A 467,633-nucleotide genomic window follows, 5' to 3' on the forward strand; every position below is an offset into this window, starting at 1 on the left:
TTTTCCATATTTTGGACGACATGCTATAGTATGACATTTTTCCATATTTTGGACGACATGCTATAGTATGACTTTTTTTTTCCATATTTTGGACGACATGCTATAGTATGACTTTTTTTTCCATATTTTGGACGACATGCTATAGTATTTTTTTCCATATTTTGGACGACATGCTATAGTATGACTTTTTTTTTTTTCCATATTTTGGACGACATGCTATAGTATGACTTTTTTTCCATATTTTGGACGACATGCTATAGTATGACTTTTTTTTTCCATATTTTGGACGACATGCTATAGTATGACTTTTTTTTTCCATATTTTGGACGACATGCTATAGTATGACTTTTTTTTTCCATATTTTGGACGACATGCTATAGTATGACTTTTTTTCCATATTTTGGACGACATGCTATAGTATGACTTTTTTTTCCATATTTTGGACGACATGCTATAGTATGACTTTTTTAATCATATTTTGGACGACATGCTATAGTATGACTTTTTTTCCATATTTTGGACGACATGCTATAGTATGACTTTTTTTTCCATATTTTAGACGACATGCATATTTTGGACGACATGCTATAGTATGACTTTTTTTTCCATATTTTGGACGACATGCTATAGTATGACTTTTTTAATCATATTTTGGACGACATGCTATAGTATGACTTTTTTTTCCATATTTTGGACGACATGCTATAGTATGACTTTTTTTCCATATTTTGGACGACATGCTATAGTATGACTTTTTTTTATCATATTTTGGACGACATGCTATAGTATGACTTTTTTTCCATATTTTGGACGACATGCTATAGTATGACTTTTTTTTCCATATTTTGGACGACATGCTATAGTATGACTTTTTTTCCATATTTTTGACTTTTTTTTCCATATTTTGGACGACATGCTATAGTATGACTTTTTTTTTCCATATTTTGGACGACATGCTATAGTATGACTTTTTTTTTCCATATTTTGGACGACATGCTATAGTATGACTTTTTTTTTTTTTTTCCATATTTTGGACGACATGCTATAGTATGACTTTTTTTTCCATATTTTGGACGACATGCTATAGTATGACTTTTTTTTTTTTTTCCATATTTTGGACGACATGCTATAGTATGACTTTTTTTTCCATATTTTGGACGACATGCTATAGTATGACTTTTTTTTTCCATATTTTGGACGACATGCTATAGTATGACTTTTTTTTTCCATATTTTGGACGACATGCTATAGTATGACTTTTTTTTTTCCATATTTTGGACGACATGCTATAGTATGACTTTTTTTTTCCATATTTTGGACGACATGCTATAGTATGACTTTTTTTTTTTTTCCATATTTTGGACGACATGCTATAGTATGACTTTTTTTTTTTTCCATATTTTGGACGACATGCTATAGTATGACTTTTTTTTTCCATATTTTGGACGACATGCTATAGTATGACTTTTTTTTTTTTTGGACGACCATATTTTGGACGACATGCTATAGTATGACTTTTTTTTCCATATTTTGGACGACATGCTATAGTATGACTTTTTTTCCATATTTTGGACGACATGCTATAGTATGACTTTTTTTTTTTTTTTCCATATTTTGGACGACATGCTATAGTATGATGCTATAGTATTTTTTTTCCATATTTTGGACGACATGCTATAGTATGACTTTTTAGTTTGGGACGACCAGAACCTGGCCGTCCAGCCAAACTGAGCAATCGTGGGAGAAGAGCCTTGGTGAGAGAGGTAAAGAAGAACCCAAAGATCACTGTGGCTGAGCTCCAGAGATGCAGTAGGGAGATGGGAGAAAGTTCCACAAAGTCAACTATCACTGCAGCCCTCCACCAGTCGGGGCTTTATGGCAGAGTGGCCCGACGGAAGCCTCTCCTCAGTGCAAGACATATGAAAGCCCGCATAGAGTTTGGCAAAAAACACATGAAGGACTCCCAGACTATGAGAAATAAGATTCTCTGGTCTGATGAGACCAAGATTGAACTTTTTGGCGTTAATTCTAAGCGGTATGTGTGGAGAAAACCAGGCACTGCTCATCACCTGCCCAATACAATCCCAACAGTGAAACATGGTGGTGGCAGCATCATGCTATGGGGGTGTTTTTCAGCTGCAGGGACAGGACGACCGGTTGCAATTGAAGGAAAGATGAATGCGGCCAAGTACAGAGATATCCTGGAAGAAAACCTCTTCCAGAGTGCTCTGGACCTCAGACTGGGCCGAAGGTTCACCTTCCAACAAGACAATGACCCGAAGCACACAGCTAAAATAACAAAGGAGTGGCTTCAGGAACAACTCTGTGACCATTCTTGACTGGCCCAGCCAGAGCCCTGACCTAAACCCAATGGAGCATCTCTGGAGAGACCTGAAAATGGCTGTCCACCAACGTTCACCATCCAACCTGACGGAACTGGAGAGGATCTGCAAGGAAGAATGGCAGAGGATCCCCAAATCCAGGTGTGAAAAGCTTGTTGCATCATTCCCAAGAAGACTCATGGCTGTACGAGCTCAAAAGGGTGCTTCTACTCAATACTGAGCAAAGGGTCTGAATACTTATGACCATGTGATATTTCAGTTTTTCTTTTTTAATAAATTTGCACAAATTTCTACATTTCTGTTTTTTTCTGTCAAGATGGGGTGCTGAGTGTACATTAATGAGAAATAAAATGAACTTTTTTGATTTTAGCAAATGGCTGCAATGAAACAAAGAGTGAAAAATTTAAAGGGGTCTGAATACTTTCCGTACCCACTGTAATTTAGACGACATGCTATAGTATGACTTTTTTTTACATATTTCAGACGACATGCTATAGTATGACTTTTTTCCATATTTTGGACGACATGCTACAGTGACTTTTTTTTCCATATTTTGGACAACATTACGACTTTATTATGAGTTTTATTAAAAAAAAAAAAAAATCATATTTCGTATGACATGCTATAGTATGACTTTTATTTCACATATTTGGATGACATGCTATAGTATGACCTTTTTTTTTTTTTTCATATTTCGGACGATCATATAGTCGGACGACCATATACTATGTGTTTTCGGAACAAATGCTATGTGTGGTAATTTGTACTGAACTTTCAATCGAGAAAAGAAAGTTGCAGTAGATCGAAAATATACAGAAAGCTTATTATTTTCGTTTTGCTAGGTGCTTTCTCTTTCTGCACTGGCACAATGGAGCCCCTTCACGACAGCATATCAGTGCAGAACATGCTGGACACCATCACAGATGCCCTCATACATCATATCAGCCAATCAGGATCCTCGCCTCAGCAGCAGTCAAGACGGCAGGCCCAGCTGCTGCTCCTGCTTTCACACATCAGGCACATGAGGTAAAGCTGAATTACAAAGGATTTCTTTATTTATTTTATTTTTTGGTACCACATTAAAAGTAATTTGATTTAGACATATTCCTCTAACAGACATGTTTAAATAATCCTAAAATGATTCCTTAAAGCTGGCAGTATAAATGCTTTCAAAGGGTGACAGTGGTTTTTATAGAGCTGTAAATGATTGTATTATTTTATTGTATTTTTTATTTTATTTTATGATTTTTGTGTCATCAGAAAGGCAGGTTTTTTGTCTCATCTCCAGACATCAAAGTTACTACAATCTACTGATGGTTTATCAAGTAAATCTCATTATAACTCACAATAGATTTATTTAGTGCAAAAAGTTGTTTTTTTTAACAGATGCTGAAAGGATAGCTGTGGTGATATTCTGTATTTTTCTTATTGTCAACAAATGACATGTAGACAACAAGTCAATATGAATTGATCCTAACAATAAGTATTGTCTGAGTAGCAAAAGCCTGATGTAACTTAGTTCTGCCTTCAATATTGAACAAAATCGATTAAAAAACGCATCAATCAGCCACACCACTGCACCAAGTGTTGTTTCCTCATCACAGTGAACTCTATAGTTTCTTTGGAGTCAGTCCCAAATACACTGTTCTGCTGCCCTAAAAGTATCAGTGGAGTTTTTGATCACCAGTACTACCTGTTTTCTTATATAATGGACTCGAGGATGCATTTGTATGCGCTGGTGCATGCAGGTTGGTGATATCTAATGTAAATTTGTTTGTCTACATAGAGCATCTCATTAAAGTGCTGAATATGTATTAATCTTTGACAAGAAACAGTCCCAAAGAAATTCAGTATTGACTTCTGTTCAAGTAACTACAGACCAGCTGCTTTATGAAATTGCTGAGCCTTTGCCTTTTTAAATTTTCTTGTCCTAAGTAGAAAATAAATCTGCTTAAAGCTGAGTGATACATGCAATGAAGGGAAGTCAGAAGGTAAATAGACAGACTAACACCATGTTCGTTCTGGTTGTTTTATTAGATTTTTAGAATTACATGATTAAAAAAATAAGAAAACACCAGCTTTATAACATTCAAAGTGCTTAGCAAGATAATTTTCCACAGAGAAAGCATAAGCAACTAAAGGGGTGAAAAAAGAGAAACATTAAGCTGTGTTGCTCAAGAACAACCAGAAGGTGTTGACACACAGCATTGTGAAATCTAACAGAAAGCAGAAAGCAGTTTGAAGTTTTGTGATTCCTCATCTCCCTTTTGTTTTCTCTTCCTGCAGCAACAAAGGCATGGAGCACCTCTACAGCATGAAGTGCAAGAACAAAGTGCCTCTGTACGACCTGCTGCTGGAGATGCTGGACGCTCACCGCCTCCACCGCCCAGTCAGATCAGCTCAGTCCTGGTCCGTAGCTGACAGAGACCCTCCCTCCACCAGCGGCGGCGGCGGCGGCAGCTTCTCCTCCTCTGCTGGTTCCGGTTCAGGACCTCGAGTCAGCCACGAGAACCTGAGCAGAGCCCCCTCAGGTCCGAGTGTCCTGCACTACGGAGGGTCCAGGTCTGACTGCACCCACATCCTATGAGACAAAGCGCAACAAGCAACATGTGAAGGTCAAAAGTTCTTGTTACGGATGGATGATGTGTGGGATGATGGGACTGAAAGGTAAAGGTTACATTTGAATTCATTTCAGTCGACAATTATTTATAGATGATGATTCTGTAGCCGTTTAGGGAGAAACTTCTCGTCTGACCTGCTCCAACTCACCACAATCTGAGCTTCAATCTTCTACGCTGCCTTTCATAATATCTGTGATTCTGACTCAGTCAGCTTTTCAGTACTGCTTATTATTTCCAAAACAGTAGGTGTTAGGTGCTATTGTGGCACGCTGGTAGCCGCGGTGATTTCAAAAGCAGCTAAAATTTGCATTTATTCGCCTCGACCAAAGTGCACTTCCTCTTGAATTTAAGGAGCTTATGGGCATTTGTTTGACTTTTGCATATAAAGGATGGTGCCACACTAACTAATGATAGGACTGGTCAAAATGAAGGTGCAAATTATTTTGTCTTTAAATTCCAACATTATTAAAGACTAAACATCAGGTTTTGTGTGCGCGCACAATTTTAAAGTTGATATATTTGAGAAAACTTTTTTTTTTCTTCCGTAAACACATTTGGAAATGAGCAGTGCTGGAGGTAATATCTGTTTAACATCTGTGAATTTTTGAATGGCTAAAAATTGTACGATCGAATCAGAGAGCACCGATTTCATAAAGAAGGAAGTCAAGCTTTATTGTTGGGTAACTTCAGGTTATCCACAGCTCTTTGTGCACTGGAGGTTTGTTCTCTAAGCTTACTTGCACCAATTTTTATTCTGAATTTGTTGTGTTAAATATGAGTGTGTGTATGAGTGTGTGTGTGTGTGTGTGTGTGTGTGTGTGTGTGTGTGCGTGCGTGTGTGTGTGTGTGTGTGTGTGTGTGTGTTTAGCAGAGAGACTGCAGGATAGAGACAGAGAGCATCTGAGGCAGAGAGCTGAGCGACTCCCCAAGCTGACTTGATGCAAAGATTTTTGTCTTGATGCAGTTGTTCAACATTTCAGCCACATCGAAGCTTCAAACTTGTGATTATTTATCCACCGATTCAGTGATTTCATGTTTGGCTGGATTTAGGCCTCCAAAAAACAAATGTAATGTAGCACTGCCATCGTTTTTATTTCTGAATTGGATCCAGCTAAAGAAAGACGCCATGTGACATGGAAGTGCTCAGATCTTTTCTTTGTTGCTCTACATTCAATACTAGTGTGACTGCTTGGCTTCTAAGTCGTTCCCAGGACCCAAAGTGACCAAATCAAATAGTTTTTTTTCTGCCTGATCACCAGACAAACGCGTCCCACCGCTGAGTTCCTTTTACATCAGAAAAAAACGGGGACCACCTTGAAGAATTTAACACTTATAAGGATATTTTAGTGGGAAGATTCAGATAGGAATGTAACTATACAAAAAAATATATAATTTGGAAAAAATGATGACAACTCACTCCCCAGTAAGTTAACGCAGGCTCCTTTTCTTCTCATTGCTTCAAAATATTTTAGCAAAACCACAAATGATTAAATTATGAGCCATTAAAACGTACAGTAGATCGTGGTTCTCAGTCGAGGGTTAAAATTAGCCTTTACTTTTGTGAAATTGTAACTTGCATTAGACTAATCTAAGAGCAAATCATAGACTAATCTACCACTAAACACCAGTCTAAATATGACCGCTGGCTCAAACGTAGCAGAGACAGATTCCAGTTCTGAAAGAGCAGGCGTGAGTGTTTCAAGTGCATCCACTTCCTCCCTAACTGAACTCGGAGCTCACCAGAAAGCCATCTCTTCCTGTTACTTTCTTCTTCTAAAGGAAATGCTTGAAGCACCCGGCTTCCAGGAAACTGTCACTCAACCTGTGAAACGCTGCTTTCTCTTTGTCTGTAATCAAATCCACATCCGTTCACTTACACAGTCTAAATTCTGAGACTGAGATGAGGCCGTGTTTGATATTTTAGCTTAATAAATTCATGGTTCTATAGTTACGTTTTTCTGTTATGCGACAACATTTTTGTCGGGATTCTCACGTCGTCAGTGAGTCTGACTTGTGCCTCTATAAACCACCGTAAAGGATCAAAAACTTTGGATTTGGCCACTTAAGCTGTAAATCCAGCCAAACATAACTCGACTGTCATTTGTTTACTGTGCATATAAATAAAAGCATCAATCAAGAAAATCTTGTTCATCATTGCGTTTGTCCTGAAATCAAGTGTTAGAATACACAGCAGTAAATACTTCATGTTTTATTATTTGCAAAGAGTATTCTTCATGAAGTTGGCATTAGCAAACTGTACATACATAAATAACCATTTTTATATTTCATTTTTTTACAGATTCTGTTTTAACAACGCTGTGATTCGGATGTCTGATCAGCGCAGAATAATTATCGCAGTTATTACAAAGCACACGAGTTCATGTCACAGCCATCTACTAAAACACTACCAGTGATTGTTTGGCTTTCTTAAAAGCAGGGAACTTTCAAGTGCATGCTCAAACAGAAGGATAAAAAAATAACGACCTGTATTTAAAGGCATTTCAAACAATAATATACAAATCGGTTGAGAGCTCAGATTTTCTCATATTTGCCCCAGTAGATTAAATACTGAAAATAAAAACAGTAATACAAGCCTTGGCTTTTGGGGGAAAGAAGTCGGCCATGTTGGCTGGAGGGCTTCAGTGCAGTACCTTCAACAGTGCTCACGTCAGTGCTGTAAAGTTCAGGCTTTAGCTTTAACATCATAGAAATACTTCATTTCCAAAATCAAGCAGGTTCTTTTGAAACATGTAAAAAAAAGAAAAAGAAGCCGCACGGCATCCTTCAGAAAGTTCTCCTGTTTCAGTCAGTTTGTCTGAGTAGATCTTCAAATGTGTCTCTTCACACCTACGACTGAATGATTGCTACTCAAACTGCAGCTCTACTCTACAATTTACAATATCCCACACTCGAGGTGGGGCTTCAGCTTCATCAATGCTAACAATCTATTAACTGATTGAACACTAAATAAATAGTAGCAGCACTGGATATCATGGACAAAAAGCACAGTTGACTTTGGCTCCCAACATACAGTATATAAATAGTGCTTTGTTTTTCAATGCTTTCACAGGTTTCTTAAGAAACCTTAAAAAATAATATACACTTTTAAGTTAAAATAACATGAGACGTTTGGACAGGGGAGGAGGGGTCTCCAGGTGAAGGTCCGCTTTAGTCTGAGAGTGTTTTTCTGAAAGGATCGAGGTGAGTTTTTAGGAGAGTGGGTGTGCAACGAGGGAAGTCTTCATATCACCTCTGAATCACTTCATAATGCAAGTCGCTCCCCAGCAGGGGGGGAGCTTGTTGCTTTGGGGCACAGGGTGAAGAGGAAACATTCACAGGAGTCAGCAGAGCAAAGCAGTAGGTAGATATAAAAAATTAAAATTAAAACTTAAAAAAATCAGCTGCTCCTCATATGGGCGGAGGTCCATTGGTGTAGCGCAGCATGGGATGGAAGGAGCGGGCAAAGTTGTTGGCGTGGTGGCAGCTGTAGTCCTCCTCCGTCATGGGCACCAGGCAAGCCAGGCCGATGAGGAGGAGGAGGAGCAAGTGGACGGGCAGCGCAGCCCTGAACACCCGCAGCAGGAAGGACTGGTCCTTTGAAGAGGACGGGGAGGACGAGGAGGACAAGGAGGCGCCGTCTGGGAAGTCAAAACGGGAGGAAACGCAGCCAGCGGCGCCTGGTGATCTGCTCCGGCTGCAGGAAGACCCAGACAGAAGTTAAACACAGCAGAGATCAGACACAAGCTCACTAGTATTTGCAAATCACTGCAGTGTTGTAAAACCCGTCATAATATTCAGGTTTGTATGCTCGTCTATACAGTGAAAAATGCTCCAACTTTATGGGATTTAAAGTTGATCAAGAAGACTTATTAGTGCTTGGGGTGTAGTTTACATCCTCAGACATACTATCAGTGGAAGGCATGTGAAGACAAAATCTGTATTTTTCTGATTGACAAGCTGGAATGATTTTCTATTCACTGTAATTGATCTACAAGTTAAATACCTTTTGGTTTTGAGCTGTTAGTTGGAGAAAACGAGACGTGCATCTAAAAACATCATTCTGGCCTTTGAGGAACGTAATTACAACGTAATGTAAAGGGCATTTTTCACTATTTTCTGACATTTTATAGACCAAAGGATTCACTGAAAAAAAGTCCTCTACGGTCACACTAACATGTTTGCAAATACTGTTTTACTCATGTCTGGCAAAACAATGAACAAATACTGAAGAGGAAGGAAAGCAGAAGTCCAACACGGGGAGAGAGAGAGATCAAGAGAGTCAGAAAAACACATCAACCTGCACACACACACACACACACAAAACGGCCACTAAAACACATGTACAACCGAGATTTAACCGCGAACATTTGTAGATAGCCGGCTGTGGCTCACTGGGGGAGGAGGGGGAGGGAGGAGGGAGGGAGGGAGGGAGGGGACGGACGGACGACAGACACGCTTCGCCTTTAGAGCCGACTATGTGAGAGTTCAATGCCACGTATCACTCCAAACAGAAGCAGGAGAAATGCCAAAAAGCCTTTCTGGAGATTTCCGCTGCCAGAGCCAAGACTCAACGGGAGGAACAGTATGTTCTTCTCACTGCGACTCATCCTCGCTGAGGTTAAAGGAGGGTCAGACACGCTGACATCCCTGCAGCTCTGCTTCATTTAGTCCTCCTGCATCTCTATAAAACTGCAGCAGCGAGGAGGCATGTGCACATCATGCGAGTGCATTCATGTTTTAGGGTTGGATTATATAATTTGGGAAGCCCACGAGAATATGATAATCTCTGCTTCTCATACAAATGATGCTATCAGGGGAGAGCAAAGTTATTATTTTGTGCGACAGTACTAATGGCAAGACTGGTTTTGGCTGAGTCTGTTATTGTTTTAATGAAAATCATAGAAAGTGGAATAAGAAATGAGAGGAGAGTCAGAGGTGGGTGAGTTAGGAGGTCTGGAAAGGAAACGGAGGACAAAGTGGGAGTTAACGTAGGAGGAAAACCGGCAGGAGTTGATGCATCATATCCTGCTGAAAAACTATGAGGAGAATGAAACAGGAAGGAAACATGAGAAAGAAAAACAGAGCTGCAGAATTAACAGCTGTAGGGGGAGGTGGGGGTTCACTGGGAGTCAGATAATGCCATCTAGTGGGAGAGGAGGGTACTACAAAGTGACTCTGGGAGAGGAGAAGCAAAAACGTATGTATGACAGGGCAGTATTTCATGATGCCATTCAAAAAGCAGCAGGGCAAAGAGAAGCAGTGAAATAAAACATTTAAAGGAGAAAGGGAGCGGCCTGATGTAGGCGAGTCCCCACTCGTTTAAGAGCCGACAACGTGGTCTCTAGAATAAGGGAGGATCATGGAACGCCAGGTTAAAGCCTTTAAAAGCAATCAATGAGAAAGTCTGCAAATCAAAATCATCTAATAACCTCAGATCTTTCACTAAAACATGGTTGATTAGGATTATCTGATTTAGCTTGAATGCATAAAAATGAAGTTTCTAGTAGGTGTAGCTGTGGTTCCATTATCCTCCCGGGTTTCTAGAGTCCAGGAGAGAGGTACCTGTGGCGCGGGCCGCTCTCAGCGTGTCCTGGGTGGGTCTGACTACTTTTGCCTCGGGGCTGTACCACGTAATGAGCAGGGAGGGGTAAAAGAAAGAAAACAATGTTTCAGTCAAGGGCAAATAAAGGCAAAGCCTCAGATGAGAGAAAAACCAAATAACAAACAACATAAAGAGAGCCATAACATCGAAGAGTCATCAATAACCAAAGAGCAGCAACATAATCAGTGATGTGATTGACTTTCAGAACCAAGAAATCTGGCTTCTCAATAATAAATCCTGTTCAAAGAAACTCACAAAATTAAACTGTTATTTACAGTAAAACTAAGTTTCTTTTCATGCATGTATTCCAAAATTATAAAATCAATTAAGTCATTATCGAACATTTTTTTTATCATGGTGAAACGAAAAGCCAGGTTTTCTTGTAATTTTTGGCAGATCAATGTGGTGTCGGGCAGCAAAAACATCTCAGAGGGGAGGTGGGGAGGGGTCAACATTTTTATCATGTAAATGTTAGCAGAGCACTTGGAAAATGGAAACACATTTTATACAGTTAAAATAAAGGGGAGGGAATATCTATCTAATGGGGGAAAATAATGGAGTATGCAGAAACAGGAAGGTGATGATATTTAGCTGTAGAGCACATAGACTAACTCCCCCTACTGGACGTTATGAGGAATAACATTACCAGTCGTTTGCGACTTTGGACGGTCACCTCTGATGCTGAACCAGCAGATCCACAGATTTCTGATTTGCAAATAGGTATTGGTAAGCAGCCCTGTGAATAAAACGTGATAACAGTCACTATAATAATCAGGTAAAAAGAAAAACTGCTGCTAACGGAGAGAAAGGTCTGACCTGCTGTGTGCCCACGGCCTCCAGTCTCCTCTCCAGCGACTCCAGGTCTGAGCTGACCTCCCTCTGGAGCAGCCTCAGCCTGTTCCAGATCACGTGAACCTTCTCCTGGGCCTCCAGACACTCGCTGCCGTGGGCTCGGGTCTGCTCCGAGGTCTGCGACTGCAGCAGCAGCGTCTGAGGTTTGGTGTTGACCAGCAGCTGAGCCGACAGGTCCTGAAGGGACGACACCTTCTGCTGCGAGTCCTGGAGCTCGTGCCTGATTTTCTGCGGGACGATCAAGAAGGCGGAGGTGCTTACTGGGTGTGTTCTCGTAGCTTTGCCTCTCAGAAGTCAGATGAACTCTCTCTTTAACTGCTTTGAGTCCTTTTCAGATTTGATGTTTTTAGTCAAGCGGTTGATCTGACTGGAAACCCAACGATACTACATCCCGCCCACCGACAGACACAAGCACCCTAGGTCTCAACTTCAGCTGCGCCTGACTTCGTCTGACTTGATGCTTGGCGAGAGCTGCCGGTGGCTGCGGGGGAGGAGTATAAAAAAAAAGCTGCCGTCGAGTCGGACAACTTGGGTGCATTTGTCACATGATATTAAAATCTCGCAGGAGCGAGGCGGCTACAGCTGCTCTCCTCCGGCTGCAACGGCGGAGAACCTCCTCTGTGACGACACTACTTTATCCTGATAGGTTTAGAGCTTCACCGACACGCATGACGTGACGTCTGTTTTTATTCTAAGACCTTCAGAGCAGTTGTCACTTGTAGTTATCTCTCCTAATTTATTGATCTGCTCCTTCTGCAGCTCAGGTTTGACAGGCTGAGCAAGAAAGCTGTAAAAATAGGTTGTTTCTATTAAACATATTTAGATTAAATTTAACAAAAAATGTACAGACCAGACAGTTTACATCATTGTCAACTCACCAGTCTGAAACATTTACACTTATAGCGTAAAATACAAATGCGTGTCATTTTAAAGTCATTTTGATCCTGTGGTTGACAACGGATTTGTTTTGTAATGCTATTTTACATTGAAGTCTACAGAGAGAGTCATTTGTTTTCCCCCAAAATAGGTCTGCTGTACACATAGCGAGTATTAAACCAGACGTACCATCAGTGTTTTGTGATGAGCTCGTAATGTTTCACGATTTGCTTTGTGAGGGATGGGCACCACCTCGTTCCTCCTGCGGTCGATGTTCTCCAGCCACAGCAGCAGACCGTGGCTCATCTCATGGAACTCCTGAAAAAATATGACTTCTTTTAAGCTTTGTTTTAAATAAAATACGACTGTCTGTTACCCTCACTTTTGTTTCTTTCCTATTTTTTCATTTTTTGGCAGGAAGTTGTTATGAACAAAGGATGAACAAAGACATATCTTCAGTGTTTAAATATTTCTCATAAAGGGAAACTGTGCAGAAAAAAAAAATAGATTATATAAAGACAGACTTTTACACACTGACCTGTAGAATGTACTTCTGAAATATATATATGACCTTTAAAATTGTCTTTGTTACACATTACTTGATAAGATTATACATAAAGCATGTGTAATAAATTGTACACACTTATATGCAAAGAAACATTCCTGTTATGTTATTATTTTGTGAGGTGCAGGTTCAAATTAAAACCCGTTCTCATTATTTTGCAGCCTGTCTTGGATCGTGTGTTGCCAGTACCTGGCACTGCATCAATGCCCTCTGCAGCTCTTCCCTCCAGTCCTCCAGAGAGGCACCGAGCCGGTCCCAGCGTGAGTTCATCTCTTTCAGCCCGTCCCTCAGCGCCCACGCCTCCTCAGAGTCGGGCTCTGATTGGAGGAAGTCTGCGCTGCTCAGGTTGATGGACAGGACCTCTGACTTGTGGGCGTCCATCCCTTTCTGCAGCTCCTGAAGGACAACAAGTTGCATTATTCATCTCAGCATCTACACATGCGGGTCAAGATATTATTTATAATGCCGGTGAACCATGAAGCAGGCCAGACTTTATGATGCTACGAGATAGAGGGAGCTGTGAACAGATGAGGTGTCATCAGGCAGGAGTGCAGCAGGATTAGAAGGAGGTGGCTTGGACACAGTATATGTAGGTTATTTATCATCAGAAGAGTGTATTTATAGAGCAGTAAAATCTGCTGGACCAGATACTGAGGTGTGAGTGTTAGTGGGTCAAATTACTGCAGACTAACTTTCTGTACTGTCCCTGTTAATACACTGTACCAGGACTGACGCGGAGAGGAAACACGTGTGTACAAGCTGAAGATGAGAAAAACGCTCAATCTGATTTTTACAGTCTCAAAATGCAAGAAATAAGTATATAAATTGTTCATAAAAACTCGTAAAAAAGATTCATCTGATTAGATTTTGTCCAACAATTAGATTTAGATGTCACCAAAAACCTTCAATTACATTTCAGTAGAAAATCCTTTTTTTATATATATATATATATATATATTTTTTTTTAATGGTTTTCAGACACACAGTATACAAACCTTGAGCTTCTTGATTCTCTGCTGGATGGTCTGTATGTCGGTGCTGAGGTCGAGCCCTCGCAGCTGGCTGAGTTCGGCCTCTGACTGACCCAACCAGGCCCGCATGGTCTGCAGATCTGAGATCAGCTGCTGCCACTGCTGCAGGTTCTGTTCGTGTCTGTTCTGCTCGCTCAGAGACTGAGCCTGGATCAGCTCCCAGCGCTCGATCACACCTGGAGGCCACAGAGGAGATCATGTAACACAGCTCACACAGTATTTAGAGTCAATAGTGTGTGTGTGTGTGTGTGTGTGTGTGTGTGTGTGTGTGTGTGTGTGTGTGTGTGTGTGTGTGTGTGTGTGTGTGTAACTGACCTGCGCTCTGCATGTCTGTGCTGGTGGGGTTGGTGAGTCCCGGCATGTCGTCCTCGTCTTCGGTCAGCTCTCCCTCTGCTCTCTTCACTGCATCTATACTGCCCCGACACTCTCCCATCAGACGCATCTGGGAGGATAAAACCAGTTACATATATTTTTGGTATTTAGTTCTCATTATAAAGACTAGAATTATGTTCATGAATCAACATTTCAGATATTATTGAAAACGCAGGTGCAGATTAAGACAAAATCCTCTACGCATGTTGCAAAAATTAATTTATGAGGCTTGATAACATTGAATTATGAATACAGTTTCTACTTAAGGCTTAAGCACATCAATAACTGATCTTTTCGAAACCTAAATGGCCCAAACCCCCAGCAGTATGGAAGATCTATATCTAATAATCATTATAAGCCAAACAATTACATTCTTAATTGATTATTATAAAATAAAAAGATATCATAGATATCCTCTATGCTTATCAAATTAGTTTGCTTTAAGTTACCAAATTGGATTCTTTAATAATTTTTGCATTTGTAAATTAAAATGCTTTGACAAAACTTTAAGACTGTGACGAATGGTACACACAAATGTGTACCGTGAGCCACAATAACACAACAAGTAACCATTGATTAATTAAATGGAAAGATTTTATTAAATGTGTAATTCCAAATGACCATGTTATACTTAAGAAATGTATTAAGCACGATGTGATTCTCACTCGTGAGGTGATTTCAGACAGCAGAGAAAACACAAGGAAGACTCACGTAGCCCATGTATGTGGAGTCGACGTCGGGGCTGGAGCGGTTGACGGTGGCCTCTCTCTGCTGCAGGTGATACCGTCCTGCATCCAGAGCCTGATCCAGTTGTCTCAGACTGGCTTCCAGCTGGCCCGGCTCACCTGAACACAGAGCACACGGACGTTGTAGAAAACTAGAGGGGCCAAATGTTTCGATGACAAGAGTTTTTGTCAGCATGCTGTTGATGATGATGCATTACGTCTTAGAAGCAGCAGACAGAAAAACAGAAATCAGGTATTCACACATTAATAGTATTAGATGTGACAGGAATGAGGAAAAAAAAACACATCAAACACAAGACTGAAAACGCGATGGTTACGAAGTGAGCGAGGCCTCAGCATGCAGTGGTGTCATCTTTGCATGCAGCTACACAGAGATGGTGGGACATCAGCCTGAATGATGCCTCATAGTGAGTGAACGTCTATTAAAAAAAGCGTGATTTAGTTGGAGATGATGGCATGCTCATCTAACTCGGGCTGTTTCCTACCAGAGGACGATTTCAATGTGTTCTCAGTCAGTTTTATATAGGCCTCTGGGCTCTCTGGGATAACTACATCTGAGAAGACAGAGATACAACATACACTATTTATAACGGAGGCATGATCAAATGTGATATCTGTGATAATCTAAAATGATTTGGCAAAGAGTTGGCACTGATGCCAGATCTGAATGTTTACCTCGGAGATCGTATTCGGTTCTCTCTTTGAATTTTGTTTGCATTTTATTTTGCTGTTACTTGTGTGGAATTTTCTGGAGAGGATTTTATACTTTTTCTCATCAAGGCAGAGCAGTGCTGTGTTAATTTACTGTTTTAAAATGTCAGACACTGAGACTAACTGGCACCAGCTCTATAGAAATAACAGAACTTCATTTGAATAGTGACATTTAAATAAATGACACAATAAATGTTTGCTTTAAACAATTCCACAGCAATAAGTTTTACAATCACGTTACAAAACAGGAAATACACATTTGTTTCTGTGTTTTTATATTTTTCAAGAGGCAGATTGAGTGTTGTGTCTTCTTTCACACTTTGGAAATAAGAACTACTGAATATTTCCTCAGCACTAAGAGCTGTCTGAGCATCTGGTCAATTCTGTTCAACCAAAATCTGAGAACACATCAATTACATTATAAACAAATACAAATTGAGCCAAATAATCAAATGACAGCATTTGTACACTCACAAAATGTGATCTCATCTCATACATAACACCGTTAACACTCTAATAGTGTCCAAAGAAATTAACTGGAAAGAGAGATGTAATCTGGTACTTATTACAGGGAAAATAGGAATTATCCTAAAAAAAAAAGTACTCGGTATAAACCAGAATAAATATGAAATTATCACTCATTAATTGATGGAATCATCAACAGTCCTTCATATATGTTGAATTCTGTGCTTGCCTGTAGACAAAAACACTGTTGTATATTAGAATATGTATATTAGAAAATGATGAACCTGAAACAACGTGTTTACAAAACATCCTCTAGTTGAATCCAAAAGAAGTCGGTAAAAATCCCTTAAACCAGTCATCCATCATGAATGAAGTAAAGTGGGACCAACCTGACAGCACCGTGGCAGCCGTCCTCAGATACTCATCCCCTTCCTCTTGCCCCCGGCTCCTCTCCCCATGGCCTCGTCCTCCGGGACTCTCCAGACCTCTGCTCAGGTCGTAGTCGTGGTCCCACTCTAACGGGATGGAGTCCACGCTGGCCGGGGTGTCGCGGCCCGAGCGGTCGGCCCGGACGACGGTGGTCGTGCCCGAGGCCGGACGGCTGGACGCCCGCGGCAACGAGGAGTCGCCCCACTGCAGCTCGCCGAGGTCTCCTCCGTCCTCCATGTCCAGTTCTCTGTCCGAACCATCGAGCTCGTCATCCACCAGCTTGGAGAGACAGACGGGAAAATGTTGGATGCAGAAAGGGAGGAGAGCAAGCCAGTAGGGAGAAGCAGAATACGCACATGTGCATGTGTATTGCACACACTGCTAACATACTAACATGGGATTGAGTGCCTCCTATCCCAAACCAGCTGTCTGACACGTTTTTACCATGTCAGAGGTTGTCAGAAATTGTTGTAATGTGTTTATGGAGTGCCTTCGGGTCCTCGCAGTGAGGAGGAGCGCCATTTACAAATGCAATAAACACTTGGTATGTGTGGTGTATGCGTGTCTTTACTCACGGGCAGTCTTGTGAGTTTCTTGTAGTATCTGTCCACTCGTCCGAAGACCTCCTGACAGTATCTCTGCAGCTCCTCCAGCTCCTCCTCGATGACGGCTGCGTCCAGAGGTTCGCTCTTTTCAATCAGAGCTTCGCCATGTCTGAACACCAGGTCGAGCTTCCCCGTGTTCAGGTAGATCTCCTGCTGAAACGCCTACACAAACACATATTTAACCGTTAACGTGTTGTTGTGTTTTTAAGAAATGTATTTTTCAACTTATGTAGCCAATAAAATAACAGCGGAATTCAATTAGAGTCCGTCTTACCCTGAGCTGTTTAATCTTAGCCTGGATGTCACACTCAGAGAAGTGCTCTATGTTGGTGAGCTGGAGGTCCATCTCAGTCAGCCACACCAGGATGCTGTCTCGTGCCGTCTCAAACTCCTCCCGCTGGCTGATGAAGTGCTGCATGAACAGAAGGAGACAGACAAACAGCCATGTTTGATTTCTTTTTACAATTTCAAAATAACTAGCTTGTTTTGTTTCTTACAAAATTCGGTGTAAATGCTACCTTGAGTCTGCGCAGGATGGCCGCCACCCTCTTCTGCAGGTTGTCCCATCGCCTGTTCCCATCATGCACCATTTCTCGGAGGCGGCAGGAGGAGTCGGTGCGGTTCTCCCGGGCCAGGCGACGGTACTGCTTGTTGATGAGTTCCAGCTGGGTCAGGCATTCCTGCACCTGACGCTGGAAAGCCTGCGACAAAACACACAAATAAACACATATAATTACTGCAGATAGGATATATAGAGCACACGGTACGTATATAAGGATTCTAGTATTAACATTTTCACATAGATAATGAAGTCTGGAGCAAAAATGTATAAATGCTAATCTACCCTACAGCAGCTGCATGATTGGTCGTTACATTTCAAAACCTAAAATCCTAAAACTCTGTTTCTAGTCAGGCACAAGGCAGGCAGAAGGCGAAGAAGAGGCCCTGGTGAGACAATCAGCCAGCAGGAATGCAAAGTGATGGACTGCAGCAGCTGAGCAAACCAGTGGGAACGAGTTTCTGCAACATGACACGCCTCTCACAGCCTGCAGGGACTGTCTGTGTCTAGACTTTCTCTATATTTTGTCTGGCAGGAATCTTTTAAAAACGTTTGAGTATGCACATGTGAAAACATCACATTCACCTACATATACACTGTATGCATACTAATAAATGTTGAACAGACCCACCTCAAACTTCTTGAGCTCCTCTTTAGCGATGGTGTAGAGAACTCCAGAGGAGTTAGGCAGAGCTGCTGTTTTTTCTGAGGTCTTCAGCCAATCCTCAAACCTGTAGTAATCATCCAGAAACTTCTGCCACAACCGCCACGTCTCCTCAATCCTGCAAGGAGAAAAGTTAAGATTAGAGAGGAGCAATGTCATCGCCAGGTATTCTAAAATATGCACACATGACTGTGTTATTATTATCAGACGCAGCAGCCGTTTTAAACTTCAGCAGATCATCCTATTGGTTGATACTTGCAGTTCAGGGCACATTTGGCCAAATATCAGTCAAACAACACACAAACAAAGGTCATCTGAAGGTATGTTTCCAAAGCTGGCCGATGGTGCGTTTGAATTTCACCACCAGATCATCTCAGAAAATCTACAATAATGTGAAGACAGCCGATTAGGCAGAATTGATCCAAAAAGCACTGACTTGAGCCTCCTCTCCATGGACGTGGCACAGATGTTCCTCCAGCGTCTGTCCAGCCCTCTGGTCGTCTGCTGGATGGAGTCACACTCTGTCTCTGTGGAGCAGGCATCGCAGTCGTGGAGCAGGACCTCACACAGGTTCAACACTGACGCCACCCCTGTGCTGTGTTTCTCTATGTCTCTCTGCAGCTCCTGGAAAACATTCAGAACAATACTTCAGAATAATCAGCATTCTCTTAATGTTGCTTGACGTTTTTCTAGTCCTTCTTTATGGCTTTGCTTAAAACTGTTTATGTTTAATGATAGAAAATAGCCTCTTTTCATGTAGTATAAAGTAGGAACACAGTCGCCCTGCTAAACTACAGTAAATCTGTAAGCTAACTCTGCAGCTCTGGAGAGGAAAGAGGTCAGTGGGGTCTCAGAGTCCAGTCCAGATTTAGAGCAGCATCTTGGCAGAGGGAAGTCTATCGATACCGACAGTGGCATGGCTTTAAACACACAGCTAGAGATGTTTACATGAGTCATGCTTTGACTTCCTCATGTGCTTCGGTGTCACTCATTTTCCGCCAACTCAGTTTGAGTCATTTGGTCTGGCTGTAGCTTAATCTTCACTAAAAATAGTCACAATTTGCATATCTGTGACATCTGAATGTGCATTCAATAAGGCCTGTAAACACACCAATAAACCCGTCTGCATGTGTAACTCACGGTGTGTGTGCGCGGTCTCTTGCCTGCTGCTGGTTGAGTTTCCTCTGAATCTCCCGGTCGTCGCAGGTGTCGTACACGATGGGTCGGGACAGCTCGGTCTCGATGTGAGCGAGCCAGGAGCGCAGGCTGCTCATGTTTTTATCTAGCTGCTGCACGGCCACCAGGGTCTCCCTCAACTTCTTCACCCTGTTGCAGAAACAACGTCAGAGAGGAAGTCAGCGTCAAAACGTGGGACAGATGCAAACAGTAGAGTTTACTCAGTCTGTGTAACACAATACTATAAAACACACTGTCGACAAATACAAGTATATCCCAGCTGATATCAGTGCTGAAGGCATGAACATTAGTTGAAACGCGTGAAAATGTCAAATTATTTATTGTTTTTTTTAATTTTTACAGACTTGTAAATAATATAAACAACATGTAACCAACGGGAATCACTATAGAAACTATATATTGTAAACATGGGTCTGGTTATAAAGTAAAGAAATAAGAAAAAAATGGAAAATCAATATTTGGTTCCATACTGTGAGCACAAAATAACAAAGACTTCATAGATGTGCTGCTCAGCTAACAGACTAGAAGAGTAAACTGAGCATGAGGAGTTTTATTTCACATCTGAGCACATCTTTTTGATGGGAAGTGATGAAACCTCATGTGAACTCTACTTGACAACTGGGGACCATTTTGGATCCCTGTTGCCAAAGACATTTTCAAATAAATATACAAGCCAACATCCAACGTTCACAACAGTTTGTTCAGCAAGTGTGACATTCAGCGCCTCACCCTGCAAAGCAACGCAACTCTCACCAGGCAGACATGTTGAGAATTAAAGCAGCAGCCGTTCTTTGTTGCATAAAACCAAATAAAGCCCATAATCTTCTAAAAATAGACACATTCAGCAGGTCTCCCCCGCCTCACGTACACGTTATTATTAAAGGACTTGGTCCAGGGAAAGATGTTTATCACCTGCAGCTGTAACGTGCTGTGCATCAGGTGCTGCAAAGTATCAGCTGCACACCGCATCACACTACTCTTCAAGTCTGCTGTTGAGCATCCCACAGTGCAACATACTGCAGGACACAGCAGCTTGACTGTTTACACTATAGGGAAATATATTGTACAGCCTCACACATGATTGACTGCAAGCACAAGTCCTCGGAGAAATACACCCGGAAAATAATTTAAATCAATTAGCAAACATTTGGCTTCACTTGTACAAGGCTGCACAGCCTCACGGCATCAGGTCAGGTCAGATGTGATGCGAGTCAGATAATGATGCTATCAACACTACTGCTATTGTCTTCACAGTCTCGTGTTGTCGATCTCCTCCCACGGCTGGGAAAACTGGTTAGAACAACACTAAGGAAATCATTTTTAAACACCAGTTAAACCAGATCAGTGCTCATCATCAAACTTAAAAAAAAAAAAAAAGCAACATAAATTCTTAAGATCCTCCTGCCTGTTGACATCGCAGTCGCAGACGGGCAGATCCTCCTCGCTCGGGCATCCTGCCATATCATCTGTCCCTAAATCCAAAACCATGGGTGTGAAGAGTTCCCAAAGACACCGTGGACGTCAGGAAGTATTAGTGCGTTGATCCAAACACTCCCCTCTTTCGTCTGTGAGGTCCACATGGGACTTTCTCCAAACTGTGTCTGCATGGAGGGGGAGGGCCGGTAGGTAGTGGAGGGGAGGCACAGCTGTGACTTCTCAACAGTTGCTCTCCAAGGTTAAAAAAAGAGAACCCCAAACAGGCATGTGTTCATGTGTGTGTGTTAGTGTGTGTGTGTGTGTGTGTGTGTGTGTGTGTGTGTGTGTGTGTGTGTGTGTGTGTGTGTGTGTGTGTGTGTGTGTGTGTGTGTGTGTGTGTGTGTGTGTGTGTGTGCCTGAGAGTGACAAGTGCTGCTGTTTCTAAAAGGAGACTTACAGTCAGAGGCATGTGCTGCAGAGCTGGACTGTGTTGGTACATCAGACACCAAATTCCCCCAAAAGGGTGCTTGCAGAAGAATAGTAGTAAATCCTTGTTTCGACAAAAAAAATTAAAATTCCACAGACCATTGATGGATTTGTTTATAAGACAAAAACGCTGCAGAGATCTATAAATTACGAGGTGTTCTGGTCACTGTGTGACAGCAACAAACTGACTCCTTATTGTTTTTTAGTAAAGGGAGGATATACGGGACAAAGGGAGTGCAGCTGTCTGTTTGAGGTCAGAAACAGTCCTCCCCTTTTTCCCTCCTCCAGTAGAGTCCCAGAGGGCAACAGCCGGAAGACAGCCGAGGCGAGCGGGAGGGGCAGTCAGAGTCAAAGTTTGGGTCAGGTCACTTTCAATTCACAACAACAAAGGAGTTTATCTTTCCTATCTTTTCCGTATTAAATCATCAATTTCCACAATTCTGGTTGGCAGAAGCATCGATAGTCGTGAAAAGGTATAAGGACACAAAAAAAGTCAAGGTCGAGGAGGGATGTGATCTCTCAGTGTAGCTGCAAACCAAGCAGAGTAACACCCCACTGACACCAACAAGGAACTCAGGAAATGCTTCAGCAGCATTGTGGGAAAAGGAATTCCCCACGGTTGTGGATTTAGGCCAAGACATGCCTTAACTAACCTGTCATCACTAGGAAGGACACAAAGTGGGTTGTGGAGAGGAGCGCATAACAGACTAACAGCTTTCTTTTCACATCGAGAACATACAAAATAAGGACATCCCAATGTGCAGCTTCATGGGTTTTTAAAAACAACTTGGCACACATTTGCGAACCATTTTTTCCCCCCGTTTGATGTGTGTCGTGTTTGCAGCTCGTCTCAAAGTTTCATCCACCTTCAGAGAGACCTCACAAACTCTGCCATCAAACAGACCTCTCCAGAGCCGTGTACACCCACCTGGCCGCGATGAGGTCCAGCAGGTGTTGCCAGCGCTCGCTGACTTTGTTGAGTTTGTGCTGGATCTCGGCCGCCTTGCTGTCTTGGCTGGCCCTGGCCAGGCGCTCGCCCATAACGTGCAGCTGCTGCTTGTTCTCCTGAGCCACACTGATCTCCTCCTGGTATTCCTGGTGGAGAAACGCCGAGCAGGTGAACACAGGGAGGTGTCAGTGTGATGTCAGGGTTCAACACCAAGCTTTAAAAAGGTGGTTACCAGACTTTCAGGTTGCCATTTTTAGTTACCTTATATTAGATATAGAAATTCAGATTCGATGAATAAATCAGGAAACACATTCATGTGTAATGTTGACAAGTTACTTAAAACTTTCACCAAACAGTCAAACAACTTTATTTGCTTGGCCATCATCTCTAAAACTGCCCATGCGAGTAAACGTTGTTGGTTACAGTTCCAACTGCGCCAGCAGTATTTAAATATCCCAAAAATTAAATAAAATGTTTTTTTGCGGTGTACTTTTTGCTGTTTGTTTCCTATATATTTTATGTAAAACAATTTAAGAAAAATGTCAAGAATTAGCTGCCAATTTTTCAAAATAGTTCCCAATGCCAACCAGGCAACTGTTACTGTCGTGTTTGTCCATGTATTTGCGCATCAATAGTGTAGTTTAGTGGTGCGTTTGTAAGTCAAGGTTGAACATTTCCAGCGCAAATCCACCTACTGCACAGATCATTTTCACATTCATCATATACATCCATTCCAAATCATACTATTTAATGAAAAGAGTGTTTTTAACCTGGCTTTTTATAGTGGGAAAATGAAATGTGTAAAGATTGTAACCACTGTCAATTCTTATGTCAAAATATCTAAAATACTTTTTATGCTATAATAATCTAGACACAACTATTTTATGCGCGTGTACTTCGCATTTGTTTATGCCTGGAGCCTCGGTGTTCATTAGTTTGGACATAATATGTGCACTTCAGGTATATTTGTGGTAAAAAATTACCTTGCGCAGCTTCTCGATCATCTCTTCAATCCTGATGTCCCCATTCTGAGAGACTTTGCTCTCCATGTGTGTGAGCCACTCGCACAGCTCCTTGTTCTTCTCATTGAACACGGCCCACTCATTCAACTTCTCGCTCACCTGCTGCCTGCGCAGGGAAAGCTGAGGGGACAAGAGAAAGAGACGAGAGGGGAGAATATGAGAGGAAAGTGGTGGAAGCGGATATACAAAGAGGAGGATAGTGAAAAGATTGAGAGAAAGAATTTAACTGGTGGAAGATAAACCAAAGACAAAATAACAACAATAACAAGCAGTAGCCACAATGCCCTTTTAATTCTTCAAATCCTCTCTTAATGTTAGTCAAACAGCTCATAACAGTAACAGAAATCTCTCAACAACACTGCTGGGCCTGTGACGCCTGAAGAGTTAACCATGAGTATGGAAAGTTAGCCACAGCTGATCTCTCACTCTCAGCTAAACCGGGTATGTAAAGGGCAGAAAACAGCTAAATTAAATGCAAGAGAAGGTGAAGATAAAATCATAAATAAAACTAATATTACACAGAGGAAGGAAGGCCTTTGAGTATTTACTGGAGGAATTAAAATCTCAGGCATGTATATTGTTTGTCTCTACCTGGTGGCAGACCTCCTCCCACTGGCGCTGTAGTAGATGGAGGCGTTCCTGTAGGACTGTGATGTCATCTGCACTGACCACACCCTCCAAGGAGTCCCTCAGCAGGAACAAGGAAGTAAGGTCATCGGTCCAGCCCTCCACACTGCTCTCCAGCTCCTGCATCCGTGACATGATGAGAAATGATGTACGAAAAGAGACGAATGATCCCCGGCCTTAAATTCAAAGACAGAAACTACTGTAGCCTGTCAGGAGGGATTTATTCTCTCATAACTAACAGCCAGAGTCAGAGAGAACAGGAAAACCACAGAGCAGGTGTACGGAAGCTGAGCTGCAGCTGCTGCACCCTCAGAAATAGTGTGAAAAAGCAAAACGGCACATTGACGACGAACATTAGAGCAAAGCATGTTGCAAAAAAAGAAAAACGTCTGTTACATATAAGAATAAAATTTGCTGAGACAGCATAAAGGTAACGGCAACATATCTCGTTCAATGATGGTAAAACAGCTAAATTCAAGGTTAAAGGCAGGATAAGGTAACAGAGATGTCCAAACCTTGCACCTCCTCCTCCTCCTCCGTCACTGTGACGGTTCTGCTGTGCTGTAATCATTTGTGGACCCGGAGAACGTCTCCATTATGCAACACACACAAAAGAAGCACGCACATACACCCCCACGGCCAACAGGGATGCTCTCACTCTCTCATGCAGCACATAATATCTCTCTCTCCCCACCCCCTCTCTCTCCTCAGCTGATGCTATGTGCTGCTACTCGCACCCCCCTCCCCCCAAGTGGCTGAGGACATGTCATGCATGAAACATGACCGCATACACTGTCCAGTGGTTAACGAGAGCTGAGAGGGATCATAACGTGAAATTTCATGCAGAAATTTAGATGATTTCTGTTCCAGCAAAAAATAAAATAAAACAAGGTATCATTAAGGCTTCCTTTAGCCTGAGTTACATTAACAATTATTTACAGGATATTTTTACAAAGATTAATTTAAAACATAAAAAAAAAAAAACGACCAAACAAAATTTCTAAAACGTTACGTCTCCACAGGAAAATAAATCTTGCCCGACTACTGAACCAAAAGGTCACACAATGAGACAGCAGCTAGATAGATAAGTCTGTTTGTTTTTGTTGCATCTGATCCGTCTGTTTATCTGTTTGTCCTCGCAGCCAGATTAAAGAGTTATTGAGAGGACAAGTCTCAGTGTGTGTATGTGTGAATGTGTAAAAGGAGACAGAAAGAAAGACAGTGTGTGTGTGTGTGTGTGTGTGTGTGTGTGTGTGTGTGTGTGTGTGTGTGTGTGTGTGTGTGTGTGTGTGTGTGTGTGTGTGTGTGTGTGTGTGTGTGTGTGTGTGTGTGTGTGTGTATTATATTCTCCTCACCTTGCATCTGATTTGCTCAGAGTGTAGCTCCTCATGGTGGTCAGGCAGCAGCACAGACAGCTTTCTCTTGAAGGCCCTCAGCTTCTCCAGCGACACAGCTATGCCCTTCTCACATCGCTCCCAGTTCTACATGAACACACACAATAGGATTTAGAGCAAACAACACACACACACACACAGACTGCAGTCCTTCTTGTATATATAGAAATGCAAATATTTTTTCCTCCAGCTGTAGCAGTGGTGTCAGTAAGAGTAAACTGCAGAATACACAATCATACACTGACGCACCTACTGTACATATACAAGCACAAACACAAGGCTGCCCGCATAACGTATTATGCCATAGATGGCCCACTTAGCTCTGAACCTCTCAAGCAGCACCACGAGACAGAGTGATACAGCACAAATTCAGCAGCCAAAGGAGAGAATTAACAGAGCTCCTTAACAAAAGAGGGCAGTTCTTCTCCAAAAAGCCTGAACTACAGCTATATTTAGAGTTCAGTTCAGGATAAAACATGGTGATATTTGGTAAGAAATGCAGCAAAGTAGCATACCTGAAACAAGAGTCATATGAAGCTACAGTATTAAAGTGCCAGCGAAAGAAGGTAGACATCAATTAAGATCGTAGGAGGATGATGATCAAGACAAAGACCTTCAATAAAAAAAAAAAAAACGAACCCGTGATGGATCTTTTAAATTGTTATTAAGTCCTATTAAAAACAGGGCACCATCACAGGCTGCAAAATCCACCTTGCAGGGTTCAAATTATTACAGCTCACTGCAGTCTGTGTGTTGTGTGTGTGTGTGTGTGTGTGTGTGTGTGTGTGTGTGTGTGTGTGTGTGTGTGTGTGTGTGTGTGTGTGTGTGTGTGTGTGTGTGTGTGTGTGTTTATGTGGATGTGTGTGTGTGTTTATGTGGATGTGTGCCCATGGCTGGCACTTTTTTTTTTAATCTTTGTGCATTTGTGCCATTTCGTAAAGCTTGAGCCTGAGTGTGTGAGCAGAGATGCTTAGCTATTTATTTGAGGACAGAAGTGAGCTCCATCCCTGTACTTCTCTTTCTTTTTTTTTTTTCAGGACTTTAGGTGCAGTGTTGCATAATTAATGTCATAACCTGGCTTCACTGCCCTACATGTCCGAGCAGGCAGGCTCATTAAAGCCTCAGATGGGCCGATGCCCTTCAGCACCCTTCAGAGAACCTTTTTACTGCAGTGTGTAAGAGACACAGCTTCGCCTGCAACACTGACTGCGCACATCACAGCCCTGCACAAGGACGTCTAATAATGCAGCACTATTTGTTCAGCCACAAAAATTACCAAAGTAATTACACTGGTATTAGTCGATGTCAAAACAATAATGCCAATCAGCATTGGAACTTTAGTGTAGAACACTGAATAGAAATAATTAGGGTGAAATAAAGACAATGCAAACTGTACGTTATGTTGTCAAGTGACAACGATAACATCAGGAGAGCAAAAGAAATAAAACACCAAAGGAGAATAAAGCTTTGTTGTTATTCTAGCTGAAGTCTGACCTTGAGCAGGCCATGCAGCTCCTTCCTCTGCTGGTCCAGGCGGTGGTGGGCGTGCCTCCACCTGTCCTGAATCTCCATCAGCTCCGTCTGCAGGGTGGACTCGGCCCTGGCGTCGGCTGACAGCAGCAGGCTCCTGCCGGCCTCCACGGTCAGGATGTAGCCTCCCTGCTGCCTCTGAAGCACTCGTTCCCTCAGCTGGAGGAGCAGAGACAGAGACAGAGGGCAGAAGGGGTGCAGGTTAACTAAGGGACTCTAAGGTTGGACAAAGGGTGAGAGTTCATAAGGACAGGGTTTGGATTTTGAGCTTTGAAGCTGTGAGTGAGTAGTTTAAAATAGGATATACAGGATGTTTGTCAAGAGTTCACACAGTAGATTTAAAAAGTTATCTTCACTCTTCAAACAAGCTGAAAAAGAAAATAATTACTTCAGAGGAGAAAATTCCCAACCTAATCCACCTGCCATCTACCTGGAATTCATTTCAATTCGAGTGGTGACTGGCTAAGATAATAAAGCATAAATAATTTCAGAAATAAGTATGACATCTTAATGAGCTACCGAGGCATTAATAAGTCTTTTATTTTGCAGTAGCTTACCTGTATCTGATCTAACAGGTGTCTGGCCTGCTGCAGTGCTACTGCTTCTCCTGGCTGATGCACATCTGGATCACGTGTCACTTCTTGAAGCCACCGCAGCAGCTTCTCTGCCATCTGCCGGTAGTTCTGCCACTGGCGGACCAGACTGTCAATGATGCCTCTTCTCTGCTGCGCCCGCCTCACCACTCCCTGCCACTGGTTGCTCAGCAAGGCCAGCTTCACACTGAAGTCATCGCTGTTGGTGCGACAAGAGTGAGAAGAGTGTGTTAGCTGCTCACAACTGGATATATTTTTATACATAAAGATAGGCCAAAGTATAATAAAGGCCTGTGTGTGTGTTTGTTTACCTGTCGTCCACTTGTCCCTGATCCAACATATGATGCCCGTCACTGATGATGGAATAAAGAATCTGCTGTCTGCTGAACATCTCTGCCTGGAACAACTGCAAGTACACATTAAAAATAAAACACTGTGAACAATCAAGGGCAATGATTAGTACACAGCTTGCATTAAGATCATACATATACCCACACACAAACACTAACAAGCATGCGAATAGACTCACCTCATGGTCTCTCTGTTGCTCCAGCAGACTCTGGTAGTTGCCTGAGATCTCAGCAGCAAGCTTCTGTTCAGTCTGAGACAGGAAATCCATCCAGGCCTCACACTTCTGCAGGAAACTCTGCTGCTGGAGCAACACCGACTGCAGTTTACTGGAAACAGAGAGAGACAACATTAGAAACATACACAGCAGCTTAATACATGACTGTATAGTTGCAACTCCACATGATGCCACTATTATCTTTACATATTAGTTATAAGTTAGTATACTGAAAAGAGTATATTAAATGAGTTGCCATGTTGTTATCTCATCGAAGAGAAGGACACATTTTGAGGTATTTCCATCAATGTTCTTAACGTCTTAATGTTAGAGTAGCTTCTTTTTGTCTTTTTCTTGATTATTGAGGTCCATGCCAATTTTTCCACAAAAGAGAAAATATCAGCTTGATTGCTAAATTGTGGTTTATTATGAATGTTTAACTCTTAAATAATATCCAAACAAATATAAGGATATATAAAACACTTTCTTAAAAGTTATAAAATATAAAAATATGACTTTGCTTCCATAATTTCATGAGCTCCTGAGTTTGTTAAAAGACAGATCACCTGCTTTTGTTACACTGAAGATGTTTCATGTTTCAAGTTTCAAGACCAAACAATGAATGCAATATATAAAAAAAAAATCGTGTTTTTTGGTGGGTGTTTGACTCGAGGTATGGTGGTCACTGACCGCCCAGATTTTACAGTGCTACAAAAGATGAAGGTTTTAGGTACCTGAACCTCTCGGTGAGGTGAGCAGAGTGAGTGGCCCAGGCTCTGTTGAGACTCTGCAGCCGTTTAACATCTCTGTCACTGACTGGAAGTCTGTACACCAACTCGTTGACACGTTCCAGGTCGGGAGACAGACTGCTCAGCTTCAACAGGTGAACCTGGAAAAACGTGATTTTCAGCGGGGCGGACGAAGGAACAAACTTGAACATAATCAGTTTACATAAAAGAGAACCAGTTGTCTTCACAAAGAGAATAAAAAAAATACCCTGAGTTTCTCTAAACAGGACTGGACCACAGTGACATCTGGTGAACCAACTGGGTCAGACTCCTTCAGCGCCTCCTCGGCCTCCTCAGCCGTACAGATCAGTGAGTCAAGCTGCTCTCTGAAACCTTCAAAGGACTGAGATCCAGACTAGAAAACAGTTAGACAGACACAGTGTGAATACAGAAGTGATGGTCTACCGATCACATCCATTTTTTCATATATTGGGGTGTATGCACAGTCGGAAAAAACCTTCTTTGCAACTCTGAGACCCTACCTGCAATACTTCTTGCTGCCTCTGAAGGGCGTGCTCCAGTGTTGCTAAGCGATGTGTGAGTGACAGGTGGTCGGACTGGAGTGATGCCAAGGAGGAGGCGTCGACTTGGCTCCTCAGCTGTTCCCCTAATGTTTGCAGGTGCTGGAGGGACTGCTGCACTGAGTCTTGGTCACTGAGGCACTCCTGCAGAAACATCAGCAGAGAGAAACAGCTTAGACAATCACTGTCTATAAGTTGGATAAGAGTTTGTAAGGAAAACCTCCTCATGTCAGAGTGTTTGTTGTTTCATCTGGTGGGTTTTAAAAGGGTTCCATTTGTTTGTGTGGCATATTTTTTCCCAGCCCAGTGAGTACCATTTGATCTTTTTTAAGGAAGTAATACAAATTCAAATTTTTGCATGAGTAAAACAAGCATCCTGTGTTCTAGGCTTCTCAAGCAGTCAATGCTAACACCAATAAATTATTCTACTTTGTCTGGCAACGGTTTGAATCAGTGCTCCTCAGTCAAAATAACAGTCTGTTTAAAGTATTAAGATTGTGTGTCTCTAGAGATCGCCCAGTATGGGCCTACAAGCTCAGCGTGACACCGGGGAACCCCTGCAGTGTAAATCAGGGGCCTGTCTTTCCCTTTGCCGTCTCCCTCTCAGAGGGCTTTGTTACATTGTGCTGTGAATCTGCATTCAGGGAGACAAAAGGACAGGGTGCAATTTGGTATTCTGCAGAGGGGACGGCGGCTTTGTGAAACCTCACAGGGAGCTGACGAGCAGTTCAGGAGTTTAGCTGAGCAGGAACAATCTCCTGATATGTTGTAAGCGACACAAAAAAGAGAATAAAGGAATAATCTAACATTAGATTTGGACCCTGGAAGATAACACCTACAGATATAAATGTTTAAAGCATTAAAAAAAAAAAAAAGCTCAAATATGCTCTGCTACAGTGCTTCATTGTCCTATCTATACTCACATTGCAGTCCTTTATCCAGGCGCTGCTCTCCTCCTCTGTGATGTCCCTGTCAGTGGCGCTCCTCAGCAGGCGATCAGCACGTTCTTCCTGCTTCTGAACTGCTGTGACACACTGGCCGTACAGTGACCAATAGAGCTGCCACAGTCCCAGCAAGGCCTTACTGCTCCGCAGCTGCTCTGAGATCTGCTCGAGTAGATGATTCCACCTGCAACAGAGAATGAGAAACAGGTTCCATAATGAGATCAACTCAGCATATAGTTTAGCTTTAAGATTAAGATTTAGAGTGCAATCTAAATTTAAAGTCACTCAGAGCCGTGTTTTCGTTATCATCACCTGATGTTGACGTCCTGGAGCGCTCTGTTGAGTGTTTCAGACACAGAGGGATGACACTCGGTCAGTAGCTGGTGAGTTATGGAGCCAAACTTCCTGAGACTGCTCTCCTGTTTATCCATCTCCTCCTGCAAATTCTGATCAACACAGACACCAACAAAAAGTTCATTTTTCTCAACTTTTACAACATTTTTTCAGGGATATGCCAATTTTCCAGGACAAAGAGGGCAATTTATTTTCTGCACTCCTCACCTCCAGACTCTCCACCTGCTGCTGTACTGCCTCTAGAGATCCATTAAGGAGGTGCAGCCTGGACACAGAATACCTCCCCTCCATCAAGTAGCCATCAATCTCCTCTGAAGCTCGCCGGTACAACGTCCACTGCTCCAGCACCGACCGCAGGCTCACCTTCAGCTGACTTATCTGAAAGGATCGATGGGAGACAAAATATGTAAGAGTGGGAAAAATCAGGAAGCAGCCAAAGGTGGCGTGAGAGATACGAGAAGCTCACCATGTGGTCCAAATGAGCCCAGGACTGGTTCAGTCCTTTGAGGGTCTCTTTGACAACCGAGCAGGCAGCTCCTTTCTTATCCTGGATGAGAGCATTTCCTCTTTCCTCTGCTTTCTCAAGATCCTTCTCTTTTTCCTTCACTAATTCTTCCAACTCCTGTGGAGAAAAAAAATAGAAGAAAAACTTTATAGAACCTCTAAAAAAGCCCTCTGAGGTATTTATGGGCATGCGGTGTCTCTACCTGACAATCTTTAAGTGCATTCTGCACCGATGCTACGTCCTCTATCCTGTGTCTCTTCTTCAGTTTCTCCTCCTGTTGTGTGAGCCAGGTTTTCAAGGCCTGGACTCCATTTTCATGCTCTAACCAACCTTCCACAAGTCCTTCCAAAAGCTGAATCTAAAACACAAACACATTTCAGAACAATTTAACAACTCAGAAATGACAAACTAAAAACAGAACAGATTAATTTTTAACTACACTTTTTTTTAACGCTTACCTTTTCAGTGATGAGCCCCTGTAGTATCTGCCATCTTCTGTTCATAGCTCCCAGCTTCTCAGCAAAGTCTGTTTTGTCACTTCGTTTCCCCTCCACATCCTGACTGCTGATCTGCAGCACTGATTGGTTCACAAAGTCCACAGTCAGCTGCTTACAGGTCAGATCGATGCGGAAACCCTGAGAAACAAAGAGGAGACATCATGAGACTGTGATGAAGGTGACAGAATCCGTGAAACGATGGGTGGTATTCAAGGATGTTGTACCTTATACTTCTGTAAGAAGTTCTGCACCATCTCTGAGCCCACAGCTCCCATGATCTTGTCCCGATCTTCCTCTATGATGTTCTCCATGAGAGAGATCCAGCTCATCAGCTCTGTGATGGCATGTCGGGATGCCAGCTTCTCCATCTGCAACTGATGGACCAGAGTAGAGGTGTTACAACAGTGCCAAAATACAGCCTAATGCTAAAACTAACTACCACTGGAAAATAAAATTAAGACAAATGTTGACTTCTTTACAAGATCCATTCCGAAAGAAAAGAAAACAACAGTTTTAAAAACGTTACAGTTGCTGTTTTCAGACCTGGTGAAGCTTCTCTTGGACGACAGGGATACGAGTCAGCAGTTCAGCCCACTTGGTGTCGATTTGGCCCAGCGCTGTCCTCAGACTAGCCGTGTCCACTCTTTTTAACCGCAGAAGCTGGTTGCCTGTGCTCAGCACAGACGAACGCAAAGACGACTTAGCGTCCACCTCTTTGGAAAACTCCTGTGAGAAAAAAACAAACAGCAACAGAAGTTGAATTTTAAACAGACATTCATTTAACTTTACACTACATGTTTGGCGATGACGTGATAACCTAACTGACCAGGAACGCATAGAGGTGGTCTCTGACGGTCTCCAGCTCCTGAGGTACTGTCACTGACTGGGTTGTCCAGAACTCCAGTCTGTCCAGGGCCGACTGCAACCAGTGGCTCAACTCTGCAGACTCACTCTGGTACCTGGAGTTTACAAACACACAGGTAAATATGAACATATTTATTATTTTAGCTTCTTTGCTTTACAGCAAGGATTACAACATACTGACTGAAAGAGCTGCGCAATCACAGACCTGCTCCAGTGTTTGAGTGTCGAGTCGAGGCGGTGCAGCTCTTTGCTGACCTTGGTGGTGGAGGAGAGCCAGTGTTCTCCCAGCTGAGTCAGCTGGTTCTCCAAATCTGAGCAGCCAACGGACAGAAAGAGCTTCTTGCCCTCCTCCAGAACCTGGTAAAGCTGAGGCTGATGCTCTGTCAGGCTGGCCTTCAGACGCTACGAATAAGAGCAGGGGACAGATGAAAAATGGATAAATTACAAATTCAATTCTCTAAGACACAAGCTTGACTATAGCTTTCAAGGAAGATAAGATGGCCTTCTGATACTGCATTTATTTTTGCATCTACGTGTACCCAGTAGCATAAAGAAGCTTACCTGGTAGAGACTGATCCTCTCAATAAGTCTCTCTTCTGTCTCCTCCACCAGACCCACAGTGGGGATGCTACACTCAACAGCCTCAAGCTGTCTACACACAGCCTGATAGTTCTCCACGAGTCGGCTCCACGACTGTCAGACACGGAGAAGAAAGCGCAGTGTTGTTTATTTTATTTATTTTTACTGCACTTTGGGATGAAACTGTGAAATTATGAAATTGTGCAACAAATGTTCTCTATAATTTGATATTATTCTCACCTCCAGAATGCCCTCCAGCTCAACTCCCCTCCTGTGGGCCTGTTTGAGCACATTGTGGGCTGAAGCCATGGTTTCCTCCAGGGCTTGGCTTTCCCTCTGTCCCACCAGACCCGACACTTTACAATAAAATGTCTGGGTGAGGATCATATGGCCTTCCAGACCCTGGAAAAATTCCTGTATTTGAGGAGAACAACTTTGTAAGTAAGACAATGTCAGAAAAAAAAAAAAAAAAAAAAAAAAAATGGAAACCCCGTAATAGTGTTAAATAAAATACTACGGTGTTTCTTCACCCTCCTTACTTTGTGTTTATCTAGTAAAATCTGGACCTCGATGACAGAAGCCACTGTCATCTTTTGGTCAGCGGCCATCTTGTCCTGAGCAGTGTCCACCAGGTCGGTGAGGTCATGAAGTGCAGCTTCATACTGAGTCTTCAGAGACAAGCCCTGGTTCAGGCTGCTCCGTCTGGAGCCCACCATGAGCACCACCTCCTCATATGCATCCTAAGAAGACACAACAACATGACAAACATTAGTTATTAAAATGCAGAGACATTATGATCCTGAGGGACAATCCAGAGGAGAAAATAGTTCTTACTTGTAGTTTGAGTAGTTCCTGGTTGGAGGTTTGGTCAGACTGGAGTACCTCTGCTCTGCTCTTCAGCTCAGTCACTCTCTGCTCAATATCCCTCATACTGTCCTCCACCTCTGACAATGTCTGCGAAGGACACACCATGTTCACTGGATATATCTTCATAGGAGTCTCTACAAACTTTCTTAAATATACTTGTAATTCTTGTGTGTCTGCAGGTGGTTGGTATCACACCTCTATCTGTTTGGATGCAGGTCTGTCTGCAGTTCCAGCCATCTTCTGCAGCAGCTGGTGTTTACTTTCAGTCAGGGCCGTGAACAGCATCCTCAGTTCAATCTGGAAAAGATACCAGAAACAATGTTAAAGTTATGAATGATGGTGTTGGCAGCCACATCACAACCTAAGTGCAACAGTTTGGCTTTAAGACCTGGAAAGTCGAGTGTTCCTGCAGTCTGTCCCTCATGCCGTCACAGTGGTGCTCCAGGGCAGAGTCCAGCAGGCCCATCCTCTCCTGGAGGCCCTCTAACGTGTCTTCCATCAGAGCTCGTTCCTCTCCTCCACACACCCGGCCCATCCCTCCACTCAGCTGCTCTCTGCACTGGTTCACCTCCCTGGTTATCTCCTTCAGCTGTTTATTCAGACCCTGAACAGAGTGAAATTGGGATATCAGTCCAGTGGAGTATTGGTTGCTTATGTTAAATCATTGTGTCTTCATAACCTCTGTTAGCAGTGTCACTATAAAACCAGTGCTTTTAATTAATGCTAGAAAACTGCCAGTATTAGTAAAACATACAGGTAATTTTATTATTTTCTGCTGTGATGTAAATGTCTGACTATTTTATATCTTTAAGAGTGAACCAAACTGATCGTATTTGTTTCCTTCTACCTCTAGATTAGTGAGTTGTGTCTCGGTGTCCTCGGACAGCAGCACAGGACCGGAGAGCAGCTGATTCTCAGCAGCATCTAACCAGGAGGAGGCTGCTGATACTGCAGCATACAGATCCTGCTGGACTGTTGCCCCTCCAAAAGACGCTGCCAGCTTACCCCCACCGCCTGCAGCCTGTGAGGAGGAAAAAACGAAAATTGACCCAGTGAGAATGCTTCGGTTTTCAGTTAAAGACACAGAAATGTCTTCATGAGCAGAAAAAAAAAAAAAAGAAAATCTGTGCTTTACCTCTTGAGAGATTCTTTCCAGAGACTGGTTGCAGGCGTCAAACAGAGCTCTGGGAGAGCGAGAGTTCTGGCTGGCAGGCTCGCCTCTGAACACCATGCTGGGACTGGAAAGACGGGACCGGTGGAGGACCTGCACACAACAGTGATATATGAGAAATATATGAGGCTCAGACTGGCAGCAAACAATGAAATTATGTGAAATGTGAAATTATGACAGGAAGAAAAAGTACCACAAAGAGTACTTTAGCCTGAAATAATGACCTCCTAATGTATGTCAAATTTAACACAAAACATGTATTCAAAAACATCACACTTTGAAAATCTAAATTTAAAGCAGAAAGTAGAGATCCACAGTGTCTGGTATGTGTACCGGGCTGAGCTGGTCTTGTTCCAGTGTGCTGAGGGAGAGCTGCAGCTTCGTGCTCTGATCTTTATTGAGATTTTCCCATCTCTGTCTCAGCTGGTCCACAGGAGACAAGGTCTCAGTCTCCAGCAGCACTCCACCAGGGACAGATATCTCACTGTGGGGAGACAAAGCAACTGCTGTGGTCAAAGTCCTGACTGGAAAACATCAAAACGGTTTATTGTACGCTTAAGGTTAACATTTTTAAGAATATAACACATTTCTCTAAAGCTTTGACAAAATAAATTGTAAATTTGGCTTGACATAGCCAGATACAATATCTGATCTTTGGAGCTTCTGCATAAACCTTTTTAGTGTTTGGATGTGAATAATAATATTCACATTGAATCCAAAATGTAAATGTTGTCATATTGTGGACTCCACCATAGACATCTAATTCTTCATGTCAGTCGATAAATGTCTGTCCTAAACTCAGCCTATAGAGGTGTGGAGAGGTGTGTTTAAGTGTACTGTGTGTTGGCATTTTTCTGACGTGTGAAACTTATGTCTCCTGTACCTGTCCCCGTTGGGTGTGGTCTGTTGACCGAGTAACTCTTCCCCGACACTGGCTACAAACTGAAGCAACTTCCTCTGTTCAGCCACTCGCTCCTGCAGCTCCTAGAAATATAAGACTTGTGTTAGATTACCTGTAAGGGGGAGTATCCAAGACGAATGAAATTGATTTAGTTAACAAATTACATACGGCCCTCCAAAAGGTCAAAAGTAAAGCGGTCAAGATAAGCTTTGGCCAGGCCTGTTAAATATTTTAAACAAATGCTCAGTTTCTTCTCACCCTCTGTCGCAGCAGGTTGTCGTGGTGCTGCTGTGTGCGTGTTGAGCGGGCCTGAGACAGCCAGTCCTGAACGTTGGGACTCAGGGACAGAGACGAGTCTGGCTCACTGTCCTCCTGCTCCTGCAATGAACCCTGGGAGACAGACAGATGCCAGGGTTAAGAAGTGACTTCAGACCAATGCTGTACAGCAGATATCGCTGTCATTTTTGCAGCCAAGAGACATTTTACTGCCAAATTAAGTAACATTTTAAGAAGAAATAATGAGAAAGATGTTATGTATTAAAGTGTTGTACAAGTCTTAAGAAGTACCTACAAATAATTATATATCAAATAGAGATTGTTGTCAGCATTTCAAATTGCTTAAAAAGCTACTGTATCTTCCTCATTTATTATACAGTGATCCATTGGCTAGGAAATCTCATTAGTAACCAAAGAGGCATGTTGAGGGAGGCCAGTAGCTCAGTGTATGCCTGGATTGTCTTTGTAAATAATTTTCTGTGGAAACTGAGACATTTTTTAGAGGAAAACTAAAAGCACAAAGCCAAAACGTCATGTTGTGTCATCAGAAACACACCTGATGGCCTACATTTAGTGAGTGCATGTGATGAGTTAGCATTCTTTTGTCTGGTGTCTGAGGCCCATTGTGAGACACACAGGCTGTTGTTGTTCCACAGTGGAAAACAGTGGACTTTTATGAAGGAGAATGAAATGACCTTTAGTACTATTTGCACAATACTACCATTGACGCTGCAATCCAAATCAACATAATGCAGCACAGCACAAGGAAAATGATGCAAAAGCAGGAAAGAATTAAAGCTGGGAAACTGAATGTATGGTGGGAAACCAAATACATGACCAACTGATCTCACCTGTATGTCAACCTGTTTGTCCTGCAGCATCTGCTGCAGCTCCACCAGGCTGTCTTTGAGGGAGTGCAGTTTGAAGGTGAGCTGCTCCGCCTCTCCCTTGGTCTCAGCCCGGCCCTCCAGCACCAGGCTCTCACTGTGGACGGAAAGCTCGGACAGGTACGACACCTTCTGCTCGATCTCAAACAGCATGTTCTGGAAAGGCAGAAGTTACAGTTGACAAAATGAAGCAGTGTCTACTTGTAAACCCTCCTCATCAGTATTTTTTCCAGGCTTAATCCGTTTCTCTCAGTCCCCTACATCATTTCTCAAGAGAAACCCTCCCTGAGCTGTAAGCAGACTAAGTGTGAAAAGTGCCAACAATTGTATAGAAGTGGAAAAGAGGGGGATTAAGGTTGTATTGGTGTATTTCACAACAACAGCGCTCAGCAGAGAGAATTTTACTCAGAGTGCCTCACATTCCTCTTTACTCTTTTTGCTTTGTTCATTGCCGTCATCTGACATTCAGTGGAAAAGCAAAAAAAACTTTGTTCTTTCTCCACTTCATACTGCGAAAGCCTCCTTATGATACTTTAATTTAAATTTCAAAACATCTCCTGTTCGTTTGTGGCCCCAGATGAAATTGCTTTTTTCAGGATTTTTTTGTTTTGACTGACACAAGTACAAGACAGGTAGAGTTTGTTGTAGGATAATATAACTGTACAATGGGAGACCAAAAGTTTTGGCTCAGTAAAGAATTCGATTAAACACTGACCCATGACACACTATGCTAAGTGGTTTTTAAGCTGCTTACAGTGTAGTGGTTTTCTTGTTGTGTAGAAGTGTTTAAATGAGTAGACTCTGGTTGTTTAGCGAATAACTAACAAGTTTAAACCATTCACAGAAAATTTTAAAAAAGTAATCCTACTTTCCAAACTACCTACTATTATCCTAATGCAGAGACCTATATTCATCCAACACCACCTTTAAAAGACTAATTATTTTCAATCGTTATTTATCCAAAGCCCTTTGTATTTTTCCCTGATCTTCCTGCTCCGTCCCGACTCGATTTCCTTCATTTCAGTGTTTTTCCCTTCACTATATTTCTCTAAGCTCATAACCGATAACACATTGTGCCCTTTCCAGTGGATCAATACTGAAATAATCTGTGCTTCTGGACAGTTTTAACCCCCCAGAGATGAAGCTCCGCATGGGCCGGACCTTTAGACCCGAGGGCCACAGGAGGCATATATGAGCTATAATCAGCTTACTGTCTGCCAGCTGCTACAAACACACTTCAAATCACTGATTTCCTTTGCCTGAGCAACAGAACTAACATTATTAGTGCTGAGAAGGCAAATACGGATCATCATGGGATGAATGTTTAAACATTAATTCATAGCAGTTCAATCAGCTGCGCTCACATGTCCTATAAATGTAGAATATGTACGGCATTTATATTTAGGCTCTGTCATCACTCCTCACAAGTAACCATCAAGTTTAACTCAGCAGTGAGAGAAGAGCGGCGATATTAACATCCCTGAAAAGCTTAAATCAAGAGCACAACGTCAGCCATTATTGACTGTGTAAGAACCTGCTGCCACGTTAGCATTTCCCAAGAGGCACATCAAGTAGGGTATAACATAGTGATAATAAATGAGCACATCATAGATTAAAACAATAAGATATAGCTAGAGTTTGACTCAGTGTCCTTCACAAAAGGGAGGATATCTATATATTTTATATTGTTTGATATAGTTTGGTAGTGCCAGGCCTAGCTAATTTAAAACTAAAACTTCGGTCCATTATTACTGGTTATAGTCATTATAGCCTTTGTCAGGGTCAGACCTTAATTCTAATCTCAGTGTCTTAGTCCTAAAAAGTGTTTGTTCATTGGACAATAAATGGCTCGTATTTGTTCTGAAACCGACCCAATATTCAGGGAAAGTTTTGTAAGTTTCCTCTGGTTTTAGAGGATGAATTAAACTGTTAATGGTTGACTAAAATAGTAACAGTAATGTATTTTACCAAGGGAATGAATCCCAGTTTAGGTGCTATTTCTGGAACAGTGAAGCAGTCAGATGCGTCACTCTGGCCTTTGATAGCTTTCCCTTAATAAAACAGTGTTATACAGATTTTCATACAGTGCCTGGGGTAGTAATAGGAATTCAAATAAAAAAGATTTCCTTCATTGTGTCAGCTGAGGAAACCTTAATCAGCAGCACACATCAGGAGAGGAAAAAGTGAATCGTCACTGTTGTCCTTAATAAATCAGACTCGTACTCTTTCAGTGCTCAGTCAAACCAGTCTTGGATGAGAGCAGCATCTCACCTGACAGTCGATGAGCTGCTCTTCCATGTCCATGTCTTCACTTTGGGGCTGAAGGGCAGAACTGAGAGTGGCACGAGTGCTGAGCAGCCAGTGGTCGAGCTCCTCTACCTCACTGTGGTAACGCTGCAGCGCCTGTTCCTGCCGCTGCTCCTCCAGCTGTTCACTCAGTTTCTCCTGTAGTGGTCAATGTGACAAACATGTTAGACTCCCAGGTGTTCATGGGAAATACTCTACTGCAGTTTAAAGATGAGGACTATACATAGAGGCACAACATAAAGTAGAAAAAAGTAGGGGAATTTTTGGGAGCCCTTCACCTCCAACAGCTGCCGTTTTCCAGAAGCCTTCATTCGTATGGTGGCCATCCTTTCTCCCAGCACAGTGAGAGTCGACTGGAGGGCCAGTTGGTCCCCCGGCTCCCCGTCACTGTCGCTGTCGGCCAGCTCCTCAGAGAAACACGTCTGTAGCTCACCGATCTCATCCTGTAGCATCAGGATCTCGTCCATCAGAGCCTGTACAGACAGAGATCAGAAATGTCAGAGGTAAAATCTTTTTTTTCTTTCTTTTTTTAAAGCGAGCTGATCGGGATTATTGCAGGAAAAGAGACTGAAAAGAAGACAGTGAGACAGCAGTAGAAGAGGGTTTGTCCAGACTGCCTTACAGTAGTCCTACAGAAAGGAACCGTTTCGGCCGAGGCTGTGATGTTGGCATAGCAACGGAGAACAGTGCCATGCAGTCTGTGGAACCATTGCATGGCCGAGTGCAATATTGAACCCCTCAATCATTCCCTGTATTCCCAGAAAAGCCTCTTTTAATTGTCGTGTTTGTGTCCTGTCTGCCTTTAAGATTGCACTTCATATATTGTATTTTTACCTTCATAATCTGAACTCTGCTCCTCTCTCCCTTTAACCCATGCATGAACACAACTTACCCAGAAACCCCCCCCACACACACACACACTCTCTCTCACCTGGTGTGCAGCCATCTGGCTCTCGGGGGTCTTTTTGGGCTCCAGGCTCTCATTGAGTGCCCCTTCGATGGACTCCATTTTGGTGGAAATGGACTGCAGGGACTCCTGATAGTGTTGCTGCCGCTCCAGAGCTTCATACAGGCTCTTCTGCTTCTCACTGATCTGTGGCAAGAAAGAAGTAATGACGAACTATATATTTATTTATATATATTTCAGTTCAGTTTTATATCAGTTCATGTGTCAGCATAAACGTGGTACTACTGTAGACGTGTGGAAGATAATAGGACACTCAAGCTTAATCCTTGATTTTGTGAGAACTCTCATAACTGTCTAACAGTCTCAAATGTTATCCTTATCCAACTGTGAAATGTGCCGAGTCTCCAAACAGGATAAGTAAGCCATGTGGATTTCTTAAAATAAAATCTATCTCTGTAGCTGTTTTTGACTAAGAGATGTTCTGGTATGTTAAATTTCACTTTGTGGTGTTTTATTTGTGACTTCTTTTAGCTGAATGAAGCCGGTGATGTTACGTACCACATTCTTGAGTGTTTCCCAGGATCTCTGCAGGTCATCCAAGTTAGCAGCACTGGTTTCCATAGATGGGTCGTACAGTTCCTGGAGGGGAGCTCGGCTTAGTGTGCCTCGACCCTGTGGCACAACAACACAGTGAGTGTGGGTTTCATTCGATATCCACTAAATGCTTCCTACAGTGTTTTGACCTTCACAACGTATGCTAGTTCTGATGTATCCTCAAACATAATATCAATTTCAGATATGAATTTGCAAAATTTGAGGCAAGTGCGCTGAAAATATAGTGCTGAACATAAATGCTGCTTAGTAATGCATTCATTTTGAATAGACTAATACCAACAAAAATTTCAATCTGTTCTACATCTCTAATCAAAAGTTGACAGGAACCAACATTTCCTTTGGAGTGTGAACTGAAATGGAAAGTAAAGCCATGAGTTAATGGTTTTTATGGTGGTTGTCTGTTATGGGAAATCAGGCACACACACACACACACACACACACTCATGTACTTCCACACAGAGGGCGTGTGTCAAAATGTAAGACTATTGAGCACTGCTTACGAAATGCAAGTTAAATCTGTTTTCTGTAATTTGTGGGATGTTTCCACCTCAGCAGCCGAGCAGCTGAGGTCCCTTTACGTTCAGGTAAACTTTCACCCATGATACTTTCCTTCGGTCATCTTCAAATATCCCAGCTGACTTTGACTTTAATGATTTTTCTTCTTTTGACAATTAACCTCAATGACACAAGACAGAAACTGTGTTTCACAATAACAACTCAAAAAAACAACTGTGACCTTTGCTGTTTCTCCAAGAACAACAAAGTGCTGCTGTTTCACTGTTGCATCAAGTCAGATTGCACCAACAGCTACCTTAGTTATATTTGGAAAAGGACACAAGATGCAAAGAAAATACAGTAAAAATGCAAATATAGTGCTCATAAAAAGGGAAAGCAGGGACAGCACAGCAAATCTCCAGCTTTCTCAAACACACATTATGTTGCCAGTGGTGATGTTGGGGAGGTCAGGGTTTGTTTGGTGGTTGAGCGAATGGGAAGGGATGGGGTGCAGAAATGCACATATCCACCATAACAAGTCATTTTCGGTCACATATCTAAATTTCTTAAAATCCTATAGTGATTGAAATACAGCAGGGTGACATTATCATATGCCAGACGTTGAGTATCCATCAATGTCATGGATACAAAGACAGTCATTTGCATTTTACTGCGAAAACAGTAAAATAATCTGTTTGCAGTAATTGTAAACAGAAGGTACAGAAGACTAAATATTTGGTTGGTAACTTATTAACATGGACATTTTTGTTTCACAGAATTAGGTGGTGATTTCTCAGGATGATTTTGATGACTGAAAATTGAAGGTGCAATATGTAAAACGGGCGATGGTAGGATGGGTAGTAGCAGGACCAGTCAGGTGGTGCTGGGGGGCTCTGAAAGGTTACCGGGGTGGGATTTTCAGTACCTGGTTAAGAGGAGTGTCAGCGTTAGCCCCTGGAGAAGGGGAGCGGCAGGCAGGGGGAGAGGAGACCTCGCTGTTGGTGCCCTCCTCCCCTGACTCCTCTGTCACAGGGGAGAGGAGTGTGTGGCAGCGGCCGGCTGTCATCTGACCACAGGTACACAGCGAGCAGGAAAACACACACATCAAAGAAGCAGGTGGAAGAATTAGGGAAGGAGACCAAACAGAAAAGAGCCAGATCAAAGGAGTGAGGAGACAGAGAGAAAAATGAAGAGGGAGGAGAAGAAGAGAGAGTATCAAAATTAATAGGGGAGAGCAGGTTAGGCTGATCACAGTGAGCAGGCACATTGCGGATTAATTAGACAGTGAGTAATCAAATAACACAGAAAGGAGACCTATTGGATCACACTACTGCTACTGGCGATGCTTTTGTCACAGCACGACATTAAAGAGACATAATTCAGTGTGTAGCATTGCTCTGGATGAACATGAGATTCCTCCGGCAATTAATGAGCCACCTTTTTCCACAGGATGTGCGAGTGTAAATCAACAACCCTGACCAAGAAGTTAACAGTCACACAGACAGTTAGTACACACACATTGATTGTTCACACCACCCACACATACTGTAGAGTTACAGTTTGAGAACCACCCTAATCTTCCCTTTGTAAGTGGTATCCACAAATTATACATATAATTTGGCAGGTTTTAATGTTGCCTTAAATGTTTTAAGCTAAGTTTTTCCAGCAATACTTCTTATTAAAAAAATGGATCGAGACCGGTCCTACAGTTTGATGCATAAACTAGAGTACAAAATTGACAGGTTTGTTTAAAGTTTATAAAACAGCATATGAACAATAAGAAAAAGTCATCTGATGAAAACCCCCAGGAGTATCGAGGCCCAAACAAAGAACAGCTAAAGCATGGCATAGCTAACCGACACTGACACTGTGAATACAGCACAGCAGCAGCAGCAGCAGCAGCAGCAGCAGCTGTCCTAGAAGTAGCACAGTTGTCAGTGTGCCTGCATGCTTCAATAGAGAGGCAGAGCTGAAATGTGAGCCAAACCATACTGGGCTGCTTTTTGGCAGTTAATGCAGCTCTTGGTCGACTGACTCAGGCCCTTGTTAAATTTTGGAGGACGTTTTCCCGGGCTTTATGATGCAATACAAGGCAACATAGAGCGTCAGCATGCCGGCATTTGTGGAAAAGTCAGTGGTTTACGTGGTGAGATTTGTTGAAACTGAGCAGAAACTATGTCCAACTGTAAGAAATCAAAGACATCAGCGGTCCATGCAATCTGTTTATCTCAGGCGTTACCCTACACATATGCCTATCATGCTCTGCTCACACACACACACACACACACACACACACACACACACACACACACACACACACACACACACACACACACACACACACACACACACACACACACACACACACACACACAGTAATATCCTGTTTCCTGGCCTGTTAAGACGAAAGCCACCACAGATAACAGTAACAGGGTGAAGAAGCAAATAAATCTGATTCAGAAACCGAGCCAGAGAGGAAGAGCAGGAAGTCTGGTGGTTACTTCGATACGAGCGCATAAGAAGAATGAATGATCAAGCTGACGATGACATACGACAGTAGCAGGCAAACAGATTCAGGCGAATATGAAGTGAAGTGAAGAGACAAAGCAAGGTATCAGCGCAGTGATACACAAGAGGAGACTGCCAGAATAGTAAAGCTGCTATTGAGGGGGGGAAAAAAAGCATAGTTATGTTTGTTCAAAACAAAAACAACAACAAATGCGCAGGGAAAAAGAGAAACAGGGAAAAGGATAATAATAGAGAGGAAAGAGCTATTCTGAACCTTTTACAGTGCTGTGCACACATTTGGGGTACTTCATTTGTTTAAATTTGTGTCCATCAGTAAGGCGTCGACAGCAGGACAACGACACCATACATACAGACAGAGTCGTAAGAACTATCTTCACCGACAAGAAGAACAAGGAGTGCTGCAACAGAGATCTGATCCCAACATCACTAAGTCAGTGTGGGATTACATGAAGAGACAGAAGCACTGAATCCACAGAAGAGTTGTGGCAAGATCTCCACGATGGAACGACCTGCAGCAGCTGCAAACTATCTGGAATTGGTGCCTTTTTGGGGGGAACAGTGTTCATGTCCAAGTTTGTGTTATGTGAAGTCCTGCAGCTCAGTTTCTTAGAAGATTTTTTTTTTTTTTTTAATCTTGTTATTAACTTGGAATTCAATCGTACAGATATAACTTTGCACACTGGTAACAGGGAGTTAAATTTGTGGAGTTAAACCTCGCAATCCCAACTGTCATCCTGTACACACAGAGACACACAAGTGTGTACTTGTGTGTCTCTGTGTGTGTGTATATCCAAAAAAGGCTTTGCCACTCACCATGACGACAGAGGGGTGTGCTGGAAGCTGCTTGGTAGCAGCTGTGGTGGTGTTTGCCACAGCACTGGGCAGCTCCTCATCACTCAGCTCCTCCATGCCATCTGAGAGGCCCTCCACCTCGCTGACCGTCAGCAGCATGGTGGCGTGTTTGGCCTTCACCGTCAGCATCTTGCACTTGGAGTGGAGGGAGGCGATCTGCTCCTGGTAGCCACGGATCTTCTGGGCAAGCTCCTGTCAAAACATCCCCCCGGAGAAGAGAAAACACCGCCACCCCCAGGGTCAGGAGAGGGTGGTTCAGTCCACAACAGATGATCAATAGTTCCTGGTTGGAGAGGGACCGTGGAGAAAAGGGGGTGATTCAGCGTTGAATGTGGTGTGAGGGGAGTATTCTCTTCTCTGGCTTTGAGCTTCACAGTGTGTAAGAGTAGAAAGAGAACAGCTCTGCCTCACTCACTCTCTCTTTTTTTTTTTTCTTTCCGTCTCTGTCTCTCCTCTATATCTCTGAGCCAATCAGAGCAGCACAGAGGCGGGTGACTCAGATCAGCTACCAGACAGGATGTTTGGTTGAGACAGAGACCCTCGCAGAAATAGTTCAAAATCCCTCAGGCACTCCCTCTCATACATGTACACAAATGGCAAGGAAAAACAGGAAGTGATCTCACTGCATTGCACCCTCCCACCTCCCCCTCCACCGCCTGCCTCTTCCCTTCTCCACCAATCCTCTGGGCAGATTCCTTTAAACAAAAGAGAGCTGCAAGGAAAGAGGGAGTGCTCATGGAGGAAGAATGACAGAGATGGTGTCAAATTACAGCAAAGGTCCAGCTCCTCCTACCTCCCTCTTCCTCCTCCCCCCTCTTCTCCCTCTGTCCCACAGATGGCCAATGCAGTCCATAATCAGGTCATGTGACTAACTGGGCCAGTGGGGTTGCAGCTATCTGCTCAGCTTTAGAGATCAAACTTGGACATATAAACACACAGGCATGTTAAGCCACTTTGCTGCCTAACAGAGAAGGAAGCACAGAGAAAATATCTGCAAGTCTCTATGTTCCCCCGTTGAGGATTGGAAGGAGATACAAAAAAATCTGCCAGAAACATGCAGGGAAAGTTGAAATGTAATAGAAAATGTGTTGCCTGTGGGGAGATTTGATCTGTTTCTCTGCAGGTCTCTGCCTCTGCCTCTGCCCCTCCTCCCTCCTTCTCCATCTCCCTCTACACCAGAGATCAAACACACTTACTCAGCAAAGTGAAACTGCAACAGAAAGCACAAGGCTTGAATAACTCAGGTGGAAACCATCTGACTGCCATATATCCATGCAGATTATATATACATGCATCATCAGATAAAGAGTTGGGCTTGTACCGGCACAACTAATTATTCTTCCTGAACTGCTCCATGATGGTACTGGTGATGTATTTCATCTTTATTCTTTTAGATATTTTCAAATTATGAATTTGACCTAAAACAACATTCTTGTATTCTCTCATTTGTAAAGCACTTTGAGTGACCGCAGTGTATGAAAGATGCTATATAAACAAACCTGCCTTGCTCTGATAATGTTAAAGGGGAATTAAATCAGATATACTTAATTTGGAACTTAGGTAGTTATGTGAAGATCTATTAATTGTCCATTTATTTTTAATCAAGATATTACGACAAAACAGACATCTACAGTTACTGTAATTGCTGAATGAATAAATGACTGCAGTACAGTCTGACTCAGTCCTGAGGGTTTGTTACATCTACTTTAAGATTTACAGTTTATTTCCCGCTGCTGCAACTTCTCTCTTTTGTTTCACACTGTAATATCGTACAGGAAGTAAATAGTCACTCAAGTTCTCCGTTTCTCTCTCTGGGTTCTTTGATGTTAAAAAACTTGAACTCATTAGAAAAGATGTTTGAGACATCAGCATATTCATCTTCGTAAGAGTCGAACACACTCCTCTTTGAGGAAAGGAAAACCAGAACATTGTAGAAGCTCTAAATGAAAAACACTGTCATTCACTAATCCTGGATTTTTTTTAATTTTTTTTTTTAAATCTATGAGGTTTTGCTATCATCTAAACTCAATCAATACAAGTCTTATTGCTTTCTGTTATTTCATGGACTCTCAGGGGCTGATCAAATTATATCTTCTTTCTATAGTATATCATGATATTTTAGACGATATGTACTTTGAGGCCGCAGTTTGAGAAAGGCCCTTTCTCAAACTGCACAAAACATGGTCAATGTTTTACACGGGTTTGAAGAAGTTCACTGCCCTGTGCATAACCCCTTCAAAAACCTCGGGAGCCAGGCATTACTGTCCAAAGTCCAACGCTGCAGCTGCTCCTGTGGCTGAAAGGGAGCACATCCCTTCAGGCAAGTTACAAAATCTTTTGTAATATTTCCCCAAAAGAGCGTTGGCGCTTATATTAGTATTTCCCATATAACGCCTATGGCTTTGAGATCAGATGTTCAACTCTTACATATCGGTGTTTTCATTAATTGAGAAGACAAACAGAGAGGATGTGTGTGTGCTGCTCTACCTCATGGTGGTGTATCTGAGCCTGGAGTTCCTGTATGTTATTGGTAGAGACGGGCCGGTCCTGGATGATGCGGTGAGCCTCTTCTATTAATCTCTGGAGGTTCTTCACTTCCTGCTCATACTGCTCATACTGCACCACAGCCTCCTGTCAAAGAGGAAACAAAACACGGCTGGTAAAAATGGAAAACCATTAGGAAATAACGATTTACATCACTGATTCCTAACGGGAAATTATATTTTTTCTTGCCACATTTAACAGGGAGGTCAAAGGTCAGTGTCAATCTGTAATCTGATTGGAGTCAGTTGTTCCTCTCTCCATGTTACAACACTGGCATGATGTTAATTTCCAAACAGTATTTCAAATATATAAAATCTTTCACGTCAGAGTCTTGCTGATATTAAAGCAGTGAGTTCATTTCAAACACCACTCCCGTTCATTGTGAACTGTTAAAGTATATGGAAGACATATTCACATGATGAGGTCCAGAACACGGTGGTTGGAGTTTGAGATATAAATGTTTAGATACAGTAAGCAGTCTATCTAAAACCTGACTCTGAGGCATGTGAGCACAAGGCAGAGTCTTTGTTTCAGTTCTTGTTGGATTATATGTTCGGTTAAAATGGCTGTTTTAGGTGTTTGTCTTCAACATAGAGTCTACAGGTCGCTTGCTTCTTCCTTTGAGGGCTAATCTTCTCTGATGGGGGCTAAAAGAAAACACAGACATTCCTGATGTTGACACACTATAGGGCTGAATTCAGAGCACCTACTCCACCTAAGAAAAGACTAAATAAAACTACATAACTCCTCTGAGCTGTTTAGATGTAGTTGTTTGATACTTATTTGACAGATAATCTGGCAATTAGGGAAAAGACAAATAAAAAATAATGTAATACAAAAAAATATCTGGGCCTGGAAGGAAAAATCTTATCACACTGACCAGGTAATGTAATGCATTAACAGAATAATACATCTCTTAGTTCTCTTATTTATATAAACTTAGACTTTGTGTCTGACAACTGATCAGCAGCATTCATAGTGTCAGGACTGCCCTCTACCTGCAGGATGTTGCACTGCTGGATGGTGGTGTGCTGCAGTTGGCTGGCCTCTTGCTGCAGAGTCTGAGCCATGCGGCAGATGGGCAGACTGGCAACTACCTCTTCTGGTAGCCGGAGGGCGCTCTGACATTGCTGTACTGCAGCCACCTGCTGTTTGAAGCCCTCCATTTCCACCAGGAGATGCTGATAGAGGAGTAAAGACAGGGTGTTAGAGAGGAGAAAGAACTGTTGGAAGTGTAATAAATAGTTGTTCTTGAAGTCTACACGCAGGTCACTGAAAGTTGTTTGCAGATGTCATCGTTGTCATTATTTATTTATTTGAATTCTGTGTAGGTGCTGTGTTTACCTGTCTCTGTGTGAGCTGCTCTCTGAGGCTGAGCTTGTTGAGGTCGGGGGATGCGAGTGTAACCTGGATCTGGTCTACAGCAGCATGGAGGCTCTTAACCTCTGCCTCAAGACGCAGCATGTCCTGAAGAGAGACAATGTTATAACAAATCAAAGGAAAGCATATGTGGCCATAGGAACAGCTAATATATACAGCATTGTAAACCTATGATGTAGTTTCTATACAAAGTAGTAATCAGATGTGTATAAAATAAGATTTCCAGAAATTGTAATTGCTAAAGTGGACCTACTTTTGTGGGTATTTACTGTAAGCTGGCAAAAGTGGGTTTTTTCTGTTGATTTGAAGCTTTGAATAAAAATATCTGTATCTCTTTAAAAACTATTCATTTGCAAATTTATACTAATCTAGATGTATTTAATGGGAAGACAACTAAATTACAAGTCACTGCAAATTAAAGTTAAGCTCTGCAGCTTAGGCATTGGAAACATTCAAACTCACAGGGGGAACTGGAAACACATTCCCAATTCACAGTGTTATTAGCAACAATCAGCAACAGACAGTCATCTGGGTACGGAGTGGATGGCAATCAGATTAGTGTAACAAATTACTGCTGCACAAGCTAAACAGTGAATCCCATTAGGATGGTGTAATACTTGATAAATGGCCATAGAGGGCACTGTTGGGCTGTAGCTGTGGTGTGTTTGACTCACTGAAGGGATGTGAACCTCTTGATACTCACAAAAATGTTTGTATGTATGAAATGAAAGTAGAGACATTGTTTTTTTGTATTATTATTTAACAGAAATTAAGATAATTTGATGACAGTGATCCAAAAAAAAAAAAAATGTGACGGCAAATGTTACTGATGTGTGACTCCCATAACGTCTGCCTCAAAGTGTTGTTTACCTTCGCTGCATCCTGCAGACTCTGGAGACGAGTCTTGGCATTTTGCTGCAGCTCCTCTGTGCGTCTGCTGAGGTGTTTCACCTGCAGGCTCCACCCCTCCGTCTGCAACACATCCGCCAGCTGCCCCTCCCTCTCCCCCATGGCCTCCAAGTCACCATGGAGACCTCGACATTCCCGCAGCAACGCCTGTCACCATAGGAACATAATTACAAGTCAAAACGAGGAGCATTTTCTGTTGTGCAATTATACTAATTAAGGCCGGCCAACCCAGTGTACAGTATGACATTTCACTGCGAATCAAACAAGTGTGTGAAACTAATTAGCTGCAATTTGCAGGGATATCTTCAGATTTCATGGGTTAATACTGTTAATAGAAGTATTTATTTTTGTGGAAAAACAATCATATATATCAGAACCCCTTTTTTTGTGCACAAGACAGAGCAGCTTTATTGCAATATGTCTTGCAGCTATTCACACTCCCATGCTGTGAAACTCATTAAGACTCACCTGATGTGCTCGAATCTGCTCCTGCAGCTGGGATGCGGAGCTCCAGATGATATTACCGGTGACCAGAGCTTCAGCCTTCTCCGTCCAGCCCAAAATGAATGCCTTCATGCCCTGATATTCCTCTACCTGTCTTTCTGCCTGCTCACAGACAATAATTAATGTAGAAGGAAAGTTAATAAAATACGACTGTATGCTTAGTTAAACAGAAAGATCTGGTATGGGAGCCAAATTCTAACAAATCAAAAATATATAACAGTGTTTATTCATGCAGGAAATATTGGAAATTCATCTTTGGGGAGGTCTACATGACATGGTGTACTGAATGTCCGTCTCACCTTCTGCAGTCTGTTGGCTCTGTCATGGACCTGCTGGGTGGTGTTTCGCTGCACCTCCGTCAGCTTCGCCACAGCGTCACCCAGCTGCTTACACAGCAGAGGGTTCCGCTCCCCAAACTCCTGCACAGCTACTCCCAACTCTGCCAGGGAGCAACCACAGGATTCACACTCTTCACAGAGGGCCTGGAGAGGAGAGGAGAGGAGAGGAGAGGAGAGGAGAGGAGAGGAGAGGAGAGGAGAGGAGAGGAGAGGAGAGGAGAGGAGAGGAGAGGAGAGGAGAGGAGAGGAGAGGAGAGGAGAGGAAATTAAAGATGGAGTCAGTGAACTTTACATCTCAGATGGCTGTAAGGGATCAAGTTCAGAGTTTCAGTCTTCATTTGATAATAGTAGCAGCCACTAATTAAAAGTGACCCACAGATTATATAACACCAAAGTGTACAAATGCCATGTTGCGGTTTTATATGAGGTCTGGATAATAATTTCTTGGCCAGCAGCAGTGATTAATTAGTAGACTTTAGACATGCGAGATGTCTCCACAATGACAAACTATTCCTTTAATTGCAGTTTAACTCTGGGCATTTTGGGTTTACAGATGGCCAGAGGAGTGAGAGAAGAAAAATGTCGGGGAGACCAGAAGAAGAGCAGGAGGGAAGGGGCTCAAACTCCCATCTGGAATACTCCTCTGAAAAGTGGGTCACTGTTGAAGGCAGAATTCAGTTCATTCCAACTCTCGCACACTCATTAACCTGAACATCTGCAAAATGAATAGCCGATTTAACAGGGGTTAATGGCTTGCTAATTAGTCAATCTGTTGGTTTGATTACTTTGGTCTCTTCTTTGGCCTCCTCCAGGTCGCCACCCTTGTCTTCCAATTTTAGAGCGATGGTCTTCAGCTTTGCCTCGATGTCCTGAAGTCTGGAGCTGAAGTCCTCTTTCACATCTCTGGTCTGCTGCACCTCCCTCTCCCTTGCTTGCACCTAAAGTAGATGGCAGACAGTGTTTTTTAATATTGATTTTTTTTTTTTTTTTTTGGCATTTGTTGATAGAGACAGGAAGAGAGTGTTGGCTGTCACATGCAGCAAAAGAGGAAATCAAATCTTGGACATTCCAGTTATGTAGTAAGAGCCTCGTGGTTTTGGTTTTATCTTGTCAGACAGATTTATGTGTTTTAAATGCTGTACAAGCTTCTTATATTTGTGCTTCTGCTTTGCATATTTAAGCTGGTGTCTGATTATGCACCACAATGTGGTCCTATTTTGTCCATATTTCTATGAATATCTCCCATTTTTGTATGATGCAGCTCTGTCTGCTGTGTCTAAACGACCTCAGTAGCTTTGTAATTTTAATACTGTGATCTTTTTTTAGGGTGACTATCTAACACCTGACCAGGGACTAAACATGAAAAACAAGCTCTTGGCTAACCCTGACACATACACAGTAATGTTATATTACTAAATGAACAAACACATAAAAACAAAATAAAATCCTTTTAGCAACACCAAAGAGAGGAGATGTTACCTGATCTTCAGCAGAGCCGAGAGCCAGAGTCACCTCAGCGAGCTGCATGCTGAGCTCAGAGGGAAGACCAGCTTGGAGGTCCTGGTACTTGGACTGCTGCAGCTCCGCCATGCGCTCCACACTCTGTCGTCTGCTGATGACCTCGCCATGTGCACTCTACAACACAAACAACATTACATGAAGTGCGTATATGACATTATACGGTATTTAGGCCTGTGTGTGAACATGCACTGGTCTACCTCTAGCTCTTGCAGCAGTGAATCCAGGTCTGCAGTGGGACTCAGCAGTAAGCCACGAGTGTCTTGGATCCAGCCTTTGACTAAGCCCAGCTCTTTCTCCACCTCCTCTCTCTCCCTCAACTCCTGATGCACTTGAGCCCTGCTGGCCCGCACCTGCAACACAAGGCTGAACAAGACACAGGAGAAGGTCAAACAGTGGGAAATAAATTAAATGAAAATGTTTCAATCTGAATGAGATATTCAGGTTATTTTTTGTACTCCATCCTCAATACGATAATAAATAAATAAATAAATTGCATTGAAATAAAGCACAAAAGCAACAAATGGTCTTTTTTCTTTTTTTTGTAAAATAACCTTTTAAGCACAGAGTGAAGCTTTTTTTTTTTTTTTTTAACTGTATGCCAAAAGTGTTGACATACTTAAAGTAACAGTCTTTTAATTAGGTCTACTGGGGGGCTGCAAAAGAAATATCTACTTAGCAAAAGTTGAACAATGATGACAACTATCCACCATATGGCAAGTTTAAGTGAGATTCTTCTGTTAGAATATTAATATACATTTTCAGTTCATATTAAGTCCTATGTTTTATTTGGTGTTTTTGCCACAGCTTTAGTCCGCTCACCTGTCATATTGCTCCTGCATGCTTCTGATCTCTTGTAGGCAGGTGGTCTCCTCGTGTCCGTTCTCTGTCTTTTTCTCCATTGCCTCCTCGCTCTCGTCCTCTCCTCTCAGACTACGGGTTTGTTGCCCCAGCAAGGCCAGTATGGACTGCTCCCTCTCCACCTCCAGGTTGAAGGAGTCGTGATACTCCAGGAGACTCTGAAGCGCCGCCCTGGTGGCTGCCTTCTCAACTGTGCTGTCAGGGACGCGACTGTGGAGGTCTTTGGACACAGTGCGCACCTTCTCCATCTGAGGGTTAGAAGTTCATGAAAAAAGGTTTAGTTGATGCAGCAGGTTTGTGGTTAACAGTTTAGTTATTAATGTGGAGAAAGTGCATGAACACTCCTGCAGGCTTGTTTATCTATACGGAGTATTTAAGTTATACTCCAGCATCTCTATTTGATTGAAATCTGCTATTCGAGTAACATCAAGCTACTGAAGGTCACCTATCCCAAAGACTTACCATGTTGTGTTCACGGATCCTTTGTTTAGTGATTTTCACTATCATGTAAAGTCAAAGAATTGTCCGTATTGAGCTTGACTGGTTCATCCCTTTAAAAAAGGGGGGTTGCAATACGTAAATCTAAGAACACGTGACTATATGAGCATGTTTACTTTAATGACTTGTCTCTGGTTTATTTTTTTCACGTAAAATACCGAATACTCAGTTTGAAAGCAAAAAAATAACTTGTGTCTTCACTTGTGGTTAACTTATTTCACCAATACTCTTTTAAAAAACAGTGGACAGTATTTGGTAATCCCTGTGTTAGTCAAAGGAAAGAAACAGAGTGCAGAGTGCAGAGAATGACATCATGTCCAGCTGAACAAAGGAGCCATTGAAAAACAGCGGACAACAGGAATGTGCCACATACGAGGAAGTGACTATTCCTCAGAGTCTGACTTCATTTCCTTTTAAGCAACAGTGTTTTGTGGGTATTCTTGGGAGCTGACAGCAAAATGGGTCAGAAGGCGGGAAAATGCTTAATGACACAGTGTTTTGGCAGGAAGAAACAACTGGCCTGAAGCCTGGAGTTACATCATAGCCCGCCAACTGTTGTTCAGTTGTTGCTGTGTTTGACCCAATTCTGCAGATGCAAGAACTGTTTGGTAAATTTGTGTCTCACTCAGCTGCAAGTGTCCCATGAGTATTTACACCTTTGTTAGTCAATGTTGGCATTTCAGTAGAATGATTGTAGGGACACCGGTGGTTAGCTTTACGCTGTATATGTGTAGGAAGTGAAGCACTTAGTCGAATCTGAACCATAACTACTAATTTGCCTAACTGTAATCTTAACCTTAAACCGAGCCGTCGCCCTAGAATTTAATGATTTAAACTGAGGGTTTTTTTTTTTTTTGGCACTAAAAACCAGCTGAGTCCCCACAATCTGAGTGTATGAACTGATTTATGCCCCCACAATATGACTAATACAAGCACATGCTCACACCCACACAAAGTACTGAGAAATCCTCTCTTACTTTCTCAATGAAGTTCTTCCACTCCCTCGCGGTGTCCTCCAGCGCCCTCTCCTGGGCCCGGGCAACACTGCGGAGCCTGGTCCACCGTTGCCATAGTGACGACACAGCGTGACTGGTGACAGCTTTGCTGGATTCAGAGGTGATTTGCTCCAACTCCGTTACACTCTCTTTCAGAGTATTCAGAGGCAGCTCCTGCAGGTCGATGTGAGCCACCACAGACTACGGACAAAAACACACAGCAACACAAACACACAGGCGGTTTAATAAAATACATTCTCCTGAAACATTTATACCACGGGAAACTAAAACCCTCCCCTAAAAGTTACAACTCCTCAGACACAGGGATGCATAAACACACTGTTTAAATATTAACGTGCATCTGCCAGGATGAAAACAAATGCTAGGATTCACTGGTGCAGCCATGTGGGAGGCAGCACATGTAAGTTAGAGGGTTTCTATAAATATCTGACAACCTTTTTCTGCAGAATCTGTTTTCTGAGTGAAACACAGTAACCCACCTTGTATCTTTGACACTTTTTCTCTGCCTGCTGAACACTGATGGCTTTAGCTGTAGTGAACATGGCCATCCTGCTCTCTGAATCGTTCATCTGTTCAACCAGTGTGTCCTTCTCGTGTTGGAAGGAGCTCCACAGAGCTGCACATCTGAGAAAAATACAAATTACAAACAACTGTTGAGTGACATAAATATAAATGTACATGTTGAAAATAAAGTGTAGATGTAGACTTGGCTGGACATACTGTTCAAACATGAACAATAGCTGACATAACGCACCTCTGCAGCCCTTCTCTGTAAGCATCCACTTGCTGTTTGACTTCTGTGTTTCTCAGCTGCAGAGCCTGAACTTTGTCCCTGAGCCCACACATCACTCCTGCTTCCACAAAATCTCCCAGCAGAGGATGCAAAGTCCTCAGGTCCTCTAAAGCAGCGGTGGAGCTCTTTTCCTGAGCTGAAATTTCCTCCAGGTCCCGCACACAGGCTGTCTGGTTCTCAAGCTCAACCCCCGAGCTCGCCCTCTGGAGCAGAGCTGCAGCGGAGTCCAGCCATTTCTGCATGAACTGCAGAGATAAGTGGTACCTCTGGAGCAGGGAAAGAGCTTGATCCAAAGCCAGCTAGAATATGCAGAAGGTGATTTAATTAACTTCAGTTTTACTCAGAAGTTCTCTGCATAAATGTATTTAAATTGAAATGCATGCGTCAGTCATTACAACAGAAGTCATACTAAAACGTCCTATTTTAGAGGTTTACAATACATTTATTTAACTCCAGTGATTGGTAATGAGGATTTTCAAAGTGTTACAAATCTGATTTAGCAATTCAAGTTTTCACGCAGCTTCTTTTCAAAAGGTCAAAGGTCAAAATCCCTCACACTAGTGAATTGAGAACGTGGTGATTCCACCTTTTCTCCGTAAAACTTTACTGACCGGAAAAGGCAGCATGACCTTGACATATCATTCCACATAAATCGTTGGGATGTAGTACTTAAACAGTTTAAATCCCCCCAAAAGTTATTAATTAATGATAACTTACTTATTCAAATTTCAATGTATCTCTTGAGCTGTATTTTAAATGTTTCAACTTTCCCAAGCCTATTAATATTAATAGTGAGGGAATAGGAGGTGAAAAATAATATATCTTAGCTTTAAACCATGAATGAGGGATCATTCGGCTCCATGGATTGAAACTTAACGCAGTGATTTCTAGATTTACATCAATCAAACTTAATGCAACGGCACAGAACTATCAGGAAGTTACTGAGTAATATACACGTACCTGTTTTGCGCTAATTTCTTGTTGAACTTCAGCTCCCAGTTTCACCAACTCTTGTAGTTTCTCTTCTATGTGGGCAGGAACAGTTTCTTTCCTCCTTTCATACTTTTGCTTTTCTCTGATACCCAAGACATCGACCATCCTCAATCTACTTTTTACTTCCTCTTCCATGATTCTCAGTTTCCGCACTTCCTCGTGTATCCTCTCAGTTTTGACCTCTGCAAAGATCAAAGGCTCCTTTGATTTTTCCTTAATAGTCCTCAACCAATTCACCATTTTCTCAGTCTCTCGCATGAAATCTTCATTCTTTGCGACTGTCTTTTCACTTTCTTCAACAAAACATTTAACATCACGCTGTAAAGACTGCAGCGTCTCCAGCAGCAGCATCGTTTCCTGAAAGGCGGCGGCGTCAAACTTCAGACTGAGGTTTTTAGTTTGCCGGTTACATTCTTCAGCCTGATGGCCCACTCCATCCAGACTTCCCAGGAAAGAATAAAGACTCGTGATTTTATCCATGGCACTTAATTTCTTGTCTGATTTTAGTCTGACCAGCTTCTCTTTAACAGACTTTAACTCTGAGTCCAACTTGGATAATACGTTGTTGTGTTCAAGTAGTGTTTTCGAGCAATCATTTAGGTGTTTAATCCTCTGGTCGTTTCTCCTCTTCAGTGTGTTGTGGAGACTGACCAGCTGCTGTGTCTCCACAGCACTGTACTGCTGACCTCTACTGAGAAACCCCTCATTTTTACCATGAAGTTCTCTAACAGCAGGGCTGATATGGACTAAACTTTCATTTATATTTCTGTATTCATTGATTAATCTATCAATTTCCTCTTCTCTGATACTGATAGTCTGCTTCTCCAGATTGTCAAACTGCTCCTGAAGCTCCTCCAGTGCATTATGAGTGATATCAAAGAAAGTGCTGAACTCTTTTCTCTCTAAGATTATCTGCTGGACTCTATCTTTTTTCTCTTTGGCTAGAGCTAGGATGGCATTGTACTGCTGAGGCAGGGCGTTGAGCCGCTCATCTAGGTAGCAGTGGTCAATCTCGTTCAGCGTAGGGAGGATCTCCTGGCCTATTCTTTGGACAATAAGAAGGAGGTTCTCATACTCTGAGGCTTGTTCTAGGACATTCTGAAAGTTAGACAGTTGTATTTGCAAATCTGAGCAATCATCAACACTGCTTAAATTGATTTCAGGGAAGGTAATGGCATCAGCTCGTCTCAACCAGTGGTAAGTCTTGTCCAGGTCAACCTGGAAGTACTTCCTGGAGGTCAGGGCTTTCTCCAAGCCTGCGAGACGCAGGGTGGTCCTCTGAAGGGCCGTTTCAAAGGCAGCCTGCAGCTCCTCGAGTCTCGCCAGGGTTTCTGCTCTCTCCTTGTCGGTGGCATCTCTCTCCAGCTCTCGCCCCTGTACCCAGAGAGATGCCAGCTCCCTCTGATAAGCTCGTAAGCCACTCTGGACACCCCGACATGCAGCAACCTGTTTGGCCAGGTCCTCAGGAAGAAGTGCGATGTGGTCATCTATCAAAGCCTTCCTCTCCTGTTGCTGCACCCAAGACAATGCTCGTCCCAGGCCTTGAAGGAACTGTGTCCTCTCTGTGAAGGCCTGGAGAGGAAAAATTTAACATTACAGGTTGATTTTAAACGGACATAGCAACACAAGTCTTATCATGTTACATATTAACTATGAGAGGTTATTTTGTTTCTTTGGACTACCTGATCTTTTTCACCAGACTAACAGATCAGAGAAAGTTAATTCCTTTAGGGCATAATTAAAATTTCACTTGCATCCAAACCAAAAGTCCAGCTGTTTACCTTACTGAGGTACTTTCTCCTCTGAGCAACCCGAGCTCCCAGAGCCTCCACCTCAGCCTGGGCTTGTTCGACAAGTTCCTGTAGGCATCTCTTCTCACTCAGCCCCAGTCTGGCGGCCACAGCCTGCGCTTCGCTCACAGCCTGACCGAGCAGCTGCTGACGGGCCTCCAGTTCTACGCACACACTCAGGTGGTCGAACAAGAAACTCTGGGCCAGATCGGGGGGTGGGCTGGTTTTCAGCGCAGAGGTGAGTGCGGGCCGCTGTTCCTCCACCCACTCTCTGGCATCTCTGAGCTGGGTTCCCACCCGGGAAAGATCCTCCAGTGTCTGCGTGGAGTCTTGGATCTTCTGCTGAATCAGAGTTTCGAGCTGGGCCCAGCGCTGCTCCAGGTGACCCACCTGGGGAAATGCAACACAGTGTCCCCTCAAAATCTCAACCAAATATCTCAACATTTATGTTAAGTTTGTGACCATCTTAGCAAACATTTTTTAGCAGGAATATACTGCTCTCACCTGTTGTTTGACCAACTCCTTGTCCAGCAGGCTGAGTCGAGGAAGGATGGCTTGTCTCTGATCCCGTAGGTCTTCTAGAGTTTCTTTCTGCTCCTCGAGGTCACTGGCAAGCTTCCTCAGAGCTTCTAGATGTTCACTTGTACTCTCTGTGTCAGCCCTAGGTGCACACATACATTGGTTGAGCAACATCTGGTCTCTACAGTGACACAGTAATAAAGGTGTACAGTCCTGTCTTCAGATAAGGAGAAATAAACTCATAAATCCACTTGAATATCAATCGACAATATGCGTAAAAATATCACAGCCTCCAAGAAAAACTCGATACCTGGCGAGGTAGTCCCATTCCCTGGACACTTGATGGAAGAGTTCCTCCACAGCGACCACACTCTCCTGGTACTCTCCACTTCGCTGCATGTCCTCCCCCCGCTGGGCCTCCAACTCTTCCGCGCGCTGGCCCAGGTCCATCCAGCTTCTTTTCAGTCTCCTTATCTCCTCCAGGGCAGGAGAGACCGGTCCATCTGTCAACCTGCCGATGGCTTCGTTCAAACGCGTTACCTCAGATTGCTTCTCCCTAATCTGCTGAAGAAACTCCTGCAGGAAAGATAACAGACGCTTAAGTGTGAGTTAAATTCATTGATTAGGCTAAAACCTTGTCTCAAAAATGACCTCTAGATGTTGTTTTTGTACATAATATTAGTGGGTTACTACTGTAAAACAAACTCTTTTCAACAAAAATCATTTATTAGGAGCATACTAAGTAAACACAGACCTGTGCCTTGTCCAGCTGGTTCTGTGCAATCTTAGGCTCCAGCTCTGCAGGTCTCCTGGTGAGGCTCTGAAGTTGCTGCTCTGTCTCTCTTAGCTGGGTCTCCAGATCAGCCTTCTGCTCCTCCATGTCCCTCCAGCTGTCTGCTACCTCTTCACAAAGAAGCATACGCTCCTCAACCTAGACACAAAATTTAATTGGAGTCAATTTATGACCAAGTATTTGTTCAATTGAGGTATTCAGTTTTAAAATCAGAACACGTGATGAATACAGCTGCGAACATGGACGCTGAAACCGTGTCTTTTGTTTAAGGACTTAAAGTGAACTAACCTGCAGTTTGACCTGCTGGATAGCTGCTGCGGTCTCCCTGACCCTCGGCTCTGACAGGTCACACGCTGAGCACACAAGCTGGAGGTATGTGCTCGCCTGTTCTTGCAGAGCCCGCTCCTGCTTCACCTGTGTGTCAATGTTTTTTTTATTGCTTTAATTCATTTTGATGTGACTGATCATATCATTCCTTCAAGACAATCTGCAAAACTACATTGTGGCCCCTCAGTCAAAAGCATGCAACATGCAAACAGAGATTATTACATGACAGCCTTGTACAAGAATACTATTAATTCAAGAGATCTGTTCATAATTCCAGGAGGTGAAGATATGTTTAACTGTTTGTTAAGGAGCAGGTAGGGGCTTACTGACCTGCTGTAGAGCCTCATCCAGGCTGAGACAGGGATGTGTAGGAGGCTCTGGTTCTTCTGAAACAGAGTTCAGCCACGTCTGGCACTGCTTCAGTGTGTCTTGAAGACTAACATGTCTCTGTAACTCATGGTCCAAACTCTGATATACCTGTAAGTTATAATATACAACAATTTCATACACCTTTATTATTTGAAGAAGACTTTCAATTCTGAGTTTCATGAAATGTTTGATTGTGAAAGTTACTACAGTAAAACCACCTAATTTCTACCAACAGCACACATGCAACCTATTGAGTGGAAGAAACAATACATTTTACTGTGGTAGAGGGCAGAGTGATACAATGCTGAGCTTTGAAGTCAAGCCATGGCCAAACACAAAGCCACATTAAATAATAAAACCTGAACAAGTGGGCAGTGTTGTATTTAACAGGTGTTGAATGTGGAGGTGTCCATGCCCTCCAGGGGAGAGCGAAACAGCAAGGTCTGATTGACAGTGTTAATATGAGAGCCTGAAAGAGAGGAATAAGGGGGGCAAGTTCTGGCAAAGTGCCCAGTGAATTTGGCAAAGGCTAGAAGGCTGGCATGGTGGCAAGTGGCAGGCAGGATATTAGAGCTGTGTTGTGCTGGGACACAGTTGGCAGCCATTGTAACACTGGAGGCGCAGTTGTAGGGAAGCCAGCAGTGTAGTGGTAAAGTGTGGCTGGATCACACAATGTCAGATTTGATGTGCGAGTATTGGTGGAGGTGCTATCTTGGGAGGTGAGCTATGATGACAGAGTAGAGGTTGCCAAAACGACAGAGTGGGGCTGGATTATAGGGCTCGCCAGATCTACTGAATAGTGGCGTGTGACCATTTTTGGCTCCGGCATGAAAAAGTGGAGTTGACAGGGGATATGCGGAGATTAATACGAGGAGATTGAGTTAGTGATTTTGGCTGGTGGGGTCTGTCTGAGTGCGGCTGCTGTGGAGCGACACTTTGGCAGCCTTAATTGGTTGTGCCCTCCACACTGGCAGTGAAATGCTGTCCTGAGAGACTGGTTCAAGTGTCAGAATGGGTTAGGATTAAGTGGATGCCGAGGCTGTTGGAATATTATCAGCATGGATATGTAGACCATGTGGGTCTGTGCGTGCATGTGGAGGCACATGCACACCCACGGTTGAATGTGCATCCAATGCACTAATACATGTCTTGCACGATAAATGTGTAAGAACAGGTTCACTACTTCAAACACAGAATATATCTTCCTCAGCTTCCCACAACTCCATCATCCTTCTCCTCCTCCTGCACGTTCCCTCCCTCCCTCTTCCCATCTCCTCCTCCTCACTCACTCTCTGCGCTGTGCTACAGATGGCAGAGTAGCTGTCTCTGGTGCCTTGCTGGTGAGCCTGGACCTGCTGTCTCAGCCTGCTCTGCACACGGTCACTGCAGCCTTGTACCAGGTGGTCTCCTCGCTCTTTCAGGCCTGCCAAGCGATCCTCAAAGCCTGCTATTTCCTCCATGATGGCCTGTGGAGGGGAAAGTGACCAAGTAAGATTATGTTCGAGAGAATCTCCAGCAGAGATGTAATACAGGACAAGTCTGACCATCGGTCAATGACACAGGAGGTCAGAGCAGACTGACACCAGACAGTGAGGTCTCATGGTATTAGACAGGCCTGAATGGATGAACTTGAAATCATTTTCAGAGGACAACAGCTTTCAACATAAAGACTCAGCCAGTCTGGTTTTCTAAATCTGTTAAGGATTTGAGCTGAACCAACTTAAAAAAAAAAAAACAACCACATTTTAATCATTCATATAGTATATATAGTTATCTTATCCAAATGAATTGGATGTCGAACAAAGCAAAACTTATACTGCATTATAATGGATTAAACCATGTTGTTAACCAAAGTAGCATTTCCACAGGTGTATTGTTTGTGGAAATATAAAGTTCATAACTATTGCTAAATACAAACACCATTCTGTTACTGTATACAGTCATATCAGATGGAAAAAGACAATGCTGTGTCTCTTGGCATCAGGGATTGTGCGTGGAATTTATCTCACTCATAAATGACACAATTACAGTAAATTAGAAAATCTAACAACATTTAAGTTAGCAGCAGACTTTATGTGAATGATTAATAAGTTATAACCATATTGCATGATTTAAATTCCCCCGGGCTGATCAAGTCATGTTTATTGAGTGAAACAGTAACCACTGCATACTAAATCTTGCAGCATGCAGCTACAGAAAAAAAGACTCTTCAAACAAAGGTAACACCAACAATCAGATAAAACACAGTTCAACTGACACCAAGCAGCGGAAATCTGAATAATTGAACTTTCCTTGAGGATCAAAGTGATTCAGGCTTGTTGCTAAGGCTGTATCATATTTTTCAAACATGACAAACAAACAGCACAAGTGAAATTATACATCTGGTCACCTTGTGCCTGGCCAGGTTTTGGGTGGCCGCCTCCAGGTTGCCACTCACGCTGGGGTCAGGAGTCACCATCCTGCTGGACATCTGCAGCAGCCAGCGCTCCACTTCCTGAAGCTCGTTGTGGTAAGCTTCCTGTTCCTTCACCTGGCCTTCCAGATTCTCCACGTGAGCCTGGACCACACAGATCACACACAGGCAAACTATGCAAACAGTCTAGGCAACAAACCAGTATGACTACCTCCAGGTCACTGAGGAACATGCTGTTTATCCTAAAGATGTTCCTTCTTGGAAAGAGCATTTCATGAATTTAATCTGAGTTTAGGTTCTCACCATGGCAGCATTACAGAGTCCAGTGTAGTCCCTTTGCAGTCTGTTCATTTTGTCTCTAATGGAGGGGTAGTGGACAGAAGACAGCAGAGCGTCTCCCTTCTCCACCACTGACCTGATGGATCCATCATGGGACTGAACCATCTGCAACAGAGCCTGGGGACACAGAAAGATAACTTGTATCTTTAGTACCCTTTAAGACCATCCTAATTATATGCAAGAGTATGTTTTGTGAAGTATGCAATTTTCAGCTAATTTATAACCAAGGTTTGTACTATAAAGCCAACCATTTTCTAAAGCCCACCATAGACATTAATCATTATAAAAAGCGACGATATACTCTGGAAAATGGTCAGCAGTTATTCAAACTGTATTCAGTTGTGGAGTTAACGGGCTAAGACATACAAGGTCACACATGTAGTCCATTAAGGTAATTATATTTGGTAACATCTTTTCTTTTGAAACCACGAAAGCAGAAAATTACTGAGTGTGGTATTAGTGTAGTGCTCTTGATAAAAAAAATCAACTCTGCTGTACTTTACCTTATACTTAGCCAGCTGGGCTCTGCGCTGGTACAGTTCAGCCTTGGGCTCCACTGGGGCACTGAGCAAAGCCCTGGTCTCCACCAGCCACTGGGCCTGAGCCTTGTACCGGTCCTGGAACTCCTTAGCGAGCAGTAATGCCCGCTCCAGGAAGCTGCGCTCCTGCCTGAGTCCCCCGGCAAGCTCTTCCAGCTGGGCAAGACGTGCCTCTACCTCTCCTCCTAAACTCTCAGCTCCAGCTTCATTGAGGAAGCCTGCTGCCTGCTCTGCACGCTCCCTCAGGGATTTCAGGAAACTGTGACCTTGCTGGAGCTCAGACTGGAGAGCCTGCGTGAAACAAAGAGCAGAAATACAACTCAGCATGGGTGCTGCTACAGTGTTATCAGCATTACTTTATATTAATGACCTTAAACCAGGACACTGTACACACGGCTGTGGTAAAAGTAAAAGGGTAAAAGCGGCCTCTCTGTACTGGTGTAACAAATATCATAACACACATCCCTTTAGGATTAAAAAATACTTTTATATCATAGCTTCAATGACTTTGAGGTAAACATTCAACACAGTATCGTCAATTTCTTTGTCCTTCACCTGAAGCGCTGCCCCAGTCACCTTGACCAGCCTGACAGTGCGTTTGAAAAGCTTTGAACCCATCAGGTAGGCTGACACCTGCATGGTGAGATGTGGAGAAGACCACGAGGTCATAGTGTGGAGAAACCGCAGTGAATAATATGAAAGGAGGACCCAATTATAAGGGCCCTTAACAGGCACCAGTAGCTGCAGGGGTTTCCAGGGCAACCACAACACACATACAGCTCCACTCGATGGGATGCCATCTAGCTTTTATCATTGGTCTATTATTGCTTGAGTAGAAAGTAGCCTCACATTTCAACAAGTCCAGATCTCCAGCTACGGCTGTTGGTAATATAATATAACAAGACCTGTGTGTGTCTGCACACGTCCATGTTTCCTGTTTAATGTGACGCTCCAGTCCTATTCATCATTCCAATAACAATATTCCTGCCTTCGACCTTAATAAGTGACACCCAGTATATCTCAATTTTATATAATTTAGTGTGTTTAACGAGAGCTAAAACACTGAAGTTTGCAGTAATTGCCATTTACTGTACTGTTGATTTAGTTCTGTATGACTCATTATCTCCACTTCATATAAAAAAAAAATTGCTCTCGTCTCACATGACATTGAGTTTCCTTCAAGACAGCACCACTAGTTGCCTATATATTGAAATCAATTTGCAAGATTTTGTCAAAACTGCGCCTCTGAATGATTTTTATGTTGAATGAAAAAAAAAAAATCATCCTAGTTCCATTCAATATCTAATTTTTCCAGCAAGGACAAAATAATAATTTAGAGGACTTGGTTCAACACAACTTTCACAATTTGGTCTTGCAAATGGATTAAATTAGCTACAGAAAGAAGACTTGAAACCTGCTCAGGTTCCCGTCGTTGAATACTACTTTGATAAAATATTAGACAGCGCTCTGACAAACAACATACAGTATATGAACTCCTGAACACGGTGCACCCTTTACGCTGTAACTGTCTTGTACCATGGAAACCACAGTTATCAATGTCAAGTTCCTTGTGCACCTGCTACAAATGGAGACCACGAGGGGTTGATTCTTATTCTGCATCAGTTTCTAGGCTCCTTCATCCACTGTAATCTATCTGACAGCCATATTCATCAGTTATGTTATCTACTAGCAGAGGGCAGACATTACTAAGGTGACCCTGTAAGCAATTTATTAGTTTATGCTTTGAATGCATGAACAACATCCTGCATAGCTGGACATTTTGTTGAAACAACTAAAAGCCATATGTCTAGTTTCATATTAAAAGCATGCATTATTTATAATAACTAATGAGACATTTAAAAATGAGCCTATTTACTTTCACCTTTTGGAGAGACTGTGTGCATCAGAAACCGTCAGGGACTTTGGGAAAAATTGCCTTAAACATTTATGAAATGCGAGTAAAATTTCAAAATATGAAGCAGGAAGGACAAGTGGGGATTGATAATGAGAACCAACCGTTTTCTATTTTGCATTTTGCCCTGTTTACATTTTTGTAGCTGATAGTGACGAGGATTCTTTTTGGGACACTGAAGGTTAGAAACATGTAAAAAAACAAAAAACACAAGTACAATAAATTAAAAAGATACACAAAACTTCCAACATTGTTCAATTCAAGGGGAGAAATTAAATGATGTGCCTCATCATTACTTTATTACAACACATATAATGAAAGCACAGCTAATTTCTAGCTGAGATGATTCACCACTGCTGTATGAGTCATACCTTTACGGCCTCAAATAAAGTCCAAATCCAACTAATGGCCCTTGACACAGCTATCGACTACCGGTCTTTGTGTCAAAGCGTAATCATCCCTGCTCACTGAACAGCCCTGTAGCTCTCCCTACAGGGGACGAAGTAAGCGACGGAGCACTCGCGTGTTATCTGCAGTGCTGGAAGGACACATGTGGTGGCAGCATGTCTTCAGTCCCTACGCAGAGACAGAGCATTGATCCCAGACACGGATTACTGCAAAGATCACACCAGATGATGTATTGTACTCGTCGATGTGTGTGTCTGCGAATGCTTTTCTGGACGTATGCGAGAAAGACAAAGAGAAATGGGATATAGTGATACATAAAGAACTGAAGTGGAAGACAATGTGTGAAATCACACAGGACTCGTGGGTTTGAAAGTTTGCTGCAGCTTGTTAGTACTTTGGATGGGTTTTGTGATATAAAACGAGTGTTAGAGGAGAGAAAAGTGTGTGTGTGTGTGTGTGTGTGTGATGTGAAGCGGTAAGGGCACTGCATCAATTACAGTGTCTGTGCCAGCAGGCTCCTGACACCGGCGTTTCTTCATCCTCTTACACACAGTGGGAGGTCTCTCCCTGCTACCACGCTTCCTCTAAAGAAGCCCCCGCTTTGTCTTCATAAAGAGCCGATCGATACACACATACTCCTCCAATCCTCTACACACTCGAAATGAACTATGCCAAGCAAACAATAGTGGTGATTTTCTTTTCAGTGCAGCCCACATCGTCTGAGCCAGGCTACCTTCCTTTAATGTCAATATAACATAAAGAACACAAAGAGAAACTGCTATAATTATGCCACCACAGTGATGTATTTTTAGTTGAGAGCACTATCCAAATACTGTATTATATGTGCAGTGAATGCTTTGCAAGCTTTGCAGGTATCCCATGCATATTTTACTGGCCAAGCATATCATAGCTGCCAAAGAAATCGTTACACTTGATGTTAACCGTATGCTGCCTTCAAATAGATATTTCTGCTGGCGTGGATATTGGACTCATATAAGACTCAAATCTTCAATACAACCTGAAGTCTTGCTAACTCGTCAGTTTGCCATGGCAAGATATCTGTGCTGATTTATTGCAACCTGTTCAGGAAGGCGCAGCAGTGCACCTTATATCCAAATGCCTCAGTGACAAATGGAGGTTTAGAGCCATGACTGCGAAATTTAAACCATTAGCGCAGATTTAGGTTGACATATCAATACCTCCAGCTTCTTCATCTTCTTCTCCATGGCGACCCGGTCCAGAGGTTCAGAACAGTCAGTTAACACTGCAAAGCTTTTCTGAGTCGAGCTGAGCCACTCGGTGAAGGACACGCAAAGGTTTTCTGCCTCTTCAATGCTGCGTAGCTCCTCCTGCAGCTGCTTGATGGTGTCCTGAAAATAAATGGGATAAAAGATCAGAGGGGAAGTTCCACAAATATTAAGTTGGGATTTTCAAGATTGCTCACAAAAGATGGAGCTAATATTTTTACTTCTTCACAGTATTCTTCACAAGTTGCTATAGAACGATTTATTGTAAATAAAATGTGTGAAGAACATTTTCAAGGCAGCAAACCACTTGACAGGATATCTACAGTCTGTCTGTTACTTAATATAAAGTCAGTATGGGTCCACTATATTCAGATTTATTAATATGAAGATAAAAGGTACAACTGCTGCCTTTTTTTCAGAGGTAGTGAGTCTCTTCAAAGTTTGACTGTGTTTGGGGAAAATTCAGGAAACATGGCCTGCGTGTATCTTTTCCTTTTGAGGTGTAAGATGTGCCCCAGCAGTCTAACATTGGCCACCAAGGACCACAAGCTCTCTGATCAGCCATCAAAACAGAAAATATCCGTTTCCTCCCCCTCCTCTTTCATCTGTTCAATGTCAATAACTTCACCAGAAAGCTGGAGAGCGGTTTGATTATGTTTTTGTTTTTTTGACGCATTATCCACTTGACTAAGATTTTGAGTCAATAACACCATGAAGATGGAGAGCCTCTCTTGCAGGTTTGAAACATTATTCACTCAACTTGCAAATCCTGTGGTGAGGAGCTCCAATTAGCTGATAGTGCTGAGTGCACACCTTTTCTGACTAGACAGAGGTAACAGCTTCCCACCTCAAGCCCATATGGCCCCTTTTTCACACAGAATAATTACAGGCGTCCTCGGGATGAGAAGGATGTTATGTTTCCGCATGCATGTGTGTTGGCTTGACTGTAAGTATATGCATGTTTGAGTCAATCTTAGCTGGGAAGGAAGGGTGTGGGTAGTACAGAGAGAGAGAGTAAAGGGGCACAAACACGCACATACACACTCAAATGTGTGACTGAAGGTGTAAAAAAATCAATGTAGTGCGGCCAAGGCTTTTCCACTCCTGGTGCCGGGTGTGAGATTGCCTTCTGTAGCGTTTAATTACAGCCTTAGCCCCAGACCAGAGGAGCCCCATTGATTTCCCTTTAGCCCCCCCAGAGGAGCAGACAAATAGAGAGGCTAGATCTGAGTATACAGAGCAACACAGGCTTGGCTCACAGGGATAACTCTCAAAGCTACTTCAATGGGGTGTTACAGAAACAAAGTCCAAACTCTCACAGGAATGAATTCCACTGTGAGAGAGCATAACTATGTGTGAAAAGCCCACAGTGGGCAGAAACTACAGTGGCAGTGCATGTTCACATTTTCGATATTTATGATTGAGACAGACATACAGAAGTATTTCAAGTGATACCCAGCTCATTAAAGTCTTTATATTTTGTTCTATATAACTAATGATTGTAATATTTTACTAGTCCAGCAACAGTGTTTTTAACTAATCTGTCCCAAACACCAAAGGTTTTGTTTAGCTTTAACGTGATAATATAAAAAAAAAAATGCAGTTAAAGGTTCACTAAAACAGCTAAACACATGGGTCTGAATACCCTGTATGTATTCAGGAAATCAAAGTGTGCCATCCAGAATTCAAACAATTGTATTTACACGTCATGGTTGGCTACACAGGCAAGAGGGTGGAGGACCAAAATGTAGACAAACCAGCGGGCAGCGATTTTTATACAAAGTGACTTTTATAGATGTGATGACGATGATGAAGGTACGGCTTTAAGAAAAGGGATGGGGAGAAAAAAAGGTCTGTTTGTCTAAATAAGAATAGTGGACTGAGCCATCAAAAGAGTACTCTATACCCAACAAAGTAAAGATATATTTATTGAACAGCAGAGACTGGAGTGTCACAAACCTGCATGTTGAGCAGCAGCGAATGGTAGCGGGCAGTGAGCTGGGTGGCAGTAACACTGACACGACTACTGATGTAGGTTTCTTCCAGAACCTGCTGGGCCAGAGATGAGAGGCCGTCCACTTCTCCCTGCCGTGTGAGCACCGCCTCAAGACACCCCTGTTCACCAGGGACACAAATAAATGCATAAATGGACGTCTTTTACTTACATACTGAAAAAAAAAAAAAAAAAAAAGGAAAAGGTGCAAAAATGTTATAAGGAAACATGAAATAATAGATCACATCACAAACAACAAGATATGGGGCACATATGTGTGTGTGTGTGTGTGTGTGTGTGTGTGTGTGTGTGTGTGTGTGTGTGTGTGTATCCCTCTAAATGCAAGGAAGGAAAACCCTGAGACTGTCTGACATCCTGACACTGGCAGGAAATATGCTCCAAAGGGAGGAGACCAAGTAAAGGAATACTGCTGTTTTACTTGAAATAAAAAAAGAAGAAGCAATATGTTACAGTGACACAATGCCTCCAAACTTTCATCCTGATGGGCTAAATCGTTTTGAGTGAGTAAATTGTTATGCCGTTTTAAGTGTCTTCTGTAATATTTAATGTGACTGACTGTCAAAAGGAAAAAAATCTGAATCAAAGGCAGCGCACAAATATTTGACAAGGTTCATTTAAAGATACTGATATGCAGTTAGAAGTCTTGTAGGTTATCTGTTCGCTATCTGTGGCCTGAAAAAGGTATTAATAAAAGGTGAGCTGCTTAATATTCTTCTTCTCGATGAAAACATGTGTTTGGTGTGTAGAGTAATCAGGTCTTATTGCTGACTGAAGTTTTGTATTACTGCACATTCCTACCAGTGACAGAGAAAAGACTATTTGCAGAAAAGAAAGGATAACATAGAGACACAGTACATTTCTGTTAAAGGGAATGTTCCCCCTTTCTTGCTGGGAGTTAGATAAGTTTTAAAAATATCTATACGCTACAACCAGCAGCTGGTTCACTAATCTTAGCATGCAGACTGGAAAGAGCTAGAAAGCAATCCAAAGATAACAACAACAAAAAAACATCAGCCTAGAAACTAAAGTTCTCTAATCTAGATCAATTTCATCTCAGTAAGGTTCAATATTTAAACCGTTGTATCGCATTTGTTTAAGCCACACAAAAAAATTGAACTATGAAAAAAACTGAACTATTTCTTGGCGAGGAGAAGTAGCTTTTTGAAGTCGTACTGGTTGCCTGGCAACTAATCCTGACCAAATGGTGTAGAAAGCCAATAAGATTATTTCTCAAACAAATGCTTCCTCTAATAAAACAGTGTGCTGTTGTCCTCCTGAGCTTTACAGTGTTGACAGTTGGATAAGGAGCCGATATCTACAGAAATGTTGTTTTAGAAACCTCTTTCTGACCTGAAGTTTCTTCAGCTGGGTCTGCTTGGTGCTTCTGTCTGACCTCCGATTATATCTGATGTTAGCCACCTTCTCCATCTCCTCCAGCCACTGAGCCAGACTCAGGAACCTGTGGCCCATCTGCCTCAGTCGGGTCAGTGTGGCGCGCAGCTGGGCCTGAGTCTCCTCCAGGCGGCTCTGGTAGGCCCCCCACTCTCGCTGAGCGGTGTCCAGGGCTCGGTCCTCAATCTGAGGTATACCCCAGGGGATTACTCGCTCCCTGCTGGTCAGCACGGAGGAGAGCAAAGACTGGCCATTTGAGCAGTGTTCCTGCAGGTTCTATGAAATGAAAAAAAGGGTAAAGAATAAAGAGATGTCCCAGGTCCTGTTAACAAATGTTTTATTCTTAAGACATACAGCATGTTGGTTGTGTGTACAGGTATGACAATACACACTGATACATTTGAACACTCTTTGTATTCAGTATTACTACCTGTAGCTGCTGCAGTGTTGTCTCAAGTGTGTCCACGTTTCCCTCTGGATGGGAAAAGGAGGCCAGAGAGGCCTGTTCCTGCTCCAGCCAGTCCTCAAACACATGTAACCCCCTCTGATACTCCTGATGTACCAGCACCAGCCCCTTTGCCTTACTAACAGCATTCTGCAAAACAAGATGTTGGAGACATTCATGGAGCAAAGGATTTTACTCATTCAACATTATTGGGGCATTACACATTTAAATATTGCTATTAAGTATTTGAGGAGGCCAATTTGTTTTTGGCTAATTACGTATTTAAATTCTTTGCAACCAAAACCACAAGAAGCAAATTCTTTAAATGTACTTTGAAGCTGAAATTTGTTTTCCCTGTGTTTGAGTAAAACACTTTTTAAGAAATTATGAATGATCATTGAAGTAGCTACTAAAATGTTCAACATACAGATCACGCTCTCTAATAATTTTGTGGCAATATGATTACGGTTTTTGAAAGAACAAGAGGTAGGCGTTGAGAGAAATACTCTCCAAAAAAACCACTTATTATTCAAATGCCTGCAGAGGAAAAAATGAGAGTGTATGTTGCGGGTAAGTACCTTGGCCTTTTCTTTGAGGGAGTTGTATCTACACTGCAGCTCCTGCACCTCCTGCTGGGTAGTGTAGTGTTCAGCCATATTGGAACCCTTTGTGGCAATAGTCTCCAGTGGACTGCAGTGACTTAGTACTTCCTCATAGAGAAGCTGAAATGAAATACGAACATATGCATCAGTGTAGTTTATCTGTCGCAACGGGAAAGATCCGGATCATAAATGCAGCTGCTTGAGTCTGAAGTAAAGCACTAAATAATACGATTTTATTACATTTCTATAAAAGAAGATAAAAAGAGTTATCTTAAAAATAGAAAGAAACAGACCATATAACTAGTCACACTTCATCTTTCAGTGTGTGTTTTATAGACTTTAATCTTAATGCAAAAAAATAGCTTGTGATACCTTGGTCTTTCCCAGGTTAGCTGTCTTGTCTCTCATCTCAGAGTACTGTCTGTCTGAGCAGCTGAGTGTCTCGTCAACGCGCTCCATCCACTGCAAAAACTGACCCACGTCCTCCTGATAACTGGTCCACTGCGACAGAGCGCCTTCCAACTGACTGTGACAACAAACACAGTGACAGAGTGAACAAACACATATGTTGGAAAAAACAAATACAGAATACACATCTAAACATGCAAATATTTAAATTTAATTTTCCCTTTAACCTTTCAACCCGCTGAAATCCATCAAGTGAAACTAGACAGTTTTCAGTCCCATTCATCAAAAGCCTGACAGATTGATTGGCCCATGGTCACCTTTTACACTGGATCGAGGCAGAAAGCAACGAGTCCCACGAGTCCTTCAGGTCTTGGATCTGTTTGCGAATCACCGGGACGCCCTCAGCCGAAGTGTTCCTCTGGACTGCTTCTCCCCGCGTCAGCAGCATTTTTAGCTGGATCTCCCTCTCCTGACGGGCAGCCAGTAAGGCCTACAGACAGAGGGAACAAACAGACACCAAATATCTTAATTTTACTTTCTACTACATTAAAGGAATGCAGTGTTGTGTCCTTTACACCCTGCGTGGTTGCTAGGATATTATTTGGTCTGCTGTACAGTGAAAGAAAATACTGCCAGAGTTAAACCTTTGGTATCAAGTCTGAAATCTGCTGTACTGGTATGGTTACACAAATTGAACATTATTGTACAACTGTATGTTAACATATATATGTCAAAGCAAAAGTACTGACAGCTTGTGTAATGTTTACTTTTTAAAGATTTCAAGTACAGTGCCCTTTTTTGTAACACCAGATTTTCCTATGAACTCACCTAAGTTTATTTTTTTCCCCACTGTGCTTATATTAAATCACAGACAGACACAGTTATGAACCATTTAAGAACAAATTTGGAACTATAATTCTGGAGAAAATATTACTGGGGAAACATGGAAACACTTTTTTATGTCTTAATTAACCAATAGTCAATCCTTTTTAAAATGAGGTGCATCCCTTTAAGGGTTCCCCCACCCATCTTGACCCTCTTCCTTACTTCCAGCTGTAACATCCGGTCCTCCAACACGCTCTTGTCGGTGGTGGTGGAGATGCAGGTGCTGAGGACCCTCTGTGCCTCGCACACCCAGTCCTGGAGCTCTTTAAGTCCTTGAGAGAAGAGGCGGTGTTCACCAACGATACGCTCAATCCTGGAGGCCTTGTCCTTCAGATATTAGAGCACAACACTGTGAACACACTGTTTTATATTGTTTCTGGGGAACAGATTAGCACTGAGGTGTAAGTTATGAACAAAGTGGTTTCCGCTACACAACAACAGTGTCTTCATATTGTGTTTTTCTCACAGACATCTCCAGAGACTCTGCCACCCTCACATTAAAGCACAAGAAATTGAAATCTACAATAACTGGAGACCACTTCAAAAGATTTACTCCTGTTTCCATGTCTGGCAGGGAAGACGACCTAAAAATAGCACTCCACCAGCTATCCAGCAAAGTAAATAAATCCCATTCATCATCGCTGGGGTATTGTCATTGTCCTGAGATAAGACAATGGAGATCTGCAGTTAGTGTAATGTTTTGTTCTACGATATATCAAATTAATCAGAAGAATGTGACCAATCTAATGAGAGCTTCAGAAAGGTCAGCTTCTCAGGCACTGACACATTTCAGCTCTGGCATTTCAGAGGTGATGCAGTGGGTAAAGGTAAGCCACCTTGGCCTTTTTATGTTGATGAGGCTGCAACCACAAGGACCTTTTAGAGGTGAGACAGATCATTGCTCTCAGGTAAATTACTCTGGATACCAAGACTTCCATGGGTCCAGGCAAGCTGATTAGAGCCACCATGACTTGTGTGTAACCATGGAAAAATGCATGACGTGGTAAATCACACAGATCAACAGTGAACACCATGGTTGGACAGACAACTTCAAAGTGTTAACCAACAGTACATGAATGAAGAAAGGCACATTTTAACATGCTGCAGCATTTCTGCGACAGAAGCACACATACAGGGACAAGAAAGGGGGGCACAGGGTTACCCGCTGGGAGGAGTGTTACCTTGGTTAAGTTGTTGAGGGCTAGGTACTGTGCCGACAGCTGAGATACTCTGTGGACGAAGCCCTTGCCGGCTGCTTGTCCCTCCCAAAGACGATGAGCTCTTTCTCTCAGCCTGCCCAGCTCTACCTCCCGACTGGCCATCTCCTCCAGCACACACTGGGCCAGTATGAAGCAGGAGAAGGAAAGGATGGAAGAATAGAAACGAAGCAATAGGATGTGGGTGAGCGCAGGGTTAAAAGTGACAGATTGGAAAGGATGGTTGTGTGTAAGCACCATAAAAGGGGGAAAACGAAATGACAAAAAAATATGTTTTTTTTTTTCATGACAGTGGAGACAAGAGGTGTGAGAGGCACAGAGGAGGGATAGAGCGTTGAGTTAACGTGTCACAAGTACCGACAGAGGAGACAAAAGCACATCAAAATACACGGACAAAAACAGGGGAAAAGAACATCATAAAACAAGCATCAGCAGTATTTTTCTTGATGTTCATTTTCAAATAGAAATGCTGTTATTCAGTTAGACACCACAGCACATAACAGGGAGAGGAGACGAGGCTGATAAAATAACGCAAAAGTGGGGGGTATAGAAGTGAAAAGGTAAAGAGGATTTTGCCAACACAGGTTCAGACACTGAAGCCTGCATGTATTGTATTATACTTCAGGTGTGCGGGGAACAAATGTAATTGCTTGCAGGGCCAGACAAAAGGCAACGAGGAGAAGTGCTACAGCGGGCGACAGAGTAAATACAAAAATAGCAACAATGATAAGGGCAGAGCTTTGAGATGGGCTTGATATTTTTTTTTCTCTTTTGTCAGTTTTTATCTTTTTAATGCTTCATGCCTCTCTTCCTTTTTTTTTTTTTTGTCTCTGCCAGACGTGGCACAGGCTGTTATCGCATCCTGAAAAGGGCCTTTTAGCCACGCAGCGCTTCAGCTGTGACAGAAGGAGAATTAATTAGATTTCTGGACTTTTCCTCTGACTATTGTGTCAAGACGCTGCTCTATTTTGATCCAGCGGTGCTCGACAAATGTAATTAGGTCCCTCTCTTTTCCCCAGTGATTTGAAATTGTACTTTAGGGATCCATATCTGATGGAGAGCTCACTATTTAGTATCCTTGGAAAATCTTCTTTATATTCAATTTATGGTGTAATGACAAGCTTTCCTTGAGAGAAAAGAGGAAATGAGAGAACATCAGGGAGAGGAGGAATGTAAAAGGCACCCTCTCAGTAAAGTAATGCAATTTAGTAGAGAATGGATTCTACAGTATGGATTAAAATGTCCTGATGTATTGCAACATGTATTTCTACAGGAGTGGCCATTAAACACTGCCTCATAAATAACAGTAATTATAGAAGTACAATCATTTTCAGAGAACTGTAAAGTCCAAAATCAAGACTTTGGGCTCCAAAGTACCTGCAGTTTGCTGAGCTCCTGTTTCTTGGCTGGAAGGTCATGGAGCCGAGCACTGCTCTCCTGAACTCTGACCTCTGTGCTGTTCAGCCAGTCCTGCAGAGGCTCAGCACTGGCCTCAAACTCTGTCATCTGGGACTGCAGGTTCTGGAGAAGCAATATATAATTTGTCGAATACAACTTGAGAGGTTCCCATATAAACTGGTTCTGGACACATGGGGAGATAAAGCAAGCTATAATGAAATAATTTTTGTACTACAGCCTGGTGTCAGACTATGATCTAAGACGCATATCAAATATATATTGATATCTCAATGTGTATACTACTAGCATTTAGTATTTGAAATGCACAATACACAAAGTTAAAGAAAATCAGTTCTTTAACATGAAAAATGTACATCAATGGAGTAAATAAAGATTCTGACAACAGGTAAACAGTCTCACAAATAATCAGTCAGCGATCATTTAAATATCCAAACCACAGTTGACCTTTATTTAACTATTTGGTCCCTTTGAGTTCTAGATTTTCTTTTTCTTCAGCAAATCAAACAACATCCCCAAAAAAATAAACATAAACCAACCTTGAGTGCATCTTCTCTCATTTGCAGGTTATTCATCAGGCTCTTCCAGTCCTCTCGAGCATTTGCCACCTTGGCCTTGATTCCCTCCACTCTGTCTTTGGACACCACAGCCATGAGCAGCTCCCCACTGGCTCCTACTGTACTCAGCCTGGCCTGGCCATTCTCCCTGTCACTCAAGAACTCCTGAGGGGATACACAGACACAAAGACAAAGGAGCTGTTACTATTTAACACACACACACACACACACACACACACACACACACACACACACACACACACACACACACACACACACACACACACACACACACACACACACACACACACACACACACACACACACACACACACAAAGGGAGGAGGGTGTGAAAGTGAGAGGAGGCAGAAAAAAATTGGACTTGAATAACAATCCCCAACTTCCTTTTGCCTTTTGCATCTGATGCCATGGCTGATGGGTAACTGAAATCAATATGGCCATTCTCTGCACGGCCAATACATTTTCTTTCGTTGTCCCAGAAACTGACTTTACAGTGAGAAAAGCGATAATTACTGTAGGGTAGACCAAGTCATTACTAATTCTACATGCATGAGCAGAAGAAGGGGTCTGACCCCGAGACGCAGCCACAGATAAGGAAAGTCAGCGAGCCTGAAATGTGTTGGTTTTTACATAGCTCCTCCGTACCCACCCACTGACAACGTACACACACACACACACACACACACACACACACACACACACACACACACACACACACACACACACACACACACACACACACACACACACACACACACACACACACACACACACACACCCCTCCCTCAGAGCTGAGGCGATGACAGTAGCGCAGCAGGGACCACTCCACCATCTGTGCAGTCAGCACATCACTTACACACACTATAGCTCCGGCCTCCCTCACACACACACACACATACATACATTTGGTGCAGTGGAGGCACACACAAGCTCGGTCTCTCTTTATCTCGCCGTCTTCTCTCTGTTCTCTATTCATCCACTGCCTTTTTCACACTTACTGACGTTCTCACTCTGCCAAATGTAAGTCTAAGCCACCAATTAAGCATGACACAACCGATGCCCCCGCCCCTCCCACGCTGGCCCTCCTGGAGGTCAGCCATGTGGAAACATTGTTCCACATTCCTTACCAAGTCAATAATAAATAAAACATGATTGCCTCTGTGTTCGTCTCTCCTCCGCTGCCATATTCTCAATGAAATTCACTCTCATCTTCAAAGAAACTCTAGAAACTTCTGAAGGAGTTCACACACACACACACACACACACAAAAACAATCCTGCACAGCACTTCTTTAAGAGTCTTTTGGAGAAATGATCTTGTCAAATGTCCTGTTGTTCTCTGGACATTTTGAACCGACACTTTCCTGAGACCACGTGACGGCTGATTAAATAAATCATGGATCACGTGAAGTGCCACAGCTGAATAAAAATCTCAAAACAATACAAAGCAATTCAATACAATTAAGAGCTCAGCGATAATAGCACACTTCCATTGTGGTGATGTGGGGTTGTTTGTGGTCCGGTGTCTGAGAGGTAATTAACTGTCTGGTGCAGGGATGTGGGGATGTCTACCTTAACAGACAAGCACCTGACTCTTAGCCAGAGCCCTGGGGTGCTCTGAAGAGGCTGCCAGACCTGCCAGAAGACCCACGGGCCCTCTCAGAAAAAAGAGATACTGAGATATTTTGAAGAGAATTGCAGAGACCCCTGCTGTGGAGTTTTCTCTTATCCCTTTTGGCTATATGCCGTTTTTCAGATTACCCCAGCCTACTGCAGGTCCCGTCACTCCAACAAGCTCACCAGAGGACACTCAACAGTGGGCCTGGTAATGCAGACATCCCCTTGAGCAATCTCTGCTTGAAAGGGGATTGATTCTTCCACTATTACATCATTTCATATTTCTTAGTAGGAGCAATCTCTGCTTCACCTGTCAGCGCCAAGCAGAGAAAGTAAAAGCTAGCACTGGTTAGTAATTAGCAGCTGTGGATTTAAAGTGGTCTCTGGGATTTTAAGCTCTTGAGAAATAGACAGAAAATACTTTTTATGACAAGAAGATTGTTGATTTCTTTTTCCCCAGAGGCAGAAACACTCTGGTTTATGTAAGTGAATAAATTACACTCCCTTAACTCCACTATCAATAGATACTGTCTCTGAAGCCATCACTGCTCTAGTGGAGCGGGTTAATGGCCAATAAAGAAAAGACTGTACGTATTGCCACACCGGGTGGCAGCTCCCAGACATGACAGTGTGAATGAATATCATTATGTATCCTGTAACTGCTCCACCACCATAAAACAGGTTAATAAAATGTTTGTTTGTTTTTTTCCCAAAAACTTGGATTAAAGTAGTTTGTTGTGACATTTCAATTCATATAATCTACTGCTTTCATTTCCTGTTCTACTACCGTCTGTCACTGAATAATATGACAAAAATGTGATTAAATCTGTGTATTTGCTTTTCTGTGTCTGGTAGGTCTGTGCTGGGACGAGCTCTCAGGTGCGCTGGAGGTGATGCAGTTTATATTTCCAGCAGCAAAATCAAAATCAAAACGGGGCAAAGGCAGAAACAGCTAAAAAAAAAATCTGAACTAAAGAGTGATTTTCAAGTGTTATACAGTATGCAATATGCAGTGTAAAAACACCATAGAAAAGACTGCAAGTGAATACAGCTGTACTGTTTGCCACACATATATTAAGAACATAGGAAGAATCTCTGTTAACTATAAATAAGAGTTACAAAAATGTGCATCACTTACTTGGATCCTCTGCAAAGCGTTGGAGGCCTCTGTGACAGTCTGTGGCACATCGAAGCATTTGGCGGTGCTGATTTTGGCATTGACCAACCACTGCTGGAAGTCTCTCAGAGCTGCACGAAACCTCTGCTCCAACAAGCGCTCCTTATTTTGACACTCCCTGGACGCACGAAGACTGAGGCTGCAGGTAAGGAGGAAAGAAATGGCCTGAATTGAACATGTTGTTCACAGGTTGAAATCTCCATCAAAAAACGAACAAAGAAAGAGTCGGAAGAAGCGTCCGCTGTCTACTGCCCATGTGCTCATCAAAACAAAGACAACAGATGCAGCTGCTCGGATACTGTCCGTACTGTCCTCACGTCATGAAGCAGGGAGATGAGCAGGAATGAGAAATGGGCAGGTGGAGAAATGGCAAAGTGGGTGAAGTGGAAGCAATGAGCGCTGGGGCAAAGAGGGAGAGTGGGGGATGGTGGTAAGGGGTACCGCCTGGGAGGGGGTTGAGAGGCAACATATGACTGGAGCAAGAGTTCACATGGGTGACAAGATGGAGAGAATGAGGCATGACAGCTTGGTGCTATAAGAAAAATGGTGAGAAGGAAGAGGTTACAATGGAGGGTGACTTATATTAAAGAGGGATGATGACATTTGGAATGTAAAGAGTTGTATTTTTTTCATCAGGAACTTATCACATGATGAGACTTGTTTTCTGCTGTTCATATATCCTATTATTTACAGCTTATATGGACTACAGCAGCAGTACAGGCAGATAACAATAAGACAGCACAGCGTATTTGAGGCATAATGAAGGATATTCAGTAAATACATTTTTTTCAATACACTTGTTGATTGAAACTTAAATTTGAAATGTTGAAGTCTCTCTTTAAGGGGCCGATACGTTTTTTGGCAGAAAGTATAAAAAGATAGAATGGAAGTTTTAAATCAATAATCAGTGATGCAGCCTTATCGTCAGGCATAATATCGATATAGGATGACTGCACAAAACACAGAATTAACGTTGAGAGCCTAACTGATTGTGTGGTCTTTAACTTAATAGTGTTCTTAATTTCTTTAAAGTGTTTAGTGATTTTATAGTGTTAAACTGTTTCTATTGCTTAATTTGTTTAGAAGTGCAGAACTGTTTTCAAGTCTATTTGAATTGTTTTAAACTTTGTTTGATGTTGTGCAGCATTTTGGTCAACTTCTGTTGATATTTTGGTTAAATATATGCGTGTGTCATAAAAATATAGTTTAAAAAAAAAAGTACATTTTTACAGACCACAACAAAGAAAAAGATGCCTGATGCCAATTTGTGCTTATTCAAATTTATAGTTATAGTCCCAGTTACGTTCATTGTTTCAATACACTGATATCATTTTGGACAATAAGATTAATGGTTATATTATAAAATATCCAACCTCCATTACATATCTTTGTGACAAGTGTTTGAAATATCAATATCAGAATGTTTTACCTTCTAACGTCGGTATCGGCTCCAAAACTCCTGTATCGTTTGGGCTCTAATTACATTATTTTAAACTTCTCTCTTTCAGCATATGACAACTACAGTGTGTGGTTGAGGTCAGGGACAGACAGCGGTTACAGTCAATACAAAGGCAAACCATTATTTGTTCACGGGTGAATTTGGGATGCAAGTCTCCTGCATGAATGTGAAATGTACTCCACAACCATCCACCACCTTGACCTCTACACCCTTTCTTTCCACCTTGCTACAGACGGGGCACACGACTTCTTGCACTGACACTGAATTTACCTCACTAAATACTGAGATGTGGAGTGCACAATAGGGATCTAATTTCCTGGGATACTGGGCTGTGCCATGTATGGGTATGTTACATGAATTCACATGACATAACTAGCACAATTCCTTTCTTTGAACTTCAGGCATAAAGAAACAACTGAAAATGCTCAAACAAATGCAGGCCAAACTGCATATGAATGAATTCAGACTGGAAATAAAGACAGTGCAGAAAACCAAAACAAAAGAATCACTGGGTTTTGCACATAGTGGGCCGTGGATGAAGGTTAAAAGAGGGAGGGGAAGAAGTGATGGAAAGGATGACAGCAGGGGAACAAGGTGCGCAGCTGTTTAAGCAAGAGTTACAGCCCAAAGGGAGGCATGAAAAAAACAAGGCAAAAAACACAAACACACACATACCCCCCCTGCTGTAGCACACCTCAACACACACACACACTTTAATGGACACACAGACATTCTGTATGCACACAAACACCCTTGAGTTTTAATGGTGTGATGAGGGCATGAAAGGCTAACACAGTGGGGGTAACATGGGTGTAGAAGAAGCACATTTTTCTGCTGTGACGGACAAAACCTGGCATGTGTTATAAAGAGAATGGGGAGTTACTGCATTTTCCTCCTATGTCTTCTCTCCTCTGACTTAAAAAAAAAAAATGCTGTCTATTCATTCGTTTTTTCTGAGGAGCCTAATGCAGGACAGGTGCAAAGTGTACAGAGGCCAAGTCTATTACAAACTAAAAAGCCAAGTGAATGGGGAGAGGGGCTGTTTTTTGCCAATAAGCAGCTAAAGCCAATTAACTGTCGAAGCATTTCCAGAAAGTTGACCTCACTCAGGTTGTCTGCCAATAAATGTTAGCCACAGTGCAACACGGTTCATATTACGTCCATGCAAAGTAAGTGGATAGTTTGTGCTAATGTAGACGTTCATACATGCATATGTATGATTGCGTGCATGCACACTATTAGGTATGCACTGTTGATCTTTTGAAATGGCATTGCATGGTGTGTTCACAAACAAGCGCTCAATAAACACAAGCTCACTCATGGGTTTGAAGCAGGCAAATGGAACTTAGTAAATAGACTAAAGCATGCAAAAATAACCCTCCCAATGTATCTACTTTCCCTAAAAATTACACTCAGCCTTGCACAAAATTAAACCGGAGGAGGACACAAACACAGTGAACAAGTGGAGGTGAAGGAAGGCAGTTAAATGTCGCTTAGCAACTGGTGGCTCTGTCGCTCTCTGTCACCTTTCACCTTCGCCTGGCTGACACACAAGTCAGCCCTTTGTGTTCAAGATGGCCACACACTATCTCTAACACAAATACACACACACACACACACACACACGCACACCTCTAAAACAAATGAGCTTATAAAAGTGATGACTAATGTGTGAGCTGGTGTTTGGGGAGGACTCCCTCCTTCTGCTGCTGTTGTTGTTGTATTTTGGAATTAGTGTTGATAGGTCTGTTCGGTCACATTGTGTGTAATATACACAACCCTTATAGAGCTGATGATGAGCCTCAGCAGTATGCAAGAAATCTTAATTATAAAAATAATAAATACATATACCAATATCAGTATAATTTGCCATATCACAAATTATGATGATATGTATGCAGAATCACATACAAAACTGACATTGGAAACAATTAACTTGTTCCACTGTTACACATTGCAAGACATCAAACTCTTTATACGTTCAATTAAATGTTCATTGGATGTTCATGTTGAATAGCTTTTCAGTTAGGTAGTTTAGGTTAGGAGCTTTATCATCCGCATAGCAGAAAACTGCCTTACCACATAGTTAAAAATGACATGATTTAAAAAGCAGACATGCAGTGAGAAGAAAAAGGGAGGAAGTCTGAATGTTTATGAAATCATCAGGAAGCGTTGCACTCAGAATTCAAATTTGAAATAGTTTTCCATAGCATCGTCCTGATAGCTCTAACTAATGAGTATATTTATTCATTTTACATCCACATAAACACACACCGTGTATTTCTCCACCACCCACTGTTTACTGAAGCAGGAAGCTTCCTCTCACCTGTTGTGCTGTTTGATGAGTGCAGTGACCCGGTCTGATTGTGAGCCCAGGTCCCTGGAGTATCGCACCAGGTCGTTCAGTTGGCCTTTCAACTTCTCTGCCATTGGCTCCGCGCTCTGCAAGCCCTCCAGTATATCCTAAACAACACAAAACAGACACCAGCTGGCTCAGAGAGAGAGTGTGTGTGTGTGTGTGTGTGTGTGTGTGTGTGTGTGTGTGTGTGTGTGTGTGTGTGTGTGTGTGTGTGTGTGTGTGTGTGTGTGTGTGTGTGTGTGTGTGTGTGTGTGTGTGTGTGTGTGTGTGTTAAGGAGAGACAAGCACCCAACGGATCTACATGACACCCTTCAATAAGTGCACTCACATTTCTATTCACACCCTGGCTCAGTCGTTTCTTCGCTCACACAAGCACATACTCACAGTGCTGCCTGTACAATAGCATTTCTGTTCTTCGTGGAGTCGGGCAGGAAGGAGCTGTGGATAACGTTCTCCCGCTCGCCTCAGCGTGCCTCACATTCTGCACTCACACAGTCATGAAATCCTGTCCCATGAAATATGTACAAGCTCCCCGTTTCTCTCTGACTCTCACTCAGCCGATCTCTTTCTGACGTATGACGATTAAACAAGCCTCCCTCCCTGTTCCTGTGGACTCGTTGCTCTCTTCTCCCTCTCCTCCCTCCTCCTGTCGTTCCACCACTTTCTCTCCCCTCCTCTCTCCTCGTTCTCTCTCCCGCCTCCCACTCCTTCCACTTATTCCCTCGCACAGTTTTTCGTCCCTCTCACTCTCTCACGCTCTCTCCCGGTGGAATTCAGCTGTCAGCCCTCACAGATGCAGAACCGGTTCAAAACGCGCACAAACGAGCGCGCAACGAAAACCAGGCTGGACACAGGAAACAGGCTGGAGGAGGAGGAGGAGGAGGAGGAGAGGGAGAGCAGAAGAGGAGGGAAAAGACTCCTCCTCTTGTTCTTAGACAGCCCCAAATTGAGAAAAACCAGAGAAAGGCATGGCCGAAGAAGCCTGGGGAGGAGTGTGGAGTTAGACATGCTGGCATGGCCTTAACAATACAGATAAATTGTCACACTGTAAACATCCTGTGGAGGTTATAAACAGAGCAGCAGGGGAGGTGAGGAGCATCTAAGAAATATCCCCCTGCAGCCACCGCACACTTCAGTTCAACCAAGTCGGACTACAGACAGAAGGAACGGAAGGAAAACAATAAGGGAATGTTTGGGTGGGAGAGATAGTGGAAAATAATAGCTGAAAAAAAAAAGGGGGGGGGGGGGAGAGAAGAGGAGACAGAAGGGGAAGAGAAGCAGGGAAACTGATGGGATTGTAGCTGTCATTCCTTCGTCATTCCAGTAAAGCTGATTTGCAAACTAATCTGTTTTAAGGATTTAAAATAGAATGGATAATTACTGACAGACGAAGCATAGTAGAGGATGTATATCTGCACACTGTGTGGGTACTTTCCATTAAACAATGCTAATCACTTTCTTTCAGAGTGGAGTACAGACTTTAAGCTTTTACACATCCCAGTGATTTTTCATTATTTACTATTTTTTAAATGAACTGCTGGGAGAAGATAAACAGTGAAAAAAATGTAGACATATTGTTGCTGTTATGTTTATTTGTATTTCATGCTACCTTCGCCAGCTGCCATCCGTCCACTGCTTCCTCGCCGTTGCTCCGCCCCTCAGCTCTGATCAACTCCTGGCTCCACCCCCTCAGACGTCCATCGAACTCTTTTATCTCATCCTCCAGCCGGGCGGTCAGATGGTGGTATTCCTCCTCTGAAGCTGCAGCAGCGGCCAGGGCCCCCTCCAGGCCGTCCCTGGCCCTCAGAGCGGCCCCCTCCCACTGCTCCAAAGCGTGCGACAGCGCCCCCAGCTGTCGATCCATGGCCTCGCAGCCTCCTGCCGCCGTGTGCTCCGCTGTGGACGCCGCGCTACGGCGTACGCGGCTGAGGCGGTCTCGGCCCTCCAGGAGTCGACACTCCACACGCTCCTGAAGAGATGGCCGGGAGACAAAGTTACTACGGAAACTGTGGCTACGGAAACGCCGATCTCTGGATGTGCAGGCGGTTCTATTTAAAGCTGCCCATATAATATTTTACTCATATGTCTCCTGCTTCGTCACTCGCTATATTTATCTCTAATTCTTTGATTCTGTCCTGTATTTTCTTTTGCCATCTCAGTATTCTCTCATCCTCCCACTCCATCCCTGAATCTCTACGGGAAGGCATCACTCGGAAGGCAGTTGATGAGAAAAGCAAACACTTGAGTGTGATGAGATAGTGCAGAGCTGAGGGGGATTAAAAATGGCATCGGATCATTTTATTGTGTGTGAGCAGACGGATATGAACATTAACCTTGAGAGTATGAATGAAAAATGAAAATTTGAATTATCTTGTGTATACAAGAAATCATATCTTCCCCTCTACAATAATGCCTTACACCATTGCTCTGCAAACACACATTTATAATGTGATAATTAGGGCCCTTGTGGAAAATTGAAATGCAAATCAATTTCTCCTCATATTTTCTCTCTGTTGTAATTGCAGAATTATTGAACAAGGGAAAGCGCAGACATTAAATCCACTGCTCCTCTCTTTAACACGGCAATAATCCAACGTATTGGCAGTAAAATGTGTCAGGAGATGTTGAGATATCTGGCAGTGATATGAGAACAAACTGAGAACCCATTTCAATTCCCTACATTTGTTTTCCTCCATAGCAAGACTCCATTAAGACTAGAAGTGTTCGGATAATTCAGCAGTCGGTTCTTTTCGCAATAGATAGCAGGTTTAACACCTTCAAACTGGGTGTAGATTGAAAGGAACAACTCATACTTGAAGCATTTGCACCGATCAAAGTCAGAGCGGTGTTAATTCAATTAAACACTGCTTACTGTCAAAGGTCATGTATACCGCAGTACCAGTATTATCATGATATACTTACATAGGTCTGTAGAGGTATTACAATGTCACTACACATGTAATTACGACCTTCTTAAGAATAAGTAGATGACAGTCGTTACAATAAACCTCCACAAAAAGGACAACAAACCAAGATGATCTCAAGGAATCAAGAATTAATAATGAAATTTGAATCTCGGTTTTTATGGCTTCATGGACAAGAAGTCATTATAAATGTTTTCGTGTTCTAATGTTCTAATTTAAAATTTGCTAAATTCTCCAACTGAACAAACTCAATATGCTGATAACAATTATATGAGTGACAAAGATCCCCAGAGAAGCCGATAGTTGGAACTTGTGATGAAACGTTTCCCCAATGGTCCGTGCTATGTTTACACAAAGTGGAACATTTGATTTCAAAGAGATTATGTTCAATTGATGTTATTGCAGTGTCGTTAAGATTGTACAAAAAGATGTACTCAAGTGTGCTCTACAGTACAACACTCCTGTCACCTTTTGGATCCTTATCCAGTATTATTCGTATCAGTTTAATTTCCCAGAGGGATTATGATATTAGTTATTTCTCTCTTAGCAAAGGTTTAAGTATACGCAGTTTAGACATTTTTTAATTACAATGTTGACGTGATCATTAATTTTGTTCTATTTGTATGCAAGGCTCTCCCTTACCCTCACTTCAGACAGTTTCTTTTTGATGGAGGTGGAGTCTCCTGATGTATCAGACCAATGATGTAGCTCCTCCCCTGCCGTCATCAGCCAATCAGTGAGCTCCCTGACTGCCTCCAGGTACTCCTGGTGCTCCAACACCACCGCCTGCGCCAGACGAACTCTCTCCTAGAGAATGAACGCAAAAAAAATGTCACTCCTTGGTTTGGATGCTGGAAACAGTTTGAGCAAGCTAAAAGAGGTTCACAGTCTTTTATTATCTGTATTAGGGGATAAAGTAACATTCTTTGTACCTCCACCAAAGCTGTGAGGTCGTCAAACTGCACCTGCAGCTGTGTGCGGGCGCCATGGTTAAAGCTGGCATCGCCAGTCTTCTTGAACAGTTCTCTGGCTTTTTCTTCCAGGCTCGACAGCGCCATCTGGTGGTCTTCCAGGTCAGCCAACAGGGCTCTAAGTCTCTCGAGCTGGGAGGCCTTCTCTCTGGGTCCTGGCTGGGGTGTGAGAGGCGCGCACACCTCCCGTTCTACAGCCTCCATCCAGCACCGCAGCTGGGCAGCACTCTCCAGGTATCCTCCCCACTGAGACACAGTCCACTCTAATCGACTGGAGAGAAGACAGTGGATCTCTGTTTATGTCTGTGACTTGCATGTATGGTATTTTATACAATTTGAATAAACATGTAGAGTTTCCAACATGTGGGCAAAATTGTTAAAATAAGCTAAAATAAAGATCAGCCATTTTAAAGTGTAAAAATAACACAATTTAATGATCAATGAACACTTAATAGTTTGGTGTGTAATTAACATCAAATTTATATAGTTGTTAAAAAAATGTGTTAAGTGCCAGAAAAGATGACATTTTTATACAAATGTATGTATATGTAATCTGGTTACTTTAACCCAGATAATCCTGGAACATAAAACATGTTTTTACTGTATAATAATACATATACCTTTTTTACTGTCCTACACAGCAACAGTGTAAATTTCAAACACGTGACATGGGCAAAAAAAAAAAAAAGTATTGTCAGTAATACTGGCTAAGTGCCTTTATCCCCTTTTATCAGGAGGTTCAAACAGACACGGACACAGACACACACCCGTAATTTTCTTTGCCATCTGTTACCCCTGCATGCACAAATGACGCCAATATCCACACACTCACACACACATGCACCTCCACCTCACCTGCTACCCCTCGCCTCCTGTTATCCCTTTCCCCTTAAAACACACACACCCCATGTGTGACCCACTGTTTGCCATCCACCACTTAGTCCCTAATGAGATCAATTTTCTTTCGAGGAGGGGCCATAATTACTCAATTAAACACAGACACACAAGCCGACGCGTGTGCACGCTGCCGTGCACCCACACACACACAGAAGTGCACACACTAAGATACATCAATCAGCGTTAGAAAACGAGACAAATACTTCTCATTATGTATTTAACCTAATGGTAATTAATAGAAATGACACATCATTCTATCACGATGGAAATAACCTGTTCCCGAGAGAGAGGAGTTTTTGGCACACGGATAAATGGCCTCTAAAATTTCCGTGGGTAAATGTTTTAATGGCACACGAAAAAGGAAAACAAAACAAAACAAAAAAATCAAAAACGGCAGAGAGAGATTTGTTTACAGTTGAAACAGCACAGTTAAGAGTGAGTGTACGCACTGGCAGAACAATTAGTTAAAGGCAAGGCCGCTTCTTTTGGAATTAGGTTGTCAAGTGTACCCATTTAGTAGCCTTAATATAAATGGGGATGATACAAGAGTATACTCCAGGTGAGTAGTCGTACCTGTGGCAGCTCATGGCGGTCACAAGCAGAGTGGCCCACGCATCCTCCACTTCCTGTAGCTGAGAGCGGACCACTTCCTGACCGGCAGCTCCATAGCTGCGCAGGGCCAGCTCACCCTTACCCATTGCCATATTCAGCTTGACCTCCCCCTCTCCCTTCAATAGCAGGATGTCCTGTGCAAACAGAGCATGGTCTTGGTGAACTTAATCAGAAATTACCATTAAAAACGTTCTCAAGTAAACAGCCCCCTCTTGTGTTCACTGGAACAACTGTATATTATAAAAGAAGTACTGTATATCCAAAAAAGCTCTATCAGAGTAAAATGGTTATGTAAAGAGGAATATAAGATATGTATGCTTGAAGATCCCAGCAATCCCTTCATGTATTTCCTCGTATATCATATTAAGGAAAATTACAGATAAGTATAGTCTTCGAGCCAAACTCCCCTCTCACCTGCACAGTCTCCAGCCTCTGCTCTAACTGCTCTTTGGTTCCCATCGTGCTGTCTACTGTACCCAGTCGCTCCTGGATCTCCTCCAGCCAGGCCCACACTCCCTGGAGAGTGTCTCCAAAGGCCTGGCTCTCCTGGCAGCCTCGCAGCCTCTCCCTGGCTGCCTTCAGCAGGGCCTGGTGCTCCATCTGGAGATGGCCTGTCACTCTGACCTCTCCTCCTGACCCCCGACCTGCTTCAGACAGAGCCTGGGCCTCCTGACACAGACGCTCAATAGACTCCCTTAAAAGAGGAAATTACATATTATTGTTCTGAATATTTATCAGCTGATGCTATGGCAGGTATAACATATGGGCTCAGACAGCCTCGTATACAAACCTTCTTGTTATCAGTTCCTTATGGAGGATTTCCATCCTCTCCAGCTCTTCTGTGGTGTCTGGGGCTCCTTGCTGGCTCTCTGCCTCAAGAGCAAGCTCGCTCTTGAGGCTGAGATCCATCTGCTTCAGCCAGTCTCTTCTACTTTCCACACAGTCATCAAAACTAGGGCAGAAGAAGACAGAGGCATATTTATATTTGGATAAAATTCCTTTATATAAATGACATGAGACATGACAAAACTGGTGACTCACTTTTTCAGGAGGTCAATGCTCTCCTCCAAGTCCTCTTGGGTCTGAGAGCATCTGTCCAGGTAGTTCCTCCACTCTCTCTGACAGGAGGCGAGATTCTCTTGGACCTGTGCTGCTCCAGCTTTAGGCAGGTGGAGCTGGAGCCTCTTGGCCTCCTCACAAACCTGAGAGAGACGCTCTTCACCCTCTGATGTCCGCTCGACTGACATCTGTGGATGTAGGAAGAGGAACATGCCGCTGATAAAAAACTGCCAAACTGGAGAAATTAAGAGCCTCAAATCTGGACAGTTTTAGGTAACACACCTCCGAAGCTTCATGAACTTACAAGGAGTATTTTTTTGTCTTTCATCACAACCCCTTTAAGTGATTCTGAAATGTCTGTTAAAAACAAGACCAGTTTTATTTGTATAGTCCAATGATAACTGATTATAGTAAATTATATAAAATTCACTGTTAGTTAGTAACTTAAATATTTACTTTGATAAAATTGTAACTTGTACAAATGGATTATGGTCCAGCAAAGTTTGACCAACAAGTAAACTAACTGAAAACTAAGAGACCCATATATAGAGTGGAAAAGTGTGACATATAACAGTACCTTTAGCCTTTGTAATTTGGCTCCGAGGAGGGAAACATCTCCTGATTGGTTAGAGTACTCCTTCAGCTCCAAATTCAGATCTGTAAGCCAGGTCTGGAAGTCTTGGATGAGCTCTGCTCCGAGGAACACAGATGACAGATAAGCTCAAAGCAAAAGAAAAATATGCTGACAAGTTGGGGAAAACTGATGAGTGACAAATAAAGGCGGTACAGATTTAAAAGTGAAGGAAGCTGAAGGAGAATAGCAAGTAGAGGCAATGTGTTGAGGCAGATGGGAAGTGTGGGCGTGTCCACGCTGTGCAGAGCCAGGTTGCCTGGGCAACAAGCCCAAAATGGGTCCTGTGAGAGCAGATGTGACGAGAGCGACATTACTCTCTGAGGCACAGGTGTGTGTCGGAGTAATAAGAGTGTACCTAACAGTGTGTGTCAATGGAGTGTGGGTTGTAGTGGGCGGATTGAGTGTGCTCTGGGGAAAAATGTAGCATAATCAACACCAATATGTTGCACTACTAACACGAACAAATGATTTTCCTGCATGTACCGGTGCACTGTATGATTGGGTGATTATGAGATTTTAAGTGTTATTAAAATCAGAATTTCTCCTCATTCCAGAATAGGTTGTAGTGGCTACTTACTGTTACACAAATCCCTGAATGTATTTATGATAAAGATAAATTAAGCCCTCTTCATAAAGCATCCAATCAGGACTAAACTGACCAGTCATCTCTCTTACCGTTGAAGTGGAGCTGTAGCCCATCCTGCAGGTTGCCCCTGGTCTTGGCACAGCGTTGGGCAACAGTTTCTGTTCGCTTGGCAATGGAGGTGAGATCAGAGGAGAGTCGTGACAGCTCCTGAGAGGGATGTGACCTGCACAGGGCAGTCAGGGCATCTCTAGCCGAGTCCATGTCTGACCTCTGTTGCTGCACAACGCTCTGCAGGTCCTGTAGATTGACCGCAGAGAGAAATAAAAAGCTGTAGCTACAGGCTGGTAAAACAACACAGACGTGTCCTCGAAACAGAGTCTCTGCGAACTCAGAAGATGCTGTTCTCTTGTCTACATCTCTCCTCCTGAGGAAATCATAAGGGAGGTAAACAGTTCTCTTTTATATATATATGGTGTGTGAGTATAAAGTGAGTATAAAGTACATGTAGTTCCTCAAGTTTGTGTGTTCTTGTGCCACACACAAGGAAATGATAGCGCCATACCTTCACTGTACCAATGTCTTCAGGGGAAGTAGCCTCAGTGAGGTCTGATAAGGAACCCTCAACAGCCTCCAGCCGCTCGGCCATTTGGGACATGAGGTCCTCCAGTCGCTGCTTCTGGAAGCTGAAGTAGGTCAGAGTGTGTTTGGCCTGGTTGTACACTTCCTGTGCATGGGCCATTTTCTTCCTGAGATCTGACTCCAGGACCTGGTTCAATAAAATCAGTTATTATTGCCTTTTACAACCAAAAACAAATTAAGACATCATGTATGTTTAATTTTTAGTGCAGTGCCACGTTGGTTTATGTGCTCCGAAGCAATACAGTTTTGTGGAACAGTCCTTGTATGTTCCTCTTGTATACACTCTATACATATTTTTCCTTCAATTCAATTCAAAGTCGAGGCTGCAAACAAAGCATATGCAGACAACTCACCTACACAAATACAAATTATTATTTTTTTAAAATTATTTAAAAAAAACAACCAAACTTTAGGAAAAATTGAAATAAACTAGAAAAAGATTAATTACATTGAGATCTATAACAATAATGAGTCCACAGGAAGCCAACGAGGTCTAACACCATGAAGGCACATAGCATATTAAAAAATATAGCAGCTTTAATAATTCTTGGAAGCAAGGAACAGAAGTCCTTGTTTCATTCTATTACAATACTTGTTATAATTTAATGTAAATCAGATGGAGTTATATCTTTGAAGTTTTATCACACAAATTAATCCAAAATTAAATCACATCATTTATAGCAGTTATTACGAAAGTATTATCATAGTTACATAGATAAGTTGTAGCCTCTTTAGCATAATTTTATTGGATTCCTCCCATGTTTCTCTTCCACACCACATTCACCTGCATCTGTAACGGGGTCTCCTGCAGTCTGGCTCGCTCCTTCAGCTCCGTCACTCTCTCCTGCAGGACATCCAGCCTTTGCTCCCTCTTTTCAACCTCAGCCTGCAGATAGATCAAAGTGAAACACAATTAAATCACTTGCTCTATCACCTCACTGAACCTTACACTGTCATTATTCATGCTCTCTCTTCTGCCGACCACCCAGCGTGCTCTGACCTGAAAGGTGGCAAGCTGGGCCTCTGTCTTCTCCTTGTCGCTAAGACTGGCGACAGAGTCGGTGACATCAGCAATTGAGGTGGCGGTCCATTGGTTGATGTCCTGCTCCATGGCCTTCAGGTCCTCCCATAGTGAGACACAGTAACCAAGTCTCTCTGTGTTGGTTTGTATTTTCTCTGAAACCTGAAAGAACAGAGACTAGCTGTCCATCTGAGCACAGAACAGAGTACATCTCAATCAACAGGAGAGGGGGGTGTCTCTCTTTTGTCTTTGGGCTTTCTCCCTGTAAGGAGGGATGGTACGCTTTACAGGGAGATGGAGGGAAATCGAGGCTTAATTAGTTTGACAGATGTGGGAGTGAGAAGAGAGAGAGAGAGACAGAAAGGCAGATAACCTGTCTAGACTTGTTTATTTTTCTGTCTCATTTGTGACAGCTGAGCAGCCAACTAAATCCCAAAAGAGGAGGAAATGAAAAAAGCTGCAAATAAATCTCATTAAAAGAGCAACGGCGTAAGTGTTTGCCAGAGCTGGATTGAGGATGTCATAATTGATTTTTTTTTTTTTCATAAACAAGGTAAACAATGCAACATATTTCTACATACACTTCATATTCATTATCAAGTTTTAGCTCCAGTACAACAGTACTGACATCTTATGGAAAATTCTGTTGTGTATGTCCCAAAACTGGCTGAGGAGCTGTAGTATGTATATCTTTCTCTAAATAAAGTGAGTGACATCTGTACTAAAGCAGGCGCGTGGGGCATCAGGTAGCACTCACCACCAGCCACTGGTCTCTGAGAGCCTCCATGTCTCTCTGGATGGAGCCCGTGTCGGAGTTGGGAACCTTCTCCAGCTCTCTCTGCAGGTCCTCGACCGTGCTGATGAGCTGATCCATGTCTTCCTGTTTTCCTCTCAGCTCAGCTTGGACGGACTCATGCTAAAGGGACAGAGAACAGAATAGAAGGAGTGACAGTAAGCCACCACGAGAGGGAAAGCTACAGCACAAACTGGAGGGGAGGTTGTCTGTCTGAGATTTTAGTTCACTGATATGCATGAAAAACAATGCACGTTACAATTAGTGAAGCTAATTGTAATGTGCATTGTAATTACTTTTTTTGTAAACATTTCTCTGATAGAATAAGACCATTATTCTGCCTCTATTTTTCTGAGCTCATGAAAAGATGTTTTGGACACATGTGGTTTTAACAGGAGAGAAAGAAATCCAAGTTATCAGGGAAGTTACACATAATTTATATGCAGTAATGGATCTTTTTCGTGAAAAGTATTTGACTCATCATAGCAGAAAAATCACAGACTCAGCTAATTCAACTAAATGGTTCTTTTTAATGTTATCACTTACAAAAGAATGAGCTCCTTAAAAGAATGGACACTGTCTTGACTATAGCTCAGTGGACTACAACACAGTTTGAGGAATAAATCGAAGCATATGCCTCATTTGAGAAGAAAAATAAGAAAATTCAACAATTATTTTAATTTTTCAGAGAAAATTAAAATGCACAGACCCGTGTGAAAGTCCTTTTAGCCTCCTGAGCGTTGTGGTTATGGTCAGGCAAATTGTGAGCAACAGCCTGAGCGTTCTCCACAACCGTGGTGAGGTTTGACCTCAGGTGGTGGAACTGGCGGAGAAGATCTATCACAACTGCACTCTGCTCCTGACTGCATGTGAAAAGAGACAACAAAAGGTCAAAGCTAAGTGATAATAGAGACTAGATGACCAAAAACAAATACAGATTTTTAATGAGGCGAATAAGTCTAAATCAATCTCCGTCATCTGCCCTCCTTACCCATTGGTGATCAGAGTCCTGATGTTCTCCCAAGCGGTTTTCACCAGTGCTACCTCCCTGAGAGCTTCTCCTGCCAGCTCACTGTCTCTCCGGGCCAGCTGGTCTCCCTTTTCTTCTAACCACAGCTGGGAGTGCTGCAGGGACTGGAGCTCATCCTCTAGCTGGACAAAGAAACGCAGCCTGGGAGAGATGGATGCAGAAGAAAACAATGGGGATTACAAGCCTGATTCCAACACAATATATCTCATTTTACAGGAGATCATTTAAATGGATTTGTTTATCTGTAATTTGGCAGGAATATACAGTATATTCTTGAGGAGATGAGTGGGCCTCTGAATCAAAAGCATACAGGATGCATTTAAAAGTGAAAAAGTATTTTCCACTTTATATATCTTAGTACAACAAACCTGACTCAAAGATTTAGATATGACAGGTTTTAAACTGCAGCTGCACAAAAATGATCTTGTCATCTTGTATGTTTCTGAGTCAAATAAATTAAGCAAAAACTGCCTTTTACTCCGGCGGATGCAGCTCTATTTAAGTTGAGTTAAATGGAAAAATCTTGCTTTTCACGTGTATATGTTATTTGTTAAGTTATCAATATTTTCACCTCATACCTAAAAAGGGGATGTGCGAGCCTTAAAAAAGGATGAACATGCATGGGAGGCTTGGCTCAGGGGAAAAAGTGACTTTCAATGCTTTGTACAGTTTACAAAGTACTAATATCAGTATTGCTACTGGAATCATAATGTACTTATGAGCTCTTTTGCTGATGCAAAATGTTCTAATTTATCTGTTGGTCTAAAGTGTCCTGATTATAATATGCACACCTGTTTTGAAAGGCCTGTACAGAACTCTCTCTGGGCCCCTCCTGTCTCACATCGTCCTCCAGTTTCTTCAAATTCTTCATCACCTCCTCCCTCCTATCTCGGAAGGAGCTCCACAAGGCCCCTAAAGCATCCGCTTCACTTTGTCTCCAGCCCACACCCCTCTGAACCTCCTCCAGAACCATTGTGAGGGCAACTGCCTCTCCTCTGCAACATGTTCTTCCCTGAGGATGGCTCACATCTCTAGAGTCCCTCCACTGTGCTCCACACAGGTGCAGATGTGCCTTGCTCAGCTGCCCATCTAACCCGACTGCCTCAGCCTCAAGCCGGGCCACGTCTTTCGCCACCTCTCCTATTCCTTGATGCAGCTCTTCAGCTTTGGAGCGGTCCCAACTACCCCTGCCCTCCACAGCCTCATGAAGACGACGCACAGCATTAGCTGCTGCTTCATGCTTCTCGAGGAAAGTCTTCATTTCAGTCAGGCACTCTTTACGGAGGAGCAGGAGACGCTGGGATTCACTGAGGGGTTGGAGGCAGTCCTCCCTCCAGCCCTGGAGCTGCTGTTGGGCCTCTGGGGTTGAACCACAGAGCAGGGAGGACTCTCTCTGATGGAGAGTCTCTCTCAGCGATGCATCCTCCTGCAGCTGTGCCTCATGTTCCTGAAACAAGATGGTTCAATTAGACACATTTATATTCGCTCCAACAGCAATCAATATAAACGTGCTGACTGTAATTGCTCTAATATTCAAAGGCTGTAGAAGACATCACCATTGACAGCAAATCATTGATTTCTCACCTTCAGCTTAGTAATTGAAGCCTCAACATCAGCAATATTAACCTGGGAAGATCTTCTCAGACCAGACAGTAAGTTTTCACTCTTTTGAGTCAGGGTCAGCAGCGCCTGATCAAACTGCTCCAACTGTTGCAACTGCAAATCCAGCAGCTTAGACCTGAAGCAGAGGTGGAGGGCAGTTTGGATTAAGGATATGACAGTGATTATTGTTTTGACAAGTATTTAACCAAGACATATAACGTGGCAGAAAACGCAGGAAATCATTCATCCACTGGTAACCACGTAAAAATAATCTATATGAAATACCTGTGTGATATGCTGGTCTTCAGAGAGGCGCATCTCTCCTGTAGTCGTGTGACGTCGTCGCTGAGTTCTTGGATACGAGCTTCAGGTGCTGTGGGATGCAGACAAAGCCTGAGATTCACCAGACCCTGGAGGAGAGCCTCATAGGACGGTGTCTCCCTCTGCATTTCCTGGAAATGTAAATAAATATACAACAATTATGTCACTCAAAAACGAGACAAAGAAGAGAACAAAACTCTGAATTTATGAGGGCAAATAAGGAAATTTAAAGTGATTTTACCTGCACATTTTGTAGTTCATTCCTTAGCTTGACTTTATCTGCAGAGAGTAGTTCAGTGTCTGGGCAGCACACAGATTCACATCTGTCCAGCCAACTTTTCATGGATGAATTCTCCTTTTCATATCTGTAGATACAAATGTTGTATGTATTCAAATCAAAGAAAATGTAAGCAGCACCATCCTTAGAAAGTAATGAATGCTGATTTGATAATAGATGGATACCAAGAACAGCCAATAAAGTCAGTATAGACACAAAGCGATAATGTCTGTGTGCTATTTCTTTATCTGACCATGAGTCAGTATCAGTGACAGGGTCATAATGGGGCAACCATATCTTGCCAGAGCACCCAGTGCTCTCAGTAATCCCTCATACATATACCTGCTGGGGAGAGGATGAGGTCAACTACAGATAAACTCACATACAAACACAGACAAACATAAACCCAGCTGAAGTTCAGCACCAACAAATATAATTGAGTTAATTTAAAGAGAAAAAAAGAAAAAAAAAAAGAGCGTCACCACCTGGGTAAACACAAGCACCAAAGCTTTAGCACTTTAGACAGCTAACGTGACCGAATCATTATTTTCTCCTCACGAATAAGAAGCAATCACTCTGGTGAAAGTCTATTGTGTGACAAAGAAAGTGAAAAGAAAAGCATATAATTAGAATAGAAATGCAGCGGCTGACGGGGACAGACAGATTGTGCTAAAGACAAGATCTCGCTCTTTTACATCACAGCAAGAGGAGAAAATGATTCACAAAATCAAAAACGAAACTGGAATAGAGATGAGGATTCAGCAAAAGGAGCACAGGCACAATAAAAGGGGAAATAGCTATGTTAATACAATCAGAAGATACATGCGTGAGCACAGAACATAGATGATGGGGAAACATCTAAGTATAGGAATTGAAATCCTTTGGCAGCTGTTTAAAAATGTTTCTTTTAAAACATTTCTTCACGCATGTATTTCTTACCACATAATTATCACCAACAAACACTCTTTTCTCACTGTCTAACAATTCCGCTTCTTTTCAGACAGGTTAAGCATTGCCTTTTATGTACAGTGTAGATCATTTTTCAACTGGTCCAGTTTTCAAGAGAAATGCATAAAAGTGAGCATACTTTTCTGTTTATTGTACCTTTGCCACAGAGCTACGAGGCTCTCTAGTGTTGACTGTTTCTCTGCTGCCTTCCCCATTAACTGTCTCTGTTGCCTCTGGAGATTAGCCACCTCTTCCTCCAGCTGGCTGCCCTCTCCGAGCCTCTTCGTGGCTGAGCACAGAGCCATCAGCCTGGGCTTCAGCTGCTCTACACCCTGGCAGATGTCCTGGAGTAAATAGACATGTACTTGTGATCAACTCCACAATAGCTACCAGGTAAATGATTAAACATGCAACATTATAAAATGAATGCAAACACAAAAGGTCGATATTGATGTATCATGAAGGCATTAATCGTGTTGTTCTTTTCTTACCATGTGATCCTGGAGGTTTTTGTAGGTCTCTGATGATGATGTACAATATGTGATTGGACAGTCCAGTTTGTCTTTAAGAGCACTAGTTGTTTTCTTCACCTGATTAAAAAAATATGTTAGTTAGACTCATGGCTTAAAAACAATAATTATTATATTATTATTATTATATTATGAGTTGCTGTGAACCTGTTCAAGGTTATCATTGCATCTCTGCCTGTAGGAGGCGCTCTGGTTGAGCTGTATGCCAAGCTGCTCTGCTCTCCCCTTCAGCTCTTCCCAGTATCGCCTCGTCTGGATGAGTTGCGCCCGGATCCGTCCGGCCTCTCCAGGGGTCAAGAACCTGGACAGGGCCTCACAGTCAGCCTCCATTTGGGCAAGAGCTGCCCTCCTCTCCTCTAAACTGTCCCCCACCGCCTGGAGAGACACAACAGCAGAGGAGTGATAGAGAGGGAAAGCAAATGAGAATCATTGGAAGAAAAATTACAGTATAAAAGTTGATTAGACGCATGTGTTTTCAAACTCACAAATAATCAAATGCAGCCTTAGGACTTCTTAAGTCCTGTTATCCCACATTTTTGGAAAAATGTTTTCCTAAAGACCATCATGAGATTGACAAGGCAGAGGTCTGGCGAGCCAAGATTATATTTTATCCAATGTGATCAATTTATTTTCTATATGCTTGACTTTGCTACAGCTCTGACCCAATTTCCCCTTGGGGTTAGATTAAAATTTCATTTCATTTTCTTTACTCTTAATCGTAATAATTTTGAGGTCACACTGATACTGAACACTACAAGACACACGACCACCAGACTCGTTTTAATCACAGCAGCTAAAAAAAAAATGTGTGGCTGATGTAAAATTGTATTTGTGAACTTAAGAAGATTATTGAAGAAGTTAAAAATTACCAGAGGGTAGAGGCAGTTTTGGGCATTTAAATGTCTCGTCTCTGAATCACCCCCAAACAAGGTACAGAATGAAATGCTGGGATAGAAATAGACACCTGACATACCTCTACAGTGCTGATGTGTTTATCTAAAGGATCTGAGGAGGAGCTGGTGCTGATGGCCCCCAGCTCCACCTCTTTCTCATTGATCCAGAGAGAGAAGGCCTGTGATTCGCTGCTGAAATGCTCCCACCACGCACACATCATCTCCAGCTGGACAACGCTGGAAGATACAAGATTATAGTCAGGACCTCCAGGTCATAATGCAGGAATGAGAACAAACAAATGCACAATAATACAAGTGCAAACAGCAGACAGACACCATGTACTATACGAAGGTGGATCAATACGTTCCGAGACTGCTCCTCTTGCGTGTGAACGGAGCGCAGCATCATGATGTGCACGGAGCACAGGGAAGATGTAACTTTGAGTAAGTACTCCAAGTTTCGTTGCTTAATTAAAATCAGCAGCTGAATTATTCATTGCTTTTGTGAGCTGTGGTCCAGTTGCGTCTCCGATATGTTATGTCCCTGATATTTAGGCAGAAAGCGCACATCAAAGTTTGTGACAAAATATTCCGGGACAGACAGAAGCAGCGGGGAGCCAAATCCGTTGTATAGCAGTGGTTGTTTTCAACGCACTTTGAGCGGCCGCATTGTCATATTGGAGAAATCAAGTGCCATCATTTGCAGTGAATGTTATTTACGGTAGAACTCTGTGTTGACAGTCTGACCCTGGACACATTCACAGTGCACATCCCCGTGAATGTCTCAAATGACCGTCTCAATAAACATTTTTGTTGTTGCACGGTAATTATTGCCTGAATCTATTTTTGTTTGACAAAGCTACTGCACTGTACAGTATACAAGGTGATGGGAGGCTTGAGATGAAGATGAAACATACTTCTTGTTGAGGTGGTCTTGAAGTTGCATGACTGCGTCGCTGGTGGACTGGGCCTGCTGTAGAAGAAGAGTCTCATTCTTTGGACCAAGCTGAATATCTACTGCCTTCTCCAAGAGGAGATCTGCTTGTACAGAACACTCCTCAACCTTTGTGAAGAGCTCCTAAAGATGAAAAATAAGCCATTACAGAAAATACAGGCCATACTGAACATGCATGACTGCACAAGCACACACTTATTCTGCACATACACACCTTGTTATTTTCCAGTTCAGTTCTTACGCTGTCCAAGCTGTTGAAAATAAGTTCTTTGTGTAGTTCATTGTTAGTATTGCTGATAAACCTCCAAACTGTTTCTCTTTCCGCTTCAAAAATTTGCCAAGAACTTAAGGTTTCCTTGAGGAGATGAAGAATTAAGAGAGCAATGTTAGTAGGCACAAATTCATACAAGATCAATACATGTAGAATCTCACACAGGTGGGTACTGCAAAGGTTTGTATCATTCTACCAAACTAATCTTTCAGAATACATTTTTAAACATTAATAACCAAGTGCCTGAACAAAACCTGCCTACTTCTATCTCTGCAGCAATTTAATATAGTTAGTCTCAAAAGAATCAAACACCAAAATATGACATTTAATACTGATGCTTAAATGGTTAACTTAAGGTATTTTAAGGTGGTATCTTGGCAACAAAGACATTTTCATGCAGAAACATTTTCGGATGAATGCGAAGACAATGACAGAAGTGTATAAAGAAATCCCAAGACAACAGACAAACAAAATTGAAGTACCACAAAACAAACAATATCTGGTTAAGGTTTAGCATGGACCAATCAATGATCACAGCATGTGTGGACCATTAGTGACACTCACACATGCAAACATCAGCACAATGACATGAGAAAAGTCCAGGCGCTCTCTACCTGCAGGCTGTGCTCCTTTGCTCCTGATTTGTGGTCAGCCTCGCTGAAAGCTCCCTCCAGCTCCCGCAGAGACTGACTGAGCACCTCCCCTTTCTGCAGCTGGCGGCAGTGGGACACCAGGAGCTCGGCCTCTCTCCTGTTAGCGTGCAGGCGCTTTAGGTGTTGCTATAAAACGGCAACAGACAAGAAAACTACATGTCAGATGACATGATCCATTTGTAATGTTCTTCGCTCAAATCAGCCATAACATCTACAAATAATTACATGGTTTTTATATATAAAAATGCCTTATAAGACAGAAACTGAAACGTGCCTCTGCACTCCACACACCTGGTGAATGAGGTGAAGTTGTTTGGCCTCCTCCAGGCCCTCAGCATTCAGAATCCTGCTAGTCTGCTCCTCAGCCTCCTTTTGGGCCCTCAGAACCTCCTCCAGAGCGCCATGTACCTCATCCCTCAGCTCCTCATACTGGAACATAGCAGAGCCCTCCTCCCCCAGCTGTGGCAAAGAGGCAAAGGATCAGATTTTGTTGAAAAATCACAATGAGAGAATACGATTTTTAACTCTTATCTTGGACTACCTGACAGAGTGAAGAAAAACTGCCCGCAGGTCAGTTGAGAGTTTGGCCAGCAATGTTCTCTGTCTCTGGACCTCCAGGTCAGAGCTGACCTCAGACAGCCCGGCGAGCCGGCTCTTTAGCCACAGCAGGCTCTCCTCTCGGGCGTCCACCGCTTCCTGCAGCACCTGGAATTGATGGACGGGAATGCACTTTTACTGAAGTTTAACCGTGCTGAATAATAACTTTATCTCTGCAGCAAATACAGGGTGCTGGCTCACCTGAACAGCAGCATCCACTTGTTCCTGATGATGGGAACTTATTGCCGTCTCTCTCAAGAGCCTAACTTGCCTTCTCTGAGATGAGATCCAATCAGAAAGCTCGCAGAACCTAAAAATAGAACAAGGAGCTTCTACTTAAAGTCATCAGATATACTGTAAGTACTTTGAAAGTGTGCTTTTTTTGTCCATTTTTACCTCTCGTTCCACTCTTTCCATTTATCAGGGTGCTGCTCCAGTTTGAGGTGGGTGCTTTTTATTTTCTCTGTAACCTCTTCTACAGCCCTTCTGGTGGCGTCAAGCGTTCGATAAGCCGGGTCGTTGTCAGGTAACTTATGACACAGATCCTCCATGTTTCTAATCCTCTTCTCACACAAAGTCAGAGGTTTGCGTTCCCTGAAGAAAGTCTGGAGATATAAAAGGACATGTTGAAACGTGAGAGGCTCCAGAATAGCGACGTTGCCAACGTTAAGTGATTTTGTCTTTCTCTCACTCTCGGTTTAATCTGTTTTAAGTTTCTACCAAATCCGAGGCTCACTCTGTGCTCTTTGATCACTCGCTCACTGGTGCAGGTGCCTGACAAGGCTTGCATTTCTCTGTCCAGCTCTGCTCTGCAGTCTTGTAGGCTCACAGCCACTCGGTTTCGCTCCACCTCCACTTTCAGATGGAGCAGGTGAGAGGGGACCTCACCCTGGATGTCCTGTAGAAAAGACAGAGGAGACGCAGAGCATCGGAGACATTCAGTGTCGCATTGTGTCTTTGCGAGGTTGCATTGTAATCTAACTGGTACATGTTAATTGGAAACAGACTGGAGGGAACTCTATCAAAGCCAAGGGTCTTCCTGGTTACGTTAATGAAGTATTGGCTATGTGCCCCCAGAGATGTACAGTAATTAGTGAGAGCATTAAAGCATGGTGACCTCTGACCTTCCAGTGTTTGTGCAGCCTACGGACAGTTTCTTGAAGCCCCTGTTGTTCCTCCTGTGGCAGGATGTCCGTCAGCTCATCACACGCTTTCAAAAACACACTCAGCACCCGCTGGTCCAGTTGGCCGAAAAAATCCTACATCATAAAAACATAAGACTAAAATAAGAGCGGTAACTCAAAACGGTTTTAGTTCTATGACAGACAAATATATAATGGATTTAAGGTTAAAGCTGAGCAGAAAAAAGTAACAAATGAATATTAACACTGGAGCCCCTTCCACTAAAACATAAATGTAGGTAATAGTAATGCAGTTCTGCAGATTAGCTGTAGTCTTCATGTACTCGTTTTGCTTATAGCAAATTCAATCTTACAGTGTGTTTCTTCAGTAACTCCTCAGCATCTCCCGTCTCTCTCAAGCAGCCCTGAGATTTCTTCAGCACTCTCTCCAGCTCTTGTTGGGATTCCTCAAACCTCCTCCGTAGGCAGTTGTTGGCCTCTTCCTGCCTTCTCCATTCTCCGACTTCCTTCAGCAAAGCCTAACAAGATGAATGGCAGGTAGAAGTCATCGTAGCGGGCCTCTTTGGTAATATTGTGTAATTACATTGTTTGTCTTATATCAAGCTCATGAATAAAGAGACATGTGGACAGGTCTAATGTGCACATTTACCTCCCGGGCGTTTTGATGTTCTTGTAATCTCGTTAATATAATCTGCAGTGTGGCTGATGTAGACTGTGAGTGGCATTCTGGTATGTGTAGATTTACACTATACTCTATGTATAATACTCACCTGTGCTGAGCTCTGTATTTCAGCAACTCTCTTTTGCAGCAACGACAGGTCGAAGTTTCGGAGCACCTTACTGGTGGAGAGCGCCTTCTGCACAGTGTGGTGGTTCCTCTCGATCACTGACAGACATCGCTTACAGCTTTGCTGCTGGTTTAACAAATCCTGAGATAGTTGGAGAAACAAAACAAACACAGATATGTTAAGTGATCTAATAAGAATACAATCTAATATTCTAAAGCTTTTGTCATATAAGCAAATCCCTTCCTATCAGTATTGTCTTTACAAAAATGTTTGTTAAAAATGTTTGTATTCACATATTATTTTAATATGTAAAAAAATATATATATATATTCCACAGGGAAATAAAACAGACACACCGAAAAGCAGTTTGAGCAGCTCACTACGTATTGTTGCAAATTTGATTATTATTATGATGCCACTAGTTGCATGAGTGACCAGACGGCCTAAACCAGGGGTCTCCAACCTTTTTTCCTCTGAGAGCTACTTTGACAAAATGAGCTACTCATACAGCTCTCGGACACAATAACATTTATTCACATAGCTGAGCTCCACCAAACCAGCTGAATAAGCTTCTTTTATGTGAACACACACATGGAGACTCCTGGACTCAACAAACCCCCTGCTTAATCAAATTGTGCAACCCACTTATTTGATTGTGAGAATAATGGGGATGTTATCTGAGACATTCATCATAACTGCCAATTAACTGGAGAACTGACTGCACAAGAGCAGAATAAAAGCCTAAAAATGAAACCCTTGTCGTAAAAAACACATTTTCCTTTCCAGTCAAGCCTCTATCTGATAAGTATTCCCATAAATTTAATCAATTCGATGTCATCATAGCTAACCTGCCACTTGTTTTTTTGCTGGGCCTGTGCCTGTGAGTCGGAGTCTCTCGCAGCAGAAGTGATGCGACTCGCCCGCTCCAGGGCCTGATAAAAAGCATTGATGTGTTTCTCCATCTCCTCCAACAGTGGCAGGAGGACATGACACTCCCTCACAAGGGAAGGACACCGCTCTCTCACCTAGAGACATTTAAAACAGGCCATTAAGCAAGAACATGAAAAATTACAACGGGGAGTGATTAGAAGAAATATATACAAAAATTAACTTTCATCAAAGAGAGTGTTGCTTTAAAAAGATGACTTGAGATAGATGAACTGTCGTATGACCCTTCATGTTTGGCCTTAAATCAGTCCTACCTTGCTCAGCTGACTTTTAGCTGTTGCCATAGTTGCCATGACCCTGGCAGCCTCGTCCTGCGGTGCATCCTTGGCAAGGAGCTGAGCACTGCGGGCAGCCAACTTGTATTGTGTCTCCATGGCAACCACCTTTTGCTTGGTATTCTGAGATGAGACGTGCAGGTAAAGGGTCATCTTCGACGATATTAAAGTGAATGCACATCAGTCAAAACCGCTTTCAGCAATAAAAACTGCATGTCACACGGTTATTTAATCTGCAGCTTTGATTTCAAAACGGCAGTGACATCTTTCTTGTGGGTTTGTGTGTGCAAGGTTACAAGGTAGTTAAACAGTTGGGGAAAAAAAAAAAAAAAAGCCTGGGAAGCTATTTTTAATTCAAAACATTGTATTTCATGCACCTTGCAATTAACTTTCATATTTCTGCCCAAATGTAAACAAAACAGTGATCCAATCAGCTTATGATTCACCACTTCCTGAATGAAAATGGAACATGAAAAGTTACATTCATGCTTGGTGCTATTTTAAGTATCTTAACTTTCTAATGCTGCGTGGATTTAGAAAGCTCCAGCAAGCTGGGCACTAAAGCTGATGTTGTGCTGCTACTAACTTACGACACAATTGTAGAAATCATAATAAACATTTTCTGGCAAATGTACAGAAATCTCTGCAAATGTTTGGGGTTGTACTTTATTGTCGTGCTGTTCCGACCTTTGCATATGATAGGCGATCTGTCAGTTTGCTTTCCTCACCTCCACATCCTGCAGAAAGGCTCTGACGTTGAGGAAAGACACTTGAACAGGAACATTCAGTTTGACCTCTGCTGTGTCCAGCAGCTCTTTCAGCACCCACACAGACTTCAGGTGGTCTTTCCTCCACTTCTCCAACTCATCTGTACGGGCGTACTGCAGGGAAAAAGAAACAGAATACAGAATTTTTGATCAATTTTAATGAGAAATATACCATTTGACCAAATTCTGCTTTTTGTTTTTAGACCTCGTGGTTTTTTTCATTCGTTACTTGTTTGACTTTGAGGAAAAGGTCTCGCCATCGTCCGTTTAAAAGAAGCAGCTGCTGCTTGAGATCGAGTGACACGGTCTCATCACATGTTTCAATGAGAAAATTCCCTGCGTCGTTCATAGCCGCATGCAGATTCATCCAGTGGCTGAGATTCCTGAAAAACTCCTGGAATAGAGACAGACTCATTAAAAAGAAAGAAAGAAACTAAGAAAGAAAGAAAGAGACACAAAGAAATCAGGAAAAGCAAAGAAGGAGTGTCACAGAAAGAAACGACAAAGCTAATCAAAAAAGAAACAAAGAAGGCAATTCAAAGAACGAAACAAAGGAAGGACAATAAAAAAAAAAAAATGGGGTAATTAGCTGTCTAATCCTTGGTGGGGATGTGAATCTGTGGTAACCATGGCAATGCGACAACAGGAATATCCTCAGTGGCTTGTTCCAAGTCATAGAGATCATTTGATACTCGAGTGGAGACTGCTAATAGGATTTCGCTTACAAAACTAAATTCTTGTAACTGGGATGAAGTCTGAGGCATTTAAAGTCCATTAAATAAATGCGTGTATGAAAGGACTCTTAATCTTTCACGGAAAAAAAAAAAATGTAAGTATAAGGTTGAGTTTCCAACAGTATTAAGAGTCATACCCGTTTAGTGTTTTCTGGCTGGCTGAGAGCTTTCTCTGCATCCTCCAGCCAGGCCTGTAAGGAGGCCACAGTGGAGCTGTACCTGTCCCAGTTGGACAGCACCTCCTCCAGCATGCTCCTCACACTGCGCACCTCCATGGACAGACTCCTCCACTGAATCACCACCTCCCGCATGAACCTGCGCACTCCCGTCTCGCCTTCATCCACTGGAAGAGAGATACATCAACTTTATCAACAAGGATAGCTGGACATTAATAACCAGAAATGTTGCGCAGACATCAACAACAACAACAATACCAGTCATAGTAAAACACTGGATACAGGGGTCATTATAAACATACTGATCTTCAATATGATCAATATTTTGTATATGCTTGTGAATGTTTTTATGGATTTACTTAGAGCTTAAAGAGAAACTATGTACAACACAGTCTCACTCTTACGAATGCAAAGCTGAAATGGTTGTTTTGTAGTACTTGATATGACCAATAGCTTATAATGGCTGTTATTTCTGAGTCTATTTGATGCCTTGTGGACTCTTCACTACTTATGTTTCATAATAGTTTTAACTGTCATTTGTGACCATCGTTACAATTCGAGGTTACGTTGCTTCACTTTGGGCAGATGGCATGCATTTTCACAGAAACACCAGACCGAACAGCACGCTGAGCCTGGTGGAGTTACTGTGCACGCCTCTGCAGACAAATCTCTGACCCCAAAAACTCACTACAGGGAGATCTATCATCTGTGCTTGTGTGTTACATTTCTTCGGTGCAAACTCTCCAGTCGTGTAAGCCCTGTGCCACAAACTACTGTCAGCTAGTGTGGAGCTGTGAAATGAAGACCCCAAAAACAAATATACAGCTTCTGAAACAGTGATTAGATATCACAAACAGATGAGATCATCACCTCAAAATGAGCTTTTTAAAAACATTGAAATAACCATGGATCTATCCAATCAGAGGCCAGCATGCTGACGATAGCAACAAAGGGACTCGGTTGTGCATTATACTTCAGCGGTCGACCAATCAAACCTCAAACGTCCTGATTTTCTTGCCACACCTCACTTCTCTGCTCTGCATACCCTAAAGCAACAGAACCCTGAAACTTAATGAAACCAACAAGCTCGCTCAGTTTGTGCCCAGAGACCTGCAGAAGTGGAGCAGCCCCTAACTAGCAAATGGGGTCGTATTCCCCACTGAGAGCTGGAAGTGGAGGAACCTCATTTAGCTGTAGCCTGCAGACTTTCCTCTTCTACCAAATTGTAAAACCAGTCAGGGGCACACTGAGCGGCTGGAAGAGAAAGCCTCATTGGTTACTGTGTTGTTGAAAGGGGACAATAAAGTTGAGCTATGGTGTACAATAGTGAGAAATTTAGTGTTAGTTCGGGGGTATTGAGTCAATTTCAGATAAAAGTACCATCCAAAAGACAATAAGAAAATTAATGGTAAATTGACATATCTGCAGATATGTATCCCTTTAACAGTGCTGTTGGGATAAGGTCCTTGTGTGTAATGTGCCTAATCAACGAGAAGGACTGCTTTGTTGCAATAGTTACAATTTTATGTGATATTGACATCAATAGGAGGAAGCATTTAAATTTGTCAGGTATTTAATTTAGAGGGTTACTGTTTACAGTCTGGCTGTTATGTCAATAAACAGTTTTTCAGTTGAGTTCCCAGAATATTTACAAGATCATGAAAAAGTAATTTCATGATGTATCATGATATCTAAGACTGTTTACAGCTCGCACATGTTACTACTAAACAACAACAGGGTCTGAATTGAAAAAAAAAAAAACATTTGTAAATGCAAACCGATAATGTGCATTCCCAATCTCAGAGGGTTAATTCTTCGTATTAAAATAAAAGTTTGACTGTTCTATATATTAAATATCAAGCCATGAACTTACAATTGAACCACTCACCTGAGCTGTCTGCGCTGACATAAGCCTCCGCAGACTGTTTCAAAGACTGGAACAACACCTCGTAGTTTTCAAAGAATCGTTGCTTCTCCACAAATGACTGATGAGCAGAGAAACCATTAGGAAAATGTTATCACGTGAATTGACAAAGATGACAACAACACCACAATGGATACACAGAAGTCAAATGAATCATTAAAAATGAAGAAAGAAAATGTTCCATACTGTACATGCAAAGGAAACCTACACATCTAATACATTTCAGCACATCATTTAAGCCAATCAAAGGCTGAGTTTACAATATAATTGCGGAGCATCAGTTCCACAGATTCCTGTTGGCTGTATTTGATGATCCAGGATTTTAGCTTGGACTCGGCTAAAGTGAGGAAGGCCTGCATGTGATGTTTGTTCTCCAAGAACTCCATCTTAGCCAGGTGGATGCTGGAAAATGTAGAAACAAAGTTCATCCTAAAAAAGACAAAGTTCACACAGAGCATCAGAGCCACAGCTTTACCCTCGCATTCAAACATAATGTGAAACCATGCCGAGTGAGGTATAAATTTAATGATGGGCCCCTTAGAGCAAACATTACTATTGTTTAAAATTACCTCTCAGCCATGTCCTGGAGCTGGTCTGAGGGAACAGGGACTCCATCAACACTTCTGTCTTTATGGATTCTCTGAAAGACTTGCTGGTGACTTTCCAAACTCTTCAACACATCCTGCACAATGTAAAAAAATTAAAAAATCATACAAAACAACAGAGAAATACTCTGGACTAAACAATTGGTTTTCTGATTAGAAAATATTAGTAGAATAATGCACAGTGATGTACTGCTCTAAACAATTAACTTTTTTTTGTGAGGTTACCTTTCTCTCTGTGGCTTCATACTGACCTTGTGTTGCTCCAGGACTCTGTGTACAGTGCTGGCTGCGATGTCATGTGCCTGCTGGACGATGATCTCCTGTCGCAGGGCTCCTTCTGCCTCGTGCAGCCATGTCCCCACCGTGTCCAGAGGAGCTGGTAGAGACCTGTCCAGCTGAAGATGCCAGTCCAGTAGCTGAGATGAAAAAAAAACAGTTGAGATGTCAAAGAAAGGTTTTTATTCCTCTTTATTCATTTCATGTGAAAGAAGACAGCTGAATGACCAGCTCTTCGCACGGCACACACAATGTCTTTGATGCTCCAGTGAAAAGACATTTGTTGCAGATAAAACATTTACAACTGTAAACTGTTAATCATATGGTAAAAAATAAACAGATCATAAGGACATTTGATCACTTGATCGATTTCTGAGTTCAATAAAGATGAAATACAATAAAATAACCATAAATAAATATGACATCATTATATCAGTGGCATGTAGAGTACAAGGAAAAAAGAAAATTAAACTCAGATACGGTTGGAAACATGATGTCTCATAACGTCTTCAATTACATATGTTCTCACTTCTATTTTTTTCTGTTGCCTGAATGGCAATATAAAGCCATCATGTAAAGATTGTTGTCATGTCAAGACGAGGCAGACAAAGACTCCTGTTTCTCTCACCTTGTTGGAAATCCTCTCCCAGGCCTGCTTGACCAGAGCCTGATCCACGGTCAGCATCCCGTCCCTCTGAGAAGACTGCAAAGCTCCCTCCAGCTGCTTCCTCCTCATCTCCAGCTGGACGCGCAGACTCTTAAACAACTGGAAAGGACAAAAAAGGGATTCACACATCTCGATCCCATATGAAAGGATGTTCAAAAATGTTCAAGCTACACAATACAGACATCAGAAGAGGTGCTCCCTCACAGGTCAAATCCTCTGCACATTGGTGTCTAATCAGATCCTCATGTAATCATTGGCTAATTGCCTCTAAATATTGCCCGTCTGTCTGGCTTCAGATCCTCAGACCGCTGCAGAGGAAATGAGGATATCCCACATGCTGCTGAATATAGAATGTATCCCGAGGCCTGGTGGAATAAGCCAGATTGACTGAAAATATGACGGCTGCCGCCTGATCCCCACAGTGTAACGCCACTGATTAAGCTAATAATAGGAACGTCTGTGCTCAGTGTGCCCAGTTTAAACTGCACACACACACACACACACACACACACACACACACACACACACACACACACACACACACACACACACACACACACACACACACACACACACACACTGACAAACCTGGTACTGTTGAGCAAGATTGCCCTCAGTCCCCTGAGCCTGTGTTGCATCTCTCTCCAGCTGGTCGAGCCACATTTTGAGCTCCCTCAGGCTCTTTCGCTGCTCTCTCTGGGATCCCGGGATGGATGAGGAGTGGAGGGGTGAACGATGGGTGGAGAGACGGACGAGGATATTGGGATGTTCAAAGGAGAAAAAAATAAATAAATAAAAAAATAAAAGAAAGGAAGGAAGGGTATCACAGAAAGGGGAAAAAGAAGAAGTGGAAAAAGTTATTAGCCAGAGACGTGTTTGAGAAATTGACAAAAGGATGAAAAAGAGAAGAGGGATAAAGAGGGGGCAGAGAATGTACCGTTAAACATATGTTCCCCTAATCCTCTGTGTCTCCCTGCAGGACAAAACGTCAAAAATTCACAGCTGCCAAAAACACTCAGCTTAAACAGGGTACTTTGTCTGAGACCCCCCACTAACATTTCATTGGATTTTAAGTAACCATGACGATAATACTCCTGTAGAAAGTCCAAACTTTATTCTTAATGACAGCTTAAGACATTAAAGTTAATTCAAAAGGGAAATAGTCTATAACCTGTCATATTACTCGCCATAATTTCTGCCCTGGTTTTTATAACCAGTGTCACAGTTGCTGTTTATCTAATAAGTTAACACTTTGATGTTTTTATGTGAAAGCACAATGGCTAATTGGCCTTCAAGGCAAACATGAGCGTGTGACAAAGAACTGTCAACAAACAACAAAGCCGGTGTGAAACTCAACAACCACAAAAAGCCCAATCACTGATGTGAGACAACAAAACACAGCATGACATAAAAAGCCAGTGGCTGGTGCAGCTTTACAGCACATCACACAGCTCTGGATACTGTAAACCTTAAAAACAGGCAACCTCTGTTCACATGCTCTCCATCAAATACACTGTATCAGTGCACACTGCCGACGCCAGAGGCTTTCATTGTCATGCTAATGGGACCGGGAGCCTTAGCGTGAGGTGGTAATGTTCATAAATGGCATATTATACTGGACTTCCTTTTGTCATCAAGGCTCAGAAACCCCGGGGCAGGAATATCACAGCAGGTGAGATAAAGAGCCAATATTTGCATATAGGCTCAATTTTGACATGAAAAAACAATGTTTAATCTAATCCTTTCAGTGTACAGTAGGCAGTGATACAGCAGTCTAATAGGAGGGACAGACAAATAAGCATTAATCACATTTCTATGGAAACCATGAAGGTGCATGGGGACTAATTGCATTGAGCTGCAGAAAATGATTGAAAACCTGCCCCTGGGACCTTAAGTTACTCCATAACCTACCTCCAACATTTCCTCTATATCGCGAGGAGCAAGACCATGCTGTAGGAAAGATGACAGCACAACAACCACAGGAAAGCAGTCACCATACAAAATCACCAGAGAGAAAGACAGGGAGAGAAACGGAGAGAGAGAGATGTACAAAAAAGAAGGACATACAACACACATGACACTGAGTGAAATCAGCTCGTTTAAACCTACTTTGAAAATGACATAGCTGCAGCAGAGCAATACCTCAATTGTGCTTTCAGAAAATATAAAATTAAGCTAACAAAAATAAACCTAGGATAGACAAGTATCAAACAGTATTTGGACATGCAGCTCTGCACACTTCAGTTCAACATTAACTAAGCAAAAGGCTATCGCTAATGTATTATATCAATCATGGCTGTCTCAGAGTCTTACACAATCATGGTGACATTTCAAGAGAAAAACAAACATTTATAATGCAAAAAGACAGAAGGCAATGGCAGTGATGGGCACATCCAGACTGAGAAAAATCAGACAGCTGGTTACCTCTTCTTCTGGCTGCCCGGCCGAGTCGCTCTGCTTTCGGTCCGGGTGATGTTTCAGGAATTGAGCTACATACGTCATAACAGATTTTTCATCTGGTTTGTCTACATCGACATCTGAGGAGGAAACCAAACAAATGCAGTCAGCAGTCATATCCAGTGAAGGCCGACTGTAAATCCACTAACAGTTTCTCCCGGAGAAAAATAATGACCACTGATAGGAGCGGGTTTGTGAATTGATGTGTGGAGCAGCATCCTGAATGAAAACAATCCTCAGCATTTCAGATCAGTGTCCAAGTTTTGTTTGGAGGTTCCACAATGCTGAATCTCATGGCCTAATTGACCTTAATTATGTTGATGTCAAGCTTGATCTGTCAGAGTTCATTCTGAAGGGCAGGCGTGAAGGGGCACAGATGGTGTTTGGCAGTGAGGTGCACATCTGATGTTGATACAGACCCACCACTTGTATTTATGCTTTTATAAACTCTAGCTCTATTTGATGAGAAGCTACTGATTTAAGGTAAGTTCATTCACGCTATTACAGTGCGTGTAATACATTTTCTGTTAAAAAAATAATACAGGAATACAAAACATACAAAATGAAATCATTATATAAACAGTGATGTTGTAGGTATGTCATTGGCTGTTATACGAAACAAAGCCCCGTTCAGTTGTTTTCATAAATTTCATAAAAGTCTCGAGGAAATGCTATAAGAAATGTTATTTACCCTCTGGGTCAAGAAGCTGTGGAATGCCTAACTCTGTCTCAGCCAATAAGAAAGCTTCCTGCAGATTTTCTCGGTTGGGCCTCCTCCATACTCGCTCCATGTCAACCAGATTAGGCCGTAGGGCATGGATAACTGCAAAGAATGCTACACCAGTCCGCCAGCTGGGGCCAAAGTCCTTTACCTCGAGTCCCATACATCTAGAAAGGACAAAGATGACAAGGTCACAGCAGATTAAAACATAACCTATGATACTCGAGAGGAATTATGGATTCAGTCGGGAGATATTAGGAAACCGTGCATTTAGCATATTTGTTGACTATAACACGAGGTTTCATACTTGGTGGCTGTCTGCTGAACCCATCTCAGTAATGCCTTTCTGGCTCCACCCTGCAGAGGAGGGAGCGGTTTTCTTTTGACAGGTGGGCTGGTAGTCTCGGTGCTGCTGGTGGAGCTGTCCACTGAGGAAGTGCTGCTGGAAAAGGCTTGGAGTGCTGGTAGGCTACTGGTTAGCTCCTCAATCTGTAGGGAGCGGGAAACAGGGAAAAGTCAGACTTAATCACAGTTATTGATACTACTAATAATTGTTTTCTGTGTTGGGTTTCGTATCCATTGCACTTTATTGGCACTTTTGACCTGATAAATCTGTAACTTTATTACCAACTAGCTTCCAGTATTTTTCACCTTTGGACTAAATGGATCTGCATGGAAGAGCTGTTTCCCACTGTTCATGGTTAAAATCAAATGAACAGCACCACAATGGAGCTCGTGGGAGTTAGAAGTCTTGTTTAAAGGCATTTTAATGAATAAATGAACATTATGTTGATAAGCAGCATTTTACTGCCTTTTCTACCTGAAAGTTTTAATCTGTATTTTTAGCTGTACCGACGCAAATGCCGCAATTTCCTGTATCCATTTCAAATTAAAAACCCTAGTATCAAAACAAAAACAAAAAACAGTGCTTCATACACAGTCCAGCTATATACTAGGTTTTGATATAGTCTTGTTTTGAACATTTTTCTTTGTTATCTACATAAAGAAACAAGTCCAAATACCCTGTACCACACAAGGATCATAAAGTAAAGTATTCATCATTTTTCTATACTGGAACTGTTTATCATTCAGAAATATTATAGCCTCCTGTAACTCTGATTGTCCATTAACAAATGAGGGCGTTTCCTGTTGAGACAACAATCTCAAAATGTATTACTAGACTTTTTCCCATGCCAGCTCTTCACCTGTGGAAGGTTTATTGTTATGCAGAAATAATCTACTTCTCAGCTTTCTATAGCCAACAAACTGAGGCTGCTCACAACTCAACAAAAAAACAAATCCATAAATGAAACACATCAACATGACAGTAATTGAATAACTAAATTTTCCAGTGTTGTACATTTCCTTTATTTAATATCCTCATATTTTCTGGAATAGCAGGTATTTAAATGTGCTGATGTTGCTAAGAAACTGTAGTATTGTTATTAGGTTGTTGTTGATCTGTGCCTGTCTGTAATGCCTGTGGAGGCCATTGCTCATTTTCAGTGAGGATGCTTTAAAAGAATGATTTTCCAATGTAAATGTCAATTCAGTTCAAACTGCTTACCTATTTGCAAACTAAAAAAGCCGCCCGCTTTCCTAATAAGTACCACGGCGACTGTATATTGAAGTTGTTGTGGCGAGCCATTGAGGATGGATTTTAATGAGCACCAACCTTATTCTCCTTGTTTGTGACATTGCTTAATTTAAAAAAATAATATGCACAATTATATGCAGTGCATTCGATAATCTAATTAATGACACCAATGTAAAAATACCTGGAAATAGAGGACGATGGTCCACATCAACCCGAGTACAATAGAAGGTCGTCCATCTACGATGTCTGTGGAGTTGATGTTCACTAACTTGATCTGTCAAAACACAATATCCAGCGTTAAAAAATCTGACCAACAATTTACAGATTGCAAACTATTGCAGTTTATTCATTTGAACTTCACAATAATATCATACATATGGATTAGATACAAACAATTCCCCTCAGGCTGGTAAATCAGTCTCATACGTTTTCACAAAATAAAAAATATACAGCATGAATGTAATCTTCAGCATACTGGGTGCAGTTACTGTAAGTCTGGCCCTATCTATTCCATATCTTGAACAAACCAGAGTAGTAATGTTATGAATACTGACCGGAGATCCTCTGTAAGCAGACTGGGGGACAGATAAGAAAAGAAGAGGTGAGAGAGAAGGAGAGGGAGGAAGGGAAAGAGAGAGAGAGCATTTACAAGTACTCTAGATGTGTTTGATTGAAAGCGAGCGACTCATTGACTGTGAGATGGCAGATACAGCAGAATCTCCGAGGTGAGATAGCTGGAGTGGCTGGCTGAGAGGAATCTATCACCCTTGCACAGGCAACAGGGATTATATCCAGCAGAGATGGACAGAAAGAAAGGGAGAGAGGGGCAGAGATGAGCAGAAGAGGGCTGTATCTCCTGATATGATGAAGAATTCTATATTATCACACAGGGTTGTATTACCGAGGCGCTGCAACACAACAGGTCATCATATGGTAATACATACCCCTCCGTACAAGGGGAACAAGCATGGAGGAAGGGAGTGGGGGGCAGCCGATGGGCAGTGTGAGGAAACGTGGGATAGCAGCTGATAAAAATATATGCAACACATGGGTTGATATTAGAAAAAACAGCAGGTTGTCCTGGCAAATCAAAACAGCAGCAAGAGGCTGGGATGGTTATTGGAAGTGTCTTTGAACACACACACAAACACACCAGCAAAAACAACTCAGGTAACCATATGGTATAGTAGTAGTGTTGGTACAAACAATGTGTTTAAAAAGAATTGAGTCAATTCAGTAAAAGGACTTCCGAAACAATTTTGATGAGTGATTGATTGTTAGAACTTTTTGTGAAGTAAGAATGCAAAACATTCACTATTTTCCGCTTCCCTTTGTGAAATTATCAAGTGAATAACTTTGATATTTGGGCCATTAGCGAGAAAAAAAACAAGCTGTTTGAAGATATCACCTTGGGCTCTGGGAAACTGTGATGGAAACATTTCCATATTTTCTGTCATTTTATTAGCCTGGTGCAAACCAGAACCCGATTTAACTCTGTGAATATATGGGTCTGGGCACCTTCCACAGAGAATCGTTTGCAGTTGTTCCATCCTGCTTGGTGTAAACCTCCAGTTCATTTTAACCATCCAGCATGTGCCGAAACAGGCCAACACTCTGCCACCGCTGCAACTACCTACAGCCTGTGTCCACCCAAGCATTTTTTCCGACAGCAGTACAGCATATTTTTTGTAATTGTTTGGATGAACGCCAGCAGCTTGACGATGTGCTGAGCGTTTATTCTGCACTGGACGCTTAACGTGCAGAATTCTTTTTCCGGTCAATGACAGTTGGAAAAATATTTGCAATGCGCTCGTCACTGTCACCAGCCGACCAATCACAGTGAAGGAGGGGCAGGACAGACGCGGTTAACCACAGACACTACTCGCTGATCGATCCACTCTTCAGAGTGGCTGTGCAAATGCTAATACGAGCCGAGTTTCCAGACGGTTATCACAGCGAAGAAAACTGAAGCTGTGAGCGACATTCACAGCCAGGCTATCATTTTACAGCCATTGAGAAAAAAAAAATGAACAGAAACAATTATGTTGAAAATAACTGTAAATCGCAGCTGAGAGTTTTTAATTCCCAGTTAAATACGTACATTACAGGGTTTCAACATTTTCCAAACATGAGTTATGAAATGGTAAACATCATGACGGCACTGCACACTAATTTTCTATGATGCAGACACAAGAGACAAGTATCGGACACAAAGCAATTGAGCCCCTAAAGCAAAATGTAATTACGGTCTAAACATACACAGAGCATATTTACATTTAATTTTCAACTCACAGATTTACACTGTCACCCACAGACATATACAGCCGAGTGCCCACTGACGTCTCGTCTCCAGACAGCAGATTACTGGTGTAGGATTTACAGTTTTAACCCTGTCACACTTGAGGAAGACAAATCAATGTCCCTGCAGACACCAGCTCATACTTATGGCGATATTTATGTATATCCAAGGACAAGGCAGGCAAAGCTTTGAGAGTGTTTTACTCGTCTCATCAAGGGGCAGTTAATGCATTTAGATGATTACATCCAAAAAAAACATATTGAGTGGGTTTTGATGTAATTCTGCCAATGAAACCTGGAAAAATAATCATGGACTATGTTTTTTCAATTAAATCAAAGGTGATGACAACAAATGAGAGAAAGAAAACTGGAGAGTACTAATAACATTGAGTGCAAGAGGTGGGGTGGGATGAATGAGTACGATGGATCAGCTGAATTAGTCCAATAATTACGTTTTCAAAGAATTTGCCATCATTTATAGGCGAGGAGGAAGGGGAAACAGGTCACACAGGGTCAGGATTCAATATCTGAGCCCACGAGGCAGCAGATGAGCAGGGAGAGCAGCAGGATGGTTAAAAGACTGAGAAAAAAAAACATAAAAAGAAGGCACTGAACTCTTACCTTTCTACCCTCAAGGAATTTAAGAGCTGTACCGATGTTGGCGACCCAGTGGATTCTCTTTAGCTTCTTGCCCTGCTCACATGGCTGGAAGGGAAAGGAAGAACAATGAAGATGGAAAGAAAGAAAGAAAAAAAAAACAGTGTGGATAATATTTAACAGTGCTACTGAAAAGAAGTTATTAAGTACTGAACACATGTATGAAAATTTAACACAAGCACAGTTACAAAGAATCAAAGAAACAATAGACAAAGAGAGAAAATATGGATTCTGAAATAATGTGAAAAATACACAAAGGTCCAATCATAGCTGTGTTTGACTTTAAACAGCCAGATCAATAGGACATAGGCATCTTAGACCTTAGGCAATATTGGCCAAGTAAAATCCTCAAGCTGTGTCTTTGTGTTGTATGTGTGTGTGTGTGTTTGTGAACTCTGATCTGTCCTTGTTAATCTGGGCTTTCCTGGTCAATTCAAACAACCTAATAAAAGCCGATCAATAAGTATTTCCATGTCATTGTGACTCATTTCGCATTCACTGCATTAAGTCTGGGAATCTTTTGAGCCTGACTGTTCCTGTATAAAAACAATTAAAAAAAACAATTAAAAAAATTACTGATTCTTTTGTGTTATCTGACCAATCTGATCTAAACTTTGGCAACTTGGTGTGAACAAGTGAAAATGTAATCCAGCGAGATTGGAGGATATTTGAAGTGTTTGAAGTCTGTGGCCAAATCACATGCTTTAGAAAAGACCACGAGACTCACCAGTTTTTGTCCAGAGAGAACTTCCAGCAGGGCCAGAAGCAGCACACCGTCCTTGATGTCCTCAAACAGATCTGTCACCATAAGAGGCGGGACACGCTGCACAAGAAAACAAATACATTCACAATGTGCCTCATTTGGAAACAGGTTTTCGATTACAGCCTTTTCACATACTGATACTGATTCTTCAGCTCAACACAGATATTAGGTAGTGTCAAATTCTGATATTGATATATCAGCTGATACTCTTTATATATACACTCTATATGCATGATATATAAACACACATTTTCTTAGCAGTGATGCCTCAAATGTGGTTATTAAACACTTTTGACACTTGAAGCTACGACATGTAATGAGGCAGGATATTTTACAGTTTATCGTTAACACTGACATAAGTGCACAGAAACAGTAATCTTCACTGGGAAGTTCATAACGAATAGAGAAATAAGTATTTTAAAAAAAACACACAAATAGAACAATTTCTAATTCAACCAAAGGATCTTTTACTGCCTTTTGTTCTGTGAAAAAGTTTTCATATTGGACAATTGTACACTGATACCAATATATTGCTGACAGGCTGATATATTTGTGAAGCAATTTTTCCAGAGACAGTTTATCAAGTCTGGAGGAGACATTCCTAAACAAGCAGCTGGTCGTTTACTTTTACGTAAGTACGTAGTCACATGAATTCTCTGTTTACATAAACTCTTCATGCAATAAACTCAAACAAAGCCTCCTCAGTTTTCTAGGATTGCAAAACCCCTGGATTTCAGTCTTAATAGCTTTTGCAATGTACATAAAACTATGAGATAAGAAGTGTTTTTTCCTCCACGTTATCCCACTCTAAGTGGCGCAGCACACACATAAACCAGAATATAATACGTATATTACACTGTCAGATAGTAATTTAGACATGTGAAACAGGGTTAAAAATCCTCATAAGAAACAGCTCTGGAGCCCAAATAGAGTTTAGCAGTGCCATGCTTTACTGACAGCGAGATTCACCATAAGCAAAGCCTCAGCAGACTCTGAATGGGGTCCTCAAATCCTAAAATATGCTGATGATTTCAAACTGTATCCTTCCCATTGACTTCCTCCCTGACCTGACACAGACTTCCAGACTCGAGGAAATCCACATATCTCTGTTTCTCGGAGACGCCACATCAAGGATTTCTCTTAAAGCACAGTCACATGCTGGGGCTGAGGAGAGGTTTAGAGGAGGGGGGCGAGGGGTGCGTTCAGACGAGCGAACCATTCACAGGGAGATTAGCGGCAAAGCGAGGGAGGGAGAGAGAGGGGAGAGGGAAAGTAAAAGTGGAGATGCGTGCACGAGTGTGTCTGGGTTGTCACGTTCAAGTGGAGTGTGTGTATGGTGTGTGAAAGAAAACACATATACAACCCCGACATAGTGAATATGCGAGAGGGGTTTAATTGAGTAGGAAGAGTGGCAGCGAGAAAGATGATAGAAGGCAGGAAGAGGAGGGACACTAACCTTGAGTCTTTCAAAATTAATTAGCAAATACAGTAGCTCTTCTCACTAATTCCTCTTCTAATGTCATTTCATGGCTTTGGAAACTAGAATATTCAGACAGCACTTGTGCCCATATCATAAAGTGACAGAAGAGGCTCTTACAAAGACCCCATTCAAAGGGATGAATTATACCATGAGCTAATTGAAGTTAAATTTACCTATTTGTTCATTATTATCCCAAAGCTAATGAGGAAATTTCAAACTAATTACAAAATAAGAAAAGTAATATTCATTTCCTCTGCTCAGAAACACGAGGTAAAAAAAAAAAAAATCAGGAACTTAATGAGCTAATTACATATGAGTGTCTGGGCCATAATTGATTGTGAGCAAAGGACTTTGAGGATGCGTGCCTGTCTGTGTGTTATTCCCCTGGTACACTTGACTCAGTGGATTCCAAAAGATCAACCGCATGAAAGGGAGGGGCAGAAACAAAGAGAAGACTGAAGGGTTTCATTTTGAATTGCAATACATACAGTTTGAAGGAACAATTGACACGAGATGCCCATCGTCAAAATCTTTTGAAGCTGAGGTTATTCTGAAAGGACATTATTTGCACGTAACCGTACCAATTAAAATAACTTCATGTTTAAAATCACAGTAAGTTAAATGATAGCTGCACACATTCCTGCATAAATTTACTGTAGAGGATGAAAGTTTATCTGAAGGTCATCAAAACAACCAACCAACAAAACATAACTGGGCTGCAACTGTCAATATAATATTGTGAATGGAGAAATTGACCTTTACCTTGTAAGACATCAAATCCAATACTGACAAAATAAAAGACACAGTTCCTGTCCACGTATTATAATGTTAAGAATTGTGCTGCCCATGTAAGCCCATTTACTTTACGTAATAACAATGCAAGCAGCCATATTATTTACCACACTCGGCATATTAGGCTGTGTTCGAAATGACGTACTTTTCTTTTACAGTCACATATAATACTTTTACTCGATGCGTCAGCTGCCAACATATCTGCTGGCTTTAATTATTTCAACCAGAAATTAACTTGTTTTCTTGCACTCTGTTTCGCGCACACAGTAAACACACCGATGGCTTCTGTCCAGCAGCAGTATGGCGGTACTTAGTGAGGAATAAACACTTCTGTGTGATGTTTCTCCAACAGCTGCAGCTGCCACAGTTTACTTTACGTTGGTGGTCCCTCTCTTTCCGCTACATATCCAAAATGGCGACCGTGGAGCATGCAACGTTTCACACTTAATATTAATATAAATATTAAATAGGGAGTTTTAATATGTAAGTACATCATTTGGAACACAGCGTCTTAGTTTAGTGTGAGCATGCTAACATTTGCTGTTCAGCACTAAACACAAAGTTTTACAAAGTGAAATAAAAGAGGCAGCCGGTCTAACAAACCAACACTGCCATTGAACAGATGCTACTACTGATTGTATCTCAATATAAATTAACAGGAAGGGGAAAATAAAGAGGCCACAGGCACAGTTGACAAGTTGTAAATTAAAAAAGTGTAAAAAAACAACAACATTGCAGCAGCTTAGTTGGCTGAGGTACATATGATCTGCTGGATTTTAATTTAGTGCTCATGTAGGATGTCACCCACTCAATCCTCTCATTCCCACCACCCCCCAAAAAAATGATCAGGCAGGGGGAGCAGAGGAGTTAACACTGAGTGAGGAGCTGGAAGCTTCACTTCCTGCTGCTGTAATCTCTAAGAACACTTGGTTCACTGATTACTGCACTAAAGCTGTTTGCCTGGAAAACGGCCGAGCGACGATGAGACCTCTGCTGTTCACACTGGCCACTCCGTAATTAAGCTTTAACCTTCTCAGAAAGGATTTGTCAAAATGGAAACTTGGGGTCCGCTCACTGAATCCAACCCCCCCCCCCCCTGTCACTCCACTGCTGAGTGAAACTTGAAAGCCTGATACACTTGAAAACTGAAAATGTGCCTTTAAAGGCAGAAATTTGGAGGAAAGCAAAACTGGAAAACAACTGAGTGACTGTGTGGTCAAAACACCATCAACCTCTATCTAAATGTGAAGCACAATGTGCACAAAGTACGACCCCTTTGCTCTTTTTACAGTTTATATCTTTGTTGAGTTAATCTGGTGAACTACCCCAAGTAATGAGAGTCATTAATCTTCTGTATAAATTACCGGCTTCAATACGTTTCCACTCATAGAAAGTCTTTGTCAGAGCTCACAAGACTTCTTTTGTTATACCTGTGGAGTGGAAAAGTAAGGGGGAGGGGAGTGATAGTGGAAAAAGGAAGCCCTCATGCTATGTCTCAACTCACCTAACGATTAATCACATACCTTTAGGCGCTGAATTAAAGACCTGTGATAACTGGAGTGGCCTAATCATCTGCATAGCCAAGGGCATGATCTATCCCTCTGAGAGCAAAGCTAAACCAACTGTTAAAGCTTCTCTGTCTGTCTCTCTTTCACACCATTTCTTTCTTTTGCCTGATGTGTCTCTTTAAATGTTTTTTTGTAGAGTAGTTTTCTACATGTGAGGGTAAGCCCATAAGACGCCATTTTATCTCCACTAGTCTCCAACATCCTCAAGAAATGCACCTCTTCATCCTTCACACCAGCTGTAAGTAAGTGACTCTTAGCCCTCTACTCAACGGAGCCCTTCGAACATTTGACAAGCTGCCGTGACAACCAAGACATTTTTGAAGACAAATATGGGCCAATCAGTGTCTCTATGGCAACGTCAGGCATCAGGTGAAAGGGTAAGCAGTTTCATGATGAGCGAGGAGGACAGCAACTACGTAATTTGATCAACTTGGTAGGGAGAAAAGCGTGGAAAACAAATACTGTTATCTCTTCCAATGGAACTGTGACAGTATCACTAATCAATTAATTAGCTAAATTTGTTAATCAAAGCAAATTTAAATGGAATCTAAATTATATTTCTAAGATCTATGTGAACCCAGTTTGTGTTTTTGCTACAGGCGGTTTCATGAATATTGTTCTACCAGACATTACAATATGTTATTGCACTTTAAGACAGACTTGCTGTAAGATATATATATATATATATAAACTACTCTTTGAATAATGATTTGTGTCTAATGTGCATCTTGTAAAACTCCTTAAAATGAAATCTACTCCTTCTCACTCATTATATATCCCAGGCTCAATGAAAAAACGAATATATTTAATTTCTTAAGTTTAAGTGCTGGATAGAAGATGTCTCAGTGTTCGTGTACTGGAGGTTTCCACATCATAGTGGTACACATTGGATTGGACCAGGATTGGCTTTTGAACTAATAGTCATGTGACACCGCTTAAAATTTTGTTTTCAATGAGCACATGGAAACTTCCTCCTTCAGAAGATGAATTTAAAAACAGGCTTCTAGTTTTAAACTCTGCACAGTGAAGCTCAAACATTCAACTGTACAAACAATAGGAAAAAAAAAATGTTTGAGCCAACTTTACATTAAAAGAATAATTAGATATTTAGGATATATGCTTATTTATTTTCTTGCTGGAAATTTTATAAGAAGATCAATATCTGTACAGCAAATACAGAGCTGAAACCAGTGTTAATATAAACGTGTAAAACGGGGGAAATTCTGACAACCAGCATATCTCGTTACTTGTTAATTAACACGTTATATCTAATTATACCTTCTAACCCCTGTAAAATGGTAAAATGCCATTTTTCTCTGGTTGGACGCAAGTTCAGGCATTTCCCTCGTTTCCAGTTTTTATGCTAAACAAAGCTGTTCGACCCGTCTACAAATTTACAAAACAGATGTGCGAGTGGCCTGAATCTTCTTTACTCTCAGCAAAAAAGTATTCTTAAACTTTAACTTCATAATCCATACTTTTTGGGAATCCCTATCCTTGGTATCTCTTTGAAGCCTCATCGTCTTTCCCCAATAACTCAAACCCCATTTCCAATGACTATGAAATAGCAAAAGGACCACAGCTCTGCTCTGAGAAGGACGAAATAAATAAACCATGTGCTTACTTTAAATGTTTTTAAATATTGAAGGCATTTTAAACACTGGGCTGTGTGTAATTTTCTGCTGGCACTGTCCTGCGACGTGATATTTAATATTACGTCAAGGTTTATGCCCTTCGGAGTGCTTTTCAAATGAATTTTCTGCTCCACGTCACCGCGGTTCAAGGCTTCCACAGCTGTCGTAATCAAATATGAAACCTTGAGAGGAGCGTCACAGATTGAAATAACAGTTAATTATGCTGCATTGTGGCATATTTGCCTTGTCCAGCCATTCCTGACACACCATTTAAGAGGCAATGGGTGAAATTGAGGAGCCTAATGCATAATGATACCATAATTACAAGCATATGATGGCCCCTGCAGGCGGCTGCATCAAGTGTAATTGTTTAGTGTACGTCACAGACATACTGTTGTCCAAGCGTATTGAGAGGACAAATGAAGGGCCAGCTTTCACTCACAGCTCTTATCATGAACAATCTAAATTGGCACATATTGAGATAGAGAGGTTACTAAGATGTAAATTACTGACTGCAGCTTCCAGGAGAAAAAGATATACAGTGTCGTAAATGCCCTAATGTGACAGCAATAATTAGCTGGAGAGTAAATCCTTGCTACAAGCTATATGAGATTGGAAGAATAGTGAGGAATAAGAAAGGCATGCATGTGAGAATGACTGTGTATGTGTGTGAGCTCTTAGCTGGCACATTCGGTCCCATGACCGGCCCGATTACAAGATCTGGAAATGGAGCAAATGTCACAGCAGCATGCTCCGCGGGTGGAGTAAAGTAAAGTCATTTAAAGTGGAAAAGCAATGAGATGGGGGAAGTTTTGCAGTCGATAAACACTATTACCAGTGTTTGTGTAAATGGACAACACAATGCTGGCAGTAGCGGTGGGATTCAACCAGACTCTCTTACCTTTGCCAAGTGGGAATTGATCCATTTTGTGAAGGTCCTTTTCTGCACCGCCTCCTGCTCATCTGGAAATCAGAGCCCAGAGCATCACTATTAGTCACATGCAATAACAAACAAAGACGGGATTAAAACACAATCTTCTCATTGTCTATTGTTATGAGAGTCGATTGGGACACAGGGCCGGATGGTTATTCTAATTAACTTTGATACTATTACTTTCTGTGTAATGTGTCTGAACACAGTCACAGCGAATCATACCTCACGCTAATGTAGAAGGCATCTGACATTTACAGATGGCATTTTCACCAGCTGAACAACTCTCAGTGTGGACAGAAAATTCTGCTCTCAAAAATGCCCTTTAGAGGATAGAAGGTGCTGCGGTTCTTCCTTTATCTGCCAAGATCCGTAAGAGGTTTTTTAATCTGACAATGCTCCAAGCACGCAATCTTTTGCACCCTTCAGTATTATGATCACAGCACATAAAGCCAACCATGCTCTAAATGTCCTGATTTACCTATGCATAAGGAAGGACATTGTTTGTGGTGGCTACAGCGATAAAGACCATTTAGCAAAGGCACAATCAATAGCACAGATGTCTGCTGATGATGTCCCCTGAAAGCCACTTAACCCAAATGAGGACAACAAATAAATCAAGTCATGTCTCCCACATGTGAACAACTGAGTATATATACAATTTGCCAATAAACACTTAAATTTAGAGAAACGTTTTTTTTTTTTTTAGAAGAGTGTGTTTTCTTCTGCTTTCTTAGAACCAACTCATGCATTCCTGCTGCAATTTATTCTTCCTTATATCTTTTGACGACAAAATTCAATGTTGCTTGCAGCCCATGAGATAAAAAATGGGACTTGTGCAGCTGCCACATACATCCCATCAGCGTGTACACAACACAATCTACCTGGGACTCAAAGGATGGCAGCACTTTTTGTTTTCCTCTGTCCCGTCTGTGGCACAGAGCAATATCCTTGAGATAAGCATGTTATCATTGAGAGAGGACATCTGACGCAGTGCTTTCCTCCACCTTAATGAAATATGCTGACGGTTTGATTACACTCAAGTTGGTTAGTGTGTCACTGGGTAGTGTGGGCAGGTGCGAACAGGAAAGGGTTTGTGTCTGTGCGTCGGAGGGTGGGAGATTGGAGGGAGGGTGTCGTTCATACATAATGCAGATACATTCACGCATAGTCATACGTGCCACTGAGCAGGTCCTTGTTCCATGAATTAATCTTTTGATTGGGTCCACGAGCAATGAAATATTGATAGGCAGTAATATTGGATGAGAATGGGAAAGGTTTAGCCCCCACAATCCTCGAGCAGGAACATGTGTGACGGGGAACATGTCTGCACGTGCGTGTGGTGCCAGCCTCGCAGTCTCAGGGACGAGGTGACTTTGAACTCTGCGCACACACAGTCTCACTTAAGCGCAGATATGCACACCCACATTCTTTCAATCTCACAAAGGGAACCAGCCGTCCTCGGCAACGAAGCCTCGCAGCAGCATTTTAACACAGTTGATTAGCTTCTGTATCATTAGTCTCATCCACAGCCCCCGACTTCCCACTTTGACCCCCCACAGTGAGGATAACCTTAATGAAATATCATTAAAAAAATCTAGTTCGTTGTCTCTAGGGCTGTCTGTCTGTTTCAAAAACGGTGACAGGACTGGTTCAAAAACCTGAGAGACCTAAGGAAGTACAATCCTCCGCAAACAAACTGCCTGACCAATTGTCGGAATATTTCATTTCTAGTTTCTCCATAGAATAGCGAGATAATGTGACTTATCTACCAGGCAGACAGGCAGGCAGGCACAATGCTGAATGTGTGGTATCCAAATACATATGAGCACCGACAGATTGCCACAGGGTCAAACAGAGAGATAAGGAATCAAACATTTTGACAGCCAGCCCGCTGTGCTGTGACCCATGTGGTGAGTTGCTACTTGTCTGCTGGGTACGCCTGCTTCACCTGCTGTAGGCTCAAAGCACGGCGACCTCCACACACACGGGCAGACACACACACTCACACACTCACACACACACACTCACACACACACACACACACAAAGTGTGCCAAAGTGGAAACGCCCCCTTCAAATGTCTGCCCATTTCGCTTAACATACACTCACAGCCCCCTTCCCCAAAAAATATCCACCCTGCAGGAAAGTCTGAGGAAGGAAATCACACTGCAAAAAGCACACACTTGTACATTTACACACACATACAGCAGGCACGTACAGTCCATACTGCAGAGCCACGCTAACTCACGCATGCAGCATCACACATTCAAAAAATAAATACAAAAATACACACACTATGCACTTGCCATCTTTTTCTCAGACTCTCTGCCTCAGCAGGGCACACACAGCCATGCACACACACTGCCCCACTTACCGCGGAGGTAGTGGTAGAACCCTGCCACCAGGTTGAGCGCTGTGTTCTTTTTCTGGGAGGCTTCGCTACCTACTCGTCGTGCCATCTTGTACCCCAGGCTACGCCTCGATTTCTGCCTGTTTTCATGGGGACGTTCAGAGGACATCCACGTCAACCTCCGGGAGAGGCAACACTTGCCCTTGCTCCTGCCCTTGCTGCCACCCCCTCCTGTGTTTTTGGGGAGGTGTCTTTAAAAGAGCTCCCTAGAGCACTGGACCTCTCAAGATGACAGCGGTGGAACTGTTGCTCTGAGATAAAGCAGCGAGGAAGGCATCATACTCTTGTTTCTCCTCTCGCCTTTTAACGTCCAGCTGTCCTCTGTCCTGTCCTGCAGCACCGGGCTGTTGACTCAGTCAGACTCAGTGTTTTTCCTGCCTGTTAAGCAGCTCCGGAGTGTGATGCAAAGACTGTTTGTGTGTATGTGTGTGAGTGAGCGCTGCGCAGTGCTGGCTTGCCTCAGCATCAATCTCTCTTGCTTAGTCCCTCTCTCTCTCTCTCTCTCTTTGCCTCTCATACACTCTCCACCTCGGTCCTTCCCTCCCACGTTTACTCTCTCTCTCTCTCTCTCTCTCTCTCTGCAGGAACAATCCACTTCCCTCCACTAGCCAGCCAATCAGAGTGCGTGGGAATGAGTGATGTCACAGCAGCCCCCGTCTCGATGTGAAAAGAGAGGACAGAGTGGTGGTGGGTGGGTGGAAGAGGACCGTTTAGCAGGTTAGTAGGGGAAGAAGTGGGAGCTCCACTCTGTCAGCCATCATACGCACAAATATACATGATCGAACACAGCGTCGGGACAGGCGTGCAGGAATTCCCTATTCCCTTCATACTCCTTCTCTCTCTCTGTCTCTCTCTCATCCACACAGATGCCATGCAGTGCTCTGAGGCATGCAACCTTCGACTCTGTCGAGCCTGCAGGGGAGCAGACTATCACTGACAGTCGTCCTGTCTGATCTGCGACTGTACTCCCTTCAAAAAAGGATCGGCTTTCATCTCAACCACAGTCACCGACAGTACATCTGTCTGTTTGTTTTCTCTGGGGGAGGGCGAAGTGTATAGAGCACAGCAGAATAGAGGAGAATAAACGTAGTATATGCTGAAAGATCAGAGTTTAGTGTGCAGAACAAAGAAAACAGTGTTAACTGTGTTTTAATCTGTATTCAGTCGGACTGCGTGATCTACGCTGCAGTGGATATTGTGCTATTGCTGCGGAAAACGTTACTGTCAAACAGGCAAAAAATAAACAACACCAAAGACAATGGCATTATTGTTCGTCCTTCAACTATCAGAGCTACTGGACAGAAGCGAACTCGTGTTATAGAGCATAAATTACCCCCGCCCCATTATAAACAAGGACCATTCAGCCTTGAAAGACCATGGAAATCCATGCCCCTTAGGTGGACATCTCCTCGTGATGTTGTTGCACATTATTTGGTGTGCCTGAAGAGCCGAACACATCAGCCTCACCGTTGCAGTAAAATTAAAGCAGAAAATGCTAGTGTTGCAGCACATTGACCTTGTCTCCTTTTCACTGTCTGATTGGTATCTCTATTTCTGTCTGATCTATGCACTTTCTCTTACAGCCTGTCTATTTCCCTCATATTTGTCCCCCATTTTTTCAAACAAACATGCGCACATGCACGCAAAAAAAACATGCAGGCAGTGTGAGCTCTGGCAATATTAAAAGCACCGGGCTCCTCTTTGAAACCGTATTCAGAGAGTTTCCTGGAAAGCAATGTCAATGCTGAAGAGCCTGGTGGGTCTTATATCAGCCTTAAAGATGAAAGGACTATTCATCATTTGTGTGATATTCCCTTTTGTTCTTTGGGTCCCCCCATAAGGGATTTTAATTATGAAAGTCATCAATAACCAATGGCAGCTGTCGTCCGCTATCTGTCTGCTGATAATCACATCGCTGACACTCCTCCCTCTAACGGCCCTGACACTGGCTGTCACAATGCTATCATGAGCCCATTCCACGGATGTCTCTTTGAAGCGAGTGTCTGTCAGGGTGTGTTTTAAATTTTTGCACATACAGTATGATTACTGTGTTTGTGCTGGACTGTGTATGTGCATACAGGTATTAGAGTTCAAACAAATATTCATGCAGCCCTGTTTTTCGTATTTACATTTACATTGCCTTTACTCAACAATAAAAACATCACTTTATGCCAGAGGAAAAGCCACTGGGACTTTCACATCGCACAAATTCGCCATCCTTACTCAATAACAGTACTGCAAGAAAATCCTTTGGCCTACAGTATACGACAAGCAGACAAAAATCTATTATTCTTTACATAGAGCTGTTTGTGCAGCACTCGTCAGCCCACACATTATCAATGATGTAAATAATGAAACAGGCTGAACAGGCTGTCAATGAACCATTGAGTGAGTTGCAGTTTCTTTGCTTTTATTCCAGCCTCTTTATTCCCAAGTTAAAGGTGATCTGACGACTAATAAATTAACACTTGAATTCAGAAGTGTGAAGGAACTATCCAAGGTGCTGAACCCCACAATGAGAATCCTGTTAGTTTGACAGTTATTCTGACTTAATACAGTAAATGTACAAGGAGCCTGCAGAGAATGGAGAACGATTATAGCAAAAGCCATGCTGAAAGACAAAATGCTCTTCTAAGACACAGTATTTCTGTTTTTGTTGATACGTTTTAAAAAAATTGTTGTTTAGCAGTCGTACAGCAAAAACTGAGAAAGCAGAACTTCTCTAGTGAGCTAAACTGTTTAGAAAAACAACCCCAGGACAAAATCAAAACAAGATGCTGAGGATTCATGGGACTTATTAGGCTTCACCATGGGAGTTGAGAGAAACGCAGGGCGAGCAGGTGCATACACACACACACACACACACAAACACAAACACAAACATAAACACAAACACAAACACACACACAAACACACACACTGGGTAGTATAAACTGAATAGAGACAGAACCATTCTCATGTCTACTGTATGTGTAAGAATAAACCAACAGACTCCTTGAGGCTGCAGATCTCAGGAGTGTTCCCGTCTTTGCAAGAGAAGAAGGAAAAAAAAAAAAAAAAGAGGGAGTTGAGGGTTAAAACAGACTGAACCTCAGCTGGTCTGGATTCCTGCTGGAGCCTCTGGCAGCCCTACAAAACACCAGATCCCTCACTGAGGTTGTGGAGGTTGGACGTGGGTCAGCGCCCGGCACTCACACAGGTATGTCTGCAGGGTGCAACGCTTCCTGAGGAGAGGAGGAACAGCCTCTTTTCAGCCATTAAAGGAAAAACAAACGGCCTCCTGAAGGGTGGAATAACACTGCTTCTGCTCATACTGTAATCTATTCAGCCTCAGGATATTTGGGTTTGCTCTCTGAGCACCCAAGACTTCTTATTAAGCCGTATAAGGACTGTATAGAGACACAGCGCCACCTAGTGGATGAGTACAGCTTTAAATATGTAAATGTGTCTTTGTAAGTGGTCTGAAGAAGCTCTGTACAGAGACAAAAGACATCAAGATGAGGCAAGACAAGACAGGAAAAAAAACAAGCTCAGCATAAGCTCAGCTTTTAAATTGCAGCCTCCCACATGACATCTCTGATCTCTCTTAATCTATGAATGACTCCATAACTCAACGGCCATGATTATGGCCGATCACTTACTGTATAGGGTCACACACTATCCTGTCAAGTATTAATTCAGTAATACATTTATTGAATTATATCACCTTGGTATTATTCAAGACATTTAAATTCAAAGAAGACTTGCACACCATGTTGGCATTAATTGCACAAAGGAGTGTCTCGATGGAGGTGTTGGTACATGCGACAATACAGAAGCCTTTTTTAAATTTGTTCTTTCAATGATGCATCTTCCTCTGCAGCACAACATTAATGGATCATGCCTGTTAAAGCTATCATACACTGAATGGATAGCTTTGTTGTGTGCTACAAAGGTATCCTGTAATTGCTCCATACTCACTCAACTGATTTCACAAGGACACACACGCACACACACACACACACACGCGCACACACACACACACACACACACACACACACACACACACACACACACACACACACACACACGCAACCCACCGCACTGACATACGAAGTGACTTCACAGGTTTTGGAGGCTTTTCTGCCCCTCTACTCCTCAGAATAGCTTATTTACCCACCTCCCGATTCCAGCTCTTCTCTTTCACCCCCAACAATCCCTAATTTAAAAAAAAAACCCTTCTCTGCACTTCCGCCGGAGTACTTTAGCCCTCAAAAACACCCTCTATTACACTCTCAGCACCTCCACTCAACCCTCACGTGTCCATTCAGCCTCTCCATCCGCCATCCCACTTCATTTACAGCACATTTTTAACCATTCGCGACGTAAGTGCCGAGACGGAAGTCCAAATGTCAAACCATTAGCATAGCTAATTGCATTTCAGTAATAATGACACCACATTAAAGAGAGTAAGAAGGGGGGAACAAGTCAGAGTGATTATCAAAACAGCCCCTTTCCTTTTTCAAGCACCGTCACTCCCTTTTCAGTAACAGATGTGCAGAGAAGGCACTTTGCCGATGACAAAAATGTCCAAATATCCTAGTGTTCATTAAAACCAGGCCACTGATACAGTAATTTCCGCAATTTTAGCACCTGCAGTGCTGACACACAAACACAAAAAGGAATGAAGCTGATGAGCATGGAAATGAATAAAGACATGGAAAAAGTACAAATTTAACAAAATATAAAATAAAGTTTGAACAAATATATTTGAACTATTGTCATATAGGGTGAAAAGTCTTCTTTCAATTATTAATGTCACAGAAAATCAGATCTATCCTGGGGCAAATCAGGGTTACATTATGATTTTTCTTTTCAAGGGCTTATATATCCAGGGAAATACATTCAGCTCAACAAAACCAAAATTTTAACACCAAACACAAACAGACTGAACATGCGGCTAATACAAAGCATCTATTCCAATGGAGGCACCAGGGGTCATATCAAAACACCACTCAGTGGCACTAAGAGCATTAGAAAGACTCAATTTGGCTTTGAAAAATAATTCAGCTTGATGTTTCTCCGTGGCTCTCCATGAACAAGTGTGTGACGATTGTGTGTGTGTGGGAGGGCAGTAGTGGGTCAGACAGTCTAAGCTCTTTATCCAGGTTCAGTGGGCCGCCACACATTACAGCGACGAGTAAAGTGAAAGGAGCGGCGTCAGCACACTAAATAAATCACCGTGGCCAGAGCAGTAAATTCAGTTATAAGTCTCATCTTTGCTGTGGAATAAAAAATACTGCCTGGAACAAAGCCAGAATCATCAACAAAATCCTGTTGCGCACAGCCTCTTGAGTGTATTTATGCTGAACCAGCTGGGGTCATTTTCTGTCTCATTGAACGGAAACCTAAACCTATTTTTTTTGCAACCAGCGGATGGATGATTTTGTTTTCCTAAAACCACCTGTCCAGTCCATTATGTAAAGGCATAATTCATTTCGTTCAAATTTCCTAAACATTTCAAGAGTACTTTTCTCTTTTTCTCACAGAACATTCTTAAATTATTAAAAGCAGGAAAACAGCGTGTATAATATCACGGGGCAGGTTGTGTTTGTGTCTGGAGCGTGAAGCCTCAGAGGGAGAAAGGCGACACGTGTCAGCCTGCAACGCAACAGGAAATAACATTTCTTAGACACAGCATTTTCACTACTTTGTTTTCTACTGAAAGTAAATAAGAACATGGTAACATGGTAATTGATTTCAGGAGTAAACAATGACTACACATAAGTGAGCAGCTGACAAAGTGTCCAATTTTACACAGATAAGTTCAAGAAAAGTTGGCATTTATGAAAAGGATAATGAAATGATTGATCAAAGGTGCAGGCAAGTTCTGATGTTCTTTGAATGTCAATGCTATTTTCTGTTAGTGACAGATTATACTGGTGTGGTAAATCCAACACATCTGGAGCGGATTAAAACTTGGAATCACTTATTCGTTTTCCCGTTAACTCAGCTTTGCCGAAATCACCTCATTATCTGTGCGGCCGACCTCTCTGAGGTCGAGGCCTCACAGTCCGACCTCTATTTAAAAAACCTTCAAGTGCTAAATTTACCGCCAGAGGCAAAGTTTCCACTATCCAATCCCAATGTGACAGGTGAAAAAAAAGGGACAGAGGGGTCTGTTGGGTGAAAGATAAGAGCATGCATGGGACTTCAAGTATTACAGACAGAGGCTGAATGTGTCTTAAGGTCAAAAGCTCAGCTGTCAGGATTTTATCTGTAAAGACATTGTCCGGTCCGTCCATCAAAACTATCTGACGCCTCAATCTGACAGACAGCATCAGACATGTTACAGAAATGCTGGAGATACTGTATCATGGGATCAGAGTGGCATCAAGCTGTAATGTTGCTTCTCAATGAATGTAATACTGGGTCAACAGTAGCTTGTATTGCAAGATCCTGTGTATAGTCCTTTAATTGCATCTATAGACAGTCATTAAATGCTGTTCAGGTTGCATTACATGTGGGCAATCTGCCATGTGAACTTAAACTAAATCAACAGGCATCCAAATTGGCAGAAATGCTACAAAGAAGAGATGGCATTTCTTCAGAGAAAGAGGAAGAATGAATTTCAGGTGTATTTATTTGTTTCTTCCCTTCTGATTTGAACAAATTAAGAGAAGAAAAAAAAAGACACTCATGTTTGTTATTTTCTTTCACTGAAACGATGTCGGAATACACTCTGACCTCCGTGAAGATGGTTTAGAGAAGACGAGCAGCATCCCACCTTCTCTATTGTATGGGTGGGACCCTCAGTGACCTAATCTTGTGATATGTCACTCAAACCCTCACTGGCTGTCAGGTTAAAAGAGATTATAATCTGATCTGCAATAGAAACTGTCACTGAGAAACTTGCATGGGCTAAACACAAACTCCCATTAGTGATTTGACAGACACACACACACACACAGACCATTTAATCAAACATAATGTTGTGTTACAGAAGCAGAGTCTGAACCAGACATGGCCAATAAGCCCACAGGGCGAAAGGAAAAGATGTACTGGCTGTCATGCGACTGCCGCTATGGCAACGAGTCACAAACACAATCTGGAAAGACAAGGAGAAGAAGCAGCAGAATAAATAACAACTCATGCTGCTGCTCCGCTCCACACAAGCCCCACTGTCACTGTTCTGGTCCGGTGGCCTTGAAGACTCGCTGTGGGTCTGTTTAACCACTCAGCTAAACTGCTGACTCCTGGTGGTATGATATGGAGGGGGAAAAAAAAAAGAGTCATCACAGCTATTTTTAACACAGAGTGTTTGTTTCGGTGGCTATGTGCGAGTGTGTGTGTGTGTGTGTGTGTGTGTGTGTGTGTGTGTGTGTGTGTGTGTGTGTGTGTGTGTGTGTGTGTGTGTGTGTGTGTGTGTGTGTGTGTGTGTGTGTGTGTGTGTGTGTGTGTGTGTGTGTGTGTGTGTGTGAAGCCATGGTATCCAGAGCCGCAGACGATAAATGGTGGTGTCACAACTAAACAGGAGGCTGGCATGGCTCAAGGTGACCGTCTGCTTGGGCCTTCCTTGGCTGCGGCCGAATCATAATGTCGCCCCTGGCAACAGGATGTCACTCTGGCCCTGTGCCAACCTGAGGATCTGTGCCAGGCCCACGAGCAATCAGCAGCTTAAAAACTGGTCTGTGGGCTCTCTCTCCTCTCCCTCTCTTCTCCCTCTCTTTGCACCCCTGCTTGTCCAGTCTCATTTTCTTGTTTTTCCTGCTGCCTCTCTCATTCCTATTTCATCCATCCAATAATCTCAGTATGGGACTCATGTCCTCCAGATGTGCTGACCTCCGTTGCCCTTGACCTTTACCCTCTCCTCCTCCTCAACCTTTCTTGAGCACAACATCCTCCTCGAACAAATCATATTAGGGGCTTATGAAAATTTAACCACACCGTGTATTTCCTCAAATGCAACTCCTCAGCTTTACCCCCCCCCACACACCCCCCCCCACACACACACACACCCCCACACACACACACACATCCTCACCCCCCAAGCCTGAGCTACTCAATCTGTGCCTATCTATCTCCTGCTGTATTATCTGATCACAAGCAAATTGCCAGTACAGGATTACACGCAGCCTACGCAAAGACTCGAGCAGGTGCGCCCATCACAATGAGACTTATAAAACTCGTCTGCTCGATAGGCCAGCAGACGGTGAGACCCAGAGGCGAGGGCGGGAATGTGTGCCTCTGCTGCCCACGACGGAGAAAACAGGTGAGAAATTGAAATCGGAAAAACAGTGCATCGCTTTTCTCATTAACGAGAGACAACAAACAGGCAAATTCCACAGCATATGGAGGAGTTCAGGCTGGGAGGTGTTCAAAGCAGCCTCGCCATTCTCTGCCATATGGTGTCACTAATTGCTGTTTTTTCGGTTTGACAGAGAGGCGCGCACCGAAAGAGGTGGTTGAAGGGAGAAAAACACAAAACTGGGGCAAAAGTTTTGATTGTTTTGATGTTGCACTGAGCGGTTACTAACAGCTTCCAAATTAAGCCTGAAGGGAGAAGGGTTCATTTCATGGTATCTGGTGATTTGTGGAATGTGGCTAATTTGAGAACATTGCATTATGTTGAGAAGATGAATAAAATGTTAATTTAATCAGGTTTTGCATGACATGCAAGAAAAAAAGATACATGTACTTTAATAACTCTCAGGTGATAAAAAAAAATGAAATTGCAAACAAGTTCTCCCCTGAAATACGTGAACATAACACATCAATACAACCAATTTATGAACAATGATCCAACCGGAGGGAAACGATTACTGCCACCCTGAGAATTTAAAGGAAAGTTACCCTGAACAAAGGCAGTGATTTCATTAACAGGTGTCATTGGGGAACGAGCTCGCAACGGACGAGGAACACACGTTTACTGTATGTGATGTTCGACTTTCGCTATGAGCTGTTTCATATGCAGGCTAATGAAACATAAGTGTTCCTCTTTGATTCTTACAAAACACCTTGATGATATTATAGGTTCAGCTCTCGTCTCCCAGGAGATGGACGTCAACCAGAGCACATCAAATAAAATATCATGTCACATTAGACCCCTTACAAACAAGATAATGTGATAATGTGCTCAGAGGAGAACATACATAGCACCGAGAGTGGTACGTGAAAAAAAGAGACAGAAAAAAAAACACAAACTAATGACCACGCAAATCTATTCAAATCACAGGCAGCATGTCAGACTTACAGTATATCTCTACTCAAGGCAATGTATGTGTTGTTCCCACACAACCCTCAGTACATCCGTCTGCAAGGATAACCACGGCAACAAGACGCATCTCATCCGAAACGCTTACATGCCACGAGACTTCAACAATAAAGCAACTGTTCGAAAAACGGGTGTTGACACACACACACGCCCCAAAATGAAGGATTAAGCCAAAGGGGTGGTTGGAACAAGCCACTGCATTATTTACAGCTCATGTCATTCACCGCCTCAGAGTGTTAAATGAGACTGTGAAAGCAGTGGGAACCCTTGTGGCTACATGACTTCAAGTGAAGGACGCTGGTGAAAACCTCGGTGTCTTAGAGGCCTTACATCAAAGCATGCTTCTTCTGTTTTTTTACTGCAGGTTTCTATTTTCACCAACCTCACTAAAAAAACACATTAAAAAAAACTTCAGCTTATACAAAAAGCAGCCAAAAAAAACAAATGATCTGAGCACATGACTCTGACACTTCAGTCTTTCCACTGGCTTCTGGTTGAGTCACAGAACTGACTTCAAAGTACTGCTGCTTGTCAATAAATCACTAAATGGGGCGGTAACAAAACACCTCCGAGATGTATTTCAGCAGCACACACATGCTAAACCTCTGATACCTACTGTCACAACTGAACGTGGTAAAAGTGCCCCAACTTGAAGAGACTTCAAACCCAATTGTTATTAGCTGGTTGATATTAACTGATTCTTTAAACGAACGCACTTTACCTGTTTGAATCTCTTGTTTTTCTCTGTTGCGTCATCTTGTTTTCACTCATGCCTTACTACATGCATTTATGTGCCACGTACCTCGGAGTCTGTCAGATGTGTTGAAAGTGATTTTCTCTGTCCCACCGCTCGCTCAAGGTGGATTTGTTGGGTTGCTTTCTATGGTCTTTATCTTACTCGATAAAGTGCCCTGAAATGACTTATGATGTGATTTGGTGCTATGTAAATTAAATTGATTTGAAATCTGCTCATTTGTAAAGCAGAGTTACTGAAGTGTAGAAGTTAAACTTGCGGTGCTTTACCTTACATATCCTTTACAGGTATACTTTTTTTTTGTTTTTCCAAAATATCTACAAACACCATCATTTTGGTGTTGTATCCTCTTACATAAATAACAGGACAGTTTTACACCTCTGCCTTGTGATAAATTGTTTGATTCTCACTGAACATGCGTCTCCGTCGATCTGTCTTTGCACTGGAGAGACAGTTTAAGGGGAGGCTTCTAAAATTAGATCAATCGCTGCACAATTGGAATTCAAAGTGTGTTCCCACACCTGCACACAGTGATGCAGAGGAGCCACGTGGCTCCGTGATGCTGTTCTCAGCTTTATCAGAAATTGCCACCTCAGAAGCCACACAGGGAGCAGCCATATTGGATCTCAGCTCCAGTGTCACCTGACTTTCCTGCTACTTTGCGAGCATCATCCATCTGATCCTGTCAGTGAGGGCTGTGTGATCTTGACACATAGAGATGCACTGTTCTACGCTGGAGGCTTGTGAAATAATTATTGTACAAAAAACACACACACACACATTATTTGTCTTCTAGGAGGTCTGATATCTGCTGAAAATACAAATATAGGAAAAGTGAAGGAAACAATTGTTCATTTCAGTTGGCCGAAAGTTAGAAATAATAAACATTATGGATTTAATTTTGCCAGTGTTATAGCCACAGCAAGTTATTTGTACAGTAGGCTGATGATAAAACAATCAGACAAAGTCCTACTACAACTGTGCAGCCAGTTACAACAGAATACACTTCATCCTGTTGGCTTCTCTGGGGATTGGCTTCGCTGCTGTCTTCGCTATTCGCTCTTTATCCACATACAAAAACATATAGTCACACGCATACTGTACTCTGTGTGTGCACTGGAAAGTGGGTACACACAGACCGCAAACACGTACAAGAACAAGGCCATAATAAAGTCTCTCGCAACCTGACTCACTCAGTCTCATTCAATCTGGTTGTTTCTTTACCAAATAAATCTTTAAAAAAAAATAAAAAAAAAAGTCCCACTATACAAATAGTTCTATGCACAGACTGACAGCTGCACGCATCTCCATCTCTATTCAATATCATGAGCTATAAGTCCAGTAAACTAAAGCACTGATAGCATCTGAAGGTGAGATCAAACATAGCTCCCAATAACCTAAGAATGTGTCTGTGCTTGCATACAGCATGCTGTAACGTTGCATACCCCATTCAGTTATGTCCTTCCCATACCAAACATTTATTAAGCATATGAACCTGAATTACTGGACAGAGAGGACATTCATGGTCATGAGGATACGATGCAACATTTTTTTTTACAGTAGCAGTAACTGTCTTTATGTCATTCCGGTCTGCTGTGTCATGCCGAGCACGAGGTCACCTCCAAAAACGCTGCAAACGATGTTGGAGCAGTGAGTGAGTAAGCATTTTACACCTACCTTGCAGCCTCTGCATCACATTGGCAATATCCCGAGCAGAGTGTCCGTAGCGTCTGGGTGATGCCATGTCGCTGTCCTGAGGTCACCAAAGTCACGTCTCAGCTCCAGTGCGTCACCCTAGCAGGATGGTCATGCTCTGACCGGGACTCAGATCGTGCTGCAGTAGTTTGCTGTCTCCACAGTGACTGCGGGAAATGAGTACTGAATCATGTCCATGTTGCTGTGTTTCTCTTTCTAAGTCATCCCTGTTACAGTAGCAGTCTGCAATCCTCACAATCTGCAAAGCTCCTCCCCTCTGATGATGATGATGATGATGTAAGTGCATACTGTATGCGAGCAGGCATGTGTGTGTGTACTGAATATCTTAGAGCCCCCCCCACCCCTCCCTCGCCTGAGTCTTTTACTCCTGCAGACAGGATGTTTTCCTGGTCTGCATGCACTGCCACCTGCTGTCCAACCAAAAGAAATGCTCTTCCATCTCTTTTAGCCCTCAGGATTTGGCATCTTCTCAGCAGAGACTAAATGTGGGAACAAGAGAAAGCAGAGCAGCAGCAGGAATTTATATTAAAAAAAATGTTTTTAAACAGTCATTGTTTAACCTTTATTAAAAAAAAGACTTGAATTTCTTCTTAAAAAGGATTTATATCATAAGGTTCCTGACATTTTGGACAGTAAAGTTAACATACTGTAAAACTTTATATTTGAGCTGGAAATCAGAGCAACAAGACTTGAACAGACACTAATTAATCAGAGACTCGTTTTGCAAGTAGCAGAATACATTTTTTAAATATTACATCTACCATAAATAAATCTTACTTTCCCGAATGGTCAAAGTAAAACTCATGCACTCAGCCCAAAATAATGACTTGCTTTGAGCAGTCTCAACAATTCCTGATGTATTTGTTAACTTTACTATCCTTATGTCTTCCTGAAATACTGGAAAGCAGATCCATTTACTGAGAATAACTCCTATAAAATGAATGCTAAGACAATGAAGACACAATAGAAGCCAAAACACTGTCTCGACAAATAGATATATGTGGTGGAGCAAATGGAGCCTGTAGAAAATTACTGTAGAAAAACTGAAAGCAATGCTGAATGCTTTGAAACAAGATGAGCTAAATGGCTCTGCCAAATATAAATCCTGAAAACAATGAAGGAAAATAATGCACACAGGCTCCTGTGGATTGGTGGATGTGAATATACAGGATATATCTACACGTTTAAATATGTGGCTAATCCACCTTAACTCCAACCTTCCTCTAACGGCAAAATGATGCACAGGTTTTCTTTGTGCATTTGTGCGTATGTCTTTAAGTACAAGTTTATATAATAAATCTATAATATATAGTGTTTCTATTTCTATTAAAGTTTAAAAAAAAAAAAAAAATTAAAAGATCCTGTACGTACAAAATCCTGTGGGTCGCTGCATAATTCACTGATTATTGAGCATGAATTATCTCATGACATCACCTCTTCTGCACTACTGCATGCAAATTTTGAGGCCATAATGCAAAAACTGTCAAAATAAACAATCAATAATCAAAAACACACCTCTGCCAATAAAGCATCTCTGTAAAACACAACATTCAAAATGTGCCACTCCACAACAGATCAATGCCACTCTTTGAAATGAAGGAGGGAGGTGTGATGAACCACCAGGCTCTAAAGCACTTATCGCGATGTGTAATCCCATTAGACATGTCCTTTCATCATTATCTCAGGAGAGCTCTTAGAAGAGCTGAAAGAGGAGCTACGGTGCTCTGGCCACAACATCATTCAATAAAGGCAAAGACAGACGGGTGGGCATGAAAAACATAAAAACAAATAAATTATCATTAATTGCAGATTCTTCAATTTTGGTAAGTGATTGGCGGCAGGTGAATGTGGCTGATTTTAAGAATAGGAATCTGCAGGACAACAGCACAGAGCCCCCCCCCCCAACACACACACACACACACACACACACACACACACACACACACACACACACACACACACACACACACACACACACACACACACACACACACACACTCTATTTGTGTGCAATTTCTAGATTTCTACATTGTCTAGGTGGCCTTTTAAAGCTCTGTGGTGTCTAGTTTTCTTCTGCAGTAAACATTAAGCTTACCGGGGAAAAAACACTTTTAGCCAAAATTTTGTGGAGGGTGGGTACTGACTGAGATTTTTAAGGATCGTGGAGTACGAAAACCTCTTATTCCCAAAATATAACTGCTGTGCTTGAGGTGTAGCGGTGGCAAAGCTCACCAAATAAATTCTATACCCAAGGTTCTCCAATGGTCACATAAAAATACAGGTTACGGTAAAAACATGGCATAAACAGGACAACAAAAAAAAAACATATAGATCTAAATTTGCAGCCCTGCTTATATGCCCCTATAAATACGGCTATAAGCCAGGGGGAAATTATTTACCTTGGTAGTTTAACCACCCATTCAGTATCAACTATATCAGCACTTCATCCCAGCTAATGTGCATGAGTCACAATCATCTGCCAGTGCATTGAAATGTTGTGGGATTTAGCTGGATTGTCCGGCTGCTCGGCAGCAGGGACGAACTGCTGATTCCTACATTTTTACACAGCTCAGCTCGAGGTGACCTCCAGCGTTCAGCGCCCCTATGGACCAAACAAATTCAGCAAAAGAGAGAGCACACAATGCTGCAGCAGAGGGGAGCAGAGAGCAGAGACAAAGCACACGGGTCAATAGGAAGTCTTCCACTCGTCACCAAACCCTGCGCTTTTAAGGTCCCTTTTCTAATCTAACCACTGCACAGGCAGGGAGCTGAGACCGAGACCGCCAGGGTGGTAATCTCTTTCATACAGTCAGCAGTTTTCTAAAATCTCATTAGAAAATTTGTTGTCAACCAACATGCTGAAATCAACATAGTGGCAAAGGGGGAAATAGAGTTTTGCAAATCTGTTTTATGTCCTGAAAAACTCTAGTATGTTTAAATAAACTATTTAATCTATACTTGCACAGATTTTTTTTTTTTGCCGAAGCAAAAGGAAACCCATCTTCTAAATGATATCAATTGAGTTTTGTAGTCGGATACATACTAAGGCTATAAGACATCAAAAAGATGTGCAATTAAGTCAGTCCATTTACATTGTCTATCTATAAGACTGGACAGTGACTGGACAGTGTGGAACTAGAAATGCTCTTTGAGACTTTCCAACCTCAAGAGGCGACATGCTATGAAGTTATCCTGGAGTATTAGTCCATCTACTGGTCAAGTAGGGAATAGAAGGAACACATACAGACTGTCAGATAGCATTTTTCTTTCCAACCAACACAGCCTGAGAAAACACATGCCATCATGTATTACTTACTTTCCTCTCACCCTGGCTATCTTGATTTTTATTCAAATTAAATTCACCAATTTAGAAACTGCTCACTGTTATGTGTGATTATAAGAATAGTATATCCTTCATTTCTGCCTATTCCTTAAGTCCTTGTAGTTTGCTAATTTCCTTGCTAAGATATTAAGGACAACACCCTGCATTTTCCCACCACTCTGCCCAGTTAGATCTCGATAAGGTCGGGAACTTCAGCTATCAAGCTCAAAGAATGCCTCCTCCACCTACAAACAGAACGGTCCGATTTCTCTACAACAGAACACAATGGTCACACATACTGTTTCACAGTGTAATGGGTGTTTGCTGGTTATTTTGAACAGGTTTTACGGCAGAGCCAACAATTAAAGGAAGTTCAAGCTTTGGTCGGACTATTCCCTCGCCCTTTTTCTCTTTGCCAGAAAAGAGGCTGAAGTTTGTCAACTTCTGAATAAAATACAACGATTTTGACTTAAAATCTAATACTTTTTATATTTCTGGACTTAATAGGTTGACTTGATTAATGCTAAGACTAAAGTTTAGATGGCGGATCAACTCGGGGAAGTCAAATAAAAAAGATGACGGAGCAAATGGGCTGGTCTACATTCGCTGCATACCGACATGACGACTTGCATCCATCTTTCTGATGGCATTGATGACCTCGCAGATTTAACTTGGAGTGGGATTAAAACATGCTTGGGCTCAAGACTAACATGAAGAGCTTCCCTTTCACTCATTGTGTCTTGATTTGTAAAGGCCAGAAAAACAACTCAGAAGAAACATGTTTACTGTGCTGCTTTTCTATCTTATCAAACTACAATGTTTTTACTGGATTTCTTAGACTGGGAAAAGACCAGATGTCCAATCCAGGCACCACTGACCTGGCGGACACTGTGGAAAGACTGAGCTTACTAACAAAGACGCTGAAAAATAAGGCAGATACCACATAAGTACCAGAGTAGACTTACTCTTTGCATCGCTACAACTGAGCATTAAAAAAAAACAACCAATGCCACCATCAAGTCCAGCTGTGTATTTGCTTTCAATAGTGATTTCAGGCCCAGAACTGTAACTGCTGCTGCGGCTAACGGCAAAACTGTCGCCTGTGGTCTCTGTGGCGGAAGGAAAAAATACGAGAGCGATTGAAATATTTGTCATTTCTGAAAGGAAGAAAAACACTTTTGAGTGTGGTGGACTTTCCTCTGGTGAAAGCTGAAGGGCTGACTCTCACTCTGTCGGGGTGATACTTTTTAACATTTATCAACCTGAAGGAAATGATGGGAGAGGAAGTGATTATAGAAACACCCTGTCTCCCTACCTCCAGGATCTCTGTCCTGGATAGATAAGCCACTCCTGTTGCTAATTTCAAGCAGAAAAGCAGGAAATGTGAGAGTGTAGTTTTCCGCTTCCATAAACAAGATGACTGCCAGAGTTTGCCGCCAGTCCTGTGTGCCTCTGGGCTGAGTCTCCCTCGGAGTCAGCCCGACGTACTGACAGGGAAAGTGAGCAAAGCAGGAGAGAGTGAGAAAGTGAGGGAACAGGAAAGGGACAAGGCAGAAAGACAGGAAAACCCATCAGAAGGAAAGAAGGACAGGAAAGAACTGACAGAAGAAGAGAAGGGAGAGGAAGAGGGTTAAAGTGTCAGTCTCTCTTCTTCTCCTCTAACAAAGCAGATAAAGTCATGGCCGAGAACAACACAAATCTCTTTCTGGAAATACTTCAGTCTTTTGATGCCGGTGAGTTTTTTTTATAATTTTCCTTCCCTTTCAGCTGGTCTTTTTCATGTGGTCGCTCTGATTGGTGCCTTTGTTCTCTCAGGAATTTAAACTTTAATCACCACTGGAATAGATGCAATATGAGCCTAGTAACTTCTGAACTGTAGTTTAGTGAACAAATTTGAACGTCCAAAGAAACCTTTTTTGATTTCCAAGAATACTAACTCCAAATCTATAAGCTTCTGATGTGTTTTCTTAGCATTTTTTTCTGCTCAGTTTTCCAAAATGTCATTTCCAGATGACATTTGACCAGTGTCTCCTTTCTTCTTTCCAAAAACAAAAAGAAAAAAGAAACTGGAGTGGAAAAAAGAAAAGAAAAAAGAAGCAGCTTCAGTCTTTTTAACACTTAACCGCATTGAACGGAAATGTATTTGTTTTCCTTTGGGTAAATCCAACAGGATTTGTCTTATCCGCTGCAATCTCTCCCGTCTCTCAAGCATGCTTATACTGGCGTTACTGCTTCCAAGGCAGAGACGCAACGAGGGGAAAACAAAATGCTGTGGTAAACATGAAAGGGAAGGCCTGTTATTATTTTGTCGAGGGGCATCAACATGCATGACACTGCTGGCAATCCTCCATCTGTTCCATTAAAATGTTGTTGTTGTTGTTGTTTTTCATTGTATTCTTGGGAAGATTTTGATTAAAATTCCTTCCATTCCCAAGGAATGATAAAAAGAAGACCGTCAATAAGAATAAAGTGCATTTAAACGTATTGCGTGTACATAACTATTATTGAACTCTTGTCCCTGTGATCCTGAAAATAAAAATAGATTAAAGAGGGAAGAAGAGTAATAATGTAGAAACCACAAAAATGGAGGATGTTCATGTTCAAGTATCGATAAGAAAGTTTTCACTGCAGATCATGAAATCTCCATTTTGATGCATGTTTCTCTCTTCACAGTCCCTCTGATTATAGCTTTCTGTGTGTCCATGGCGGTGGGTCTGCTCTTGGGTGCCCTGGTCTACGTCATCCTGACATGGATGTCCCGACGCAGAGCAGGTTCTGCCAGCATCACCCACCGCACGCCGCGCCACTCGCACTCCTCCTCCCGCAACCGCCCCGGCTTCAACCGCAACAGCAGCTACGACCGGCGGAGCAACAACAGTTTAGTGAGCGCTGCGTTCAGCTTTCACCGTCAGACTTCCTCCCCGGACCACCTTGACCCGCTGGGGCACAAATCCAGCTTCAGGGCCTCCACCTTCCACCCTCTCCTCCAGTGCAGCCAAATCGCAAGGGAGGCGGAGGAGGGGAGCCAGACCACGCTGCCTCGTACACCAACTCTGACCATGTCAACCGGGTCAGCTCAGACTGCAGCCCAGCCAGCTGCCACACCACCCAGACCCGAGTCATTTTGGGGGAACAACGGTCTGAGGGGTTTCCACGCGACACAGACTCCTCCTCCAGCTTATGAGAGCATTATTAGGGCTTATCAGGAAACATGCACCTGATAGGCGTGAGAGTACCCGGCATGGATTTCCAGATGATATTGGACTAAATCCATATCGATATATATCAGTAGGTGGAGGGAACACGGGGGTTGAGGACAACTACTCCAAAACAACATCGTTCTTGGATGTCTATTGGTATATACTTCTATAAGCATATTTGCATCATACAGTACTTTTATAAAACAGTCATCTGATACATGTGGCATTGACTACTTACTGTATGAGCGGAAATTATTCCTCTTCAAAATTACCAGTCTGTATTTAATGGTGACGTGTGCAGAACGTTTCTTTAGTTTAGACGAAGCAAAAACTACAAGTTCAAACCGTTAGCTGGGCGTTTATGGTGCAAGTACGCTTTGCCCCTGCAGTCATAGTAACTATGCAAAAAAAAAAAAAGAAAGAGACTAATAGTTTATGTGGAGACTGAAAAAATAAAAAAATAAAAAACAATGTGTATCAAACTGCAGTTTAAAAATCTGTGCAAAACAATTTTGACGACCAGGTTAAATTGACCTGCCATGGCATTCAAACTAACTGTGTGTGTGTGTGTGTGTGTGTGTGTGTGTGTGTGTGTGTGTGTGTGTGTGTGTGTGTGTGTGTGTGTGTGTGTGTGTGTGTGTGTGTGTGTGTGTGTGTGTGTGTGTGTGTGTGAAAGTGAGAGACACAAAAAGTTGTGAATTAAGTGTGACATCTTTTGTATTTTATGTTGTCGTGTTTTTTTTGTTGTTGTTTTTTTTAATGTAATTTACTGAACTCTGCTCTTAAGTTAATGCAATAAAAGCAAGAATCAAAAGTTTTCAAGACGGAGTTTGTGTACTTTAACCTGTCTGGAGGGTGTTTGAAGACACAAACAAAGCAGCGCCCTTCTCCTTGATAAGGCAACACAAGATGTGACAACAGGAACGACTCCTCATGCAACCCGACACAACAGTCACAGAACAGAAGTTTCTAAGTTTCAAATGTTCATTGCTAGATTTGGCTGTTTTAAAAACTAGTTTTAGAAACGAGGACACCACAGAGGCGGTCGGCAGGTGAAGGACACCTGTGCTTCTAGCCCCGCCCCCCTCACAGCGGAAACACGGACGTCACAAACATCTTGAATAAATGTGAAGTGTAAAAGTGTTCCGATAACACAACACGTTCAACACATATTCACATGTAATGTGAAAACTATATTTTCTAAAAAAAATATTATTATTTTTTCTTGCTCGAGTTGATGACGTGTTATTTGAGGGACAGGTTTGTGTTGTGTTTACGGACACCGGCTGCAGAGAGTGAAGGACATTACCGCAGTTCTTTAAAAAAATAAATAAATAAAAAAAAAAGACGTGGATAAATCAGGTAAAACCAGCTGTTCGGTAATGATGTAATAAAACGAGAACTTAACATCAGTCAGCTGTTAAAAGTCCGCGAGCTGCAACAGCGAAACATTAGCATAAAGCTAACTAGGGGAAGTGACGGTGATTTAACTTCCCCGGTTACAATTAAACTGCTCGTGCAAACCTGAACGCCATAAACAAGTTAAAGACTTATTACGTTATTTATAACCACGGTACCGGACGGGGTTGAACTGACAGTCGGTCAAAGTTAAAAAAACGGCAGCTAAGTTCGCTAACGTTAGCGAAAGGACACGTGACCGATGGTTGACGTCAGCTGTGCGACTTGTTTGTTTGTTGTCGTCGCAGGTTGTTGGTTAAATGCAGGTTGTTGGTTAAATGCAGGTTGTTGGTCGTTACAGGCTCGCTTACTTCCACGAGGATGTCCGGAGCAGCTCTCCGTCTGATCCGCTGCCGGAGGCTGAGCACAGCTGGGCCGCCCGGTGTGAAGAAAGTGATGCAGTGGAAAGATTTCAGTAAGTTATATTGTGTTTTGTGTTTAATAATAATAATAATAATAATAATAATACACAAATATATTTGTGTTTTTGTATAAAAAAATTTTTTTTTTTAAATCTTCACTTGATTTGGAAAAGTTTGAGGAAATAACACATAGTTTGAGCACAAAACTTGCCAAAGAACTATAACATAAGATCTGGTCAAAGTAATTTACCGAAGCTGGACTCTGGTCAGGAAAATCCTGATTAATCTTGATTTCCTTTCTGTTGAAATGCAGGGAAGGTGGCTAAAGTAACCAGTGCGGTTGTTTTGGGGTAAGTCGCCGTATTAACATTTCAGTATTTGACTCAATTTGATTTCTGCAATTTGTGTGAAAAGAATGCGAACGTGGTGCCGCGTCTCATCAACGTCTCCTTTCTGCAGGGGCTGTCTTTTCATTACGTACGAGATGGCGGCCTTGGACAAGGCTGTCACCATCGACACCGGTGCGATTCTTCAAGAGAAATACAAGTCTTACATCTATTTGAGAGCCACTCCCTCCGATGAAAACGAGAACTTAACTGCAGGTAGTGAATGTCGTCCGTTGCGACTGCGTGGCTAAAGTGAGAAGATCATTCATTCGGCACATTTTGAGATTTTTTTTCTTAGTTCAGAATAGATCTATTGTTCTTGTATTTCCCAGAGCAGCTGGACAACATCTGGCAAACATGCTGAGTGGCTTTATTTAGTTCTTGTATGAGCATAGAGTCGTGTCCAGCTGGTATCATCTCTTCCTGTCTTTCCTTTCCATCTCCACCATCTTTCCTGCCTGAATCTTTGGGTCACTCTGTCGACTGATCTCACTTCCTTCTTTATCTTCCAGGACTTACAAACAAAGCAAGAAGGGAACTTCATAAAGCAGCAAGACGATTTCTGGAAATATCTTCTCGGCTTTTACTGCGATCGCTGGACGGTAAGAAAGTAAAAGTTGCCTTTTCACCAATTCACCGACCAAATTATGACAGATAGCACACAGTGTGATAACACTGTACTTCCCCTAATATTCTTGTGATTAGAGGGCAGGTAATGTTGCACAAATACTGATCCTCAGAAAACTGCAGTTGTCCAGTCATTTTTATGTGAAGTGCGTCCATGGAGTTCGAAGGAAACACCTGCCTTGCTCATGCACATCCTGTTTTTGAATGTCACATGACTTGGGCTGTTTTGCCAACTATATTCATGCTTTTAATTGTATATGCAAAAAAATGTAGAATTGGAGAAATGTTTTAAGTTTATTTATCTGTTTAAAATAAACTTTTGACCTTTTACAAATGAATAGCTGCCACACTGATGTCACATGGTTCGCAACCACAAGGTTTGTAATGTGACTCCCTAGCTGCTGTGATAATCTAAAGAAGGTACTGTAGGTGCTGGTATTTAGCCTGGTAGACACCGTTTGAGTCCAGTTTCCTGTTGTGATTAGGGATAACAGTGGCACACCTTCCCGCTGTGTTCTGTAAAAGATTTAGTTGGTCACTTTGTCCTGTAATTGTGTATCTTAGAACACTTTAGCCATGTGGATGCAGACCCACACGAGGTGGCATTATGGGTCTTACTGAAGAGGACACAGTCAGCCAATAAAGCCATCAGACTGCAGGCTGTTCAGGAGCTAGCAGGCAATCACCACTGGCATGGTAAAATACACACAACTTTGCACATCCTTCCAAGTTAATACTCAATACATGAAGAAAAACCGGTATCAGATCGTGCCTGTCGTGAATAATGCAGACTACCAGTACCAGACAGCAGCCCAGGTTATAGACCAGCGGACAGCAGTGGGCCTGGCCCGGACTCCTCAGGTAGACCTGCGATTCTTCCGGCACCCACCTGCACTGCCTGACTTGGAAGATGTACGTATCTAAATGACATCTGTCAGTTGAATAGTTATGTACTGTAAGAAGGGAACTAAAAAAGTTAACTTCTTCTCAGGGTTTGTCTGCAGAGGATGGACTGAGGCGCCTGTTGGCGTCTCTGCCTCAGTCTGAGGTGGACAAATGTGTTCAGTACTTCACATCCCTGGCCCTCAGAGAGAGCACTCAGTCCTTGGCAGCACAAAGGGTAATAAAGACAGATGAATGCATACATGTACTCTCATGTAAAGTCTTCAGAAAGGTGACTGCCGAGAGCACAAAACAGCAGAGCAACAACGATCGCCAGGATGCCTGAGATATTTGAAAATTCAAATCCCCGAACCCTGTCAGCAACACGTGTGCTCATTGTTGTTGTTGCAGGGTGGTTTGTGGTGTTTTGGTGGCAATGGGCTGCCTTACGCCCAGAGCCTCACTTCTGTTCCAGCTGAGAAGGTGGAGTCCTTCTGTCTCCAGGCCCTGGTACAGCATTCAAAGGTAAGGAGTGTCATTATGCTGCTACACACAATTTGGTCTGGAGGAGAAGTTGCCAAAGTCCCCTTTTTTTTTTTTTTTAAACTAATCATAGTCGTTGTCATTTTGCATTATAAAGCTCATCTTGTTCCTAATTCAAGTAAAAGCTACTTCGTTTTTGTTTTAGCTCAGTTTATTGTCAGCCTGGAATTATTTCCAGTTCTTTGACCTCATGACTATCAGTGGATGTGGCCCATAAGTGAACAACCAAATGCATTGGAAGAGAGTTGGTAGTAATTTACTGGAACCTGTTTTCTGTCTGCAGGTACAGAGTCACTGTGACCACATCGTAGCCAACGGGGGCCTGCAGCTCCTCCAGAGGGTCTACCAGCTCCGCAGTGACTCTCTGAAGATTCAGAGGAACATTGTTCGCATTATAGGAAACTTGGCTGTAAACGAAAGTGTCCACCAGGCCATAGTCCAGTCTGGTGAGTCTGTAATTAATCCGAGTACACCGTAGACAGTTCGAGTTGCGTGTCATCTTGATTGGGTGCACGAAGGATGCTGTAAAAAAACAAGATCTATATATTTTTGTCCCTATTTTATCGACAGATTACATATTTAGCATCGCAAAGACTTATTATTCTGTTGTTTTTAACGTTGTCACCGCAGCCATCAAACCAGACATGCTTCACGGTGTTCACACTTGTCTGTGTTTTTCTGCTTTTAATATTTTCTGTCCAAAGTGTATGAACTGAAAACTGATGAAACTATGAAAATGGATCTAATCATTTCCCTCCCTTTCTTCCTTACCTGTGTAACCCCTTCAGGCTGGGTATCTGTGCTGGCGGAGATGATGCACTCTCCTCATGTCATGCAGGCCTCTCATGCAGCTCGTGCTTTGGCCAACCTGGACAGAGAGACAGTGAAGGAGAAATATCAAGATGGCGTCTATATCCTCCACCCACAAACACGTGGCGAGTATGAAATCAATTGAATTCTACTGTTCCATCTTTTTTTTTTTTAAAGAATACATTCGCTTCACTTTATTTATTTCACCCAACTCTTATCTTTGATCATGTGTTAATTTCCAGTCAGCCTATTAAAGCAGATGTGCTGTTCATCCACGGGATTCTCGGGGCAGCTTTTAAGACATGGAGGCAGAAAGACCGCAGTATGTTAGAGGAAGAGAGTGAAGCTGAAAGCAAAGATGACTACACAGAGTGTTGGCCAAAGGTGACAAATGCATCTAAATACGGTGGAGTAGTATTGATTACTACTATTGAAAGGCTTCTTTTTTTTTTTCTCCAAATAATGAAATGACATCTTTGAAACAACTATAAACTGATCTATCTGTTTATGGGGAGACTCAATAATTTGTTTTGCTCTCTGAAATGTGAGGTTTCACTCAGATTTTGATTTATCTAGAGGAAATGACTCCTCTCTCATTCTTCTTCTATGTTACTGTGTCCTCATTGACAGTCGTGGTTGGCTGCTGATTGTCCAAATCTGCGGGTGCTGACGGTGGAATATGACAGTCATCTCAGTGATTGGATGGCAAAGTGTCCTGTTGAGAATCAGAGGTGACAAATCTGGAGTTTCTTCATATATCTACTGATGAAGCATAAAATTCTGTAATACTGTTGTGAGAAAATTCAGTTTTCTCTATTTATGGAAAAACCAATTGACTTTGCTTTACACCGTTATTACTAACAATAATAAACTTCATATTTTATACTACTTATCCAACATCCTGATTTTTTTTTTTACTCTTAGTGAAATTAAATGTTTTATAATCCCAGATTCCAACGGACCAAACCTTTGCTTTTGTCTCTGCAGGAAGTCTTTGGCCTACAGAAGTCGGGAGCTGCTAAAGAAGTTAAAGCTGGCAGGAGTCGGAGAACGGCCTGTGGTCTGGGTAGCCCACAGTATGGGAGGTATTCTGACACAACTTTCATTCCACCAGCATCTCAAGAGTTTCACTCAAATCGCTTAAATGCAACTTGGAAAAACAAGTTTCTTGATGTTACTTCCCACTCGCACCCTCGTGTGACTGCGTTTGTCCGATTTTAAAGTTGGACTCACTGTATGTCTGTATCCTGTTGTATTTGGTTTCTCTGTCAGGATTGCTTGTGAAGAAAATGCTGCTGGATGCCTCAGAGGACCCAGAGATGCAGGGCTTGTTACAGAACACCAAGGGCGTTATGTTCTACAGTGTTCCTCACCATGGAACATTTATGGCTGAGTACTCGGTCAACGTCAGATACCTCCTCTTTCCCTCTGTAGAAGTCAGAGAACTCTGTAAAGGTGAGTGATCGCAGTGAACTCTGTGGTCCGGGATTGTTTTTATTTCATAGAACATTTTTCAGTAGCCACTGCGAGTTGATATCTGTGTGTTTTAAGACTCACCAACTCTGCGCAACCTGAATGAGAACTTCCTGAACATGGCCGAAGAGAAGGAATTCAAGGTGCTGAGCTTCACAGAGACCGTGCCTACAAACATTGGTCCCATGATCAAGATCCTGGTGGTGCCAACACAGTCAGCAAGTATGTAAAAGTAACACGCATGGGAAATAGGAAGTGCCCGTATGTAATGTGCATCTTAAATATGCAGAACGGATCTTGTAAGTTCTATCTGTAGTGTGGTTTCGTACCTCGAGCCTTAAGCGAGCTCTGGTTTGGTTTCAGATCTCGGCATCGGGGAGCTCATCGAGGTGGATGTGGATCACCTCAACATCTGCAAGCCGGAGAAGAAGGACTCATTTCTGTACAAGCGCAGCCTCCAGTTCATCCAGGAAGCACTGCAGAACTACATCAGCCGCTGAAGGAGATATATGAACAAAAGAAACACTGATACAACCTACTGTATACTTGAAATGTGGGAGATCCCCGTGTCACCCCCCTCCAAAACCATAAGAAAACAAAACTGCCTCTGATGCACATTCACATAAACTCATGTGATTATGGTATAATTAAAGAAATTACATTTATTCACACACTGATAGATGCGAACCATTGTGATGAAGAAACCTGGGTGCTTATTTAGTCTTTGTAGTCATCCTTCCCGATTTTAGAAGGTTTTAAAGATCTTATGGATTGTTTTTAAAACATAACCACTATGTTTACAAGTAAATTCAAATGAAGAAAATGTATTCTAGATTTATTTTGCTGTCACTTTTTCTCTGATTTCGTTTTAGACCGACCAGCTTTGTGTCTTCCCCATGACACAAAATGCTCCTATTATCTGTTCACTTATAGATACACTGACATTTCATTGCCACTTATTGCTCCTCAGTACTTTTGACCAGAGCACCAGTTTACCATGTTGTTTTTATATTTATGTATCTTCCTCTAACTTAAGAGTATTAGTCACGTGCCAAAACATATCCCTTCCCAAGCCTTACCTCAGATGGGCCTAATTAATACATTAGTTCAGAAAGCTTTATTTATGGGACTAATCACGCAACTGGATTTTAACCTTGGTGAGTTTGCAGGCCCAACTGCCACTAGTAAAACACTGCTGGTTGTGTAAATAATTTAATAAATGTGTAAAGTTGGAGGGTTTCTTTATTTGCCTGTGCACTTCAAATACATTCCGTCTGGATAAATCGGTTTTGAAGTGAGTTGTAAAGTATGCGTCCACATGTTCTTCCTGTCAGTGGGACAAAAATGACCGCAGTGAAAGATAAAACTAATATATATGTATTTTTGCATCGACGCGGTGATGCACTTTAATGTCCCATCGGGTAAACTGACCAAACGCACTTTGTTACTTAATACTTTTTACAGGATTTTCTACGTATTCACGTTGTCCCGTTTAATCACCGGTCAATATAGTGTCCCATTTTGTCACGCATTGTGCACTAAAACATTCAAACGGGGGGAAAGCACCGAGATAACACAAACCTGGTCTCTGTGCCACATGCGCGGGTTTCTCGCACGCCGAATTTTGTCCCTTGTTGCACACCGTCCACACAGCTCGAGGAAGACTTGGCACAGGAAACAACTGCGAGCATCCGGTTTAAAGAAAGACGCAGCCAGGTGTGTACATGTCTTTTGTTTTCTTGTGTTGTCCGATATTTAGAAATCGGAGTGTTTTAACAGAGTATTGCCCGGAGTTATATTATTTTGATCTGGCGTTAACAGCCAATGCCCAAATCTCATGTCCGCCACTGTTCGTTCACTTCTCTGTTTGTTGTCCTGCAGGTCTTCAAGCCCAAATAATCTGCAGCTGTCAGTCAGCATGGTCAACGTGCACAAAGGTATCCTTGTTGAATGGTAAGAAAAGTCTGCAAATATAATCTAGTTCTTCTTAAAACTGGAAAAAAATAATAATAATAATAATAAGTGTTGCATCCATTTCTCTTTGTCCCCTTTGGACCAGTGATCCTGCCATGAAGCAGTTCCTCCTCTACCTGGATGAAACCATGGCCCTGGGAAAGAAGTTCATCCTCAAAGACCTGGACGACACGCACCTTTTCATCCTGGCAGAGGTGGTTCAAACTCTGCAGGACAGAGTGGGAGAGTTGATGGACCAGAATTCATTCGCCATCACACATAAATAATATGTTTAGGTTTTCCTTCAGAGAGATCTTTCTTACGTTTCTTGTGTTTAAGTGAATTCTTGTCCGCAGTGTTTTAACTGCAGACTGAAATGGAGCTCCGGCTCGTTCTTTGTTCAGATTTTAAAAAATTTAAAAAAAATTAAAACATGGTTGAAAAGTGAGTTATTTCTTTGTTTAAAGTTTAAATTGTTGATTTCTGTTTCAGCAGCAAGAATCACACAAAACTGTAAAGCTGTGAAATCGGGTGTCTTTCCCAGTTTGTGGCTTTTTTCACATCAATAGTTAAATTGTTTAGTGTTGAACAAAAAAGTATCTTGAAATAATATATTAATATACATTTATTCTCATATTTGAGTAAAGAAGTTGAATAACATTGGCAGAATTGTAGAAATACTAACTTAGTTCATATTTGACTAAAGACAAAGACATTTTTTTTAAATTTATTTACATCACATTAAAGTTATTTAAGCCCTTTTAAAATATTGTATCTGAAAAATATGTGAATCGGTCTTGAAAGACCGAAACAAAGCTGGAAACACTTGCTAATAAAAGGCCCATATAACCTTGGTATTTTATTAAATTAGTAAAAACAAAAAGTTAAAAGTATTACGATCCTTTACTTACGTAAAGGCAGCAGGAGTAACAGTAAAAATACAACCCGATTCAAGTTGGGACGCTTTTTAAAATGTGAATGCAATGATTTGCTAATCACATAAACCAATATTTTATTGCAGATCAACTAAAGAAACGGAGAAATCTTATTGTTTCATGTTATTTTTTCATTGCCTTCTGTTTGTATTTACATTTTACACAATGTCCCAACTTTTTTTTCAGGAAATGGGTTGTACTCTTTAACACAAGCACAAGTCCTGCGTGAAAATTCTCCTTTAGATCAAATTCATAAATAATCGAGGTGAAGTTTAGTTAAACTATTAAAAATGACTGGTTTGGTCCCTCTGGCCGATATATTATTATTTACGACATTATCCCTGAAGTATCAGCATGTTGCTGCTGCAGCTGCTGCAGGCGGAGCTGCTTCAAACGGCTTATTACCTGGTTGTATATCCAGAAAAGACGCTATCTCTAAAGTACTATTTACTGGCGATAAAATAGTTTCTTTAATCTGTTCAGTATGTGATTCAGATATAGTAGAACTCATTTTAATTATAAAATCGTTTGTGTGTGTGGATGGAAACCAAAAAAAACACAACTTTGATGTATGATTTTTGATATAGTCGTCACAAAGATACGCTTATCTCTGTCTACCTCTAGTGGACAATCAGGAAACTACACTCGACAACTTAAAGTTTACAACAAAAATTCTAAATAAATGTGTTGCAAATTAAATAATAAAAAGGGTTCATCATTTATAGAAGAGTGGAAAGACGACTCGAGGTAGAGAATACGTAAACAAATTAAAACACCAGAAATAAACAAAGAAAATTAAAAGGCAAAGAAAAAAAATGCAATAGAAAAAAAAACCAATGCAGTAGAAAAGGCTCTAGTTTTCACAGCTTTGGAGTTTGTCCCGTATTTTAAGGAGTGCGGGTCTGATTTTAAATAGGACATGAAGACAGTAAGGTTGGGTTGTACATGGTATTTTGCTAATAAGCGGATAAGGTTGATAACATGCAAGAAACGAAGGCAAAAGCCGAAGCTGATGGGAGTAGCTGATAATGACATATTTCCCTAATTTTATGACTTTTATTTAACCTGAGCAAAATGAAAATTAACAATAGTGTTTTTTTTTATTTTGGACATTTTACAGACGACACGTTTAATTGTTTTGTATTTAAGAATATTTGTGAGGAACTACTTACCGCTGATAAATTACCTGCGATTAACTATTTCCGTTTTCCATTCCGGAATACTGTGACACTGCGCTTTTATTCTGAAGGAAGACGACCGGAAGTAGTACTTCCCGTTCATTTAGCATTTGTCACCATCGACTGTATTTAACAGTTTGCACCGGAGGCAGTAAAAAAAAACTAAAATAAAAAATGAGCGCGTTCCAGACAGAAGAGGAGGTGGGTTTGATAGTGAAATAAATAAATGCATGTTCGTTTGTTTAATATCAACACAACGCTTTCTTTCACTCGGGTTGTCAGTCAAAGGAAGCGTCTGTCAGAAAGTAGCCCGGTTAGCTGAGGCCGCGCTGTTTTTCTTTCTCACCCAACAGATCGTGTTTGACGTCGAAGAAGCGAGAAAAGTCATAAAAGAGGTAAAGAAAAACATTCAAGCGTGTCGTGTTCGTGCTTTTGGGTTTACCCCGTTACAGGTTTGTTGTTTTGTTGTTTTTAATCTTCCCGTTACGAAACTTTCTGTTTAGCGACCGGCGGTTGCCAAGGATACCGTAACGGTGGCAACGTCTCAAACGGAACCGTTATAATTAACACCAAATCGTATTAATTAATTTTAGTTATATGTAGTATACATTTTCAGTCATTGTTTTTTATTACAGATACAGATTACAGGCTGTATGACATAATTACTACTTTTATATTTTATTTTAATAAAATTATTTTAATTTTTTTTTTTTTTACTGCTATTTTATTGCTTTTTATTATTCTATTATTATCTTATTGCTTCCCGTATGCTGCTGTCAGCGAAAACATTTCCCCCTTGGGGATGAATAAAGTAACTACCTGCCTACCTGTGAGGCTGTCAACAGGTGTGACTGTTGTTGTTGCTGCGTACTTCAACATGACTTTATTTAAAACTGTCTGTACAGTCAGTGGAAGCAGTCATAGGAGAAAACGCCTACCAGCACAGCAGAGTGAATCAGTGGAGCAGCAGTGTGATGGAGCAGTGCCTCAGTCAGCTCAGCAAGCTGGGGAAGCCTTTCAAATATATCGGTATGTGGACCGCCGCCTCAGAATAAAACATGCCGATGCTCCTGGTCGATCTCGAGTTGTATATTGACGGCCGGTGTTTGTGTTTCTCAAAGTTAACTGTGCCATCATGCAGAAAAATGGAGCAGGTCTGCAAGCGGTGAGCTCATGCTTCTGGGACACCTGTACAGATGGTAAAAACAAAACACACGCGAGCTTTAGGAGTGTTTTATAGATAGAAAAGGTGTTGCTTCTAAACTGAAAATATTTGCATGACGAAGCCACATGGAGGTCATGTTTTCCCATCTGTCAGCAGCATTTTCATTGATGTTCTGCATGCAACTGTGTTCCTGGTTTAATTTAATGTTTACTGCACCCAACAGGGTTCTGTACGGTGAGATGGGAGAACACGTCCATGTACTGTATTGTCACCGTGTTTGGCCTGGCAATCTGAACCTACAACTTTACACCCACTGACATGTTTTGAAATTTCTGTATTTTTGAGAACTAGCACGTTACGTTTTACCATTATTGCCAGTTTTATAAAATGTTCTATTTTTTATATAAAGTGAAATAGATTAAAACCCCACTATGCTGTGTCTAGTTAGCTTTATTTACATGTGACATGACGCTGCTACATATACAGCTTTTATCTCACAAAGCAACAAATATTGCAAGAATAACCTCATTGAATCACCTTTAACCAACATAAGGTACATTCATACTGAGAGAATCAAACATGTACATTTATGTCAAAGCATTAATAAGTGAGATTGCAGCCCATTTAGAGGAAAACAGAGTGATGTAAAGACAAGGCACCATCTTGATTAAAATACAGATTTGGAGAGAACAGAAATACATTTGTTTTGGCTGTTTTTGTCTATAAGCTTCAGTTTTATAAAACAAAAGACAGGGCAACAAGTCTCGCATTGTATGCAATATAAGCAAAGTTCTCAAAAAAATAGTTAAAATAGTATGTTCAAGAAAGGCAAAAGTGAGATGGACAATGGCATAACTAATGTGCATGCCGGGATAGGAAATGTTTAATGTGATAGGTCAGTAGTCCATTAACAAAGTTGTTAGAAAGTCTATTCATCCACATCAACAGATAATACAGAATGAAATATCATCACTTTTTGGCAAAATAAATACAATTCTTGAAAAGTGCAATTACGAAGCTGCTTTCCAAAGAAAAAGAGTAGTACCTATGGTATTTAAGGCTCCGTCTGTATTTTTTTTTTTTAAACATGTCTGAGGACAAAGAGGATTTGTCATGTCGGTCCTACAGAGCCACACTGTGAAGTCTTCACTTGCAGCATGAGCTTTTTTTTTTTTTTTTTACTCTCTATCATTATTCTGATGTTACTCAGCTTTGGCCAGATAAAGAAATCCTCGTTATTCTCAGACTGTCAGAGAGCAGGAAGGAATGGCATAATGCATAATCAACACAAGTACAGAGAGACAACAGTGGTTCAACACAAAGCATTAAAAATAATGATTTTACACAAAAAAAATAAAAAAAATTATTCGCACATTTCTTGATCTCTCTTAATTACCAGGTGGTGAAGAAATGCTGGTTATGAGGGGAAAAACAAGTAAAAACTCGTTTTACATCAGTGTTTGTTTCCTTTGTTTTCAATGAGAAAAAAAACAACCACCTTTCAAAAGTACAGTACATTCAGTAGACTTGGAATTTATCTTTTCTTAAAAATATTATTATGTACATTTACAGTATAGCAAGAGGCATTACCACTGCAAATGCCTCTCTTTTGCCTCCCAACCTACCATACGCGTCATAGTTTGTTGTTGCAACAACTTCTAGTTCATCTCGTAGTTTCCGAGAGGGACACAGAGGAGGGACGACACGTCAGTCACTGTCACTCTCATCCTGGTACTTGGCAGCTGCTTTGATAGCACGTCCATTTTGTAAAGGCATGTCTTCATAATCACTCCTTTAGGAACACAGAGAAAACACCAGGACGTTTCAACCGAACAGAAGGTGCACAGCTTAAATAATTAGGAAACAAATGTGAATTAAACTCTTACCCGTATATCACTTCATCATCCGAGTCATTTAGCATGGAGAAAGCTGGATTGTCCTTCAGTTGGGAGTCTGGAAAATCAAAGAAAACCAGCAGCATTCATCACATTTTTTGCTGCAGCAAAGACGTGGTCCAGTTTGCTGAGGAGAACATTGCACTGTGTTACCTACCATAAAGAGCATTTTTGGAGGGAGAATACACAAATGCTAATGTGTACAAGTAAAAGTTGAGCAGGCCATAGAACGATAAAAATTCAGCTGGTATGTCTGGAATTAAGGAATAATCTCTCACTATTTACAACATCAACAAGCCGCAGTAAAAATAAAATGTCTTGCAAAGGATATAGTTCTGGTAATAAGTAGACAATTCAGCCACAAAGTTCTCTTGAAGAGCCTTGGCACCAAACCTCAGGTAGAGAATGACCACGCTGGAGGAGAGAACGAGGGATAAGAACAACACTCCCAAATCAAACTCTTCCACAAAAAAAGAAAATTGCTTTTCTACGAACACACCTTATAATGAGGACCACAAATGTCAGCGCTGTCAAAAACTTCAGCCGCAGATCTAGTGATCAAAATGACATCGTTCATCAATACTCTCCCAGTGAAAGGTCAAGTGAAACACAGACAAGTGTGGCGTGCTGCGATACCTGAGTAAGGCATGTTCTTGAGCTCAGAACAAGCTCTGACAATCAGGAATATCAGGTAGAGGATGTAGAGGACAACTACGATCAGGAAGAAAACCTTCATACCCTGGAGAAATGACAGTTTAACAGTATTACACAAACATGCAAATGCCCACAGTGAAGGATCACCTACTCAACGGACATCCTCCGAATAAATAGAAATATTGAATGGAGCTCAGTGTTCGTATCTGACCCGATGCTTCCTGGCATTAACGTCACATTACAGTAGGTTTGTTACTGATGGGTTTTTTTCCCCTCCACTCAAAAACTTTACATCGAAAGAACTTTGCTTGCTCTTTTATTTTTTGGGGTTACCAGAAAAATGTCCTGTGTGATTCTGACATTTACAAACATGAAATATTTCATACATTTCTAATAAGACGGCTCATTAAATGAGTCTCTAGTGTGCAAAGATGTCCTATTGTGTCAAATTCCTAATTCGCACAACCAGCATCTCAATGGATTAAAAATCATTTTTCAACAATTGTCTCTTCATCTTTTTAACATAGTAAAAGTGGATTTAAATGATGAAAGGATGTCGTATCTGCTGCTTTGACTCCTATTTCATGAGAAGTTATTTAAAGTTTTGATAAAGGTCTCACCTGAAAGTTTACTATATCCACTTTGGACTGATAGGTAGGATCCTTCAGTTCATTAACCCTGGAAATTTAGAAAAGCAGAGTAAATCTTTCCAGTGTTATAATTTGACTGTTTGAACCCGGCTGGTCGTGAACACAGCTCCCACTTACGTCTGCCATATGCCAAGTGTAACCGCCGAGAGCCACAGAAGACCTACGATGATCAGCTTCGGCATATAGAACGTCAGAAATTTCCTCTCACCCTGCAGAAACAAAATAACAAGATGAAGATTCACGAAAAGCTAAAAATGAAAAGAAAACGTTAAAGTACGGGAGTAAAAGTGAACCCACCTGAACCCTGATGCCGTGGTAGACACAGAGCCAGAAGAGAAGCAGAGCGCACAGGAAGAGAGCCTGAAAGAAAGCGTCCAACGTCCCTGGAAACCAGCTGTTCACCAGGAATGACAACGGGAAGAAAGGATCTGAACAAACACAGGAGGAAAAACAAAAGTCTATTTAAAAGCTCCCCCTGGCTTGTCAGTTGGTCTACGTAGCTACGCAACATTTACACCAGGAAGCACGTATGAATGAATTTTAACTGGCAAATTATCGCTACACAGGAGCTGTTTTTTGTGGTGAAAACCTGTTTTAATTTTGTGAATTGTGAATATTACATGTTAAGTTGATGCAACCAGCTCCACATGGGTAAATGAAAGGTAGGTAATAATCAGCCTTGAAGAGTCACGGCCAACATTGGAGAGTGGTCTCGCTGCACCCACATATCTTTCTGGTGTTGGTGGGAAAATGCTCTGACTTGTTTGTATCTATCGCCTGAAGAATATATCGAGGATTAGAAGATTCATGTCTCAACAGGATTTGGAAAAACTTGTCCCTGCATTTATCTTCAGTAGACTCAACTACTGTAACGGTGTGTTTAAGGGTCTCTGTAAAAAGTCAGTCAGACAGCTACAGTCCTCACTAAGATCAAGAAAGTGGATCACATCACTCCAGTTCTGAAGTCTTTACACTGGCTTCCTGTCAAACAAAGAATTGACTTTAAAATCCTGCTGTTGGTTTATAAAGCAATGAATGGTTTAGGGCCAAAATACATTTCTGATCTGCTGCTACTTTATGAACCATCCCGACCCCTCAGGTCGTCTGGGACGGGTCTCCTTTCTGTTCCCAGAGTCAGAACTAAACATGGAGAACCACCGTTCAGTTTTTATGCTTCACATATCTGGAACAAACTCCCAGAAAGCTGCAGGTCTGCTGCAACTCTCAGCTGCTTCAAATCAAGACTGAAGAGTTTTCTGTTTGCTGCCTTTCACTGAACCAGATTTGAGGATGTCTTAAACTGCACTGTAACTTTAATCCTATTTTTAGCTTGCTTAATGTTTTAATCACTGTTTTTAATGTTTTAATCAATGTTCTTAATTGTATTTAAATGTCCTTTTCTTTTCCCTTTTGTTTTGATGCTTTTAATGGTTTTATGTGAAGCACTTTGAATTACCTTGTTGTTGAAATGTGCTATACAAATAAACTTGCCTTGCCTTGTCTTGCCTCAGAGGCAGTTATTGTTGCTGCACGATGTGGCGAGGATTTTAAAGGCGGTAACACAGACATAGTGAAAGGGAAGGTGAATCTTTACTGGCAGTAGCAGGTTTAAACCCACATTCTGCATCAGGTGAATCAGACTACTTAAAGAGAGACGTGTAACTCACCATTGTAGAGTAGCAGCAAAGGGAGCAGAATAGACATCCACTTCTGCTCGATGCCCCAGTCCCTCATAGAAAACTTCCTCAGTGAATGAGCAAACATACACTAGTGCACACAGAAGAAATATTATCAGTCAGCCTACATTCAGAAAAAGACACATTTTGGTCAGAGTGTGCAGAAAGTGTTGGAATGAAATATTTAAGGTCTAAAAAAATAAAACATGGTCTTACCGTCACCGTGAAGGTCAACACCACAAAGACGAACCGGAACCAGATCTCCACTTGTGAGAAGGTGGGATTGTATGTTTTCCACTGAGGAGGAATACAAACGAGGGAACAAGAAGGAAAGGGAACAAAAAGGGTAAGAAAACAACAACCTGTGAGTGACTTGGGAGATCAAGCAATTAAAAAAAACTTGAATGCAGCAACAGAAAAAAACAACAACAACAACATACGGGTGCTTTTCACTTACCACAAACTTAACCTTAATTTCATACGTGATATTTTCCAAGCCATTAAATGTGACCACAACTGGGTACTGGGTGTAGTTCAGGTATCCCAGATGCAGCACAATGATCTCATCACATTTCTGAAAGGTGAAATAAACAAAAACATTGCGTCACTGTTGGTTCAACCCGACTCTGCTGTCATCGGGAGACCGGCCCCGCGGACAGCATTACGTTCCTAAATTCAATCGGCACTACAACCTAAATTTGCATCTTAAAATGACATTTTATAAACACACACAGTTGCTGCTGCCTGACGAGCCGACTGACACTTACAGTCCCGCAATGTAGTGTCCGAGATTTTTGGTGCACTCTGTTGATGTGCATCACGCTGGCGTCCTGCATCACCCCCTTCAGCTCAACGTTGATCTCTAAGGGCTGCTGGAAGTCTCCCACTGACACAGACAGCAGTTGTGATTGTTATTCAGTGTGTTTACAAAATCCTAAGAAAGAATGCTGTCTGAGTTTGTCACAAAAACAAACAAACAAACACCGTAGACACTCGGTAAACAGGTCATTCTGCGGTCTTACTGTTGCTGTTTTCAGCCTGCATCACACAGGTGAGCCACAGCTGCTGGTTGTAGGTGGTGAGGGGCGGCGACAACAGGCTGAAGGGCCCGGTCTGAAAACAGGGAATGGCATATTTAGTTTGTTCATTATTGCAAATGACAATTAAACAATAATAACACATTTTAAAAAAGCACACACACAAAAGAGGAGACAGTAAACTAAATACACGGTGATATTTGGATTTATCCATCATTCAAATGTCAAGCAGGAAGAACACAACCTGATTAATGTCTTACCTTAACAGAAGAGTTTTTAACCAGCAGCTGGTCTCCATTGTGCTCTTGCTCAGCAATAATCTTTGGACCTAAAGAAAAGCAACAAAACCCAAATAGATTTTTATTATTTTTTTAAATAGAATTAGGTATTTAATGCAATATTCTTCATGCTTGATATAAAACGCTTTGCTGCAGTGATGTGAGTCGGACCTGCTATCCCGATGAAGACTGTGAGGCCGAAGCAGATCAGGAACACCACAAACACCAAGACGAAATGCCTCTTCGACAGAGTGTAGAGCCGCATGGGGGCCAGCCTGTCCGCGGGGGAGACAGCCATGAGGGTCAACAAACATCCGGCGGGTCGCTACAGACACCAGAATAAAAGCAGGAGGAACTAAAACGCGGTCGGTGATGTTTGTTTTCGTGGAGGTTTGTCAACACTTGTTAGCATCCGTGCTACTTCAGGCTAGCGGTGACAGACGGGAGGAGACGGACGCAGTTTGAGGGGTTTAAAACTTATTATCGCGCATTTAGTGTGTCTGCTGGACAAATCGTACACTTACAGCTCCATTTCTGACGGCTACGCAGTCTCGGTGGCGAGGAATAAAAAACAACAAAACAACAACAAAACAAAAAAAAAACAACTTACAATTCCGCAGCGGAGCCACATCCGCGTGTCAACATCAGTCTGCGACAATTGGAACGCAACGTCATCGAACGGGGCGGCCCGAGATCACGTGACGCCAAACGTGCGAGGGGAGGGGGGAGTAAGGAGTGATTGGTCTGTTCTCTCCTGCTGTCTGATTGGTCTATTGTATTCTGTTGTTTGATTGGTCTGTTCTGTTTTGTTGTAGGGAGGAATGAAAACTGTCAATATTAAAAAAAAAAAAAAACACAAATAACTGAATGAATGCATTGTTATGTCATTCAACGCACCAAAAGCAATATAGAAAATAAATGTCACTAATGAATTGATAATATGTGATATTAATTAATATTTCTGTTTTAATTTGCTTCTATGTTTATTTAACTTTGTATTGATTTTGATATTTATTTACAGTGCATTCCTATTTTATTTTCCATTGTATTTATTAATTTTTAAACGTATCTATTCATTTCAATATAATTTTCCGTTTTGCATTATCGGACTTATCTATTTCCACGAACGTATTAATTTCTGTATTTCCTTCCTAAACTTCAAAGAACTGTTATTTTAAGTGCATATGGAGGGATTAAGTCTTCACCTGTTGGTTGATCCACATCAGCGTGCACAGATATCAGTATTTATGTTACTGTCATACCCGTGCTAATTGCTGAGAAAGAACTAGTTTTTAAGCAATCCAGGATTAAAACCAGGATAGGTTTGGTGTGTTGTTGTTTTCATAGACTTTACATATGAGAACCGCACAACATCGTACCTGGCTATGCAGGTTTAGGCTGGCAATCGAACCTGAATTTGCACCATGCCAGAAATGTATGAAGATGTGTAAAAAATAAAATACAAAAGCAAAAAAGTTTGGGGAAATAAATTGGTGGAAAAGGAAATGTTAAACAATACAGGAAATAAATAAATAAACTTCAAAATGTATAATACATGGCAGATTACAGGAACAAGTGAACTGATATGAAGGTAAACAGATTAAGGAGCAAAGGAAGAAAATTAAAACAGAAATATTAGGGTATGTCACATTTGATCAATTAATGGCAGCATTTACTTTCAGTATTATTTTTGGTGCATTTATATATTAGACATTTGGTTATTTATTTAGGTGTTGGCAGTTTCGTTCCTCCATAATATATTCACCTTTTTATATCTTTAAATGTCTGTTTCTCTATGAATCACAGAGACTTATATTCAGCCACAAGGCGTGACTATTTACCGGCTGAACATCACCTGTATGAAAAGAAGCTTCGCGCATGCGTAGCACGTCGACATCGAGCCAAAACGTTGACTTTTAATTTCTAATAAGAAATCTAAGTGATATGATTTCATTTCTTACGCTTGAGAGAAAAAGTGTAGGTTAATAAACGATAAATATGATTGTTGATCAAATAAATATGTATGATAAAAAATAAATTAAAAAAAAATCCTTTCACAAAGCAACAGTTGTTGATAGAAACCAAGAAGCCCCTGAAACGTTGAAATTGTGTTTTTTTTTTTCTAAGAGGCTAGATATATAGAGATTGATAATAAGCCCTATATATCCTCCTCGGAAATGAACATCTCACTTATCGCGCACTGGCTTTCGTATTTTCCCCCATTTCCCCTGAAATTTTGCTGCAGTATGCTATTCATAGTCTGGCATTGGCTAATATATAAAATATGAATAACCAAATATAATCCAATAAACGATCGATCTTTGCATTCATATGCCATCATAACACAAACCAGCCCTTAATATAAAATGATTGTTCTGCTGTTGTTAATTCACAGTATGCGACATTAAAAAACAGCCTGAATGGTTTGAAGTGTCAGATCCACATGCACCAACCTATAAAAGCGATCATCTCGGTAAGGTGTCAGGTCCTCCTTCAGCTCGTTGTAGGCCTCTTGTATCTTCCTGCAGAAGTATTTCAGCTCGCTGTACAGAGGGTTTTCCAAGCCGGCCGTGTAGTCGGTGTCCATGATTCAGACGGCTTAAAAAAATGGCGATGAGGAACGAATCCGCGCGGCCTCCGGTGCGCAGCGCAGCGCACCAGAAGCGCGGCGCGGAGCGGCGGAGCGGAGCGGAGCGCACCAGAAGCGCGGCGCGGCGGCGCGGAGCGCAGCGCACCAGAAGCGCGGCGCGGCGGCGCGGAGCGCAGCGCACCAGAAGCGCGGCGCGGCGGAGCGCACCAGAAGCGCACCAGAAGCGCGGCGCGGCGGAGCGCAGCGCGCCAGAAGCGCGGCGCGGCGGCGCGGCGCGGAGCGGAGCGCCGCCACCTGTCTGTATTGTTAACGTCGTTTGTGCAGCCGAAGCTGTTTTATTTGTGTCGCTTCAAATAAACAGAAGAAAAGAAAGAAGAAAAAAAAAAAAAAAAAAAAGCTGGTAAAACGAACTGGGGGGTGGAGGGGATGGGGGGGGGGGGGACACAGCCCACACGCGGAGGAGGGTCACGTGATCATGGTTCAGCACCACGGACAGAGACAGACAGCAGGAAAACCACAGAGACGTCAGATACTCCAGACTGGTGACTCTAAACATCAGTGTGTCCTGGTGTCCCGCTTTATGTGGGACTGCACAGCATTTTCTTTTTTTCTTTTTTTTTTATCCCTTGTCCCACGTCTCACGTATTGAGACAATGTCCCACGCTTTGATTCGCTCTAGTTTTCGAAAGTCAACACTGCAAGACAGACATAATGTTTAAAATCTCTCTTTTTTTCCCTGCAGTCTCATTGAAGGCTGTTTGATGTCAATTAAACGGCACATATGTGCGTCGTGTGCAGGTTATTCAGTCTCCATCTTTGCAGCCGAAACAGGCTTTCTTTTACGCATACTGTCCGAGTATTTACAAAGCAAGAGACTTGGAGAAGTTAGTCCTTCACATGCTGAAGACTCAGGCTGCAACCTTGCACACTCTATTGAGCGGTTTATTTATTAAGTTGGGTACAGATGTCAAAATTCTAGACGACCTCTCAGCATTGGTTACGTGTCCCACGCAAACATACTCTTCGCCCCACATTCAGTTTGTTGTGATCTGGTCACAAGGTCACAAGCTTCAGAAACAAGGTGAGAGCGTACAGCATTTTCTCAGGGTCATCAAATGGGCACATCCCCTCACTGGTGTTTCGTCACATTTGGACCCGCGACAGCTTGCGAGGCCCAAAGAGACTAGAACACCCACCATCTCTGCTTTACTGCTTCACATCTAGTCTAGTACGACTCCTGCCTGGATACTTTGGCAACATTATCGTTGCTGAAAGCCTCAAGTTCATACCTGCCGTACATAACCACCAAAACCGTTCCTTCTCCGCCAAACCCAGAGACTGCTGCCACAAGCTCTGTGCATGTAGTCAGGTAGAAAAAAACGCCCCCCCACTGTTCATGCAGACTTCCCTACAGTCTGCTTTTGTACTTTGGAGGCGGCCCACAGCAATCCCTGTCCACATTTTTAAGTGTCGTTGATCAAGACACTGAAGCCTAAGTTGGTCTCGAAGGCAGGCGAGCACCTTGAATAGCAGCTCTGTTGCCTCCTTTAAGGCCCTTTATAAATGCAGATTTATTTACCTGTCAGTATTTGCCAGGTATGAATAGAACTGTTGCCCGCCAGCATCGTTCCTCTTTATAATTTTCTATTCCGAGCCACTTGATCAGTATATCTGTCACCTGTCTGCAGTACGAATTCATGTATTTGCAACCTGAAGCTCTTTGCGCTTCTCTTCGGTGAAGCTTAACAGCAGTAATTTTACAGTATCTGTCGACTCGTCTGTCGTCTGTGGTTTGACATCGGCTGCAGAGTCGAGTGCCTAAAGACAAGAAAGTGAAGCGTGTTTAAACTTTCAGGTCTCGGCTCAGAGCGGAAGCTTTCGTCTTTCCTTTCACTGTTCAGCCGGCTAACCCCAGGAAGGCAGATTAGATAGACGGGAAGGAGGTCCCGCACGAAACGGTATCTCCAGCAACAGTTCTGACTTCAAAATGGCTTATCCTACTTTGTTCTCACAATTAGTTTTATAATCCTCAGCCAGCGTTCACTCTTTGAACATAACTGAACATTTAGGATTTTCTTACGTCTGCTTTAATGAGGATTGTGGTGTTGGCACACAGGACATCTGTGTAGGCAGCATTTTCTGTCCTGTACAGAGGACCTCTACAGACAACTTTAACGTTTCCACGGTGAGTTACTGGAGTTTTTGAACTGCATACTTCACAATCTTCAGGCTTTACAGTTAAACAAGATTGATAAATTTGTCATAAACTTTGACTTTACATAATGGCCTTGTGCAAGACAATAAAAATGGAAAAGTATGAAGATCTTCAAGAGACTTTGTTTCACTTTACATTAAGCTAAAGTGCATTTCCAACATGGACCCATATCTATTATTTCATAATCTGCATCATGCATATAATGCTGATGTTGCTGCTGATCATAATTATTGTGTATTTTACAGCCTTCTATTTATTTACTGGGTGTTTTCACAGCTGTAACCACTCCCAAACATTCAATGAAAAACAAATAATAAAACACTGGATCACTTTAAAAACTGAAGTAGTTAGTCACATAAAATACTTGACTCAATGTATGTTCCACTGACAGTTTATAATGTATGAAAACCTCCAAAAAAAATAGGTACAATTTAGAAAGTTTCACTTAGATTAACAAACTGTTACGTCAACTTTATTAAGTTTTTAAGATTTAAATCATTACCAGAAATTAGTCTTGTATTCTCAGCCAGAGATGTAATGTTAAAAAATATGCAGTACAATTTGATCTGTTAATCATATCCCTGTTTATCTTTTATTTAACTGTAGAACACTTTGAGTTGTTTTGTAAATGACTGAGAGCTTCAAGTCGAGCACAAATGTAAAGCGGAGTGTCATTTGCATATCGAGAGAAACAGACATAAACGAGACAATTCCTGACCAAACGGAGGTACGGTGACCACAAATAGGAAAATAAATTGGTTGAGATATTTGTCATACATGTAATAAACGTGTATAACAAAGAGATTTACCTCACCTTTTTATTCTCATTCATCTTAGATTTATCTTGAAAAAGACCCGAGCAAGGCAGTCAATCATTTGAATGTGTTTTTAAATTTTTTATTATATAAGAACAGTCAATTTAAAAAAAAACTATTGTACATCAAATACTAAGTGAGATCAATTTAATTTCAAAGAAATCCAATCAAGAAAGAAATGCCAGTAAGCTTTTAATTCAAATTAAAAAAAAACTTGCATGCAAATAAACAAAACAAATTAGTAAAACTGCAGTTTTTGTGCTGCATAAACATAAAATACAAAATACACAAATGAAATAAATTTGGTTCTCAATAAATCCAATTGGGAAATACCTTCCAGAAAGCTTATTTAAAAGTACACAAAAAAAAAGTCAAAATTTAAAAAAACCAATCGTTAAATGTGATAGTAAAGTTAAATACATGGCCCTCGAAATGTATTGTCACTGTCAACTATACTGCTGATGCACAAAATAAAATACTAAATCAGATCAGCTGGATGCCAAAAACATCTAAAAAAACAAAACAAATTGTTGACAAAAAGCTTATTCAGAGGTAGACAGCAGGAGGACCTTCTACCCTGAGTGGGGTTGCGGCTGGGCGGTAGTTAGAGCAGGAACATATTCTTCTGATGACGAATCCCTGAAGGACATATACAGAAGATGCAGAAAACTATATTGGAATTATCCGTCATTGTGTACATTATTGTGCGTTATTGTGAGCAGAACCTGCCGCTGCTTAATTCCTCTAACAATTAAGTTATAAGAAACAATGTCTTCCTCATTTGAGTGCAGGCAAATAGTCACCCGCTGGTAATATATTTGGCCCCCTGACATAATAACTTCAACAATTTGTTCACAAATCTAAAAACGTAAATACAAAATTCTCATATCTTGTAAATCCCATTCAACATGAATTGTAACACCTAACACTGCCCAATCTAGGAAATAATGAACGCCCTTGCGTAAGTAAATTTTGGATTAAGGGACACTTGTAAGTCTAAGGGTGCTCACATTTGGATTTAACATCCTTCATGAGTGAACAGACCACAAGTGGTCAAGCTGAACATTCAAGTGTGAACACACGCAGGACGCATAGAGGTCCAAACTGCTCCGACCACTCTGAGGTGGTCTGGGACGTACAGTATATGGCTCCAATCTTTTAGCAGTGTGAACACTAATGCATCCTGGGCTACATTAAAGGACCAGCCTGCTCCTCTTTTATTTTTTGTTACTAGAAAAAAATATCCTGCGTGAATCTGCAGAACAGTTGAACTGTACAGAAAGCAGGAGAGATTTATCTGCATACTGCAAAGTAGTTGCTTAGTAATAAAAACGATGATCAATCTGAACCGAACCAACTTGATTGAGTCGCCCTGATGGTTCAAATTGCAAATACAAACTTGAGTGTTCAGACATTTAAACGTGAAATATGTTACCAATTTCTAATTGCCGTTGTGCCGGAGTCTTGCATGGACATTTCTTCCAGTTCTTTTTTCGACAGATACGCGATGATGGCCACGCCAATGGTGTTTCCCAGGCCGTTGACAGCTGCATTACAGTGCTCTCTGGAAGACACAAAAACACAGTGAGCGCAAAAAGCAGAGGTTATCTGCTTCTTTAGTGCTGTTTGATATCAGGTGTTGTAATCCCTGCAAAAATATGGGTTAAACTCACAGCAGCCATTCGATGCAAATCAGTAGGAAAGCCTCTCTCACTGGGATCCCAACGACTGTCAAAATGAACGGAGTGGTGACCATTCCTGTAATTGGGATTCCTGTTTCTCCTACAGTGGATGCCACCACTGTAAAACTACAGAGGAAAGAGACAGCTGTGTCACCAATCACCAGACTGGACTGTTTTAACTTTTATTTTCAACAGTGGGCTGCAGGCTATACCGGACACGTGAGCTGCAAAATAAACCATGAAAAGCTGACATGGATAAGGGTTCACAATAATAAAGAATATCAACGTGTTACTTTCAGGATTTCAATCGAATTTAAGGTCACGTTAACCACCAAGAAATGCACTTTATGAACAACAAATATAAAAACGTACAAGACATATTCCTCTTTGACCAAATAGAACAGGGAGAGTGAGAGAATATGATTGGCACTTACCTGAGGGTAAAAAGCTGGGCCATATTCAAATTGATGCGGTTAAGTTGGGAGATGAAAACCGCAGCAGCCACCTCATAAAGAACCGTTCCATTCATATTGGCGTGGATCCCAATAGGTAGCATGAAGTGAATGATTCTTCTGTCGATCTGACTTACTTCCTCGCAATACTGGAACATCAGCGGTTCTACAGATCTTGGAGACACAGTGTATTGTTAGTTATTTAATATATACGAGGGTGTATCAATAAGTTATCCTCCTGTGACGTGCACAGAGCACAGAGCGGCTGTAACCTTCATAAGTAAGTACTCCAAGTTTTGATGCTTGATGAACAACAGCACCCGGGTTACACACGCTTTTGTATCAGTAGCAGGGAGCCGCGTCTGGGATGTCGGGATGGTGGGGAGCGATGATTGTGCTGTTGTGGGCGAGAAACCTCTGTGCGTTTTTAATGCACTGTGAGTAGGTGTGTTGTTATGTAGGAGAACCCAAGTGCCACCGCACCACAGCTCAGGTGGTTTGCAGCGAATGTTTTCACTGAGACACCTCAGGACGTCACAGTAGAACTCGGTGTCTTCGGTCTGAATTTAGAGCGAACACCCCCACGAATTTCAAAGAAAACCCACCTGGTTGTGCACCTGACCTGATCCGCCTTTTGCAGTTTTGGACAATGACTTTCTGCCCCTCGGAAATGTCACTCAAACCACCTCTCCAGACTCATTGCTTCATTGCCGCAGGCTTCCTGTAGCGTTCTAAGGGTCCACGTTGATGATTTCCAGAGTTTGACACGACTTTTTATGGGCGCCCTGTGGTCATGTCCACCGAGAATCGGTCGTGCGCATGAACCAGCACTCAAAAAAACGTGCATAACTCAGGTGCCGACTTTGATCAAGCGACAGAATTTCATTTGAGTTATAGCTTCCTGCTGCTCCATGCACGTCACGGTGCTGCGCATCGTTCATGTGCAACAGGAGCAGTCTCGGGACTTACTGATCCACCCTCGTATGCATCTCCATATTCTCTACATATTGATCCAATAATTCTCTGTCCCTTGTTTAAGGCAGAGACAAAAATGATCAATGTGTTACCTGCATGAGACGAGCAGGAAACTCTTAATGGCAGGAAGAATCCCTATGATGAAAATAAAAGGGTTTCTCCGCACACAGATGAGATAGATAAATGGTAAAACGATCAAACCATGGAAGAAGAGCCTGAGGAAGAGGAAACAAATCACAATATGCGTATAAGCAATAACAAATTAACCTGGTTAAAAAAAGAAGAAGTTTGCATCCACAATGCAACCATAACAACACCCCAAAAAATGTCAACGTACCCACAAACCACCAATGCGAAGAATTTTATAACAGCAATGGCAGACAGCCAGTTATCCAGAGACTCAACAATGTAGTTGGCGGTCAGGGATAAAACTCCAATGGGCAGTAACCTGGAAAGGAAACAACAGAATGAAAAATTAAGGGAACATTTCGATGGCCTTACTGGAAAGCAGGTTAACAAAAGAAGCTACTTAAAACTTTCAGACAATGGAGTCAATAATTGTGGCAAACGTCAAAAACAGTTGTACAACATTTTGAAATAGTTAATTCTGTGTATTCTCTAGGATGTCTTTCGTCTTTTAGTTAATAATATAAACAACATGGAAATATGGAATGACCTCATTCTGTATTTAACACTGATTACAAAGAGGTTGAGATTTTCTAAAAAGAAATATGTACTAATTCACCGTACAGCACTACCAGTCCAACCCCGTCTTTGGAGACATCGTTTATGGAGCGGATGATTTTCACAAAAGAATGACCTTGTTGTCCGATCTTCCTCAGGAACATTCCCAAAAGAAATGCCCACAAGATCAGCGCCAGGCTGTTGGGCCCATCAACTTCTTTGGCCAACAGCTCCACCTGTTGGACAGCCTGGAACAAGATGAGAACAGTGGGCCAAAAGCAACTGAGTGTGCCATTAAGTGTCACTGCAAATGTGCACTTTACAGATGGAAAACTTTAACGGTGATGAGAGAAATAGATTTCCCGTTACCTGGCCAGATTTGGGATTGACGGTTTTTGTCAACACCCTCTGAGTCTTAACCTAAACAAAAACAAAAAATACATAATGGATATTAGATTGTCTGCTTGATGGGCCATATATTGAAATAAAAAAAAATAAAAAAAAATGTAAACGTACGTGTTTGGCGGTAATCTTCATGAAATTATTTGGGAACAGGTTCCTATCAAAAGTAAAAAAAAATAAACATGAAAGTGACGAATAAAAAATACTCGTCAGCCTGTAATTGTTGACGTGCCTTTTAAAAATAAACAAACACAGCCTCAAGATCGTAATGAAAATTTCAGCAGGACATTTTTGTAACGTTGCAGAACCTCACAAACATTATTTCTGCAAAATAAATACACTCAAGGGTGCAATCTCAAGGTGATTTGGATTTAACTGATTGAGTTAAAATGTGCTTCTACAGAAGCATCAGTAAGATTTACTAAGAATACAAACTTTCTTCTCACCATAACAGATCCAGCAAGATATCAAGTGATTCCCTGGCTTCCAAATCATCATCTTCACGATGGTGAATGACCCCAGGCTTGAGCAGCATTATCATAAATGACCCTACAACATGTAATCCATAGTAAAACATGGAGCAGAGAAACGTGTTTGACAGCTGAATAAAACACTGTACAATAGTTTGATTTAAATATCTTACTGGATTTAATGGGCATAACTAACACTATTACAACAAATGTCATAATTATTTGAGATAGATGTTTCATTAGCGCTCTACGTGGTATAAAAACTTGAAATTGTTTAAACTGCTGCTTCAACATTACACTGTAAACAATATAATTTTCTCTTGGAGCACAAAAAGATGCTTAAGGTTTGGATTCACAGTATTTCTCTTACCTATATTCACAGCCAGAGTAGTGGTCAGGATGAAATACACTATGACACGTACAGTGATTTTTTTGGACGTGGACATGGCGTGATCACAACCCGCTGTTAAATGCAAAAATGTATAAAGTGAAGGTGAAATCATCAAGTCTTTTCGCTACATAATTGTATGTAAACAGACATGTTACAAGAAGTAATGTGTGTGTTTAAAACTACAGTGGGGATTATTTTTAAACATAAAGATTGACACATTTGGAGACATTGGTGCCAGTACAACCCCGTTTCTAAAAAACTTGGGACGCTGTGTCAAATTTAAATAAAAACTGTGTGGAAGACTGTGCGGGAATCTTCTGAATCTTCTATGACATAATGTACCGTAGATGATGAAATTCTTTACAATTTTACGTTGAGGAACATTATTCTCACTTTTAAAAAAAAATTATTTTCCCGCACAGTCTTTCACAGAGGTGAACATCTCCCCATCTTCACTGCTGAGAGACTCTGCCTCTCTGAAAGGCTCTTTTTTATACCCAGTAATGTTACTGATCTGTTTCCAATGAACCTAATTAGTTGTGAGATGTTCCACCAGGTGGGTTTTTTTTAAGCTTCACACAAGCTTCTTTTTTTCCAGTCGTTTGTTGACTCTGTCCCAACTTTTTTGAGATGTGTTGCTGGAATAAAAAAATTAAAAAAAAAAAAAAAAAGCCTATATTTTTCATAAAACAAGAAAATTTCTCCATCTCACAATTTGATTTGTCTTCGGTCTATTTTCAATTCAATGTTGCTTTTTGTGATTTGCAAATCATTGCATTCTGTTTTTATTTAGATTTAGATGACATATTTTATTTGGTTGATAATTTGTTCTATAATTGCAATATTACACTCGAAGGGTGCTCTTTAACGTGATTTAACTGTAATATTGCTTCATGAAATATGGGTTTCCAGGATTTGCAAATAATTGCATTCTGTTTATATTTCAATTTTACACAGCGTCTACACATTTTTGGGAAACGGGGTTGTTAATGATTTTTGATTCTTGCCAAACAACTGTTGTGGTGCTTTTACACACAAAGCGTAAAAAAATGTATTTGCAGAAAAAACATTTTGCAGCGTTGGAGATCTATTTGTCACTCACCCAACACCACGTTTGACACAAGGAGAGGGACGGTGAAAAACTGAAGCAGCCGCATCAGTATTTCTCCAGGGAAGCCAATGCCTACTTTCTGTAAGTTTGACAGTCGGGGGCCAAAGGTGTTCAAAATCAATCCCACAGCAACACCTTTGAGACAGTAACATAGAATTTGTAGAACATCAACACAGGTAAGTTAAAATAGCTGAGAATATGAATGGAACAGAGGTAAGACAAGGCTAATTTGAGCTTTCATCAACAAAAATAAGGCATAAATATGATCCGTAGATAAAAATGTCAAATTAAATACTATACAATAAGTGACAATAAAACGTTATTCATCATTTGGTTAATGTTGGCCATGAATATAATTCATATTGCACAGGATTTCCCCCATAAGTTTCTGGAAGGCTCGGTCGGGGTGGTGGGCAGTTATTTGGCTAAAAACTATGCATTTTCATGTAATTTTGCACACTACAATAAAGAACTATATATAACTGTAGCCTACATGTTGACATTGCAATAGGATTTATTCGGTTTACAATCTGGTAAGAGAAATAAATAGAATTTGACAAATAATGTGCAAAATGTCGGGTCTGCATGCATCACTTTAAGTCAGCGCTGCTCGGCGCCGTATAAAGTCGAAGAGGGTGCAGAGGGTTGGCGATGTGGAAATAATAGGACAAAACAATAACAAATAACAAAAGTATCAAATAAGTAAATAAATCAAATAAAAATATATAAACATAGATGGATTTAAATATATATATATATATTCTCTCGATGCAAAGATGTCATCGGAGAAAAAGATATGTACCTGAAAATAGCATGTTATTCCTCTTCAAGAATTTCTTCATATAGTTGGATGTTTTTTTTAAATTATTTTTCTCAGTATTAGTCCGTTTGAGAGTCTTAATAAAATCTTTGAATTCACTCAAAAATCCGTAGAAGTTGGGGGAGATTTGTGACAGTCTACATTTGTTAGTGAAGAATTTGCCATAGAAAATGAACAAGTTTACAATGAACTCCAAATTATGATTTCCATGTTTGAAATATGTAACAAAATTCTTACGTTCAATTTTAATATTTACATTTATTTGACCCATTATATAATCTTCCGTCCTAGACCAGAAAATAATAGAATGTGTGCAAATAAATTCTGGGTCCATTATTACAGAAACCACATTTTTGTTTTCAAAGTCTTGACACTTTGGCTTGGCTGCGTCACCAGCGTGCGTCGTTTCCATAGCAACCCGCGCACAACAAATCCCATCCGTTCACAGTTTGTCCCAAAGATTTGATTTAAGACAAAAAATAAATAAATAATGTAATTTGCCTGCAGTCTTGAACAAAAAAATTAAAAATAAATAAATAAAAATAAAAATAATGTTGTTAAAAGTTCGTCTGTAAATTAAAGCCAGCTGTTAGTTTAACAACGGTTTGTTCAACGCTTCGTTAAAGCGAACAGCTGTTCGCTGGCTTTAATCCAACTGTTCTGCAGCGTGGAGCCTTAATTGCACTAATTAAATGGGTGTCACTTACCGAGCACACTAGCTGCCAGGGTTAAAATAGTCAACCGGTTATTTACCGTGAAAGAGCCATGCGTTTGCACTTGGTCTAAAAAAAAAAAAAAATAAAAAAAAAAAGAAAAGTCACAAAGGATGGCAGAAGTCATTAATGCAAAAATTAAAATCCTCTTAGAAAAACATAATATTTTAAGCACACCGGCTACACCGAATATTTGAACTCACAAAGATGAAGAAATTCGAGTAGGGATCTCATCTTCCGCGGCTTTTTGCGCAGTTTAAGGAGGATCGAGGTTGATTTCTCTCAGCTTCTTTACTCTGGTGTTTTGTTTCGAAAGTGACAGTTGCTCATTCTTAAAATTATTCCAACGAAAATAAACAGAAAAACGTTGGCAATTAAAATGAGTTCGTTTCAAATATCTAAACGGTAACGCTGAAGGAGAAGTTGATTGACAGATAAACTGGGACATTTTGTCATAGATTAGATTAGATTAGATTAGATTAGATTTAGACTTTATTAATCCCACAGTGGGGAAATTTGGTCGTCACAGCAGCATAGAAACACAAAACGGGTGCACACAATAAGAACACATTTACAAATACGTAAACATAAATAAGATAGATTAAAAAAAAAGAAGTAGTATTTTAGAAAAAAAATAAAAGCAATTAATAAATACAAAATATACAGGGGGGCGGGGCTGGGGGGGGGGGGGGGGGGGGGCTGCAGACCAGCACACCAAACACAGAGCTGTGAAGCTTCACATACTGCAGTCTGTTGGTGAGGTAGGGGATCGTCCATGCAGTCCGGTGGCCGTGGACTCCACCTCCCTCCAGCCCCTCCAGCTCCTCCAGCCCCTCCAGCCTCCCTCCAGCTCCTCCAGCCTACCTCCAGCCTCCCACCAGCTCCTCCAGCCTCCCTCCAGCTCCTCCAGCCTCCCTCCAGCTCCTCCAGCTCCTCCAGCCTCCCTCCAGCTCCTCCAGCCTGCCTCCAGCTCCTCCAGCCTCCCTCCAGCTTCCTCCAACCTCCCTCCAGCCTCCCTCCAGCTCCTCCAGCCTCCCTCAGCTCCCTCCAGCTCCTCCAGCCTCCCTCCAGCTCCTCCAGCCTCCCTCCAGCTTCCTCCAACCTCCCTCCAGCCTCCCTCCAGCTCCTCCAGCCTCCCTCCAGCCTCCCTCCAGCTCCTCCAGCCTCCCTCCAGCTCCTCCAGCCTCCCTCCAGCTCCTCCAGCCTCCCTCCAGCTCCTCCAGCCTCCCTCCAGCTCCTCCAGCCTCCCTCCAGCTCCTCCAGCTTGCCTCCAGCTCCTCCAGCCTCCCTCCAGCTTCCTCCAACCTCCCTCCAGCCTCCCTCCAGCTTCCTCCAACCTCCCTCCAGCCTCCCTCCAGCTCCTCCAGCCTCCCTCAGCTCCTCCAGCCTCCCTCCAGCTTCCCTCCAGCCTTCCTCCACCTCCTCCAGCCTCCCTCCAGCTCCCTCCAGCTCACCAGGGGTCCGAGGTAGCCGACAACGCTCCCCTCCATCGTCTTCATCGATAACTATGGGATATAGCCTACCTAATCAAAAACAATGACGTCATGTCTGTTGTCACTTACTTTAAATAAATCCTATGTATTGGTGAACTTGCTGATACTTAAGACTGATCTCGATACGAGAGTATTTTATGACCTTTTCACAGCAGATACGTCATTGCAGGAAGTGCGCAGCTGGAATTGACCACATACAGTAACTGTGGTTGTGTAGGCTCACTGCTTTTTAAATGTCTGCTGTTTGAGACAACAGAACCACCTCGTGTACTCTCGTACTAATAACACTGGACAAACCTCAGAGATAACACCCACTATTTTGTTTTTTTCTGAAACAATTACATTTTATTCAAAAGATGCGTGACATATACAATTATAAAATAATTTACATGGCATGCCTTACTATCCATTCACTATAAACGTTCAGTCACCAAGTCAGACTCCGATTTTTTTTTTTTTTTTTCAAGTGTTTTTCTCATTTAAGTCTACATCTACAAATACAAAGCACATCTCTTTTCTAAAGAAAAGCCAAATCCTACAATATCTACAACAGGTCAGCATTACTTTAAAGTGAGTCCTTAACCAAGTCCATAGGCAAAATGCTGAACATGAACTCAGTGGCTTACACAAGTGAACTCGTGAACAATGTGTGTGTGTGTGTGTGTGTGTGTGTGATGTCTGTGTGAGAAGCTGGGACCACACACACGTTTGAAGGTAATAGATTTAACACTGATGGGATTGGTAGACTGCACAGCTGAATACAGACACACCTCAACTTGACAGTTACATTCTACATAACTAGTTTACCAACTACATTAAACTGGGCACTTACTCATTCACATCTTTTCAATCCAATGCAAACTTCACAAAAACACTGAAAATGTGCCTGTTCCCATCCCCCCGACCCAAACCCCCACATTCCCATCTCAAGAGTTGGGCCTCACTTGTAACAAACTTTTATCAACACAAAGAAATGTTCAGAAAACTCCACAATATACAGTATGTATAGATACATCATCTCCTTTAGGAAATAATCTCATAAATAAAATGTACAGACTAGCAACTGAGATGCTGAACTAAAAGAACAGTATTGAACTGTGGTCAAAAGCAATGACAAAGGAGTTTGTTTTTTTTCCCTAAGAAAATATTGCACAACTAACACAAAAAGATGGATATTTTCTTTAGGACATGCTCATGTTCTTTTCATTTTCAGGATTGGAAGTCCTCCTCCCTACAACCCTCCCACTAACAGACATGCATCTTGTTGTAATATGGGAAGATCACACTAAAGAATATAACAATCTCATCAATTCAGAGACCAAAACGGAGCTCGTCCAAAGTGACAGCTTTCTCCATTTCAAAAATGAAGTTACACTTCCCTCTAGCCTCGTTTGTTTCAGCTAACATTTTTAGTAAATGCATTTTTTGGCACAAATGTTTGAGGTGATCCTTATCACACCTACCCAATGTTATTAAGCCTAAACGTTACTGCTCTTTGTAGTGACTTTGACTACCGTCTTATGCAAATAAAAGCTATTGCAGATATTTGCAATGTGCCTAATAATTGTTTATCACCCACTCTCCTGCCAGCAGGCTTTGCTCTGTGTCCTTGGTTCAACACAAACACCAGCTTCACTGCCTGAAACAAAAACAAATAAACCAGCTTTTCAGATTTCAGAGTCAGCTTACTAAAAGGATAAACCTCAACAGCTTCATTCTTCATTGGAGTTCTGACTTCAAAGATTCAGTGACAATGATTTCAGCTTAATGTTTTGTTTGTGGTTGTAGCTGTTGAACTGAACAGTACTACAGCTTTGCTCCACACCTGAAATTACACTTAAAACACAGTGGAGACAGGTGTAAACAGAAGTCTGTCAAAGTCACCCAAGTCTCTTTACAACATATACATATGACCGATACATATTTACATGACTTGTGAAAAGAGTATGAAATGGCATAGGTGAAATATACAAAAATATTTCCTGTACCTTGCTTACATGTTTCGTGTGGTCTTTTAAGAGCAGGGACAGCCCCCCCAACGACATACTCACTTCACAGAAGTGACAGCAGGTGACAAATCACTTCATGCCAGAGGTTAAGTTGTTCAGTCTAGGCCTTGGCGACGTCTTTGGCGCCCATGTCACCATATGTAGATAATGAACTAAGATCCGGATATGTCAGCCAAAGCTATTCTGTACACCGCTCCCATCTGAATTCTTCAAACTACACAGCGATATTCAAATTCAGTCTCCCAAATAAAGCAGGTAAGAAAACTGTGATGACAGGGTATGAGGATTGTATATCACAAACAATGACAATAATGTTCAAATTCATATCTGAATAGATAAACAACAACATGTACATATAAATTAATCCATGTAGCAGAGTAACATTTTTCTTCCTTCAAAGTCCCATGTGGAAAAGACTGCAGGTCATCTCGGTTATATTTACTCCTTTACCATCCCAGGGTTTTAACAGTGGCACACCTTTCACAACAGTGAAAAGTCTGAACTCTTAGTAGTGCTCCTAAATGACGCATACTGTAAATCTAAGCCTCAATTCCAGTCACGGTAGACTGAGATAGTAACAAAAGGAATGGCAGAGAGCACAAACAAAAAGACCCTCCCAGCCTCCACCATGTTAAGTCATTTAATAAAATCCTAAAAGCAAAAGCAGTATAATAAAGTGGTAACTGTTTCACTAAAGGTTTGTACAGCAATGGATTTCAGTGCCCAGTAGTACCTGTGCGCTCTGGGAAAAAAAACAAAAAAACTTTGATCTCCAGAGTGTGGTTTTCAAGTATTACTGCTGCTTCTTCTTCTTCTTCTTCTTCTTCTTCTGAAAACTGCACCTTCACAATCCCTCTCTCTCCCCGCTAACGGATCGGTTATCACGTCTAGAAGCTTCTTCTAGCTAAAGCAGCATTTATTTGCATGATGATTACCAAAGCTCAGCTCTTTGGCCCTACATGCATTGCAGGGTGCCACTGACTGCCCAACGGAGCAGTTCTGACAGCATCCATTGACAATGCAGCCAATGCTTATTGCACCGACTCTAGTGGCAGCATTGTGTAGTGCAGCGTGATTGTATTTCTCTCTACGGCCGCGTCTGGTTTTAGTCTTCTCTCCAAACTCCACTCGAAGAGTTTATTTATCTCAAATGAAACAACTTTGCCCCCTTCGACAGATTGCATTGAAATCCCAGATATAACTCGGGGTAAGTAGGGAGGGAACGTCTCATTTGAGGCGTTGAGTGACGTTGGCCAAAGCCACTGCAAAGGCCTGGACAGCAGAGAAGGGATACTGGAAGTCGAGGATGTAGGCGTTGCCATCAATCCTGCCGAACTGCATCACCTATGTGGGAAAACAAGCAACAAAGTTCAGACAGGCTACGCAAAGATCATTTAACAACACAATACTAACACACTTCAGATCAATAAATCTGGAATGCTTTTAAAAAAAAAGGTCATTTCTGCACGATAACATACGAGTATGATTACTTGATCTCTCTTACCTGTCTGCCCTCCAGTTCAATTTGAAAGTTCTTGGCAGACTCCTGTGTGACACGCCCACCAAAGTCCAGCTGGTACACCTGCGTAGCTTCGTTCCACAGCGGCTGCTTGTTGGCCATGACATACACAAACCCTTGGCTTCCCAGCCCTCTGTCCTCCTTCTCGTTCGCTTTTCGACACTTGATCTCATCCAGCTCACTGGCAGCTCTCAGGTTCCTCTTGCTCTTCCAGCCCTTCTTCCCACTCTGGCACTGATTGAGTAGCTCATCCCCACTGATGAATAGCTCCGGCTCACTTTCTGAACTGTCTTGGAACTCACTATTGGCATTGGCCTTACTCAGCTTCTTAGCCTTCAACTGCTGCTCTTTCTGTCCCTTCAGCTTCTTCTTGTCCCTTCCTCCCAGTCGTGGACTGGAGATGAGAGAGTTAAAATCTCCCAGAGCTCTGCCCTCCTTTTTCGATTTGCTCCCTTCAGCCAGCGGTGGCACGTTAGCCTCCTCGGCCCGACCGTCCACCCGCTTGCGGTTCTTCTTGCTGAACTTGTCCGACCGTTGTGGCACAGGGCTCTCGGTCAAGGACAGCACCTCCTGAAAACCTTCGCCCGCATCTGCCATAGGCTCTTGTAGCCCTCCATGGCTCTGCAGTTCTGCTGGTGGTGGCGGAGGGGGTGGTGGAGGAGGAGGAGGTGGCGGCGAGAGAACATTTTTGTCTACTGCCATGTGGGAGGCTTTGGGTGGTAGTGGCACTGCAGGACTGGGCATAGGCGGGCAAGAGTTATATGTACCCCACGGTGTGTGGAGGGCAATGGGAGGAATGGGAAGCCCAGCATAAGCACTTCCTCCTGGATACATGGGCGGAAGGGGGCAGCAGGCTAAGTTGGCTAGGTTTGCAGGGTAACCTGGTGGTAACACAAGGGTTGCATCCTGCTGTGAGAAGGGCACTGGTGCCACCATCTCCTTTGGGGAAGAGCAGGGGCGCGGTGACCCTGGAATGGGTTGGAGCTGGGCTCCAGAATAGGCAGTTGCAGGGGGATACTGAAGAGAGATTTGGTAGCCAGAAGCTGCTGCAGCAGCTTGGAATGACGCAGCACTGGGACTAGTGGGGGACTTTGGAGAAAGGACAAAAGGCAACCTGGTTACATCCAAGTGCTGAGCTGGGCTGAGAATAAGTGGGGGTGGTTTGTGTGGTCCGGGGGGGCCAGTGGAGTTCAGAGTTGCTGTCCGTTCCTGAGGAACCCACACCTCCTCCGTTGCAGCTGGGTCCCACTGATAAGGAGGTGGGCGTTTGACAACCAGCCCCGATGCATCGCCTCCTCCTAGTGCCAGATGCCTCAGTGACTGGTTCAGCGTTTCATCCTCCGTAAATGCTGAATTAACATAATCAGCCCTGTCTCTGTTACTTCCTCCTGCTGCAGACTCAGATCCTTCAAGTGAGCTCATCAGACTGTAAGAGGACTGGGAGGCCAGAGGAGTAGTGCTGTTGGAGTGAACAATAACTGTGCTGTGTGGTGCGCCATTCCCTGGAGGGAAATCCTGTCTGATAATAGTTCCTCCTGCTATTCCATTTGCACTCCCTGGGGCAATGCCTCCGACACTGGATCCACTGCTACACTGACTGCAGGTGTATAAGGCTGTTGGCACCCTCTGCTGGAATGAGGCTGCTAGTGCATTACTGTTTTTAGCCTTAGGAGGCAGTGGCCTAGGCGGTTCCAGCATCTGGGACACTTTGAGTGCAGCTTCTCGGCTGTTCCTCCTGAGGGTGGCGTGGATCAGACTGCTGTCAAGCCTCTGCCCAGGGTTCCTGCCAACAGCACTGTTTTGATTGGCCGGGTCAGGGTATGGAGGCGGGTCCCCACTGGGTATGGAATAGCGAGGTGCAGTGAGTCTGTTGAGAGTGGCAGAGGTGTAGGGCAGCTGGATCTTCTTGTCAGCTGCGGCGGAGGATGAAGAGGAGGTGACCCTGAGAGTGGCGGAGCTGCCAGGTCCCTGGAGGGTGTAGACATTCTGATTGCAGACAAGGCGTGTTCGAGGACGACATACTTCTTCCACATTCCCACTGCTGTCAAATGTCGTTATCCTCTCATAGCCCAATGGAGTAGGGTATTGCGCTTGTTGCTGACCTGAAGGATACAGTGGGAACTCTCCCTTCTTCAGACAAAGCTCACCAGGCGGAGGAGTACCACTGTTGCCCCCTCCTGCTCCAGATGCAGCACTGGAGGCTGCAGTGGAAACTGATGCTGAGGCGGCGGCAGCAGCAGCAGCTGCAGCAGCCACAGCGGCAGCCACAGTCCCGGGGTAAGGGGGCGGGGGGTTCATCTTGCTGAGCTCCAGAGGGGCACTGAACACCACTGTATCGCCCTCAGCCAGCTGTGGAATTGACCGAGTGGTTTTGATTTTCAGCAAGTGCTCATGTTCACCCCCCCCTGCCCTCTCGACCACTAGATCAGCAGGTGGGTGAGGAATCTGGATCTGCAGCACCCCCGGCTGGAGCTGGTGCAGAGCTGCACCTGAAGGCTGCCCTGACGACATAGAGGAAACAGGGATTTGAATTTGAAGCTGATGCTGGAGTTGATGGTGGTGCTGCTGCTGTTGCTGCATCTGATGCTGCTGCTGCTGCTGCTGAGACTGCAGCTGATGATGGATTTGTTGCTGTTGCTGCAGTTGCTGGTGAATTTGTTGATGCTGCTGTTGTAGCTGTTGCTGTTGCTGTATGTGTATGTGCTGCTGGAGCTGCTGTTGATGCTGCTGCTGCTGTATGTGTTGGAGCTGCTGCTGAATGTGCTGTTGGTGAAGATGCTGTTGCTGTTGCTGAAGCTGCTGTTGCTGTTGCAAGTGGTGGTGCTGGAGGATCTGCTGCTGCTGCTGAAGCTGCTGTTGGTGGTGCTGAATTTGTTGGTGGTGTTGTAGTAGCTGCTGTTGATGTTGTTGTTGTTGTTGTTGCTGCTGTTGTTGTTGTTGTTGTTGCTGTTGTTGTTGTTGTTGATGTTGTTGATGTTGTTGACTTGGTTGTTGTTGCTGTGAAGGATGATGAGAAGGCGGAGGTCCAACCATTAGACGACCCACTTCCAGTCCCCCAAAAATGACCTGACCAGGACTGGAGTACCTGGTGGGGACGGTGTACTGGGCTGTCAGGATGGGGTCCTGGCTTTGGTCTGACCCACCGGCAGCTGCTCCAGCAGGGGTTGCTGTGGGATTGGTTAGGACATCCAGCTGAACATTCTGATTGGCTAGGAGAGACTGGACCAGACCAATGCTTTGGGCAGGGGACATGGCCTGGGCGGGACTGTGGATGGGAGCAATAGGGATGTTGACCGTGCAGGGCGGGTTGTCGTCGGTGCTGCCAGCAGGGCCTGTGACAGGCAGATCATCCTCATCCTCACTGAAAACGTTGGGGCTGAAGACCGGCAGGTTGATGTAGTCCATTGAGATCTTGCGCACCTCTGGCAGGTAGATGGTCATCTGTCGGGGCTGCAGATGGAGGAGGCTTGTCTTATAGATAACTAAGGGGAGGGATGGGGTACAAGTGAGAAAAAGAAATAGAACAGTGAGACAGAAAAAAAGCTGTCGGGCTAAATACAATTATATTTTTATAACTGTTAAATTGCCACAAACAAAGTTGTTGATTGGTTACCTGCACCAAGATTGGTTGGCAAGAATGTGGCCAGTCCCACTATCTTGAACTTTGTTCCCCAAATATTGGATGTGACCTGAGCAAGGTAATTTTGCTGTAAGACAGGAACAAAGAATGTTGTTATTGTGTATGAAATTATATGTTTATAAAAATAAACATAATACATTTTCAAAAATAAAACACATTAGATCTATACTGCATAATGTGTTAAGCTGCGCTGCCTGGCCCTACAAACAGGTAGTGAGACCGATCTATCGGGAAGCCCATGATCCTTTACCGGCTTCTCACTTGGCTCAAATAATCTGACGTTTACCTGAGTGATGTCGTCTAGAGGAAATTCCCTCCGTGTTAGACTGGGTGACCCGATCGAGGGTTTCCGTATGGGTAACCGTGGTGACCTGGAGATCTCCTGCGTGGTGCGGGACAGTTTGGGTGATTTTCTAGGATCGATGTTGATCCTGTTGGTAAAGGGACAAACTAAGTCTCTACAGAGAAGGTAGCAAATAAAAAAACAAGGTTTAGGCATGCAGGGAAACAGAAAGCAAACATTGTAAAACATTTATGAACTGTTAATATTGGAAGGTTATTTCCAGTAACATGAAAAGGGTAATTACTGATGGGATGCCACAGTATTTACAAATTTACTCCCCGAGATACAAAGTACAATTTAACTTGGTAAACTTGGTACTACCTTGTACGGGGAGGAAATTTAAATTCTAAAAGTATTATGCTTATTTAACATTAATTCAAGGTTAATTCTAATGTTTTTATGTTGTTGTCAGATGAAATAACCGCTATGTAAAACATCTAAACTCATTCCTTGGCTTGACATTCACCTTCCTTTACAGACACATCTGAAACTAATCTTGAATAACTAGACTTCATGTGGGAAATACATTATTTTTTAATCTCAATTGGCAAATAAATGTTACTTGATTCAAACTGAACAATTGCCAGCATGGTAACAATCCCTTTGATTCCCAATTATTAAATATTGTGTGGACACTTGCAGAGGACCAAACTCTTCTTGTCCATTTCCCATGGACCTCTACTGCAGATGGGTCAAAGAGCCAAGTGTTAAATCAATAAACACACAACAGTGAGATACAGCATGCAGCGGTACACCCAGGTCAGGGGTCTCGTTACCTGGGCAGTTTGGGGGATTTGCTACCCCTGGATATCTTCGGAGACTTCTTGCCAACCCAGTCATCACTCAGCTCAATGTCACTGGAGTCTGAGCAGTTACAGCTGTCAATCATGGCTGATATCAGACTGTTGCCATATATCTCATCTGAGGAGACAAAATATCAGTGACACATGGAGAGAATGAAGTATTTGAGTAAATGTGCTGTTCAAGATAAACCATCAAACATGTGGTGTCATTCGTTCTCCCATTTTGGAGCTGAGCAGCCAACTTCTGTCACTGCGACCATCACTGCCTCAACATTCCTCATCTGTCCGTTTCAAATGGACTGAACCAGGAAACAATGATGAGAGTACAAATATAAGAAGCTCCACAAAATGGAAGTCTTTCAGTGATGCTGGCACTGCAGGAGACATTTTGAAATCTACTTAAACACGGGAATCATCACAAAAATAACAAAACATGATGGTGCCACAGCAACACCCCACCTTTTCTACAAATAAACATTCAAACCTATTCAGTCAAATCCAATGTTTCAGGAGTTTTAATTCCCCTCCTCTTCCTCAGTCATAAAGTATGTAGTCTGTAAACCACTCCTGCTGTTCCAGTTTAGGTCAAGCTAATTTATTAGATGGACATTAAAGTGTGAATGGGCTGGAACCATTTCATGGTTGGCTTCATTTATCACTGCGTGGGGAGGGAGCGGGTTGATTTATGGAGAAACCCAGGGGCCATCAGAGACCCCATTAAGCAGCTTTTAATTAACATGGGCCCAGTCTGCCCTATGTGACTAAAACATACTCTCTCTGAGTGCCATCACAAGGAACTCTGGAAAACTACTGGAGGACGTCAGCAATGGGACTCAGAGGAATAGATTTAGCAGCTTTTTTCAAATTTTCATGTATAAATAGATGAACTGCTAAAAATAAATACAAGGATTAGGTCAGAACAGCAATACTATTAATAAAACAACAAAATTAAATGCAGTTCAGTCACGTAGATAGGGGGCAAAGCGCTCAGTATTTCCAAGTTGTTACTGTACTTAATTAATCATTTTGAAGCTCCATCTTATAAGCACCTACATTAAAACATTGTATTGAGGTTTGGCAGCTGGCCTAATCATTGCAGGTACACGTTTTGTTTGGTTATTATTTTCTGTTTGGTTACTGATATGAAAGGAACTCAGTCCCACCTGTTTTCCCATCTGTCTTGGGGTCCATGATGACAAACTCAGGGCGCAGTTTACTTATTCGTCTGCCCTTGAGGATGGGCACCAGACCTCCCAGGTACTCCAGATAGAGAGTGTAGCAGGGCCCTCCCACCTCTGGGTTATCCTCCGTCCGCTTCATGGTGCAGTGCAGACGCTCGTTTCCAGCTGTCGGGTAGCTCACGAAATCACGCATGTTGTTGGGATCTGGGATGGGGGGCTGGAAACCGTGAAGTTGTGGTAAAGTTTAAAAACCTTTTATGTCAATTCAACAAAACATTTAAAAGAACATGCTGTATGTCTTTTTTATGCTGAGCTACACTTTAAATTGCTGGTTCCATTATGACTTTATCTGGTCTCATTTGTAAAGGCAGTTCATCTCAGGTCATCGCTGGTTTGAGTCATGTAAATGACGTGGGAACTCTTCACAATTATTGTTATGGATCCGAATCCCTCCCGCTCTGCGTTACCTTGATTGTGGGGACAAAAGCGGTGGTGACGTAAGAACAGAGGCGGGAAGGCATGGTGAGCTTGGCAACATCTTTTTCCTCCTTCACTGCTGTGGCGATGCCCTGCTGGCAGAGAAGCTGCAGGGTGGCAACGCGGTGCTCCACTCGCACGACGTAGAGCGCCGGGCCCGACGCCAAGAACAGACGAGAGTCCCGGTGACCCCAGCAGAGCGTAGTGATGGGGCGCTGCAGTGTGAAGGAGAAGATACGTTGGAGGATGCACCGTATCCGTTCACAAGGTTAATGTCAAGCATCAACGATAAGTAAATGTTAAGGTTTCGGTTAAATCTTTGTTGGAGAGCACTTAGAGTACAGATATCTCCTTAAATACATATATTTTTTTAAAGTTAGGGTGTGCATGCTAATAGACTGTCGGGCAGACTTTTCTTTAGCCATTCTCAGATAAATTTGTAAATAAGTCAGTATATTTATATCGCACATTTAAAAAAAACAACAACACATTGACCAAAGTGCTGCACAATATCAGACAGAAATTAACTAAAGTCTATATTTGAATGTTCTTGGAGGGTTTGACACGTAGGGCAACATGTTGAATGTCATCAGGAGACACTTTGATGCACTTTTCTCTGACTGGAATCTGACTGATTTGACTGAACTTGATTGTGTGTAATCCACAAAGTTTAAATAAACGCGACTTTACAGAGTTGACACAGCAGTGATGGGAAAGTTTCCTTTTCAACTTCACTTTATGTTTCAGAGGAGTCACTCTATAATACAACTGACTCCTTTACAAAGAGCCTAATTCATGTAACACTGAATTAACATTAGGATAATTATGGAATAATCTTCAAATGCAAGTTAGTGCAGAGTTATAACACAAAACATCAATTGAGTAAACTTGTCCACACACATTACTAGTTTGACTGCTGACTACTTGATAACCCAGTTTCCCTGTTACAGCTGCAGTTGATCACCTGTGCTGGCGTGTCCAGTGTGTAGATGTGTTCGCCTCGAACATTGTAGAACTTGACAATGGCGTTCCTGGTGGGTGGAGGACAGGAGGGGTCAGGGGACAGGAGAGCCCTCTCCATCCCTGCCACGGCAAGCAGATCCCCCTGCGAGCACCACTCAACCACCACATCTACAGCACAGGATGATGTTAGAAACATTATTAGATTCAGCCAATTTAGACATCCCTTTGTAAAACTGTATTAACAAGCAATGAAACAAAGAAAGAGACAAAACTACTGGAGCACTTGGGTATAAATGAGATTAATAATGAGACGCCCACGCACCTTTCAGACCAGTGTGGATGAGGGTGGGCGAGAGGTCATCGTAGTTGTTCATCAGGCTGATGTCTCCAGAGGTGAAGCTGACTGTCAGCAGTGGTTTCTGGCTGTGCACTGAGACAAAAGACAACACAAACTTCTTAGACAGGCAGTGTGGGAGCAACACAGTGAGGGGAGTTTAAAATATTTACACAATATATGAACACGATATATGAATGTTTTAAATCAATATATAAAACTTAGAGCGTTAAGTAACAAGTGGCCTTGCTGTGTTTTTTCATGTCTTGAATCCGATACAAGCTTTTGGAGTAACTTTTTAAGAAGAAGGTAGAGAAACAAAACCCCTCTCGGAAAAAGCAACAGAAAAGAATCATCTGGCACAACGTCTTTCCACACATCTGTACACGCTTTTTGTCATCCATCTCCAGGACTATCGAATATAAAGTTTGATATACAAAAGATTAAAGACTGGAATCTGACTAATGAAAGGTGCACTGACTCTGTCTGCATTAAGGTCACCCCGAATTGTAGTCTACCTACACGGTTTGTTTTTAATTGTATATAAAATATAATACATTAACTGTCAAGTTAAAAATAATGCAGTCATTGTAAGATTATACAAGTTGAATCATTTAACATTATAATAATATCATCCAGGAGTGTACTAATGTATTTCTATAATAAACTATACTATAAATAACACCATCAAAAATACATTTTCCGTGAAATTATCCTTCACTCTGTCCTTTCACGTAGTCCTGCGATGACCCAAATACCAACACAAAATATTCACCTCCGCTGTTGACTGTCGCCCAATAACAGTTACTACATCCCCTATAGCAAGTAGTTTACAATGGGTGTTGCATTAAATCAGATATATGATGCTGCTGTAAACTCAAGTGTGTTGTGTTGTGCTGTGCAGTGATAATGGGTCATTATCATCCATCATGACAAAGAGACCTGGCAGGCAGAGGAAGAGGTTGCCTGGTGTCTCAGTCAGGTTGTCGACTCCAGAGATAATTTCTATCGGGGGGGCCAATCGATTCCTATTGACCGGTTGAATTAGTGAGTTAGAGCGTAATCAGCGTTCCAGCTAAGGCAAGCACTTTTCAGCTTTACCACTTGGTCTGTGGTGAATGGAGGGGGTGGGGGGGTAGCACAGCAGGAGGAGGACAGTCCCTCACCGATACAGCCTTGGCAACTGGGAGTAATTAAGCTTAAGAGAAAAGGAAGTGAAAAAAAAAAAAAAAAAAACAGGAACCAATAAAAATGAGCGTGTTACGTGACACAGTGAAAGCAGCAGCAGGAGGCAAACCAGAAGAAAATGTGCCCTTGTGAGACTGCTCACATGTCCGCGTACCAGATACCGTCTTCACATAGTGGAAAATAGTTACATTTACACTTCTGAAGCTTAATTGAATTGCTCGCATTACAAAGCTCGCCTGCGAGATCAGCATCGCAAACGACTGATCTTTCAAGTTCTGAGGTTCAGTAAATACCTTTAGCACTTGAGTCCATAAGTGGACTCTAAACAACATAAGATTGTGTCTGCACTGACATAATAGCTTGTCAAAAAGCAACACATGCAGTTTTGATCACCACCACTATTCACACTAGGAAATGTGCCATAATTATCACACACCTGCCAAAAATGTAGCGTGTTTGTTTCAGGTCATCCCGTGTGCATGATACAAGTTAAATAAAACAGGTGGACAGCTGTACCTTTGCACTACATTCATTATAATCACAGTGAACTGCTCGGTATACCTGTCACGCATTGCCCTCCACATCTACGTTTGCCTCATCTTTACACTGGATGTGTATCAGCTACATTTTTTTCTTTGCCTGCCTGACAAAAGAGATATTTTTAAGTATAATATCTTTTTTAGGCTCCTTACTATGCGATTGTGTTTTGGACCGTGAGCTCTGTCGCACAGCGCAACAGTACCGTGGTTGAACCTGAATGGATGCAGCGTAGCAACTCTGGGAGAACTGCAGCTGCTGCTGTTGTGCTGCTTTCGCCACTCTGTGACACTTACTGTTACTGCAGCCGCTGTGCTAACAAATCATCTTATAAAGCCCGAGATCCAAACACTGCAGAAAAGGCTCTTACTTAACACAGCAGACAAATAACAGATCAAATGACATCGAGCTCTTACAGCATTTCTATGCACTCACCGTATGAAGCTTTGGACAAATGATGATGACAGCCTTTGCGAAATATTAACACCAAACGCAAACTCCACGTATGATAACAATTTGGAAGATCTGGATTGTTTTTGTCAACAAAGCATTAGAAGGCAGGAATGACACAAAAGATGCAGATAATTGGTGAGACAAACAAAAGATTATACATTTTTGTTCAAAACGTGGGTAGAGAGAGAGGTGTGATTCGCCTCAAAGGTCCCCGGCCTGACATGAACCAAGGTCGGCGTGTTTATGTTGCACAGGATTTAATCTGCAGGCCACCAGAATGCCCCCAGAGAGACTGAAGGTCGAAGGTGTTTTCTTTTCTGTTCAAATCAAACCCTGAGCAGCAGCATACCTTGTGGTGGGGAGTAGTCGTCGGAGTCCGTGTCGCTCTCGCTGCTGTCCTCCACCAGGAAGCTGGGATAGTTCCAGGACATGCTGACAATACCGTCCGACTCGTGCAGCAGTATGTGTGCTAGCATGCGCCCGTGGCAGTCCATCACTATGACCTGTCCGTCTGCAGTACCAAACAACACCTGGGGAACAAACAGCAGCGGGTTATTAGGGAGAAGAAGGAGGTGTGGAAGAAAATTACAGAACATTTAATGTGGAGGTTGACGCAAGAACAAAGATGGAAACATATGCAGAAATAGAAAAAGGAGATGGCAGCAAGCAAAACAAAAAAACTAAACAAAAAAAAGCCAAGAGAAATGCATATCACAATGAAAAAGATGAGAACATTTACATAAATGGGCTGAAGGCAAAGGACACACACACACACACACACACACACACACACACACACACACACACACACACACACACACACACACACACACACACACACACACACACACACAAGCCTGATGACATCCAACCTGAGCTGACAATCTAACAGCATGGAGGCAAAAACATGGCTGAACAAAACCAACAACACATTCAAGACAGTGAACGCTTGCTGTCACTCAGATAATCTCTCTTAGGGCCCGTCTCTGCCTTGTGAATGACAAGCGTACATACTCACAGTGGCAAATGAGACCCTAAAATTTCGACATCTATTACTGTGCATAGTGCCAGTGGGGAAACGTCACGCCCTCTAAAATCTGTAGGATGTACATGTGGGCGAATTACCTGCTGGTCATCGGGAGTCCAGATACCACAGGTAATCTGGCTTTCCAGGTTGATCTCGGAGGACCAGTGCCTCTGCCCGCTGACGGAGCCCACCAGGACAAAGCCATCCCGATAGGAGATAAGAGCCTGGGTGCCATCATGAGACCACGTGAAGTCACTCACCTGCAGGGAACAAGACACGTCAGTTAAGAATGAAATGTCCGGCTACGAGGTTTATTAAAAAAAAAGAATCAGCAAAATCCCACCTTTGTATACACCTTAGCTGTTATGTACACTACTGGCAGAGCCTGATGTTCACTTTATTGTGATTTTGTAATGAAAAATGTAAACAAGTGTGCTTGATTAATCAACAAGTAAAAGCTTTCTTGATGAGTAATTAATCGTTATATGGTAAGGTTTGAGCAAAAATACAAAATTTGAAATGTGCTGATTTGCTGCTTTTATTTGTTACACATGATAGTAAATTTATTATCTTTGGGTTTTGGGCAAAAAAAAAATTTAAACATCCCACCAGGGGCTCTGGGAAATTAGTTTTGTCTTTAATATACAAAATGAATAATACATAAAACAGTAGTTGCAGCTCAAAGTAAACACCAGACACAGTAAAGTGTGTCCAACTACCTGCAAGAATAAAAAAAAACTGGTCATTATTATGTTCAAGTGTTTTAGGTGCATCAGCACTCACTGGCAGGGCTATAATGATGGCAATGACAGCAATTTCAATTTGAGGTGTAAAGAGTAGCAAGGCCTCATTTATTTCCAGAATAACAATCATCAGTGGTGTCAAAATATGCCTCAAAACGGTCATTTAAAACATACGACATCCTGCAGACTGTGAATAACTCAAATAATGACTGTCCCGACTCATGTTCGTACAAATTAAAACGCTCGTATGTAATAAAACCTTAACCTCATGGGGAAAAGAGCTGTGGTGCTATTTTGAAAAGCTTAGGCCATTTAAAAAATGAGTGATTGTTTAGACTGTCATCGAGTAACTAAACTGATCCCAAAAGATAAGATGCTGTCAGGATGAGTCAGACTCAGCTCAGCAGATGACAGTGATTGATTGATCTGGCCTACACAGCATCCATGTTTGTTTGGCAGTTATTATTTAAATCAGCACGTGCAGGGGTAGGAAAAAAAATCAAATAAAAAGCCAGCCAGCTGGGAAATGTTGGAGGTAAATGACTCATTCAATCACAAATACAAATCTGCACATCTTCAGTCTCCGTAGTTATTCATTTGAATGATGTTCAGTTAAAATTGTGGACATACTTTTGTAAATCTCTGCTGTTCTGCCGCTCTTTTTTCTCCCGTTAATGTTCTACACTACGCTTCTACTAGGTATTTATATACACTCCATTATATTTTCAAAAATTTCTGCATTTAACTGTTGATTTACTTTATGTCCAGTTACTGTGTCTTACCTGAGCTCCACGGTCGTTGACCAGCTCCACGGACCAGCGGCCCTCATACTGGATCCACACAAAAATCCCTCCATCTGTGTCACAAGTGGCCAGTTTCTGGAAGGGCTCATTCCACCGCACCAACACCACCTTTAGGGCACACACAAAATCAAATAAAAGGGAAGAAGGAACAAGACTGATTAGACAGCCTGTCCAGGACCGCTTTCATGGATATATCCAAATGAACTCATTCCAGATTGTACCGTGTGACTATCAAAGAATATAAAAAGAATATAACATCTTTGAGCCTTCTCACCGACAACAGATAATGTGAGACCATCAACAACAAAGTGTCTTGTCAAAGTGCTCTTGATTAAGACACTTCTCTCAGGTACACTCAAAGAAACTCACACTAAATGAGTATCAGCTGCTAAAATGCAGAGTAAAATCCAACTTCACATATTTCAATGAGCTAAATTTAGCATCAAGCTAGATGGAAATGAATCACAAATTGGGTTAACCTCATTTTGAAAACGTCACGAAAGAGCTTCCAATATGCTAAATTATTACAGACAATGGGATTAAAATACACCATCCGAGTGTTGTCCATCTATGGCACACTTCTTTTCAAAAATGGAAATGACTGAGTTTTCCTCCTTGTTTGTAACTGGAATGTGGACACTGTAAACAGTGAGTAGCAGGGGCTGTGTGAGATTAGTTCTTCATTTATCTTTAATGAAAAGGATTTAGTTTGTTCAAATATAAAGAAAGTGACAGCAAGTGACGCAAAGAAAAGAAAGCGGGATTGCACTGATGCATTAATGTCCCTTCAAAAAATACAATAGTGTAGTGTAAAGATTGGTCACAGAATAAAGTGAATAGGCTTCACCAGCAGTGAGTCAGCTGCTAAGGTTTCTGTACGTGCCCTGAGCTCAGTGAATATTCAGATGGATCGTCATTGAGCAAATTAATTAGTTACAAAGGAGGAAGGCATTAAACAATGCCAGAGAACAGAGGAGATCCAACAATTTATAACCTCTTTTGTTTTTTGTGAGTGTCACCCATTATGATCCCCATGCAGCCCCCCTCCTCTGCATGTGTCTCTATCTGTCTGGTCTTCTGTAGCGTGACTCAGCCTATTCCCAGAGGAATAATCCTAAGAAGGGAGCAGCTCTGCTCTCGCCGAGTGAAGCACGTGGGCTGTACACGCTCAAACACACACCACAGGGCAGGTTTTAGTGGGGGCTTACGCTCTCTGAGTGCAAGTCCAATAGATCAGTGGTTAAGAGTTGGATAAGCCAGCCAGTCTTGCTCTCTCTTTTTTATGTTTTCAAACACCATCTACTCTTTGCCTCTGTGCAACAAACTCACAGTCCAATCTATCCACGAAACATTCACCGAACAATAGCGGACAAAGGAGGTGCAACAAGGTGACGTCATTAAGAGTGCCAGACAAACCTCAAATAGTGGGAAACGATGTGGAAGCAGTGACAGAAATATAACATTCCTGTTATTTGTATCCAGCTGCTTTTATCCAGATGAATGGAAACAATTCTAATAACCAAACAACATTTTTGCGGTTTCCTCAAATAATTGCAATCAGGCGATTACGTAATAATTGTGACAGGCCTAATTAAGTGTTGTTTTGTACAAAGAGACCAAGTCGATTTCCTTAAAAGGTATCTGACAAGTCTATGAAGTATTTCCCGCAGCGCATGAAGCAGGGAAAAAAAATATATTTTCCTTTTAATAAAATATATAATAATAGAAGATTAAGCTCCAAGGAAAAAGAGTAATGGAGCTATATCATACAGTGAAGGCCATGTTTTTAATGAGTGAGATGACTGTTTACATCATCTGTACACTAACTGACAAGCTCAGCTGTCAGAAAAATGAAGGTTTCCAAACATTTGAAAAGTGTGTTCATTAGTTAGTCACTCAACAACTCCACATTTTTCACTTTTTTCTGCATAATTAAATAGTTCCCCTCGGTGAACGCAAAGTCATGGGTCACACAAACATGTTTATATGAATACACCATGTAAACCCCTCGAGAGTAATGAGTGTGCAGTAGCATTTATCACCGACGCTCCTCCCTTCAGCACTAAGATGTCCTGTGAGCCGGACCTACTGTGTTTTCATCTCCATTCCAAGTGCCATATTTCCTAATTAATATATATATGTGTGTGTGTGTGTGTGTGTGTGTGTGTGTGTGTGTGTGTGTGTGTGTGTGTGTGTGTGTGTGTGTGTGTGTGTGTGTGTGTGTGTGTGTGTGTGTGTGTCGGCAGGCAAGAGGGCACAAAGAGCGCTGGCCTAATGCAGGTCTGCAGCTAAGGTCTCCATGTCATTCAGAGTTGACCACATTCACGGAACATTAAAAACAAGCTGCCATTTATCATTCAGGCGCAGCGATCACGCATGCAGCAGTGCTCAATGGGTACAAAGCTAACAGGCTTCTGCAGTTGTGTTGTCAAAGATAACAAATTTCCATGCACAAGGATCTCATTGGGGGAACACAAATCCGTGTTGTTACTCCACAGTCTGCAACCTCTGGTGATCAAAAAGGATTTTCCGGATGGTATTATACAACATAATTCAGCTCCAACCAGTGGAGTCTTGAGGCTTTTGATTAAGTATGAGCTCCAGTTTGCATAATTCTAACATCATTCCTTTACCATACATACACTAACAAAGAAGAAGAGTCAAAAGGGAAAAAAAAAAATATTAGCAATGCTTAACACATGCTGTCTCTCACGTGTGTGCACACTTAACTGCAGCCTCAGAGGTGAGAATAAACGGTGTATTGTAAATTTAGCTCAGTGTGGAGATTAGTGTGAGCTGGTCAGGCATCCTGCAAGGGGGACAGCTGAGCACCTCGGTGTGACGCAGCAATCTGGGAGATCAGACATCACATGGAGACCGACAGGATAAGAGTGAGAAGCCACAGGACAACGAGGGGCCGGCGGGATCGCAGGCAGGAACGGCATGTGAACACATGCAAACACATACGGTCTTCTCGCCTTTTTACCGACAATGTGTGTCACTGACTGAGGGGCTGAGTGGTGAAGTTACACCAACGCTTGGCCGAATGCTGCAACTTCCTGATTGGTTTCAAATGAAAAACCCTCATTTCACATTAGAATCCATCCAGGTGTTTTATACACGTTGAAGCCATATACTAGGTTTTAACCTAGTCTTGTATAAAATTGAATTAAAAATGATTAAAGCATTTGTATGAATTACCATACATCGCATGCTAAAAACAGACAGTCACGATTACTGCCCATGTGCAAAAAAAAAAAATGTATTTAAAGAACCGAATGAAATTTAACACAATCAAAAATTGTATATATATATATATATATATAAAATTAAAAATCACAAAATGTTGGACTGTTGCATGATGAGAACCATCCCATCCTAACCGATATCTAGTAAGAGAAGAAGAAACTACATGTTTCCCATTCCTGAGACTCTCCACATGGCCTGTGTCAACTTTTGATTGAGAAGTTTGACTATCTTCACTCGCTCAGCAGTTTGCTGTTGTCACGCCTTCCTCCTGCCGGGCCTTAAGAAGTGTCTCTGAAGAAGGTGCAGGAAATACACTCTCATAAAGACACATTGACTGTGTTGGGAGTTGATTAAAACAGGTGTGTCTCTTCCATCAATCGTACGTGGTACGGATTACTGAAAAAAAAACATGTCTCCGTAACAGTTGTAATACCAAGTGTCGATACAGAAGTTATTTCAGATATATTTAATGCATTTTACATGGTGAACTTCAGTGATTGTGTATTCCGAGAGCTAAATTCTGCGCCTGAACTCCTCCTAGATCAACACAGATGGCGCACTGGTACGCTACTAACATGCGGTTCATGCTACGTCATCTACGTAGACACAGTTTTATGGACAGTAAACTGAGCTGACCCAAGCAACTTAACTAAAGACAAAATCAAATGAAGGGACAGCTTTGGGTTGCATTGGAGTCAGCGGAACTCGGAGGACAACGTGACAGCGCAGTGTTTTTGTGATGCGGTCATGAGCACGAGTCCATGACGACACTGGTCCGCGGCGCGTTAAAGTGAAGGTTTACATCACATCAAATATATCAGCAGCTAAAAAAATAAATCAAGACTAAGCGATCGACAATACTCGAAATTTGGATACAGGACGAGCAAGAGTAAAGGAGATTCATCCCTTGCCCTCCAACACTGCCCTCTGCCTCCTGTGATTCTGGATCTGACGTGATATTAAATCAGACACAAAACTCAATTAAATAAAAGCGCTGTGCTGTGCTGATACAAAAGCAAGGAAGTCAGAATGAGTAAAGTGGGGCAGGAGTGATTTGCAACGTGACAGAAAGGCGATGGGGCAGGAGGTAGAATCTGAGATGTTTACGAGTATGTCAAGAATGTGATAAAACCTCAATCAATAGTCATATCTGATAATAGCATTTACATTAGTTATGACTGTGTGCTGTAAAGCTTGTTGAAAGTATCTGTAGGCAAACTGTATTGTGTAGTTGTGCAATCAAATGCTTTTAACACAATAATAATCGTGCAATTCATCATTTACAACAAATAATATGCAAAAATGTGTATTTTTTCAGTTCTCATTGGACTTCAATTTCTTTTTATTTTTTTTAATTTTTTTTTTTAAATTTTATACACTTTATTAATCCCCGAGGGGAAATGTCTTCACTACAGCAGGGGGGCTCTCAGGGGGGAGATGCTGCAGCAGGCTGCCACTAGCGCGGCGCCAGGTAACCTGACCTGAGGTGCATGTTTTTGGATGATGGGAGGAAGCCGGAGAACCCGGAGAGAACCCACGCAAGCACAGGGAGAACATGCAAACTCCGCACAGAAAGGCCCAGGACCGGATTCGAACCCGGAACCTTTTTTGCTGTGAGGTGACAGTGCTAACCACTGCACCACCGTGCCGCCCTTCATGTGGTGCAATGAAGTAAATGTTTGGTTCCCCAGGTTTTCTGCTAATGCTATCCTATACACTATTAACATGGTGCATAAGTAGACTCATAGGCGTTGATAATAATGCAGTGAAGATGTTAGTGATACTGAATTTATGCAATGTGTTACTCAAAGCTGAACGTTAACTTGTAATGCACTCAGACACTGGAGAAAAAAAACGATTACATACCCAAATTATATTTAATAGTTTTTCCATTTCTTGAATATGTTTCTCGACTGTATTAATTCATAAAAATGCCATTGCAATGCATTCAATAGAATCAAACTAAGTAGGGAAACGTGACACTTTGTTTAAAGTGTTTTTAGTCGCAAATACTGCACCTCTCTGAAATATAACAGCCAATATAAAGTAACACAGTTTATCATTTTTTGTCTTCACACCCTCTCAGCTGTTTATTATGTAGGATGAAATGAGGATCCTTCAAATAGCACAGCTCGAAAACAAAGTGAACGCAAGTGTGCAGATTCGTCTGTCTGATTCTTAACTACACACACTTCTCTCAGCAAAAAGCACCTGCAGTGCAGAGGCCACGCTGTCCCTCCTGGAAAATTTCTAGTGAGCAGACAAGTACACCTGGATCCGAGGAAGCAGCCGAGCCAGAGTGTTATGCAACATGTCCTCTCCAAGGATGGATTATCACACTAAAGCCAGCTCCACTAAGCACATTTGGTGAGACCATTTAAATGCTCTGAAGGGGTCATGCACTCTTCGAATCCGAGTAGGGCCTCCAAAGTCAAGAGTTTAGATAAGAAGAGAGCAGAAGAAGGTGCTCAAAAGGAAGACGTGTAAATGCAGGGCAGTGACCAGCCCAGGGAAGGAGCTTATGAAAGAAGGAAGAGGAGGATGGAGAGCTGGAGTGCAGAGGAACTAACTACCTAGACAATGTGACACGGGTTAACAGATAGTTAACCCAAGGTAGAGATGAAAATGCCTGAAGGCGGAAGTCCAAACATGTGGCAATATATAGTTCCTTGTTTTATGAGCATGCGTGGGCTACGTAGCAGAGCAACACCTACACAAAATGTAGTAAGAATGAAATTGCGCGTGGTTTCATCTACGTCATGACACCGGTAGTGATGGAAGCTGATGTCAGTGAATCGAAGGAAAACTCCACAGCTTGTAGCTTGTAGTTTCTATTGCAGGAAAAAGGATGCTCTTGGTCTTGCAGTTCTTTATTTTGGTCTACTGTTAAGTCATTCAATATCCTGTTCCTCCTTCTATCCCACTTAAAAGAGCGCTTCAGGTCCCTGATCAGCACTGATTCCTGCACAGCCTCCCAACCGAAGACACAGACTTGATGTATTTACGAGGCTTTGCCAGGAAGCAACTTTTAAACGCACGAAAACGTCACACAGCACAAGTGAGACAGAGAGGGAAGCATGCTGGTGGTGTCATCTTAGAGAGATGTATTCACAATGATTGATCATAAGCAGCATCAATGAACAGGTGTGCAAGTCCCATGAAGTTTGCCACTTAAACATTTTCAGAAGGCAACAAGCTGAAACTAAAGCCACAACAAAACCACACAAACATTTGAGTGCTTGTGAAAGAATTCCAAAAACTTGGAACATTACTTGAAATTTGCTATTTCAGCCACAAAAGTTTACTAGTATTTCTGTAGAGAAGACTTTATTTATTGACATGGAAGAGGTAAACACGGGCTTGTGCCCCGGTTTCACCCGTCTCTGTTGGATTAGGGCCTTCGATGCTTGTGCCTTTTTGCCCTCGAGAGAAGCCTGACTCAGACCTCAAGAGAAAACAAGCAAGTGGGACTCCTGCCTTTTGGAAAGAACCTGCCCTGTCTCTTGGGAATGGTGCTGAGGTGTGTATCAACGCATGTTTTTCACTACCATAGCTGCACACCAGAGTCAGCAGTCAAACTCGTTTTCTCAACAATGACCAAAAGGGGTTCCAGTCACAACAGCTCCTAAATACAAGGGCATCGAACAGAGGATTTTATCAGGATAACTATTTTTAGTAACTGAAGTGATTACAACCCCCTTGAGATCGTCATTTAATATTCTACTTTCTCTCACGATGTCCTTGCTAAAAAAAAATAAAAAATAAAAAGTCACACGAGGGCACGGCAATAAATCGATATCAATCTCATGACCTGAGATTTGATATAATCTTTTTGGGATATTTGGCAGAAGTGTTGTGTTTTCCTGGTTTTAAAGCGCTGCGTTACAGTGCAGGGACTTTCTGTTCCAGCTGTTGCCTTTTCCCACTTAGTCATAATATCCACATTACTGACGATTATGTCTTTGTGTACAGATTTTGTGAACGAACCACTAGTCACCAATCAATAAATAATGAGATATTTGGTTAAAAAAAAGAAAAAAAAAGACAAAGAGATTTGATTTTGTCCATATTGCTGAGCCCTATTTTTCACTGCGTTCTCTGACTGCAAACAACTACTACGTACTGTGGTGAACACACTCTTAAGCAGGACAATGTCAGGATATCACTATGCAACGCATCTTTGTTGTGCAAGCATCTTTTAAACTGCGCAATGCAAAGAAGCTGTACGATAGATTGAAAAAAAAATATTACGCATTTTTATGTCCAATGTGTACTCGTATTAAATATTTAAACAAACGTTAATATAATTCTCTTTCATACTTGAATGAATTGAAAAAGAAAACGAAAGAAAGAAACGTATGCAACCACCTGAACGCAAACACAGAATCTATAACGTCCCTCGCACATCAGAGCACGTACGTATGACTCCACCATAAGACAAATATCACAGCTAGCAGATGACAGGACACCGACTGACAATTTGCCCAAAACCTCTGTTATAGCAAACATTTTGTTGTCAACATGCTGACAGTCATTGTCAAACCTGTCTCAGATGTTCAGCTCTCATGAAATACAAATGGACTCCCAGTGACTAGCTGCTCGCTCTGTTCAGCATCTGTATGTACTCTGAAGGGGAAAAAAAGCACGGGATTGTCAAAAGAATTTTTGATCTATTCTGACGCACGTCCCAGAGGGATTATTCTACTGCTTCACAACAAAAGTCACATAAAAAGCTATGAAACTTAGTGCTTTCATCTTTTTTCAATTTTATTTCAGTGTGGTGCAACTGACACGCCTGCTGCTGCTAAAGGTTAGTCACTCTTTTTAAACAACTACTTCAAAAATAGTTCCAGGACATTTGAGGCCACATTTTCTAACAATACAACTTGTCCTTGTTTGTCTGGTTGAGTTATTTTTGGTCTAAAAAGATGTGTTACACTGCTGTAGGTTCAACACATTCGTATACATTTAGGCACTCAGTGTGGCATGTTGTCAAGAAAAAATAAATAACAAGTCTATGTAATGCTCTAGCGTGAACTCTGACTGTATATACAACAGTATATATATATATAGAATGAATAAAACATGTCGATTAGAAATGTGCAGCATTAACTTAAAGATATAGCATGTAATTTCTGCTCCACCATTACCTTAATCAAAATGACAGATTGGACTTTGTTATAAACATTTTGGATAATATAACTATACAACACAAATCCATAACATAGGTAGAGTTGTATTATACATTATAGTGTAGAAACATTACATATCATACCTTTACATTAACCAATAAAGCCAGCTTTGCAATGTTAGCTTTGGAATTGCTGCAGGTAATCCTGACTTCTACCTCTTTTTGTCAAAATTGAGGACACAGCCATCCTGTTTGAATAAGCTTCATTGCAACTGGGCTCCAAACTAATGCTCAGTGTGAGCTCCACGATTGACCCGTACAGTGTGAACAAAGAAGTCGTGGGTTCTGGCATTACAGAAAGGCCGATTAAAACGTGTGGTGTGATGTAACGCATCGTACACGATTAATGAAAATCATACCGACTCTGCCCCGTTTTCAAGGCGCGCTATAGGTGATTGACAACACCTGCTTCACAGCCAAAAATGTAGAATTTCTGTTTGTAGGAGTGCGAGTACATGGACGTGACGGTTTGGATCACAGGGCGAACCTGACAGCACTCTCCTGACAAATTAAATGGTGGAGGACAGATGCACGTACCATCACACCCACAACAACAACAACAGAGTACCGTCACAACAGTCCGATATAGGTCTGAGCATTTCTGCTCAGCACCAGTTCCATGAAAAACACGGCTGAATAGAATACAAAGTGGTGTGCTCCTTGCATCCACTGTGAAAAGGTGGTTGTGGGAGACAGAACAAAAGGATCACGGCAACACGCATAGATCTTGCTTCTTCTGAAGCTGCTACCTATATAATTATCTCTTCCCCTAGTTGGGGAGGAATAAGACAGAGAGGAGGACAAACGTTCGTCAGGGTGAATTACAGGACTTGGAACCTCTTTTCATTATCTGAAGAAGATCACCAGAGACTTCAGAGTAGATGCTACAGCTTCACCACAACATAGGGGTGCTTGTAGTGGATGCTTTTATCCTAAGTAGCTTGCAGTGCCAACCTCCGTATCACTGGTGAACTCGGGTGTAAATCAAAGCCCAATCCAAGAATTGGCAGTATCCCACACTAGCGGGATAGAGTCCTCTATCCATCTGCCCTGTCATTAAGAGATGTCGGACAGCTTAAGATCCAGCTTTTGCTTTACTACATAGCCCAAATTGGGCTGAATCCAAAAAAAGCATCCATTCAGACACTTGCTTACATTAGAACAATCACGGGAAACTCAGGTCTATACATCAACAGGAATAATGGCCAAACTTAAAGATGCTGGCATGAGTATTGATCTTGGCAGGATCGGACTACAGGAGTAGTTCATATTGTACATTTCTGTGTGTGCTCATTCACAATATGACTTTAGCTAATTCGCATGGAAGGACACTCGTCAGCGGCACCAACAACTGTTCAATGACGACGCTGACGTTTAAAGGACAGGACTGTCAGGGGACACGACTGCATTTAATGCCGAGTGAGCAGCTTTTGAAGACAAAGAACAGTTATCCAAATGCATTGACAATGCTCTTTAGAAAAAAAAATACAAATTACATTTTGGTGAAAGAAGAGTTTTTGCCCGTTCTAAAACTTATTTTAATACCTAGACAGGACTGGAGATCATATGCCAATCTCATGGGGGTCACTTCGTTTGTGTTGTAATACGTACTGCACTCTGTCCTTTCCACATCAGAACAGAGATGAAAAATGACGTGACTGAGTGAACAGATCTGTCATGACTTGACAGAATTCATTAGGCAGTGTGATTTCCACCACTGTCAGAAACTCCAAATTATGCATGGAGTGGACGAGTGATGGTTTTCACATTTCCCAAAGCATTTATTTATTGCTTTATATCAAACCAAGAGTGAAAATGGAGAAGACATTTACTACTTTCATTACTGGTGCTGGGATGAAGTCAGAGAGGAAATGTGCCTTTTTTTTCCTGCAAGTTATTTCTGAGTTTAATGTGAAAACCATTTTAATAGACGCTAAAATTAAACATGTTTATATTAACAGTTAAATCTGAGACACAAAGCTGCATGTGGTAAATTATGGACAAAACTTAACAGTACAATGCTAAACTCTGAGAAAAGCACAAGCAGCAGGGTGCAAACCAGTGCAAGTCCATCACAATAAAAGTATTTCTCCTCCAGGACGCCACGCTTTGTTCAACAAACATCGATTATGAAGACAGCGAGGATGATAAAAACCGAGACAGTTGAAAGCATCTGGTGAATAAAGCATGACGCACTAAAGAAGAGCTGTGCAAAGTTGTTGTTTTTTCCCCCTCCTATTCCCTCAAAATACAAAAAAATACGGCTAAGTTATAGTTATGTAGATTCAACCTTCTCCAAACTGAACACACCCAAACAGCAAAAGGGAAATTTCAGTGACTTGGCCCACATTCAAGTGCGGTCCAAGTCACTCGGTGTGGGGATTCATCCTCTCTCCCTTCAGCTGCCTTATGGAATGCTGACACGGCACCTTGCTCCATCTGACCAACAGCTACACCGGCAATAACAGAAAGGGAAAAAAACACTCAACCTGTGTGCGATGTTCACTTGTGCCAGCAGCACTGTTATATACTGACCAGAATATTCACACACACACACACACACACAAAACACAGACATTAGTCAGTTAATCTTCCTGATCAATCTAAATGGCCTCAGAGTGCTCGTAATGTGGGAATGTTTGGAGGGTATTACCATGATGAGAGATAAGAGCAACGCCAGAGAGTGAAGCACTGCAATGTTTGGACTAGCAGCAGCAACTAGATCCACTTCAATGGGTGTCAAACAACAAGTCACTGAGGGGTGTACAGGCATTAACCCCAACCAAACACTTAAATACTAGAGCTGATAACTCCACATGTTCTGGTTAAATAAAATGACCGGCGATAGAGAACCTTGAATCTGTCCGCCTGCCATGGCACAAGGTTTGACAAACACGACATAAAACAAAACATTTCTGAGCTTGACAAACCAAAGCAAGATACTTGTGGCAAACACCTACCTTAATTAAATGTGGCAGAGCAGCCTGTTCAAAGGCGATCAATGAGATCAATAAACCTATCACTGTCAGGATAAATCAAGAGAAACTGATATTGTATTGCTTTAAAAGGGCAGAGGAGGATTTCACTAAGAAGCAAGGTGGAGGTGACACCTACACCTGGTCTCCTTGTAAGGAGACCACTACTACAATTCAAGCTTTTAAAAATGATTGTTGTACGCCTTTTAACACATTAAACATCATAAAATGATCAAATAATTCTGCACATCAGAAGGAAAAATAGAGTATCTTACAGTTATGGCACAACAAAGAAAAAATATCAATAAATTATGCCTCGAAATTCTTTTAATTTGCAAGAAAATTGTTAACATTGTAAAAACGGGATGAATATTGCGTCAAAGAATTTCACACAATTGGACGAGAACTGGTTGATGAATGTTTACAATCAGCGTAGTTTGTATTTTCCCCCATTAAACCCTCTCTTACCTCGCTGTTGTGTCCTCTGAGGTTAAAGTTGACTCTCTGCGGGGTGGGCCGGTCCCGTCTGCAGTGACTGGACGTGAACGTGACCCCCACAACTCCTCGACCGTTCCCAGTCGCGAGCCAGCCCTCCTCATAGTAGCGCTTTCTGCAAACCGGCTTCTCCTTCTCGCTCTTGGGCACTCTGCCCTTCCAGGATAGACACAGGATGTTAGAGTCACTACAGAGGACCGGGCCGTGCTCCACGGCGGCGAACATCCCTGCAGCTCTCTACGCTTCTGTGAATAAAAAAAAAAAAAAAAAAGTACCCAGAGGGAGGTCCTTCAGAAGCGCTTGAGTACTGTTACGAGCGCCTCTCCTCTGCTGAGGTTACTGGTTCGGTGTCTGATGAGAGACGGTGACAACGGTGCATAGTACTTGCGCTTTACCTCGACTATCTCCGGTGATCTGCGACGGCGATTAAAGGTGATCGATGAAAACTTCCCCCAGAAGCACAAAGGAGGTCAGAAAACCGTGGACTTTAGCATTGCTGGATAAATGATGTCATGTAGCCAGATGGGCTGCGTACACAACAAAAGGCACTCAAGTCATTTTGATGTGTTTGATCAGCGAGCTGCGTTGCGGATGCGGTTTCAATGACAAGGCAAGAAATAAAAGCGCCGTAAAAAATATTCAGTAAACCTCTGTGGCAGATTCCAGGCTCATGTCAGCTGAGCAACAAAAAAAAAACAAAAAAACAAAAAAAAACATCCACAAAAAGCTTTATCTTGTAAACACAAAGATGTACTCCATCCAACACGTCCCAGAGCTTCCAGTTGATGTGTAGGTAACGTTTTTTTTTCTTCTTCTCCAAATCAGTGTCTCATCTCGGTGCTCCGTGTCCTCCTCATTTGATCCCGGCGGTGTGTGCATGAGAGGAGGAGCGGGGACTCCTCTCCATCAGCTGTCAGCCCGCAGGAGAGCCGCGTCTCCCGGTAACGTCATCACGTCAGCCTGCCAACCAGCCTGGGATCCCATAGAGGACTGCTGGGCAATACAGGGGGAGAGAGGGGGGGAGAGAGGGGGCGTCATGATGACACACAAACTGTTCAAATTACACACAAATGACAAGAAAATTTAAATTTAAATGCGATAAAAGTGGTAGAAAAAGCACCAACAGCCTTCTTCACCCGCAGCCGTTAATTTAAATATGAATCCGCTCTCCTGAAATAACCCGTCACCGTTTCTCCCTGGTGGGTCGAGGAACTATCCTGCTCGGCGGAAGGATATTTAAATAAGTCCTCAATTATTTAAGGAGAAACATGCATCATCTCAGCTTCCGTTTTAATTAATTAAAAAAGAGCCACGATGAAGCGGCCTGTCGCCGGAAAGACGCTCAAACTGACCGAAAGAGAGAAAACTGGAATAATCAAAACGGTGACAGTTATTAAAATCAATAAATAAACACAACGACAGACAGACGGAACCGGACGGTCCCGGACAGAAACCCGGAAAACAGCTGTTCGAGCATATAAATGAGCTTTAAACCAAAGCGGTTGTTGTTATGACAGAAGGTGAAAAACAACAACAACAACAACAACCAGTAGTTCTAATAAGAGTTCATTTCACACCATCAAAATGAAAAGCGTTTCCTCTGCCGGTCCGATGTGAGGTGACGGTAACGGAACCACCGTGATAACGACCTCACCGACAACCGTGCGGTGACGCCGAAGAAGCCCGGACATCGATCGCTGGATGTCGGACGGAACACAGAAACGGATCCGCGGGTCCGAAAACAAAAACGCGCCCGTCGTTCACGTCTCAGTTCGTCTCCTTTTGCGCCGTAATCTCGGTCGCTGCCGCCGGCCTGCCTCCCGTTATCCGAACCGGCGGTAGCTCCGCGGCTAACGGACCGGAGCTCCGTCCGTCCGTCCGCCGCTACCGGGGCTACCGGGGCTAGGCTACGTTAGCCGACGAGCTACTCTCGTTTAAACATCAGCGCGCAGCTGTTCCGGACGTCCCGCGGTCCGGCCTCGCAGCTGAACGAAGAGGCGGAAATAATACGAAACCTGACGCCAAGCGAGAGCCGGAGAACCGCGAGGGACCCGGGCGGAGCGCGCTCACCTCGGCTCTGCACCGCCACCGCTTCCTCCGCCTGCAGCCCGCTGCTGGAACACTGGCGGGGCCCAGCAGCCGCGTCACGTGACGCCCACGTGATTCGCCCCAATTCAATTAGTCATATCAATAATTGTGACGGTAGAATAAAAAAATACTTACTTACAAGTGTATTCACAGTACAGAGGTGTTATCCTAAAAAAAAAAAAAAAAAAAATAAAGCATAAAAAAAAGTTAAACAAACATTTTATTGTCGTATTGTTGTGAATTATTTTTCTGTATTATGACTGAAGTTTTTGGGATAATGCGTGAACTTGTTGCACAAGCTGCTGTTTAGGTAGGTGGGTGGGTATTTACTTTATTAATCCCCGAGGGGAAATTGTTTTCGCTACAGCAGCATACAGAAGCAATAAGATAATAATAGAAATGATAGAATAAAATAATAGAATAGAATAGAATAATAGAAAAGCAATAAAATAGCAGTAAATAGCAGTAAAAAATATAAAATGCACAGTATATACAGTACATTATATATCTATATATATTATATACAACATAATATATATATATATATATATAATATACAAATATATTTACTTGTTGTTCCACTGTTCGGTCATTTAAGTTACCGCTGGTTGAAAACAACTTTGTGCTGTTTACAATGAGTAAGGACAATTTTTTTTTTTTTTTTAGGACTGTGATGCAAATCAATATTTATCTGAATATCTTCAAACGCTGACGGATTCAATCCGACCCCTCACTATCTCGTGCATATGCAGAATACAATAATTTTGAGTACACAAAAAAAAAAAGTCTTGTAATTTAAATTTAATCTCAATTGAACAACGATGAAAGCTGAGATCAGTGCCGTTGCTGAAGTAGTTAATTCTTCCGGGTATACATATATATTATTATATAATATTTAATAGATAGCCTATTGATATCTATTAAATATTCTACGCTGTTTATAGGAGGTGTCCTCCTCGGCGTGCTTCATCAGACCTGGTATGAGCACGACAGGTTCAGTTCTCGACCCAGCAGCTATAAATCCTCCAGGACACCAGGGGGCAGTACAGAGGCGAGTCCGCCTCGGTCCGCCTCCTCCACAAACATGGTGGTCCTCATGGCTCTCAGGCGAGAGTTGTCCTCGTTGGCAAGGGTATTGAGTGGAGTCTCTCTGTTGGTACGGGCTCTAACGTTTATATTTATCATGTTTGAACAGTTTACTAACATGACAGTTCTTCAGGTTTGAGAAAATGAAGGTACCCGGGCTGATTCCCGTCTTTGTTTCCAGGCACCGAGAGGATTGAGCGTCTGTTCAAGCAGATGTCGTTCAACCCGGTGAGTCGCAGCTTTTCCTCCTTTCCTCGTTTTAAATCTGTTTATTTTATTAGGAACAGCAATAAATACGATGTACCCGAGTCCCTTGTATGAATGATCTGTTCTTACTTCCTCGATTTACATGTTTACATGTTTAAATCTGTTTTTAAAGCACTTTTCTTTTAATGATTCACTTTTTAAGTGAAAAATAATATTTTTATATAAATATTTTATATTTATATAAATATTTATTTTATATTTAAATATTTTATAAATATAAAAATTTTATTTTTATATAAATATTTTATATTTAAATATTTTTATAAATATAAATATTTTATTTTTATATAAATATTTTATATTTAAATATTTTTATAAATATAAATGATTCACTTTTTAAGTGAAAAAAATTCACTTTATTTTTCTTATTATTAAAATGTTTTTTGAGGCTAAAGCATGTGGAAAATACAAAAACATTTTTAATTAAATACACAAAGGCACTGCTGTGCAGTGTAATATCACATTTTTCTAAACGTATTGATTACACCAGAATTTATTTATTTATTTATTTACTGTGTCTGCAGGTTCCACCTCCGATTGACACCCAGCACTTCCTTCCACACATCAACACTGTTATCATCAACACCCTCAGCAGTAAGTATTACTTTTAATTTAGTTTAATTCAGACTGATTTGTATTAAAAACGTATGACTCAACATAAACGTTGCATCCTGTTGTTGTTGTTTTTTTCCCCTTTTCTCTCCAGTGAATAAATTGCAGTAGTTTTACATCAGAAAGCCGGTACGTGAAATTCGTCGTGGTTTCAAGTCTCTCGATAACTATTTGTTGTTGTATTTTTCTTCCAGGTCACCGTCACGGAGGAGCCGGACACGCTGCTCCAGAAGGTGTTGGTTTTGGTCAAAGGTCATGACCGAGCCGTGTTGGACAGCTACGAGTTCTTTGCCACCATGGCAGCGAACGAACTGGGCATCACCGTCGGCAAAGTGTGAGTCTGACGGTAGCAGCCACACATTACCGGCGCTAACCGTTTACAGTTGTGTTCTTCTTAACGGAAGAATTTTCATGATTTTTTTAAATTTATTTTTTTATCGTTGCAGCGTTGAACCTGCTAAAGACATAGAGAGGTTTACGCTCCTGAAGTCGGCACACATCTTCAAGAAACACAGGGTCCAGTATGAGATGAGAACACACTACCGGTGCATTGAGGTGAGGAAACTTTCATGTTAAAACCTCACCAGTAACTAAAGGAACAAAAGCATTAAAAGTCCTTTAGTCTCCCTCAAAGCAACCAGACATTATTGAACTGGAGACATCAGACTACTTGTAACTGGCAGCCATCGATCCATAATATTTTTATTTTGCCTCATTCAATACAACCTTGTGATTTATAAACTCATGTTTAGTGCCCTTACCATTTCCTTTTAAAGATTACAATATTTATCTAACAGTATTCATGATCAGATCATTAGTTTAAGATGTCTCGTTTTTTTTTTGTAGCTGTCTCGTATAACAGGGTGCACAGCCCAGGTTTACCTTGAATATATCCAGAGGAACCTCCCTGAAGGTGTAGCCATGGAGGTGACGAAGGTAAGACGGAGTCAGAAGTACACCAGCAACAACCTATTTCTGGACAAGAGAGACGACTTTCAGCTTTCACACGGCCTGTGGCCCTGAAATGGACGAAATTAAACCACTTGTTTCCTTCTGCTGGTTGTGTTAACATTGTCAGACGGCCATGGAGAAGGTTCCAGATCACATCCTTGAGCCCATGTGGAAGGACCATCCCACCGATGATAAACCCAGCCAGTGAATCCAGCTGTGACTACCAGATGTTTATTAAATGTGTTTTTCTCTGTATGGAACCTTTTTTAATTTTTTGTCTAGGATTGTATTTCTATTAGATTTGATCAGCTGTTATCGTCTCCCTTATGAGAAATTAGTCGTTGGTATTTGAGACAACACGTATGACGTAGCAGCAGCCTCTCCGTATAAACACAATATATCTGTATACATGTATAAACAGACTCGCATCAACATGCAGTATCACACATGACTCCATCTACACCACAACAAAGTGATGCTGGACTGGATTGTTACTATATCTGAACATATAGGGCATCTAGTGTAGGACACAAAACCTGCACACGCAACATTTATTTTTTGCTTTTATTAAATTATGAGAAAAGGAAAAAAAAAAAAACATACATACAAAACATTAAAAAAATAAATTCAACAGCGTTCTGAATCTGATCAACTCATGACTCGTGCTTACTGTAAGTTTAAGATTACTTCCAGATAAAAGTGCCTGCATTTATGATATACTTCTCTCCATTGTTCCTTTTAAAGACTTAAGTATTCTTAATTTATTGAATTGAGTTGTCACACAAACATGACACTTTTTACTGCAGCGTGAGAGTCAACAGTTGTACCTATACAATATAAACAACTTGTTTAATGTACATTTTCGACTGCAGTTTTTCTCTTTTATAAATGTTTCTTGGGTCAAACCTCATACAAAATGTAACTTTTTCCTATGTAATGGCCGTACATGATATTGCACCTACTTGACTGTGGTTATTTGTTATAATTAGATCAGGAAGATGCACAGAAGTCTCTTGGACCTTCTTTTTGTGAACCTTGCTTGCATAAATATGGCTGAACACCTAAATCCCATACATGCCGGTTATTGCAACAGATTTTATGTTGACTTTGTGAAGTTTCTGTTGGATGTCAATCTGATCAGCCCTGCCAGTGGGCCTTTACAGCAGACATTTTAACTTGTCATATCCATGGTGCCATGGTGCTGCTAACCACGGTGATAATGGCTCCATTTTATTCAAGAGTGAAAGTGAGCCAGTGAACCAGCATGCACTACAGCAGGGCCCTGAAAATGACGTGGCTAAATGAGAAATATGAACATGCCTTCAGTGAAAAAGACCTAAGAATCACGTCAAATATGTAATTTTCAAGCCATTTAGAGACTTATCTTTTCCCACATGCTCATTGTATTAGCATGCGCTGTACACGCTGTTAAGATTTCACAGTTTAAATGTACTGATTAACTCATAAATCCTCTGTGTCTCACCAATCCTGCTCCGACTCTGGTTGCTCCACCTTCTGTCCTGAAAGAGAGAATCTTCTGGTTTTGGGGGGCAGCGGTAGGGGTAGGGATTAAAGACACAGGAGGAGGCTCACCTTTTTAAGTGAAGTGCCGAACCTCAGGTGTCACGCCTCTGGTGAAGGAGGGGAGAGATGTGAGGGAGGGCCTTGGTTGCTGGGGCCCAGGAGTTAACTGTACTGTGTGCCCCCCTTCAGGACACAACAACAGTCAGTCTGTTACAATCAACCAAAGGTGAGAAACAAGAAGGGACTGCAGTGGCTGAAGAGGCAGCAAAATGTAGTGAAAGGGCTGAAGAGATGGAAAAAGACAGAGGACGGGAGAATGTGACACCTGTTTGAGGCTATTTACTGACCACCTCTCAGGTCTGCAGCGTCGGTGTGCTTCAGAGAATAAAGTGCTTTTTCACGTAGAAACAATGCCAAATCTGTGTTTGTACCAGCAGTGCATACAACACAAAACATTTATAATAAAGGCGGTTTCTTCATATGATTGCACTTTTGCATTTGAGTAGGGATTTTGTTTTATCTTTACAAATTTTGCAGCCCTAAATGTAAAAACAGCGACATGCATTTAAATATACTGCAAAAACTGATGAGCTAAATTATCCAGTTTAGCCTGTTTCATTTCCCATAAGATGGTGCAATCATAACACAAATTAAAAAAAATAAAAAATCAATAATTTCATAGTCATATCTTATCTTTGCTACAAAGTACTGCAACTTCATGCACAACTACATTCATGGCAGTAAATTATTAAGTTTAAAAATATACAGAAGTATAGGACATATAAAGAAATAATAAGAATTATGGCAAAAGTACACACTGGTCAAAATTCATAGTAGTGTGCTTTTCTGGACATCCTGGTCCCCTTTGAAGAGCAATTAAAATGGCTGACAATATATCATTAGAAGTCCTTGGTCAAATCAAGAGTGTTTATCCTTTGCAGATGATGTCCTCCTTTTAGACATGCTACCACTGTTTTTTAGCAGGGACATTTCAATGCCTTCCAAGTGGAGCGGTTCTGAGTCCTCATGTTGAATTTACATGGTAAGCTACATGCTAATACATTTCAGTTCTCAGCTACAATAAGTACAACTCATAGATGACTTTTCCAAGTCTTTTTCTGGTGTGCAGTTAATTCAGCCCTCAGCAAGCCTTCAGAAATAGATTCAGTGAGATCCAATCAACACTACGTCCTTTAGGGGCTCTTGGTCCTCCAGACAGCAAAAAATAAATAAAAAAAAATAAAAAAATCTATATAAGTATTAATTACGTTGATCTTTACATGGATGAAATGTTCACTTTATAATATTTAATATTTAAGCTCACACTGACAATGCAATTCTTTCTGCTTCATATATTACAGGTATGTCGTAAATCGTAATGACAACTCTCAGACTTGTTTGAGAATAAACAAAAAAAAAAAGGAAGAAGTTTGAGTTTATTTTTCGTTTTATTTTTCTTTCTTTCACGACTATCTCATATGTCTTGACGGTTCTCAAAACACATTCACAGATTCACAAAAGATATGTTAATTACAGTGAATAAAGAAGTAACACTTCAAAAAACGAAACACAGTAAAGAGTAATTTCTTATGCTTAACTGTAGCAAATACGAATGGAATTTGCTTTCAAATAATAAAAGCTACTAAATATATGTATTATATATATATATCTTTCAGTATACTATTCATTTATAGTGCCTTTTTTTCCATTACACAATAGATTGCTGAAAACAAACATGAATGTTTCAAACAGCAATACTCATAACTTAAAATACCTGTACATTAAAGATATAAAATTAAAGAGTCATTAATACTTGACAAGTATTATATTGTCTTACCACTTGAAAACTGTGTTAAACAATATTTGCTGCACTGCTTGGTGAGGTTCTAATACATAACTACTTCCATTTAACAAAAGGAAAGGTTAGGGAGGTCCAAGGTGTACTAAACTAATCAACAGTGGTGCTTGAGGGCTGCTGTTCACTCATAATTGTTTCCCTCTTCCCCTACCTACAACCATACAGTGTCATCCATTTTTAAAAATCTTTATTAGGGATCAGGAAAATCTCTTAAGGCTCACAGGGTGACTGTAACAAGAACCACAGAACATTTAATGAACTTTAACATAAATTTCTCTCCTTTAGAGAACAGTAACTTCCACCTTGTTTTAACAGCTTCTTCTCACCAATGTCAAATAGTTTCTACTGTACCAAAAGTATTTATAGGTAACAGGATGTGAGAATGCCTTTATTGTTCATTTGTGAGTCATTTTATGTGTCCTCAGTTGTCATTAGTTCTTTTCACATTATTTCTTTGCCAGGAGACAAAAACCATACATTTGGCCACAGAGTATTTCAGAGATGCTCAAAAGAGACTTTGTATAACACATTATTCAGGGGCGTCTCGTTCAATGCACCACTTTGGACCCCTTCTACATTAACAAGTGCTTGTTATAGTTTTTAGGGCAGGCTGTGTTAAAAGCGTCGGCCACCAGGGGGGCCTGGCCACCTCTGGCCTCTGCCAGGTGGGGGGTGAGGCGGAGGAGAGACGGGTCCATTGTGGTAGCTGTGTAAAAGGATAAAATCACACATTGGATTCTTGGCTTTGGCCAATAGGGGGCACACTCTGATAAAAGCAGCCATCGAAACTACTCTAGTAGGGGGTGTGATCCCCTCTGTCAATCAACTGTGTACCTTTGAAAGGCAAAATACAGTGTCATGTATTTTTCAATGTCATAGTCCATGCACTATTTAAGAGTCTGGCTTCAAGAAGTTGAGCAGTAGGTTTAATTTTAGGCACTAACTCCCTTAAAAGTTTTTGACTTAGCACTTGCTGTAGTAAGACAAACTAATAAAGCAAAATGCTGCCCTAGTTCTGCTATTTGATAAACAACCGAGAGAGAACTGCATATTAAAGAGCAAGTTAAAGTAAAGATTATTAGACTGAGAGGAGGCTCAAGGGAAAGGGAAAGAAAGGACTATGCTCTTGTGTCACAACCCTCTGAGCTTTTACTCAGTTATTGAATCACAGATGTTGAGGAAAACAGTTGGCAAGCTAGCAAGCTCGCAAAATCTTACCAGTGGTATTTCAATTTATTTGGAAATCTTATAAATTTGCAAGCAAAGTGCAGAGAATTGTGACTTTTAAACCTTATTTTATTAGTATTAATATTTCTTACCCTCTGGGGCCACGGGGATGGAAGTGACGCAGAGGTCCGGGCGGTGGCATGCCACGGCCTCGGGGATGTGGAGGATGCCCTCTGAAACCAGGGTGGCCAGGAGGAGGGGGTGGAGGAGGTCTATGCCTGTAGACAGGCGCAAATATCACAGTGATCATGTGAGCATCTAAAGGAGGCCACAACATGAGCAGTTAGTTTGCCTAAATGGACTCGGACAAAATAAACAACCGTGAGGACAAAATAGCTTTTAAACTTTGGAGAATCATCACTAAAATCTGAGACACACCTCCCTGTATTCAGTCCATTTATCTGATGTCTCGGCGAGTGTGCACGTGTTGCATCTGTAGCTTGTGTCAGGACGTTACCTGGGCATGGGTGGATAGGGACCTCTCAGGTGCATGGGAGGAGGTGGAAGAGGAGGAGGAGGACGAGGAGGAGGAGGAGGGCCCATGCACATTGGTCCACCCCTACCTCGATGACCTCTCATGTCTGGGTAAGGTCGCATCCTCCCCATTCCTCTGCAAGAGACGGGGATGAAGAGTAATTTATCCAAACTGATAGGAGTTACACATTTAATGGCATCCAAACAGTAGACATCAGTGATAGTTATTTATGTTCAGGACAAATTATTCAAAGCTACATTTTAGCATATAACTCGATGCTTATTTCAAACATCAGTCACTAAGTACCTCACGGGCCCCAGTCCATTCATGCCTCCATCCTTTGCTCGACCCCTCCCATGTCCTGGTGGACCAAAGCCTTTCATCATTCCCCGCCCACCACGCATGCCACCTCGACTCATGCGTCCACCTCGAACCCTGCCTTTGAACCCACGACCCCTGAGGAATTAAAACAACAAGAAACAAATGCCGCTCGCCCAGGTACAGTCAGGGGAAGCGACAATAGGCAACATTTGTGACCCTAAAAGCAGTAAGGTAAACACAAACAAATCCAAAACACTTAAATCACAACCATAGTGTGAATATTTGTGGTCTAATCTTGCCATAAAAAAATGTGTCATACCACATAATAGGTGAGAATAACTGTATCTTAAAATCATTATTAAAAAACCCTGAAACAGCAGGTAAAGACGTACTAAAATCTGACTTGTCTAGTTATGCAGAGTATCAGCAACTACCGTCTCTGCAGCCACTGATTCTCATGGAATTCATGTGTGACTTATTTAGGTTATGCACCTTTAAATCAAACATTAAAATGTGTATTAATTAAACTATCTCATTAGTTTAAATGGACAACAAAGCTAAAGAAGAAAGAATAACTCGTGTTTATAGATTCTCCATGTTCCTTGTGCCCATTAGCTTTTCCAGACAAATTCTTCTTGATTAGATTCTATGCAATTTCTGTGACAATGAATAATAATCAGCTTCAGGGGCTTCACATACAGGTTTTACAATATATTTTCCTGTTACATAGTTTGACCTTTTCCCTCAATTTCACTGTTCTGGTAGTTACTGCTCTCTGCCTGTGAACAGCATCCTTGTGTTTAGCAATCTGACCTTGCCACGATTGCTTTATATAAAGTCGTATCAGTTCAATGCAAAAAGGAAACAAGAGAAACATGTCACACAGAAGAACAACTACGTGTCCACAAATACACTACGAGGCTGTAAGAAATAAGAAGACGGACCTGGATTTAATTTCAGCGACAGATTCATCCTTGGAAGGTTTTGAAGTTTTTGTGACCTTCTCTTCTGTGTCTGCATCCATCTGAAATGATTCCAGTCAACAGTTACTGTCACAATGGAGATCTATTTACCATCAGCATTTGGTAATAGTGACACCTACCAATACAAAAAGTAAACATTTACTAAAGTATGTGCCTTGCTTATGAAACGTACGTTTTGCTTCCACATATAAAATATGTCATTGAAGCTCTGTAGAAAGGACGTTTTACTTTTTTTTAAGTAGGTACATTTAGCAGAAATAAATTCCCAAATTCCCTGCAGCTATAAAGTAATCAAGCATGATGTGGACACGTGGCAGTTTAATTCTCAAAGATTTTATCGGATATAAAGAAAAATATGTTTATGAGTGAATGATTTGAGTCTTGGTGACTTTATTTGACTTATTTTACACGTTAGCATCTTTTGTTATCTTTAGATTGACTTAAACGTTTATTTTTCCTTAATCACAGATTATGTGATGTTCAGGGATTAGGGAGTATTGTACTATAACTATTTAATCTTGTATGCTATAATTTTTGGTAAGAATACTAACTCACAAGTGACACATTTAGGTATGTGCATCTACAATCTGACCCAAATCTGTTAAAATGGCACTCACCAGATGTTAAAAACTTGAAACCCCAGTGTAGTATTTGCAGCATTGTTCAGTAGTTGGGTGTGTGCATGCTCATGTGGAAGCAGGTGAAAGGTTTGCGAGTTACGCAGGGACAACTGCAAGTGAAAGCTTGTAGAGGGAAAATTATAAATAGTCCCAGAGCCCAGATGACTACATTATAATGCAGCACCTGTGCCAAAGAGTGGAGTGTGGACGGGGAGAAAAGACTGTGATATTGAGGAAAGATATGGGGGTTGGGACGTAAGCATGAAACATTTGGAGAGTTTACATTTTTGACGTGACATTTAAGACTTGCTGTGAAGGAGCAGCTGTCCCAGAAGACCACATACGCATAAAAGGGTCCACGTCGTGACCAGTCTTCCTGTTTAGAAGAACCATTTCAGAAACTCTTTTTTTCATTGTGGTTGTTTCAGCTAAAAAAAAAAAAGAAATTAAAATAATATCTTTTAAGATTTGGGCCCTTTGTGAGTTTCATCACCTTCAGACAGTTTTAATTTACACAGCTTTCTTTGACTGGTATGTTGTATATTACATACTTTCCACTAAATGTTTGGGGACAGTTAAAAAAAAAATAATGCAGCTTAGTACAACAGCCCTGCAATCAATCATAGACCATGAAGGTGATCTGGACACAGCAGACACCTCCAGTTGGTCATTAGTTTATTGTAGGTAGTCAAAACACAGGGTTTCGTGGGGCAATGCAACTGCTTGGGGTGCAATGATTCTTTAAATACTATACAGCTCCATATACATACATTATCACAGTGGGATTTTAAAGTGAATAAGCCTGCAAAGTCAAAGGCACGTGCGTCATGGAAACATTTGATCCTGATCCTGAGAAGCGGCTGGAGCTATAGAGGTGGCCTGTGTAACAAATACTCTTGAAGTCTCTAATAATACTATTTAATACTGTGCAATTCCTAGAATTTACCATCGCAAGACAGACCTGATATGACAGTATCTTATGTCCAAACAGTTGCTTCATTATAAACAACATTCACGAAAGCATTTATTGCTTAAATTGCCACTTTCGTAATAGAAAATACGAAATAAATAAGGATAATAACAAGTGTCTGGTTTGACTAAACGTTAGACATGCAAGAAAGGGGCGTTCCGGAGGCTTTTAAAGGCTTTGCTGCTCCGGTGAAATGCAAAGGAGGGACGACTTACTGCAATTGACGTGCAAGCGAGGTAGATTCAAAAAGAAAAATACTCGTCCTACTTGCTAATAAAAATAAAAATATATTAGAAAAATAAAAAATATTAAAAAAATTCCTACAGCTCCTGTAGCCCCTTTGCGCTTTGAAATGGCGGCTTAGTCCGTCACATCCCAGGTTGGGATTTCTTTGTGGGAAACAGGTTACATTAGTCACGCCCACTGGGATGAATGCTGGTTCCCAATTGGCTGCTTGATCCTTCATTCAAGATGCCTTCGGTATTCTGGCATTCTGATTGGAGGAATCGGCTGACGCGATGCAAATTGTAATCAGCCAGAAGACGCTTCATTAATGAACTGGGCCACAAGTTCAACACATAAACACAAATTTATTGTCCATGTTAAAAACATGTTTGTAGAGGTAACCTGGCTCTGATACACGGTGAATACAGTGGATTTGTTGAACAGTATAAACAAGCCTGCTAAACTATACAGCTGAGGAAAATGTCTGAAGAACTGGTTAGACCATTCAGACAAGCTGGTCATTTAACGACATACATCTAACTATTTAATAGCTTTCAGGCACAACAAAACCTTAAAATATCACACACAAATTCTTAAATCCTAAAATATACAAGGAACAAGGGATTTAAGACGGCATCAACAAGTATGATGAGGTTTCTCCAAAATCTCTTTTAACATAAAGATAGAAATATTGGGAAGTAAAGTTGTAGTTTATTACCATTAAGATCCCAACTATATGTCCAAATACTGAAGTCATATTTCCAAGAGAGGCAGCATCATATACACAAATAATTGCCAAGTGCGCGCTAGACAATATTTACATCATGATTATGGCAAAAAGAGAAGGACAATTATTAAATGAAACCAACTGATTAGGTTATGAATTAGTTGTGTTAATCATCGGAGATGTACAACTCAGTTCACAAAATGTCCCTGAGAGTAAACCTGATGCGTAAAAGCTGTCCATTTTGTGTACATTACGCGCAGCCCAGGATGCCTGAAAGCTTGTTGATGTATTCGATGGTATATTTGAGCGTTTGAATCTTGGTCAGGGGCTGGCCTCTCTTGCTGTAGTCCGGCGGCAGGTAGTCGCGGAGCTGGTGCAGAGCCTCTGCAAGACTCCTCATCCGCATCTTCTCCCTCTCGCTGGCCTTCGTGCGCCTTTTGGTGGACATCTTCGACTTGCTTTGCCTTTGCGCTGCCGCTTTACGCCGCGCGAAGCCAAACGAGAAATCCTTCATCTCCGGGGAAGAGCACATGGAGTCCATCGGGGACTCTGGTGAGGTGGATTGAGGTGACTCTTGATCTCCTCCAAAAGTCCTCTCGTGGCTCTTCCACTCGGACAGTATTTTAGCCGTTACAACCTCCAGATTCATGTTCACAATCTAGACGATCGTACAACAAGGATGACATTCACGGTGAATGACGGGCAGATTGCCAAAGCGTTTTTATATAGAAGCAGATCTCCGGAGGTTTATGAGTTAACAGCTCAGCCGAAAAAAAAAAAAAAAAAAAAAAAAAAGTTCAAAGAAGACCTCAAGTGCCAAAATGCGACCCTCCAGAAGGACGTCGTTCGTTATCACTGGGGTGTGAATAAGGCTAAATAGACGGATAATGTGATGGAAAGAAAAATAATTCAACTTCCTTTTGTAGGGAATTACTCTTTAAAGTCTGCATGACGACAATTGTCAGTTTGATGTGATCCGTCTAATGAAGGAGCTGGAGGATGCTGTTTTACCTGAGATCTTCACACCTCTCTGGGAAGTCAGGTCAACGTGTGTCTTCAGACTGGAAGTTAAACAGCCTGAACAGAGACCGCTCACCAGAACCAATTTCCACGTATTAAATATACAGCCTTGCAGAGCCTTGTTGTCTTAAGGAAATAGAGTTTATCAGAGCATTGAAAGGTCAAGATCATCAGGATATTAGTCCTATCTGGAGATGATGAAAATATTTACTGTTCTTGTACTGAATCTTAAAATGTTCCTTTAATTGCATACACACGTCACCTTAGTTATGCTGTTTTTTCCCCACTAAGTTTGACATGCGAGTTTTCCATCAGGGGTCAATTTTCAAGAAAATGACTTAAGACTTTCAAGTTGCACTTGAAAACAAGCTGCATTATCGTGACAAACTGTTGTTTTATGTATATCAGCTGTTATTCCAAGAAAAATAAGAATAAAGAGGCAGTGCTGCAGAACTGAGTTGTTATTTGGTCAGAGGATGCAGCTGTCACCAAGATCCTGCCAGACCTTTCATGTCTGAAAAGGTGTGACGCCTCACCCATGATCAAGGAGACCAACACTGGTGGGTTGTAAAACCAACGGCTCAGCATCCTCTTTCCCCGTCAGCTGCAGCGCCTTCTGCTCCGAGCTCTTAAGTGACATGTAGCTTGTCAGAGAGCAGTGGGACAAAACAAGCACATGTGGTGCCATCAGTGTCCGTTTAATCATTTAAACTGTGCTAATCCGCAACCTCTTGCTGGATCTCTCAAAGGGCATCTCACTAATATTCCTCATCCTCTTCACACAAAAAAGGATGAGAAGGAAACACAAATATTGGACAGAAAAATGTGAAAAATGCAGCGTTATGTGGAGCTTTCAAATTGTATCTCAATAGTTATTGTTGCGAGACTTACCGATGATAATGTTCAGACCAATAAAAGCAGAAATCTTGAGAAGTTTAAACTGTTAAAACTTTGATGTTCGTTTTAAAAAATGACTTTAATGATTAGGAATAAATTGTTGTCACTTTGCTGTAAAAAGCTCAGCAGAACTGGAATTAAGACTTACACCGTTTTTCCAAAGTCCAGAATTAACGTTCACAATTAAAGGAGCAGCGTGTAGGATTTCATGGCATCTGCCATTGAGATTAGAGGTTACAACCAACTATTTACTCCTCCCCTGCCTTTTTCCTCTAAGCATGCAGGAAAATCTACGTATATTCTTCGTTTCAGGTGATTTCAGGTGATTTTACACCATTGAAAGCATAATTATATAAATATTATATCCCATTTCTGCCAATGAATTCCCCTAAATCCTACGACTGGACCTTGAAGAAAACACGTTCTCGCCCTTCATGCTGTAAATGTGCTGATCACTTCCCAAACTTCAGTCTCAGTCTCTCTGCCAGCGGCAGGGGACTCTCGCTGCAGATCACTGAATCGTCACTATCCGACACAGTGACGGGTGACGCTGGATTCTGAAGCAACACATCATCCTCCACCTTAGCTGGTGGCACATCCTGACATTTGTTTTTAGTTGATACAGATGTGCCCTCTCCAACATCTGCGCTGAGGCTCTGAGATTTTGGTCCTAATAACTGCTGAGGAGCGTTTGCGTTTGTTTTGGTTGTTCTCGAGACAAAAGACGGTTTCAGGGGGAAGTCTGAAATAAAGCTGCCCTGAATCTTGTTTATGGGCTTATTTTTTGTCCGTCTTTGAGGTCCAGACTGCCGGTTGTCTACGTCACTGTCCTCACTGGATGAGCACACGCTCATACACACACTCTTCTTGGTGGTCTGCGGCACGCTCATGTCCTTGTTGACGCGTTGAACGGGGTCAGAGTGGCACCTCTGTGGTGGAACAGCCCCGGATGAAATAGCCTTCCTGACAAATTTATATTTCTGAGGAGGCTTTTTGGAGCAATTCGATTTTTCCTGCTCGTTACTGTGAGCTTCAGCTGCAGGCATTAGCTGCTCTTTTGAACTCTGAATTTCCATTTTTGACTTGTTTGTTGCACACTGGCTGTTATCCGTGAGTGGTTCATTTTTGTAAACAGCAGAGTGCTTCCTTGACAAATTACTGTCAATGCTACTTTTACTGGAAATCTGTCCACTGGGTTTTGAGTTAGAGTCGTGGTCAAGAGAGGAGAACTCATAGTTTAGCTGTTTTGACTTCACATCATTGCATCGCTCCTTCTGATTGATAGTTTTGGACGTGTTCCTCATGAGCAACCTGTCTCTTAGAGGACACTCTGTGTAACACAGCTCTGGAGCAGATCTGGAGTCTGCTTGTTTGCCTGAGGTTTTCTGCTCCGTGTTTTTACCTCCGCTTTCTTTGACGTCACCGCCTGCGGTCGTTTGTATCTTGGGCTCTGTGGTGTGGTGTGCAGCTGCTCGCGGAGTTGGGGAGGATGTGAAGGACAAAGCTTCCCAGTCAATATCACTCAGGTGTAGAGCGTCAATAACAGCGGAGACAGAAGGCGAAGCAGCAGCCACTGATTCAGCAGGAGACAGAGGAGTACTGGGGTGATCGTGCAGACCGCCGCCGCCGCCTTTTTCCTTTCGATGCTGCTTGTGGCTCACTGGAGTGTCCAAAATCAGCACTTCTGGTTTATCAGACTTTGAAATGGGAGGCGGCAGCGTTTGAGGTTGAGTGGGCCCATCAGCTGAGGAGGAACTCTGAAGGGTCATCTGAGCCAAGAGTTGAGACGCACCATCAGAGGACTCAGATGGCTTCTCCTTTCTACTTCTTGGTTTCTTTTCTGTAAATAAAATTGAGACCAACTGTCAGAAGAGAAAACTGGAAAGCTTTTTCAATTTCAGTTGCTCGGGTTCCCTGCGCACCTCTTTTTCAACCTGACTGAAATCATTCCAATTGAACATATCGTGAAGATTAGAAGTGATTTAAACAGTCTGGAGTTTACATGCGCCGACACTTCAAATTGAAACAGCTGTGTGAAGTCCCAAATTGATTACATCACACATTTGATCATATCCATGAAGAGTGAAATAAGTCGCCCATAATGTTCAGTTCTTTTAGAGTTTGTATCAAAAACAAACTCTCAGCTGTGGTTTTAGTTCAGCCTGGAAGCTGACATTTTTTGGAAGTGGAGGAAGAAAGTACGTCCCCACACATTTACATCAAGACAGAAGGCATGTAGAGTAGGACCGGAACCAGAAAGAAATCACTTTCATCTTTTCCATGGTGCAATTTTTCTTTTAATCTGTTTAAAATGGTTTAAACTACCCCTCTACATCAGTTTGGGCCTGTTCATTCTGGCTGAGGTTGTTACCCGGATCATTTTTATTCTGTTTGGGCTTTTAAACTTGTATTAATATGAGACTCCATGTAAACATGGCTGGTGACTAGTTTTCCTAAATATTATTAAGTGAATCTCGACAGCATTGATAACCAATGGGAGCAACGCTCAAACTGCATGAAGTGACAGCAAGGCTTGCGAGGCAGACACCTCTGCGCTGCATCAAAGCCTTTGGCGTGAACTAGTCAAGCTGCCAAACTCTACATTTTCAGGTGTCAGAGCTGCTGTAATAGGCAGCCTTGGAAAAACAAGTCAAAGCTCCAGGTGCCTTTGATCAAGACAGCTTCGGCAGCACAGTGTTGGGAGTCTTAGAGCCCGTGTAATCAGTGGAGGAGCTTTTGTTGTGGACGATTTAGCTGCATTTATCGTCACATATAGTTACGTTTACGAAATACTCGATGTACTGTATATGAACTGATACGCGTTTAAAAGTGGATGTAATAAATGACTGTCTTACTTTTGGTCTTGTTCTCTTCGGCCAGAGCTTTGCCCCTCAGGTAGCTCTCGACCACCTCTGGGTAGGACACACAGAACAGAGCCTCTTCCTCCACTGTCCTCACCTCATGTTGAGTCTCTGCAGGCCGATCCTCAGGAAACACGTAATGTTCTGTGGAGAAAAACGTCACGGTCAGGTCCAGCTCCGTCTCAATCAATCTCCCATTGAATTTATACAGAGAAAAAGAGTCCATTCATTCCTCTAATTTCATTTTTCCATCAGAAACATCCATCAAAACTTTCTACAGCCCAAGATGGCGTCATCAGATGTGTGTGTTGTTGTTTTTTTAATCAAGAGCAACAATCCAAAACCCTGCAAATATTGAATTAACTATAATGTTTAACAGGAGAAGTCAGCAGAGTCTCACATTTGAAGACCTTTAACCATCCAATGAATGAAAGATGCAGTAATTTGTGGTATTTAATAAACTTGTATCCATGACGTAATAATTTAGTTGTATACAAATATTTCGTCTGATGCAGAACAACAGTCTGAGTTAGTTGATCGAGACTCGGCACGTCAGCAGGGCTTGTTAGTGAAGTGGACTTTGATATGAAAGATTTCCCAGTTCAGGGAGGAAGCCAGTTTAGCACCTAGTGGCTGTTGTGACTGATCCGTCACCTCTGAACCCCTCACAGCCCGTCACTAACAGACAACCCGGTGACGGGCACCCTACACCCCAACCTCCATCTAACGCAGCGGTTATGTCACTCAGCTCAGGATTGGATTCTTGAATTGGGGTGCGCCATATCACATCGTTCACGATAGTGACGGTATCATAAGTATAAGAACAATCATTTATATTATCATAAAGGAAATATTCAGACTTGCTGAAATGATAATGTCATACAGTTAATATGAGTTACACACACAAACACAATAATAATGTTAGTGCAGTAATACCCTGAAATATTCTGTTATTGTTTTTAAGTCTTTATCACCCACGTTGATTCTTAAATATTGCCGTTTGTCTTGATCTTATAATGTAAGACTAAGAAGACAATATGAAAACAGGAGACTTAATGATCCGATGGATGTGATTTATATGCTTTATTCACAAGAGTTAAACTGACCTGGAGTGCTCCAGACAACTTCGAAGCAAGCGACGGCGTTCCTCACCCTCGGTTTCAATATTCTTTCATAGGAAAAAAACAAAACAAATGTTTGTTATGCATTTACTAAAACAACAATATAATACAAGTTATACTTTTTATGCTCTTTGAAAACTATAGGAGTACCGGAGGGGCTTCATTTGGGAGGACATGTCTCTTCCATTTTTTCTGTTCATCAACGCAGTGTACGTCATCAAGACTAAAACCTTTTCACTGGTGTAGTGCTTCGGCCACTCCATCTTGTCATAGGCATATTTCTAGAGGAACAAAACAGAAATATTCACACTGAACAGAAAACCACACCTAACTGAACAAATGATGTATAAACCCATTACCTGCATCAACAGCATATTCGGCGGTCTCCTCTTGAAATGTGACACAGGTTTATCCTTGGAAACCAGAAACTCTGTGATGATCTGCAAGATGCAGTTTAAGTATTAAACACAACTTTGAATATTACACCAGTTTTTCTGAAAAAGCAGATCATAATAACTGTACCTCTGTAAAAGGGAACTGCTGAGTTATGAGAGTTTTTCTGAAAAAGAAAAAAGAAAGAACACTTTGATCTCTCAATTCATCACTTAAACAGTGGAAAATGTCCATCACGAGTTTCTAGAGCCCATGTTGACATCTTGAACCCAAAGAAATGAAGTTGTCTGTCGTAGAAGAACATTTGATTTGCTGGAACCAATTATTTTTTATCATTTGCCTTTAAGATTACCAATCTATTTGCAAAATGTTGTCAGTGATTTTCTTACAATCAATTAATCGACTAACTTCAGTACTTTTGAAGCATCACTTCCTCAAACAGACTCGGGTTGATAAATGATAACGATGCCACAATGTGACTGTTTCTCTGCCTTTCCAATGTTGACTTTACATTCTCGCTTTGCTTGCACTTCTCATCCCATTTCACTTTTGCCTTTTGTCTTTTTCATTTTCTGCATTCATTTCATAAAACGTAGCTTCTATTAATTCAAAAGAGAGTTGCATACCTCCTGATGTTTGCCTCAAAAGATGAGGCCTGGCTGGTTTGCTCGTAGCGGTGCCAGTCACAGGGACACTGGTAATCAAAGTCCTGAGGTTGACAGAATCGCTGACTGTCGCAGAGCACACAGCCGCCACGTTCATGGGCCTTCGCTGAGCCTGAAAACCAAAGACCATGAATGAAAATATCACTGAAAAGTTAGTTATAAATGAAAGTGAAACCGTTTTAAATTCTAATGCACACTACTTAGGTGTCAGAGCCTTGTTCAAACAAAAACAACAAAAATCTCTCACATATGTGTATGTTTTAACATGATAGGTTAAATGGCTTTTAAATCGGCCATTTGTGAGGCTTGTCGCCCCCCTATTTGCTTTTCACCTCTTAGCAGGATCAGGTACAGGGGTCGAGAGTTCAAACCAGACCACCACTCACCAGGATGACGGCATACGTTGCAGTGAGGAACCTTCTTTACAACTCTGTCAGACACACCTATGTTCTCCTCCTTCCACTGGATGAACCTGTTGCGAGTCGAGAAAGGTTTTAAGTGGCAAACACAACCCCAATGCGGCCGACGACATTTTTTTTTTCTTTTTAAACTGTCGACAAAAGGTAAGAAAACAACTGGCAGTGTTTGTGTTTTCTACCTCTGCAGAAGTGTTTGTCCTTTCAGTGTCTGTATAAGCCTCAGGGCCTGCTCTCTGCCAACACCTGGTATCCCCTTATGGAAACGTGAAAATGCACAGTTAACATAAGTCGTTTATATCAGTGACTTTGATGTTGTGAATTTCAGGTCGTCCCTACCTTTGGAAGATAATCGCAGCCAAGGAGAATAGCCAGACCAACGAGATTCTCTCTGGACAAGTGTAACTGTGTTTTCACTCGGGAGGCCTGGTAACAGTCCACCTGAGGGTCCTGCAGGATTAAGACAGAAGCAAAAATGCAGCTAAATTGGGTACATTCAGATGAAATAGTCTGTTATTAACGGGTCAGGGATTTAAATTAAATTATTTTATTCTATTATTTATATTATTATCTTATTGCTTCTGTATGCTGCTGTAGCGAAAAAATTTTCCCCTCGGGGATTAATAAAGTAAATACCTACCACACCTACCTAAATGGCAGCTTCAGGGCTGTAGTTTTATTGACAGCATAGACTAATCTGGGAAACTGTTCTATTAAATGGTCTATAAGGTGTAACTCCACAGAGTTGCATTAGTGGAGGAAGAAAAGCAGTTATCTACTTCTATTTGTTGCAATCAGTGAGAGATATAAATTTCATCTGATGATTTCTTAAATAGTAATTTCATCACTAAATAATAATCGGCAAAGTATTTTGTGTTCAAACAGACTAATACATCAAAACTGAAGAGCCACTGAAAAAAAAAATCCATATTCTGTGTTTTTTTTTTTTTAAATCTACTTTTTCAAGCCTCTCTTTCATATTTCTTGAGTTCATTAATGATTTGAAAATGAAGCGTAAAGAAGTTCGCAAAGAAAAAGGAAAACCTTAAACACAAGAGACACAAACACAAAAGTAAAAGTTTAAAAACTTAAATCTGGTCTATTTTCCTTTTAATTACAGTCATGAATTCAGTGCAAAACCCCAGAAGAGGAACTGAAGAAGCCTTTTTTTTTTTTTTTTTTTTTTTTAAATAAACATTTCGGTGTTTACAATCAAGTCCACTGATTTGGGTTTAAACTCTCCAGATTGTGAGGGTGAACTTCCATCAACATACTTTACTGTTCATGTTGAAGTTCCTGTAGACGGTCCTGGCCCCGTACAGGAAAGCGTCTCCGTCGTTGGTCATGCAGCCGTCCACCAGGCCCTGAGAGTCCAGGTAAGCGCACATGGCCTCAGCCTCCCCGGCAGCTGTCACCCATGGCAACCCCAGGTAGTCCAGCATCTCTGAACACTGCAGGGAGGAGAGACACGTGGATGGACAGAAAAAACAACAACAACAACAACATCACACAGCCTCAGGAGCAGCACGAACCAACCCACCTCTCGAAGGACAGCGTTAAAGCGCCCTCTGCTGGTGTTTGTTGTCATCTTTTTTGCAGGAGCCTTTTTGAACCCTCCACATCTCTTGCTCATGGTTTCTGCTTTCAGTTTGGGAGCTTCTCCTTCCACGACAAACACCAGCTTCACCCCCATCAGCGTGAGGGACGAAACCCGGAAAAATAAATTCCTGAACACACAAAGAAAAAATAAAAAATAAAAAAAGGGCTATTTAAAAAAATGTTTTTTGTTGTTTTTGCTTCACTGATAACGAGGGATAAATAAACAGATCAATACGTGTGCGTTACCTCAGGTGGGGCTTCGTTACTCGGCCCACCATCGCCTGGACGTGCCGGGCCTCGCACACCCACAAACTCAGGTCGACCGCCAGCGTCTTTCCGCTCAAACTGCACAGCGGCACCGGCTCACGAACCGGCTCCACGATAGACCACAAGTCACGGACCCCCATAGTTCACATCTGGAAAGGAGTCCGGCTGAAGATAGACGCAGACATGCGCCGGTAACTTGACTCTCTTCCCCCCCAAAAAAACACACCACAAAACCAGGAGGACGAGCGGAGGGTTTTCAAACCGTTGGGTCGCGTCCCAATTCGTTGACCGGCTCCGCACGACGCTGCCTTGTTGGACTAAAATCTCTCCGCGTTGGACGCGGATTAAATTCGGACAATTAAACTGCGCGTAGTTTTCGTCGTTGGGCTTCCTCTCTGGCGATTTAAACACTTTACACCCGCAGATAAACACGATTTTAAATAAACAAGGTGCCATGAAAGGAAACTCTCTTTACGAAGTGGCTCGAAGGCCGCTCGTTGCGTCTTACGTCACATTTAAGCGCCTTCAAATCCTCGTTGCTATGGCTACAAGACTCTTGTTTACCAGACGTCTGTTCACTTCTTCAAAACTTTCGTATTGTCAGTCATGGGCTCAAACATGCACCTGGAAATTGTCGGCTTGATTAAAGACTCTAATTTCCACGTTGCCAAAAGTATTGCCGAGGTAATCCGTTTGTTTCTGTTAGTTGCAACGCAGCGCGATTGGTTTACTTTGACCTTAACTACACCTCGTTTGTGTCTGCTGATGAATTCATTTGCAGGGACTGAAGCAGATGTTTCCCGAGGCCTTTCTGGATCCAGAAATTCTGCCACTTCTTGAATTCGACTGGCACACATACCTGTACAACAAGAAAATGGTAGGTCGTCAATTACAGACAGCAAAACTGTCAAAACAGAAGAGTCGTTCAGATACTTCAACAAAGGTAAAGTGTAATCCCTGCAAAACCTTCCTCAACACCCAAAAGGGGATTTAGTCAGTTGCAGTGGTTGCTGTGGTGGTTGACGCTCGTCACAGATACGGTGAGAAAAACTGAAGGTGTTATCCTCTAACAAGCTCGACAAAATGAATTGAGCCGTCTCTGTCTCTGATTCTCTGATTCTTAAAAGTTGAATTTCTTTCTGGTTCCTTTGGTCTTTTATGTTGTGTAAACAATCTATACAATTGCATTGGTTTATAAAGAATATAGATTTTGATTTGTGTACTCTTACCCGTGAACTAAAGCTATCAAGTAAACATAGTGGAATAATAATTATAAATAACGCAGGTGGATGAGCAGCGGGTTTGCGATGCTCTCCGTCTGCTCCACGAAGTCCTGCTGCAGCTCCGCCCGTTGTTCCAAATCTGTGATTCCAGGAGCTGCGTGGTGACGTGTGGTGTTACTCCAGCGGCCTGATGTGCTTTCTTAACGGCCGTCTGCTCGGTGATGAGAAGGATCTCGCCGGCTGGGCCCGGGACCAGTGGACTTTCGTTCTTTCCGAGTCGCAAAATTTCGATCCGGCTCTCGCTGAGGACTGCTACAACAGACACCTCCAGAAAACTGGGGCAAGTCAACGCCGCAGACACATAAGTAACACATATAGGATGAAGTCATTGTTTGTAAAGCTTCGTAAAGCACCGGGCTTTTTAATATAATATAATATAATATACTCTTTCAAAATTGATCATTTATTTAACTTGTTCTACTTTGCAACATTAGAATATATATATATATATATATATAATTTTTTTAAAAATAAATACACACTTCTGCCCTTTCATTGCAGCATCAGTTTGTCTTCATGGACATCGCGATAGCAGGAGAAGCAGTGGGGAGGATGTTGTTTGAGGTGAGGCAACACTAAACACAAAGCACAGGGTCCTACGTGTATTTTCAGGTTGTCTGTCTGGTCCACTGGCGTCACCTCAACCCTGCAACTTTTCAAACCATCCTCCGTAACCGGAGGTGACCCGACACCGGATGTTGCTCAAACTGCCGATATAAGAAAACAGACTGCGGAGCAACATGTGATGAGAGCGCATTGCGTTTCCTCTTCTCAGCTGTTCTCCGACGTGTATCCAAAGACATCAAGGAACTTCGAGGCTCTGTGTACGGGAGAGCGAGGGAAGTCCGAGAGCGGCCTCCTGCTCTGCTACGAGGACTCGCTCTTTCATCGGATCGTGCCCCACGGCTGGGTGCAAGGTGGAGGTACTGTATGTTCATTTAAAGTCAAACACCTATTCACATTTTTGTTCTCAGAGAACATAGATCAAATATCTTGAAATCCGTTTTTATAGTCTCACTGAGTGCCATTATAACTATAAAATATATAATTATAAAAGTACCTCTTTTGCAGACATTTCTCCCGGGAGTGAGGGTAATGGAGGCGAGTCAATCTATGGACCAACTTTTGAAGGTATAGCGATAGAAACAGAATCTCTGGACATCCTCAGTATTATGATCAGAACAGATTGCACTAGGTTGAAGATTTTTACTTGTGCTTCCTCTACATTGTGTGTTCGTCCCCCTTTCAGATGAGAGTTTTGCCGTTTCCCACTCGAAGCGGGGCACTCTGGGAATGGCCAATAAAGGTCCCCATAGCAACGGATCCCAGTTCTACATTACCCTGGAGCCAACGCCCTGGATGGACAGGACCTATGTTGCCTTTGGGTTTGTATTACTACCCTGACTTGAAAGATACATATTTAATTTCTGCATATCCTCTTCCGCACAGTTTTGATGAAGCCTAAAGTCTTTTTTTTTCTCTCTCTCTCTCTCAAGTCAAATGGTTGAGGGTGTCGACATCCTGAGGAGATTGGAAGAGGCCCCAACTTACATGGAAAGACCCAAGTATGAATGTAAAGTTACAGCCTGCGGAGTGTTCAACGTATAGCTCCTCATTACTCCCTTTTTATACGTCTTTGATGCAGTAAAATAAACACGAGATACACCTGTAGGTTGACTTGGTGTTCACACACACATGATCTTTTCATGGGATTACAGGTTTATGTTTGCATGTGTGGGAAACATGCTTATCCCCCGTCATGTCAATAAAGTACATTTAAAACAGAGAAGCTGAGAACGAGATAAAGGCAAGCTGTTGACACACTTCACGAGTAAATAGTTTTAATTTTCCAAAATATGAACATAATCAGACTAATATATTTTGCTGTGGTCAAAGTAAAACTGGGCCTAAGGAGGGGTTCTGCCTTGTGGAGGCTATTTTATTAGATTTGTATCATTAATATCCATTTCTGAAGTGGGGGGAGGCCTTATCGTTTGGACACTGTGCAACTGCAATACTGTACTTTCCATTCCACTGCATTTATTTGACGGCTTTAGTTACTTTAAAGATGACACAAGGGATAATATTACACTATTTTAAAATACAATACCAAAGGTTTCCAACCTTTTTGGCTTCCGACGTCTTCCATAAAGTTGTGCGTCATCAGGATCACATTTAAAATTTCTCCGTTGATTTATATATCTGAGATGTTTTTTTTTCCCCCAGTAAAAGTACTCACATGGGTTTATTTCAAAAATTGTTCAAATGATCCAACATCTCACCGAAAATCGAAGTTCATGTTGAAGATGAGAGAAAAAAAAAAAAAAGCCCCAAAAAACAAGACTTTCCAGATGTTTCCTCGAATCCTTTGATGACCCCTCAGATTTATCTGCTGTCCCTGTTCATGAAACTGGATATTAAGCAGCTCCACCTGCAGCAGCAGCAGCTCCACCTGCAGCAGCAGCAGCTCCACCTGTAGTCATGCTGACTAACGCCTCAGTATTAATAATCTAATGATAAAAGTCACCTACAGCTGATGATATTGTTTTAAAGGAGCGTTTTACTTTGACTCAAAGTGAACTACTTCTCCCTCCGATGGTCACAGGTGTGCTTTTATCAGGTAATCTCGAGCGGCGCGTCAAGCCAATCAGAAGTGACACCTCGCGCCGCTCGGTGCGCGTCATTGATAAGACACCCCCCCTCCCCCCCCCCTCTCTATTTCCTGCCTTTGACGTGTTTGCAGTAAGAAGCACCACATGACCTGTCGAGTAGGAAGTGTCGAGCTAGCGAGCAGCAGCAGCCGCCAGAAACACCAGAAACACAAGACGGAGCCGCGGAACATCTCCGGAGTCTCGTTTCTCGACGTGTCTCGAGCAGATCCGTCTCCCCAGTTCGAGCAGGCTGAGCAGTGAGTAGGCCGCAGTCATGGACTCGAAGCTGGTGTTCTTCGCCGCGACTCTGGCTCTGCTCGGCGCGGCGGCAGCAGCTCCGGACTCAGGTAAGTTTTTGCGTCCTCTCATCGCCGAGCTGTCCGCTGAGCCTTCCTTACCTTCCCCGGTAAACGGGCTTTTACCTGTGTGTGTGTGTGTGTGTGTGTGTGTGTGTGTGTGTGTGTGTGTGTGTGTGTGTGTGTGTGTGTGTGTGCGCGCACACGCGTGTCCAGTCGTGCTCACAGCAGGCCCATCATCACCTGCGACGTTTCTTCATTTGGTAGTTGTTACGTACTCTCTCTCCTTTTCTTTCTTTTTTTTTTTTTCTGCTCTACGGAAAATATGATCTTCCTGTTTGGCAACTTGTCCGCGTTATTTCCACGCTGAGCCAAGTGGGACTCGTCGGAACCAGAACCAGAACCAGATCACACTTCAGCCCGCTAAAAGGCTGCGTGACCTGGAATTACTCCTTTTTAAAAGAAAATATATATATCGTGTGACGTTGGTGCTTTTGTGACTTGAGAGGCTGAAACGGGACCGTTGTAACCCAGCTGGACAGGTATCCAGCTGGTCTGGTACCCAGCTGGACAGGTATCCAGCTGGTCTGGTATCCAGCTGGACAGGTATCCAGCTGGTCTGGTACCCAGCTGGTCAGGTACCCAGCTGGTCTGGTATCCAGCTGGTCTGGTACCCAGCTGGTCAGGTATCCAGCTGGTCTGGTACCCAGCTGGTCTGGTATCCAGCTGGACAGGTACCCAGCTGGTCTGGTACCCAGCTGGACAGGTATCCAGCTGGTCTGGTACCCAGCTGGTCAGGTACCCAGCTGGACAGGTATCCAGCTGGTCTGGTATCCAGCTGGTCAGGTATCGGGGGCGCGGAGGAGTTTATTACGCAACAGCCTTCCGCCTCTGTCGTGCCACATTGTTAGGATATATTTTGTGATTCCCTGCTTTGTTTGTGTTACCTTTTTTTGTTTGTTTGTTTGTTTACAATCCACCTCAACTCATTGTGATTTCTTTTCCAGATGGATGTACCTCTCTGTCATGTGCTGCCTGCGATGCCACGACTGAGTGCCAGTGGGTTAACTGCACAGCACGTGAGTATCTGTCCTAACTGTGCTTGCAGGTTGTGGAGCAACTGGCACAGGTTGGTCTTTGTGTGGCCTGGATTGATCGCTGAGCGGATCCAACGTGTGATTCCTGAGTATGGAGGGAATGTGTGGTGGTGAATGCAAGATTAGGTCATCCCAACTTCCCTGAAGTGGTGTCATGGTCTTGAGGCCATGCTGGCCAACACTGTGCATCTTGTCCAGGCTGGTTTGGGCGTAAATTAAAGGCACAGGCCAAAGCTGTGCTCTTATTTCTTACCACTGTAAGTTCATTGCAGTTGGTTAATGAGGTTGTTTTCTCTTTTGGCCATTTAAAGGTGAAACGCAGTCAGCTTTTGGTCCCCTATTGTAAAGCGTCTTTGCATGTTAAGAGGTGATGAGTCATTGTAGCGTCGAGTCTCCCCGTAGTCTGGTTTTAATCGTCTTTTTTTCCTTTTCTACAACTGATTATTGTAAAGTTAGACTTTATTGAACCAGTAGTGGTGAAAAAAGCCACAGCAAAACCGTACATCGACTTCATTTGGGTTGTTTCTTCGCTGTTTTTTTGTTGTTGTCAAAATCCATTTTGAATTGGATCAAAAAAGGTCAGAAAACCTGCTTTGTTTGTATTATAAATTGCTTATAAGTTGCTTCAGGTTGTAAGAGCTAAATAACCAGATAATTTAGCCAATCACCTAAACCGGTCTGAACTGCATTATAACTAACAGCAACTTGGCATATTGGCATCACTGCACAGTTGGCTACCTTTTTAGAAGTTATTGCTATATAGCCACTGTTGGCATTAACTGCTGTTTGCTATCCGGTCTTGGAAATAGGTCAAGAGTTCAACATCAAACTTCATTCATTTTTTTTTTCCCGCCAATAGCAACACAAACCTCAACTGTTGTTTTTCTTCTGTTTTGCTATCGTTGTGTTTCCTTTCACTTTTACCACGTGGTTAGAATACGTTGACCTCTTCTTCATGTTGGGCTGAAGGCAGACTGAACTCTGCGGTGACTCATTATCACTCCTCGAGGCGCATGATGGTATTACCTGACAGGACAGACCGAGCTGGTTAGCACACTGACTTCAGTAATTGACATAACTTCAAAATGCTGTTTTTATTACATGCTGTTGATAAGTTTAGTTAGTTTTTGAATGTTTTAAACTTACAAATCTGGTACAATTTGTACATCTCTGTACTACTTTTCTGTAATTTCATCATTTTAATACAAATATGTCTAAACCTGAACACTAAAGATGCGAAATCTCAGACCTCTGTGCTACAGAGGGGCAGTGAGCAATGTGGAGGTCTGCTGGTTGTGATTTAGAAATGTGCATTATTAAGTTAAAAGGACTTGAAATAGCAAAACTGCACGACCGATTGTTTTGTGAGCCAACCAACGGCTCTAGTCACTGCAGGGTTCGGGGGAGGAGAGGAGCTGCTTGTTTTCATGCTGTTATCAGTGTCAGGAAATAAGGTTACAGTTCTTAATCGTTAAAGCGGAAATCAGTTGGCATGATCTTGGAGCTTAAAATTGCAGCTTTTTTCTTCTTTTTTTTTAAACCAGAGTTCAGTCAACAGACATGACTAAAATTGTGTAATTAAACTTGTGTGTTTGTTGGCTTGAAAGCACACTTGTGGCTGAATGTTCAGTGTAAACAAAAGTCCCCATGAGTGAAGGGCCTCTGGCTAACATTGTCCATATCACCATAGAGGGCCGTAGCCCGGACAGGTCTCTGGTGATTGAAGATGATGACCAGGAGAGGAAGCGAGGGGATGTGTAACAGGAAGCCTGCATTATCCTCATGCAGAGAAACTGAAGGAAGGAGAAGATAGGGGCACAAGTGAGAGGAAAGAGTGCAGATAGGTTGTTCTCAATTTATGATTCGGGTGCAGTTTACGACAAGAGTATACAAAGATCTAGACTTAAATTTCAGTTCCCTTTATGCTCAAATAATGGAAGATACTAATTATGTAATCTCAACTGTGTCACAGGTTGCAAATCCAAATTTGGTAAACTAAGCTCCTGTGACGGTTAAATTTAGTACGAGAAGAGGCGCAGGTGTGCTAACCCTCCAGGGAGTTGACCTGTTTGACAGCTTCACCAATGAGAAGTGCTGATTCTCCCCAGGGGAGACTATTTTGAGATTTGGTGATCCTCCTGCTTTGTTTCTCGATGCTTCGTGGCCCTTAAATGTTACATTACTTAAATGCTTCATTGAGTGCTTGAAAAGCAAAGGCATGATGGCAATTGTGTACCTGTTTTCAGAGTCATGTCAGACTGGATAGGTTGGTTCGTTGTATTTCCAGAGAGAGAAACCTGTCTGGGTTTACGATTACATTGTATGCACAAAAAAACCATCTAATCTAACCAATCTAAAACAAATATATCAACAATGAGTCACCCACTAAGTTTGTGGTCATTTTGATTAATTTGAATCTATAAAATGTGTTTTAACTTGCAAAAGATTGGATTAGCAGCTATTTCCCCCTCATTTATACAAGGACTCTGTTTGCTGGAGAATGTGTCTCTTTTACTTTGACTCTCCTTTCACAAGAACAAACAAGTCACATGAGCCTGCTACATGGCATAAAGGCAGGCGTTACACTGCTGAAGAATACTGACCGTTTACCACACACACACACACACACACACACCAAATAAGTCGACAGCAAAAGCTTTCACAAACTTGAGAAAGAATCGCTTTTTGGAAATGAACTGGCCAAAAAACAAAGTTCAGCTCTGGCCAGTGGAGGTGGCTTTTTTTTTTTTTCTTCTTCTTCTTCTCTTTCTGAAACCCTGCGTAACCATGCTGCTGTGAAGACCAGTGAACGCCTACCACATTGTCATTACCAGATTTATATTTGGTTTAGGGATTTTGTGTAAACAAGCCTCTGGCGTCAGAAGCACATTTCCCAGCCGCCGAGTGTTTTAACGCTCAAAAACATTACACGTGTACATGCGAGCTCTGTTTCGCCATCAAATACAGGCTGTAGTCGGAGCTGAAACTTGAGGGCTTTTAACTCTGTGGCTGCTTTCTGTGGTGAGTTCGAGGCCCGTGAGTCATTCACAGACGCTCCTTGCTTGAGAAAACTGTGGATGTACTGCATGGTGACGATAATGTCACCATCCTGGAAAAGGGTCAGAGTGAGTCTTGCAGTTCACAGCTGCCTGCGAGATAACAACCCTCTGACCTGTTTGAGGGTGGAAAAAAAAACAACCCTACCACATAGTTCAACATGCTTAGTCGGGTCACACAAACGGTGTGAAAAATATGGCAGCCAGTCATGAAATCCGTTAGAAATGCCGAGTCATTAGGTCACCACATTTATATTTTGACTTGAGGCCATTTCTTTTTTCTTTCCTGATCAATTATAATGAAACCGTGAACATGTTTAATGCAGCAGGATGAACAATGAGAAAAATGCTGAAAACAAAAGGTTGTGACACCAACGGACACCAAACAACGAGCTGCCAAATACCTCAATAATCACATCAGTGAACCAACGGCGAAGTGACACGGTCTCAATAGAAACTTAGCATCTTTCAAGCTTGTAATTATATCAGATCAGACGTTGGGTCGTGGTTTGTGTGCAAAGATGCATAACCTGATACAAGGACCAGAAAAATGTAACTGAAGCTTAATGAGTAATTATTTGACGTTATTTGAAGACCGTCAAAAGATGCATTCAACAATTACTGCAGACCTACTTGGTTTTAACATTGGTTTATCTGTTATTTATTGTCAGACGTCTGGTGGAAGTCATTTGGTGTGGTCTCTCTGGATTATTGTACAACAAACAGGAAAAGTGTTTTACCGCACAAGATGCACCAGAGGAAGTAGAATAGTTCCCTTTATGATGTTCCTGTATAGAAGCTAATAATTCACAAGTATGTTTAAAGATTTTCTCAGAAAACTGAGGTCAAAGGTCTTTTAATGTGTTTCCCACTTCTGTATTAAGAGATGTTTAGTTTCAGGACTTGTAAAATATTATTCCAGGGATCTGAGACGCGTGAAGTCAAAGTGCGGCCTTTGCTGGATTGTTGTGCCGCGGCAGTATTTTTATATTGTAAAAATATTGAATAAGTTCAAAGTCTGGAGAACTCCAAGCATTTTTTTTGGGGGCTGCCAAGAAGTCACGAAGTAAAGTTCTCGTTGTTGTTGCATCAGCAATGGGGATATAAACAAGGTTGTTTTGTTTTCCCCCGTTGCCGCATAATCTCCTTTCTGTTTGTCTTTTTTTGTTTTTTTTACATGTCTGAATGTAGAGAAAATGGTTATTGTATTGTGACTTTTTTAAATGTTTTCCTTTTTTTTTTTTTTATCAAACGGTCAAATACGGAGTTATTTTTAATATAGTGTATTAAATTCTAACATTTGAGAAGCAAGAACTAGTCATTTATGGCAGAAAAACTATCAGCACTAATATGCAATATGGTTTAACAATTCTGTTTAATTTGACCACAAATTTAGAATCCCTAGTTTACCCTGAAACATACAAAAAAACAAAACTGTTTAGGTTTCTTAATATTAGAAAACCTGAGACGTGTACAAAATTGATCAAGTCATTACCGAGAAGTATTTCTTGTGTGGATGTCTGTTAAAGCGTTTCATAAACGGTTGGCGGTTTGGGCTGAACAACAGCAGCAGTAAACTGGGCGTGAAGAGTCTGTAGTCACAAGGTGCCGACAGCCGTGACTCATTCTCGTCACTGACACAGACGAAGTTGTTCCATAGAAGCCACTGATTGATTAAGTTTATGGACTTTCCTCTTGCTGTAGTTGATCGTAACGTCTGTAAATCAGTAAAATTGTCGTACATAATTTAGTAAATGACTAAAATGAAATCGTTACTCGTCGTCAAAGTATTCGGGACAGATGAGACTTCATGACGGGGCAAAGTCCCCTTCTGTGATGGTTAATAAGTAATCAGACGACACAATAAAATAGAATCCACCTTGATCAAGCAATGACTCAAACTGAATACACCAAAACAAACAAATGTATTACTCTTGAATACATGATGGGACGTAAGAAGGTAAATTGACGTATTTCTTTTATTTAACAGCATTATTTTATGTTTGTATTTCACTTCATTATCTCTTTTTTGATACTTTATACTTTTGTTCCACTATTTTTCAATGTTTTTCATGTTGCTTAACTATTGGTGTGCACATATTTTCAGGTGTAGCTGTGTTCTATACAAACATATTACGATTCAGAACGGGTCGGTTTTGAATCGATATTGCTGAAGTTGACTTGTTTTGGATGCTCATTGATGATGCTGCTTATGGCGATATGATATGACTTCAATGAGATAACGAACTAATGTTTAGGATTGAACTTGGAAAACAAACAAAGTGCTTTTGTTCTTGCTGACACTATTTGAACTGCTTGACTGCACTTCATTAAATGTCTGATTTATGCTTCACATGACTTGACAGTTCTTTCGTATCTTTCAGCTTCTGCTAGCTGTCGCAATGTGACTCTTGTTGGAGAAAATGAAACCTGCATCAACGCCAGCTGCTCGGGTATGTTTAACTTCAGTTGTTTAAAATATCTTTGTGCAAATAACCTTTTTATGCGACTCCTTCTCTAATCTGTCTTGTGTCCAAAAGACCTGGCTACATGTTGAGCGTGATTTTAACCTGCTGAAGAGAAATGATGATCTGTTTTATTTCTGGAACCTAACCTTGTTGTGTGGTGGGTCTCTCTTGCTTTCCCCTTTATGCTCTGTCCTGTTGTTGGTTCCCTGTTCAGCTTTTAAAAGCTCTTCCGTCACGCCTACAAATGTCTCCGCTTCTACGACTTCCCCCACTGCCCCTGCTGTCACCACTGTCACCACCGTCACCACCTCTAACGGCAGCACCACAGGTAACCGATCCCTGAAAACCGCAGCTGTTCCCTGATGATGTCCGGTCTGAAATGGGCTCAATCGATTTGACATCCCCTGAAAGTTGTAATACTTACAAGTTTTGCTTGAATCTGACACAATTTTAGTATTTTATGCTCCGTGTTTTTCAGCAAAAGCCAGTCAGTGTGTTTATATTCTGTAATGAACTCTCTGGAGGAGCTTTTCCTCTTAGTAGCAGAGTCCTGCACCAGATACAGATTGTCTTTTACCTGCAGTAGAAATTCACAGGAGACGATGCGGCATCATTACAGCCTTAATGTTACTGTTCACTCTCTTTACATTGTAGCAGAGATGTATGAAGATACTGCGAATAAAAAGCTCTGCGTTTACCCAGCGATAACTTTAGTAAAACTACCAACACTACAATGGAAAAATACTCAATTAACAATTATAACTCCTATATTCAAAATATATACTATATTCCTGGACTATTAGGTCATTAACTTGTGAGCAGTATTTTTAATGTTATGGTCAAGCTACTTTCAACACGTGATACTATTTACGTGCACCTCTGACAAAGTGTAGCCGTAGTCTCAAACAAGTAACAACAGGTGAAACCAAACAACCAGGAATACAATCTTAAGGATTTCAACTTCAAACAACTCTCATAACTTTAGCAGTGTAACGGCTAATGGATGTGTTCTTCCTGTGACCCCACTACAGACAATTCAACATTTAATTCCACCATTTCACCGACTAGCAGTGCCAACATCACCTCTGCAGCTCCGTCATCTTCTACAAGTAAGTCTCACATTATGATGGGAGATTTTTTTTTTTTTTTTTTTTACATCTGTCCTCCTAATGTAACCGATCTCCATTTTCTTTTGCACTCCCAAGTTGGACCCAGCTCGCCACAGCCCACATCAGTCCCCCCGCACAAGAACTCGACGTTTGATGCCGCAAGCTTCATCGGTGGAATCGTGCTGGTCCTGGGCCTGCAGGCCGTGATCTTCTTCCTCTACAAATTCTGCAAGTCCAAAGACCGCAATTACCACACCCTTTGAAGTGGTTGCGCTTTAGGATCCAAATCATTTGACCAGAGAACCCCCTCCCCCCTCCCCCACTCAGCACGCACTCATCAGGACCGACTCAAACAGTGTTTTCAAGCAGGTTTTGATCTTTGTGCCACTTGTGGTTTTTGTCCTGCGTTAGTGCTGCCGTTGTAATCTGTATTAAGGCGCCCACGCATGCCTGTACGTATGATCATTCACGTCACACCAACTTGTACAACTAAACAGAGCTCTGGTGACGAGGCATTAAGGCCTTGAGCATATGGATTACATCATCTAGTAGCTACTCCCCCCCTCCATCTTGCCGTTAGTCATTCTGCAAAGACTGTTTTACAGCAAACTGAGGGGGCATGTGTTATTTACAGCTCCTCTCCTAATGCCTGCCGCAATTAAATAACGAGAGTTGGAGTTAGTCATGTACAGAGAGAAGCTGTCCTGCTGATGCTTTGGTGTGGTAACGCTGAAAAGTGGCAGCATTTACAGCATTTATTTAAATTTAAAAAAAAAATCTTGATTTGGAAACACTGTTTGAGTTCATGCTTAAACATGACAATTGTGATGATTCAGTTTTGCTTTTAGCCTATTAAACTGTGGGTTCCCGCCCCCACAGCTGTGTCATGTATACATGCTGACAGATGATGTAAAATAGGTGAGGTTACTTACAAGTGAATGAAAGCAACACTCAATCATCTGATGTCAGACTAAAACAAAAGTCTTATTTTGATGGCCGTCTCCCGACACCATTTAGGAGTGCGGTACGTTTTCTGCTGTTGAATTCTTCTGGGGAAGTTTTTCACCCAATACAAGATGTTAAAAAATTTCAATGCAATAAATCATGCATAGAATTCATTTCATAGCCATTAATCTCCCAGCTGTTATTCCTGTTCTTTACTGACATTAGATCTTACTCACTCGGGTTGCTAATGCAGAGTTGGCCAAAAGAGGTCAAAATGAATGATTGTAGAATATTTCAGAAATATGAATAATTGTTTAAATGATATATAAAATAGAGAATGGGGAGATTTAAAAAAAGAAAAGAAATGGTATGCACCTTTCTTGATGTGGACAGTGAGAGCAGTGAAGTGCCTTTAATGTCCAGTATTACTTCGAGAGAAAAGGATGAGGGTGAGTCTTTGGTTCCTGCTTGAGGCCCGGGTGTTGTCATTAGTTTACATTTGTGAGACAGGAACGGTATCGCGGCGCTGATATTGGTGAGAACCGGAGTATCCCAGCTGGACTGAAGAGCCTTTTATTGTTGAAGAATACAGTAGATAGATATCACTCGAGGGCCTTGATCAGTTGAGACTTTTTTTCCGCAGTCGGTACAGCAGAGGACTACATTCAGTGCATGAACCCCACGGTTCTCTCACTGGTGACTTTTGTAGTGTGAATAATTTGAAGGTACCCTCGATTTCGTAGCATCTAAAACGGCCCTCAAATTCCCACCCGTTTTCCTGTTCATGTTTCTGATCCGATTCGTGGATTAGTTTGAATTTCATAAACGATGCGGTTATAGATGCAACAAACCGGGGAGTACCTTTTTTTTTTTTAAATTTGTTTTTTTTTTTAAGAATGATGGGCTTGATTTAAAAATGAGTATCGGAGGGAGTGTGTGCTGTTGTTGTTTTTTTTTCAAATGAGCATTGCACCTCTCATGTCTGACTTTGCCATGTGAATGAAGTGCAGAATTGCAACAACTAGGTGGCTGTGCTAAAGCTCATGTTAATTGCTCTAATTAGCTAGCTGCTAACTGTGATGTTTTTTGTTGTGTTGTTTTTTTGTGTGTCCCTACGCTGCAGTTGATCCCTCCTGTACATAGTCATGTCCCGTTTTTGTTCGTCCGCTAGGTTTCAACTCAAGGAAAGGCTCAAATGAAGTAGTATTCTATCGGAACATTTCGCTCGTAGCGGCTTGTCGGTGTCAGGAATGTTTTGTTTCAATGCTTTCTTTTTCATTATTGCATGCTGGATGCTTGGTGTTGTGATTTTTTTTTTTTTTTTTTTTTTTTCCCCTCATTGCATCTGCGCTTATGGAGTCAGAAACTTAAAAACCACTTGATATTTTGTGATTAGCCCATATGCTGGTTGAAAGGATGCTTTGAAACTGTGCATTAAGCCAAAGTCCTCAGTTTTGGCATGGAAATTGAGCATTGCACTGACAAGCTTTGTTTTATAACTTTGCCTTTGTAAATGTTTTCATGGTTCCGCCAAAAAAAAAAAGAGAAAAGAATCAGCTTGTATAAATACTCGGTCTTGAATATTACTAGATAATGGATGAATAATCACTTGTTTTGTATGACCACAAATGGTAAGAAATTCATGAGTGAATGTTGTTGTTTTTTTTCTTTGCTTGGATAATTTGGGATTTCATGTTTTCTGCTGCTCACCATTAACACGCCTTTTAAACCTACAGTCACCTGGTGGCTGTAGGCTTCAGCCCAAAGACCTGTGTGTGGCAGGGTGGGCTACACCTGCCTTATCTGCACCCATTCGCTCACTCGCTGCATGTCCCGCTGCCCAAATTAAGAGACGCTAGAGTTTTAATTCTCGGCTGTTGAGTGGTCCTGCTCTGCAACCGCTGCATCCAGAGCGCTCCGTGTTCAACATGCTCGCTGCATTCCTTAAGAACACGGCATCGCATGTTGACATCGGGGTGCGTCCAAACACATCCGGTATCCGTGGATACCCGATGTCCATTGTGTTGCGTCCCTGCAGCTTCTCCTACAAGTTACCAACTCAGCCCCTGCACCTCTTAAAGAAAAGTGCCTTATTCAGTTAATATCCACATGTAGTTGTATTGTAAAACGATATGCCACATGTATTAAATATCAATAGGACTCAGCACTTTCAGGCCCTTGTGAAGTGGTTTTCTGTGTCATATTCTGCTTAAATGTCTGTTTTGTCACACTCAGCCTTAACTTGATCGAACCCACAGAGCATTTGCGATAGTGATGGGTTGTCCAGGCAATTACGAGGCTACTTTAGTTTCAGATGTTTGTTTGTTAGATGTACTTAAGGATGGCACTTCAGTAGCATTTAAGTGTCCAGTACATTTTGACTAATCACATGAGTTGAGTTTAAATGCTGCTGAAGTGAATCAAATCTGAAGCCTGGTTGCAGCCTGGACACTTCCCACCAACTCATTGTAATGAAACAACTCATCAGTAGTGTTGAAACCACAGCCACAGACCTCTAACGCTCTTTATTGCAACATTTCCTCCACACTGCAAACGGCCCCACGATGACCTGAACGCCACCTTTTGTTGTAGTTTGCAGTTGTTGCATTGGATGATGTGTTTTCTGTTCAGTGGGAATTCCAATTTGCTCGCTCACGGAGGGTTCTCCTATCAGTACTCAGCCTTGCAGTGTTTAATACAAAAGAGTGATGAATAATAGCCTTTATTGCAAAGTGCACAGTCTTTTACCTGTTCTTCTGGAGGCCATCAGTCTGTAGGTACGAGTTCTTGGCTTTTCTCTCACCCCACTTTGACGCACACACACACACACACACACACACACACACACACACACACACACACACACACACACACACACACACACACACACACACACACACACACACACACAACCATATGTAGACACTTGCAGGTGCCACAATGCCTCCTGAAATGTTTTGTGCCCTTTCTGCCCCCCCCCCCCACTTCCCTCAAACTTTAAAAGATTTTCGCCTCGTTTTCTAGTGTTGCCTTTAGTTTCCTGATGTTAAACCAATAAAGTTTGAATATTGTTAAACAAATCGGTGTATTTACCTTCCATTCGACGGCACTGTCAACTTCCTTGGAGCTTGTGATTTACATGAGTGGGACACGATGATGCACAGGCAGGTCTCCTGGGGCTTTATCACCATGGTTACAGTTGAAAGGCCATTTGCTCAGACAACAAAGGGTGGTGTATCAAGTTCTCTCCGCTGTGTGTGTGGGGGTGTGTAATATGAATACAAGGTCAACAAACTTACTGACGATGTGAAAAAAAAAAGAAGTGCAATTAAACCGTAGTTTCTAAATGTGCAACTATGCTTTGATTGCACCACTTTTCTTTTCATGTCTTCAGCAAGAGTTTGCTGACCTTGTATTCATTACACACACACACACACACACACACACACACACACACACACACACACACACGGCGAGAACTTGATGCACCACCCTTTGTTGTCTGAGCAAATGGCCTTTCAGCTGCTACCATTTATATGGGATTTATATATCCCAAATTCAAACCTTAAACTGAAATTGGTGATTATGAATATGTATGTTTTGAAACCTTTGGACAGAATCAATCCACTTGTTTCTAGATTTAGACTTTAGTGAAGTGAATACACCTATTTCCTAAAGCGTCATGGTAATCTTAAAACGTATCTTATTTGTTTGATATTTTTTGATCAAATTGGTCTGCGTCTTACAAAGTTTCTCATCGAGTCCGCTTCACTTTCTCTTTTTTATGACTTTGTAGCCTGATATGCTTGAAATCATTGAAAGAAAGTAAAGTTTCAACAACAATTCATATCGACATTCACTCTTCTGTGCGGGAATCACCTCGCCTCATCTTTCCTCTCTATTTTTGTTTCCTGTAGTGTAGTTGTCCCAACCTGGGGGCCCGGCCCTGCCATGGCCTCCCAGGATACATTTGCTGGGTCACTAAATGATTACAGGGATAACGGAGTTTTTTTTTTTTTTTTTTCAAGTACATAATTATGTATATTTTGTAGGAGAAATACTTTTTCTTTTCATGTATTCAGACTTCTGCTCAGCTCTTGTCTATTCTGAGGCCACTACGCACATTTTATGAGGTCACTAACAACTTTTACTCCAATTATTGCTTCAGCTGTTAATATAGTAGACGAGCATCACCTACAAATACCTGTGAAATCATTTATAGTCTCACCATTTTCCCTCAGGTCTACAGAAATGATTCTGTATGTAATGAAGTTCAAAGAGAAGACTAACACTGGCTCCGGCTATAGGATATGTTGTTGAATTGGATCGGGTACAAGGTCTATTGCAGCCATGTGCAAATAGCATTAAAACTGACATCAATAATGAGAATCAAAACTGAAGAAACCACCCCTTTATTTCTCTCTGACTGTTGTCCTAAGAGGACACACGGTCACTTTCCAAGGTCACAGCAGGATTCTGCTGATGTAGCAAAAAGCGACAGCTCCAAAGGAAATGTTAGTGAGTACGTGTATGCGTGTTCGCACACACTCAAAGAATCACTGTCCCGTTCACTACATTCTTGACTGAGGTGTGTGCACACAATATCTCTATTTATGCTGAGCAGAGTGTTATTCTTCCAGTGACCCAGAGTCCCCAGCTGGCAGAGTTTCCCAGAACCGACGAGAGGTTTCGGAGAATGTTTTTTTGGACCTCGCCACAATTTGTCTCTTGTGTTTCCATTAAAAGCAATCAGCAACCCAGTACTTACTCTGCACCGGCACTGGCAGCCGAGCTCGTGCTGCTCTGTCAAGAACATCTCGTAATGGCCTTTCACTAGGAAGTGGAAAATCCTTTTGTCGGCCAACTTTTTGCTGACTAGCAAACGCGTATCCTCACTGGTAATTTACAATTTGTCCTGAGAACATTTCAAAACCTCAAAGAGATAGATTTTTAGGACAAGTTGTTCATGTTTGTGTGCCACACTTTATCAAGTCCATCTTGATAAAACGATGGACTTGAAACTGTTTGTAGACATCCCTGTCACACAAACACACACACACACACACACACACACACGTACATACATGGAGAAATGCCTCTGAACACACCACTGCTAGTCAGACAAAAGGAGGAGTGTGCAGTAACAAGGTTTCAAAGTTGCAGGGTCAGGAGAGGCTAGGAGTGGACAGAGATGCTGTATCTGTGGGCATGGAGGGATCTTGACTTGCCTTGGCTAACCTGATTGTCGTGTCCAGTCATGCTCTGTAATCTAATATGGAAGCACAGAGAAACAATGCATTAGGTTTAGGCTCTCTCGCAAACACCAGCTCAGTCCATTTAGCCATGCAGTGAACTCTCATGCCTGGAATACCAGAACCAAGCAATGTCAGCTACATAATAAACTGAATGCGGAAACAAACAATAACAGTCATCCCTTTTTTTTGTGCTTATTTGTAACTATGACGTATGTAGAGCAGCTTCTTCAGCTGCTTGTGGTGTGGGGAGGGACTGATATTGAGTCAAACATGCTTCTTGTGAATCAAAAATGTGACCTGATGACCAAATTACAATAAAGTTGACCGAGCTCCGATAACAAGCATCATTTCAGGAATGTTATGAGGCAGCTTCACATGTCATATGCCATAAAGGGTGCCTGACTCGCAATAAACGGCTGATATAAAAGTGTCAGGCGCGCAAGAAATGTGTCCCGTCATCTGACCCACATACAATTTAGATGTGCAACAGCTTTCATAGTTGAATTTAGGAGAGAAGAGCTCTTTTGGTTTGTGAAATTGAAAAACTCTGTGGTTAGAAAGCAGCTCCTCCTGCATGCAGAGCTAAAAAGCCACATCCTTTTTGACCTGTGGTCGGGGCTACATTTACTCAGCTGTCTGGAACTGCTGTAACAGTTCACAGAGCATTTGGTCCTTCTACATTATAGACTGCTCAAGACAGTAGTTAGATATGCAACATTACAAAGCTAAATATCATTTTTAGACATTGGCATTACTTGTCAAAAGCCCTTAGACTTAGATGACTTAGACTTAGACACAGGCTAAGCACTGCCATCCAGTGGTTGCTTGTGTGAAGTCCCAACAAAAGTAGGTGATAAACACCTGATAGATGTAAAATATGAAGAAAAATAAAATACAGTATGTAGAGGATTATCTTTATTAAAAATTAAAAAATGAATTACTTAAAAATCATTCAACTCTGCTTTATCTGAACTTAGATCAACTTAATGAAACGTACTTCATTTACATCATTTTAAGGTCGTGTTTCATAAGCTATACCTGTGAAAGATGCTGTATGTGCAACACATCATCTAAATCACCCGCTGCTTGATAGGTTTACTCATAACATTAGGTTCTATGTAAAACACTTTATTCTCTCTTTGATTTGTTGCTGAAAATGGGCCACAGGGTGTTTTGAAGAGATGGAAAAACAGGCTGCGCCGAGGGGAGTCTTCATCCAGCTGTAGCATCAAAGCCTGCACACAGAGAACCTCACGTTTCCCACGAGAGGTCGTCCTGTTTCAGGCTGCTCCTGAACTTCCTGGTCTCTCTGAGGAGCTGCAGGTTGTTTTGCATCGTTGGACCTTTCTTTCCTTTCTGTTTATCTTTAACAGGAGAAGGAACGGGTGGCTTGATCCCTCTCTTGGCTGCTGTATGTTCTTCAGCACATGAGTGGCTCTGGGTCAGTTTGTGGACCTGCAGAGGGGCAGAAGACAAGAAATATCAGACACCAACCAACACGACTGGCGATGAAGATCAGCTGATTACGTTATAACAGAAGAGGGACATACTTATAGATCCTCTACAGACATTTTAAAGTAGATATTGGTCATTTGTGCCTTATATGGCTTTTCCATAAAAAATAAAAAAAAGAAGGTACAATTACCCAGTTGGAAATTATTAAAATGATCACTCGTCCTTAACTGAAAAACACTTTTATATGTTCATAAAGTTCCTTAATGAGTTAAGAAATTGCATCACTGGGCATCTTTACAATCAAACGTTTTGGTTGCGCTGAGTTCTGGTTCACATACCGTCCGCTGGTGTTTGCGTAGCTTCGTGATCTGAGCTCCCTTCTCCTCCATTCTGCCGACCAGCCACTCCAGTTCTCTCTCCAAGTCCTGCCTCTGCTCCTGATTATGGGTAGCATCTATCTGATGCAGCAACTCCTGATGCGCACTGACAAAAACATTCATGCGCAAAGGTTTTTAAATGTTAAAAGAAAACTATAAAAAAAAAAAAAAAGAAGAAAAAAGAAGCTGACTTACAAGCTCATCTGTCCGAGCTCATCCTGCAGAGCTAAGAGCAGGTCGGACAGCGAGCTCAGCGACTGATCCACAGGGAGGCAGTCGGGCTTCTGGCAAAACTCCTTTTGGAGGCTCTTCTTGGCCGCACAACCAAACCTGTGCAGAGCGCTCACTTGTTCACACAGCTGGGGCTGGTGGTGCTTCATCATGTGAAGGATACTTTGTACGTTGGCGTGGACTGAATGGCTTGGGCTGGTCGACTGTGACGAGTACGGGGGAAATCAGTCAAAAGGAATCACATTAAAAAAACAGTTAAAAAATACTTGTTTTTTTTAGCATTAGAAAGGACTTACTGTTCCTGCAACAAACGGCATTTTTTGGTGTTTCGGGCTGCCCAATGGCAGCTCACTCTGTTTAGAGGTTTTCTGAGGAAGAAGACAGCTGTCATCTCTACTACGGTCTAACAAATTGTTTTCTTAAAACCAGCAGTTAATCAGTTTTATTAAGAAAAAAAAGTACCTTCATGTTCTTTTTTGTTTTCTTCTTTGGCTTTGTCTCTTCAGCAGTTGACACAGACAGTTGAAGGTTGACATCCAGCTCCCTCTGCAGCTGTGGACATGCGAAGAATATCCCGTTTACAGAGCAAATCTGAATTAGACTTATTGCCAGGTACGTTTTTACATGCAAGGAATTTGTCTGGGTGTTGTGATGCATATCACTTAAAAACTAAAGGGTAAGAGAAAAAACTAGTGACTGTATGAAGTGATAAAAATACAACTGCCATAAAGAAACAGTTTTTCAACATTTTGCATTTTACATGCCACACAATCACAACATCACCCATATTTCCTGTCTACCTCTTCACTTCTCTGTCCCATAAAAGCAAAATACAAAAAAAAAAATCAAACAAAATCTTTAAACCACAACAAATAACATTATTTGATTAGTTTATGTTTCTTTTTATTTATTCTTGATTGTGTTTAAGTTTGTAAAGAAATTGGAAAGTGGAAAAAGTTTGGTCTAATGTCACCAGGGTGATTCAAAATTTCTGTAAATGAGTGATTGACTTTGACTGACCTCATTCGCCTTCTCCTGCACAAGTTTACGCTCATGCTCTTCTTTCAATAGTCTCTGCTCCAGAATGGCAAGCTTCATCTGAAAGTTTATCACAGTCAACTTACACTGCTGTAATGAATTTATAGCTCATCTTGTGTAGATGAGTATCGACACTTAATGAATTGAGGATAAGATTATTGGACATTTTAATGCATTGGGAAACTTTGAGTTACTTCTGCCACAGTTTGGGTTCTGCTCAGTTTGAGACACTCTGATTCGAGGTTTTCCAGCTTCTCCCTCTGAGTTTGGTTGTTTGAGCTTGACTGCTTGTTCTGCAGTGAAACCTAGTGAGGAAGGGAGAGCGAGATTGTTTGGCTGTTAAGTAACATGCACTTATGCCACTTGCATCCAGAGATGATAGAAAGAAAAAAACAAAACAGAAACCAGAGTGAAAAACAAGAGTAAATATCACTCTTGAGAAACAATAATTTAATTTAGAAAACACTGAAACCTTTTTCCAGACTAGAATGGCAGTTAAATAATATTGGAATTAAATAGTAAATTTAAATAAATGTTAAAATTACATTTAAAAAAAAATATTTAATGACTTTTTGTTTCGCAATTTTCCCTTCTGGGATACCTGATTTTCCTTCAGAGCATTTCTGTCCTTCTTGGCATTTTCAACCATTTTCCTCATGTAGTTCAGCTGCTTCTCGAGCACGTTGCAGCGAGCCTCTGCAGCCTGAAGTTTGAAGTCCAGCTCTGCTATCATAAACACAGGCACAACTATTAAAAACATGAACAGGAAATAATTTGTGTTTTCATGACGTTTAAGAAAATATGTCCAAGATCCCCCGTGAAGTGCAGCGGCCTCTCTTCACACTCTTGATCACTTACCTTTCCTGGTAGAGTTGTTGGTCTCAGGCCGGCTGGCTGCTGTTTGACTGTAGGATGCGGTGACCTGACGATGAGCCTGAGCATCATGGAAGAACTGCTGGTAGCTCTTCTCAGCTTGCTTCCTTTCCAGCTCCAGCTGCCTGATTTTCTCCTGCAGGGTCTTCAGCGCCTCAACAACAGCTGAAGACAAGTTGACGAGACCAGCAGGTGTCCATCAATAAAACACCGTGTGAAGTTTGACGCTCGAGGTAATGCTTAATCCTCACCTTTGCTGTCGATCGCAGGCTTGGTGTGGGACACCCAGTGGCCGGCCGCCCGCGGGCCGGCGGATGAGTGCGCAGGGAGCTCCAGCGGTCTCGATATTGGTCGTACGCGGTCTGGCGGCTGGTAATAGCTCCCGATGTAACTGTTTTTGGAGGGTGAGTCTAAAACCTACAGACGCGAGGAAAAGATTTCAGTAGAAATTGTGAAAATGGTGCAACTAACGGACATCGGCTCGCGTGCAGCCTAACGGCAACTTGGCGAAAGTAAACAATGCAACAAAAAAAAAAAAGCTTGTTTTTGAAAGTTACCTTGTCGTGGTACGTTTCCATTCTGCGACATAGAGGATGAGAATGGTCTCGAAACTGATCATATGAGCATCTCCAACGCTTTCAGACTGCTTATGCGAGTTATGTTGATGTTACGTGGCTGGTTTGACGGACTTCGGTTGTCCTGTCGCCACCAGGCGGTCCGGACTTTTTAAACTTCCCTCCTCTTTGGTTCCGCCTGCGCACTGCGTCCTCCTCCACCTCCAAAGACGGTTCCAGACATTTCAATGTACTTCAAGATTAATAAACAAATAAATAAATACGTCTGATGGAGGTTTTGTCACGAAAACACCATTTTACAATTTAATACAATGCAGATAACAGGAAGGTAAAACATAAAAATAGCTGGCTTATTTTTGCCTGCTTACCCCCTCCCCAAAACAGTAAAAGGCCAAAACTCACTCCACATTCAAAGTTAGTACAATACAAATGTTGAAATAATGAAAATCTACAATAAACAGTCGTTCAAAGGCATTTAATAGATATTTACATGTTGGCAATTTAGCTATTTCTGCAAACATGAACATTTCCTGTTGGAAGGTCTTACTGTAAAGATGACTACAACTACTTAAAATAGACACTAAAGGACAACAAACAAATGTAAATGACTGTTTATAAAAACTTTTTTTAAACATATATTTGACCAAAATTTGGTTCATGCAAAGTTATGTAAAAACAATGTGATGGTGATGTGTATAATACTTCTAATTTTGTTTGTTTGTGACCATTTTCTTTCAGCCACACACACATCCTCCAAAATACAGAGGACTCGACCTCAGTGTCCTCAGTGGTCTTGATTATTGTGATTCACTCAATGTTATTCCTCCAAGACTTGATGAAGGCCCAAGTTTACTTTAGGGGAAAAAAAAAAAAAATCGCTTCGTAATCTGCAAAATAGGTATCTGGAATGTATTATGTTGTATGAAGATGTGCACTACATTGAGCATTTTTAAAGACATTTGTGCATTTGTTTCTATTTTTTTGGTGACTTGGGTTTAATGTAGGAAAGTGACCCACTGCAGTAATGGACAACATGTCTTCCACGTATTTTATGTAGTTTTTCGTTTGCAACAACACCTAAATCCCAAATACAGATTTGCATATCTTTGCACATGAGAATGCCACATGGCAATGATCTCATGTTGAAATGTATATTTCTGTGCTCATCTCAGTAGCATTGGCCGTTTCAGAGTTCAGTTTGGCAGTTTAATAAACATCTCCACCTTTCGCTCTCCTCTCTGTTTTTCTGCCTGTCTCAGTTTATTTCTGATAAACAAGAGAAAGGGGGGTTGCTGCTGCCTACGAAATGTATAAAGGGAAATGTAGTCTTGAAGAGGTTTCCCCCAAAACAAACATTGAGCAAAAAGCATACAATTCCCACAAATCCTCCCTCCGTGAGCAGGACCTCCTTATTTGACCAATCATTTTTCAGAATCGGCATGGACCCGCCCTTGACAGCGCTCAGACTCGCTCTCATTGGCCAATCCGTTCTGCCAATCAAGTGTTTACCCTCAAATCGTTGCCTCCTCTGGTGTCTACCCGGGACTGCTGGCAGTGCTGAGAAAAGGCATCCGGCAGCAGAAGACCTGCACCAAAGAATGTGGATAAAGTGAGTATTTGACGATGACAGCGTTTCTTTTGGGCCCACGGTGAAAGGTCGGTGTGTGGAAAAGCCTTTTTGATGTTTTTTACTGCGGTTCTGTTGGTTCTTCACTGGTGTCTTTGTTGCGGGCAGCTTGAAAGCCTTATCACGAAAGGCAGAGCCTTGCAAGGAGAGATTGAATGGACTTCACTGACATGCTCTTATGTTTGCGTGTTTAATCACGATATGTTAGATTAATATTTAGGCCTGAATAATAATTTTTTTTTAAAAGTACCACAAACCAACGTTTTCTTTTTCAGAAGCAATGCAACACTTTAATTGCCAGGTTGCAGCGAGTCTTTATCTAAATTATGTATTTTTTTTTTCTTCGAAGTTAGTAACAGACCCAATATCACAATGATGCAATTAATAAGTTACTGGTAAAGGATTTTAAGAATGATATCGTTTTAAATCCCCCATGCTCCTATCGATACAGTAAGAAATTGGGTAGCATTTTTTCCCTTTAAAAAAAAAAAAAAATTAAACCAGGCACCACATGCACATTTTTGGTGGAAATCTCTGAAATGACTGTTTATTTTTTTATTTTTAGGAATTACAAGCAAGATACTTACTGAGAAGGGTCAGTTCCTGTGATGAACTATATTGTGAGATTATATATTAAGGATGTACTGATTTTTGCAGCATTATTGTTAGGAAAGTCTTTAATTTATCAAGCATTTAATATGCTGGATTGTTCAAAAACAGACATTCCAGCCTGTTTATTATAGTATACTTTATCACAATATATATATATTGTGACATAAATATACATGAATAAATTGAGGATTTATGTCTTATTTCCCACCCCAAGTATTTGGACAGTTCACGAATACATAAACAAGCAAACTTCTCAGTACAAATTAACAATGACAGTAGGCCAATTGCAATTCTGTCCAAATTAAAGAATCGGCTGATGAATGTGCTGAATGTATCTGTGAAAGTTAACATTGGGCTCTTAATTCCTCGAAGGCTGTATATGTTACATGACATGATATGTTACTCACCATTGGCATAATTATGTGATGTAAACTTGTTTCATGTGTTATTTGTCCGTAGCCTGTTGTGAAACAACACAAACACTAGTCTGACACAAAACCATGGCGGTGCAGGATCAGGAGTCTGTGGGGCGATGGGACAGGCTGGGCAGCCGGGACGCCAGCTCCAGAACTGAAGCAATGGAGAACATCTGCCAGGAGATCATGAGGAAAGTGGAGGCTATCGGGCCCTTACAAGCGTTGGCTCCCCCGCCCCCGGCCTCTGCGAGTCCTGCCAACAGTGACCTGAATGACATCCTGGCTCACCTTCTCATGCTCTCCAAACGGTGTCCTTTTGAAGACGTCAGGAAGCGATGCATTCAGCTTCTGCAGGCTGTCCAGGTAGGAGATTCATACGATTTATAATGACACCCTGGTGAGCTTTTTGTACTGTGTTGCATTAGGCTGCGTGTTTATTGTATTGTTCTACCGCCATCTGCCATCCTGCTCTCTTCACCTCTTCATAAGCATTGCAAACATTGTGGTTCACTGAAAAGCTCACCAAGACTAATGCATGTTTTGTCAAGTGGATTACAGTCAGTGACACGGGGAGAGACCATGAACTCATTAACACTTAAACACTGCAAGAGCCAAAGTTTTACCGGTCTTACTGTTGAACCACCTTCTCGATTAATTAGACCTTAGAGTCTGAAGATGAAGATGAAGATGAATAGGTCAATTTCCAGTGACTCCCAAAACAACATGCATGATGGTTTTCACTGCTCTAAATAGAACCAACACACCCCCATACTTACACGGGAATGGGTTATTTGCCAAAATGACATACATGACCGGTGGAGCATACCAGTGTACCTTCGTTGTCATGGTAACACGTGGTTTACATTGTGAAACGGTCACAGTTTGGTTTGGTTAGGTTTAGGCATTAAAACTACGGTGTTCGGTTTAGGAAAGGATCATGGTTTGGGTTAAATGAGTAAAATTTTTTTTACATTAAGTACGTGACCCTGATTACACTATGCATCTGATGTTGGTCAAATATGTTATGGAAGTTCACTTATGTGTGCAAGTTAAAATATGTTGACTTTTGTTTTCATAGAGGAGACAAACAGCGACTTTGTCACTTTTTATTATACGTCACCAGACTTCCCCTTTTGGTCCCATAATAGTTATTATGACAACTAAAGGCCATAATAAATGTAAATATGGGTCATACTCAAATGCTTGCACAGACGACCTCGATGTATTTTAAGGGAGGACGGTCTAGAAAAGCCTGTGTACATGCAAACCAAAATGTAATCCACTGCAATTTAATTACAACAACTGTAGTTATTTCTTTATTACGAGTTATGATTTAATTTAAGATTACTCAAACATCACATGGTTAATGCACAAAGTTGAAAGTCTTTTCTATATCTGTAATATCTTTCCAACACCTTTTCCATCACAATCAAAGTTCATGTGTTTTGTAGTTGGTATAAATGTCTTACAATTAATATAAAGGCTCCAACGTCATACTGTCGCCACACACGGACCAAATCGGTGAACACAAATGCCAGTTAACTTTGGAGCAGTTTAAGCAGTTGCTTATATATGCCACTACTGCCAAATATAACACTGATTAAAGTACAATAATTAGGTCTTAATATGTTTCTTGGGCACATGACACATGGCTTTATTTCAAATCTTTCAATTTGATATTCCCATTATAGATAGATTCTTTCCACAACCACACAGTGAGCTCTACTTCTAAATACACTGACACAGCACACATGTGGGTACTCTGTGAGAGCTAAACTGTATTTACTCAAAATACTCAATAAAACCCTTCATGATCAACATCACACAAATATCACGCCCAACATTTCAGTTTTTTTACTAAAGCTTTTTCAGCAAAATTGATACAGTCTCTCGTTGCTTTTGGTACTTGAACTATGTTTTGCTGCAGATGTTGTTGATTTGCCGTGTAGCATGTGTAAACGACCTCCGTCGGTTATTAATGAGTGGAGGGGTATAAACATGTAGGAATGGCGGCTGGCTGAAGGGCCAAGGCTGTTCAACCATCTGCAGACATAATTATTATTATTATTATTATTATTATTATTATTATTATTATTATTATTATTATTATGTTCCAGCATCATCAGTATGCCATGTAGTTTTGTGCTGATAATGAGGTTGTGTTTTATTTTGGATTCATTTCAATGATTTTACAGCGTGATCCTCACCTTTTTTTTTTTTTTTTTAATCTCTGCTAACACTTAATTCAATTCTAAAGAAGTAGATGCCTTTAGTAGATTAAATCCTTTTGGATTTAATGCATTTGGTCATTATTTACTAGTGGAGAACTAAATATTGGACCCATGCCAGTTTTGCTGCGGCATTAGTAGCGGCCTGTTCCACTTAATGAGACATGTAATAACAAACAGAAACTAAACCCAACAACTTTTGATGACCTGACACATTTGTTTGTTGAGGAAATAGTCTGTTAGTCCGTGGCATTAATTCCTGTTTGTGCGGAAGTGTTTTTGGAAGACGGTGGAGAGATGAGAGAGGGAGAAAGCTGCTTTGCGGGTTTAGTAGTGCATCATAGTACACACCGTCTGGTATTTGTGAATTATGCTAAGCTGTATTTGCAGAGGGCTTTCCAAAGGCATCATTTATGAGCCCAATGTGGTAGCTCATGTCGTTGTGGTCCCACGGTTGAAGACCCTCCCCTGACACACACACACACACACACACACACACACACACACACACACACACACACACACACACACACACACACACACACACACACACACACACACACACACACACACACACACACACGCACGCACACACGTACAAGTAGACCTTAGCACTGAACCCTGTCAAAGCTCACCTCCCTGTAACCTTGATGGTGGGATTCTAAAGAAAATGTAGGCCTTTCTTCACACACACACACACACACACACACACACACACACACACACACACACACACACACACACACACACACACACACACACACACACACACACACACACCCCTCTTTCTCACGTAGTCAGGGATGGGATGGGGCCCCGGCTCAGACAGACCTCTAATTCCAACGGATCTGCTGGAATTAAAGGCAAAATCTTTGAAAGCGCAGACAGTCTTTTTCTCGTGTCCTCTGCAAGAGGAAGGCCTCCTGTTTGGTGAGAATAATGTACCATAATACCCTCCTGGCTCACAAAACTGTGGCTTGGAGCAATTTTCTAGTTTGCGGCCCCAATGCGCACATCCATTTTGTGCATAATAAGGAAGAAATATTCCCTTGTCTGTGGGTGTGGCATGAAAAACATCCAATGACAGACATGAATAATAATGCTTATGCATTAAGATTATGTGTGCATGTCTTAAGGGAATAGTCTGACATTATGGGAAATACCCATACTCACTTCCTTGCTGATAGCCAGATGCTGATAGTTGGATAAGAACATTGAAACCACTTATTGCCAGCAGCCTAACGACACCTCTAAAGCTCACTAATTAACATGGTTGTGAAATCATTTGTTTAAACCCTGTAAAAAATTCCTTTCTGGTTTTGCAATGGTTATCTGACTATTTCCCAGTAAGGTCCAGTGTTTATTTTACATTCATTGTTCCATTTTGTTTTAAATACTTTATTCGAAACAGAAGCAGGCTAGCCGTTTCCCTGTGTTGTCACACTTTGTGCGACGCAAAGATAACCAGCTAATCGCTGCGAGCCTTATATTTAATTGACAGATAATGAGAGTGGGTTCGATCTTCTCATCAATGAGTGTTTTCACCAAAATATCAGCTGTGCTGGTAGTCCGACATTTTAAAACACACGCTAGTCTTGGACGAGGATCTTTGTTTTGCTCCAGCTGCCACTCTTTTTGGAGACTTGACTAGTTGAGTATGTCAAAACCGAGATTCAGTTACATCTCTCATCTGAGGTCCTTCTTTTGTCTTTTATAGTTGCCTCACTTGTTTTTTTTTATGCAATCTGAGTCGTTGTTTGTTCTTCCAGGCACCCTGTGTGAAGATGTAGAACAACTGTGATTTGAGATGTTATGTTGCCCTCATATGGCTAAGTCGCAGGGGTCGGGGGTTACAGGGTCGCGGGTGAAAATAGGGTAGCATGTGCGCAGGGAGGGGTCAGGTTCCCATAAACCATCCTTGTGTAAAGGTCTGCTGGGGTAAAAGAGGGTCAAAGTCGCTTACCCGTGCAATCCTGGCTGACGTGAGCAGATGCTGTCAGAGGGTCATCCTGGGGCTTATGAGAGGGATTGACCGCACTGAACTTTCATGATCTAATTCAGAAAGGTAAAGATGTGCACAGACAAATGTACCAAACACACACATGCACACAAGTCAAGAAAAACAACGGTAAGTGTTTGTTCTGAGTCGATAAAAGGGGTGGGCAGACTCCATCAGCCGACTCTCTCCGGTCACCATGTTCCCTCGCTGGATGAATGGAAACCCATTCTTGGGCGGCTGGACAGAGACGGAGACAGAGAGGGGTTTCTTTGTGTTATGTAATTACACCATTGTGTTAGCCCTCTACCCCCCCTACTTGAATTAAGAGCTACTCTCAAAAGATCAACCTGTTCTTGTGCTGCAAGCTGGTGCTGCTCAGATCCCAGAGACTTTGTCCACGTCGGCGGCCCGCAGGAACGAAGAGATGAAGGAAATCCGTAGATGAAGTCAAGAACATGCATTAAATACCGAGTGGACTTTGTGTCTCTTTGAATTTGAGTCAGTCTAGGTCTCAGTACATGCGTTCATTGGCAATGCCGCCCAGACCATTTCAGAATTTCTTTCAACTAGTGCCGTGGAAAGCTGCAGATTATAATGTGTAGTCGTGGCCTTTTTAGGAATTCAGAATAGTCTTGTTTTACATTTATATTTATTATAATACTTTTGTATTTTGCTGATATTTAAAAAAAGAGGAAAACAATTTTTTTTTATGAGAAAATTCAGTCGCAAGTTGGGAATTAGATTAAAAATGTATTTAACGGACCCAGAGTTTGCAGCTTTCGGTACTGAAAACGGAGAATCCAACACAGTTTGTGGGCCGAGTCTGTCTGCAGTATCTTTCTGTTAAGAGAAGGCACGGCAGTCGATGTTTGAAGCTTTTGCTGCGCCTCTTTTACACATACCTATTGGTCTTATAATGGGCATTAAGATTGACTAAGCAGCTCCTGTAATAAACACCTATGTATGATTAATTAAGTGAAATGGCTTTGTGGTTTTGGCCTCCTCCCAGAATAACCCAGAACACGTGGGAAACTTGCATCAGGCCCTCATAGAACTTGTGTGTCAATATATATTGTTATTATATTATGTTATATTATATTGTACATTGTTTATAATTAAACAAACACAGTGCTGAATGCAGCTCTAGCACCTACTGCACAACTTCTGAGGGTTTGGTGTTGCTGGTAGCTTGTGCTTTGAATGATTTGAGATTCTGTTACATAATTTGAGATGGATTGTTGATTTAGGTTTGTTCTGTGAAGGCTTGTTGTCCGTGTAAACTCAGTGGTGGCATGCCTTTTGGTCAGTCCATATAAACAAACTTTACTCATCAGCCTTGACAGACAGGAGGGTGCACAGACAGAATGTGGCTCTTCTGAGACTCCAGAGCCAATGTCCACTTATAAAAGGTGGAATTCAGCAAATCGTTAAAGTTTCTGTCACAGTGACGGATAGTTCTGTCCTGATCCTCTTTATTCGCCTTTGTGCATGAATGTGTGTCGATACCTGATGTACCGGTCTTTGTGAGTGTATGCATGTGTGTGTGTTTGTGTGAAACGGTCCTCTCCGGGCTTCCTGTGCTTACTGTGTAAATAAAAGTGAGGACCCATGGAGAGAGGCCCCTGTGGTCTGTGGACAGATCTGCTGGATTATGGGCAATCTCTGCTCCAACCAGGTCAGACAAATTGCATGGTGGAGGGGGGCAGCAGCCGCAGTAGCAGGCAGTGACCTTTGGCACAGTAACTGTACAGTGAAAGGCTCCATGGATATAGAGGACGTGATAGAGAAATAAAGCTGCGGATTTACAGCTGCCGGCCAGCTGGGCAGAGCTGTGGGACGGAGTGCTGATAGGAGCTGGGGTGGGTGGGAGTGAGCGCTGTCTGACACTGTGTTTGTGTGCAGTCTGTAGGATGTTAAATTTGACTAAGCTAGATGAAACTTGATGTTGCAATCATACGTGGCCATTTAAAGGCTTTTTAACACTCTTTTTTTTTTTTTGGGGGGGGGGGGGGGCATTGGTGGTGCTGATATTGGAGATGAAATCTGCCCAAGGATGGAGCTTCTCCTTGATGCCCTGTAGCTCCTTTTTTCTGGTGCTTTTCCACGTTGGGGTGCAAAACATGTCATCACTAACTCCTCTTGGCTGTCTACATGTATTTATAGGGGGATGTTTGTGCCACAAATGTCTGCAAATAAAAATATATGTGAGGGGTTTTCTCAATGTGCATTTAAGGTATAAAACAAAATAATGAATGCTAACCAATAAACAGGCTTTCATTTATACATGGCTGATATCCCAAAAAAGGAACCCTCGCCAGCTGTTTGGATAAATAATAATCAGCTTGTCTAGCTCTAATAGTTCTAGATTTTTAAACTGGTGAAAATAGAAAAGTATTTCATACAATTTCTTGATGTTCCACCCAAACCTCTTTCTTGTCAGGATATTATAAGCCATTTCTAACACAGACATCTAACAACATAGACAGACCCCCACCTTCCAGCCAGTGCAGCATGCTGCTGGCTGCAGACTTGGGAAGACTAGAAAGGAGGGGGGATGGGGCGGGAGGGGGGAGGGGGGCATATGGGAAATGTGCAACTAGGTCACTGTCAATCGTGTTGTAAGCCTGAATAAATGATAAAATGCACCATTTTCTTTTATTTATTTTTTGTACACATTAGTAGATGTGCAAACACCTTCGAAATGCTTTTTCTATAGAAGGAGGAAGAAGACTAGTTTTTCTTTCATCTGTTCCCTGTAAGCACCATCAGTCTTCATTGCAACGAGTGTTCCACTAAAACATGCAGGCTCTATTATCCTGGCACAGAGGGAGGGATGGGTTAGTGTTGGGTATGGGCTTTTGCACAGCACAAGCAGTCGTCATGGTACCAGTGGCATGAGGTGCAATGATGGGGTGGGTTGGCTGGCACTGCTGCTTGGGGGTGGGGGTACTGGCTCGTCTGCGATTATTTCTGGCCGTGCTATTCAGGAACTGAGGGGGAGAAAGGGAGGGATATGCAAGAGTGGGAACGAAAGTGGAAAAGCGAATGTGGCAAAACATGATGGCTGTGCATTGAAGGTCGAACAAGAGATGGAGAAAAAGGAAAGTAGCGAAGCGACGGTCGTTTTGATGCAGGGACAAGAGAGGGGAAGAGGTGAAACTAAAGGAGGTGGTGGAACAAACACTGTCTTTTTCTGTATTGAGTTGACAACCTCCAGTGGAAATCTACTGGCACCCCACAACTACAAAGAGCCTCACTCTGCAGTGTCTGAGTATTTTCTGCCAGGGTCCAGAACCAGATCCAATCTGGGTCGGCTTTAAATGATCCCGAATCAGACCAAATCCACCGCCTCCCCCCAAAAACAATAATTTTCCTTGTAATGAGATGATGTCATTTTTTTCCTTCCAGGAACAGCTGTCTCTCGGCTCGGTTTGCGTCACCCACACACCTCGACACCGGGCGGTGGATGTGAGAGATGCAACATAGCGGACCACACAACAGACCTTTTTCAATGCAGACATTTTGACTTGTCAGTGTGGGGAAAGCACAGATGTAGTAACGACTGCTGCACTACAATTTGGGGAACTCGTGCTTTTATGCGTGCTGGTTCACCGTCATGTCTTACTGGGACACTTAATGGAACTGAGCCGTCTTTAATACAATTGTGAGAAAGGTTTCAAGCAACAAAGTGATGCAGCAGGATGCAAAACACCTTTTGAAGGGGAGAAACACACTTAGAAAGGCACATGAATCAAAGAGACAGAAGCTATCAAATGAGTGTATGAAATAATCATAGTCCTGTTCTCCTGCTTTGCACTCCCATCTCTACCGCAAGCATTTGCTGTGCTGCTCCTATCAGAAGATCTAAGAGTAGAGATTATTGGTAATCACATGATGCTGTTGAGTAAACAAGCCTCCCCTCCTTCCCACTGCTGTAATGTGACATATTTATAAGTTGCATATGGAATTAAAGTTCAGAAATTATGTATACAGCTTTTTGCATCTTCGTTAGCTTCTCGTTTTCTTTCTTTTCCCGGCTTGTCTCTCACAAGAATGTGGTTCAGCTCTCCTCTCTGTTGGTTTAACGTTGCCAGTAGAAATAGACGCCCGCATAACCGTGGCAGTCAGAAGTCATTGTCGTCAGAGTGTAAAGTGTTTCATCCACAGTTTTCAGCTCTGCAGACCCTTCTCACAGCAGACATTAAGATTTAGATGCACCACTTCCCGGGAACCGTTTGCTTACTGAAATGGTTTACTGGGGCACTAGCGGAGACAAGTTATCATTAATGGTATTAATTACGCCTGTGCTTGTTCTGACATGTCAAAATGTCCTCCGTGTGAAAGTTATATTTAACCTGTTTTCTGATGTTGTTTCTTGGCTGCGATGATCCTGTTTCACTGCAGATGTTTTGACATGTGAAAGGAAGAGCACAGGTGGACATAATAAAATGGACGATGGCTGCATTCCATTTAGCTGCTAGAGTTTCTTCATGCTCCTTTTATTGTGCATGTTGCGTGGATTGGATTGCTGTCACACCGTCATGGTTTACTAGACACCTGAATAGAAACCAGCCCTCGTTAAAGTTTATTAATGACACCTACACTTTAACTTTTCATACTTCAACAAGTCTGAATGTCTGCTGTTAAAAAAGGCCTTATAGTATCTAGCTGAATAATTACAGTGTAGGACTGGGTGGTACGGACAACATTAAATATCACAATGTTGTTGTTTTTTACCAAATACCTTAATATTGATAGTGCAACAATATTGTAGGCATGACTATTGGTGCTTTCACAAGATATTTTGGATTTATCATCCCATCATGATGTTATAACATCCAAGATCTAAGACGGTATCTTGTCTCACATCACAACCCAACCTCTTACAGTAAAGCTGTGTTGTGATGAGTAAGTTCGCTGGGTGTGAACTTTTATTCTCTTTCACTCGGTCATTCTTTAGACACCCGTTTGTTTTTATGTGTTTAACAAATGCAAAAAAAGTGCAGCCCTACAAGAGACACTCTGAGTGTTTGCACTCTTAGTCCCGTATTTAAATCATTATTGCATCTCATCTTTTAGTGTAGCCACTACATGCCATATGAAATATTGAGTATACTCTGCAACAAAGGTGCTTTGTGACATTTAGTTTTCTTGTCAGGTGAGATATACAGTCAGCCCTGCCTTATTGGTGGAGCTTGTTGGGGCTATAAGCCTGAGAGGAAGACTACAGGCACTACTCGGATGAAAAAAAGCACAGTGCCCCCTCATATCTTTCTTTGCAGGTAATAGTCAACCTAAATGGTTCTAAAATTTGTCATCATTTAAAGATGAGGCAAAGGACAGGGCTCATCGTAGTTATGATGCAAATATAGCATGTTTCATTATAAGATGTCTGAAACCAAACCGACTGCGTGTCCTTGGACTTGGACATCCTTAAAGATCTTAAGGATCTTTTTATATATATATATATATATATATATATATATATATATATATATGCACACACATTCACTCACTTCAACAAAATGATAAGCTGGTATAGAAGTGGCTGCACATCACCCCACTTGGCTCACACACTCAGCTGCTGGTCTCGGACACTTTCCTCTATCGACTTGCATGCCATCTGTTCAGGATTAATTTGATTGAATTCATGAATGAATGATGAGGGTTATTGCCCAGTGGCTGCAGCATTAGAAAACAGAAATCAATATAGGCCTTTTATCCTCCACCCTCTTACTGTTTTTAATGCTCGCCTTTTTACTCGATGAAACGGATTGGGGCGTTGAGTGGTTTCATCATTCACAGGGCATACTGAAGATCTGAAGCAGCTGCAGGTACCCGTTTTAACCATAGGAGGGCGCTCTGTACCAGGTGTTAGAACTGCCTCAACTCAAGTTGCTTGATGGGAATTTTCCACGTACAGGGCTGGATGCATGCAATGCTGTGCATGATTTTATGATAATTGTGATTATGATTCTTTTCCTTTTGCCCCGTTCACAGCTCGTTCTAGTATTCGTGTGTTTGTGTCTGTATGGTGAGTCAGTGTGTGTGTGTTTATACGTGTTTATAGCAGTGAGCATGCAGGATTTGGAGGCATCTGCAGCTCGGGTCACAAAGCATGAATAGCCTGTTGGCTGTGGTCCAAGGCCTGGTCTGAGGTAGCCCCCTATTAGGATACAAACCACACAGGCTCAACACCAGGCTTAGCCAGCTGGAACACACAAACAAAATATTAGAGACACTTGCTCCTGCTTAGATCAGGAAACTTGTGTAACCACTCCAAACGGAGAAGTTCAGATGAAGTTCAGCTCTTTATCAATCAACGTAACTTTTTCACGATATCAGTGCTTGAACTGATCAGAAGTTCCCTCTGAACAAAAGTGATGAGAAAATTAATTGTCAACAATTCTGATGATCAGAGTCACTTATCAAGCTGAAGGTTTCCTGGTTGTAGCCTCTAAAATGGGACAATTTCTTGCTTGAAAACTGAATGTCTGACATAACAAACAATATGACTATGTAACCTTGAGCTATGGAAACTTTTTATTGATTTTTTTGACATTTAATCAACTCCTAATTTAATCACTGATAAAAAAAAAAAAAAAAAAAGGCAAACACATTACATGATAATATCTGTGCAGAACACAGGGTTAAAGGTTCGGAGATTTTGGACTGACGTATTCAATGTACCTCTGAATTAACGAAGCACAATGGAAATATCAGAATTATTTATTCTTTTCTTCCTGTGTGTGGAAGAAAAACAAATCCAAACATGCATCGTGCACACGGAGGCCCGTTCACTTCATCCCATGAAGACCTCACACTTTGAGACATGAACTTAGCTTTGTCAGCACCTGATGGATCATTTCCCATTTCAGTCATTGTGTGGTGCTGCTCACCGAGTGATGTTGCTTCAAGCTTTGCCCAGTGCCATGTTGGTTTAGGATTGGCTGTGATGTTGTTTTAGCGTGTGGTATTGTTTGAGACCCAGTGTGTAGTGGTGGAAGGTATTGTGCTCTCTTTTTCGGGGGTATTGTCCCAGGCTGATATGTGTGTGCTTGTTTATGTTACAGGCCAGTTTGTCAGGACGGTGACAGTTTCAGGCGACGGGACCTTTACATTCCCACAGTCGTTCACCTCGGACCTCAACTCTTTTGCGCCAAAGTTTGAGTGTTTGTGGTAGTGCAGCAGTGAGTGTGAGAGAGAGAGAGAGAGTTTGTGATTGACACGCAGTGTTTGTAATAGCTGCTTGAATGGGTTTGCTTCATGGTGTTTAGTTAGGGTATGAAAACACACTCCCTCATATTGACCAGTGTGTCTGGCCCAAATCTGCACATGCACCTTCATGTTGGAGGTTATTTGGTGTCATATTGCACACGCCAGCAAAACGGAACATGCCAACCCTCAGCTTTGAATTGAGTCTCTTCATATCTACATCAAATCAGCATTGTAGGATTTATAGCACATTTTACTCCCCACTTTTAGGGGACAAGAGGCACTTAAATAAAAAGGAGAACTTGATGAAGGTCTGCTATGTGCAGCCTTCTTCTTGCTTTTTTCAGGGAAGTTTTGTTTTCACGTTCGTCAGCAAATGAAATGCATGTTTAGCTGGATTAAGGTCAGCTAATTTACTTTGCCAGTCGGGGATAATCCACCATTTTGTCTTAAAGACGGAATTAATTCACACATAAACAAACAGTTTTTTTAATTGCTTGTTCTACTGCATTATTCTATCAAACTAAAAACAGGAACTCTATTCAGTAATATACACTCCATTTATCAAAGATGTCATATGACACATTTCTGTTAAAGCACGGGTGCATCTATACGTCCAAGCCTGCTAATATTTGCTATATATGCCATCTTAAAGGCATTTGTGGTTGGAAGTTGCAGCCAGCTGTCACGAAGCTTCTAATTTTGTAAGTGTAATGAGATACAGCATCTCAGCACTTGTGACGATATTGATCCACCACACAGGCCAGGCCACGCGCACACTTTGGGAATACAGATTAATTGCTCGTGATACATTTTAATCCCATCGTCCAATGTGAGCGGGCAAAAGGATGAGGGATCGCTGACATTGACAAAATTACATACCACCAGATTTTTGACCTGGTAATGACACATACTGGTATAATGTGTGTTGGTGAAGAGGGACAACTATTGGTACTTTGAGAAATGACATTCATTGCAAGTTTTGCTGCCCCCAAGTGGCAAAAACACATTTTAGCTGCTTCATGGTATAACAATAACCCAAATCCCCCTTGATATATATACTAGGGATCATAGATGTATAGTAAGGAAATTTAGATACAGGCTTATAAGATGGCGCCACATTTAACACCTTTCAATGGTGCATATACCAAACAAAGTTTCCAAGCTCCCTCTATTAGGACCCTGATTATGATTCCTACACGTCTGCAACTCACCAGATTCTGCGAGTCGGTAGAGCATTGATGACCAGGACTCCTGCCAGCCAAATATGATAAACATGCACATTCTCACCTCCAAGTCATTTATCCTTTTTCCCGTGTTGTTTTGATTACACCGATAACCCTATTTCCAACCTCATTTATTTGAGGCTCAGCTTTTGCTGTCTTTGCTTATGGTTTAATTATGGCACAATCATTTAATCATCACACTTCCAACCAATCAGAATTCAGAATTATCAGTGGCCATGGTATTGGTCAGCATTTGTCCCTCTCCACAGCAGAGAAAGTCAGTATGAACAAAGTGAAGGTCTGTCAGAAATGGAAGAAAGATTTGTTTACAAATTATCTAAAAATATGTCCTGTGTGTTAAAGATGATTATCCGTTTTTGGGCAATGAATACAGAGTGTTTTTCACACTCTGCCCCTCCTCTCTGTGTCTGCCTGTTTCTGTGGGCCTGTCTGTCTGTGGGAAGTCAAATTCAAAGTCATGTGTGCGTGTGCAGGACTGTGGTTGTTTATCTGCATGTCGATTTGGTCACTTCAGATGCCCGTGTCTCATGTCTTAACTAAAAGAAGACTCGCATGTCAAAGAGGAAATGCTGATCTTCCCTTTTTTTTTTTTCTTGGTCTTTAACAGTTCAACGGTTCAAACATCTAAATAAAGAACAGAAACCTCATCTCAAAGTTGAAAAGCAAACCCACCGAGTTCTTTACTCTCCTAGTGCCCGCACACTTGTACTACAATGTCCTCGTACATTAATTGGAAGAGATGCAATTACATCATGTTGTCATCCATCATATCTTGTGGGGTTTATTAGATCCCCAGTCGCGGCCAGCCACCCACCATGACACACAAACACACATTCACCCGACACTAAACACTCCTGGAATGTTCTGATAGCACAACTTCACTCTTTTATCGCATCGTCTGACTGCGCTACACAAGTAAGAATTTGTGTCATGCTTTGCTGACTTGTTTTGCAGGAGTCAGTGAGGTAATATTCTGGAAGCTGGTCAATGAACTCACCATTTGTCACCGGAGCTCATCAACTTCATAAACATTGCAGTGTTTAGTTGTTTGCAGCAATAATCAAGGTTGTCCCCTTCTTTAAATGACTTCAGATGTTGGCTCCAGCCACACTGGTAATGTTGTCGATGTCAGTTGGTCATTGCGTGTTTCCTCCACCACAATAAAAAGGGAGATGTTTAAATAACTGGCACAAAGAAGCTAGAATTTCAAATGCAGGAAATGAAACTAAAATGCATACCTTTTGAGAGACTTCTGCAAAAGGCTAATGTTTCCTCTCTGTTGATGATTCAGAAAAGCTTCTTCGTTATATTTCTGGCTGGACTTGGCTTGAGTTGTTGCTGCTGATAAATGTTTGTACGCATTAGGTCCTTCCATTGTAATTCAGTTCTTTGATTCGTTTTGTATTATTTGCTTTATGACATTATTTATTATCCCCTTTTCCTGCGTCACTTTTAACTTTTACACGTGGTGTAAAAAACATTTTATTCTTCAAATGCACTTAATGAGTTATGTAATATTTCACTGATTTAATCGATTGGTGCATTCTGCTATATTTGGAGAATTCAGTTCTCCCTGTCCTTTTGTAACACCAATTTATTTGTAAAAAAAAGAAGCTGTTTTTGTCTGTTGGTTTTCTCTCATGTCAGACTCTTTGATTTGTATGGGCGAGGCAGCTGTCTCTAAGTTAACATTGCATATACATGCATATACTGCATAACGCCTCGTGTTGACTTAATAGATCGTTTCATAACATGTTTTTAGCCTTCAGACTATCAGATGGGTTTCAGAGACTCCTATCGGGACTACAAAGAGCTTCAGCAGGTCTCCAGCAAAACAGGAACTCTTTACTGTAATTCAGCAGAAATTATCCCAATTACAGGATGATTTAAAAATAACTTTTGGCCTCGAAAGGGTCAACAACATGGAAAGAACCAGTATAGACGTTTCTAAAGCTTAATCTTAAACTCACAGGGCACAGGGGAAATATATTTGGAGGTTCAGTAAACGGAAATACAGATCTGTATAATGTCTGGCATTTTCTAAAACAGCCTTTACTGGCGCTTTTCAGTCACAGTGTGCTGGCTACTCTGAGTTTACTGTATCCGTCTCCTGATCCTGATTAAAAGAAAGAATGAGCCTCCTTGGTGAAAATACCCAAGTATAATCTCTGAGGCCAAAGAGCGCATTAGAAAGAGATCTAAATAAGTACAAATATTTGGAAACAATGCAATCCATTGTTTAATGAGCAGGAGAAAGAAAATGAGAGTGTGCAGTGAGCAGAAAACACGCCTTAATGTAACAGTAAATAAGGAGGAGGAGGAGGATGAGGAGGAGGAGGAGGAGGAGGCGGCAATACAAATAGTCATATCTTCCTTTTTGCTCCTTTCTTTACAATTAAACTCCACAGCTTTACAACATCTTCTTGTATTGCATGGAATCGGGAAGTAGACAATGTTCTGGAAGCTGGTCATTAAACACAAAATGTTAAAGCTGATTCATAAACATTGTCGGGAAAAATATTTTGTTCTTTGCACCAAGATGAATAAGTTTTAGTAACTGGCAACGAAGCCACTGGTTGCACAGTTAACTGAATTTTTACACACTGTTTATGCTCGGTGAAGCAACTTGGATATTATCATTAATTGCGATTTCAACTCCATATGCATGAAAAGCAACAGAACAGCTGCTGGGAAGAGAACCAAAGAACACAAAAATCAGATGTGTGTAGTTGTAATTGTAGCAGTTGCACCCATTATAAAACAAGGGTCAACTAGTGGAGAAGAAAGAAAAGCCCTACTTTAAAAAAAAAAAAAAAAAAAAAATAAGATTTTGTCTGACTTTTAGTGAACCTAGAAGTACAAGAATAGTAAAGGGCCAGGCCTGGTCAAACCCTTGAGAGAACAGAAGTATCTGGGCCACGGAGAGATCGATGGTTAGAGACACAAAAACAACTTTTCCATCTGGTCTCTCAATAGTCTTTGCTGGCAGGTTGCCACACCTCCTCTGTTCCCTTTGTAGGTTTCTAGGCATCTAGTCATGTTGCAGTAAACACTGAGGCCCTCAGGAAACCAGGCATGTAAAGGTTGGCAGCCAAACAACACAAAATATACACAAACCCTTGAGTCAAGCAGTCAGCTATTTTGTTTTTCTCTCTCCTTTTATTCACCACCGGTTATAACATCTTGGTAAACCCTGAAATAATACAACATCAAACCGTAATCAGAGAGACGGAGAGAGGGAGGTCATGTCTGCTGTACGAACAGATCTCCTCGGCTTATCCAGCTAAGAGCTCCCCTCCAGGATATCAATCAGCGAGAGTCGTTCATTGGCCTGTTTTAAGGGTGTGTCAGTGGCCCATGGAGTCACTTCTCGTCACTTGACGTCAGGAAAGAGGGAGGGGAAGGAAGGAACTCTATAAGGACCCTTTGTCGTTAATTTGACACGGCACAGTGCACGGTTTGATTGAAGGAGGGAAAGCAAACAAGCGATGTTCAGTAACTTATTTAACACAGTTTTCACAGTGCTGATGTCCAGTGAGCGAGGAATCAATTCACAAGTCAAAGACATCGTCTCATTTAGTCTAGAGCAGCAGCAGATCTTTATCTTATAATCAGTCAGGCTATTTATTGAGGTGAAATATTGCTAAACTGGCCTTCAAAAAAACCGGTAGATTAAGATGACTAAGCAGATAACCCACATTTTCACATTCCTAACTTATCTTTTTGTTAAGTCATCAAATATATCGGCACAAAAACTGATTTCCCCTCTCTGTGGCTGTATTGCCCTGCTAGCATTTTTTTTTTTTGTCAGTTCTGCGTGTTTGCTTATCTTTGTTTGGATGCTTTGCTTGTTTTTCCTTTGCAGCTTTGCCCTGCAGCAAAAACCACAGCGCTCTGTTCGACTGCATGTTATATCTTGTGCGCATAATTAGATATACAAAGTCAGTTGCTGCCTGGTGGTCAGGTGCTCTGTCACATGCTTGATGAATTTTACATTTATTGACAAAAGTTCTAGACTGCAGATTTAAACAGCACAGCCTGTCAAAAATGCATCCATGTATGCAAATATAGCTGCTGATGAGCACATGTAGTAAAGAAACGCCGTGCAGTGAGGTGACTGTTCTGTGTATATTTGCTGTTAAACATTACACATGCTCTCACCTGTCTGAAAAGGCACCAGCAATTATAATTTGGATGAAATATAAAGCTGCACAGACGTTGACTTGTTTTGATGGGGCGTCACCTTTTTGTGTTTTACTTCAATAACTAATGCCAGAGATTTGTTTATGATGATGTAGAAGCGGCAGCAGAGTACAGAGAGAGCACTATTTCTTTTTTTTAAACTCAAACATGTCATTTCATATTGTGGGCACACGTATATTTGTCTATATTGGCCCGAGTGTTGCGAGTTCTTTTACCTCATGGATACCAATATCGGCTTAGGCCTCAAAAATCCAGTATCGGTTGCTCTTTAATTAATTGTCTAATTCAAAATAAAAGGTAGAGAACGACTTTATGAAATGAACTGAACTAAAACTAGTACAGTGTGATATGTAGGTTGGCTGGACGTTGGTCCTCCTACGCAGCCTGTCTTTCCTCAGATGTGAATATGGGTCAGCGGGGCTCGGTTATATGTGGGTGAAGAAGGAAAAAAAACAAAAAACAGTTGGCGTTGTTGACCCGAGGAATCTCTTGTGAAATACCTCGAGTGTCTGCTCGTTTCTGAGTGCAGGTGTCTGCAGATGACAATCCAGCCGAGACGTTCATCCAAACATGCTGTCATCACTCCCTCGTCTCGCAAGTTTTCCATCCTCGCACACGAGAGAAAAAGAAGATAGATTTTAGATTTAGATTTTATACACTTTATTAATCCCCCAGGGGAAATTTCTTCACTACAGCAGGGGGGCTCTCAGGGGGGAGCTGCTGCAGCAGGCTGCCACGACCGCGGCGCCAGGTAACCTGACCTGAGGTGCATGTTTTTTTGGATGATGGGAGCGGAGCGTTCGCAACAGATCTTAAAATTCAGAGTTGGTTTCACATCTGAAAACAATACTTTCTGTTAACCAGACGCCTTTTTTAAAAATTTTTTTTTTTTTTTATCACCTGACGACCACAGAGGGTCTGAGCGGTCCCACTCCTTCTGATAAGGGTTGTGTTTTCTCTTTCTTTTGAGACGTTACAGGTTAACAGTTAGCAACAACACTCTAGTTTCTTTATTGTGCAATACAGCCTCATTGCATAAATTTGGCTGTAAGAGGGAAGGGGAACGAGTGAGAAAAACAAGTCCATAATGTTTCCCTTGTACAGATTGTTTTACATTTTCTGTGTGAAGCCTGCAGTACCTCTTTTTTCTATCTCTTGTGATGTTCCAGATTTTAGTTGTACATTTGAACGACTGACAAATAGTGTTCAAAAAACAAGAAGTACTTCTCAGTCAGACGGATAGCTTACTTTGATTTTTCTGTTTTGTGCTGATGAATTAACTGTATTTGTACGTGTTGTCGACCGGTTTGACAGGTGTCCTGTTTGTACTGGGCGGCCAGTCTTTCCCTTATTGCCAACTCTCCTGACCAGATATAACCCGTGTTCGTGGATGTGAATGATGTTTATGTTCACAAAACAAAGTGTGGTCTGTTTGAGGGAGGCGAGATCCAGTGAGAGATAGACATAAGTGAATGCTGTACACGTTCTTGTGTAAAACAAAGTGTGTGTGTGTGTGTGTGTGTGTGTGTGTGTGTGTGTGTGTGTGTGTGTGTGTGTGTGTGTGTGTGTGTGTGTGTGTGTGTGTGTGTGTGTGTGTGTGTGTGTGAGATTAGCCCCCACCTAATTGTGGGGAAGCACTGGGAGCCTATTAATGCCCGACCCGACCTCCTCTTTTACTCCCTCCATCTATCATGCTGAAGACTTGCAGAAAACACAGAGCTGCAAAACAACAACTGCTGTTAACAGAAGGAGAGACAGCTGCTCCCACTGGCCGCTCTGATTGGTGCAGATGCATTGCTTGAGAGGGCTGCCATTGGTTGAGAGGAGACACACCTCTAGACTCTGTTTATGTACAGCCAGGAAACAAAGGGGGGGGGGGTGTTGAGGAGGGAAGGGGATATGAGGGTGGGGTGTGATTGCGAAGGGGTTGGCAGGGGGTTAGAGTTTGATTGTGCAGAAACACAAGAGGAGAGATTTAGGAGGAGGAGGAGTTCCATGTACACTTTGGACACTGTCCATTGGAGCTGGTTCAAAAACTTCTAGGAAACTAGGATGTTTATTTGCTTTTCTCTCTGGGTGTGTCTACCCCCCCCCCCCCACACACACACACACACACCTAAAATCCCAACCAGGCTCACCTAATTTATGAGCCAGCAGTAGTTCTCAGAAACCTGACCAAGAAGTACATGAAGGTGTTGTTGTCATGGAGGAAAGTCGACAGCTTTATCTTTTATAATCACATGAACATGGTTCTGCGGTCAGATCTGCCCTGGTTTGCTATAAAGGTACCAGTTTATCATGAACAGCAGCCGAGTCACTTGTGTTCTTTATTAATGTGTGTATGACAGAGAGCAAGCATACAGGATCCGTCGTTGAAGTTTCAGCATACCAGCTAGTTAGAGTAGGTCCATCTGTTTGAGGAGGGCTGTTGTTTTCTAGGAGGAAGGAGGAGCTTGCTGTGTTTGTCTCAGTGCAGATGTACAAGAAGTTTTCTGGAGGTGAAAGGTCACTCATTAAATTGACAAGTGAGCCCATAAGTGTGCTCTTTCTTTTCTTAGGAGATGCTCTTTGTACATTGAGCTGAAACCAAGATTAGGTAACCTTACACAGGAAAATATACATAAACACAAGGGCTGATGTGGTAATAAAGTTCCTGCTAGTTGGAAGGAAATGGTGGATCCTTCTGCTTACAAAAACCCTGCATAAGAGCACAACTAAAACCTGTGTGAGGCTGAGATGTTTTAAGTATAACAAACCTCCCTGGCTTTGTATCATCTAATTAAAACGCACAATAGTTAAAATTATGAAAAGACAAAACATAAAGTACTTTATATTTTTCTGTTATCCACTCTGGTCTAGATGAGGATTACATCGGTACTATTTTGCCAGGGTGATTTCGAGTGATCAACATTTTCAAAATAAAGTACTTTCTCACTCATATTTTGATTAATTAAAACATAATTTTGTCTGAATAGAGAAAACAAAGAAAGTCTTCAATTTACAAATATGCCAAACAGTGAAAAGCAGGAAATCCTGACACTTTACAAATAATATGTAGGCTGACTGGGAGTTGCTAAACTCATCAGTCATCATCATGGACATTTAGCATTTTTGTTTGATTACTATATTCACCACTTTTCTGCAGATTGACTGACCTTTCAGTGTATTGATAAACTGAGTTCATTAATGAGTGACGAACTTTAATCTATAAAGATTACTGTCCTTTGACCGCAGTTCCCAGGGGTGACTGAGGTCAAAGGTCCTAAAGATGTCAATACAGGTATGTTTAAAGAGTGTTCGCTGCAGTTTGCACTGGTTGTGTGTATGTGTGTGCTGTATGGAGAGTGTGTCTCTTTGCTGAGCCGAGGCCAGGAATTTGTGCTAGTTATGAAAGTGGAGTGCGCTGCACCCCCCCCACCCCACCCCCCACCCTCCCACTCCTTGTTTACCATCTCACCACTTGAGTGTGTGTGTGTGTGACGAAGGGTCTCTGGGTGTGCTCTGAGGAATCGATGACCTCTGGGCGAGCTTGTGGAAAAGGTTAGTGTTACTAATGTGTGGGTTACATGCGTACGTGCACCCAGCTGAGCATCATTTGACAAAAAAGGGGGGGGGGGGGGGGTGGTCTCCAGGAACCAGTTCAGATATAATGCACGTTTCAACCAGACCTCCCAGCTGCCTAACCACGCCCCTCTGCTTGTGTCACGTCGTTAATCTTCCATATTCAGGCTGATGTATTTTTATCATCTGCTTTCTTGTTGATGTTCAGGCAACTATAACGGAGCTTTTTCTGGTCACCTGATCTCCGTTAATCTGAAATCTGAACGCGACCTGGAAACAAAAAGTTTTAAAATGAATGCCCTGCTGATTGGATTTAAACCTATTTTGTGGGACTTCTACATTTCAGTAAACCTAAATCTGATGTCCGGGGAGACATTTCAGGGCTGGCTAGATGAATGCATAATGTGTATGCTCTGTTAGGGGAGCTTGAGCTGGTTGAGCCAGCTAACTTGCAGCTTAGCCCCATGCTAATGAACGAGTCATTTTGCAGGGACACTGATGCTGTGTTCAAAATGACATGCTTCCCTTAGTGCACTAACAAATTGTGCTCTTCCATGTTAGGCCTCTTGTGTAGTGCAGGAATTTGTTTCAAATCTCACACTGCTGTTCTGCACTTACAGGAAATGACCTTAGCATGTGAACACATCACCTGCCAAAATATCTGCAGCTTTAATTATTTTACCCAGAAATTAACGCGTTTTTGAGTCCTCTGTATAATAAACACACTGATTATTCTGTCCGTCAACAGTAGTGAAAAAGAAACACTTTTCGAATCATCCTGGTGCTTGTAGTGCACTACATATTCGAGCTTCCCAACTCCAAATACGAGTATTATAAAGCCAACACCCCGTACTCTGCTGTCGTAGCATCCAGGATCGTCTCCTGTGCAGTAAAGGTCAAAGTTCAACCCCGCAAAACAACTTGGTATTGAAAGCGGCTTCGGGTCACTGCTGTTGGTGCTAGTTTATATCCGAGTGTTGAATCCATGTCTCATACTAAACTTAAGGTTTAGCGAGTGGTCAACTTTATTTTGAAGCTTCCACTTGGACCAATTGTACACGTAAGATGCATTATTTTATCACATCTGAGACATTTCACAATACAAACGATTCACAGACGAGTAAACAACTGATATAATATGTGTATCTGTGTATCTGGGTGGGTGGGTGGTAGTCGCATACATCTGTTCAACCAACAGTCACCACGTGCAGAGGCTGCAGTGGCTGTTTTTGCTAAGGGTGACATGTTCAGGCATGTTGTGACGAGATATTGTATAGCACTGTGCGTCTCGTGTTCCTTTCTGCACTCACTGTCTTGGCAACAAACTCGATTTAAACAAATAAAAGCTTTCAGATGTATTGTTTCGCTGTGTGCGGAGGTATCGGACCGCAAATCAGGACTCGGCCTATCTGTCCCGTCTTTTAGGGTCATTAAGTTATACAACCTGCGGATGCGTATACGCACATAAATCATCTGCTGAACATGTAACACTTGTTTTTTTTGCACGTTGGACATCTTGAGCTTTATGTGAATACAACAAGTCGATGAACATTCCTGTTGTCTGAACTGGACTTTCTTCCTGCTGCTGTTTCAGTTGAAGGGTTACCATGTTTAAGATGCGTCCGGCGCACAACTAAGTCGCGCTTGCGCATACAAACGTGTCTGCAAACGGACACAGAGCTGTCCGGTTGTAAAAGCTGACTGGTAAACCATTCATGAAGCTGATTTACAGCGAACTTGTGTGAAATGTTCAGTCCTTTGGCCAAACTGCTCGCATATGTGTGAATGTGCTGCTGACCCTAAATGGGGGGGGGGGGAAGAAAAGTTGTGCAAGTGTGTTTTGTGCGCACACGTGAGGAGATTTGGGTACTCTGGATGAAGGTCTGCATGTTATGCACCGGCTGGAGCCCACAGTCCTCATTGGTTCAAAGTAGATGATCTATCATTGTGGGGTGTGTGGTTGTGACAAAGCCACTTCTAATAACAGAGGAGGTTTGCTGAGCATAAAGGATTCTGGTTGATGTAGTGAGGTGCTGTGTTTGGGCAGATTTGTACAAACCAGGCTCGGCAGCATTGTTCTTTGCAGCGTCTGTAGAGAGACTACAGAACCGTTTACCAGTGTAACAGAAACTATGGCTGTATGACGGGGAGAGACAGAAAGTACTCTGATTTACTGAGGAAGATTCGATTTCAGAAAGAGTTGCAAGGGAAAGTTTCACATAAAGTGAGGCTCACGGTGTGCTACCCCACACAGAAAGTAGAAAGACTGGGTAAGAGGTCGTTTGAGCCCACAGGGGGAAGTTTCACCAAGGTTTCAACAGCTGTGTCTGATATCTACTGTAACCTGCATTTACATGCTCAGCGTTTAGGTGAATGTAGGAGTGCTTGATTCACCGCTCGTCAATATGTGCACCGAGTAGGAAGGTCTCAAAGATAAGTATCAAATCAAACCTGAAGCATCTTGTTGTTTTGTTGTTTCGGGAGGTCAAAGCGGTGCCTTTCAAACTGATGGAGGCCACTGACTTTACATGTCACAGTCTTAAGTTTTAAGTGACACTAAATAGGTAAAACAATTCTAAAATCACAGTCTAACGTTAAGTAAATCAGTGTTAACATCTTATTGTCACTATTTTTGTGCTTTTCTACTTTGATTTAGACCAAATTAAAGTATAACTCTTAAGGGTTTGCACAGTTGGATATCTGACTGAGGATGTGGAGAAATTTTGCTGTAGATTGATGAAGAAGAGGAAGGATTTGAGATGAACCTGTGATTTATTCTTTTCTGGGTAATGTTCCAGACATACAATCATCATCTGTTTATTTTTCTCTCGCTCAGATCGTGATATTTGATTATCTTATTTCACACATTGATCTCACTATATGTTCTCACTGTATTACTTTCACTCAATCTTTCTCACAACCAGGTTTTCCTTTCCCCCACAGATACTCGTTTTTTGTTTTGTTTTGTTCTTTCTCACAGACCCACACACACACACACACACACACACACTTTCAGAACCACACACACTCGCTGACTGTGACTAAGGACGGCTTGTTATTGTAGGCAGCTGGTGGAGGGCTTTCCTGTCCAAACAGTCCAAACGCTGAGGTGGCAGAGCTGTGAGGGACACGGAGAGAGACACAGAGGAGAGAGAATAGGCCGAGTGGGGTGACCACCAGCTAATCCACGGCCCAGCAGGGAGGGGTGGGGTGGGGGGGCGGAGCAGGAAACGGGAAGCATGGGAGATGGACAAAGGCCAACGATTTCTTCCTCTCCTCACCCCAAATGGCTGATACTGCTAGATGTACACATTCACATGTGTGTGAGTTTGGATGTGAAGCCACATGTACAGACTTGCTCGAGGACATAAATACACACTTGCTTGGAGTAATTTTACAGCAGAGTCGAACCTGCCTTGCTCCACCACCCAATGAGTTTGTCACCTCTGAACTTTATCTCCATACCCCCCTCACCCCCTTGTTGACAAGTAACAGGAGTGGAAGTTTCCATTTAAACTCGCTGGACTCCGAACCGGTTCTGATTAATGTGGATTTAATGAAAGGAAATGCTCAGTAATGCTGCATTGTGATTTAAGCTACCATAAAGTAATCAGATAAACCCACTAAGCTGAAGCATGACACACTGCAATTAAACAAACTGCACAGATGCCAAAACATTCAATCACATCCCAAGTAATATTAGATGAGTCACACCATGCACTGAAAACAAATACTCCTCCGGCGTAAATTCAGCAGACGTACGGACACCTTCTGCCAAAATTCTCCTGCACTCTTGTGCTTTTCAAGTCTAAAATGCTTCTGTGGGAGCTTTAACTGTCTTCTCTTGCATATTATTTGATATACATGCTGTAGAACTGAAAGGATGAGTTGATTTAATTGATTAGTCAACTATTTTCTGAGTTAATGAATCATTTAAGACATTTTTCAAGTGAAATTCACTGATATTACTGATGCAGCTTTTTGATATCTCATCATAGTAAACAGGACTTCTTCAAGATGCTCGTCTGAAAAAGCATGCAATAAGACATCACCTCAGGCTGTTATTTTTTTATTGTTAATCATTAATCACTGTTCAAATAATCTGTTAATCAAAGGTTAGTTGCAGCTCCAGTGTGGTACATTAAATAGCATGTTTTAATACTTTTCTATGGAGAATAAATTAAACTGAATTCCATAAAATTATTTTACATTTCATGGTGTCATAAATGTATCTGAAGGGCCAAAAGCAGTTGGAGGTAATCCATATTTTGGAGAAGGAAATTGGCTTTTCCAAAATATATCTTGTGTTGTTTCTGCCATTTGTAAAATTTTGGCATTGAGGCTGTGGATATAAAAATGATTGACTGCCCTTGTAATGACAATTATAAGGCCACAAAGCATTTGATGAATGGTTCAGTTTCATTTTATGTATGAATTTTGTATTGTAGCAGATAAAACTAAAGTCTAAAAGTGTTGACAAATGCCAATTTAGCTCTTCCTCCCTGATTCAGAATATCAGCCTATGCATTTACTTTGTTTCATGTAAAACCATAAATGTTGACTTTAAGCACCAAAGAACTAAAACTTCTTGTTATGCAAAAGGAGGTATTGAGACCGACTTTCCATTTTCATGCATAATGCTTTCGTTTCCGATTTTTTTTTCTTCTTTTTTTTTTCTTTCTTTTAAACTTGAACGTAAACATAGCTTCTGTTATGCAGTTGAACATATTTTAATTTCATTCCCTGATCAAAGGTAATGTGTCAGAGTTTAATTATTCCTATTTTCCAGTCCTAAAGAGTTAGCTGGCAGCACTGAAGTATAAAACAAATTAATGTTTGACAGAGATTACAGCTAACAGGTTGGCTGTTTTGGAAACCCACAAACTACCTCATTGTTACAGATGCCAGCAGATAGCATAAGCTGTATCACCAAGGTAAATGACCTTAAGTGTAACCTGAGGGTCATGTGACCACCACCACCACCACCACCAGGCCCAACCCCTCAGTGTTATGTAACCCCAGAGCAAGAATGACGACTGCAGGGGGTTTATTTCGGTACTCTGACACTCCCGTGGGACATTCTGCGCTGGCCCTGGCTGATACATCCTCGGGTTTTTGTTTCCTATTGACACACACATTTTGGGCAGGAAAATACAGTACACACAAGCACAGTGAAGCATCCGAAGTCATGTCAACACACTGGATGATAATATTGCATCTGAAAGAACCACAAAAACATGCAGACAGAAATAAGGAAAGGACCAGAAACAAAACAAATATTAGAGAGCCCCAACACTATGGCCTGCTCAACTTTATTTTATTTTTTTTATACTAGCAGATGCATCAGCTTTGTTTTGGTTTTTTCCCTCATCAGTGTCTATCATCTCCACAAGGAAGCGAGGAGGGAAAAAAGGAAGCGATAGACGAATGGGCAGGCGGGGAGTTGGGGTTATGACTGAGGTGAGATAATACTGGGAATTAGAGGAGAGAATAAAAAACATGCGGACATTTTGAGATGCTGAATAGACAATGAAAAGACCGAGCAAGAGAGGATAGAGTGGGAGTGGTTATTTTGGCAGATAGCTCGTGCAGCTGCTTTAGACAAAGTCCCTTAGCGGCAAAGATCAGGAAAATATTAGCCACACTGATACAGACACTTTCTCTCTCATACACATTCATTTTAAAGACCTTCACCTCTTGTCAGCCTGTTTTTGTCTTCTGTGGTCTCACAGTGGCTTTCGAATAATGATTTGAATCCATCTCAGAAATTATAAGCAGGGTATGAATGTGATAATTTAGTCAAAAGGCTGCTGTTGACTCAGTTAGAGAGCAAACGGGTTTCAGTTGAAACTTTTTTGGTGGTTTTGCAATAAAAACTCTTCCATTACGATTGCCTCTGTTTATTAAGTCTTTCCTTGTGCAGCAGTTAGAGACACTTAATGGCTTGAAATGACTTCAAACTCCACACTGGAAGCCACCGTGAAAAGGCAGCTGTCGGAAAGGGATGCAAATGGAAATAATAGCAATTTTCTTTTCTATTTTGCACCTGAAAAGTGACAGAAATGGCTGCATTAGAAGTGGAAAACAAAAACTAGAGAGAAAAGTTGAGCCTCTCACTTTCTCGCCACCACACAGCCATCGAACTGCTGCATAAAGTGGGTGAATGTTAGATGGTTAGTTCCAAACGGTTACAGAAACTGTCGGTCACACTGTCCCAGTTCTGAAATAGTTTGGGTTGGGTTATCACCTGCTGGTTGACTATCAAAAAGCTCTTTGAAATGCACTGACACCTTAATGACACTACTGCTGCTTCTGAGATTCACTTCAACCACAAATGCAACAAGTCCTCAAATACAAATTAGCTCCCTAGGTTAAGTTTTGGCATAAACATTTTTAGGGTTAGGGAAACATAATGGTCATTATATGGTCGTTTTACAGTTTCTACTTCAATGAAGTTTTGCAACATTGATTGTCATGGAAGTAAATGTGATTTTAAACAATGGTCCCAACTCTTGGTTGCAAACAGGAAGAGAACTGCGGTCTACTGCACCCAATTCCACTGTTGTATTGAGCCCTTCAACCAACAGACCTCCTCTTACCAAAACAAAACAAAAAAACTCTCATAATATAGACCTCATTTAAACTGCCTCACTTCTCTGGGATTTGGGATTAGCTGCTTGCACAAAAGACCTTTGGGGTAATTTTTTTTTGGAGGACAGTCTCTAGAAATGTCTTAAATGGCGATGTTGTATTTTATTTCACAGATAAATGCACAAATACAGTAATTACAAAAAGTCATTGGTTTGTATATGTCTTTGAAGACATGAGGCCCATTTTGTAGCTTCTGCTGTAGCTCTTTACTGAAGGTTCTTTTTGCCATTTAGCTTTTATTCAGTTGTGGTAGTAGAGATCCAGTTGGGGAGAGAAAGAGAGAGAAGAGGGATGATCTGTAACAAAAGTCATGGACCAGAATCAAGGTGGGCATGTTGAATTGTGTGGTGCACATCCTCCGAGTTCTTTTGTTACAATTTATGTTGAGATTATTTGATCAAACTACAATTAACAATGTAGTTCACTGTGAGTAATATCAGTCACATTTATGGAGGCACAGTAAAAAGACTGGCATGACTGAGAATACATTTGCCCAAAAGTGAGTAAACCACCCCGTGCTTTACCTTCTGGTGACATAATATGCAATCTGATACAGTTTATAAATAAGCTTAGCGATTGTCTAAAGTCCTGTAGTTTGAGAAGTATTGCATAACTCCACATATCCACCATCATTCAGTGACTCCATCAGACCAACATCTCCAGCTTTGCTCAGCGGCTCTGCTACATTTGACGTTGTGTGAAACATCCCTGCTGCTGTGTAGAATTAATGAGCCACATAGTTCGGTGTTTATTTGTTTGTCTGGTGAAACTGACTGTGCAGCCCAGCAGGGACTCCCGGTGGCAGTCAGGTGACACACAGTACACATTCGTCCTGAGGGGACACCATGATCTTTTGACCCTGCAGTCGGAGGACAGCGGACGAATATTACGAGCCTCAATGGTGACTTGTCTTTTTAGGGGGCCTGTGAGAAACGGCATCCCTCCTAGACTCCTGGCAACCTGTGTTGTACGCCTGCAGGCCATTGTTGAGAATCTCTATGCAGCTGTATGTGTTGTTTGTCTCCTCGGGCTTTGAGTTAATCTGAAAAACACAAGCACTTGTGTAAATCCAGTTTTACTAAAACACACATTTACAGTAGCCTTGTGCTCGTCAGCCGATGGTGCTTTTAGTCACATTAACTAATTTATAAAACCTGCAAGTAAGTCACTTTTTACTGTCTCTGCTGTCAACACAGTTAAGAACGTGGTAAAAGTTGCTCTGCTCACAGACATAAATAGACTGCTTCCATAACTTTTCATCAAGAAATTGCAAATAGCGGCACAGAAGAAGAAAAAGAGAAATAACACATACTTTTTCATCATTTCTCCTCCCCGCTGTGCACATTTGCAGTTTATGGGGCTCTTTTCCATCTTCCATAAATCAGAGGTTTTTTTTGCATCATTTTGGCTCCTTTTAATGCAGCACCAGTTGATTGTCGGTCCAAATAGAAGATGACATCTGTTTTCGAAAAACAAAAAACGACGTACTATTGGGAAAATCACCTGGCGTACAATTAGCTTAGGGATAAAATACGTTTACTCTTGTAATGTGAAACATTAAATACTTAAGCAGAATGTGAATTTGTGTAGCTTGTCTGAGTCACATACTTTCCTAAGGCTCTGAGAAGTCAGGATGATTTTTTTTTTGTGTGTGTGACCGTCTTCATATTTCCTTCCACATACCCAGTATGTGTCATCCACTGACACCAGTCATTCTTGGTTAAATATACTTTAGTCTCTCCCTCCTAAATATTACATGAGATCAACTTATTTGAATTGGAAAGCTAATGCACTTTATAAATTGATGTCATGGTCAGTGTTCAAGCTCAAAACCATGGAACTGTAACTCTGTGTGTGTGTGTGTGTGTGTGTGTGTGTGTGTGTGTGTGTGTGTGTGTGTGTGTGTGTGTGTGTGTGTGTGTGTGTGTGTGTGTGTGTGTGTGTGTGTGTGTGTGTGTGTGTGTGTGTGTGTGTGTGTGTCCTGCCAGAGTCCTCTTTCCAGGCTGCTTCCCGTTCAGATCCAGGGGTGTGCTCCACTTCCTTCCTGCGCTGCCACAATCTTGGTCAGGCTTCCTTCTGGTTGCCAAGCCAGCTTCGTGACATCTTACTGTATATGAATGTATGAACATGCTGCCGTTTGTCCGTCTACACGAGTACGCATGAAACGTGTGCACATGCAGGCGTGTTTCATGTTGCACATGGGAAATGGGGCACTGGGCTTCTCTGCTGTGTTTTCATGTGATCTTCGCTCCGCCTGCCTGCCCCTGAGGTCAGAGACTGATAACAAAAGACATGGAGTAATTTTCCCACACAGTGATGTCAGAGCTTGTGAAAATCCAATCACAAACCAGCCTGTTTCTGGTCCCTTTGAATCTTTCCTTTTGTCTTTGGTTCTCTTGCTCTTGCACCTCTTTATTTCTGCTTCACCTGAACAGACTTTGCCCTGCGTCACTGATACCTGCAGAGAGTTAGCAAGCACGGTCTCTGACTCACAGCAAAACAAAATGCATCAAAAAAAAAAAAAAAGGAAATCTTGGCTCCCGTTTATGTGGTTAGCACTTCTCTATCGTTGGTGAAATGGCAGTTTGCTTGCAACACAGAGGAATATCTCTGCTTCCCGTCTGGCTGCTGTTGTTTTGACCTTTTCTAAGACCTTATTATTGGCTGTTTGTTGTGCTGGTGTTGAGGCAGTCAAAGCTTATTTTTCTGTTTTGTAATCTGGATAAAGAGAAAATACCTCTTGTTCACGGGATATGACCCGGTAAAGCCGTGAAGCGCATTGTGTAAGAGATCGGTTTAGAGGAGCAAGCTTTAGAAAAATGGCCTTTTATTTTTATTTAATCTATTATTTTTACAAAGAGTTTACAGTAATAGTATGGTCTACTATATGATACCTGTATCTATAGTACTGTGCAGATTACGGATGCTTGCTGTCCATCTCGTACCTGCATATCAGGCTGCATATTAATGCATGTCTTTGTCTTGCTCTATGTCTGTATTGCATCCTTCTGTAAATTGTGACCACAACACTGACACATTATCACCTTTTAAGTTGATGTAGTGAATGTGTTATAAAAGCAGTTAATTTACAGCATCTTATTTACAGCAGACATACAGGGAAGAGTTGTGTTTCTGGTCACCTGATGACTGTAAATAGTCACTACTTTTAGCTCTGTTTTGGTCTTCACACAACACAAAACATGCAATGCTTCAGACTTTAAATGCTCCAATAAGTTCTTGTCTGCCGTTTGATGCTGATCGCGGAGTGCACAGGTGGTTTTGAGATGTAAATGGGCTGAGAGTGAACACCATGCCCTGAAAGACGCTACAAAGGTCTGCAGACAAACACTTGTGCTGCATTGGTTCTTCGCTGAGCTGTCCACACCCGAGTGATGGTAGGCACCAGTGGAACAGTATCTAAAGGTGGATGAATGATCAGGCTCACTTTTTTTTTTTTTTTTTTTAAAGCTCTGGTTAGTGTCACCATCTCCTGACTCTCTGAACACTTGTCTGGCCTGCGGCAGGTCTGAGTTCATGGGACTGTTTCTGTATGTGTGCGGCTGCGATAGAAACCACAAGGGCGTCTCGTAGGACAACCTGTCCCCTATCTCACTTTAGAGTCTAGCCCTGAGCTTTTGTGAGGCCATTTGGGAAATATGCACTTTAACACACCCCCTGTGTTAGACACACACACACACACACACACACACACACACACACACACACACACACACACACACACACACACACACACACACACACACACACTTACAGATAGATAGCCAGTAAATTTAGGGCACAACTGATGTCCTACATGCCAGAGCTGACCGAGCAGCAGCAGCTGCTCTTGTTCCTTTACACTCGCTGTTGAAGTTCATTATTTGTCTTAAGATGGAAAACCCAGAGCTCCAAAACCAGACGGAGGCAAAACAAAACAGGAAGAATTCCAGAGCATTTCTAAAAGCAGACACTGTGAAAGCAACCAGTTTACAGAAACAGAAATACAATTGTCATGTGTCCTGGAAGAAGCAGACAAACTCGCCTAGTGTTGGCTTCTGCTGCGGCAGATATTTTTATACATGCGTGTTTTGAATAACACCCTCTCCATTAGTAAGTCAGACCGTCCACAGTCTGTCTAGAACTGGTATTGTCACAGTCAGTCTGAATGTTGGACACATAATGAGATGACGGGTCCTCGCACCCAGATATTCTCACCCAATGTCAAACCAAAGAAGTGCTGACGGCATCAACCCTCCTAACCAAACACCTCATTTGCACCTCACAATCCAAACTTTGTACCCTAAATATCTCACCCACTGCTTTTTCATTTTTCCTCTGAACAAAACAACTTGCACAACCCCACTTCACAGAAAGCCTACACAGCCACAAAACACCCAACTATCCCCCAAAGAAAGGCCTCCGTCTGGCTCTAAAGAGAAAACACAATCTGTCTTCCGAGAGAAAAGCACTTTTCAAGAAGCCAGTGTTTTTACAGCATTTGCAGAAAAACGGCGTGGAAAACATATTTTCCTCCTCCGTCCACAATTGTTTCATTGCTGTAAAATAATTTCAGCAGTAGGAGTGTCGGCGTGGGGAGATGGCTGGACGTCACAGACTGGGAGAATGTTTGTAACGAGGAGGAAGAAAAGTAGCAGATACGCTGAAGTAAAACGGTACAAACAGCCTTGCAGTTAACTAAAAAGCTGGAAGGGCAGTGACCTTGGTCCGATAGAGAAGGAGTCACTGTTTTGTAAGTGCCTCCTCTGTGAAGTCTGTGGACTTGAGGGCCTACTATAACTGGGTTGTCTTAGCAGCAGGGGGGCTGCGCAGCGGTATAGAGGGGGCCCTGTTTTCTGTGTGCACTGTTCATACTCGCAGTGTTCCTCTGCAGGCTGGCTGTCAGTATGTGGAGCAGCCGTGGAGGGCCTTGACTCTGGGCTTTCAGGGTGTTTTTTTTTTTTTTTTGGCAGAGCTGATGAATTTGCTGGGGTTTGAGTTGTTGCATCTGTTGCTTTGAGGGGGCCTGCTATTTATCAAACTGAAGCTAAGTCTGCCGGGAGCCCAAAGGGAAAGAACCATGGTTTATTATATAGGTTAAACCCCCGCTCTCCCTTCTACACTCGCTCTCTCTTTCACCCTGAAACCTCTGTTGCCTCGCTCTCTAAATCTCTAAATCTGAGGACATGTTATTCAGAGATGTGTTTGTGAGAAGGGAAGAACTAGGAGGGGCGATGGGAGGGGGTGGGGAGGGGACTTTAGATAGATAGGACATTAGCAGTATTTTCTACAACTTCCCAAGGTGGCAGTTAAATGTATTTAAAAAAAAAAAAAATCGTCTTTTTTGTGTAAGCACCTGAAGTTGTTTTTGAAAACTGCTGAAAAAGTTTGCGTATTGGCCCCTGGCTTTTCAGGAATCCACCGCCCTGTTCTTAGAAAGAGCGTAGTTGTTTTTCACATAAAAAAAGCAACAAAAAAAAAAGAAAGCTTGGAAGTTTGTTTTTTATCCAAGGCATCTTGAAGCATTCAAAGACAGACTTTTAACTTACATAAAAACAAGCACAACAAACTAAGAGATCCTCTGACACACACTCACAAGCTGACATGTCGGGTTACACACCTACCCTGGTACTTCCTCACCTTTTTTAACAGCTTGCATACATAGAATAGAAACACAGGCACTGCTCATGCAGTGAGATGACTTGTGAAGATATGACCTATATGCTGTGAATTCAGCTTTGAACCGCATTCCTTTTTAACCGACAAAACCAAACCAATGATCAGTGAGGATGGATTGCTTGAAGGCAATAATGAAAGACAGCACTGAAAAACAAGGGAGAGGAGGGGCAGGACAATGAATAGCACTGGTGAAAGAAGGGTATTGATTGACATAAGGGAGGTAAACAACTTGACAGGAAACAGTCCAGAGGGTGGGCTTGGATGGTGTGAGCTTCTGTATCAGGTGAAGGAAAAAAAGTAGGTTACATATATAATCCACTCATGTAAACATAGTGTACAGTAGTTTCTCCACATCTGATGACCCACTTGCACAACTACTGGTCACCTTTCTCTTTCCATTTCCTCCTTGTCCTCCTTGTCCTACTTTTTCCTGCTTGGTCTCACTCTCTCTCTCTCTCTCTCTCTCTCTCTCTGTGTCTCTCTCTCTCTCTCTCTCTCTCTCTCTCTCTCTCTCTCTCTGTGTCTCTCTCTCTCTCTCTCTCTCTGTCTCTCTCTCTCTCTCTCTCTCTGTCTCTGACTCTCTCTCTCTCTCTCTCTCTCTCTCTCTCTGTCTCTCTCTCTCTCTGACTCTCTCTCTCTCTCTCTCTCTCTCTGACTCTCTCTCTCTCTCTCTGTCTCTCTGTCTCTGTCTCTCTCTCTCTGACTCTCTCTCTGTCTCTGACTCTCTCTCTCTGTCTCTGTCTCTGACTCTCTCTGACTCTCTCTCTCTCACCCCTCAGCTGTAACTTTACTCTCTTAACAAACATGTTTTCTTGGTGGTGGTTCACTCTGCTGGCTGCACAGAGGCTCCTTTCATACAATGTTTTTTTTTTTTGCACTTTACATCTTTTGACACAGGAGCACAAATAGCTCACATGTCTGTCCTGCATCTTCCAGCCTGCTGCAGCCAACAAAGTCTTTTATTTATGCAAGATGACTCTTGTTATGGGTTTAGCCACCCCAAAACATGCCTCCTGACACGCTACAGAAAATAGAGGAGGAAAGAAAATATGCTGGGCTGTTGGTTTTTCTTCCATTATCAGACTGAAATGAGTAAAGAATATAAACAGTTTTTTTTTTTTACAGGGTGTATACAGTAAGCAGGGAGGCTCTCTCTCTCTCTCTCTCTCTCTCTCTCTCTCTCTCTCCTGCACACATGTGCATACTTCTGCATACATGTGCTGACATACATGCTCTCCAATCAAAACTTTCAGGCTGAGAGGCAGCAACTGGTCAACAGGAAATGAAACCTTCCTCTCTATTTTTTTCCCACTTTTCTTCTTCAGGTCAGAAGTGACCTTTCCCTTACTTTGCTCCTTCTGCACTAAAGCTCCGTCTCCGTCTCTCTCAGGAGTGTTTCTGCAGTGTTTGTGGTTCACCCGACTTTTTTCAGCCTGTGACATTCATTGTGAAGCGTGACAGAAAGCTGTACTCTCACTGTTGTGCCTTTCTTTTCTCCTCAGTACATCTGCCTCTAGTACACTTTCCATTTCTGCTCAGTAACTCTGCGGCCGACTAATAATAATAATAATCCGTGGCCAGCTCATTTGCTTCTTGCGTTATGGCCAAGTCATTCCCACGTTCTCTGTGAAAGGTGTTCTCTCTGTGACAGAGACCACTCTCCTAACCCTCACCCCTCACCTCCCTCCTGACTGGTGGAAGTGGAAGGGAAGATGACCATCTGCTGCCCCAGTTGCCCAGTGACTGGACAGCAGCCTTCCCTTATGGCACAGTTCCACTGTCCATTGCTTGTGTGTGTGTGTGTGTGTGTGTGTGTGTGTGTGGTGCGTGTACAGTTTGGCTTCATCTGCCTCTATGTGTGCGCTTAGTTGCCTCTTTACAGATGATGTGTCTTTGTGTGTGTTACTGCGTCCTCCTCAAGGAGAGCCAAGTATTGTGTGAAGCTTTCCTGTGGGAGTTCCGTAGAGAACGCACCCTCACCCAGCAGGACGGTTCTCCGTGTGCTCTGAGCTGACTCGGCCTTACAGGCGGGTTAGTGGAGGGTCACATTTACAGGCTAGAGGCCAAAACTTTGCTCTGGTACATAAAGAGAATAGATTTCCTCTCCAGACATGTGTCCATGATCACACACACACACACAGACAGAGATGTGATCGTGCACTCCTTTGAAAAGGAAATGTGTAATATTGTCTGGGTTCACACATGAGACACACCGCTGTAGCTTTAAGGGAATAAAGTGACTTTTAAAGTCAAATCATTTCTTTTAATACACACGACTTAAATGTACCTATGCTTGATTATTAGCCTCCGAAACACGGAGAAATAAAACTTCCTTGTCTGATTCAAGCAACAGACAGCAAAACAGACGCTTATTTTCAGGGCAAGTCTCAAATCATTTATTATATATGATTAGTGACCATCTTTACCCATAAGCCTATTTTACCCATGCAGATTTAATACAGCATTTGGAGTCTCAGCAGGATGCGGACAGACAGACGGCGCCCCAGGTGAGCACAGTACTGATCAGAGGAGGCTCTCATGTTCGCTCACTGTTCATGTTTTGCTATACAGCTCAAAAAACAATAGTGAAAGATCTGCAGCAGCTAACCACACATATTGTTCCCGACATGAGAGATATACAGCCGTGTATGTGATAATGAAACCCGATCCGGCCTCTGTGACACCAAAAAAAAAAGAAGAAAACACCCACTCGGTAAATGCAACTTAGTCACATCAGGAAGTTAACATACTGTTCTTGTTTTGTTTTTTTTCTGTTTGAAATTGAGACTTGAGAGTCAGTTTTTTTTTTTTTTTTTTTCCCCCCCCCCTCCGATCACTCATTTCTCGCAACGCTTTATTCAGTTTGTGGTATTTGATACTGTGTTTATGTTGTTTTATATTTTTCTCACCTTCTGTTTCCAGTTTTGTTTCTTATTTCCTCTCCTTCCTGTTGCACTCTCTTCTCCCTCTGACACACATCCAGGTGATGGGGGGTACTCTCAGCTACTCATTATTTAAACCATCCAGTCATGTCAGTTATCTGCAAGCTCGCCTTTGCTGGGCAAAAGCGGCAATCTCAAAGTCGTGCTCGTGACGCTCAGCTTTTCCTCCCAGACATTTATTGAGGAAAACAAGCTGAGAGCGATGCCTTTTTTCTTTTTTTCCTTCTTAGCTGAAAGAATCTAGTGAGCACATCCAGCAAAGTTCTGTCAGCGAGGCTTAAAGCTCAGACCACATACCAGACATCTGTTTACGAGGAGTTCTTTGAGTGATGCCAAATGCCTATATGGCTCAAAATGTTGTTAGGCTCCGGATTTATCACCTTTTAACCCTGAACTGTGCCTTCATTGCATAATAATACTCTGTATATTGAGCAGAGGTTGACAAACACTCCTGAGGAAAGCAGGGATATCTGGAAGATTCTTGGATTGGGGCTGAGCCATGCTGCTCTGGTTGTTAGGTGTGTGCATGTGTGTGTGCTTGTTGTGTGGGAAACCTGATAGAAATCTGATTTGGCTGAGCCATTATCCCCTTTAAACTTCAACAGCAGGCCTACGCTGCACTGGGGCTGCCACTAATCCCTTAATGGGCTGACTCTGCACTGAAGCTGCACAAGTACTGTCCCCCCTGATGAAAACTGTGACAGTGGGTTTGTTTCTGTTAATGCTTTCCATGCATGTGCTCTGCATTACAGTGTGTGCACAAGTTGTTTGCAGTGTGTGTTTGTGTGTGCCTCCTCAGGTGAGTGGGCAAAGATGGGTAATCTAGTGTACAGAGTCATCGATTTTCCCGCTGCACAGGAAGTGGCTGGTTATTGATTCTCTGGGACAATGATGTCACTCCAGACGGTGTGGGGTGTTTACTTATCCATGATAAGGTGTGAGGCGCTTTCTCGCCGCACACTGGTCAAATAATCCTCTCCCTCCGTCCTCACTCCGCTTATCACTCTTTCCACCACACATCTTTTCTTGCATTGTCAATGCCCTCTTTAACCCCAACATCCTTTACACGTGATGTAATCACTGATGAGGGATGCCACTTATTGAAGTCAGACATTCGACTGCAGCAGTAAAAGCAATTGTAGGTTTTGTCAAATGTGGCACAAACATCTTATTTGCTATCTGGCGTTAATATGTATATTTCAATGTAGATAACGTGCTCTTTGTTTGAAGTAGTCAACAAGCACAGAAGAGGACATTTAAATGTTTAAACTTGTTCCTTCTCTTTGGATGTTAAAAGGCTTTATCTTTTATTACAACACCTCAAAGTATCTGAGGATATCCACAAGTAGATATTGACCACAGCGTCAGTTTAGGTGAGTTAGATTAACCATGCACTGTCACTGCTTATCAATTTACTGCGTCAGAGATTAATTCATTCGTATCAGGTATGACATCAGTGGGAACAGTGCCTGACCTCCTGGCAGCGTTAATACGATGATGTCTACCTGTTTGGGCTATGTAAGACTATTTATATCACAGTAGCACCCAGTCTGTTATCTGGACACTTGTTTGCAACAATAACACAATAAAGCATGAAATAATTGGGCAAAAATATAAAGAAACAATCATTTATTTTCTGCATGTAGTCACAATGTGACTCATGTTTCTTGTCACCTCAGTAATACAAACAGTGTGTGCTACGCTGGACAGAAGCCACATTATCTCCGAGTTGCTTCTGATACTTGAAAGTTAGTGAGACACTTAAATCAGACTTAAATCCACAAAGGGAACGATATGAAAGACTTTCAGCCGTTGGTTTGGTCTTTTCTTTGTCCTGCAGGCCTGTAATTGATTAACCACAGAACAAATATGGCCAACACTACCTGTGGCATGAGACGGAGGACCACACACACACACACGCACACACACACATTAACCCAGAACATCTTTAAGGGATGGTTAAAAAAGTAATAACCCAAAACTATAGAAATAGTCTCATGAGTCTGTAAAGACTTATGAATACAAAATGTCATTAGAAATAATAAAAAAATAATAAAAAAATCCCCCTGTAGCTTTTGTAAACATATCTTGCATGAAAAATGCCAATAATTTTGTAAATTCAGGCCCTACAAAAAATGCTGACTTCACAGCTTCATTTATTATAACGGTTTTATTATTTTCCATGTCTTAAATCTTTATATGATTCAGTTCGACCTTCCTTTATTGGAAGACACGTGAATGACTCGGCAGGAACCATTTGCGTAACTGACGTATGGACATATTTCAGCCCAGTGTTCAATCTGCCGAGGTAAGCATTTTCCGCATTTTTCCACTGCGGTCTTGGACAATACAAACTCATGGTCTCGTGTCATGTGCTTGTGTTTTCATATTTGAGGAAGTCACTGGGTATAGTCTCGAGAGGACAACATGCATGCAAATGTACTGTGAGTTTGTATATGTTGGTGCTTGTCCCTCTTGTGTTTGCACACATTGGAAAGCTCAACAGGTGTAGAAGAATAACTTGGTGGGCGTGGCTTAGTGAGGAATTCTATTACAACTTTACATTCACAATTTAAGATGCACCATTACAGAGAAAATGGACTCCGTCAGTAAGGAAAAACAAAAGAACTTCAGTTCTGGCTTCAAAAGCAAATTTTAAATGTCTGTGAAATATCAAATCCCATTTTACTTGTCATGTTACTTTAAATTCATATTTTTCCACTGCTCAAAGTCATATGAAGCATCAAAGGCATAAAATAACCTGTAAAATGAATGGAAATGTTGAGTCCGTGACCACGGCTGAGGTGGACAGAGACCAAGGTGATTGAGTTTCTACCTAATCAAACAGACATTTCATAAACGATTAAACATTAATGGGGCAGCCGCTGTGATGTCGCACTGAAATGAGGTTCTGACAGCCATTTTGTTCTGCAATTCAGTACCAGGGCTCATTGCCTATTAATGAAGTAATAGGACACGGCCAAAATGGTTCTGAGGGTAACGATTAGGCCATATCACTTCCTCCCCCTTTAAAGTGCAACAGTATCACATCCCCTCTTCAACTTTGTGATCAAAAACAACATCCTGGTGAAGGTTGCAGATTTAGAGGATAAATAGTGGAAAAAGTGAAACGGGCATCAGCAACACACAGAAGAACAGATTCATGCAGAGTGCAATTGTTTTTAATTTTTGCTGCGGCCTCTATGTATTACATGTATTACATGCGACTTTATCAGTGTCTAAGCCGGTGAACCTTAAACTGGATCAGCACTCCCATGGCTGACGAGCTTTCTAGTTCTATAAAGTAAAAGAGTTCAATGACCTGCTTGTTTTTCGATGAGCAGCTGCTGGAAACGATAAAACTTTGATAGGCCCAGCGGCTCATCAGGTTCTCATTGTCTTTGATTTAGTGCCTCACGTTTGACTACAAGCAGTCTGCTGTAAGCTGTTCTCGTGAACATGTCGTTTCTTGGTATTTTTGGAAGTGAATCATCGTCTTTTTGTATTCTCACAGAAACAGGTGAAGGGTCGGATCTTACAGCGGGTTTACAGTGCCTAATAAGAATTATAGGCGATGGACAACAACTTTTTGGCCGGGTTCCCAGTGAGATGAGTCATTTTCTGCTCAATCAGCAAAGCTGAGGTCTTGTCAGGGAGAGAAAAAAACAAAACAGCTGTGCACGCAATGAGGCACACAGCAGCATCAGAGAGGCTGTTTTCTTTGGGGCTGTTAGAGTCTTAATACCGATGGAAAGTCAGCTTTTTGAGTCCTCTGTTTTTGGATAACATGAGATGAGCTTGTTTGAGATTTCACCCTGCAAGTCATCAGTATGAAACATTCACTGCGGGTTTGGTATTTTCTGTTTTTCTATGGGATCTTTTCTCTCGGAGCCTGCTGTATTGTGACAGCTGCCCTCTCCCTGTTAGAATAACATCCCCGGGAACTCACTCTTCCTCACGTGCACATGGGTAGCAGGCCAACGCCTTTTCCTTTGCGTTGCCGACCGCAGTACATATCGATCATCTAGGGATTTTTTTTTTTTGGCTTGGTGGTATAAAGTCATAAAAGAGAGGTTATCCTTTTCCCCCAGATAGCTCTTTCCCTTCTATCCCCCAGCTAGTTTTTATTTCAGTTTTCTGTGTGCTCCCCGAGTTCTCTGCAGTTCCTTTGCATTTCATGGAATCCAGGGAACGTTGCTTCCTCCCAGTGTTGGTGTGCGCTGGTCCAGGACCCGCTGGTCTGGGATGCACGCCTCTCCTCTCAGGAAAGCCGGCGCTTGGCGAGACCTCTCCACTCTGATAGCCTGCCAGAATACACACAGATCAGAGAACAGGCGACTGAGAAAAAAAAAAAAAAAAGAGAAAAGGGACCAAGAGTCACTCAGAGAGGGCCAAAATGCAACTCGGGTCCAATTAATTCCCACACTGATCCAGCTCTGACTCCTAAATCTTTACATGAAGTGAAAATTGTGCTTAAAATTGAATTACATCAACCCTCGTGTCTGATTTTGAAGTTCATGCGCAACAGGTTTTGACAACTTAGCACCAGTTTTGTACCCTGGTTACAGCTCCAAGTCTGCAGGACAGGTAAGGGTTAACTCTCCAGTCTGCTCTGCTCTGCTCAGTGATAGACAACAGGCTTGAACCCAGAGCTGTTTGAAGAGGGGGGTGAGGGATGTCCTCTTAGTCTTCAGTTTTTACTTTTTGGTTGTATACAAGTTGAAAACTCTCTCTGTGTCTTAAAACACTCTTCTGTTTAAATGTATTGATTTTCTCTTTTACTGTTACAAACCGCTTTCAAAGTCATCTGTTTACATGGAAAAAGTTCTGTAGTTGTTTTTCACAGACGAGAGTTGCTGTTGTGAGCCTCTGGGCTAATTTGAAACATGTGGTTTAGTGTTTGCTGTGAAGTTAGGAGGCATTTGTTTTGCCACTTTTCATCAGAGAAACTCTACAGACAAATTACGACTTTGCAGATACAAGAGCAAACTGAGCAACTGTCTGAAACAGACCAGATGAGGTTGTTCAGTGAACTTCATACCTCGGCAGAACTTTTTTTTTTTTTCTGTTTTCGTTTTCTTTTTTTTCTCAGAGAAACAAGAGAGGCAGGGAAAGAGAGCCGAGAAGATTGGTTCCTGAAACTGTTGTTCTGCCCTATGATTGGTGGAAGCCTGTTGCTAGGCTTATGTCAGTGTTCGAGAGTTTTCTGCTTCCTCTCCTCTGTGCACTGATAGGTCAGGTTTAAACTGGTCTGGTGGACTTGTGCCACTTGTTGAACATCCCCACAGTTTCTGTGGTTCCTTCGCATCTAACTGCATGAGAAAACACAGCAGCGCTGAGACACATATGTGCCGAGTTTACGCCTGGCATTGCTTCCCCTCTGTTTTTTTAATCTTATTAACTTTTATCATCCTCTTTATTGGCTTAAGGATGCTGTTAATTCTTCTCTGCACTCATAAAGGAAAAACAGCTGCTTTTCTGAACATCTGAGAAAGTAGCTGCCATACTTTGTAACTTATAAAAACATGTAGTGAGCCTGATAGTCGACGGTTGGACCTTAATTAAACTTCTCCTTTGCCTTAAGTCTACTAATTGTTTGTTCTAGATTTAGAATCCAGTTTACACCACATTCAACGTTGAAATAATTTCTGTCCTCCAAAGCAATGCTGCAAAAAAAAAAAAATCCAACGACGGGAAATTGTTGCAGGTTGAATATCTGTTCGCTGGTTTACTTTGATTCTGCTGGCGCAATCTTACTTCTTCAACTTTACACTGAACAAGGTTTCAGTTTTGTCTTTGAAGTAAAAAAAAACAACAACATTCAGACTCTATGTTTGAATAGTAGCCGTATAAAAGTTTGTATTTTTAATGCAGCACAGAGGTGGCGGTCAGCTCGGATTTAAAGCGGGCACAATGGATTCCATTAATGACAAGATTTAAGGGACAAAGCATTCCCCAAAACATCCAATTAAACTCGTTCCTGTAGCGTAATCTGCTTCTTTAATTGTCCACTCATAAACTCGATAAATTCCACCAAAATATGGCCAAACGCGCTGCTTCTAAACTGCCGGCTCTGGCTCGCTTCTCTGTGAAATGTGTAAAAGCTGATGCTTCCATGGACAAAGTACACATTAGGCTTCTGTCGCCTTTGCTTGATCCATTAAAGCAAGCTTACGTAAGTTTCCCTGAGCAGCGGCCACAACGGGCAATTATGGGATAACGGCAAATGCTAAAATGTTGTGTAATAGAGAGCCCAAGCAGAGAAGAGTCGCAGAGTTGCCACCATGAGCGACTGGTTACATGAAACCATGTGAGGATGACGTGCCAAGAAATGTAGGGAGGTGAGCTGAAGTAGGTATAATATTGCGATATATTTTCATTCAAGCGTCATATAGTTACACTTTTAAAGGTTTACGTCTGACTTGAAATAGAAACTACATGGCTTACTTTGTTTCTTCTGTTCTTGCTGCTCAATACTTGAAAGACTTCCTGTTTTAGGTGAGGGGGGGGCGGGGTTGGTCTGATGGAGCTGCACTGTAAATATAGGAAGTTAGTTTCTATTCTTTAACACCTTTTAGGAAAGCACCTAAATAGTTGGTTAATTTTTTTTGAGACGTATTCAAAGTTTGTTAAAACAGTCATGTATGAAACGGTAAAAGGCTTTTCTTGCTTGTTACACTATTTTTGTATTACTCATGGAAATGTGTCCATTGTTCAGGCTTTTCCTCCAGCAGATAAGTATCAGAAACAAATCTGAGGGGATTCCTGTTGCTTACAGGAGTCTTCCCCTTCATTATTACTAATCTTACAAATGTTATCCTAACCCTAATCCGTACACCCATCCCATGTCACTTAAAGTCACATGTCCAGGGCGGCCTCCTGGCTTCATGGCCATCGCGGAAAGGTCACCGGTTTATCCCCAACAACAGCTAAGTCTTTCAGCCGTTCAGTCTTTTGGTATGCATGTTTGGTCGTCGTGGTTCAGTTGATACGTTCTCTTTTTTAGCCATTTAGGAACAACATATTGAATTCAAACTCGATGTACGTGACGTCAAACGAATGACTGAGGCGCCCGAGGATGTAGGTCTTCAGACTCCCCTGAGACACCTGCCGTGTGGTTTTTATTTGTCACACCGTGTTCTCAACCAGCTTCAGGAGACACACAAGAACAAGCAAAGCCTTACAAGTTGTAATAGCAGCCAGGCGTAACACGCTGGAGTCTGAAGTGAACAGTTCGGCCTCGTTTTCTTGATTTGTGTCAACACCAAAGATGATTGTGCAGACGAGTTCAACACATCTGAAGATACAGGGTATGGAACTGGATGATAAGTTGGACAAAAACATCTTAAAGGACACCTACCAGTGTTTCTTGAGCTTTGTAAATCTTTTCAAAATATATACACGTGTTAAGTGTTTGGATGAGTCAGCCTTGTTTAGAAGATCTGGCTTGTGTAATTCAGTCTGGAGTATTTATGATTTTGGCCAAAGGTAATCAGCTGGTTGTGGAATCAAAGTCTGCATCTCGGAAGGACTTTGCAGAATATTCCCTGGACACTGAGACACGTCCATGGACACCCCTGATGTGAAAACAGCGAAGCCTACAGAGTAGTGCGTGCACTCTGACAATGGTGTTTGGCCCCGTCTGCGAGGCCGGACCCCCGAGCCTAAGCGCTTTTATGTGAAAAGGTTAGGTGTATCGTCAGTCCGAACGCTGACCAGCCTCTTCTGCAGCTTTGCTGAGCCATGGGGCTCCCGGCAGCCCCGGGAGTGCTGACTCTAGCCCTGGGAACATGTTTACCGCTGCCCTGCACCCCACCCTGTGGCATCAGGAGAGGGACTGGTGGTGGGGAGGAGGGGATGGGAGTGTGTGTGTGTGTGTGTGGGGGGGGGGCATCCACACAATGAACCTGCTGAATACTGTGCTATCCAGTTATCTGTGCTGGGGACTTGCAGTCGGTTGATAAACTGGCCTGGCAGGTTCTTGACCAGAGTGCACCGGGGTAGATTGGCCTCTTCTCTTTAACTCCTCATCTCCAAATTTAACTTGTTTGTCTGAGTAGCCCTTCGAGGTACGTCCAAACACGTAGTAGTCAGAGTTGTTGCAGTAAAGATGAAGTGAGGACAGTATTTCACCAATTTTATAACTTTTCCAAACAGTGTAAATTATTGTGCGGTGTTCTTTCCTCCGTTAAAACAAATCTCTGTGAAATCTGTGAAAAGCCTCTTTTGTCTTTTGCTTGGGAAGCGTGTTGTTTTTAAGTCTCCCACAGAAACATGACTCGCATATGTGTGCGTGTGTCTGCGCACACTGGCCAGTATGTGGATGCTTTTGTAATGTGGTTGCTGGCAATCCAGAAGAACCAACGCTTGACTCGCATGTGCTGCTTTGAGAAAATATTTATCTGTTGTCTACCAGGAATTTCCAAGACAAGTGTACCATCTGTGCTACAATAAAAATGTGTCTGAATAAAATGAGCTGGATATTATAGCGTCATATAAAACTGGCAGAATATATGACGTTGTTGTTGGAACATCTCACCAGATTTAATTCTGAGTAATTATTGACTTGTTACCACTGTGGTGTGATAAACCAGTTATCCACTGTTGTACTGATGGTGTTATTGTCAGGCCGGGGCGAACAAAGCCATCAGAGCTGCCTCTCTTATCTCTGCATCCTCCTTGCTTTCAAAGGACTACTTCTGCCCCGGCTGATTGGTGGTGGAATGGCATTATCTGTGGTCTGATGGGCTGTGGTGCAAAACCACCAACTGAAGGGCTGTTTTTGAAGCGGGTCCTGCAGCTATCCATCTGGCTGCATGCAGATGCTGATCGTTACACGGTGAACCAATACCTTTTTCTAGCTGCTCACCAAGTAGAGCTGGGGGCTCAGTTTACACCCCCTCTACTCCTCCAGTGCCGCAAGAAGCCAATAGGGGGACTTGCAGCTGCATACCAGAGCTGGCTGTTGTTGTTTTCACTGAATGCGCATTACACAGCTAACGCACCAATGCTTTTGTTTCTTTTCTTTTTTTCTAACTACAATTATCAGTGCTGCACAAAACTATTTCAACTATTCCTGGAGTGTGGTTTATCCATGCCTTAATTGATTTAAGTGTTGCTCAGGGGAGAAAAACCTATAATCTTGCACTGATTGTCAGCATACAAAGCGGAAAACATTACAAGAGTGAATTGAATCATGATCAATGGCAGCAGGGAACAAAAGGAGATAGAAGTGATGATGTTTTCTTGGTGGGGGGATTTGTTCTCTCAGCTCACTTTTAGGGCCCCCCTCTCTCCTCACGATTAGCTCCGCCCCGATATGATTCTCCAGCCGCCATTGGCTGCCGAGAGGCTGTTTTCGCCACCCGATTGGCTGCCGAGCACGTCAGTCGCACGAGCCTCGACTTATTTACCGAATGTATGAGCGAGAGAGGACGCTATTCTGCTGCGGGGCTGCAACAGCTGACGACTGAGCACTTTGCCCAGTGCCATAAGGAACAAAGAGAAGAGGAAACAGCCATTCAAGATTACATTGAACATTTTTCTCCAGCCCTAAAATAACCGGGGTGCAGCGAGGACACGAGATGAGGCACGCGGTCGCACCTGCAGAAAGCGTGGAAAATAATTGTTTTGCAGTGACAAACCTCATAAAGATATGCACCCATTGTGAACAGCTGAGCAAAAAGGTAAGAAACGAAAAGAGTCCGGGAGCAAGCGGGCTGAATGCTCCGTCCGGTAACCGGTCAACCTGCTGCCGGGATGAAGGGAGTTGGGTCACATTTTTCCGAGCGACATTTGTCCTTTTAACAAACGAGCTGCAGTGCAGTCTTTTGTCCGTCCGGGCTTGTTTACGAGTCACAAGAGTTTGTGGTTATCCGGTTAGAAATCCTTTGTAGGCTCTGATGTCTTCGTCGGTTTCAGTCTTTAAACATTTGCTGTATGAATGACACATTTTAAAAGCACGTTTTCAACCCAGTGTCACCTCTGAAAAATGTACATTTTACGGTCATTCATTCATCCTCTCCATTGTGCTGTGCGGGACTGTCCGCTGGGAGACATGTCCCAACAAGCAGCGGAAAGTTACAGGACACAGCAGAGACAATATGAAGGTTTCAATTGGGTTTTAATTTTGTATGAGGGCGAACTATGAAGCTGTGTGTTTGGATATCTCATTAATTATGAATTATTATAGTTAATTTTTTTAATTTTAATTTTTAATTTTTTTTATATATATGAGTTTCTACAAAACCCTGTAGTTCTCTTTGGAAAGCAGTGCTGGTGTTAAATACATCCACCCTGATTTCTCACTCTGGTGAGGGAGGAAAATAGTTGTGACAGTCGATGGAAATGAGACGTGATGATGACAATTAAAGGACAATTACAGGACGCTCCCATCTTCTGCTTTCCTGTGTGGATTTAAGCAGCATGTGTTTCTCCTTTTTTTTTTTTGTCTTGCAGGACTTGGGAGTAAGGATCCCAAGACCTCTAGGTAACGGACCGAGCAGATTTATCCCCGAAAAAGAGGTAAGAGACGTCCGTAATCTCGCAGCTGTCACAAGCGAGAGGTTTGCAGAAGAAACATCTAATTTATTGATGTCCCTTTCTTCAGATCCTTCAAGTCAGTAAAGTGGACGGCAGGACACAGTCAATATTTGAGGATGCGTTTGCAGCCCTCGGTCGCCTCGACAACATTTCCGTAGTGATGGGCTTCCACCCGCAGTACCTGGAGAGTTTTCTCCGGACTCAGCACTACCTGCTGCAGATGGACGGACCCCTGTCTTTGCACTACCGACACTACATCGGCATCATGGTGTGGACACGATCCGGCCTCTTGTGAATTCTCCAGCTGAGTGCAAAGCAGTTAAATATCTAACGGTCAACTTTTATCTTTCCATGTGACGTTGCAGGCGGCGGCGAGGCACCAGTGTTCCTACTTGGTGAACCTGCACGTGAACGACTTCCTCCAGGTCGGGGGGGACTCCAAGTGGTTGAACGGCCTGGACGACGCCCCGCAGAAGCTGCAGCAGCTCGGGGAGCTCAACAAAATCCTGGCACACCGACCGTGGCTCCTCACCAAGGAACACATCGAGGTGAGAGGACGGGGCACGGACTGGAGGGCGGATGCGAGAGGTCTGATGTAACAGGCTGAGATCACGGGTGGAGGATCGGGTGGAGCTGCAGCTGTAGGACTTGGACAGAGTTGCCAGTTATAGCAGTAGAGGTGTAGCGACGGGGGCAGATAGAGAGTGGTGGAAAACTAAAAGAGACTATAAGTTGAAAACACATTTTCCCACTTTCTGAAAGGCCAGTGATATTGAAGTCATCATTTGGCTTTGATCAACAAGCACTCACAGTTTTTCCTATTGTTTTTTTTTGTTCTTCTTTTTTTTGTCTCTCCCAGCGTCTTCTGAAGACGGAGGAACACAGCTGGTCCCTGGCAGAGCTGATCCACGCCGTGGTCCTCCTCACACACTACCACTCCCTCGCCTCCTTCACCTTCGGCTGCGGCATCACTCAGGAGATCCACTGCGACGGCGGACACACGTTCAGACCTCCCTCCCTCAGCCAGTACTGCGTGTGTGACATTGCCAACGGCAACGGACATGCTAATCACCACGACGATTTGTTCGGCAACCAGGTAAGCGGTGACTGTGCGTGTGCAGAGAGAGAGAGAGAGAGAGAGAGCTCCGTGTCCATTGTAGGACCTGATCTCTTAACGGCGCATGTGCTTTTTTTGCTCTTTGTTTCCGTAGGACATGTGCAGTGAGGTGGAGGTGCTGATGGAGAGGATGAAGCACCTGCAGGAGTGTCGCGATGACGAGGAGGCCAGCCAGGAGGAGATGGCGACTCGCTTCGAGAGGGAGAAGACCGAGAGCATGCTGGTGGTCACGGCAGAGGACGAGGAGTGCGTCCCCTCCAGGGACATCTCCCGCCACTTTGAGGACCCCAGCTACGGCTACAAGGACTTCTCCAGGAGGGGGGAGCATGTGCCCACATTCAGAGTGCAGGTAGAGATCACGTCCAGTCCACATGTTGTATTGAGAGAAAAGACCGTGTGTGAATGTTATTGACTTCTTCGTTCCGTCATCTGCAGGACTACAGCTGGGAGGACCACGGTTTCTCTCTGGTCAACCGACTGTATCCTGATGTCGGTCAGATGCTGGACGAAAAGTTTCAGATGGCCTACAACCTGACCTACAACACCATGGCAACACACAAGGATGTGGACACCAGCATGCTGCGTCGGGCCATCTGGAACTACATCCACTGCATGTTTGGCATCAGGTCAGTCACCGGTCACTCCTTTTATTTTGATATGCTGTAACCTGTTGTGCCCGGTCAGCTCTGTGTCACTTCATGCTCTCGTTGCTCACGCTGTCGCTCTGCAGGTATGACGACTACGATTACGGGGAGATCAACCAGCTTCTGGACCGCAGCTTTAAAATCTACATCAAGACCATGGTGTGTAGTCCTGAGAAGACCACCAAACGAATGTATGAGAGTTTCTGGAGGCAGTTTCAGCACTCCGAGAAGGTGAGATTAAATCCTGAATCTCCTCCTCGGATCTCTTCGATGCAGCTGTTTGACTTCGGTAAACAACTTCAGTGGTTTAATCCCGTTCTCTTTCCTCTGTCCCTTTCAGGTCCACGTTAATCTGCTTCTTATGGAAGCGCGAATGCAAGCAGAACTGTTATACGCTCTGAGAGCGATCACCCGCTACATGACATGAAGTGCTTTTGGCGTTTTTTTGTTTTTGTTTTTTTGTTGTCGTTGTCTTTTTACTGTCGTTGTTGTTGCTCAATATGGGACACTTTATAAGAAAGAAAAAAAAAATCAAAGGGGGGGGATTCAACAAAAATACAGAAGAGAGCCCTGAGTTGTAAAGATGCTTGTTGGTTGGATGCTAAGAAGAGGATCAGAACAAATGGAAAGCAAGGAAAAAAAAAAAAAAAAAAAAGATTATTGTTGGAGAAAAGTCATCTCAAAGTACAAGTGGATACACAGACTGGCTGTGTTGCCTGCAGTGCCAAAACTGACCAAGAGAGGGCAGCATGGAGCAAACTCCTGCTCTGCTGGGGAGTTTGTGCCTGGCAGGAGCACTGACACGGAGGCATCCAGGACTATGGTTAAGTACTCCAGCATTCAACATGCTGGCTGCCAATCTCACCTGGTAGAGAGAAGACCCAGAAAACCCCCCGAGAACGAGAGCCACGCAGACAGAAACCGTCTGCACTTAGATTCTGTCGTCACTGTTTTATTTGTTTATTTTCTTCAGTATCTTTTTATTTCATTTTGTACTAGGAGACGTGGGTGTTGTTGTTTATGTGGTTGCTGTTGGTGGTAACTGGAGGCGGACGCATTAAATTTGGGCAGTGTTTTAATTTTTTTTTTTTTTTTTACGTGTGCCTGAACTATCCAGCACAGTGTGTAAATGTGCTGATGCTGCTGCTCCCATGTCGTATTCAGTGGGGTCATATTGACCCCCAAATCACCCCTCAACCAATTTCCCCCCCAACCCCATTATACAAGCCCCTGTCCATTCTAAATCCAATGCATTACCTCCCTCTCATCCCTTACCCACATCCCAAATCTCAAACGTCAATGTAAGCTAATCCAAGGAGTGTGTGAAACCCAGAGAGGCGTGGAGGAAAAACTCAAAAATACACTGAGCCCTGTTTTAAGTTGTGATTGTACACGTGTGGATGAGTTCTATGTTCATGAAGACCGAGGTGTGAATGTTTGTGTGCGTTTCAGATAAATGATGGAGAGGAAAAAAAAAAAAAAAAAAGTATGTCTTGGAATTTCATGTCAAAAAAAAATATATATATAAGCGAGGCACTTTGAAGGAAAGACTTCTTGCTTCTGCTGTAGCTTTGTTATTGTGAGTTAAGTGTTTGTCATTTGTTGATGATGATGTCTTTATTTTTCTGGTAATGGGGAAAAAAAAAAAAAAAAAAAAAGCTAATCAAAAAGAAAGTTAGAAACCAGGTTTTCCAGGAGGGATTTGCTTCCGGTTGCCCTGACCACACCTTATCTGTCTTCCGCTTATCCCAGCTGCCTGGTCGCCCTAACACTTTCAAAGCTTTGGATTGTGAATTTTACCAGTAAACGAATACCTCCTGTGTTTTTCTCTATAAAACATATAAGAAGTGCTCTTTGGTGAGCAGAGACTCTTTCTGGGCTGCCGTGTTCCTGCTGCTTGGGGACGCGGCGAGTCCTCACAGGGCCGACTGCGCTCAATAGCTCTCCAACGCAAAAGGTTGTAGCTGTGCTTCTTTCCCTGCTGGGGAAGTCTAACCAGTGCAAAAGCAGCTCTTCTTTTTTTTCTTTTTTTTTAAAGAGAGGTGAGCCCTCTTTTTTTTTTTTTTTTTTTTGGCGTTGTTTACTAAAATCAGTAAAGTACTGCATTCTTCTGAGGGTGGATTGAGAGGATCGGACAGATGAATGACTTATTAGGAGGAAGAGGAGGGCTGTGATGATAAAGGAATGGTACATTTGGAAGTGGTTTTAGAGGAAGTGGAGTTTTTTTTTTTTTTTTTTCAAACTTCTGACTGATGTCAGTTACTGACACTTTTTATATGAAAATATACAAAAAAGATGAAAAAAAATAAACTATAATATTGAATTGTTGTGTATCATTTGTAGTTTTCTCCTTAACGATTTAATTTCATTGCTTCATCAAAGAGATTGTATTAGATGCGGAAAGACCAACACACTTCAGGAATCAAGCAGTCAGCACAATCGGTGTCACCGTCGGCTCACTTTTACTGTCCAGTAGCGCCAGAACGAGACATGAAATAACACACGGTGATTAGCAGGCGTATCCTGAGTGCCGTTATGCAGACGACTCGTGAAAAGACGGGGAGATTTACTCCTGTTAAACTATGGTTCCAGAGTACACTCTGCTCTTTGATAATAAAGCTGACTTCAACAACAGAAAGCTGAACTCGGGGGGGGGGGGCGAGTTCAGTTTGTCATCAGCACGGTCCGGGGACTTTCAATTGAATATCAATTTAATGTACGCGTTTCAGAACTGCATGACTCGCTGGGAGCCAGGTAATGGTCCCTCTTCCTGTGTTGAAGTCCAGGTCAAAGTCTGTCTTTGCTCCTGACCAACATTTGGGACGAGATATGGGGGAATTGCTTGTCTGGCTTCGCTTTCCTGTCTGCATCCCATATCGCAGCTCACTTGGTTTCACTGCCCAGGTGACGCCTCTAATCTGTCTGAAGTTCAGGGTATTTCCCATCGAGGCCGCAGAAGCCCGTCTGTCAATGCACAATCACCAGCAGAAACTCCTAGCTATTATCCCCACTGACCAAACTCTCCGCACATTTGGGTGGCTTTCCCACACAATACATGAAACGGGAACGCTTCTTTTTGTTTTTTAAATAACGTCGATATCAACCAGCCAACTGTCTTTCATATCAACCTGAGAAATTCTGTGTAGAGAACAAAGTTTGTTATCGGCTCTGGTGAATGACTTGTTTTTGGGATTTTTGAAACATCAGCTTGTCTTGTGGTTGTTTAAGGTCACTACTGTGTGAAAGTTGGGGAAACTGACGCTGGGGAGGGTTTTACATTAAGTGCCGTTTCTGACTTGTTTCGATGTAATAACGACGTGATATTGAAATGCTGTACTTTAGGCTACTTGGTGTAACTTGTAAGCACTGCCTGGCCCCATATCTGTGTAATAATAAAGGCTTCGAGAAGCAAAGATGTTTTTCCGCTTTATTATGTACATCACAATCCACAGACCATAAAAGATTTGCATAAGAGGTCAATTCCAGGTCAGTTGTCCTGTTTTTAAGACAACAGTATCATAAAAGAGTCTTTTATAGCACGGCGTACTGACAATACAGTACAGGTCAGTTATGCAAATGTGCAAAGAGGTTGTTTCAAATCATTTTTTACATGTGAAGACACACGGAAATAAATGCTCCTGCAAGCTTTATGGGAGTGAAAGTTAAAGTGCATGAAAAGGTTCAAAATAATGTGAACAAAATTAGAAAATTAAATAAAGAAAATAAAAATGTCTGTTGTTGTTGTTGTTGGTAAGACCCGGATTGGCCAATGCTAAGAAAACGGATGAATGAGAATTAAATACGTTACAAAGTGTAGAGATTTGAAATAAATCTGGTCATTTTCACATCAACACACATTTCTTCAGATCCAGTCTGCTTCTAACAGTATATTCTGCATAACAAACTTTTTATTCGTTTTCAAAACTGAAACCTGAAATCTGTGATGTGTTTAAATATTCACCATCTGCAGGCTTTAAAATTGTCCGTAAAACGTTTGTAGCTTCCCCCGAAGCAGCAGCTGCAGTCATAAGGTCGGAAACTGATGACTGTTTGGAGCACATTAAACATATTTAGAGGATTTTACTGCCGGAGTGGGATGAGAACTGTTTTGTGCCTTCACAGCTCATCACTGCAGTCACTTGTTTTCTCCCTGAAAATGAAACTAAAACTAAAAACCTTTGCAGAGCCACAGGATCATAAAAACATACAATCAATGTCTTCATAAGGTTTCTGTGACAAAACTCCAGGTGTGTCAGGCCGTCTGGTCTGGAGCCTGGAGCGCCCTCATCAGTTTTTGAGCAACAGGTTGGAACTCTATCTCCCAGCATGCCCTCTGGAAGTCCCTCACATCCTCATTTTCTATCCACTTCAGAGCCTCCTCTTCATCTGAGGAATGAAAGAGTGGAGATAGAAAGAGAGGCGGCAGTGAGGCTTCGTGCTCGGGCAGCTTCCAGATGTGATCATGGAGGTATTTGGATCGTGATAGAGGGAATACATGTGGCCCTCCCTCCCCCCCGAGAGCCGCTGCTGTGAATGAGAGCATGTTCTTTCCAGTGTGTATCCCTCCCTGGTTATGTAAGGATGAGTCGAAACACCGACCTGAGTATGTAGTGAGGGTCTCCAGCAGTGAGTTCCTCTCCCGGGTGTCCAACAGCTCCTCTGAGCTGCCACCAATCAGATTCCACACGGCCTGACAAACCTGGCCTGCCAGCTGCCAATCATCTGGTCCCAAGTCTCTCAGGCAGTCCACCAGCCTGGACGCACAAAACACACACGCACACACACACACACACACACACACACACACACACACACACACACACACACACACACACACACACACACACACACACACACACACACACACACACACACAAGTCATATGACTTGAGGGAAGGAGATTCACATGACCATCATGGTTGTGAACATTAGCTTCACTTCATCTGGAAGAGGACGAAGGGAGTAACGGGGAGTAAAATGTTAAAGTGAGCAGATTGAACTACAGAGAGAATATATATATATATATATATATATATATATATATATATATATATATATTCCAGTTCAAGTTTTTATGTTTCAAGAATGTACATCTGTTAATCTGAACTGACAAAACTGTCTGTAGAACTTCGGAATAACGGCCGTAAACAAATGAAGCGACGCCTGCGAGCTCGTTCAGACAGTCAGCTGGAGCTGCTCCGCGCCGCATCACGTGACACGCCACATATCCCATAATCATCCGACATACACGCCCTCCAAATTTGGCGGTCTATTTAAACTGGGAAATTTCCCATCTAATAATAATCTGTAAAACTACAGAGATGGACGGTGCAGCATACATAAACAAACACACACACACACACACACACACACACACACACACACACACACACACACACACACACACACACACACACACACACACACACACACACAGTTTAAGTGCATTTGTCCTTACTTGGCAGGAGCCCCCTCCTGTGAGAGGCAGGCCCTGTTGGGAGGGTCCTGAGCCAGGTTGGTGAGGACCCCGCAGGCTGAAAAACACATCTCGGTGCTCTTGGAGTCGAGCAGCGTCACCGCAAACCGGTGCACTGAGGGAGAGGGAGAGCAGAGAGGGACGACGGCGCGAGGCAGCCGACGAGGACAAAGCGAGGCGGAGAGAGCTGCTGTCACCTCAGTCAGCCGGCATGTTTACGCTGACTGCGGCCGGCCTCGCAGATACATGCAGATTCAACACGACACGATAGTATCCGCAGGTGTGCGCTGTGTCGGTGTTCAGTGCTTCAGTACTCAAAGTCTTCCGTGAAACTATGTTGGAGTGATGCGATTTAAACGAGCGTACAAAATAAAGAAAACAGACTTGAAATGAACGGGGAACTCGACTTTAATCTCTTTCGCGGAGCGACTTCTTTAAATGTCTGCCTGTGTTTGTGTCCACAGCATACCTCTGTTTCGCACAATAAAGTCCCGCACATCCTTGGACACCGACAGGTTTCCGTAGACGCGGGTGGCCTCGAGCATGGCGTCGGTGCTGTTGCTAAGCAGCAACTTCAGCATCACTGAGGTAAGAACAAGTGAGTGAAGGAAAAGAAGAAACTTAACAACTCGCACTTTTCATTTCTCTCAGCTTTTTCGGTCTTACACTTTGCGATGGTGAGTCGGTTGCGTCTGATCGCAGAGTTTTCTTCCTGGTAGAAGGACAGGTTGTTGATGGTGGCAGCTACGTTCACCAGCAGCTCCTCGCTCTCCTGCACGGACCTCAGCTCTGTGCCACACGTAAACAAACAAACAAAAATCATCCGTATAACAGTTATTTTTGGATAAAATGTAGTCAACACTGCATGGTCAACAGGAGCACACCTTAGGAACATGATGTGAGATTATTATTATTATTATTATTATTATTACAGCTTTTCAAAGCCTTGTAAACAATACATGTATTCACTGGAAGCTCGAAAATAATCTGCTCTTTTCCAGACAAGGACTAACCAGGTCACAGCTTTGCTTCCTTCTATGTTGATCAAAAGAAGCAGTCAAAGTGAAGATGGGTTATTAATTCTTGCAACAACTACAACATGGATTGTGTAAAGTGGCACTCAGTAATACAATTCTGGTTGACGTACATTGAATTTATATGAAAATACACAGAAAAAAAGAACAATTTCTGCCATTTCAACACTTTAAATAGAATAAATACATCCAGAAATGAAGTGAAATTTTGCCTGTTTGCATATTGCAGCTCTGCCACACTGACAAGACAGTGACATTATAATAAAAATAGATGCCGTCTGTGGTTAATTTTGGCCCGACACAGTTAACATGATCATGAGCTGGCACACAAAGGTCAAAGTGACCCAATCCAAGCAGCTATGACGCTGTGAGAGGCTTGGAAACGAAGTCTGTTCTTGATATAGCAGCAGATGTTGTGTGCTCAGTCATAAATCGCCGATATTGCGGTTGCACTGTCAACTGGCGCCTGTGAGACACTGAATTCTGTTTCTGGTTTTGACTTGAAAATGGCGCTGTGTTGCCCCTCCTGACCCGAAAGCTCTGTAATGGAAAGCAGCACAGACTGTCATGAACGTGATCAAAACAGGCCATCGATCAGCCAATCCCGCTCTTTCATCTTTTACAGAGGTTTTGTTTCCCGTCTCGATTCATCGCAACCGACTCCTTATTCTCGTTCGGTCACCGGTTATTATTTTTCTGTCTTCAGCTTCTTCATTTACTTCCCATCTTACTCGCTGGCTTCTCTGACACGCCCCTCTGTACGTTTGCCTGCTCTCACTAGTTTGACCTCTGTTTTGTTTATCTAATTCTACCTCCCAGCTGCCAAAAAGTAAGTGCAGGTGGCAGGCAGCAGAGAGAGAGAGTTTCACACTGGTGCATGTATACACTTCAAGCTGTCCTGAAACCATCTAACCACATGAGAGAAATTCTCACACGCAAACCAAGTCGTCTGTGAGATGCGACAGAACATCCTGCTTGTGCAGTGAAGCGCTTCACTCAGTCAGACATAAAAAAAATCATTAAAAAAATGACAAAAAACCAACCAAACAGGCAAACCAGAAGAGGATGTGCTGCGAGTCGAGCAGAGAGCGACCGAGGGGAGAGCGAGCGATGGAATGAACAGACAAATGAGGAGTTTGTTTTCGACCGAAGTCGTGTCGTGTTCCCAGCACAGGGGATGTGGTCGGGTGCCTCGCAGATATTTACTGTACTTACCATGCACCAAGCAGCTATTTTTAAACTGATCAGAACTCCAGATTTGAACACACTGGGTTCTTTGTGCGACAAGAGATGCAGAATAACACGGAACAAAAGGAGACATCTCAAAGCCACCAGCCTGCGACCGGCTGCATCCTCCTGTTTTTTTTTTTTTTTAAAAACATAATCAATGATTCTGACTTAAAAAAAAAAGATGAGTTCTTCCTTCTCTCTGCTCACCGAGTGTCTCCATCAGCAGCTGAATGCAGGTTGCGTTGGCGGCCAGCGACGGGCCCACGGCCGGGTGGATGCACATGTTCGCCAGAACCCTCACCAGCTTCACCAGCACGTCGTCGGCCTCCTGCGCGCTCACGGCCGTCTTCCCGGAGGAAGAGGCGCCCGCCTGCGAGTCCGCCCGCGGCGAGCCGTCCTTTCGCTGGTAGCTGCCGTACAGTCGGAGGAGGGTGTCCGCGCAACCGTCGCACTGAAAGAGCTGCAGCCGAGGCCCGTCGCATTTGGCTGTGAGGTTGCCGAGGGTGAAGAGAAGGCGGACGACGAAGACCTGCGGGAGAGCAGCGGAGATTAGACGTCGAATCACAGATCAGATCGCAGATGAAATGTTGAATATTGTGAACGTTTAACAGGTGTTGTATGGAAGGAATTCAGCAGCTGATGTTGACTGGAGTTGCGCATGTCAGTGACACGCCCAACAAAGTTGCTTTAGAGCTTCAAGTAGTGTTCAGCTAATCGGATTTTCTCCTTAAAGCGGATTCATTTCGTTGCCATGAAAAATGAACCGTAGACAGAAAGAGTTTCTTTGTTCTACAGCCTCGGTTTGTATTCATCAGCTGAGCGTTTACTGTATTGTAGGCATGCAGCCGACACTTCATGTCGTATCTATGGATCTGATGGGTATTTCCTTGATTAGTTCATTTGTTGCTTGGTCTGTAAAATGCCAGAGAATTGCAAAACAATGTGGAGTACAGTTTCCCAGAGCCCAAAGTGATCTCTTAAATGTCTTGTTTATTGCAGCAAACGGTCCAAAACCAAACAGATTCAGGTGGAAAATATTACATTTGCATACAAGAGAGAAACTCTTCTGTTTTGGGGGACTGGAAGCAGTAAATGTTTAGCTCTTCTGATTAAGGCAATTGTTCAATTATCCAAATAGCTGCTGATTCATTTTCTGTTGAGCGACTTAAAGTTTGAGCTTCAGCAGACCAGACAGAAGACTGTCCTGAATAGAAGGGGGGGAGGGGGGTTATTGTTTCTGACTAGAAAATTAAAAGCAGCCGACATAAAGGCCTTTGAGACTGTGAATAAGATGTGAAGATCAACAACCGCTTCACCTGCAGCGCAGTGAGCCTGCCCCGTCAGGTTGCACCATCATCAGTGTCACTCACGAGAGAGTTTAGAGCTGCGCAGACATGTTTGACTGTAACTACACCCCCATGTCTTCAATGGCATTCACACATTTACAGAAAAACACTTTACTTAGTAAATGGCATGTGAAGCAACACACATTTCTCCCTTAAGTGTGCAGTGACAGTGAGGTCGGGACAGACTGTCATCACATGTCCTGCTGTCCTGTGTGTGTGTGTGTGTGTGTGTGTGTGTGTGTGTGTGTGTGTTTATTCCATATGACATTAAGAATACATATCAGTCAAGTTGATTGCCAAAGTTCTACCTTTTTTTTCTTCTCCTCTACACCCTCCTGTCAATCATTTCCTCCCATCTACCTCTGTATCACCTCTATTAATGTATAAGCTCGCCTCCAATATTCATTTTCTTTTCCCTCCCTCCCTCCCTCCCTCCCTCCCTCCCTGCCTTTTCCTTGACCTACTCAGCCCCTCCTGGGAAGATTAAATGTCCAAACACACACATCAGGGCAGAGAAAGAAAGATGAACGCTACATACAGATGGACACAGTGTCCCAGAAAGGTGCTTGGACTTGGGGTGCATAAACAACTAAAAGTTCACGTGCTTCGTGGAGTGACATCATGAACCCTGAAAAAAACCACGCCTTGTTTTCTCTCTAATACACAAAGACTCAAGCACACACAAAAACACAGAGGCGGCCTGTGGACTCACCTGTTTTTGGTGATGTTTGCTCAGCAGTTCTAAAAATAGCTGGTAGCAGTCGGGGGTCTGAGCCAGAGCGAGGCGGCACTCGGAGTAAGAGGAGAGTTTACTGAGGGACAGAGGGGACAACAAATACCGCTGATCATTCCACTCTGCTGTGGTGACTAAATATGGTAATATTAAATCAACACTGCTAATGGACAAGCAGATCTCAGTAGGGATCTAATATTTTTGTTTTCATTACCTTGGCCCAGAATATTCAGAAAGCATCAGCTTTTTCAGTGCTAGAACCTATTAAATTACTTTTCTCTACATTTTGCACTGCACTGAATATTAGTGCTCCACACATTAATGACGACCTTTCACCAGATTGGGAGGCCTGGAGAGTTTAACAGAGAAACATAGGGACTCATCAGTTTGGTGGTGGTGTGGAGATCAAAGGACACTGAGCCTGTTTTGTACCATGTGGTTCTTCTAAAGGTTATGAGTGCAGGTTCTTTTGTTAGTCCCACTTTGCATCTGGTTCACTAAATTTCAGTTATATAATATTCAGACATTAACATTTTTTGACTATTTTCCATAAATTATGTTGTTGTTTTTTTTACTTGTGACACTTGCAACACACTTCAGATGTAGCAGTACATGCATGTTCTTTCATTGCACAATCCGAATTGTGTGTGTGTGTGTGTGTGTGTGTGTGTGTGTGTGTGTGTGTGTGTGTGTGTACTGTTAATTTGAGTATTTACTGTCTGTGTGTAACCACCTCCCATTTGATAAATACATCTCAAGACTCTTGTTTTGTGAAACCCAACTCCATACAAGGAAGGTAACTAATAGAGATTGAAGGAGAAGGAGGGAAAGACAGGCAATAGATGGTGAAACCTGCTCACAATACCAATGATAAGAGGCTATAAGGATTTCATTTAGAGAGCAAAAATCTGAAGTGTGGTGTGGCATCATGTCAAATGAATATATCCGTACAAAAGTGCATGTGTGATACCTGTAAATTCTGGAAATGTAAGTGCAGATGTCCTGGTCTTTGCAGTGGTGACGGAGCACCTGGCAGAGCGCTGGCAGTACAGAGAAGGAAACAAAGAGTGGACGGGAGTCCGGGTGATTGGCGAGGTTCCTCAGGGTCGCTGTCAGCTACAGGGGTCAGAGAGAGATACCAGTGGGTGGGTTAGAAAGCAGAAGTATGCCCAGTACCTCAACAGATGGTATTTCGGCCAGGATTGCATATCAGTGCTGTGTTGTGGCTGGCACACAATGTCGGTCATATGCTTATTAAAGCTGGCTGCTGGCTTGCACAGGACGCCATGCAGCAGAGTGACCGGAAACTGTTCAGCACTGAAATAAATCATTCTGTTATAAGAGGGAAACGGTCATTTCCAACGCACGGCAGCACAGAAAGTTCTGGAAAGTCATGGCGTGATTATTTCCCTCCTCTAACGGGATAATGAGTTGTGCTCGATATCGAAAGAAGCCCCGGTTCAAGATGTTTGCTTGGGCCGGCTTTGTGCGGTTTGCAGCAATTATTTTCAGTGGAGTAAAGCACGGCGTGTTTTGGGCTGAAGTGGCCTGGCCAGCACAGAACATTACACACATGGACACTCAGATCCTATACCAGACATAAACAAAAACATTTTTGTCTAATAGCAGGAAAATCTGCATCAGCTAAACAAATATATAAAGAAGTACAATTAACATTTCGTTTCTGTTTCTTGACATGATATAACTTTGTGGATATATTTCAGAAAGTCAAACTGCTGAGGAGAATTCATATGAAGTTATGTTATAACTTATAATTAATTAGTATGGCACACCTGTACAAGGATGTGCCCTGCTGTAGTGAAGTGGGTGTCTTCAACAGGGCAGAGCTTCTGGAGCAGTTTCTGAGCCACACCGATACAGTTCTTATCCAGCAAGAGTTTGAGGATTGCAGAGTTTCCAGAGAGAAATTTCAACGTGCAAACACAGTACAGCAGAGCTTCTCCAGACGCAGACACGTCCTCTTTGCGCAGCACGCTCAGCAACAAGTCTAAACAGAGATAGAAAAACAAAAATGCATCTGCTGTTGTCAATCATACGGGGATGGATATTGGACATTTATAATGACTGTGTGCAGAGGCTCATAAAAATGACACTAAATAGATCAAAGTTAACCCATCAGCAGCTATATTTGAAGGTCCTTGCTACAGAACAGTGAACCGCTGAGTGATGTCACCCTGACCGATTGTGGAGTTGTTCTGGAAGAGGATGTCGTTGTTTTCACTCCTGCTGATCAGGAAGATAAGCTTACAGATATTCAGCAAGTTGTTTCCACTGATGCACAGCTGGAGAGAAAAATGAAAAAAAAACAACAACAAAAAAAAACGACCCACAACTTTAGTATTCAGATACACACATCTCCAAGCGCACACCGGCGAACTCAGAGACGACTCACAGCAAGGCAGAGCTTGGCGATGTGCAGGTTGAGCCGGGGAGAGTTGAGGTCAATGAGGCGGAACAGTGCTCGAAGAATCCCTGACCTCCCTTTACAGCGTCGACCGAGCATGTCCGCTTCCGCCAAGGTGCTGTGGAGACCGTCACACAAATCACACAGCCGGTCCACCGAGCCCTCAGAGCTGCCTGGCACCGCTGGCCAGCACATACATTTGCAAAGAAACAACGTCACGTTCAGGACAACAAGACAAACAATTCAAAATAATAACACCCACTTGTGTGTATGCATTGGCGTGTGTGTATTCATATAAATACAGATGAGAAGTGTTGTGGTGTGTGTGTGTGTGTGTGTGTGTGTGTGTGTGTGTGTGTGTGTGTGTGTGTGTGTGTGTGTGTGTGTGTGTGTGTGTGTGTGTGTAAAATGCAAAGGCTCTACTGTATGGTGAACTAGAAGTTAAATCCTCAACATCAATAATAACATTGGTCAGCAGAAAATCAAACTTTCCGTCCCTCTGCTAAGAAGCAACTTAGAGTTTCAATGGTTCAAATGTCAGGGAACAATTCTGCAACAGGCAGTGTTGATGCGGAGGAAGAGCGAGGGTGGAGTCTCTTCCTTGTTTTTGAGGTAAGATAAATGTTTTCCCTCCATAAATAACAGGGTTTAGCCACTTCTAAAAAGGTTGGACAGTCTCACACTCAACACTTCACTGTGATTTCTCACTGAATCTGAGAGGTGTTTTATGCATGAGCCAGAAGGCCTTTGGTATGATGAATATTTAATATTTATCTTTCAAATGAATTTCCCATTAAATTTGTAGAGTGTTAAAATATTTACAGCCATAGATTTCATTTCATGGCTGCCAGACTGCAGTTTCAGGCTAAGACAATTCTGTATAGATGCCAAACATAACAGTATTTTTTTTGTCTTTCTTCCCCTGGTGAAAGGTATTTTTAGAGACTTTATACATGACTTTCTGCCACGGTTGAAAAATCTATTTTTCAGCATTCTGGTTTTAAATGTAATGTAAGAAGGAAACACAGGAAAGAGGCTCCAACAAGAGACACTTAGCTTTAATTAAAAAAAAAAGACCATCACTACATTTTAAATTAGCTCTAGAGACATTCCTAAGCCCAAAAGGAAAAAAAATGTTTTGTTTAGAAATGAATTAATTTCTTTAAGACTATTGTGTGTCATGTGTTTACACTTTTTTGTTTATTTTTATTGCATTTTCCCACAATACCTGCAGCCGCACTTTCTAGTTGTTGAAGAAGAGGAACAATTGCATTCGTCCACACCAACGACTCTGCATCCTCCTCCGTGCTGGAGGTGTTGTCTCCATTCCTCAGCTCTGAAATGTGCAGAGAGAATAGCACTTAGCCAATTAGCACCTGCAAACACGGGCACGGCGAGCATGGTTCACAAGTTCACTGTCTTAAAATAAAACTGCAGGAAGTGTGATGCCACAGCAAAAGGTCACCATGTACAACTACACTTCCTCTGATTTGTTTCTGTGCTGACGTGCAACAGTTTGCATGTGAGTGTGTGTGCATGCATGTGTGATGAAAACACGTGCGTACAAATGTCTGCAATCTCTCCCACCCCGAACCTATTTTTGCTGAATATTTGCATACCCCCTTTGCTTGGTGTGATGTAGGAAACTGTGTGGTTGCACAAACCAACAGCTCTCTCAGCTATTGGCTGACTGCCTGTCATGGTGGAAATTGGGCCCTTAGCAACAACACTCCAATCAAAGTTTGAAAGTCAGCAAGGTTTGTTCAGTTCACAGAGAGAGGTGTCGAGAACATACATGTACACTGTGACATTATATTTAAGCATGCTTATATTGATTTTACCTCAGGCATCTTGGAAAAGAAGTTCGATTTTACTGAGTGGACAAGAGATATGTTACCTTCGAATGTTGCAACTACATTTCTACTTGCACTTGCTGTACAAAATGTACCCTTCGTGATGATGGAAAGCGTTGTAAAAAATAAAATGAGGCAGTTAGGTTCATTTAGTTAATCTGGACAAACCTGTTCTCCGTTCTGCTCTGCACTCTGTGGATCTCACTCCGGAGTCAACGGCAGGCTGCGTTATTCTACTGCTGATTCAAAGAAACACAAAAACACAAAGAGCCTCGTTACACCAGAGGCAAAACATACATGACAATCTCGTTTAGTTGAATGTAATTGACTTGGGAAAGTCTGGCTCAGTTGGAAATTAAATATATATTTGAAGAATGAATTGCTGTGCCAATAATACATCATGAAAAGTTGCGGACTATATATTCTGTTAAAAGAGACAAGAAGTGTATTTTCGTGAGGTGCCACTAGGGGTCCCTGTTGCAGCAGCGGTTGAGACGTGTGTGTGCAGGTGCCTTTATCCCTGTTTTGTGTTTGACTACTTTGCACACAAGCAGATGTGTGTGTATGTATAATTGTGTGTGTGAAGTGGTTTTGTCTGTGCAGGAGTGTGTGCCGCTGCGTGAGCACAAAACTGCAATCCCCAACAGACAGGAACTAAGATCTCAGCTTTGTGGGCAGTCTGGTTAAAGCTGCTCATGTTTTGTCACTGTGAGCGGTCTCCACAGTCTTAACACCTCCGTGCAGGACCCGTCAACTGCTCCCCAACACACCGCCGGTGTCGTGCGACGTTATGTTGTCGTCGTTTGTCCGCCGCGTGTTGTTACATTTGACTTTCTGCATTTTGCGGCTGCACTGTTCCAACACACACAAAGAAATGACTCAATACTTCACTAAATGCTGTGAAACATGACAGGTGGTGTGCTTTATGACTAAGTACTTCATGGCCAGTAGAAATAATAATTATAAATAGATACACATCAAGACATAGCAGCATGTTGAATCAACCTAATCAACGTCTCTAACTGTAAGATTTACTTCACAAATCACACAAGAAAAAGAGAGAATCGTCCTTAAGGATTACGTTATCAGGGCCGAAGCTTCATGACATTAGTGCTACATGCTGACTCTCAGGATGGTTCATTTCCTTGAGCTTTAACACCTTAGTGACAGGTAAAAATATCACCTTTTCCTTTCACCGGAGCATCAACAGGAGGTGTTTGTGTGATGACGCATGCATTAATCGCGGGTATTACTGTAGATAACTGTAGAGTTCCCGTTGGAGACTTAGTGATTGGCAAAAGCTGGCACACAGGGCGTATGCAGCAGGGAGCGCTGGCTCACGCATGTTGCAGTGAATGTCAGGGAGCTTTGGTTCTGTATGATAGGATTACGAGCCTGATAATAAGGCCTCTTTGTGTGATCCTGCATTCTCTGAGACATGACCTCATCCCTGTCTTAGGCCTGGCCAGTGCGCTGCAGTCACAATACGCGCTGCTGCCAGCCTTGCCCAGATGGGGACCCAAATCTAATAGAGAGCCATTTGGAGCTGTAGCGCTCGGCCTTATTGGAGAAAAAGAACCTAGTGGACGTCTAATCTCCCTTATCTTTATATCTCATCTAGCTCATCATATTAATCTGTCATGCAGCGTCCATTTCCACTTGCAGTTACTGCGCTTCTGCCCCGACTCTCTGAGTTTCTCTCTGTTCATCTGTCTAATGCACCTTTTATGTACTTCAATGCAACACTAAAGAGCAGTGCTTCCAAACCTCTGACCTAACACTAATCAGGAAGTCTTTAAGTGCATCTAATTTAATCACAAAGTGACCGCAGTCTGATGACTTGGGTCCTCTCTTTGTCAGCAACAAGTTATACAAACATTGCGTGTTAACTTGGCTTGTGAAGGAGGGCGCTGTGCTGCGGGCAATGGCCCAGATTTCCTGTAAAAGTGTTTTACGGTCTGTCCTCCCTCAACAGCCCCGGCTGCCCCACCCAATCGATGGGCGCATGGATTGTAACGACAGCCCCCGACCTCATGCCCAGAGTTATGCCCCTCGTGCTGACACACAGCTGATGAGGTCGGCAGAAAAAAGCAGAGCTTTTAGCCTCTCTGCGCCGTGAAAGTGTAAAAGCTGACACACGATAGTAATGACAGATAGACGCAGTTTCACTGGGACTGAAGCTCGCCCAGATGCTGGATTTAATTGTGACCAAGATATAGTGTACAGTAAAGTATATGTGGGTTTAAAATGGGGCCAAGTGTCCAAAGCTGAAAAATGTGTTCTTTCTATTAGTGACACCAATGCTGGTCTAACTGACTTCATATATTCAGCTGTCATTGTTAGGAGCTGAATATATCAAGTAAGTTTTGGCTTTGGGTCAAGTATATTTTCCTCTGGAAAATGTTCATAGTGGTAATTAAAAATATTTTTTGACCATATATATTACAGCCTCAGTATGATTCTTTACTGAAGAAGATTTTGAGCTACAAATGGGACATCAGCATTTTATGTGTTCTCCAGATGCTCATAATTACCACTCCAACATTTTATGGTGACTTACTTTAAATCAGATTTTGTCTAATGTTAGTCCCGGTACAATGTCAAAGACATGTCAATCAATCAATTAAAGAGTGATTGCTAAAGGGTTTGGCATTTAAGTATAAAATATAACATTAACTATCATTTTCTCTGCTCGGTAGTCTGGATTTGTAATGAACCAAAACAGCAACATCAGAAGAAACTCTGTGAGTGAAACAAACTGGGAAAATACGAACACACAGAGCCAAGAAAGTAAGAAGATGGAGAGGGATTTGATGAAAAGAAAAAACGTAGGCACAATCAACTCCATCTGGCAATGGCTACCCCTGCAACCTCGTGTGCCGATAAATCTTCAACTCATTGTCGTACTGTCGTTACAGTCAAAGAGAGGGAGCGGGAGAGGGTGGAAGGGCAGAGAGCAGAGGACATATCCTTGCGAGTCAAAGAGAAGGACAGAGAGCGTACCTTTCACTCGCTGTTCTGCGTGGGCCAGGTTTGAGAGGACCATTGTAAGCTGCTGTGCGATCTGTGCTGGGAAGTCGTTTAGCTGTCGGCTGCTTCTCTCCTGAGCCTGGATTTAATCCCTCTTTGACTAAACGCACAGAAAAGACGTGGCAAGAAGTTATTTACAGGTTATTGCTGTACTTTGCTTCTTTCACATGCTAAAAAGTACAAATGCTGATTCATAGCACAATCACACACTTATACACCATATGTATCCAGGTAGAAGAATTCAGTCAACCATTATTATCTATTTTATTCCTCTAAACAGCAGAGTAATTTAGCACGTCTAAGAAAGAGAATAGTTATTTTCCACTCAAAAAAGCAGTTGTAAATTATGTTTTTCACACAGCCCAACCTCAGAGAATGTAAATCAGGTAAAATGTCAGCATGTGGTTTCATTCATTTCCTTTTGAGAAAACTGTTTAGCACAAGTGTCTGCACAGAAGATTTATGGCGAGGCAACAAAATAAATGGTGCATTATTTTCTTGATTAATTTTGTACCTATCAAACAAGTGCAGTCTAATAAATGCTGTTATTAGCCTTTCTATTTCAAACACAACATGAATGATCACCTGATAATACTAAATGATCAAGAAATCATAATCACTTTGTGTAATCACTTTTGTAATTTAACACTTCCTTTTTTTTTTTTTTTTTTTATAGAACGCCTTCTCAGTTGCGCCACACGTTCCTTCCTCACCATCTGTGTGTCCTTCTCCAGGCAGCAGCGTGGTGAGAGATCCAGCCTTGAGAAGGCGTGGCCGCGCCCCGGCCAGCCCCTTCCTCGCTTCCACCGGGTCAGTGGGGGGTTTGGGAAAGGCCTTGAGCGGATCCTGAGCATCGCAGGGAACTGGAAACTTTGGCCTCTGGAGCAGCGTGAACATGTCACAGATGTATGATGGTGTGAAGAATTAGTCAGAGGATGAATTCACCAGTGACATCACTTTAGTGTCCAGGAAAAAAAACAACAACATTGCTTTTATTCCTATCTCTGAATGTCATATATTAAAATCATAATCCCAGTTATTAAAAAAAAAAAAGATAAGCTTTAATCTTGTGTATAAGAACACCAGTGCCAGTGCTTAGCTGCTGCACAGAGGCGTATAGCCCTATTATCCCATCTACGGCTTTGCTTGATTACTTTACTTACAATAAATAGTGTGTGCTTATGTGTGAGGTAACATACATGATCCAGAGGAGGGAGGCGAGTTCCTGAACTTGGCCTGGAGTCCGAAGCATCAAAATGTTGAGCGTGAAGACTGCAAAATAAATGGCTGATTATTTTTACATGTTATACGAGAGCCACAGTCCCTAATATCAGAGTTTTACAACCTGAAATATATATTTAAGTGGAATCTGTGACTAACCTGAAGGTAGACGGAGGCCTGTTGTCACGTTCTGCACGAACGGAGTTCCTCCCAAAAAGTTGTCGGTGTCCATCGCTGGGAGTAAACGGTCGGCGGGTGGTTTGAACTCGCAGTGACTGTCTGGCTTCATTGACTATCTCTGCACTTGTTTTCCTCAAAGTGTTGCGTCGCGGGAAGAAAGGGCTGCAAATCTCATTTTTTGTCTCCTTTGAGGCCATTTACACCTGAGTGACATTTGTCAAGAAAGTCCACAAATGACTAGGAAACAGTCAAAAATTATATATATTAATTAACATATATATATATTAATTAATCAACAAAATGTACTCAAAGAATCAAAAGTAAAAGTACTCATTGGTGCAGCAGAATGGTTGCTGTCACTGTTTATATTTATACATGACTGGATTTACAGCTAAAGAGTATTGTAAGTACAAATTGATCTGCCTATTATTTAATCAATTAAACAGTTAATTGTTTAGTTCACCATAGCAACTATAACGGTTAGATAATCATAGTGAAATCTCTGGTGAAATTTGGTGAAGTATTACGAGTAAATTGCAGCATGAAAATAAGGACTGAGGTAAAGTAGAGGTACTTTTACACTGTAGTTATGAATAGTTGAGTAAATACACAAATACAAAATAAACCATTATTTGAAGGATGGCTAGATTTATTGTGGTTAAATGCGATTAAATACAAATAATCATGTTTTCAGCCCGAATTTGTTGGATTTGACCATAGACATACACACATATACATGACATACACACATATACATGACATACACACATATACATGACATACACACATATACATGACATACACACACATGACATACACATATACATGACATACACATATACATGACATACACATGTCTATGGATTTGACTACATCACGTGAACGTGACGTCACTCTGCGCGTTCACGTTCCGTCTCCATGGTGACAAAATGTCGCTATTGTAGCTTTGACAACAAACCCCAGAAGCATTAAAGAAGGGAAACGTAATTGTATTTTATTTTATTTTTTTATCTTAGTAAAAAAAACAACAACAACGGGAGAAAAGTTCTGCTCTTTGTTAAATGTGCCCAACTTGGACATGATCAGACGGAGAGTTGCTGAGGAACGGGGAGCGTTGGGAGGAAACCGGGGTTTGAACCAAAGTCTGTCCAGCGGTTAAGGAAACGAGGACACTTACCTCCGAGGCCGGCCCGGTCCTCTGTGGGTAAAAGTCGGGACGGATATCACTCCCAAAACCTAAAGCGGGCTTCCACAGCCAAAACAGGAGAAACCACGACACCTAAAACTTGCTGAAACCTGTTGAAGTTTTCGAGCACGCTGCGAAGCTAAACGGATGTCGTCATGTGCACGCGCCTCGGCGGGTCTTCCGCGCGCGCTCCCGGTTCTGGCGGAAACGAAACTCCAAATCCAGTTTCAGGAGGACGCACGTGGAGGTGGTCGGTTCCTTTCCGGGGGTTTTGTTGATTTAAAATGTGTTACTAATCGTCGCGATGCAAACGATGTAAAGACAGATGCGTGCACCGGTAAAATAACTTAATGCCCCGTGCACACTAGATTATTTTAAAATCTTCACTTTTTTTTAAAAAATATGTGAGAGAGACATGACAACAGATTTAACCTGCTTGGACCATGCACGCGGTGTTGTTATATTATTACAAAGCAAATCCATCCAAACATTATTTGCAAAACACTTAAGACAGAACATTAATATGAATTGTTTTTCCTCCAGACATACACTTGTTCTGGAGCTGTCTCTATACTGTTATAAAACAATCGCCCATCATAGTCATTGCAACAGCTCTGCTGAATTTTCATTACTATACAAATATGTCCTGTTTGGATTTTATGATGTCAGCAGATCAGAACAAAAAACAGTAGGCCTACTACATCATACATGTTTTTATTATTCTAGCAAAACTTCACATTCACAAAACTGAATTCTACAACTGAAAACCTTTATTTAAAATGTTTTTTACAAATGAAATAGGCCTATTGCATTCACACAAACTATTCAGCGCTCTACAAACCTCAAAGCCTTAAAGACTTATATTATATGTAAAAAAAACAACTAAAAAAAACAAAAACAAGAGTGAAAAGCAACCAAATAAAATGATAACGATAATGATAACGTTTTTTTTTTTTAGAGGATTCCCGGCAATTGAGATCTCACGAGATCTCCTGTGATCAAACGTGACTTCTTCTGTCTGTCATAATTTGCGCCACAAAACCAACCGTGGATGAGAATCAGCAAGGCGAACTAAACCCGAGCCCGAGCTGTAGGTGAGTTACTAATAAAGTTTAATTGTCTGTCTCTAATAGTGCTAGTTCAAGCTACTGCTAAAAGCGGAAGTTTTTGTTAGTTGCACACAGGTGGAGAAATGAATGCAACTTGTGATAATTAGAAATGTAATAATTCTTGTAAATGTCCTTCCACTGCTACGGGGAGGCCATGTTATTGTGCTCTGGGTTTGTGGGGTTCGTGACACCTTCAGGTAAGCTCACTCTTATCGGCTTTGGTCCGTTTCTGCTCAATATTCGCTTACAATCCAAAACCCCGTACAGTGTAAATGTCCAACATGTTGGATATTTACAATTTGAAATAACTGAGATTCCAATCTAGTCTGTAACAATGCAATTATGTCTGTGAAACCCTCGCACTAAAGGATCAGTTCAGACCGGCCTTGACCCTGGAACATCCTCTTGATCACAGGAGGGGTGAAAAGGACCCAAAATTGAGCCAAATATGGGGCCAGTTTAACTGGAACGAACAAAAAAATAAATGATAAAAAACACAGGCAAATTATAACTACAATGATAAACTTACACTTTCAGGTTTCCAGTCAGACATGATTTATCGTTATCACAAATGTTCTGCATTGAAGAACATTTTCTGTCCTGATCCTGGACAACAAACCATTAAAATATGACGAGATTTAAGTCTGAGAACACTGAAAAACTCAAACCACATTTAAAAATAAAAAAAAGTTCATTACCACTTTACTGGAATACCCAAAAGTTAAACAATAGTTTATTTTATAATCTGCAGTGAGTGCTGCCACACACACACACACACACACACACACACACACACACACACACACACACACACACACACACACACACACACACACACACACACTGAAACACTGTCAGAAGACCACCATGCTACCTAAATTGCTAAGTTATATACAGTAGTTTATGGGTGTTTAATGTGGTAAACTCTGTAGTCATAATTTTATAAAACTGGTTAAGAAATGTCAAAAAAAATTACCTTACTGTCAAACTGTAGTTGGGAGCAACGGTTTTAGCTGTGGTCTACTTCCACCTCCGTTCTCACTCATGTTAAAGCCACACAGGTCATTCTGTATAATCCTGTAAGCCAGACATCTTGTTCTCATGACATATCGCTCCCATCGGCACAGAACAACAGAGCAAAAATAAAAGCAGTACGTGTTTTTAAAGGGCACTTTAGTTTTATTAAAGATTACATTTTTCTTTTAATCGCAGACAAATTCTCCGAAAACATAAATAGACAAAAGATATTTTGCTAAAAATATATTATAGTTTCTCATATTAGCAATACTCACAAAAGTTGAGGTACTACAATGTGAGACAGTTGAATATTCACTCTGAGTAGTATTACTTTCATTTGACTGTCAAAAAGTATTTTGTGTTATCATCCCGCCATTTTGTCGTTACACAAAGTATGACGTTTCAAAAAAGGAGTGGACCCAAAATGGCTGCGGACTTACGCTGTGTTCATCAGCGAGTGTCACTCTGCAGTTGTAGTCCACTGCAAGTTGGTCTTTGAATGCAACGTTCCTGCTGCGGGTGCACCAGGAACGACTAAGAGCTGACTGCCCCCCCCCCCACCTCCTGTTTGTAGTTATGCAGGAGAAAAGACCTCCAGCTTTTACCTCCTCTGTCCATCCGATTCAACCAGGCCATCCCCGCTCTCTTCAAGCTTCATGTATCTGCAACTCGGGCATCCATGAAGAGAAGAAGTAGGATTTGATCAATATTCAGAGATGAATTCAGAGTTCAGGACAAGTACGTGATGCCGAAGTTCACTCATTCAACTCGCGCTTTGCTCCTGCTCTCTGGATGGGCAGACCACTTTAAACACCAATCAGGTCTGTCAGGATTTTCACATTCATCCACTCGTAAACCTTTTCCCTCTGGCTTTTTGTTTTTTACACAGGGAAATATACATCTGAACGATCTTGTGAGGCTCTGGTTGGATTTAAATAGCCTTACATGCTTCAGTCTCTTGGATACAGTGAACCTGATTGGCCGGGAGTGCATGCTGGCCATGCCCAATCACAGGGCATCACCACGGAGCTCAACAGCCAATGGGAGGAGGAAGATGGTCTCCGTGATTTCATTGTCACTAAGGGAGGGGGGCGGGGCGGGGGTGGGGGGGACATACTGCCAGGACAGTTGGCACTAACATGCTAAGCAGTGGACTCTATTATAGTCAGAGTGTATACGTTTGAGATAACCTGTGGAGCCGAATCAAGAGTGTTGCCAAGGAGAGAAAAGCACGAGGCGGGTGTAATGATGGAGCTCCTCTCACCAGGAGATACACAGTCCCATGCAAACGAGCTCATAGTACACCCACGTCAGTGTTATCGGTGCTGCTCACGTCACAGGAATGAATGGGTTGATTTGTGAGAGCCATCGTCCTGCTTGAAGGTGGTGTGTCTCCTTGGCAACCAGCTCCATCTCTGGCCAGAAGCTTAGACTGACAGAGAGCACTTAGCTCTCAGGACAGGGGCTTCTTTGCTCTCCACAGATTGCCATTCAGTCCCGGTTTGACCCCTGCAGCAGACGTTTCTTTTCTTCTATTCATCTGTTCTTCTGTCTTCGTGCTTTCTTTTAACCTAATTTACCTCAAGATAATGTATTTAGTCCTTCATCAGCCTTAAATTTTTCACTGTAGTATGTTATTACAGCCTCTGGAGCATGGTAGTTTGCATTTCACTGAACATATTATTTGACATAAAAACCTTTAAATCCTTGAATTTGTAATCTTTCTGTTTGTTTTAGGGCAGCAATTTATGATAAATTCCTCAATTGAATAATCTGTTATTTTATTGATTCACTTTTGTGTCAGAAAATATTGAAGAATTTCTCAGAGCTCACCCTGGTGTCACTAAATTACTTATTTTCCCCCCCAAAACAGCCCCAAGGCCTCTAATATTCATTAACCTATCATAAAAGAAAATTACTTTCTGGAACTTTTTACTTGAAAAGTGATTTAAATTATTGATTATCAAAACTGACAATCAATTTACTGCTTTGTTTTCTTGTGTTTTCCGCTCTAGTTATACATTTATCTTAGTGTGCAAAACACACACACAACTTAGAGGAAGAGTCTGAAACTGTAACGTTAGAGACACTCCCTTTAAAATTTATATTTTAAGTACATTTTCTTTTAGTTCAAATGAATTAATTGTCTGTGGACCCTATGCTGAGAGTTTTTTTTGTCCAGCCATTTGATATCAGGTTTTTTTTTTTTATCATTCCCCTAAGTATAAATTCTGCCCTCTGAAATGCTGCTTTTTGTATAAAATAAATCTTTATATTTATGATTGGGGTATGATGAATAATTTATAGCACGGTACTGTTTATGATTCCAGAAGTTTCACAGTTTTCTACTTAGTACATAGTGACAGCATCTAGTTCATTGCTGCACTGGAACAATGGTATAACTTTTATCATACAGGAATTAAAAAACTGGTCCATTGGCTGGATGGGCACGTTGATAACACTGGTTTGCAGTTTGATTTGGTTTGGGAACAAAATAACTTGTTTTGGAAAAGATAAATGTTTTGGTTAAAATAAGTATTTTACTGTAACTTAAGTTTAATATGTGACGTATGTTACATAACTTTGTGTATGGGATTTAAAATGAGTCAGTGTTGACATTTGTTTTCACAAGACATGAAGAGAAGTCTCTTTGGTAAATTTCCTTGATTTATACAAACCATCCCCAGCCTGCCTGCCTAGGTGTACTTGGTCAACTATTACTATGTAACCCGACTTCCTCCATTGCTACCATTGTAATTACGACGGCCACAAAATGTTACAAAAAGTGTAAACTGTGAACATTTCATCAATAAAATGCAGTAAGTATATGCTACTAGGTTTAGTAAGCTTGTTCTAGCTCATGTATTCAGACAGATACAGTATGTGCTGATAACCGCTTATTTAATAGTCTGATAACAGTTAAATGAGGTAGATCTCTTATCCCCTGCTTTTGGCCTTTTTGTAATTTTATTAGTCAGCTTTTCCAGCAGTGGCGTATGTAACCTCCAGACCAAACTTTTTACTAGCAGCACGTTGCTGTGAGAAGTTAGCAGTGAGTTGTTCTTCTATTTTGCTCTCAGTCAGCAGCTTGCTTGTTGCTGGCAGACTCAGCTCACGGTGTCCTTCTCATAAGAACAGGACAGAACAGGGTATCTTATGGGTTTTATGAAGATAAAAAAGACACTACAGAAAACTTTCCCACATGACAGCAAGCAGGTTTTTGTTGTTTTTTTTTTCCCCCAATTGATCAGTGCTGCCTGTCAGTTTTATTAGTCAGTAATTATAATCAGCGGGTTTGTTTTTTTAACTGTCATGCAATCCACATTTGTGTCATGAGGTTGAGGCGTCTTTCCACACTCTTCAGTCAGAAGCAGAAGTTGGCCGAAAGTCGGCCACTCCTTCTGTCTGTACTAGTAAACCGACACAGCATGCAGAGATTCAAATAAACCAGACATATCAGGCAGACAGTCGCCATCTTATCACTCATCTCTCTTTGTGTGCATGGAAAATAAAATATCTCACGCACACAATACAGATAAGCATTTTAAGAGCCTCACCCACGCACTGACATTCTGATGATGAAGGTGGTTTGGGCATGAAGGACTAGTTGACATTTTGGGGAATACACTTATATAGCATAATAGACATTACTGTCTTTCCAATAGTTTGATGAGAAGACATAGACCACTCTTAAATCTGTCTGTTTAGATAACTAAACAACTAACTAAACAACTAGAGTGACTCTAGAGTGTCCAAAGGTGAAGCTTACCGATTAATATCTAATTGGTTTGATTGGTACGAACCCCAAACTGTAAATGTCAAATTGTTCTTTAACAGGGGTGCTGAATTTATGTATTTAATGTTTATTTGTACAGTGACAAGTATGTAGCATAAACTGGTGTCACACACCAGCGCATTTATAGCCTAAACTAATTCACTTAAATTAAGTGTAATCTTAAATTAAGTTAGGTGCAATCTATTTTGTTTTTTTAATTTAATTTTATTATATTTTATTTCTTTATTTTTACCCTTTTTTTTTTTTTTACTATTTTGTCATTAATGACATTCCCATCTCTATTGTCACTAATTGTGTATAAAGTTAATATGTTAAAATCAAATTAAAACATTTAAATGACAAAAAAACAAACCTAATTTACAACACCCATCGCTAAATGGGCTTTAAAATACATAAAACTCAGCTCAAACCACGTACACAAGCGACTGTACAAATCACAAAATCAACAATAAGTATGTATATTCAAAATACAAAACACAAACATCGACAAGAAAATACTGACAGAACAATACAAGATTGATTAACGCACAGATCATTCATGACAACACGGCTGATGCCTCCTTGAAGCTGTTTCAGTTTGAGGTTAAAAATGATCCAGATCAGGATCCAGTTTGACTTCTGTAGGCAAGGAATTCCACATGTTTATTCCCCGAACAGAAAACGATTTTTGTCCGTCTATTATTTCTTATGTGTTACCTTCAGATAGAGCAAGGCTGAATGTTATCTCCTGCATTCAGGTTTTATACCGAGCAATAGATTAATATTTATCTTCCAGAAATAAGAATGGCCTTGAGCTTCTCATCTAATTCTTGGCAAGAGAGCTGGTGAGCTCATTTCCCAAAATGTTGAACTTTTATATGTACTAAAACTTTTTAATCCCTCATTTTTTTTTGTATATCAAAGGGTGCAGTGATGAACTGCTTTTTGTTTCCCTCCAGATTACCATCACCCTGATAAATCCCAGCGAGGCATATCTGTCTCATTTTGTATGCTAATCAAAATGCAGGCGACTCAGCCCTACCTTGATGGAGCTGATGTCCGTTTCTATGAATAGATGCGTGGGTGTGAGTGCTGACCTGCCCGTGGGGTGCGCCGTGTTCCTCCCCTGCATCAGTCCTTGAAGCACTTTTCACCAAGGCCATCTGACCACATGTAAACATTCTCAAACACCCATTCACTGACTCACTTTTGAACACAACAGTCCTCATCTTTTTATTATTGACCCCTCCTCTTGTGGTTAGGTTTAAAAAAAAAAAAAAAGAGAGAGAGAGAGAGAGAGGAAAAAAAGGGTTCAGTTTAAAAAGTGAGCATCAAGGTCTGTGTTTGGCGCTCTCACAATAGGCTTTTCACAACAAGCACACACGGGGGCTGGTGAAGGCCATCGGCGCCTGCTTTGGTCTTTAACAGATTCTGTTCTTTTTCAGGCTGTGGTGTGTTTATCAGGGTCTCACTTTTGTGAGTTATAGTGTGTGCCTTTTAATGTGTGTATGACAATAATCAACCTTCTCCTTTTACTTGAATGTCCTTTGCTAATTTGTACATAACCAGTGGTGCAATCATGCTCTTTTATAAGGAGTAAATAAAATAAGAAATGGCATGTTAGCGTTTGTATCGCCATGGACCCATGTAATATTATAGGAAATATATATTCAAATATTGAAAGCTATTGACTCTGAGTACCACTGTTGCACCGTGCATTTGTAGTCTTTATTGTGGAATACTGTGGAAAAATATTAGGCCCATAGGTACATCGTTGCCTTCAGAGCAACAAGTGAGACGGAAGTGAATATAGAATGGTCTTCAGCATGTACTGGTTCATGCTGACAGGAGTGTGTGGCGTTGTTTGTTTCCTTGTCACATGGAAAAAACATCCCTCTGACTGCTGCTGTACTTGCACATACTCACAGAAAAAGGCTGAGCCAAGTGGAACATAAAGCAGGAGAAAATACAGGACACAGTTGCGCACAATGAACATTCCCAATCGAAACCACATGTTGACCTAAACCACATTTTTTAAACTAAAAGTAAACATCCAGTAAATGTTGTCAACAAGTTCAAAAATAAGGAGAAACTGAACCCAAATGCACCAATATGGCTGACCGTGTCGACGAGATGTGATCAAAAAGTTTAGAGACTGCACCTTTAAGACCCTGCACCCTTTCTGCTTGAACATAATTTTTTGGGCACAGAAAGCGAACCATAAATAGCGTGTAGGTCTGGTGGGGAGTGGCATACATGGTGTTGCAGGTGAAAAAAAGTGGATAGTATCATGAGACTTTGTGCCACAATTCAAGTTGTTTGCATTGAATATTTTCCCACAAACACCTCAGAACGGTACAGTAGAACTTGGTGTTGATAGTTTGACCATGTGGGTCTATTCACGGTCCACAACTTCACCAATGTCTTAGAAAAACGCACCTCGTGCACCTTATCTGACTTTGGACAGTAACAATTGGCCACTCTTGAAACACCAATGCCACTGAAAAAGCCTCTTTGGGCTCATTGCTTCATTGCCGTAGGCTTTCTGAGATACTTCAAGGGCCTTCCTTGCCAATTCTGACAAAAAAATGTGTGTGCGTTCTCTGCTCAAATTTCAGGTCCATGTTGAAATGGCAAATGCACTCGTACCAGTGGTCACAAAAACGAGTGTAACTCAGTTGCTGATGTTGATCAAGCAACATACCTCGGAATATTTACTCACAGAAGTTATAACTCCTCCCTTCCCCAATGCACATCACTGTGCAACACTCCATTCTTGTGCAACAGGAGCCGTTTCTGAACTTTTGATCGCGCCTCGAGTTGCATGTCATTCTGCAGGGCATTGTACGGAGCTCTGTAGTAACCTTCACTGTATTAACTGCCACACACACTCTATATCACTAAGGTCTCTTCATCCTGCTGTCAAATCCCGTCCCCCAGATCGTGTGTTCCACTATAAGCATCATCCGTCCCTCTTGGGTGATTTCTGCGAGTGAACAGCCACACTGTCATAGCTGGCTTTCTTAAGAAAAAAAAAAAAAAAAACCTCTTTTTGTCTCTCTCTTTGTTTTTTCCTGCTGTGTTTCTCTTTCTCCTCAAGCCTGTCATAATCACCCCTTGATTAATATTGACTTTGCTATGTCTGGACTTGCTTGAATCTTGCACGCACATGCTTGCACAGACACAATCTGAGACGATATCCGAATGAAACAGAAGTTCAGCAGCATTCATTAAAATAAAAATACACACACATAAACAACACACGGAGGCAGTACTTATGATTACATGTGCACTTGCGGGGTTGCATATTTTGCTCTCATGCAAAGGTGGTCCTGCAAATCAAAGTCCAAAACCACCAGTTTTTCTGTACATCTATTCACACGCGCACCCAAACATATAAACACCCAGATGTACCCGTCGAAGCCTGCACACAGACTTGTAAACACATGTAACACAGATGAGATGGAGGCCTTTAAGAGAAGGGTGGAGAATTATTACTGGCAGACTAGCATAAACACATAAGCACATGCTGTCACGCATAGGATGAGGACAAAGCTATAAGGGGGCAGTTAAAAGATGACACGAGATGCAAATCAAGGCCATTGGGGCTCCTCATTTTTCCATATTTGACTAGACTGATGACTGTCAGGCAGCATCTGGTTTAAAAAAGGGCTGCGTTGGTACCGTGTAAGAATCTGCAATGTTAAATGTGTGACTCATTGGATGCTGACCTCACCTTTCTACAGACTAATTATTTATGCCTGATTGGCTCCTCTTTGTCTTTCTAGCCATCAACCCCGTTACTTAACACGTGGAGATAACGGGACGGACGGAGGAGGAAGAGAAAGATGGCGAAAAGGAGTAATGAAGCTCTATGTGCTGTCCCTGGTGGGTTTAATGGTGAGTGCTGGCCATAATTCACTCCAACACACACACACACACACACACACACACACACACACACACACACACACACACACACACACACACACACACACACACACACACACACACACACACACACACACACACACACACACACACACACACACACAAGCTCAAATGAATGCACACTCATACACGCCTTTGCACATGCACACAAAGCAATACTTTTGTCTGTCTCTTTGTGTCTTTGTGTGTGTCCTACCCTCCATTTAGACCAGAGCAGAGAAGATATATGGATGTGTGAAACGGAGTGACCTTGACATTCTGGGTGTGTCGGATGGGGGTGGGTGAGGATCGACACTTACTCTGCACCAACTCACCCATATATGAATAATTGTAGTGGTACTGGACTATATTGATTTTCAAAATAGATGCACAATAACAACGATGCTGTAAAATATCTACAATTTGATCAATTAGGATTTGTATTAGAGTTGTTTATATTATTTTATTTAGGTTTTATTTTTAAAGTCTTGAATACACTATAGTCTTCCATAATTCACTTATATTCATTTGAATTTAACATCCTTTATTGTAAATAGAAACCTCATATCTATGCATGGCCAGCTGGAGCTGTTTGGGTGCCTTCGGGAAAAATGTGCTGTTCCATCCGAGGTACCGTCAAACAGCACACACAACACACTACAGAGGGTAGATTCATTCGATTTTCGAAGTTTTGTGTATGCCAAATTGTTTTTCATAGTTTGATTAAACACAACTCTTTAAAGGAATATGTACAAAGTAAACACGGTGTTAAAAAGGCTTTAGAATTACATTTTGACACGGGGACCATCTACAAAATAAGGCCACAACATGAGGTGATAACGGTGATGATCTACGAGCAGTAAAAATGATCTAAAACTAGCTGACACAGCGAGGTGTGTGATTTTAGTCAATGGAGGTTTATTAATGAGGAAAAGTAATCACATACACTTACACCAGGCACTCACTGTAACAACATGGGTTAGTTATTAATCTAGAGTAATGAACCTACTCTGAGATAACATATCCATGTAGGCCAGTAGTGGATGATGTAAGACTCGTTCACACGTACAGTATGACACACAGACACCTCTCTCCGTCTTCAGATGCTGAAACCCAGACATTTCATGGTGACTTTTCATGAGGAATCGTTCGGCCTGCCATCAAAAGGCAGCCTGTTATAGTACAGTATGGTATATTGCGCCCTATGACCCACTGCACACGCATACAATGCAGTCACATGCAGCCACATGCTAGAGTGGGAGGTAATACTCTGGACCCAGAGGGAGATGGGGGATGGGAACATGATGGGGGTTAGTGGGCTTACGCAGCTGCAACAGGATTCAGCACAAGCCGAGCATGGTGCCCCCTCACATGGGGAAATAAAACAGCCGAGGTGTGTGTGTGTGTGTGTGTGTGTGTGTGTGTGTGTGTGTGTGTGTGTGTGTGTGTGTGTGTGTGTGTGTGTGTGTGTGTGTGTGTGTGTGTGTGTGTGTGTGATCTCTATATCTACTGGAGTGATATGAAGGAGGAGATGAGGGTCGGACAGGCATCTTTTCTGTTTCCTGCATGATTATTCCTCCTCATCTCCCTCCCTGCATCCAGCCCAGCATCCCCCTCTCTCCGTCTCTGTGTGAGGCTGTTATTGAAGAGAAGTGGGGTTGACAGTGGAGGAACAGGAGAGAAAAATATACTGAAATAATATAGGAAGGAGGTGTGAGGATGAATGAAGGTGAGAAAAAGAGAGCCGAGGCTGAGGAAATGACTGAGGAAGAAGCGATTTGAAGATTTGATTGCGTGATAAGCATGCTTTCATTTTGCATTTGTTGATCTTCATGAATAAATTAACAGATAAAATCAAATAAAATTGAAGATACATCATTAATTACTCAGATTACATTACTTGCTCAAACGGCTCACGAGTCAAAAACAAATCAATGTGACAAATGAAAAGCATCAATCAACACAATGATTTCCCCTCTTCTAACAGTCCACTCCTGCACTGCTGGTGCTTGAGGTTATCCGGTTCAATCCCATCAATGGCCGAGATGGAAAGAACAAAAATCATTCAGAATCCATGGCGATGCTTCGCCGAGGAAGATAACGAGAAAAGAGCGGGAACATCCATTACCCTTTACTGCTGTTTTTTTGTTTGTTGTCTCTCTTTGTAACCTCTTAGCTTCTTTTCCTCATCCGCATCCTCCCAAGTTTCAGGTGATGATTTAATTCACACCTCTTTTCTTTTCTCATTTTGCCCAAAAACATCTCTTCAGAGTGAAATAGCGTGAGAGTCTCATGCATCCACATCACCATTCATCTTCAGATATCAGGGTCTTTTTTGTGGCAGAGACACAGAAATCAGGCATGGATTCAACAAAAGAAGAAAAAAAATGAAAATGAGGACCGAGTTGTTTTATGTTGTGAGTTTAAACTGAGAAAACATCAGAAGAAAATGTTTCTCTTTTTCTTCTGCTCTAATTATCTTCTTTCCTCCTGGGGTTAATTTCTTTCTGAAACATTATACTATTAAGGATCTTATTAACAAACAACACAATAGGCTTGATGTTCTCAGATAAATAATGAAGTAGGTTGAATATTAAACATGACAGTTCTTTATTACCTGGCCAAAGCAGCTCTAAAGATGTAAAATATACATATTTTTAATGCTTTTAAAGAAAAAACTAACTCTGAACTTTGTATGAACTTCTTTAAAAGCAACAAACAGAGACCAGATCTTTTCAGTCATCAAAGACAAGTGCAAATGAAAGAGAGTTGTAGAAGTTTGTGAGGATGAAAGCAAGGCAGCGCACATAGAGGTGATGCTGCTGTACTTGTAAGAATATCTCGTCTTTCTCTGATGTTGTGTTGTGGGTTTGTTCTTTAGTGTAACTGTGATGATGTAGGACAAACACAGGAAACAAGTTGTCCCCTCATAACATGGTACGTGTTTGACTGCAGCACTTCTTGCGCTGTAGATATTGTCATATTAGAATATGGCAGTTTCAACACCCTGCCACCTCTGACTCTCTAACTAGTTCCTATCACTTCCACTCCTATCTCTATTTCTGTCGTTACATAACACCTCACCTCTTCTTATCACCTTTCACATGATGCCGTGCATCACATCCTCTCATGCTTGTACTTGTGATGTGCCCATATGGATGCACACACCGTAAATCCTAAAGGAAAAGAGGATTGGGTTTTTTTGCCGCATGTTTATTGTGCGTGCGTGTGTGTGTGTGCGCGTGCGTGTGTGTGTGTGAAGAGATCTGTCATCGCACCACAGGCTGTGAGTGTGAGCTATAATCTGCCTTGATGACGCTGATCACAGCCTGTGAATGGAGGTGCTGCGGGACAATGCTCAACCGCTCTGTGCCAGTGTGCCATTACAGAGATGACATCATTCCTCTGCAGCACTTAGCGCGCGCATGCACGCTCTCTCATGCACCTCACACACACACACACACGCACACACACACACACACACACACACACACACACACACACACACACACACACACACACACACACACACACACACACACACACATATAGTAGTATCATTTACGACTGCTCAGTTCTCCTGTCATGGATCCATCCTTGTGCGTCCAGCAGCAATTAGCACACGTGTTTGTATGGATGTGTGTGTGTGTGGAGCAGCAGTTGAGATAAGTTATAGAGATCATGCGAGAGGCCAGCTATCAAGATTAAGAGAAGCCCCACCACCACATCTATCAATTGGGCAGCATCGGTTCTGGGAGATGAGAAGCCCACTAATGGCCATATCTCAACAGATCCATCACATCTCCATCTTGTTTACACTTTGAACCCCACACCACTGGCTGTGATGACTCACTTCTCATTACCCAGTCAGTGTGTGTCTCCACTTGTGTGCAGGATTATAGATAGATAGATGGATGAATAGATACGTACATAAATATATACATAGATACAAACATACAGTACATCGATAGATACAAAGATGGTGGAAAAATACGACAGTACTGAGGGGTATGAAGGTCTAGCATGAATACACAGACTGTGTGTCATGTATTACTCTGCATTCACCTTGTTTTTTCTTCATTTCAGGCCCAACCTGTTGGCCAACCTGTCATTATGAATAATAGCATTGGAAGCCAGGAGCCACACGTGGTCTGACCAGGCAGTGAGTTTCTGTTTTGCTTCTTTAAATTGCAAAGTTATTATGTCTTTGTTGTGGTTCAGACATAATTTGTTGGTTGTGTTGCCTGACGACATCAAACAGTGATGTTGGTCAAATACCTTTGACAAATGAAGGTGGGGCGAGAAACTGTCCATCAGTGAGCGCACTGGGATTAGTGAACAGAATTTAGTCATAGATCAACAAGGCATGATACATGTCACGTATTATGATGAATAATGTGGTGGCACACAAACTCACAGATTCCATCCCGATATTTTTTTTCTTTTATAAGTTTCATAAGCATCATGTTGTATTTGATTACTTGGAGTATTTATACTGTCATTGTTGCTGTAATTTGCTGTGTTTGTGCACGATTTAATGAACTGGTGGAGACACTACTTCTAAATTACCGTGGGCATTTCTGAACTGCCACTGTCACATATGAGGCATATATCTGAAATATGCTAATATTAGCTAAAACAGTCATTTTTATACAGTGTCAATCTTTCAAAAGAAGCATTTTAACATGTCTCTCGACCGGCTCCTCCCAGCTGTACCTTGCTGTACCTTGATTTCATCTTCTGTCAGGTGATAGCAGGTCTTCTTATGTGGTCTTGTAGCTGTCACAATGGATGAAACTATGACTCACAATCCTGGCTTTATAAACACTGACATCAACAACGTTATATAATACGCTACCTGGTGAGCTGGATTCAGGAGGTGGAAGGCCTCGTTCCAGATCTGTGAACCACTGCACATATCTCAGATTTGTTCAGTGATTCAATTTTGCCTGTTATTGTTGCTATTGATTGTTGTTTTGACAGGTTAGAGAAAGAAATAATATGTCAGAGCTTAGTGGATATGATTAGGAAACGGGAAGGATTCTCCCTATCGAGCGACATGATTGAAAAATAGCAACAGAAAAATGTTATTAAGCATGAAAGACATCAATGCAATTGTTGTTAAGTGCACATATTCACAACAAATAATGTGCTGCTACAGCTGCTGTGTCAAATGAAACTAGCTGGATAAACACATCACCTGCTGATGTTGATTACAGCAAAGCAAAATGATTACCCCCCCTCTCAGCATTAAATAGGCTAACATTAAAGTGAATTCATAAATCTGTTTAATCAAAAGAAATGACCCTTCAGTCTGGTTCTCCGTCTAGGAAAATGCATCTTCAGGTGAGTCAAATTACACTCAAAAGACTACAAATCCTCTTTGTATGCTGCAGTTGATGGCTCAGAGCATCAGCTGCGTGTTTTTGACTTTCAGAAAGCTCTTAAGGCTTTTTACTGCAAGCATACTTTGTACACGGAGTTCTGACTCACGACAATACATGCCGTGCGCGATAAACAATAAAGACAAGAGTTCATGTGTGCATGGGAAGTACTCACATGGCACTCAGAGGATGATCTTTAAGGAACAAAGCCGCTCAGGTCGAATTACATCCCAATCTCACACGGTGAGTAACATTTCCTTAAAAGCACCACCTGTGTGTCAGACAGCCTTCTCATTCTGTATAAAAACATAAAAACATCTGTAACCTAATGCGCACATACAGAATATTGCTATCATGTGAAAATAGGTATCAGTTCCTCGTTACGGCTTTGGAGATATGAGGATGTTGGTGATAAACGATGTTAATCGCAAACACGTACACATCCTCAAACAGTACATTAACACATACTCTACACTTGTTCACATGACGAACACTCTTCAGTAGAATCATGTGCTAATTTCTGCCGGCGCGCTGACTACGCATGTTACTTGCTTTCAGTATTAAAACAAAGTTGACGTTTGCAAAATTTGAGCCTGCTGATATGGAACAAGGCAGAGGCAAATAAAAAAAAATAAAAAAACTCAAAATGTGGGTGGAGATGAGTACGGAGGGCAAACAAATAGACAGTCATTTAGTTATGACTTGACATAAAACCAGCGAGCGAGACAAGCAGCAGGAACAAGAAACGGACCGCAGATAGGTTTAGCTGCGTATAAAATGACATGAGCTTATAGCTGTGGAATGCTCTAATTTTAACTAACTATATGAAATACAAAATTTGAAAGTCACATTTATTGTTCTGGCAGTGAAAAACAATGGTATGTTAATGATGATGCACATAATTTGGCTTAGAATTACAGAAATTTAAGTCTGGATGTGCGGTTGTTGTCCTAAAATAAGCAGAGGAAAACAAAAAGAAATTGAAAAACAGTCGAGTCTCCAGCCGTAACCTCACTGACCTCATACAGACTGGTGTCACAGCCGCCAGGCCAGACTTTTAGTCAGTCAGGTGACCAGCTGACTTGGAAGTGCTATTGAAATGTGGCTTTGGTATTTGTAGTTGTGGTGAGCTTGCTCTCTTGGTCATAAAGCTTTTTGGAGTATTTTGGAGTTTGCAGTCAACGCTGAGCTTAGCAATGTCTGTTTAGAAGATCAGTGTTTCTTCTTTTTTTTTCCTTTTCCTTTATGAAATGTCCCTTGTTCATGAAGGAGTGCTTGAAGACACCAAACAAACTGAAAGGACTCTGTTTGTTTGATGTTCTTTTGTATATTTGAATACAAATGGAAGGGCCACATTGGTAGGCCTAAAGTACCTAGATCCATGTCTTATGTTTGGTAAAAATGACAAATGGTGTGGTTGTGAATACTGTATATGACAACACAGCTTAGGTTTCACAAATTGTTTTTTATGCTGACAATGAGCAAAGACAACATATTTGAAAGTCAGGCATTGCTCAGATTTGTTCAAGCAAATGTATTTTAGCTACCTTCAAAAATCACAAGCTTCACAATCGGCTCACTTGTCATGTCACATGTGTGTGAAGAACATAATCCAAAGAAAAAGAAAAAACGTCACAGGCAACACCATTTAGATCTCCGTAAATCCAAAAACCCAGCTGCAGTTACCGCTTATCACCGCAGGTGTCGCCAAAGACAACCAATCAGGTGATGACTTTTAGCTAGCATATCCTGGGTTTTGGAAATTTCTGGGGTGCTCAGGCCAAACTACCAAACCAAACTCTTCTAAAATAACCTCATAACGAGTAGACTCTGAAACTCCCATACATTTTCAAATTTGTTGATATTATAATTGTTTGCTGAAATATTTTCTGTATTTTTTAAAAACTCCTTACATGACGGTCTAAATGCAAAATTTCACATTTTGGTATTTCTGTATTGTTAATTTTAAAGATATAAAGACAAGAAGAGTATCAGTATCCACTTAAAAAAAAAATCTCCAGATTACCAGTCCTAAATGTTATGACGTGTAACCCTGTTAACATAATGCTATCATGATAACCAGATCTTATTTCTTAAATTCTTCTTGTATGTGATCCTCACTTGAACTGAATGAAAATAATTAGTTGCGAAGCCAGAGCTTTCATTAACACTGCTAAGATCATTATATGTCATTAAAAAGATAAAACAGATATTCATCTTCCCATAACTGCTTTACTCTGAAGATTACTTAAAAGTTTTCCCAGTAATCTTAGTTTTATGGATGACTCATTAACTTCAGACTTAAGCTGTACTTATGCACACATAGAAACACACGCATACCCCCCCAGAAACATACCGGTTAATGTGAAATTATCTGTTTATGATAACAGGCTTGACCCTTGACGGTGGAGAAATGTGGCCTATTGGCTGTTCTGAGAGAAAGCAAGACGTCAACAAAGTGTTGAACCTGTGTTAATATCTGATGGAGAGGCCTGAAGGGGAAGATTTTAGTCGCACAACTCTCCCTCTCTCTTTATATTTCGCAACAACGGAGGAAAAGTACCCAGCCCAGTGTCAGGTATCAGAGGATTGCTGTACGTCTGCTCTCGTTTAATGCAGCCTTACACCAAACAAACATTGCGCAATAGGACTTCCAAGAACTTGAGTAGAACATGGAGTTGTTTTGCTGTTTAGATCCCCACAGACTGACATGAGGAAGAGATTTATTGGCTGCAGGGAGTGCGAGGTTAAATTTGTTCATGCACAAGTGCTCCAACACACGCGCACATGCTTGAGAATTAACAGCACATGTAAGGCAAGCAAGAGCTATGACATTTTCCTTGCTGGGCTGAAAACTCCTATCATTGGCTGCTAAAAGCACATTTGCTCTTCCACAGCACTTGTAAAATGGATGTTTTTGTAAGACTTTAAAAAAAATAAGTTAAGACAAGGACACCGAAAGAGTGTGGAGCCTCACCAAGCTTTATTTACATGCGCACCATTTCTTATACAAACTAGATTACAATTCAAAATGGAATACACAGGAAAAATACCCACTAACATCAAGTCGAGTAGAAGCAAGATTAATAAAGGGCAAAGTTCAAAGGGAAAAGTTCAGAGGGCGTATGAAGGGGAGCTGGCCTGGGCTTCTTAACAAGGATGGAAGGATTCAAGAGAAGATAATAAAAAGGAAACGTCCAAGAGGTGATTAAGGTATCTAGTGGTATGTCTCTATCTTTTATTTGTGTATTTTCTTAGCTTTAAATCAGCATGTGTTGTGCTGCGTGTGCGTGTGTGCGTGTGTGTGTGTGTCAGACATGAAAGGAGATCATCTGTCTACTGAGTGGTTGTGTGGAAGGCTGGCTCCACTATGACTAAGTGTAAACCATCTGCCTCAAAGAGCCAAGACATTTTACACTGAATGTACAAAATGTTAGGAACACCCTTCTGCGATCAAGATTTGCAGTTTATCAGGGATCAATAATCTCTCTTTAAAAAGACAGGATTACTACGTTCCCTGGATTCACCTCGTCAGTCTTCTTCACAGGTTAAGTAAAGCAATATTTTGTACAGTCACTGTAGATGAATTCAAATGCTTAGCAGTTCAGGTGATGGCTCAGGATTCCCTCTGTCAAAAGAAAATGATGGATAAGTGTTCTGGAAATTTTTTGATGTAACAAGGTCCAGCTCGTTGTCAGGTGACACTTCAACCACGTCGAAGTTATAACCAACGGCTCACTGATAGCACTGGGACATGAACCGACTCCACTTGGAATAAATCAAGTGTGAAGCACAGGAACGTCCGTTAAGGAGGCTCTCCCTTACGTCAATGAACACACACTCGTACTAATAAACCCATTGATGTGAGAGGATAGTGCAAATGCTCCTCTGTAAGCCCTGATTTGTAAAAAAATGGGACCGGAGTGTGTATTTGAGTGCTTAAAAACGCAGGGTTTCCTCTCTGTATTACAATTTCTGTGGAGGGACGGCACCACTGGAAAGGTCGATGGGGGTACAGCTAGCTCATGCACTAAACCTCAGATAGCACGGTAGATCATTCTAGCAACCATGCACACCACTCCTCTGCCTTGGCCTCAAAGTGATATACACAAATCTGTACACTATTATACACAGCAGGGAATCCACTTCATGTCACTACCCCAAACAGAGAAGGGGTACCAGGGTCTCCAGATGCTACAACAATGGTGCTCGCCACCATTTTCAAAATCTGGTTCAACATTAAATTGCTGGTAACAGTGTTCCCTCCTACCTGGCACAAAACGTTGTTCAATATTTCTTCAACTTCAGAGGTATCACAAAATCCAAGGGTCAAGTACTACATGAGTATATAAAGGACATACAGCGAGTATATATGCATTTCACACAATTCATAATGCATAAATACATACATGCATACAGTCAGCTGTGCTGTATGCACCGTGAGGGATTACACATCCTCGTGAGATAAATTCAACTGAAATGAACTCCATAGATAAACACATATGCACATTAACATGTACTCAGGAGATACAGGAAGTCACCTGCAGGAGCACCAGGCGTGTCCATGACTGTGTGTGTGTGTGTGTGTGTGTGTGTGTGTGTGTGTGTGTGTGTGTGTGTGTGTGTGTGTGTGTGTGTGTGTGTGTGTGTGTGTGTGTGTGTGTGAGACGAGTCCAACAAGAGGAGAAAAAAAAGTTGTATGATGGCAAAACCAAAAATAACAGACTGCGTGAAGTAATAATCCTGACGTTTATGTTCCTTCCTCCTCTTCATCTCGACGGCCAAAAGTTCACAGATTACAAGTTCACAAACACAAAGCATTATGTTGGGTTTTTTTGTGTGTTTTTTTGTGATTTTTTTTTTTTTTTTTTAATCGAGAAATGCTAAAATACCATTTTAATGTGACTTGATGTTACTTAAACGGGAAGCCTCCCTTTTCCCCCCCTGAGTGATTCTGTATATGCATAACAAGCCCCACAAACTCATGTTAAGAAAACAGCAGAGCTCAACACAGATCCCTGCTAATATTTTTTTTTTCCTATCTGTGTGTGTAACATACTGTACGAGTGTGTGCGTGTGTGTGCTGCGATTTGGCTGCCAGCATATCCTACTGTTTGTTTCAAGTAATTTGGCAATATACACAGATAGCTTATTGTTTTACTCAAGAAACAAATGGCTTCTAGAGGAATGAGCCTAAAAAAACCCTGCTCCCCCTGCCGTCTTCAACCTCGCCGTGCTACAAGTGGCCGCAGCGCTGGGCTTCTGCAGGTCTTGGGTAAAAACATAGAAAAAAAGAAAACGGAACAAACAAAATGCACGGCTTTGCTCTCAGGACAGGATTCAACACTGTTTATATATAGCACCTGTTATGGTGTGGAAATGTTCACAACCCTAGGACACAGGTATTCATTTTGGCTACATCATATGCTGTGATAACGACCTCAACAGAACTCACCCGAAACTAAGAAAAGACAGACAAGATCTTTTCCCACTTCTTTAACTTTCCGCTGCCCTCCACTGTACAAAAATCCATGACAGAGATTTTCTTCTTTTCTCATTTTTTTTTACAGTTTGATATACACAAGGATAAAACATATGTTCTAGTATTCGGCTAATTGTAATATAACCCTCAGTATGCTGCAGTTAATTTCAATTCAAGCAATTAATAATAACAAAAATAGCAAGTGCATGGCATGAAATTGAGGAATTTTAACTTCTAAAGTGTCTGAGATTTTGCAAACTGGGGCAAAGTGACAACTTGGTCTGAATGTGTGTTTGCATGTACTGTATGCGTGGCTGCTCAATGAGTAAGACACTCCGTTACCATCTCTTCATTTCACCAATACACCAATTCTTTTTGTACGGACATGTTATGATCCAGAAACGAAAACAGAAAATCCAAGAAACAAACACGGAACATTTAAAATTTCTAAGAACAGAGGGGATTCTTTTTTTTCTTTTTTTTTCAACATAATACGTCCCAGGAAACCACTAGATCAGATTTACACCACATTACTTCTTGATTTTTTCACTTTACACTTCTGTCTTTTTTTTTTTTAGCCTTCAATGGGAACAACTGCACCGTGCACTCCTTCCTTCTTTGCTTGATGTGTCGTCCTTTTATTCCACCTGAAACCCCTTCTGATAAGCAGTGTCTCTTTGATATCAGCAGACTAGGTGTCAAAGGAAAATTGCATAATTCTAAGATTTGTGAGTTTGTTGTGGTTGTTTGCTTTCTTTTTGTTGTTGTTGTTGTTGTTTCACAGGAGGCTTTGAGGGCTGATGTGCAGCATCTCTCGTGTCTGTCGGATCGTTCACGGTTCACCAGTGTGGGAGAGAAAGGTAAAGCTCTCAAAGAGGAAGTCTTCTGTAAACACAGGGTTTATATTTTACATTGTGCTGATGGCAGGTTTGGCAAAAAGGATGGTGTTTGTCTGATCTTCTCTTGCACCACACAGTTCAGACCTGGAGAGATAAAGCATATATGATTATGTTTGAGTATTTGCTCTATGCTTTAAACCATAAAAAACTTTTTTAGTCTTGGTCTACAGTCCAACTAAAGATGTGCTGATCGGTTAGCTTAGCTCAGTGCGACTATTACTCAAACCTTTAGTCTTTTCTGTGATTATAGTCTGGAAACCCCATTTGCATTAAGGTTTGCTCAGCCACTGTGACGGGCAAACCAATCAGTGATCTTTTGGTTTGGCAAAGTGCGATAATGTTGAAGTTGTTCTACCAATGGTGGCAGTGGAAGGGTTAAAGGTGGCTCAAATAGTTTCAAAATTAACCCTAAGGTCTATGCCCAATATGATGCAATGACTGGAAACAATCCCCAATGGAGCATGCCCAGACCCAGATATTCATGCAGTGACAATTGACCTTTACGATGGAACTGGAAGTGCTGACACACCGAACAAACATTTTCAAAGATTTACTCCATTGATTCCTTTTTCAACAGGAGATGAAAAGTTTTTCAGCACTTTTCCCCGAAACACAGCAGAATACTTCTTATTACAGGTGTAACACAATTAGCTAAAAGATACGGCCCAGGAAATGAGGATGGACTTACTGAAAACATCGTGCAAATTGAGTTGGTCTTGTTATTACAAGTTAGTTATAAAGTTGATTCACTCCAACATGTTTTTTTTATTTTTTATAAACCATACAGATAGATTTTCATAAGCCTAGAAAACATTGTTGGAGTTTCCACTTACTATTAAGCAGTGATTTGTCGCTTCATATCTGAAAATATCGCAGTCCTTCACAGAGAACTTTACAGAGTCACCATTTTGGAAAAAAAAAAAAAAGGGGGCACGAGTACCTGACTTTGTTGGATCAGTGCATTCCCACTTCATACATCTGAATAGGGTCATGCAAACAACACTAAAACATACACACCTGCGCTGCTCCTACCTCTCAGCCGGGTACCCAGCTCTGAGAGGTCTGCTTGGTGCTTGTGAAGTTGCCGACTCCATTCATGTTGGCCAGAGAGTCAAAGTTAAAATCCAGGCCATCTGCATCCATGAGCTCATTCCTGATAATGGAGTCCATGTCACACTCCAGGCTGCCATTGAAGATGTCCAGGTCCAGATCTGTTGGGAAACAATCCTGACAGATCCCTCCACTGCTGCTTACTGTTCCATTCAGGAAGATTGAGGTGTCGATCTGCATGGAGGAAGACCCATTTCCTCCCAAGGGTGAGAGCAGAATCTGCTGTTTGGCATTAGCCAGAGCGTTAGCCTCGTTGGCTAGATTTAAAGAAGACCTCAGGGAGCTCTGGTTGTGGTTGTTACTTTGAAGCATCTCCCGTTGGCTGCCCTGAAGTCCTCCGGTGGTCCCAAAGGTCATTACGGGATCATTGCGGAGCATGAGGCCACGGCGGGAGTTCTGTGAAATGACAGCAGCTGCGCTAGCCTGAGACATCAGCGGGTCAGACTGAGTCATCATGACATCACTGTGGTTGTGACTGTCAGAGTTGAGCAGGTCTTGTAGTGTCTGGCTGCCAAAGCGAGACATGCTGATGCTGGAGAAGGACGTTTGCTTGTTCTCCTGGATGGTCTGCATGGGGGACGGACGCAGAGAGGAGCCCGTTGTGTGAGGGCCGAAGATGGAGTTACTGTAGCTATTACCTCCACCGTTGGAAGAGGAGTTGGAGGATGGAGAGGAAGTTGAGGGAGGTGATCCTATCCCATTGGGTTTGGACCCAAAACTGAACCCCGAGGAACCATTAGGTGCAGTCTGGCTGGAAGTGGTTGGCACCAGGTTGATGTTATCTAGCAACTCATCCATCAGGTCATCTGTGAGTCCATCATTAAGGTTCATTGTACCTGCCAGGTCTGCCAGGCGGGGTAGCTCGGTCGGCACAGCCTTCCCGTTGGTCGTGGCGTTCCCAGGAGACAGCGCTCTGCCAGGGCTGGAGTAGAGCATCGGCGAGAGAGGAGGCTCATCATCAGGCACCTCGTCCAGCTCGGGGTTAGCTAGAATGGGTGAGAGACGGCCACTCAATGTGCTGGCGTTGGAGTTAGTGCGAGAGCGGAAGTCTGTCCAGGCATCCAGCTCCTCGCTGCTGCGTGACGTTGGGCTTCCAGGCCACTTGGACAGACCTGAAGGACTGTCTCCACCACCCTCACCGGCTGCAGCAGCTGCAGCCTGCAGGGCAGCCTTCTTCTTGGCAGCGCGGCCACGGGCGGACTTGGTGTACTTGTTGCTGTTGTCCATAGAGACTGCTCGGCGCCGTGGAGCCTTGCCCCCCTTTCCTCCCTCTGGATTGATCATCCACCAGGAACTCTTTCCTGTTCCCTCGTTCTGGACACGGATGAAACGACTGTGGAGGGAAAGGTTGTGCCGGATGGAGTTCTGTAACAAAAGAAAGAGAAAGACACTGCATTGAGCGCGGTGTGCAAAATCCTTTTGAAACAGTTACTCAAACTACAAGCGTCATCAGTATTGATTTGTTTTATTCATTCTTTCCTTTTGCCAATACAACATTCAATGAATACCTCTCATTAAGTGCACTGATCCATAAAACCACCCACTACCACTGATTCTGCAGCAATGTAAACAGTTGCTCTCGGTGATGAGACACAAACAAAAGCCAAAAGCCTATTGTTTCGATTGTTCATCCACTAAATATAGACAGGCTCACATTAACGTGGAGCGGCACTTAGCGCTGATGTCTGCATTGTTCCCACTGTAGCTTTTGTGTAGTGGGTATAAAAGAGAAAGTGGTCTATAATCAAGCGTCTCCTCAATTATGAATAACACATACAAAGAGCCTCTGTGCGTCAGATCATGCGTGTTTGTGTGCGAGTGTGTATCGATCAACTATGAGCTGCTTCCTTGTGAGAACCCAAAAGGCTCATTGTAAGAGGGGACTGGTACACATGACAGCCCCTGCTAATTATCAAGAGCTTTAGTCACAGCAGAGATGTATGCACACATTAAAGGCCTAAACCACAATATACGACACTGTTGAATTACTTGTTGCCCCACTGCTGGCGTTGTGTGGTTATCATTTGTTTTGTGAGGACATTTGTTTATACTTTACATTCATGCTGTAAAAACTGGGAAGACATTTTTACTGAACTGGCAGTGTGGCTCTGGGCATGTCTACAACTGAAACATCTGGACAGTTATTGGATTAATTTGACCCATTCATGGTCCCCAAGCATACTGACTTTTGTAATCTTCAACTTATTCAACTTGTTGCTGTTGTAATAACTTTGCTGATCCTCTGACTTGTCTTTTAGTGCCATCATGAAGTCATTGTATTAAATACTCTGGTTTATGACTAAATACTCAAAAGTTCAATGACACTCCCAGTAGACTACTTAGTTTAGTGCTGTTTGGAAAATGTAAGCATCCTGTCACAGTTCAAACAACAAATAACTGAAGTGATAACTCTTGTGGTCGCAGTTGTTAGAGGTAGTGACAGCAGGGTTGGCTCTTTTTGGTTGATGATTATTTGAATTATATTTAAATCACAAAAATAGAGTCAAAGGCCATAGTGCAGGTTAAAGGATGTCTGTATGATGAAAGCTCTAGCTATGCAGTCCTTTAAGACCTGAAATTTCAACTTCTGTAAATTACACCCATGTACATGTCCATCTGGACGACCCCCCCTTCACACACATGCACACACAGACACCCACACAAATACACACTTGTAGCCATCTGGTGACTTAAGAAGACATAATTTCATGGTTCCTATATGGCAGCATAATGATGATACACAAATGTTGAGATAATGTGTGCATACAGTCACAATGTCAAATTTCATCGCACAGTGATATAATTATAAACCTTTAGAAAAATCTATTTTCAGGAAGATGTATGTGGTTCTAACCTTTTGGACTTGCCTCTGGCATTGATTACACGTTCTTGTTTTTATTTTCCTTCCTCTTCTTGTGCCCAACAATCAGCTGAAGGCCTTGTTGAATTCATTATTTTCCCTCAGTCTCCTTCTCTTTCCATGCCCCCTCCCTTTTCCGCAGTTTCTGTTGTTTCATAAACACATATCTCTTATGGGCCCTGAGGGACTCTGGGGCTATGCTATATCCTCCCATATAAACAACCCGACCGCCATCCACAACATGCACGCATTTTTCCCTCTCTGTTTTCCTCATATGTATATTTTTCCACCCTAAAACAGAACAGATTTCTGGGTTGAAACCAGCAAGGAGCAACATTTTGAAGTTTTTATGGGAATAGCAATATTGTTTTCCATGAAGCGGTCCCGTCTTTCCTGGGCAACAGTTTACAGACAATTTGGTCTGAACTGTTATTCTGGTCAAAGGCAGTTCAATCAGAGAGTACACGGAGAGGGTTTAAGTTACGTCTCTGAATGCTCCGCTGGCAGAGCAAGAAAGTTTGATCTCTAGGGCCGAACTGAACCTATGACCGCGCGCGCGCGTGTGTGTGTGTGTGTGTGTGTGTGTGTGTGTATGCAAAAGTTGTTTCCAGAGGACTGCATGCTTTTTGTGTCCACTGCTGTGCACTAGCAAATCCATATAAAGTTGCACGAATGGTGTGTGTGTGTGTGTGTGTGTATATGTGAATGCACTGCTCCGTTTTGTGTGTGTGTGTGTGTGTGTGTGTGTGTGTGTGTGTGTGTGTGTGTGTGTGTGTGTGTGTGTATTCTGTACAATGAGGTAAGATGAAAAGAAATACCAGAGAGACCAGTGTTTATCCTCTGCCAGCATCTCTCGAGGCATGACGTAATGCTGTTTTATTGCAGAACACTTTAAACACACACACACACACACACACACACACACACACACACACACACACACACACACACACACACACACACACACACACACACACACACACACACACACACACACACACGCACACGCACACGCTAAATGTTTCCAGCTGACAGGAAGATGTAAATAATGGCAGAAAACCGTTTTTGTAAAGGAAAAATAACACTCTTGGTGGGATGAATGAGAGAAGAATGAATGGAATGCGAGTCTCTTCCTCCCGCTGCTGTAAACATTCACCTGCCAGCGCCTGACACTTCATCAATCCTTCTCCCTCGCCTCATCCCTCATCCCTGCGCCCCCATCTCCACCCCCTTCAACAAAGCCACTTGTTTAATGTTTCTCTTTTCCGTGCTGCTACTCGTATCCCTCAAATGTCACGTGAGATATTTCATAACTGTATGTGACGGATTCGCAAGACGAAACAGCACATCTGCAACCGAAGCACGGACAGTGATAAAACGAAAGGAAAACCTGGTCCCAAGAAAAGAAAACCTGGTGCCAAGTCAAAGTGAGAGTCAGTGATAGTGTGAAAGAGGATGAGAAAATGATGATTGTAAGTTGAAAGAAAGAAAGATGTGCATATTAGTATTGTGTGTGATTTAGTATGGTATACGTGTAGTAGTTGTTCCTCCCACATACTCTCAGAAACCCTGTACTGATTACTGCCAATATTCTGGAGAATTCGATGATCTCCTCGTCATATTTCCTAAAAAGACACATTTTTTAAATGCTATTCCTTGAAGCTTGCAGCACCGCAAATTAAATTTTATTCAGCTCCATGGTACAAGCATGGAGAAATTCTTGTGATTCAATACATGGAAAATAATAAATTATGATTTTGGTGGACTGACCTTTAAACCATCTGATATTTTCTTTGCTCCACTATTTCACGCAGACATTCAGCCTCTCCTGCAGACCACAACATATCCCTCTCTGCCTGCCGTGATTTGTATTGCATTTAATGACACACCCTGTCATATTATTCAACTTTCCAGGAGTTCATTAAATTCCTGGTAAATAAAATAAATACAAAAATAGCCATAAGCTGTGTGCGCATGAAATATCAGGAAAACACTCTTCCTTCTTTGGTGAAATTTAAATCCCAAGTTTTGTATTTTAAATTTAATCCATCTCCTCCCCGACATTTACACCTTCCCTTCGTAAGTGACATAACAAAACATAACTATTTTGTTTGCTGAATGTATGTATTGTGTGGGTTTGTGTGTGTACATGGCACACAACAGTGTGAGTGGGGTTTGCTTACTACTGTAGCTCCTCTGGGGTATTCCCAAAGCCCATTAATAAAAAACAGCTCACTGAGATAGCAGCTCTGATTCATAGCTCCTACCATGCAGCCACGGGAGCTAAATAACACACATACACACACACTAACACACTCACACTAACACAGCTCTCAGCAGAAACCTTCCAGGGATAGTGAAGCTGCTGACTCTATCCAGCTAAGTTTAGAGATATTTTTAATTTTTCTTTCTCTCTTGAGCATATCTTTCCCTCCATTTTTCTATTTCGTAACCTCTCTCTCATGTCAGCATTAGCCTCAGACTTAAATTTACCCTGTCTCATTAAGCTGGGTTAGTGGGCTTACTTTGAATTTAACCTTGGTTTTGGTCTCTAACAAATGTTTTTCTTTTAAAGAAACAGTTTGAAATGTGCTTTTGTTGCTGAGAGTGCCATTAAAAGATCGATCTCACGATCCTATCTGTTGGTTCATTCATCACAATATAAGTTTCTGCTTTATTCCTCACTATTATTCTTCATACAGATGTAGTCATCTGTTTTCCTCCAAATTCACTTTGAAAGCTGACTACAAGGCAATAGGCTCATCACTCGCTCTTCTGTTATGATTTTCTAAATTTCGACTATTTGAATTGTTGTGCCGACGTGTGTAAAACCTCACTGAATTTACTCCGTCTTTGCTTGTTCACACTGCACCACTAAGCTGAATTGATGCATCTTATCTGATATCAAATGAAGTGCTCTTTCTGTTTGATGTTTTCTAAGAGTGGCTGGATATAACAGAGTTCACCCCTGCTGGTCTACAGACTGCAGGTTTAACTGTCAGCTGTTCATTAGACTGGTTTTCCAGCTTCAAGGGTGTTACAATTTTGAAGCCAACTAACTCAAAGTGGCCTGAAAAAGCTGAACTTGCTTCATTTCGTGAGACAGGCCCCAGCTGTGTGTGTGTGTGTGTGTGTGTGTGTGTGTGTGTGTGTGTGTGTGTGTGTGTGTGTGTGTGTGTGTGTGTGTGTGTGTGTGTGTGTGTGTGTGTGTGTGTGTGTGTGTGTGTGTGTGTGCGCACCAGCTGCAGCCCCAGCTCAGGAACACAGAGGCCTTTTTGTCCGTCAGCAACATGTGGGAACAATTAATCACTGTCAGCAACCACGCTAGGAATCTCTCTCCTTTCTCTCAGTCTTCTGGTTTTTTAAGGTGTGTAGGTGAACTCCGATCTACATTTATGTAAATGTGCATTTATGTAAGTGTGGAAGGTGTGTGCAAATTGAAATTTTTAAGGAAACATTTTACGGAGAAATTAAGTCCATTGAAAGAATTAGACCAACGTATAAGCAATGCTGCATGTTGTAAATGTATAGAAATGAACAGCCAATTCAGAAGCAGATTCCTCTGATTGGTTCAGATGGAGCGCTTTCTAATTGGTTGTAGCTGTCCCAGCTCCAGCAGTGGTGATTGGAGGAGTGAAGCTGGTTTATGTAGCCAGGCAGTACAGAAAAGGGAGGGTCTACAGGATGTTGCATGTGTATTTCATCACCCAGCTACAGCACATATCTGAACTCCAATGTATGAACTGGGTCAGTTTCACTTTGCCATGTTCCTGCACTCTGTGTGTGCCTGAGAGAAACAGCAAGTGGTGGACACGGACACCACCCACGTTGAAAAAGGTGTGGAGGGAACACGCAGCTTTTCATGCATCTGGCTGCTGGAAAGAGTTGTGTCAGAGGGTTACGGGGTTATGGAGTCAGGAGACCGGTGTCATGGAGTCAGGAGACCGCTCCGAGTCAAAGGTCAAAGTTCTTTGAGGTTGCAGCTCTCCCGTCATACATTTGAGCTCCTCCCCTTGAACCCTGCTTCTACTTCTGTGACCCGAGCCTCACACCTCTGGTGTACTTAACCCTCTCTGACACACACTGGATGTGTGTGTGTCTGTGTGAGAGAGATTCCTGACCAAACATTACCACACTTTATCAGTCATTCTGTAAACGAGCACTAATCGGAGTCAACAGTGGCTGTGGCTGCTGGCGCACAACAACGAGCACAACATTGGTTTCCATTTAAGATGAAGAACTGACTAATGACTGTCTGCTTGTCTTTTCTTGAAGTTTTACATCTTTAGGAAATGGAAGGAAGACTAATTTTGGTAAGACAGGTCGCGTTTTGGCAAATAAATGACAGAGAAATGATAGCTATAAAATGTAAAGTATTTGTATGGGAAAACATTCAGTCAAAAAATAAATAGTTGTAACATTGTAGATAAGTGAAGCTCTTAACAGGCAAGGGCTGTGAAGAACAAAACTTTATTTTTTTCTAAAGCATTATTATAAAGTATTATTTATTAAAACAAGTCAACTGTGTTGTTAGCTGCATTTTCTTAGACTTTTAGTGAAATTCTTGCTTTAGAATAATGGGCAATAACACTATAGACATTTATTGAACTTGCAATCATGTAGACTTTTAAAATGCTCCTAATGTTAAAAAATAACTTTTACGAAGAATATTTGCTGGTCGATAATGTATAAAAAGATATGTAACTACTCTGTATTTGGAATAAATACACACAATGCTGAAGATGGACTTTTTAAGAGAATTTCCCAAGTAGATTTAATATTTAGCTGTCGTATCAATGCTGCCCCTTTATTTATGGTCTCACAAATACATAACATAGATGCAGAGATGATCATCTGTGCTTGTTAATGTCGCAGAGAAGAGCAGTGAAAGTGCAGTGAGCGAGGTGCAGACGACACGCAGGTCTTTGACACGTATGAGGCGGTTTATAAATAAACCACCCGGCTGGTCTGTGCTAACACCGCCGAGATTATTTATACTGTCACCCTACACAAAAACACACACACACACACACACACACACACACACACACACACACACACACACACACACACACACACACACACACACACACACACACACACACACACACACACACACACACACACTTGGTCCAGGTTCCAGCTGCCCTGAGCTCTGGACTGCAGACAGAACATTCCATTCTCTTCCATCATATGTGCGTTTCCCTGCCAGCGGCTGGGTGTCTCTCAGCCTGTGTGTGTGTGTGTGTGTGTGTGTGTGTGTGTGTGTGTGTGTGTGTGTGTGTGTGTGTGTGTGTGTGTGTGTGTGTGTGTGTGTGTGTGTGTGTTGTGTTGTGTTGTGTTGTATAGGGATATGGAGCTTGGCAGAAGGACTTCTGTTACACTTTATTATGCTTATATTTCTGTTGCTACATTTTTGTGAACATATCAAAGGTCTTCATGGGAGCACAGACGCACAAAGTCAGACACTTATATGTTGGATCAATAACAATTTTTTTTTTTTTTTTCTCATATCTAATCTATAATACCTTGATGACACCAATAATATGTGAACATGAATATGCAATAGATCCTATCCCATATGTATAAGATCCTCATTGAATTAAATTGCAGTTACAGTAAACACACAAACATGCACACACATGCTGCTTTCCAAGAATTGTGACCTTGTTCAATCATGAACAGGCCTGGTCTTGTCATCACAGAGGCCTAACTACTGCAATGTCAATCTCTAGCTCTCTTTCTCTATCTTTCCCATTTGTCTTCCTCGCTCTCTCTTCTCTCTTTCTTTGTCTGCATCTAGTCTGCCCCCTGTTGTATAAGGCCACATGCTCAAAGAGCTCCTTGTTTACACTTACAGTTCCTCCAATCAGTCAGGCTGAGGTGGGGGAGTCGGCCGACCCATCCCACCTCAAACAGCCAATCAGCGGAGGATAGTGCAAAGACATGGTTAGTCATGTTACCCTGGTAAGCCTCCATCAGGTCAGTGTGTTTTGTTGATTGCTGAACAGTAACCTTAGTTCCTCCTGAGCACGTGGCTCATGGTCACAGTGGTGGATGAGAATGATAGAAGTTGCAGGGAAATCTGTCACCAGATATTTGAACGATTTGGAATCTAGAAAAAAAAAAGAAAAGAAAGTCTACTTTCTGTCGTCCACCTAAAACACTTATAAGCCAATGAGGCCTAGGTGGTTTCTGTATGTTCACCAACATGCAGTTCATTATAGCACAGAACATGTGGTCTTTGCTTTCGGACAACACAGGACATCCCTGCTGGGTTTTATCAACTCGAGTTCCAGGACATGCCGTCCTTAAGCTACGGAGCAACTGCGCCTGCCAAGAACATGCGCAGGCACACACACACACACACACACACACACACACACACACACACACACACACACACACACACACACACACACACACACACACACACACACACACACACACACACACACACACACACTGTACACATTGACAACAGAAACATCTCACTGAAAACAAAGACGATTTATTCAGACACGGGCTGAAGGCAAGCAGACTCGCAAGAGACTCGAGAACTGAACGCATCCAAACTCAAAAGTCATTTTCTCATCTTTGTGTAATTTAGTTTTTAAAGAATTCAAGCTGTGCCACACCTAAATGTGCTGATAAACGTTCACATGGGTGGGTCAAATTACTAATAATATTAAACTACTAATAAATTAATCACAGCAAAACAATCATGCAAAAGAGACCTCCTTTATTTACAGCTCAAATGATCTGAAACTACAACGTAAATACAATAAAACTGGCAAAAATAGCCCAGACTTGTACTGAAATAGAGGAGCTTTTTCACACATTTTCATTTATGTCCCAATGGAACAACCAGACACGTTCAAAGAACAGTTTGCTTACCATAGATATTATGGCAAAGTGTCACACTGGTAGACAAATCTCAAGTTTTTCATGGTATATATTGTGAACATGGGCTTTTTTGTCAAGTTTAGCTCAAAATCTTTCAATTTAAAACAAAAATGCACCTACGGTTTTTCTAGAAGGAAAGACGAGCTCTCTGCAACAAGTGGGAACATGCTCCTAATATATTTGGTGAAAAAGTGCTGGTGGATTTAAAATAATATAATTGCTGTGTGAACTGAACGCTGTTTGGGTTTTTCTGAGGGCGCTGGATTGACACATCCTGTGCCCAGGCTTTGTGATGATGCCGTAGTGACTTGCAGCCTGCCCTTTTTAAGAACTTGAACTATTTCACCATCTGACATCTAAAAATAGAGAGAGACCAGAGGGTAAGTCTGCTGGCGACGATTATCGTACTTATCCTGGCGTATGAGCGCGCTGATGACAGAGGCACTGTAAAGCACACACAAAAACACAGAGACGGAGAGAGAGAAGAAAAAGCGGTGTGGTGGTGTATAAAGTAAAAGGATAAAAAGAGAAACATACTAGTATGCATTGGAGAGAATTTCTACGCCAACAGGTGATTAATAAGACCTTCAAGCTATGCAAGTATGTGTGCGTGAGAAAGAGATAGAGATTGAGAGACACCGAGAGAGATTGAGGGCGACAGAGTTAGATAAAGAGTAGAGGAAAAGAGGGCACCCTTAGTATTAAGACTAGCAGGGTGTCCGCATGATTAATTACATCTCTGTGCGATACAACTAGCGCTGAGGAGTGGAGGGCGAAGGGGGGACGGGGGGAAGGGCAGAATCATTCATAATGATCAGGAAGGGGAATGTTGGTATTCCTGTGGGGAAAATATGGTGCAGGTAACAAGGAATACATTTGGGAAATGAGCCCGACATCCATACTTCACCCCTCAGACATATTTCAAGGACAATGGAGGAGCTAAGTGGGAAGATTTATTTTTGGCATGCGGGGGTTTGAAAGTAAAAGTCCTGTTCTTTTTCTGCATACACAACGTCAGGTGACTGGCAGCAGGAAGGCTTACAAGCTGTGAACACTTCTCTGAGAAACTGTGGTGAAAGAACTCTGGTTTAACGATTACATTTTCAGGAGACAACTTATCCACACAAGCCGCACGAGAAACAACAAATCACTCCGCTTAAATCAGACTGAATTCATCTTCATTTAACTTGCTGATTTCTTGTCAGTTGCCAGGAATGGTTACTTTAACATTTTTCACTTTGATTAAAGAAATGTGTTGGTGTAAGAGTTGTTATTTCTGTACGGCCACGTGTCGACCTCATCCCTTTTGTCTATGAGCTGCTGTAGGTAACTGGCTAGTTTGGTCAGAAGACGACTCCATTCGTCCTCCTGACTACAACGCTCTGATTACTTTGTCGTTTCTTCAACCAGTGGAAATATTCCCCAGTCGGGTAAGCTCTCTCAGAATGATTTACATTGCTGAATAGATCCGAGATGTGGGCCGATTGTCAATTTAAAGATCCACAGCCGGGATAGTATAAATGACTAGTTTCATTACTTTACATTTGGATTCTGTCACTGTGATGTTTTATTCCTGACTCCCTGTACATACTGAATATTCTCTCTAATGAGCCACTGAGGCTCATGAGTACTGCAGTATATGCTAATATATATATATATATATATATATATATGTATATAGGCCCGTAATGTGCTAAGCAAACGCCCAAAACAAAGTGTTACTCTCCAGTAAAGTGGAATTTGTAAAAGGTTTAGGGAGGGTAACTAATGCTTTATCAGTGGTAGATAAATCATTCAGCAATGCTTTTCAGAGAAGTCTTGCTGAGACACTGAAACCTTCAAAAGTTCATTTCCCAGTTTGCAACTCTGTGGAAGGGAAAGAAAAGGGTAAAAAAAAAAAAAATCCATGGAGATCATGACGATTTATTTCAACGGTGGAAGGAAAAGCGAAAGGAGAAGAGAGGGCCGGGTCAGGGGAAAGAGAAGTGGAGGGACAGTAGGAGGAAGGGAGGTTGGGGAGGAGGACGTGCTGTTTTTATGTGTGCAGCTTGGGTGAGGGGTTGACTGAGGTTTATTGCCTTCCTTAACACCACTCTGCCCCGTGTGCATGGTTGTATTTTCACAGAGGACTTGGTTGAGTTACACACTGAACAAAACAGCTCCTTTTAGGTGAAGTAAGGACACAGATTGGATTCAGATTACACTGAGGGTCTATAAAAGATTTATGGATCTGTGCTACTTCAGATTCTTTTTTGAAAAAAAAAAGGTATCTGCAACTCAGACTGTGTGTTTTTGGTTGTAAATATTTATGCTATTTTGATTTTTCTCTATTAACGGCACTTCTCTCTGTAACTGTGTAGAGCCGCAGAGAGTCTGTTTACATTTAAATCCCTGAAGTGTGAAAAATTATGATTTCACCAACGCAAAAAAAAAGAAGAAAGCAAAACGATAAATCTCTCCGGTCACAAGATGATCAATAGGAAAAATGTAACATTTATCAATCGTATCTCAATTATACAAAATAAGTTTATTTTTTCTCACTTTCCTCAAATCTTTGCTCTGAAACGTGGTATGTTTTCATATTTTTTGGGACCACTAAAATGTTCTACCCCTAAAAAAAAAACTATCTTGTGCCGACATGTGGGGTCACCAACGTGCAGAGTTGCCTGTTGCAGTAGAGTTGATAATATTAGGCACGAGGTCATTGGTAATGGCAGTTGTAAAGGAATCGGTGCCAATAAAATATCCTTCAAGTTATGTAACACCAACATGTGCATGTGTCCCGCTGATACGGTGCCTTACCCCCAAGCTGCCTTACTGTGGCTGTGGATGTAGTGTACACAAAATACTCACACACAACTTTAACAGGGGGCAAAGTGCAGCTTTCACTCTTTTCGCTGTTTGTTCAAGTCTTCAGTGACTTTTCTTCAGTTTTTTTCCTCAAGACACTTTGTACTGATAAAAACACAAACAGACCTCTGCCACTGGCTTTCTCTGCCTTTCAGCATGTCATTTATCAATACACTGGTCTGTTTGACATATGTTTGCTCCACTGTGTGTCAATGCGACACTGAGGCGTGCCGTGTCTTTAATCAAATGTTGCCACAACACAGCCTGCTTGATGCCTCAGGGTTGCATCTAGTTCACACCAAAAGGACTCTGTTTGGGCAATTTTCTATCTGTTGACATGCGCGGCTTAATAACCTTTCAAACCTTCAATTCACTCTGCCGGAGGTGAGCTATGACCTCATTGAGACAGATTAGGGTGATAATAGTATTACGCATAATTGTGTTGACTAACTAAACAGTAGGGCACAAATCTAGTTTGAGCTCAATTGTTTGGAACTGGTGATGTGCTGTTACTTGTTCGTGTGCGTGCGTGCGTGCGTATTTGTGAGTTTTGGGAGTTCACATCTGGTCCAGATTAGTGTTGCGGCCGCGCTGGTGTTCACAGGGTTCTTCACTCTAATGGTGCTAAAAACAGATACAGCACGCACGCACACACAAACACACACCAAACCGCAGGCACTGATTTTTACCGTATGTTGTACCATGACACACACTTATTGGATAATTCTGGCTTATTACAGTTTGGGTTTTATATTTCTTGGTTTGGTTATCATTCCTAGCTGTGACAATAATGTTGTACTCATCAAGATAATGTTTGAGATCTGGGAGCAGTTGTGAAAAGATGTCTAACACAATAAGAAACACCAGCAGTCAGACAGTCTGAAGGTTTTCAAACTCCCCAGGTTCACCAGATATATTTCAAACAGGAAACAAAAGCAAATAGCAATTTTATTTTACCCTAAATGCCCATTACAAACATTCATCTCAGTTTATTAATAGATTTCCTGGTTCTTTCCCTTCAGTTTAAACTCCAAATAAAGTAGTTTAGATAATACAGATAAGCTTAGTTTGCAGTACAATCATCTGGAGGCCTGTGCTTCCCCCCTAATGAGTACAATATTACCATAACTGATAGAAATTATAATAAACCACCATTTTAAAGATTTAAGCACAAACCTAAGGTGCTGGTCTTTTAAACTTGTAATAATAAATTGTGCTGCAGACTCATTACGGAGTTGCCTTTGTGTTTCATTTATAGCAGTTTGACCTCTGAGCCTGCTGCTTTGATATTGGACTATTAGAGCCCGTGAGAGCACTTAAGAAGAGAATGTGACTTTTTGTTTTCCTTCTTTCTGTCTCTCTCAGGCTCCGAGTTTGTAGGTCAGTTTAACTGCCTGACCTGATCTACCCAGCACCTCTGCAATGGAGTGTTTCTGTTTGACTCCCTGTGTGTATTTATGTGCGTGTACTTGTGTGTTTGTTTGTGTGCCTCACTCTCTGCTGATGTCAGCACACCCAGGCCTGTCAGCTCTCTTCCTCCTACACACCAGCTGAGCAGCTGGAGAAAGGGAACCAGGCGGCAGCGAAGGTCTTTGACACATGTGCTCACAGAGTGTTACTGGGTCCTGAGTGTGTATTTTATGTGTGTTTTAACACGAGTGGAGGTCCTAACCTTTGCAAGGCAAACATCCAAAGACGAATACACACACACACACACACACAGGCTGTTAAAACACACGCTAACTACACAAACACACACCTATGAGTTTCCCCCCAGCAACAGTGAGCTTCTTTCTCAGCCCCTCTGGGCTCAGCCCCTCCGAGGAGTCACATGACTTCCTGTTTCGTGACAAAAGGAAAGAGAGCAGCAGCTCGCCTTAATTCTCGGCTCTCCTTCTCTAATCTTGAGTTTGACTGTATTGTAAAATGCTTGATTATTTCTGACAATGTTTCTCTACTTTTGAACAGCAAACGTTCATATTTTTATAGAATGTTACAAAAATCATGGTTGAACACAAATATCAAAGAAATAATCTCCACTGTCTCTCGTCACACCGTCTCCTCCTGTATACCCTTCCTTCTCCCGTTTTACGGCCCCCCCCCTCTTCTCTTGCTATTGCATCACTTCCTGTAAAACTGATCTGAAAGGATCCTTTGAAATACTGGTTTCTCAAGCAAAGCTATTGTTGTATGACTGCAGAATCCACTTCCACTTCAGTGCATGTGTTGGTGTGTCCGATATAACTATGACTGATTACATGCGTCCATCACTACATGGGAGCGTGTGCGTGCGTGTGTGTGTGTGTGTGTGTGTGTGTGTGTGTGTGTGTGTGTGTGTGTGTGTGTGTGTGTGTGTGTGTGTGTGTGTGTGTGTGTGTGTGTGTGTGTGTACACAGGTCTATTTATGTGAGCAAAGCATGCTTCTGTTAAGCTTATTAATCACTGCTAAAGAAGATGATGATTACGATGTGGTCATGGTGCCAAATCCACACTGCTGTGTCAGCTTAAACCTGCATGTCCTCCTCATCTTAATTTAGCCATTGTTGTACACTGCATGTGTGTGTGAGTGCGCGCTTCTTTGTCTCTTTGGCCACTGCTCTTCACAGTGTTAAATCAAGAATTAAATCTCAATCTCTTGAATTGACTGAAACAGAGTGACTCAAAAGTAAACCCTGGTTTCATCTACAGTATGTGTGGTTGTTTCACACAGAACTTGAATTTGAACCGAACCACAAAACAGACGCCCACCTTCTTTTGTGAGTCATAGATATTTTTCTACTAAATTTTCTCTCTTATTTATTCCTGTTAAAGAATAGAAAGGTGCAGTTTTTGGATTGTTTATAGAGCACTTATTCTGTTTAAGATCATTTTCTCCAAACAACAACAACAAAAAACCTTCACAAAGTCGGCCTCCTTTTTTTGTTTTTAATCTGCCTGTGCGTCATTAAGACTTTCTGGTATGCAAGAGTGAAGCTAAAGGCATTAATGGCATTTTGTTTTTATTAAAAAGTACACAGAGGAGAATGACAGGAAGTCTGGGGGAGAGAGAGGACATGCTGAAAAGGTTATGAGCCAGACTGCGATGAATTTTAAAATATGCATCTTTGTCCAAAGGGACCCTCCACTCCTTCTAAATTCTCATTCGCCCACTCTTCAACTTGTTTTCTTCCACCTCGCAAGATGTACAGCCAATAAAATCATCAACACTCGCAAGCCAATCTGTTCTTTTTACAAAACAAGCAGTGAAGCAAATTACACTCACTATTTATCATGGTATTCTGAAAGGTATGAATATTTTTCGAGGCCTGGCTAGATCCAAATGCCATGCACCTCCTCTCTGTGCTCGCTGCTTGAAGTGAACTTCAATGCCATGGTGACATGGTGGAATTTCATTAGCAGAGTCCAAGCAGACTGTATGTTGTTATCAGGTCTCCGTGTTTATTTTGAGGCAGAGGGAGAACTTAAATAACCCCTTCCTATGGGGGGTTATTTGGGAGTACGAGTACGGCCCGGTTTACCCAGAGCAGGGAGGGTTCAGCACTGCCCGGTTTACCCAGAGCAGGGAGGGTTCAGCACTGCCCGGTTTACCCAGAGCAGGGAGGGTTCAGCGGGGATAGAGAGGCCCTCCGCTGCCTTCCTTCATCCTTCTCTTTGTCCCAGCTCTGTCAGGCGCTCAATGCTTAGCACTTCTTCGCTTCATACATGACAATACGCACACAAGCACCCTTACTACTGCTCACAGGTCAGGCTGCTATTTCCTTACAGCCACTGGCATGTCGTACACATCCATGAGGACCCAAGCACAGTCAGGTGAGCAGTATCCTCTGTTGAACCGCAGTGTCATGTCCTCACCGCATCAACACCATACCTTCCCTCTGATTGAGCTCTTTTTCCCCACATGCTGTACTTTGTATTTATATTACCCTGCTATTAATAGATCGGTGGCAACCGCACAGCTACCCCTTCTGTTCTCTAGTTTGTGCATGTGTAGCCAGTATAGGGACAGTTTCTGTCTTTTGGTCGCTGTTTTCTTCATGCATGTGATGGCATAAGAGGAAATAATGGTATCACACAAGCAGGTCATCACCTCATTCAAACTGCCCACAATTTCCCAATTATGACACGGGGGCATCAGTGCATTTCCCCTGACCTCACCTAACTACAAGGTGTGTCTAAGTTCATGCCTGCATGTTATTAAAGTCTCTCTGTGACCTTTTAGAGGCGAAACAGAGTTGCAGTGGGGGTGGAGGAGCGTGGACTGAGAAGGGAGGGAGGGTTAGATGGGCAGAACAGTGTAGCTGTGGCCTGATCTCTTTAATATACTGTACAGAGTCATGAATGAGTCTCTATGGTCTGGTTTAAACCCTCCTCCCATTCCTCATTTATTTCCTCGCTCATTATTTGTCTGTCCTTTCCCTTACAGTCCTCCTTTTTGTGTTTATTTTTCCTCCTATTTTGTCCCGTCTCTCCTCTCTCTGCTGTTCTCTCTTTGCCAGTTTCTGTATTTTTCTGTCATCTCCCACTCTTTTCTTTCCCTCTCTGAAAGGTCTTTTCTAAGTCAACTTTCCACACAAAAGCTGTATGGTGGCACGAGCTGGCTGCGGGCCAAAACTCGGCTCTCTGCCTCTTTCCCCCCCATGTCTGTGTTGGTAAGCAGCTATCACTCAATCTGCTCCTCACCCCTCCGAACTCCTCTCTTTTTACCTCTTTTTTTGTTTTCCCTCCCACACTTTCTTTTCTCCGAGGAGGTAAAGTGGGTAGAAAGTGTGAGATCTCAAATGCTCTTACTCAAATGTTCGCTTTTACACACATACACACCTTGAGGTGACTGTGGAGCTATAGGGCTCTGAAAGGGGTGTGTCTGGTAATCCTTTGGATCTTGTATGCAAAGGCCTTGTAAACCAGAAAGGGGGGAAAAAGAAAGAAGAAAGGAAGAGTGGAGTAAAAAAACGAGGGAGAAAGAAAGCGCTGACAGGCTTTTGAGTCGAGCTGGCTTCTTTCCGAGAGGCTCAATACCGCAGCTTCCACACACCAATAAAAAAAAAGCACACATATGTTCGCACTGATCTTAAGAGTGAGTGAATCCTTCAAGGAGGACTCCTCTGACAAACATCACCTCAATGCTGATTGACAATGCTTTGACCCAAATGCAAACATGCACACAGTAATGAAAGGCTCGCTCATGAATGCTAGTCATGCGACAAGTTCACATTTCAGACAGCAAGTCTGCAAGGTAGTACGACAAAGAAAGAAAGTGGAAAAGGTGTCTGGACAAAAAGTAATTCAGGAAAAACGCAATGATGGGAAAGACAGCATTAAAAAAAAAAAAAGAAAAGTGGTTTCAGGTATCTGAATAATGTCAGAATAAAAACGCAACTTGTGACTTTTACCCCTCTGAACTCACATGCTGACCTTGCACCGGTCACTTTTAGGTGGCACGTGCAGCCGCCAGCCTCAAACTCAGAAATAACCAGAGAAAAAGGGAAGTGTTACATTTGCTCGCCGGTCTGGTGCTCGCTTGCCGCATCACAAGATCGAGGAGGAAGAAAGAGCAGAACGGGCTATTGCTGTATCGCTGTGTCATCATTTAAAACAAAATTAAACAGTCACATTTAAACGGTCATTTATGGCTTGTATCCTGCGTATGCGTCTTGCTGTCTGATCAAATATTCTGTCGTGTTTGGTGTATATCTTCGATGAAGCTGCATGTTTAAGTTTCAAGGTGTGTCTGCACTATTGCATGCTTTGTGGGGTGTGTGTGTGTGTTTCTGTGTGTGTTTCTGTGTGTGTTATGCACACACTGCCCTATTTAATCTATATTATTGACGCCCAATCGAGAGGCGAGAAATTATAGCCATGTTATGACATTTTAGCAATTATCAGTTAGCCAGAAAGAGAGGGAAGAAGTTAGATTGGCTTTATTAAAAGGGATCAAAATCAAACCTGGTAGAAGCACTAAAATTCATTAATATCTATATATCTGTATCTTGTTTGTTTAATAAAAATAATAATATTTAGATTGTTATTTACTGTACACAAATTGGTGACTGTAGGTGAGAGGTTGTCAGATTTGTACTGAGCCAGGCGAGCTGTTTCCTTCAGTTATAGTCTTAATGCTAAACTCAGCCAACCAGCTGCAGTCTCCAGTTTCATATTAAGTGGACAGACGTACGAGTGGTCTCAATCTCTTTATCTAGTTCGCAGCAAGACAGCTAATAGGCATATTTTCAGAGGGCACATTGCAGTGACTAGAGATTAGCGTATATTTGGCGAATGTCCTGAAAGATACACGAGACTGTACATTTTCCCAGATGTATTCACGGGTCCAGTGATGTCAGCACTGGACCAACCTGTATGTGACGACTTGATAGCACCAAAGCAAACTGTGTCGTTTGTGGTCTGCATGACCAGAGTAAGCCTGTCTACTACATACAGTGTGTGTGTGTGTGTGTGTGTATGCATCTTTTATTGTTTTTAGCTTAGTTTTCCCAGAGTGCCCTGGAGTAAAAAGCCTGCTGTCTGGTGCGCTATTCTGCACTAAGTGGGTCAGTGGCTGGCTGACTAAGAGGGTAAAGTCAGGCTAAAGTCAGCCTGTGTGTGTGTGTGTGTGTGTGTGTGTGTGTGTGTGTGTGTGTGTGTGTGTGTGTGTGTGTGTGTGTGTGTGTGTGTGTGTGTGGTTGCCACCAAGATAGGGCAGGGTGAGAAGACTGAAAGACAGAGATGAGATTTAAATAAGGAAATAAAAGAAAGCCAGAGGGGCAGGAATGAACCTTGTGTGCTACATCTATAATGCAATGAGCTCTACTGTACCAAACGGTGGGTTCCTAATTCAAAATAATACAGGCGGGTGTATAAAGGGTGAGATGTACAGATACAGACAGACAGACAGACATGAAGAGGCAGGGCTGCAGAGAACACAAACGGCTGCAGGGTGCTTTTAATGTGAAGTATGCAGACAGACATGGGTGCAGAGGGAGTAGTAAAGTGAAGTGTACAATACTTTATTTTGTCTGCTTTTCACAGTCTGCTTGTCTGGGTTAGTCTACTATGGGCAACGCCTTGGGAGCACCACTTACGGGGTATGTGTGTGTGTGTGTGTGTGTGTGTGTGTGTGTGTGTGTGTGTGTGTGTGTGTGTGTGTGTGTGTGTGTGTGTGTGTGTGTGTGGTTTCTTAGGGGTAGAGTAAACACTGTAGGAGAATTTGGGTTAGTGTGAATTATTCACCGGTGTAGAGAGGAGCAGGCCTCTCTTCTCTTTGGGCAGCGCGCTCTCTTTAAAAGCTGTAAAATGAGGACGTGTGGGGTAGCTGTGGCAGGATAGCTGTGGCAGGATAGCTGTGGCAGGATAGCTGTGCATATGAATGGGTTTACTGTGTCTGCAAAGTCACAACCCAGCAGATTAGATAACCAAGCAATCCTCTGTCTGAGTCGTTTGTAGACCACGACACTGCGGAGATGCCCTGTGATCTGGGTGAAGAGCCAGTTGGGTAATAAATGCCTGAAGGGGTTTTTGAAGTGGTAGAAAATCAATTCAATGCGCCAATCTGTCTTCTTTCATGAGTTTTACTCATGGTACTCTTCCTGTCCCTCAACTCCATCTCTTCCAACATTTAAACAGAGAGAAAATAAATACGCTGCGCCGCTGTATTCGCCGAGGGTTGTCTGTTTGGAGAGCTCTTGTGTTTGTGTTTGACTGACTAACACACTGTACTATTGCACTGTTGAGTGCAACAGGGTACCCCATGTTAAATCATCCCCTTCCCCCACCTACGCTCCTTTGCCCTCCTCCTTCCTTCTCCTCGCATCTTCAACTCCCCTTCCTCTTTTAACCTCCCTGCTTTATTCCCCCTTTTCCTCTCTCGCCTCCAGTCTCTGTTTGAGATTTGGAACGCGGCCAATTAACACAACAGCCGGTTCACCAAACCAAACCGAGGTGGTGGAGGAGGGGAGCAGGCTCACATCACTACACACTGACCTACATACACTTCCACCCAGCTGATTGAATCCTACGTCGAGGCCTGCGGCCAATCACGAGTGGGGGTGGAGTGCCAGCCAGCCAATGGCATCGGCCACTCTTCGCAGAGCTCTTGCGCTGTCTCCATCCAGTTTTCAGTAATCATACAGAGAGAATGAGGGAGACGAGAGAGGAAGGGTGAGCTCCACTGATGAGAGAGTAAAAATGAGCAAAATAAAGACACGCAAAAGGGGAGAGGATGAAGCTGAAGGAGGAAAAATTAGAAAAGCAAAGAGTAAAGGCAAATGAGGCACGAACAAGAAAAAAAAGAAAAAAAAAGGTTCTTCCTTCCTTCCTTCCTTCCTTCCTTCCTTGTTTGCTCTCAGCCTCAGTGTCTTATGGTGGTATGACCGCAGACAGATGAAGGCTAATACTGGCTAATGCTAAAGAGTGGATTAGTGCCCCATATTTGTCCTTGCTCCTTTCCTGGTCCTGGTCTAGTCTTTTCTGAGCCTCCAGGTCTGTGCTGCACCTCCTTGCTCTAAAATCATCACTGAAACTTCAAAAATTATCAAAAGTGGCAGATTTTTTTTTTTTTTAAGCATTTTTCCAAAAACCTTGAATTTTACTGCTTGACTTGTATGAAATTCAGTCAAACTCGGTAATTAAATGTTAACTAGAATTACTGCCTCGCGGTGGTTTATTCAGACCCACAAAATAGCAATATGGAGGGAATATTTTGAAGGAATTTGGCCTTTAAAGCTGATAGAACAAAAGGTTTTATCCATTATAGTAGTCAACGCTTCACAAACAGCACAGCATCAGAAGATCTACACAATTAGTACAGTTTTAAGACGACACCTAAGATTATAGTCAGCTATTCAATATCCAACCTAATGTGAAATATGGTCAAAATCCCCCCCCCCCTCTGTTTCTGAGTTATGACGTTGAATAATGGTCAGAAAAGTGTTTTTTTTTTAGAACATTTTGATGACGCTCACCTTTTCACCAGTTTGACATTTGTGTGTAATTTGGTTTTAATTAGGGAATGAATTACCGAGTTATGGCCACAAAATTGTTTTGTAAAATCTGGGTGACTTTTGACATTTGACCCTGAAATTTTAATCAGTTCAGCTGCGAGTCAAAGTTAACGTTTGTGTCTAATTTGAGGATATTCCTTTGAGGCGTTCCCGAGACATCGTATTCACGAGACGGCTGGACGGGTTTGTGCGCATCCGGTCAAACCGAAAACATAATGCCTGTGGCTCCGGCTGTTGTGAAACTGGAGGCATAAAAATGCTGAATTCCTCAACCTTTTGAGGGTTTGTGAATTTGATGCAACACCAATGCAATGAACCGTTATTGTCCTAAATGCAAGAGAAAACATTTCGCATGTATGTGGACTCGTGCCAGATAACATAATCAATATGAGTGCACAAGATTCAGTGTAGACGTCTGCTAACTGACTCACAACAGAAGCACTGAGCTCATTGAAGGGAAGCCTCAAAACAGAGATAGTGAGATAGCTGCTAGCCACACGTACACACTGAATTACACTTGACATGCCCTTACACACACACACACACACTTTGACAGCATGATGCCACCGCAGAGAGCATGAGGGCATCCCTGGCAGTGTGCAAAATGGAAAGTTCAACCGGCAGCCAACTAACCACAAGCTCTCAGAGAAAAGCTTACATAAGCATTTAGGCTATGTTCTGTGCTATTCTATTCTATTTGGTGGTGTTTTGCTGTGGTGGCAAAAAATAAAGGCAAGGAAGGAAAAGAGACAATAAAAAGAAAAAAGCAGGAAAAAGCAAACTGAAGGTGAAAGCGGGGGCAGCGTTGAGGCACCGTGAGGCACACTAACCCATATTTGAAGAGATGGAGGCTTATTCAGCTCCCGCAACTGAGCCAACACTCTGGAAATGGATTATGGGCCTCCCTCTTTTTCAGTGGACAGCTGAGCCTATCAGGGGTGATGGGTCTTCATGAATAATGCACATATTGACTGGAGTGGTCATATGAAAATGGATTCTTGACCAATATCGACCCGAGAAACTTGGGAGAAAAAAAAAAGAGCGCGAGATAGAGAGAGCTGCACTCAACTCACTAAGCTCTCTCCAGATTGAGGGGGTCTGAGATGATTATACTTCCACATGGGGAGACCAGGGCGTGGGACCATACCGGGGCATGCTATAGTGTTCGCCTGCAACCCACTCACCCCACACCTGTCTGCAGGTGCAACGTTGGGTGGATGTCGTCTCACATTTTATGTAACTTTTTCGAATTTGCAATCTCCAACTCGACGCAATCGCCTGGGTATCAATGATATACATATTATAATCTAGCATAATGCACTTAACTAGCATTGTCATTATAAGTTAGTATTTTTTTTATTTAATCCTTAGATGCACTATGATTTTCCTTTTTGCTATTTTGGCACTTTTTCCTCAGCCTGCTTCACCGACTTCTTGAGTTCATTTTTCTCACATTTCCCACAATGCATTTTGACAAACACCAAAGAATGTGACAGACTTCTATCTGGATAGTGCTGTAATATTGACAGTGATAAAACAAAAGGGTAGAGACACTGCTCAAAATTAAAGACACCTTTTCGCTGCCATGCAATCTGTTCCAGTGAAGCTCGTATTACTGGAAGAGTCGGTCGCTTTGCTTCTTCCGTAAAGGATCTTCCCTCTGGCTGTTAAAGATGCAACTTAAGTTAACAGAGCACTGATGCTTTAATCCAGAGGGATTGCCGAATATTTTTCATATTTACCATGCATAATTTTAATAAATCGTGTTTTCTGCCCTCTTGTAAAGCTTGTTCATTTACCATGAGGATTAAGAAGGAATACACTATTAAAAGACAAAATAGTTCCAGAGATGAAAACTATATCAACAGTTGTTTTTCAAAACGAGGTATTTCATGTATCCCTTTAATTATCTTTGGTTGCAGTTGCCGATGGGGTGTAGCGTCTCCTACATAGATAGTAATAGTGTGACAGGGTGGGACTGCACATACTATCTTGCTCGCTTAACTCCAGCCAGATCATGATTTCCAACAGTGTATGTACCCATCCCCCACCACCACCAATATGTTAAGGGCATGACTGGAGAAGAGGAGGGAGATGGAGGAGGTGGAAAGCAGAAGGCGAGGGGCCCACTCTCTTCTCAACTTTTGCTCTCTTTTGCTTCGAGTCTTTACTCGTCACAGTGACCTGAAGGCTTCCTTCCAGAAAGTAAAGTGTGTGTGTGTGTGTGTGTGTGTGTGTGTGTGTGTGTGTGTGTGTGTGTGTGTGTGTGTGTGTGTGTGTGTGTGTGTGTGTGTGTGTGTGTGTGTAGGGAAAGTGAGGATCTCTCTGAGGCTAAATGTACAACAACAGCTGAGGTCAGGGCTTTCCCCTGCACGAGCCCAGCCCCCTCTGAATACAGTCACACACACACACACACACACACACACACACACACACACACACACACACACACACACACACACACACACACACACACACACACACACATATTTCTATTGAGCACAAAGCCTTTACTATATCAGGGCTCCTACGCATTCAAATGCCTGGAGCAGAACATGGAAATAAGAAATATGCACAACACTGTGGGCTACTTGCAGTGTGTATTGCTCCAGTTTTTATGTGTGCGTGTATGCATATAATGCGTGTCCACTAGTGCATGCTTGTTTCCCTCCAAGTGTGCATGTCTGGATTCTGTCCTTGCTATTGAGCCATTTTGAGACCCTCCAGGTCTTGAGGTCATTGTCTCTGAGTATTGGTAACTCTCCTCTGCAACACCAAGGGACTGAGTGATTGACAGGCAGATGGCTTGCTGGTTGGGGATGAAGGTCGCCGTGGGAAGAGAGGGACGATCTACAAGTAGAGAGGAATCACGGACACATGCGCCCATAATGCCTCCAAACACACTGCCACACAGGGTGAAGGCGAAGGAAGGGCTGAGGGAGAGAGTGTGTAAAAACAGAGAGGAAGACTCTGTCTGGGTAGAGCGGTGCCCAATGTGCCTTAGGGCTTTGGAGCAATTTCATGCCCCCATAAGCAATGAAACACACACACACACACACACACACACACACACACACACACACACACACACACACACACACACACACACACACACACACACACACACACACACACACACAGATGGGCATTCTCTCTGCCCGGCTACCCGCATCAGATGAAAAAAAGCATGGCACGTGGTGAGGGATGGAGATCGAGAGCAAAACAAAGATACGCAAAGACAGAAATCTACAACACCATGCGCTCGCCAATAGTTGCAACACAGTCTTCTAAGTATTCATAAATCATCCTCCTTTCAATGTTATTGGCTAAAGAATACACACCCGGCTTTCCTGGGTCAGTGTGAGGAGTCGGCAGTGATTTTTTTTTTTTTTTTTTTTTTTTAAAGCAGTGAATGCCTTTTTGCCCTTTGCACAGAAAAGCATGGTTCTCCTACAATCATGTGCACGGTTACCAGAATCCCACATCCAGAAAACTAGTGGTCACTCAAGTAAATCTGTGTCTTAAGGGGGGAGTATAGTACAGAAACAGACGTGGACAGCAGATGTGCATCGGGTTACGTTCATACTCCATTAGGTGTCTGCATACGTTTTAAGTTTGTGGGCACGAGCAGCCTGTCCCTCACAGTACAGTGAGTTTCACTGGGCTTTAATAACAGGGGTTCATGACCCCATTCAAGTTCCCACAGAGCACAAGGACAAAAACCTGAGCATAGTTTGTTGCCCTGCTGAAGGACATTTCCACAGCGGCTTTGAGCTTTACATTTTTTTTTTTTTTCTTATATACACCCGTCTGGCTCAGAGATCTGACCTCGTAACGCTGGTCTCATATCCTCAGTTTAACATCTATGTTTTAGACCTCTGCATCAAATGCAACACTGTCAAGTTGAATTTCAGCAGAGCAGAATATGTGGGAGAAGGTGGAAGAGTCTCATTGCTAACAGCTCACTAGCTGCCCAGAGTCAAACTGAGACTGTAGGTGTGTGAGTGAGAGGCACAGTAACCTTCCTCTCTGGGTCACTGGGCCAGCAGTCAGGTTTTGACCTTTCCCTTCGTCAGCTTAAGGTACACGTTTCCATGCCCACAACCCTGACCTCCAATTTCACAAACCCCACAGTTTCCCCCTCAGCCTTGAAAGAGCTGAATTCATTTGCGAGATTCTTCTGTCAGCTCTTCAGCTCTGAATTGTTCCCCAATCAAACAAACTTACAAGAAAATGATTTGGCTGGAGGTCAAGTCAGTTGGTGCTCTGTCAGCATGTAGGTGGATGCTTATTAGATCGACCCATATCTGCTGCTGCCTCGTTCTATAGGCGTATCTGCTGACCCTTATCAACTCCCCCCCCTCCCCTCACGCTTCCTTATAAAACCCAGGTGTGCAAACACAGAGGTTTACCTAGGCCTCATAAACGATAACAGATAAGATGAGAGGAGGGAAGAAATAAAAAAGGAAGGAGCCAAGCTCCTCGGATCCACAGCGACCTCCGAATCTGGGTTGTGACTCGGCCTACTTTCTTCACTCTGAGATGACAAGAGGCAGAAAAACTGGAAGTTCTTGGACTGATGGAAAGTCATTTATTGACTCATCTTCTCATAAGTTAAAGATACGAGTATGGTGACGTAAAGAAAATCCGTTCTGAGGGTGGAGTAGAGGGATCACGTAATTAAGGCTCATGGCATGCTGACATGTTCAACAGTTAGCATAGTACACTTTTCTGAAGCACTGAACACAAAGTAGAGCTGAAGCTTTAGTTTTGAAGGTATCTGGTCATGAACCAAAGTGTTGGAAAATAGTCATTCTAATCCATTCTCACAGTAATATGAATGAATGCACCACATTTAAGATGAAAATTTCCAGTAATTTCATTTCAGTCAGAAACACAAATGTCCTCCTCACAGTAACATGAACAGAAAAGTCCAGTTAAGACTGATATTAAGGGAAAACCCCAGAACAGGGTATGAAAACTGACCAAACCAACAGATGAGAAATGAGGAGTGGATGCAACAGATCACAGATTCAGTTTTTAACTTGTGTAGCCTCAGAACAGATGGATCCCAGCTTTAAAAAAAGAAAAGAAAAGAAAAGTCTAATTGAAATTGTACCCCTTGCGTGTTTCTCTGTACCCTCACAGTTAGCCTCTCATGCGAGCTCTGACATTTGATACTTGTGAAAAACATAAATTGCGTGAGACCGACCGAAGGAATTTTTCTACTTTGTGTTTGTGTGAAATGTTCAAACGTGTTCAGATGCACATATTTAGAGAAGCGCACACATGGAGGCACACACTCTTTGATGTAAGCTCAGCTGCAGCCATCAGCCTCATTTCTCTCTGTCAGTGGTAAAAGCAGGCTCAACAATGGCTTGCCTTCATACCACAGTAACACACACACACACACACACACACACACACACACACACACACACACACACACACACACACACACACACACACACACACACACACACACACACACACACACAGTGTGTCGGACCCATAGTTGTGACTTCATGAAGAGTGGGATTAGTCCTAAGACGCTCACGTGCGAGGTACCCCTAACGTGAGTACTCTTATGCCAGCAGGCCCCGTCAGCCCAAAACACACATACACACACATGAAGGGGTGAAATCACTGCAGGGACATTATGCGAACTGTTATCAGATGTGCCAGAAAAAACTGAAAGCACCATTCCCTCATTTTAATGATGCATGGAGGACGTGGAACACTGGAGCCCAGCATGTGTACGGCAACACATCTCAAGCTGTGTAAATCATACCAGAAACCAACACGCTTCACATGTGTGACTCTGACCTATAGGATTTCACAGAGACAAGAGAATCCTGTGTGTCCGCATAGAAAGCCTGTGGGTTGAACAGGTGGCTGGCAGGACGGCTGTTTGATGGCACTCTCAAGTCTTTGCTTATCAAATCTGGGAGTGCCGTCTCTGTGCTTGAAGAGCTTCTCCTCGTAATTCTGGGTCTGCAGAGCATATAAAACTGCACCGCGGCCAGGGAAATATTAGAATACTTTGTTCGTTTTGCACGAGAGTTTTATCGGTTAATCCGCAGATTATTGACTTAATTAATAGTTAAATCATCTGATTTATAAAATAGTAGAAAATGGTGGAACAAAATGTGTATGTAATTACATTGCTTGTTTAGTGCGACTAACCAAAGTTCAAAGATAACATTTTACTAACATACAAAGATAAAGAAAAGCAGAAAATCCATACCAATGACAAGCTGCAAGTAGTAAATTACATAAATAATTACTTGATTAAGTAATAAAGTATATAATTTCTATGTTCCAGCCCTAAATTCCTTGTTTATTTTTGTGAAATTATTGGTGATTTTTAAGAAACTACATTTCATGCACTGCATGTTAAGCACTGGGTGATACTTCTTGGATTTTCCAGTGATTAAACAGGAGGTTTCTCCACTGTGCTCTTACATAAAGGAAAAATGATAAACTGATCAGCCAAAATATTACGAACCGTCGACGTTTTCAAACAACTTTTTTGATGTTCCTGTTTTCATGTTCCTTAATCAATATAGTGGTTTCACAATGGAAATTACCTGAAGTATTTCCTCCTGCGGTCATTAAAAATACTTCTCAATAACAGCCATCCGTGACAAGGACGCTGACGCAATATATCACACACCGAGGGCTCATCATAATCACTTATGAGAAGTGTCTAATTCTGTTACTCACGCATCTGCGAACACATGATACATGTTTGTGCACAGACAGACAGACAGAGGTGGGTTAGCTGAATTTAGCTGCGACTGCGGCTTCCAAAACATTTATTCTATCATAATCCTGGTTTAATCTGCCTTTCATCAATCTGGACTAACCCTGACTGAGAAAGTGGGGTATGAGTGGAAGGAGAGGTGAGACATGGAGAGGGTGCATGACAGGGAAAGCAGATCATCTTGGTCTTAAAACGTGAGCGAGAGCAACAAAGAAAAGACTTGTGAGAGTGATTTTTGTTTCTTCTTCTGATTCTGACACAGAAAGCTTCATTGTAGTCAATTAAATGTTAATCAGGAACAGTAGCTCAGTCCGTCCTGTGCAGACTGCGGGGTGGTGTAATTGAAAGAGACAGCCTCAGAAGAAAACAAATTAAAGTTTAAAAGCCCAGAGTCACAACAGTGAGTCAAATTCAGAGATATTACCGTCAAATAAACCAGTCAGATGACTGTTGACAGAGTGCAGGTGACGACAGGGAGTACAGACGGAGTTAATCTGTTCTTTACTTGCACCTCCACCCACACAAAACACAATGCACTGCTTATAATTGTAAACTTCTGCCTCTAAAAAAAAAAAGTTATGAACAAGATACCGCAGATAAAAAAAATATGGCTCGGCAACACACGCGCGGAGAGGGTGTGTGTTGCCGAGTGTGTGTGGTGAAAGGAGTCGATTACAGAGGAGGGAGAGGCAGCGAGGCAAGGGGCCCATTTCAGCAATGTGGTTATCAGAGAGACTGAGAGGCAAGGCCAGAATGGGAGGTATGTGCAGGCGGGCTCTCTGTGCGTGTACGTGTGCGTGTGCGTGCATGTGTGTGTGTGCGTGTGTGCGTGCGTGTGTGTGTACGTGTACGTGTGCGTGTGTGAGAATGTATGTAAAAGCAAAGGCAGACATGTTCACTGAGTTACTCTGTTATCAGCTGTCACCCAAACTGCAACTCATCCCCCCACCTGGTTGACAAGTTATCTGTTGCCAAGGAAACACATAAGTAACCCCCCCCCCCCCGCCCAAACACACACACAGATGTATGCACACATATGAACACAGGTTGATGGGGATGTTTTTGTCATATTTTCAATCACAACAGACACATTAGGGTTTACACATTGCTATCTGGTATGTGGACATCTCGGTCCACACAAATTACTTAAAGACATCTTTTAGGGAAATGATCTTATCACCTCTTCTGTCCAGAGACAAATCAAAAGTTTGATGCCACTTTCACATCTGTACAGTAAATATGTATCTCGGGCCAGCTGCTAGTTAGCTTATTTAGACAGAGCAAACTGGGCTGAGCGAGATGGGGGGGGGGGGGGGGGATGTGTAATTGCTGGTTTCCTATGTGTCTTATTTATTTTTGCGGAGCCAAACAGACAGTATGTCTTGGAGCTACGTGCCCAGAGCACGATTTTCCAGTCCTGCATAACTATAGCTTTTCTGCTCCGTGTAATTTATTGACTCTGAGCTAGAAAACTGTTCTTTGTTTAATCTTTCTGTGGGGAGGTCAAAGGTCAGGGTCAACAACAAAACAGGAGGTAAACCTGCAGCAGGGAGGAATGCAATGACATCTTCTCAAGGACACTATAGGACATTTAACCCTGGACCTTAAAGTTAAAAACTAGTCTCTAACCAGACAGACCACTTTTCTACCATACCGAGCTGAATATTGCATGTTTGACATCTGTACTTCTTGTATATCGCCATCTTGGTGTGTTTTTCTGGGGAAAATCTGTCAATGCAATGCTCCTACTATTTTTATTCACCAGCTCTTGATGATTTTTTTGCAACTTCAGCTGTGCTCTTTGCTGCAGTTATCTGGCTGGAACACCAGTTTCACGCACCAACAGTTGGAAAAGATCAGTTTAATCTGATGTTGACTAAACTGCTGAGCAAATGTTTTATAGTGTAAGCGGGCCTTGACAGCAGGATCAGAAATGTTGGTGATTCAACAGGCTCAGGAAAGATACTGAAACACGATAGTTCTCCAAGCTATACAACAACAAATAACTTAAAGTTAATCTTCGGGGAAATTTCCACCTATGATTTGTTAGCGTGCAAGCTGTGAAAAAAAAAAAAATCACAGAAAATTACTTACAAAAGATGTGCCGATATGCATTTTTGACAAAAATAAATAAAAAGATTGACTCCATTCTGATGCATTTACGGTAAATATGTAGCTAAAGCCAACATAAACCAACCTAGTCTCACATCGAAATGTGTAATAGTTACGTTGTTCCTCAGCACAAAACGTAGTTAGGTGGTTAGGTTCAGGAAAAGATCATGTTTGGGTTAAAATCACTGTTACTTACATAAGTTAAATACATTCTGAAAAGTTTAATCACTTATGTTCCTCAAAATAAATCTGCATATATTTTCGCAGAAAGTCCCGTGCTTGATCCAACCTCCTCCCAACACGTACACTGTCCCTCATATGACTTCCTCCTTTGACAACCCAACGTGAAACGAAGGCGTCTCACAATTTCATAGCTGGTTTTTTGAACCTGAAACTACGTTTTGGGCTGTGGACCAGCGTAGGACTTACACATTCCGATGAGACAGATCTTAGCTCTATCCAACGGAAACAAAACAGCCCACCACCTCCTCCTGAAGTTCACTAGTTATGTGTTTGTTAATTTCTGTTCAAAAATTAAAGTGTAAAAATGATATGTGGCCTCCCTTTGTACAAAGCTCTGTTTGCCATAGTGTCAGGCCACTCAGTTATGTCCTGCAAGGATTTACACAACCTGTGCATGAGGCAAAATACCAACTCAAACCGAGCCCCCATGTCATGTAATCAGTCGGTGAGACACAAGTGTTTGTATTTGAGATGTTATCAAGGACTGGGCATGTGCAGGCAGCTGGTTTCTCTTCTGCTGTATGTGCACAAGACACACAACATATAAATCCTGTGACCTGTCTGCCTCCAACTATCATCATCATCATCATCATCATCATGTAGAGCCATTCTAAAGTCTTTTCAAAATATGTCTCCATTTCTGCCATTTTTGCAAAACACAGCTGAGCCACACTGAGGTTTCAAGACTATTCATTTCTCCTACAATGTCTCAAGTGTCTCAAAAAATGCTGCCGTGTTACCTCGATGGACACAAGAAGATGTGTAATTTTAGTAATAAGAGGAGAGGCCCACGATTTATCTCCATTCATTAGAGCCTACAACACATTTCAAGAGTTGTGCTTGAGAGGAGCAGCGGCAAGCTGCAGGGGAACGACTTGTTTTTGCTCACCACAGTGTTTTACATCTAGACAAATGAGGGACCTGGCAGGAAAATAATGAGGGATGGCGCAAGAGAGCGAGAAAAGGGAGTGGAGTGCAAAAAAAATAAAATAAAAGAGGAGTTCAAGCAATGAAGGAGAGACAGAAACTGGAAGGAGGGTTAGCCTTTAGCCAAGAACAGGCTCTTAAAAATTAATTCAGCGATCTGAATTCATCCCAAGTGCACTGAATAATTGAGAAGTGTCTTTGAGGAGAACAGATCGTGTGGAGGGTGACATGGGTGGCGAGTGACGCAGAAAATTATGGGAAAAAGAGGGACAGAAACCAAAATATGCTCTTTCTTGTCCATCCTTTTGACAGCCATTTTGTACTAAAGAGAGATGCAAGTCTATACTGTACACACAAGCACACACAAGAGACTCTTCAATTTGCCTATCCGTGCATGTGTCGCTGTCTTGACTAATTATGACAGAAAATGTGAGGAATACTCACACAGTCAGATGGACAAACAGTGAGACGGTGGAAGAGAGAAAGAAGGAACAGATGGAGATACTTGTTGACATAACCACTTGGCCAAAAGTATCTGGACACCTCAGTCCACATGCGTCTGTGTATTTTTGGTTTGTTTCTTTTTTCCAATCTTAGACAATAGTGTGACTCTACTTTTGTGGCATAATTTGGGGAAGACCCCTTCCTGTTTCAACATGACAATACCTTATGCACACAACCAAGTCTTTAAACCTGCAATAACGGATTCTTTTCAACATGTGGAGGCACTGGAAAGAAGTTGTGAACACAATGTTGACAGAAAACCAGCTGCTTATTTACACATCATTAGCATTCTTATTAGTCACGTTTCTAGCCACCTCTAATGGTGGATTTGTTTTTCCAGCTGAATGCTCTCATCATTTTCAGCTGGAAAAACAGTATTCTTGAAGATTAGACAGCTGAGCAAGGAGCTCAATCTCGAGCACTGTAATGCTCGGGGGTGCTATAGATTCAGGTCAAAATTCATCACTATAAGCGACCCATTACACGTTACACATTGTTTTCACACCATCTTCGATCATAGCAGCTTTAAGAAAACTGTTTCCCCTTGTTCGGAGAGGAGAAACCATGACCTCAACCGTAGCCAACACCTTCATGATGAACTTTGGCACCGACTGCAAGCAAGTTACATTACCAGTCATCAATGCTATCCTACAAGCTAGGTCACAAAAGCTGGACAGAAGTCTTTTTCAGCTGTTATAACAGCAGATTAATGCCTGTGGTTTTAAAATGACATGTGCAGCAATCACATTTGGGTTTCATGTTCAGGGGTCCACATACTTTTGCCTATAGAGTAATTTTAAATCTTGATAGAATAAAGCTCCTGAGGCGGTTCAAGAAAAAACATGTCCATAGATTTGAAATGGAACTAGAACAGAACCTGAGGGTTCCCTCACGCAGAGGTTGGCTGCTTGAGGTGATACTGCTCAGACTTGGAGGGGAGCCCGGAGCAGGTGGGTTCCCGTAACCTATCGTCCCTTTAGCCCAACACACCCTCAAGCCCCTCCACTGGGAATCACAGCCAGGGGGCACTTGTAATACACCAATTTAGAGCAACACACACGCACAAATACAAACACACACACACACACACACACATATCAACTTCCCCCTTTTTTCCCCAGCGAATCTTTTTTGGTATTTTCTTCAGTATTATAAGCGTTTCCTTACTAGCCAGTCCTCTCATGTCGACCTCAGACAATGTTAAAGTTGGAATTCCAGCCACTCCCCATGTCCTGCAGTAATATTCATGGATGACACTGGGATCTTATCACCCAGATAAACTCCCCCCCCCCCTCTTTTCTGATGAACCAATGAAAGGACTAATGGTTTTGTGTTGTTGCATGAGGCCCTTCCATTTTGTCCTGCTCTGATAGGAACAACACATTATTTCAACTCCAAAGAATCAACACTTTGAGCCTATATGAGGAGCTGTTTCCCATACGCCTCCAGACAAAAATCAGATGGGGTGATGTGTGAAGGGTAGCCTGGTCACAACTGTGTGTGTCTGTTCCAGTTGTTTTATCGATGAACCTGTTTTTTTGTTGTTTGTTGTGCAGTTAGGGCTCAGATGAGTAAAGCTGTGTTTAACTTTTGTGGTTTCAGCTGAAAAGCGCCTGTAAATAGCCATCAATTACAAAAGGACTTTAAGATTAATTTACATGTCAAATGAGCTCACACTCACATTGATCACAACTTGTTGCAACCCAAAGCTCATAAAGATTAAGTAATCTAATGGAGAGATTCTAATAAGTAAAACTACGAGACCACTGCAGAGACTCAGTCATGAACCCCAGCGATGAACCTGAACATGACCAGACAAGTGCACTGCATATGTCTGTGCACGTATACAAACGTATACGAGCTGGAGAACTCTGTGTACCATTTACTGCATGTAGTTAGCTGTTAAAATGTCTTAACCTTAAAAAAGAGCATGACATAACTAGGTCTCAGCCCGTGATGGCTAGCTATTGAGAGCAGCGGGCCTGTTACAGCAGGGTTAAGTAATACTAGAGCACAAAGTTCACTCCAGTCAGGAAAACCTGCACACATACACACAACGCACACATGTAAGCATACACTCCCACGTGTACTTGCACAGAAATACACACAGGTGCACCTAATCTTTGGTTTATGCAAAGACACACACACACACACACACACACACACACACACACACACACACACACACACACACACACACACACACACACACACACACACACACACACACACACACACACACACACACACTCGGAGTGCTATGTGCTTGTTTACAGGTGCTATTTTGAGACGCATATTTTGAGTCAAAGAGTGAAATGGAGAGCGAAGGGGCTTGGAAGAAGTCCTTGGACACAGGTAGTCCTCTGAAAACCTGGCTCTGCTGTCTGTCTTTGGTTGCATTGGCTTTTATTTGACTAAAAGCTAACAGCAGCTTGTGACATATTCAGACTGAGAAGCCTGCTCATCACTTTGGAGCTGTATAAACCTGAAGAAAGGTCTCCGTTAGTGAACTTCATTTAACCTCATTTGTGATACTGTGGTGTCACAGGTCAGTGTTTGAAAGAAAAACAACTTGGGTCCGTACTGAAAATAGTGTTTTATAAGAAAACTAAAGAATTTAATAAAGTTAAGATTTACCAACAGGCCATGTGTAACACTAAACCTCTGACAGCATGGCCCTCATGCCCGAAATTCCAGGGGTAACAACCCTGCGTGGTGACGGCGAACCTGGCCTTGACTTAGTGAGGCTACGCACACAGCCTCCTTCTTTGCTGTTCGCTGAAACATATCACATAACAAAATTTGAGAAGCTCTGACAAAATATGGCCTATAGGCTCCACACCCCGTGGGACTGGTCTTTCAGCTTCTGATGGGTGTTAATCTCTGCTCTCTGACCTTCCTCATTTGCTCTTTTTCACAGGTCCCATATGTCTTTTGGGCGACTACAGCCATGCCTTTAAAATGAAGCTTTACCATTAACAGCTCGCCCAAACTCAGGGCAGCCCAGTGGTTATGTAATTCCCCCATGGCAGGCTCAGCCACCTTGGCAGTTGTCTACCTGACCCAAGAGACTGGCAGATCCCTGCCAAGCTTTACATAACAAATGGCAAACAGGGCAAGGCCTCTGTGGTTACAGTAGCATGATGGAAAGTTATCTTCTAAATATACAAGCGAAACCATGAACGCGTAGAAGCATTATAATCTCACGGGCACAAAAAGACGCCGTGACTGCAATGAAGCACGCCGACGTTTCACAGAGGAGGATCCACATAAAGGAGGTCTTCTCAGGATTCACACACGCAGCATTATTGGTGAATGGTTTTGTTTGCATTCAGCTCCTTGGTCCATTAATGGATTAGCTGCTGTTCAGTAACTGTCTTATGTAATTGTATCATTCTCTGAGCGTCTTAAACGGGATTGCATCACTCAAAATAGGGCACTGTGTCTCCAGACAAACTGGTTTAAAACGTTTGTTTGCTCCAATTCCAGCCAGCAAAGGAATACCACGGTACATCAGAGACATCAGAATACAAAAAAATCAAAAAAATCTAATGCAATTTCCATTCACATTTTCCAAATCTTTTGGAGATATTTGCACACAATGTCCAGGGACCAATGAAGATTTTCATATTTTGTTCAAAACAATTATGTAAAGGTCATCAAACCCGCCACTTTAAAAGATAAATGATCCTAAATGACGGCCTGGTGTAATTTTCTCTCATTTTCCCTGTTTTCCCACTGATCTGTAATTTCCATTAGTATGATAATGAGAGGAATAATGAGTGCCAGACTTTCCGAATAGACGCTCGTAAAAACAGCGCTGGCAAAATTGTGTGCGTGTGACTGTCTGTCTGTGCGTGTACGTCAGTGGGTTTGCGAGCCACATGCTTTTTGTTTTTGTTTTGATGGAGGAAGGAGGGGGGCTGGGTGGGTGCTGGGACGACTCCTACCTTCCATCCTGCAGAGCTGTTGCTGTCGCCTTTGTCTTTGAAGAAGGGGATAGATCTGACCATCCAGTCATAAATCTGGGACAGCGTCAGTCTCTTGTCCGGCGCGCTCTCAATGGCTTTGGTTATCAGGTCGGCATAAGAGAGATTCCCCCAGGCGTTACGGCGGGATGATGCTTTCCTTGGGGTCTGCGCGGCACCTAGGCTGCTGGGGGTCAGGGCACCAGCTGTGGCCGGCGGGGAGTGCGTGGAGAGAGGGGAGCCTCCGCTCTCCTGTCCGGGGGAGGAAAGCGCTCCATCAGCAATGGGGCTGTTGCTGCTCTGGTCCTCTGTCGCCACGCCAGACACGCCATTGACACCAATGGCCGTATGGGTGGCGTTGTCCTCTTCGTCATCCTCTTCCTCGGGTATGATATCTGTGTCATTGCTCTCCGCTTTCACCGCGCTCAACTCCGGTCGTGGCAGCGGCCAGGTGCAAGATCTGGGCCGCTTTTGGGGCTCAAAATCCGGGTCGATGACTACGTCCAAGTCCGGGAGTGCGTCGGAAAACGGAGCCTCAGCCATTGTCTCCAGCTCCAGTCACAATCTCGCCCCCGCTGCCAGGTAATAAAGTTATAAGACAAGAAATGAAGAGCTGTCAAAGTCGCGTCCCATGAATGCGCGCTCCCGTCCTTTGTTGCTATTCCACACCAGCGAAGTCCCAACAGGGCCAAGAGCAACTTACTTCTTAAAGCCTGTTGAGGATATAAAGAGAGATTTAACAAACCAAAACCAGAAGATGAACGCGACACACAATACAGCGGCTGTGTGTTTGGGTTTAACATCTGTCAATGAAGCTACACTAAACTAAAATGACCAAAAAAAAGACAAATGGATTTGAAGTAAGCTCTTCTCCTCTTTGAGCTTCACTCCGTTTAGAATGAAACACTGCTTGCTCATTAATAGGAGCTCAACACAAAACCTGGTGCACGGATCTCAATCCACCTACTGGAGATCATCGGCTGGAGACAAAGTGCTCAAACCTCCTTTCTCTGGGAAATAAATCCTCCCCTCTGAACACTTTAAATGAAATACCTTGCACGGCCAGTCACTTGCGCTCCGTGGTAGCAAAAAAAAAACCCACCAGGAGACTAGATCCCGGATTGTCCACAGCCACTTCCACATGCCATCTTGACTCGTTTGTCTTTCACTCCTCAAGTGCGCTCTGCGATATTAAGACAAATAGGATGGACGCAGGGCAGGTCGATGTGGAATAAGACTGCCACCTCACTCCGGGTTACTACTGGATCTCGATTTGCTCTCCACACAGCACTACACACACATATCCACGCACTCACACGCACACACGTACGTACGCACACAGACACCCGAATGCATGCGAGTCGATCCAGGGCCAGCCCCCTGGATCCTGTGCAATGGGAGGATCGCCTTTTAAAGAGACACGACAGCCCAGCCTGACGGCGCTGTCTGCGAGCAGGTGGAGACAGGGACACGTCCTAACATGTTGATGTGCACAGAAATAAATGGGCTCAACAGAAGAAGACGAGGGAAACACTTCAGTCCAGTAATATGTTAATTTCATGGTCCAATACTGTGTCTGAAATCATTTCTGGCACCACAGGTGTGCTTCCTTATTTTTATAGATTCACCTGGTCATAAAAAGGCAGTTCAGGGTTGCAATTGATGGGTATTTTTCATTGTCAATTCATTGTGTGGCCCATAAAACATCCGAAAATAGTCAAAGATAACTATTACAATTACTGATGAGTCAACACATCAAAAATGCTTTTTTTGGTCTGTCCAACAGTGCAAAACACAAAGATGCCAAGTTTAGACAAGACAAAAAAATACTAACAAATCAGTCACTTAACAATGACTGCCAATTAATCTAATAACTGACTAATCAATTATGCTCATCGACAAACTGTTTCAATTAGTCTTAAAGCAGTATTTTACAGATAAAGTGCTGGAATAGAGGCAGACTTATGGTCATCGTCCCAACGTTTATTTCTAAAGAAAGAATGCGTACCGTGATGTATTCTCTTCAATTGTACCAGTAATTCATTAAGAACATCATTATAGAGAAAATATTCCTTAAGATCTTAAGATCTGAAACAGCTTCTTACTGCATATTATAGTATCGTCTTTTGGAATATTATAAGAGTTTTACAATAATTTTCCACCAGAGTCAGATAATTATTTAATACTGTTTAAAACACCATGAAAGATGAAGAGTATTCAGTACTAAAAGTTCAATGGCTGATTGTGCCTTTAATCAGCGAACCAGGTTGTCAATCACGCCTATCACGGCTCCCAGACCACGCCCCTTCCGTAGTTTCATGATGACGTCACCCCGTCACCCAGAGATAAGGGGAGAAATCCTAGATGGTTCTCCGTCCTGTAAGTGATGTTCTGGACCTCCCCCCACCACCTCCTCCTCCTCCTCCACCTTGACTGGATCAAAACAGCCGCGGCCACTTCTCCTTTGTTTCACCGAGGGCTGCCTGCCGTGCGAGATGCGCGTGCTCGCCGTTTCAGTGCAGGAATGCGCGTTCAGAGTTGACCATGACAAGATATCACTTGAATATTATTGGATGGATTTATTATGCATCAATGTGTCTGTATTTTTTTTTTGCATTGTGACACAACAATATGTAACTGTATGTTACTGTGATGTGTCTGTTTACAGTTTTATTTTTTATGGTGTCCTTGTAACATTTCTTAGATGCAAGTAAATTCATCCCACTGCAGTTTATTATTATTTACTGCTGAAAACACAGCTGCAAACATATTGTATACGAGCCTTACACGTGTGTTTTCAGGGTGATCTTCATCACAACCAGAGCAGAGAGACAGGCTCTGTTTGACAATTGTTTTACTGTGCTCGTGGACACACATTTACGCAGGCAGATCGGTGCAGCTCACATGCTCATGTACAGCAGCAGTCTGGAGTCTTTACTGTACAGGATTACAGGAGGTAGTCGCTCTACACGTACACACATTGTGTGAAGGTTTTTGTTCCCTTTACATCAAAGAGAATACCTGATGCAGCAGTTTGGCTCCTGCAGAGAACTGTAGAGTTAACTACTCTGGATGTACAGCGAGAGGTTAGGATGTCTGAGTGAGAGTTTGTGTCTGTATGCAGAAAAAAACTCATGCACAGTGACTGAGACAAAGGCTTTTCTATCTCTAAATGACTTGTATCAGCTTTTAAATATATGAACTGATAAAAAAAAATGTTGTGTGCTGCTCGAGAATTTGAAGTCGGATTTTGTTTGCTATTTTTGCAGCTGGCGATCATTCAGAATAGCACGACATTTGTTTGGCTTCCATTTTAAATATGATGAACCTGATGCATTGATTAAGGCCTGCAAAGGTAAAAGTAGTTGATTTTTTTTTTTTAATAATTGTTTCAGGACCAGTCCAAAGAAACAATACAGGCTTTCAATGATTTATTTCTCACTGATTCTGCTCCTATATATGCACATATTTAAAACTGGCTTTTTATTCTTTGACGATTTTAAGGTTCAGGTTGTTCAAGAGTACGTACCAGTATTTGTTTTTTGAGTGCCACCTTTAATTTACCCCAACTGATTAGATTGTTTGGATGTCTTTATTATTTTATTTCAATTGACCAAACGCTGACTTCATGGCATCTTTTGTCCTGGCACAAATATGCACCTGCACACTTAAAATAATGTGCAAATTTCTCTTTTTTTTCAATTATTCAAAAAAAATTCTTTAAACATGCATTGATCAACTGTATGTTATGTGAAAATAAAATAGATAGATAGATAGATAGATAGATAGATAGATAGATAGATAGATAGATAGATAGATAGATAGATAGATAGATAGATAGATAGATAGATAGATAGATAGGTAGATAGATAGATAGATAGATAGATAGATACTTAAATATTGATAAAAAAAATATTAAATATAAAAATGCACAGTATATACAATAAAAATAGTATGTATAAAATAAATGTCAGGCATGTTCCTTAAATACCCTGCTATAGTATTTCTGGCACTGGACCAATCAATTCTGCACTAAAATAAACCAGCTCCATCCTACAGGCTCCTGTTTAAGGCCACAAAAGTGTCACACAAGGACATGGCCGTGCACACAAGTAAACACACAGAAACCTGAATCATTTGTATTTACCTCTTTTTTCATTCAAACAAACAACTCACAGGCTTGAACAGGTTGGAACCACTTATATAAGATGTGATCCAGAGAAAATGTATTTGATCAGCTGCATCAGGACAATGTCTGACATCTAGTAATTTGTCCTTGACAACTGTTCTTTCTCAAAACTTGATTTCATTATTTTAATTTTAACAAGACCTTCTGACATCAAAGGCTACCTTGAAACATAATTCACATTTTAGGCCTATTAGAACATATTGTGTTTTATCTAAGGGATGTCAACCACACAATATTCCTGTGTTCCTATTTCCAGTGATAAGTCGATGAGAAAGACACAAAAGGTGAGCCGTTTCAGTTTTTCCCCTCCGTCAGCATGGAGTATCAAATCTGTGGTCCAGAGGGGATGGAGACGAAGACCACTCCTCTAAGCCAGCGTGAATCATCCAATTAAGACAATCACAAAGCAAGGCGGCCATCTCTGTTTGTGTCAGATGTTTTCCCCAAACGACATAATGCTCTGATTGGATTAGGGGCCTCGGCATAGAGCATGATTGATTTGTCTTAAATTGAAAGTTATGGTGGGGTAGACATGGATCCTTGCTGTTGAGTCAAGCACTTTTTAATGAGACATGTTATATTCATGTATCTGCGCACACACCTTAACTGTGCTTCATTATATGGTTATATATTTACTGTGATGTGTCTGGACTTGTCTCATGATGGTGTCTGCTAAGAGATTTCAGACACAGTACCTTATATAACACTCTTGGTAGAGATACTGTATAGTTGTCAGAGTGGGCTGGTCCAGGCTGGAGTGGTGCACCAGGATGACCTCATCCTTAGATGGACGCAATAATAAACCTTGAGGGATGGGTTGCCCTCTGCTGCCCCCTACAGGATAACAGGAGGAAGACGTAAAGCGCCACAGCCAGTAAAAATATCTCTGCCCTTTAATTTGCAACTAAAATATAGATGAAATAAGAGAGAGATATTTAGAGTCTGTTCACTAACATTTGTTTATCCTTTGACATACAGTATATTGCACATTTGGTGCTGTGGTTATTTTGGAAGACAATAGGAAGCAACAATCATAAAAGCATACAACTACAGTCATCAATAGACCTTTTTAAAAATATGAATGCATGGCTCTGGTGTTAATTTTAAAGAAAAAAAAATCTGCCTCTGATTTTATATGCAAAGAATGACAGAAGTTCTTTAAATACAAAAGTAGATAAGCACATGTGCAAAAACTGACAATAAAAACAAACAACAAAACAAGTGAGAAAAAGTAAACAATTTTCATCTAAATGGCCTGTTCTACTTTTGTTCTGCCTTTCTTTTCTGTCAGTACATGTTTTTTTCCAGTCAGATTTGACTGCTGATCTACATGTGACACATGGCACCACTTCTGTAAAAGCCTGGATTGAAGAGTAGTTCATATTTGTCTTGACATATTTTTTGGAGTTGAAATATCTTTCTTTTCAGATTGCAGTTGTGCAAGTGTCTGTCTTTGTAAGTGATAAAACAAATTTCCCGTCAGTAACTAAGTACAGTGTTAGAAATAGGAAGTGCAGTCAAACTCAACATATCCCTGAAACCAAAATTCTGGGCTCAATCATTAAATATATAGATCAATATCATGCATACAATTTTAAATCTTTACAGATTTTTATACAGTTGAGGTTTAATGCCAAACTGCACACAGGCTTGAGCACATTGGACCGTTTTCCAGATCCAGCCACTAGAGGGCAGTAACCACCTGCACTGAGGGACACTTGGTTGCCTACTTAATCTGCAATGAGCACCTGTTTGCCTCGTGGTTCAAACATGTTGGAAAGTTTTCCATGTAAATAAATAGTCCACAAGGGGGAGAGAGCACACCTCACAGAAAAGAACCAAACAGGAAAAGGTGCAACACACATGGAGGATGAGGAGCAGCCAGACTCCAAGGCAAACAGGCACTGCACTTAGTGTTGTCTAGTTATACTGTACATTTATTGTGGTGTAAAATGCTGTTGATTCCCTGAAAACAATTGACTTGATCTCTTCAATTTCAGTTAAATAGGACGTTTCTGCTCTGGAGTGTCAGTGAGGTACGGTGCTATCCGGAGGTAGATCTTTATCATGGCAATCGGTAACAGTTGTTAGGTGTTCACGTGTTTCTTGCTTTGACTGCGGTCTCCCTCTATCCAGTAGGACTCTGTTTGCATCTCCATCAGTCTGGAGACGGTCCTCTGGAAGGCAAAGATCTCCTCCTCAGCTGTGAACAGAGAAAGCCGCTCGGCCGCACCCTAAGGAGTGGAGCAAGGCCGGCGTTAGCAACTAATACACACAAATCAAACTTAAACAGAAACAAATATAAGTGTGAACATGCCGTTCCTGAAAAATAGGCTCTGGCTCACAGTAAAACTTTCCTGGAAACATAAAATTACGTAATAAAAAAATCCTTAAACAGCAGCAATAAAAACATCACATCTGTGGATTAAACACACAGCGACTCCCTTTTAACACCACAACAATGATTCACAATCCTACTAGTGGATATTGCAGAGCAGTTTGTTATCACAGCAACAAAAAACAATAACAACAACAAAAAAGAAGCAAATAACATGGTGACATTCGATTAAACAGGGTAAACAACAGAGGTGAGATCTTACCCCGTTGAGACCCAGTTCATCCAGCAGCAGTCGGTCCCGCTCGTCCTCTCCTCCACTGTGGACAAACAGCCGGTCTAAAGGTGCTGCTGCCAGCAGCACTACTCTCACCTGAGACAAGGAGGGGAGGACAGAGGGATAAGACATGAGAACGTTTGTTTATTGAGGTTACTTTCTATATTATTCATTATTAAGTGTCTGTTTTCCTGTGATCAATATTAAATGAGAGAAGTCAGCCATCCATTCTTTGCCTACCTAAAATTAGTACTTACATTTCTGGGCAGTTTGAGGTGTTTTATTGCATCCCAGAGATTTTGAAGTGCATATTGACTTTTTCTTTTCTTGAATTAGATGTCCTCTTTTACACAATATAGAATTGATTGATAGAAGTACAGGATGTGGGCCACTATGATGTTGGCTCAGTGTTTAGTGGTAATGCACTTCAGTAATTACTTTCTGCAGTAGTGAATGGAGCATTTAGCCTCTACAATGGATCATATAGGGAATCAAACTTCAGCTAAACTGTCTCCTCTGAGCTGTCAGAGCACTTTGACAGTCGGACTGCAGAAGCAGCACGGAAACATAATAATACATATATAATTATATGTATATTGTTTATATAATATATATGTATATACATCTGGGTCAACTCCTGTGGTGTTATAACTTATAACTATATAAATAATAACCATAACCAAAGGATGATGTTGCCAATGAAGGTGTGTGAAATTCGCTCATCAGCAGGCAGCAGGAAAGGCGGAATAGCAAACTAGTATGAATAAGTTAAGTCCTTAAAGAAATGGTTTTATGACTTTGGTGTAGAGGAACGTCATTCGCCTCGACTCCATCCAACATCTGGAGTAAACTGGAACGCCAACATAAAACCATTTCTTATCCCCCAACATCAGTGCCTAACCTCAGTAATGCTGTTGAATGGGAACGAATAGGGGCACATCTCTGCAGCCGGGTTGAAAGAAGACCAGAGTCTGTTTTAGAAGCAGATTATTGCTCCTGGTCCAACTCTTACACATGGGTCTAATGTTTCATGTTTCCATAATTTGCTATTGTATAGTACATTTTAGGGATGTAATGGGAAAGTAATGTAATAGGTGGTGTAATTGAGTAATATTTTGTCAAATTTAAATAAGTTAGAAGTCATAAGTGACAGGATGTTTCCCATTCTGTCAGTTTGAGCTTGATACCTTGTTGTCATAGAAGTTGTCTATAAGTGTGGTGAAGCGTCTGGCCTGGTCCTTCAGAGTCAGCGTCACCATGGGAACGTGGCGGATGAAAACGGTGTCAAAGAGCTGTGCCATCTCCAGGTAGTCACTGGCCCCCAGAGGCTGGAGGATAACGCAGAAGGTTACATACTGAAACAAATCTCAGCCCACAGCTTCTAGTCAACAGCAGACAGCATGAACACAGAGCTGCATAAACACACACAGACACACACTGTTAATTTAGCACTCTGCTTACTTGCCATGAAAAAAATTACAGTGAGAGCACGTTGCGCAAAAGCCCTCTCTGCTTCCATTCAGTTGGATTGCTCTCAAAATTAATGAGGACATACCAACATATGTCAGAGGAAGCCTTGAAGCTCACATCCCTTCTGAAACCCACCGCTGTCCATCAGGGTTGAGACAGACTGCAGATTACTGTACCAATCTGCAGCCGGCTCAACTAATTATAAAATTGTCAATAGACTTGCTTTTTGACATTGAGTAGAAAATAGGACAAAGATGGAGGTCAAAGGCTTGGACAAAAGTTAGATAGAGCAGGGAGGAAAACGATCACAGAGGTCATAAAGAGACAAGAGAAGAGCTTTGAATTAGAGCGGTTTGATTAGAGGTGAATGAATTTTATAGGCGTGTGAGATCGTCGAAAAGAGAACAAGGAGATATCTGTAGTTTGAGTTTGGCCAGAGGTCAATACTCATAACTCAGGCCGCTCTCTACTAGAAACTGTTTAAAACTGAGAAGCTTTATTTAATTTCCTGTTTGTCTTGCACTTTGTAAACACTTTAAATTCCGTATAGCCAAAAGAAGATAATTGTTCATGTGTAACAGTACTTTTACAGGCACATATGCCAACAATGAAGCAAATTGATATTTATAAAGTAAATGATCTGAACAGTACTCACTCTACCACACAGCTCATCAAAAGTACAGTCAGCGATGGAGCCACAGGTCTTCTCCAGAGTCACATCTCTGCCCAGCACAGTGAGCACCCGAGGACCTGTAACTATGGAAACACAAAGACACACAGGCACGCTACATGATCCTCATATCATAGTGTTTTTAAAATCACAACTAAACTTGAATCATTACATGAAAACAAATCTATGCAGGAATGTGCTGCTTTATAGAAATGTGCCCTTTGTTGGTAACTTAAAAAACAGGAAACAAGGAAGAAGACAATAATAACAAAAAAACACTCACAGATATGCATCATCCAGAGTTTAGAAAATGTGCCTTTCTATGTGTCTACAAATTATATTTTCTGCTATCATCCATCAATATAAGTATAAAACCATTATTGCCATGAAATTTGATGTTTTTACAGATTTACATCTCGAGCGAGAACAAATGTGTCTGAGGTAGGAAAAGTATTTAGACACCGACGGATCCATTGTTGACTTTGGTTTTATTCTGACATTTGTTGACAAAAACGACAATAAAAAAAAAAAAATGTACTGCCGCTGAATATTGTCTGTTTTATCCTTTTAACGTGTAGAAATGTGTGAAGCAAAAACAATAAATACGCAACTAAACTACATAAAAGGCTTCTAAATTTTGAAATGCTGAAAGCATTCAAAAGCTCACTTCTTAACATGATCAACATAATGTATGCTAAACGTGTCGTCATCCTGCAACCGCTAAAATAATGTAAACAATGTTGATGTCTCCTTATTCACCCATCTATCCTTAAATCCATCACAGAGTCTCTTTATTCAATAGAATTTTATTTATTCAGCGCAAAATCTCAATATAAGTCATCTCAGTTTACATAATGAGATCCTGACAGCAGAACCCAACAATTCAACAGTTGGAAGGAAAAACATCTTCATTCAGGAAGCTAAAAAGGAGACAGATCTGTTCAAGTCATCGTTTATCCTTCAACTTCCTTACCACTCTTTTGTCTTAATGCCAGCTCCTCAAACAGTGCATCCAAGAAGGCCTCAGCACCAGGATCCCCTGTGCTGCACGACACACACACACACACACACACACACACACACACACACACACACACACACACACACACACACACACACACACACACACACACACACACACACACACACACACACACACACACACACACACACACACACAGGGCAACAAGACAGGGAATAAATAATAGGATATGAAATTAATAATGCTGAAGTGTCCACATCAAACGGTGGCAGCAAAGAGAGCATGGGAGGGGGGCACTTAGCTTTTCACTTCGTCAGTAAAAAACAGGATGTTAGGCTCTAAACACAAACATTAGCCTGTGAATGCACGTCAAAATGAGACTGTGAAGTGTGTGTTTGTGTCTCGATGTGTGGTTGTGTTTTAACTCCAGGTAAAAGGGTGTAATGTGCTCTATTTACATATAGTGAAAGGACGAAAGCACTTGTTTGTCCGCGTGTTTGTGTGTGTTGCTAACAGCGAATATCTAATGAGAAAAATAGAAAACTAGCTTTTAAAGCTCTGCCATTTTCTCTGATTCTATTGATTCCTCTTTCATTATTTTCATGGATCTCTCAAGGTAATGCAGGTCTTTATAAATCTCCCAGCCAGCAGCTTCTCCCCCATTTATCATTCTGTTTACCTTTTCTTTCTGTCCTTAAAATTAAAAAAAAAAAAACCTAACTACATGATGCACACGAATATTTCCTGTGTGTGTGTGTGTGTGTGTGTGTGTGTGTGTGTGTGTGTGTGTGTGTGTGTGTGTGTGTGTGTGTGTGTGTGTGTGTGTGTGTGTGTGTGTGTGTGTGTGTGTGTGTGTGTGTGTGAATGCTTGTGAGTAGATTTTGCATGCAGGTTAATTTCGACTCGTTACCAGACCTCTGCACAACTTCTGAGATGAGTTGGAGCGAAGAAATAAGAAAATGGGACCAATGATGGTGTGTGTGTGTGTGTGTGTGTGTGTGTGTGTGTGTGTGTGTGTGTGTGTGTGTGTGTGTGTGTGTGTGTGTGTGTGTGTGTGTGTGTGTGTGTCTTACAGGTAGTAGAGTTTCCCTGCTGCAGCCTTGTCCAGCGTCCTGTAGTCAATCCCAGAGTCTAGACAGATGGTGTGGCAGTATTCCTGCATGCACATATACACAAACACAACATACAACAGGTCAAATGAACTTCCTGCCTAAAGAGCAAACTTTCAATATGTTCAAGAGCAGCGATTTGCAAGAAGGAAGGATAACTTTATTTGTTCTGCAGTAAAGTCTGTATTTTTTATTTTGGTTTAAAATCACGACAGTGAAAATATTGAGTTATACATTTCAGTAAACACATTGGATTTGCAGATTTGAACTTAGAAATGACATTATACAGGTTTTTATTTTTCACAATAGGTTTGTTTAAAGGTAATGTTGGCAATTCTGTAAACAAATTTGATGTTGGGATTATTTATTCAATAGTTTATTCATCCATTTTTCCATAATTTTTGTTATTGCCAACAAATTCTATGAAAAAAACAACATCAACAATGTATTATTCTTGATATCTCCCCAAGCTGTCAGTGCCCAAATACTTTAGTCCATACTGTAATAGTTAAGATAGTTAGATGTAAATAGTTAAAACAGGTCAGAAATATACAGTGTACACATATTTTTCCATGAAATAATTTCCTAAAAGAGTTGTGCACTGTAGTTTTTACTCGAACAGGGCTAAGTGGAGCATTTGTTAGGGACGTCTTTCAGCTAGAGATTAGTTTTGTTAATGAACATCGATGCCAGCAAGACTCTAGAAATCTAGAAAAATATTCCAAATACTGAATGGAAATACAAAAATGTAAAACATGCAGCAAACCTCAGTAAATCAAGATCAGAAATAAATGGATGACATGTTGTAGGTTCAGATTACGTCACATAAAAATCTTTGTGAACAGACCGTTGTTTTTTTTTTTTTTTTTTTTACTGTGAATGAAATAGTTATATTTCAAGATGATACAGTAACACCATCATATGCTCCTGCAATGCCAGCATTATAAAACCGTTCCTGTAGCTTTGCAGTTGTGTACTATATATCTGTGATGTGAATAGTGGACGCTGAGCGCTGTGTCACTGCTTCCTCTTCATTACAAATGATGAATTGAACAAAGCAACTGAAGAATGAACAAATTAAACGTCCGGGAAACACAAATGGCAGCAGGCATCTTACTATCTTCTGACAGCTCTGAGATTTTGAGTCACTTCTTCATGGTTTATTGAGCTGATCTATTGTTCTGCAGCTATTCAAGTGTGTTCCAGCAGGGGTGAACCTGCGATGCAGAGTTCAAACTTTTCCACGTAGTGTAAAACGTCAACAGGATTCATGTCAGGGAGTACAGCACAAACTATAATCATCATCTCCACTATTCTATCAAAGAAAAGAGAGGAATTGCATATCATCCCATCCGACCCATCACCGGCTGACTGAGTATTCAACGACAGCTCCAGTAAATTATGAAATCAGTGAATTTCTGCCACTGGCCTCCTTAAGCTGCAGGATAATTAGTAATCATCACAAAGCAAGGGGACGGAAATACGCTATTCTTCTCCGCTGTCAACTTTTTATCTCCGTGTCCGCTCACACAAACGGGGTTCCTACTCTGAGCCAATTGGCTGAATCAGGCTTAATAACAACCTGACAAACTCGCCCTCCCCCACGCACAAAAGGGAGGTGTCATTTCATCAACCTACTGTGACCCCACCAACGGGTAAATAGTCCCTCCAAAAAAAAAAAAAAAAAAGAAAGAAAAACTTGTCACTATTGCCGCCACATCATTAGAATCTCAGTTTGTCTTTTCTCCTGCCATCTTCTACTCCCTCCTTTCATGAACCGTCTCTACCTTCGGCAAAGACGGCTGATGCGTTTCTTGACGGAGGAGCGAGGTACAAATAAGAGAGAGGAATAGAAAGAGGAATGGAAACACAATCAGTGATGATTCCATTGGTTATTTATAATCAGATGAGGCAGAGGCCTTGCGGGGTCATTACTTGATTATCCATCTTGAGGGGATTGTCAAGTTCTCACTCCTCCAAGATTTCATCCGCCTACACATTGTGGTCTTGCAGCCCCCCCCCCCCTCCGCCTCCCCCCGCCCCCCCCACCCCCACACCACCACCGCCGCCGCCGCCGCGCTCGTCTCACAGACTCAAATACTTGTCAGTCTACTTTGCAACTTTCAGTCTCATCTCAAACTGTGCCTTTGGTGTAATCTGTAAATCCTGCTGTACAGTTGCAAAACATCTGCTGGATACACCGGTTTTTTTTGTCATAGTGTGGAAGATCTTGGGCAATAAACTGTTCAGTCGACGAACGATGAATTAGTTGTTTTGAGCAAAAATTATGAATATTTGCTGGGTTGCAAAACTGATCAATTCTTTAGGTTTGTTGGACAAAACAAACAATTCAAAGACAATTGTGTTTTTTTTTTTTTTGGTACATTAAGACATTTTATAGGTTATACAATAATCAATTAGTTAATTTTCAAGTTTCTAAAAAGTGTAACGCAACAGCTCTGGGTTTTGGATTATAAATTAAACAAAATAAATTAAATTTTTTTGCTCTATAAAATTGTGTTGGGCATTTTTTTTTTATGTCTTAATTATTTATAAAAATTACTTGACAGATTACCTGATAAAGAAAATAATTATTTGTTGCAGCTGTACTATCATGAGTCAGGCTACAAGATTCGGTTTTTGTGTTCGTAGGGTAAAAACTAGGCAAATGTGTAGCGGCATGGAAGCAGTGCAACAGCAAATTAAAAGTTTTTCTATTTGCACGGATGCATTCAGCGACTCAGACACAAGAGGGGAGGAACACAAGAGAGAGAGATGACAGACATGAGAATCAGAGACCCTTTAGAAGAAAGTCATCCAAACACATGTAGCTCCAATCATGTCATTGTCCGGGCTGTCCACTGCTCTCTCTGGACAGCCGTTTAGCATAAAAAGAGTGGCTTCTTTTTTCTCGCTGCCTATGCTCCCTTCTGCGCCCGCTCCCTCCACGACATATCTTTCTCTATCCTTTACTCCTCAAAAAGTTGCTTTTGAGTTTTTCAAAGAGCGCGGTGCCATTGAGCTGCAACAAAAGCCAAGGATAGCTGACTATTGGGCCCTGATGAGGTCCACTCCCTCATTACCCAGCAGCAGAAAACATTAGATGCTTTTTTTGTTTGGCCTGGAGAATTGACCAGACCTCAAAGAAATGCAGGGTGGGAAGGCTGAAAAAGAGACGGAGGGGGGAGAGGGGAGGAGGGGGGAGGAGGGGAAAGGTTGTCGTTCATTCAACCATGTGTGTCTTACAGCCTTGTGTGGAGGGACAGAAGAAAAGTGGGAGGGGGTAGGGATAGAGGGGTCGAGAGAGAGAGGGGGAGAGAGAGCGGGAGACGGGGGAGAAAAGAGAGAAAGCTTAAAACACTGCCTTTATGCTGGCAAGTTCTGGACGACTCTTCTGACATCAAAGTGTTTTCACTAACTGGGTAGCTGCTGTGTGTGTGAGCAAGCGAGTTGGGGGTGTATCTGGTGATTTTATTCATTCTTGGGCAGTCTGGGGGGGTACGTGACAATGTGAACACCCTAATTACACCTAATGATCTATTCCCTTAAAGTGTGACCGCCTTGGGCCAGCGACGGATTGTTCTGCAGGGTCGTTCTCACAACCTCCCCCTGCCTCGGCTGCTCCTCTTGGGGAAACATCCTTTGAGTTGGAGGCCTCACCTTTTGTGGTCTGGGACCCCACTGGACCCCCCACCCTCAACCCCTCTTGAGCTTCGTTGGCCCAAATCCGAACCAAACTGAGACTCAGGCTAGGCTGTGCTACCTGCACCTGGCCAACAGAGGCTCCACGTGTTGATGTCAACAGACAGGGACATAACTAATGGGCTCCATGCAGCTGAGCGCACAACAAGTGGTAAAAGTTCTGCACAGGGTTCAAGACTATAAGGGAACGGATTTTAAAATACTGCCTCCTCGCTGATCATCTTTTATTATCAATCCACCACACCTTTAAGACAGCACTCCCCCAATTTAGCACTGAACTGTGAGATTGTCAGACTGCCCTTTAATGAGGTAACACCGGTCTATATAAAAATACGGAGAAGCTACTCTTAGCTACAAGGTGATACTGATTCCCAAAGTATCAATACTCTAGAATCTAAGCTATGAACCCCCCACTTAGTGCTGCACTCTCTGCGTTTCTACTGATCTCTCTCCTTGTTATTTAATAATTTACATGATAAATATTTGGATTAGTTATCATTAAAAAGTAGTCTTGTGTTTTAATATAAATGCAATTAATAGATTGACAGAGAACAAATCAAAAGAAATGCTCGATGTTTTGAAAATCAATTGAGAAACAGATTATTGATTCATTAAATCAATAAAAAAAAATCAGGAAGCATGAGCTGCCTTTAATATTAAGAGGTATTTGTATTGATGTCAGTGATTATGGCTCGGGTTTTAGTATCAGACTGGAACCAAATACTACTTTAAAATCATAGCTACAGTAAAACCAGTCCGAAAATAGCATTAAAATCTTGACATCTGCACAATAAAAGTTTCGTTCATGTTTTATGCTATTTTAATCTTTTCTCAACATTTTCTTTGTTTTACATGCCTTAATGTGAACAAATGTATCGACGTATAAAGACTTGTTTGAGACAAGATAAACAAGTTAGTAATTGCCATATTCTCCTATATAGGTCTTTTCTGTGAAAACAGGGAAGAAATGCCGCTGGTTCGATCCCCAGCCGGCCAGACCTTGAGTCCACATTTCCTGTTTGTCTACACTGTGACTATCAAATTAAGGCAAAAATAACCTTAAAAACAACCAACAAACCAAAACAAAAAGCACACATGCTTGTGAAGTTAGAAGTAATAGTGAAAGTTACCTTCAGCGTACAAGTGGCCAGCTTTACAACTGAATACAGTTTAAAGCATCTATGTGTGTGATCATACGTTTCTGACTTGAAAATACACAGATAAGGAAACACAGGAAAACATCAGATAAACCACAGTAACTGGATCAATAAAAAATTTGGGTAAAATTAGTTGCCAGATTTAATTCCTCCTGATTAAAAGCAGAAACATCAATTTGACCGTTCTTGATCGTCAGGGTTTTAGAGGAGAGAGACTCTGGTCGGAAAAAAGTGAGCTTCGCCCTCGAGCCATACAGGTAGTGGTACTGCTCTACTGTTAAATACTCTGGAAGACAATTACTGTTATCAAATATCAAAATCCATTTGATTTGAACCGGCAAGCTTTGAGCTCTTCCAGTCCTTCTCCCCAAAGCCTTCACTGGAGGACCACATCCCTCTCATTCCTCAATTTTTCTTTCTGTTTTCATTTATATATTTATTTTTCTCTCATCAGCAACTGCACAGCACATAGCAATTATTAACAATGACACAAAAAGGGAGAAGGAGAGTGGGTCAAAAGAAGGGTTAAAATCAGCAGGAAACCCAGAGATACTCAAAGTTGCCTCGGGGTTGTTGTCATGTTTTCCTCCCCTCGGCAGAGCTTTGTGCAAAACTGCAATCGAACAAGCGCAGGGAAAATAAAGTCACTATTCTGCTACCAAAATACAGAGACCTGACCTTGGGTGAGTAAAGCCAGCGAGCAGAACAGGATAGTGAGAGAATAAAGAGCAGGGATGAAGGGGTGGAGAGAGAGGATGGGTGATGAAAAGTGGAGTGGAGAGGGAGGACAGTTTGTGAGAGGGAAAGAGTGTCTTAGTTACAATACTGGCAGTGTCCATTAAAAAAAAGCCCTAAAACCCTGTATTTTACAGAACTCTGAGCTTTGCCATGGCTACAAAGAAAAAAAGCGTTAACAACTGAATAGATTCACTGATGGAGTCCACAAAGATGCTAAAAAGGACAAGAAATTACAAATGACTGTGAATAAAAAACTAGTAAACAAATCTAACAGTGAAAAACAGTCAGGGATTTTTAGATGAATCAATGAAGTTCAACGCTTTCCGTGTTTGGCCAATGGATCTATTTAAAACATTATACTTGAAGTCATGATTTTTTTTTTATTTCTAAGATTGTGGAGGATGGGACACAGGGGAAATAGGGGTACCAACTAATCAAAAGTCAATAGTTAAATAAAGACATCAACTCAGGCGGACAGAGGTGGTGGATTAACCTCTACCACTCCAGCTCAGGTGATAAGTAGGAGAGGTCAGAGGCTATTTTTACGTGTTAACACCCTCATTCTCTGCCGCATTCACTATAGAAACACGCTCTGGCATACACATGTGGGAGCGATCTGCATCGAGGAGGAGGACCCGCATGGTCCCTGCAAGCATTAATTCAATCTATTAAGGGTCAGCTAGTTAGCAATGTGACCCCGTTAAAGCACGCTTTAACTTTACAGAACAGGTCGCTATAGAGAACGCTCTGCACCCCCCAAAAAAGCCCGACCCCGAAAACCAGATGGCCTCACAAAGGGGAACATGGGACCCTGAAAGAGAGGAGGTAGTTCGGGGCAGAGAGGGACAACAGGCATTCAGAACTCTGATGAGGGTGGATTAAAGAGGGCAAGGGTGCTGCTGGGATAGTGGGTGGGGAGCAGGGTGACTCCAAGACTTCCCCAATTGTAGTGAGTTTGCATTTGTGCGTGTTTGAAGTTACAGTGGTTTGATGATCCTGGAACTGTCAGTGGTGTGTGCTGCAGATCAACTCTGCAGACCCTGTCTGAGCATCTCTGTTGTAATTTTAGTTTTATTTTGTACACAATGATATTCAGTTATCAGCCTGAAAAGTGATTTCTGAGGTCAAAGCACTCAGGAAAACATATGAGCTCACGTTATACACGTTAAGCCATTTCAATGTGTCTGATTTCTAAGTTACCCTGAGTGTTTTTCCCAGCATTATGTATAGTATTTCTTTGATATATTCACCATTATAGCATCTACAAGTACCAATATATCAATGATATTTTGTTTTTGCAATATACTAAACCAATGTATATATATTAAAATATACTATAAAGCTCTAACTATTAATTTACAATACAATTTTTATACAGATGTCCATTAAAAGTAAATAGAATAATATAAATAATAATTTAAAAATGTAAAAAGATAAAGCCACAAAATTTTAGTAGCAGTTTGAGTGGTGATTTTCAGCAATCCAGTTACGAGAGCGTTTATCTGCTACTTCATACTGTGAGTGGGACTCAGTTCAACCTAATCTGAGGACTGCATGTCTCTATTACAATTATGGGTCATAATAATATCAAGTAAATCACCAATGGGCTAAGCATTGTGAACTGAGATCATTAAGGTAACTCTTTTAATGTTGTGAAATTACAAAATGTTGACAATCACACATGTAAGTTAGAGATGATCACCTGTCCTCCATAGTCCTTTGCAACACATTGATTATATGAAGCTGGAATTTTGCACAGTTTGCAGTATTGTCCTTGATTCTTACTGTACTTCATATTATTCAGTTATGACTTTATTATTAATTGAGGTTCATTTTTTGAGGAGTGGTAATTGAGCCCAATGCTTATAATTAAGTGTGTGTGTGTGTGTGTGTGTGTGTGTGTGTGTGTGTGTGTGTGTGTGTGTGTGTGTGTGTGTGTGTGTGTGTGTGTTGCTTGTTGTTTCCCACCTTACATTGTCAACGTTTTTTTTCTTCTAACTAGTAGAAAACGAGCAGTTTTGAATTGATAGCATGAGAAGCTGCAGAGGGAGCACTGCTTACCTTTACTATTTAGTCTAAATACCAACAAAACGTGCAAGAATGCTGCCCTCCTCTGTTGCAAAATGCATGACAACAAATTATTATGCAATTATTTATGATCATGATCACTCCAAACACATCAATGACCATCTGAGATGCAGGCAGAATAATGGCGCTACCTGCTTAAATTGCAAAGTAGATTTTTTTTGCTAGAAATGCTAACCGTCGCATCGCTCCTGGCCTCCACCCCCCCACCCCCACCCCACCTACACCCCCTACTTTTGAAATGCAAGCAGTCTGGGTCAGTCACTCAGCTCGTCCACCCAGCTCCCATTCACATTACCTGTACCCACTCACGCTCTTTCCATCTCTCCCTACCTTTCTCTCCCTGTGAGTCTTTCAGTGTGCCCTGGTATGATCAAAGACAGCTTTGTGACACTGTGCGAGGCTTCCAGGAAGCAGAAAACATCAAACCTCTAAAGAGCAACTTGCAAAAAGACAGACACAGAGGGACAGAGGGACAGAGGGACGGAGGCGCACATGCAAGCGTGTGTATGTGATAAACGAATGAATAAATTAACAAGACGAGAGAGGGATGACTTTGTCTCTACCTTCAGCACGTCGATGAAAGGTAGGAAGGTGTCTCTCTGAAGTCCGTTTTTGTACAGATCTGAAAGAGGAGGGGAGGGCCTGTATTAGAGGTGCTGTTTAGCCTCCTAATAATGTCATTCCCCCGCCACAGATTGGCAGATAAAGTGGCTATTGATGAACTGAAGGATGGGTGGGGAGGCACGACAAAAGGACTGGGACCAGGGGAGAAAAATGGATTTCTCTACCGGCAGCGGCAGCAACATAAAATTCATTACATTCCCAAACAATGGTGATGAGAGAAAGGACTGTCGCCTTTTCAGAGTGGACAATGTCCACAGCAGCTCGCTGAATAGGGGTTTCAATTAGCTCGGCTGGAACAAATTACATCTGAAGTAGCATCCCTGATAGACAGATAAAACAGATAGGGATTCACACACAAACAGGGACAAACACACATACAGTGAGGCTTAAACTCTCTCCAGCTGCAAATGCAAACAAGTGGCCGTTGTTGATGTTTGGGTTTAAGCTTACTACAGTAGGACCTGACACACAAATAACCCTCGCTTGATAACTCCTATACTGTAATGGACGACTACTGCTCAGGTTAAAGGAGTAGAGATTCGTATTTTGGGTTCTCTTAATCACCCAGAGTTATTTCAAAAGATCAACACCTCGCTGATGTCTGCATGGTAAACATGACTACAGATTAATGAGACATTATATTACAGAGCACGACCGATACTCCATTTTTGGGGCCACTGTTGGCACCGATACCAAGAATCAAAAAGTTTAGATATCGATATATCGGACAAAATGTCAAAATGTGACAAAAACGACACGGTATGTCGTGAAGGCAAGATATTTTACAGTTTATGAATAAACTTGATTGTCTAGAATAACATCAGTGTGCTGAAACATTTGACTGGGAATGTAATACTTATAAATAACTATGGATTTTAAAACGTAAACACAAATAGAAGCCCCCCCCCTCCCCCCAAGCATCTTTTTCTGCATTATGTTATATAAGGAAACGTTTTCATATCGGCGTATAAAGGACAACGGTTGTCAATATCTGTGATAGGCAAATATCAGCTGACAACATTAACCGATCGATACATGGTGAAGCTTTAATAAACGAACGCCGATCAAAAAGTTCACAGACTGTTCCTAATGTGCACAAACACAGTGGAGCGCATGAATTTGCACCGAGCATGGGGAAGCTATAACCCTCATGAGTAAGTATTCCAAGTTACATCTCTTAATCAACATCAGCACCTGAGTTAAGTGTGTTTTTGTGACCACTGGTAGGTATTTGTGATGAACCCATGGACCTGAGCAAAATCTAGCGAGCAGGGGTGGCTGGGTTGCGGTTGAGAAACTCAACTGCCATCACGCCCCACCTCAGGTTGTTTGCACCGAATGTCACAGTTGGACTCAGTGTTGACAGTCTGACCTTTGGGGCTGAATTCACAGTCTAAAATACCATGAATGTCAAAGAAAACCCACCATGCTGTGCTCCTTCCTCGGTCTTGGACAGAGACGCTCTGCCTCTGCTGAAATGTAAATGCCACTCAAAACACCTCACTTGGCTCATTGCTGTAGATTTTTTTTGGAGCATTTCAAGGGTCTCTGTTGCTGATCTGAGTTTGACACAAATTTTAATGTGCAAGTCCACGGTGTCATCGCAAATGCGCACCTACTACTGCTCACAAAATTGTGTGTAACTCAGGAGCTGACGTTGATCAAGTGACATAAGTTGGAATACTTAATCATGAAAGTCTCCCGCGCTCCATGCGTATCATGGTGCCACACTCTGTTAGTGCGCAATCAGAGCAGTCTTGAAACTTTTTGATCCACCCTTATATAATGTGTTTAAATGAGCGAGCTTTAAAGATGCTGGTTGGTGGTATCAACCTTTTCATTCAAATATAATGGACTTTTATTTAGTTATAAATAGAGGCCACTGTCAATTAATTGTAGAACATACACTTATTTATCAAAATAAGCTCGCGCACACACACTCAAGTCCATTAATGTAAACTGCATGTCATCAACTACAATGAAGGGGTTCCACTCTGTAAAAAACACTATTTATCCCTCTAACCCTCCTCAATTGCAGCAAACTCCATCAGTGACTAAAACCAAAACACTAAATGTTGCAAAAGCCTATCTCTCTAAATTCCCCCTCCAAACACATCTCGGGCTTTTTGATAGTGCCATCTCCACATCAATAAAGATGGAAAATATATGCCTTTCATGTGCAGTTACCCCTTATGGCTTTCAGTGTTCCATTAACCATGTAATTAATACCAAGTAGGCTCTCTATCAAGTTTGCATGGTTTGACGCTTTGTTCTTAATAGCTAGTAAATATCAGAGATGCACGTCTTTGTCTACGAGAGCCATCTTGCTGCCATCCACTTCGTACCCACTCAATGCTTTAAGACATCAACATCTTCCCCTGAGAAAGAAAGACGTCAGACAGCACATCATGCATTTATCTCCACCCTTGATCACTCTTGCTAATTCTTCCTCCATCCTGCCTCTGCTGGCAGTAAATGCAACATCAAAGCCTGTTTAAAGACTGTCATGTCTATAAAGGTGGTGCATTAACTGCTCCTCTCCTTTTCCTCTGCTTAATTGCTCTGAACAGAAAGCAGTTGGTGAGTCCTGTAAAGCTCAATGTTTAGCTGCTGGAGCCGAGCAATGTTTGATAAAACTATTCAATAAACAATTTAGATTTAAGTAAAGTAACTGTGTGTGTAATGTATTGAAGGAGGAGAGGAGCAGAAGCAAACACTGATTTATTTCAGCTGCAGGCAAATGGTGTTCTTTACAGCAGACCCTCAGGGCCACAGCATTGTTTGAGAGTATTTTACAAAGTGTTTCCGCCGAGTCCTTCTCTGCTCAGCTTTCCACCGAATCCTTTGCACCATTCGATTGCTTTCATTACATGTTGAAAGCCAACAGCAGACCTTTTTCATGGTAGATATTTTCACTTATTGCAAGGAAAGCTTAGCTGCATTAAGGATGGCTGCGTTCCACTTTGGGGAGCCCTGTTGGCTCACTGTCATGGCTTACTGGGACATTCTATACAATTGAGCCATCGTTAATACACCTGTGCATTTCCTACTGTGACAAGTCAAGATGTCTGCTGTGAAATATGTATGTTGTGAAAGTACACTCACAGTGAGGTGCAGACCAGAGTGAGCTTCAGTATATGCTCATTTAAAAGTCATTTCATACGAGATGAAATGTTTTTCTTCCCTCAAATAATCCCAAAATGACTACGACTATTGACAATCTCAGATTCCTGATGAAGGCGAGATAACTGAACACATTTGTGGAAATTAGTAACATGTGTTGGACGGACATTAAGAAAAATGTATAATTTGATAAACAGTTACTAGTTGGTAGTCAAAAGGAGTATGCACTTCAAACTCTTTCATTTTACTTGCATCTTAACAATGGCCAAAAAAAATCTGCCCCTAAACCTTGCACCCAATAATCTGGGTATGAAATGGAACAAAGGGCTTTGATGCACGGCATTTAATTATCTCAAACTTCAATATAGATTTATATAGTTGTAGGTAAATCTGCTTGTGTATTTCACGGGTAGCTTTTTCACTCATGAGCATCATATGGTTTCAAACTCGCCTCAGTGTTTCAAAAGCTGCAATAAAAGAATCCATATTCACTATATTTCGAGATACCATTATTATGTGCTCCTGCAATATTTATAGTATTGAATATTTACTGTTGCAACCATTTATTTTGGTGGTAGCAGCAGTGTTTCTGTTAATGAGATGCTCCATTTATTCTAGGAGTTTCTAAACTATTAGTATTTTTTCATTGTCAAGTTTTAAAACTGTGTCAAGCGACTGAAAAGATTCACTTTACTTTACTCATTGCTTTGCGTGGACTTGAAGTGGCAAAATATGAGAAAAGAACTGGAGAGTGCTACAAGTGTAAGGCTGCAGACTTGCACTAAACCATCCAACTGCTACCTACTAACTATTCTTTTTAGTGCTAACATAAACAACAGCTAAACGAAAAACACATAAAAAGTACAGTCCATGTGTGCTGGTCGTACCATCCGGGGCTCTGTTGGAGGTGGCCACCACCACCACTCCGGCTTTGAACAGCGTCTCAAACAGCAACATCAGGATCATGGCATCAGCAATGTCGGTCACCTGGTTGAAGAGAACCAGAGAAGAAGAGGGCCACATTCATGCACTGTATAATCTACCTTTTCTTGCCACACACGTGTGTGTGTGTGTGTGTGTGTGTGTGTGTGTGTGTGTGTGTGTGTGTGTGTGTGTGTGTGTGTGGAGGGGAGATGGGGGGCGGGGGTCAAACCACGCCATCAACACTCCATGTTGATTAGTGTCATTCAGGTATGCTCATTCAATCCTTTTTGTCTGGTCATGGCCATTCACACTCGCATACACACACACACACACACACACACACACACACACACACACACACACACACACACACACACACACACACACACACACACACACACACACACACACACCTAAACCACTTGAACTGACTGCAAATGGTCACGAAGCGGCTTTCTGCTGAGGACAAGTAGTTGAGGCAAGGCAGCAGACCTGAGCTAATCAACTGAGCAGATGTGAAAAAACTGGACGCTAGCACGGAAACAACAGGGAGAAAAGAATAATGAAAACAGAGCAATGTGAATCAGGACTGAGGTCATGATGGCAGACAAAGCCTCTATTAAATATGGCTATAAAAAGGCATATAAAAGGTGTGCGTGTTCTATGAACAAGACACAAGGCTATACGAAGTCATAATACATGAATCCAATTCAAATGTCTGCTGTCTTTTTCATCTACATAATTTTCACGAGTCCACAATAAACAAAGGTCGATGACAACAGAAGGAAGGATGTTCATGAGTCACTGACAGTTAAATGAAGAGCTCTGACCTTACTATTAGTAATTCAGTGCTCTCACTTTTGTTCATATTCTCCCATCTCTCTCTTTTTCACCTATGTTCTTTTGAACATCCATAAAGGGAGAAATCATGTTACCCTGTGATGCACAGTAGTCAAAGCTGCATGTATTTAACACGCCTGATTAAGCATGATGACCAGATGATGAGATGATGAGAACTGAGCATAAATTATTGTAGACCTCTTTTATTGCACAAAGTTGTCAGCTTCCTGCCAATTGTCATACATTTTCCATAAAATAAAGCTTTTTCTAGCAATAAAACATAAAAAAAATACACACAAAAAAACGAACCTTCCCAACAAACATATTGCTATAAAGAAAAGCTATGTTTCTGTAATATTGTTGAACATTTCATTCTTAGCCTTTTAAGTGAGTTACCTCGTTTATTTAATTACAAACCTTTAAAGAATTAGGATGTCTTGGACAAAAGAAAGACTTTTCAGTCATGTGTGTGTCCCGCCCTCTCCTCTCATTCCCTCTTACCTACTTTCCTGTATATAACAGACACTTCTGATGGCCATACCCACAGCATATGCCCCCTTTCATACTCTGGAGAGTCTTCTGCTTTTGCATATTAGCCCCACTGCCCTTGCCAATACTTGATTAACATTTGTGTTAAAGCCTTGATTTTGCTAAGGAGAGGTGGCTAAGGGCATCAAATTAGTGTGTGTTTGTGTGATTGTGTGTGCATGTAATGAGAATCAACAGAAAGCCAAGGCTCTGTGTCTCTCTGAAGGGGCCCCCATTTCCTCCGACCACAGGATTTTATTTTCATTTCAAAAGAATCATTTAAAAATGACCTTTTATACAACATGGATTTGTTTATTCATGTGCCCTCAACATGGGCATAGTATGAGGGGCAATATTGATTGCTGAATGAGTAGGGGGAGAGGGAAAGAGAATGGGTACCCACCGAATGAGAAAGGTGGAGGGGACTGATGTAGCACTTGTGGGACACAAAAATAATGGTGCAATCTCTGTCAGCCATGGTCGATATTTAAATGAGCATCCAATTACTCAAGCGGCTGTCAGTTTACAGCGAGGCACACGGGTGCCAAATTAAACCTCTTTTGATGTTACACCTCTTTATGTACACAACCTATGAGCAATTTCGCAGAGGCTGCACAGTGACTGAGGCCCTGAGACAATGACGCTCAAGCGTTTTCTTCTCACTCTTCTTCTTCTTCTTCTTCCTTTCTCACTCTCTTCCCATCTTTTCCATCTCGGACCTCTCAATGGCGAGTATTCATTAGGGGAGCCGGGTGGGGGTCGTAAAAGGAAGGAGGGGGGCTACAAATTACTGATAATGGCACGGCGCTAATGAAGAGAATGGAGAAATGTCATTAGCATTTAAGAGGATAAGATCCATCTGACCCACCGCCGCCAGTCGCTTTCTAGCTCCACTCACTTAAGGAAGCAGGAGAGTGCGACTGATACCCAGAGCCTCATTTGCATGGCTGAGTGGAGGAGGATGCTGATTGGTATAGACCCCCGCACCCCCCAACTCTCCCAACCCCGCAACCTCTTGTTTATGCATTACAAACAACGCACACATGTCTACTTGTTTCCCCTCCATTCATCGGTAGCAACAGTCGACGACCAAAAACAGTAAAGCTGGCGACGGCAAACAAAACAAATCAATGAGAATGCACAAACAGCGCCGCAGTTTAAAATGTGAAAGACGGACACATGAAAGGAGCAGCTCTTGATCCTCGCAGATGCACAGAGAGTGATTAGAGAGAGCAACAGCACCTTGTGTGACCTTCGACCTGCTGGCATTAACTGTAATGATATCAGTAAGAGGAAATACATTGTGCCGCTAACAGATGTGTTTGGCTGGCTGAGGATGAATACATGAACACGTGTCTCTCTCTCTCTCTCTCTACTGCTGTGAATGACGAACTACCTTACAGAGAATAGAGAGAGCTTCAGTAGTGGCGCTCTCCTCTGACACCAAAGGGTAAAATAATGAGAATTTCTGCATCACTAATGCCTCAAGGTGCTCTTCAGTTGTGTAAATGCTGTGTACAAAAACTGTGGTTGACTTGGCTGTAACTGTTTAAAGCAAACTAACAGTAAAATCACATAAACAAGCAGCAGGGGCAGATAACTGAGTTTTAGTTTAGTTTTAGTTTTAAAGTGGTGCAGTTATAAGGTATTGACAGTGAGCATTGTATATCGTAATACATTTGAGTTTACACAATATACGACTACTGTCCTGGTGAACTACTTCTTAACTCCATGCTTGGAGAGGATTTTTCATTGGTCCTGGAAGTAGGTTGACAACTCTGCCATACTCAAAAGAAGCCACTAGGTGTCCCCGGTCATGTGTTTTTATCAGCATCAGCAGCACAGGAAATATGCTGGCTGTGATTTAACATTAATAATGACCACACATTGAACACTTACTGCAATTTTTTGAATTTTTTTTTTCTGTTCCTGGTCTCACAAGAAAGACGGGTAAATCAAAAGCAAAAAAAACAAGACTGTAAAATATCACTGTTTTCTTCTTCATGTAGAGATTTTAACATCTGTGATCTGTCAGTTACAGTATCTGCCAAAGTCTCATGTCCTGTTGATTTCTACTGACACTGGCTTTTCATTGGGTTATAAGATATAACATATCTGCTGCAGACTTGTTTTTTTCCCCCTGAATATTTGATATACCAGTAACTATAAGACATTAATGTAGCATGTGTGAAAATAAATGACAAATAATGGCTTTTGTATGTGGTGAATAAGAAACATGACCAACCGGTCAAATGTTTCCTATTAAAAGACTGTTGGTTAGATTGACTCTAAAAATGTTTTAGATGGGATATTATTTGAGTTTAAAACATGAACATGTAAAGCAGCATGCTCATTTTTATTTCTTTTTAAAAAAAAGTTATTAGAATCTTTTATCACCTTAAAAAATATTATTTATACTATTCACACAATATGCCCCAGAAAATCGATTAAATCTTGGCAAATATATTTTAAGGGATTTATGGATCTGTATCTAATCCTTCTAGCTAACGTGTATAGCTTAACAATATAATATGTAAGCATTGGCATGGTGATGTTAAATAAAGTTGTAAAAACAATATATTTGCCAGTATCACATCAGCAAATATATGCAGTAGTTATAGCCAAACAGATACTAATATTGAAAATTCTCATCATCTAATTTACTTAAGCAGGTTTTTAGAACACACACACACACACACACACACACACACACACACACACACACACACACACACACACACACACACACACACACACACACACACACACACACACACACACACACACACACACACACACACACACACAGTGCCTGTAACATACTCGCTCACCTGAAACTCGTCAAAACACAAGAGGCAGGTCTCCTTGCTGATCTCCATGGCAACCGGCGATATGGGGTCATAGGTGAACATCTTCCCTAGACTTCGTTTTGGCAGGCTTTGTTTCCTCCGATGGATCCCTTTAAGCAATGCACAAACGTCAGGCACATCTTAAAGCACACCTGCATCAGCAACCCAAACCCGCTGACAACTCTGAATAAAGCAGTAATTTCACCTGCGTGAATAATGGTAGACAATTAGCGGGGGGGGGGGGGGGCTTCAGGACAAACACAAAGGTAAATATAGGATCTCCAGCACACGAGGAGTCACAAAACTTGCATGCCAACTTTCTAGCAGTTAGTGCTGCGGAGTGGAAGAACACTACTAACTTTTGTGGATGTCCAACATGAAGCCGTTGAAGTGGACTCTCTTTTTACGAGTGTTTTTCACATGGGAGTAAAACAAATCCATGAGCATGGTCTTCCCTGTGCCTGAAAGGGAGACACATGAAGGAAACAATTATTATGAAAACTTCTGTCCTGAAAGCAGAAATTTTAGCACCACAGAAAATCGCTTAGGGATATTTATTTGTTAAAAATAGACCTTTTTCTACATGTGATCTTACCAACATCTCCATAAATATAGAAGCCTTTGGGAGGTGGCGGTGGTGGTGGAACGGGCTCCTCCTTTGAGATGAAAAAGGGAAAATGTTTTACGTTCAATATGAACAGCTGCTTCTCAATGAAAACAACAGTACATCACAGTTAACCACAAATCAGAGTGGTTACCCCAAATGAATGCATACATTAATTCCTCGTTCAAAACACAAAACACTATAGCTGTTGACCTAAATAAACTCCTTTATATTCATTACCATATATGTCTGTATCATCATTTGATAAACAAAGTATGCTAAGGCATTAAGCCACCACTACAGTGTGAGGTTTCACATTCTCCAGACTAGCCCACTGCAGGGGAGGAAGACAAAGGGAATCTAATCAACAAGACAAGCCAGGGTTCCCACGAAAGAAAAGCATCATCAGAGGAACAATGGGGGGATTTGTCAGACAAAACGGAGAGGACTGGATGAGGCTCCATACGAGATGGAGTGGACTTGTCTGCGCAGCCTGTTTAGCGCTGCTAATTGTGATACGGTACTGTTGCATTGAGGTGCTGCTGGAAGTCATTGTGCTGCCTGCCTCCTATTATCAAAAGGTCCTTGCTTCAAAAAAAAAGAAGAAAAAGAAACGTCTTCTGTGGGACCAAGCTGAGAATATCGAGTAAAGCCAAATATCTCTGAAGAGGAGCCAAACCATGTGAACGCATGTGTCATCAGTGTGATCATGATATGTAATGATAACTAGAAGAGTGTTTATCTCTAGGTGGCGACATTATAGATGTTTCATACAGGTTTCAGGAACATAGTGGTTGTGGATTGTCCATCTCTGTCGCAGCCCAGTAACACCAAATAGCTTTGGAATGAACTCACTTACTAAATAGAAAGGTTTTTCCTCTTCAAATTTAATTTACTAACTATTTCATGGGGATGGTACTCAGTGTGTCCACAGCACAAGGGGCACTTGACTCTGGTAAATGTCGACAATGGCAGATTGAAAAGTAAATTAGAAAAAAACAATCTTGCTCCCCATCCTCTCTCTCTGCCCTTTCCCTGCTCCTCCCCGCCCCCGTCTATCCCTCCGTCCACCGCCTGTACTGAGCTGGATGTGAAGCACTGGAAGAGCAACAAGCCTTTCCTGTCTGCTCTGGCATAACAGCGTGTGACTTCTCCCTGACTTCCCAAGCTGCCCTCTGGCATGGTGGGGTAATTGTCAGAGGTGGCTAGTTGCCATTCTGCTACAGCAGAGTGGAGAAAGACAAGGCTGTCCCTCAGCCACTCTGTCTAGCTGAGCTCTCCGGCCTTGTCTCACCTCCTGTTTGGAGGATGTAGACTGGCACATGAGTGGAAAGTTCACATGCAGGACATGGCCACTTTGGCTTTTAAATGACTTCAGGAAAAACTGCTTTTGACCATGTTTATCACAGCCAACGTTGTTAAGTCTCGCACTAGCGAGTTTATTCAAGTTATTGGATCGTGGGAGTCTTAAGTTATAGCTTTAACTCGTACAACTGTCCTGCTGGAGGCCGAGCGTGTACAGGAGGACTCCATGATGCAGGTCTGACTTGAAGAGGGTGGCTCCCACTAAACAATGGCCCATTGTCAGCCAACCATCCGCAAAACCACGCCACATTGGGTCAATATTAAGTCAAGTGTACTCTCCCCACAGACTTGGTCAGTTAGTGAGGACAATGGCGGCACTTTCACAGAGAGAACAGACACCGAAAGGACAGTGGTATGACCTGATTCAAACCAGAATAATTGCATAACCACTCCAGTCAGTGTGTGTGTGTGTGTGTGTGTGTGTGTGTGTGTGTGTGTGTGTGTGTGTGTGTGTGTGTGTGTGTGTGTGTGTGTGTGTGTGTGTGTGTGAGAGAGAGAGAGAGAGAGAGAGAGAGAGAGAGAGAGAGAGAGAGAGAGAGAGAGAGCGACAGGGCAAGAAATAAGGTGCAAAAGGAGAGGGGTGGGTGGGGCAGTTGGTGGTGGTGTTGATAGCCTAACACCAAAGTATTTGTCAGAGTCCCGAATCAAAAGCAAAAAGGACAAGAATGGCCCAGACAATGGGGATCCCCTCATTACTGCATGGGGACGGTGAGAGAGTGAGAGAGGTGCCGGGACAGACCCAGCGGGAGGTCTGCCCTGCTGCCTTCCAAAATCTCAGCCTAACCCTGTGTGTGTGTGCCAGCCACCCAACAAAAAACTCTCACCACCAAATACTAGACAGTCAGCTCCCCTGACCTAAAAACAACAGCCCCCTGCATTATGCCGTTCCAAAACTCGCATGCACAATAAACTTCCCAGACCCCTACCCTCTCTTTGACCTGAACCCCAAGGCCACCATCCGTGATACAACTGGAGTGCAGTGCAGTCGACTCTGTCAAGTCTCTCCATATGTTGGACGTCAGTGGTGCCTTCTAAACTCTGTTCACAATCATGTTGGTGACATTTTACTTGAAGTGTCTGAATCCTCTGAAATGTTGAGCACTTTTTAATTTCTTAGATCATACAGAATGGAAAGAAGAACATGTTTCTAATACTTTTTGCTTAAAATCCAAACAATAAAGTTTGTTAGTTTTGGTGCAATGTGGTTTAGAAGTGTCAAAAAAAGGTTAACTACGCATTTACTATTTTGTTTCTATCATGTAGGGAATATTAAAATGGGATTTCAGACATAGTCGTGAGCATTAATGTAAGGTCTTGAGCTTGAAAAGAGTATAAAAAAAACCCTTTTAAAAGTCCCTTTACTAGCTTTTAATAGCGTGCTCTTCATCACTGGATGGAGTTTCGTCAGTTGTCAGTGAAATGGATTTATTGAGATTTGACATTACCGACAGGATTTGTTTATCACAGTAGCTTCTTAGCATGTATGTAAACAGAAAGCACGGGATAACCCAAGAAAGTGTGTTTTGATTGTTGTATCAACCATTAATGGTGATTATGAAGAGCAATAAATCCCATAGTCGCTCTCTGCTACATAAACCGCTACAGAACAGAAAAAGGCAATGACACTTGGCTGAAGTACGGACAAATATGAAGCAGTTGGTTGCTTTATGCCTCAGTGGTTAGGTCTGTTGTGTGGCCTTGATCAGCTGTGTTTATGTTTTTTTGGAGACTCATTACTCATTAAAAAATAAATAAAGAACAAATAACCTAAATCAAGAGTACGTGCACAACAATTCTACACAGACTTAAGTCTGATTTAGGACTGTTTGGTGAAAATCATGGGTTTATTTGGGGATGATGCCGATATAAAGGAGTAAACAAATTCTAATATCTATATATTGGAAGACATTCTTACTGTTTATACAGTACATATAAACACATTTTAGCACTAATTCCTCAAATGTGGGTATATAAGCACTTTTGACAACATTTTTAAAGAAGACAGGATATTTTACAGTTAATTGTACTGATACATACTGACATCAATTAACTGAAACAGTGAACTACACTGGGAATGTGATGATTCTGGATGACTATATATATATCTATATATATATATAGATATATATATATATATATAAACAAACATACACAAAAATACTTTTTAATTTATCCCAAGCAGCTGGTTTCTGTATAATGTCCTGTAAAATAAAGTTTCATATGTGTTGGCAGCACATCGGTCAACATATATGCTGATATGTCAGTCTGAAAATTGTGCTCTAATGACAACTTGATAAAAAAAATTAAAAAATCAACAATGACTATTGCATTTCATGGTTGCATCAAAATAATCAGTGTGAGTACATGTAAGGCATAAAACCCGACAAATTGTACTTTTCATTAGGAAGAAACCATACCTCATTCACTACAACTTATCAGCCCTTACATGACATGTCATGTCTCTATAATAACTCCTGTACCTTTTCAGTGGGTTCACCACCTTTGTTTTCAGCTTCATCGGGTCGAATGCCGTCATCTTTCGAGCTGTGTGGGTTCAAGTAGATGCCGTTACTGTAGGTCTTCACGGTGTGCTGCAGTTGAGCCAGCTGCTGGAGAACACGTCTCTGCTGAGCATCTTTCCTCAGCGAGCCGCACCGGACGAGGCGATCAAAGTGTCCAAGAGTTTCAGCGGAGCCACAAACATCTGCAGTTGGAGAGTCCGAAGAGCAGGATGATGGAGATGAACTGCATGCCCTCCAAGTACTGTAACCTGGAAGTATTACATCAAGAGACATCCGTTTTATTCTTTACATCTTTACTTTAAAAACAATCTCATTTATTTAGATGTGATGAAAAGGTGATTGGAAAAAACAACAACAACAACAACAACACCACCAATAGGCTACAATGTAATACAGAGGTTATAATATGTGGCCAGCAAAGTTACCAAACGGATTTATACCAAATACATGTTGCAGTAGTACATAGTTACACCATCGGGCAGTGTGACACATGGCGGGAAGACACGAACCTTTTCGGGTGCAGCTGCTTGACAGCCGACAGGTTTCCTTGGAAGTCAGAGGTGTGTTTTTTAGGAGTAAACTCAGAGAGCATCTGACTGCTGCAGGCACCGCGGAAGTCGCCATGATGTTTCAAAAATGCTAAAACTTTATTGAGATTCAAGGCGCATGAGGGTGACACCAGCATGGAAAGGCTGTCGTTCCCGTCATAAATATATATTCTCGGATAGAACACAGTATCTTTTATTTTAATGAATAGTGAATATTTATTTTTATTTTATTTAGCCTATTTATTTACTCTTTTTACATTTTTACAACAGCGGGTTATTGGAGACAAATTGTTGTTGTACGTTATAGATTTTAGCCAGTATAGATGTCTGTTTTTATGACTAAATGTTAACGAGCACATTCACATGTGAAAATTCACATTTTCTAAGTAAATAAAAAAAAATTCAGATAAATATAATATAGGCAAACCATTTTTTAGCATTAAATCCTGTATATTGGGTGTGCTGTGTGTTTAGTAGGAATCTCTTTATACTGTGAACTGTGTTTGATCTGGATTATAAAAATGAAATGAACACCTTTATGTCTCTGGACTATAAACTGTACAACCAATGTGCCCGCTGGCCGGTTGTAAACAAACCGAGCAGCAGGTGGCCGAACACCGTCAGCTGACCCTCAGCTGATCGGAAGTGCAGCCCGGACGGCCTTTCAAAGTAGCGACATTGAGAGACAGATTAACACCGGAAATAATGTACTTGGCCTTCAACGTAAAAAAATCAAATTGTGCTTTTTATACTCAACAAAGAAAATGTCTCGCGTAAAAGTAAAACGTATAAACTACAGAATCTTTGAAAACGTGTAATCACTTAAATCGCCGTGCTTTTTCGCAAAATCGTTTCCGACACCGACGCAGCTGTCACCGAGTCTTTTATTTTGAAGGGGAGAAGCGGAACGCGCCTCTTTGAAATCTGTCCGGTTGAACCGCAAACCTTCGGCCGCTAGAAGGAGAAATGGCCGATGCCATAGCTGACACAAGAAGGCTCTTCACCAAGCCGCAAAACTTAAATGACGCTTATGGACCCCCAAGTAATTTCCTCGAGATTGACGTGAGCAACCCTGACACCGTCGGGGTGGGCAGAGGCAGGTACACCACGTATGACGTCAGACTGAAGGTGAGCCTGCAGTAACGAGCGCTAATGACGTTAGCCTTTTTCCAGCGAGCTAACTATGTCTTTTTTTCTTTTCTTTTTTTTAACGGTCGAAGAAAGTTACAACTCATTTGACGTCGGGACGGTTGCCCGCAGCAAGGCGCGCGTAACATCCACGGAGTCGGTGTTTGAACGGTTAAACACCGAGAAGCGCGAGGGATTCTTCTGCGAAGCGTATTAGCCAACGCTAGCTTAGCAGGCTAAGCAACGTTTGTTTTGGCTATCTTGACTCCTCGTTCGTTACCGTTCAGGTGACGTCATTTACCGAAAGCGTTAATTAAAACGTGGTCGACACGGCAGGACTCTCGCTGTCGTCGCGCTTTCCAAGGACGTAGTGAATGAAGGTGTGCGGAAGCTGCTGTCGGAGTCTGTTTACATTTCACGAGCGAGCGGTTTGTTTTTTTTGTTTTTTTATCAGAACAGCTGTTTTACCGTTTCACGTGAGAACCGGTTGAATCAGCGAAACGAACGATGATCCGGTAATAAACCGTCAGTAAAGAAATACCCAACGGAACAGCTGAACTGAAACCACACCCTTTTTTTTAACTGCAAAGTACAGATAACATGTCAGGTGACCTGCATGCTCACCTCTGTACTTATATACATGCTCACCTCTGTACTTATATACATGCTCACCTCTGTACTTATATACATGCTCACCTCTCTACTTATATACATGCTCACCTCTGTACTTATATACATGCTCACCTCTGTACTTATATACATGCTCACCTCTGTACTTATATACATGCTCACCTCTCTACTTATATACATGCTCACCTCTGTACTTATATACATGCTCACCTCTGTACTTATATACATGCTCACCTCTGTACTTATATACATGCTCACCTCTGTACTTATATACATGCTCACCTCTCTACTTATATACATGCTCACCTCTCTACTTGTATACATGCTCACCTCTCTACTTATATACATACTCACCTCTCTACTACTTATATACATACTACTCACCTCTGTACTTATATACATGCTCACCTCTCTACTTATATACATGCTCACCTCTCTACTCTACTTATACATGCTCATACTTATATACATGCTCACCTCTCTACTTATATACATACTCACCTCTGTACTTATATACATGCTCACCTCTGTACTTATATACATACTCACCTCTCTGCTTATATACATGCTCACCTCTCTACTTATATACATACTCACCTCTCTACTTATATACATACTCACCTCTCTGCTTATATACATGCTCACCTCTGTACTTGTATACATACTCACCTCTCTACTTATATACATACTCACCTCTGTACTTATATACATACTCACCTCTCTACTTATATACATGCTCACCTCTGTACTTATATACATACTCACCTCTCTACTTATATACATACTCACCTCTCTACTTATATACATGCTCACCTCTGTACTTATATACATACTCACCTCTCTACTTATATACATACTCACCTCTGTACTTATATACATGCTCACCTCTGTACTTATATACATTCTCACCTCTCTACTTATATACATACTCACCTCTCTACTTATATACATACTCAACTCTCTACTTGTATACATACCACCTCTCTACTTATATACATACTCACCTCACCTCTCTACTTATATACTCACCTCTCTACTTATATACATGCTCACCTCTCTACTTATATACATACTCACCTCTGTACTTATATACATGCTCACCTCTCTACTTATATACATACTCACCTCTCTACTTGTATACATACTCACCTCTCTACTTATATACATACTCACCTCTCTGCTTATATACATACTCACCTCTCTACTTGTATACATACTCACCTCTCTACTTATATACATACTCACCTCTCTACTTATATACATACTCACCTCTCTACTTGTATACACTCCTCATAACTATTTTATTTTTTATTGATTGATTCTCAGATTGATTGATTTTCAAAGTGCTTTTCCTTGTAGCTGTTCTGACATATTGATTATAAAGTAGTGTGATTCAGCAACGGAGCTAAAAGGAGAACAAAAGTTATCCAGTCAGCTTCTCCTGAACTGAGACAGGATGCAGGATCCTTTCCAGTTCAACCCTCCCCCTCTCCCCCCTTCCTCCACCACTAAAACACATTTCCTTCCTCCAACTCCACTGAAGAACTTTCAACAACAATAGTTTTTTTTTTTTTTTTTTGGTTGTTTTTTTTTGTTGCTCTGAAAAGTGTCTGTCATCAATTTGCAACCTTGACGTAAATTATTTTTATATATTTGACGTTATATCAAAAATTGTACAAAAATTGTAAATTAAATCGGTTGTACTATTGAGCAATCGGTGAGGAGGGAAGCGGTTAGACAATCCTTGCAATTGCCAAACACAGATCCTGTCTGTATTTTTTTTTACAGTCATAATTGCACAACCCAAATCAGCTTGTAAATAATTTCGAAACAGTCCTTCAAAAATATGCAGCAGACAATCACGTCAAATTATCTGAAAAAACCAAAAGTGAAGTTCTGCTTTCCCACTTGTCTTAGAGATTTCAACCATCACATGGTCCTCGTCAGCAAATGGAGTTGACCAGGTTGTTATCAAACTTGACAAATGTCCGGCTCGGTTGTAAAAGCCAATATGGACATGAAATCAGAGATCAAGACTACGTGATCTGGTTTGAAATCATCGAAGACCTTGAACTATAATCTTCAACCACTGTTTCTCATGCTAAGAATGAATCGTTTCACTTAAATAAAGCATAACTGCTCAATTACCGAACGGTTATTTACAAAAGTCTTTATTCAATATATAGACGCAGCAAAATTTGGTTTACTTCACAATAAAGACGACTTGTTAGCTGCCTCAAACATCAGCAATTAATCATTTTCATTATGTCTTTCACTCCATAAAGTTTTGTAGAAACGTAACGACACCAGCAGCCTCTGTGATGAGAGTTTAAACTCGTCAGGCGGTCACTGGGCTCATCTGATTGCCTTGTTTCTTATCTCTAAATGATCATTACAGTTGACCGACACCCCCTCGGTTAGTGGCCTGGAGTATTTAGATTGCTCACCAGCCCTCAAGTATTTTATAGTTTCCCTTTACCTTAAAGAAACGGGCTGAGGGGAGAGAAGCCGTCTCCGGGCATTAGTGTTGAAAATAAGGCTACTGTACTTGATTAGCGTGTAATAATTAGCATATGCGTGTAATCAGCATTATTGTGCACCTCGCAGCCCTGTGTGACCCTGCTTTGCATAAGACCACAGAAGAAGCGGCGCATCCCTCACTTCTCAACAAACGTGGTGTCAACTTAGCTTTGCTTCTCTCCTTCTCCTTTCTTCAGCTTTCTTTGGAAGCATTTTACTCCATCTCCAGCATTTTAAGTGTTGGCCACAATGCCTCGGCCTGGAATGTGTACAGTTCGTTTCACTCTCCTCACTTATTTCTTCTGTCGTCATTTCCATCTTTCTTGTAATATGCCAGACTATTTATGTTCTGTCATCTCATCATTTGATACAGTTTCTGTTTTATAACCTTTTTCTGTCGTGTTCTCACTGCCGTCCCGCTATCCACCCCGAAATTGAGAGAGCTCTTGTGGCCGCACTGAGAGTCTGCTTAATCCCCTCATTGAGAGAAGAGAAGAATGAAACAGGCCAGGGTGTGGGGGAGCTGGAGCATTTACTCCCCATCCCCACCACCACCACCACCACCACCACCACCACCCCACCCCCACCCATGGGAGGGCAGAAAGCCACCCCCTCACCAGCCTTCATCCCATTGCCCACTTATCCCATTTCACTCCCAGCCGTGTGCAGTCAGTCGCCTCCGTCACCGTGTGGTTACCATTGTATTGTCCCTGTGATAACTATATAGGCTGAAACGGTGGTTTGCTGTATTGTGTAAACAAGCTTATTCCCACTATGAAACTGTAAAGTTTGCTCTGACTCTGGTTAAATAAGTGTCATCTTATTCATGTGGCGTGTGACTCGGTGGTGCTGTGTGGACTTCGGCAAAGCTGGTGGTAAATCAAATCGTACGAGGATGGGTTTTCATGACGGAAGCCGTGAGGCTTGTTACACGGTCACTCGCTGAGAGACAGACCGGCATTTGGTGTTTAAAATCAGTCAGTCCGGTTTTTTTTCTTTTCTTCAAAAGGTGAAAGCTAAGTTGATTCGGATGTCTCATTTTGCCGGCGCAGACTTGTCATGTCAAAACAATGGATTTCTGTTCTCATCAAAATCCCTTCATTTTAAGTAGTTTCTGAAATGGCTTATCGACCTTTTTTTTTTTTTTTTTTTCTTCTTCCTGCCTCTTCACATGCTTTTCACGTTCCTAATGGAAAGTTATTTTTGCGGAGTCCGATCATATCACCTAAATGGTGTGCGTGTGTGTGTGAGGAAGGGGTGATGGGTATTATCAAAATGTATTGTTTTTAGCTGGTTCCCATCTCATCTAGAGAGCACATTCAGGGGAGCGAACTTTGGAATCTCACTTTGTTTATGGATAGGAGGACATAAAAGAGCTCTTATAGCTCTGTCTCTCACTCTCACTTAGTCTTCTACCCCTCCTCTTCTCTTCTCCCATAGCTTCTCCCTCTCTCTTTCTTTCTCTTTTCCATTTGGGCACTGGGGCGGGGGCCATTGGTCATTAAGAAAATGGGGAGAGATGGGGAGTATGTGTGTGTGGGGGGGGAGGGGAGGGGGAGCTTGTCAGGCACAGTCAAGTGTAATCCAAAGTCTACAGCATCCTCTTCGACAACTATTTTAATGGAAATGGGGAACATATTGTATCAAGGCAACCATATCCTACTTGAAATGACAGTATCAAAAGTGGGAGTTGATACTATGGCAACAAAGCAGCTTTTTGCCAGCTAGGCGAGTCGGAGAGAGGGTAGGCTGTCGGGCCGCAGGGGCCGGCAACCGAGGGAACGAGTGAGAGAGTATATGGAGAGGCGAGAGCAAAAGACCCAGAGCACCAACGCTTTTGTTTTTTTTTTTTTTTTTCTTCCCCATTTTGGAATATGATGCAATGAGATGGTATTATGTTACCATTTTTAATGCTATTATTCTGAAAGGAGAGTATATGGAGGGGTAAGAAGGGGGCACGGGGAGGGTTTAGGATGCGCACTCTCAAACTTGACTTAATCCATCCTGCTAAAAGCTAATGCACGGTGGCCTTGAACTATTCTCTCAGGAGATGAGTGATCTTTGTCCCCGCTCTCCCTCTTTCTCTATCTCGCTGTTTTTAAGGGTTCTGCCTCTTTTCAACCCATTTTCAATGAGCCGAAGGTATTGTGTCCCGCACATTACGAATCGCATGCTCTTCGTATGGGACGTAGATTGCACCTTGTACGCGCATGATTGAAATAGAAGCCAGGAGATCTACTTTGGAGAAGATACATCTGGCTTTATGCACCTTTTTCAAAGATAGAACATTTCTCTTTCACACCTGTTGCTTTTAGTACGGCCATTAATTCCTCATTTATGTATTTTTGGTTTTCAAATTTATGACTTCACCCTCCTCTTTTTATTCTGTCCCTTAGAAAATGTGAGAGGCAAAGTGTGTTTGTTTTTTCAGGTTTTTTTTGTTTTTTTTCTCCAGACAATTCATGAAATGCTAAAACCCGAGTGGTTGTGGGCTGGTCCCATGTTTCCATCACTACAGGGGCCAGTAAGTTGAGACACCCGGTTCCTCACCTCTAACCAGCCGTGAAGAGAACAGAGGCCGGAGGAAACCTGATCTTTGACTCGTAGAGCTCTCACGCATCGCCTCTTTCTATGTTCGTGTGAGAGAGCGAGCGAGACCTCTCATTTTTCAGTTCTGTCGTTTTCGTTCCTCCCCTTGTCCTGCAAGGCCGATCTCTTAATCACAGGGTTTGAGAGGGTGAGGCAACCGAAAGGCCAGGTGACTTTCTTTCCTTCCACTCGCACTGCTGGCGTCATTGTTTTCAGATGAGTGGTCCGGGTTCGACCGTGTTTTGCACAAACGAGGCTCGAACGTTTTCGACTATCGTGTTTACGTTGTTAACAGCGTGAGTTGTCAAATCTTGTACCCAACACCTGTGCATGCACACTTTATGTACATCAGTGTGTGCTTGCGCGTGGTTAAGTATTTTCTGTGTGCACATGATGGGATTAGAGTCACGGCGGTGGCAGATTACCTGTAACTGTGATCTGTTGTGGTGGGGATTAACTTTGCGGTGCTCCATGCTGTGAGGTAACATGACGCAGCGGGGACAGACCGCGGTGAGAGGAGAGTGGAGTTAATGCTGGAGCACTGGGGCGATAAAGCTAAGATAATCCACTTCTCCTGTGACCTGAGAAAGAGGAGGAGTGAGGGACTCGCTGACAGCTTCACCTGGAGGGAACTTAAAGTAGGTGGAAGAGGGAAGTTTCTGAGGTTATTGAGACGCATAAAAACTCAAGGAGATTTTACCCGGAGTAAGGAAATACTCCGAGTAATGCAACTGTCACCTTAACTGGTTTTTTTTTTTACTGGCTTTAATGTTTTAATTACAATTTATATACTTATTTTGTTCATTTAGAATTTGAGGAATTATTTATTGTATGTGCTGCTCAAAGAATTTACAATCCCAGTATTGAGACGTTGACTTTGATACCAGTTCCTGTATGATACCTTTTTTAAAAAAATTTTTTTACCAGTTTTATGATATCCATTTTAACAAAAAGAAACATGCATTACAGTTTTGATTATTGGAGACCTTTAAATTCCTCACATGGAAACTATTGCTTGATGTTACAAATTACGTTTCCTAAACGCTTCGCACGCTATCAGTAAATGTTAGCGAGAGAGAAGCCTCCAGTTACTGCACCACATGCAACCTGGACAAGTATGTGGCCAAAAGTTAGTTAGTTAGTTAGCTAGTTAGTTAGTATTGTATATGATTATATATTCAATACGTTTTACAGGTCACGTTTGTTTTACAGTTCGAACATGAAATCAGCCGTGATGGCTGACGGGCAGCTCCCTTCCTCGTCGTGTTTGCTCTTTACCGGGTGGGATCTATAATTGTGAAGCCTGATGAGTGGACAGAGCAACGACAGGAGAAAACAAACGCCCATGTTTTCCCCCATTGAATCCATTGAGTCTCAAGGGCAGAAAAAAATCTGACTTATTTTTGCAGATCAAGTGAAATAAAGAGGAAAAAGACTGAAAAGGAGAGACCATGAGAGCAAAAAGACCACTCCTGGTCTCCCTCCTCCTCAATTAGTCTTGCACAGAGCAGACGAAGCTCCCAACCTCTCCAGTTTTTTTTACTCTTCCTTTATAACCACATGCACCCCCTCTTTTCTCTTTTGTACAGCCATTTACTCAGCCTTCTAGTTAACTCTCCTTCCCCTTTGCTGCATACAGTCACAGTCTGCTCATCGATCAGTCTGCTGCTCACGCTGTATTCATGCTGCACCTACTCGCTCAATTGCTTTGCTCTTGTGATTCCTTCTTCCATGAATTCTGACCTTCTGTGAATGTGGCCTGCCAATGAAATGCTCATTCACTCCCTCCTTGTTTGTACATTATCATGAGATGGCCATGTGCTGTCAGGAATAGTGAAGAGGTTTGGCATTGTGCTGTAATGTGCTGTTTGCTTCAATGTTCTCTGTCAATGTCAAAACATCTCCCCTTTTTAATATGAAATTCACTCTCAAGTACTTTGTCAACAGCAACTTAGAATTATGCACACATCTGTGCGCCGGCGGACACGAACAGCCAAAACAAATGGGAAAACATTCTGAGTGCGAAAGACCTTGGTGAGCAAAACACAAGTGAACTTTCTTTTTTTTTTGCCTGGAGGCCAATTTCAATTTTTCATTCAGTTTGGTTCAATTTGAAGGAGTATTTGTTTTTTTTTTCTCCTCTCGTTTTTCTTTTTCTTTTCCTCCTTCAATTAAAGTCAGAGTAGGTAACAAGGCTATGCCCAAAACCAATGCAGAAAAAAACCCTCCCTTTTTTGTTGTTGTCCTTCCCGATGTTGGAGCAGTCTCTCTCTTATCATTTTCACCACGAAGAGTTCAGCCTCCATTCTGGTTTGTAGTTGTTAACTAGTCAACAGTTTAATAACTGTTATATGTATTGCAGTGTTGTAATACGTTAAATATGCGTAAAGGTTTATTAACCCGTGGGTAACCATGGCAACAATACTGCTACATTGCCATTTAACTCGTGAGTAAAGCCAACCCTACTGGTTGATGTACCAATTCAATTATCCAAAACAGATTCTGTCGTCATACGTATTTGCTATACGATCGATAAAACTTGCCAACGCTGTCAGTCCACTGAGGCAAAGTGAGCTGCCACTAATTATAGATTAATCTGTCGATTATGTTCACAATGAATCTATTAATTATTTGAAATGTCAGGATGCAGAGCCCATCAGTTTCCTAAAGCCCCAAAGCTAATGTCTTCGTCATTTTATTACATTGTGGTATTATTTGGGCATTATTGCGTGAATAAGATAGCCATCAGGCACCAAGAAAACTCTGAAATTAGCCTATATTTGGCACACGAAATCCCACAATCCACACTTTAGGGCTTAAACAGTTTGTCAATGAATCAGTTAATAGAAAATTGCATCAGGTTTAACAGTCAATGAATTGTTTAAGAAGTTTATCAAGAAAAAAACATAAATTTCCAACTTCTTAAATGTGAAGATTTGTTGCTTTTGTCTTTGCGATGTCATTGTAAAAAAACGTCTTTGGGATTTAGACCAAAAGATAGTTGGACAAACCTAAAGTCAGATAAAAAGAGTAGTTGATAGATATACTTTTGGTGATTGTGATGGGTGTTTTTTTGAGGTTTCATGAAAATAATACATGGCACTTTATGCATTAAAAAAAAAAAAAAAAAGCCTCCACACAAACTTGCTGTTACTGATTGGCAGGAAAAGCACCACTCCACCCGGCTGAATTTGAGCTAAGGTGGAGGAACCATCAATAACAACTAACTGGGTGGAAGATTTATTTTTTAAGCTTTCGGTCGTGTTTGTGATGAAGGTCTGCTACATATGCTGCTGAGCTGATCTAATGCACTGATTGCCATTCAAAAATGTTGCTAAATGTGGGTTCACGGAAATTTTGTTGAACTCGACTTCCTTAGCTTTACTTTGAAGTTTCTCTCTGAAGAATGTGGTTCGTCTGTTTGAATAAAAGCTGCAAGGTTTAAGGACGATTCTTTTTGTAAATCAAGGCAACTCTTAAAAGTGACACCTGTAACACTTTGCCGCCTGTTGTGTCCACAGACCAACCTACCCATCTTCAAGCTGAAGGAGTCTTGTGTACGGAGGCGGTACAGCGACTTTGAGTGGCTACGAGCGGAGCTGGAGAGGGAGAGCAAGGTGAGCCATTGAGCCGAGCTCAACACAAAGGCTGTTGAGTACTTATCTTATCAAATCTGCATGTAGCATTGACCGCATACGCAGTGTTTTGGTGTGAGAGGGAGAGAGGTGTTGAAAGAGCTTTTGAACCTCTTTGGTTTGTTACAGAGCAGTTCCCCCGTCTGTCCATAAACACTCGAGTTTTTAGCCTCAGAAAAGATCACGTCGACAATTTATGATAGTTTTTTTTGTTTTTTGTTTACTTTGTACTTTTGCTAATTGTAAATTGTGATGTAAAACCTCCTTCGATTAATGATATATGCTTGTTGAACTGACTAGTTTGTTTCTCTGTGGCTGCTCTGTTATCTCAGGTGGTCGTACCGCCTCTCCCGGGAAAAGCTCTTTTCCGGCAGCTTCCGTTTCGAGGGGATGACGGCATATTTGACGACTCTTTCATCGAGGAACGGAGACAGGGTCTGGAGCAGTTTCTCAACAAGTAAGCCTGTCTGCGTCTCCTCAGTCTTTATCCGTCTTCCACCACTTTGCCACGAGGTTAAAATGATTTCGTCTTCACAATTCCTTCTTTGCAGCTGCAGTCATTTGCAGCTTTTGCGTTAGCGAGGTATTATTTTAACTCCGAAGAACAATGACATACTTTGTGCAGTAAGTAGATTCAACTTTTTCACTTCTCTTCATATTGTTAACAAACTGAACCCTAAGAGACAGGCCGGTCTTTTTCTCACCATCCTCCTTAAATCTCGTTTGTAATTACCTCGCAAAGGACAAGAACAACCAAAGAAGACTGAAGTGTGCACCCCCCACCACATCATTTTTCCCACATTTGTTTTGTTGTTGATGTGTAATTTATGTTAATTGCAGCTCAAATTACAGCGTGTGGTTCCACTGGATGGTGTGTGCACCTCTGCTTATTTTTGATCTAGCAAGTCCTCATATTCAGCTGCAGAACAATAAAAGTTACAGTGTGATTGTAATTATTTGCTTTGATTGCAGACTTGGCCATTATCTTTGTTTCATGTGCAAATGCATCAACGTTTCCTGCTTGAATATTAAGTGTGCAAAGACAGTTGAGAAAATTAAAATCCATAAATATGTTGGTTTTTTTGTTTTTTTTAAAGAAGATGAGAATGTGTTGGTAATTAGGACCCCACCTCCCGCCCCGCGCCCATTTGCTTTCTATGAATGAAACACTGCTGTTGATCATATTATTGTTCAGACTTGATACTGGACGATGTAGTTGGCAGCATTGTTTGATCGGTGATTGAGAGCATTGTGAAGAGGAAATCTTTTGTAGTGTTAAACATGATTGTCTCTGTGAAACAAGTGAGGAGGAGGAGATGAGCGAGAGCGATCAGTTTTAGATTAAGCTAGTCAAACATAATTCATACTTCAGGTAAAAGAGAAGGACTTAAAACCGCTGTCTGTAAAGCATGTGGGCCTCAACATTTGAACATGCTTCTGCTGCGCCTTGTCCTCCATGTCAACATGTCCAAACCAAGTAAACGGGGATTATCGGGGGCAAACTTGATCTTTCCAGTGATTTCTCTGGTATTTGACCCGTGAAGCATTCCTTGCTGTTTAATTTATCTGAAATATGTTCTTATCAGAGGTTAAGATGCGTACAATGTGATCGCGGTGATCTGTTCGGAGTAGTTTATTGTTTAAAGAATTAGATGTTTTAGGGTCTCAGGTGCGCTGGCTCAGTCTCGTTAAGCTCCTCTGCGTCATCTGAAGGGACATTCAAGGAAACCTGATGTCAAAGTGGCTTTAACAGAGGAAAACACGGTTCCAAAGAGACAGTATTTTCCCCAAAAAATAATAACATACAGCCGTAATGGGAGGGGTTTAAAGCACAAATTAATTTCAGCGAATCCTGATATAAAGATGTCGGCGGAAAACCACACACACACCAAAGCCGCAAGAAAGCAACCAAATTGATCTGAAAACGTGTCCTTCTGACAGTAGCCCCCCCTCAAACTATGATTTCATATGGAGGTGGTGTTATTTTGTCAAAAAGTTTGGGAGAGACATGTAATCTTTGCCAATTTACTGGTTGCTTTTACAGAAGGCTCTTGTGTGCCTTTTGTCCCGGGTTGATAGGTTTTTCTCCATCCACAAGTTTCAATTGACACGTCTTTCTTTTTTCCCATTCTGAGGTGTGAGAAAAAAATTATTACTACTTCTATTCTCAAAGAGTCAAAGGTTTTTGTCCCTGCGGCCACACATCCTCATCCATAAACCAATGTGTTGTATGAAATACAGTTATTATGTGGCAAATGTAAATAGGTGATACTATATAATTAGCACGTATTGTGCCAGTAGTGAATTCTACCCTGAGCTACAAGTCACTGTATGACAAAAATAGCTGTTTGTCTATCTATTTGTGACACTGATTTTAGACCATCATGCATGCAGAGTTTTTTCCCCCCACTACTACCATTAACTAGATATGTTCAAATAGTTTTAGATCTTTATTGTTCTACAATTGCAAAATGTTTTTGGTGTTGTGTACAAGTGCAGATCAGAAACATGTACGAAGCCAGAGATGCCTGCAGAATAGTTCAGGGAGAGAGGACAGAGAGGAGAAAGCATAAACTACCCAAGAGAGAGGAGGCAAAGTTAATGACAATAGTGCCATTGACTGTAGCTGGGTGTCATCTGCATAGCACTGGATAAGTGTGCATCGCTCCTTAATAATATTGCCCGAGGGACGCATGTTTAATGCCAAAAGCAACGGTCCGAGCACAGAGCCTTGGGGAACTCCATGGCTAACTTTTGTTTGTGTAGAAGAATCATGTTGACATCAATAAACATCAATAAACTCAAATATATATATATATGACATAAACCAGCTTAGTGTGGATCCTCCAGAGACATGGTCAATGTCTGTAATAAAAATGTTGTGTTCAGTGGCATCAAATGCAGAGCTAACAGGACAAGTAGAGACAAATCTGTTGTCTAAAAATATCATTGGTAACTCACCAGTGTTGTCTCTGTGCCGTCCTACCATAAACGTGTAGTACCACTATTTTAGGCCTTTTTTTTTTTATTTTTTTTTTTTTATTTTTGTGTGGCGTCTCTTCTCCAGTCCTTTAAACGTGGTTTAGAGGTGGTGTTCCCCAAATAGTTCCACACAAACCTTTTGATTCCCATGCCTTTCTTCCATTCCAGTCTTTTGTGCTAAATCTTTCCTGGATTTCTTGCCTTTCAGTTCAGTGCAGTTTCTGCTTATGCGTGTGTGTCTTTGTGTTCAAAGGTACATCCATGTCCCGTTAAGTCCGTGTCCTTAAGTCTCGTCTTTGAAACAGCTTCTCGGGTGTCAAACCTGCCTTTTGCTCTTGTGTGTTTTCCAGAGTGGCCGGTCATCCTCTAGCTCAAAACGAACGGTGCCTGCACATGTTTCTACAGGATGAGTCTCTGGACAAGACCTACACCCCATCCAAAATCAGACAAGCCTGAAAAGAAAAGATGGCTCTGCTTGGCCTGGTCTGGCTCAGGCCTGCTCAGCCTAGCTTGGCCCAACAATCCAAAGCTCTCTTCACTGCTCCAGGTTTCGCTCAAATAACAAACATTTTAATGACAACTTCTCCCTTCCCACACACCCCCTCCCCCCCCACACACACACCTCCCCGCCCTTCCCCCCAAAATAATATCATTCCCTGCCTCTTTTAGTTATATTAGTTACCCTTATTGATGTTTGTTTTCACTTTCTAATTGGAGTCAAGAATGTTCGACACATAAATAACTGTGGTTGAAAGTAATTTATAGTAATTTCTCTATATGTCTGGAAATGCCACTAACATGGATATATTATGTATTTATCATTTAGCTATGTCTTGAATATTCTCATTTATATAGTAACACTGAATGAGTGTTAAATGCAAAGCTCTTGTGATGACCCACAACGTTTCCCATTCAGTACTGGCTTGTTGCGCACCGAAACTAGCAACTAAACAGACACACATTTGATGGGCCTTGACTTTGAAATCACACCTAGTTGATCCTCTCTTCAAAAGGAAGCATGTGTGTGTATCAACCAGCACTTGGCCAATTATCACAATGATTTTCTAGCAAGAAATTTACACAGAGGGAGCTGCAGTATTTCTACTGGCTATATGCATTTTGAGATTTGTATACTGCTGTGCCATTTTTGTTTATTTTGAAGATTTTCCAATAAAATAGGTGAAATGTCTCCACGCATATGGTACTTTTGTTGATTCGGATTCTTGGCCTGCCTTGCAACCCACGCTGTAGTCAATAAGGTACTGCATGCTGCCACAAACAGTAGCTTAACTTTATTGTTGCTTTTATTCAATAAATACATAGTCTATCATCTCCATTACAAAGACTTTTAAGAATTATGGCTATTCAGAGACCCTATTAAGTAAGCCATGAGTTTTTATTGAGAATATAGTATGCTACTTCTAAAGGGAATTTGGTAATACTTCATAATAAGGCTGCAAAACGCATGCTAAAATGATATATGACTTGTGAGAATCTAATGCACAGGGTGTTTAGCCAAGTCACTGTTTAACGGATCATCAATTAATGAAAGTTTATTACCTGTTAGGTGTGTGTGTGTGTGTGTGTGTGTGTGTGTGTGTGTGTGTGTGTGTGTGTGTGTGTGTGTAAATATGAAAGTTTATTACCTGTTCCAGTTCACCAGAAATCCAGTTACATTAAGAAGAGCATCTCATATCCATGCACTTTGATTGGCCTCTCCGACAGCAGCAGAGTTTGTTTTTAAACCTGTTTATTCTTACTTCTAGTTTATTTACATGAACTGATCATTTGCAAATTTGTAGCAGGACATGACTTTACTTGAGGGGAAAAAGTGGTCTCGTGTCTTAGCAGTCAGTTTGTCAGGTCTGTGGCCCTTTTGTTAACTTAAACATGTCTGTGCTTTATAATAAGTAAAAAAAATAAATAAATTGGTGCCTCCCCATAGCTTGTACATGTGATGTGAAACTTCATGCTCGTGCAGCAACTGGCAGATATTTGCATTTGATCCCCCAGTTTGATAACTGCTTTATATTTCAGCACTGCTCTGATTTCAGAGGTTGATCACATGAAATGCCCCTTTTAATGCAACTGGTTTCCAGCTCAGTTGGTGGCAACTAAAATCATGCACGAGGCAACTGTGAATTAACAGTTATTACTTGATTCTCCATAAATCCCTAAAAAAAAAAAAAATCACAATAACACCCAGTTACTATATTTTTTCTTAATGATGAGCAACACTGATTCACATCCTGCATTAAATCCACAGCAATTGCAGATTAGTTATTAATTATTTAGCACGTGTTTTAATACCCGTATTATATAGTCTTACTATGAAATCTTTACGGAACTGTACTTTACAATAAGAACACAATCAGATGTGAGAAGAGCAACAGAATTATTTTCTCTATTTATAAAGAAGTTTCAGAACTGCCCCTGGTGGTTTTACTGTATATCTAGGTTATGTGAAAACAGTTTAATTCAGTGTCTTTTATTCTCTCGGTTACAACTCTAAATAGTTATAACTCTAAATATTTACAACAGAATAAAAACATCACAGGCCACAAGAACATTTCCAAGTGCTGAATATTATTTTATCCAGTGTTAGTGTCTAACTTCACAAAGTCGACCTAAACATGTTTAATGCTGCGCCTCAACAGGACGCACCAACACAAACAGGACAGTAGCCACTTAAATACAAACACCGTCTTCAGGTGAATGTAGTTTTACAGCCAGGAGGCGATGCAAGCATCTATCCTTAAAAAGTCGGTTTCCTCCGCAATACTTCATGGAGCTGGTGCCTCTCCGTCGCCCCGTGCGTTTGGTTTCAGCACCGGATCGAGGAACAGCGACTCATCCCGCATTACGCATGCATCGTCTTTTTGGTTTCCTCCATTGGGATTGAACTCAGCAATAAAAGATTGAATTGGTCGTCAAGCTCATTGGTCTCACAGACACTCGAAAAACATCTTAATATACAATATTTCTTTGTCAGACGTACTTGGCAGTTGCTCTCCAGAGTCTTTAGGCAACATTTTAAAATGGTAGGCCGTTTGCCCATATCGGAGATTGCAGTTTTCTGAATCATACAGGCATCTATGATGAAAGTTACACGCTAATCCTTAACTAGAGCAACTGTTAACAGGCACGGTGATCCGGCAGTGTCGCAGTCTGTTGCAGTTTTAATTGAGCCAGAGGCCTAAATAGGCTCTATCAATACAGCCGAAAATAAAGATGTTGTGCTCAGCAGAGATTCAGCCCACGGCTACACCTGCTATGATTTGACATTCTGTTGATTGCTGGGTGGGTCTCTGCATGGGCCTTCAGCTCCAGTCTTTTCCCGCGCGCCTGGTCAGATGCCGAGAATTCATATATCGCTGGACTTGTACATGTCGGAGAGGAGCCTGGTGATGGGCACGTTGCCGATGGTCTTTTTGAAAAACACCTCCTCGATGGTGGACGGGCTGACGGAGCGCAGCGCTGGCAGGAGCAGGAGCAGCTTACCGAAACGACATGGCTGAGTCGGGTACCTGAAACATACAACCGCGGTCAAAAACGGCCTCTTTCACCGTTTCTGTGCGCAGACCGTCTGACGCAGCGTATCCAATTAGCGCACACATCTGTGACTAATAGCTGCTCCAGAAATAGACTTCATGTTGCACCTGTGCAAGATTGCAGGAGACTTCAGCGGCTTATTGCCTCATTAACTTTATAATGACTCCGCCTCATTATAGCTAACAACATGTGCGTAAAGCTGGCGTTAACGTGGATGGACGGATAGATGGATTACTTCCGTCTTACCTGGTGTGTATGTAACTGTTGAGAGTGAGCTGTGCCTCATCTTGTAGTGCGGCGATGGCGCTGGCGTTGCGGAAACTTCTTAACTCGGTGCTGCCATGCGTAGGAACTGTAAAACAGGCAGGAATATAACCATTTCAAACATCTGTAATGACAAAGAACCTTAAGTTTGTATTCCTCTTTCTTCTTCACGTTTTTTGGGGTTTTTTTTTGCATCAGAAACTTACGTTTGCCAGATGGAATTTCCTCAGAGATTATAGTAACTCACCAGCTTTAAATGTCACGATGCATTTCAAACAGGCGAACTCTGTTGCGTCAAGACGCATTTGCCTGAATCTGGTGACCACCTCTTGAAGTGCTTGAATCTCAGACATGATCTTGTTCATCCGCTGAGACTCCGTGTTTTCAGTGTTCATCCCTTTTGATAGATGTGGAGAAAATGTCACCACGTAGGAAAACACAGAAGCAGCAGTATTGGTATCATGCAGCACGTGAGTGAGCTGTTTTCAGGTCTCGCGCTTTGTACATACCAGAAACAGCGAGAAGAGTAGTGGAGTCCACAGGAATGGCCCACTGCGCGATGCCCAGAACAAACAATTCCCTCCAAGCGTCCTCCAACAGAATCAACTGGAAAGAATAGTTTCAGGGTTAAACTTGCACAGCACACAAGAATGAAGCAATTATTTACTGTATTTTAATGCTTTGAAGATGTTTAAAGTGTCAATAACAGCAGTAATTATTGCATTCAAGATGTCTCCCCTTGCTTGCAGTTCTTTTGGTCACTGTTGGGGAAATCCCAGCTTCTGACATCATTTGACATCAAATCTATTAAATTGAAATTATATCAAGTGCAATATGTTTAAAATATGAACTATAGATTAAATAGATGTCTGACTCCTTATACTTTTGAAAAAGGCTCTTCAGTAAAAAATCATTTGGAAGTCTTGTTAAAAACCCTTAAACTTCTCCTTCAACCCATCAATCCAAAGTTTACCTGATCAGATAACGGAAGGGTGGAGAACGCAGGCACACTTTTTGCCCACTTGATGCTCATGAACAGGAGGCGCGCCGCTGACTCGCACACAGACTCTGTCGCCACCTCGTACAGGTACATCGGGGTGCCACTGACCTCATGGGGATACTGGAGAGTGAGACATGAGCATCATCGTTATCACTGCCGCATGTGTGGGTTCGCGCTCTGATGAAAAGGAGTCCAGAGAATAGTGAACAACAAAGGTCAAATTCCAAGCCCCAGCACCTGCTTTTATAATTATTAGTGTTGCTTGCGCCGGATTTACAGCGAGAAATCTAATTGGCGGATTTGTGGGTTTTACAGGCTGCTAAATCAGGACAAGAATTTCAACTTCTAACCCCTACCAAAACAAAAAAACTGTAATCCTATAATAACATTTGGGAAGGCTATAATACAAATATCCATATCATTAACTATTAAGGAATTGTACTTCTGATTGTTCTTGATTTTAAAAACAACAATAAGTCTTAAATAGAAGGTAAATGCAGAGCAGTGTCTCAGTTCTATTTATGTAGGTGCAAAACTAAGGCAAGTCGAACTTTTAGCTATAAATCATGAGATTTAAAAATGAATCCAAGGAATAATTATTTAAAAGACATCCCAAAAATGTACCTTCGGGGTGGGCTGTGCTAGACCCACGATGGCCTGTCTTTCCGGTGTGGTGGCCACTGTGCTCATCTCCAGGTTATGAGGCTCCAGTTGCGTGACGGTGGTGAAGAAGGGAGGACCTGGTAGTGAGGATCCCGGGAAATGGGTCGAGGAGCCGTTCACTTCTTTATGGCCACGGAAATACAGGGCGACCTGTTTGCGGATAGTGGACGTCCGGGGGCCCCTCTCGTGCTGAACGGCTGTGAGGCGGGACAGCAAGAGCACAGTGAAGGAGTGATCTCTGCAGGAGTGAATTTTTTATTTATGGTGTTTGTTTGTTTATCGCATCATTTTTCACATTGACTACAGTTACCAGCTTGTTTTATTGAACAAGGCTAAATTGTTCCTTAAATTAAAGACTCAAAATGCAAATGTTCTGTTTGAAAGAGAAATAATTGGCTATAATGAGCTTCTATCAGCGCTCCCGCAGAGTAGAAATAATCTGTCATTTAAAACGAGCAAAGCGCAGGTAATTATCAACTTCATTTGAGGCTTGATTCATGGCTTTAATACACTCCTCGGTCCGAGTTGCCCACCTCGACTCCCAACGCCGCAGCATGGCGTTTCTATGGTCAAAGTGATAATTCAATTAAGCCCATTTACCGTCTTTATTCATGTTCACTTCCAGACACTTTTTCAAACGGCACGCTCGGCACTGGTTTCTGTGAGTTTTGTCTACAGGACAACCACCCTGTACAGAGAGAAAGGGGAGGGGGAGGAGGGGGGCAACAAAAGGGAAGGGGTTACAGCTTCAAGTTACATTTCTCTTAGCTTGCGCGAGAGAAAGCTTCTTGCTATTATCCTCCTGGGAGGCCAATCTCCAGGTGAAAGATCGTGCTATTATCTAGTAGTTATGGACTTGCTCCCCTGCGGCTCCAGTGCAGCCTCATCCCGCAGGATAAGTACTCGATCCCGCCCTCTGCTGCTTAAATCCTCGCTTTCGAGTCATCACATTAGATTGGATTACACCTGATATATTACAGCAGCGCGGTGTTTAGCCCCGTACTTAATGGTCCAGGCATGACACAATTAGGCTCATCAAGGGAGATTTAACACACCACCGAAAAAGAAAAGCAAACAGTAAAATGCGCATTCCGTGCGTAAAGCTGTTCATGTTTTTTTTTTTGGATGAAGACCAGAGACTTGCAGGATACAGAGGATGATGCAGATCCCTTTTGGGAAAAATTCACTACAGGCTACCAGTTGCTCAGATTATTTCATGTATGTAAGAGATTACCACACACACACACACACACACATCGTAATGACTGACGGCTTGGTTTGATTCGATAGTGTCCGGTTGTTCCTCCAACTTGCTTGGTTTTCCAGAAGAAAAATAAAAAACAACAGGACCGAAGATGAACTCATTTACTGCGAATGCAGTTTGCCAAATTTGTGTTCCGACCTACGAGCCAATCAGGGTAAAATTACTTTGGGACATGAAAAATCTCCAAGGAGGCCTCACCTGCGAGCCAGATTTACAGACGTAGGTCCGGTTTCTGCGGATGCTCCTCTTGAAGAATCCCGAGCAGCCGTCACAGGCGTAAACACCGTAGTGTTTCCCTGAGCTACGGTCGCCGCACACTTTACATGGGATGTCCAGAATCCGACCTGGTAGAGGCCAAAATGTCAGTTACTGCAGATAGCACTCTAACTTAATGATTAAAACCCTGGGGGGGCGATCAGCTCCATTTTAAACGAATAAAGTCAGATGGTAAATGATGCTGTATGATGAAGCAAAAGTCACAATATTCTCTTAAAGGGTCATTTTCGAGAACCATCTAGAAAAAGTTGACACAAAACATGACAAAATTGTAGCTTCATTGATTTGACAGAATTTTGCAGTTTTAATCTTTAGTGAGTTTCATGGTTGTGTCATATTGACTGTTTGAACTGGTCTTGTAGACATAAAGTAAATGCCCAAAAAATAAACTCGGTTCAGATAGACGATACAGGAGCAATGGACACATCGTCCTAACATGACTTCTTTTTGTCCGGCAACTCCACAGGCACACACACACACACACACACACACACACACACACACACACACACACACACACACACACACACACACACACACACACACACACACACACACACACACACACACACACACACACACACACACACACACAGACTGGACAACGCCCCGCGCCTCACCCGACCATGACCATGGGAATTCACTACGCACATTTCTAGAATAAAGTCCGGTGGGAAGCGTCATATCTGAGCTCTCTAAGACAATAGCCAGAGGGCGCACAATGGAGACATTAGGGGAAAGTGTTAACTTAATGATTTTCCCCCATTGAACCTCGTCTGACTGCCTGGATCTCGACAAGCTGCCAACTCCACTTCATAATGGGACTCGACAGCTGCTTTATCCCACAGGTCTATAGGCCCCAGGATTAGGGAGTGACACTGCACCATGAGAATAATGCGCACCAACTCGTTTCACCAACTCAAATGAAGTGTATGTAAATCGACCCTGGTGTAGATGAAAAAATGTGATTTTTTTTTTTGGTGAAGATTTTGTATTCAAATCTCTTAAAAAGAAGTATATTTGTATGCATATGAGGGAGTCTTTTTTCATTCTGGAGGGAAAAGCCGTCTATGTAATTACACTGACGTTTTGCCACCTGCTCATTGATTCACCAGTGACCCGTCAAAAAGGGTGGCATGGGAATAACTACTCAGCAGCAAAAACAATGAATTCAGGGGAGAGCTAAAGGACTTCAATTGGCTGTTTATTAAGAATCAGAAGGCCATGTAGGCTATTTAACTGTAGGCCACAACCGTGTAATTAAGAGAAGCATTTTTTTATGTAGCATATGTGACTGTAAAGAGTGAGAGTTGGTATGTTGAAAGTCATCTTCTCATCACGGAAATAATTTGAATATAAATTCCATTGGCAAGGGGCAAAGTAAATACTATTTTTAAAAAACTATTTAAAACAAATCTTTACCCGTACTAATTGTTTTGACTTAGATATTAAAAAAACCAAAAAAACCAACCAAGGCTAATCAAGCCAAGTTCATTTGCCTACTCCCAAAGGGAATGTTCAAAGCGTAAATTTAACTGAAGCTCAACGGAAGTGCACACATTTACACCAAGCAAAGCTCGAACAAATATTAAACTGTGGTTGCTGAGAGTCAATTAAATAAAATGACACAATTTTGTTGTGAAAGGGGGAAATGTATTTAACTTCCCGCTGAGGGGGTCCGATGCGTCTCCATTGTCTGCAGTAATTGCTTGAAGATATATGGCATATTCTATTAACGTAATCACCATCAGGGCGAAAACCTGCTGGAAGAACTGGAAATTAAGTTCCACTTAGAGAAGGAGACGTTTCCTCTAAACATCCATAATGCCGTTATGAACTTGAATGACAGTAGTTATCATTTTGTAGCCTGTTTTGTTTTATACTAATTTAAAACATATTAGTTATTTAAAGTGTATGAACACATTTGCCTTCCTGGGGATAAAGCAGAGCAGAAGCAACAGTGTGACATGGCGAATACATTTTTGGATGTGGTAAAAAAAAAACACTGAAAGAAACACACATCTAAATCTAGCAGAAATGTCCCAATCTTTTGAAACAGAACAAAAGCCCACTTTAGGCCTATATTATGATCACAGTCTGATTTAATTTGAATTCATTATGAGGCCTAGTACAGGGATAATTGTAAAGGTTAAGAAAAAAGACTCCCCTTTTAAACCAGATGTAAAACCATGAACCAAAAGCAAATCTATAACTCCCTAAAAAAAAAAAAAAAATAAAAAAAAAATCTAAAATTTCCTCTTAATCACTGGAGTTTAGTAAATTAAAGGTTGTTGCAGCAGCACAGAAATGCGCGCCCGCTTTCAGTTAGATAAACATACAGCTACTTTTTCTAAAAGAGGTAGAAACTCACTGCAGAAAAAGAAGAATTCCCAAACTCCAATCTTAAATTCATATTATCAGCGATGAGATCTCTCTCTTTACTGCGTCGTTAAACATATTTGTTACAGTGAAATCACAGGCAACAAGTGGCATCAAGTGGGAGGCAAGTGGAGCTGCTGAGGAATATTCCGAACACGGATGCCGCGTATTATTTTCTTCATCTCTTTAAAACACGAGCAGCTTTACGAAATATACATTTCATAAGATATGTCTTCACATTCAGGCGCTTTCATTATCAGAAGTTTACGCATTGCACTCTGAATAACAAACGGACTCCAGCTCTCCCCTTGGATCACTACTCTCTCACATTTGTCAGACCATGTGGAATAAATTGACTTAATATAGTGAAGCTCAGATGATGTGAGAAAAATCAACTCGTGCAAGTAATCGTGCAGCAAACATGATCAGCTTTATGTGAACTTTTATTTGTCACCCTCGGTGTTAGAGGAAGGCCTTTCACAGCTCTCAGGCGGTATTCCTGAGAAGCACCGAGGAAGAGATGAGTGCAACTTACTTGATTTGACATTCAGAATATCCAAACAGCCACTTGTTGAGCCGGTCGGTTTGCTCATTATGGATCCTCGATCTTTAAAAGAATCAGAACGAAAAAAGCTCCTCTTTCTCCTCTTCTTGTTGGGAGAAACACTTTCTCGGGTTTTTTTTTACGAGCAGCGATGAGATCGGCAAATCAAAAGTCCCGAGTCCAACTTGACAGACAGTGAACCTCCGATCGTCAACCTCAAATTAAGACGCGCGATTGTACATTGTATCAGCGCTCTTCACGGTCGACAGAGAAACGGACTGCAGCCCCGGGACAGCTACCGGTTAACGGCGACAGCAGCCCTCCAGGTCGCGGCGCAACAGCCGGTGCATAAAGTTGGAGTTGGAGAAACGATGCCGGGAGCTCATCCGATAGTGCCAAACCGGAGAGGGGGAAAGGAGCAAATTTTCGGGTTTTCTGACAAGTGAAAGCTTGTTAAAACCAGGACACGATGTGACTTTGTGGTGCGATTTCCCCCGAATAAGCCTTGGTAATATTTATGAGAAGTGCCAGGGGGAGGCTGGAGGGTGGAGATCTCCACTTCCTTCATCCACTTGGCTTTCTACTCCAAACTCCAGCCTGACGTCACTGGCGTGTGAGGGAGTGTGTGTATGTTTGAATGTGTGTGCAAGTGATGTGAAGTGCATTGCTTATGGATCCAAAGCCATTTGGGGAGGGGAGGGGAGGGGAGGGGGGGGGGCACGTGTTGCAGGCATGTTTTCTAGAATAATTAAACTAGCTTTCGCGCTATAGATTTATTTACTCAATTTCTCATAGTAGCTTAATGGTGATGAAGACTGGGAGTATGCCCGGGCTAAACCTTATCTGAGAAACAGTTACAAATATTAGAAATCATATGCGATAGAAGAAATATTCAACACAAATCTGTCCATAAACAAAACTGCAGATTTAAAAAGATGCAAACATTTTCAGGAATGCTGAGGAATGCCGACCACTAATAAGAGGTTATTACCATATGCAGAGGGGGTGTCTGTGGAGGGGGTGAAGAGGGTTCAGACCCTGAACAGTGTCATGCTTCTCATTTCCTACACGAGCACAAAAACATTTGTGTCTGTCTCCACATACAGTCCTCAAGTTTCAAAGATAAGTGCTCGGGCCCCACTGCAGACACCGATCAGTCACAGTAACTGTCAGACAGCTGAAACTCTGATAATCGTAATCTTCTTGTAGGTTTTTGAATATTATTTGTTTAAAAAAAAAAAAAAATGCAGAAATGACTGAATCAAAACTTCAATGTAGTATTCTTGTTTCCCATCGGGGTTGTTTTGTTACACATTGTCTTTCCTTTGTTATTGGCTTATCTCGAAGGCGTTAGAAACTCCATTGATGTCATTGTTTTCCAGCCTGTTGCAGGTGTTTAACCGCTATGTGGTCTTATTTAGCTGCATCCATTCAAAGGATTTGCAATCGACTGATTAATCTCAAATTAGAGCTCGTGAGATATAAAGACAAGAGTTTTGGCATCCAGTGCTGTGAGGCAAAAACGAAGCTCCCACAAAGTGATGCAGCATAATCAAACAAATAAATAAAATACTGCGAAAGACAAAGATTATTTTTAATCATTTTCGTTTATACAAATTATCCATAGCTATATACATTTAGAAAAATATGAAAATTGAAAGTGTTGACTTTTCCCCATGCCGTCTTATATGACTTGTGCATCCCTCTGCTCTTTAAACATAATAGTGAAACGCGTATAACAGCCTATAAACAAATGACGTTATCTATCCAATTGTCTTAAGTTAGCTCTTAATTTTTGTTTACTTTGTTTATGTTAGATAGAGTTATGCAAATATCACCTATGCAGTGAGAAATACTCCCCATTTAAAATATTTAAATTTTAGTTGTTAAAAAACAGTTTGGTGCTCATTGTGGCTTCTTTACTTTTGCTTATCTTCTGTTACAATTCTGAAAATGTTACGGTCATTTAAACAACAACAACAACAACAATAATAATAATAACAATACTACTACTACTACTACTACTACTACTACTACTACTAATAATAATAATAATAATTATTATTATTATTATTATACTACTAATAAAAACAACAATATCCTAAAAGCGTTCAGATACATAGATGAATTAAATAACGAACTCTCTAAAAGTAGGGTGATAAGTTAAAGTGGTCCGGTGCGTCCACTGCTGTCGGACCTCCCAGCAGCCTCTGCAGGTTTTGGACACCAGACATTGCCCGGCTGTCCGGAGGGTCGGGCTGCAGTGCCCGCTCACTGACACCCTGACCTTGACAGCTTGCTGCGCTTTCGCCGGGTAACTCCAGAAATCCATATTCTGTTTTTAATTGTGTTCATTCCCACGGTACACTGCAGGCCATATGGACGCACAAAGTGTCGATTTAAGCGGACAGGGGCGAGGCGGAGAGGCGTAGTTAATTGCAATTAGCCATTGTTGTGTCTTTCAACCTGCCCTTTAGCTGAACAGCTACGGCTGGAGCCTAACAAGCCTGAGGAGAAATCATTATAATATTCCTTTGATTTTCCTGAAGGGACACACTGAGAGACTTTGGGCCTCAAAGAGAAGTTTATAGCCACATGTTGTGGATTTTTTTTCTCTTCTATTTCTTATAAATAGTTCACACAATAAAAGCTACAATACACCTTTTTTTTTGTGGACTATTTTCCACACCTCTCCTCTGTTAAAATGATTACAAGCTCTTCGTCATATACAGCATTTGTTTTATTGGCAAATAGTTTTCTAAATTATACCAAACAGCAAAAGTAAGGTCTCTTAATTAAGACACTGGATTGCCATGATCACAGATCAATAACAATTTCAGTTATTTCTAAGTGCACGTGTATGTAGTGTGTGTCTGAGTGCATGTGTGCATGTGTGTGGGTGGCTGCTGGGGTGGGTGAATGGTGAATGTGTGACATAATCTCCTTAACTCGTCCTAATCCTCGTCATTCACTGATAGCCTTTACACAAATATAACCAACATCATGGTTGCCGGGGCTGCCTTCTTTCACTTTTTTTGTATTAGTGACTCTCTTCTCCTCCAACAGTCAATGAAATGACGCGAACAAAGGGGGCAGTGGATTGTGTATCTGTTTTTTGGGGAGAGCTCTGCATCAGTATGCGGATACTTGACATGCTAGGATAGACTTTAACAACGAGAAGCAAGTGAGTGTCCAAGAGAAGTCACTGCAAAACAATACACAGATAGCATACGTGTGCTGAATGAGTCTTGAACAGTGAGAAAACACATGTAAAAAACACGTTATATAGACATATATGTATATCAGATATAAAGGGGATGACGTTGTAGGATATATTCGTTTTCTGCACATGTTGATTTTAGTTTTTCCCTCTAAGACATTTTAACGACGTGAAAATCGTATTAACGTCATTCTAAGATCGAAAAACCATTTAAAGTCAATTGCAAATCAATGTTTTACTTGTTTACAGTGCATTTCAGGAGGATTCTGTAGGGAATCACGGACTGGGGGCAGGAGTTTAACCATCTTTTATGCAATGCTATCACTGTGCAGGCCCCTAACCAACCAGGCGTAAACCAATTGGCTTTAGGGAGAAGTCACTAAGCTCCAGAGAGCAAATAATGGGGAGGATTCAAGGCCCATGCAGCCGTGCATCCCTTAAAACAGGCCGGGGAGATCATAGTCAGTCATTTTATAGCCCACAGACACTGCTGGTGTTAAATCGAGGTGACGTCGTCAGAACGCTAAATAATCATTTCATCTGTTGCGATGACAGATACGGTCAGAAGATGTGATTGCACATGGAAATCACAAAACGTTTGTTCAGATGTAGCTGCAAAAAAACTGTTTAAAGACCTCTTCTTAATAATATCAATAGATTAAATATAATTCAAAACTTAATATAAGTGAAAACTATTCAGACTGATTTCAGCACCATGGACAGCTCTACAACAGGAGTCACCAGATAGATGCAGGTTACCTGTGCGCGTACTTATTCAGTACTTTGAGAGGCCTCGTACATGGATACTGAAAGCCCTGGGGGTTTCAGGTTTGCATATCAAACCTGTGTAACGGCACTTTGGGCTACATTAGAAAAGACAGAAATATTTTTTTTTAGTGGAGAGAAACTTTGATATGAACACATTTCTCATCCCCTCAGTAACTGCAACCTTTATTTGGAAGCTAAATTATAACAGCTGGGTAATATGGGTCATTTTAGCTTCTGCAGTCGAATCATAAAAACCCATAAAGATAGCAACAACAACAAACAAAAAAAAAGATATTTTGTTTAATTTCCTACATGTCACTAAGTCTGTTCGGTTTTGTGCAACCTGGAAATAATAAGTGGAATTTGCGGCATTTGTGTGCTGCATCTTTCTCCTCACACCATGTTTTAGTGATTAATATTTCACCCAACATGATAGGCAAGTTTTAAGAAATCAGCAGTGAGTCAGCTCATAAAAATAACATTATCCTCAAGTATAAACACTGCAGCTGCATCCCTCTACCTAAAGAATGTTTATGGGTCAGCAGTGCAAGCAGCTGATTAAATACAGTAGGTTATATGCTGGTACATGCTTGTCATTATGAGTATTTTTTTTAATTTGTTTTTAGAGTCAATAAATTGGTCTTTTTTTTTTTTACAGTGGTTATTCCAGTGGGTGTTGAAGGCTTCGGTGTTGGTGACATATTTACTAATCCAGAGACACGATGTCTCGAAGTTCAGAAAAAACATCTTTCTACACGTAATATCGCAGCATTCCGTAACACTAAGTCTCATTTAGTCCCACAAGCTCCTCCACTATCTAGATCTTGACACACTTGCGCATGAACACTCACGAACCCATGCACACTTACACACATGTACACACACGCCAAGGCCTCACCATGTAAGTCCCCCCCCAAAAAAACACAGACCCAGGACCCAAAACCCAGAAACCCACAAGTCGGTGCGGTGCAGTTGGACGCTCTGACAAATCTATTTGGGGCAAATTGTCAGTGAGAAACTTCCGCTCGAACTGCCTTGGACAAAACTGGCTGTTGGGGAGAGCAAATCCCGCTGCATGAGGGTGGGGGACAATGGGGGGCGAATGTGTTGATGTGCGGCCGGTGGCTGGGGAGGGACAATGGACGGATTAGTCAGTCCCCTGGCTGACTGATTTGAGATGGCTCCTCTCAGCCTCTCGCCGTGGGGAGTCCCATTGTCCCGCTTCTGATTCCCACTTCTCACAAACTCCAAACAAAAGTCAATCTCTTTCTCAAGGGGGGGAAAAATATCGACCCGTGTTTCAGCTGGGGAAAGTGACTCAGAAACGTATTTGCAAGAGATGGCTGACTCTAACTCCCCTTCCACTCTTTATGTCTTTTTTCCCTCCTCTTTGCCTTCGTCCTCTTCATTTGCAGTCTTTATTGACCGGTGGTGGCGGATAGCGGGATGTTGAATGATCCCAGTTTTTCAGACTGGAGTGGGGCTGGGGCACCTGTTGGAAGCTTAGAGGCGGCTTTGCGGCTGGGGTCATTAATATTAAAATATACAGAGATGCCATCACGGGCTGGTCTGAAATCGGTCTGATGTCGCCCCTGGGTTCCCTCTCTGGATGGACCTCTGCTTTCAGTCACTCGTGAAGAGCTTTCTTTTCTTTTTTTTCTCTGTCTTCTCTTTTTCTTTTTTCCCTCCCTGAAAAGACTCGTTAACAAATTATGACAGCTGAGTAGAGGGGCTTAGTCTGTTCACACTGCAAAGACAAACATGTGAGAGCCAAGGAGCCTGCGATGTGATCAATGTATCTACAGTTCATTTAATATTCTGCCTGTGGTGTGTGAAAGTGTTGGGATTTGCCAAAGTTGAAAGAACAGGTTTCAGTCAAGCAGAGGTGACCGGACTGAAGATTTGTTGTTGAAATGTTACAGTATATTCAAAAGCTCTTCATCACAGGACTGCTGGTGCCTTTGTGTTAAAGCTGACAAAAATAAGATGGTTAGAGTCTGTTTAAACTATTCAAAGATTAGAATTTTTCTTGAACTTTTCATCCTTCTTTCTTGGTTTTAGTTGCATTGATTTGAAGTTCGGCCTGCTCAAAAGTGTTGGTTTGTTGTTCAACTTCATGTTATCTCTGTGATCAAGGTGTTTTTGTGGTTGTATAAATCCATCCAAATTATAAATATAAACATGCAAATAACTCTTTCCACCTATTATCACTTCCCTCATCCAGTCATCTTCTAATAATGATATTTGCAGCATTTTTAACTTTAAATTTATTAACAACAAACATGTTTTATATGCATAATGATTTAAGATACATGCTCAGGTTTCATAAATTCCACCACAATTGTTAAAAATTATAAAATGAACACTAATTCGATTGAGTTTTTTCTGTTGGAGCACCTTTTCAACACCGATACGATATCAAAGCTTTGACCCACAGGAATTGCATCTGTTGATAAAGCTACATTAATGGACTAATGTAGGTTTTGGGAGCATAAATACCTTCTTGTTTAACTTTATCCTTAGTTTAAAGGGCAACTGTGGAGTTAATTGGTCTTTTTCTTCATTCACTCATTTACATTAAAAAAAATGAATGAGACCATAACTAAATGACAACTCAAAAATCCCATGTTTAAAGACATAAAAAGTACTTGTCTTTGAATGATAATTTGTGTCTGATATACAGGAAACATTTCCTTCCATTAAAAAGTCCAACGTTTATGAAAAATATAACTGCTGGACACTAATTGTTCCTAATTCAATAAAAAGTCTTCCGAACTAGCTGAGATCAAAATCATGCTTGCATGTCCACGTTTAGAAGTGAGATTCAAGCACAGTCCCTTTGTCAAACTGTGCTCATACATTATTCTGCACAGTGAAGGTCAAACATCCAAGTCAAGACACGTAAAACAAAAAGCAAGGGCTATAAAAATGTGCTGCCTATCAGTTGCACCTCACAGAGATTAGAGATTCATGTTTATGTAGCATCCACATTAACACACACACTCGCACAGAGTGTCTAAATGACTGTGTTTAAGAAGCAGCAGCAGTGTGGACATTGGTCGCGGACGTCACTCAGATTAAGCAGAGAATGGCCGTCATCAGCTCCCTCCCCAGCAGCCGTTCACCTGGAGTCACTCTGACGGTCATTCTGCTGTTCATCCAGCTCTGTTCAGCAGTCAGTCTTGCCTCTGTCCTGCTTCCCCTGGTGTTATCCTGCTGGCTCCACAGGTCAGGTTCAACGATCACGGTCTGAGGTCACAATTATCAACTCATCATTAACCCTCTGGGACTCTGCAGCACAGGAGCTGTCATCGGGAGACTCACACTCACCTCAGGGGTCTTAGTACACACCCAAACACCCAGACGCTGGGGGAACCGGTGGAATCAGGGCATGTGACCTTGTTTGTATTCAGACTGGGGTATAATGTGTGTATGTGTGGGATTCAGCTCTTTGGAGAGCAGATCCAGGTCCGTATCTAAGTGTGTGTCTGGTGACAAGCTAAGAATATTCATGTATATGTGACACTTGTGGGTGAGTTTATTGTTTTATGTTACACTGGACAATAACCATTGAATTTGCAGTCATTTTAGTTGAATCTAAATTGAAGACCGCTTTACAGTTTTTTTCTCCAAGTTCTCAGTTAATTTAGGTAAAAGTAGCATTTCACATTGAGTTCAATTTGCGTGTCACAAGAAATACTACTAGCCTGTGATTTTAGTTGTATAATTTATTTTGTGTCTGTGGAGGGAGCTTTCCAAACTTTAAAAAACAACCCTGTTGAAGTCATGCAGGGACAAAGTCAATATATTTTTTTCCACATGTCATAATGGTGCCATTCGCTAAAGTCACTCTTTCTTATTAGTTTTCTGGCGGTCCATCTGAAGTTAATCGCATCATCAATTAGATATAAGGTATATTTGGGGGCGTGTCTGTTTGATTGACAGGCTGTTTTGCTCTTAGGTTTTGCCTAACGTGTGCGGGCATAGTTCCTCGGGTTCCCAGTCAGATCCAGTCAGATCCGCCACTCGGTCCTCCTCAGCTCGTCCAAATACGGTCACTTCTGGCTCCAAATAGCAAGATGGCGACGGCCGAAATGCCAAATTCAAGGCTTCAGAACAGCAGTTCACAAACCAATGGGTAATGTCACGGTTGGTTGCCGCTTGCAGAAAACGTTAGGTCAGTGTTTTAGTAGCTTGAGCCATACCAACATAACACCAGTTCTCAATTCAACTAAACGTTTTTAGTTTTCCATCAGGCAAAAGTTATGTATAGTAGATGGTACCATCATTTTTTTGGTTTCACCTCCACCGAGGTTCCAAACGAGCTAAACTGATGCTAATAGGTGATCTGACAATACTGCAGACCACTGACTGGTCAAAGAGAACACAACAATAATATCTCAAACCCCTGATATGCACAGTTCAGATATAAGAAATGAATTTAGATTATATCTACTCATTATAAAAATGACAATACAAAGCATGTGGGCTCTGAATTGGTCCAGTTCTAAGGAACGACCGTGACAGTGGCAGAGACAGATTGTGTGTTATCTAAAGGCCTTGTGTTTCTGTTGGACCTTTTTTTTTATTTTATTTTTTATCTTTGAAAGATAAAGATTAGGAGTGATGAATGCAGCTGGGGCTCATGGGTCCTTTTGAAACACCCAAACAATAATGAGGGCAAAGAGGCACTTATTTTTTTCTCATATTCACCACATTTTCTCAATCGTCCATCCCACCACCCCGCAGCTTGGTGCTTTCCCATCCTCAAATTCCCTCAAAGTTTCAGATGCTCACAATTCCACAATGCCCAGATGCTGTCCTTTGGCCCTTTACCCCCCTCAACTCAGAGCTATCATTCATAACCTTTCTGTGGAGCTGGGAGTGAAAGAGGTGGGATAAGGGAGAAAGAGGGGGAGCGGAGAGCAACATGGCAGCTTATTTAGAAGACTTCCTTTATTGGAACATGTGCAAGCAGTTCACTCACAAAGGACTTAAATAGGATATTTTCTGTTCCCTATAGTTGCTTTCCCCTTTTAAGTGCCGAGGCAAAAAAAGTAAGTTTACAACTCCCTCCTCAATGGGGGCTCTTCACTCTCAGGTTGCGGGGACCTGAGTGACCTAGGAAAGTTAATTAGGAGGCGAACAAAGAGCGAGCTGGAGCAGAATGCCTCGCCTCTCCTCCAGCCAAAGATGTCATCCATTAATTAGGAAAATCTTTAAGGTGGCCTTATTGAATTTACAGAAAGCCCTGTGGTTGGCGGGCAACAGTTTTTTGATCAAGCCCTGACTCAAACAATGCCTTTCTGGGGGTTAAAAAAGAAGAAGAAGGGAGGAGATTGGTGGTAGGAGAAGAGAGGGAGAAAGGGAGGGGGGGGGAAACGTATGGGTTTGCGGCACAGTACAGTTTAATGGAGGGGGAGGAGGGGAGGGTTGCTGATTGTGACAGCTCAGATTCACATGGGTATGGGGGGCATAGTTTGGGAATGATGTCATGCAAAGGCAACCTGGGGGCTTGGGAAGTAAGAAGGAGGGGGTGCTGAGCTTGAGCCACAGGGGCCACTCAAAGTTAACATCGCTGCCTGCATCTGGGCCAAATCCTTTTCTTCTGGCCCAGGAGAGGCTTTCCTGCACGCCAAGCACTCCACCACTCCTCCCACTGCCTCGTTCACAAATCAGGGCTTGCTTTAAAGCTAACTGACTTGCTAACTGCCTATTCAGCCCCGGCTCACTATGAATAATATAACTGGATAACATGGAGTTGTAATGCAGTTTCTATGCTTTTGAAAACCAATTCAAGTATCAGACTTTCTTTCTTTCTGTCAATAATGTTGTATATTTGAACCAGGATTGAAATTCAATGCATGTGAAACAGGCTTCACTTTTTTGGGGTTTTTGAAGAGTGATTTTTTTTTCTCACTTGATTGGAATCTATTTTAAAAACCACATACAAGAGGACTGCTTCTATCTACTATAGGATTGTGCTTTTTTCTTCATTCTAATTTCCCTAAAAAATTAATGATACTTATGAGAGCACAAGCCTGCAGATTTATACCTTAAAGTGGCAGTGTACTTAAAGAGACTCATCACTTTTTACCAGAATCATAGAAATGTATTTCTGGAATGGCTGCCTCGAGGATCTGCACTCCACTTTTACATTTCAACTTCCCCTTAAACTAACTGATAATTTATAGAAGGTGTAAATACATATTTCTGAAACAAAAATACATAATGAATGGTATTAACTGCTACTAATTCTTAAAGGTAATTTGTGCACTTTTTGACCACTAGCGGTGCTGTAGAGCAAAGGTTTGTATTTTAGGAATTACGGAGGGCAACAATGCTTTGCCATAAAAGGTAGCAATTAACAAATAAATCATCTGAAGAAGAACACAAGTCTGTAGTTCGAAATGCTTCAAAAAAGAAAGTTGTGTGAATAATGGATGTTTATATACAGTTACGATGAAAGTCCCACTTGGGGCCTTGAATTTTACAGTAGGCAACATATATTTTTAGATTTTTTTATTATTATTATTATTATATATTTTTTTTTACAAAATACAAGATTTACTAATTTGGTAGAAGTGTTGATGTTTGCATTGCAAAATATATCAATCTGAATAAGTCATTCACTTTAGTAATGTCTCTATAATATTGTTTGTTACTTCCCTCACTGCAGGCATTGTATTTACCGCACCCTGTCTTTTTTTAGAATATTTAATTAATTTCCTTACATGCTTAGGGATAATCTAGGTTTAAGTTGAACTGGGAAGAGGGAAACAAACTCACTTGCTGACTCCCCGTTGAGTGAAAGACGAATTTGTTAGCCAGTGTGCTGCAGTATAAAACAATGGTAAGTTGTAATGTAATTTGCAATATCATGCAGCCTCTCCAGCAGGCAAAAAAAACCTGAGGAAATACATTCAATGCATGTCAAGAAATGCCAAACTCTAGGGAGCATGTATAAACGTATGTTTGTTTACAGTGAATTTTGTTTTCTTCATCATAAATGTGAGTCACAAACAATATTATCCACACAAGTCCAGGACTGCATGCAGCAAACAAAAACACACCGCTTTAGACTATAGATGAAAGTCCCATGCATTCATGCTATATATGCTGGCATGCTGCCGTGTCCATGTGTCTCCTGGGACATGAACCCCTCACCCCACCCCCTCCTGGGGGACTAATTTGAGGGGAGGGACGATGTGTTTTGTTGCTTGTCAGAAACAATCACCCCCGGCCCATTACATTTACAGCACGTTGTGCGTTCTTTGCTGTAACACACTGAGCTCTGAGAGGGGGAAGTTGCGCTCTGAGAGCACCGTGAAGAGAAAATCATAAATTTACTGAGCAGGGAGGTACATTGTTGACAAACATCTATTCAGAAAAGTCAGGTTCAGAAAAGCCAAATGCAAATGTTAGGTGTCAGTCTTGTCTATTTTGAATGGGACAAATCAGTGTTAAATGAAGTTCCCTTGTTTTTTTTTTATTCTCTAAGATGTAAGATTTAAGTAAATAACAACTTTATTTAGAGTGCCCTGAGCTGCCCCCACCTCTCTCTTGTCCTCTGTCCCGGCCCACCCGTCCTCTCTCTGTTCTGTTTGGGCACTGGAGGTTGTCAGTCGGGGTTTATGTCCAGTTCACTGGAGCTGAAAGAAGTCAGTTTCGCGTCTTGTTATGGAACAAGTCGTCCTGGCTCTCAGGAGTGATGAGAAGAGGTCTGGGTGAGCAGGGCGAGCAGGGAGCGGGACCATCCCCTGGAGGCAACCAGCAGTGAGGAAGTCAATGCGGCTTTTGTGTCGCTGCTGTCGGCTTCGTGTTTGGTAATTATCCCCCTCTATATGGGCGCAGACTGGACTTTCCAGAAGAGATCCCAACCCAAACCGGCCCACAGAAGAGTGCTCAACATACCGTCAACAAAGATTAACTTCTCACAGTGCCGCCCAGATGCCTGATTGGGGGAGACACAGTAAATATAAGAAGCGCTCTTGTGTGACGTGATGAGCAGATCTGCAGTCTTGTTTCAAACTGCTGCCGTGTTTAGACAGTGACACGTGATACCATCCCTCTCTTCCTATTATTTCACATTTTATTTTTTTTAAGTGATCCATGTTACTACTGTATATTGACAAATTGTTAGTGATGCATTTTTGGGTAAGAAGCAGTATCTTACTGTTGTAGTTTGTGAAGGTGGAGCCAGTTTTAACTGCTTTATATAAAGTTAGAAGTCATTTCAGTCCAGTTCCTCCTCACTTAGAGGTCAGGTCACACAAAGGGTCATGAGAGGTCATGAATGCCTAAAGGAACAGGAAAGAAGAAGTCATTTTTTGACTTTTTTTTTCTATTTCTTTTGTGAAATCTGTCTGACACCTGGAATAATGATTTAAAAGAAAACAGTGATGATGTTTTGTTGGAGAGATTTCTTTTTGGTGGAACTAACAACAGCTCAGACATCTGAAACATGACAACCGGCCCCAAGTCAGCACTACTAATTTGTAAGGTTGTAAAAAAGCTTTGAAATCACTGGTTTAATATTGAAAAATTCCTTTATTTTTAATTTATTAGATACACAGTTTATATGTAAAAAAAAAACCCTGAAAAGTAACAGCACTTGTTTAATAAAGTTCAATACTTTCCTCTAAAATATTAGAGTTATAAAGTAGAATAAAATAAATAATGGAAATCTACCTCAAACTTTTGTTTAAGTATAGTGCTTAGTTACCTACCACCATTGCCCTTATTATCATTTCTTCATTATCAATATATAATAACTTATCCATTCATTCTATTTGCCGTGTACTGTACATTGATGTGATGCCTATACTGTAGCCGACCACATGCATAGACAGTATACGTATTACATCATCCATACAATACTTATTCTTGCACTCTTTTCATTCCCACTTTTTCTTGCACTAATGGAATCACTGCTTACAGTTTTTTTTAGTAACAATTTAAGTCTTTATTTGATCATTTTCCACCCCTCATTATTTTAATTTGCTGTTAATCCACATATACGTGAGTATGTGCAGTGTACAGTATGTATGAAAAAAAACCTACACTTAACAATAAATATGTAAAAAAAAAAACTAAAAAAAAACTGTCTTTGTGTGCTAATAGCGTTTATCACTTAATCTTTGTTTAGCTTTGTTGTCTTTGTCTTCATTGTCGCTTTCTTCTTCTGTCGCTGACAGCTATCAAAACCCAAAGTAAAACGTGTCAACATTCTGATTCTGATCTTATCTTCATCCTTCACCTCCTCCTCCTCCTCTCCTCATTGATCATCATCAACATCTTTGTCATCATCAGTATTCTAATCTCTCACAGTTTTCATTCGTCATCATCAGCAAAACTACTACACTCACTTTTCATCATCATCATCATCCTCATCCTCATCCTCATCAGATCTCTGCCCTTCCTTGTGTCATCACCATTATTCTAATCACAACCGTCATCACCATCACCTCTGTTATCATCATGCATCTTCATCATCTGCATCATCAGCATCTTCATCATCTTCTACATGCTTACTGCCACAGCTTCAGCATCATGTCTCCAGGCACAGGATGAACATAAACAAGTCTTTATCAAAGCCTTTTACATTTTTGTCAACAATATCATCGTACATAACCAATTATCTGTAATAATGAATTGTGTTGGAAGCAAAGTAAAAAGCACCCGTTTGTTCCATTAAAACTCGCTCATTTAAACTCAGATCGGCCCCTTTCAAAGACGCAGAATAGGCCTGCCTCGATCTGCGTCAATTGTCATCCCGGGGCTCAGGGGCACTTCGGCGGCCAGTGTAGCGGGCGAAGTCAGGGCTAATCCCTGGAAAAGGAGAGAATCACGGGAGAGGAGAAAAGCAACAATAACCAAGTCAAGCGTATAAAATGAAAGCGAAATCTCTATTATCACTCCCCGCGATTCCCAGCAAAGTGGTGAAAATCAGGGTTAGTTTGTGATTCGAGTCAGACGCGCAGGGAAGAATATAGGGGTCCCTGCGGGTTGGGAGACTCACACGACGAAAAGGGCAATATTCTGGAGAAAAGGGGAAGAAGAAAGCCCCTCTCCCATCCCGACATAACCATTAAATGCAGTCTGACTTTATGTTGTATAGAGAGGGGGGGACAAGAAAGGAGGCACAGTTCTCCAATGAAAGAATGAGGTTTTTGGCGGATTAGGGACGGCCCGAAGGATGAAGAATAACTTCTGCATAACTTTACAGCTATTTTCTCTCCCCACGCCAAGAGCCAAGTTTAAGGCTGAACTGGTTTGAGTTAACCCCTTTGTGATTGTCCAGTTTCACAAGGTCAGAGCGCAATCTCCGATCAGGAAACGGCAAACCGCACCAACAAGGCAAGTTAACTTTGTGGTGGCATTTTGCAGGTGCAAAGCAGTCAAATCATTTCATGGATTTGAAAACAGTCTTAGTTAAAGGCTAAAAATGATTTATACTCAAAGTAAATTTACTCCACTTAAGGCGCAGTCTTTTATTTCCATTTTATGTCACTAAGGCTTTTAGATGCGAAATAGGCGGTGAGAGACTTGTGACGTTGTTTAAAGTTCATTTGTCCCCGTGCAACTATAAAATAAAATAATACAAATGAGAAAAACAGTGTTAGGACCGATTGTTAATTCAGACTGTGGGCTGGTTGTTTCTACTTTGAACACAGTTTCATTTAGCCAGAACAACTTTTGACAGTAAACATGCTAAAATGCAATTTATTGGCAAAGATGAAAGAAATGATGGTAGCAGGTCTTGTATTTAATTTTTTTTTTTTTTTATCCCATCACCTCATGACCTCATTCATGTAATGAATGGTGCAGAGTCCAAGGTTAGGAACCACTGGATTATAGATATATAGAACAGTTCAAACTTGAACCACCTTAACTTGCTATATCAGTGAAACGCATGCTTCCACAACAGTGCTTCCATATTACAGTAACAATTAAATAATATATCCTACAAGTCCCACAGGGGCTATAGGAGTATTTTTGACTTTTGATAGTTTGTTGATAAAAGTTCTGTTCTTTTACTTATGTTGGGTTTTAAATGCATTTTTTTTTAGATGGAGTATTGTTCTGTATTAGTAAAGAAAAATATTTGTCCTTCAACTGGGGATTTCCTCTTTTCTTTTAGACTTATGGTGGCCTATACAGCTCCAGTCTGTAGCCTTCTCCTAAATCATTTATAAGTAAAGCCTTTCTTCTTTCTTTTTTGCAGCCTACTATAAGCCAATATCTGTATATTGTTCTCCAAATTATGAGGAGATTCTCAGAACTGAATCTCACCATCTCTTCTGAAGGGCTCTCATCATCACATCATCTAATTTATGGACCTAATTAGTGATTTTTGTCCTCTTGGTTTCTCTATCTATCTATCACATGCTAATGAAGGCATTTTCTGCCATCTGACAATAACGGTCATCTCAAATAGTGATGATATGCCAATTTCACTTGGTGCTCTGCTGATTAAAGAAGAGTCTAAAACTTTGTGAATAATGTGATTAGTACAGGCTGAAACGTATTGAATGGTAATAATAATAATAATAAAAAGATTTAAGCCTATAGTAAATAGGTAACAAATTTTGAAGTGATTTTTGAAAAAATGCTAAAAGCTGAGGTGTAACCATCCACACTGTAAAAAAAAAAAAAAAAAAAAAAAAAAGCTCATAAAGGGTTTACGTTGTAATCACTTCTTCTTTCTAAGAGCCACACTACAATATAATACAGCAATGGGGAACATCTGAACAATTAGGTGAACTCTGGTCAGGAGAAGAAGAGTTAATGAGCTGCCGGTGCTATGTGCTGTGAGAGGAGCATCAGGGGCCAGAATCCATATTTATCAGTGGAGTTGTGCGCAGCCATCAGAATAGACCGCTAATGCTGCGCGCATTCTCTCCCCCCTTATTTTCATTAGGCTCTGATGACTGCAGAATTGATGCTGCCTGCGAGCTATCAAGAGCCACTAATTTCACATTAACGACCATTGACTGCAGTTGCTTGATTCGAGGGGGTTTTTGACAATTATCACAATCAGGATTGGAGCCCAAATCGTTTACCTTGACTCTGTGATTATTTGCTCCGTGCCGAGCGCACATTGCAAAATTGGATGGTGTCATAAACCCGCAGATAATGAGGAGGCCAAGAGGACCTCTTTCCAACGCGCTCGCACACTCACACCTCCTCCTTACACAAATATGTGAGCTCCACTACTGTGTCAATTGCACAGACAGACAGACAGATAGATGATTGTTTTGTATAGCCTCCTACCAGAACATTTATTTTTTCTGAACAAAGTGAGACAAGACGCCTTGTCGTACTGTTTTTCATTGCTTCACAGAGTTGGCGTGAACTATTACGCATGATGACGAAAAGGCAACAGTGAAAAGAGAACAGAAGTCAAAAGCCGACATTAACTAAAGAGGTGTAAAATAATGGTGGAAGGACTGTAGCCTACTTAAAAATAATAATAATAATAATAATAATAATAAAAAGAGTTAAAGTGTAATAAAAGTCTGGTAAACTAAAATGAGCAGCACACTTGAAAGTCACTTTCACAACCAGGAGGCAATTAGGTCCCTACTACTAATTCGCATGGAGGATATGCAGGAGTGGTGCGCTCTCGCGAGATTTCACACCACAGTCATATGATCACATCGGGGGGGGGGAACCAGGAAACCGTGGGTTGTGATCATCATGAGTGAAAGCCAGAGAGCAGCTACCCTCGTTTTCAGCCATGTCGTTTCATAAACCCGGTTTGTTTTCGGTATTGTTGGTGTTCAGTATTCACGCTGTCGTGAAGCTCGCCGCCTCGGACTCCGCGGATAAACAGGGAGCTGCGGCCAACGCTCCTGTGTCCAGGCCTGGTGCCGTGGACTCCTTGTCCCCCCTCAGCCTGCTGTCCTCCTTCCCAGAGGACCTGGAGATCAGCGAACACTGCGGCGAGCTGCTGAAGACATTTGGCCAGCGGTACGTGTCCCACACCAAGTGCTTGGTGGCCGTTGCGCGGCCCGTCAAAGTGTGCCAGACCTGTTTCTCCAGTTATGGCAGCCTCCTGGACATCTACGCGAACATCTCATCAGACCAGGTACCGACCAAACACAAAGTCATGTGTTCGTGTCCGCAGTAAAGTCCAGTAAAGAGCACAGGCCTCGTTTACGCGCAGTCGTCTCGTTAGTCACGAGTCTTGTGATGTGACTCGTGACTAACGAACTTTGAGGAAACGACATTTGATCTCCTTGAGTTGAAACCAGCAGGAAGCTGACGCGTCCAGCTGATCTTTAAACCGGTGTGTAACACCTGTGCAGGTAGTGTGGTTGAGCCCACGGTGTGCCTGTGTGTCCTCAGGTGGGTTCTGGTAATGCGAGCTGCAGGGAGAGCATCCTGCGCAGCGACCGGCTGATGCTGGTTTACCTGCTGTACCAGAACCAGGTGGACGTGTGGAGCAAATCCAACTGTGAGAGTAAGTGTGCTCCAAAACAAAGAGGTCACCATCAGGTTAAATCATGTGTCTGTGTTATGAGGAAAGAGGGCATTTCTCTGAACTTTTGATGGGTGTACAACATGTGGTCAAAGAGCCACGTTTCGGCACTATTCAGTGTTTTCAATGTCAAACATCTGACTTTCATTTTGTTGACTGGAAATTCCAGCTGTCCTCATAGCTAGTGGGCAGTTTGGGACTTTAGGACATAATTGCGATAGATAGATAGATAGATAGATAGATAGATAGATAGATAGATAGATAGATAGATAGATAGATAGATAGATAGATAGATAATAGATAGATAGATAGATAGATAGATAGATAGATAGATAGATAGATAGATAATAGATAATAAATAGATAGATAATAGATAATAAATAGATAGATAATAGATAGATAGATAGATAATAGATAGATAGATAGATAGATAATAGATAGATAGATAGATAGATAGATAGATAGATAGATAGATAGATAGATAGATAGATAGATATGGATAGATAGATAGATAGATAGATAGATAATAGATAGATAGATAGATAGATAGATAGATGGATAGATATGTTGTTGATCCCAAGGGAAATGCAAGCATCCAGTAGCTTATGACATACAAAACTCCAGCAATATGGAATAAAATATAATCCAGCCACCAGATCTACTACACAGCTGCCACTATGATTGAGTATGTGATTTAAATAGATAGAGATTGTAGCTCGAGACCCTGATTTCAATCACGATTGTCTCATCCAAGCGCATTTGGTTTGTTAAAGTAACAATCTCAAAGATTTGTGCTCTTTGGTGGCACTTCTGGTGATAAACTGTGATTATAGCAGTGTTTTTTTTTGGGACTTCATTTCCCAGAGATCCAGACAGTGTGTGTGACGTCATTCATTCGGTAGTTGAAAAGCGAGCCTGTTGCTTTAGCTTTGCCTACCTTCTCTGGGACGGTGATGGAAAACGCGTCACCGACTCTGTGCTATGAATATTTTAATTCAAAAAGTGTCAGAAATTAGTATAAAAAAATGCACCTTAATATGTTCTAAAGCCCAAGATGATGTCCTTAAAAAGCTTGTTTCCTCTGACAATTTAAAACCTAAATATATTTAGTTTAATATCCCATAAAATAAAGAAAAGCAGCAAATCTTCACAATTCAAATTCAGGAACTACAGTGGGGAATTTGTGGTATTTTCTTCTTGGAAAATCTGATTTATAATGATGGTTTCTGCATCCAGCTTTTCTCTGACATCTAATAACATTCAGAGGCTGTTGGAATGATTGTTTGTATTGTTGAACCAAAATAACTGTAACTTGGTTCAAATTTTGAGTAAAGGAGGGGAGGATGATTGATGTTATCAATCCACTAAAATACCATCATGAATCTTTCTTTCGTCGAGCTTCCGGTTGATTGTTTTTGTTTCCTGTTGTGCAGGCTGCATCACTAAAGGTTTCCAGAGCCTGACCAACGACACGCTGCTCTTCATGACCGCTCTCAACCAAACCGTCACCTGCTTTGACAAGTATCGCCAGGTGAACTGGGCGACGACGTCTGTCTGTCTATGATGAGTTTATTATCAGAAGTTAACTGTGACGACTGTCCTCCACACAGGGGAACCACACGGAGCTGTGCAAGAGCTGTAAGAGCACATACAAAAGCCTGAATGATATGTACAGCAAAATGGAGAAGAATCACGCTCTGTGCATCGACATCGAGGATGGGGTATGTATGCAGGAGCAGAGATGTACGGAACTCCTCTTTAAGATAGGAAAAGACAAAGCTGCACCCCGCAGAGGAATCCACGGAAGGAGAATTTGTCAGAAAGGCCTTCTTCCATTGATAAGATAATGTGGTCAGGAAAGTTTTGTCTCACATCCCCAAAAGTTGTACCAAGTTGTTCATTAATCATCAAGCTTAAACATTCAGTCGTAGACACAACACAAGGTTCAACTTACTTTCTGTTTTGAAAACTTTTAACACATCTGTAGACCGCTTCAACCGATGGATTTGCTCCGTGTATCATCGGTATAGAAATGGTAATTGATATTGTGTTTTTTTTATTATCTGACCGAGAGGCAGCATGTCGATAGAGAATAGTAACGGTCCAAGAACAGAACCCTGTGGAACTCTATATAGTAGCAGTGCTGGTGCTGATTTAAAATTCCCAATTTTATACACAGAATGACCTCCCCGAAAGATAAGATTTAAACCAATCTAGAACCAAGCCTGAAATACCCACCCAATTTTTAAGACGTTTAATTAAAATGCTATGATCAACAGTTAAAAAGCTGTAGAAAGGTCCAACAGGAGTAAAATAGTGTGTTGAACAGTCAGCTGCTAAAAGAAGATCATTTAAAACCCTGACGAGTGCAGTTTCTGTTCTATGACCCTTCCTAAAACATGACTGAAATTTTTCAAGGGGACCATTGACATTCATAGAATAAATCATTTGTTCAGCTTTTTCAAGGACCTTTGCAAGAAATGGGAGTTTAGAAATTGTCTGGAAATGATTGAGTTTCAGGGTCGAGTGTAGGTTTTTTTTAAAGTAAAGGCTGTACAACTGCTGTTTTAAAATAATCAGGAAGTAAGAGTGAAGAGTTCACCAGGAATGGACAGGTTGTGGCCAGTGTTTCTTTAAGGAAGTTGGTGGGAATGACGTCAAAGGAGCAGGTGGAGTTGTTCATTTTGGCAATGATCTCAGTCACATAAGTAGTTGTTAATATATTAAAAGACGTGTCTACTCCCACTTGATAATATTTTGTATTAAAGCTATAGTACGGGACTTCGACACGTAAATGAAAATCCTTTATATTTAAGTCCTCGCCAAATTAGTTCACACGGTGCTCATTAAAACGATCACCACCGATTATATCTGGTGTCTGGTGAGACATCCCTGTGCTGGTACAGGTAGGGATGTGCTCTATGTCACCCAGCACTGATTCTTATGTTAGAACTGAAGGGTGGAAAACCCGAATAAGTGTCCAAAAAATGTTCTGGATTAAATTATCTAGATATAGTCAAATAAAATAAAAAAAAATAGAACCCTCAGCATTCAGAGCGACGATTAGGGTTAAAAAAAATAAAATAAAATGATGGCGAGCACAAAAAGAGATAGTCATCAGCGTAGCTTTCCCTCGGTGGAGAGCGCTGAAAAACCGAAGGGACTGAGGGCAGACGTGGACGTCCCGTTTCTGCTCTAGGACAGGTTGGTATTTGCAAAATATTTGGAGAAGACTAGGTAGCTATTACATGTTTTTGTAATTACTGTCACTACCCGAAGAAGTGGACTTAAATTCCACACTGCAGGATATGTTTTTCTTTTTCTTTTTCTTGTTAAAATATATTTATAATATTTCACTGAAAACTGAAGAAAAAAAAAAAGCCCATTGACATTAGAGAAAGAAAAACAAATCATATTGTGTGAAATATCATGTGACCGGAAATTCAAGACACAGAAGAACACAGAAAAAAACTAATTACGTCTTTGAAATGAAGGAAAGTAGTTTTTTGTACAAAACACAGAAGCAGAAGCCGAAGAGAGTTGAAATAATTGTAACTCTGTTCCATCTTTCTGATCAACTGAAGTTTATGTTGAGTGTGGCACCTTCCTCTTTTCAGATGAATATGACCCGCAAACTGTGGAGTAAGACTTTCAATTGTTCCTTCCCCCGTGAGGAGACGGTGCCTGTCATCGCTGTGTCCAGCTTCATGCTCTTTCTGCCCATCATCTTCTACTTGAGCAGCTTCCTTCACTCGGAACAAAAGAAACGCAAGCTCATACACCGTGAGTAACCAGCTTAATTCGCCTATTGTCACACACAGAGAGATTTTTTGACAGGGTTTTGAGAGGTTCGGGGTCTTTGTGGAGGGGGGACCTGACTGACTGTGATATTGGGGTTTGGCTCAGGATCATAGATGAGGTTTAAGGATTTATTTTTTGTCTGTGGATGGACGGTGGTAACCTTGAAGTATTTGAGGGCGTTTCCCAAGACTTAAGGAACATTTTAAAGGCATTGGTTTGGAGCTTTCTACCTTGTGATGGTCAAGGACACAACGGCCAGCGTGCAGGACTTCCTCATGAACACATATTTGTTGTTACGTTCACGTGATTTAAGAGACTTTGATATTAACCAGTTTTCTTGTGCAATAGATTATATTTCTTTGGAACAAACCAAATTTACAAGCTTTCATGTTTGATGATGCAACAAGTGGCCAAACATGTTGATACATGATGACGTCTCACAAACTCGTATCTTCTCATGAACAAGTGATCTTGATCTGGTGGAAATGAGGAAGCAAGTTTCTGCAGATACAAGAGCTTTGTTGACTTTGAGCACTCCTATAAATAAACCTCACAGGAAAAAGTAAAGTAACATAAAGATTTTAATCAGACATTTATTGATACATAAATGTTTTTGCATGAGGCCCATTGATGTTCGTGGTCTGTCAGGCATCGTGTTAGTGTCATTATTTCCCCTCAGTTCACAGCAATCATCGTGTCTTCTCTCTGACAACAGTTGATACACAAAACAATTTAATAAAAACATTGGACACGAGTCACTAGAATAGTTTCGAGTTAAAGAGGTCACCTAAAGTAATTTATCTTCTCAAACATAATTTCTGCATAGTAATGGGGGTTCTGTCTTCACAGCCAAGCGAGCAAAGTCATACAACAGTCTGATGAACATTCAGGACAAACTGAGCTGAAGAGGACACAGATGACTGAAGTGCAGAACAGTTACAACCTGGAGGAACATTTGTTTTCTCACTGAGGTGTGACTGACCTCCATGAATGTAGAGGACTCAGCAGCAGCCTCCCCTGCTGTGATACCAAACAGGATTCGGAGGACCTCAACGATCTAAACACATGAAGTTGAAAGTGAAATGCACTCCAGTTTTGTCATGCACTGAACAGACTTTGGGCACATTAATAACTTTTTCCTCAAAATGTAGGAATTGGTGTTGGGACACATCAAACTGAAATATTTTGGATTTTCTGATAGAAATTGCTCACAGGGTGTGATTGACTGAAGTTTGTCAAGTTTAAACATTATGGGCCTCTATAAAAGCAGTACTTGGGTTATAATCAATCTAACTATGAACTTCTAATCATATGTTTGTTCATGTTTCACAGATAGCAGTGGCCTCTCCTTCCTTTTTTTTTTTTTTTCTCACTAACAATCTTCAGGTTTTTTACTGCATCATTGTGGTCACTTGAGAGAGCGAGTGGCTTGAATACTGTGTGTGTGTGTGTGTGTGTGTGTGTGTGTGTGTGTGTGTGTGTGTGTGTGTGTGTGTGTGTGTGTGTGTGTGTGTGTGTGTGTGTGTGTGTGTGTGTGTGTGTGTGTGTGTCTGTCTGTCTGTGTGAGTGTGTGTCTATTTATGGATTGAGAAATGGGTTTTTCTGTCTCTAATGTATGTCCAGAGGAGACCTGCAAAAAAGGAAGCACTTGATGTCCATTAGTGGTGACATGTATCCGCTGTAAGAAGAGGGGTTGCACATCAGGGGTGGGGAGTAAATAAAGACATACCACACATAATGTAAGAGCTCTCCAAAGTACCACACTGTGATGTTACCTGTTTACTAGTCAGTGTTTTTTGTAGTTGCATAAAGCTTTTAATGTGCTTTGTTGTCATTTTCCCCTGATGTTTAAATAAATTTGTTAAGGGTTCATGAGCTGCTTATGATAATGTCGTCTTTTTTTTTAGGAGTGCCGAGTTGATGAATATGCTATGAAGTAATGTAAACCTTAATTTTTAATGCATAAACCCAAATAAATAATTTTATGTCATAAACATGCTTCAGGACTGCTTTATTTAGATTTTTTTTTTAATGCTCTTACTTTTTTTTCACCTGGATTTTTCTACTCTACTACATTTATTTGACAGCTTCTACTTTCAATAAAGACATTGAACACTTTTATCCAAAATCTGCTGATTTTATACAATGATGCATTTAAAAAAAAAAAAAAAATAAATAATTTCACATTAATCAGCTACAACTTAAAAAAAAAAAAGCCTCTTAATGCATCTGTGATGTTTTTATATTGTCTATGGTGGGAGACAGTTTCCAACCTGTTTATCTTCTAAAGTCCTATAAGAATCAGTGTGTAGTTAGGGTCACATTTCAGATGTCCGAGTTGTTAACAGCTCCACCAAATTGTGATGTTGAATGATATAGTAGATATGATGTTATTTCAATAAATGTTCAAATAATCTAATATTTCAGCAAATATCACAGAAAAAAACCAAACTGATTTGTGGATCAGAACTTTGTTATTCCTTCTTTCCTCCCTGATTATACAACTGACCATAAAGAAGTTCAAACCAGCTTCACCTGCAGCAGCTTTAACAGTGACATGCACAAATATATTTTATCATTGATAAACTAATGATTGCATATACAAAAATGTATCGGTCAGAGGGACCAAACCAGTAATTTTTACTTCAAGACTGATACTGTTTACTTAAATACGATTTTTCATGCAGAACTCCTACTTGTAATGAACAGGCTATTTTTACACTGCTGTGCTTTTATTGAAGTAATGGATCTGAATACCTCTTCAACCACTGCATCTATATGAAATAATATGACAGAAAAGCATCTCCAGAAGGGGTTCATCTACTTTTTATTTTTATTTTTAGTAAGTTACATCTTGTAATATCACTCTACTCCCACATCATGATATTTTAAGTGCAGAGGTTTTTACTTAGAGTATTTTCATATTGCTGGGTCTGAACAGCAACCAGCAGCAGCTGCAGTGACATTAAGGCTAATGAACCCATGCTGTACTGTGGTTAAAGCTGTTTCTTCACACAGGACTGGCCCTTGTTCTCAGGTTACGTGGCCTTGTGTTTCTTGCAACGAGGCTTTTCCTCCGTCATTAGCAGGTAATCCAAACGTGGGATACAGATACTTGGCCGAATAATCGCAGCAACACATCCGTTAAACTCCTTTGGCTTTTTGGTCTTATGGAGCGCAGCCACTGCTGGCCATCAGCAGCTCTGTAAGAGCATTACGGATACGCCGAGTCATATGATCCGGTTGCGGCCAGCAGAGCGGCTGAGAACACGGGCTTTTGTCATTTGCGCTCCCGCACAGTGAAGTGTGTTGAGCGGCTCGTGTGCGGCGCGGCCCGGAGCTCAAGAATGACAGCTTTGATTCCTGTTAAGCCTCGTTGCTTTTCGGAGGCACGCCGGGTCTTTAAGCGGGGCTGAAAGTCAAGAAAAACTCCCGGTGAAAAGGAGCGGAGGGCTGCCACGTGACGGAGAGGACAGATGGAAAAACGGAATTTCTAGTCGATTCAGAGAATTAGGCATCAAATTAGTGCTAGAAGAAGTATTCACAGCTTTTATTTAGGCCTACTTCTAAAACTGTAACACTACTACAGTGCAAATAATAGAAATGCGCATTCAGATTTACATAAATGGTTGCAAAATGTAGGTGTACTTAAACAAAAACCTTAACGAGAATGGCTCAAGGTGCATTAGTAATCATTGAATTATTATTGGTACCTTAACATGCTGGCCTATAAGCACTCACAGATATTAAAGTCCATTTACTCAACATTTTTTCAAACAGTTTGAGCTTCACCTAGCAGAATGATATTGGCTATTTGCAGATTGGGGTATCGATTAATGTGCTGGAGGAGAGAAAGTTTGCCCATGCCTTGCAGACACTAACAAGATTTTGTGACATCACAACTAATCCAGTGCCAATATGCAATTTATACAAGCCCAGTGAGGAAAGTGGAAACCTCAAACCCCCACACACTCCTAAAGAAGTAGGACACATCTATCCAGTTTCATTTTTAAAATGAATGATCCAATATTTGCACATTCTTAGCAACATGATTTTTCAATTAGAAGGAGTATATTTGTCACCATTTGAACTACTTAACCAAACTTTTTTTTTTAAGGGGGGGAACCATGTGACACGTAATATTTGAAGCATAGTGTTTTTGTGTGTGTCTCTTTAACTGTATGTTTTATTATGTTGGGTGCATTAAATTATAAGTAGGCATCATATTGTAAAAACTGATCTGAACAGCCAGATAGTCAAATATTAAGTATTAAGTAGCATCAAATCCAATCTGTACTTAACTACAGTAATAAAATGTAAATGTAGCCAACTTTACACTTTCCACAGCAGTTTATAGTCAAGGTCCATGGCCTATTTTACATCATGTTTTACCATAGGAGTCATAAGTGCACTAGAAATGGCTAATAAAGATAGATCGTTTTTTAAGTGCATGTAGATGAATTTACACCTACAAAACAAATTGATCCACTTTAAATGAATGCATTTCTTCATATTTACACCTCAAGTCTGCATAATGAATGGCGTTAGGATCAAAACAGATCTGGAGCTGCACTGTAAAATGCTGTCCTATGCAGTCTCTGTGGTTTGGGGGAAGAAGGGAGTTTTTATCTATAACATATATTTCCTATAATCCTTGGAGCAACATACTTCACCTTGAAAGGCAGAACTGGCTTTGTTAACAGCCTGTTTTGGAGTATATATTGTTAGCGTAACAGAGTGGGTGATTTTGAATTTTTCTGCAAAAAGAACACTTTTATTTTAACTGATGTGTCAAACAACATCTTTTTTTTGCCCCATCAGTTTATAACAAACTGCAGTGATGGAGGCAGTTTTTTTTTTTTTTTTTACCTTCTCTGTGAATTGACTGCAGTGCAGAAAAAAAATACAATCCACTGGTAATTATGGTGTAATGCCATGTAAAATGATTGCACACCTAATCCACTCACAAAGAGCTTTGATTTTAAATATGACTGCAAGAATAATTCTACTGTAAATGTGACAGTTTATATGCTCTTTGCTGGATTAAAGTGGGATAAAAATGTGCTGAGCTATGCAAATCTCAGTTATTTTATCATCTTGTACTACAACCAAAAAAGACAAAATACAGCAATAAAAACTAAAATGTACATTTACAAACTAACATATCATTAATTAGAACTGGTATTGCATTATAATTTACATTCAAAATGGTCAGAAATTTTTGCATAGTTTAATTTTATGCAATAGTCTAAAGTGCAATAGTTGATTACCTTAAGACATGTGTGATGGAAACCATAAGGTTTATTCTAAAACTATATTCAATGCAGTTTTATTAAATACAGTGTGTATAATGTCATTGCTGATATCGACACATTCATTGTTTGATAAAATCTGTGAATTACCTGTAAATGTCTGTCTTGAATGCTAACGTGTGGACTTTAAAATAGATATTTTGATGAAACCATTTATTCCTTTATCCTGAGCTCTCAGCTTGTGTTATGTTTGAACTCGTCAGTTGATTTATTTAAAGCTGAGGAGGAAAAAAAAAAAAAGCAAAACTGTTGGAGCATGACAATTGAAGCTGAATTGAAGATTATTGATGTTTGAAATAATGACAAAATGACAAAACTGAAAGACGTTAATACCTAAAAAAAACTACCTAACCTAACCTAACCTAACCTAAAATGAATACTTCAAGAGACTGCTGAGGAGCCACTACTGCGCAGACCTTGAGGACCTTTTATTTACTACAACAACAATACATACAACAACATACAACAATTATCCATGCAGCATGAATTGTATTTGTTTCCTGCAATAGACACGTTGTCTTTCTCCATATCTGCATCTGTGTTTGCCACTCTACCCACTGAAATTATGTAGTTAAGAATTTAGAGTTATGTTGGGGAAAAAAATTACTGTACGCCTGTTTGCAATGTGTGCTCCACTGATGGCAAAAACATGCTTCCCTTTGCACATGTTACCTTGAGACAAGGCCAGTACATTTCATATTTGAAGAGCAGGGGGATGCTCTTCATGTTGCTTGTGAATCTGGCCTTCTGTTTTATAAAATCTCATTTTTTGTTAAACGACTGTTTTGCTGTTCTTTGACAAGGTCATGGCCTCCTCCAGACTAAATGCCTTTGTATTTCTGTATTTTCTCCTGTCCTCTGCAGTCATCCTCCCCTCTCCTGCATCCTGTACACTACATCCCATGTTACGACGCCGCGAACGTGTTCTTCGTTGTGGCAATATTAAGAAACTGTTAGTTAGGACTTAAAATGTTATGCAACCCCAACCACCAACAACACTTTAAGCTGTCAGTTAGTTAACTGACTGAAGGTCAGGCTTAGATTATGCACCTCTCAACCCCTGACCAATGAATATGATGCTTTGTTGAACAAGGAGTAAACATATGCCCCTGGGGGTAGGACTTAGCAGACACTGGGGCTTATTATACACCTGCGAGTGGGGTCAAAGTCTGTTAAGCCCTAGCTTATGGTATTATGATAGATTATAGAATCACTCTCTAATGGCAGTCATTCAGTTTGTAATCTCAGCAGCTTGATGCAAAAGCACTCGGCGTTCCAGCTAAGGGTCTGTTGAAAATAAGGCCTTCTCCTCATTCATTCCTTATTTGCCCCCTTTTCTCAAAGGTCTTATGACAAGTCAGCTGTTGGTGACATCACAGATGCTGGATCATATGTCAGAAACCCTCGCTCACTGACTTACATCCCTTGTGGTTCAGCAGCAACCGAGGCCACTTGAGGCCAAAAGAGCGGCGAGGTGCCCCAGGGGGTGAGGGCGAACATGAGGGCTGCAGGAAGGGCCGGGGGGAGGGGGCTCTTCAGGGCAAGAACATCTGACCCGTGTGAGTTTGTTTGTGTGGGCAACCAGACTGTGCCCATCTTGCTGTCAGCTTGAGAAGACATTTATCATTTGTGTGAAGTGTGGGTCAAGAAGGAAGTCCAGATTCTGTGCATGTGAGTCTGTTTTTGATCAGCGCACATGACAGTGACGGAGACATGACTGCTGCATGTGTTTGAAACACACTATTATTGAAAATTAAACATTTCATGGATATTAGTTTGTGGAATTCAAGCTTTCATCACAAGGTAGTAGCGCCACCTGAAGTGAGCTTTGTAAAATTACACACAGGTGCACATCATTTTTGGTAGGGGTCCTTATTTTTCATTTGATATTTGTTTACTTCAACTAATTAACTTTACTTTTAAATGTCCTCTCCAAAAAAAAAAACCTCACTTAAGTTTTGTAATCATAATAAATACTTAATTTACTGTTAACGTAACATTTTTATTAGATGTTAAAAAAAAAAGTGTCTACCAGCTCTATCTCCAGTTCAGACTGTCTTTGAACATGTACACCTCCTGCAATGCTGTAAAAGTGCTTTTTTTTGCCCTTATGAATGAGCATCATAAAGCTTCCCCTGCTAAACAAATACCTTGAAGTTGCCAGATTCTGATGCCATGCCTTGCAGAAAACACCTTTTTAGAAAAGATGACTGATAATATTTATTAGTTTAGAGAGCCCAAAACATGCCTTAGTGCCACTAGATGGCAGCAACAAGTCATGTATAATATAGTAGGCTAAAATCATTAGTGTCAGTTTTTACTTATACCCTGCATTTCCTCAGCATGCTTCACATATTCCATGTAGGCCAGGTACTGCTGTGTGTCAGAGGGAAGTCACAAGTCCATCATTTCTGTCAGGTAGAGTCAGCCTATTTGAAATATAAGCCTGTTTGAAAGATAAGAAAGATGGGGCAGGAAGTTGAACATACAGAGGCACAGTGTTCATTAGTACACCATGATCAAACATTGTTTGGCAAAAATTGCTTGTATACACTCTATAAAATGATTCAGTGGCCTAATAAATAAACAATTAATTTTGAATGAAATTTAAGTTCACTTCATGACCTGAAATGAGTTTTTAACTAACAAGTTAAATTTGTAAAATATTTTTCACATTTTTTGTAAATTTTAATCAAAATGTTTTGGGTAATCATCACACTGCTTTTTTGGTTGGTTCGTATTCCCCCCAAAACTTATAAAATACCAATATGTGCCCCCAATATTGAGTAGAAAATATGTTAGATATATTTTCCTCTTATGAACACCATCAAAAGTTCAGTCTTTTGTTATTTGCTGTTTATTTTCAATTTATTTCCCATCGTGAAGGAAAACCTAATCGTGTGACTCCCCCTCTCCCAATTGTACACTTGGTTGCACCCATGCTACTTCCTCAGCTGGGGAGCTGGCACGGTAAGCCACCGGGGTGTTGGTCGGTCATTCCTGACTGCCGAACGCATCAACAACAACAACAACAACAACAACAACAACAACAAAAACCACCCATACAGGGACGACAGATCCCTGCCAAGCGAGATGGCTTCTGCTGCCGCAGGATGAAAGAGAGGTGCGCCTGACTTCGTCTGACTTGCTGGTCGGTGAGAGCTGCAGAGTCGAGTCGGACAACTTTGGGTGCATTTGTCACATGATGTTAGAATCTCGCAGGCAGCTGCAGCTACAGCTGATCTCCTCCTGTGACGACACTACTTTATCCTGATAGGTTTAGAGCTTCACCGACGCGCATGACGTGACGTCTGTTTTTGTTCTGCAGCTCAGGTTTTACATCTGGACACAGACACACTGTAGTTTTATATATGGCAAAAAAAGCTGTAAAAAGAGGTTGTTTATATTAAACTTAGTTAATTTTATGCACTATAGTGTGCTGTCTAAAATATGAATAAAAACGTCAGAAAAAAATAAAAATTCATACTATGGCATGTCGTTAAATAAAACATAAAAACAATGTTATACTACCTCAGTGGGTCCAATTCCAGCTTGAAACATATATGTATTCATCCAAAAAATAAGAAAAAACACAAGGCTATAGTTTGACTTCTTTTTAGTCCCAAAAATCAAAATAATGTAAGGCTACATGTTGTCTAAAATATGAAAAAAAAAAAAAAGAAAAAAAAAGTCAAACGATGTTTTATTTTGTCCAAAACAAAAATAAAAAAAATAGTCAGTGTGACGTTTATTTTCGTCCCCAAAATAAAAAAAAGTAAGTCTATTGTATGTTGTCTAAAATATAAAGAAAACGTCATACATGACTTTTTTTTCCATTCAAAAATGTTGTCATACTATGGCATGTTGTTAAATAAAACTACAAAAAATATGGTATACGCCAACAGGCACAGTGGTTTGTGCTGCTGCCTCAATGAGAAGGTCATGGGTTCAATTCAAGCTTGTGGTATGTATATATCCCAAAAAATACATAAAACAAACATGAGTATCATATAGTATGACTCTTTTTTTAAAACAAAAACAAAAACTTTTGTGCATGTTTTGGACGACATGTCCAAAACATGCACAAAGTTTTTTTTATTGTCAAAAAGTGTTTTGTCCGTCATTTGAACGCGTTAAACATTGAGTGGCTTCCTGTTACAGTCCGTCCTGACTTTGACCCAACTTTATATCAAGAGTTTGTACCTTAGAGTTACTGAGAAAATCAAAGGCAAATTTCACTTTTTTTGCATTTTGACATTGAAATTTCCTAATTTAAAATATTCTTTAAAAATAATTCGTAATAGCTGGCGCAAAACTTTGACTGGATTCCCGTTCAGGACCCTCTCAACTATGATCCTGAGTAATATCAAAAGTTTGACTTTTTTTCATATTTTCGACATGACATGACTTTTCATGTTTTGGACGACTTGCTAT

At 41.8% G+C, this 467,633-nt stretch overlaps 23 protein-coding genes and 1 long non-coding RNA gene across 38 annotated transcripts; 11 read left to right on the top strand and 13 right to left on the bottom strand.

Moving 5' to 3' along the window:
• The first annotated feature begins 3,180 nt into the window (after positions 1-3,180).
• On the top strand, positions 3,181-7,096 carry LOC138634625 (estrogen receptor-like). Its single transcript, XM_069721666.1, has 2 exons — positions 3,181-3,368; positions 4,629-7,096. The coding sequence occupies exons 1-2, from the start codon at positions 3,211-3,213 to the stop codon at positions 4,927-4,929; spliced, it is 459 nt and encodes a 152-aa protein (XP_069577767.1). The 5' UTR covers positions 3,181-3,210; the 3' UTR covers positions 4,930-7,096.
• Positions 7,097-7,157: 61 nt separating this feature from the next.
• syne1a (spectrin repeat containing, nuclear envelope 1a) lies at positions 7,158-126,958 on the bottom strand. The gene is given in 149 exon segments (XM_069721665.1): positions 7,158-8,657; positions 10,526-10,584; positions 11,212-11,301; positions 11,382-11,645; positions 12,483-12,611; positions 13,048-13,254; positions 13,854-14,065; positions 14,205-14,331; positions 14,973-15,106; positions 15,493-15,561; positions 16,573-16,891; positions 17,188-17,379; positions 17,492-17,629; positions 17,736-17,918; positions 18,408-18,558; positions 18,877-19,064; positions 19,604-19,766; positions 22,468-22,634; positions 23,472-23,630; positions 24,102-24,257; positions 25,493-25,618; positions 27,026-27,220; positions 27,619-27,853; positions 27,966-28,060; positions 28,184-28,331; positions 28,954-29,108; positions 29,216-29,362; positions 29,490-29,672; positions 30,452-30,656; positions 30,785-30,918; positions 31,034-31,204; positions 31,293-31,448; positions 31,534-31,689; positions 31,790-31,966; positions 32,053-32,202; positions 32,372-32,554; positions 32,655-32,787; positions 32,898-33,094; positions 33,254-33,385; positions 33,512-33,685; positions 33,811-34,011; positions 34,106-34,225; positions 34,334-34,435; positions 34,527-34,742; positions 34,986-35,159; positions 35,274-35,402; positions 35,643-35,793; positions 36,193-36,293; positions 36,469-36,600; positions 37,338-37,529; positions 39,645-39,818; positions 39,959-40,153; positions 40,612-40,773; positions 41,146-41,259; positions 42,623-42,763; positions 45,040-45,270; positions 47,566-47,709; positions 48,621-48,803; positions 48,967-49,089; positions 49,873-50,058; positions 50,380-50,517; positions 50,715-50,897; positions 51,539-51,691; positions 52,233-52,388; positions 52,472-52,637; positions 53,094-53,380; positions 54,608-54,826; positions 55,126-55,270; positions 55,401-55,738; positions 56,400-58,004; positions 58,214-58,612; positions 58,727-58,883; positions 59,052-59,317; positions 59,496-59,672; positions 59,823-59,948; positions 60,192-60,338; positions 61,520-61,696; positions 62,620-62,787; positions 62,947-63,099; positions 63,486-63,812; positions 67,041-67,211; positions 69,048-69,203; positions 70,453-70,770; positions 70,925-71,089; positions 71,518-71,661; positions 71,914-72,067; positions 72,267-72,439; positions 72,997-73,161; positions 74,016-74,171; positions 75,429-75,572; positions 76,007-76,189; positions 78,800-78,977; positions 82,624-82,760; positions 84,266-84,625; positions 86,223-86,387; positions 86,513-86,822; positions 88,022-88,194; positions 88,475-88,754; positions 88,851-89,012; positions 89,102-89,307; positions 89,697-89,809; positions 90,429-90,636; positions 90,902-91,105; positions 91,763-91,864; positions 91,979-92,161; positions 92,757-92,915; positions 93,502-93,655; positions 93,784-93,963; positions 94,614-95,269; positions 95,407-95,560; positions 95,710-95,876; positions 95,987-96,110; positions 97,127-97,314; positions 97,462-97,560; positions 97,648-97,875; positions 98,474-98,630; positions 99,311-99,471; positions 99,563-99,703; positions 100,234-100,398; positions 100,564-100,731; positions 100,814-100,830; positions 100,833-100,977; positions 101,071-101,179; positions 101,266-101,474; positions 101,606-101,767; positions 101,994-102,128; positions 102,365-102,529; positions 102,782-102,940; positions 103,648-103,824; positions 104,002-104,145; positions 104,751-104,903; positions 105,019-105,183; positions 105,661-105,866; positions 107,588-107,684; positions 107,884-108,052; positions 108,193-108,305; positions 108,480-108,644; positions 109,133-109,270; positions 109,760-109,867; positions 111,083-111,121; positions 111,596-111,708; positions 112,320-112,516; positions 112,657-112,838; positions 114,128-114,220; positions 114,501-114,521; positions 116,866-116,949; positions 117,629-117,724; positions 124,040-124,101; positions 126,446-126,958. Coding segments are annotated over 149 exon segments (26,682 nt in total). The 5' UTR covers positions 126,591-126,958; the 3' UTR covers positions 7,158-8,371.
• A 15,994-nt stretch (positions 126,959-142,952) lies between these two features.
• Positions 142,953-211,686, top strand: myct1a (myc target 1a). Of its 3 annotated transcripts, none has more exons than XR_011312005.1 (3): positions 142,953-143,259; positions 144,200-145,347; positions 211,675-211,686. XR_011312005.1 is itself a non-coding variant. In XM_069721687.1 (2 exons), exons 1-2 carry the CDS (start codon positions 143,205-143,207, stop codon positions 144,745-144,747), a joined length of 603 nt encoding a protein of 200 aa, XP_069577788.1. In that variant the 5' UTR covers positions 142,953-143,204; the 3' UTR covers positions 144,748-145,400. The 3 variants fall into 3 exon arrangements, 1 of the variants encoding a protein (XP_069577788.1); XR_011312006.1 differs by having other exon boundaries at positions 144,200-145,341; XM_069721687.1 differs by lacking the exon at positions 211,675-211,686 and having other exon boundaries at positions 144,200-145,400.
• Positions 146,474-152,499, top strand: serac1 (serine active site containing 1). Its single transcript, XM_069721667.1, has 16 exons — positions 146,474-146,599; positions 146,860-146,896; positions 147,006-147,148; positions 147,445-147,534; positions 148,124-148,255; positions 148,350-148,471; positions 148,551-148,679; positions 148,853-148,966; positions 149,268-149,430; positions 149,773-149,923; positions 150,037-150,178; positions 150,425-150,525; positions 150,782-150,879; positions 151,067-151,249; positions 151,346-151,489; positions 151,631-152,499. The coding sequence occupies exons 1-16, from the start codon at positions 146,506-146,508 to the stop codon at positions 151,765-151,767; spliced, it is 1,980 nt and encodes a 659-aa protein (XP_069577768.1). The 5' UTR covers positions 146,474-146,505; the 3' UTR covers positions 151,768-152,499.
• On the top strand, positions 153,156-153,656 carry gtf2h5 (general transcription factor IIH, polypeptide 5). Its single transcript, XM_069721668.1, has 2 exons — positions 153,156-153,220; positions 153,327-153,656. The coding sequence occupies exons 1-2, from the start codon at positions 153,186-153,188 to the stop codon at positions 153,505-153,507; spliced, it is 216 nt and encodes a 71-aa protein (XP_069577769.1). The 5' UTR covers positions 153,156-153,185; the 3' UTR covers positions 153,508-153,656.
• On the top strand, positions 155,445-156,937 carry dynlt1b (dynein light chain Tctex-type 1b). The gene is made up of 5 exons (XM_069721692.1): positions 155,445-155,534; positions 155,687-155,728; positions 156,239-156,362; positions 156,455-156,532; positions 156,722-156,937. The coding sequence occupies exons 1-5, from the start codon at positions 155,508-155,510 to the stop codon at positions 156,790-156,792; spliced, it is 342 nt and encodes a 113-aa protein (XP_069577793.1). The 5' UTR covers positions 155,445-155,507; the 3' UTR covers positions 156,793-156,937.
• tmem181 (transmembrane protein 181) lies at positions 156,933-165,325 on the bottom strand. Of its 3 annotated transcripts, none has more exons than XM_069721684.1 (17): positions 165,142-165,325; positions 162,860-162,963; positions 162,671-162,738; positions 162,396-162,486; positions 162,141-162,259; positions 161,831-161,947; positions 161,590-161,670; positions 161,365-161,464; positions 159,995-160,125; positions 159,815-159,906; positions 159,668-159,725; positions 159,030-159,132; positions 158,893-158,944; positions 158,725-158,807; positions 158,551-158,640; positions 158,385-158,451; positions 156,933-158,290 (listed from the first exon to the last, which is right to left on the bottom strand). In XM_069721684.1, exons 1-17 carry the CDS (start codon positions 165,273-165,275, stop codon positions 158,206-158,208), a joined length of 1,575 nt encoding a protein of 524 aa, XP_069577785.1. In that variant the 5' UTR covers positions 165,276-165,325; the 3' UTR covers positions 156,933-158,205. The 3 variants fall into 3 exon arrangements, with proteins under 3 accessions (XP_069577785.1, XP_069577786.1, XP_069577787.1); XM_069721685.1 differs by lacking the exon at positions 165,142-165,325 and adding an exon at positions 163,299-163,338; XM_069721686.1 differs by lacking the exon at positions 165,142-165,325 and adding an exon at positions 163,213-163,284.
• Positions 168,451-179,546, bottom strand: LOC138634634 (excitatory amino acid transporter 3-like). Its single transcript, XM_069721678.1, has 13 exons — positions 179,490-179,546; positions 179,077-179,140; positions 177,346-177,531; positions 176,003-176,077; positions 174,467-174,610; positions 174,320-174,324; positions 172,471-172,521; positions 172,168-172,349; positions 171,755-171,865; positions 170,425-170,634; positions 169,982-170,116; positions 169,744-169,872; positions 168,451-168,947 (listed from the first exon to the last, which is right to left on the bottom strand). The coding sequence occupies exons 1-13, from the start codon at positions 179,544-179,546 to the stop codon at positions 168,881-168,883; spliced, it is 1,416 nt and encodes a 471-aa protein (XP_069577779.1). The 3' UTR covers positions 168,451-168,880.
• On the bottom strand, positions 177,471-207,674 carry tulp4a (TUB like protein 4a). Of its 4 annotated transcripts, none has more exons than XM_069721655.1 (14): positions 207,502-207,674; positions 205,405-206,421; positions 193,501-193,629; positions 192,074-192,235; positions 191,298-191,478; positions 188,759-188,866; positions 188,438-188,604; positions 187,464-187,688; positions 186,979-187,213; positions 185,789-185,933; positions 184,956-185,127; positions 184,643-184,736; positions 181,015-184,511; positions 177,471-180,854 (listed from the first exon to the last, which is right to left on the bottom strand). In XM_069721655.1, exons 2-14 carry the CDS (start codon positions 205,654-205,656, stop codon positions 180,738-180,740), a joined length of 5,484 nt encoding a protein of 1,827 aa, XP_069577756.1. In that variant the 5' UTR covers positions 205,657-206,421; positions 207,502-207,674; the 3' UTR covers positions 177,471-180,737. The 4 variants fall into 4 exon arrangements, with proteins under 4 accessions (XP_069577756.1, XP_069577757.1, XP_069577758.1 ...); XM_069721656.1 differs by having other exon boundaries at positions 205,405-206,424; XM_069721657.1 differs by lacking the exon at positions 207,502-207,674 and adding an exon at positions 207,009-207,122 and having other exon boundaries at positions 184,956-185,100.
• mrps10 (mitochondrial ribosomal protein S10) lies at positions 208,581-210,686 on the top strand. The gene is made up of 7 exons (XM_069721660.1): positions 208,581-208,675; positions 208,787-208,833; positions 209,397-209,466; positions 209,679-209,818; positions 209,931-210,039; positions 210,331-210,420; positions 210,563-210,686. The coding sequence occupies exons 1-7, from the start codon at positions 208,604-208,606 to the stop codon at positions 210,641-210,643; spliced, it is 609 nt and encodes a 202-aa protein (XP_069577761.1). The 5' UTR covers positions 208,581-208,603; the 3' UTR covers positions 210,644-210,686.
• Positions 210,742-218,778, bottom strand: LOC138634642 (histidine-rich glycoprotein). Of its 3 annotated transcripts, XM_069721690.1 has the most exons (7): positions 218,629-218,778; positions 217,441-217,871; positions 216,785-216,864; positions 215,826-215,975; positions 215,502-215,654; positions 215,137-215,262; positions 212,163-214,523 (listed from the first exon to the last, which is right to left on the bottom strand). In XM_069721690.1, exons 3-7 carry the CDS (start codon positions 216,862-216,864, stop codon positions 214,433-214,435), a joined length of 600 nt encoding a protein of 199 aa, XP_069577791.1. In that variant the 5' UTR covers positions 217,441-217,871; positions 218,629-218,778; the 3' UTR covers positions 212,163-214,432. The 3 variants fall into 3 exon arrangements, with proteins under 3 accessions (XP_069577792.1, XP_069577791.1, XP_069577790.1); XM_069721691.1 differs by lacking the exons at positions 212,163-214,523; positions 217,441-217,871 and adding an exon at positions 210,742-212,142; XM_069721689.1 differs by lacking the exon at positions 217,441-217,871.
• Positions 218,779-219,084: 306 nt separating this feature from the next.
• msgn1 (mesogenin 1) lies at positions 219,085-220,069 on the bottom strand. The gene has a single exon (XM_069721682.1). The coding sequence runs from the start codon at positions 220,012-220,014 to the stop codon at positions 219,616-219,618; it is 399 nt and encodes a 132-aa protein (XP_069577783.1). The 5' UTR covers positions 220,015-220,069; the 3' UTR covers positions 219,085-219,615.
• A 1,266-nt stretch (positions 220,070-221,335) lies between these two features.
• On the bottom strand, positions 221,336-228,861 carry LOC138634635 (flap endonuclease GEN homolog 1). Its single transcript, XM_069721679.1, has 13 exons — positions 228,584-228,861; positions 228,279-228,465; positions 228,013-228,189; positions 227,078-227,188; positions 226,921-226,994; positions 226,709-226,794; positions 226,284-226,434; positions 225,787-225,823; positions 225,624-225,704; positions 225,415-225,545; positions 225,250-225,311; positions 224,138-224,287; positions 221,336-223,122 (listed from the first exon to the last, which is right to left on the bottom strand). The coding sequence occupies exons 1-13, from the start codon at positions 228,742-228,744 to the stop codon at positions 221,735-221,737; spliced, it is 2,796 nt and encodes a 931-aa protein (XP_069577780.1). The 5' UTR covers positions 228,745-228,861; the 3' UTR covers positions 221,336-221,734.
• Positions 228,862-228,965: 104 nt separating this feature from the next.
• ppil6 (peptidylprolyl isomerase (cyclophilin)-like 6) lies at positions 228,966-232,799 on the top strand. The gene is made up of 9 exons (XM_069721680.1): positions 228,966-229,288; positions 229,386-229,481; positions 229,979-230,167; positions 230,389-230,451; positions 230,663-230,810; positions 230,959-231,018; positions 231,137-231,272; positions 231,384-231,452; positions 232,631-232,799. Exons 1-9 carry the CDS (start codon positions 229,211-229,213, stop codon positions 232,797-232,799), a joined length of 1,008 nt encoding a protein of 335 aa, XP_069577781.1. The 5' UTR covers positions 228,966-229,210.
• Positions 232,723-241,328, top strand: cd164 (CD164 molecule, sialomucin). The gene is made up of 6 exons (XM_069721681.1): positions 232,723-232,885; positions 233,842-233,913; positions 239,372-239,440; positions 239,670-239,783; positions 240,487-240,564; positions 240,661-241,328. Exons 1-6 carry the CDS (start codon positions 232,813-232,815, stop codon positions 240,825-240,827), a joined length of 573 nt encoding a protein of 190 aa, XP_069577782.1. The 5' UTR covers positions 232,723-232,812; the 3' UTR covers positions 240,828-241,328.
• A 2,458-nt stretch (positions 241,329-243,786) lies between these two features.
• LOC138634639 (uncharacterized) lies at positions 243,787-244,485 on the bottom strand. The gene is made up of 2 exons (XR_011312004.1): positions 244,368-244,485; positions 243,787-244,307 (listed from the first exon to the last, which is right to left on the bottom strand). It is a non-coding gene; the product is annotated as an uncharacterized lncRNA (long non-coding RNA).
• A 3,181-nt stretch (positions 244,486-247,666) lies between these two features.
• cep57l1 (centrosomal protein 57, like 1) lies at positions 247,667-251,444 on the bottom strand. 3 transcript variants are annotated; one of them, XM_069721673.1, is made up of 11 exons: positions 251,296-251,444; positions 250,990-251,155; positions 250,724-250,903; positions 250,467-250,588; positions 250,060-250,170; positions 249,848-249,925; positions 249,290-249,379; positions 249,124-249,195; positions 248,792-249,030; positions 248,558-248,702; positions 247,667-248,219 (listed from the first exon to the last, which is right to left on the bottom strand). In XM_069721673.1, exons 1-11 carry the CDS (start codon positions 251,314-251,316, stop codon positions 248,016-248,018), a joined length of 1,428 nt encoding a protein of 475 aa, XP_069577774.1. In that variant the 5' UTR covers positions 251,317-251,444; the 3' UTR covers positions 247,667-248,015. The 3 variants fall into 3 exon arrangements, with proteins under 3 accessions (XP_069577774.1, XP_069577773.1, XP_069577775.1); XM_069721672.1 differs by having other exon boundaries at positions 250,467-250,591; XM_069721674.1 differs by lacking the exon at positions 249,124-249,195 and having other exon boundaries at positions 250,467-250,591.
• A 1,394-nt stretch (positions 251,445-252,838) lies between these two features.
• sesn1 (sestrin 1) lies at positions 252,839-304,316 on the top strand. 2 transcript variants are annotated; one of them, XM_069721658.1, is made up of 10 exons: positions 252,839-252,922; positions 254,012-254,331; positions 300,149-300,214; positions 300,300-300,500; positions 300,598-300,780; positions 301,092-301,328; positions 301,444-301,698; positions 301,785-301,975; positions 302,080-302,224; positions 302,334-304,316. In XM_069721658.1, exons 2-10 carry the CDS (start codon positions 254,053-254,055, stop codon positions 302,418-302,420), a joined length of 1,644 nt encoding a protein of 547 aa, XP_069577759.1. In that variant the 5' UTR covers positions 252,839-252,922; positions 254,012-254,052; the 3' UTR covers positions 302,421-304,316. The 2 variants fall into 2 exon arrangements, with proteins under 2 accessions (XP_069577759.1, XP_069577760.1); XM_069721659.1 differs by lacking the exons at positions 252,839-252,922; positions 254,012-254,331 and adding an exon at positions 299,126-299,376.
• Positions 304,317-305,407: 1,091 nt separating this feature from the next.
• On the bottom strand, positions 305,408-321,851 carry armc2 (armadillo repeat containing 2). Of its 2 annotated transcripts, none has more exons than XM_069721670.1 (18): positions 321,699-321,851; positions 320,501-320,724; positions 320,320-320,392; positions 319,834-319,999; positions 319,094-319,220; positions 316,259-316,326; positions 315,466-315,573; positions 314,226-314,419; positions 314,013-314,115; positions 313,606-313,820; positions 312,783-312,928; positions 311,792-311,891; positions 309,941-310,262; positions 308,136-308,258; positions 307,939-308,052; positions 307,452-307,584; positions 306,593-306,747; positions 305,408-306,379 (listed from the first exon to the last, which is right to left on the bottom strand). In XM_069721670.1, the coding sequence occupies exons 2-18, from the start codon at positions 320,716-320,718 to the stop codon at positions 306,246-306,248; spliced, it is 2,499 nt and encodes an 832-aa protein (XP_069577771.1). In that variant the 5' UTR covers positions 320,719-320,724; positions 321,699-321,851; the 3' UTR covers positions 305,408-306,245. The 2 variants fall into 2 exon arrangements, with proteins under 2 accessions (XP_069577771.1, XP_069577770.1); XM_069721669.1 differs by having other exon boundaries at positions 316,259-316,329.
• Positions 321,852-339,883: 18,032 nt separating this feature from the next.
• Positions 339,884-381,902, bottom strand: foxo3b (forkhead box O3b). Its single transcript, XM_069721677.1, has 4 exons — positions 381,596-381,902; positions 380,525-381,255; positions 344,321-345,778; positions 339,884-343,387 (listed from the first exon to the last, which is right to left on the bottom strand). The coding sequence occupies exons 2-3, from the start codon at positions 381,083-381,085 to the stop codon at positions 344,339-344,341; spliced, it is 2,001 nt and encodes a 666-aa protein (XP_069577778.1). The 5' UTR covers positions 381,086-381,255; positions 381,596-381,902; the 3' UTR covers positions 339,884-343,387; positions 344,321-344,338.
• A 3,774-nt stretch (positions 381,903-385,676) lies between these two features.
• Positions 385,677-413,297, bottom strand: afg1lb (AFG1 like ATPase b). Its single transcript, XM_069721675.1, has 13 exons — positions 413,148-413,297; positions 412,597-412,886; positions 408,743-408,803; positions 408,507-408,608; positions 408,130-408,257; positions 403,894-403,993; positions 399,823-399,881; positions 391,539-391,621; positions 390,457-390,527; positions 389,469-389,569; positions 388,531-388,671; positions 387,332-387,439; positions 385,677-386,965 (listed from the first exon to the last, which is right to left on the bottom strand). The coding sequence occupies exons 1-13, from the start codon at positions 413,260-413,262 to the stop codon at positions 386,819-386,821; spliced, it is 1,506 nt and encodes a 501-aa protein (XP_069577776.1). The 5' UTR covers positions 413,263-413,297; the 3' UTR covers positions 385,677-386,818.
• An 812-nt stretch (positions 413,298-414,109) lies between these two features.
• Positions 414,110-427,859, top strand: snx3 (sorting nexin 3). The gene is made up of 4 exons (XM_069721663.1): positions 414,110-414,314; positions 423,575-423,670; positions 424,021-424,145; positions 427,021-427,859. Exons 1-4 carry the CDS (start codon positions 414,153-414,155, stop codon positions 427,124-427,126), a joined length of 489 nt encoding a protein of 162 aa, XP_069577764.1. The 5' UTR covers positions 414,110-414,152; the 3' UTR covers positions 427,127-427,859.
• Positions 427,860-428,303: 444 nt separating this feature from the next.
• nr2e1 (nuclear receptor subfamily 2, group E, member 1) lies at positions 428,304-437,161 on the bottom strand. 2 transcript variants are annotated; one of them, XM_069721661.1, is made up of 9 exons: positions 436,604-437,161; positions 433,612-433,757; positions 432,750-432,837; positions 432,111-432,346; positions 431,460-431,606; positions 430,996-431,092; positions 430,734-430,883; positions 430,469-430,574; positions 428,304-430,197 (listed from the first exon to the last, which is right to left on the bottom strand). In XM_069721661.1, exons 1-9 carry the CDS (start codon positions 436,659-436,661, stop codon positions 430,035-430,037), a joined length of 1,191 nt encoding a protein of 396 aa, XP_069577762.1. In that variant the 5' UTR covers positions 436,662-437,161; the 3' UTR covers positions 428,304-430,034. The 2 variants fall into 2 exon arrangements, with proteins under 2 accessions (XP_069577762.1, XP_069577763.1); XM_069721662.1 differs by lacking the exon at positions 433,612-433,757 and having other exon boundaries at positions 436,604-437,160.
• Positions 437,162-453,267: 16,106 nt separating this feature from the next.
• On the top strand, positions 453,268-459,903 carry ostm1 (osteoclastogenesis associated transmembrane protein 1). Its single transcript, XM_069721671.1, has 6 exons — positions 453,268-453,693; positions 453,954-454,068; positions 455,520-455,617; positions 455,697-455,807; positions 457,704-457,869; positions 458,737-459,903. Exons 1-6 carry the CDS (start codon positions 453,343-453,345, stop codon positions 458,790-458,792), a joined length of 897 nt encoding a protein of 298 aa, XP_069577772.1. The 5' UTR covers positions 453,268-453,342; the 3' UTR covers positions 458,793-459,903.
• The last annotated feature ends 7,730 nt before the right edge of the window (positions 459,904-467,633 follow it).

This window comes from Brachyistius frenatus, unplaced genomic scaffold (assembly GCF_029030835.1).
Source record: "Brachyistius frenatus isolate BFR_SWC_R1_liver_20210118 unplaced genomic scaffold, ASM2903083v1 Contig_270, whole genome shotgun sequence".
NCBI lineage: Eukaryota > Metazoa > Chordata > Actinopteri > Embiotocidae > Brachyistius > Brachyistius frenatus.

Bases quoted from the DNA above. Each gene is read 5' to 3' on its own strand.
- mrps10 (XM_069721660.1), top strand. From the start codon at position 208,604: ATGGTGGTCCTCATGGCTCTCAGGCGAGAGTTGTCCTCGTTGGCAAGG. The intron at 208,676-208,786 runs GTACGGGCTCTA...CTTTGTTTCCAG, and splicing joins TGAGTGGAGTCTCTCTGTTG to GCACCGAGAGGATTGAGCGT. The intron at 210,040-210,330 runs GTGAGGAAACTT...TTTTTTTTGTAG, and splicing joins CACACTACCGGTGCATTGAG to CTGTCTCGTATAACAGGGTG.
- myct1a (XM_069721687.1), top strand. From the start codon at position 143,205: ATGGCCGAGAACAACACAAATCTCTTTCTGGAAATACTTCAGTCTTTT. The intron at 143,260-144,199 runs GTGAGTTTTTTT...CTCTCTTCACAG, and splicing joins ACTTCAGTCTTTTGATGCCG to TCCCTCTGATTATAGCTTTC.
- cd164 (XM_069721681.1), top strand. From the start codon at position 232,813: ATGGACTCGAAGCTGGTGTTCTTCGCCGCGACTCTGGCTCTGCTCGGC. The intron at 232,886-233,841 runs GTAAGTTTTTGC...TTTCTTTTCCAG, and splicing joins GGCAGCAGCTCCGGACTCAG to ATGGATGTACCTCTCTGTCA. The intron at 233,914-239,371 runs GTGAGTATCTGT...CGTATCTTTCAG, and splicing joins GTGGGTTAACTGCACAGCAC to CTTCTGCTAGCTGTCGCAAT.
- LOC138634635 (XM_069721679.1), bottom strand. From the start codon at position 228,744: ATGGGGGTCCGTGACTTGTGGTCTATCGTGGAGCCGGTTCGTGAGCCG. The intron at 228,190-228,278 runs GTGGGTTGGTTC...TCCTCCCTGCAG, and splicing joins TTAACGCTGTCCTTCGAGAG to TGTTCAGAGATGCTGGACTA. The intron at 225,824-226,283 runs GTATGCAACTCT...TTTCTTTTTCAG, and splicing joins TTTGAGGCAAACATCAGGAG to AAAAACTCTCATAACTCAGC.
- gtf2h5 (XM_069721668.1), top strand. From the start codon at position 153,186: ATGGTCAACGTGCACAAAGGTATCCTTGTTGAATG. The intron at 153,221-153,326 runs GTAAGAAAAGTC...CCTTTGGACCAG, and splicing joins AAAGGTATCCTTGTTGAATG to TGATCCTGCCATGAAGCAGT.
- nr2e1 (XM_069721661.1), bottom strand. From the start codon at position 436,661: ATGAGCAAACCGACCGGCTCAACAAGTGGCTGTTTGGATATTCTGAAT. The intron at 431,093-431,459 runs GTAAACTTTGGA...TATTCTTTCCAG, and splicing joins CCCTTCCGTTATCTGATCAG to TTGATTCTGTTGGAGGACGC. The intron at 430,575-430,733 runs GTGAGTTACTAT...CCTGTTTTACAG, and splicing joins CATCGTGACATTTAAAGCTG to TTCCTACGCATGGCAGCACC.
- tmem181 (XM_069721684.1), bottom strand. From the start codon at position 165,275: ATGGACACCGACTACACGGCCGGCTTGGAAAACCCTCTGTACAGCGAG. The intron at 162,739-162,859 runs GTCCGACTCACA...GCTTTTCTTTAG, and splicing joins AGTCTTCATCGGGATAGCAG to GTCCAAAGATTATTGCTGAG. The intron at 161,948-162,140 runs GTAAGTGTCAGT...TTCACCTTTCAG, and splicing joins GGACACTACATTGCGGGACT to AAATGTGATGAGATCATTGT.
- sesn1 (XM_069721658.1), top strand. From the start codon at position 254,053: ATGGCGGTGCAGGATCAGGAGTCTGTGGGGCGATGGGACAGGCTGGGC. The intron at 300,215-300,299 runs GTAAGAGACGTC...CCCTTTCTTCAG, and splicing joins GATTTATCCCCGAAAAAGAG to ATCCTTCAAGTCAGTAAAGT. The intron at 301,329-301,443 runs GTAAGCGGTGAC...TTGTTTCCGTAG, and splicing joins ACGATTTGTTCGGCAACCAG to GACATGTGCAGTGAGGTGGA.
- msgn1 (XM_069721682.1), bottom strand. From the start codon at position 220,014: ATGAATCTGGAGGTTGTAACGGCTAAAATACTGTCCGAGTGGAAGAGC.
- armc2 (XM_069721669.1), bottom strand. From the start codon at position 320,718: ATGGCCTCAAAGGAGACAAAAAATGAGATTTGCAGCCCTTTCTTCCCG. The intron at 312,929-313,605 runs GTGTGCCATACT...TGACCCCTGTAG, and splicing joins CAGGGCACATCCTTGTACAG to CTGACAGCGACCCTGAGGAA. The intron at 308,053-308,135 runs GTAAGACCGAAA...TTCTTACCTCAG, and splicing joins CCGACTCACCATCGCAAAGT to TGATGCTGAAGTTGCTGCTT.
- LOC138634634 (XM_069721678.1), bottom strand. From the start codon at position 179,546: ATGTCGTTGGGGGGGCTGTCCCTGCTCTTAAAAGACCACACGAAACAT. The intron at 179,141-179,489 runs GTACAGGAAATA...TTTTTGTTTCAG, and splicing joins ACACGAAACATGTAAGCAAG to GCAGTGAAGCTGGTGTTTGT. The intron at 171,866-172,167 runs GTACGGTGAATT...TTTCCTTTCCAG, and splicing joins GGGGTTGGACTGGTAGTGCT to GTTACTGCCCATTGGAGTTT.
- foxo3b (XM_069721677.1), bottom strand. From the start codon at position 381,085: ATGGCTGAGGCTCCGTTTTCCGACGCACTCCCGGACTTGGACGTAGTC. The intron at 345,779-380,524 runs GTAGGAGTCGTC...CTTTTGTTACAG, and splicing joins ACAGCTCTGCAGGATGGAAG to AACTCCATCCGGCACAACCT.
- cep57l1 (XM_069721672.1), bottom strand. From the start codon at position 251,316: ATGGAAACGTACCACGACAAG. The intron at 250,592-250,723 runs GTAAGTGATCAA...TGTTTATGATAG, and splicing joins CAACAACTCTACCAGGAAAG to CAGAGCTGGACTTCAAACTT. The intron at 248,703-248,791 runs GTAAGTCAGCTT...TGTTTTTGTCAG, and splicing joins GAGCTCGGACAGATGAGCTT to TGCGCATCAGGAGTTGCTGC.
- snx3 (XM_069721663.1), top strand. From the start codon at position 414,153: ATGGCCGATGCCATAGCTGACACAAGAAGGCTCTTCACCAAGCCGCAA. The intron at 414,315-423,574 runs GTGAGCCTGCAG...TTGTGTCCACAG, and splicing joins CGTATGACGTCAGACTGAAG to ACCAACCTACCCATCTTCAA. The intron at 423,671-424,020 runs GTGAGCCATTGA...CTGTTATCTCAG, and splicing joins AGCTGGAGAGGGAGAGCAAG to GTGGTCGTACCGCCTCTCCC.
- ppil6 (XM_069721680.1), top strand. From the start codon at position 229,211: ATGGGCTCAAACATGCACCTGGAAATTGTCGGCTTGATTAAAGACTCT. The intron at 229,482-229,978 runs GTAGGTCGTCAA...CTGTGATTCCAG, and splicing joins ACCTGTACAACAAGAAAATG to GAGCTGCGTGGTGACGTGTG. The intron at 231,019-231,136 runs GTATAGCGATAG...TCCCCCTTTCAG, and splicing joins CTATGGACCAACTTTTGAAG to ATGAGAGTTTTGCCGTTTCC.
- dynlt1b (XM_069721692.1), top strand. From the start codon at position 155,508: ATGAGCGCGTTCCAGACAGAAGAGGAG. The intron at 156,363-156,454 runs GTATGTGGACCG...TGTTTCTCAAAG, and splicing joins GAAGCCTTTCAAATATATCG to TTAACTGTGCCATCATGCAG. The intron at 156,533-156,721 runs GTAAAAACAAAA...TGCACCCAACAG, and splicing joins CTGGGACACCTGTACAGATG to GGTTCTGTACGGTGAGATGG.
- LOC138634625 (XM_069721666.1), top strand. From the start codon at position 3,211: ATGGAGCCCCTTCACGACAGCATATCAGTGCAGAACATGCTGGACACC. The intron at 3,369-4,628 runs GTAAAGCTGAAT...CTCTTCCTGCAG, and splicing joins TCACACATCAGGCACATGAG to CAACAAAGGCATGGAGCACC.
- afg1lb (XM_069721675.1), bottom strand. From the start codon at position 413,262: ATGGCGACTTCCGCGGTGCCTGCAGCAGTCAGATGCTCTCTGAGTTTA. The intron at 391,622-399,822 runs GTAGAGACAAAG...ATGTGCATGCAG, and splicing joins CTTTCATCGACGTGCTGAAG to GAATACTGCCACACCATCTG. The intron at 388,672-389,468 runs GTGAGTACTGTT...GTTATCCTCCAG, and splicing joins TTGATGAGCTGTGTGGTAGA to CCTCTGGGGGCCAGTGACTA.
- tulp4a (XM_069721655.1), bottom strand. From the start codon at position 205,656: ATGTTCGCCGCCGTGGAGCACGGCCCGGTCCTCTGTAGTGACTCTAAC. The intron at 187,214-187,463 runs GTAACGCAGAGC...CACGGTTTCCAG, and splicing joins CTTTTGTCCCCACAATCAAG to CCCCCCATCCCAGATCCCAA. The intron at 184,512-184,642 runs GTAACCAATCAA...CCCTCCCCTTAG, and splicing joins GCCAACCAATCTTGGTGCAG to TTATCTATAAGACAAGCCTC.
- ostm1 (XM_069721671.1), top strand. From the start codon at position 453,343: ATGTCGTTTCATAAACCCGGTTTGTTTTCGGTATTGTTGGTGTTCAGT. The intron at 455,618-455,696 runs GTGAACTGGGCG...TCCTCCACACAG, and splicing joins GCTTTGACAAGTATCGCCAG to GGGAACCACACGGAGCTGTG. The intron at 457,870-458,736 runs GTGAGTAACCAG...CTGTCTTCACAG, and splicing joins GAAACGCAAGCTCATACACC to CCAAGCGAGCAAAGTCATAC.
- LOC138634642 (XM_069721691.1), bottom strand. From the start codon at position 216,864: ATGGATGCAGACACAGAAGAGAAGGTCACAAAAACTTCAAAACCTTCC. The intron at 215,976-216,784 runs GTCCGTCTTCTT...TTAATTCCTCAG, and splicing joins GTCGCTGAAATTAAATCCAG to GGGTCGTGGGTTCAAAGGCA. The intron at 215,655-215,825 runs GTACTTAGTGAC...CGTCTCTTGCAG, and splicing joins AATGGACTGGGGCCCGTGAG to AGGAATGGGGAGGATGCGAC.
- serac1 (XM_069721667.1), top strand. From the start codon at position 146,506: ATGTCCGGAGCAGCTCTCCGTCTGATCCGCTGCCGGAGGCTGAGCACA. The intron at 147,149-147,444 runs GTAGTGAATGTC...TTTATCTTCCAG, and splicing joins AAACGAGAACTTAACTGCAG to GACTTACAAACAAAGCAAGA. The intron at 148,472-148,550 runs GTACGTATCTAA...ACTTCTTCTCAG, and splicing joins CACTGCCTGACTTGGAAGAT to GGTTTGTCTGCAGAGGATGG.